This window comes from Bos javanicus, chromosome 15 (genome assembly GCF_032452875.1).
Source record: "Bos javanicus breed banteng chromosome 15, ARS-OSU_banteng_1.0, whole genome shotgun sequence".
Taxonomy (NCBI): Eukaryota; Metazoa; Chordata; class Mammalia; order Artiodactyla; family Bovidae; genus Bos; species Bos javanicus.
In genome coordinates this window covers 40,256,803-40,782,282 of record NC_083882.1, presented here as the reverse complement: position 1 = coordinate 40,782,282, position 525,480 = coordinate 40,256,803, and the positions used below count along the sequence as shown (strand labels likewise).

Here is a 525,480-nt window from a genome sequence, read left to right as displayed (position 1 = left end):
TGTCATCCTCAATAGGTCCCCAAGGAAAATTGAAACTCACGGCTCTCCTGTTGTTTTTCTGAATTCGGTTGACTAGTAGTAAGGGTGCCTTGTAGGAAACAAGGATACCGCACACCGGGAAGTGGAGTATAAAGGTCAGCTACTGCAATGAGAACAGAACTTGGTCTATTCACAGTACTCTCCTTAGGGCCCTGAACAGAGAGCACTCACATAATTTTTGAAAAATACCTGTATTTTATTTGTCAAACTGCCTCCTGTTTTTTCCTGTTACCTTTTCTGTCTGGACAGCCTTCCCTTCTCCCCTCAGCCAGACTAACTCCATCCCATATTTCAAGACTCAGAGCCTCTTGTTACCTGGCCCATCTCCATCTCATTTCTCCTCTAGGATCACCATACCCCACCTCCCCTCTGCCCATGTCCTTCCCCATGGAAGCCCTGACTTGCCATGATCTATAGGTCTGGTCACCGGCCCAGGACCTCCTAGGAGGCAGGGACCAATCTGCTCACCTTTGTGTCACTGGGGCTTCAGTTATATTCCATACTTGGTCACCAAGAAATGGATGGACTGGTCATTCTATCAGCTACTATTGATATATCAATATAAAAGCATTTACACTACTGAGAACTTGCTACGTGCCAGCAACAACTATCAACTCATTTATTTCTCAGACAATCTCTGAGGTTGGTACTACTACTTTTATTCCATCTCACAAATAAGGAAACTTCCCTAAGGTCATGTAGCTCCTGCGTAATTGGTTGAACTGGGATGTGAACACAAGAATTGCCAAACTCCTCTCCTATAAACCTGGTCAGGAAGTATGAGAGGACTTGGGAGCATGAGATAAGCAAATTTCTGCAGGTGACCACTTAGAAAACACGTGTTTAGAGGAGAGAATTCAGGACATGCCGCCCCAAAATACGCCATTTTGGCACATTGACTATTTTGAATGGAAGGTGCTTGAGAAACAGCAGATGCACCTGCCCTTTTCTACCTAAAAATAGGCCATAAAATTTTTTGGGAGAGAGATGCCCTCCATGTACCAGGGAGAGAACATCCTTATCACCAGAGAGGAAGTCAATGCCAAAATGGATCTGTACAAACACATTTACTAAAATAACCCTTATCTTAGATTTGCCCCATATCGCTCCCAGTCACTTCCCCACAATTCACTCTAACCCAACGCCCTTGGCCTTGTCACTTCTTCACAAATCTATCATTTCTTTGACTAAAATGTACATAAGCTTTCTGCTCTAGGTACCTTCTCAGGTCTTCATTTTCCTGTGAAGTCTCCCAGGTACATGTAAAATATTTCTGGAGTGGGCACACAGCCTGTGCGGTCTTAGTTCACCGGCCAGGGATGGAAGCACCTAGTTCTAACCACTGGACCCCCAGGGAAATGCCTACATGTAAAATTTTAATAAAATGTGGATGTTTTTCTCCTGTTACTCTGTGTTTTGTCTGTTTAATTCTTAGGCCCAGCTGGGGACCCTAAGAGGGTAGGGGAGAAACTTTTCCCTCCCTACAAGGACCATGCCTCTTTGGCATGTTCATCCAGCTGAGTCCACAGCAGAGTATCATTCAGGAAGAAAGCATATGGGGGCCTTCTTGGCATCAGGCATGGTGCACACCCCAAATCTGTAGTGAGGGATGGGACCCAGAGAAGTCAGACCCTCTGCCCAGAGTCAGACAGCAAGTGAGAGTTCAGTCTGGAACTAGACTCCGAGTGTGACTGACTGTAAAGCTGGCACTCTTAACTTTCCTTCTCATGATTGTCTTTGCACATGTCTTCAAATCACTATATATCACCAAGATGTGGCTTCTAGCCATGTTCTCTTCAATTTCTGGGCCTTTGGATCAAGCCCTGCTAAGAATCCAGGGAAAGCCCATTCACCCCCAGTATCCCCTGCTCTGCAGCCCCGGCTCAGCTATTCCTCAGCTTTCTCGAGGCGGCTCACCCTGTACAAGAGCCTGGAATGCAATCTCCCCCACCTTGCCTCTCCAGGCACATACACTGGAAGAAATGAAAGCAGAATGGAGACACTGTGGGGCCAAGACACGGCTTGCTGTGGTGCAGATTTACAGAGCCAACTGTGGAGTCCTGCCCCGAGGCCACTGCAGTGGCGCCCAGAACCAAGGGCACCTCCAGAACTGACTGAGACCCTTTGTAGCCATTGCCAAAAGCCCTGCTTGATCATCACCAACAAGCTTCCTGACCTCACATCAGGCCAAAAATGCCCACCCCAGTACCTACCCTATAGCACCCTATCCAATCACCTAATGCCAACCTTCCAGCAGGAATTTTCTTTGTCTTAAGGCTATAAAGATTAGCTACTTGCCCTTGAAAAGTGTCGGCTGTCCCTTGAGCCAGGCTGCTATTCTAACAGTGCCCCGTGGACTCTCCCTGACCTGTCAAGAGGTGTTGGCCTGCTGTGCTTCTGGTGCCCACATTATCTCTGCTCTTCATTCTAATAAACTCTCTCCTTTCTGCAATACTTTGTGTTTGGAAATTCTTTTCCAAACCTCGCTCGGACTGCCTCGACACAAATCATGGTCTTCTATTCCTCCAAGTTGCTGACTTAAGAGACTAGAATTTTCTCCAAGTAAGGCTTGTCTTCTACCTTACGTCTTTTGCCTGAATTCTAGAGTTCTTGACTTTTAGACTCAACTTTTAAAAAAAGAAAAAGAAAAATTTGACCTGCCCCCAAGTGACAGGTGAAGGACTATGCGTCCCCTCATATGAGGTCTAAATTTTGTACCCTGAAATGTAGGAATGTATCAATAGTGTCATTATTAAGTGAAAGAAGCAAAAGAGATAAAGATAAAAGGGAAAAAAGAAAGGAAAGGTAAGAAAATCTACACTCCTCAGATGTAAGTGCTCCCCAGGCCCAGCCTGGTGATGTAATCTTACCACCAGCCTGAGGCAGGAAAACTCGTGGGGCGCAGGGGTAGGTGGGGGGTGAGGGGGGTGGGAGTGTGCGTGTGTGGAGTGGGGGGTGGGGGTGGGGGGGTGGAGCGGGTGGAGGGTCGGGGCAGGCAGGTGGCCACAGAGATGGGCCCCAACCAGACCTACACGTATTGGCTCCAAGAAGCTCAGGGACAGGAGTCGGGGGAGCCCTCTGGGTTTGGGGTCTGACTTGAGAAAAGGTCCCAGTCTGGATGTTCATTGTGAACAGACAGGCCCAGGGGCACACAGAGCAGCCAGAGCCTTCCAGATTGATCATCTTTAGGGTAATGAACTTGCTAAGACACCACAGTTTCTTTTATATCCCCGCTGTAAGTAAGCTCTATATCCATCAGGGACATTGTTTTCTTTCTTTTAGGGTGTTGGAAGCACTTCAGAATTATCATTCAAAATTTTTCTAAGTCCTCACATTTTCTCTCCTGGGGTCTCATTTTGTGATTGAAGAAGTAGAAGCAGAGAGGTTGTCACCTGCTGGAAATTACATACCAAATCGGCACCCACACAACAATTTCAAGTGTAGCTATCTCAGACGTCTGCTCACGGCCATGTGCTTGAAAACACTTCTCAGTGTCTTTAGCAGAAGGATGGGTGAACAGGTTTCTACAAACAACAGAGAAGAAAATGGCAACCCACTGCAGTATTCTTGCCTGGAGAATCCCATGGACAGAAGAGCCTGGCAGGCTACAGTCCATGGAGTCACAAAAGAGTCAGGCAGGACTTAGCTGCTAAACAAGAGTTAAAAGTATGGACCAATATTTCTAGGCAACAATGTGGTTACATTTTGAAAGACAAATGTGGCAATTTTCAAAATGAGACGCACAGAATGCCTTTTGTGCTTATTTTTAAATCTCAAAACAATTATCTACTGTTTTTGAAGGCTACAAATAAGGGAAAAATAACAGAAATGGGCAGCCTGCCTCTGAGGTGGAAGTTAGGGGAGGAGGTGGGAAACATCTTCAGTCACATTTCTAACATTTTATTTCTTTAAGAAAGAGAATATGGCAACCTGGAGTTCTGAAGCAGAAGTGTCCAAAGACAAATGACTATAGTTGATGAACAACATGTAGGTATATGGGTGTGTCTGTATATATTTTCTGTATATTTCTGAATATTTAATATACAAACTATATTTAAAATAGTTTGTGAATACATTGGTGACTCAGTGTTAAAGAGCCCATCTGCCAATGCAGAAGACATGAGAGATGTGAGTTCGATCCCTGAGTCAAGAAGATCCCCTGGAGGAGGGCATGGCAGCCCACTCCAGTATTCTTGCCTGGAGAATCCCATGGACAGAGGAGCCCGGCTGGCTACAGTCCATGGGGGTCATAAAGAGTTGAACACAACTGAAGTGACTTAGCATGTGAATAAACTGAAATAACCAAAAACTTAAAAGGCAAGCATCCCTACCCCGGGCCCCCACCTCTATCCTGCACCCCTCCAAAACAAAACAAAGCAATACAACCTCTTAGAGCCAAACAGACTTCTTAGATCTGTTCCTGGCAGGAATGCTCTCTTCCTCAAGGCCCAGCCATGGCCCTACTGCTATGAGGTGAGAGGGGAGGAGGGGAGGGTCCAACAGGCCCACCGAAGAGGCCTTTCTCTTCATAAAAGGCCCTTTTGTCTGTTCCAATGCTTGGAAGCTTTCCTTCTGTAGTGGATGCAAGGGTAGGGGGAGCTGGACTCACGAAATGACCCTGGGGACTGGATGGGGCTTATCTGTCAAACCCTCCCTCAACTCACCGCCACCACCAAGATAGGGCAGAGTTTGCAAACAAGGAAACCTCAGCCTTCCGCAACTTAGAGGCACACATTCTGGATAGGTGACTATCGTACTCTGATTTTTAAAACTTCAACCATTTAGAATAATTAATTAAACCAAGGAAGGATTTATTCCATATTTCCCTTTTCTTTCCCTTCCATCTTATTAATAGATAGACTACACTGAACATAATTTGGAAACAAATGTGAAGGGTTGGCTCAGAGATCAGGTATCTGCATGACTCTTTAGCATTTAGTAGCTGTTTGCTGGAATGCAGGCCCCGTGAGATTGTCCAGGATACTGGGCTCTGCAACCACCTCCTGTCCTGTCCAGCAGCCAGTATGTAGGGAGTGTGCACTCAATAAGGAAATCCTGAATGAATGTGGGACTGTTAGGGACTGGGGTCCCCACCCACAAGGAGTCTAGAGTGTATAAAGAAACAGAGAAGTAAGCAGATACTATCAGGGCAGTAAGAGAGAGGAAAAGACAAGAGAACTTGATTCTTTTCAGAACATCCATAGAGGTGAGAGGAGTCCACCATGGTCCAATTATCTCTAGGGAAGTGGGCAATCCTGTGGTATCTGCATGGATGACCCACCTCTCTCACCCTTTTGATTGGATCAGGATGGATACCTGTCTGAAACCCACCTGCTTTCCACCTGAATTTTAAGGCTGGAGGCACCATTGTTCAGCTGCTTGAGGATAAAAGCCAACGCAGTAAAAAATCAGAGAGAGAGATTGAAGGAGAGACACATTTAGAGAAATTAGAGTCTATGAGTGTGAGAAAGGGGGTGATGGGGGGAGAGGGGCAACCTCACCCCATGATGTCATTCTGGTTCTTGGTTCTAATTTTTCATGAGTTTGAAACCCAGCTGCTCTTAGACTCTGAGATGTTTGGGGATTCTCATATATTTCCCTTTTTGTTCCAGCTGGGTTTCATAACTTTCTTTTATTGGCTACCAAGCTGCCCTAAATGTCTAGGGTGGGGCTGCCTATATTTTAACAAGACGATCTGCATCAAGGAAGTTTGCATTAGAGGAGGTCCATGACTAAGAAATAGAGGGCCACCAGGTTCAGCAGAACAGGGAATGGTCAGCCAGGGGTCTCCTCCTCTTTGCTAGCCACTCTGATCCACGGTGCCAGTCACCAATTTTATCAAGGCTTCCCAGTTCCTGTCTGTAAGTTATGATTGTTATGAAGAAATTGGTGCCAAGATTTTTCTGAATGGAAACACCATCTGGCTTTGGAAAGAGTGTTCATGTGGACTCAAGGTTTCCATGAGTAACAGCTACTGAATATCCAAAACATATGTTTACTGTGCCAAGTTTCCGTGGGTCAGTGAAGAAAAGAGACCCAGAGGGCCATATTGCTGGCCGTCGCCCTGGGACTGAGATACTGGAAGGGTGAGCCCCAAGCCTGGTTGTCTTGCTTTGCTATTTAGCAGGTGGATTCATGTGCTCTGTATATTCTTGCATGTGTATCTGAAGAGAAGGACGACAAAGGACCAAGAGAATTTTGGTGGAGCCAGTGACAAAAGAGAAAGAGCAAAGAATTGATCTTATCAGGCAACCATAGAGGAAGATTATAGATGTGTTTCTACCCAGTTCTTTGCATTGCTTTGGGTCAGAATGGTGTGCTTATTTCTTCCCTGGAGCAGTTTTCAGTGCTGGCTCCATAATAGAATTACCTGGGAAGTTTGCTAAACAATTTTTTTGGGCTCCCAAATCACTGGAGATGGTGATTGCAGCCATGAAATTAAAAGACGTTTACTCCTTGGAAGGAAAGTTATGACCAACCTAGATAGCATATTCAGAAGCAGAGACATTAGTTTGCCAATAAAGATCCATCTAGTCAAGGCTATGGTTTTTCCAGTGGTCATGTATGGATGTGAGAGTTGGACTGTGAAGAAAGCTGAGCACCGAAGAATTGATGCTTTTTAACTGTGGTGTTGGAGAAGACTCTTGAGAGTCTCTTGGACTGCAAGGATATCCAACCAGTCCATTCTAAAGGAGATCAGTCCTGGGTGTTCATTGGAAGGATTGATGTTGAAGCTGAAACTCCAGTACTTTGACCATCTGATGTAAAGAACTGACTCATTTGAAAAGACCCTGATGCTGGGAAGGACTGGGGGCAGGAGGAGAAGGGGACAACAGAGGATGAGATGGCTGGATGGCATCACTGACTCAATGGACATGAGTTTGGGTAAACTCTGGGAGTTGGTGATAGACAGGGAGGCCTGGCATGCTGTGATTCATGGGGTTGCAAAGAGTCATACATGACTGAGCGACTGAACTGAACTGAACAGATGCCTGAGTGTCCTTTGGAGATACTGATTCAGTACTTAAGAGAGAGGGTCCTTCAGGGTACGATCTGGAATGGTCCTCACTGAGAATTCATTTTTCATCAAGTCTCACCAAAGATCTCCCCTCTCATGCCATCAGCCTGTCCCCTGACCTGTGCAATAGCCAGCAGCACTTGCTCCCCCTGGATGTGACTGGAAGCTGCTGGAAAGATGGCTGGACTTGGAGCTGGATAGTGCTGAATTTAGGTTTGGGCTTTTACCCTAACTGCCATGATGTGAATATCCCAGGACTCTCTAGCTTATGGGCACATCATGCCCAAACCACAGGGCTTTTAGCCCACCCCTGCTGTCACTGAGATAATCTGGGAAGTCCCCAGGAGATCTGTGCATGCGTCTGTGATTCAGTTCTGGTTTCCAGTCACCTCCGCTATCACCATCTTCAAAATTGTGCACCACCTTGAAGATAATGAGTCAAAACTTAATAGGTGAAGACCTCAACAATGTAGCATGGAGTTTCCAGTAGGTAGCTGCTGTTGGTTTTTGCTACATTAAGATCTTTGCTGGGCAGCAGTAGAAAGGAATGAACTACTTACACACACAACACAAATGCATCTCAATGCATTATGCTAAGTGAAAAAGAAGCCAGACTCAAAAGGCTATATACACTGATTCCATTTATGTGATGTTCTAGAAAACGCAAAGCTACAGGGACTACCAACAAGGCTGGGGTGGAGGGAGGTGTTGACTGTAAAGGATCACAGGGACCTTCAGGGGATTCTATACTTGGATGGTGATGGTAGCAGACACACAAAGTTAGTATCCTTTTGTCAAAACTCGTAGAACTGCCCACTAAAATCTCTGAATTTAATATATGCAAATTATACCTAAGCTAAAAGAAAATGGGGCAGGGAAATATGCAATTAACTTGCCCAAGGTCCAAGCCAGGGATTCAAATAGGTGCGTGGAACCCCTGGATCCAGACTTTGAACCGCTCAGCAGCGTGTGCTCAGGAACCTTGGGCAGCTCAAGAGGGAGGCACACCTCTCAGGAAACACTGTCCCCGGTCAGGAACATCAGACAAAGAAGTTCCAGGTGGGGGCACCGTAGTTTGGGGAAAAGAACTGTGTTCCAGTCATGGTTTTGCTACCTTCTAGATTTATTATTATTTTCGATACAAATTCTTTTTTAAAATAAGTATTTATTTAGGCTGTGCTGTGTCTTTGTTGCTGCGCACAGGCTTTTTCTAGTTGCAGCAAGACGGAGCGACTCTCTAGTTGCGGTGTGAGGGCTTCTCACTGCGGTGGTTTCTCGTGTTATGGAGCATTGGCTCTAGGCACGCAGGCTTCAGTAGTTGTGGAGCGTGGGCTTAGCTGCACTGAGACATGTGGTATCTTCCCAAACTAGGGATCAAACCCTGTCCCCTGCATTGGCAGGCAGATTCTTAGCCACTGGACACCCAGAGAAGTCCCCTTGTAGATTTATAATCTTGGATAACTCATTCTCTTTCTAAACCCTAGTTTTCTCATCTTTAAACTACTTTCTCCTTTGCCAGAAGCACTGCTGTGTCATTGTAAAGAGAAGGAGCCCGGGAGCAACGCCAACTCTGTGTTACTTTCCAGCCAGGTGACTGGGACAAGCCTCTCTGAGACTCTGAGCCCCACTTTTTGCATCTGCAAAAAGGCAGGCACTGCATTGACCTCATGGGACTGATGAGAGCCTTACAAGAAGCAGCTCCTTAAGGCACTCAGCAAAGCGCCCAGCACTTAGCAGGCATCAGTGAGTATGAACTATTAAGATATGATCACTTCCACGTTGTTGCCAGGTCCGGCCAACAAAGCTCTTGCAAAGTGAGCTGGGAACAGAGCTCCCTTTGTATGCCCTCAGCCGGGGCCCTGGGGAAGCCTGAGTGAGGGGAGTGTCCACGGCAATTTTGCTCAGACCGCGAAGGGTTTGTGGAGGGTCTTGTGCAGACAGCTCTTCTCTGTTTATGCAGGCAAACCTTTTGTCTGCCTTGGTGCACAGTGCCGCCAACATGGCTGGGTCAGAAGAAGTTCACATAATAAACACGCTCTGTACTCAGAACACGCTCCCATCCATGCTTAGGTCCTGCAGCTGAGGCGCCTACAGTTTAAACTCTTTTTCTTTTCTCACTCATGGTCTGCATACCCCTTCCTGCAATATGATTTCCATCCAGTCCCCTGATGACATGTGAGCAAGTGTCGAAATCCTAAGTCCCATTGTTAACAAGGGAAAGACTTTCTATGATTGGAGCAAAATTGTCTTCTCACTTTTATCCCTCTGTCATTGTCACTCTTGACTCCTTCTTGATCTAAAGCAAATGCCTGGAGTGGGTATATTTGCTTAATGTCTCTGCAAGGCAACAGCCCCATGCCAGAATGATTGGACTATTTTGGAAATTCACCCTGCTGGCCCTGATGCTGACCATTGCTGCTGAACAGCACCTACCATCTTTTTGGCTAGTGTCCTTAAACCTTAGCAAGCATCAGAATTGCCTGGAGGCAGTGGCAGTGGGTCTTAGACTCCTGGATAAGGCCCTGGGCTTTGTGTCTCTAACAATTTTCTAGGTGATCTTAATACTATCTGTCTGGAGACCAAACCTTTAGAATGTCTATTCATAATTGTTGGACGAGATGCTAAGCTTCGCCAGAGATCAGAAGATGGTGGCAGAGTTGCTGGTAGCACTCCAGCCCAGGTCAAAGAGAGAGCACAACTGTAGATAAAGTCAAAAGAGAAACTCAAGTGCTTTCCAAATTTTTCATTCTATTTTCTGCCAGCGGCTATCAACAAACGTTCTTGATGGGGTTCAAATTAAGAGCCAGGAAAGGAGAAATTGGTGAAAGATTTGCTCAAAGAAATGGACCATTGAAACCCAGAGGGACAAAGAATGATACTTATAGAACACAACTGATAACTAAGGAGCCAAGCTGAAAAGAAGAGTGTTAAGTGTCACAGCCAAGGCAAGGTGAGGTCAGAAACAGGGAGATAACAGAATGTGGACACATTAGAAGCAGAATAGGATGCAGCATTTGGCACAGGTCATGGCAGGCAGTGCAGGCTCAAGTCTGCAAGGGTACGTGGGGGCTGGGGAGTGGTCTGAGTTCATGAACTGATGGCTATATAAATCCTGGTGTAGATGGCTGATTGTTTATGGGGCCAGACAGGACAGAACAATTCTCTTAAAACTTAACTGCTAGATGGCCAGAAACCTTATGCTTTAAGAATCGTATTTGGTAAAACTACAATGGGATACTGTTCTTACCTATCAAAAAAAATGAGGTAGCTCTATCTTTTTCCATTCATTCATTCATTCATCCATTTTATTATCCACATGCTAACCTCTGCTCTAGGAGCTGGAGAAGACCCTGAGGTTGGGAAAGATTGAAGACAAAAGGAGAAGGGAGTGGCAGAGGATGAGATGGTTAGATCGCATCACTGACTCAATGGACATGAGTTTGAGCAAACTCCAGGAGATGGTGAAGGACAGAGGAGCCTGCAGTCCATGGGGTCGCAAAGAGTTGGACATGACTGAGCAACCGAATAACAATGAAAGGAACTGGGAATAAAGATGGACAACACAGCAAAGTATCTGTCTTTGTTGAGTTTTCATCCCAGATGATAGAGAGAGACCTTCAAACCTACACACACATGCATATACACACAGAATATTTTATATTTTAGGAGGTGATAAAATAAAGCCAAGGACTGAGAAGGATGAGGAGAGTTGCTATTTTAGACGTGCTATGCATAAACCTCTGATAAGGTAATATTTGAGCAGACACAAAGAAAGTGAGGAATGGTATCTGATAAAGGTCTAGCATGTGGAACAGGGAAAGAACTCTGGAAATGTGAAAGCAAAAAGACAACCCCACTTATTAATGGACAAAGGACTTGAGTAGACATTTCTGCAAAGAAGATAAACAGGTAACAAACACATGAAAAGACACTCAACAGCTTACACCTTACACCTAGAATCATTAGTCCCTGGAGAAATGCTAATCAAAGTGACTTCATACCCATCAGAATGGCTATAATAAAAGAATCAGAAATAACAAGTATTGGTGGAGAGGTTGGAGCCCTCACGAATTGCTGATAAGTCTGTAAAATGGCTTAGCCACTGTGGAAAACAGTTTGGTGGCTTCTCAAAGGGTCAAATATACAATTATCATATGACCCAGCAACTCCAATCTTAGAATTGAAAACAGGGCCTCAGCACATATATGTTCATAGCAGAAAAGCAGAAGCAGCCCAAAGTCATCGATGAATGGATAAACAAATTGTGGTGTATTTACACAATGGAATAGTATCAGCCTGAAAAAGGGGTGAAATACTGATGCATGCTGCAACGTGGGTGAACCTTCAAAACATTATGCTAAGTGAAAGAAGTTAAACACCAAAGCTCACGTATTATATGATTCTACTTATATGGATATCCAGAATAGATAAATCCATCCACAAATCTGTTCAAGACAGAATGCAGGCTCTGGTTACCAGGGGCTAGAAGAAGAGGTGAATGGGCATAAACTGCTTGATGGGTAAGGACTTGGAGTGATGGGAAATCTTTGGAACTAGATAGAAGCTGTGGTTGCACAGCATTGAGTGCACTAAATGGCACAGAACTGTGCACTTTAAAATGGTTGACTTGGACTTTTCCTGGTGGTACAGTGGATAAGAACCTGCCTAACAATGCAGGGGACATGAGTTTGATCCCTGATTCAGGAAGATTCCACATGCTGCGGAGCAACAAAGTCCGTGTGCCACAACTATTGAGCCTGTGCCCTGGAGCCCAGGAGCCACAACTACTGAGCCCACGTGCTGCAACTACTGAAGCCCTTGGGCCTAGAGCCTGTGCTCCGCCAACAAGAGAAGCCACCTCAGTGAGAGACCTGTGCACTGCAGACCTGCCTCTACTCTCTGCAGCTAGAGAAAGCCCTCACACAGAACGAAGACCCAGGGCAAACAAAAAGAAATGAAATAAATTTTTTAAAAAGTGTATGACTGGATGAAGGGAGATGGGTTATTTTAATAAAATGGCAATTTAAAATAAAGTAGTTGACTTAATGTCTTGTGAATTTCACCTCAGTTCAGTCCAGTCGCTCAGTTGTGTCTGTCTCTTTGCCACCCCATGGACTGCAGCACTCCAGGCCTCCCTGTCCCTCACCAACTCCCAGAGTTTACTCAAACTCATGTCTATTGAGTCAGTGATGTCATCCAACCATCTCATCCTCTGTCATCCCCTTCTCCTCCTGCCTTCAGTCTTTTCCAGCATCAGGGTCTTTTCCAATGAGCTGGTTCTTCACATCAGATGGCCAAAGTATTGGAGTTTCAGCTTTAGCATCAGTCCTTCCAATGAATATTCAGGACTGATTTCCTTTAGGATGGACTGGTTGGATCTTCTTGCAGTCCAAGGGACTCTCAAGAGTCTTCTCTAACACCACAGTTCAAAAGCATCAATTCTTTGGCGCTCAGCTTTCTTTATAGTCCAACTCTCACATCCATACATGACTACTGGAAAAACCATAGCTTTGACTAGATGGATCTTTGTTGGCAAAGTAATGTCTCTGCTTTTAATACGCTGTCTATGTTGGTCATAACTTTTCTTCCAAGGAGCAAACGTCTTTTAATTTCATGGCTTCAGTCACCATCTGCAATTTCACCTCAATCCATTATTAAGGGGAAGAAAGTATAGACCAGCATGATCCCCCAGATAAGCTGCTAGGTCAAAAAAGGAAAGTACAAAACAGTACGTGTATGATATTGTCTGTCTGTCAGCATGAAATATCCACTATTAACCTTTCTGTACCTGAAAGGTTTCTGCACAATTTCTGTACAATTTGCAAATTGTCCATGTACTACTTATGCAAAAAATGAAAAGTAAATTAATGAACTGCTTTTAAACACAGTGCTGACCTCAGAGTCAGACCAGGTTTGAAATCTCAACTCGAATAGGCATCAACTGGTAACTTTGTGTCACTCTCAGTCACAGTTTTCACTTCTGTTATGGAGGCACAATAACTGTACCTACTGTCTGGGGGGCTATCAGCTACATTAGTGAGATCATGAGGGAAAGGACCCAGTGCTTGGGATGCTGTGAACGCTGAATGAATGGTGGGAGTGTTTCCTACTCAGAGCACTTCTGATATTGACTATGTGGGCTTTTCCCACACCAACCACCAGTTTCACAACCCTTAGACACCGACTGGGTGTCTTAAAGCTCAGTTCAATCCTGATGCTATTCATTCAAGGTTAGTGCAGACTCTCATCTTAAAAGCTCAATCCCACAAGACTGTCCCCACTTCTGATACCAGTCACAAGTCCCAAGTTGTCACCTATACTTCTGACTGACTAGCTGTAAAATAGAGGTTCCCATGCCTCCCTCCTTCAGGTTTGATAATTTGCCAGAAATGCTCACAGATCTCAGAAAAGCGTTTTCCTGGCTATTCCTGGTTTATTATAAAGGATACAACACAGGAACACCCAAATGGGAGAGATGCATATGGCAAGGAATGTAGGAAGGGATGTGGAGCAGCTTTGCTCCATCTAGGCGTGCCTCACGCCCAGCACCTTGAGGTGCTCACCTATATGGAAGCTCTCTGAACTTTGTCTTTTAAGGGTTTTACTGGAGGCTGCATCATGGAGGCATGATTGATTGACTCAGTGGTCACTGGTGATTAACTCAATCTGAACTTCTCCCTTCCCCGAAAATCAGGAAGTTGAGGTGAAAGTTCCAACCCTTTACTCAAGCCGGTCTTTCCGGTGACCTCTCTCATCCTGAAGCTACCTAGGGTCCTCCAGCTTCCAGTCATCTCCGGAGCATACAAAAGACACTCTCAGCACTCCAGAGATTCTGAGAGATTTTTGGAGCTGTATGTCAGGAACTGGGGGCAAAGACCAAATATATTTCTCCCACAGGATATTAAGCAGATCCTTACAGAAGAAAAAACAAAAAAAGAGCAAGAAAAACACGATTTAGATCCTGCTCCCCAAATCTAAGCATGCTTTCTCACTTTGGCTAGGTGTTCTGGTGGAAGAGCCCAAGAAGTTTAACATGCCAAGGAGGGAAGGTCATGCATCAGACACACGGCAGTGATGCGCTCTGAGGCTGGGTGAGGTGGCCACGGATGGTGTTCTGAGGTGCTAGGGCACATTGGAATAAAAGCAAACCATGGCCAGGTGGACACAAAATTACTTCAAAGAGGGATCAAGATAGCCAGCTGGCATTGCTCTAAAGTCAACTTCTTTGTGGCCCAACCAGGCTATACTCCTGAAGCCCAAGGTGGGTGCCTGGGCCCCCCTCGAGGTGCAGCCTGCGACTTCTGAGCACAGGTCCGTCCTCTGCCTCTTGCCCCCAGTAGTCCAGCGCCCAGAGTGAGATGCTTCCACAGCCACCTGGCCTTTCCCCTGGGCTGCTGAATCAGTTTCCCAGGAGTCACCTGAAAGAAAGTTGCGCTTACGCAGCAGCTCAGGAGGGGAGTGGTGAGGGTCAGGAAGGACACAGTCAGTGCAGGCTTGGGCCCCTCGGTGGCTCCCGGGAGAGCAGGTACATAGCTGCTCCTCGCCCACTGGTCTGTCAGGCTCTTACTTCAAATACAAACGGCCGTTCCATTTTAAATTCCTATTGCGATGCTTGGCTCTTGTCCCTTGGTGTATGTCCTGGTGGCTCAGATGGTAAAGAATCTGCCTGCAGTGCAGGAGACCTGGGTTTGATCCCTGAGTTGGGAAGAACCCCTAGAGCAAGGAATGGCCTCCCACTCCAGAATTCTTGCCTGGAGAATTCCATGGACAGAGGAGCCTGGAGGCTACAGTCTATATGATCACAAAGAGTTGGACATGACTGAGCGACTAATACTTGAAATTTTGTCATTCTCACTGGGCCATGAGCACCTTGGGGGCAGGTGCCTCTTTTTATAACCATTCAGTCCATTGTACAGGAGGGCAACGCTTCCCCATGGGCAGTGTCATCTCTGCAGGGCAAGAATTGGTTCTTGGGGGGAGAAAAATTCTTATGCTTATATATAAAGCACAGAAGTATATACAGTATGTAAACAGATATACGGTGTGTGTGTGGTACTAAAATTTTATGGGTGGAGTCAGTTAGAAAACATTGCCTAAGAAGGCTTGTAAGGGAGAGACATGTGTATGTATGGCTGAGTCCCTTCGCTGATCACCTGAAAGTATCATAATATTGTTAACTGGCTATACCCTAATACAAAATAAAAAGTTAAAAAAAGTCTGAGAGTCCCTGGAGCAAGAAGTCAGAATGTCCACTTCTCAAGATGGAGCTCTTAATTCCTTTCCCTTGTCCTGTTGTGAGGATTAAATGCGGTAATGGGAGGTGCAGCACACAGCAGACACACAACACACGTAAGATCTATCGCACCGTGGCGGCCGCCCGAGAGTGCCACTCTCTCAGAACCTGGTCTTTCTCAGTCTCTTTGGCTGCCTCTATCAGCTGCCTACCTGTGCACCTGCCCATTGGCTGCTGCGAGCACAGGTGAAGATGCTTGTCATTTGGGCTTAGCAGGCCCCTGCAATAGACAGGTGAGGCAGGTCCATGCAGAGCTAAGAAGTGCAGCCCTGGGCCCCTCTGCACCACTGACTCCATGGACACAGCGCAGTCCCTTTGCAGGGCTACCTCTCCCCCTGCTGCCTGGCTATCCTTTCTATTTGTCCAGCTCCACAGAAGGCAGGAGAAAAAAATCTCTGACCAGAGCACTCTCAAAAGGGCTCCTGTGATCAAAAAGACAGATAATAACAAGTGTTGAAGAGGATGGGGCTCTCACACACGGCTAGTGGGAGTATATATAACACGGTGCAGGCACTGGGAAAATGTCCCAGTTTCTCAAATGGTTCAACATAGTGTTAGCATATTGTCCAGCAATTCCACTCCTAGGTATGTACGTACCCAAGAGAAATGAAAACACGTGTCCCCACAAAAACTTGTACACGAATGTTCATGGTAGTATTAGTCATAACAGGACGAATGCAGAAACAACCCAAATGTGCATCGACCTTTGAATAGAGAAATAACGTGTAGTCTATCCATAGGTAGATGTGCTCAGTCGTGCGTGACTCTTCAACCCCATGGACTGCAGCCTGCCAGGCTCCTCTGTCTATGGGGATTTTGGATTTTACCAGCAAGAATACTGGAGTGGGTTGCCATTTCCGCCTCCAGGGGATCTTGCCCACCCAGTGGTTGAACCCTATATCTCCTACATTGGCAGGTGGATTCTTGACCACTGCGCCACCTGGGAAGCCCCAGTATATATCCATACAATGGAATGCTGTTTGGCAATGAAAAGAAATAGAGTCTTGAGACCCATTACAGCATGGCTAAATATGACACTAAGTGATTATTCCGTGTTTGTCTTATCCCATCTATCTGAAGGAAGTGCTCCAATGATTTGCCTTCCTCATCCCTGTTTCTCTACTTACCGAGCACTTGTTTGTGGGCAGATTAGGGTTTAGGAAATTGTTACTAGATTGAATTACTAGTATTGCTTCCCCTGTCCCCACCTATACTATGAGTCAGCACTTGTTCAAGATCACAAAGCTAGTTTCCTTTAAATGTTTCCACTCTGAATCTAAGTCCTGATATATTAGACTATTAAGTATGTTACCTGAATTTCATACACCTTGGGACCTAATTCATTGTTATCCTTAGCAGGTGGGTAGAAGACATTAGCTGAATGTATGATTTGGACAATAGAAATGCTGCAGGAGCCCAGCACCATTTGAAGCCTGCCTTTCCCCAGGGGGTTACTGTTCAGCGTGAAAACAGTAACAGAGTTACTGTTCAGTGTGTTCAGGAGAAAAAGACCACAAATCCTCGTGTGCTGTGAGCTTTCCTCCTCTCAAGACGTCTGCCCAGGGTTTCTGTCTGTGTGGATTGGGAAATGATATTAACATTTGCAGAATCCTAATTACTTGTCTCAGGAGCCCAGTGGATCTATTTGTATGCCTATATTGCATTTATTTATTCATTCAGTGACTAGTTAGAGACTTACCAGTTATGATGCCTGGCTCTGAATACATGAAAGTGAAGAAGTCAGGGTCCTATGTCTAAGGAACAGAGACTTGTTTTCACCTTTTCTTTTCATCAGTTGAGAACCAATATTTAACAGCCTCTCCACCCACCTTTTTTTTTAATAGCATTTTCTCCTTTATTATTTTTAAAAAGTGTTTCCCACTAAGCCTAGAATAGACTCAGCTCTAGACTATTTTGTAAGCTTGTTGCAAGAGTCCTGAGGGCTAGTTTTTTACTTATTGTTTTTTTATTTGACACACACTCTGTACTTCAGGGCAAGCCAGGGGGCAGCCTTTCCGGGCCTTGGTCCGTTCCCAGATCTGTGGGGTATCCTCTTAATGTTCCCCAGCTCTCAGGGATAGTGTGAGGGCCGTGCTGAACCCTGGATGCTGAAAGGGCTTGCAGCAAGCAGAGATGGATGGGCGTGTCATGCATAACACTCATTCTGCGCTGCCTGAGCCATCATCACAGTTTGAAGAGAATCTGGGCAGAAGTCAAAGAGAAACTTTTTAATTCTCATTGGAAACACCTGTCTTTTGAGACATGGATTTTGAAAGCAGCTGCGTGATCGTAAGTCATCTCTCCTTCCTGAGTCTCAGTTTCCATGAAGTAAGGCTGTGGGACTAGAGGGACAGGTTTCAAACAAGCCTCCAGAAAAACACTCACTGGGAAGAGACTCTTCTATCCCCACAACCGCAGACATAATTTTTAAAAATTCCCCCTCATTTTACATATTTGGCTTTTATGTAGGTTTTCTGTTCTTTATTTTTTTTAATAAAAAAATCCTGGAGCTAACACAAAAAGGAAAATAAACCGTACTGCTAACTAATTTGTAAAGAATATCCTCTGGCTCTGGCCATCCTTCACACACACACGTGGACCCATGTGCTACTGCTCAGCACGTGTGCATGCCTCTTGCGTTAGCTGTGCCGCCGGGCCTCTGGGTACTGAATTCCTTTGTAGAGGAGAACCGGCATTGATCGGCGGTCTGCACTCCACTCAGAGATGACCATTTTCCATAGCAGCATTCCTGAGTCTGAATAACCTTTGGCAGCTAAAGGCCGAGAAAGAAATTCAGCAACTGGTCCAGGGGGAAGCATCTTTTTCCAAATGCTGGCAATGCGTTTTAGTTGCAATGACGGGGTTGCGGGGGAGTCTGTGGGGACAGCGCCACCTTGTGGTTCCTGTGGTCATTTTCTGGAGCAAGGACTGGCAGCTGCTAAAGCCTGGATCCTGGACGAATGCACTCCTGGAACTGGGGATTTTGAATTTACTGGGAAGGGTCTTTCTGGAAACACAGCCTGGGTCGAGTGCAGGTCCCGTTCAGGCATCAGGCCCAGGGGCCTGACTCTGAAGCCCTTCTCTGGAAGCCACTGCACTGCTGAGGCCTGTGAAGGTCATGGGGCAGATGTGCAATTTCTGGGGAGCAGTACGCTGTTCCTGGTGGGAGAGTGTCTGGATCAGGAAGATAAGGGCAAAGCCTGAGAGGCTGTGGGACAGTTGACAGGGCTGAGGCCAAGTTGGGAAGATGGTCCCCCAGGAAGTACATAGAGGGAGGGTAGGAGGTGGCAACAGAATGGGAAAGACTAGAGATCTCTTCAAGAAAATTAAAGATACCAAGGGAATATTTCATGCAAAGATGGGCTCGATAAAGGACAGAAATGGTATGGACCTAACAGAAGCAAAAGATATTAAGAAGAGGTGGCAAGAATACACAGAAGAACTGTACAAAAAAGATCTTCATGACACAGATAATCACAATGGTGAGATCACTCACCTAGAGCCAGACATCCTGGAATGTGAAAGTCAAGTGGGCCTTAGAAAGCATCACTACGAACAAAGCTAGTGGAGGTGATGGAATTCCAGTGGAGCTATTTCAAATCCTGAAAGATGATGCTGTGAAAGTGCTACACTCAATATGCCAGCAAATTTGGAAAACTCAGCAATGGCCACAGGACTGGAAAAGGTCAGTTTTCATTCCAATCCCAAAGAAAGGCAATGCCAAAGAATGCTCAAACTACTGCACAATTGCACTCATCTCACATGCTAGTAAAGTGATGCTCAAAATTCTCCAAGCCAGGCTTCAGCAATACGTGAACCGTGAACTTCCTGATGTTCAAGCTGGTTTTAGAAAAGGCAGAGGAACCAGAGATCAAATTGCCAACATCCACTGGATCATGGAAAAAGCAAGAGAGTTCCAGAAAAACATCTATTTCTGCTTTATTGACTATGCCAAATCCTTTGACTGCGTGGATCACAATAAACTGTGAAAAATTCTGAAAGAGATGGGAATACCAGACCACCTGACCTGCCTCTTGAGAAATATGTATGCAGGTCAGGAAGCAACAGTTAGAACTGGACATGGAACAACAGACTGGCTCCAAATAGGAAAAGGAGTACGTCAAGGCTGTATATTGTCACCCTGATTATTTAACTTCTATGCAGAGTACATCATGAGAAACGCTGGACTGGAAGAAACACAAGCTGGAATCAAGATTGCCGGGAGAAATATCAATAACCTCAGATATGCAGATGACACCAACCTTATGGCAGAAAGTGAAGAGGAACTAAAAAGCCTCTTGATAAAAGTGAAAGAGGAGAGTGAAAAAGTTGGCTTAAAGCTCAACATTCAGAAAACGAAGATCATGGCATCTGGTCCCATCACTTCATGGGAAATAGATGGGGAAACAGTGTCAGACTTTATTTTTCTGGGCTCCAAAATCACTACAGATGGTGACTGCAGCCATGAAATGAAAAGACACTTGCTCTTTGGAAGGAAAGTTATGACCAACCTAGATAGCATATTCAAAAGCAGAGACATTATTTTGTCAACAAAGGTCTGTCTAGTCAAGGCTATGTTTTTTCCTGTGATCATGTATGGATGTGAGAGTTGGACTGTGAAGAAGGCTGAGCGCCAAAGAATTGATGCTTTTGAAGTGTGGTGTTGGAGAAGACTCTTGAGAGTCCCTTGGACTGCAAGGAGATCCAACCAGTCCACTCTGAAGGAGATCAGCCCTGGGATTTCTTTGGAAGGAATAATGCTAAAGCTGAAAGTCCAGTACTTTTGCCACCTCATGCGAAGAGTTGACTCATTGGAAAAGACTTTGATGCTGGGAGAGATTGGGGGCAGGAGGAGAAGGGGACAACAGAGGATGAGATGGCTGGATGGCATCACTGACTCGGTGGACGTGAGTCTGAGTGAACTCCAGGAGTTGGTGACGGACAGGGAGGCCTGGCGTGCTGCGATTCATGGGGTCGCAAAGAGTTGGACACGACTGAGCGACTGAACTTAACTGAACTAAACTGAGGAGGTGGCAACCCCCTGTCCAGAAAGAAACTCAAGATTAATGCAAGGAAGAGAGGAGTCTATCCATCACCTTGACCTCATTCTGACCCCAACCCCGGACTCTGAATGAGCCCTCTGGCTCTGCCCCTCTCTCTCTGCTGGGAAGATAAACAAAATTTCAGAGTTTAGCCCAGTGCTCGGCACATGAAAATTCCTGTCCCTCGTCTGTCTCTACCCTAGTCCATTCTGTGGACTAGACCTAAGGGTGACAGCAATTAACCCAGCCCAGGCAATATGAGAACTCACAGCCTGGCACAGCGCTGTCTGTTACAAATTTAACACGCGCCACAGATGCCAACTGCTTACTTATTTAAAAAAAATTTTTTGGTAACTACATGAAAAGAAGAGGGGGAAAAGGTGAAATTACTTTTTAATAATATATTTTATTTAATCCAGTATCTTGTCATGTCAACATGTAATTAAAATAATAATCAGTAATGATATATCTCATATCCCTTTTTTCTCTGCACTACAATTCTGTCTGTATTTCACACTTGCAGCATGACTCTCTCTGCCCTCCAGTATTAAGAGGCTGCAAGAAGCACTATTTACTATATCTAGAACATGGAAGCAACCTAGATGAATGGATAAAGAAGTTGTGGTACATATACACAATGGAATATTACTCAGCCATAAAAAGGAATGCATTTGAGTCAGTTCTGATGAGGTGGGTGAACCTAGAACCTATTATACAGAGTGAAGTGAGTCAGAAAGAGAAAGAGAAATATCGTGTTCTAGCACATATATACAGAATCTAGAAGAATGGTACTGAAGAACTTATTTTCAGGGCAAGAGTGGAGAAACAGACAAAGAAAGTAGACTTACGGACATGGGGAGAGGGGAGGAGAGGGGAGATGTATGGGAAGAGTAACATGGAAACTTACATCACCATACGTAAAATAGATAGCCAACGGGAATTTGCTGTATGGCTCAGGAAACTCAAACAGGGGCTCTGTATCAACCTAGAGGGGTGGGATGGGGAGATGGGAGGCAGGTTCAAAAGGGAGGGGAGATATGTATACCTATGGCTGATTCAGGTTGAAGTTTGACAGAAAACAGCAAAATTCTGCAAAGCAATTATCCTTCAAAAAAAAAAAAAGAAAAGAAAACAAGCAAACAAAAGAAGAGGCTGCTAGAACTTTCAGGGCTCCCCCCAAGGAGCTACTTCTTTGTCACTGTCTCCGATGTGCCCGTTAGTCCAGCACATGTCACTCCCTAATGTGGGGCTTGATGTCCTTTCCTATGAAATGCCAAGCTGGACTGCTGACCTCTGACCTTCTTCCCTGAGGGAAGTGTTGCTGTCATAAAATGCAGTCTGACCGTAACCCTAGTCCTGCCTGCCCTGCCACGCTCAGGTAAGAGGCTTGGCTGTACTTTCCAATGAGAGAGTCATGCCTGTTGAGTGGTGGCCCTGGTTCCCCATCTCAGCTTCCTAAGGGTTGCCATTCTGACTCCACCCAAAGGTTCCAGCACTGAAGATGCTGCTGGCTCTGTAGCCCCCTGAGAAGGACTCCCGGGGCTCATCTGACGGTGTCCTGGGCTGAGGAATCTCTTGGGAAAAAACCTGAGGTGGGAGACTTCCCTGCTGGTGCAGTGGTTAAGACTTCACCTTCCAATGCAGGGGGCGCAGGTTTGATCCCTAATCAGGGAACTAAGATTTCACATGCCACACACACACACACATACACACAGGAAGAAATCTGCTGTGGGCTCCTCAGGTTTTTGTCACTAGACAGAGCCACAGACTTCCCCCGGCACCTTGACAGAAGGACCCCCTTGGTAGAGATGATGGAGAAACTCTGTGAGGCTGAACTCTGAACAAGAGACTCCTCCCCTATAAGCCTCTAAGGCTCAGCCATGTGCCTGACCCTCCATGAGGGCCTGTTTCCCCCAGAGCCCTTACTGAGGAACTCAAGACTCGGTGGGCTTCATTCAGCGTCTGCACAGAACCAGAGAAGGGCTGCAGAGCCCCACCCACACCCTCCTGGGCAGGGGCTGTTCCCCAGAGCATGGCTGTCTCCACTCCTCACTCCCTTCCTGTGCTTTGGGACTCAGACTGGTTAAGCCAAAGGTGATGGACACCATCAGTCAACTCCTTTCTGTGGAGGCAGCTGCGGCCAAGCGAGAGGAAGAAGGTTGCTGGGTCCCAGAGCTGGTCAGCGGCAGAATGTCCTGTCTCCCAGCCTGGGCCTCTCTCCTCCCGCCACCCCCACCCCAACCCCATATAGCTTCTCTGCTATACTTGCCAGCTGCTCCAGCTCTGTCATGGGTAAAGCTCTGGGTAAAACCACTCAAACTCAGAAGCCCCTGGGTGATCTGGACCCTGAGGCTCCCTCAGCCTCACCCCAGCCAAGGGCCTTTCCCTACACACAGACTCTGCTTTCTGGCCACCCGGAACCACTTCACCTCCCCCAGAGGGTCTCCCTCCTTCTCACCTCCAGGCCTGACGCCCAGGCAGCTCCCTCTGCCAAAAAGTCATTCCCTCCCCCTTCTCTGGGTGCAGCCAATCCTTCTCATCCCGCAGCCACTCCATCACAGCCATTGCCAAGCTCATGTCTGCTTTCTCCTGGTATATCCCCAGCTTGGGACAGTTGAGCGATGAAGGTGTGAACGAGGTCCCGGGTTCTGGAAGGTACTCATTCCAAACTCACGTCGTGCTTGAGCTGTCTCCCTTCCCCTTTCCCCGGCACTGTGGTCTCACCCTCCCTTCCATCCCTAGGTGTCCTTCCCCAGCAGGAAGGGAGTGGACCCTGTTGCTGTCCCTCAGCCTGTGACCAGATGGGGCCTGCAAGGTCTCTGATAGCTGCCAATGATCAGCAGAGGCCCGTCCTCGCTTCCCCCCAGCCCACAGACGCTCTGCAATCTGCCCAGGAGATGGCGCCAAAGTGCTGCCTGATAGGTTTCTGGGTCCCTGGGCTCCCCTTCACCGGGCCAGAGCCCACCCTGGGTTCTGTGGCCGTGGCCAGGGTGCTGCTCCCTAATGACCATGGGCTGCAGGCTCCTTGACCATGAAGGCCAGGAAGGCTCACTGCCACCCCGTGCTCAGTGAGGCTGGGCTCTGAGTCACCCTTTGCACCGTAGCCTCACCTCGGAGCCTGGCACCAACTGTGGGGAATGGAGGGGACAGAGACCATGTGAAGACTGACAAGGTCCCGTGCACGTCCCTTGAATGTCCTCATCACAGTGACTTTGGTGTCCTAGGCTTGGAGGCTAGAGCTGACCGGGAACTCCTCGTTATGAAGAGCCGTTGTGCCTGGAATGGGTTCCACGTTCACTGCAAACATTGACCCTGAGGGACGTAACTCTTGGGGCGGCTGGGTGGGAGCAGGAGGGCAGGACTCCTTGGGCCAGTTGTCCCCAGTAACAAGCACCTCACCCACTGTACAATTATAATTATTTTCTGCCTTTACTTGGTGTGAACATGGTTGGGAAGCAGTGACCCAGAGACACACTGTCCAATATGCTAGCCACTAGCCACAAGCCGGAGAAGGCAATGGCACCCCACTCCAGTACTCTTGCCTGGAAAATCCCATGGACGGAGGAGCCTGGTAGGCTGCAGTCCATGGGGTCGCTAGGAGTCAGACACGACTGAGCGACTTCACTTTCACTTTTCACTTTCATGCATTGGAGAAGGAAATGGCAACCCGCTCCAGTGTTCTTGCCTGGAGAATCCCAGGGACAGGGGAGCCTGGTGGGCTACCGTCTCTGGGGTTGCACAGAGTTGGACACGACTGAAGCGACTTAGCAACAACAACAATAAGCCACAAGCCACTACCTACAGTTCGGTCAATTAAAATTAAGTAAAATTTAAAATCCAGTTCCATAGCCACACTAGCCATTTTTCAGGTCCTCAGTGGCCACACGTGGCTGGTGTCTATCCTACCAGACAGCACAGAAATGAACTTTTCTCTCATTGTAGAAAATTCTGCATGCATGCTCAGCCATTTCAGTTGTGTCTGACTCTTTGGGATGCCATGGACTGTAGCCCAACTGTAGGCTCCTCTGTCCATGGGATTGTCCAGGCAAGAATACTGGAGTAGGTTGCTGTGCCTCCTCCAGAGGATCTTTCCAACCTAAGGATTGAATTTGGGTCTCCTGCATTGCAGGCAGATTCTTTACCACTAAGCCACCAGGGAAGCCCAGTAGAAAGTTCTACTGGACAGCATTAATCTAGTGCTTGCTTTAGACTCTTTTCTAGATAGGATGTTCTTTAGAATTTCAGAAAGTTCTCGACTTCTTAGTATACTGCCTTCCACTGCTATGGTTGCTGCAAGGCAACTGAGAAATGGAGTCAGACCAACCTAGGGTTAAATCCTGACTCTGGCATTTGCTTGTCTTGTGGGCTTGGAGAAGTCACGTGTCCTTCCTTATCCTCTGTTTTCTCATCTATGAGATGGGGATAGTATTACCCAATTCCCACGGTTATTGGAGGATTAAATGAGGTAGGGCTGGTGAGTCACTGGGCACAGTGCCCAACTCGCAGTTTTATGGCTTGACCACCCCCAACCCCAACTTCATCTACTTGTATCCTCTCACCCACAAGCCCTTATCACTGGTCTGTACTGTGTCGAGACCTGCGTCGGGTTCCACAGCTTATTCACAGTGAGCACAGGGCTCGATTCTAGAAGGAGATTGCAATCTAGGTGGGAGGGCGAGATAAGTGCCGTGAAGCAACTTGAAAACAATTCTTGGGCAATTCACAGGGCGGTATGTCATCCCGTGATACAGGGCCTGATGGGAAAGGCACTTCAGGATGGGAGATTTGTCTGAGAAGGACTCGTAGGGGAAGGGTGGGAATCCAGAGGGTCTGGAAGGAGACTCAGGGCGTGGCCTGGCAGAGCTGATGGCAGAGAAGAGGCAGGAGAAAGGGGTTGTGGCAGAGGAACAGTGGAGTAAAGACAGGCTCAGAGGTGGACGGAGGAGGGGGGCCAAGCTAACCCACAGCGAGGTAGCCCTGCCAGGGTTGTCCCGAAGAAACCAGAGGGTTTGCTGAGAAAAATCGCTCAGCTCTTAGAAGCTGAGTCGCTTGAGTTTGATGAAGCTGATGCTTCCCTGGACAGGTAGGGCCTTGAGCTCAGACACGGGCAGAACTTGGGGAAGATTGTAGTGAAAGCGCTAGTAAGAGGGTCTGTGAGGGAGATCCTGAAGGCAGGGTGACCTACAGTGAGGTGTGAAAGGAGAGGCCTTCCTGGGGCAGCAGGAGGCACCATTTACCAGGAGCTGGTCACACGTTGTGAGCTCAAACGGCTGGGTCCCCACCTGACCGGCAGCCCTGTGCAAGAAGCTCACGTCCGACCAGGAGTAGTGGGCAGGGGGTGGACACTGAGAGGAAATGGAGGAAATGCATTTACAGCGTATCAGAATCTGAGCCCCAGCTTCTCATTCAGGTGAGAAAGAGAACAGGATGGGGGTGAAAGAAGAAGGAGAGAGGAAAGTGTCTACAGAGAGGCCTGGATGTCTGAGGAGCAGGGCTGGGTGCAAAAGCATCAGGCAGAAACATACACACACACACAAAAGCACATGCACATGCCTATTACACACACACGCACATAACGGTATATGCACACACAAGTACACATGTTTAACTCCCCATATACATCTGCATGCTAACTGTACACAAAGATCCATAAGGAAATACCCTACGTACATCTGTGCAAATGCACGTTCATGCACATGTCCAGGCACACATCAACACCCATGTGTATATACATATGTTCTCCTTCATCCTGGCCTATCCTTCCAGAGCTGGAGCTGGGGCTGGGGTGGGGTTTACAGTCACCAAGCCAGAAAGCATCTGTCCTCCTGGGCACTGAGTGTGTTTCTGATGGAGGCTTCCCCAGGCTTTGCTTGTAAACACTATTTATTTTGGAAAGCCACTTCTCTGTTTGCAAATAAAAAGTTGGGACATGTGGTATTGGATTTCCCTGATCTGACATTGACCTAGAAAAATGTGCTGGCAGGAACAGAAAATGCGATGCCCCACTGTGCTGGCAGGCATGAGGGAGTTTCACTCCTCTTGGCTTTGATCGCAAAGGTTAAGATGCAAGAGAAGGGGGCAGGGCTGTTTCCCTGCCTGAGTGGCTCTCTCACTGCAGAGCTGGGGGGAGTGGAGGTAATGCCGGGTGGGGGCTTCCTGCAGGCCCGGGTACATTCATGGCCTTGAACAGCAGGTTGACAGGGGGAATCAGAGCAGCTGGAGAGGGGCTCTGGAGAGGCAGCCTGTCCTAGTGACGCAGAGCACAAACAGCTCCAGCATGTACATACTATGAATGGGGCCAGGCTCTAAGGGTCCCCAGAGTTGTCATCAAACAAATGGGCAATGCAACCTCAGCTCTGGGTGCAGTTTGAAGTGAAGAAGGATGGGCTCCTAGGAGGCAGAGTGACCACAGCCAGCTGCAGGGGAAGGTCATGGTCTGCTGCAGACCTGTGGGGACCTGGGTACTGGTTGCATAAAATAGAAGCAGTACCTGCGAGGAAGGTCTGAGGTAGGAGCCCTGCATTATGGTGGGAACCTGAGCCCCCAGGGTATCATGGGGGCACAGGGTCATTGTCTGATCAGCATCAGAGGAGACCCAAGAAGTAAGATGCAACCCTTGCCTCAACCAAGCCACAGAATCCCTCAGCTGAGCTAGCAACTTCATTCTGGGCCTGTTAAGGCCAGGGTTCATGTTCCACTCACCTTCCTCAGGGCCACTTAGAAGGATGAAGTGGCATCAGAAATGTTAAGGGCCCAGCCAGGGCCAGCAACAAAATAAGTGCCCAATAAATTTGAGATCAAATCCCAGCTTCACCACTCACTAACTGTGTAGCTGGGGTCAGTCTCCTTATCTGTCCTTTAACCTCCTCTTCTGCAGATGCAGAGATAATAATATGCACCTTATGGAACTGTTGGGGGTGAAATGAGTTAATGTATGTACATCATTTTTGAACAGTGCCTGACCCTGAAGAAGCACAGTTACTGTTTACTAGGATATTAAATCTTATTCTTAATAATTCATTCATGTATTCATTCGCTTATTCATTCAATGAGTGTCAGATACTGTTCAGGCCCTGGGAATAGACCAGTGAAAAAGAGACAATAAACCCTCTGGTGGGAAGAATGCAGGTCCCCCAAGGACATCCATATCCTAATCCCCAGAACCAGTTGGCAATTAAGGTTGGTAATCAGCTGACCAAGAGGTAACTTGGCCACCCCGGTGGCCCAAGATAGTCACAAGGGTCCCTGCAAGTAGAAGAGGGAGACAGGTGAGGCAAAGTCAGAGAGGACATATGATGAAGCAGAGATCAGAGTGGAGTGATCTGGGGCTTTGAAGCTGGAAGAGGGTCAAGGGCCAAGGAGTGCAGGCCGCCTCTACAAGCTGAAACAGGCAAGGAAACAGATTCTCCCCCGAGTCTCTCAGTTCAGTTCAGTTGCTCAGTCGTGTCCGACTCTTTGCGACCCCATGAATCGCAGCACGCCAGGCCTCCCTGTCCATCACCAACTCCAAGGATTCACTCAGACTCACGTCCATTGAGTCAGTGATGCCGTCCAGCCATCTCATCCTCTGTCGTCCCCTTCTCCTCCTGCCCCCAATCCCTCCCAGCATCAGAGTCTTTTCCAATGAGTCAACTCTTCGCATGAGGTGGCCAAAGTTCTGGAGTTTCAGCTTTAGCATCATTCCTTCCAAAGAAATCCCAGGGCTGATCTCCTTCACAATGGACTGGTTGGATCTCCTTGCAGTCCAAGGGACTCTCAAGAGTCTTCTCCAACACCACACTTCAAAAGCATCAATTCTTCGGCGCTCAGCCTTCTTCACAGTCCAACTCTCACATCCATACATGATCACAGGAAAAACCATAGCCTTGACTAGATGGACCTTTGTTGGCAAAGTAATGTCTCTGCTTTTGAATATGCTATCTAGGTTGGTCATAACTTTCCTTCCAAGGAGTAAGCGTCTTTTAATTTCATGGCTGCAGTCACCATCTGCAGTGATTTTGGAGCCCAAAAAATAAAGTCTGACACTGTTTCCACTGTTTCTCCATCTATTTCCCATGAACTGATGGGTCGGATGCCACTGCACTTGATTTTAGTCCAGTGAGACTTCTGACCTCTAGACCTGTAAGATAATAAACCTGTGTCATTGTTGTTTAAAGTCTTTATTGAGTTTGTTTCAATATCTCTTCTGTTTTATGTTTTGGTCTTCTGGACCCAAGGCATGTGGGATCTTACCTTCCTGACCAGGAATCGAACCTGCAACCCCTGCAACCCCTGGAAGGCGAAATCTTAACCCTGGACTGTCAGGGAAGTCCCAAATGTATGTTGTTTCAAGTTGCTACATTTGTGGGAATTTTTTGTAGCAGTAATAGAATTACTAACACAAACGCTCCATCATGGGCTTACATTCTTACATGAATGGAGATAGACAATAAGGAAATAAATGAATACATGCTATGTGGAATGGACATTTCCTCTCCCTCTGGTGGGGTGATGAGCCAGGCTGCTGAGCACAGATGTAACAGAGGGAGCAGGGGGCGGGGCAGGCTGATCAGCTGATGGGTCTCCCTAGCCAGGGGCACTGCCCACTCCTCGATGTGCACCCCGCTGGGGGGCCTGAAAGACAAGGCTGCTCTGTCCCAGTGCTTCTAGGCTCTGGCCTGCCACACAGCCAGGCTGGGCTCCTGGGCTGGGGAGGGGGCTTATATGCAATGTCAAGCCCAGGAGTGGGTGGGGCCTGCTGCCAGAAGCCTGGAGCAATTAGCATGTTCTTCAGACGCCTGCTGGTGGGGAAGTGAGTACATGTGATTTGTCAAAGTGAGTCAGGAGTGAAAGCCAAGGCCAGGCGGCCCGCCTTGGTAAGAATCTCTTTGGGTTTCTGTAATTGCAAGCTCTTGATTGGGCATAATAAGAAGCACTAAGAATCCTCCCATTAGGAGGCTGTAAAATACCACTTGGACTTGGCTTTCATCTTGCCCAGCTGCTTACTGAAGCCTTCCTCTTTCATCTTGAAGGCCTGTAATTGGCAGCCTGAGCCCAAAGAGCTACCTTAGGAGATGGCTGTGGCCTGGGGTGGATTCTGGCCCCCGCCCCAACCAGGCCCTCCTACTCAAGGCCCTCAAGTCTCTGCTGCATTCTTGAGCCTAGTCTGAGCAGGGCCGGGAGGTCTTGAGGAGTCCAGCCCACCACCAGGTGGGGTACGGCTCATAGATCTTGAATGGACGGTGCCTTGCAGCCTATGTTCAGGAATTCAGATTGTGCACTGCTCAAGGGCGCTACATCTATGGGGCATCGTCCACATGGGAGACGCACAGTAATTTATGTGGGAGAATACTGATGGTACAGAAACTCTGGGTCTCCAGACAGGTAGCAGGGGAGAGCCGCTTTTGACCTGAATTCACAGTGGCACTCCGGTCTATGCACAGACTCTCTGCACACGCGTGTGTATCCTGCCCCACCTGCACTGCAGCTGCCCTGTGCAGTCTTACCACCTGGTGCCCTTTTGTGCCTGATTCCCAGGCCCTTGAGCCTTTGAACCTGATGTTGTTGCCTCACCTGATGGGGGTGGGGTAGGTGGGGTGGAAGAGTGGCCCTCTGAGTGTGTGTGATGTTGGCCATGAATGTGACTCCATGGCTTGTATGTACATGGAGCCAAGGTGCTACTCACCCTGATCCTGCGTTTTTATCCTCAAGAAGGGACATCTTTGCCTAATTTGCACAAAGGTACTTTATGGATCCGCCAGGTCCTTCCCTGGACACAGCCTTTACTGCCACCACATGTGTGCTGAGGGTTCACTCTCCATGGCTCTGGGTAAAGTGTCAGCTCTCTAGTAGCTCCAGCTCTGCTCCCAGGATCAACATTGATCTGGATGCTGGCTTGCTCACCTTAGTCTTTTAAGCCTGGGGCTGGACCCAGACCGTGGCCCTGCCTGATGTTCACTGTGTCCGAGCCCACTGCCTGAGCCTGCAGCCCACCTGCCCTTCAGAGCGTTCAGCCAGGGCAAAGGCAATGTCCATTGCCCAGCCACAGCCAGCAGAGAATTAAGGTGGGAAAACACTTCTGAAACCAGACCTAGGGGAGTACAACAGGAGAGCAATTGGCAATATGGCAGCCTTTGACACAGTGGTCCTACTCCAGGAAATCTGTGCTTAAGAAAATCAAGGATGTGTGCACAGATTTTGCCAGAAGGATGTTATCTGAAGCATTGTTTGTTCTAGCAATAGTTGAAAATAAACCAAATGTCCATCAAGAGAAGCAGTAATTGATCACAGGCCGCCCTCTGCTTTCATACATGTTGAGTGTTCCCAGAAATTTATCCATATGTCAAATGTTTGAAAGTTGGACACCTGCTTATTTTTAAAAACTGACAATAGCTTTTAAAGTTATGAGAGATGTTTATACTCCCTACTAACTCCCGAATTAAGAGCATTATCAAATCACTAAACATGTCTAACCTTTTAGATACAATCTTTAATAATATATGTCTTATTTGGGTTTTCCCCAAAATAACACCTGAGACAAAAAGTTGCATGCAGGTGGTTAATTTGGGAAGTGCCCCTAGGAAATGCTGCTTTGGGTGGCATGGTAGGGAAATGAAAAAGGGAAGAGAGAGAGCTAAGAGAGACTTCTCCAGAAAGTTAACCACTGCGGGCAGCTGGAACTTGCCTCCCCTGGGTTCTCTGGGAAGCCAGGCAGAATGTTCCTGTCTCAAGGGGCAGACGAGCTGGGGTGTTTACCCACCACCTCCCTTCAGTCATTGGCTACAACTGCTCCTGAGGGCATGGCTTCCCAGCAGTGCCCAGAGAAAGCAGTCTTAGGGGCTGGGGTGGGAAGTTAAGTGGAGTGCACCGAAATGGGAAATGCTAAAGTCAGACACAGAACTGAACTGAAGGGGATAGGCGGGCACTGGTGGAAATTGTTATAGTACATTTCTGGATTCTCTATGGTGTTTTTCTTTTAAATCTGTTCTTTTCTTAAACAATTCAACCTACAAGTGGCAAAGAAATCCAGAGGATATTTATTTGAGAACAAAGATTTCCTGCTTGATTTCCCCATCTTTGTCACAGTTTAATAATCATCAGCACCAACACTTCTACATATCTATTTCCCACTGGTGTTTATAAAATAGTAGTACCAAATGCAATCTCCAGCTAAGTGCACAAAGAAAAATAACGATGGCTAACACATATAGACACATACTGCAGGCCAGCTTTACGATATCCTTGCAACAATGCTACGTGGTAGATATTACGACTGTTATTGTTATTTTACAGATAACAGTCTGACTCTTTGTGACCCTATGGACTATACAGTCCACGGAATTCTCCAGGCTAGAATACTGGAGTAGGTAGCCTTTACCTTCTCCAAGGGATCGAACCCAGGCCTCCTGCATTGCAGTCAGATTCTTTACTGGCTGAACCACCAGGGAAGCCCAAGAATATTGGAGTGGGTAGCTTATCCCTTCTCCAGAGGATCTTTGGACCCAGGAATGGAACTGGGGTCTCCTGCATTGCAGGCAGATTCTTTACCAGCTGAGCTACCAGGGAAGCCCATATGTTATGACTGGTATTGTTATTTTATATATTAAGAAATGGAAGCCCAGGAAAATTAAGTAATTTGCTCAAGGACACATAGCCATTATGGGACAAAGCCTGACAGTCTTGCTCCAGAGTGCCTGCTCTGTCACCTGACTGCTAGAAAATCCCGTCCCCCCCCCCCCCAGCTAATTGATGAAGTCTTGAGCATGGTACAAGATAGGGAGTGGGGGCGGGGGCGGTCAGTATTACTGTATATACAGTACAATTTTCAGACTTGGATATATCAGCACCACAGTGGCACAGAATGGTTTATGACTGTAACAGGTACAAATATAAATCTGTTCACTCAGTTGGGTTAGAAACATCGTTTCATCTTTTCCATGGCTAGAAGAGACTTTTAAGACACATTTCATCCGATGAGAGAAATTCGCCCTAGTCAGCAAGGGGCTGCCTTGACCCTTTCCCAAGGGATGAAGCGGTGTTTCCTGTCAGACATTAGTCTGCAAGGCCGCTTTGCTGTCCGCTTGTCAGGCCCTCGTGCACACCATCCCCTCCATCCTGCCCCGGATCCTCTTTGGGGAGCTGGCTCTGTACTCCCATGCCCCTTAGAGTCAGGAGCATCATCCTCTGACGTGCTTGAAGACCTAGTGTCCCCCTGCTTTCTGAGATCAATGCTGCACCTTAGTGAGACCACCATCGTGTCCCCTGCCCACCTCCACCTGCAGGGACTCTGCCTGGGAGAGGGAGGGGAGGAGGGGAGGGAGCTGGAGCCTCTCCTCAGGAAACCAACAGCGGCTCAGCTCTTGTCCCGGCCACTTTATTTCTCCTTTTCTCCCACCGAGGAAATTTCTCTTCTTTCTTGCTCCCTTCCTTCCTTCCTCCTCCCTTCCTTCCTCTTTGTTTTTGTTTTTTTTTTAATTTCGAGAGTGAGAACAACAGCTCTGCTAGCAGTTGTATACTTCCAACCCAGTGTATTATACGAGAGAAAGATTCCTTTCTCTTCCCACTGTTCTGGTTATCTACTGCAGCATGACAAACCACTTCCAAAACAGCCGTATTAAGCATATATTTTCTTTTGGTCTAGGATTGCCAGATAAAGTACTATGGATATTTTACCTCTAAATACTATACCTATTTATAGTATAGTATAGTATAAAACTATACTATTTATCTTTAACGTTAAAAATATTAACATTTATCTTTGTGTACTATATGAGTAAAAATTTAATCCCAGTTAAATTTGAATTTTAGATCAGCAATATATATTTTTTAGTATAAGTATGTCTTAGCATATTTGAGAGATACTTGGACTAAAAAGAAGGTTACTCATCCTTGATCTGAAATTCAAATTTAATGGAGCGTCTTGCTTTTTGGAATACTTTTTTTAATTTGGGAGCCCTATTTGGGTTCCAGTTTTGTGGGTCAGGAATTTGGGTGGGGTTTGGGCAGCTGAAAGATGCTCTGCTGCTACGGGTGGTGCTCCATGTGCGTGTCTGGTGCCTGGGTGCCCCTGGCCTCACACTCTCCCTTCAGGTGGAGTCTCATCCTCCAGGGCTTTTCCGTGCAGCTGAGGACTCTCACAGGAGGGCAGCCTCAGGTGGCCAGACTTCCTACATGGAGACTCTGAGACCTGACTCTGAAAAAGGAAATGAAAACTGCCTGTCTCTTGAATCTTGGGCCTGTCAACTAGTACAATATCACTTCTGCCTTATTCTATAGGTCAAGCAGTCACAAAACCAACCTGGCTTTCACAGTGGGGGATGCAGACCTCACCTCTTAGGGGAACAGTGATGAAGAATTTGCAGTCATCTTTAGTCTATTGCACCACTAAGAAGGAACAGATTTTCTGCCACCTGAAGATTGAATATCATGTTTCTCACTTTCAGCATCCCTTTCTTCTTGAGAGATACTTGGACTGGAAATACTACTCATTGTTGATCTGAGTACTGGTACAAGTCCAAGGCAATGACAACGGCTCATTTCAGCTTCTGGCTGGTTGGGAGAAGGACATTAGGAAAAAAGGATGCTCAGAAAGGTAGGGGAATTGTGGTTAGTGTTTCAATATATGATTCCTGGGGTTGAATAATATATAATAATTCAGAAAGATATTATTAAATTGTTAAGGTGACTTTTGTCAAGTGACAAACGTGTTTTTACAGTATCAAGTTTTTCTTAAGTGTTATTATACTATATAAATCAGAGAAGGCAATGGCACCCCACTCCAGCACTCTTTCCTGGAAAATTCCATGGACAGAGGAGCCTGGTAGGCTGTAGTCCATGGGGTCGCTAAGAGTCAGACACAACTGAGCGACTTCACTTTCACTTTTCACTTTTATGCATTGGAGAAGGAAATGGCAACTCACTCCAATGTTCTTGCCTGGAGAATCCCAGGGATGGAGGAGCCTGGTGGGCTGCCGTCCATGGGGTCCATTGAGTCAGACACAACTGAAGCAACTTAATAGCAGCAGCAGCACTATATAAATGTTGGATAGCTATATGCAAAAATATTAGCAGTGATTCATCTGTAAAAGGTGCGATTCTGGCACATTTTGATCTTTCTGCTTATAAATGTTTTTGATATTTTAAAAAATGAATATGTGTCACTTTTATTTTAGAAAAAAGGAGGTCATAAAATAAGACAAAAAGGAATCCACTGTCCTCCTATTTATTAACCTTTTAGTTATTCGTACAAATCCTATCGAGCATCTAGCATGTACTGGTTACTGTACTAGATCCTGGGGATTCTGCCATAAGCCAGACAAAGTCTTCTCCAGAATCTCTGGAAAGAGCATGGCCCTGACAATGCTTTTGGTTTGGACTTCTAGCCTCCCAGATGGCTAGTGGTAAAAGAACCCCCCTGCCAATGCTGGAGATGCAAGAGATATGGGTTTGATCCCTGGGTCAGGACGGTCCCCTGGAGGAAGGCACTGCAACCCACTCCAGTATTCTTGCCTGGAGAATCCCATGGACAGAGGAGCCTGGCAGGCTACGGTCCATAGTGTTGCACAGAGTTGGACATGACTGAAGCAACTTAGCACAGCCTCCAGAACTTGAGAAAATTTTCTGTTTTTTTTTTTCTTTGTGTGTGTTTATTCTTTTTGCCACCTGCATTGCAATAATTTGTTCTGGCAGCCCTGGGGAACTAAACACAAGCCCTTCATTCCTGGGTATCTTATTAACCAATGATGGAGATTTCCATTTTGGAAGCAAGTAATCTAATTGTTCCCACTTTACAAATCGGGAAACTGAGATTCTGTAAAGATCAGTAGTTTGTCTCAGACCCCACAGAGCATGGCTTCCATAGCAGATCCAGGATTCAAACTCTGGTTCCTCCATCACCAGTGTTTGGGCTGTCTCCATGATGCGGCAGCTTGTAGACCTGGGTTTCCAGCAGTTTCTTTTAAGACTCATGCAACTGTTTCTGAGATCCTTGCTCCTTGTTCTGTCCCCCTGCAATGACAAAGCAACCAGCCCTGGGGCCTCTCCACAGCAGAAGCATCTCCTCCTCTTGGCTAATGAGGGGAAAGCGTCCTTGCAACAGCACCTGCCCTGTTCCTTCATCTCTAACCGGCTGTGAGTCCACGCTGGGATGAATGGGACCCAGACAGCTGTTTGCAGGTGTGCTCACTGCCGTTCATGCCTGCATGTGCTGATAAGCCCTCTACATCGTTTTGTTGAGGCCACGGTGTGCCCCGCACTCAGGATACCTCAGCCTCTCCTCTGCCCATGCAAGGAGGGACTGCCATTGCTTTCCTTCCTTTAAATATTTTCTTTCCAGATTTTAAAATGAATACATGCTTTATAGAAAAAAAAATACAGAAAGATAATGGAAGGACAAAGAAGAAAATAGAAATGACTTATAGGCACCAGCAGTTTCCTATTTATAAATGTGCAAGAGGAAAAAAAATAACTATATTCAGATATGCCTCTGGTTGTGCTGCGTATGTAGACACATCCATTCACAGAACAAATTTAGCTATGTTTAAAAATGAACATTTTTATATAGATTCTTTCTGTGGGGGGGGGAACAGCAGAAATCTGGCCATAAGAACAATTTTGTAATCTATCCTCAGCATTTCCCTAGATCATTAAAAATCCCTTGTAAATACCATTTTTAATGGCTGCATGGTATTCTATCAAGTGGATCATCACTTACTAAGCATGTATTATCTATTATTAAATATTCAGAGATTTTTACAGTTTTTCTCGAGAAGGCAATGGCAACCCACTCCAGTACTCTTGCCTGGAAAATCCCATGGACAGAGGAGCATGGTAGGCTATAGTCCATGGGGTCACAAAGAGTTGGACACAACTGAGAGAGTTCCCTGTCACTTTCATTAACTTAAAACACTGTTATGAGCATACTTGACATGAGCCTTTGTGTGCCTTTCCAATTATGCCCTTGTTATGAAATTATTGGGTTCAAGCTTATGAACATAACATTTTTACAGCTTTATTGAGGTATACTTTATGAAACATAAAATTCACCATTGTAAGTTGTTCATTTAATGATTTTTAATAAATTTATACATCCATGCCAATCACCTCCACAGTCCAGATTTAGAACATACTGGTCATCACAATACATTTCCTCAATTTCTTTTATGACCAAACTCACTCCCACTCCAGCCCCAAACAACCACTGATCTACTATATATAGAGATTTACCCTTTATGGACATTTCATAAAACAGAATCATACATTATGTACTCTTTTTCTACATAGCCATGTTTACTTATCATATCATTATTTTGATCCAGTGATGTTGCAGCATGAATTATGACTTTGTTCCTTTTTGTTGCTGAGTAGTATCTCATTGTATGGATTTGCCACATTTTGTTCATCCATTCATCCGTTGGTGGAAATTTGGATTATTTCCAGTTTTCTCCTATTAAGAAGAATATTGCTATGAATATTTACCCACAAGTCTCTGTGTGGACATGTTTTTACCCAAATCTCTTGGGTAGATAGATACCTAGGAGTGAGTCATATGGTAAGCTTATATTAAACATTTTAAGAAATCACCAAAGAATGTCCCAAAACTTTCCATTTTACCTTCTCACTAGCAATGTATAGTATCAAGGTTACACTTGTTTCACATCCTCACCAACACTTATTGTTTTGAGTATTGTCATTCTAATCAGTCAGTTCAGTCGCTCAGTTGTGTCTTTGCGACCCCATGAATCGCAGCACGCCAGGCCTCCCTGTCCATCACCAACTCCCGGAGTTCACTCAGACTCATGTCCATTGAGTCAGTGATGCCATCCAGCCATCTCATCCTCTGTCGTCCCCTTCTCCTCCTGCCCCCAATCCCTCCCAGCATCAGAGTCTTTTCCAATGAGTCAACTCTTCGCATGAGGTGGCCAAAGTACTGGACTTTCAGCTTTAGCATCATTCCTTCCAAAGAAATCCCAGGGCTGATCTCCTTCAGAATGGACTGGTTGGATCTCCTTGCAGTCCAAGGGACTCTCAAGAGTCTTCTCCAACACCACACTTCAAAAGCATCAATTCTTTGGCGCTCAGCCTTCTTCACAGTCCAACTCTCACATCCATACATGACCACAGGAAAAACCATAGCCTTGACTAGATGGACCTGTGTTGGCAAAGTAATGTCTCTGCTTTTGAATATGCTATCTAGGTTGAACATACCTTTCCTTCCAAGGAGTAAGCGTCTTTTAATTTCATGGCTGCAGTCACCATCTGCAGTGATTTTGGAGCCCCCAAAAATAAAGTCTGACGCTGTTTCCCCATCTATTTCCCATGAAGTGATGGGACTGGATGCCATGATCTTCGTTTTCTGAATGTTGAGCTCTAAGCCAACTTTTTCACTCTCCTCTTTCACTTTCATCAGGAGGCTTTTTAGTTCCTCTTCACTTTCTGCCATAAGGATGGTGTCATAGGTAAGCATTAGTATCTCTCTGTGGTTTGAATTTACATTTCCTTAATGACTAATGATGAACATCTTTCCATGTGCTTCTTAGCCATTTGTGTATCTTCTTTGGGGAAATGTCTATTAGAATCTTTTGCTCATTTTTTAATTGACTTGTCTTGTTGCTCTTTAAACATTTTGGAAACAAATCCTTTATCAAACATGATTTACAAATCTTTTCTTCTAATTCCTGGCTTGGTTTTCATGTTTTTCAAACGATGTTTGTTGATGAGCAAAAGCTTTTAATTTTGATAAAGTCCAATTTATTTACTTTTTGGATTACCCTTTTTTGTGACTTGTCTAAAAGCTTTGCCTTACATAAATTTACAAAAATTTTTCTCTGATATTTTCCTCTAGAATATTTTTGAACATAATTTGAAAATGATTTTTGTTTTTTCATTTTGAACAAAATCCATGGTAATTTTTTAAAATTAGAAAATATGGGTGAACAAAAAGAAGAAAATACAGATCACTCATAATCAGACTACCCTAGATGAGCCACCATGAATGTCTTGTTGCGAATGTGTGTATTAGTTACGTATTACTATGTAACAAATTATCCCAAAAACATAACTTAAAACAAACATTTATTTTCTCAAAGTTTCTGTGGATCAGGCATCTGGGAGCACTTTACTGGGCTCCTTTTTCTTGGGATCACTCACAAGGCTGCAATCAAGGTGTCATTGTGACAGCAGTCATTTCAAGCCTCGACAGAGAGAGATGCATTTCCAAGCTCACTCATGTGGCTGCCAGCAGCCCTCTAGTCCTTGGTGGCTATTGGTTGGGGACATCAACTCCTTGCCATATGGGTCTCTCCACAGGGCAACTAGCAACATGGGAGCTGTCTTTCCTGAGAGGAAGAGAAGGAGGAGGGTGCGCATAAAGAAGTCATAGTCCTTTCATAACCTGGTCTTGAAATGACGTTCCATCATTCTGCTCTGCTTCATAGAGGTGAGTCACTAGGCCCAGCCCACTCACAGCGGGGGCAGATCACACAAGTGCATATGTCCTAGGAGGTGGGGATCTTTGGGGCCATTTTAGAAAGCTGCCACCGTGTCTTTGTTTGTTTTCTATTTTTCTTATGAATTAGGTGGTGAATGTTTGCCTGTGACACATAGAGACGCAGGGGCCCCTTTCTAGATGCTGGATTCTACTGGATCAGAATCTCCATCGGAAATGCCTCTTTCTGTAAGCTTATTTTTCAAAAACATCACAGGTTACTCTAACAGGATCCAGGGTTGAGAGTCACTGGCTAGCATAAATTTAAGTGTTTCCTGACATGGATTACCACTGTGCATACTGCTTAGAAGTGTGTTCTGTTCTTCCCCTCAGATAGGCTTGAAGATAAATGTGCTCAGTTCCCGGTGTGGGACTGCCATGTTCGCCCCTCTGCTTCCTCGGAGCCGCATCTGAGGGGCTGTGCCAGACAGTCATGACCTTCACTTCTAGGAGCTTCAGGGAAGTCGAGTGGGTGGCAGGGACTGCCTGCCTCCGTGTTTGGCTCCAGAGCAGTTCTGACATCAATTCATCAGTCCAGAGGACACTTTTAGATGCAAGGCTGCTGGTGTGAGGACTTTATGAGAACAAGAATCCCTGGCTGTGAAATTGCTGGCATTTCATGATGTGAAAGAAGATTTACAAGCTCCATGCTGTGCTAAGCTATAAAACCAAGCGCAGCAGTTATGCAACCAAGCCTGTGAGGCAGGCAAAACACAAGGAAGTGGCAGGTGGAAATAAGGGAAGCTACCACCTCACTGTGCCTGGGACCCCCTGGCCCCAAACACATGCCCACGGGGAAGTCAGGTCAAGGTTCCTTCAGCTATATCCGCCTTCTGGGGAGGCTCACCCAGTAGTCATTAGGGAACAAATGGCCAAGTAGTATTATGTGAGATCCCCATGGACTCAGAATGGAAGGGATTTTCAAAGGTCCCTAGCTGATACTCCCTGAACACCTTCCTTGCTAAGAGGCCATTTTGCTTCTGCTTGATATTCACCCTGTGACCCAATTCAGGGGAGACACTTGGAATGTACTCTCCCATAACCCTATTTAATTTTTTTGTATAATTAAAAAATTATTTGTCTTCCCCACTAAAACGTAAGCTACCTGATAGTAGTAACCTTGCCTGTCTGGCCCTCAAAGTGTAGCTTATATATGTAGCTGGCATATGCTTATATATGCAACAATGCATATATGTTGACCGAATAAATGAAAGAATGGATATTTGGATGCTTCCGGGGATGGGGACCTCACTGCCTTACAGGCCAGCTGTCCCCGGTCAGGACGGCTCGTGAGTACTGGCTGTCCCTCACCTGGCTGCCATCTACCTCCATGTGGCCCTCCTTCATTGTCCTCACCTGTGGGGCCCCCTTTGAGCAAGTCCGCTTCTCTTCTCCACTGGAACCATCCAGAGAGTTGAAAACAGTGGCCAGCTGCATGCTGTTCAAAATGAGTGTCCCCATTTCTTTCAGCTGCTTCCCGCTTGTCAGGGTCATCTTAGCCATCCTCCTCCCAAGGTCTCTCTAATGGGGCACTGTCCCTTAGTAAGTTAGGTTAACTCTTTTGAGATCCTTAGCAAGCCTTGGCAGTTTGCAGATTTGAGATTCTTCTGCCCCAACACACATTTAGATCGCTTCTTCATGCTCAGAGTTTTTAGATATAAAAAGAGTCAGTGGATTTAACTGAGGAATGATGCTGTAAGCCAGTTGACTCGGTTCCCTTGCTCAAAGTTTCTTGAGAACAGCAGTCACAAGTAGGGGGCCCAGATTTGCGGGGAGCAAATGGCTCTACTGACTTTGCCCTCCCACCCCCTAACTCTTAGGACCAGGCTGAGGGGTATGGAACTGAGGGCAGAGTGTACTGTGTGCTGCCACTCAGCAGAGGGGTGGGGGGGGCCCGTGCTTTCTCGTCATCAAGGGCAGTGCTTCCCTAGGGGAGCGGTGAAGAAACCGGGGGCTTGGGCCCCTAGGGGATGCTACCAGGGTCTGAGATGGATGTTGCGTTTGAAAATGAATATACAATATTTTTATTATTCTCATAATTTAACCTATGGGTCAAACTTCAAGTTTTCCTGCTTGCTGGGGAGGTAAAACAAAATGCTCCGGTGTTATTGGGGAGTGAGTTTATAAAGGTTGGGACACTGGCTGGGACTCTGGAAGTGCTCAGATCCCCTAAGTTTGGGGCAGTCTCCTCATGCTGGTGTCCAGCTGGTGTGTCGATCCTGACCACCCCTCCTCCTGCTGCCGTGGTGGCCCTTTCAGTCAGAGGTGCAGGACCCCAAGGGCATAACAGGAGACAGCCCCCCTGCCTCCTTGGTGGGGTGCTCTGGGAACCCATGAGGGAACCATGTGGCTGGGTTTAACAACCCAGGTTGGGAAGGGCTGGTGGATGCTGTGGGCACCTGGCCCGTGTCAACCGCTGCTCTGGCCGGGGCCTCAGGTGTTCCACAGCCCCTCAACATGCGGCTGAAGCCTGAACATGTGAGTGTTTGGGTGAAGTACTTAGGATTTCTGGACACTATTTTGCAGGTGACCAAAAGAGGAAAGGGAGGAGCAAGGATCCCTTAGATCAACTGCTTGGTGATAATTTTACTCATCCATCCATCCATCCATCCACCACTCACTCAGTTAACAGGTGTTCCAGACCCACCATAGCCAGGCCTTGTGCCTTTTCCTTCTTTATCCTTCTCTCTTCCAGCAGTCCCACCCTCCTTCTCTAAGGAATTCATGGAAATTTCTAAAGAAAGCATTCAACAATAAAACTAAATGCCCAGATAAAGCAAGTTGTGTATAAATGCTGTGTAATTTTTTTTAATTTTAAGTAATAAAGTACCAAAAACTTTAATTTTGGAGAAAAGTCCATATTCCCATCAATCAAACTCCAGTCTGCTAAAATATCTGCAGGTCATTTCTCACCGCAAGTCTGCACTACAGCGTCATCCTGAAGATATCCTGGCTCGATCTAGTTTATAGGGGAGGCCTGAGGGGAAAGGGGTTTGGGCAGCAGCTTTGTTAAAGAAAGGAGCAGAGTGGGTTGCATCTTCCATGGAACTCCTGTTGGGCAGCTGGGACTCGGGTAGCTTTCAGGGTCACTTAGAAAGCAAAGGTGACCTACAATCTCACACTGTCACCAAGCAAATGCAAACAGACACTTAGGGGGCTGGTAGTTTGGGGGCTTGTGAAGACCTGCATCTGCCAGTGCAAGGAAGAGAGAAGCCCCGTTCCATGCCCACGGCCACGTGAGAATGTGAGGTGCCTGCTCTGGCAGGTGAACCACTAGCTTTGGGGAGTGGATGGGGGCCTTTTGTACCACCAGTCAACCCCTTGACATCTAGAACTTAATGCTGACCATACACCTGTGGCTCACCTGGTCCACAGCTGGCAGGGTCCACCCAGAGGTAAAGTCGGTATTTTACTGGGAAGATGGTTATTACTCCTGTTGTTCAGTGGCTAAATTGTGTCTGACTCTTTTGTGACCCCATGGACTGTAGCCCTCCAGGCTCCTCTGGCCATGGGATTTCCCAGGCAAGAATACTGGAGCTGGTTACTGTTTCCTTCTCCAGAGGATCTTCCTGACCCAGGGATAGAACCTATGTCTCCTACATTGGCAGGCAGATTCTTTACCACTGAGCCACCAGGGAAGCCCCTATTGTTCCTATGTACTGCTATTAATCAGAGCCCACTATTGGGCTTCCCTGGTGGCTCAGCTGGTGAAGAATCTACCTGCAATGTGGGACGCCTGTGTTCAACCACTGGGTTGGGAAGATCCCCTGGAGAAGGGAATGGCTAACCACTCCAGTATTCTGGCCTGGAGAAGTCCGTGGACTGTATAGTCCATGGGGTCGCAAAGAGTCAGACACGATTGAGCAACTTTCAAAAAAAAAAAAAAATCGGTGCATCAGATATTTAGTGAACATGCCTGGGGAACAAGGCCCACCAGTTCATCACTCTCACTAGTTTATGAATCCTGATTTAGGCACACACCTCTTGGTGCCTCAGTCTCCCCACTTCTAACATGATGGTTACAAGGTGATTAACCCTGGAAAGCTCATAGCAGGGGCTGCTGTGTAAACAATGAGAAGTTCAGAGTGCTCCGAGGGCCCCTGCGCTGTTCCAGGAGGCCTGTGTCACTGGACCTGTGAAATCTGAGGCCCGAAAGGCCACGCAGATGGGAGCACATGGTGCCTGCGGCCCCGGTGCCCGGATGAGGGCCACCAGTGCACACCGTGTACCCTGGCTTTGCAGCTTCCTGTCTCACTCAGTGCTGGTCAAAGTCAGCAGTTACAGTCCTGGAACATTTACAACTTTCGCTGTGAAACTGAGGGCCACAGTGCCTCCTTCTTCCGGTCTATTTCAGTCAGAGTCGAGTGCTAGAGGGAAGTCGCAAAACCACAGCGGTGGTTTGTTCCCAGACACCTCGGCAGGTGTCTGAGAATATGGACTTGGCTCCCACGGCATCGAGTTCCAGGGATAGCTCTGCCACGAATGTCCCTGTGCTCTTGGGACTGACTTCTTTCTCTTAAGACTGGATCCCCCATCTCTAAATTGGGGATTAAAAGTATTTGCCCCCAGGGTGGTTGGTCAGCTGAACTATATGTAAAGAGCAGAGCATAGAGCTTGGCACAGACTACGTGCTCATCGATGGGAACATCCTTCTTCCCCCAGCAGGTCCTTCCTGGTGGGCTGCCCAGGCTAGTCGACAGTCCTGGGCTCCTCAGTGGTGATACGTCTCATGCTTGCCTTGCCTGTTTGTTGGCTAGGCTTTCAGAACTTTCTATGTCTTTTGGTACCAGAGGCAACAGGGTCTTCTCAGGACTCACCTTCCAACCAATCCCATTGAGACACAGACCCAATCTCCCATAAAGTGTCATGGGTAAGATACTGATCACTGCCCAGAAGTGACTGCTCTGGGGTCCCAGCCCTCCCCACCCTCTCTATCAATGTTCATGTACATCAGTACTGGGAGTCCCAGGCTCTGTTCTCTGTAGTTATAGGGACCCTCAACTCTTACTCTAGTGAAACACAGAGAAATCTAGATGTGGGACCCTTCCATCATTTGCCCAAAAGGACCATTTTGGAAAACAAGTTACATATTTCCAAGGTCATAGGCTCTTCCTACCTACTCCTGCCCCCTTTCTCCCCATCATGCATATGTAGAAACACACTCCTGCTTCTCTGCCCATGAAATCCTTAACTCCAGTTGCCTGACCACTGGGCTCATATCTTGTTGTTCTTATTTGCCTGGTTTTGGTTTTATTTATCCTGCAGGTTTTGAGTAAACTGTCTTTGAGGCTTTTGAAAATAAACAACATAAAAATAAATCAGTGTAGAAGCTCTTCAAAACATTAACTTGTTTCTGTGCTAACCTCAGAATCAAACTTTTCTGGAGATCTGTTTAGCGAAGAATTTCTAGAGATCACGATAGATTAAAATACCCTGTTTTCCACTTGCAGTTATCTCTTTGTGCCGATCAGTGTGTTAGTCATTCAGTCATGTCTGACTCTGAGCAACCCCACGGACTGTAGCCTCCCAGGTTTCTCTGTCCCTGGAATTCTCCAGGCAAGAATACTGGAGTGGGTAGCCATGACCTTCTCCAGGGGATCTTTCTGACCTAGGGATTGAACCTGGGTCTCCTACTTGGCAGGCAGATTCTTTACTGTCTGAGACCCAGCAAAGTGCAAAACATAGAAATCTGTCAGATGCAGAGGACCGCCCACAGCTGAGTAGCCTGATTCCTGATTTCACTTTTTTGTGCTTATCAAGTAACCTTCTTGTTCAGTCCATGTCATTGATCAACTTATTATAATAAGTAAATCTGATATTTACTTATGAAATTGAATACCATATAAAATACACGAAATGAATTTATACAAGTTCTTTTAAAGTACATTTCTCTAGTTGTGTATTGTCAGTGTTTGGTTAACCACTGCAAGAAATGCCCCTCAAATTTCAACATCTTAATTGATGTCAAACTAGAACATGAGTCAGCGGGGAGACTGTCCTATGTCCTTCAGGGACCCTGACTTTTTCTACCTTGCAGTCCTCTTCCTCTGGATCCTCAGAGTCCTCTTCACTTACGGGAAAAGCAAAGAGTCTCTTGGGGAGGTGGCTGTGGTCAGGTCTAGTGGAGCCCATGCCTTCCGCTTGCATCCTGTTGACCAGAACTCAGCTGCATAGTCATCACACCTGAACACAGGGAAAGAGAGGGTGTGAAAAAATTTCCATGTTCTAATGCTCAGAATCTCAGAAGATATTACCTTCATGCAAAAGAGACTTTGCAGATGTGATTAAGAGTCTTGAGATAAGGAGATTTTACTGGATCATCTAAGGGAGAGGTGCAATGTAATCACAAGTGTTAGAAATAGAAAAGTGAGACAAGAGAGACAGAGAGAAGTTTGAAGATGCTACAATGGTGGCTTTGAACACGGAAGAAGGGGCTATGAGGTAAGCAAATGCAGGCAGCCTCAGGAAGCATTAGAGGCAAAGGAATGGAGTCTCCCCTAGACCTTCCAGAAGAAATTCATCCTTGAAAACATCTCGATTTTAGCCCAATGAAACCCATTTTGAACTTCCAGTGTTCAGGACTGTAAGACAGTAAATTTATGTTGTTTTAAGCCACTAAGTTTGTGGCAATTTTCTAGAGAGCCATAGGAAATGAATTCACAGCTCATTTTACTTTGTATCCCTACTGTGTGCCTGGTACACAGTAAGTACAGATAGCAGGTGCATTTTTCACATGGAGTTTGATGGGGAGCAAAGCAAACTTGTGAAGCAAGAACTGAAAATCAAGGAAAGTGGGGCTCCTTCCCAAAGACTGGGAGACTGTTGTCATGGAGCCCAGGTAAGGAAGGAGACCAAATTCCCAGTAAGGAGGAGACTTGGAAGGTGGCAGCCTGGGAGCAGTTGAGTAAGAAGCATGCAGCCCCAGCATGGAGGTGGGTGGGTAGAGTGGTTGCTTATGATGATTTGGTAGTATTGGGGGAGCCGGGGAGCCAAGCTTCTGTCTGGAAGGGAACTTGAGGAGCATGGGAACAATAGGCTTTCTGAGGGGAAGCTGGAAACAGGCTCTTGGGTCAGAATTCCAGGATCAAAGTCTGACCTCGTGTTCCTTCTTCTTATCTGGCTGTGTAACCTTAGGAGTTTCACCAGTATTGCTGCATAACAGATCTGCTTAAGACTTAGTAGTGTACCGCAAGCTTTGTACCATGCTCAGCATTCTCTGAGTTGGACAGGGCATGGTGGGGACAGCTTATCTCTGGTCTATGAATCCTGGGTCTCCAGGGGGAAGATTACAAGGCTGGGGATGACTCAACATAGTCTGGCAACCTTATATGGAAGTTCAGAGCTTCAGAGAAGAGTGTCCTAGCCCATAAAGTAGAACCTGTAGCTTCATTTATGATTTATCCTCAGCAGCCATCCAGTGTCCCTTCTGCTGCACTTTTTTAGTTTACAATCAAATCACAAGCTCATCCAGATTCAAGAGCGAAACTAGAGTCTCCCTCCTGATGTGAAGTGGCAAGGTTCTAGTAGAATGCATCAGACAGCAGAGATTGCTGCAAGCACCTCAGGAAAATGTAATCTGCCACACTGGGTAATTTTCCAACTTTTTGAGATTTGGTTTCCTCAGCAAGAAGAGAGGGTGATAGCTGCAAACCTCCCATCTGGGTTAAAGTATCTAAAGCTTTTGACGCAGTGCCTTGAATATAATAATATCCTAAGTCCTTCCAAGAAACCAGAGAGCAGGTCTGTTGTTTCTCATGACAGCATCCACAGTTCCTTGCACAGTGCCTGGCATATGAATGAATCTTAGAGAATTGTGCCAGATTGGGGATCGTCTGTCAGTGTATCAGCTAGATACCGCTGTGTAACAAGCTACTCCAAAACTTAGTCACTTAAAACAGCAGCCATTTTATTTGTCTGTAGTTCTGTGAGTCAGCAGTTCAGGCTGGATTCAGCTCAGTGGGTCTTCTGCTGCTCTCACCTGGGATCATTTATGTGGCTGCAGTTATGGGCAGTTGAATAATGTTGGATGATCCCAGACCCATCACACGCATCTCACACATCTGACAGTGCTGGCTGTCAGTTGGAGAGCCTCAGTTTTCCTCCACATGGCCTTTCTAGCCGGCTAGCTCAGGTCCATTTGCACCCTGGTCCCAGGGTCCCAACTGCAGCCAAAAGACAAGCCCTAATTTCTAGGCACTTCTGAAGCCTCTGTCTGTGCCTTATTTACTAATTTCCTGTTGTCTTAAAACTCAACATTCAAAAAACTAACATCATGGCATCCAGTCCCATCACTTCATGGCAAATAGATGGGGAAACAATGGAAACAGTGACAGACTTTATTTTCTTGGGCTCTGAAATAACTGCAGATAGTGACTGCAGCCATGAAATTAAGACACTTGCCCCTTGGAAGAAAAGCTATGACAAACCTAGACAGCATATTAAAAAGCAGAGACATCACTTTGCTGACAAAAGTCTGTATAGTCAAAGTTGTGGTTTTTCCAGTAGTCATGTATGGATGTGAGAGTTGGGCCATGAAAAGGCTGAGTGCCAAAGAATTGATGCTTTTGAACTATAATGCTGGAGAAGATTCTTGAGAGTCCCTTGGACAGTAAGGAGATCAAACCAGTCAATCCTAAAGGAAATCAGTCCTGAATATTCACTGGAAGGACTGATGCTGAAGCTGAAGCTCCAATACTTTGGCCACCTGATGGGTAGAGTCAACTCATTGGAAAAGACCCTGATGCTGGGAAAGATTGAGGGCAGAAGGAGAAGGGGGCCACAGAGGATGAGATGGTCAGATGGCATCATCGACTCAATGGACATGAATTTGAGCAAACTGCAGGAGATAGTGAAGGACAGAGAAGCCTGGTGTGCTATAGTCCATGGGGTCGCAAAGAGTCAGACACGACTGAGCGACTGAACAACATGGCAGGTCACATGGCCAAGCCTGGACTTAAGGGATGGAAAAATAAACCCCACCTCTTGATGGAAGGGGTGACAAAGTTGCATTACAAAGTACAGGAAAGGAGGGATCATTACAGCCATCCTTGCAAATGATCCATCACAATTAATACTGAGCTGTATAATAGAGGTTGAGATGGGGCTGGAGGCTCAGTGGCATGAGGGAGGTGGCAGGGGGTAGTGCTGAGCATACGTGACAGTCTATCCAGCAGGACACTGGTTTGGCGAGGAGAGTTCACTGCACCTTCTGCCTCAAACTACAGGGAAGTGTATCATCTCACCTGACAGGACTGCAAAGGCTGGGCTTGCTCCAGCGTGGCTGAAGGACAGCTCAACAAAGTCAGCCATCCCAGGTCCTTACCCATCCACTCCCTGCCCTCCTCAGTGAGGGCCTTGTCCTTTAGGCTTGCAGTATGATGACTGCAGCAATTCCCAGAGCCCCATCCAGGCACCTGGAGAAAGAAAGGCAGAAACTTCTCAGAATCCAGCCTAGCAGTTTTTTCGATTATGGCTCCTTGGCCAGGATTGGGCCAAGAGGGTAGGATTACCATGGCTGCTCATGTTAGTTTCCTGGGGCTACCATAACAAAATGCCATATGCTGGTGCCTTAAAGCCACAGAAATGTATTGTCTCACAGTTCTGGAGGTTAGAAGTCCTACCTCAATATGTTGGCAGTGTCATGATCCCTCTGAAACCTGAAGGAAAATCATTGCTTGCCTCTTCCTAGCTTCTGGTGTTTCACCCCAAATCCTTGGCATTCCTTGGCCCGTAGATGCATCACTCCAGTCCTCTATCTTCACATGATCCTCTCCTGTGGGTTCACACCATCTTCCCTCTGTGCATGTCTGTCTCTAGGTCCCACTTGTCCCTTTTAATAAGAACACCAGTCACATTTAATTAAGGCCCACCTTCATGACCTTATTTTAACTTGATCACCTATGTTAAGACCCCGTTTCCAAACAAGGTCACATTCTGGGGTGGTAGGGGTTAGGACTATAACTTACAATGTAGTTGAATGTTGAAAATGAATCACAATGATCCTCACAGCCCTTGAATGAATGAATGATTGAATGAAAGACCACAGTACTTGGAGTCTCCCATGGAGTCCTATATTAGCTTCCTGGTGAGGTTTGCAGGGTAATTTTAGCCCTAGAACTTATTGAGGATATTTGGGTATTTGTGCCTTCTGCTTATGACAGATTGTTGATCACATTTATAATTTATTTCTGGCCTGTATCTTTAGTCAGAAGCACAACCAACTCCTCAAGGAGAACAAATGCTATTCCTTCAGGAAATTTTGACAAACCACATTATGACATAGTTTCCAGGAATGTATTGTGATGAAGAAGTCCAGTCTGCTTACACAGACACTCAGCAAATACCCACAAGCACCCACCTCATATACACAAACCAGCATCTCCAGGGCAACGAAGGACAGCAACTGGCTGCCTAGCAACACTGCCTCCCTGGCTCCCTCCTTCCACTACCCTCTCCTATGTGGAATGCAGGCCTTTCCCCTTCAGAGCAACTCTCTGTGGGTAAGATGATTAGATTTCCCTGTGGGAGGGAGTGGGGACTCTGGATACCCTATCACAAAACTTACCAAAGTTGCCCTGTTGTTTTAGAATATATTTAGGTCTACCCCACTGAGCGACTTCACTTTCACTTTTCACTTTTATGCATTGGAGAAGGAAATGGCAACCCACTCCAGTGTTCTTGCCTGGAGAATCCCGGGGACGGGGGAGCCTGTTGGGCTGCAGTCTATGGGGTCGCACAGAGTCGGACACGACTGAAGTGACTTAGCAGCAGCAGCAGCAGCAACCCAGACATATCACACAATTCTTAGAAGCCAAACTTGAAGTTTGCACCCATGACTGAAAGTCCTGAGTAATACATAATGAAAGATTAGGGGCTGCCAGTCTTGTGGTGTGTATGTGCTCAGTCACTTTGGTCATGGTCGACTCTTTGCCACCCTATGGACCGTAGCCTGCCAGGCTCTGTCCGTGGGATTCTCCAGAATACTGTAGTGGGTTGCCATGCTCTCCTCCTTGTAGAGGAGGCACCAATTCTCTTACCTTGCTCTTTTGAGGTGGTGGGGGACTGGGTGGAACTGGGGTTTAGAGTCCCCTGGGAGGCCCAGGGTTAAAAATAAAAATCACCTTCTTGACTATAAATTCATCACAGCAGATACCTTTAAAATGTGCATCTATCTGCACAGAGAGCTAGCACTCAGGTACTTTGTATTGTAGTTGTTTTTCCCATTAAAATGGACTAGGTTCCACAGCAGGGAAAGGAGAGTGTGGAACGAATTGAGAGAGTAGCACTGAAATATATGTACATGAAATATATATACACTACCATGGGCGAAATAAATAGCTAGTGGGAAGCTGCTGCATAGCACAGGGAGCTCAGCCTGGTGCTCTATGATGACCTAGAGGGGTCATATAAGGGATGGGATGGAAGGCTCAAGAGGGAGGAGATATATGTATACTTCTGACTGATTCATGATTTTGTATGGCAAAAACCAACACAACATAGTAAAGCAATTATCCTCCAATTAAAAATTAAAAAGACAAAGCTCTCTAAAAAAAAATAGAGAAAAAGAGAACAAGTTCTCTTAAAAGAAAAAAAAAAGGAAAAACGACTGGGTTTCAACCAGTGGAAAGAGGAGAAGAGTGGAGTCATAGAAATCGATTCGCAGCCAGGACACTTTTGAGGTCAGACCCCTGTGAAAATGGGTATTTGGGGACTTATAAGTGGTAGAGAAAAAGGGTACAGAACGGAAGAAGAAGGATGTTGTAATTCTGACCAGAGTCAAGACACAGGGGGACATCAATCTTTCTTCTCACAGTTGCCTTTGCCGCTGGAAAACAGTGATTTTTTTTTCACCAAGAGGCTTCCCTGGTCGCTCAGATGGTAAAGAATCTGCCTGCAATGTGGGAGACCTGGGTTCAGTCTCTGGGTTGGGAAGATCCCCTGGAGGAGGGCATGGCAACCCACTCCACTATTCTTGCCTGGAGAATCCCCATGGTCAGAGGAGCCTGGTGGGCTACAGTCCATGGGGTCACAGAGTCAGACACAACTGAGCGACTAAGCACAGCACAGCAGTACCTGTGCTTGGACTTGAACCCTCTCCTAGGTAACGGTGTCAGCACTCACCAAGTTCCCCGGGCTACTCTGGACACCTCCCTTGTCCTTAGACTCCATCAACAGGTCATGACTGTTCCACTTCCTCAATGTTGCACGAATCTTTCCCTTTCCCGTGTTTAGTTCAGACCCTCATACTGTCTTCCTGTCCCTATCCTTCTGCCTCTGTTCATCCTCCATCCTGCCCAAGATGGTCTTGTTGAACTGCTCATCTCATCACATCACTCCTGGGCAGGACATCTTCCATCTGCCCCTGCAAACCTGTTCTATTCTACTCTTAGTCCTGGGAACAGACCTGGATGGACCACAACAATGTTCCCCCCCTCCACCCCCTGCCTTGGCTTCTGGCTTCTGGCTGGATTTGGCCAAAGGGGAGCACCACCAGGAGGTCAAAGGGGAAGGAGAATGAGGTTGGGGTCTTTGTAGCCTCTCATGATGGAGTCTTGCTTAGTCGCTCAGTCGTGTCCAACTCTTAGTGACCACATGGACTACAGCCCACCAGGCTCCTCTGTCCATGGGATTGTCCAAGCAAGAATACTGGAGTGGGTTCCCATTTCCTACTCCAGGGGATCTTTTCAGCCCAGGGACTGAACCCATGTCTCCTGTGTCTCCTGCATTGGCAGATGGATTCTTTAGCACTGAGCCACCTGAAAAATCCAAAAAGAAGTGGGCTTGTCCAGGATTTGAATCCGGAACCTCTCACAACCGAGGTGAGGATCATACCCGTAGACTAGCAAGCCCAGCAAGCCAATTTAGGATCCCCATGGTAGGTTCACCTTAACCAAAAGCCTCAGCTTCTCTCAAGGTGACCTTCGCATGAGTCTTTCAGCAACTGCTCCTTCCCCTCATCTCTTCCTCTTGTTACCTGACTCAGGGATAGCATTTTACTTTTTAGTTTTACTGCATGCTGCACAAACCTCAGTAAATAGCTTTTCCATTGAACACACCTCAGATTATCCCTGTTTGTGCTGTCTCTTTCCGCTGCATTCCTGAATGATTCACTTCTCCTACTCAAAATCCTCAGAGGTTCCCACGGCCTTTAAAATAAAGTCCAAGTTGATGATCTTGGCACTCAAAGTCCTTCATCACCCCATTTACCTTTCCAGCCTGGTTCTTGTCACAGGCCTTCACTTACTCTGGAATCTAATTATAGAGTCATACGTATTTACACTCAGATATTTGCACCCCTGAGCATGCAGTGTCTTATGTCTGAACTACTTCTCACTCTTTCTCAGTCTGATAACAGCAGTACTAAAGGTCTAGCACTGTGTCTAGCATTTAGAAAACTCTCCGTAATTACACAGTGAATGAAAAAAATGAGAATTTTTGAGAATCTCACTTCCAGGCCCAAAGTCATGCAAAGGCATGTTTATGGATACGTAAGCCTCAACTCTTAAGGAAAAGGATTTCATGCCAAATCAGGCACTATATAGTCTTCTTCCCTAAATTCTGGGGACAAGTGGCAAGGGGAAAGTGAGGAGGCTTCTAAGCACAAATCAGTGCAAGGTAGTACAGCCCTTTCAAAGCTGGAGAAAAACAATGGCATCTTCCCCAGATGGCTGTCTCTGATGATCCCTGGGTGAATCACTGCGGAAAAAATAGAGAGAAGATGTTCCAGGCAGCCAAACACGTAATCAGTAGGAAAATCTATCCCTTCAGGGTGTTCTCATTTAGTAAACATTCCCCTGCTGTGGGCTTCCTCAAGCTGGGGAAGCCCTGGTGAAAGGTAGGGATGGAGCAGGAGGTGGGAGGGAGGAGTCGGGATGGAAGAAGAGAGGAGGGAGGGAGGGTCAGCGCAGACCAGCCCGATGCAGAGGCTTCCTGGCTCCAGGGAGTTGAGTCCATCACCTGGAACGTGGGCACCAAGCCTCGTTAGAGAGGGGGCCACAGGGTCTGGAAGGCTTGGGATCGCCCCTCAATTAGGTGGGACAGCTAACAGAGCAACTCACCAATCCTTTTACTCTGCGTCTGACTGCTGTAGAAATAACAGCAAAATCACAGAAGAAACTGGCTGATGGGTCCCAGTGGGAAGGGGAGACTCAGGAAGAGGATTTTGCGTTTCTATCTTATATCGTTCTATACAAATAATGTGCAGATGATACTGGATGCTTGGGGCTGGTGCACTGGGACGACCCAGAGGGAGGGTATGGGGAGGGAGGAGGGAGGAGGGTTCAGGATGGGGAACACAGGTATACCTGTGGCGGATTCATTTCAATATTTGGCAAAACTAATACAATATTGTAAAGTTTAAAAATAAAATAAAATTTTTAAAAAAAGGAAAAAAAAAAAACAAACAAATAACGTGCAGAGGTATTATTTTCAAAAAATGCCTAAGAGGTTATCTCATCTGTGGAACTCTGGACCAATTGGTTTTTACTTTATTTCTATATTTAAGAAAATAATAAATGTTACTGAATGCAGCTACTGTACCTCTAAGATTTCCAACACAGCTCTGAGTTCCAATATTCTGTCCCTTTGGTCTCACAGAGCATAGAATTGTCCCAGAAATTCTGACAGCATGTTAGCATCTAAACTCCTCACCGACCTGGAAGTAGTGCCAAATCTCAAATCAGAACTCAGTTCCTAACGTCGAGGAAAGAAAATATATTATAAATATATTATAATTTTCATGTCTAGTAAGAACATTCACTTTTTCTTTCTTCTCTGATAATAATAATACATTGTTATTACTATTATTATGGATGGTCAAGATAATAATACATTAATTTTTTCAAGAATCTGAGGATGCAAACATCCTTCACTAGGGCTGGTGTGAGTCTGCCAATCCCCAATTTTAAGAATGGTTCCCCAGGCACTAGGAGCACTCTGGAGGCACTCACTATACTGAGAAATGGGGAATCACTCCCCAGGTTGTCTCCAGTTATAGATCCTGCAGAGACATGGCCTTGGCCAGGGCAGCAGGTTTCCATTCCTGTTCTGGAATCTTATCTTTTCTATGGAGCTTCATCTTATCATGTCTTAGCAACTACTGACTCTCTTAAAGCAAAGGCAAGATATTCCACTGAAGACATTGCTGGGACTTCTGAAACAAGCTTCTTCTGAAGGCAGGCCTATCATTTTATTTTGTTAGAAGCCAATTGTTGTTCTGTCCCTAAGTTGTGTCCAACTCTACAATCGCATGGACTACAGCATGCCAGGATTTCCTGGTCTTCACCATCTCCTGGAGTTTGCTCAAACTCATGTCCATTGATTTGGTGATACCCTCCAACCATTTTATTTTTTGTCATCTCCTTCTCCTCCTGCCCTCAATCTTTCCCAGCATCAGATTTTTTTCCAAAGAGTAGGCTTTTCGTGTCAGACCGAAGTATTGGAGCTTCAGCATCAGTCCTTCTGATGAATAGTCAGGGTTGATTTCCTTTAGGATTGATTAATTTGATCTCCTTGCAGTCCATGGGACTCTCAAGAATCTTCTCCAGCACCACCACCAAGAATTGAAAGCATCAGTTCTTCAGGGCTCAGCCTTCTTTATGGTCCAACCCATTTTTGTTCAAGAGTATTCAAGTTGGGATTTTTGCCTCCATATAAAGATCCCTGAGAGGGATGCTATGCTGAAGGCAGCATAGGTCTGTCCCTGGTCTCTGGGCCTAGTGCTCCCTGCGTGTTCCAGGCTGCCAAGAGGAACTATTGACCCTCAGATCCCATACATGATGGTGCCATCCTGCCACCAGCCCTGCTCCAGCCCCTGCCCTATATAATCTCCCCTGGCTTCCTGTCTCATGGCTGGGGTCCCACTATGCCTTGGAACAATCCTCAGAGAACAACTGTTCCTGCCATGTCCTAACTAGATTAGTCTGGAAACCATATGAAATGAGTGTGAGGTCAGGGAAGTAATTGGCTTGTCAGGGCTTTCCTTGTGGCTCAGGTGGTAAACAGTCCACCTGCAATGCAGGAAACATCAGTTTGATCCCTGGTCAGGAAGATCTTTAGAAAAGGGAACAGCTACCCACTCCAGAATTTTTTCTTGGAGACTTCCACGGACAGAGGAGCCTGGCAGGCTACAGTCCATGGGATTGCAGAGTTGGACACGACTGATCGACTAATACTTTCATACTTTTGGGGGAAGCTGTCACAGCAGAGGCTGGGCCAGTGAGGCCATGGTGGACAGGCCCCATAAACGAGACATGGAAAGAAACGAAGGCGCATACAGGTTGATTTCCCAAAGACGTTCTCCCTCCTAGAGCATCTCCTGGGACCTGCAGTTCTGAACCTGTGGCTTCCTTCCCTCAGCATAGCTGCTACAATCGTGCAACAGAGAGAAGGCAAGAGGCAGGCAACCACTTGGAAAATCATTTGCTAGTGCATCTAGTAAAGGTGAAGAAATGTGCATCCTTTGACCCAGCAATTCCACCGTTAGATACAAGCCCTGGAGAAATACATGCACATAACACCAGGCTATACATACCAAGAACGCTCATAACAGCATTGTGGTAACAGTCAAAACAACTCAAATGTTCACCAACAGTAGCATGGATAAATAAATCTGACATATATATATATAGTGGAATACTATATAGCCACGAAAATGAGGGCACTACAACTGCTCGTGACGCTATGGATGATTCTCAGAAACACAACTGAACAAAAGAATGATTCTATTTGAATTAAGTAATGATTCTGTTTATGTAAAGCTCAAAACAGGCAAAAACCGTTTCCTTTAGGAATGTAAACTTAAGTGGTAAAACTAAAAGGCAGTAAATGTTATAAGTCTCAGGGAGAGGGAGAGTGTGATAAAACAGAGACATGCAAGGGGCTTCAGAGTCCTGGCAATGTTTTATTTCTTGATGTGAGTGGTGATGACATGAGCATTTGCTTTACAGTTATTTATTAGAATGTATAAAATTCTTTGCACTTTTCTATATGCATGTTAATTCTCAGAATTTAAAAAATGAAAGAATGAGAGGCCTGGTTTTAATAAGAGCTTGGATAAGGGCCTCACACTCTAATGCTCTCAATTTCAGAATCTACCATCCTGGTCCTGGAGGAGGGACATCCCTGCCCGGTCTTGCATCCCTGCCCTGCTCCAGCAATCAGTCCCAAGCCACCAGTACTGGCAGAAGCAATCTCATTCTTGACTAAGCCTGACTCAGCTGGCCCTGATTGCATCTTCTGGGCTCCTGCATCCCCAAGGATGTAATTGAGTGTGTTCTGTGGGAGACAGTCTGTAATGAATTTCCTAGGATGGAAACTGAACGGAAATCAAGAGAGTTGTGCCAGATTGCTGGTGTGGATCACAGCTGAGGAGTAGCCCTGATATGCCTGGCCCGGGCTGGTGCCTGGTATGCACGTCTCATGTCTGGTTTCCTTCTCTACCTCCTCCACCTCCTCCCCCATTTCCTCTGCTCAGGTGGCTGGTATGTGTGCCAGGTCTCTGAGTGAACCAGGAGGGGGTTGTGTTTAGCTCCAGTAGCTTCTCACCAGGGCATTTTCTGAGGATTTGGGTTGTTTGTTTCCACAACACTCAGCATAAATGAAGCTAACAACAATGATAATAATAAACCAACTTGGCATAAATAAAGCAGGTGCCCGTGATGGGTTGGTAGTAGGTGACACTTTGCTGTTCTGAGATGAGCAATGATGAAGCTGGGACTGAGAAGGCCACTATCTCTGAGGAGAGCCTAGACTGAATCACCAGTGAAGCCCAGGAACTTTGTTCAAGGCATGTGGGTCCTCTTGTTTGGGGCCTGGGGAGTGGTGAGGTTACAGTTGTCCTAGTCTCCTGGGATGGTGGTCATTTGAAGACTTGCTATTTCAATGGAAGCTCAGATTTTCCTCCACCTTTTTCTCCATTGTCCCCTGCAAGGCAGGGTCAGAAGCCCTGTACTCAATGCCTTCATTAGGGATTGCAGAGGTCAATCTTGATTACTGCCCTCTTTGCCCACTCCCTTGTCTGAAGTTCCCCCTTCCTCCCTTTGGCCTCAGAGATCTCTGCTCCCTGGCTCTGTGGATACAAAAGCTCAGCTCAGCTCAGCTCAGATTGGGGGTCCCTCCCTGAAGAGGCAGCTGCTAAGTTCCTGGGACAGAATGCACTTGGCGAGACCCAAGCTTGGAGGCAGCTGGGCAGGCTATAGTAAAAAAAAAAAAAAAAAGAGGGATGTAGGGATAGGCAGGAGGAAGTTAGGAAGGAGCCTGTATCATGACTGCAAATAGAAACCTCAGTTTGTGGTGCAATGAAATCACCGTATATGGCTTGGGAGGAAATTCTCTGCAAGGAGCTGCATGCAAATAGGTCATCAAGTAATGGCAAAAATATGCAGCCAAATGGAGGTGCCTCTGCAGGGCTTCTGTGTCTCTAAGGGCTAAGTAAGCTCCAGGAAGCCATAAGGACTCTGAGCTTCATGCCACAGAGAATGGGGGACAAGAGATGATCCCTCTGTTTCTCTGCCCAGCCTCCAGCCTCCTGCTTCTCCCCTCCCCACCAGGACCACACCGAGTCTAACTAGCATCCTTGCTCTCTATTGCTGAGATCAGGCAGGGATTCGGAGATTGCCTGAGACACTTTCTGGTGACTAATGCAGTACTTGAACAGGAAACAGACTGGAAAGGGCTTAGGAGGAGCTATAAATAGCTCATGTCCTAAAAAAATCTAACTTAGGGAGAAATGGAATTAACACACTGGAAGGAGAACAAGGAGATCACAGGCTTCAAGCAAGACCAAGACTCCTCTTGGGAAATGAGCTTTTCTCCCAGATGGAGCTCAATCTGCCCTTGTAGGAGTTAACTCTATTAAGTGTTGATAGAGTTGCACTTCTTGATCCTGAGGTTGACCAGCTAGCCCTGTCTGCCTGCCAGGTATACCTTTAATTATCTATGGTTCTGGGGATTGCGCCATGGAGGGATCACATAAGGGCGTGTGTGTGTGTGTAATGGGGGTCACTGAGGCTCAGAGCTCAAGGAGTACAAATGTTCTCACATTAGGGGGATGTAGAATTGAAAAGGTGTCAGTTTCCCCTCTATCCGTTAGGCTACGGCAATCCCTTTCCATCTTGAACCCAGTGAGGAGAAGAGAGAAAAAGCTAGGAGATCTAGCTTTGGAATGAACAGTGGATCAGCAGACTGGGGTTCTAATTCCAGCCAAGACATTCATTTGCTGGGCAACTTGGAGTAGATACTCACTTCACTAAGATTGGTTTTCTATCAGAGGGAGGAGTTGGTTCATTTCAGTGAAGTTAAAAATCTTTTTATTTTTTCAAAGCTGGCTAACATTTCCCCAAAGAAAGTCACAAAGCCAGAGCTAAGCTGCCCTGGTTAAGGCAGGGACCTCACACTTAAACACATTCACTCACCTTGTGGTATCTGCTAAAAAGCCACCACAGAAGCCCAGGGCTTTGCCGAGTGCCAGTTGAAAAAGCACCAAACTAGAGCACTTGATAAGGGTGGCTGGCCTTGATAAGGGTGGCTGGCCGCCCCAAAGTTCCTCCTATGGACCCTTTTCTCTTTACCTCCATGTAGAGGCTGGAAGTTTAAATGAAAAGTAATATTGGATGATGGAGATCTAACTAAAGATGTCAGTCAAAACAAAGGAGAGTTTTTAGTTCACAATACCCAGCAAACTTCTTAACATCCTCATTGGCTATGGGAATAGACTGACTGCAAAACAGCCACAATCTCCACCCACACAGTATTCACACCCTCTGCAATGTGACTCTGTAACTCCTCCCATCAAGAAATAGAATTGATTTCCACATCTTTTGAGCATGTGCTGGCTTTGAGATTTGCTTTGAAGAATATTTAGTGGAACTGATAGTATTCCAGCTTTAAGTTTAGGTCTTAAGAAGCCTTGTATCTTCTACTCTGTCTATTACACCCCTGCTACCACGCTGCAACTGGCCTGGGTTAGTCTGTCAGGGAACGAGAGGTCACATACATCAGAACTGACTCATCCCAACTGAGACCACGATAGAACAGCCAGCCCCCAGCTGACTGCCTGAAGACAGATGAGCAAAGAGCCTTATGAAAAATATTAAATGGTGATTGTTTTAAGGCATACATTTTGGGGTAGCCTATTTCTGTTCTAGCTATCTATTACTAGTAACAACGCACCCCAAAACATAGTGGTGTAGAACTATCATATATTGATTTGTTATGATCTCCATGGTTCTATGCCTTGACTAGTTTCATTTGGGTGATTTCCACGTGGGGTCTTTTCCAGGATGACAGTCCATTGTCAGCTGTGGCTACAGTCATCTGAAGGTTTAACCAGACTAGGTGTCTGAGATGGCTCATGTGGATGGCTGGCACTTGATGCTGGCTGTCGTCTGAGGGCTCAGCTGGGGCTGTTGATTGTTCCTTATGGTGTTGACCTCTCTACGTGGCTTGAGTTTCTCACAGCATGGCCGCTGGTTTCCCAGGGGCTGGAAGAGAAAGCTGCCAGGCCAGTTAAGGGCTATGCCAGTTACAGTATGGCATCGCTTCCTCCATATTTTATTGGTCAAAACAGTTACAGGGTCCTCTCATACTAAAGAGGGAATAGATGTTAAAAAAGAAATTAAAAAAAAAAAAAAGAAATAGATGTTATCTCTTGATGGGGAAATGGCAAGATCACATTTCAAAAGAGAATATAGAATGAGAGATACTGTTGGGACCATCTTTGGGAAATAAGGCCTGCCATAGCTGAACAGCCTTATTGTGGCAAAAGATAAGAGGGCAGTTTTGTTCTGCATGGTCCTTCTCTGCAGCACTGCTTTCTGTCCATCCTTTCACATAATCACACAGAGACTGGCAAGCACTGAGAGGAAGAACTGCAGAGCTCTGCTAAGCATTATCAACTCCTCTGGGCTCAGTGGGAAAGAAGGCAGAGACTCAACAGCATCTCTGCCTACCAAGAGCCAGGAAAGGAGAAGGTGTCCAAAGTGGGAGGTAATAGTTTGTCCCCTTGGGGAGCTTCCCTGGTGGTTCTTAAGTTAAAAAATATGATCCCCGGGTCGGGAAGATCCCCTGGAGAAGGGAATGGCAACCCACTCCAGTATCCCTGCCTGGAGAATTCCATGGACAGAGGAGCCTGAGGGCTATAGTCCAAGGGGTCACACAGAATCGGACACAACTGAGCTGTATCTGGGTTTTCTCTTTTTCATTTTTTTAAGGGCTATTCAGCATGGGAATGAAGAAATGCAATTGCCAAATTTAAAAAGTGAATGAATAGAGTCAATGCTGCTGCTGCTGCTGCTGCTGCTAAGTCGCTTCAGTCATGCCTGACTCTGTGAAACCCCATAGACGGCAGCCCACCAGGCTCCCCCATCCCTGGGATTCTCCAGGCAAGAACACTGGAGTGGGCTGCCATTGCCTTCTCCAGAGTCAATGCTAGTTAAGTGTTTCGTCAATGCCCGGTACCGTGGAGGGGAATATCAGATGATGAACAGGTTCAAGTTGAGATTCTCACCTTGTTACCCATATGGTGAGGCTGAAGATGTCAGTCTCTGATGCCTGATCCAGGCCTATCTTCAGAGGCTGGAGATCCGCAGCTGCCCCCTTTAGCTGCTACTCCCAGGACCATTGCCCAGTGGATAAGAGCCCCATCTGGGCAGTGGGAGAGGGAAGATTAACATCTGCGTTCATGACTCATGGGGTGCCAAGGAAGCTCCCCAGCTCAATCTGGGTGACTGGGCTTCTGCTCTAATTCTCACAGGTTTTCCAGTAAATGGGGAGTCCCCTGGGCCCCTTTTGGCCGGGACTCTAAGGACCCAAGCTCTTGTTCACTTCTCTCATCTTTCCCCTTGTACGCTGACTCCTGTTCCTGAATCCAAAACCACTTCCTGTTTTGAATGTCCCCTCAGAGTTGAGATGCTGCTGCCCACCTGATGACAGAGGCCAGAGTCTCTTCCTGCCAGAGTCCCTGCCAAGTCTACAGCCAGCCGTCACCACCTCTGAGGGCCGGGCCCTGCTACCCCTGTCCCAGTGCCAGGGCCTGGTGGCTGGGCCCAGCAGGTCACAACAGGATGCCCCCACCTCCTGGGCTGACTTGGGCTCGGGCTGCTTTAGCACCAACATCCTGTCTGCCCTATTTCCTACCGAGGGTAAGGTTTTCACAAAGCCCATACCCCTGAGAGCCTGGGTGAAGAGACAGCCTCATAGAACTCCTTCCGCAGCTATCAGAACATGATAGAGTTCTGGGAAGCTGAGAGCAGGAAAGAGGAAGGTAAAAACGAAGTCAGAAATCCAGAGTGGCTCCCTCCTGGCTGACATGCCTCCTGTGATGAGAAGCTTGCCTGCTCACAGGAGAACCAGCCCCTCCAGGTAGCAGCCACAGCTACACCCACTGCACAGACACACCCGTCCCATCCATCCATCCACTGAGCGGTGGGGAGCATCTCTGAATGATGTCCTTCAAATCAAGCAAAATAAAGGGAACTATATCGACTATAATATGGACATAGAATAGACTATCTGAACAGAGGAAAGAACATTTCAGGAATTCCACCCTTAGAAATAATTTCTGTATTCTGGAAGAGGTTTTTTTTCCCTTAAAATAATGTTTAACCAAATTATAGCCTTCAGATATTATGTCTCTGGTGCTCCCTTTGGTCTTTAGCTGAGCCCCTCTTCAGGGCTACAGAGGTCATGAGGTCGATTTGGCTTTTCTGTCCTCATCTTAAAGGGCAGGGCTACCTTGGTCATTAGGCTCAGGATTTGCCCTTTCACCCCACAGCCACTAGGCCTCAAGGAGCCCTGCCTCCCCCATCAGAGAGGATCCTTAGCTGTGAAAGTCTGCCTTCTCCTCTCCTTCCTCCAAAGGCAAAACAGGGTACTCTGACAAGACTGCTGCAATGGGGCTTCTAGACTCCCAGGACCCAAGGACGCAGCCTCCAGGAGAGGAGGAGGAGGGCAGGCCTGGAGCCTCCCACTCCACCTGCCTCCCTCCCTCTGCTCTCTCTTCTCCTCCTCTCTCAGCTTCCTCCTTCCCACATCTTCCTGCCCGCCACCTCCTCTCTTCCATAATAGGCAGAAGTGAGTATGTGGCCCTGGACCTGGATTCTGCAGTCACAGGTAGACAGAGATTGGTTCTCGATTCTATCATTGACTGTGTGGCCTTGATTGAATGAGTCACTTTAGTTCTCTGAGCATTTATGGAGATGATAATACCACTGAGGTGAGGACTAAATGGGTTTAGATCTTAAATATTTAACCCAAGGCCTTATACAGGATAGACTTTTAAAGAATGTTAACCAACTGAATCTGCATCAACTAAGCCCCTACTGTGTGCCAGGTGCCAAGGGCCCAGAAGGGAACAAAGGGACGTTTTTAAAAATCTCTGTCTGAATCTCTTTGAAGTATATTGTAATGATCATTATTAGAAAATGTGTAAGGAAACTAAGTAGCTCCCACTGCTCAGCACTCGGGTACCAGATTTTAAGGGCTTCTGCACACCCAACAACACAGAGTGGCCTGGTGGCTGGAATGAAGTCAAAACCAGATCCTGTGGCAAATTATATCTCCCTTCATTCTACAGGGCTAATTGGTTTGCCTAAAATCTACTTCTCCGGGGGTGGAGATCTCTAAAATAGGAGGAGGTCACACATCGGATGTGCCAGCCCTTCTATCTTGAAAGACAGTAAGCTCAGAGTCCTGTGCAGGCCTTCAGGGCCACCAGTGTTGGGTAGTCACAGGGCCGCAGGAAATGCCCCCTCCAGAGAGGTTAGGTTGGTTTTGCTCGCCGTGCCAGCTCTGGCTAATTTGGGGGCCAGGTTGAGAACCCAGGCTTGGACACCCTGCTTTGCGGACTAATACTACCTGCCACAGCAGGCTTAGAAAGCAGGAGTTTGTTTGCCACCCTTGGGTTAGGCAAACCTTGACAATCGGTTTGAAAAGCTTACTTTCATTTCCTGCTCATATCCAGAGATCACTTTCTGGAAGCTTTTTACTCTTCCACTGGGAACTTCTTTGGGAATGATGCTCTGTGGTTCATTGCCACATCCCACACAAAGGGAAACGAATCAGTAGAGCTCTCTACCTGACCCATGGATTGGAAGACTCAGTACCATAAACATGAACATGTCTCCCAAATTAATACCTGTGTTTAATGAAATGCCTATCAAAACCTCCATAAGGATTTTCCTAGACCTTTACAAGCTGATTCTAAAATTCACAGGGAAGAGACAAGGCCAAAGAATGGCCAGAATGGCTTTGAAGAAGAATAAGAAGCAGAGACTGACCCTGCCAGTTCTTAAGAACTATTATAAATCATTGACATAAAGAAATTTGTGCACCAAGAGACAAATAAACCAATGGAATAGAACAGAGAGCCCAGAAATAGACTCACATGTATCTGAATACCCGATACCTGACAGGAAAGGATAGACCATTCAATATACAATGTTGGCTAATGGGTTATCCATATGGGAAAGTTAGTATTCAAGATGGAATGCAATTGGGATTGTATATTTATAACTGATTCTTTTTGCCATATAGCAGAAACTAACACAACACTGTAAATCGACTGTACTTCGATAAAAATTAATGAAAAAACAGAAAACAAAACAAAGATGGAATGCAAAATAAAAACAGGTTTTTAAAAAGTAGAATGTAAAACTTTTTGAAAGAGAATGTAAACAGAAGAGGACAGATTTATGACATTGGGGTAAGGAAATATTTTTAAAAATAGAGAATAGCAAGAACAACAAACCCACAGGCCATAAAGGAAACAATAAATTTGCCTAAATTCAAATTATAAATTTTGTTCAAGAAAAGACAAAGCAAACCAAGTAAAAAGATTCATTCCAGATCATACCGAGAATATATCAAGAACTCCCACAACCAGCATGAAAAAGGCCACCCAGGAGGATAATCAACAAAGGGTATAAACTTGAAATTCAGAAATAAATGACACCCAAGTGTCCAATAAACATAAGCGGCTTCACCTGTACAGTAACTGGGGAAACACAGATTCAAATCACAGTGAAGTTTCACTTCATCCCTATCAAATTGGCAAGGCCTTTAAAATGTGCACGGCAGTGGTTCATGCTGTATAGAACGGCACTAAAGAGGGTAAACAGTATAATCGCTTTGAAGAGCAATATGTTCCTAGTGAGTAGAGTTGAGAATGAATATTTCTAATTCAATTCTAGATGTATAGGATGATTGTCATACATGTACACAAAAAGACAAATACAAAAATGTTTTGCAACTTCAATTATAAAAGCAAAAGATATCAACAGGGGAATGAGCAAATAAAGCATTATTAGTCACTCAGTGGCATGCTATTCAGCAGTCAAAACAAATTAGCATATCCTCAAGAGTAAATCTCAGATATTAACATGGATAAATTTCAAAAACATAATGTTAAAGGAAAAGCAAATAGTCATTTCATATAGTATGAGTCTATATTTTAAGTTAATATGCTTTAAAATATGAAAAACCATATAAAACATTATTTGGAAATATATACCTATGTGGTGAAAGTATAAAAACATATATTAGAATGATAAACATTAAATTCATCAAAAAGTTAATGGATCTCTTTAACAGCATGCATTAACTATAATGTTTATTTTTTTAAAAAATAAAAAGTATATCTGAAATAAGCATGGCAAAATAAGATTCATTAACAAGAGCGTTTGGTGTGTTATGTTGGGTTGGCCAAAAATTTCGTCCAGATTTCTCTATAAGATGGTACACCTGAATGAAATTTTTGCCCAAACCACCTTGGTTTTCTTATGTTTGAAATATTAGAGGAAGAGCCCTCAGGTCCCTGGTCTCTGAGTTTTCCCCAAAAGCATGCTTATGGCTTGGGAAAGCAAAAGGCAGAAGTGTTTTTTGCCCTTATGTTATATCCAGCAGTTTTCCTAGAGACTTGGCCCTCCTTAATGCACCTCTCACACAGGATATTCAATGACTTTGAGCTCAATTCAGCACCAGCTCAGTGCTGTCCAAAATAAAAATTAAGAACTGTTCCTTTTCTATATAGGAGTTTGTAGGATGCTAAAACTGAAGTGTGTTTTTTAAAAAAAAAATGTTTGGGATAGCACAGTAGGAAGGAGTGAGTCATAATTCATTCTGCTGAAGGGGTGGATACAGAAAAAGCAAAGAATTGGGCTTTGAAGTCTACTTAAGAGTTGGCAAGACAAAGAGGATGACAGTGTGAGTAAGGAAAACAAGGCATGGGATTGTTTTATGGGGCTGGAGGGCAGCATCTCGACTGGACACGTGCTTCAGAAAAATCCTTCTGGCAGTGGCAGAGGATGGAAAATCTGAAGGAAAAAAAGGCTTAGAGATTGGTTAGAAGCCACTGAAAAAGTGTTTCAATGGGAGGTGATGAAAACCTTAACGACAACATAGTGATTTTGGTTATAGTTTCCCTGCAAAACTACAAATTAATTGAAGGTGGGGCAATGGCTTAATCCGGTTTTATCTGTGTGCATCCCACAGATCCTACAGTTGTACCCGGCATATGATAGGAGCTCAATGAATACAAGTTGATGGAAAGAAGTGAGACAGGAAGCAGGCAGCTCACCCCTCTTTTGACAGATAAGAAGGCTGAGAGAAGGAGAGGAGGAGTGATGTTTTCAAGGATATTCTTAGCTGGAAGCTTACAGCAAAGAGCCCTGCAACCACTCTGCTAACAAATTAAGAAGCATGTAGGTTTTTTTTTTTTTTTTAATATTTGTTTATTTGGCTGTGCCGGCTGATAGTTGCAACACACAGGATCTCCAGTCTTCATTGTAGCATGCAGGATTTTCAGTTGTGGCATGCAAAATCATAATTGCAACCTGTGGGGCCTAGTTCCCTGACCAGGGACCAAACCCAGGCCCCTTGCATTGGAAATGTGCAGTCTTAGCCACTGCACCACCAGGGAAGTCCCACACACAAGTTCCTAAAGACAAAGCCTAGACAGGCAAAGTTCCATTGTAGTCAGTTTCCTTATAAATCTGTGTTCTTCATGAGGAAGTACTTTCTCATTCCCTTAGGCAGAAAAAGAGTTCCTTTAAAATAGGCTAAATTCCCCAAGATGAATAATACAATATCCCTTTACCTGGCCTGGGTCCAAAGAACAGGCTCTATGCAGGTGACTCTGAAAACACCTGCTTGTGTGCCTTTGGCATTGTGGGCAGGGCAAGCCCAGCAGTAGTGAGAACTTTACAAGTCCTTTGTTCTGCCACCACGAGGTAATTGGCTCTCCACCCCAACATAAACTTCCAGCCACCTGAACAAAATTCACCTACGTTAACAGCCTGCATGCAAAGCAAAACCACCTCCACAGTGCATACAGGTTTGAAGTGCTCCACACCCACCCTCTGTGATTCCTCTGGCCTGGAGAGACTCAGTTCTCTGTGTAGGAATAAATGAAAGAATGAAGATAGAGGCTGACACTGTGTGCTCGCTGTGTGCTACCAATGTTCTAAGTATTTACAGGTGTTAATCTTGACCTGCTGGCCACATCACTGTGGTGTGAGTGCTACCGTTATTTACATTTGATCGATGAGGAAAGCAGGCCCAGAATGGTTGAATACTTACACTGGATCCCATGGAACCAGGATTTGGGCAAAGGCAACCTGGCTCCAGAACCTAAACTTTTTTACACTTTGTACTCAGTACAAGGTGGCTTGAAGGAAAAAAAATACTTAAGAAAATGGCATGAACCAAGGGCAAGCATTGTGGCCAGGCTCAGATCACAAGAAGATGGCATGAACCTGTCCCACTTATTTATTCATTTGTTCATTATTTAACACTCACTGAGGGCCTACCACGTGCAAGGCAGAAGGGATAAAATACATAAATCTACCATTTAGATGCTCAGAGCCCAGAGAAGGAGGCAGGCCAGTAATACGGCGGCAGGAAGAGCCCCGGTAAGTTGGAAGGTGGGGAGCTGGGGAAGCAAAGATGAAGCAGCTTGCTTTACTTAAAGTGGTTTCCATGCTTTACTCTGCACTGAAATCACCTGAGATCTCTAAAAATGACTGATGCCTGGCTCCCACCCCTAGCCTTTACGCTCTAATTGGCACTGGGAGTTTTAAAAGCTAATGTTCAGCAAAATTTAGGAAACATTGGCCTAACAGGTCATAAGCTGGTTTGCAAGTAACACAAAACCTAACTGAAATTATCTTAAGGAAAAATACTGAAAAGAAAAGGAGGGACATGGGGCTTAATGTATTAGGGTACAATAAAAAAAGGGGGGGACAATAACAAGAGATAGAAACTTCTAGTTATAAATGAGTCATACAGATGTCATATGTAGCATGGTAACTATAGTTAATAATACCATATTACATATTTGAGAGTAGATCTTGAAAAGTTTTATCATAAGAAAAACATCTTTTTGGTAACTATGTATAGTGACAGATGTTAAGGAGGTAATCATGTCATAACATACAAATATCCAATTGTTATCTTGTACAACTGAAACTAGTACGTTGTACATCAATTATACCTCAATTTTTGGAAAAAAAGGAGAAACAAAGGGTATATGGTTTTGAGAAGGATTTGATTCAGTCTTAAAGATGTCACCAGAGTGAGGTTTTCCTCTTTCTCGGCTCCATTCGCAGGTTCCCCTTGGTTGCAAGCTGCAGCAGTCTGGTCTCTACCTTGTTTCTTCCTGTCCAGTGCGAGGAAGATGTTTGATTTCCTCCTAGCTCAAATAAAAGCCTGGAACTGCATTCCACTGACTGACTGGGGCCTGAACAGGTTGCTGGAGTCAGGTGGAAACCGCTGACTGGCTCAGCCTGTTTTGTAGTTTTATTTTTGTTTGGTTTTGTTTGTTTACTTTTCCTAAGTTTGATTTGCTCAGTTTGATAAAAGAGGTGTGACCAAGTTGTTAGGGAAAAAAAGAGAGGGAAGAGCTGAAGCAAAAGTGATTTTCCATAGAGACTGAAGCAGATAAGTGGTCACCAGGGGTGGGAGAAAGGGTAACGGAGAGGGATGCCTTAAAGGATGTGGGGTTTCCTTTTGAGGTGATAAGAATGATCTGGAACTAGATAGTGATGCTAGTTGTGTAATACTGTAAATTTACTAAATACCACTGAATTTTACACTTTGAAATGGTGAATTTTTTGTTATGTGTACTTTAAACATCCCATCCCCCTAACACACACACACAGTGATTTTATATACCTTGCTTGGTGGGTTTTATGTGGATCATTTTATTTAATCCTAACAACAAAATTAATTTAACTTTGGGGAATTTCCTGGTAGTCAAGTGGTTGGAACTCTGCTTTCACTACCAAGGGTGCAGGTTCAGTTAGGGAACTAAGATCTGGTAAGCTGTGTAGCACAGCCACAGAGAAATAAAAATTAATACAACTTTATAACTACTTGATTATTCCCATTTTACACAAGAAAAAAACCGAGGTTCAGAGAGATGATTAATTTATCCAAGATCACACAACTAGATTTGAGATTCTAATTCCAGCTGATTTAACTATAAAGCCCAAATTCTTAAACCCTCTCTCATACTGCCTCTATACCTACATAATTTCATATCTATATATATATAGATAATATAATAGATCCATATTCAAAGTATTGATGGTCTAAATCTCTGAGTGATGAGACTATATAGTTTATTATATTATTCTTTTTGATTGGGCATGATTTTTATTTAAAAAAGATAAATCCTATTTTTAACATAAGGAAGAAAAAGGTTTTTATAAGTACAGCACTTCTCTGAAGGAGATGTTGTGGAAACAACTAGAGAAGATGCGAAACTTCACAGGGACACAGGCGAGTCTGCAGGCTGTGGAAGGAGCATGAACTCCAAGGCAATAAGGAAGACTTCTCAAGGGGGTGACCCAGAGCACAGTCTGGAAGGGAGTGACAGTCATCAGTGGGTGGAAAGCAGGAGAGGGAACAGCCGGGCTGAAGCCCTGTGGCCAGGATGGGGAGGGTCAGGATCCAGCTGGGCCGTGTTTCAGGGCCTCCATCTGCCCTACTTCCAGGTCCCTCTGCTCCTCCTCTGCCCGGAGTGAACGACACCCCTCAAAGCTGCTTTGCTCTGTCTGTCCATGGGGCAGCCACAGCTTTATTCTGAGATGCTTTCCTCAGTCCTCTGGGGAATAGAAAACCTCGAGGGCTGGCCTCCCAGGCATTCTTAGAAGGCCGCTGTGGCCATGCCTTCCTGCTTTGTCCTGGGATCCTGTGACTCTCGGGCACAAACCCAGAGCAGCCCTCACTCAATCACTTCTTTGATTTTCTCCCAGTTGGACTGTCAGGGCTTGTTGGCCAGTGGGAGGGTGCTGAGTGGTGAACTGTGCAGAGAAACGACGATTGTATTTCTTTGGGTCAAAAGTCAAGTTTCTTTGCTGGGATGGCTGTGCAGAGAGGACTCAGACCCCTTCAGAAGAGACAAGACCTAAACCAGTTTGCATAAAGAGCAAGTTGCCCCATGACTAGCAGGTCAACTTAACGCCCTCCTGACAGTGTTTTACATCTTTGAGGGTATGTCCGTCCCTTTTTTATTTTTCGCCATGTCTTTGGCAGGTTAAACATTTTAAATTAACATGTCTAAGAGTCTTTCCTCTTTTTTCTTTCAGCCACACCATGTGGCTTGCAGGATCTTAGTTGTCTGATCAGGGGTTGAATCTGGGCCACCCTAGTGAAAGTGCTGAGTCCTAACCACTGGACTGGGAAGGAATTCCCTTCCTATTCCTAATAAGAATATACAACATTTGTAGTACTTTTATAATTAATGAGATTTGTGCTTCTGATAAATTTCAGAGTGACCAAGTGATCCAAGCTTAGTCTCAGGAACTGGACACACCAGGGTTTAAATCCTAGTTCTGCCAGATACTAGGATATGGTATTTAACCTTCTTGATCTTTGGCTTCTCCAAGGGTGATGGTTAATTTTATGTGTCAACTTGACTAGGTCACAGGGTACTCAGGTATCTAGTTAAACATTATTTCTAGGTGTGTCTGTGAGTCTGTTTCTGGATGAGATCAGCATTTGAATCAGTAGACTGAGAGAAACATATGGCCTTCCCTGGTGTGGGTGGGCATCACTCACATCCTTTGAAGGCCTGGATGGAACAAAAAGAGAGAAGAAGGGAGAAATCACTCTCTTAGCCTGTTGAGCTGGAACATTCGTTTTTTCCTGCCCTTGGACTGGGACTCACACCATTGGCTTCCCTGGTTCTCAGGCCTCCAGACTTGGTATAAAACCACAACACCTGTTTCCCAGGGTCTCCAACTTGCTGATGGCAGACCGTGGACTTCTCAGTCTCCATAACCAAATGAGCGAATTTCTCGTAATAAATCTATCTGTATCTTTACCTATGTTGACTCACTGGAAAAGACTCTGATGCTGGGAGGGATTGGGGGCAGAAGGAGAAGGGGACAACAGAGGATGAGATGGCTGGCTGGCATCACTACTCGATGGACGTGAGTCTGAGTAAACTCCAGGGGTTGGTGATGGACAGGGGGGACTGGTGTGCTGCGATTCATGGGGTCACAAAGAGTTGGACACGACTGAGCGACTGAACTGAACTGAACTGAATCTCTTATTGGTTCTGCTTCTCTGAAACACTCTATTACACCAAGTATAAAAGTGGGCTAATAATCTCAGTCCATAATTCTCAGAAGTAATCTTGTACGGATGATGTGAAGATGTGTAAAGTAATGACAGGTCCACTGTAGGCCCATGAGGAGTGGCAGTCTCATTTACCTAGTGTATCAGTTAGGGCTTGATCGGGGAAGCAGGGCCACACTGAGATATGGGATAAGGGATGATTATCGAGAGAGAAGTTCACACAGCCAAGGCAGCTGGTGAAGAGGTCTGGGAATGCTGTTGCCTCGATGTCTACTAGGGGCCTGAAGTTGTGTTGGCTAGCAGGGTTGGCAGGTGAGAAGACAACACAGATGTGAAACAAACAAACAACAACAAAAATAAAACAGAGCAAACGGAACACTGACAACCCTTGAAGAGAAGCTGGAACTTGTGTCTATTTTTCACCACCTCCTCCTTTGACAGCCTGGTGGCCCCAAGGGAGTTCTGGGAACCCCAGTTCTAGCTTCGTAAGTTGCTACAATATAAAATAATCACACTTACAAATAGGAGGGAAAACAACTAACATTTAGAGCCAACAATACACCTTCAAGTATGTTTGTCACCTGATTTAATCTATACTCTGTGCTTACCAAATAAGGCGTATTATCTCCATCACCTGTTCAAAGTCTACTGGAACCCAGGTTGTCGGGGCCTGAGCACTTTCCACCAGAATTTGACCTGTGAAGCTGAACTGTGCCTTTTTGTTTGGGGGTTTCAGCCCTGCAGACCCCACACATCTGGACAAGGGGAAGAACCAGCTCTCTGAACCCATCAGAGGCTGGGCTGCCCTGGGTAGTTTCTTGCTGTCTAAGCTGCATCTAGGAGAAGGATTTGAATAGAAGAGCAGTTGGGCAGGAATTTAATTTTAATTAAAATGTATTTATCTGCTACAAAATGCAGGGAACTTAGAGAAAACCTTCATATGAGGTGGTATGTGGGTGGGGTCAGAGTGAGGAGCGGATGATAGAAGAGGAGGTCAGGATGACATACAAGGATATTGCTCAGAGGTGAAAAGCACAAATTCCTTCTGAGTATTCATATTGGCCAAAGTCCATGGCAAAGATCCAGACCCACTGGAGAAGCCGCGGTGGGTGGGACAAACACCTTGTGCTTTTGAATAGCTTCCTCTTTTATTCTTTCAACAAACATTTACTGACACCTTCCAGGTACGGGGTGCTGTTTCAGCTACACACACGGAAGGTACAGCATTGATAAACTCACTGTTGCTCATCTCAAGGAGTTGTAGGTCGGGGTTAGATGACTCTATAGTTTAGAATGGGTTCCCCCAGAAGCAGACCCTGAGAAGAGAATCTGAGTTCAAGCAGTTTATTTGGGAAGTAAGTTTGGAAAGCATCAGGAAAGAGCTGAGGAGGTGATAAGAGGGAACCAATATAGAACATGTTAATGAGCAATCACTGCTGTGGGCACCTGGGCTCTGCCCTTCTGGAGATCTCTGGGACAGAGACAGATAGAGCACATACCTCCAAGACATCCCACTTGATGCTGAGACATTTGGGGTATGTATCCACCAACTCTTGCCCACTCTTGTTTGAAGGCTACTACTGGAGGTGTTAAATCTCCAGTACTCTGGCCTGTGCTATGCATTGGCTGAGCTTGCTGCAGAGGCCAGAGGAAACCCACAGGTATGGAGTCACAGGTGCTTGCAATAGAAACCCATTTGTGGATATGAAAACCAGCAGCATCTGCTATACCCACCCAGCGTATAACCATCTATCCCTTCTCCTCCCTTCCTAACCATCTCAGCTTTTATTCAGGTGTCCCTGTCCGTCCCATGTAGCCTGAGTGTCTCAGGGGAAGCTGAGCCTACCCCAGCTCCAGGCAGGGGTCCTGACTAGCACAGCCAATCAGCACATTCCAGACCTCTGGTTATGGTATGGGTTCAAGGAGGCATGTGACTCAGTCCAATCAGAGTGGATCTCAGGATTCCTGCTTGGAATGCTGGGTCAGAAATGGCTTTTGGTATCAGGTAGCTTCTGGCATTGAAGCTTTTCTGGTACTGGCTACAGAGAGAAAAAAATCAGCCTGAAGACAAAACCAACACAAGGGAGGGCAGAGTCAAGAGAACTGCAAAGGATAGCTGGAACTTTACTTCTTCAGTCAGAGGAGTCTCCTACACGCCTATTGTAGTCAGATCTCTTCCATCACATGTGGGACACAGCTACTGGTAGCCCTGACTTCCAGGGACAGAGAGCTTCTCTTGTGCTACCTGTACACTGGTCCTGAAAAAGAAATCTGCTTGGACCAGACATGTCTGTTGGAACTGTCACCACTGAGCCTACATGGCTGGCTGGGCCTAGGTGCTCTGTCCTGTCTTGTAACCAGGAGTAGGGAGTCAGTTAGATTCACCCTGTCATATACCAGCTCCTGGGAGACTTTGGGAGAGTGGCTTCACTTCTCCAAGGTTGCATTTTTTTCATCTCTAAGGTGTGGATGATAATTATCCACCTTAAAATGTGGCTGAAGATACACAAGTGTAGCACTGGGAGGGGCCATGTCCCTGACTTGGAGTTGCTCATAACGGTGTCTCTTAGAGACTCCAGTTCTCTACCCCCTTACTGATACCAGCCCCCAAGTTACTTTAATCAAAACTCATATATGTCATTTACTATGTACATGTGTTCTAAGCACACATCTCCCTCTAACTATGCTATCCTATAACTATTCCCCTATTATAGGTGAGGAACCTGCTGTACAGAGAGGTTAAGATCTTACCCAAGGTCACCTAGTTAATAAGTGGCAGAGTTGGGATTCAAACTCAGGCATCTTGACTTCACGGTTTGTGCAACTAACTACTTGACTATGATGTCTCTTAGAATAACTGCATTGTACCTATTTGTGGGGTGGATATATATTGGATGGATATACAGATAAACTTGACTGAGTGCCCTCTATGGGCTAGAACAGAAGAGAGTATCCCCATCCTTGCCCCTAACCAGCTACCCTGTGGTGGTCTGGGAAGCTTTGTTGAATGAGAGCAGTATGTCCTAGAGTGGGCTTCAGGTTTGCATGAACAGGACTCTGCCAGGGCAGCAGTTGGGCCCAGCCTGCCACCAGGGTGCAGTTGGTTTGGTGGTATTGTTTAGTCTCATTTGTCTCTAGGGGCCAGAACTGTACCCTTGGATTTCACAGGTGGCTTTGAGTATGTATGTATCTACCTGTGACTCAGCCTCTACCATCTCCCCAGGCTGTTTGGAGCTGGTCAGACTACTTTCGTGATCCTGTGTCTCCTCCCCTCTCCTCCGCATACCTGCTCTGTTTGCTCTGGTTCTTCCATCATCACCTCCTGCCTGTGGCCTCATCTCTCCAGCGCTGATCTTCCCATCCTTGCAGCCAAATGCACACATTCCCCCAAAGTGCTGCGGTGGCTCTGAGGGCATTATTGATTTTGACAGGTGCCATCTCTTCTCCAAACTGTGTGGAAAATGCACTGCATGTGTGGAAGGCCTGATGAGTTCCTAGTGACCTTGAAAACTTTTATATGTCTTATCTGTGAGAAACAGTGCATTCTGCAGCCATCAGGATGATAAGGGATTGGAATAAAACCCGAGTGATTCCTGCTTCTCACACAGTCCTGAGTCTGTTTGAGAGAGGTAAAAATGTTTCCACTTCCTGACTTAGAAAACCCTTCTCCAAAGATACCTCCCAAGGATAGGTGCCAGTCAGCCTTTTCTTATCATCTAACAAGGTCATCCGACTCTGTGTAGATATCAGCCTTCCTCCTCTTTCTAAGTATTCTTGCCTGGAGAATCCCATGGACAGAGGAGCCTGGAAGGCAACAGTCTATTGGTCCAAAAGTCAGACTAAACTGAACGATTAAGCGCACACCTCTTTCTAAAAGACTGAAGTCCTTTGATAGTGGTTTGGGGAGGAAGTGTGTGAGACCACACTCACTGACCAGTTTTATCCCTTCCTGGAACATCTGTATATGAGGAAGGGGTCTGAGGGAACAAACCCTTTCTTATTTGGAGGAGGAGGCTCAGGTGGTGATTCTTTTCCTTAACATTCAAACGCTGTGAGACACACTCAGGCTCCTCAGCAGGAAATCTCTCCATTGGGAATCCACTTAGTTCAACTCTGACCTTTCTTCAAGCCAACTGCTTGGCTGAAAATAAGAAGAAAGGCCTGATCCCCCCTCCCTGCCTCCTGCCCCAGCCCCACCCTGGGACACCATCAGGTGGATAACTGCTGAGGATGAAGATCACCAGCTGGAGTTCTTTCAGGAGGAGGCATGCGCAGTGGTGCTGAGACTCACTGCTTCCAGTCTGAGATGCAGATATTTTTAGGAATGAATCTGGGCCTTCCTTTTCTCCCTTCCTCTGATGCTAATGTGGCCATCTGCATCTCCCAGACAACCTTCACAAGCACACATTCGCCATCCCAGAAGAGTGGGCTGGGGAGAGATTGTCATTAAATATAGAACTCTAAGCCATGGCCCAAAGAGGTTGAGTTTGCCTGGCATGCTCAGAGTGAAGTAGGGGCGTTAGAACCTCCTGGAACCCACTTTTGTACTCTGTGACTCTCATGGTACCTTCCCTTCCCGATTAATGTGTAAATTTCTTGAATCTGTTCAGTGAGGGTCTTATATAATATTTCCTTTAAGTTCACTCTAACATTGTAAGATCTCTTCTTTGACGATCTTAGTTGTATAAACTCCCAACAGAGTCCAGGCTACCACTTTGTCCAGAGAAAGGACAATTGTGATCTTCTGTTTCCATTCCTCTCCACTTCCTAGGGAGCTGGCCAGCAAGGGTGGCTTGGATGTAGCAAGAGGCTCTGACCACTGATTCAAGAAGTCTCAATGCTTATCTCCCTGCAATCAGCCTTCATCAGCTCCCAGCTTGCCCTACATCCAAGGAAAAGCTCACTCTTCAGCCCTCAGACTCACCTAACAGGGGCCTTTCTTATCTGAGGTCCCCAAGTCAAAAAGTTTGGGAATAGGGTTGGGAGAGGAGGCACCTAGGAACACATTGATTTTTGAGCTAATAGAATTTCTCTGCTGAGCCATGCTATCTCACTGTGGTGGGCACACAGTTGTTCCTGCAATAGGGTTAAATTTGTTTATTTGGAGAACACATGCCATAGATAAGGTGACAGGAATCATAAAAAATAAAAGTGATAAAGAACACAGCCCCCCTAGCACTGTGTACTTCTGATTATTTATCAGCTGAATAAGTTACATGAATGCAAGAATCATATTCAGCTCACAGTAGCATCAATGAAATGAATGAATGACTCTGTCTCCATCTCCATCCCTAGCATGGGTGTCTCAAGCCCAGACCAGAAGCAAGAAGCTTGTGTCTAGTGAGGATCTGGGCTGGGGGCAGAGGTAATGCTGTTTCCTCTATCAGTCACTCTGTAAATAAGGCAGGGCCATGTTGATCTCATTTCCTGTCCCTGACAGTGCCCAGGTCTGAGCTCACCAGAATGGTGGATGAACTGGGGCTGGTCAGGCCCCAGAAGAGTTTCTTCAGGGATAGACCTGGCCTGTCCAGTGCTCTAGAAGCATGGGCAAGACTGCAGAGACCCCAGTTCACAGTGATTAGGCATGCAGTTTCTTGAATCCAGAATCAAACCTAGGCTCTGAAACTTATTAACCATGTGACCTTGATAAGCTACTTTACTTCTTTGAGTTTTCACATCTGCAAAAGGGGATGATGATAAAAATGCACACCGTGCAGAGCCACTGTCAGAATTAAGTGAGATAATGTGTGTAGAAGACACTCCATCAACTGGCATCACAGGCAGAGTTGCATCCGAGTGGAGAGCTGCCCCTCTGAGAATCAACGCTGACCGAGTCTTGCAAACTGAGCAGGGACGGCTTTTGCTGAAAGTTCATCTGCAGGAAGTGGATTGAACTCTGAAGATGCTAAGTGAACAACCAAGTAGGACAATCCCTGGGAAAACCCTAAAGGTCTCAAATAGGGTCACATGGTAAGGGGCATGGGAAAAAATAAACCCCAGGTTTGATAGGGACAAACTGCTCTGTTTAAACTTGCCTGGCAAAGGAACACAGTCTCTTCAGGGGGTGGTCTGATGCTGTGGAAATTTCAGCAGCCTGGAGACACGATACTGTTTTCTTACTGCCCAAGTCTGCCTGTTCTCCTACCCCTGGGTCAGCTCTGTCCCAAGAACATTTATATTGGGCCAAGCCCATGACAGGCGCTTAGGCCCCAGAGGTAAGACATACCTCCTGCAGGGGGGGATGCCTGTTTCATTATCACTGCTACCAGGGCAGTCGGCCCAAGGTGTTCGCCGTATTCACAGTTCACAAAGCAGCGTCACACCCCTCTCACTGTTCACAGTTTTTTCTGTGAATGGTGCTCTCTGGAGCTGGGGGCAACCAGGGAGGGTGGGCAGAGCAGAGATTAAGGTAGCCATTTGACAGACAAGAGGGTGCTTGCATGATTTGACTAAAGTAACAGGTGAAAATTGCATAGGAACCTGGAATGTCAGGTCCACGAATCAAGGTAAGTTGGAAGTGTTCAAACAGGAGATGGCAAGACTAAACATCGACATTTTAGGAATCAGTGAACTAAAATGGACTGGAATGGGTGAATTTAACTCAGATGACCATTATATCTACTACTGTGGGCAAGAATCCCTTAGAAGAAATGGAGTAGCCCTCACAGTCAAAGAAAGAGTCTGAAATGCAGTACTTGGATGCAGTCTCAAAAATGACAGAATGATCTCTGTTCTTTTTCAAGGCAAATCATTCAATATCATAGTAATTGAAGTCTATGCCCCAACCAGTAATGCCGAAGAAGCTGAAGTTGAACGGTTCTATGGAGACCTACAAAACATTCTAGAAACAACTCCCCAAAAAAGATGTCCTTTTCACTATAAGAGACTGGAATGCAAAAGTAGTTGTCTGAGGAAGCCTTACAAAAAGCTGATAAAAGAAGAGAAGCTAAAGGCAAAGGAGAAAAGGAAAGATATACCCATTTGAATGCAGGGTTCCAAAGAATAGCAAGGAGAGATAAGAAAGACTTCCTCAGTAATCAATGCAAGGATATAGAGGAAAACAATAGAATGGGAAAAACTAGAGATCTCTAAAAGAAAATTAGAGATACCGAGGAACATTTGATGCAAAGATGAGCACAATAAAGGACAGAAATGGTATGGACCTAACAGAAGCAGAAGATGTTAAGAAAAGGCAGCAAGAATACACAGAAGAACTGTACCAAAAAGATCTTCATGACCCAGGTAACCACGATAGTGTGATCACTCATCTAGAGCCAGACATTCTGGAATGTGAAGTCAAGTGGGCTTTAGGATGCATCATTACGAACAAAGCTAGTGGAGGTGATGGAATTCCAGTTGAGCTATTTCAAATCCTAAAAGATGATGCTGTGAAAGTGCTGCCCTCAATATGCCAGCAAATTTGGAAAACTCAGCAGTGGCCACAGGACTGGAAAGGGTCAGTTTTCATTCCAATCCCAAAGAGGGGCAATGCCAAAAACTGTTCAAACTACCACATGATTGCACTCATCTCACATGCTAGCAAAGGAATGCTCAAAATTCTCCAAGCCAGGCTTCAGCAATATGTGAACCATGAACTTTCAGATGTTTAAGCTGGATTTAGAAAAGGAAGAGGAACCAGAGATCAAATTGCCAACATCCGTTGGATTATCGAAAAAGCAAGAGAGTTCCAGAAAACATCTATTTATGTTTTATTGACTATGCCAAAGCTTTTGACTGTGTGGATCACAACAAAGTGTGGAAAACTTTTCCACACTTTGGAAATGGGAGTACCAGACCACTTGACCTGCCTCCTAAGAAATCTGTATGCAGGTCAAGAAGCAACAGTTAGAACTGGACATAGAAAAACAGACTGGTTCCAAATCAGGAAAGGAGTACATCAAGGCTGTATATTGTCACCCTGCTTATTTAACTTATATGCAGAGTACATCATGCAAAATGCTGGGCTGGATGAAGTATAAGCTGGAATCAAGATTGCTGGGAGAAATATCAATAATCTCAGATATGCAGATAACACTACCCTTATGGCAGAAAGCAAAGAAGAACTAAAGAGTTTCTTGATGAAAATGAAAGAGGAGAGTGAAAAAATTGGCTTAAAACTCAACATTCAGAAGATGAGCATCTGGTCTCATCACTTCATGTCAAATAGATGGGGAAACAATGGAAACAGTGACAAATTTTATTTTGGGGGGCTCCAAAATCACTGTAGATGGTGACTGCAGCCATGAAATTAAAAAATATTTGCTCCATGGAAGAAAAGCTATGACTAACCTAGACAGCATATTAAAAAGCAGAGACATTACTTTGCTGACAAAGGTCTGTCTAATCAAAGCTATGGTTTTTCCAGTAGTCAAGTATGGATGTGAGAGTTGGACTATAAAGAAAGCTGAGTGCCAAAGAATTGATGCTTTTGAACTGTGGTGTTGGAGAAGACTCTTAAGAGTCCCTTGGACTGCAAGGAGAACCAACCAATTCATCCTAAAGGAAATCAGCCCTGAATATTCATTGGAAGGACCGATGTTAAAGCTGAAACTCCAATACTCTGGCCACCTGATGCAAAGAACTGACTCATTGGAAAAAACACTGATGCTGGGAAAGATTGAAGGCAGGAGGAGAAGGGGACAGCAGAGGATGAGATGGTTGGATGGCATCACCGACTCAATGGACATGAGTTTGAGTTAACTCCGGGAGTCAGTGTTGGACAGGGAGGCCTGGTGCAATGCAGTCCATAGGGTCGCAAAGAGTTGGACACTACTGAGCGACTGAACTGAACTGAACAGGTGATATGCACCACCGCCTCTTTCCACCAGTTTTATTCTAAGGCCAGTCCAGGTGAGGGGAAGGGCCTATCCGCTAGCAGGGGTTTGCTGAAGCCCAGAGTGATCAAGAAGCAAGAAGGAAGGGCCACGGCCGGTACTAGAACTGGTATGCCGTTCCCCCAAGTCCAAAAGGGGACACCGAGGGTTGCTTTCCAGCTTCTTAGGCCAAGGAGCGTGAAGCCCCGCCCTTGCCTCTCTCTTGACATTTGGATACCCGCACCAGGGTTTTCATCTAGCAGCACCACCACGCCTTGTCCCCATCGGCCCTCTGCTGGTCTCAGAATTGCACTGATCTCGGTGGGAGCGCCTGGCTGCTCCCTACTCTAGGGCCGGGCTACAGCCCACGTGCGCCCGCGGCTGCCGCTGTGACAGCTGGCCCCCCAGGGGCGGGGCGGGTGGAGAGCGGGGGTGGGGGTGGGCTCCGCGCCGCGCCGCCATTGGCTACGGGCCTCCACCTGGGGGCGGGGCTGCGCCGCCCGTGGCCCTGTCATTGGTCTCGCCGCAGACGGGGGCGTCTCCCGGTCTTGTCCGCCGCAAGGCGCAGAACCGCAGGCGCTCGCCGGGCTAAGCCTGCGCGGGGACGCCTAGCTCGCTCACAGTTCGGCAGGCGGCCTCCGGGTCCCGACCACTGCGCCCGCGGCCCTGGGCGAGAATAGAGGCTGGACTCGAGGTTCGGCGGCCGGCGCCGCTCTCGGTAAGGAGGTGGGGAACCGGAGGGAAGGGGAGAGTGGGGTTCCAGGAAGAGCGGGCGGGGACCTTGGTAGCCGAGCCTGGACTCTGCGCCTTAGCTGGCGCCGGGGAGGGTCAGGTGCGGCGGCAGCATCTCCCGCCTCAGACCCTCCCCGCGAGGCGCCCAGCGAGCAGGTGGCGCTGCCCAGGGAGGCCGGTGTACCCCGATAGCTCTCTGAATCCATTAGAACGCAGTACCACGGACTACCACTTACTCCTCCCCACAACACCCAAATTCTTCCATTCTAAGCCTAGAAAATACCCAAACGTCGCCATGGAGTGGGAGCGACGCGCCAGCAGTACCGCCTGCTACCGGGGCAGATCATCCCCAAACTTATCTTCCCACGATTTGGACACCTAGCCTGTCACGTTCTTTCCCGGCGTTTCGCGGGGCGCACCCCACACCCTAGCAGGGTTCCCCTCCCTTAACAACAGGAAGTTAAGTTGGGCCAAATGTCGGTGGCCTGGCCGCCTGCGGGGTAGGATTGGGTCTGGGACGGTGGCCCGAGGGGCTGTGGAGCTGTCTTTTTCTGAACCTCGCTCCCCCAGCAGCACGCACGCCCCCCAGGCACCGGAGCACCCCCGCGGGGCTTGCCCTTGCGGACCGGCCCCGGGTAAAAGTGCCCGCTAACTTGACTTTCAGGCCGGGGCAGGTGGGGTTAATTTATCCTAGGCCAGCCTTTCGGCAGAACTAGGAACGGCCTTTGCTGGATGGGGAGGAGGCGTGTTGAAACCAGAGTAAACGTGCGTCTCCTTCCACATTGTTTATTCTGAAGCCAAAGAGCTTTTATTTGGAGGCACATCGGGCCCTAATGGGACCTTAAGCAGTGTGGGTTCCTCTTTCTGTCAGTCTCACCTGCTCACTACAGTCTTGGGTGGTGTCCCTGAAGGATGAAGTCCCAACCAGTTCCCTTCTGGGCGGCCTGGTGGGAGAAGTCAGCAGCTGGCCCTGAGATGTTTGCTTGCCTGGGTGCTCTGAGACCGGGGTCCCCTGGGTCTCCAGGCCAGATCTGTTCCTGTCCCTTTCCCAGGGGAAGGGGGCCCAAGGGGGGCTCAGGTCTCCAGGGCAGCCACACATGATGCTGTGGAAGCTCTTATTGCAGTAAGAACTGTCCTTCAGATAGAGAGAAGATGGTTTTTATTTAGCCTACTGAGCAAGCTAGGCACTTAAGTCTTGGCTTGTGGCACTTTTGTGGCCAATTTCACGGTAACTAAAAACCTCTGAGAGGTTTGCCCTCCTCATTTTAGAGATGGGGAAACAGACTCAGGTAGGGTAAGTGCCCAAGGTCACATAGAAAGTGGCATAGCCAGGATTTGAAACAGACTGCCAGAGCTCAGGTCCAGAGCTCTTCCTGCTGACCCATGGCTGTGAAGAGTGAGTGTTGTAGGCTCCTGGCCTCCGAAAAGATTCTGTCCAAAGATCCTGAGGGTGCTTCTTATTATTTATTTATTTTGATGTGGATCATTTTTAAAGTCATTATTGAATTTGTTACAATATTGCTTTTGTTTTGTTTTAGTTTTTTGGGCCACAAGGCATGTGGGATCTTAGCCCCCCTACCAGGGATCAGACCCGCACACCCTGCCTTGGAAGGTGAAGTCTTAATCACTGGACTGCCAGGGAAGTCCCCTGGGTGTTTTTGTCTTTTTTTTTTTTTTAAGCAGAGCACTTGAACTGACCCAAGTTAGCCAAGTTGTTCAACCTGCAGACGTCTTGCCCACCCTGTCCATCAAGGATGATGGCAAGTGTTGGTCATGCTGTGAGGGGGAGGGGTTGATTGTTGGAGTCTGGGTGGTATTTGAGGGGGAAGGCTGCCTCTGCCGCTGTTGACTTGAACCTACCTCTGAGAGCTGACTTCTGCAATGATTTAGAAGGACTGTTATTTGCAATAATCTGGCACCCCACTCCAGTACTCTTGCCTGGAAAATCCCATGGACGGAGGAGCCTGGTGGGCTGCAGTCCATGGGGTCGCTAAGAGTCGGATACGACTGAGCGACTTCACTTTCCCTTTTCACTTTCATGCATTGGAGAAGGAAATGGCAACCCACTCCAGTACTCTTGCCTGGAGAATCCCAGGGATGGTGGAGCCTGGTTGGCTGCTGTCTATGGGGTCGCACAGAGTCGGACATGACTGAAGCGACTTAGTAGCAGCAGCAGCTACTTTAGGGCCGATTCTAGTTTTATTTTATTTTTTTTTTTTTAGGAGGGAGGGCAGGTGTTGAAGCATATTAGCTGTGATTGTAAGGTGACTGAGATCCACAGTTGGAGTTTATGTTTATAAAAAATGAAATCACTGCCTCTTTCCTTCTTCAGGCCCAGGCCTGGCTTTCTGCTCATCCTTCTCTTCTTAAAGAAAATTGTGATTACCAATTAGTTACACCTTAGTATAAATCAGCTTATGGACTAAGGCTGATTGTGGTTTGGTCATTGGAAGCTTATTCCCAGGAACTTTAAGGAGCACAGGAGCACTGAGTAATCCCTCTCTGCCTGTGATTGGGATGTGTCTCTCTTTTCTCCACCCATGTCCACACCCATCTGGGTGTGCCTCCCAGTCATGGGCCCTGTTCCTTTCACTCCCTACTACTGAGGTCCTGCCTTCCTGGGGGAGAGCCTTATCTCTGCCAAGAGGAGTGGGGTTAGGTGCAAGAAGATTTGGGTTGAACATTGTCAATCTTTGAGGCTTTTCCAGGGCTAGAGAGTCTCTGTTGTTTAAAGAACCAGAAAAGGGAACACTGTATATCATGCTGGGATTTTTCATTCTTTATAATCATTTGATTCTCACGGTAGCCCTCTGAAGAAGTATGTAAGGTTATTCCCATTTTACAGATTAGGAAACTGAGGTTCAGGGACTTACCTCCAATTATAAGCCTAGTGAGTGACCAAACTAGGATTCTGTTCTCCATCTGCATGAATGAGGTCTGTGTGGTAAATTCAACACTGAGAGAAACAGGAAAAAACTGTGGCTATCCTCTGAACTTTGGAGGCTTGGTGTGTACAGCCCTCTGTTGTGCTTATGATTCCCCAGCTTATGTTGTAATTATTTGTGAACATTTCTTTCCACCCCACTATGAAATGGCATTTAAAACGCTCATAAACATGGCATATTTATGGTGGTCCAGTGGTTAGGACTGGGCACTTTACTGCAAGGGCCTGGGTTCTATCCCTGGTCAGAAAACTAAGATCCCACAAACTGCGCAGTGTAGTCCCTCCCCCCCTCCCCCCACCAATTATTGATATTTTCAAGCACAAAAATAGAATAGTATAATGAGCCCCAAATACTCATTATCCAGCTTCAGCAACCAAGATCATGCCAGGCTGGCTTCATCTCTCTCTTTCTCTTTTTTTCTTCCCTATCTATTTTAAAAAGAAGGTTCTTTCATGACCACATCACTATTATTGCATGTAGCAGAATCAACAGTAACTCTTTGGTCTCATCTGTATATATTCAGATGAAGTGACCTTCCTCATGAGTTTGTTCAAATCACGATCCAAACAAAGTCTGTGTGGTACATTTGGTCGTTAGTCCTTTTACGCCTACTTTAGTCTGGAGCACCATCCCCTCTGTGGCACTTCTGCTTTTATCCAGCCGTTTTCCGTTACCCTCCGTTTTTAAATCTCCCACTGAACAGCGAACCCTGTGATGCTTGAGTCTGCTTTTGTGCTCTGTTGGATCCCCAGTGCTGTCCCTGGAATGGGGCAGGGGCGTGGTGAGCATCTGCCCAGTGATGTTGCAGCCACTCAGGAAATGCATATTGAATGAATGAATCCTGTGGTGGGTTTGTATGACGGCCCGTGCGTGTGTTTAGCTAAGAGGTTTTTTTTTTTTAAAAAAAGATGACTTGCTCGAGTGTGGATATTTCCTCTGCAAGTGTCAGCCTGTAAACATCCTAAAACAATAGGAGAACTATTTGCCGTGCTCTCTGGCGCTGTGGTTTGCCGTGTGGGGAGCCCAGGCAGCTGCCGAGGTGCCCCGATCAGCAACTGGCCTCCCCAAATCACACGTGGGGCTGACAGGGACTGAGATCATTTCTGCCCAAGCTCTGAATACTGACTTATGCAGCCACAGGCATTACCACATTAGGAGTCCGGCATTTGGCCTTGGGCTGCCCAGAGAATGCTGTCTACCTCTCTCTGGGCAGTGTAAGATTCTTGCCTTGTGCCTTCGGGAGCCTTCTCTATCTGGCCTCATACCTGGGCAAGGTGTGGGCTCTTCTCAAATCATTATCCATCTGCAACTGACAGACCATGACAGAAAACATACACTTATAACCTTTCAGTGTCTGGTCTGAATTTATGGTGAAGAGATAGTATCACCATCGGCACCTTTGTAGGCGTCCTAATGAAGGAGACCAGAGGCTCAGTGAGAAGGACGAGGTGTGTTCCCTCCCCAGATAACAAGCTTCACACCTGGATTCCTTGTCAGATCTCTCCAAGGTGCTGGGCTCTCTGATAGCCATCTTCTGACCCACCAGCAAAGACCCTTCTCTGCAGATAGCCCCTAAATGAGGAGGCTTTTTTCTTTTCTTCCTCCTCCTCCTCAACATAAACAGGCTTTTCCACTAGTCATTAAGTATAAGAGAATGTTGTTTTTCTCTCTGTATGGTGGAGATAGAGTTGATTTTTTCCTGTATATTTCTCAGCATTTTTCTAAAATTTTTATAATAAAAATGTTTTATTGTTCTAATGGAAAATCAAAATATTTGGGGATATTTTTCCTCTTAAAAAAGAGAACTTCCTTCAACTGATTTGTGTAGGTAAACAAGGTTATACATGCACTCTGTCCAGTTTTATGTGTGGATAGGTTCCTATACCCATTGGGATTTTGATATTTGCCTATTTTATTTTTTGACATTATTTTAAAGAATATATCTGTGTTTTTATTTACATTTTTTAATGTTTGGCCTCACCGTGTAGTTTGCAGGATCTTAGCTCCCTGACCAGAGATGGAACCCAGACCTGTACAGCGAAAGTGCCAACCACCAGGGAATTCCCATACCTAACAAAGCTGGAGCTGCGGAGACAGGAAGCTGTGGAATCCACGCAGCCTGACCCTCTTTCTCATTGTACCACCTCACTTTCTTTCATGAGAATTTCATTCTGGTTTCCTCAGAATGAAATCTTTCTCATGGTAGGCTCTTGATTTTGATTTTTTTTATTCAGGGAGTTGGAGATATCAGAAGAGGACAGAATAACATAGTGGGTTAAGAAAAAGGCAGGGCAAAGCTTCAGGCTCAGACGGCCTGTCTTGTCCCCTTGGGAAAGTGCCTGATGGCCAGATGCCCCACTCACCTCACTTCGGGGGGCCCTGACCCCTCCCTCCACCATTTTCTGTTTTTCTCCCTGCCACCTCCTCTGAGGTAGAAAACACAGCTGCTCTGCACTGATAAGGCTCCTCCTTCTCAAGCCCTGATCATCTGGTCTCTGAACTCAGAGTTAGTGGGGGTGACGGGGACATGGGCCTTCTAGTCACAAACAAACCTTCATCTCAGGGCTGGGTCACAGTGGAGTGTGATTTTTGAGATCCTTCCCTTCTCTGCCAGCTGTTGAGAAAATGTCCATCCCTGTGTCCCAGAGGAAGAGCCGTTTGTGAATACCAGGTATGCTGGTTGTTTAGTCACTAAGTCGTGTCTGACTCTTTTGAGACCCCATGGACTCTAGCCTGCCAGGCTCCTCTGTCCAGGGGTTTCCCGGGCAAGAATACTGAAGTTGGTTGCCATTTCTTTCTCCAGGGGTTCTTCCCAACCCAGGGATCGAACCCACATCTCCTACATTGCAGGTGGATTCTTTACCACCGAGCCACTGGGGAAGTCTGGTACTAGGTATTGTATCGTTTCTTAAATGCAATTGCTCTAAATATTACTACAGTTTATCCTAGGAAAACCCGTGTGTCTCCCTGGTGGCTGGCAGTGAGTTGTGTGTGTTTGTGTGTGGATGGTGTGGTGTTTGTAGGGTTGGGATTTTAGTGTGTTCTGTACTTGCGCTGGTGTTTCTCTCCCCTGAGAGTCAGAGCAATCTTCCTGTCCCTCCTCACCTGAACCCCCCTTTTCTTGGGGGTATCCAGAGACCTTGCCGCTCTTGTACTTCTTCCAAGGCTCGGTCAGCTTTCTCTTTGGGGAATACAGAGATCAAGGCAGGGACTTGTTTCCTGCTGGTTTGGGGCTCAGGTTTTCCCTTTCCCGTGCAGTGGAGGATGTCTAGTGCTGATGTCCTTTCTAAAGGCAACAAGGTAGGATAGCAAAGAGTCGGCTGGCGGTCCCTGATCCCTGAGCTGCTGCAATAGCAGGTTTAATGGAACATTTGCAGGCTGGAGCTCCTGACACACCCAGTGCAGAAACCAACCAGCCCAGAGACAGAGGGGGAGTCTAAGAACATCTTGTCCTGCACTGTAGTATCAATGTGTTAAGATGCGGAAACTACTTCTTGGCTCTGGTGACTTTGAATGGTTGGCTTTGGCTACTGATCTGAGAACTGACTGTATATGGTGAAGAGTTGCAGGATCTCAGGGTTTAACTTGTGCCAGGGCCAGGAGAATGAAGTGTAGGGGAGGATGAAGAAGTGCCAAAGTCGCTTGGACGTTCTGATCACCAAGGAGAACTGCTGGGGGCCTGGTAGAGCTGCTGAACCCTTCTGTTGGACAGCTTCATCTCAGGGGAGCAGCATGGGGGGTTGAGGTGCGGCCTGTGGAGTTCACGGCTGCTGTAAAGTTGGGGCGCTGATGACTCTGCATGTCAGGACGGCTGGGCTTTTGCACAGTGGAATACAAAGATGATAACAGTCAGGAGCTCTCTGCTTGGAGGGGTGAGAAATCCTATATTGGAAGAAAGGGACAGAATAGAGGATTAAGCAGGGGAGTCAGGGAAGCCTCTCTCCAGACCCTCGAGAAGAGGATACAGTCAATCTGTTTCCTAAGGGGATGTCATGGGGGGCTCATGCAACTGGTTGCAGCCTTGGAGACCAAGGGGTTCATGCTCAGGGAGCTTCTGGCCATCTGCCTGGGCTTGCAGCAAGTTACTATTGTGAGGGAGATAAGAAGCTGCTTCTGGATTCCAGGCTTGCTGCGACCAGGGGACCCAGGACTTCCTACTTGGTCCAGGTCACTATCTCCAGCTTGGGTGTGTCTGTTACCTTGTACCTGACATCTTAGGCTCTCTTAAAAATGACTCACCCATGGGAATTCCCTGGTGGTCTAGAGGTTAGGACTCTGTACTTTCATTGCCAAGGGCCCAGGTTCAATCCCTGGTGGGAGAACTAAGAGCCCACAAACTGCATGATGCGGCCAAAAAAAAAAAAAGACTCATCCTTCCCCTACCACGGGCATGGATGACGGTACTCACCCTCCCCCGCCCCATGTATACACATACACACATACCACACAAGTGATGCTACTCACCTCCACACACACATGCATAGATAGTGATGCTCACCCAGCCTCCCCCCACATGCCTGGATACATGACATTCACCACCCCCCACACAGATGAGGCTATTCACTCCACACATACATGGGTGCGTGGTAACATACTCACTCAATACAAAGAGAATTCAATGAAAAGCAGTCCCCCAGTCCTCAGTTCTCTTCCTCAGCGGCACTACTGACCCCAGTCTCCTGTGGCTCCTTCCAGATAGTCTAGGCATATATTTGTGCCTATTTCCCTCTTCATTCCTCTCTCAGGCTGGGAAGCCACCAGGCTGGAAAACCAAAGGACCTGCGGGGCTGCTGAGACTCAGCAGTTATCTGAATTAGCCAGGCATGGCTTGACTCCTGCCCTTCTACCCTACTTTGTCACCTCTCCCATTTAGGACCCTCCTTTGGTTGGATTTGTGGGTGCAGAGAGCCTGGTCACTTAGACGCTCAGGGGCACTTTCTGGGTGCAGGTGACGGAGGCAAAGACAAACAAATGTGCTAAGACAGACCTGGGTTTGAATCGGAGCCATGTGGCCTTGGGCATCAACGAACCCTAGTGTTTTAGTCTGTAAAAAAAAAAAAAAAAAAAAAGGAGGTAATCACACTGAACTCAGGGAATTGATGTAGAAATAAAATATTTGTGAAGTGCCCCACTTAGGTAGGCACTCAGAACTGTGAGTTTTTTTCCACTTGTAATGAGTGACCCATTTTCAGAATGAATGACACTGGCATGGAATCCTCTGGATGACTTCCTGGAAATTTTCTTGGTGGATCCCTGAGCTTTTATTTCCCTGCAGATGGCAGCCAGTTCTCCATTTTCTGCCAAGTTGGGCTCTCCCCCACCACCTCTTCCTGCTGTGTCCACCCCAGCCTCTGAACACCACCTCTTCCTCTGTCCTTTCATCCCCTCACCTCTCCCCTACTGTTGGTGAGCAGGAGGCTGCAGGTGCCTGGAGAAAGCTCTGGGCTGTTTATGGCTGTTCTCTGGGGGTGTTTATGCTCTAATCTTCTTCAGAAGCTCCAGCAGATGTCTGTTTATTGCTGAAACTTCATCTTTATCTTCAGCATAAGAGAAGAAAGAGGCTATTTTTAAAGAACTTTAATTGGCAGGTCTGCACACCACGGCCTAGATTGCCTCCAAGTTTCGTTCTTCATCATGCTCACTCTACCCATTTGAAACCCTTCAGATCCAAACAGAGAGACCTTATATGTCCTGATTTTAGGGCAGCACTTACATTTGGCAGGCAGTGGTAATCTCTTAAAAAGGTAGGTCAGGGAGCAAAGGCAATCAGCTGACTGTCTTTCTGGGTTGGGACAAATGGAGTGAGAGAGAGTAGCATGTGTATGTCCATAGAAACCAGCATCTTCCCCCACTTCTGCCCCTTCCTTCTCCCTACGCTGAGAGGGGCCTGCCTGCTGCCTGCTGATTGGCTGGGAGATCTTTAGCCTTAGCTTTCCCTTTGGACTCCGGTGGGGCTCAAGGTAAGGGGGGAGTGGAAGCAGGTCGTTTCAAATGATACTGACCTCTCAGGAGGGAGGGCGAGTAGAGACTATGAGTCACAGAAACTTGAGATGTCAGATTGGAAGGGACCTCTGAGATCACCTAGTTCTCACTCCTGCCACCTTGTTGTTGTTTTTTTTAACCTGTGGGGAAACTGAGGCTCAGAGGCTTCTTGTATTTTTGTTTAATTGAGTTTTTTTGGCTGTACTTTGCAGCATGTGGGATCTTAGTTCCCCAACCAGGGAGGGAAACCACACCCCCTTCAGTGGAATCATGGAGTCTTAACCATTGAACTGGCGGGGAAGTATCAAGGTTTCCTGATACTGAGTGGAGGCCAGAACGTGTGGTTCCTGGCTCAAAGTCACCTAGTCAGGTCAGAATCTGTTCTCCATCCTCCATTTCTGTCAGGCTGTGAGCCTGTGACCAGGCTCGGGCAGCATACTTGGATCTGGACTTCCCTTTTGCAGCACCAAGCTGTATCTCCCCTTTCTAACAGGTCTCTTGTGCTTTGAACTGGGACTTCCTAGGTGGCACTAGTGGTAAAGATCCTGTCTGCCAATGCAGGAGACACAAGAGATAAGTGTTCAATCTTTGGGTAGGGAAGATCCCTTGGAGGAGGGTGTGGTGACCCACTCCAGTATTCTTGCCTGGAGAATCCCATGGACGGAGGAGCCTGGCAGGCTCCAGTCTAACAGGCTAGCAAAGAGTCAGACATGACTGAAACAATTTAGCACCCTGGTAGCACTGGCTTGCACAGTGGTTTGGTGCAACATCTTCCCTTATCAGAACTACTGCCCCCAGAGTTCTGGGGCCTAAAATTCCCACCTTTGTCTTCAGCCCTTGTCTCCAAAGGGCCTTTGTTAAAAATACAGAATTTAACTGCGAAAGATATTATATTGATTAGTTTATCTCCAATTAACTGTCAGGTGAGAGCTAAACCTCGAGAGAATGGGGAATGAGTCAGCTTGAAGTAGGTAGAGGAGGGAGTCAGAAAGAACTGTAAATAGGGTGCTGTCTGGGCTGGCATGGAGCATGGTGACCTACGCTCCTTAGGGCTTGGTATTCAGCTGCCACGCCGAGGGGTACTTTGCTGAATGACAGAAGCAGAGCTTTCATCTAACATGTGGAGGGAGGTGCCTTAGACAAGCCCATAGATGCCCACACATCAAGATAAGAGTTTGGAATGTTGCATTAGACAGTCGCAGTGTGAGGGAGTCAGGGGAGACCTCCTGGAGGAGGTGGCAGTTGGTCATTGAGATGGGCCTTGAAAGATAGGATTTCATAGGCAGAGATGGGGAGAGGTAGAGCGCAAAGAGATGTGGAAACATAAGGGTATGTTCAGGATGTCACGTGGTAGAAATGTGGGGGTTGCCTGGGGGAACTGTGGAAGCTGAGGCTAGAATCAGGCTAGCCTTAAGTACTGGTGAGAGGGGTGAGTATGGCCCTAACCCTGCAGGCAGTGGGAACTATTGGAGAGGGATGGTCAGAGTGCTCCTTCAGGCAGATCAGGTTGTGCAAGATAAGCCTATGTGAGAATCAGGGGTGGGGAATCTCTTAGGAGGTCTGCGCTGCCCTCCATGTGCTGAACAGGTACTCTGACCAGAAGGTGGTGGGGGTTGGGGAACAGAAGGGTCGAGGGGTGCTTAAGTCTGGGCCCGACTAAGGCCTTGTCTGTGCTTTTGCCTCACCGTCTTCTGTGTGAAGGGGGTCAGTATGGGCAACCCCCGTCTTTCAGTTGATCAGGAAGGCAGCCCATTTGGAATGCCTCAGTTAGGGTCTTAGAATATGGGACATCTATCACTTTCTGTGCCCCCAGTGTGCCTGTTCTGTGCTTCGGTGGCTCTATCTGCTGTAGAACAATAGAATTGCCCTTACTTTTCACCACCATTACTACAGGAGGTCTCCTCCCTCAGGGTCAGCCTGAGGGGGATGCATAGAGGAGTCATGGGTGCTGAACCCCTGGAAGTGGGTACCCATGAATTAAGAGAAGGTGTTACGTGCCTGCACATGGCTGAGGCAGCACAGCTGGCATGGGCAAGGGCCTCCATGATCCCCTCCTCCTTCACTGGAATCATTTCTACAGATGTCACCTGCTCACAGCGCACTGTGGGTCATCATCAGAAATGACTTGATTCTCCTCTTCTATGGTCTCATAAGCCCCTGACTATCCCCTTCAGGCAGGTGCTGCTCTGGTATCTGGTGCCCACTTTGAGTTTTCTCCCCAGTGGAGGAGGAAGCCTGGGCCTGCTGGCCGGCCAGCCTGGAACTGGACTGGATGTCTCCAGGCAACTGGATCATATAGGGCGGGGAGTTGGCTGAATCTCCAGCCCTCTGGACACCCTGGCCCTGGGAGGGGACAAAAGCTGAGCTCAGCTTCTGCCCGCTCCAGTGTTAACCTGGCAGGTGGGAGGCATGGCAACCTGGTGTGCTTACAGCTTTGACATTTGAGCAGAGCTGCTGGCACCTGTTCTCTGCCATAGATGTCTCAGAAACACCGTTGCTTTATGTGTTGGAATAAATTGCTTCAGCAGCGAGCAAATGGCATGAGTTTTGTGCTTGTGGGAGCTTCTGATAGAGGGTGGGGATGGAACGCTGAGACAGCTTTCCTCTTTCTTTGTTCTCCTAGCATCTGTGCTGCCAGTATGAGGCCAAGTTGGTTCATTCATTGATTGCTCAGCTGAGCACTCCATTCATTCTGCCAGTCAAAACTTTTGGAGGTCCCTCTATTTGAAGCATGTTGTCACAGACTGACCATGGCTTTCAGAGTGGCAGTAACACCTTGGTAAAGCCACTGACTTTCTCTGAGTGTCAGGTTTCTCTTCTGTAAGATGGGGGTGACAGTGCTTGTCTCACAGCGGGCTGTGAGGATTAACTGGGCAGGGTATGTAGCACACCTGTCACACGCCTGGCACATAGCAGGCATGTAGGTGGCCCCCGGCTGGCCCACCGGAGTCTGAGAACACAGTTGCGGGCCATGTTCCACTCTGCTTCAGATCCCCCATTCAGTGCTGTTTCCTAAATGGCTTTTAAGTGGTGACTTTTTAAGAGAATAACTGAGCTAAGCACGTAGGTGGGTAACAAAGAAAGACGGGTTGCCTTTCTCTTTGTGGTGAGTTTTCTCTGTCAGACCTTGGGACCACAGGGCTGTCACATGGGTGCTTGGTTTCCCCAGTGTGGTCCAGCCTGGGTTTTGCCTCAGAGGTGACCCATTCCATCTTTGGACAGAGCCTCCTATACCCGCTCCTGGCTCCCTATAGCTTCTGGCATCTGGGCCTAGATCTTCCTCCTTGGAATCATAGAGAACGATACTCTAGTCTCTCTCCCATTTGAAAGCTCTTCAGATACTTTTTTTTATATATATATTTATTTGGCTGTGGAGAAGGAAATGGCAACCCACTCCAGGGTTCTTGCCTGGAGAATCCCAGGGACGGCGGGGCCTGGTGGGCTGCCGTCTATGGGGTTGCACAGAGTCGGACACGACTGAAGCGACTTAGCAGCAGCATCAGGTCTTCATTGCAGCTAGAGGATTTTTTTTTTTTTTCAGTTGTGGCACATGCAATCTTTTTTAGTTGTTGCATACAGAATCTTTAGTGGCACATGAACTCTTGGTTGCAGCATGTGGGATCTAGTTTCCTGACCAGGGATTGAACTTGGGCCCCTGCATTGTGATTGCAGAGTCTTAGCCATTGGACCACCAAGAAAGTCCCCAGACACTGTCTTTTAAATCAAATCTGTGATATTGTTGATTGTAAGATATACCATTCTCTTACGAACCTGTAAGAAATAGAAAGTACTTCCAGTTAAACTGAAGAACAATGCTTTGTTATCACTTAAAATGTTTATATTTACTGAAAGAATTCTCTTAGATTTTAGATATAAGTTTTTTGTCCATATCACTCTTGCATCCACATAAAAAGGAAAAGAAATTAGTTATAGCATTTTGAAAATGTCTTCACTTTTGGAATCCAAATCTCTCAAATCACTTTTTGACTCAGAGTTATCAAAGTGTTCTTTTTTTTTTTTTTGACATATTATATTTCTGGTGAAGTGGTGATGTATTTCTTAATCTCTATTGTCTTTGGAATTCTTTTTTCTAGGACTCACATTTCTTCCTCAAATCGTCCTTGAATGTTCTGGCTCCTGAAGTTTGAGGGTTGCAGTTGTCCAGACATGTCACGGGGAATAATAGTCAAATTTCCATATGGTAGTGGCAATGAGGCAATGACAACTATGCCACAGCTGCACTCTGGCCTAGAGACTGTTAGATGCTAGGGTATTATAAGATAATTCTGCTTTCAGACATTCTGTAACTGAAACAAATGCACATCTCCTAATAAGTAAAATATGATACTTAAAGACAGCCCTCTTGTCCTCTCCTGAGTTTTCTTCCAGATTTACAACCCTTGATGTGGGTTCGGGTGTTTTCCTGTGGTTCTTCTCTGAACAAACTCCATTTTTGTCTGCATCCTTCTAATACAGCAAGGCTAGTGCCCAGACCAGCTATCATATTCATGGTGTGGTGTGACCACAGCAGAGGAAGGCAGGTATCCCCTCCCTAATTCAGGCCATTCTATTTCTTTTAATGCAGCCCAAGATTGCATCAGTTTTTCTGGCAACTACTTTACATTTTTGACTCACTGATATTACTCCTGACAAAATCTTTTTTTTTTTGGCTGTACCACACGACTTACGGAATCTTAGTTCTCTAACCCAGAATCAAACCTGTACCCACTGCATAGTCCTGATCACTAGACCGCCATGGAATTCTCCTGACCAGATCTTTTTAACATGGGGTATTGCTAAACTGCTTCTCCTCTGTCCTTAACATGTTCTTTAGAATTTAAGTGCAAGCCTCCTCCAATCTGATTCAGAACAAACGTTTCTGTTAAATTTCAGTGTGTTAAATTCTGTGCAACCCTTTCCCTTGAGCTTTTTCAGGATCCTGTTTAATGTGCTTTCCCTAGCATTGCCCAAGTTGCCAGTCAAATGCTTATTAGCAGAGAACCCTCTGCTAGAGTCCTCCCCTCCTGACATGATCTTTCATCGGCTTGCTTGGGGACCCCTGCTTCAGTCTCTGCCTTTTGCTTTCCTGACCTCTAGCCAGATGCCTTTTTGGATCTAGTTATGCCAAATCTATCGTAATTCTCCACCAGCTGTCAAGTATCCTATCACAGAAAGGCATGGACACTCCTTGACATCACGTGCTCTCAGTTCCCAGAGGGCTCTGGGACTGCTTTCAGGTGTCCCCAGAGTGCCCTCATAGGTGCAGTTCAGTGATCTCACCTGCCAGCGTTTCCAGTGCTCCAGGCCAACCAGGGGGGTGGATGGCATTGAAATTATCTAAATATCCTTTCCTAAAACTCCAGGCTTCCCCCACCCCCTACGCTTTCTCATCTCAGTCTTGGATCTTGGCGTGTCAGTCTAAGGATAGCGCTCTTCAGCAGGGGCCATTGTGTGCCCAGAGTCGGAGCCAGGGTCCCTTGATACCTCTGGACTTCTCGGCTCAAGATGACCACTAGCTCTTCCTGTGGTCTGGGCGTGTTGTGCAGCCTCAGCTCGTCTCAGACTGTCCTCCTCTGGTTCATGGTCTGCGAGGAGGCTGTCTCAGGGGGTTCTTTTGGTTCACATCCTTCTCCCAGTGATGGGACCCGTGCTTTTCAGCAACTCACCTTGTCAAGGTTCCGTGTGTGACCGCATGGCTCCATTCTCTCACACTCACATGCCAGCACCGTGTGAGGGCTCTGTAAACACTAACTCACTTCATCCCTTTTTTTGAAAACACAGAATTTATTTATTTTAATTTTGGCTGTTGTGGGTCTTTGTTGCTGCATTTGGGCTTTTCCTAGCTGTGGCCAGTGGGTGGGGGGTAACCTCGTGGTGGTGTGTGGGCTTCTCCTCGCGGTAGCTTCTCTTGCTGTGGAGCACGTGCTCTAGGGAGGTTTTGGTAGTTGCAGGGCATGCGTGGGCTCAGTAGTTGTGGCTCCTGGGCTCTAGAGCACAGGCTCAGTAGTTTGGGGCTCCTGGGCTTAGTTGTTCCACAACATGTGGGATCTTCCTGGTCCAGGCATCAAATCTGAGTCTCCTGCATTGGCAGGCAGATTTTTTTAATCGCTGAGCCACCAGGGAAGCCCTCGCTTCATTCTTGTGTCAGTCCCATTAGAGAAATACTCTCATGATCCTCACTTACTAACGAGGAAATTAAGGTGCAGAGGGTTCACTGACGTCTCCAGATTTCACAGCTAGGAGCTGGAGGGGGAGTTCGTATCCAGTCAGGTTGCCACCAGGTCCAGCTCTGAAGCATAATGGTGAGCTGCCTGCTTCCTAAAAAGCCCTGTCTGCCCTCCCTGTCCTCCTCACCCTCCTGCCCCTCCCTCTCTGTGCCTTCTTGTCTTCACTCCCCTCTGCCCTTCCCCCATCCTCTGCTGCACAGTTAGAATTGCATTTCAGAGCATCAGAATCATTTACTTCCTCAATCTCAGGTTCCAGAGCCCTCCTATTCTTTCAGTAATTTAAAGTCTGTTTCCTTAGAGTCTCAGACCCAACTTCCCCTTCTTGGTCCCTCCCAAGTTCCAGAGGAAATGATTGCTTTTCCTCCACAGTTCCTTCCTGTGTCCCCCGTGGTGGTCAGTACCCATTCAGTCGCTGCCATGGGAATTAGGTTAGTCCCTCTCCTGTAGACGCTTCCTCTCTCTTCTCGAAGGTGAAGAGCTCAGCGAGGCTGATTGGAGCTTTTAGCCAGTGGGGCTTTAATGCCAACAGAATGGTAGATGTCACTGCCTGCCCAGCAACCCCAAGGGCTCTCATCGGCTGACTTGGGATTAGGGTCATGCCAAGGCAGTAGTGCCTGCGGTGACTGGACCTTTAACCTCAGTCACCTCTTACACGAGTACTCTGGAGAATTCTCTCAGCCCTCTCTCCTCACACACTGGTCCTCCAGAGTATTCCCTCAGCCCTCTCTCTTCACACACTGGTCCTCCAGAATATTCCCTCAGCACTCTCTCCTCACAGACCTATCCTCCAGAGTATTCCCTCAGCCCTCTCTCCTCACACACTGGTCCTCCAGAGTATTCCCTCAGCTCTCTTTCCTCACAGACCTATCCTCCAGAGTATTCCCTCAGCCCTCTCTCCTCACACACTGGTCCTCCAGATTATTCCCTCAGCTCTCTCTCCTCACAGACCTATCCTCCAGAGTATTCCCTCAGCCCTCTCTCCTCACACACTGGTCCTCCAGAGTATTCCCTCAGCTCTCTCTCCTCACAGACCTATCCTCCAGAGTATTCCCTCAGCCCTCTCTCCTCACATACCAATCCTCTAGAATATTCCCTCAGCACTCTCTCCTCACACACTGGTCCTCTAGAATATTCCCGCAGCCCTCTCTCCTCTCACAGCTGTCCTCTGGAATATTCCCTCAGCCCTTGCTCCTCACACATCTGTCCTCTGGAGTATTCCCTCAGCCCTCTCTCCTCGCACACATGTCCTCCTGAATGTCTTTTTGTTTCATGGGACTTTCACGTAGACTCACCTCTTTTTCGTTGTGTAGAGATCCTCTGTCTCGCTGTCCTAGTCCAAGTTCATTCCTTTAAAAGAGAAAAGCTAGGCATAGAGATGTGTGTAGTCTGCCCCCCGTAAGAAAGAATACATATTTCTGTTTGCATGTATGTACATAAACACCATCAGGGATGAGACACAAGCCGCTGATAACCAGAGTTACCTGTTTCAGAACAGGGACAGACTGGGTTGATGTGACGGGAGTAGGAGGGGCACATTTCCTGGATATATCTGTACTCTTTGAACCCAGTGAAGTGTTTGCCATTCAAAATTTTAAAAAGCATAGATAATCTGGGAGTCCTGATTGGCGAGCTGTAGATAGAGGATGACAGCTGGTTGAATTGGCATGCTGCCTTCTGCTCCCAGGTGTGCCTGCTTCCTTAGGTGTGAGCGGGCTGGTCACAGCTCACTTACTCACAGCGAGGACACCAGGAGACCCTTCCCTGGTCCAGCACAGAGAGATTCTGCAGCACAGAGGGCCCCCTCCATTCCTCCCTGAGTCTCATCTCTCCAAGCTCAGAAGTAGCTTGAGATTTTTCTGCCTTTTGTTCTAATCTCAGTTTACATTTTTCTGCCTTTTGTTCTAATCTCGGTTTACTTAGAGCTGGTACTCAGAAGGTGCACCTGGGCCTTGAGTGTTGGTTTTCTGTGGTAAGTCACCTAACACATCATGTTTTGTTTTTTTATTTATTTTTAAAATTTATTTTACTATGTATTTTTTTGTTTGTTTTGTTTTCTCCTCTGTTATTCAAAGAAACTGAAACACTCTGAATGTCTGGGTTTGCCTGGAACAACTATGTCCTTTCCTTTTCCACACCTGTGGGACTTTACATATCGTTTCTTTCCTGGACATCCTCATCTGCCTAGTGCATGGGTGTGTGTGATTAGAAAGTGTCTGAACTCAAGCGCATGACTGGGTTTGCAGATAACCAAGGTCAGAGCAGGCCCTGCAGAAAGAAATCAGGGCATTGGGAGAAGCTAGTCCAGGTACCTATAATTGAGGAAGTGACCTGATTGGGACGGTGACTAGCTTATGTTGGGCAGTTAATTAAAAAGCATACATTTAGCACCTACTGTGTGCCCCAGGCCCTGTGCCATGTGGATGACAATATGGTTAAGGCCCAGCCTCTCCTCCCAAAGCCTTCACAGTATTCTTGGGGAAACAAGACACACTTTTGTTTTGTTTTGTTTTTTAAATGAACAGATTTTGGTAACAGTTCAGCTCAGTCATAGCAGGCAAGTGACAAAGTAGTTCATGACTAATTTCCTTGTGACTGGTGGAAACAGCAGTGGGTGTGGGGGAGTGTTTTCTGGAGGCTGGAGAGGGCCTGGAAAGCTTCCTGGAGGAGGTGGAAGCAGATGCGGCTGCATTTGGTATTATCTTCAAGAGTAGGTAAAGTATAGATGGGTAAGTGGGAGGAAGATGAGAGCATCTCTAGTGGTGTCCAGGAGGGGAATCGCCTGGCTTGAAGGTGGGACTCAGAGATGAGGCTGGCAGAGGAGTTTAGGATGGATGCTGACTGCTTTCAGTATAATGGATAGAGAGGTGTGTGTGTGTGTGTAAAAGTTCAGAAAAGGAATGGGAGGATGAGGGCCCAGGGTCCTACAGGGAACTCTTGTAAATCCTGGGAAGACTTTGGCTTTTAGACATTTTAATCGAGGCATCTCTCGTGTATCTTCCAGAAATGTTCTCAGGAGCAAAGAGGAGGCCAGAAACACTAGGCATACCCCCACCATTGTTTTGTTTGGACACTTGCTTCTTAGAGGCATTTTAAATGTTTATTCATTCAGCAGTTATTTATGAGTTCTTGTTATTATTTAGTCGCTAAGTCATGTCCAACTCTTTGCCATGCCAGGGACTGTAGCCCATCAGGCTCCTCTGTCCCTGGGATTTTCCATGCTAGAATACTGGAGTGAGTTGCCATCCCCTCTTCCAGGAGATCTTCCCAACCCAGAGTCAAACTCATGTCTCTTGTGTCGGTAGGCAGATTCTTTACCACTAGCCACCAGGGAAGCGCTTATGAGTTCTTTGTGCCAGAAACAGTTCTAGGTGCTGAAGTTACAGCAGGGAAAAAGAAAGAAGGTAAAATCCCTTGCCATATGGGACTTCTATTCTAGGAGGGAGGGAGAGAGAGTAAAGACTTAAAATGTGTGAGGCCAGGTGATGAGAGGTGGTTGAAGAACACTAAAGCAGGCAGGAAGCAAGGGTGTGTTGGGTGCAGGTGAAGGGAAGCAGTCGGGGAGTGCTGTAAGTTTAGAGTGGTCAGGAAAAGCTTTGCCGACTCGCCCTGTTCTGGGACTTACAAGCCAGCAAGTGAGAAGTCTGGGGCCAAAGAGAAGGAGACTACTCCAGACAGATCTTCTTGGGACTCTGAATCCTTTATTGATCCTCTTCAATCCATTGGGGTCTTCAGTTCTAGGCGGCAGGGAGCCTTAGAGTATTCTTGAGTAGAGGAGTGTATGGGAAGATGTCCCCAGTGGTTTTGTAGAGGATAGGATATAGGAGACTGAGGCAGAGAGGCTGGTTGAGAGGCTGAGATTCCAGAAGAGGACCAGGGCCTAAGACAGCCCATTGGTTTGACATTTCCTGCCTAGGAGTGGTGGGCCAGAGCTAGGGAGCAAGCCATGGCACTGGGGTGAGGGTGAGAGTGGACACTGGCAGAAGAGGGATGATGACAGGGCTCAGGTTGTGGGGTAACGCCAATCCCCCAAGCTCTTAGAATGTGAGACTTACACATTCTTGCTGTGACTTTTCTTTCATTATTTTAGTATAGTAGAATGTTAAGAATCATGGCTGAGTTACTTTGGGCAAGTTATTTAACCTCTTTGTGCCTCAAGCTGTTGCTAAGTCACTCCAGTTGTGTCCGACTCTGTGCAACCCCACAGACAGCAGCCCACCGGGCTCCCCCGTCCCTGGGATTCTCCAGGCAAGAACACTGGAGTGGGTTGCCATTTCCTTCTCCAATGCATGAAAGTGAAAAGTGAAAGTGAAGTCGCTCAGTCGTGTCCCACTCTGTGCGACCCCATGGACTGTAGCCCACCAGGCTCCTCCATCCATGGGATTTTCCAGGCAAGAGTACTGGAGTGGGGTGCCATTGCCTTCTCCGTGTGCCTCAAGCTCCATATCTGTAAAACAGTACCTGTCATATAGGAAGTTTGTATATTACAGTTTATCATCTTTACAGTCTATTTCTCTCTCCCCATGTATGAGTAAAATTAATGTGTTGGACATATTCTTTCTGTTGTCCTAAAGCTACACCAATTGAAGAAAGTGATGCTTTTAAGGATTAAATGAGAGAATACCAGTAACGGATTTAACTTAGTGACCGGTGAATACTAGTTAAAAGTACTACTGTTACCACCAAATATTGTGGGAAAAAAATGATTTTCCAATGGAAATCCTTTGTTAAGTCGTCTGATTCATCCCAACGTATTAAGCCTATGGTGTGCCAGGTGCTACAGTAGACATGTTCCTCCTTTCTTCTTTAAAACGACTGCCTGAAATGAGAACTGCTAACCACATCTTACTGACGCAGAAGCTGAGGTTCAGAGAGGCTTAGATTTGCCTGAGGTCACATAGCCGAGTAAGAGGCAGAGCCTGAATTCGCAAATTATCCCCCCTCTGACTACCTTTTACAATAAGCACAAATTACTTCATAAATGAGCCGTTATGCAAATATACATTGACACACAGTTTCTTACATCAATCTCCCCTGGTATTTGGTGCCCACATGGGCCTTAGGGGGTACAGAGCTGTGGCCAAACTTCCTGAACAGACCGGGGCAGCATCAGAGTGGAGGCCCTGGCAGCGGTCAGAGCTGCCCAGAAGTAGGAGAGGCCATGAGTGAGTCGGTGCCCTCCCTCAGTGACTCATCCCTGCAGGCCTTATCAGGGTCTTTCAGCTGCAGAGAGTCTCTGAGACCTGTCTAGGTTGACTACGCCCCTTGTGTGCTAGAGGAGCAGTCTGATGGGTTCAGATTCCAGCTCCACCATTTACCAGTTGCATGAGGCCAAGAAAGAAGTGAATTGCTTTGTGCTTCAGTTTTATCATCTGTGAACCAGTTCATAGGCTTTTTATGAGAAATAAATGAGGTGGGCCATGTAAATACTTAGAGGTGCCTGGCCCATAGCAAGTACTCACAAAGAAAATATTATGCTAATAACTATTATAATATTATTTTTAAAAGCCTCCAAAATTCTGAGGCCAGAATGAAATGTCCCATCCTCTCCACACAATCCGGCCAGTAACACGTGTTTGCCTTATCGTACAAATGTGGGTGGAGCTTTCCCCTCACTAGACAGTGAGTGTGTGGGACCAGGAAATAGGTCTCAATCAATGTTTTTGACATCCCTGAAGACATGTGCCTTGTCTAGAAGGTTTGCCAAATAGAATGGATTCCCAGTTTCCCGTTTCCCTTGCAGTCGAATATTTTACTTGAAGCCCCCGCCTCCTAAGACTGTGGGAAATGTCTGCCATTTCTAAGGGCACTTTACAGCTTGCTCAGTCTTCACAGTCATCCTTGTATGGTCATTGGTTATTATCTCCATTTAATAGATAAGGAGACCGTGACTCCTCAGAGTTAAAGTAATTTACCCACAGACTGGCCGGTGGAAGATAATGACACAAGTGCCCCTGCCCATCCCAGGTGCCCCGACCTGGAGACTCAGGAATTGACCATTCCCACAAAGCCCCTTCCTCATTTCCCCTTTGCTCTTCTCTGGAGGAGGGTGGGGTGGAGATGTGACCAACACACCTTTCAACAGTTTTATCCTCTCCCTCCTCCAGGTCCTGTTATGTCTAAAAAAGCACATGATGATGGCTTGTGCTAAGCCAATGATCAGAGTTGCTTAAATCATCTCAGCCCTGTTCTACATTTTGTGTGGGTCCGAGGCCTGGGCTGGGCTTGATCAGGAGCTGAGACAGTGGGAGGGCATTGTAGCTTTTGGCATTTGGAGCAGTGCCTAAGGACAGACACTGAGCTCAGTGCCCAGGCTGGCGGGTCTAGGGGTTAGGGGGGAACCTGTACTTGGAAGTGGAGGAGGCTGGCATCACGGCTTGGCCCAGGGGGAAGAGCAGGCACTAGGTGTGGAGTTCAGAACCATGTCCAGGGTGCATGGGGTTGCTGGGGGCCAAAGCAGACACTCCTGGAAGCTAGGGGCACTTCCTTTCCCGGAGGTGAACAGGCAAATGGTCTTTTCAGCTAAGGTGAACCTAAACCCCAGGCTCCAGGATGGACTATAATCCAGACTTACCCAACTGTAGGGTTGTTCCTTAAGCAAAATTTACCATTTGGTCCAGGTTATTGAGAAAGTACCTACCATGTCCTGGGAATACGAAGTCCAGTGAGATAAGGACTCTGCCGTGAAGAGTTATCTGCTACAGCCTGGGACCTGTGCCGCCTTCTCCTTCTTGGGAACCTTAAATGTCAGGCTGGTGGTGGTGATACATAGGTGCTTATGCAGTGTTCAGATTCCCAGTGTCCTGGAGCTTGGGCTAGAATCTGGATCTAGCAGGTTGTCACAGCAGCATAGGCTGGGAGTTGGCAAAAACACCTGCTCCTCCAGTTGGGTTTTAAGCCTGCTTTGGGGAAAGAGGGGTTATTGGGCCTTTATAATCATGGTTTTTTATTCCCTCCATGATTATTGTGTGACCAAAGGAACAGTCACAGGTGTGCCTCTGGAGTGAGGATGAGAGAGAGCCTAGAAAGAACGACCACCAAGATAATGGTTCAGGCGCCCATCCGTTGCTCAGAGCAGTCCCTCTTTCTCTCATTCTCCAACTTGGTCAAACTCTGCCACCTCTCTCTGCCTACCTGCCTGGCTCATCCCTGCCTCCAGCTCTTTGCTTTTATGGTCTGCGGTGCTTTCCTTTACTTCTTGGTCTTTCTCCAGTCTCACCCTTCAAAGCTAAGATTTAGCCCTGCCTACTTCAGAAAGGTTTCCTAAACTCTGTCAGCCAAAACTCCCCCTCTTTTTTCTATATGCCTCCTGGGTGGAGAGCCAGCAGCCCCCAGTTTGGCATTTACATGTTATGTAATGTGTTTTGAACACTTGTCAACAGGCAGCAGAGCAGAGACTGGGACTTTGAAGTCTGGTGGGTCTGGGTGTGTGTTCTAGCTATGATTCTTATGAACTGTGTCATTTGGGGTAGATGCTTTGATTTCTCTAAGTTTCCTCATCTGAACTTGAGGATGTGCCTGTCTCACAGGCGAGTTGTAAGAATCTGGTGAAATAATCGACACAAAGCACTTAGCACACGATTCCTGGCTCATAGTAAACGGCTGATACACAGCAGCTTTTGTTAACTATTTGACATGTATTATTTTATTTAATCTCGGAGAAGGCAATGACACCCCACTCCAGTACTCTTGCCTGGAAAATCCCATGGATGGAGGAGCCTGGTAGACTACAGTCCATGGGGTCACTAAGAGTTGGACACGAATGAGCGACTTCACTTTCACTTTTCACTTTCATGCATTGGAGAAGGAAATGGCAACCCACTCCAGTGTTCTTGCCTTGAGGATCCCAGGGACGCAGGAGCCTGGTGGGCTGCCATCTATGGGGTCGCACAGAGTCGGACACGACTGAAGGGACTTAGCACACTTAGCACATTTTATTTAGTCTACACCCTAGCTTTATAAGGTAGACATCATTGCCCCAAGGTCTCAGGATATGCATTCAGTGAGGCTCACTTCCAAGCCCAAGTGCCAGCTGTCCCTGCTTCCCAAGTTCAGACCCCTAGTCTCCTGCTTTTTGGTATTTTTCACAGTCTTAGCCAGAAAACTTAGCAAATGTTTATTAAATGATTCTTCCTGGCTGATTTGATGGGAACCAGGAGGGCAGGAAATAGGACCCACTCAAGCGTTCCATCCCCTTTCAGATGTCTAGCTGATCCAGCTTGTCTACAGGTCCCTGCCAGTATACTGCATACCATTCCAATACCAGGCAGGGCATGGTGCCTTATTGCACCCAGTCAGGGAGGAGGGAAACCAATTCATCCCTTGAGGGCAAATCAGTCCACTCCTTTTAATTAATGTATTTATTTTTAAATAGCAGAAAATAAACTTTGAAAAGAATAAGAAAAGTAAGGGAAATACATGCCTGGCTAATCCCCCATGACTGGGCAGCCACTGCCTAAACCCAGCTGCTGGAAAGCAAACAGGAAAGCCGGTAGCTGGCAAGCAAGTTTTGGGCGGCCTGTGGTGTTGTGAAGTGTGTGTCCTGCGAGGGACAGTGGGTGAGGGCCCTCAGGAATGGCTTACTGAACTACCCAATACCCGTGGGTGCAACTGGGGCCCTGACAAGGCTGCTGCTCTTCTTGACATTATTGTAGTCAGGATGGTTTTCACATCATCTTAGATCATGGTTTTCAGTTTTTCTCCAGCAAACTTTGGAAGCTGCCACTTCCTTCTCCAGCTGAGTCTCCTTTGGTACCAGCTGATGTTTGTGTCTGCATAGTCCTCATGCCAACTGGTTATTTAGTTTACGTCTGTGTAGACCTTGGCATTGAGCTCCAGGGACCTGTGGAAGAAGACTGCTGTGCGTGCTAGTTCTAGTGTTCACCCCGCGGCTAATGCTGCAGGAGGTGAAGGAGGTGACCCGTGCGTTCTGATTCTTTGTTTTTGCTACCAGGCCAGGGTTTGGTTTTTGCTTTGGTTTCTGTAAAACTCTTTAAAACACATGTGGAGGTGGAGCATCTTTCCCTGGAGGGAACTAAGAGGGTGCTGCTAGAAGGCCTGGAGGTACAGGAATAGATTCCCTTTGGGTGCTGGCCCAGGAGGTGGCAAGAACATGAGACAAAGTCTTTACGAATATTGTTCAGCCCATGCTGTGTGTCAGGCCCTGTAGCTGTACCTGTGGAGTCAGAATCTCTTGAGAAAAGTGACAGAAAAAAGCAACTCCCCCCGCAAAAAAAAATCTTTCTGGGATTCTGACATGCATATCCTGTTTAAAGCCCATGGATACATGCTGTCTTGTTACCATCACACTGGAACTCTTGGAGACTGAAATAATTGATGCTCAGAGAAGGAAAGAGCCAATATGCTGCCTGTTCTGTCAGTGCCTGGGGGTTTGTCTCTGGATGGGGTGGATGCTGGTTGTAGATAGGGGGGCTGCGGTGTATCCTGTATCCCTTGGCTGGGTCTGAACACAGGTGTGAGTGGCAGCAGATGAGCCTGGAGGAAGAGGAGGCCTCAGGCTCAGGGATCAGAGAGTGCTGAGGAGGCAGCATGAGGGGTACCCCACGCAGCAGGCGCTACTAGTGTGACCTCAGCCAGCGAGTTACTGATCTCTCTAAGCCTCAGCTTCCTCACCTGGAAAATGGATTGCATGAGCATCCAGATCCTAGGGCTGTGTGAAAGTTAGATGCAATTCTATCAGCAAAAGTCATTTAAGGGCTCAGACAAGCTAATTTTTCTTTCCTCACTTGCCCTCTAAAGGGATTGTTTCAAGTAGCTGCCCGGATGTTTTCCTGTATCACTGTGAAGCCACTAGAAATAAGCTGTCTCTTTCTTTCTCTTCTTTCCTTTTCCTATTGCTCACGGCAAGTGGGACCCACATCTGAGGCTGGGTTCCCAGCCCAGGGCTGCAGGGCTGGGCTATTCCTCTTTTTGGTTCCAGCATCTTCCTCTCCCAGGAAGGGCGTGGGTCCAAGGGCTGTGGGCAGCTCCTGTCACCTCAATTTGTGGAGATGCCTTGCTGCCCATGTTTGCTTTTTCTTGGCTGCCTGGGTCTCAGTGAGAGTGTGGGTGGAATTTAGTGATGATAAAGCAGCCAATTGTTGACTGCTGCTGTTAGTGGGGATTCTTTGGGTTTCAAGTGATAGAAACCCAACTTGAAAGCGCTTAAGCAAAATGGAATGCACTGGAAGGTTCTAGCAGAGGTACAGAAACTCAAAGGAGGCACTGCAGAATTCAACCCCAGAAAGAGAACAGGTGATGTCCAGCATCCCTGGACCAGCATCCCCTACTTAGTCTGAGTCGGCAGGCAGCTCCCACCTGACCCCACACAGTCCTGCATGTGATCCAAGAGGATTAGGCTTTCCCCAGGATTTTTTAGATTGGATTGACCCAGTGTGGAGTGCCTGCACACACTTTATACCTAAGAATGTGGCCAAGAAAGAAAGATACTCTGATGAACCTATCCTGAGCCCCATGCTTTTCTTTTAGGCTGCTAAGTGAGGGATGGAATGGAATCTATTATTGGGGCAAAGCTAGAAGGATGCTAGAAATATTAATAATTAAGTATAAGATGAACTTTTATTGAGTGCTTACTTTGAACCAAAAGTTAGTCTAAGCTCTTTATGTATGCTGCTGCTGCTAAGTCGCTTCAGTTGTGTCCGACGCTGTGCGACCCCATAGATGGCAGCCCACCAGGCTCCCCCATCCCTGGGATTCTCCAGGCAAGAACACTGGAGTGGGTTGCCATTTCCTTCTCCAATGCATGAAAGTGAAAAGTGAAAGGGAAGTCGCTCATTTGTGTTCGACTCTTAGCGACCCCATGGACTGCAGCCTACGAGGCTCCTCCGTCCATGGGATTTTATAGAACTTGTTTAATCTTTACAATCAACCCTATTTTATACACCAGGAAGCTGAGGCACAGAGAGTTAAAGCAATTTGCTAAGGTCACATAGCTAGCTAGTAGGAGAGCCTGGACTGAACCTAAGCAGAGAACTCCAGAGGTGCTCCTAACTGCCACCTCTGATGCAGACAATACAAGATGCAGATGCCATCTCCAGCATTTATTGTTGTTGTTTGGTTGCAAACTTTGAACTAAACACCAGGCTGTGTCCTTTATGGCATTATCTCATTTCATCTTCTGAACAGCCTTGTGGAGTAGGTGCTGACGTTATCCCCACTTTCAGATAAGAAACAGCTCGCAGAGATTATGTGACTCGCCTAGGGCCACCTGACCAAAGTGACAGAGCCGGGGTGGGAATTCAGGTTTACCTGGTTCCAGGGTCTGAGCTTGTGCCCACTTTGCTGGGCAGCCTTTGTATTCAGACATTCTCCTTGCTCTGTCAAGTGCTCCCCCGGTACTTGGGGTGAAGAGCAGTTCTGACTCAGCATCTGGCCTTCGTCCTTTGTCCCCAGAGGTTGGGGTGCGGCACACACTGCGAAGGGGCTGGCTTTGTGGTTCTGAGCTGATTTTGGTGTGTCTCACACTAACTCACACCGAAGGGTTCTTGAACAAGCCCTCAGTGCATCTAAGCTCTGGATGTCTTCATTCCTCCATTCAGCAAATACTCAGGGATTGCCTAGGGGGTGCCAGGCCCTGTTCCAAGTTCTTGAGGTTCCTCAGTGGGACTCTGACTCTATGGAAGTAGGAAGGTCCCCTGAGTCCCTCTCACATCTTTCGGGATCCATGAGGCTACTCAAGCTCACTGGAAACCTTTCCTGCACCACCTAAATCAGGCCCTCCCAGGGGCCTGGAGACTTCATACTTCTTTGTTTGGGATTGGCATGATGGCAAATATGAGAGCAGAGATTGTTTCCTCACTCTGATTGATGACAAAGGGAAACGTGTCAGGGAGCAAGTGTGGGCCTGGATTCCAGCCAGCTCCACCATGAATCCCAGGCTGCCGTGGCTGGTGCAGATTGAGACTGGGCCATCCCTCAGTTCTGCCGTCTGTGATGTGTCTGTGTTACCTGCCTCACTGGGTTGCTGGGAGGATTATCTGAAATAGCACATGCTAACCATCTGTTGTAATGCCTTCCTGTAGGTTAATCCCACTCCCTCCTCTTAACAATCACCTAGTTTCATAGGTCTGTCTAACAATCAGGGCCTCTGGATGAGGGCAGTTATAAGGGATCCTTGATGAGGAAATCACCAATTACGTCAAGTTCTTCCTTTTGCCAATGAGAAAACTGAGGCCCCTCAAGGGGAAAAAAATTGCCTTCTGATTTAGGGGTGCTAAAGGGAGCTTGAAGTGTGTTTGACTGTTGGTCATATGGAGGGTACGAGGTGGCCCTTGGAGTGCCTGGATCAAAGTGTGTGCACAGGCCCGTGTGCCCAGGCCTGACTGGTGGTTAGCCCTTGTGGACTGGTCCCAAAATGCCCACCTCCACCCAACCATGTAAAGAGTCCAAGTAAAACCTCCAAGAAGTCCTGTCTCCGACTGTTGGTCTCAGCAACATCCCACAGGGGCAGGGCTTCCATTCCTGGCATCAGGGGATTCCATGGTTCTCAAACCTGATTTTGAGAACGGTGGAATTCTGCACCAGGGTGTCCTGCTCCTCCACCCACTGTACCCAGATACTGCAGGGGAATAGAGGAGTGGAGGCCTCCTGCCCCTGACTTCTGGCTAGAGGCGGCAGCACAGAGCCTATAGCTCAGGCTGATAGAATGTGGCCAAGGCAGGCCAGTCTGTTTGTCAGCTGCCAGGGGCTGGAGAGGTGTGGCTCGATAATGTAGATGAAGACAAGGATGACTGTAACTTCTGCCCAGGTGGCTGCCATTGGGTGTGCGGGCCCATCACAGCTGTGGTGGGACAGCTCTCACCTCAGTGTGGTGGGAGAGAGACTGTGAGTACCTGTGAGCCAGGCCTGGGCTTGACAAGTGCCTTCTGCTTTCCAAGCCTCTTACTGCTGACTGTGAGGAGCCACTGAGATAAAGCATGTCTGGTCTCTAACAGTCCTCCTTCCACACATGGCCAGTGTTCAGTAAATAGTAGCTTTTCGTTCATTGATAGTCTGAGGATTTTGAACAGTGAGTCCCAAATCCCAGGCTCTAAATGCAGCCCTTGTGTACTAGAGAGAATACATATGTGTTTTTGTGGGCATTAGGCCTCCCGTCTTGCTGAGCCAAGAGTGCCTATGTCCATGGAGTGTGGGGATTGCCTCTTGTTGGTCTCAACTTTTACATATGTCTTAACGTTTGCCCTTTTGAGGTAACCTCTTAGAAACTGGGAATTGTAAATCTTTAGAATTTTTGTAACTCTAGGCTTCATTTTCCAAACAGGTGTAGAAGCAGTTTCTGCAGAAGAAAGGGGATGTAACCAAATCACTTGGAAGCCAAAATCATAGTGTTTAGGAAACTCAGCCATGATCAGATGGTCCACTTTTATGACTTCTTAGTTTATTCAGCATTTTGGACCCTTCTACCTTGGGAAATATGGCAAATTTTACATTGTTGACTTGTTACCAAGTTTTTACACCATTTTGATTACTTTCTTCATGTCTTAATCTTAGAAATTCTGGCATTTTCTGTTTCTACTGAAGCAACTAACAAAGCATTCTTGGGAGTTTCCTGGTGGTCCAATGGTTAAGAATCTGCCTTCCAATGCAGGAGATGTGGATTTGATTCCCAGTCAAGGAGCTAAGATCCTACATGCTGTGGGGCAACTAAACCCAAGTACCACAACTAGAGAGCCTGTGCACTGCAACCAGGGACCAGCCCAGCCAAAATTTAAAAAAAAAAAAAAAAAAGGCATGCTTTTCCAGATCTATCTTATTTTCTCTGCAAGCCTTTGTGTAGAGGTGTGATAAGCTTTAGGATGCCCAGAGAGTGACAGACAAAAGATAATAACAAAAGTGACATAATTCCTTTCTTCACATGAAAAACTTGGAGTGCAAAGAGACATTCACTGTCCATCTGGGACATTCTCTGTCCCAACCCTTGGGTAAAGTGTTACTACAGGGCAAAATATACAGCATGTAGGACCTTTCGGTAGGAAGAAGATTGGAAGCTGTAATGTAAGATAATATACTTGACATTCATTGTCGCACTTTGTTTTTAAAGGAAGATGGCAACCTGTGCATGGATCATCCTGGGAGGAGCTGACTTCAGTCATCACGATGCCTAAGAATCGAGTAAGTTACAGCAGTCAGTCCTTTTCTGCCATTGAGTCGCTCTTGGGGGTCTGGCTTTGGGAAGGATAGGGATGCTTGCATTCTTCTTTCAAGCCCAAGTGAATGGGACCTCTTCTGAAGAGAGAAATAGTGCCTGTCTTTGCCTACCATGTCCAAGGCTGCACAGCCCTCTTATGCTGTCAGAGAAGGGACGGTGGCAGGTATTGAGACTGAGTTGTGTTTGGGGACATGAAAAACCTGTGTGACTCAGTGGACTTCGGGTGGATGGAATCTCTGTTCCTCTTTCCCTAAGTAATAGCAGCAGCTCAGCTATCCTGACTCCTCTCCCAGCTCTGATGATGTTTCTGCCTCCTGCTGGGCCAGGTCTGTGCCAAGAAAAGAATCTGGCTGGGCAGCTTCTGCAGGGAGTGACTTCAGAGCAGGGTAGACCATTTGTCCAAGAATTGGAAATGTGATCACAGCATCTTCCTCTGCTTGGGTTCCATTCTAAGGAGAGCAAATCTGTTCACAACTTTCTGTAGATTCAGCAGGTGCATGGAGGCTTAGTGTCCGGAAGGCTTGCTGTAGGTGAACATCAGTAATAACTTGTTTGGTGTCGTTACCCTCGTGAACTGCATAAGAGCCTCCACACTGTTCTCCTGGCTCCACTCTCTGTCCCCCTGCTCTGTCCTCTTCAAGGCTGCCTTTGACCTTCTTCGGGGACATGTCTGCCCATCCCTCTCTCGATGGCCTTCGAGGCCACCTCTGGTCACTTTCCACACTCATTATCTGCCTCTCCTCTCTGCCCTGGCTCCTGTCCCACCATTCCTGGAACAGGTCTACACATCTGGGACACACCTTCCCTCTTGAGAAGCATCCCTCACTCTCCCGAGCAAAGCTGGGGCCTCCTCCTCCTTGCCACTCCTGCAGTACTTTGTTCAGACCTCAGGTGTGTCATCAGCTGAGTTGAGTTTTGTCCAGCTGTCCATCTTCCCCATTAGCTGTAGGAGCCTCGACAGCAAGGACCTGTCCTCCAACATTCCTGTCTGAGCTGGGCAGCACCAGGGCTGGGCACATGGCAAGGGGGTGATACTGTTGACTCAAGGTCAGGTCCTGAGATTTCTTCAGGGCTTGATGGCTCACGAAGCCCTATCTTCTGTCTCGTGGGGGCCTTGTAACCTGGGAGGGGTTTATTTTACAGACGTGGAGATTGAGGACTGAGCCATCAGACTGTAGGCTGTTAAGCTCCAGGACCCACATTGCCTGTGAACCGGGCTAGTCTGGTTTCTGCAAGCAAAATTTATAATTAGAGAGAACCCAAGAGGTTATTTAGAGCAAACCCCTCATTACTTGATAGGGAAACTGAGGCTTGGTCTGAGGATATTTTCTCAAGATTACATAACCAACTGCTGTCCAATGGAGAATTTGGAGGCAGGCCCTAGATTTCCAGTCTAGCTTTCTCTCCACATTCCCTCCTTCCTCTGCCTCCCTTTTGTGTATAGCCATTGGAGAATGTTTGGGGGCCATCAATCTATATTTCAGTTCAGTTCAGTCACTCAGTCGTGTCCGACTCTTTGTGACCCCATGAACCGCAGCACACCAGGCCTCCCTGTCCATCACCAACTCCCGGAGTTTACCCAAACTCATGTCCATTGAGTCGGTGATGCCATCTAACCATCTCATCCAGGAGGGTAAAGAACTTACAGAATACCCAGAGTTAGAGGGAAGGTAGACATGAGTAAAACTGGCCCTGCCTCCAAGAGTTTCACTGGGGTTGTGAGACCAGGGGCAGAGACAGGGACTGAAGAACCTGGTGGAGAGAGGATGGGGGACGGGTGAGCCTGGAGCAGGGCGGAGGCCTTGTGGAAGGGCAGCTGGCAGGCATGGCCTAGTGGGCACTGAGGACCCATGGGTGCGGATGGCAATGGTTAGGTTATGGTTAGGGTTATTGCAGGGGAGTCCACATTGACATCCCAAGCAGCAGCATGAGGAGAGGACCAAGGAGAAAGCTGCTCTAAGTTGTTCTGGTTCTTAGTGTCTGGGCAGAGAGGTCCTGACTAGCCAGCCTGCTGTGACTTGAGAATCCCTCCTGTTTCCTGGAGACACACAGAATGTAGAGGGGGCACACAGAGGAGGGTCAAACGACCAGTGGACAGAGAATTCCATCATTGTCTGAGATGTATATGGGAGGGAAGCGTGTGAATATCTGGCTGGCTTACTCCTACTGTGCTCAACTGAATTTTTGGTTTGTTTCTGACTGACCACACTTCCAGTTGGTCTTCACCCCCATCTCAGTTTTAGGGCTCTCCTGAAACATTCCTTTGGTTCAAGCATGATACAGGGCCAGGTAGGTCCTGCTCTTTCCAGTTTTACCCTGCCCCCTCTTGCAACTTCCTGGGCATGCAGACTGGCAGCCTGGGACTGACTGCAGGCTCCATCTCCACTGGCAGGTTGAAACATACACTTTGCCCAAATTACAGAGAATATGGTGTTTGCCAAATAGGTACCTTGGGTTGTTTTCCAAAACATGACTAGGTTATAAACTTCCACAGGGAAAGGGTGCAGTGTTACATCATTATTGTTTACACCCTAGGTTTACATTATACTCCATTTCATCAGGACCATTTCATCTTTATAAAAAGGCAGGTGGATTTACTCCCACTTTGCAGATGAGGAATTTGACTTAGACAAGCTGTGACGTGCCCTGCATTAATGTAGCTGCCTATGGGCTGAACTGGGCCATAGCCCAGGCCTCCTGTTTATAAATTCCCTCATCTTTCTACTCTTCTAAGCTTCAACCATATGCAAATTTCTGAAGGACCAAGGACATAAGAGGAACTCAATAAATATTTGTTGAATGAGTGAACTTTGGTTATTTCCTTTTTTAGGGGGTAGGTCACTCTTAACCGTAAATGGATCCTCTTTGGCAGCAAAGGAAACACTACCCTGTGAAGTATTTGCATTTCTTACCATGATAAGAAACCAGTGAGTTCTCTTCTCACCCAGCCTCACCTCCAGGAACTGGGTCACCCACACTGAATAATTAATTCCTTGAGTCTTTCGCTTGGAGCTTCCTCCTCCTGATGCTGAGATGATCTGACCAGCACTCATCTGACCACCAGAGGCAGAGCCTCTTGTTTGTCGTCATCAACCCTCAGGTGACCCGTCTAATTGCTTATGGGGAATACTCTTGCCTAATCAGGTCAGACTTCCAGTGGTTAAATTTGATTTCCTCCTGCCCTTCTTCCCCATCAACCTCCCCTAGATGGAAAGAGAGAGATTTCTGTGGGTTATCTTAGGTAATTAGGCCCACCTCTCCTTTCTCACTCTCCCTCTGGACTCCCCAGAATTTTCTGGTGAGGGCTGGAGAAAGAACAGTAGCCCATGTCCGGGATGAGAAGGAACACATGGGGTGGGGGTAGGGGGCAGTTATCAAAATATCTGCTGGGCCTGCTCTTTCCCTGAGTGACACTTGGGTCATGTTGCTTGGCATCTGCAGAGGATCCAGCTGGCCTCATTAGAGCAACCTAATTAGATCTCGAGGTCAACAGAGTCGAGTGGAAAAAAAGAGCGGGCTGAGGCCCAGAGACCCACGACCTGGTGCTGGTTGTTCACGGCTTAGCCACGTGGCCATGGGCCAGCCACAGAACTTCACCTGCCCTCAGATTTCTTATTAAGGAAGTGAGGGAGGTGCAGAGGGTTGTGGCATCTTACAGGAGCCTTCTAGACTCCTGTGTCCCCAGTGGCCACTCTGCTTCTCCTCATGATCAGCACCGACTTCTCCTACAGGTTGCCACCTCCTCTGCTTGTTTCTGTAGGCATTTTTTTTTTTCTTGGACTCTGAGGCATTGCCACCTCTCCTCTGCCCCACCCTGAGATATGCCTGAGCGCAGATAAGAACTGCCTGTTGTTGCCCTAGACTCCAGCCAAGCAACCTGGAAGAAATGTCTAACCTTTCAAAAGCATGTTGGGACCTAGGGCATTCAGGTTGGTATAGGAGATGAGTGGGATTAATCCTCAGTGGAGCAAGTCAGGTCAGGTGACTAGAGCTTTTTGGGATACAAGAGATCTTGACGCCCCAAGGCATCTGTCCAGTTGTTTGACCAAAGGGTAGTCGATGTGTTCGTAAAAACATGGCTCCAAGCTTATCATCATCTTCCCTGGCCAGGGTCTGTGGTCAGAGGGGACCAGACACTCTGGAGTAGAAAAGGTGATGGTGTTGGTGGAAGGCTGCTCAGGGGGAGCTAAGAGATGTCTCAGACAAACAACTAACACACAAAAAGGCCAGGGTTGGGAGGATGGATCTGTCTCTAAGGTTGATAATCTTCAGGTATGAAAGCTGAAAAGAACCTACAGGTCATCTGATCTATTTCTCTGATTTTATGGGTGAAGAAACTGAAGCAGAGAGACATGACTTAACCAGACCCAGAAAGCAAGCTAAAGATGGATCCGAGATGCAAGCCAAGTCTCCTGATTCCTAGCCTTGGAATCATAAACCTGATACAAAGTGGCTCTTTCCCCAGCACCACATTGCCTCCTATCTGTGGGTTTAGCCACCACCCTTCCCACTCCGCTCCTTGACCCTGAGCTTGATTGTCTAAGGTGTCAGCAGGGCCCCACTGCTCCCACCTCCTTGTTTATTGAGGCCTAATAAAACCTGGGTGTGACATCACAGCACAGCTGAGACTACTCTCATGTGTGGGCTATTTGACTTGTACTTAGGGACTTAACATTGTTGGGTCATCAGTATTCTGTTTTATGTGGGTCTTGGGGTGAAAGATTAATGCAAGACAGGAAACGAAGGACCTGATGGCCCAGCCTCAACAATAGTGGATTCGAGTGGGTTTACCATTCAGATAAAAATCAGCTTTGTTGCTAAGCACGCCTCGTTCTGAGACTCTAAAGCTGAGGACATGGATCAAGTGCAGCCTGTACCGTCCCTTGCTCTTGACAGAGTGCACTTAGGGTTAGAGGCTGTCTGCCCGGTCGCCGTGTTGCTGGCATGTGAACCAGAACGGAAGTCATTCACTTTTTTCTAGAGAGATTCATTTGTCTCAGCACTTCCTGCTGAGCTCAAGAAAATGTATCAAGAACTCTTTCCAGTGAGCAGGCACTGGGTTTATAGACTTGACCTTGTTTTTCCTCACCATGGTTCTCTGAGAGAAGTGAGCATGGCTGTTTGTTGTATTGAGGAGCAAACAGGCAGATAACAGGCTAAGTAACTTGCCCACGTCCCATAGAGGCCAGGGTTCAGAGGCAGGGGGTCTGATCTTAAATCTTTTTTCACTCCACATTTCACACAGCCTCTCTTTGCATGGAGAAAAGAGAGCTGGGCCAAGTGGACCGGGCATTGGTGGAGGTATCGAGCATTCATGGTGGGACTTCTGAATGCTGAGTGTCAGGCTCTGGTCTTGGCTGTGAGGGTGTAAGGGTGAGTAAGACCTGGTTCCTTTATTCCCAGAAGTTCATGGCCTGACCTGGAGGCAGGACTGATGTGTATGGAGTCACAGCCATCAGTCTAAGCTCTGTCATAACGAGTCACACACCAAATGCCCTGAAAGAACCGAGGGGAGAGTGACACATGGGGAGCATGGCCCCAGGCATGGGCTCTGGGACTTGGGTGTTGAGGGATGAGCAGGAGACCTCCAGGCAGAGACTTTGCCGAGCGAACCATGTGGTGGTATGAAGGCTTGATTCGGTACCTGGAAGTGAGGAGGAGTCATGGGCATGTTTTCTTCTCAACTGACGTAGAAGGAGTGGAACTTTCAGTTGGGAGATAAGCTGGGGGAGGAGGGGTTTAGAACTAGACCGTTAAGGGCTAATTGTGTGAGAGCTGTTGAAAGAAACATCAGTCAGAGCCAGCAAAGATTCTCCAGATATGTATTATCTAGGTAGCTGAAGTACCCTTCCCTGCAGAAATGTGCATGAGCTCGTATTCAGACAGTTTACGCCCATTTTCCACATTTTGTGTCTCACGCACCAGTGGAGGTGTTTATTGATGGTGCTAAGGCATCGGAGCCGGCCGGGCCATGCTGACGGTTCATATTTAAAATGTCTCGGATTCCTCTTGCCAAATAAGCTGATAGCAGACACCCTTATGAATTCATGTGCAGACTTTCTCCCCAGGGACTATTCTGCATTCCAAACCCGGCCACACAATCATTCTGTAGGAGCTAGGGGTGTGGGGTGAGAAGGCTACTTAAAGATCAACGAAAATATATAGCTGTTTTTAAGGACAATATTTACAGGGCAAGAGTATCTAGGAAATGGATCATTTGCCATGAGAGTGAGCCAGATGCTTTTAAAAATTCCAACCCTTTCGAGTGGGAAGGGTCGTGGGGAAGAGAGAGAGCCTTCCAGGAACTCTTATCTGTCTCCTCTCTGATGAGGTCCTTGCTGATGTCTGCCCCCAGCAAATCCATTCCGGAAGCAGATCTTTGAGCCTGATGTACCCTTCTGGGAGGGGAGGAAAGCAAAAACCCAGACAGCAATCTGGGGTCCACAGCTTCCCGGTCTCAGATCACAGTCCATCTTTTGTGACCTCCTGTGTTTCATTTTTTTATAAGAAAAGAGAAAATCCTTTCTGGGACGATGGCTGCTTTAGTGAATATGTTTTTCAGAACATAAGCCCAAACACCGAGAGAAGAGTCCAGCATCTTCATTCAGCCAACCAAGTTTATTATGTCAAAATGGTGGGAGACTGTCTCCTGAACGTTAACAGAAAATTCACCAGCTCGGTCATACCTTCTGCTGTCCTTTCTGGGGCAGCTCTCTGGTGGAGTGTGAGTCAGAGAGGGGTGTTTTAACTCACTGAGTGGACAATGACCAAGCTGGCAGTCACTGGTCCTGGAGTGCTTCTGCCAACATCTCTGAGCTCACAGAAATGTGGCCTCTGAGTGTCACCTGGAGAGCTGGCTGTCCCTCCCTCAGAGCTCTGCGCCCCTCACACAGGCCCGTGTCGCCCTCCACATCAGCCTCTTGGCAGCTACCAGCAGTGCAGCACAACTTACCAAGCTAATCATCTCCTCAGAAGTGGGGTCAGCAGTTGAGTGTATTTTAGGGACTGGTTCCATCCTGTCTTATCAGAGAGGCCTTTCTGCATTTGCTGTCTGAAACCCTGAATGGTTTTAAAGAGCTTTTGTAAAAATAGTTCATAGGCGACTTTAGTTCCTCTGCACAGTAAGGACGTGGCCCAAACTTTCTCTCTCTCTTCTGCTCAGAGGTCTGAACTGCCCCCTGGTGAGGGCGCATTGAATGTGGGCACAGAGCCCCTTGGGCAGGTCTGGAGAAGGGGAGACAGCACTGCTCGGGGCTATCTTGACCTGTCATTGTCTGACCTGCTCACTTCCCAGACGCTGCATCTAAGGACTGTTAAGCTGTGTTCATTTAGCACATTGCCTGGCACAGGGTAGCCAGTGTCTGTGGGATGAATGCGGGAACAAATACACTACCAGCAAGAAAACCATCCAGTTTTCCAGCAGAAGCCAAGAGAAGTGAGCAGCTCCCAGGCTGAGTGGCCCGAGTACTCTCCACAGCCCAGCACACACTCCAGGAAAGATCCCTTTGGTCCTGGGTACAAAGGGATGTACAGATCTCCTATCTCCTGGGTTGGGTCTAGAGGGAGGGTCAGAAGAACTTTGATCCACATCCAGAAATTCCCCCACTCAAGACTGTGAGTCCTATTTCCAGGGATTCAGATAAGCACAACACACCAACAAAGAGCAGTGACAGCAGCAAGGCATGGGAACGTGGGCCCAGCACAAGCAGCGTGCAGCCCATCCTGCTGGCTTCCCCAGCTTGCCCAGCCCACTGCCCTCCCCCCGCAACTGCTCCCTTGGCTGAGCATCCCATGCTTGGATACGTCTTCCAGGAGCCTCCCGTTGGGCATCTGTGTTTTGTCAGCCTGCTTCTCTACAGCACAGGGCTTTTCACCTTTACATCTCAGGTCCCAGCTTCCCAAGTATGTTGACAAGTAGGTTTTGAACAATCCATTAGGCCTTTCTGACTCAGGCAGGGCTCACCTGCCCTGGCAGGTGCACACACCTGCTCGTAAAGGCTGACTGTAGTTCACAGGCCCTTGTGTGGAGACTGAGGTAATTGGCATGGCCAGCTGAACTGCCAGCTGGGTGGACACCTCAGTGGAAGAAACAGGCAAGCACCCCCTCCCCTGCCCCAGGCACACCTGCTCAGAGGCCGCCCGACCGTCAAGATCTAGGGAGGTATTATTTATATTGCTAATAACATTAATGACAATATAAACAACAAAGCAAGTGTAATGGCAGATCAGGAAATTAATCCTGAAATTAAAGGTCTATAACTCAAATGGAAATGTTGGAAGCCCTTTGAGTGAACTCTAAAGATGGTGGGTATAGTGTGAGCTGTTCCATTCCTCCCGAAATAAATTTTTACTAGTAAATATTCATTCAACAAAATGTACTAATTACCTACTAGGAGCAGACACCACACTGGCACCAAAGTTAAAAAGATAAAAATCAGTAGACAATTCATTAATGGATAAATTAGTCCAAAGGGACATAATACAAAAAGTTGAATTATTGCTTAAATATTAATTGAAAGTCAGTGGCATACTTAGAACTGAGCTGAATACTCTGGGAAATAGAAAAGAAACAAAAGACATTGGCCTTTTCCTATATAATGTAAGAGCTATAACGTTAAGTTATACATTAATTGTCTAGACAAGATTAATGCACAAAGCTGTTGGGTTCAAGGTTGTAACTGTCTTTCTCTAGAAATTACTGAATGGTAGTTGCCCAGAAGCTAGGGAGACAGAGCTTGTTCCCCTGATGTCCAGAGTGCCTAGCAGGTTTCCCCTTGGACCTGTATGTGTATGGGAGTGGGCCCAGGAAGCTGTATTTTGGGATACTGCCTGATAAATCTTCTGGTATGCAACTAGTTTTGGTGACCTCTGGCAGAGAGTCTGGAAATTAGAAGAATGCATGAAAAAGAAAGCTATGACAAACCTAGATAGTGTGTTAAAAAGCAAAGACATCACTTTGCTGACAAAGGTCCATATAGTCAAAGCTATGTGGTCTTTCTAGTAGTCCTGTACGGATGTGAGATCTGGAAAATAAAGAAGGCAGAGTGTCAAAAAATTGATGCTTTTGAACTGTGGTGTTGGAGAAGACTCTTGAGAGTCCCTTGGAAAGCAAGGAGATCAAACCAATCAATCTTAAAGGTAATCAACCCCAAACGCTCTTTGGAAAGACTGACACTCCAGTACTTTGACGTTAGTCTTTGGAAAGACTGACGCTCCAGTACTTTGGCCATGTGATGAGCTGACTCATTGGAAAAGACCCTGATGCTGGGAAAGATAGAAGGCAGAAGGAGAAGAGGATGAGATGATTGGATGACATCACCAATGCAATGGTCATGAACTTGGGCAAACTCTGGGAGATGGTGAGGGACAGGGAAGTCTGGCGTGCTGCAGTCACAAAGAGCCAGACACAACTTGGCGACTGAACAACAACTTGGGAAAGAAAAGTCAGTATGGGATGGGGAAGCTTTTGTTCCTGAAAGCTCCAGCCCATCCCTCAAGATCCAGCTCTGGCACCACTTCTACTGTGGGCCTCTCTCCAGGCCACACAAGGGTCATTCCATCTCCCATCTCTGTGTCCACACATCTTGCTGCCCATCTCTGTGTAACTCTTACCTATAATCATTATTTAAAATTGATTCCTTGAATGGACTGTGATGATAGCATTCTATTAGTACTATGGGGCCTGACTTTGCTTCAGATGATGGGTAAGATTTGAGCAGGGGTGGGAGGAAGAAGACCGAGACTGGATGTGAAGCATCAAATAGCCCAGCCTGTCTGATGCAGCCACAGCGGAGCCCTAATACCTTTGGGAACTGAGCCTAATGAGGAAATGGGAGCTGCATGGAGTAGGCTGATGAGACCATCAGGGGAGTTGGGACTTACACAGTGGGGTATAGGAAGCACTGAGAGCTTTATGAGCAGAGCAGGGTGGTGCTGGTCAGATGGAAAGGGGAAGATGGGGAGTGGAGGCTAGTTAGGAGGCTTCCATGATAATTCTGGTGGTGGTTAGAGAGAAAGGGATGTCACAGTTCATGTCACCATGTTACCTAAATGTTGTGGCTGCTCTCGATTGGGTTTTTCCAACAAGAAGTGGTTACTGAGCATCTACTATTGCCAGAGGCACAGGTGCCTGGCCCTAGATGTGCAATCTCTGGCATCAGACAGTTCACAGTCCATTGAGGCAGGCAGACCCAAAAGCAGTTCACGCAATAGTCTGTTTGCAATGATCACTGGAACCTCCATGCAGCACAGCGTGGGAAAACAAGGTGTGGGGAAGCCAAGGGAAGACTTCAAAGAACAGTGCAGCCAAGGATACTGCCTAGCCTGGCGTCACTGAGTTTCATCCTCATGTAATGCAGTGGGATCAGGACTGTTATTATCTCCATTTTATGGATGAGGAAACTGAGGTTCAAAGAAGTTAGGTGACTCATCCAGGCTCACACACATAGTAAGTGATGGGGCAGGTTTACAATAAGTCTGCTTGACTCCAGAATCCACCCTGGGACCCCTCCAACATTCTGCTGCCTTTAATGTTTCAGTCCTAAAGCCAACTGGGTTTTTACCAAGTGAACAGAGTCTGGATAAACTTTCTGGATGGAGCGACCAGCATAAGCAAAGGTGAAAGGAGGGTAGCCTGAAAGATTTCAGTTTGTCAGGAAGCTGCAGATGGCTCAGTAAGTCTGGACTTGGAGGGGACGGGGACATGGTGAGGAGACAGGCTGGAGAGGCAAGGGACAAAGCATGAAGGGGGCTTTTGTCTTGCTCTGCTAAGAGGTTTGGTTCTCACCCTGAAGACAGTCAAGGAGCTGATGAAGGATTTGAAATAGGAACAGGACCTGACCAAGTGTGCATTTCTGGTGGAACGATCTCTCTGGCAGCAACTCAAGAGAGAGGCTGGTGGATTGGAGGGAGCAAGCAGGAAAGGTGTTTATGAGGAGTTTCTGAGAGTTCAGGTGACTGGCTGGCTCCTCAAGATGAGGGAAAGGGAACAGAGAAAGTGACTCCAGAGGTTTGGTGTGAGAGTCTGAGTGCAGATGATGCCATTCACTGAGGATGGGGATGCAGGGAGGTGAGGGCAGAAGGAAAACTGACCACATGTGAGGTCTCTGTAAGATAGTCAGGGGGAGTGTGTAACTGGCAGTTGAATACAACCCTGGAAAGCAGCTCGAGGTTCACAGTGGGTCATCAGGATGTAAAGTGTGCTGTATCTGTGGGAGTGTTGAGAATGAGAGGGGTGGTAAAGATCAGAACCTTGGGAGATTTCAGGAACATTCAGAGAGAGATGTGTCTGCAATAGACTGAAGATGGGAGAGACCATGAGCAAGATAAGGTCCGATAGGTGACAGTTGGATTTAGTGACAGAGTTGATGTTGACCTTGGGTGTGATGCCTGGAGTGGGCTATGTGTATGAGTGGGAATGAGATTCTGAAAGATTTGAGGGTGAATGAGGTGAGGAAGTGGATATTACCAGGCTAGACTCTACTACAGAAGGAACCTAGGCTGTGAAGGGAAGAGGGGAGGGTACCATTTTGTTTTGTCCAATAAGAGCAAGTATAGATCAAACTTGCGTTGAATTTGTGCACATTTTGGAGACTGACTTCACACTGATAATTCACACCTCAAAAAAAGAACAAAAAAAATTTGTCAGGTGATGAATTCTTCTTTTTTCTCTATTTGGTTTGAAAAATGTGGTCACTTGGCAAGGGCCTTTGGAAGAAAGACTTCATAAGACATGGTTGGGCTTCGAGCTTCCGGAGCCGGGACTGCTCTGCGGTCTTCCTGGGCTCCTGGGTACGGTGTGTGTAGAGCGAGCAGGTGTTGTTGAGAAATCCTTTTCAAGTTCACTTTTCCATGACTTCTGTGCCTCCTCCCTAGCATTCTTCTCTATTCTCCAGACTAATTACTAGGGTTGCATTTCCTGAGGGCTGAACTCACCTGTCCAGGCACAGAGGCTCACCTGGGAAATGACTTTAATGGTGTGCTAGGCAAAGACTTGGTGGAAAATATACTTTAACTGTCCCATCTCAGCTTAAGGTAGATTAAAGGGAGATGATCGCCCTTACCATCTATGTGAACATGCCCCAGTTTCTGCTGCAGTTTGGCTTGGGCTCCCTCTGGGTGGTGGGAGTTGTCCCTGGGCAGTGGGCGGGAGTGATGCTAAATAAGCACACCCAAGCCCACCATGTGAGAGGCACCTTCATCCGGTTCTCACAGATGTTTGTGACCGGCTCAAGGGAGTGCTGGAGGACTCAGAAGTCCACATTCTTTCGACTGCACCACATGGGCTTCTAGGCACTCAGGACCTGAGGGCTCAGGGTTGTTGAAACCAGGGAAATGACTAGCCTATCCATCCCAATCTCGAGTCTTATTACAGGGAAGGATGTGGATTCTCACCATAGGGTATATATGTGTGGGGAGAGGTGCTTAGGTGAGGGGCGGTCAGCCGTATTTCTGGGCGGGTCAAGTGACTTTTCCAGGGTATAGAGAGCCTAATGAAAGGGAAGATAGAAAATGCCAGAAATAGTTGTTTGGAAGTCAGCCTAAAATAGTGTTGGTGACAAGAGGGACGTTAATGCCCATGTGATCAACCTTCTTACTGGGAGAGGGTTCTTTCTAACCCAGGCTAAATTTGACATACCCACTATACTATGGTTTACCTACTGGATTCGTTGATACTTCCTGCCTAATAGATATAGCCTTGATTCTCAGCGTCTTCACATGCTTAGGTTTATTTCTCACTTATGTGAGGTCCAAATGTTCTTGGTGTAGAGGGCTTTCCTCCCAGTGGGCATCAGGGGGCCTAGCTCCTCCTCCTGTGGCCTTGCCATCTTGCGCATGTGATTTCCAAGGCTGCTGCACCCTGACAGAGGTGGAAAGAGCCCGGAGGATCGCCATGAGAGGTTCTCATGGGTTGGTCCTAGAAGCTGTGTGCATCACTTCTGCTCACCTTCCATCACCTTGAACTGGTCATGTGGGCTCACACAGCTGCAAGGAAGGGCCCAGGAGGAAGGAGAAATATATCTGGTGATCAGCTGGCCTATCTCTGCCACACCCACCCAGGGTAGAAAGTCACTCCTCAGCTGACATTTTATTGTATTCATCACTGTTATCCGAAACTGCATCGAGATCTCATTACGAGAGATCCTGGCATTTGGAGTTTGATGAAAGAGGGGAGTATCATGAACCAAAGTCTAGACCAGAGACTGTGTCCCTGATACGGTGTGTGAGGCAGAACTTGGATCCCTCCATGCATTTTGTGTGGGAACAGTATGGGATGGTGGTCATGGATGTGGGCTCTGAACTCGGGCTATAGGACTTCAAGGCATAGCTTCTGTACTTCTGGCTATGTGACTTTGCCAAGTTGCAAACTTTTCTACTTCTTTGAAAAGTAGGGATAATAAATAGTGTCTCATGATGCCTTGACTTCTTACAATGATTAACTTCTTTAATACATAGAAAGCTTTACCATATTGCCTAAAACTTTATAGATGATCATTAAATGTCAACAATTATTATGTTCCCAAGGATTGAACATTGTTCATTCATTTTGCACATACTGTATAGGAAGGGTCTTGTGCTGGGAACTGGGAGTAGGGAAGTGAAAAATTAAGTTCAGCACAGAAAGACTTACTGTGACTGCTCCAAGTACAGGTGCTGTGGAAGGGATCCATTCCATTTGGGGAAGGGGTCAGGGTTAGGGAGCTGGGGAGTATCTAGAGGAAAAGAGCCTTGAAGAAAGATTAGGAGTTAGTGGGGTAGGGATTAGTTCACATCCGTGTGCTTTGCTTAAGAACAGTAAGGATGGTATATGGTATGTCAGACATACTGTTTTTTTCAAATTGGCAAGCTTCTTTGCCTTGCAGCAAGATTCTGCTAACATGACAAGGATTCATACCCAGTGTCCCTGAAATTGATGTTAGTCAATGAAAAATGTGTAAAGCTCTGACTTTGAGAGACAGAAGTCTCATCTAGTTGCATAGCCATTGTCTCCCCTCATTTGGGCCCGATGGCATGTCCACCAGATCTGAACTGATCTACATGGGCCCTCAGGGAGTCTTTAGGGAATCTGTGTGCTGCAGGGAAGAATGCTCCCTGCTTTCAAGGAACGAAGTCTGCTGACTGTTCTGTCCAGGTCCTGTTAGAACACAGGAGTGTTCTCCCCAGGCAAGGGATGGTGGGCTCTGGGAGCTAAGACCAGGGAGCCCTCACCCAGCCTTCTCTGAGATGTTGATGCCGATTTTACAGGTGCTGAAGGGGCAGGGGGTGACAGTGGTGATGGTGTCCCCAGGGAAGGCAGAATAAGAGATAAATTTTGGAATTTGGCAGGGCTGAACTTCCAAAGGCTTCCTGGAGTCAAATGAGGTTTGGAAGGAAGACTGAAAGCTGTCTACATGACTTACAAAAACAACAACAACAAGAAATTATGCCACTGAGCCAAATAGAAAACAACAGGATTCTTTCACTGTTTATTACATTTTAACTCAAAAATATTTTTTAAAAAAGGTTCGTTGTTAATTAGGCCACAGATTCTGTACTCTGGCCTTGGGCAGCTCCTACTAGAAGGTGGTGATAGTTGTTTGTTTTTTAATGGATTTTATTTTTTTATTGTGGGAGAATATACATGACAAAATTTGCCACTGTGGCCATTTTTAAATGTTAGAATTCCGTGGCTTCACATGGTTGTACAATGATCACCACCTTCTACCTCTAGAACTTTTTCATCATCTCAAATTGAAGCTCTGTCCCCATTAAACCATAACTCCCGTTTCCCTCTTTCCCCAGCCCCCGGTAACCACCCTTCTACTTTCTGCGTTTATGAATTTGCATATCCTAGGTACCTCCCACCATTAGTTTTGAGAAAGGCTAGACTCCTGAAATGGAGAAGGCAATAGCACCCTACTCCAGTACTCTTGCCTGGAAAATCCCATGGCTGGCAGAGCCTGATAGGCTGCAGTCCATGGGGTTGCTAAGAGTCAGACACGACTGAGTGACTTCCCTTTTGCTTTTCACTTTCATGCATTGGAGAAGGAAATGGCAACCCACTCCAGTGTTCTTGCCTGGAGAATCTCAGGGACCGGGGAGCCTGGTGGGCTTCGTCTATGGGGTCACACAGAGTCGGACACGACTGAAGCGACTTAGCAGCAGCAGGTACCTCCCACCATTAGTTTTGAGAAAGGATGGGCACCCCACTCCAGTACTCCTGCCTGGAAAATCCCATGGACGGAGGAGCCTGGTGGGCTGCAGTCCATGGGGTCGCTGAGGGTCGGACATGACTGAGCGACTTCACTTTCACTTTTCACTTTCATGCATTGGAGAAGGAAATGGCAACCCACTCCAGTGTTCTTGTCTGGAGAATCCCAGGGAAGGGGAGCCTGGTGGGCTGTCGTCTATGGGGTCGCACAGAGTAGGACATGACTGAAGTGACTTAGCAGCAGCAGCAGACTCCTGAAATGGAGAAAGCAATGGCACCCCACTCCAGTACTCTTGCCTGGAAAATCCCATGGATGGAGGAGCCTGGTAGGCTGCCATCTATGGGGTCGCACAGAGTTGGACACGACTGAAGTGACTTACCAGCAGCAGTAGCAGCAGAAGACTCCTGAAAACTGGAATTTGCACTTCACAGTCCTCCCAGGCAGCCAGTGTGTGATGAAGGTGACTCAGAGCATATGCAGAACAGGCTGCTGAGTTTTTGTTGGTGAAATAGACTTGCTGTATGTGGTGAGATGTGTGTTGTTTTGTCAGCTCCTGGACTGCAACCTAGGGCTTCTCAGGTGGCACTAATGGTAAAGAACCCACCTGCTAATGCAGGAGACCTAACAAACACTGGTTCGATCCCTCGGTCGAGAAGTTCTCCTGGAGAAGGAAATGGCAACCCACTCCAGTATTCTTACCTGGAGAATCCCATGGATAAAGGAGCCTGGTGGACTACAGTCCATAGGGTCACAAAGAGTCGGATACGACTGAGTGACTGAGCACATGGACTGTAAGCAGGGAAGCAGGTGTCTGTCTTGCGGGGTGTGGCTGGTCAGGGGTCTGTGGACACAGCTGAGACTGTCAGAGGTACTGTTTTCCCCCTACCCCAGCATGGCTCTTTGGAAGGGCCTGCCTCACTGGACTTGAAGGTCTGTGATCCAGAGAGCAGAAGTGTGAGAGGAATGCAACCTAGGGGACCTTGTCCCTCACCTGTTGCAATATAAGCCCCTTCATTAAATTAGCAGTGTCAGGACTTCTTACAGGAAGGCTCTTTGTTTTCTGGAGAAAAACGGCACTGCTAGTATGACTGGAGTTGGATTGGCCAGAGGAAGGGAAGATACATGAGATGAAGATAGTCTAGCCAGGGAGAGAAGACTCCAGGACTTGGGATGCATATATAGGAGGGAGTTATAAAAGCTGTATGTGCTTCCAGTGGGGAATCTGGGAAATACAGAAAAGTATAGAGCTACAAATAAATCAACCGAAATACCATCACACACACACACACACACACACACACACACACAACATGGCCAGGGATCATGTTTGCCTTGATTCCTTTCTCCTCTGGATATTACTCTAAGGAGTTGGAATCGTTGAGCACCTTAATCTGTATCCTGCTCTTTTCACCATGATTTAGGGCATAAGCATTTTCCCCAAGGATTAAATGTCTTCATAAATATTAGTTTTAAAGGACTGCCTAATACGTTATTGTTTGGTTGCACCATAACTTAAGAAGCCACACCCCGTGTGACATTTGCAGGCTCTCGGAGCCTGAAAGAACTTCAGAGACTACAGAACTCACCCTGTTTAATTTATACAGCGACTTCAGAAAAGGCAGGTTGTATTATTAACATTTCCATCATCATGGCTCATGTCAGTTGGTGACTAAGAGCGTGGATTTGGAAGTGAGGTAGAACTGAGCTCCTTTACAGCATGCCCATTCAGTACTTGGCATATGAAGGGGGTTGCTTGCCCCTCGGAATCTCCTTCTCTTTTGTCAAACAGGGATGGATAAATGAAATCACGGATGTAAAAGATCTGGAACAGGGTCTGGCACCGGGTGAGCAGCTGAGCAGTGCAGTTGTTGCGTTCTGATGAGGCTCAGTCTCCTCATGCCCAGGCCCAAGTTTTGCCTGCCTCAAAGGCTTTGCTTCTCCTAGAGGTTCATACAGATGGGCTTAGCAGTACAAGCAGAGATGGGGGGCACTGGCCAGAAATCATTATGGAAAAATTTTTAAATTTGTATGTGTTTGTGTGCACCCATGTGTACATACACACATATACACAATACACATACATGCATATATAAACATTTATGCACATACTAATATATATGCATATATTAGCATGAACACATGCGTATACATACAGTAACCACACATGGCAAACTTATACTTGCCTTGCAGGAAAGTGAGATGATCAAGTTCTGGAATCACCACCTACCCTCAAAGTCCTTGCTTCTTGTAGAGTAGATACAGAGGGAGAGCAAGAGAGTCACCATACCCTCTAGACTTCCTGGCACTTTGACTGGTCAGCATATAGCTCTCTGACTCATGGGGGTGGGGTTGGGGGGGTTGACCTAGGTCATCCTGGGATCTGTTAGTGTGAGTGATTCCACGAGGAAATGGACTGAGGTGAGGAAATGGGAATGTGTGAGGTCATTTCAAGCCAGAGCAGTGGAGTCAACTCACTATTAAAAGACAGTGAGGAGAGGGCTGGGGATGCATGGGCAAGACCACATGGCCTTGGACTCTCAGAAGAGGAGCAGCACAGAAGACCAGGGCCTCCGATGGGCCTGGAGTCTCTTTCCTGAGCTCCCCACCTGGGCCAGTGTAGACAGAGGGCAGTGTCCAGGCCCTGCTGCAGGCTAGGCACTTGGGTGGGCTTTCAAGTACCTCTCTTGGATGTGTTTTCATCAGCCTTTCCAGTAGGGGCTCTAGAGCGCATGTGTAAGAAGACTGCACATGTGGGTTCAACCTGCATGGAAAGGGCTTTGACTTCCTGTGGGTGATCTCAAGGGCTAAGACCAATCGCGGGGAGAAGCCGTTGGAGAGACAGCATCAATCTTGCTGGAGAGGGACCAAGAGAAATCATCTCACTGAGGCTGTCTTCCTGTCAGCGGAGACAAGGGTGGGCAGACTGCCCCAGGAAGCGGTGCGTGCTCAACCTGGGGAGGTGACGGAGGGAAGGATGGGAACCCCTGGCTGGAAGGAAATTACAAGGGGGCCCTTTCGGCCCCTTCCCAACCTTGGGAGTTGCCCCAGGGTTAGGTTCAAGTTAGTGTCTCATGCCCTGGTAGATGGAAAGCCGGGCCTCCCTGGGCCAGGTGAGAAGATGACATCTGCAGACATCACCTGTAAGGCAGGTGTTCTGCCTGTGCTGGGCTCTGCAGAGATGCAGTGTGTGAGGATTTCCCACTGCTTTGGCCCTGGCTGCCTCCTGCCTCATCTCAGATGTCGGATCCAAGTAACCATGCCTGAGGGTCTTCTGTGTGTGAGGTGCAGACCTGAGGGCTTTAAGTCTTTCCAGCAGCTCCGCAAGTGGATGGGGTGAAGACCTCCCCATCTTTCACTGCTGAGGAAACTGGACCCTGCCCTCATGGCCCCTTGGGGTGGTTAACCTGAGAGATGGTGAGTTTGAATAGGGGTTTGGCAGTGGAAATGACAAGAGGGTTTGGTTTTTAGATTGCATTTGCCTTGAAATGTGTCTGTGAGCCTTGAGGGTGGGGTTGAGGGCTGCCATTTCCTCATTCTGCTTTGAGAGAGGGTTTTGCTCATTGTCTCTTCCAGCTTTCCTTCAGTTTTTCTAGAACTCCCTCTTATATTTATTTATTTGGCTGGGCCATGTCTTAGTTACACCATGAGGGTTCTTTAGTTGTGACATGTGAACTCTTAGTTACAGCATGTGGAATCGAGTTCCCTGACCAGGGATCGAACTTGCGCGCCTGTATTGGAAACGTGGAGTCTTAGCCACTGGACCACCAGTGAGGTCCCATCTTTTATACACTGCCTGGTCACACTCTTTGATGCCATTTCGCAGGTGATGAGACCAAGGAACAACAGAGGTGTGGGAGTCCCACACGTGAGTATACTGGTAACTCTTGGGCCAGGAGCTCATCTCTTATTTTGAGGACTACTCAGGGCCTCTACATAAACCTTGAACTGGTCTCCCAGATGTTATGGGCCCAAGAGCCCATTACCAGTGCTGGCAGTCTGAGACTCTGAGCTGTAATTTGTAACAGCCAGAGGCAGGGAGAGGGAATTGCTTTGTGACTCATGAAGTCACATAGGCCGAACCACAAATAAGGGACTCGTTGGCAAAGACCAAATTGCTTCAAGGCTATTCTTAGAAACTAAAGCATCATGTCTTGTTTCTTCCCAGAAAATGCAGAAACCTTTCATATTTCTGAGTAGTTCATTTATTTATATTTCATACCAAACTCCCAAAAGGCAACAACTGGGTAGTGATTGACAAGGAAGGCTAACAAGGGCTATTACCCAGGATCCTCTGGCTTAACTAATCCTGACTTTCTTCTCTGGCGGAAAGAGAAGGGTATCCAGCAAAATACTACACTCCAGTTTCTGGAAACTCAGACTCAAACTTATGGGAGTCCTTCTAAATCAGCCTTTCTAGTTCATTCACAAAACTACTTTGTACCATTGATGTTTTCAGCTCATCATCCAAACTTCTTCATGTGAGGTTCCCCACATTTCATATGGGAACTTAAAACTCAGAAGTGGAGTTAGTTGTCCAAGGCTACACAGCTAGGAAGTGGATTTGAAACCAGATCTTCTGTATTGAAAGCCCATGGCCTCTAATTGTAAAATGTATATAATTGTTTGACTTGGGATGCTAGTGCTGCTGCTGCTAAGTCGCTTCAGTAGTGTCCGACTCTGTGCGACCCCATAGACGGCAGCCCAGGCTCTCCCGTCCCTGGGATTCTCCAGGCAAAAACACTGGAGTGGGTTGCTATTTCCTTCTCCAATGCATGAAAGTGAAAAGCGAAAGTGAAGTCGCTCAGTTGTGTCCGACTCTTCGCAACCCCATGGACTGCAGCCTACCAGGCTCCTCCGTCCATGGGATTTTCCAAGCAAGAGTACTGGAGTGGGGTGCCACTGCCCTCTCCGAAGCTAGTACTAGTGGTCCTCAATTATATTCTCTTCAGTTTGGTCTGACGGTGTTTGAGCCATTTGATGAAGAGTAGTGAGTGGTGGTTGTCAGGGAGTCACAGGTGCTAAATATACCACACGATTGAGTTTATTCCTTACCACCCTATGACTCGAGTATCAGTGTCCCCATTGAGCAGATGAGAAAGCAGGCTGAGAGGCTAGATAACCTTCCAAGGATCCCGTGGCTAGTGAGCGCCTGAGACCAGACCCACAACCGGGTTTGCCAGACTCCATAGATCCAGATGGTCTTCTGTGAGGAGACTTACTCCTAGGGGCTGTCAGTCATTCCTAAGGTCTCTGACTTAAACTAGAAAATGATTTTAAAGGCTGAGACCAGACTCTTTAGATGCAGGGCGGCAGGGCTGAGGCTGGCACGGGCTGCGGGGGCACAGCCCCAGGCAGGGCTTATCTCCTCCTGTCCAGTCATCTCCCTCCACCTCCTCGTATCTCCCTCCAGATAGGAGCTAGTTCCTACAGCTCTCACGCCCACCCACAGCCCTCAACACCACTCTCGCTCTTTCCCTTGGAGCTGTAAAATTAAGTTGTTCATTTTTCTTTCGGGGGAGGAGAGGAGGCAGCTGGATTGGGCGGAGGCAGTTTCTTCCAGTTTATAAATTATTCTCTGGGAGTTGGGTCTAGCTTGATAACTCAAAACAGTTCACCATTTTAGACAGGGAGGAGCTGGTGACTTGGAGAACTGATTTTCAAAGCTTTTTTTTCAAACCGGGGCATTCCGCAGATTCAGATCAGCCACAGGCGATGGCTTCAGCATACATCTTCACGTCTACCCAGTGCCTCCTTGGGCCAGGCTCTGCCATCACTCCTGTATCTCCCCCTCCACAGCAGCTCTGCAGGCTCTCATACAAAAGAAACAGCGGGGGCTCAGAGTTTATGTGGCTTGTATGAGGCCAGGTGGGCAGCGAGGGGCCAAGCTGAGCTTTGGACATGGCTTTAGGAGCCCCAAAGCCTGTGGTTTCCTCTGTGCCACCTGCCCATCCCATACTACAGGATTCTGGTGGAATTCAAGTAGCTTTGCAGTTGTCAATTAGCTACTCCTGCCCTTCTTCAATCCCTGGCATGGAAGCAATTCCAAAGATAAAGACTGAGGATGTTAATATGCTCTGAAAAGCAGATAAGTCTTGTTCTCTGTTTATGCTCTCTGGGTGGTGAGTCCTGCACAGGGGAAAGGTTGGAACACAGGAGGAGGCAAAGTTTATGTGAGTGATACCAATGTGAGCCCTGCAGACACTAAAGGCTCTGACTGATCCATGTGGGAGGGAATCCATGTCTTCTCAGTCCCGGGTAGAGCACAAAGCCAGCTTTCGAAGTTGGTTGAATTTGTTGAGTTGAGGGAACCAGAGGACAGAGGCCTGGCTGCAGAGTAGAGTTTGGCTGGGTCTGAAGCAGGGAATGTACTATTCTCCCTTCTGCTGAGTCTGGCGCCGCCGGGCCTGTTGGAAGCTCTTGGAGAAAGAGGGATGGGAAGGAGGTGTCCTATGCTGTAGCCCAAGCCACTTCACCCATCAGGATCTGGGTGTCTGGAGAGCTTGTCTGCCCCCAGCGAGTGGCCCCTCACAGGTGGCACGCAGCCAGGCTGTGCATAACATACATGTGTGTGCTTTCCTTCCCCTGCTCTGCCAGTTTCTTCCCTCATTGTGCCTGGGCAGTGCTCACCTGCCTCCTTCTCCAGTCCACCCCTGACATCTCATTTTCCCAACGACTCATCTCACCCCGCTGCTCTGTCTCCTATACCCACTGGAGAAGCCAGGTCCCCTCTACAGTCTGCCCCAGACACCTTGTCACGAGTCCTGAATTCCCAATGCCTTGAACTTGCTGTCATTCTGCAGCCATGCTGGCTCTTTCCAGATCCGTGCCTTTGTATGGTCCATTCCCAAGTTGTCTAGCAAAATCCACCTCATTCCTGAAATCACAGCGTTTAGGCATTTTCCTGCTGTGGCTCCTCTGGGCTTCTCCAGGCTCTGTTGAACATCTCCTTCTCTGGGCTTCCATGTGCTGTGTTCAGTTTTATGAGCACTGGCCTGTTGTCTTATAATCAACTATGTACGGGGCTGCCTTCCTCGCTAGGCCCTGTCTCTGTACCCTCCTCTAGCATCTAGGGTGATGTGTGGCCCTTGCTAAGGCACCAGTAGTTATTGCTTAATGAATGAGTAAAGGATTAAGGAAGAAGATAAACACCATCCTCTGCTTTTAGTTTTATAAGGCCAGCCCGCAGGCCATGCGCACCCACAATGGCGTTTCCGTCTGGAGAGTGGGAAGCTACCCAGCCCGAGGGCTTTGTCTCTGTTTGCTGACCTCCTCCTGCCAGGCTTCTGTCTGGGGGAGCTTGGTATGCTCTGTCCTCTGTTTACAGGCTCCCTCAAGCCCTCCTGACACCGGGGCCAGCCCCAGCTCCTCCATGCTTGTTTTCTTGCACCGGCTTCGGATTCTGGAAAAATAGCTAGTGCTTTGGAAAATCAGTCTAATTTATTTTTGTTCCTTTGAAACTTAAATGACTTTCCTAAGAAAATGCTTGAGGTTAGAGTGGTGCAGAGAAGAAAGGATGATGGCCAAAACCCCGGCAAGCTATTTTTGTGATGTGAATGAGCCTCCATCACATTTTTCTTTCCTTTAGCACTTGTTCCAAATAGTTCCCAGCTTGGGCTTACAAAGCACAGGCTTGTTTTGTGCATCAGGAGGAGACCCACATGTCTCTCTGTCTTTCTGTATGTCTCACTGAAGCAGATGCTGTCCTTCCAGCAGATTTGAGAAGTTGCCATTTGTTGTCTGTATAAAGAGAAGATCCGCCCTCTGATAACTAATGAAGGAAAATGTAAAAGAGTGATCTCTAAAGATAGGTGGGATGGTGGTCATGAAATCTAGAGAACTTTACTTTTGGGGAACTGTGCCTTCATGTCATGTGGTTAGGTTACATTAATATTAGTCAATCAGTTTATGGTACCAAGAATTATAGGTTTTCAGCAGTGTGAAATCTGGGTTTCTGGGTTTGTTTGTTTTCCTTTTGCTAGTTCCTACTTCCAGAACCATCTGGCTTATGGCAAGATTGACCAGATAATATTGACATCAGCCAGGGTATGTCTTTGGCAATCTGTAGTTCTTTGCAGCCAGCCAGGGGAGTGGAGTGTTGGGGAGAGAGATTGCCAGCAAGGCAGCATTTCCAGGTTAGATGGTATGATTATACCTCTCCTGTAGAGTATGTATGGTTGGCATTATGTTTACTATGTTAGTATCTTAAAGGAATTGTATTTTTACCTCTCTGCACCCTCTCCCCAGCCTACCCTCGTCCACGGAGCTCACCTCTGCCTCCATCTACCTTTGCAGGTGTGACATTTCTCCAGGCACTTCATGGTGTTCTCCTCCATCCTCTCCACATCGCTGCTCTGGGTGGCTCCTGAAATATGGGGGAGAATGAGGATGAGAAGCAGACCCAGGCCGGGCAGTTATTCGAGAACTTTGTCCAAGCTTCCACATGCAAAGGTACCCTTCAGGCCTTCAACATCCTCACCCGACAACTGGACCTAGACCCTCTGGACCACAGAAACTTTTATTCCAAGCTCAAGTCCAAAGTGACCACCTGGAAGGCCAAGGCCCTGTGGTACAAACTTGACAAGCGTGGGTCCCACAAAGAGTATAAGCGAGGAAGGTCTTGTATGAACACCAAGGTAAGGGAACCCCTGCAGAGATGCTTCTTAGCCTGTGGGGCATGTGGGCTGGATTGTTGGAAGGTTAGGGAGCTGTTGCCATTTTGGCATTGTAAGGTTCTTAGCGGGTGTGGTTGTGTTTTATTGTTTGACTCAGCTGAAGGTTGCCTTTGTCTGTATATGCACAGCGTATCTTGGTTGGGGGCTTCTATCCTATCGTAGTGGTCTCAGCAATTCTTCTTATGTGCTTTCCGAGGCACAGAAAATAAAGGTGTCAACTTGAAAAATATTCCTAACCTAAAGGCTGAGAGCTATGCTTTATTTGGTAGGGACTTTTAGGATTTTTCAGGAGACAGCATCTCAAGTAGGAGAGAATTGCTCCAACGAGGTGAGGAGAGGATCCGGGTTATATGGAAGTTTTGCAACAAAGAGCAGATAGTCTGAACATCAAGATTATTGCTAAATAAATCCAGATACCCCAAGTTAAGGAAATCAGTGCTTCTCTGTGCATGGGAAGATGCAAGAGTCTGGGCTTACAGAAATCATTCCTTTCATAGGCACCTCAGCTCTCTGGGGCCAGTGTCCTGTTTTTATATCCTGAGTTCCTCAGGGCTCACTGTAGGGAGTGGCTGCAGTCCTGTAGCTGCTAGATGGCAGGTATTCTGCTCCTTTCTGAGTGCCCTTAAGGCTCACCAGCTGGCATTGGAGGGCTGCAGTTGAGGATGACTTGTCACATCCTTGTTTATTGATACGGCAGGAAATATTCCACTCATCAAAGGCATGCTTGATGTTATCCTGTTTCTGCTATTACTACTACCACTACTTCTAGGAGCCATTATTTACCAAGTAGCTTCTCTGGGCCAGGCCCGTTCTGTATGAGGTCTCATTGAATAGTACGGTAGTCCTTCGGGTCACTTGAGAGATATGGAACCTGCAAAGTCAGTCTCACTTAAGGCCACACAACAAAAAGGCAACCTCAATCTCTCTGATTTTAGGGCTTATGCTCTGAAGTCCCTGCAGAGACATAATTAGAGTTGTGCTCCTCTGGGAATAAACATTTGAGAAAGATCCCCTGACTTTAATTGGCTAAGAAATAGGTCTTTGGTATTTATTACTGTTTCCTCCCTCTCTTTCTCTTCCTCTTCACATCTCTGCATTCTCCACCACCCTGTCCCCTTCCTCTGCTCAGGATCACATGTAGGTGACATTGCTCGGAAAGCTGTGCATCGCCCATCCCCAAATGGGCAGCCAGAAGTCAAGACTTCCCTGGGGGCAGTCAGCCCTGGGCACTGGTCCAGGCTGTATGTTTAGGTTAAAAGCAAGCGTGCTGTATTTAGACCTCACAGGAGGTAGCTCAGCCAGAGCCCTTGGAATTCTAGTTGGTGCCAATCCTAGACAAGAGGATTGAACTCTCCATAGAGATCAGAACTGTTGTGTTTTTGTTTTGGTGATGCGGAGCTGTTGAGTCCACCGTGGGATACAGCCACTTTCCTTTGCCCTGGGGAAGACAGCTGCCAAGCTCCTCTGAGCCTGGGACACACAGACTGTGCGGGGTATAGGAGAGCATTTTGTCAGGCGAAGCAGGAGTCATTTTGGCCCAGAGCATACTAGCCATCCAGGAAGGGCTTGACCATAACCTGCTAAGCTCCAGCCTGACCCAAGGAGAGGAAAGCTTTAAAGAAAGAAGAGGGGGGGCCAGTATCCTAAGTGCTACCCCTGCCCAGCACCTGCTTTCTAGCTGTTGTAGCTTCATGGTTCATGGCTCACTGGGCAGCTCTTCAGAGTTCTAGGAGTGGGAAGCTTTTAACTTACAAAGCATCACCCTTTTCAGTAACCGTATATAGTGGTTTCCTTTTTCAAAGGTCCTATGGAAGTTAGGTAGCTAGAGTGCAATATGTTTTCTCAAGGAAGATTTTCAGAGCTCTTATTGTATCAGAAAATGCATCACCCCATACACCCAACAGTTCCTAGCTAATGGGGACTCTCTCGGGGATCTGAGGACAGATCTTCAGAGGGAGTCAGCCAGCAGAGGGATGGAATGAAGGGATGACCACCAGGAAGGTGTCCTTCCAAAAATCACTGGCTGGTTGCCTAGCTTGCCTGGCCAGCCCCTGTTTTACAAGCTTTGATGGCTTGAAGTGGAGGAGTCTATACATCTCGTGGTTGGCAGGTCATCAGTGATGTATAAGATATTAAAACAAAGGGGAAGGACTCATGTCTTTCCTTAGTGATGCTGAGTAAGAGTGGTTCTTGTGCAGGAATTTTTACACCTTTCTCAGGAGGAGGAACAAAGACATCAAATGTGGTGGCCCATCTCATAAAAGCTACTTGTTTCCTGAATTGTAGAAGACCTATTGGAAAATGTACTCAGTGTACAGAAAAAAGAATTCAAACAAAATATTGCCATTCTTCAGTTTTGTTTGTGAAATTTGAAATTACTAAAATTTAAAATCAATTACTGGACTGTGGAAATAAAGAAAAATGGTTGTGACTATTAGGCGAATTTATTCGCACATTTCAGAAACTCAAACTAACCTGAACAAAACAGGGAGATGATTAACTCACATGAGCAGGAAGGTCCAGACACTCAAAGTGTCTGGACACTTTCCTACCCTCTCTTCTTCCATCTAAATATCTCTTAGATATTTTGCTCTGTCTTGGCTCCATTCTTCCCTCCTGCAAACATGTTTTCTCCATGTTGCTAGCCTTTTATTCATATCTTGATAGCTCTGGGACTCAAAAGACCTTTGTCTTCCTGCTCAATATGGAAAATAAAATCTCAGGCAAGGATATCAGTTAGCTCACTTTTGGGCCAGTTGTTGAGGCCAAAACCAAGGGAGCTGACCGCTGTCTTTGGCAGCTCTTTTAAGCATCACAGGATTCACATGAGGGGAGGAACAGGTCCTCAGGGATGGGGATGGGAGATAGACAAATACTAGGTGTCCCCTACATGACAAGCAACTGCTTGTTTGCATCCTAGGTATGGCCCAGGCCTCTTCATGTTGGATTCATGTGGGTAATGGCAATGATAGGTAATGTTCACTCGAAGAGCCTGGGTCTCCTGGTTGTGAGTCAAGCAGAACACAGAACATGGTCTTCCCTCTCTTCCAACATGAACAGACACTGTCTTGCTCACACATCTCACTTAGGTTTATCCCTTGGTATAGTAGCTGATGCTGAGCATTAACAAAATAATGAGTGATGGGCATTAGCATGCTTGTGGTCATCATTAATGCTAAGCCATGTATCACAGATGTGTCAGGTACCAGGCATATAGCCAAGCTCCTGCTTAGTCACAGGTAGAGTGGGAATGAATGAACTGCAGCCAGAACTCCCACCTTTGCCCTGATGTGGATGTATCTCAGCACCATATGGGGTGGATCTAGGCCTCAGTGATTCACAAGCATTAATCAGCCCCTACCAGGTGCTGTAAGCTCTTCATGCCAGCAGGAGTTTGTGTGTGTGTGTGTGTGTCCGTGTGTGTGTGTGTGCATGTGTGTGTGTGCACATGCATGCACTAGTGGTGATGGCAGGGGAAGACTGGTGACCAGGGTCTGTCTGGAGAAGACGACCTCTGGTTCATATGCCGGGGATAGGGAGGAGGACCTGCAAGGTCCATAGAGCAGTAGTTTAGGTGCCAGTTGCATAATCTAACTTGGGGTTATTGTTCATTATTGATTATTACTTATGAGGGTTTAGCCAAGCACTTAATAATTCTTTCCCTGGGTGTGATCTGTTTGGATAAGAAATAAGTGAACCAAGGAGCAGGCCAAAGAAACTCTTTCAGGGCTGATTTTGGCTGTGAGTTAGGGTAGTACCCAGATCAAATGCCACATCTGATTGTGCTGTTCCTGGGGAAGACAGCCCCCAAGAAAGTAAAATACATAATTTGGCCTGGGAGTTACTATTGCCACAAAGTCATTGAGTCTGGTCATTTATTTTATATATACTTTTAATGCTAGAAGGAAGTTGAAAGAATGTTGTATACAATCTCTGCATTTGACAGATGACAAACCTGGAGGCCCAGGAAGCTGAAGCTGTCTGGTTGAAGCTAGTGGGTGGCGTTGCCAGGGTTTGGATTCTATCTGTTGGATTGCTCGTATAGTGTTTTGTTTATTCATTCATTAGGTATTTCCTGTATCCTACACCTTAGTACGTGTTTGACAGAGGAGATTGTTTGAAACAGTAGTAAGAAATGGTTCTCACTTGAGCTTTCTATAGAGGGGATAGAAATGTCACCATTTCGGTATTTACTCACTTATTTAATCATTTTTGAGGTAAATGATTATTAAGCAGCTGCTATGTGCCAGGTACTTATCTAGGCACCAGTCAGTCACTTAAGAGCTCTTTGTCTTTGGGCAACTTACCTAATTCCTTATTCTCAATAGCAGCCTCTGTAAGATGAGGACAATGATGCTTCTTCCTTCATGGAATTTTTGTGAATATTGAATAAAGTAATCTTTGAAAAGTGTTTAGAACTCTGCCTAGTACTTGGTAAATGATCAGCTAGTGTTTAGCCATTAATATTATTATTAATATCCTAAGTGATATGAGAGAGTTGTGTACACTGTACTGCAGGACTATAGAAGAGCAAGTGATTGGAGTAGTCTGGGAATGCTTCCTGGAAGAAGAGAAATGATTTGGGGTTTGACAGATGAGTAGGAGTTTGCCTGGCTTTATTGAAGGAAGAGCGCAAGGGAACATAAGGCAGAGAAACATATTCTGGGAAGAGTGGGTTGCTCATGTAATGGGAATGAAGATGTGCATGGGGAGAGGAAAGAGGAAGGGGAGAGCGTGAGAGCAGGATGGATGAATGGCAGGAGACCAGAAGGCCTCCTGGGGCCAGGCTCAGAGGATTTGGAGGATCACTGAGGATGTGTCCCTGATCCCAATCCAGGGTTCCTGCTCCCACCTTCCAGGGGGTGGCTTGGTAATCACAGGTAACCAGTTCAGACCAGAAGGCATTTGTACATCACTGCCATAAAAACACGTTTGCAGGAAATGACTCACAGGCTCCTGTCACCAGCAGCCACAGGGCCAGCCTATATAATGAAAACTTGGATTATCCTGTGAGAAGGAAATGTCTGTATTTTGGGTCACACCATGCCTTCTGCTCTTGAACATGACCTTTGCCCATCTTTGTGTCTGCACTGACTCCCCGGTAGTGGGTAACCCCTGCCTGAGTAATGCTTGCAGCCCAGCTCATTACAGCGTGGTTCCCTAGCTGCCTGAGCAGAGCACAGTAGGAGCAGGGAAGTGGGGAAGGAGAGGTGAAGCTCGGAGGGAAGGCTGCTATCTCGCAGCCTAGATAAGCCTATCTGACATTCCCCACTTCTGAAATCACCCACCAGGGCCCTCAAAGCCTGGCTCCGCTGCACCGCTCTGCCTAATACAGGCAGTTGCAGGCATAACCGACAGAGTAGAGGATGGCCCCTGCACTGTGACCTTCTGTGCTGTGTGTACAGTGCTTAGTCGCTCAGTCATGTCTGACTCTTTGCGACACCATGGATGGTAGCCTCCCAGGCTCCTCTGTCCATGGGATTCTCCAGGCAAGAATACTGGAGTGGGTTACCATGCCCTCTTCCAGGGGATCTTCCCAACCCAGGGATCGAACCCAGGTCTCCCGTATTGCAGGCGTATTCTTCACTGTCTGAGCCACCAGGAAAGTGCTAGTTGAACAGAAAGCTTCCATAAACTCTGTATCTGTCCACTTACCTGCCAATGGACTATGGCACTGCCCAAGTAGGCACGTCCACAAGCCTAGACTGCCAATCGAGTTCTGTGAATCACTACACTTGTCACCATGAAGTGTGACACGCACAAAGTGCACCTCACGAAGTGTGTGGAGTTTGCCTGAGTGCGTGCATTGAACATGCTATGTGAGACTGAGGAAGTCAATTATCCCAACAATATTAAACTGAGATGAAAAAATTCTTTTTTGGCTGTCTTCATAGGAAGTGGTTAGTCTGGGTTCACTGTGGTTCATTTTACAAATACATTTATAATTAAAGAGTTCTTTGTCTATTTAAGAACCATCTAATTCGTTTTCTTTAACTAAAAAAGAAATGCAGGACTTCCCTGGTGGTCCAGTGGTTAAGAATCCTCCTGCCAGTGCAGGGGCCACAGGTTCGATCCTTGGTCCAGGAGGATGTCACAGAGCAACTAAGCGTGTGCACCTGAACTACCGAGTCCATGAGTATCTCGTCCTGTTGCATGCTCTGCAACAAGAGAAGCCATCGTGATAAGCCCAGGCGCCACAACCAGAGAGTACCCCCCACTTGCTGCAACTAGAGAAAGCCTGCTTGCAGCAGCAAAGACTGAGTGCAGACAAAAGTTAATTACATTTTAAAAAAATACATGCTCATGAAAAAAAAATTAATGTAAGCAGGACAAGACAAGAAAATATACCGGGAAAGGAAATGCCTTTGCCCAGGCCCCCAGGTCTTCTCCCTAGAGGCAACCAGTATGCCATTTCCCATGCGCCCTTCCTCAAAGTCTCCATCTGTGTGTGTTCGCGTGCATCGCCCTTCTTCTTATTTAATGGGAAGTTTTTTTTTTTTAACATATTTGTTGTGTACCTTTTTTTTCACTCAAAAAAAAACACATATCTTGGAGATTGTTTTACATCAGTACATGGGGACTCTAACCCTTTTATTACTTTCATGGCTTTTTATGGCTTCCCATTTTATGGCTCCAGCACAGTTTACTTAACTGCTTAGGTTGTTTCCAGCCTATTGCCATCTTAAACAGTGCAGTACACTTCCTCATATGGACTTTGTATGCACATGAAAGTTTGTCTGTGGGATACACTGTGAGAATTTCAGAGTCCTAGGGTGTGTGCATTGCATTGACAATGTTATAGGCATTGTCAAGTTCTCGTCCATGGAGGTTCTTGCAGTAGACACTCCCAATAGCGCAGGAGAGTGATAAGAAGGGCCCTGATTGAAAAGGGAGCCACAGTGGGATGTTGCCTACTTGGATTTCTTCGGCTTGGTTGAGTGGGTATTGTGATGGACACCCTCTGAATCCTGGAGTCTGGGCTGGGTGGTCTTGAATGGGACCACTGCCACCCCCGTAACAATCACAATGATTTCATTACTGTTACATCCAGCATTTGCATAGTGCTTCACAGTTTCATACACATGACTTCATTAAGAAATTCGCTTTGTAAAAGGTGACTGTTCTTTCAAAGAGGAATGAATACAAGAATATGCTTTCCTCTTCAGAATTTCATCACATATTGGGAGATTTTACAGCCTTGATCCATGGAGGGTCTGTACTCTTTGTGCTGAGCAGCGGCACCCTCCTGGCCTAGCTAACTTCTTCTCTTTATGATTCAGTTTAAGCTAGTATCACCTCCAGGGAGCCTGCCCTGACCTCCTTTCTCCATTTCCTTTCTCTTATTTCATCCCCAGTTGAGTTTGGTGCTTCCACAGGCTCCCAACTCTGGCCCTATCACTATCTTGCTGATCAGTGTCCCTCACTGACTGCTTTTTGGCTTCTCACCACTGTGGGCTCCCTGAGGACAGGAACCAAGACTGGCTCCTCTTTGGGTCTAAAGCACAGCATAGGGCTTGACACAGGGAGGGTGCTCAGGGACTAAATGAATGAACTGTGTAGCTCAAGAGGCTTCTTTCTGCAGTAGTACAAATAGCATACTGGGGGCTCCCCAATGACTCAGCAGGTAACGAATCCTCCTGCAATGCAGGAGACATGGGAGACTCAGGTTCGATCCCTGGGTTGGAAAGATCCCCTGGAGGAGGAAATGGCAACCCACTCCAGTATTCTTGCCTGAAAAATCCCATGGACAGAGGAGCCTGGTGAGCTACAGTCCATGGAGTCTCAAAGAGTTGGACACGACTGAGCACTCATACACAAATAGCATGCTATTAACATACAGTTCTCTCTGTAGAGCTGTACTGGGTGAGTCCCAGTATATTTCCAAGCCCTGATTGTGGGTTTACAGAAGCCAGGACTGGCCAATCCCTTATTTTCTTATTCAAACATCTGTCCAGATTTGCATCTGAGCACCCTCTCCCAGGGGTGTGTGATGAGGACCATAGCCTTGTCGGTACCTTGACTAGCATCTGGCTGTTCATGGAGCTTTCAAGGATGGGGAAATTAGCCAGCAGGCTTGTTAGACTGAAGGGCTGGGTCTCTTTTTTTCTTGGCGAAAAAAGAAAAACCTCTCACAGTTCCTGGCCCACCCAGGGTTGCACAAGGCCTTAGGGAATCTCTGGCCAGGATTATCCAAATTAATGTGTATCACTGGGCAAGGTAAGAGGAAGCCATGAAGCAGTTTCATGCTCTGTTTCCCAGACTGAAAGGTGTCCCCTGGCTTCCCTCCTTCCTGCTCACTGGAGGCACTTGCTCAGCTTTGCTTTTCTTCATAATAAAAAATATCTTGGAGATAAATATATTCCATGGCAAGGGATTTGTCCACTTAAGTGTGAATATATCTGTCTAACTCTTATCAACTAGATGGGGTGCCAGGCTGAATTCAGCCTTCCTGCCTTAGGGCAGGTCCAGGGCAATTCATACTCCCTCTGAATCAGAAATAATTGCACTCAACTGCAGACTCAGCTGCAGTGACTTTAAATAAATAGGAGCTTATTTTTTAACCAGCTGTCAGGAGAAAGATAGTGACTGAAAATTCAATGGCTATATTCTCTGTGATTCTCTGAGCCAGTGCTGTCCAATAGAAATATAATGAGCTACATATGTGATTAAAAATGTTCTAGTACCCACATTTTAAAGAGTATGAAGAAATGGTGAAGTTTATTTTAATAATATATTTCACTTAATATATCCACTATATTATTATTTCAGCATGTAATCAATATAAAACTTTATTGCTGAGATATTTTTAAAATTCTTTTTTTGGTATTAAGTCTCTGAAATCCTGTGTGTTTTACAGCTCCGCTCAATTCAGACTAGCCACAGCTGAAATGCTCAATAGCCTATGTGACTAATGGCTGTTGAACTGGATGGTGCAGCTCTAGGCTTTTCCTCATACTTGTCACCTTGTAGTTGCAAGGTAGCTGCTGCTGTATATCCAGCCATCATGTCTGCTTTTGAGGCAGGAAGAAGGTAGAAGGGACTGCTGTGGCTGCATACACTGCTTTATCACATAGACAAAAGTGTTTCCAGAAACCCTTCTATTAATAAAATGTAAGTTCCATGGGGGCAGGAGTTTTTGTCTGCATAGTTTCTGCTGATTTTCCAGCACCTACAATAGTAAGTAATGAATAGTACATATTTGTCACAGACTGAGTTCTGCAAAAGCAGATGCTTAGAAGGTATTCGGAGTGCAAGACGTTCATTAGTAATCAATACCTGTGAAAGGAATGCGGGAGAGAAGCAGGATTGGGCAGAAGTCGAACTGTACAAGAGAACACATGCCTGCGGGTTCAGGCAGCTGAATCTTTTCTTACTTGGCCTTTCAGCCAGTGAGTTTTGCAGGAGACAGGATTGGGAGGCCACGAATATCAACTGATATAGGAGGTCAGCCATGAGCTACCAGCCCTCTCTATGACATGCTCAACACGTACACCAATACGAATAGTGTGTTTTAGAACATGTGTAGTTATAGACTTGTATACTTAAGGGTTGGAAAGCAGAGACATTACTCTGCTGACAAAGGTCTGTATAGTCAAAGCTATGGTCTTCCCAGTGTTCACGTACGACTGTGAGAGCTGGACCATAAAGAAGGCAGAATGCCAAAGAACTGATGCCTCGAACTGTGGTGCTGGAGAGACTACTAAAAATCCCTTGGACAGCAAGGAGATCAAACCAGTCAGTCTTAAGGGAGATCAACCCTGTATAATCCCTGGAAGGACTGATGCTGAAGCTAAAGCTCCAGTATTTTGGTCATATGATGCTAACAGACAACTCATTGGAAAACTCCCTGGTGCTGGGAAAGATTGAGGGCAGAAGGAGAAGAGGGCATCAGAGGATGCGATGGCTGTATAGCATCACCAATGCAATGAATATGAACTTGGGCAAACTCCAGGAGATGTTGAGGGACAGGGAGGCCTGGCGCACTGCAGTCCATGAGGTCTCAAGAGTCGGACATGACTGGGTGACTGAACAACAACAATAATACTTAAGGGGAGTAAGTTATAAATTTAATAGTATATACATGAATAGCATATAGTATATACAGTACATATATAGTATATACATGAATATATTATATATTAAATTATATTACATAAAAAACTATTTACCTTAAACTTTTATGCAGTATCTTGGGAAGAAAACCCAACTGTGTTCTAACTACAGAGCCTTCAACAGTACAGAACACGTTTCACTGCCACCTGGCATACCCTGCACCCCCTCCTATGCATCACAGCCTTAAGAGATATAAATACAGGGTAGCAAACTTCACCAGCAGTTTGTCCATGGGGGTTCAGCAGTGAGAGGACTTTATTCTCAGACCTTTCTCCAGGGAGAACTGTCTAAATTTGAGGAACATACGTGGAAAAATTCTCTATGTCCAAATCTATAGAAGTCCAGGAAAGTTTCTTCGCCCCTTCTAGTTAGCAAGCCAGTGGTTACCATATAGCTGTGCATTGTTCTCTCTGCCATAAAGCATTCTCTTCCGTTTCCTCCTTCTCTCTCATTCTCTGTTTCCATCTCTGTCTCTGTTTCTGTCTTTGATTCCTCATGTTTACCTTTTTGACTGTGGTAAAAGATGTACAACATAAAATTTGTCATTTTGATCATTTTAAATATGTGAATCTGTGGCATTATATTCTCAATGTTATACAACCATCGCCATTTTCTACTTCCAAAATTTTTCACTGCCCCAGATAGAATCTCTGAACTCTTCAGCAATAACTTTCTACTACCCGCTTCCCCTTAGCCCTTGGTAACCTCTAATCTACTTTCTGTCTCTATACATTTTCCTATTCTTGGTATTTATGTAAGTAGAATCATGTAATATTTGTCTTTTTGTATCTGGCTTATTTCACTTAGCATAATATTTTCAAGGTTCAGCCAAGTGGTACCAAGTATCAGAACTTTAATCCTTCTTTTTCCAACTTTAGTAATATCTTTTATTTAATCCAACTTATAAAAATATTCTAAAATGTCTCTATAAAAGTTATTAATAGGATATTTTAGATTTTTGTACTATGACCTTGAACTCTGGTGTATATTTACTTTACTAACATATCTCAGTTTGGATGCTAAATTTTAATCAGAAGTACTTAATCCATATTTAGATTTCATAATATTTACAGTTAAAAAAGTAGATTTACGTGTCCGAGTTATTTCAATCGTACTTTGTTTTCCAGTAACTGAATTGAGTTTGGGTTTATTTTTTAACTGTGGTAAAATACATGATGTTAATTTTACTATTTTAATCATTTCTCAGTTTACAGCATTTACGTAGTCAAGCAGCCAGTACACCATTCATCTCTCAAATATTTTTCATCATCTCAGACTAAAACTCTACATATTAAATAATAATTTCCATCTCTCCTCTCTCCCCAACCCCTGGCACTTCCATTCTACTTTCTGTCTCCTCAATTTGGCTACTCTGGGTGCCTTATATAAATGGAATCATACATATTTGTCCTTTTCTGACTGACGGAGACGGTGATGGCACCCCACTCCAGTACTCTTGCCTGGAAAATCTCATGGATGGAGGAGCCTGGTAGGCTGTAGTCCATGGGATCGCTGAGAGTCGGACATGATTGAGCGACTGCACTTTCACTTTTCACTTTCGTACATTGGAGAAGGAAATGACAACCCACTCCAGTGTTCTTGCCTGGAGAATCCCAGGGATGAGGGAGCCTGGTGGCTGCCATCTATGGGGTCGCACAGAGTTGGAACGACTGAAGTGGCTTAGCAGCAGCAGTATTTTACTTAGCATAATGTCCTCAGGGTTTATGCATGTTGTAGCACATGTCAGAATTTCTTTCCTTTTCAAGGCAGAATAATATTTTATTATATGCACATACTACACTTTGTTTATCCATTCATCCCTCGATGGACACTTGCGTTGCTTCCCCCTTTCACCTATTGTGAATGCTGCTGCCATGAACCTTGGCATACAGAATCAGCTCAAGTTCCTGTTCCCAGTTCTTTGGGGCATAAACCTAGGAGCAGAACTACTAGGTTGTATGGTAATTCTGTGTTTAACTTTTTGAGTGCGTGTGTGCGAGCATGCTCAATCACTCAGTCATGTCCAATTCTTTGTGACCTCATAGACTGTAGCCCACCAGACTCCTCTGTCCATTGGATTTTCCAGGCAAGAGTACGGAAGTGGGTTGCCATTTCCTACTCCAAGGGATCTTCCTGGCCCAGGGGTTGAACCCATGTCTTCTGCATTGGCAGGCAGATTCTTTACCACTGTGCCACATGGGAAGCCCACTTAACTTTTTGAGGAACCACCAAACTATTTCTTCTTACTCTTATTTTAAAATTGCCATCCCTGAGTTAAAAATTTCACATTTATTAATTCATTCAAAAAACCATTTGAAATGCCTGCTACATGCCAGGCATCAGGGTTACAGCAGTAAAGAGAACAGATAAAATCCCTGTCCTCTTGGAGTTTACGTTCTTCTCTGAGAAAGACAGACAACAAATAAATATATGTGACCCGAGTGTGCACACATGTGTGCCTGTGTTGGTGGTGGTAAATGCTATAGAGAAAGAACAAGGTGAGGGCGATGTGGGTGCCCTGAGTAGAGGTGGGTTGCTGTTTTATATCGGATGTGCTGGGAAGGCTTCTGTGTGATGGTGACATTTAAGCAGAGACCTGAAGGAAGTGCGCCTGTGGCTCTTAGAGGAAACAGAGTTCTAGACAAAGGGAACAAGTGACGCTGACAAGCAAATGTGCTCAGCGTATTCTCAAAATAACAGGGAGACCTTTGTGACTAGAAAGAGAGGCTGATGTGGTCAGACACAGGTCCAGGAAGGGAATGAGGTGAGGAGATCCAGATTGCATGGACCTTGTAAAACCCCTGGAGGTGGATGAACAGAGTCACATGATCCTCATGGAAGGACTTGTGAAACCCTGGAGATGAAGAAAGCGAAGGTGGACTAGAGTCTCTCTCTCTGTGAATAACAGCTAGCTCAGGCCCAAGGAATTTATTGCATCCTTTTTCCATTCTATCTTAGAAGAGCTGTCTGCTCTTTCATTACAGACCAGCACATCAGGGACAGGCTGGGACCAGTCTTGCTGCCCAGGTGAGGGCAGACTTGGTGATACTTTGCCAACAAAGGTCCATATAGTCAAAGCTGTGGTTTTTTCAGTAGTCATGTATGGATGTGAGAGTTGGACCATAAAGAAGATTGAGTGCCGAATAATTGATGTCTTTTAACTGTGGTGCAGAAGACTCTTGAGAGTCCCTTGGACTGCAAGGAGATCAAACCAGTCAATCATAAAGGAAATCAATCCTGAATATTCATCAGAAGGACTAATGCTGAAGCTGAAACTCCAATTCTTTGGCCACCTGATGCGAAGAGCCAACTCATTAGAAAAGGCCCCGACAATGGGGTAGACTGAAGGTGGGAGGAGAAGGGACAACAGAGGACGAGGTGGCTGGATGGCATCATCGACTCAATGACCATGAACTTGAGCAAGCTCTGGGAGATGGTGAAGGACAGGGAAGCCTAGCGTGCTGCAGTCCCTGGGGTTGCAAAGAGTTGGACACAACTGAGCAACTGAACAATAATTGAATAGTCTTCCTGGAAGGGAAAAAAATCCTCCTGAACATCCACAGCAACTAACACTACCCCCGGAAGGAGTAGATTCATTAATTTAGTCTTTCCTCACTCATTTAGTGATTGCTGAGTACTACTCCTCAGGCACCGGAGAGGAGAGGTGAAGACAGCAGAGAAGGCCCCTGCAATTGTGCAGCTTCCTGTCTGGTCCAGGGGAGAACAGAAGTACACAAAAACAATCTTATCACCTCTTCTTAAGAAGGCCATAAATAGGGCATTATGATAGAGAGAAGCAGGAAGGGTAATTGATTCTAGACAGCGTATTGTTGTTCAGTCGCTAAGTCATGTCCTACTGTTTGTGACCCCATGGGCTGCAACATGCCAGGCTTCCCTGTCCTCCACTATCTCCTGGAGTTTGCTCAAGTTCATGTCCATTGAGTTGGTGATGCCATCCAACCATCTCTTCTTATCTCAAGACAAGGTATTATAGGTGACATTTAAGCTTAGATCTCCAAGGAGGAAGCAGCTAGCTGGCAAAGAGCTGGCTATTCAGAAAGGGCAACAAGTGCAAAGGCCCTGAGCTAAGAAAGCTCTTGGCCAGCTGGAAGAGGCAGCAAGGCAGCCAAGAGGGGGCTGGAGGGGAGAGAGTGGAGGGGAGTGTGGTAGGAGGTAAGGTTGGGGGTTAGGTGGACAGTAGACAGATCACTGAAAGGCCTTTCATGTAGTCCATTCTAACAAGTTTAGGTTTTATTTTCTCCTTGAAAACCAGCTCCACTGCTTGCTAAGTAGTGTGACCTCACCTCTTGGAGCCTCTATTTGTTCATCTGTGAAATGGGAATAATAATAGTTATGTCCTAGGACTGGGGTGACGATTATACACCAAATGAACATGAAGCACTTAAGTGCCTGGTAGCTGTTAATTGCCTCCTCTCCTTCTCAAAACTATCCTATTGGATTTGTGACACAATTTTTCAGACACATTTTTTAAAGTCATCCTCATGCTCTCCTTTCCTGGAGTACATGCTCAGTCTCCTCCAAGGGCTTGTCTCTGACACCTGCTTCTGCTGGGTGTGCTTCCCAAGGGAAATCTCAGTTACATTCATCAGTCACCCCTCCCTCCCCCATGAGGGCGACTCTCTACTTTTGTATCTCTGGCCCTACATGTCTCTTGAGCCCCATGAGCCCACTTAGGTAACTTAAGACATCTTCAGGATGTCCCTTGGGCACCTTTAAACCCCATTGACCTATCTTCTTTCTGAAACCTGTTTCTCTCCTCCTTTTTCTCTAAATCTTGAAGGCTCAAAACCATACCAACATCCTGGATTCCTGTCTGCTTTCTGCTACCAGTTGTCGGGTTCTGCACCTTCCTTTGCAATTTTATTCGTACCTGTCCCCTTCTCTCTATTTCCATTGACAACACTTTGGTGGGGGTAGCAATCTCTTACCCAAGTAATGGGATTTGTGTGCTCGAAGTCTCTTTTGCCTTTTCTTCCCATCCAGACCAGCTGCCGACCCCCACAGAATTATCCTTCCAAAGCACGGCTCTGACTGTGGCTCTCTGCTCACATTCACAGCTCCCCACTGCCTTGCACTGCAGTTTCCCCTCCGGCCTGGCCTGGTGTCCTGTTTGGTCAACCTGTCTCCTACTTCATATTCCAAAACTCCCTTCTCACATGCCCATGTTGGCTATATTCCCTCCTTGCTCTCAGCCTCATGTCCCCCCTGCCTCTGGCCAGCTTTTGAGCACTTCAGTCCAGCCTACGGGGCACTCCCTTCTCAGAGACTTTGGTCTCTGTGACTCTAGCAGCTTCTTCCTCCCACCTTCCCCTTGGCAACCCATCCCCATGGCCACACCTTGGAGTTTGCTTCACCTAAATCCTCCTTTGAAAAGCTCCTCTCTAACCACAGCTCTGAGTGGTTGCTTTTCTCGCTGTGTTACTCTCTCAAAATCTGCTGCTAACCTGCCATCCTTTCTTTTCTGCCCATTTTTCAGCCTCCCCTGACCTTCACTTTCTTACTCACTCTGGAGCCTGTGCTCTGTCTTTGCAGCCATGTTCGGCAGCTTCTCAAAGCCATGACTTTAGGCCAGCCTCGCCTTGGGATCTGACTCTCACTCTGCCCCATCCACAAAGCAGAGCCTGACCAGCTGATCTTGATAGCAAGTTGTGAGAACTCAGTTCTGAGCATCTTTGTGCTGCCAGGACAGTGTTTTAAGAAAGTCTAGCCAGTTTCTATCCAAGTTGTCCCTAGCCTTTATCGCCTTCTCTACCCTTCAGTCCCTTACCTTTAAGCAGCTGTCCTACTTCTCAGGAAAACTGGTATCATCAGCTCTGTTTCTTCTTTTCTTTTTCTCAACCTAATTTCTGGGCAAGATAATCTCTATACTCCTTGCTCCCTGGCTTCACCTTCCTCTCATTCCCAACCTGCTGTAACCTGACTTCATTCTACTGTGCCAGTAGAGATGTTTTTTTTTTTTTTTGGTGTCATGGGGTCCTCAGAGTTATCCAAGACCATGGCTGCCTTTGCATCCTTGTCTGCTTGGCCTCTTTCTGACACTGGACATGGCAGATCATTATCTCCCTGAAACTCCTCTCCTGAGAGAGGCACCTAAGTGTAGCCCATGAGCTCTGGTTCTTGAGGGAAGGGAAAATATAGGTTATGCTTCTTTACAAGGAATTGTAAACCTGAGTATTGACAGGTCCAAACTCTCCCTGTTTTTTCATATTTTTTGGCAAGAAGGCTTTCCGTAAAGAGCACGTCATTGACCTTTTTCTGCTGCTGAGCTCAGCAACAGGTGAGTGGCATGGATTTATGATGCCCTCTGGTGCTGCAGGAGCCTCTTGCCTTTTACCCTTATAGATTTACTCCAGGGCTCCAGATCATATCAAATGACACCGTTCGCTAGAGTTTAGCCATACATCACAACACTACAAAGCTTTTCCACTTGCAAAGCAATTTTGCAACCATTATCTCGTTGGATTCTGACAATAACTCTAGGGGGGCAAGCAGGGCTGGCATCATCAACTGTACTTTACAGATGAGGAAACTAAGGCTTAATTGGGATAAAGGACTTACCTAGAATTTCACAGGGATAAATGTAAGAATGCAAGAATGTTCAAAACCAGCAGGCCCAGATATTGTTGCCAGTTGTTTGAGGACTTCAATACAGATAGACAGTGACCCTCAGAAAGATATAAAATCAATTGTGTCTCCAACCACATAATTTCTTCAATGCCTAGTATTGGGTGTTAAGGATACAATGATGGCTCAGATATTCTTTCTTTTATTTTCAAAAGAAATTTTACCTGAAACATTTAAGGTAGACAGCAGCGTTACTTAGTATTTATGAATTTATGATTTTAGAACTTCACATTTTAATGTTTGCTTATTAAAAGGGTCTCAGTTAGTTTGCTTATACCATGAAAGCTCTTTTGATGGATGTATTAGTTTGAAATTCAGCATTAAGTATGGTGTTGTTGTTCAGTTGCTCAGTCCTTGTCAACTCTTTGTGACCCCATGGACTGTAGCACACCAGGCTTCCCTGTCCTTCACCATCTCCCGGAGCTTGCTCAAACTCATGTCCATTGAATCGGTGAGACCATCCAATCATCTTGTCCTCTGGTGTCCCCTTCTCCTCCTGCCCTCAATCTTTCCCAGCATCAGGGTCTTTTCTAATGAATTGGCTCTTCACATCAGGTTGCTGAGCTTCAGCTTTAGCATCAGTCCTTCTAATGAATATACAGGATTGATTTCCTTTAGGATTGACTGGTTTGACCTTGCAATCCAAGAGACTCTCAAGAGCCTCCTCCAACACCACAGCTCAAAAGCATCAATTCTTCAGCATTCAATCTTTTTTATGGTCCAACTCTCACATCCGTACATGACTACTGGAAAAACCTTAAGTGTGGTACTCACAGCCTTATATCAGATTTAGCATCTAATTTATTTTGTCTTATTTACACAGATTTAAAATAGGGTTTCAAGTAAAATAATTTTTTAACAGCTTGTTTTGCAATCTCTCCAATCATAGTAATCCAGAAACTTGACATATAATAGGTAGATACATCCAATTTGCTTTAAGATTCAACTTTGAAACTGAAATTTTCTAATCTGTAGAATGAAGGTAATATTTACCCTATTCAAAGACTTGTAAATAGGAAATGGTTTACCATAACAGGGGGCTGCAACCTTGTAAACCTTCGGCAAATGGCCACTGTTACTGTTCTGCCCTACAGCTTTAAGGGAAGGGTTGACACTGTCCCACATGCTAAGGATTCATAGCAGTGTTTGTGTGGTATGGGTTTTGTTTGTTTTTTGTGGTTGCATCCTTTTTCTCTCTTTTTTCTTAGAGCAGTTTTTGGTTCACAGCAAAATTGAAGGAAAGGCATAGAGATTTCCCGTATACTCCCTACACCCACACATGCATAGCCTCCCACGATCAGTAGTCATCCAAAGTGACTATGACGTCATAGCCACCCAAAGTCTGTAGTTTTCCTTAGGGTTCATTCACAGTGTTATAGACTCTATGGGTTTGGGCAAACAGTTGTGTATCTCTTTACTGCCCTAAAATTTCTCAGTGCTCCATCCATTCTTCCTGCCTTTTCACCCTACCCCCATGACTCTCCTGGCAACCACTAATCTTTTTTACTGTCATCATAGTTTTTTGACATTTGTTTTCAGAAGGTCTTATAGTTGGAATCACATAGTAGGTAGCCTTTTAACACTGGCTTCTTTCACTTAGTGATATGCATTTAAGGTGCCTACATACCTTTTCACAGCTTGATAGTTCACTTCCTTTTAGTGCTGAATAATACTCCATTGTCTGGATGTACCTCAGTTTACTATGTACCATTCACGTACTGAAGAACATCTTATTTACTTCCAATAAGTAATTTGGATATTACTTATAATAAATAAAATAAGTAATTTATTTACTTATTCCACTTCATTTGCAGTGATGAAAAAACTGCTATAAATATTCATATGCAGGTTTTTAGACATAAACTTTCTTCTTCTTTGAGTAAATACCAAGGAGCTTGATTGCAGGATTGTATGGTAAGAGTGTGTTCAGTTTTGTAAGAAACTGATAAACTGTCTTTCAACGTGGCTGTACCCTTTTTCGTTCATTCCCATCAGCAGTGAATGAGCGTTCCTATTGCTCCACATGCTCACCAGCATTTGATGTTGTCAGCATTCTGGATTTTGGCCATTCTGATAGACATGTGTTTGCAATTCCCTGATGACATATGAGGTGGAACATCTTTTCATGTGCTTGTTTTCCTTCTGTACTGTTATGAGGTTTTTTAATCTTTAGGAATCTGTGAACTTGGAAGGCAGGGGCAGGGGGAATTCTTATTTTCACTAACCTCTAACTGAAATGTAGCATTTCTCCCATTTGCGAGTGTGGTACCTGTGCTTTGTCACCCATAGAAATCACAGATATTTTCGTTTATCCTTACAGTTGTAGATATCTCAACCTCTGGTTTATACATCACTATTTGGAAATTATTTAAGGCCTTAGACCTGCAGCTAAGTCTAAGGTCATCATTATTTAATAACATATTATGAGATATGCTAAGTGTGTTAACATTTTATTTCATGCATTTAAAGATTGAGAAAGTTTTCATAAACTTCAATGGGTTGCCAAAGTAACCCAGGGCACAGACATGGTCAAGGGCCTCTCGGCCGATGTCACAGACCTGGGAACCAGGGACCAAGAGCTGTGTGAGGCCTGCCTGTGCACAGCCAGTGCGGGGAGGGTATGCTGGGAAGAGCCTGGGGCAGGACCTGAGTCAAATCTCTGCTCCTTCATTTAGTTTACAACCCTGGGCCAATTACTTGAGTGGTTTGATTCCCAATGTCCTTATCTGCAAAGCAGCAATATTAACACACACTTTACTGGCTTTAACAGGCAAAGAATCATTTCTGGCACATTGGAAGTCTTCAAGAACGTCAATTCCCCTCTCCTTTCCTCCTCGCTGTTTCCTCTTGTGTGACATAAGAGGTCTCAGTAGAAGTCTTCTCTGAGTTCTCTCTCAAATTTGTTGTTATCCTGAATCTTACAATCAAGGCAAACCAGGTGGTCCATTGCTGTGGAATTGGAGCTGGTGTCTTCGTGCCCCTGGCACTGCCAGTCTCCATTCCTGGAGCAGCAGGGAGTACCAGCATCCTCGGACTTTTCCCGTCCTTCCGCTCTCCACCTGGGCTTTTCCTGGCTCCCCTCCAGGCTGAGCTCATGGGTTGGGAATGCGTAGGCCGAGCTGCTTGCTCCCTGAGTGCCTGAGAGAGGGCCGTTGGTGTAACATGTTCTAAGAGCGTTCTCTCCACCTCATGTCTGGGACAGCTGATAGCAGACCTGGGAAACCCATTAATCAACATCCTCAGTGGCTCAGCAGACCCCACTCTCCCTGCTTGGCCATCTGTAGTTTCAAGCTGGCTGTTCTTAGATGGAAAAAATGTAGCCTATTGTTGTCTTGGTGAGAAGGTGCTAAGGTGACAAAATGCTTCTCTGTACAGGAAGTTAGGAGTATGGGGGAAGATGGCCCGATGCCATCACGGAACCATATCCTGCTCCTTTTTTTTTTCCCCTTAATTAAGCTCTGAATATAAAAAGGGTTTGTGGTTCCTGGGTTCAGATGACACGTAATTGTGGGTTTTTTTCTTTCCATTGTTGAACTGCCCTGGGCCTTGGAACCATGTTCTATTCCAATTCAGTTTTCAGAATAGGTGAAAACCTGTGGTGTACCTGGCTAATTGCTGCGCTATTCCTTAAGACAATTGCTAGAGTCTTGGCCCAGTGGGCAGCCATTTGGAGCATAGCCGGGGAGGATCATCATCCCTACTCTGCGTGTTCGCCTCCCTGTCCCAGACCCGATATGGAGCCTCCACTCCAGTTCTGAGCCCAGAGCTAACCACCTCTGCTCTGCCTCGGCCTGCAAGAGAATTGAGATGGAATTTCTGAGACTGAGCTGAGCCAGTCTCACGTGTCTTGTCCCTTAAATATCACTGGGAAGATGCTGGCTGGGGACTGTTGAAGTGAGAGGGACCTTCCTGCCCCGGCACATAGGAGAGTTAGGTGTACCAAGGGCTCCACTGAGATAGACAGCCCTCCAGGCTCTCACTTCTTTAAGCCAAGAAGTGAGGCAGTGGTGTGCGTGTGGTGCTGTGCCTGGACAGCCTGGTCTTTGAGTTCAGACCAACCTAGGTTTGCATCTCAGTTTTAGCTGTGTGACCTTTGGTATCTTACTTAACCTCTCTGGCCCTCCATTTCCTCAGTTGTAAACTGGGGGCAATAATAGTACTCAGGTCACAGGGTGACTGTGAGACCTACATAAATTAATACATGTAGAGCACTTAGAGTAAGGTTATTGCCTTGGTCATTATTACTGTTTGTCAGGGTGAACGGGATCTAGACAGTGGGGACGTTTATCCCTGGCTGCCTCCCTGCCCTGGGAGCTGCTGCTTGTTCACCCTTCCCCCAGTGGTTAAGTGTGGTGTCTGTGTCCCAGAGGAGGGAGGGCTCCACTATGGACCCTAACCACTGGCCTTATAGCCCATCGAGACTGCAGAGTTGGTGATCCCGGCTTCTCAGAAATTCCAGCCCAGGAGTGGTGAACTAGGGACGGTGCCAGCCTGCAGTCTGTCTGCAGGGCACCTAGCTCCTAAATGTCCTGCCCTATTGTCTGTCTCAGAGAATGTCTGATATTTGGGTTTTGTGATAAAATTGGCCTCTCTGAGAGGTTTCGCAAATAGATTCCAGACGTTGTAGTAAACCAAGCCTTTCTGTATTTTTACCAACACAAGAATGAGCTTGGGGAATGACTTCACAGATTGCTCTCATCAGTCTGCTGGGGAAGGAGGGCTGGGGTGGTGTTCGCTTTGGTAGTTAACAGCAACAATGGTAACTAACCCATAGTAGGTTAGTTGAATTCTGCCATCAAGCCTTAGGGGTTGATGAGGTTATTTCCCATCTCTCAGCCTCTAGGTGCTCAGATCCTCTCCAGTTTGCTGAGTCTCCTGAATCTCACTGCCTTACGAGTTCACATAGCAGGAGGGGAGGATGCAAGGCTTTACATAGTCTAGAGAGTCATCAGAAGACTAATGTCCTTAGGAAGGGCTCCCCACCTACCACCCGCAAGGCACCTCCTGTTTATACAAGGCTCACAGCAGTGATTAGCTTCTGTTGAATGCATACATATATCTGGGGTCAGGATGGCAGGGTTCTAGAGGCTGGAGATAAAGCAGTGAGCACTCAAGAAATGGTAACTGCTAGAATAAAAACCATTGCTATTATCATGTGCTATAGAGAACAGTGAAGAAATAGCCTCACTTCCCTGGTTCAAGAGAACAGTCCCACATTGCCCACATTCTTTCCCTCTTGTTCTAAGCTTCTCATGCCTCTTTTCCATCCAGATGACAGAGGCTGGTCATCTCTGAACCTCCCGCTGCTGTGCTGGCCAGGGCGGGGGGCAGGGCTGGGGTCTGAGCCTCCTGGCAGCTCTCTGATGTGTGCAAGTGTTACAGGCACTAATTCCACGGATGAGCACATTGAGGCCAGAGGAGACCAGGGCACCAAAGTGCAGGAGCACTGGTGGTCTCAGTGCTAGTTCTTAGTGTTCTTGACCACACGGCCATGCTCAGCTCTCCCTGGGGAGGCCGTGAGGCTGGCCCAGCCCATAGAGTGTGTCTAAAGGAGAAGCTGTGGGACACCTGAGAGCCTGGGAAAGACTGGCACGACACCCCACTTCCCTGACAGGCTTCCTCTAAACTGCTTCAACCCTGGCTGCTTGCACCCCAACCCCCACCTATGGTCATGTTTCTAAAACACCACCAAAGACTTGGACATTCTGTACCTTCTTCAGGGTATCCCAGGTGCCCCCAAGGCACATGGTGGGTGCTTAGCACAGGAGCCCGGGAACTAGAAGGTGGACCCGTGGCTCTGAGTGGGGCCCAAGTTCCTGGCACTGTTAGGGGTTTCCTTTCTTCTTTACTTAGGAGGAAAGTGGAAGTCCTCAAGCTAGCAGCAGGGGGAGGCTCTCCTTTATGGGATTAACTGGGGTCTGCACTTTTGCTGGAAACTGTGGCAAGCAGTGAAGAGGTCTCAAGTGCTTACAAACTGGGTTTTGAAAAACAGACAAGACCTTACCTACACAGAGGTGAAGCAGAAGTTAGACATGGCTTTTTGGAAGATGGGGTGGGGATGGGAGGTGTTTAGTTGAATAAGAACTCTGAGACTAGAAAGAACACTGTAGGTAGGTCCATAAGTTTGTCTGGAGGACGATGTAATCAGAAACACCTAGTCACCTCTACCAGTTGTTTATAATAACAACTATCATTTGTAAAAATGCTTTATAATTTATAAAACTCTTTTCACATGTACAGCATGTGTATGTAAATACTATATGTAATCTTCCCCTTTAAGGTTATTGAACATACACACACCTTTCTGCCTGTTACATAGTGGAAAGAACCCAGGTTGCCTTGCAGTCTCTGGGCCTTGGTTTACCCATCTGCAAAATGGAGGTGACAGCCTCGATTGGAACTTTGGTATAGGGATGTGCCTCTCACCAGTTCGGTGCTATGTTGGAATGTGGAGAACAGGAGCTGGTTGGCTCTGAGAGTGCTAGGCATTTAGGGGTGCCTGGTACAGTTGGTGGGAACCTGGGCATCAGCTAAGGGGTGTTCTCTTCTGGAGCTGCCCACTCAGAAGGGGGCATCTGCCCCTTCCTGGAGGCAGACAGGAGAGGCTCAGGACCCAAGGTCCATGGGCAGCTGGCCTGTGTACCCAGGCACTCTTCTACGTCTTCAAGGTGATCTGATGGGGTCCATAAGAATCCACTGCCATAGGGATTCTCAGCAGGTGGAGCCACTCAGGGGTGAGTGGTGATACTCCTCAGAGAATGTGAGAGACCAGTGATAACCAATGCACAACCCTGACTGCGAGAGTAGAGATGGACAGCACTTCCCTGCCCTCCACCCGAGGCTGGAGCAGGGGTATCAACTCTGCCATCCCCTTTTGCTCTCCTCCACAGCCAGGGCGGGGGTGAGGCGTGGGGGGCGGAATCCAGGTCCCCTGGTTCCTTTGTTTGTATTCCTCTGTCCCATTCCTGCTCCATTTATTTTCTTCCTTCCTCTCTTTAATCCTATGGAGCTGTTTGCTTTATCATTGTAAAGAGTTTTTTGTTTCTTGTTCCATGTATGAAACATTGATGAGCTAGCTGTTTTCATATTCAAGGAGGGACCATCTCTAAATCTTATTTTTGAATTATGTGCTTCAGGTTTTTAAAATTTTTTTCTTTAAATAATTAGTGGCACATCCTAGCCCTGGCCCTTTCCAGCAGTGTGGTCCTGTGTCTCCGTCCATACAGTGGGGATGGTAATGCCCCTCTCAGAACAGCAGTGGCCTATTGAGTGAATAAATGAAGTCTAGACAGCCACGAGCCCTCAGTCCTTCCATTTGAATTGCCCCCAAAGATACGTTGATCATTACTGAGTGGTTCCAGGCAAGCGCTTTGGTTTTTCTGCATCTGACTGATGACTGACTCAGACGCTGTGGTTTAGAGGGCTTTGTTTCAGCGGTTACTTGGGCTGGAATCAGCCCTGCGTCAACAGCTGCTGGTAGAGGTGACTGGGCGTTTCCGATTACAGATGAGTCGTCTGCCTCCCTGGAAGCTAGTAACTCCCATTGTCCTCGTGGGTGGGCGTCCCAGGACCCTCTTTCAGGTTTCCCTTCCACCTCTCTTAAACAGGTGCCTGCCTCCACTCCCACTTGCCCTACCTATCCCATGGAGTAGGTGGGTTGCTTGTGGGCAGGGACAGTTCTCAGAGGCGAAAGGAAAAGCTTGAGCTGCCAGCGTCTACATTATGCCCTCTGACCACCGTTCAGTGTTGCCCTTGGTCCGTCTGTCTCCACCGTTCATAAATGTGGGTGAGGGAGCCTCTTCTTTCCTCTAGATCTGTGCTGTCCAGCATGGGGTGCCACTAGCCACATGGCTTGGGCACTTGAAATGTGCCAAGTCTGAACTGAAATGTGCTCTAAGTGTAAAATATGCACCTGATTTCAAAGACTGAATATGGAAAGAAAAAAAAAATTATATAATAACTTATTATTGCTTTTTGTATGAATGACATATTGAACTAAATTACAGTATTAAAATTAATTTTATCTTTTTCAAAAAAAAGTGTGGCTGCCTGAAAATTTAAAATTACATGCATGGCTTACATTATATTTCTGTTGCAGTGGTTCTTAACTGGTGGCGATTTTGCCTCCTCTCTAATTATTTAGCAATATTTAGAGACATTTTTGATTGTCATGCTCAGGGGGAAGGGGGATCTAGCTGGGAGAGGCCAGGAATGCTGCTAAACAACCTGCAATTCACAGGACAGGTCCCCACCCCGAACGATAAAATAAATCATGTAGCCCACATGTCCATCGTACCAAAGTCGAGAAACCCAGTTCTACTGGACACTCTCACTTTGGATGATGTAGTCTTTTCTTATGGGCAATGACTCCAAAGTCACAGGCCCTGCAGCCTAACAGCATAAATTGCTGGAGTTAGAGACCTGAGACTCTGGCCATTTCTGAGTATCCGTTTCCTAATCTGTAAAATAGGCATAAGAATATCTGTTTTACAAGTTTCTCAGTTCAGTTCAGTTCAGTTGCTCAGTCGTGTCCGACTCTGCAACCCCATGAATCGCAGCACGCCAGGCCTCCCTCTCCATCACCAATTCCCGGAGTTCACTCAGACTCACGTCCATCGACTCAGTGATGCCATCCAGCCATCTCATCCTCTGTCGTCCCCTTCTCCTCCTGCCCCCAATCCCTCCCAGCATCAGAGTCTTTTCCAATGAGTCAACTCTTCGCATGAGGTGGCCAAAGTACTGGAGTTTCAGCTTTAGCATCATTCCTTCCAAAGAAATCCCAGGGCTGATCTTCAGAATGGACTGGTTGGATCTCCTTGCAGTCCAAGGGACTCTCAAGAGTCTTCTCCAACACCACAGTTCAAAAGCATCAATTAAATGAGATTGACTTGTACCATACCTGATATTTAGTAAACCTCCACCAAATAGAAGTTATTATTGTCATTAAAAAAACATGTATCTTTTACTCTCTGTATCAACTATCGGGATTTCTACATGCCTTCCGGATTTTTCTGTGATACCTAACATTCAAAAGCTTGAAAACTAAATTTGTAATTTCACCCTTCCTCTTCTCTCCCACTCCCTAAATGTATTCTACTTTCTGACTTTCAGTCTTAGCTCACAGTGGCACCACCCTCCCAGTCTTAGAATCTGAGTCAGTTTCACTTCCTCCTTCTATCCCCTCACCCTAATTTTTAATTTGTTAACCTCTTTGGTGAAAGAGGAGAGTGAAAAAGTTGGCTTAAAGCTCAACATTCAGAAAACGAAGATCATGGCATCTGGTCCCATCACTTCATGGGAAATAGATGGGGAAACAGTGTCAGACTTTATTTTTCTGGGCTCCAAAATCACTGCAGATGGTGACTGCAGCCATGAAATTAAAAGACGCTTACTCCTTGGAAGGAAAGTTATGATCAACCTAGATAGCATATTGAAAAGCAGAGACATTACTTTGCCAACAAAGGTCCGTCTAGTCAAGGCTATGGTTTTTCCAGTAGTCATGTATGGATGTGAGAGTTGGGCTGTGAAGAAAGCTGAGTGCCGAAGAATTGATGCTTTTGAACTGTGGTGTTGGAGAAGACTCTTGAGAGTCCCTTGGACTGCAAGGGGAACCAACCAGTCCATTCTAAAGGAGATCAGTCCTGGGTGTTTTTTGGAAGGAATGATGCTAAATCTGAAACTCCAGTACTTTGGCCACCTCATGCGAAGAGTTGACTCATTGGAAAAGACCCTGATGCTGGGAGGGATTAGGGGCAGGAGGAGAAGGGGACGACAGAGGATGAGATGGCTGGATGGCATCACTGACTCGATGGACGTGAGTCTGAGTGAACTCCAGGAGTTGGTGATGGACTGGGAGGTCTGGCGTGCTGCAATTCATGGGGTCGCAAAGAGTCGGACACGACTGAGCTGAACCTCTTTGGAGCAGGGATGTCTCCTCCACCCCTCCTCCCTGTTTCAGCCTAGCAGGACATCTTCACCCAGCCTGAGAGCAGCTCCTTTTCAGGTCCTGCCTTGGCTCTTTCCTCTTCCCTCTGTGTGTAATTAGTGAATCCCATCTTACTTAGAAGCCCTCAGCGGTTTGTTGCTTTCTTTTGTTTTTGCTGAAGTGGGAGTACCTGTGGGCAGGAAGTGTGACATGCCCATCTCCTAGCCCACTTCCCTAATTCTCAACATGATGCCTAAGAAAGGGTGTTCCTTGAGTGTTTTCTGAATGAAACACTTCTGAATGCATTCAAAATGCATGATGTTGTTGTTGTTTAGTTACTAAGTCATGTTTGACTCTTTTGCAATCCCAAGAACTGAAGCCTGCCAGGCTCCTCTGTCTGTGGGACTTGCCAGGAAAGAATACTGGAGTGGGTTGCCATTTCCTTCTCCAGGGGATCTTCCTGACCCAGGGATCAAACCCATGTCTCTTGCATCGGCAGGCCAATTCTTTACCACTAAGCCACCCGGGAAGCCCAAATGCATGATAGGTACCCTTTCCTCCTTGGTTCTCGTAGATCAGGTCCTGCATGGAACTAGAATAGTGATTTCCAAATGCCTTATTTTCCTTTTAATAGTTCAGCAGACCTTAACCCATGTCTTCATCTCTCTCTTCACTCCCCCCTGCCCAACCCCCACCCCGTGTTTAAGCTGGGGAAGCACTTTGTTTGTTCTCCCTGGAGGATTACAGCCATGATGTAATACACCTAGATCCCAGAAATCCCATCTTCCGTAAGTGGACTTCCGCAGCCAGCCTGAGGGGTGATGCCGCAGTCATTCTGCTGGTCCAGGCCCGCCTCCAGAGAGCAGGGGCCCTCGATGCCCAGGCATGCCTTCGTTCTGGTGGCAGAAATAATTCCCAAGCAGCTCCCAGCAGGCTGTGAGGGGAAGTTTTCCAGAGACATGCTCTTTAAGATGGTCTGATAAAGAAAATATAACGTGTTCCTTGGCAGGTTGCAGACATGGATGGGCAGAATGGTGTAAGGTTGGAGTCTCCCAATGTCTAGACACTGTGACCTGTTCAAAGTTTTGAAAACATTTTAAATACAAGCCGTTTTACAGTGTAAAGTGATCCACTTGGAAGTTGTCAAGAGCTTCTAAGTTTGCTCCCTTTTGTGGCAGCTGTGAGTCCAAACACTGCACTAGTGAGAAGAGATTCCCTGGCCTGGAAGGCAGGTGAGATCCTAGAAAGAACTCAACTTTCCCCTGTTTCCTGCAAGGCCTTAAAGCTCCTTTTCTAGAGAAGGCATCCAAGTGTAAATATTGGGGCTTGTCTTCTGGAACTGGGGAGCCGTGTCTGGGCATTGGACTTTGCTGCACAGCTGTCTTCTGTGGGTTGGTACTAGAGGTGTATCCCTCCCCCAACAGACAGATCAAGGTGCAGTTGACCAAATGGTTCTTCCCTTAGGAAATGTCAAGCTTTGCTGTCACCCTTGGCTTTGTTACATCTCAAGTTTTTCCTCTGAATCCAGCTATTCCATTGGTAACATATGAGAAAAGCCCCATACATTGCATATATTAGATAATATCTTCCCCCCACTTTAAACAAATCCAGAGACACTTCACTGCTCTTTAGCATTTCTAATCAGCTGCAGACAATCTGTGTACATTCTAACTTAATATAATTTGAGGTAAAATTAAGCAAGAGTGATAGTTAATCGTTTGAGCCCCAGATTTGGGCAGGTCTGGGTTTGAAATTTAGTTTTACCTCTTACCAGATACATGCCTTTGAGCAACAGGACTTTAACTTCATCAGAAATGGGGAGATAAAATAGTTGTTGTCTCATAAGTTAGTTTCTGTCTCATTTAATAAGGAGATATATATATATATATATATAAATCCCCAGGATACTATCTCAGTAAATATTGGCTATGACACTTCAGTTAGCCTCTGTTCAGTTCAGTTCAGTCGCTCAGTTGTGTCTGACTCTTTGTGACCCCATGAATTGCAGCACACCAGGCCTCCCTGTCCATCACCAACTCCTGGAGTTCACTCAGCTTCTGTGGGCATCCTGATCTGGGGATAAAAGCATGATTTGATTTTATGCATTTATTCACTTGGCAGATATTTCATGGCATCTCCTATGGGTCAGGAATTATGCTGGCCCCTGGGGATCCAGTGCGAGTGAGGGAGAAAAGGCCCTTGTTTTGGTGGAGCTTGCCTTCCAGAGGGAGAGACACACAGTGAACTAGCTGATCAATGAAAGCAAGGCTAGGGTTGTGAAAAGCACTGTGCGGAAAATGTATGGGGAGATGTGATGGAGCAAATGGGGTAGGGCTGGGGAGTTGTCTCCAGGGAATGTGAAGTCTGAGATGAGACCTGATCATAGAGATCTGAGGGAGGGCATCCCAGACTGCAGGAGCTGCAAGGGGCGCCCATCTGAAAAGGGCCTCTGCGCTCCTGTGAACATCTTCTTGGTCCCCTAAGGAAAAGACAACATGGGGAAGGAGATCTTAGGATAATCTAAGCCTGCGGTTGACAAAATGTCTGAAGTATTTACTGTCTGGCCCCTTACAGAAAAAATGCACTGACCCGTGATCTAAAGTCTTCTCCAGGTCAAACAGTGAACGTACCTGTGAGCTCAGGGCCAACACACTGGTGCAGGGGACAGCAGCTGGCTGCCTCCTGGGTACCCAGGTAGGGTTCATCTACCTGCTGAACATTCTCTGATAAAGGCAGTATACCTGCCCCAAGGGATGCAAACCACTCCCAGCCTTTGAACTGATAGGATCACAGCCTCCATATCCCCTGATGGATTGGACCATGACTCTCACGGGTCCCAAAGCTGATTTTCACTTCTAGGACTGCTCAGGAAGAAGAGAGGGAGCAGAGGATCTGTTGGTCATTGCTGTTGTTTATTGGCTGCTCATCCTGTGCTAGGCTAGGCCCTTTTGTGAACAATTCTACAGTTTCCTAATTCCATCCCTGTAACAACCATAGTTGGTAGGAACTGCTCTTATTCCTCTCTTAGGCTGAGGAAAGTGAGGTCAAGAGAAATAAGTGTAATAGGCTGCTGTGCTCAAAGGCACACAGCTGATAGATGGCTTGCCAGCTTCAGAACCTGCCCCTTACTTCGTCCCTGGATGTGCTGTTTCTTGCTGGTGTTCCACTGAGGACAGGTAAGTCTTTGCCTGTTTGCATGCCTGAACTAAGCCATGCTTAGTTCATGCTAAGCCACAGTCATTCGGTACCTACCTATAGGGCTAGAGACCCTGTAAAAGAGAATATGAAAGGGGCCAGTGCGTCCTTACAGTATATTCTTAGGTGTATACTTACCCACCACCTCCTTGCTGGAGAATACGCCCGGGTTCTTGGCAGGGTGGTTAACTAGTCCACATGTGTCAGGGGTGGCCTGGTGCTCCTTGGGCTCTTGGCCCAGATCTGAGCTGGCTGCCGAATCAGCTTCTGGGTTCAGGTAAGTAGTCTCTCCTTTGCTGACCTCAGAGCAATAGGAGTTGATGAACGTGGAGTGAACACCTGGCCTCTTCTCATGCAGATCCATTACCAGGCCCACGGTGGCCTTTCTGTAGAGGCCAGCTGAGGACAAGGCTGCTGCCCACTGATAGAGTCAGCCTTGCTGGTGACCACAAGTGATCATGGGATGAGGTAGCACCAGAGGAGGAATGTCATGAGGGAGAGCAAAGGGGCCAGAAATGGACAGCGGGCCCCAACACTTGGGAGAAAAAACAGCAGTGAGAGCAATGTAAAATAATACTGGCTGCCAGAGTCAAGGACCCAGTGGTGACTGACTCCTGGCTCTGCCTTTTATTAGCTGTGTGATCTTAGGCAGATCTGAGTTTATGCTCCAGAGCTAGAATCCTGGGTCTGAATGCAAGTTCCTTCTTCTTAATTGTGATATGACCTTGTGTACTTCACTTAACCAATTCTGTGTCTTGATTTCCTAATCTTGGGTTATTGTTGTTGGTTTGAATAAATTAATACATCTGGAGCATTTAGATCAGTGCTTGACATAGGCAGCCCACTCCAGTATTCTTGCCTGGAGAATTCCATGGACAGAGGAGCCTGGCGGGCTACAGTCCATGGGGTTGCAAAGAGTAGGACAGGACTGAGTGACTAACCCTTTCAACTTTCTTTTCTTTGACACAGAGTTAGACTTCAAGAAATGCTAGCTGTATTAAGTCATGTGACCTCTGGATCTCAGTTTCTCAACTGTCTACCAGGGAAAGCAATGCTGCTTTCACAATGGAAATAAGCTGGTTTACTTAAAGCATCTGCTGCAGGTCTGGCATATGTGGCATACCCAGTAGATGTTTCTCCTGAACTCAAGTGGCTCCCAGTCTTGGCACCTGTTGAGTGGAAATGTTTGACCTTGGGTAGATTGACAGCTGCTAGTCCCAACCCTGGCTGGCTTCTCTGGGCTGGGAAAGTGTAGGTGGGTGCATAGCCTGTTCTGCCTTTCTCATTGGATTGAGTTACCCATGATGTTGGCCCCTTTCAGATGTTGCTAAGTCCTGGATGGGAAGGGGCATCTTGCCATTGCTGTAGTTTTCCTACCGGGTCCTGCCAGTGCTTGCTGCTCTCACTGCCACCATAACAGATTGGCTCCAGGGGTACCTGGAGTATACTCAGGGCCTGCTGGATACTCTCACCCTCTTTTTTCCCCTAATCATCCCTGAACACTTAACCTGGGTCAGGCTGGTTGCTTGGGGTGCAAAAGTGAATCAGACATATCTCTACTTGTGAAGAGGTCACTGGAGGTCAGGTAGACTTGAAAAAAAAATTCATTGATGAATGGAGCAGTGGGGGGCATGGGCATTCCCTGCCTGCATCCTGTCTCTCCCTGTCTACCTGCAGTGGTCTCTGGCGGTGGTTTAGTTGCTCAGTCGTCTCCGACTCTTTACAACCCCATGGACTGTATGTAGCCCACCAGGCTCCTCTGTCCATGGGATTTCCCAGGCAAGAATATTAGAGTGGGTTGCCATTTCCTTCTCCAGGGACCTTCCCCACCCAGGGATTGAACTCAGGTCTCCTGCATTGCGGGCGGATTCTTTACCAACTGATTAAAGTCATGGTCCCTGGACCCAGGCACCTGAGTTTGAATCCTGGATCCAGCTCTTAAAAGTTACAGCTGTGAAATTGGCAGGGTGGTTATGAGTTGTTGTGAATAAAGGACTCTGAGTGCTGGCTATTATCATTGTAATGTTTAAAAGCAAAAGTTCACTAAGCAACTGAAAAGAAAGAGAGAAGTGATAAATGTGAACTTGTGTATCTATTTCTGGAGGCTAGATTGTGTATCTTAGCTCTACTTTCCCCCCCACATATGGATTATAACTGGCCCTAGAGTTTTCAGCTTTGAATATATCTAGACTCAGCCCATCTCTGAAGGCTCTTCACACTGTTCCTCCTAAAGGAATATGAGATTCCTAACACCCTTTTTTGGAGTCTTGGAAGGGCCCATGGCTTTTGCTCTCCCAAAGGAAGGAAGGAGAGTCAAGGTAGCTGGCTGGTCAAGCCCTCCCCCCATGACTAGAAATTCCTTGCTGACAACTGTGTACACCAAGATGTCAGTATCAGAGCCCAGGGATAAGAACTTATGAGATCTACTGAAGAAAGACCATTGATGGGGAGAAAACCAATGCTATAAGAAGCAACATGTATTGTAAATTGTCACATCAAATGGTATGTTTAGATGAGTCCATTTTTGTATATAAATTTTACCTAAAAAAAAAAGAAATTCAATAATTATTCTTTTTTTATCCTTTCCCAATTTTTTTTTAATTTTATTTTATTTTTAAACTTTATATAATTGTATTAGTTTTGCCAAATATCAAAATGAATCCGCCACAGGTATACATGTGTTCCCCATCCTGAACCCTCCTCCCTCCTCCCTCCCAATACCATCCCTCTGGGTCGTCCCAGTGCACTAGCTCCAAGCATCCAGTATCGTGCATCGAACCTGGACTGGCAACTCGTTTCTTACATGATATTTTACATGTTTCAATGTCATTCTCCCAAATCTTCCCACCCTCTCCCTCTCCCACAGAGCACATATGGACACCTTATCTTTGACAAAGGAGGCAAGAATATACAATGGATTAAAGACAATCTCTTTAACAAGTGGTGCTGGGAAATCTGGTCAACCACTTGTAAAAGAATGAAACTAGAACACTTTCTAACACCATACACAAAAATAAACTCAAAATGGATTAAAGATCTAAACGTAAGACCAGAAACTATAAAACTCCTAGAGGAGAACATAGGCAAAACACTCTCTGACATACATCACAGCAGGATCCTCTATGACCCACCTCCCAGAATATTGGAAATAAAAGCAAAAATAAACAAATGGGACCTAATTAATAATTATTCTTTATTAACTTATTTTTATTATTGATTTACAATGTTGTATTAAGTACTGCTGTACAGCAAAGTGACTCAATTATACATATAGATGTGTTCCTTTTTTTTCTTCCATTGTGGTTTATCATAAGATGCTGAATATAGCTCCCTGTGCTACACGGCACCTTGTTGTTTATCCATCCTACGTACACCAGTTTGCATCTACTGATCCTAAACTCCCTCTGCTGCTTGCCTCCCCCTTGGCAACTCCCAGCCTATTCTCTGTGTCCCTGATTCTGTTTGTTTCATAGATGGCTTCATTTGTGTAATATTTTAGATTCTACATATAAATTATATCATATTTGTCTTTCTGACTTCAGATAGTAGATTCTCTCTATTTACATTCATTTTCCTGCAAATGGCATTATTTTGTTCTTTTTTTATGGCTGAATAATATTCCATTGTATTTCTGTACCACATCTTCTTTATCCATTCATCTATTGATGGATATTTAAATTGTTTCCATGTTTTGGCTGTTGTGAATAGTGCCGGCATGAACATGGGAGTGCATGTATCTTTTTGAATTAGAGTTTTGTCTGTAAAATATGCCCAGGATGGGGATTGCTGAAATGATATGGTAATTCTACTTTTAATATTCTGAGGAACCTCCATACTGTTTTCCACAGTGGATGCACCGACTTATGTTCCAGCTTACAGGATATGAGAGTAACCTTTTCTCCACACCCTCTCCAACATTTATTTGTAGACTGTTTTAATGATGGCCGTTCTGACCTCTGTGAGGTGGTACCTCATTGTCGTTTTGTTTTGCATTTCTCTGGTGTCGGAGAAGACTCTTGAGATTCCCTTGGACTGCAAGGAGATCCAACTAGTCCATTCTGAAGGAGATCAGCCCTGGGATTTCTTTGGAAGGAATGATGCTAAAGCTGAAACTCCAGTACTTTGGCCACCTCATGCGAAGAGTTGACTCATTGGAAAAGACTCTGATGCTGGGAGGGATTGGGGGCAGGAGGAAAAGGGGACGACAGAGGATGAGATGGCTGGATGGCATCACCGACTCGATGGACGTGAGTCTGAGTGAACTCTGGGTGTTGGTGATGGACAGGGAGGCCTGGCGTGCTGTGATTCATGGGGTCGTGAAGAGTCGGATACGACTGAGCGACTGAACTGAACTGAATAATTAATGATGCTGAACATCTTTTTGGGTACCTATTGAACATCTGCATTTTTTCTTTGGAGAAATGTCTCTTTAGGTCTTCTGTCCATTTTTCAGTTGGGTTGTTCATCTTTATGTTGACTTATACAAATTATTGTATGTTTTGGAACTTAAGCCTTTGTCAATTACAATGTTTGCAAATTTGTTGTTGTTCAGTCAGTCAGTCATATCCGACTCTTTGCGACCTCATGGACTACAGCACACCAGGTTTCCTTGTCCTTCATCATCTCCTGAATTTTGCTCAAACTCTTGTCCATTGAGTCAGTGATGCTATCCAACCATCGTCCCCTTCTCTTCCTGCATTCAATCTTTCCCAGCATCAAGGTCTTTTCTAATGAGCTGGCTTGTCACATCAGGGGCCCGAAGTATTGGAGCTTCAGCATCAGTCCTTCCAGTGAACATTCAGGGTTGATTTCCTTTAGAATTGACTGGTTTTATCTCCTTGCAATCAAATATTGATTGCAAATATTTTTTCCCATTCTGTAGGTTGTCTTTTTGTTTGGTTTATGGTTCCCTTTGCTGTATAAAAGCTTGTAAGTTTAATTAGGTCCATTTGTTTATTTTCATTTTTACTTCTATTGCCTTGGGAAACTGACCATGGGTATAATTTATGTTAGAGAATGTTTTGCCTATGTTCTCTTCTAGGAGTTTTATGGTGACGTGTCATATGTTTAAGTCTTTAAGCCATTTGAAGTTTATTTTTGTTTATGGTGAGAGGGTGTGAAAAATTTGAATAAATATTGAACTCTAGTTAATTAGATTTACATCCTGAAATATTTGGGAAGAAATGTACTGATTCAGTGATTTCACTGAAATGCACCAAAAATTAATTTGTTACTCAACTGATGAATAAGTAGAGAGGTAGAAGGATGATAAGACATATGATGAAGCAAGGAGTATAAAATCTAATCATAGAATCTAGGTGGTGGGTATTTGGGTGTTCACTAAAATTCATTCAATTTTTTAAAATTTATTTTTAAAATTTTATAATAAGATACTGTAAAAAATATTTTAAAGCTACCAGACTGAAAATAAAACCAAATGAAAAAGCCCATAATGGAAAAATCTTTAAGTAGATACTGGAAATATTTACAGACATTTAAAATAATGCTGGAAAACTGGATGTTAATATAAAGAAAAATAAAAGTAGTCCTTTATATATTCTGCAATATATTTCCTTTTTTGAATTATAAAAGTTATATATATTTATATAATAAATGTGTGTGTGTGTGTATGTATATTTAGAAGGATGTTGCAGACAGTGGGCAAAGCAAGTGAAAAGACCCTGTGTGTGCTTAGGGAGACCATTGTGGTTGGAGTGCAGAGGGAGGTGGGGTGGGCAGGAGCTGAAGACAGAAGAGAGATTGAAGGGCAAGGTCATGTAGGGTCTTGAGGCCATAATAGAGTCTGATTTTGAGTTCTGTGTGCCATGAAAAGCCATCAGAGGTTGTGAACTGGGTGTGACGTGATCTGACTTTAGAAGAGCCACTCCAGTTGCTGCTGGGGGTGTGGACTGTAAGGGACACAAGGGAAAGCAGGAGGCCAGGTGGTCCTGCGATCAGGGCAGAGGAGGAGGACGGTATCTTGCATCAGGGTGGCAGCATGGAGGAGGTGAAACTAATCAGGGGCAGACTCTTTTCTGAAGGTAGAGTCAACAGGATTTATTGGCAGGATTGGTTTGAGATAAGAGAAAAGGAATCTAGGTTGACTCCAGATTTTTGGCTCCAGGAGCTGGAAAAGTGGGAAGTGGATAAATATGAACTGAGATGACCATGACTGGGAGAGGAGCAGGGGTTGGGGGTGGTGGGGGATGAAGTGTGATCAGGAGTGTGATCGTAGGTCTGGTTTGACATCTGAGATGCTTATTAGAGCAGCTGAGAATGTCAGCAGACAGTTGTTTATCCGAGTCTAGGAGTTTAGGGGTTGGGGACAATTTTGAGCATCATCAGCATGAAGATGGTACTTAAAGCTATGGAAAGAGGATGTAAAATAAAGAAGGGAAGAGGATGGAGCTTGAGCCCCAGGTGCTGCCAAATGTGGAGGTCAGGAAGACGAGGGGAGCTAGTAGAGATGCATGGGCATCTGTGGCCGAGGTGGAGAGAGGAGATTCCAGACAGCGAGTCTGTTTCGAATGCTGCAGTGCTGATTCTCTTCCTCTGGTTTCTTTCTCTCTCCTTACCGTCACTTTTATTGCTCTGGAACTACTTGTCCTAAACTAGTACTTTCATTCTACTCCAAACCCATAACCTCCCAAGTAGGGATGGTGGGGGGAACCATTCAAATCCTTTGATTTGACATCCCAGGCCTTCTACCATCTGGCTCCCTCTCTGTCCCCTGCCTGGTTTCCCTTCAGCCCTTTCTTGTCCCACACAACACCAGGCTCACTTGAGCTCAGCCTGGCCTCCCCGCCCCCTCCAAGTCACCTCCCTCTTTCTCAGCCTGACATTTCTTCTGTCTCTCTTGAGTCCTCAGCCTCAGTTCTCCACTCCTGGACCATCTTCTGATAGGACTTTTTCATAGCCAAATTGGTCCCTTCCATACACATCCCTAATAGTCGCAGGTGGTCCCAAGCCATCTAGCATTTCTGGTCCCTGTTTCCCTTTCTCTCTGGTCCCCAATCAGACAGCCTCCTGAGGTTTGGGAACAGGCACCTTCTCTTGCATCTTTTGCCACCCAAGAGGGGACTCAGTGGTCTTACATATCTTAGCTGAGAATGGAACATGCTAATTCATAATAAAGCCCAAGAAAACCTGGAAGAATTTTAATACATGATCATGATTTCAAGTACAACTCCTGGGATCCAAGGTTTGTTCTAACCCTAGTCCTGTGACCACAGTCAAGTTTACCTTCCCAAACGCCAGTTTTCTCATCTGCCAAATGCCCAGTTCAGGGTTATTGTAGGAAATAAATGAGGTGCCTATCTTACAAAGTGCTTAGCGCTATAAAAGCAGACAGTAAGTGGGAGCTCTGATTTTTATTATTGCTATTATGAAAACTGTCTTTACTATTACTCTTCCTGTTATGGGATGGACAGACACCCTCAAAGGTGGGACAGAGTTGGCACTGTTGATGATGTACTTTGGCATCTGAAATGAAAGGAGTCATGGGCTTACTTGCTGCTGATCTCTAGGGGAGGTTTGGCAGCACACATGCCCAGACTTCAGGGAACTCATGCCTTAAATGAAGGAGATGCGGGAGGTATGAACAGCACCCAGAAGCAGGAAGCACAGCCTTGGTGATTGCACTTCTCACTCTCAAGTCCAGGGTCCAATGTGAGTGTACTTACACGGCCCAGGGGTAAGATGTTTGCAAATGAAACTGTCCCCCAAAATCCAGACCCCAATCTCAGCAGTTACAATTGCTCAAATGGGTCAGAGCACCGGCTCAGGCTGAAAGGGAGGGACAGAGGAATGGAATGTTTCTCAGAGGAATTCATGTTATTTTTTTGAGAGCAGACAGGGAGAACAGGATATCTTTCTTCATTTCCTCTCTGTAAATTTCTGAGGTTAGTAAGTGGGTAATTGTTACTCAGGAATAGCTGGGTGTGACCCAGATACAGGAGAGTCAGATCAGGGCAGGGCAGGGCAGGGCAGGGCCCTGTCGAGTCAGATGAGGGTTTGCTCCTCACTGGAGTGGCCTTTGAAGTTGCCATGGAGAACCCCGTCTGGCCATCCCCACCCCCACCACACAGAGCTTTTTCCATCCAAAGCTAGAATCGTAGGTGGCTGCATCTCTCGTGAGCTCCCCTTTCTTGGATTGTGGGGCTGTGAGGGCAGGCCCCTTAGGCCAGCGTGTGGGTTATCACCTGGGGTTTGATAACCCTCTGCCCTGTGATTCTGAACGAGCTGTTTACACTCATGGTAACCCAGTAACAGTCAGGGCCTTCCTGTCTGGGTTTAGATAAGTGTCCAGGAAGCACGAGGGCACGTCCCTGGACCCTGAGCACGGCCCGGGGAGCTGGCCAGTGGGCCAGCATGCGGGAGGGCCGCCGCTACCAGGGAGACGGCACCACACGTGACATCGCGTCTCTCAGCCCGCTGCCAGGCCTCCAGAGGCACCAGAGAGGCTGCCAGTGTTCATGCCTGACCCCCCACTGCCCGCACCTGCCTGAGTGGCTTCCTGAGAGCTGCAGGGGCTTTAGCACCATCCGGGCTGTAAATTTCCACCACAGAGAAGGACATGAAGTTCAGCCGAGTCCCGGACTCAGGGCTTCGGGGCAGAGGCCCCGTGCACTCAGCCTGAACCCGGCTCCGTTTGGAGGGCCAAGGTGTGCCCTGTGTAGGGAAGGAGTGGAGCCCAAGCTGGCCTCATTTACTCCTGAACACATTCCCTGTGGCCTGGCCTCATGGTCAGGCAAGCAGCTTGGAGCTCAGCCTTTGGACCCACGTGCCCTGGGTTTGTGTCCAAACTTGACCACTTCCTCATTAGGTGACCCATCTTGGGGCAATTTCTGACCCTCCTTTGCCTCCACTTCTTAGCTCAAATATGGGGACAATAATAGTACCCAGAGCAAGTTAACTTTTCAGTGCCTCAGTTTCCTCATTTACAAAGTGGAGGTAGTGATGACAGTTACCTCATAGGGCAGTTGGAAAGATGAAATAGGTGGAATGATTAGGACAGTGCCTCGCAAGTAGAATATAGTTTAGATCCTATGGTCATCCTTTTCAAGGAGCTGCAGCGCCTGGGTGAGTGAGTTTGTGAATGGCAGACCTCGATCTGCTCGCTCCCTCCAAGTGCTGGCTTTCCGCGCCCCACCTCCCTGGACTGTCTGCATGCAGAGCTCCCAAACAAACTGGAGACAGAATTCAAAAGCGGAAATCAAGCCTCCAGACTGCTAACCCCTAGCTTGGCCCCTGGGTCTCTCGGCAGCTCCCTTTGGGGACTGATCCCTTTAGCATTCTTGGCACAGTCTCAACACTTTCCCCTCTGCCCCCCGCCCCCCGCCACTGGTGGGCTGGATGATGCACCATGTCACCGAGAAGTCAGTAGTGCTTTGGGGGTTCCCCTGGGAGGGCACAGGGCTCCTGTCCAGCCCGGTGCCTTGACAGCGGGCGAGGCCTCACATCCCCTCTTCCCATCCTTTGATAAATAAAGAGCTGATTTTTCCATGGGGCGTTTGTCTCTCTCCACAAATGTGGAGGTCTAAGCACGGCCAAGCTTATCTATACAATGGACTTCCTGCTGGTGTTGGATCTACCCCGCTCCCCACTGTGTAATAAATTTATGTCGCCTGAGCACACAGACCTGCTGACGTCCGTGATCCTGGTGGCCTTGGCAGACCCCAGCTCCCCCAGCCTGGGTGGGAAATGCAGACGTACACCCGGCTGATGTGAATTGAACATCCCAGTTATAGTCAGACAGCCAGAACTGGGTGGGCCTTGAGGGTGTGGGAAGTTCCTTCATCCATCAAATGTTTATTGAGGCCTCTTGTGTGCCAGGCCCCATACTGGACATGGAGATAGCTTTTGAGGAGCTTTTACTCTGGTCTGGGAATCAGATGCACATAATTATAACACATGGAGCTTGGTTCTGGGGTGGCACTAAGGACAGAGCCTGTAGGAGGAATGTACAATCTAACTTGGGGCTCGGCTTCAGGGCTGACTTTTAATGAAAAATTTTCATTCCTTGGCACGGAATCCTCAGCAGTGAAGCCCGGATGCGTCTGGGAAAGGTGGAGAGTTCCTTTGGGTTGAGTTATCATAATGCTTTGCACACATGGTCTGTTTGCACTATGCCCACCATCCAGAGCATCAGCTGTGGGCAGGCCTGGAGAACCCTCTTCTTCGCCTGCTCCTCTGCCCAGGCACACTGCAGCCATGGTTTTCAGCTTCTTGTCAGAACTCCGAGTTCCCATGTTAATCATAACAAGTGTGTTCCTGGAGGAACTGGCCTGGCTCCGGCCAGCAAGCCTTCTCTCCTGTCTTGATAACATCTGTACCAAATTTTCTCCCTTTATATAATTAGGCCTGTTGGTATTTGCTTTGAGTATGACTGGTATCTCTGAAATTTCAGGCCCCAAAGTATGAGCTGGGGCCTAGGATGGTGGGAAAACCGAGCTTTCATTGGTGAGATTTCAGGTTTAGTTGAGAGAGCCAAAGATGGTACACCAGCTACTGTTTGCATGAGAAATGCACAGCAGCCCCCCAGCTGGTGGGAGTGGGAATCCCTACCTCGCCCAGGGAGCAGTTCTGGGTCAGGCCTGGTAGATGGAAGAATGCAGGGTGATCCCTTCCTCCCCTCCCTGCCTTTCTTCACCCCACATCCTCCCGCCCCACTCCGTCTGTGGCCCTGGAGTGACAGAACTCAGCAAACAGGAAAAGATGCGCTAACTGCAAAGAAATGCAGTGAATCCAGACTTAACCCCAAAGCCAACCTCAGAGCGTCGGGGTTTGGAGTCTTGCTTTGAGATGCCCGTCATGGTCTGGCTATGTCCGAGCCAGAGGAGCTGTTTGGGGTATGAGATAAAAAGGAGAGCTGGGCTTGGGGGAGTTGGTTCTCTGTAGTCAGCTCCAACCAGAAAGGAAGCATTAGGTTTTGCCTACCCGCTGCCTGTCTCTGGAGTGAATTGTATCTCAGTGGTGACTTCATTTCCCCTAACAGTTTCCACAAACTCTCTGGACGGTTCCAGCGAGTAAGCCACACTGATTGTGGTGTGGGAGCTTCTGATATGCTTATTTGCAGTTTCCCTTTGGGAGTCTGGAGGCCCCAGATGAGTGATAACTGGATAATGGAACATTTGCTAGGGGAAGGGGAATGCTTTTCTTTTTTTTTAAGATAAGGTTTAATCCCGAGCAGAAGGGATGTTTCCAGATGCCTGTGTGGTATCAAGCAGTGATGTGTGGGTGCAGATCCCCTTCTCTGTGACTCTGGGGGGTATCCCCAGTTACTTAGACCCCCCTCCCAAGTTGAACTCTTGCTTCTTAAAGGTGCTTCGGGACCTGTCTAAGGGTAGGGTGGGCTGGTGCGAGGGGGATCTGTCAGCCAGAATACTGACCGCCACTTTCCTGTTTTTATTGGAGCAGTGATACTCATAAGATTTTATTTGAATAGAAGGGCTTTTCCCCAGTATAAGTAGTTGGTTAGGTCATTATGTGTCTTCTCTTCTTTCCTAAATGGCTGTAGCTTTCTTGGGGAAGGACCCTTGTCTTGTTCAGTGTTGCAGGATCCAGAAACCTAGTTCAGGACTGGAACAGAAACCTATTCCTGTCACTTCTGCCCACACAGTCCCAATGCCTTCAGGACCATGACCATACCCCTTCGCTTGACTTTTCAGACTCTCAGCATCTAGTTCCAGATGAATCCTTGTCTCTTTTCTCTCCTTTCCCCCAATGTATCCTTCTCTCCATCCACCTGAACTAACAGGTTAAATGCCAGAGCTGGGGTTTAAGCCCAGTTCAGTTTAACTCTGAACCTCACGTGTATCTTACTGTGCCTTCCCCGAGTCCTTCGTGGACTCTGCATTCTTCCCGGGATTTGGCACAGTGATTGGTGTGGGGTAAACCCCAGGTAATGTGCATGGGATGTATGAATGGCAGGTCCTAATAAGTGTTCGATTTGCACTTGCTGGTTAATTTGGGTGCATGTGGGTTTCTCCCCAGTTACATTGCTAACTAGGGAGGAAGTTCTGTCCACAAGGCCAGAGGCCACTGAGTGTCTGTCTCCTCTCTCCCCTCTTCAGTGTCTCATCATTGGCGGAGGACCTTGTGGTCTGCGTACTGCCATTGAACTTGCCTACCTGGGGGCCAAAGTGGTCGTGGTGGAGAAGAGGGACACTTTCTCCCGGAACAACGTGCTGCACCTCTGGCCTTTCACCATCCATGACCTGCGAGGCCTGGGAGCCAAGAAGTTCTATGGGAAGTTTTGTGCTGGTTCCATCGACCATATCAGTGAGTGGAGCCAGTGGTGGCACCCCATCTGGGGAAGGGGCTGACCTGGGGTGGGGTATTTCTCCACATTGTGGAATCCCCAGGATATTCCATCTTGCAAGTCTCTGGGGGCTCCTCACATCCAACCGACAGACATTTAGTGCCAGACCCTGTGCTGTGCCCACTAGGCTGGAAGCACCATGAGGCCAGGGGCCATGGTATGTCTTCCCACAGCATCTTTAGGGCATAAAATGGTGCCTGACACATAGTAGATGCTCAGTGCACTTCTGTTGAGTGAATGAATGAATGAAATATGGTAAACAGAGGCAGAGGTAAGTCATATAGTTTACACTGTTAGGGAAATCACTGAGATTCTGTCAACAATAAATTGTGCTGTAATAGAATAATCAGACTTGCCAGAGGCGCTTAGAAGAGGGAGTCACATAAAGCCACCCAGTGGGCCACATTGTCAAGAGGTCTCTTGATTAAAGGAATCTGGGACATGGAGTTGCCAGTCTAGGGAACCAGGGAAGGATTTAGAGCAGAGGAATGACACCGTTAACAGATCCTGCACCAGGTTTCCTTGAGCTTTAGAAAGAGAGAGGCCATCCTGATGGGGGTCCCTCCAGAAAAGGAGGGGGATTGGGAAGGTGGATTTTGGGTCCTGGGCCATCCCTGAATGCTTAGCAGGGTAAAGTGAGCACTGAGGCGCCTCCTGCGCTGATGTTACTTGGGTCTCTTGAGGCAAGGTCTGTGCAGGCAGGCTTTGGGAGAGAAGTCTCCCTCCTCCTCATGCTTTACAGGGAAGAGGTCTTTTTTTTTTTTTAATTCATTTGGCTGCACCAGTCACTTACATCACTCAGGATCTTTAACTGTGGCATGTGGGATCTAATTCCCTGACCAGAGATCAAACCCGGGCCCACAGCATTGGGAACCTGGAGTCTTAGCCACTGGACCACCAGGGAAGGAGTCTTTAGTCATTTTATATACAGCAATCATAACTCGTAAAAGTCAGGGAAGTTACTACTGTGGGGAGAGTTAAGGGTTTGAATAGATTTGGGTCCATTTTCTGTGTGACTTGGGTCAGATTTCTCACCTTTCTCCAGCCCCAGTTCTGTCTCCCCTAAATGTGATCAATGCCTGCTTACCAAGAGAGCTGAGAGGATTGAATGAGGTCACGTGTGAAATGTGTTTATCACTGTGCTTGGCCGGTCTAAGTGTTCAGGAAGCGCTTTGCATCCAGCGGGGTACAGTGAACAAGAAGCAGCCGGGATCCCCAAATTCAAATAAATTCAGAGCTGCAATCTCTCAACCAGTGAGTGGAAGGAGAACCCTGAGACCCATGCTTTTATGAGCACAGGCACTGATGGGAAAAGGGTGTGGGGCTGGGATGAGAACAACTGGAGAGAATTATCAGCCAGACAGGGTGTAATTTAGTCAGATACAGGAGACCTTACCAGCAGTGGCCCAGGGTTTGTTCCCGCCCTAGGATGAGAAAATTCCAAGACTCCATTGGAAAGAAATTTGGATTTGCCCAGAAGGCTGCAGTGTCAGCTTTCCGGATATTCCTTACCACCCACGGATGTTGGTATGTTGGTATGTTGGTACCAGTTTAGAATGACAACATTAAGCACCACTTTCCCATCGAGCCTTCTTGAGAGGCAGAGCTGATCACCACGAGGCCTCAAGAAGGCCTTTCTAGCCAGGGGGCCCCTCACTGCTCCATTGACGGGGCCCCCACTTAACCCCTGGTTCTTGTGTGTGGAAACACGGGAAGGACTCTGAAACTGAGATTCAAAGTTCAGAGTGATTGTTGTCAAGGGCAGCTCTAATACGTGTGAGAAGGGAGGCAGGGAGAATTTATTGAGTACCTACTGGGTGCCGAAACCAGATAGACTAGGAACCTTGAAACCATGAAGAGAAGCCTACCCGCCCCCATGGCCTATTTCCTGGCATGGATTCTTTAAGCACCAGCTGATTGGCTTCCTTTCAAACTGGCCATGGTCTCCAGCCCCAGCTCTGACCTGGTCTTCAGCTTTGCTCAGCAGTTTTCCGCTGGTCCTGTGTCAGCATCCTTCTCCAGCTCCCACCATGGCCGTCCCAAGCCCCCACCACAGCCTCCTCGTTCTGAGCAGATGGCCTCCCTCCATCCGCTTCCCTCCAACGCTCTGCAGAAGAGAAGCCACTGGCGGGAACTCCCCCTGCCAGTCCCTCTCCTTCCTCCTGCACTCTCCTCTCCTCAAGTGCCCTTTCCTTCCTCTCACCCCAAAGTCAGAGGCAGAACTGGTCACTTCCTATCCAACCTTAGAGGCTCTCAGTTTCTTTCTCGCTTTTTCCCCCTGCCTTTGCCTCACTCAGCCCCTCCAGTCCTCTGATAGAGCCCATTACTTGTCTTCACCTCAAAGTACTCATTCTAGAAAGAGGCGACTTAGACTTTGCCTCCACTTTCCACTCATGCCGGCTTCCACTGTGGTCTGATTTCTCCCCAGTACTGTGCTAAAGGGATTCTCTCCAGAAGCGTCCCTGCCTCCCATGCCCTGGCCTCCTGCAGTCTCCATATTATTACTCTCTCCATAGGACCTAGTATTCTTGGTCCCTCCTCCCTTGGCTTTCAGGTCTGCAGCTCAGACCCTGTTCTGCCACCCCGCTGGCCCCAACTACCAGGTCCTGCCCCGTTCTCTTTACCCATGTTTCCTGCATTAGTTGGGGTTCCATATCTCCTGGGCCTGGTATGGCACTGTGCAATGGTAGATGTTCAATAAATGTTCAAGGAGTGAAGCCCACAAAATGCAGAGGGACCCACAGGTAATCTGAAACTTTGTGCTCTCAGAAGTGTATTTGGAGGCATGCCCTTTTGTGCTCAATGGCAGGGGCAAAATGGAAAAACAAAGAGCCACTCATTGGGACAGTTTGGGAGAGTGGGTAGTAGGTGGAAAACATGAGTCTAACTTTGTGGGGAGGATTCCCCACTCCACCCATTCCCAGGGATGGCTGAGAGCTTAGGCAGAGTAAGCCATTTACTCTCTGACTGTACATATTAACTCGTTATTCGCTGTTTACTTCTATTTCCATCTTCGTTTTGTCAAACCCATAGCCAAGCTCAGGAAGGAGGCAGAAAAGAGAGTCACCCTCATGATAGCAGGTGTCATCCGCCTGACAGCTAGAGCACAGTCTTGGAGTCAGACAGATCTGGATCCACATTCCAGTTTTGCTTCTGTGTGAGCCTGAGCAAGTCACTTAGCCCTATTGAGCCTCAATTTCTCACCTCTAAAACGAGAGTAATTATCCCAAAGGGCCACTGTAAGGGTTAAATGAGAAAGCAGTGGAAGGGTTAAATGAGAGAACACAGGGTGCTTGGCACATAATTAGTGCTCAGTAATGATCATTATGGGCACAGGCATACCCTGGAGAAATTGCAGGTTTGGTTCTAGACCATCACAACAAAGCAAATATTGAATAAAGCAAGTTACATGAATTACAGCGCATGTAAAAGTGATTTTACACGATACGGTAGTCTATCTAGTGTATATGCATATGGAATTAGGTGTAAAAAATGTAAATACCTTAGTGTAATATATTTACCTTAACGTAAATGTAATGTAAATACCTTAATTTAAAAATATTTTATTGCTAAAAAATGCTAACCATGATCTGAGCCTTCAGTGAGTTGTAATCTTTTTGTAATAGTAAACATCAAAGGTCACTGATCACAGATCATCATAACAAATACAGTAATAATGAAAAAGTTTGAAGTATTTCTAGAATTGCCAAAATATGACACAGAGACACAAAATGAGCAAATGCTGTTGGAAAAAATGACACAGGTAGACTTGTTGGACACAGGGTTGCCACAAATCTGCAATTTGTAAAATACATAATATCTAGAAAGTGCAATAAAGCAAAGTGCAATAAAATGAGATATGCCTCTATGTTGTTATTCTCAGAAATCATATGGTAATTAGATAGTGTTCTGCATACAAGAGGCACTCAGACATTGTTAATGATAGTTCATCTCTTTCAACTTCCTTTCTAACAGGTATTCGTCAGTTGCAGCTCATCCTGTTCAAGGTGGCCTTGATATTGGGGGTTGAAATCCATGTGAATGTGGAGTTTGTGAAGGTTCTAGAGCCTCCTGAAGATCAAGAAAATCAAAGTACAGTATAATTTTCCTTTTGGTCTAGAAATCAGATATTGTGAAATGGAAACAACATTTGCAACTCCCAGATGATGATTCTGTAATAATTATTCTGGAGCTGTTTGACGTAATTCCATGAAAGGATATTTTACTGTTTTGGATCATTGCTGTCACTTTAGGTTTGTTCTTCAGCTCACAGGGGATTTATTAGAGACATGAGTTTGATCTCTGGGTAGGGGAGATCCCCTGGAGTAGGAAATGACAACCTGCTCCAGTATTCTTGCCTGGAAAATTCCATGGGCAGAGGAGTTTGGTGGCCTAGAGTCCATGGGGTTGCAGAGTCAGACACAGCTGAACACACACGCACGTTAAACCTGTAATTTGGTTACCCTATCCCTAGGAGGCAGTACTTTGACAGATGAAGTCTAAGTAGTGAGTGGGAAAGAAAACATAGATTTGGTTATCTGATAAAATTCATCCACATGCTCTTCAAGCTGTGTGTACACACAGAGATATGTGGATACACTTACTGTACCTGTATGATATTTTAAAATCTAGTAAAGAAAAATGAAGTTTTGATAGTAAATGTGAGATAAATGTTTGAAATATTATTTGGTCTATAATATTTTTTAAGCTTTATTTAAAAATAATTTATAAACCATAAAATTCATCCATTTTAGGTATGTCACATTGAACAATTTTTCTCTTGTTCCTTTTAGTATTTTATAAAAATTCTGATCTTTTATGTTCACCATGGCCAGAGTTTGCTCATGATGCCTCTATATCTTAATATCAAACTCTTCTGCTGCTGGACAGGGCTTTCAATTCTGGGTCCAGTTTTGTGTCAGAGACCTTGTAGTTTCACACATAGGTTACAATCCTGATTTCTCCTGTCCTTTGCCCAGAATATTGACATTTTAGGGGAGACATTAGTTGGCTTTTGTGGCAGGACAATATGCGTGATTTGACTCACGTCAAATTATGTGCTCTTAACCTTTCCCAGATCCCTGTGTGCTGAGCTTAGTTGCTCAGTTGTTTCTGACTCTTTGCGACCCCATGGACTGTAGCCCGCCAGGCTCCTCTGTCCATGGGGATTCTCCAGGCAAGAATACTAGAGTGGGTTGCCATACCCTCTCCAGGGTCTCAAACCAACCCAGGGATCAAACCCAGGTCTCCCGCATTGCAGGCAGATGCTTTACCTTCTGAGCCTCCAGGGAAGCCCAAGAATACTGGAGTGGGTAGCCTGTCCCTTCTCCAGAGGATCTTCCCAATCCAGGAGTCAAACCAGGGTATCCTGAACTGCAGGCAGATTCTTTACCAGCTAAGCTACCAGAGAAGCCCTCCCAGATCCCTAGTGGGTGTTAAATTCTAATTATGGGTAACCAGCAAGATTTCACCTGAGAATTGTTTCATAGACTCCCAGCCTTGATAGAAACCAGTAAAACCAGGCATGGAATTGGCACTGCTGATTTACCTTTTCCTGGACTGAACTGAAACTAAGCCAGAAGGGCTCCAAATACAAGTGTGAATCTGAACAGTCTGGGTCTGTCCTTTGGAGCCTCTATCTGGGGTGCCTGTACCTGGTGGCATTGTCCATTTCTCATGGCCAACACAGGGAGGGGCATGTAATCACTCTGTCCTCCCATCTCTCACTGCCAACTCATCTCATTTTTCTGTCCTGGCAGAAATTGGCTGGCGGGCAGAATTTCTCCCTGTAGATCACTCTCTGTCGGAATTTGAGTTTGATGTCATCATTGGCGCAGATGGCCGCAGGAACACACTGGAAGGTGATGACTCTTCTTGGGGCTGAGAATGGAGGGATGGGGGTGGGAAAGGGTGTATCAGGAAAGGCGGGGAGAATGGGTGTAAGATGGTAGGTGCCAAAGCTGGATTGGGGGTCTTGATAGAAGGGCAAACTGCCCTGCTCTGCTTGAGGCTGAGTATTTAGAGAAAACCACTTAATTCTCTTGGAAGCTCTGTAATTTGTGAAGAATAGGACCTCTCAGAACATTGCTATAAGGACTGGTCTAAGACTCATATGTAACCATTCTTTTTAAAGGTTAAACATCATGGAAATTAAAAGAAAAAATCAATATACATTTATTGAACACCTGCTAGTGTGCAAGCCAGGGTGCTAAGTACTTTCATACTTCTTCCAACTAAGAGAATCATTTTATACTGTTGATGGTATTGGTTTACTGTGAAGTAGAATACACTAGGAGGAGGACCTCATCTCTTCTCATAACTTTACAGCACGCTCACTGCTGGGTAGTAAGATAAGTTTAGCCCAAACTGTCAAGGAATAAAACCACACCTCTCTGCTCCTAAGTTTGGAAGCATAACATGTTTTTTAGGGGAGAATCTAGAATCTATTAGGACCCTGGTTTGAAGGCCAACTGGTCCCACATGGCATCTCTTGGGCTGAGGACAGGTCTGTTTTTCAAGCTTGCCTTGCTCAGAGGCTACAGCCTGCAGATGTCTGCCGGGGAGGGCGCCTGGGGACAGAACACCCTCCCAGAACTGGGGTTGACCTGCCAGCCCTCAGGAAGTGTGGTCCTCCTAGCCAAGGCCCTTCCCTCCTACTCTACAGTGCTGCTCCTTTCCTCTCTCCACTTCCACACCCACTTCCCCACCCCAAGCAAGCAATATTGGATACCGATCAAGAAAATGTTTAAGCTGCCCACCTGAATGTTGTACTGTTAGTTTATGAGGTCATTCTGATGGTTTGTAAGTCTGAATATAAAAGTCCAGGATCCACGCCCACCTTGAGGATGGTTTGACATTTTGTTAACAGAAGTAGGGCAGGAAGGGGAAGAACCATCTGAGCAACTTAAGAGCAGGTAAGCAGACGAGATCAGACTTCTCAAATGGCACTCTTGGCACCGGGGCCAGGTAGTTTTTTGTCGTGGGGACTGTCGTGTGTGTGGTAGGATGCTTAGCGGCATCCCTCACCTCTACCCACTAGATACCAGCAGCGCCCTTAGTCGTAGCAAGCAGAACCGTCTTCACACTTGGCCAAATGCCCACTGGGGGGCAAAATCACCTCCAATTAAAAAATACTAGAGACTATTGGCCATTATTGACCACTTCCCCAAAGGTCTAATGAAGAACCAAAATGAGGGAGTGTTGAACAGAAACTCAAGATGTTTAGTCAAAGAGATGTTCGGCAAATAAGTTTGGAATCACCACGCTAGTGGTAGGAACTTGCCTGCCAATGCAGGAGACACAGGTTTGATCCCTGGCTTGGGAAGATCCCCCAGAGGGAGGGCATGGCAACTCCACTCCAGTATTCTGGCCTGGAGAATCTCCTGCAGGGAGAAGCCTGGAGGGCTACAGTCCATAAGGTCACAAAGAGTGGACTGGAGCAATTTAGTATTAGCGTATGCAAAGGGGAGGGGAATCCCCACTGGTGCTGAAGACAGTGGTTATGTCTGCTAGCAAGATAAATGCCTTGAGTTAAGCAAAGTAAACAGCAGTCAGTACCTGGGGCTGGGGTGGAAAGGAAATTCTGGACTGAAGGAAAAGACAAATGCTAAAAAGTAAGAGGATTAGAAGGTGGTGGTCCATTGAAATGGGACCACCTGTTGGTGATCCTGTGTGTAATCCCCCGTGATATTGTGATTTATAATAAGGCAAATATATCTGGGTCTTTGTCCCCTTTCTGGCACAGCTCCCCAAACCCTTGGAATTTCCTGAGTGATGAGAGCAAGAAGAGCATCTTTTGTTATGATATTTGTCTGTGGTTCCTGAAAACATTTCAGAGCCATAAAGGTGAAATGGCTGTGTTGTTATTCATAACGAGCTCCTTTCCACCACACCTGAGTGTATGTTAATAAAGTGAGTTTTGGAAAGCACCTAAGAAAGGGAGGGGACTGGTTGCCAGGAGAGCCAAAAAAAAATGATTAGAGGGTTGGAACTTTTAATCCTATCCCCTGACCTCATGGGAGGGGAGAGAGGCTAGAGATGGAGCTCATTGACCAGTGATTTAATCACTCATGTGTCTGTAATAAAGCCTCCATTAAAAAAAAAAAAAGGAAAGGAAAGGGTGTGGAGAGCTTCTGGGTTGGTGAACAAGCGGAGGTTTGCAGAGAGTAGAAAGTAGCGTGCTTGGAGAGGGTATGAAAGCTCTGGCTTTCCCTACACCTTGCCTAAGCATCTCTTCCACTTGGCTGATCCTGAGTTATTCAGTAAGATATTCTCTGAGCTCTGAGAGCCACTCTGGAAAAATAATAAAACCCAGGAGGGAGGTCTTGAACCTACAATATAGAGCTGGTTAGTCAGAAGCATTGGTGACGACAAGGGCTTGTAACTGGCATCTGAAATAGAAGACTGTCGGTGGGACTGAGCTCTTAACCTGTGGGATCTGATCTTATCTCCGTGTAGGTACTGTCAGAATTGAGTTGAAGTGTAGGACACACCACTGCTATCCTGAAATTGCTAGTTGGCGTGTGAGGGAAAAGGAAAAAACAAAACAAAACAACAACCACATTGTAATTGGATGCAGAATTCTTACGGCCATTAAAAAAGTGATTTCAATGCACACCATTGAAAACTATAAGAACCTCAATTAGTCACTGAACTAAAACAATTGCAAGTTAGAATTCCATCTATCCATTATACATATATGGAGTGAGTACTAAATGCCAGTCACTGTGGACTGGAGACTGAAAGAGAATTTGTTAAAAATCTCTGTCCCACAGGAATTCAATCTCATAATTCTACTTATCAAATGGGGAAAAACATGAAATATGCTAACACAGTAGTTTTAATTATGTAAGTTTAAATTGCCTGTGGGTCTTTCATGAGCCTACCTTGCAGCAATGTCTGTATCTGCTTCTTCTAAAGATAATCTTTCCATGGGTGGTGGTGAGGGATGGGGGGTGGTTTCAGGATGGTTCTAGGGCATTACATTTATTGTGCACTTCATTATTATATCCACTCTACCTCAGATCATCAGGCATTAGATCCCAGAGGCTGGGGACCCCTGTTCTAAAGGATGAGCCCTGTGATTGTCCACTGGAGAAGCACACTGTTGTTTTGGAAGCCTAACCAGGATAATTGGTCCCAGAAATTTGGGGGAAGGAACAGGTCCCCCTGAGAAAGGCCTCCAGTGGGTTTCTTCCTCAGGGACAAATCTTAGCATTTCTGTCTGCCTTTATACTCTAGATCCAAAATTCTGGTTTCACTGTCCCATGGGCCATCTGAGAGTAGCTTTCTCAGTAATCTTTTCCAGTTTTCACATCAAATCCAGAAGAAAGACTCACTTTTCCCTTTTCCTCACACAGGGTTCAGAAGAAAAGAATTCCGTGGGAAGCTGGCTATTGCAATCACCGCCAACTTCATCAACAGAAACAGCACAGCTGAGGCTAAGGTGGAAGAGATTAGCGGTGTGGCTTTCATCTTCAATCAGAAATTTTTTCAGGATCTTAAAAAAGAAACAGGTTGGACCTTCACCTTTCTCCAAACCAGGCTATTGTTCATGCTTCTCTGTTCTGTATAGGGGTTGGAGTGCGGTGGAATGGGGAGGGGTGGGGGCACTTGGCTTTCCTAACTCTTGGGACCGAGAGACTCATTCTGGTAAAGTGGAAGCAGGGGTTTCTCTTTAGGATAATAATGGACAGAATTCCTTCAGGGACAGGAAGGATTCTTGAGGGAAATTTCTAGATGTTGTACATGAAAATAGATAACCATTTATATAATGGTTAATACATAACCATTTATTTAACCATCTATGCGCAGGAGACATTTACTGATTGCCTGTCATATTTGTTCTTGTTCAGTCACCAAGTCGTGTCTGACTCTTTGTGACCCCATGGACTGCACCATGCCAGCCCTCTCTGTCTCTTACCATCTCCTGGAGTTTGCACTCAATTTCATGGGATACACAGTTGAGGTTGACATGGTCTCCTCCCAATAGTGGCTCCTTGTCTGGGGAGAGACAGCGCATAAACCATCCTAAAATAGGCTAGTGAATCTATGCCCTAAGTCAGTGTGGGGTTCCAGGAGCGCTCTGATGAGGAACCAGTAACCTGTAGGTGGTCCAGAAAGAGGCATAGGTGCTTTTATCAGTGTGCCAGCTGCCCTTCCCTCCAGGGATGGTCAGGGATGTGGAGGGAGGGTCACGACACCCAACCATGGGACTTGGAGAAAGGACTCATTCATTTCCTCAACAAATATTTATTGAACACCTACCATCCATTTTCCAAGGGCATGAGATAGAGGGGTTAGCAAAACAAACAAAAATCCCTCTTTCAGAGTTTATATTCTATAGGTGTTGTGGGGGTGGGGGGTGACCATCAATAGTCAAATCAATTACTAACATGTCATATGGTCTGTAAGTATAGTGGAGAAAAAATCATGCAGGGTGAGGGAGAAGCGTGAAACTCCTGTTCCAAATTGAGTAAAATTCAGATTTTTTTCCCTTTCTTTTTAACCTGACTTTGAAATATATATATGTCTCCTTGAAAAGGCAGTGTAGCAATGTTAAATAAAACTTTTATACTAAAAATAAATCATTAACACCCAGCACCGCCTAGCCCAGGAACAATCATTTTCATGTAGTCCTTTTCGGTACTTCTCCACTGGCATCCTTACTTTTTGCATGGCTGGAGCTTTCACCATAGTGTCAATACTGTTATTCTGCTTTTCTAATTCAGCATCACATTTTAAATGTTGTCCATGGTCCCCAGTCCTCCTGACAGTCAGGTTTGTTTGGAATAGCTCATGCAGTGCATATATTGTCACTCACTGCTGAAGCATTTAAACCAGGGGTTGGCAAACCATGACTTGCCATGCATTTTTGTATTGCTTTCAACCTGAAATGATTTTAATATTTTTAAATGGCTGTAGAAATATCAAAAGAGCAAATTTAAAGGAAAAATAAAAAATTTATGAATTCAAGTCTCATTGTCCATCAATAGAAGTTATTAGAATGCAGCCAGGCCGGTTTGCTTACCTTGGTGCCATGAGGGCTTGCAACACAGACCAGATAGCCCTCAAAGCCCCAAATATTTACTCTCTGGCCCTTTATGGTAAAAGTTTGCGGACTTCTGATTCAAACTTTTCAGTTATTTACTGTTACTGATAAAGCTGCTGTTGGATTATTTCCGTAAGGTCCTTTTCTAGGAATGGGATTAGTTATTGAGCCAGACTCTGCCTCTCACTGGCCAGTGATGTGTGTCCACTGCATGACCTTCTGAGGGTCACCACAGTGGCATTATTTTTTAAAAAAATATTTCCTCCCAGCATATTATGCCCTTTTGAATGATTTAAGAATTCTCCCGCCCTCCCTTCCCCTCAAACACCAAGACAATAAACCAACCACCAAATATAAATTATAACAGGATGTTGAGTGTGTTTTTCCAAATATTTCAATGAGTTCCTTCACACTTTGTTGCGGTCGTCACCTTTGGCCTTTTTTTGACAACAGTGCCCTCACAGAGTGACAGCAGTGAATTTCCTGGATCCTCTGGGGGGCCCTAGGCATGGATGGCTGTTTCCTATTTAACAGTAATAAAGGGGTTTCCATGGTTACCCAGCACGCCTCTGTGATAACTGCTAAGTTGCCTTAAACCTGTTCCTTTTTCTCCTAAGAAGCCACACCAGTGGTTCTCAAACGTGAGGGTGAATCAGAATCACCTGTAAGGCCTCTTCAAGCACAGATTGCTGGCCAGACCCCCCAGAGTTTCCCATTCTGTAGGCTGGGGTCAGGCCCCAGTTATTTGCATTAACAAGTCTTCAGCTGATGGTGCTGGCTAGAGAGCCTCCTTTGAGAAACACTGAGCTAAGCTGTTATTTTATGGCATTGTTTTAAATGGAGAAACCTAGCCTAAAAAGTCTTTCGCAGTTGGTGGAAAGTACAAAAAGATAAAATCCAGTCCTCTGACTTGCTCTACCAGAGCCACCTGGGTTTTCACACGTAACAGGAGGATGGTAGAAATGTCTCTTCGGCTTTGGAGAATTCACGTAGCTCTTGCATTTCTGTTCACATGGAGGAAACGGTGGATGGGACTTGGATTCAGACACACTATGGTTCAAATCCTGGTTCTGTTGCCACTTAACTGCCGTGCCACGAACAGCACTGTGCCTTTCTGCAGCACGTGCTCAGCTCTGACTTGGAAATACCGGTCCACAGCCCCAAAGAGCTTTGTGAGTTTGAAAAGAAATAGAGGCTTAATCGTATTGCATTATATAAATACATCAAATCAGTATGTTGAACATCGTAAACCTGCACAAAGTTATATCTCAATTTAAAAAGAAAATAGTATCTTTGTGGGACTACGAAGGCTGTGTTGACTTGGGTAAATTCCGGCACTCGACTTTATCTTTGCCAGCCTTCTATATCTTCAAAACTTGTCTAACACAAATATTTTGCAGATAAATAATGAGACCTATAATGAGACAAAGCAGGACTCCTAACACACAGTAGGCGCTGAAGAAGTAATATTGTGTCCATAACCTTCTCTTTTCAGGGATTGATCTTGAGAACATTGTTTACTACAAGGACTGCACCCACTATTTTGTCATGACTGCCAAGAGGCAGAGCTTGCTTGACAAAGGTGTCATCATTAATGTACGTATCTCTTATCTCTTGGCTGTGTATGGATCCTGTCTTTCCCTTTGGGACCTGGGCTGGCAGCATCAGCGAGTGTGGGAGTAGAAACTGAGTCGGGATGTGGGGTGGGGACTGTAGAGGAAGGCACCACCCCCCACCAAGTCCTCCTTGGTGGCGCATGAATGTTGGATGGAGGAGCCCACACTAACAATAAGAGGCAGGGGTGTTCCTGCAGAGAGCTGGATGAGGGGGTTGCTGAGATTCTCACCCAGGTGTCAGTGAGGGTCTTTACCATGTGTCTCATTTACCCCTCCTTCTTTTCTGGGCTGTCACACATAATTTGGAGGCAGATAGTGGTTCGTTGTCCTAGTGGGACATGGGCGCATTTACCTGTGAATTTCACGCTGTGGCCCCATTGTCAAGGTCTGGGGGAAAGGGTTATTGTAGTCAAGAAGACTCAAGTTGAATCTTGGCTCTGCCATGTATTAACTCAGGACTGTGACTAAGCTGCTTGTCTTCTCTGAGCCTCAGTCTTCTCATCTGCAGAATAGGAATAATAGTTTCTATTTAAAAGGATTGTTCAGAGGAATATATTTTAAAACGTATGCAGAGCACTGACATGCTGCAGGTTTGTAGATTCCCTCCGCAACTTCTCTGCCTGGTTTGCTGCTGCTTCTAAGTCTCGTCAGTCGTGTCCGACTCTGTGCAACCCCACTGACGGTTTGGACACCTGCTTTTTTGACCTGCTGTCCTTCCTGGCCTCTGCTTCCTGCTTTTGCACCTTCCTGCTTATACAGAGAGCAGGGCTGCAAGGAAAGAGCACATGGAGTGACCGGCCCTGGGCTGACAGCTTCTTTGATCAGGTTTCAATCCTTCCAGAGCCCTGGTTGCTGCCGCCACTGCTGCTATGGCCTTAAGATAAGGATCATGCAATCCAAGGTCAGCCTGCTCTCAGGGGGTCGGCCTGTAGCCCAGGCAGCATGGTGACCATTCATTGATGCTTGTCAGAGAAGAATGCGCCTATCCTCATGCCAGCTTGTGCTGGCAGCCCGCTGGGCGGCTTTAGTAACCCAGCCCTCCCCTGGGCCTCCTCTGCATTAGCTCAGGGCTTTGCTGAGAGCCTGAGTTGCTGGACAGGAGGCTGGGAATGGGAGGGGGGGTAGTGAATGAAGCCAACTTAGCCCAGTCAGCGGATGTGGGTTTCAACATCTGGTGCCCCACTACTGACCCGGTCTGGGGGAGGTAAGGCCGTGCCCCCTTTTTCCCTCTGCTCCACAGATGTGCCTCCCAAAATTACCTCCTCCATTGGGATGTCTGTGTCAGATAGTGAAGGACTATTTAGGGCCCCAGGTGCAGGTACAGTGGGTACCTTGGCTTGGAAGGAGCTACACAAGTTCTTCTTAGCCCATCTCTGGGGAGTCAAGCCAAGTTTGAATTAGGGTTCCCATGTCACTGGCTGAAAACTCTGGCCTTCTGGGATGCTGAGGTTCCTCCTGGTCATCCCAGGGTGTTTGTCCTGGCCACAACATGTTGCTCACGGTGACTTGATTTTTTGGCATTGCCAAAGCCCCTCCATGCTACCCTCAGGCTCTGTGCCATGGCACAGGTGGGTGGGAACTTTGAGCTTTGGTCCCATAATTACTGCAGGAGCTGGGGGCCCATGGTTGTCCCCATCAAGGCCTTCCTTCTGCCTCAGAGCATCTGGGAGCATCATCTGAGCTGGTGCAGAGGGTGCTTGAGATATAAGACATGAACTCTAGAAATTGGAGGCCAGACTGGACATGGGAGAGCTAGACACCATTTGGTTCAGGGGTCCTGCATGGAGTCTCCAGGTGTCCAGCCAAGCTCTATAGTATTTGCACAAGCTGAGAGCTGACCTGTCTACCCCAATCTACTTAAATTGCCCTTCTTTACTTGCTCCCAGAGGAATGGCAAATCTTGTTTTCTTGTCTGTATATGGGCCAGCATCTTCCTTGAGATACATAATGTGTTGAGTGAATGTTTGCTGAATGACTAACTGACCTGCTTCCCCATCTATTCCTGCTGATCTCTGGGCCTTTTCCCATGACTACCAAAGGGAGAGTAAAGTTTCTCCTATAGGAGCCCCGCCTCTGGGCTCTGAGCTGCGTGTGTCCCTCCAGGCCCCTGCCTCTCTGACCTATGAACAAGCAGGCTTGGTCTTAACCCCAGTAGAAGGGAGCTTGGAGGCCTAGAGTGTGAGGTGGACAGATGCACATCACAGTTGGTCTCCCTGTGTGGAGTCCGCCCTCATCTGAAGCCGTGAACAGGTGTTGCCTAACCTTCTTTTCTGGTCTACAGCCTCCTTCCACCTCTACACCTGTTGGATTCCCCACTCTTCTTTCATGTTTCCTGCTTCCCTCTCTCCCTCCCCACCTCCGTCTAGGACCCAACTTGTCTTCCCTAGGCCTGTGCAAAATGAGGCCCAAACTCACCTCCTTCCTGTGTCTTCATTTGGCTCTCCTTCCTCGGCCCTACCCTCTTTCTTATAGCCCCATTCCCACTTTTTTCCTCTCATCCTGTACTCGCCTGTTTCCTACAAGTCTGTTCTACCATCCACCCTCTCATCTGGGACCTCCAGCCCAGCAAGACCCCTTGGCTCCTCCCAGCAGCCCTGGGGGAGGTGGCTGTCATCCCAGCACAGCAGGGGTCCGCCCTTTGGCCAGGTCCCCACAGTCTTGCATGTGGCATCAGCGCCGGGTGCCACCTTCATCATAGTGTCCACATTCATCCATCACCCAGTCCTCCATAACGGTGCTTGTGGCACGTTTTGAAGAGGGTATATTTTTGAGATTTCTCCATTCACCCTCCCATACCCTCAGGGAGGAGAGTGATCTTGTGATCTAAGAATAGGTATGAGAAAGGAAAGCCAGTAATAGGAGCTCCAGCTGTGACCCGACAAAAGGCTCTTGGGCCAACTCTGGGTTCAATTTAGTTGACATGGTTTGGATGTGGAAATACTGGAATTTGGGGGAAATCATGGCTGTTGGGAAAACTGCCACAGTAGGTCGCTGTTTGTGGTTGAGGCTGTGCCATCTAAGACCTTTGTAAATGCTCATGCCGTTTCTCTTGGGGTGTCGGGGATGCACTTCAGCACATACTGCGGTTTGGCCGTTATTACTTACTACAGACTGGAATCTCAGTCATTGTAAACTTCCCAATTCCTAGGCCTTGGGCTAGGGAGCCATGTACACACTCTCATTCAGTTCTCACATGGTTCTATGGAGTAGATTTTGTTAATCTCATTTTGCAAACTCAAATTTTACAAATAAGAGTACGGAGACTCAGAAAAGTTCATTAACTTGCCCAAATTTACAGTCAATGCAATCAATAAACAGAGATGGAATCTGACCTGTTGATCTCACTGACGCAAGGCCCATGTTAGTCTTACACACTAGTCCTTGCCCACGCCCCAGGGGTTTACATGTTCTGTGTCACCTTTTGGGAAAGGTGGTCTTTTCGTTTCTGTAGCCACACTATGAGCAGATTTGGCTCTGGGAGATGTCCTAGAGATCATCGCCAGTGTCCCTCCAGGGGGGATATCCTAGTCCTCTAAGCTCAGGGTTCTCTACCTCCCAGTGGGAAAGTGCAACATTAACACTCTAAGAGCAAAGCAGGGCCCTGAGGAGCCCTTAGCCTCTTGAGAAAAGGGGTAACTGACCTTGGAGAGAAACTTTGAGAGTTATGCCAATTACCCGTTTCTTTTTCAGATTTGTTTGCCACAGCATTTCTGGGCCACATTAGCTTAGCTTAGTCCATCGTAAAATCACTCCTACTCACTTGCTTTTTTGTCTTTTAATTTTACTGAACGTTATCATAAGAACCAGCCATATGACATATGCTTCTGCACTTCTGCAGGACCATTATTTACACTGTTCATTACAACACACTGCTCTCTGTCAAAATTCCTATGTCAGACAGTTCTTTTAGAATTTAGTGCCAGGAATAAATTGCCTCCCCTAGGAATGTCTATGCTTCCTTCTTTCTGATAAGGAAAGCCCTGTAACATATCTCATTTCCCTTTTGCCTTGGATGCCAGGAAGCTCAAAGCCAAATGTGACGCTTAATCATAACTCTCAACATTCCAGATGACTGGTTTGGTTCCTCTTTGTTCCCTGGGCCCCAGTTTTCCAGTTCTCTCTCAATTAGCCTTTCTGCAAATCCATTCCAAGTCCTTTCGCAAAGAAGTGGATATGACTCCTTGCCCTCTTGAGGGGCAAGTTGCTACGCTGTGCTCCTGTTCTTTCCCCCAGGACTATACCGACACAGAGACGCTGCTGCGCGCGGAGAATGTGAACCAGGACAACCTGCTTTCCTACGCACGCGAGGCTGCAGACTTCGCCACCAATTACCAGCTGCCGTCTTTAGACTTTGCCATGAACCATTACGGGCAGCCCGACGTGGCCATGTTCGACTTCACCTCCATGTACGCCTCCGAGAATGCGGCCTTGGTGCGCGAGCGGCAGTCACACCTGCTGCTCGTGGCCCTCGTGGGTGACAGCTTGCTTGAGGTACCTCCTGCGTTTGGATTCCCCTGCTTCCTGCTGGAAGATAGATCCCCCACTTTGCTTTTCTAACTGGCAGCATCTGCTGTCCTGAAGCCCAAGGAAAGGACAGGCTCTCAGCCAATTGGCAGGACTCTGACGAACCCATCCTGGCCTCAGAGCTTGCCCTTTGACTAAATTCAGAGGAGTCAACTCTGCCTATGTACCGGCAGGAACACTTTCCCTTGCCCTTCTGGTTTCTTCTGGGCTGGCTTCTCGGTTGGAGCACAAAATTTAGCGGCCCTAGTCTGGACTTCATGGGCCATCCTTCTTAGAGCTTGTAGATCCTGAGACTTCTTCCTCCAGTCTGTGGATCTCTGTGGACTTTCAGCATAGAGTTCATATAGGAGCAAGAAAGGAGTGTTGGCTCCAAAGTCCATGGCCTCCTTGCTCAAAATTCTTCCCAGAAAATCTGCAGATGCTAGCATTCTTAGATTAAATGAATGCTTTCAGGAGGGAGAAATTTTTATCTTAATGTAAGCACTGACCCAAAAATGCTGATGCATGTATGCCACGCTAGCATCAAATTTCAAACCATGCTTTGGGTGCACATGGAGCAGTTTAGTTAGAACTTAGCTTCATGAATCCATGCTTGTTCATCCCGGTGTGCAGACTCTGACCTAAGCTCCTTGCGTAAGCCCTCAGCACGCCCTCTGCTGCTGTCCCAGTCCTCCTTCCCAGCTTTCTCTCTCAGCACTCTCCTCCCACGCTCTCTGCTGCACCCAAACCAGACAGGCTGTTCTGCCATCGGGCTCTGTTATTTTCCTACCACCAAGCTTTTGCTCTCTGTTCCGGAATGGATCAAGATCAGAATCCTATCCATTCTTTAAAATCGGCATGAACGTACCTCTTCTATGAAGTACTCTTTGATTATTTCTGTCTCCCTCCCCCAGGGTGGGTGGGAATCTGCCTCTGCCTTTTTGAGCCCCCAAAGCAGTTATGCTGTTCCATGTCATAGCACCCTTGCATAGACTTTATGCTACAGTTACTTGTGTTTGTGGTGAATCCCAGGGATGTGCCTGTCACCTCTCTGTCCTCCCAGTGCCTTCCATGGGCCTGGCAAACACCAAGTGCTGGATAGAATGGGATGGCAGGCTGGGAATCACTGGAATCAACTGGAACTTTGTATGTGTCTTTTGTAGCCATTCTGGCCCATGGGCACTGGCTGTGCCCGTGGCTTCCTGGCAGCCTTTGACACTGCATGGATGGTGAAAAGCTGGGACCAGGGCACTTCTCCCCTGGAGCTTCTGGCTGAAAGGTGAGTACTGACAGCAGAACCCTCAACTGGAGGCAGGGCCGAGTCAAAATTCAGGCAGGAGAGGGAATGAGGCTGGATGAAATCTGGAGCCCCTACCCCGCTCTCTCTGCCTTCCCACATGTGGCCGATTTGACCTTCAGTATCCCCCTACCTCTGTCATGATCTACTTCCCTAGGGGCCAGGCTCTTAAGTCTTGGATGCCAAAGAGAAATCTTCATCTTTCAGGGCAGCCCTAAAGTTGGGGTTCTCAGCACTGCTGAGGAGCCAGAAGAGGTCTAGGGGAAGCTTCCATTGCAGCACTGAGTCCCACTCCGTGGAGGGTTGGGTGCTCTGACCTCCTAGGCCTCTTCCACTGCTGAGATCCTGAGCCTCCTCCCAGACCCCTGCTGTGGGCCACATGGCTGTGACAGCTGGTGGACTGGGAAAAGTCAGGGCTGGAGGGTGGCAACAGGCCTCTGCTGGTCTTGGGTGTGGAGACCTGTGGTCATGAGGGAGCAGCCACAGGAGGCTGAGTGGCAGTTATAGCAAAACCACAGGTCGCTGGGCTGCCAGCTGAGTCCCTGCCCTCTGCCCAGGGGAGGAGGCCAGCATCACCACCTCCCAGGCTCCCTCCTGCTTCCTCCCAACCCTGTTGACTCTCCCTTGCTTTATAAATCTCAGGAACCAGGAGGGCCAGGCGTTGCTGGGAAGGGTTATACAAGCACATCTAAGAAGTTCTTGAGAACAGGGGAAGCGGGGCGGGGGCCGGGGAGTGGTGGAGGGAAGGGGTGGGACCGAAGGCCCAAGGTTGCAAGAGCAATCTTTGACCCCAGCTCTGCCTCCCTCCAGAGAAAGTCTTTACCGACTGTTACCTCAAACGACCCCAGAGAACATCAACAAGAACTTTGAGCAGTACACATTAGACCCGGCGACACGATACCCAAACCTCAACTCAAACAACATCAAGCCGAATCAGGTAAGGCCTTGCCTGGAGTCCTGTCTGGGTCACTGTGCTCTGAGTGGTAGGAAGGGGTGGTCACCTAAAATCTTGGCACAGTCCTGGGACCGAGGTCACCAATGCCTCTTGGCCTAAAGGTGGGGCAGTTCCTCTCTCTAGGAAAGCCACAGGGTAGTCAGCATCTCTAGCCCACAGGAAAGAACTGGAACATGTAGGTGTGTGTCCACATATGTACACGTATTTACATGTTTGCTAGTCACTGAGCACACGCACTGCTGAGCATGAAGAGTGAAAAGTGTTAGTCACTCACTCATGTCCAACTCTTTGCGACCCCATGGACTGTAGCCGGCCAGGCTCCTTTGTCCGTGGGATTATCCAGGCAAGAATTCTGGATTGGGCAGCCATTCCCTTCTCCAGGGAATCTTCCTGACCCAGGGACTGAGCCCCAGTCTCTGCATTTGGACTTCCTAAGTGGCACTAGTGTTAAAGATCCCTCCTGCCGATTCAGGAGACACAAATGAGAGGTGCGTGTTTGATCCCTGGGTCGGGAATATCCCCTGGAAGAGGGCACGGCAACCCACTCCAATATTCTTGTCTGGAGAATCCCATGGACAGAGGAGCCTGGTGGGCTACAGTCCATGGGGTCACAAAGAGTCTGACATGACTGAAGCAACTTAGCACATGCACTCCTGAGCTGTGGGCAGATCCTTAATTGTCTGAGTCACCAGGGAAGCCCATTGCTGAGCATAGCTCTCTTGAATAATCTACTTGATTAAATATCAAGTCCTTTCCATCTGAGGTTCTAGAGTCTATTTTTTCTCTCTCTGACTTAGAGTCACACAAGCTCTGACTTCTTCAGTTAATAGCATAAAAATGGTGTGAATTTTAAAAATCAGCCAATTATCTATATTCACTCTTGACTTCCCCCACATTTGGGTGGATAACAGATTCATAGCTCTGTATCAGGTTGCTGGTTCCCTTGCCGAAGGTCGTGCCCTTCAGTGAGAGAGGAAAAGTCAGAGGCCCTGCGACTGGGATTTGGGGAAGAACTGGCAGACTGCTGTGTTCCCTCTCCCCCTAGGTGAAGCATTTGTACATTACTAAGGAGCTGCACCAGTATCCTCTTGAGAGGCTGGGCTCAGTGAGGAGATCCGTCGGCCTCTCCAGGCGAGGTAAGAGGGCCTCCTGGGACCCCAATGATCCAGTGACCTTGGCCAGGTGCCTCTCATCTCTGCCCTTCAGTTTCTTCACCTGTAAACCCAGGACAGGACAATACCAACCATAGTATCATGGGTTGAAGTAGAGGCAAGTGCTTGGTACATTAAAGTGAACTGGAATGACTTCCCTTGGACTTGCTTTTCTTCTCCTGTTTCCAGTCTGAGGAATCTTGACTCCTCAGTTAAATAACCAGCTCCACGTGCTTCGCTCTTTTACTGGTCTCCGGGGCCTGGCACAGCACTGGGCACAAGGCCGGCGCTCAGTGCAAAAGGAAAGGAGGGCTAAATGGCCAACTTCTCAGGGTCCATCCAGCTGTGCTCAGGTCACCATCCTGCTCAAAGAGGCACCAGTTGCCCAGACCTGTGTCCTGCCTGCCACTCCTCTCTGCCCTCCACATTCACACGCCCCACTGCTGCTGGCCCTTTGATAAACCATTTCACATAACATGGCAGCTTTTTCTAGATTCTTTGCCATGCCACAGTCCTTGTCTCTTCCCTGGAGACCTCCTTCTGTCTTAGACACTCTTCTAGAAGCAGTTCGTATGTACCTCCTCCATGACTCTCTTTGGTGAATTCCCTGGCACTGCCAGACTCTAGCAAACCTGCTCCCCTGGCACGGTTTCTCCATCACTGTCACCCACTAATGCGTCTGTCTTCCCCACAGGATAAATGTGCTATTGACAGAGTCCGTGTCTTCCTTACCCCTATGTTCCTGACCTCTAACCAGGACCTGGACAGAGTAGGGGTCTTAGGGACTCTTTATTGCAAGAGACCATGCTTCCTGTCCCAGCATCCTGATGCTCTCAATAGGACCCCCTCAGGGCTGTACCCGTGCCCACAGCCCCTCACTTCCATACTTTTCCTCCGGGTCCCCACCCATGGTGGCAGATGGAGGGGGTCCCCAGGGTAGCTGCTGAGATTTCTGCAAAGCATTTCACCACTATGTCTCCTCCTGCTGCAGAGTCAGACGTCAGGCCCAGCAAGCTCTTAACCTGGTGCCAGCAGCAGACCGAGGGCTACCAGCATGTCAATGTCACCGACCTGACCACGTCCTGGCGGAGTGGCCTGGCCCTGTGTGCCATCATCCACCGCTTCCGGCCTGACCTGATGTGAGTCTGGGGCCCCGTTGGACCTGGCAAGCTCCTCACTTCTCAAGGGGACCCTGGAGACAAGGGAGACCAGGGCTGTTCTACATGCAGAATCCTTGGTTCAGTATTCTCTTCGCATACTTTGGATTTGAGTTTTTTCTTCGGTTTGTTCTCTTCCCTTTACACTGGTTACTCTGCCTGCAGCTTGTCTGATCTGTGAGGAGCTAAAGTGGCTCAGATTCACGAATTGATTGCGCTTACATTCCAAACTCTCTTCTTTGGGGAAATTTGAGCATTTGCACCTTCAAGTTCTAGCCTCAAGAGAGGACTTAGAGGCAAGACTTAATTCTGGGGACCGGTTTGAGGTTTTACAGCCAAAAGAATTAGATTTGAGACCCAGATCTGTTAGCTGTATACTGTTGGGCAGGCCCCTTATCTTCTCTGAGTTTGCTTCTTCATCTATAAATTGGGAATAATAGCAAGGTCATTAGGAAGTTTGGATTATGTTTGTGGAAATGCTTTATGATGTCAAAAGCGCTATATGTCTATTCTGTTGTTTTAAAATAAACTGCAGTGTAACCTCATACCCATGAGCAAATTTGTCCAGAAGGCTGGATGGCAACCTAGTAAAGGTACCCAACTGGTACCTTTAAGAATGAAGTTGCCTCAAGAAGGGGACAGGGCTCTCGCTTGTTACTTTATATAACTTGATTCTTTTATTTACAAGAAGCTCGTATTAGTTTTGTAATTAAAAGGAAAGGAATATAAGGGAACTACTTAAAAATAAAATAGCTCATAGATTTTCCAATCATTTTCTTATGTTTTCAGCCCAGTGACATTCTCATGGCCCAGATCTAATTTGGTCCCTCCCTGAGTGAGAACGGGGTTTACTTCTTCTGGCTGAGCCCCGATAAGGGGTCGGGGGTGGTGGTGGAGGGATCCGAGCTGGAGCAGTGTCCCCTGCAGTGCTCCTTACGGCTGAGGTTGTTCAGCTCTTCATCCCTCTCCATCCTCTCCCTGAACTTCACTTCATTCTGATTCTCTAGCAACTTTGACTCTTTGAATGAAGACCACGCTGTGGAGAACAACCAGCTGGCATTTGACGTGGCGGAGCGTGAGTTTGGCATCGCCCCAGTGACCACAGGCAAAGAGATGGCATCGGCCCAGGAGCCTGACAAGCTCAGTATGGTCATGTACCTCTCCAAGTTCTACGAGCTCTTCCGGGGCACCCCTCTGAGGCCTGTGGGTAAGGACCTGCTTTCGGACGAGGCTTTCCCTTCCCCTGAGCCATCTCTGCTCTGCACCTACATCTCGCTGCTCTTCACACTGGTGGCCTCTGTTCTGGGGCTGACCCCTGACCTCCCTTTGCTTTTGAGCCTAAATAGGGGTGGACCCTGTGCCCGGGTTCTATTCCCCAGGAGAAGGAAATGGCAACCCACTCCAGTATTCTTGCCTGGGAAATACCACAAATGGGAGGAGCCTGGCAGGCTAGAGTCCATGGGGTCGCAAAGAGTCGGACACAACTGAGTGACTAACACTTTCTGTGCATACAAGTGGGTCCTGTGTGGCAGGTGTCACATGGCGCTGGTCTGCACCTGCCCTTGTCACTGGGAGTTCACTGACAGAGTGGCACAAGCTCCTACACAGGCCCTGGCAGCTTCAGCTGGGGGTGAGGGAGTTACTTTGGAGGGACTTTGTCTCAGTGACACCCCCTGGGAGCAGTGGCAGGATCCAAATCTGTCTTATTTCCTAACAGATTCTTGGCGTAAAAACTATGAAGAGAATGCCGACCTCGGCTTGGCCAAGTCATCCATTCCTCATCACTATCTCAACCTCACGTTTCCAAGGAAGAGGACTCCGCGAGTAAGTTTCAGTCTGGGGTTGTTTAATCTCTCTTTGCACGTGGATGGGGTGAGGGGAAGGGAAATGCCACGGGCTGGGTCTGTGCTGATAAATTACACAGATTGCACACTCATGGAAGACATGAGTAGGATTCAGTCAACTTCCCTTGCACCATTTAGCCAGCTTCAAAGCCTTCAGTGTGGTTATAGGAAGGGCAGGGTAGAGAGTGAAGAGGACATGCCAGTGAGTATTTTTTAAAGTAAAGCAAATTAGCTCTGCCTCCTAAGCAGGGAGAAGGAGATGATATCTCACTTTGCTAAGCAGTTTAGATCAGGAACATGATGGCCCTTTAGTAGCAGAGGTGGATGAAGAGGCTACATTTACACATTCTGTTCCATTCTTTTTTGTTTTAAATTCATTCATTCAACAAATGTCTATTGGGCCCTACTTCATGCCAACTTTAAAGCTGAAAGTTTTGTTAGTTTTTGAGGGGAACAGATATACAGAGATGATTAATAAGTGGGCCGTTGCCTTTAAGGAGTTCAGAGCCTAATAAAGAGGTTCCCAAACTTTCCTGACTCAGTGGCACCTTTCATGTCTTAGTCACTTTTTTCACACTGCTCCCAGATCAAAAGAAATACCTAAAAGTTTCATTTGTTAAGTATTTACATCCAAATATAATAACTTGGTAGGGGTGTTTTGCAAGGTATATGACAAGCATCACCATGCTTCCCTAGAAAATTTAAAACATCCTGCAGCTCCTCTGCGAATTCACTTTGGTCCCTTGGGCATGCCTTGGTACATAGTTTGGAAACCCACAGGCCTAGTGAGAAATTACAATTTTTAAAAAATTATTTTATTTTGGTTGTGCTGTGTCGTCATTACTACACGTGGACTTTCTCTAGGTGTGGAGAGTGGGGCTGAGGTGCTCTTTGTCGTGGTACTTGGGCTTCTCTTGTGGAGCGTGGGCCCCAGATCATGAGGACTCGGTAGCTGCGGAGCGCAGGCTTCGTTGCTCTGCAGCATGTGGAATCTTCCCAGACCAGGGATCGAACCTGCGTCTCCTACACTGGTAGGCAGACTCTTCTCCACTGTACCACCAGGGAGTCCAAGAAATTATAATTTTATATGAATGGCTACATATCCATGGAAGGTATAACACAAGTTGCTTTGATTGATGTGCCCATTTTATAGATAAAATGTGGAGACTCAGAGACATTAGGCTGTAAGGGTGCATGCTAAGCTTACCGTCCCCCTCGCCCTCACTCAGCAGAGGACTGCAGGCCTCGACACTCGTCTCCGTGTCTCTGGATCGTCGACAGGCTCTTAACTGCTGACCAGTCATGCCTTGTCCTGCCGGCCCCTCTGCCCAGGGTGGAGCTCGGGCCGTGTGGCCGCCTCTCTTTCCCTGGGCTGTGTGATCAGTGGTCACTTTCTCCACTACGGGCTGTGCTCCCTGGAATGTAGCAATGGTTGTGCTGACTTCAGGAGCAGGTACTTAGTCCTCTGCAGGCCCTGTCTGTAGGTGGGGACAAGTTGGGAGTCTGGGGAAGCAGGGTGAGCGGGTCAGCTCAGGTGTAGGCAGAGCAGCTGTACCCCAATGCTCCGTCCCCCTCTGCTCCCCGAGCTACCCCACTCAGAGGCTCTGCGGGAGGCACCGTAACCCACCATATGTCACACTGAGTGAAAGATGTTTTCTGGAGCCCAGTCATCAGCTTGTCCCAACCCAGCCCAGCCACTTTTCCTCTGATGACCAAGGGCCCCCACTTTGGGCTACTCCATCCTAGACAAGCCAGTGCCGTCTCTCAGGAAGCTCTCTGAGCCAGACACTTACCACTCTGCTCTGTTCACCCGATTTCTCCCACCACTTAGCCCACAACTGGGAACTGGAGAGGAATGTTTAAACCTTTCACTCACCACACCTCTGTTTACAGAGTGACCGAATTGAAACAGCCTGGCCAACTCTGGCTCAGGAGGTGGGAATGGTCAAAAGTCGGCCGTCAGCCAGGCTCTCTGAGGGCTTGCTGGAGCCTTGCTCCACTTTGCCCTGGCTCTGGGAGCAAATGCAGTGGGGATGCGTGGGCTCTGCCTGGCCCAGCCCTGGCTGGTTTTGGCCCATGTCCAGGGTGTGCTCCTTGGCTGTGCATGCATCTTGAGAGCAGTTGAAATCCACACATCTGATTCCCTCCCATGGCCCCATTTAACATCCGAAGTTTGTCCTGCTCCTCAGACAGGTAGGGAGGTCAGGTCATTGAAGTAAGTGCCTGGTGTGGGTATTTGTTGTCCCGCCCTTTCTCCTCAAACTGATTGAATGCTTCCTCTAGGGGGGTTGGTGGGTTTATAAGACCACTGAGTCACATTCTGCCCTGGTACTGAAACACCCCAGCATATACTGTCTGCCATTCAACTCCAGTGAATGGTCAGGCCACATGCAAAGTACCTTTTCCCCCTTTTATCTTGTGTCATAGGTCTGGATCCTCTTTTGGCTTGGAGATATCTGTTTGCAATGCTCTTTGGTCTTAACATGTCTCATGAGCAAAGGGTATTGAGTCCACTCCAGGTTGCCGCTGGACACACACAGGAGACTGAATACTGTACATACATGTGGGGCTCCCCCACAGTTACACCCAGATGTCAGTGCAATTAAACACACCGTCTTCACTGCCCTGGTACATATGTCCTACGGACTGGAGATGCAGGCTGGGCTGTTCTTGCGTGATTTTCTACACCAGGGCTCGAACACACGATCTGTATGTATAGGTGCATCTGTATTCCCCTCCCCCTCCCCATCCCTCCCTGCCTGTCCTCGCTCCTTACTAACTTCAGAGGAGCATCTTGATTCAGGGATTGAGCTGCCCACATTTGTTCACATGTGGTGTCTTAATCTGAAGTGGGCTCTCTGTTTCTCTCCTGAGCCAGGCTAACACTCTCTCTCCCTCCTGGTTTTTGATGTTGGTGTTAAAGTCTTCTTTCCTCCCTAATCTTGTTTTCCTGATAATATCCAAATTCCAGCAAAAGACAACAACTTTGGGCAAAATCAAAGGCTTTTTGCTCCATCCAGGAACTTATTTTAGAGAGAATGACTTTCCCATCCATTTCCTCTTCCCATGAGAAGAAGGCTGTACCTCTGGTGAGTGGTAACCAGCTGGGGCTGGTTATCTCTGAAGACTGGATGGCCCATGCCTGGGGAGAAGGAGAAGAGTAGGGGATTCTGTTTTCTCCTAAAAGGCCCTTGGTCTACTTCTGCAGATCTGCCTCTGCCCCGATCAGCATCTAGCAGCCTAGTGGTGTGGGACAGTTCCTGGAGACCCAGAGCTCTTGTCACCATGCTCACACATATGTGTGCACACATATGTGGTCTCTGTCCTTCTGTGTGTGCATGTGGGCATGTACACACACTTGTCACCATACTCACAGGTGAAATCTGAACACATGTATGTGATCTCTATCCTGTGTGTGCATGTGGGTGTGTGTATATACGTGCACACACTACCTGTCTATGCTTTTCTCATTTGACCCCACATAGGTAATGCCTGGATTTATGGCCTCTTCAATCACAGTATATACGACAGACATAGTCAAGGTGTTTGGTCTTTGTTTTCCCCATTCTGAACCCATTCCTTGAGGGACAAAACAACACAGAGCTTGTCATTTGTCCCTGGAAATCCCATCCTAGAAGCCAGGTCAGTGGTCCCAGGATTTCTCCTGGTCTGCTGGCTGATTCTGACCCGGGTCCTCCTCTACTGCTGGTCCCTGGTAGAGTAGGGTTCACAAAGCATGACTCAGATCAGTGTCTGGTCTGAGCCGGGGGTGGGAGGGGCCCTTTTGGCCCTTATCCTTGACCCTCCTCCACAGACACTTTCCAAAGATTCAGGGGCCATTATGTAAGAAAGTCCCTCCTCCATCCGCCCATTCATTCAACCAAGACTTACTAAGTCCCCATTTTATGCCAAGTTCTCATTGCTGGGGCACAGCAAGGAACAAGAGGGCCAAGGTCCCTGCCAGAAGGAGCTGACCTTCCAGTGCAACTTCCTAAGTTCCTTTCACTCCCCTTCTCCAGCTGTGCTCACAGAACCACCCACCCAGCAGCCAAACTCCCACTAGGTTTTTCACACTTCTCGGTTCAGAGACTTGAAGACGGCTTAGGGAGTCAAGAGCCCTGGGTCCTAATGCTGCCCTGCTTGGCCAGTGTAGGCCTTGAGCAGTGTGGTCACCCGCACACCACCCTGGGCACCCGTGGTCTGCAGGTCTCTGTGGACAGTGATCACTCCTGTCCTCTGTGTTACCATAGCCTGGCATTCGGCACTGACTTAATAGAATGAGGATGCACTTTAAAGCCAGGCCGACAACTACATATTTTGGTCTGCTGGTGATTCAGCACATGTTTGAACCTCTCTAAGTTTCTTTGCTTGGGTGCAAAATGTGACATAGTAACAAACATTGCATTGCTGTGAAGACAAGTGTTGAACCAGTGTGAGCTGCAGATCTGATCTCCTTCTCTGGCACATACAAAGGGCTTTGTACATGATGGTCCCCAACCTGTCCTTTAGGAGTACTGACTAAGCAAAGATGCTCATTTTCTGAAAAGGGTAGAACTAGCTGGGTTGACCGCTGGCTTGTATACTGTAACCGTGACGAATCCAGCATCGTACAGTGCACAAGCAGTGCTGTAGACAGCTCATTTGCTCTTGTTAGGTTTGAGGAAGTCAAGGGACATATTCTTATCCCAACTTTAGAGATGGGGAAACTTGGTCTTAGGGAGGTTATACTGTGACGCCATCAGTTCAGTTCAGTTGCTCAGTCGTGTCCGAATCTTTGTGACCCCATGAATTGCAGCACACCAGGCCTCCCTGTCCATCACCAACTCCCGGTGTTCACTCAGACTCATGTGCATCGAGTTGGTGATGCCATCCAGCCATCTCATCCTCTGTCATCCCCTTCTCCTTCTTCCCCCAATCCCTCCCAGCATCAGGGTCTTTTCCAATGAGTCAACTCTTTGCATGAGGTGGCCAAAGTATTGGAGTTTCAGCTTCAGCATCAGTCCTTCCAATGAATAGCCAGGACTGATCTCCTTTAGGATAGACTGGTTGGATCTCCTTGCAGTCCAAGGGACTCTCAAGAGTCTTCTCCAACACCACAGTTCAAAAGCATCAGTTCTTCGGCGCTCAGCTTTCTTCACAGTCCAACTCTCACATCCATACATGACCACTGGAAAAACCATAGCCTTGACTAGACGGACCTTTGTTGGCAAAGTAATGTCTCTGCTTTTCAATATGCTATCTAGGTTGTTCATAACTTTCCTTCCAAGGAGTAAGCGTCTTTTAATTTCATGGCTGCAGTCACCATCTGCAGTGATTTTGGAACCCCCAAAAATAAAGTCTGACACTGTTTCCACTGTTTCCCCATCCATTTCCCATGAAGTGATGGGACCAGATGCCATGATCTTAGTTTTCTGAATGTTGAGCTTTAAGCCAACTTTTTCACTCTCCTCTCCTCTCATCAAGAGGCTTTTTAGTTCCTCTTCACTTTCTGCCATAAGGGTGGTGTCATCTGCATATCTGAGGTTATTAATATTTCTCCCAGCAATCTTGATTCCAGCTTGTGTTTCTTCTAGCCCAGTGTTTCTCATGATGTACTCTGCATATAAGTTAAATAATCAGGGTGACAATATACAGCCTTGACGTACTCCTTTTCCTATTTGGAACCAGTCTGTTGTTCCATGTCCAGTTCTAACTGTTGTTTCCTGACCTGCATATAGAGGCAGGTCAGGTGGTCTGGTATTCCCATCTCTTGAAGAATTTTCCACAGTTTATTGTGGTCCACACAGTCAAAGGCTTTGGCATAGTCAATAAAGCAGAAATAGATGTTTTTCTGGAACTCTCTTGCTTTTTCCATGATCCAGCGGATGTTGGCAATTTGATCACTGGGTCCTCTGCCTTTTCTAAAACCAGCTTGAACGGCTGGAAGTTCATGGTTCACGTATTGCTGAAGCCTGGCCTGGAGAATTTTGAGCATTACTTTAATAGCGTGTGAGATGAGTGCAATTGTGCGGTAGTTTGAGCATTCTTTGGCATTGCCTTTCTTTGCGATTGGAATGAGAACTGACCTTTTCCAGTCCTGTGGCCATTGCTGAGTTTTCCAAATTAGCTGACATATTGAGTGCAGCACTTTCACAGCATCATCTTTCAGGATTTGAAATAGCTCTACTGGAATTCCATCACCTCCAATAGCTTTGTTCGTAGTGATGCTTTCTAAGGCCCACTTGACTTCACATTCCAGTATGTCTGGCTCTAGGTCAGTGATCACACCATCATGATTATCTGGGTCGTGAAGCTCTTTTTTGTACAGTTCTGTGTATTCTTGCCACCTCTTCTTAATATCTTCTGCTTCTGTTAGGTCCATACCATTTCTGTCCTTTATTGAGCCTGTCTTTGCATGAAATGTTCCCTTGGGATCTCTAATTTTCTTGAAGAGATCTCTAGTCTTTCCCATTCTGTTGTTTTCCTCAATTTCTTTGCATTGATCACTAAGGAAGGCTTTCTTATCTCCCCTTGCTATTCTTTGGAACTCTGCATTCAGATGCTTATATCTTTCCTTTTCTCCTTTGCTTTTCGCTTCTCTTCTTTTCACAGCTATTTGTAAGGCCTCCTCAGACCGCCATTTTGCTTTTTTGCATTTCTTTTCCATGGGGATGGTCTTGATCCCTGTCTCCTGTACAGTGTCACAAACCTCCGTTCATAGTTCATCAGACACTCTGTCTATCAGATCTAGTCCCTTAAGTCTGTTTCTCACTTCTACTGTATAATCATAAGGGATTTGATTTAGGTCATACCTGAATGATCTAGTGGTTTCCCCACTTTCTTCAATTTAAGTCTGAATTTGGCAATAAGGAGTTCATAATCTGAGGCACAGTCAGCTCCTGGTCTTGTTTTTGCTGACTGTATAGAGCTTCTCCATCTTTGGCTGCAAAGAATATAATCAATGTGATTTCAGTGTTGACCATCTGGTGATGTCCATGTGTAGAGTTTTCTCTTGTGTTGTTGGAAGAGCGTGTTTGCTATGACCAGTGCATTCTCTTGGCAAAACTCTATTAGTCTTTGCCCTGCTTCATTCCGTATTCCAAGGCCAAATTTGCCTGTTACTCCAGGCATTTCTTGACTTCCTACTTTTGCATTCCAGTCCCCTATAATGAAAAGGACATCTTTTGGGGGTGTTAGTTCTAAAAGGTCTTGTAGGTCTTCATAGAACTGTTCAACTTCAGCTTCTTCAGCATTACTGGTTGGGGCATAGACTTAGATTCCTGTGATATTGAATGGTTTGCCTTGGAAACGAACGGAGATCATTCTGTCGTTTTTGAGACTGCATCCAAGTACTGCATTTCGGACTCTTTTGTTGACCATGATGCCATATGGGTGGGTAAATGTCAAGGCCAGACTAGAATTCAGATTTTCTAATTCTATGAATAGCACTGACCTATCTTCAAATGTCTGACACTTATAGAGCACTACATAGAAGAAGTGTCTTATATACATGATTGTATTCGTCCTTACAATAGCTTATTTATGACAGAGACAGTATAGGATCCTAGAGGTGAGGAAACTAAAGTCAGAAAAGTTGGGTGATTTTTCTAAGCTCGCTTAGCTGGAAAGTAATTCACGTCAGAACTTGAACCCATGGCTCCTTGCTGCTCTGCCACAGAAGGAGGAGCTCTCTTGCCAGTATCACTGGCCATCTTTCTAAATATCATGGTGGCCACTGTTCTCTCAGTCAGGCCACTGCATACAATGACCAGTCTCTTTCTATGACCTTGGTCTGAATTTCTCCAGGGTTTGGGTTCATCAGCTAACTAAATATAAAGTTGGTTTGTTTGGGGCTAAAATCAACTTAAGTCAAGTAGTATGGGAACAAGAATATTTTGTGCTGATCAAATAAATGATAAGCTTGGTAGATATATGTATGTTTTTTAAAATGGAGATCACCAAGTAGTTTAATAAATGTCTTTTGATGTAGAGACTCTTTCAAATCATTGGGAAATCATGATAAGAAGGTGTCTTAGGGTAAAGGACAGGAGAAATTTATGGGAAAAGGAAGCGAGTTATTTGTTTAATCTCATGCTGCCTCTGGGCACAATAACCACTTTCTTCCTCCTTGTACCCCAGTTCTCTATGGTGAAAAATAGAGTTCAAGGAGGGGCATATGGAGGCATTTTTTTGGCTCCCAGATAGAGGTGTACAGATAAGAAAAATTAGAAAGAAGTCCAGGTTTGTGTTTCCTCAAGCTTTGTGTTTTAACTTAGCTCTTGGTTGAGCGTAAGTGCTTTCCTGATAAATCCGTATGGAAGAGCAGAGACCCTTGGGGTCTGTGTGTGGCTAACCTTTCCATATAGACTGCATTTTATTGTCCTGTGGGTCAGGCTGAATCAGAGGAACTGATGTTGCCCCCACCCACTTCCTGTCTCCCCGCAAAGGATCTGGGGGTCTTCTTAGGTCCTGCTGCTGGTACACTCCCCCCAGGAATGTTTTCTGTGCATCTGCCACTGATGTAGAGTATGGATCCAAGCAGGCTCTGATTGTTGGACCAATCACACCCAGAGAGTAAGATATGTTGCTCTTTGAGGGAAAAACCAAGTCCTCATTAAAGGTGGAAACAAGAAGAACAGCAGAAAACTCTAGGATGATGCCTGGAGTGTTCTTGTGGGGAGGACACCCTGTACTTTCACAGGCTTGTCTCGGGGCCAGTGCAGCACTCACAGGCTGTGGAGCCGGGCGCCTAAACTGCCTAGGCCTCTAGAACCCGACGCTGTAAATAAGGTCATCTGTTTCTCTTGGTGTTTGCCCAAACATTTGGGTTGAAATTATTTCCATTCACAGAAAAATGATTTGTTAGAAGCTGAGGGAAATGTTGAAGGGAAGGTGAGGCCCTTTGATCTGTTGTTTTGTGCTGCCTGAGCAAGGGAAGGGTCACATTTTTGAACAAATATCAATGACTAAACTGCGGTTGATCTTGTTTTAAAATGTTTTTAAGTTGCTGGTAAATAGGAGGAGGGGCAGAAGTGGTGGGGAGTGTAAGAGCAGGGGGAGCAGGTGCTTGCCTGTGAGAGCAAGTGGGCACAGACTGGACTGTGTGCTGAGGGCTCTGATGATTCCTGTTGATTTACAACGTCCGGGAGGTAAAGGGTCCTCTGGGATGGGGCAAGGTGAGGACGTGTGGTGCTGGTTGGGCTGCAGCCTGGGTTTGAGGGGAAGGAGAGGCCAGCCGTTCCAGCTGCATCCAGTGTGAACAGAGGCTGGGATTTAATCTGGCCTTCTCTGATGGCTCAGACAATAAAGAATCCACCTGCCAATGCAGGAGATGTAAGAGACGAGGGTTTGACCCCTGGGTCAGGAAGATCCCCTGGAGAAGGAAACAGCAACCCACTCCAGTATTCTTGCCTGGGAAATCCCATGGACAGAAGAGCCTGGTGGGCTACAGTCCAGGGGTAACACACTTTTCACACTTTGTTATGTGAGGGCCCCGCTGAGGGGGTCGGAGTCTCCCATGGGGAGGGAGGCCTTGTCAGTGGGGATGGCTCCATGGTCCTCAGTGGGCTGGCCATATGGGGAAGGTCCCAGATGGAGGTCTAACCCCAGTGTCAAGGAGAGTGTTGGGGGTGAAGGGAGGCACTAAATCCAGCCTGCAGCCCCATCCCAGCTCGTAGCATCAGCTCAACTTGTGCAATCCCACTGCTCCCCTTAAGTAGAAAAGCCAGACCACAGGTGTGCCCTTGGGTGGCCCTTGCAGGCATCATGCATTGGGCTGAGGTAGAAGGGGGTCTCTGGATTTAAATGTCCAGATCTGGGAAGCAGAGAGTCAACTGTAAGGGGTTATCAATAGGACAGCCATGCAATTTGTTGTCTAAACCAGGGTACTTTTGAGAATGAAGGACTTCCCTCGTGGTCAATGGTTAAGACTTTGACTTCTAGTGCCGGGGGCCAGGTTTGATCCCTGCTTGGGGAGCCAAGATCCCGTATGCCTCGCAGCCAAAAAAACCAAAGCATAGAACAGATGCAATATTGTAACGAATTCAATAAAGACTTTTTAAATGGTCCATAACCAAAAAAAAAAAAAAAAATCTTAAAAAAAAAAGTGGGCATTATTTCTAATTATGCCTGGGGGGGAAAGCAATACATCAAAATGTCCTGGGAAAACTGAGCTATATGGTCACCATAGTTTTCATGCCGTATCTGATGCTGCTTTGAAGTTAACACAATATCATTTACCTGTAGCTGCAGTGGGACTGAATGGCAGAAGTAATTTGCCATCAATTTCCTGGACAGCTGATCTGAGTCCTGAGAATCCATGCCTGTGAGGGGAGCCAGTGGCACCTCTTCATAGGAGGTGATATCCTCAGGGCAGCATCAGCAGGCCTGGCTCTGATGGCTCTGAGTCCAAGGTCACTGACAAGGAGACAATCCCTGCCTGTGTCACAGGGATTCTTTGTGCTTTGGGATGTTTCGGCATGATTTGGGGATCTGTATTCCCACCCTCTTCTGACAGAACCCCTGGCTCCAGAGACGGAGTGAGGCTCCCTCCACTGTGCCTGAGCAGAGCTGAGAGCATTTGTCACGGTGCGGGGTAATGTCAACCCGTCTGTCCCTGGGCTGGCAGCTGCTGTGGGCAGGGTCACATCCCCAGTGCTGGCACCGCAGCCCTTGACCAGCCCTGAGCTCACCATGCTTTCTTGGCCATCACAGGTGGACAGTCGAACCGAAGAGAATGACATGAACAAGCGGAGGCGGAAGGGCTTCAACAACCTGCACGAGGTTCGTGTGCTCACTGTTGGTTTACACAGAGGCCTGTTTCCTGACAGCCGGTGGCCACAGCCCAGCGCCTGACCGAGGCAGTCGCCCTGCCCTTCTTGCTTTCCTCTCATGAACTGCTGGGTTCCAAGCTTAGCTTGATGGGAAAACAGTCGGGTCTGGTCACTAGCTATGTCACTCTCCCAGAGTGTGGCTCATGTTTGAGCCACAGATGATGCATTTGAAATGTAGGACATTTTGCAGAATTTTCAAAGATTAAATAGTAGGCATAGGAGGAACATATCTCAACATAATAACGGCCATATACAACAAACCCAGAGCAAACACTATTCTCAATGGTGAAAAACTGAAAGCATTTCCTCTAAAATCAGGAAACAAGGCAAAGGTGCCCACTCTCACCACGATTATTCAGCATAGTTTTAGAAGTCCTAGCCATGGCAATCAGAGAAGAAAAAGAAATTAAAGGAGTCCAGGTTGGAAAAGAAGTAAGATTCTCAGTCTACAGATGACGAGATTCTCTACATGCCAGAGTCAAGATTGCATGCGTGCAAAGTCGCTTCAGTCATGTCCAACTCTATGCGACCCCATAGACGGCAGCCCACCAGGGTCCTCCGTCCACAGGATTCTCCAGGCAAGAATACTGGAGTGGGTTGCCATGTCCTTGGTTTAATTTAATCTTAAAGATTAAATAAGAGGATGTGTAAGCAGGTATGCATGCACATACCATGCCAGTCATGGTCTCTGGCACCTAGGTTAATCACGATATAATCACTATTAATAGTAAGTAGTAAAGAGGCACAAGCAGTCCCACTGTTCTCCCAGTCCTCATTTCTACTTTTTGTGTTTTCTGTACCATTAGTCTTTAAGGCGAATGTCCCAGTACCCACGGGTGCCACCTTCTGGTGAAAGAAGAAAGTTACAGGCTACTTTGTCAAAGCCAAAGTAGCCTTTACTTTGTCAGACGGTAAAGAGTCTGCCTGTAGTGTGGGAGACCCGGGTTCAATCCCTGGGTTGGGAAGATCCCCTAGAGAAGGAAATGGCAACCCACTCCAGTACTCTTGCCTGGAAAATTCCATGGACTGAGGAGCCTGGTAGGCTACAGTCCATGGGGTCACAAAGAGTCGGACACGACTGAGCGACTTCACTTTCACTTGTCAAAGCCAAGCATGAGTCTCTCTCCTGCTACTGAAAAATTGATCAGAAGAAAAAGCTTACCGGTTCTTGCTTCTCCAGGCAGCTCTTTAAAGAGACCTGAGATATATACCTCATTCCAAGTGAAAGAAAGTGAAAGCTGCTCAGTCATGTATGTCCAACTCTTTGCGACCCCATGGACTATACAGTCCATGAAATTCTCCAGGCCAGAATACTGGAGTGGGTAGCCTTTCCTTTCTTCAGTGGCTCTTCCCAACCCAGGGATCGAAATCAAGTCTCCCACATTGCAGGCGGATTCTTTACCAGCTGAGTCACAAGTGGAGCCCAAGAATACTGGAGTGGGTAGCCTATCCCTTCTTCAGCAGATCTTCCCGACCCAGGAATCAAACCAGGGTCTCCTGCATTGCAGGCAGATTCTTTACCAACCGAGCTATCAGGGAAGCCCCACACCTCATTCCAAAGAACCACTCTAATCCCACAAAAGCAGGCTAGATACTGTCTGTGAATTGTAAGAATACCAGCTTTAGCTAGCCTACTGGCTGATACCAAAACAATGACTAAAAGGCACAAGGGATAATTTGTAGGATACATTCGTACTTGATTTATAGGACTTAGGAGAAAAGTTCTGTTACTTATATGATTGAGAGCTGTTGCTCTTGGGTCTGGTGTGAGCAGGAAGCCAGCTGAGAGGATGAAGCCATGGCTGAGAAACATCCCATTCTCTAGTTCCGGGGCACTGCCTCAGCTCTAAGCGCCTGTGATTTGCTCCCGCCTCCTCCTAAGAAGCTTCCCTTGGATACACTTTGTCCCGGGGGAGAAGTCTTCTCCCACCTTTCATCTGTGCCTTATTTGAGGGGGTGTTTGTACTGTTTCTGTCGCTGGCAGCACAGGAGTCAGTGTGGGAAGAAATCTGGTCACACCTGCCTCTTCTGAAATGGCTCTATTTTCTTGGCCAGCTGTTTGCTTAAGTGAGATTTAACCAAGCAATAATTTCCTCTAAATTCTTACTACGCGAAGTGTGAGGCAAGAACCAGGGCAGCAGTATCACCTGGAAGCTGGTTAAAAATACAGACTCTCAGGGCCCACCCCAGACCCACTGAATCCAAATCTGGTTTTGAAGTGATTCATGAGCACATGAATGTCTGCAAAGGGCCAGTCTGCATGACCCACTGTCCTGGCCTACTTTGGGCTGTACAAACAGTGACCAGCCTAATAAACTTGCCCTATTCACACTCAAGACTGGATTGCTATGCAGAGTTGCAGTTCCCGCTTTGAAGTGAGGAGTGACTCTTTGATTTGTATTTGTCCAACTCTTCAGAGTGGCTGTGCATACCAGGTTTCCCATGGGGCTGCTACACTTAGGGAATCTTAAAAAAAAAAAAAAAACCCAAAACAATTGACTATAGCTTATTTCTTCTCATGAATTTCTTCTAAGTGAACATATCTTTGTTTTGAGAACATCTGTTCCTGTAAGGGAGACGCATTGTTTCCTTGGGAAAACTGACTGCCCTCTTGACATGACAAAGCCATTTGTATTTCTGAGGCTGATGGGAGCAGATGTATGGTACCAGGGAACAGACATTTACTGGACAGCAATCAGTTTCAATGTTTTATTTTTAGCAGATGAGCTAAGAAAATCTTACATGGAATTCCATTTTATAAAGCAGCATAACCAAGCAGTCAAGGTCAGCCTCTAAACAGTCACAAGTCATGTTGATATCATGTATCTCAAAACAAAGCAATGAGAAGGACCCCTCACCTCTGTGACATCCTTCTTCAAAATCCCTAACTCTAGTCTAATCATGAGCAACCATCAGACCTTCCCAGATGGAGGGACTTTGTACAAAATAGCTGACCTGTGTCCTTCACAGCTGTCAAGGTCATGAAAGACAGAGAAAGATGGAGAAAGTGTTTCAGATGGGAGGAGGTGGAGGAGGCATGATGATTAAATGCAGTGTGGGATGCTGGATTGCATCCTGGAACCTAAAAGGACATCCGTGGGAAACTGGTGCAGTCTGAATCAAGTCCATAGTTCTGTTAATGGTATCATGCCAGTGTGAATTTCTAGGGTTTGATAACAGTGCCATGATTATTCCATATGTTAATGTTAAGTGCAGCTGCATCTGTGGTATGCAGGAGCTATCTGTGCTGTCTTTGTAACTTTTCAGTCAGTCTAAAATTATTTCAAAATTAAACTTTTTTTAAAAAAAAGATAGAAACAACAGGGCAGAACTGGTTGCCATCAGGCTTGGGGTGCAGAGGAGAGGGGAAGCTCGGCGCCTGTGCCTTGCCCCACCGACACCCCCTCTTGCTTCATTCATCCCCACTACTCTTCACCTCCTATCAGCCACGTGATGGGTTTGCAAACTGTTCTTTTCATCATTTCATTATTTTATTTTTGCAACAGTTACGTGAGGGTGGGTTACTGCTCCCATTTTACAAATGAGGAAACGTCAGAGAAGTCAGAATTCAAACACTGTCTGGCTCCCAAGCCTGGCTGTGCCCACCTTTGGGGAACCATGTCCCACCTTTGAGCATTGTCTCCATTGGGCGTTGCCTGCTCTGTCTGCCTCACTTTCTCAGGCCATAGAGGGTGTCCTTCTTCAGGAAACTGTCCCTGTTGTGAGCCTCTAGGCCTACCCCATGATGTCTGGGTTCTGGATCCAACAACCAATGCTCTGATTTGGCCTTTGCAGCCTTCAGCCTTTTCCAGCCAGAGCTTGGGCTCCAATCAAGAGGGCATTAAGGAAGGTGGGAATCAGAACAAAGTCAAGTCCATGGCAAGTCAGCTGCTGGCCAAGTTCGAGGAGAGCTCACGGAACCCCTCAATCCTGAGGCAGGTGAGTCCTGTCAAACATCCACTGACCTTGCCTTCCTGGTGACCAGAACCTGCTGAGAAGCCAGCAAATGTCAGGCAAGTGCTGGATTTCAGGTATGCCAGCCAGTCCTGGCTCAAAAGGAGACTTGAGCTTCTTCTTGATCTGGAGTCAGACTTTCCTAAAAGGGGCCGGAAAGCAAGTATTTTAGACTTTAGGGTCAATGTGATCTCTCTTTCAATGACTCAACTCTGCTGTAATGGCAGAGTCACTGTGAAGGCAGCCATGAACAGTATGTAAACAAATACATGTGGCGGTGTGCCAATAAAACTTTATTTACAAACACAGGCAGCAGGCCGGATTTGGCCCGAGGACTGTAGTTTGCTGATGCCTTTTCTGCATTGGAGATAAAATCCTTTCCCTGATTTTGTTTTGCTTTGCAACCATGGCTGGGTTTGCAGTCATCTTTGAGACGGTACAGCTGGAGGAAGCTTTAGAGATGCTAACTGTCTGAGGGTCTAAGGCCATGGTGAAAACCCCATCCAAACCAGGGGAAAAACTGAACCACAGGTCTTAGCTCCATGTGGGCCTACAGGAATGGAGACCAACCTCCTGAGTGTACCCTGGTGCTCCTCTCTCCTTGTTCCCTTGGGTCAGGCTGGCAGGGCTGTTTGTCTGACCAGGATCTGTGTAAGACTGAAGACGGTGAGATGCTGTGGGTCAGGCTGCAGACCCAGCCCTCTTATCTAAGACTCTGACTTGGAGTGTGCACTTGCGTGGTTTCATTTGCTCCCCTGAATTTCTTTGGGACACCACTGACACATTACAAAGGCTTGGGACAAGGGGTTCAGTTTCTCTTTGGAGAATATCCGTCACAAGACAGAATTAGGCCCCTCTCAGGAGAAGGACTAACTCTTGGTTAATTTGGTTCAGAGGCAATCATAAACATCTTTCTAGTCTTGATGTAGATCATGCCCCTTCTGGAAAAACTGACCTTCCCCAGGAAGCCAGGTTTTATTGTAAGGAGGTTTCTGAGATTTGTAACTGTCTGAATTGTTTGCTCAACTGGCCCGTCTGGAGGCTTGACCCCTTGCGGTCCCCAGGTATTGATGAGGGCTCTCTTCCTTTAGAAGGACTGTAGCATCCCTGTCGTCCAATGGGCAGGAGGGACTTTGGGAATAGCCACCCTGGCCTGGCACGGGCTCTGGCAGTGCCTGCTCAGTGCCCCGGTCCGAGCCAAAAACACTGGCTCCTGGGGATACACACATTGTCTAGAGAAGGGGACCACGAGACTTGCTGTTAACAGGGACAGAGGGCTGGGGTTCATGTTTCCAGCTGGGCACAGCTTGCCAGAGCTCAGCCCTGGACTTGCTCAGCATCTGCAAACTCTGTCTCCCTGCCTCTTCTCCTCTCCTGCCTCCAAGTGTCTCAGTCTGACTCGCCTTTTCCTTCCTATTTCCTGTGGCTGCTTTTTTTCGGACTCACCTTCCTCCTCCCAGGAACACCGTGTCTCAGGGATAGGTAAGCCTATACTGCGCTCTTCCTCTGACCCTCCTGTTAACTCTCGCTGTCCCAAGCCGGAGGAGCCCACACCCAGCCCATCACCACCTCTGAAAAGGCAGGTAGGGCTCCTTCCAGTGGACGCTGTCTTGGTGAAGCCAGAGGGGACTTTGATCCAGAGGGGTGGGGTCCATAGCTCTCTCTGCACCCCACGTAGGGCTGAGTGTAGATTCTCTGGGAAGGCAGATACAACTTGAGGTTACCACCCTTATAGGTAAGGATAACCAAGGATGCAGCATCTTAAATACGTGCCAGTTGGCGATATCGGCTGACCAGCTACCATGCTCTCAGTGCTTTATTTGTTTAGGAAAAAACAGACCACACCACATGCGGTATTTTGTGTGTGTGTGTGCCCCTGGGATACTCAGCTTATTTGCAGATCTCTTGAGTAGACTGATTTCTAAATCGATGCGGAAAAGTGGCAGTGATGATGGAATGGGCTCAGGTGGCCAGTTAGCCAGATGCCAACAAAGGGGTAAGACTGGGATGTGGTAAGGACCTCCCCAGGTCCCCCAAGGACCTGCCCAGTGGGCAGGGAGGCAGCCAGGAGCCATGGGCTCAGGCTTTTTTCCAGTTAACATCTCTGGGTTTGGAATTAGAATCGCTATTATTGACACAGCACTCAAAACGACTGGGCAGCATTAGGAATTTTGTGTTGCTTCCAGGGGTGGGGGTGGTGGATGTCAAAGGAGGTCTGTGTGGATATAGTGCAGCGATTTTATGTCCCTGTGTATAAGAATCATCTAGAGAGCTTTATTTAAAAATGTCCATCTCTGGTACGCACCCCCAAACCAATTACACCTGACTCTCTGGGGGTTGAGCCCAGACATTGAGAACCAGGACAGTACAGGTTCTGATTCGGGGGATCTGGAGTGTTGTCGATAACACCCCAGATGGTATTGTTAGGGAGGCTGTCGGGTGGTTCTGATGCAGGTGGTGAGAAGCCAACACTCAAGGTTAGTTTGGAATCTCACTCAAGGTGGCACGTGGCATGCCCTTGCCCCTGATCCTGGTGGGGATTCCTCCAGTGAGTGGTGGGAGGGGTCCACGAGAGGGCCTTCCTCGGGAAGGAAGCTTGATTTTCCGTCTCCCCCAGTTCCCCTCCGTGGTTGTGACAGGACACGTGCTCCGAGAGCTAAAGCAAGTGTCTGCTGGTGGCGAGTGTCCAGCCAGGCCCTGGAGAGCCCGAGCCAAGTCTGACCTGCAGTTGAGCGGGCCAGAAAACCTCGCCAGCCTGCCTCCCACCTGCCCGGGAGCGCTGGCTCTCTCTGGGGTGCTGCGGCGGCTGCAGCAAGTGGAGGAAAAGGTTCTCCAGGTGAAAGCCTCGCTCTTCGCCCTGCCTCTGCCCTGGCCGTGTCTTTGCCCTGCCTGTACCCTGCCCATGTCTTTGCCCTGCCTCTGCCCTGCTTGTGTCTGGGATGCCTTCCTTTCCCCCTGCTCCTCCTGCCCAGGGTGGGTTCCTCCTCAGACTGCTCTTCCCATCTTCATCCTGCCTGCCATGTGTACTGAGCGCAGCAAGCCCACCTGGCTGCCTCTCTGCCTCTCTCCCAGAGGGAACCCTCACCATCTCTGTCACTGTCTCTTTTTTCTTTCTCCTTTCTCACCTTGGCTGCAGAAAAGGGCCCAGAACTTGGCCAACAGGGAATTTCACAAAAAGAACATTAAGGAGAAGGCGGCTCACCTTGCCTCCATGTTTGGACACGGGGATTTCCCACAGGTAAATTCAGGGCTTTCAGAGCCCCAGGGAACCCAGGTGTTGGACCTCTGGGGAGATGACATGAATTGGTCTCTGGAGCTTCATTTTTTCCTTCCTCCACTCTTGACAGTCTGTAAAGCTATTTACTTTTCAAGTCACCGAAGGCTTTGGACTGGCATCTAAAAAAGCTCCAAATGAGGAGACTCAAAATAAGTAGATAAATCATGACAAAGGGAAAACCAAGGCAGAAAAGCAGGCTCAGGTCACAGGAAAATAGAAGCATGTGTACTGTAAGATCTTAGCTTCTGAGTAGGCTGAGCGTCCTAGGGGTCAACACAAAGAGGGAAAGCTGGTCCATTGCAGGAATCACAGCACAGTGGCTTTAAGTGAAAGCAAACCAGTGGCTCGTGATGTTTGGCAGTGCAGTGGAGAAATACCACCATAGCCCTGATCTGGAAGACCCTGAATGCCAAGGTCAGGCACGTGCCATAACCTGCTCTGCTTTCCCAAAAGGCAGCACCGGCCGGACAGAATGGCCCTGCCTTAGAATGGGAAGCACAGCCCAGTCCAGGCACTTATTTAGAAACCTGCTGCACAGGAGAGTGCGTGCTTGCAAGGAGATGACAGAGTTGAGGGTGAGGACCCATGGTGCGTGAGTGTAAGGTGCTTGCAGCAAGCCTGGTCTCTAGAACACACGTCCCCTGCTGCTTTCACCCAGCCTCCTCCAGACCTGTGTTCTCTGCTGCTTGGCAGAGTCATAGACATGGGAGGGATACTCTGCCTTTCGTTCATTTTCAGGGTTCCATGTGGCCACAGAGGTCCCTGCTGGGGCATGTGCCCCAGAGCCTCCTGGGGTTGTCCTTTCCTAAATTTGAAGCTGCTGCTTTATCCCAAGCTCCGGAGTGAGGCCTTCAGGAGTTCGTGTCTATGTTCGTGTCAGGAAGAGGATGGCTCTGCTCTAGCTATTTTGTGATGAGGGAGCCAGAATAGCTGCAACAGAGGGCATTGTAACCAGGAACTAGACCGTCCTGCTGGGCTCCAAAGACACAGGTTACTTATTTGTCCTGAGACATGAGCCTGGATGTCCTTTCCCCTCCTTGGATGTGTAGACTAGGGGGCTGTGTCATTGAGGCAGGCACCACTGTGCATTTCCCTATGGATAATCAGAGGTTCCTCTGTTTCTATTCTGTGCAGAATAAACTCCTCTCTAAAAGCCTGTCTCATACTCATCCTCCGTCTTCTCCCTCCTGCCTTCCATCTCCTGATTCAGCTGCTACTTCCTCTCCATCAACTGTTGACTCTGTTTCTCCTGCCAGAAAGGTAGTTATCCCAAACAATTGGCTTCCCCTACTCCTTGCATGTTCTTAGATATTCTCCTGCTCCGCTCAGCCTGCTCAGACAACCATCTGAAGCTTGGCTTGGCTGGGATGAAAATTTATAAGGTCCTTTACAACAGTCCTGAGTTTGGTTTTGGTTTTGTGTTGGAGCAAGAAACTAAATGGAACAGACAGCACACAAAACCTTATCAAATGGTGCTTACTTGTCTAGCAAGCACTTTCTGAGCACCCACTGTATGCTAACCATGATGCCAGATGCTGAGAAAACGAGGAGGAGGGAGGTACAGTTCTCTTCCTACGGTGTAGATGACGAACAGCATATCAGCATAGAAATGTATCACATTTTACCGTGGGATATTTCCAATATTTGGCTATTTTTTACCTAACAAGACAGTCTCATATTGTGAACCTCAGATAATACTATTGATGAATTATGTGAGAGGTTTAAAAGGAAGATTCTAGGAACCCAGAATGGTGAAGCCTAGGAAGGCTTCACAGAGGAGGTAATACAGGAGCCAAGTGTTGAAGATTATATGGAGGGATTTTGCTAGAAAGAAGTGTAGGGGAAGGGCATTTTCAAAAGGATCTGGCATGTGGTAAGGAAGGCAGATAGGACTTGCATGAATGGAAAGACCATTCTGGTGCAACTTGATTTCAGGATAAAATATTTATAGGAGTGCGGACAGTAAAAGTGAAAGTCAGTCCGCTTTCTCTGTGTTAAAGGGATTCATCCTGTCCTCTTATAAAGGGCCACTGAGGATCTGCTCTGACTTCTAGAAGAATGGCACAGGCAGTGGTGCAGAGGGTGGAGCTGGTGGGAGCCCATGATGGTTGAGTAGATAACGTTATTAAGTTTGGGTTCTAGAGCACTTGTCATGTTTTTCACTTGTCTGCCTGGTGCCTCATATGCCGAGAATACCACCAGGCTGGGATGGGAGAGGGGCAGCCTCTGGAGAAGCTCAGCCCCTGTAATGGGTGAGTCTAAAAATGGAGTGAAGTGCACTTGTTCAGCTATCACTCATGACAGTAAGTTGGAGCCTCTTTCTGGAGGACTGTGCTCCCCTCAGCACCTCTGTTCTGTCTGCCCCCACTAGGGCTCGTCTCCATGTGTGGTGCTGAGCGTGCCCATGGCAGAGTTACTGCTCATTTGTTTCCACTCTGTTAGACTGAAGCACAAACCAGAAATCCACTGGGCTGTTCCCTGGGCTGTTGCATCAGGGGGAAGTTAGGAGCTGCCTCCTGGGAGTCCCACCCCCACTGACCCCCGTTACTGTGGGGAGAAGAGTGCAGACAGGGTCTCCAAGGAAGGAGCAAGGAACCTTAGCAGCCCCACCCCTCCATGGTCCCCAGAGTAGGTGCGAAGCCTCCCTGGAGGGGAAGCTGGGGGTGATGTGGGGAAACAGAAACACTTCTCATCTTCAGCTCTACTGAACACAGCTGTGGCTGAGATGCCCAGCAACTTGTTCCAAGTCAGCTTTGGTCAGCGGTTTGACCTTAAGTCTCCTGACCTTAAGGAGTCTCCATTTTCTCATCAACAAGAGAGTGACTCTTGGCTCATGTGATAGTGACCTCTGTGGTTAGAGACTGGCATACTGGTCGTCACCACCACCAAGGCTTCCGAGTAGCCTTTGGGAGAAGAACTTTCCCTGGCGGGTACTTCCTGCTATGGAAAAGGTCACTGGTGCCCTGGCCAGGATGAAGGGAGGGGCGAGGGCCCCTAGGCACAGGCAGGCAATGACTGGTGCTCCTAGCTGGGCAGCTGGGCCCCCACTGTGCTTCTGTCTGGCCCAGACCCTTTCCTGCTAGCCCTGAGCTTGCCCTTTCTTTCATCCTTAGGGAAGGCCTGGCTTGGTCACTGTCCTCTCAGATTTGAGAGCAGAAGTAGAACAAGAAAAGTGACCACACTTCCCAAGTTCCCTGACTTGGTTTCCAGTAGGTATTAGTTCTCTAGGTGATGGCAAGAGGCAGCCTGCCCAGGTACACGCAGGGCCACTGGGGTCTGGCAAAGACACTTCTTACTGTGAGAATACCCCGTCGTTCATTATCTGACTCCACTGAGGCCTTTGGCTGCTTCTCCACTGCGCTCTTCAAACAGCTTTAAATCCACATCACTCATTAAGCCAATGAGTGAGCGTTCGTTCATCCAACAAATATTTATTGAATGACAAGCTGGTGTCAGGCATTTCACTCTTGGGATACACATCAGTTATCAGGGGTTACCTTCCTGCCCTGATGAGGCTTGCATCCTAGTAGAGGGAGGTATAAATAACCTATACTATCTAGGTAAATTATATGATGTATCAGAAGACAGTTTTTCCCATGGGAAAATTAGAGCAGGTAGCAAAGACTTGGCACGCTGGGGGAGGGTAGCAATCTTAAATGGATAAAGGTGGGAGGGCTCTTCCTGGGAAAGAGAACTAAGCAGGAACAGAGCCTCAGAGAAGAAAACAAAGGCAAAGGGAGGAGACTAGTTCCCAGGCTCCTGATTCTAGCTTGTGTTCTCTCCTCTATAACACAGAAGCCACGTGTGAATGGAGGCCTTGTCAGAGGGAACAGCCCAGAGGCTATATGAATAGAGCCCCAAGCCCAGGCTCAAGGAGGGCTGCAAATGGGGTGGGTGGGCTTCAGGGGCTCCTCAGGCCCCCACCTCTACAGCTTTGTTCTCTGTTTCTCCCAGGTTGGGGTGAACAATTGCTCCCTATTATTTCTTATCCCATCTCTCTAGCTAGTCTTGGCCATCGGACGATGGTGTCATTGAACAATTTCAGTAGCTTCTGACTTACTAATTACAGGCTGATGAGCCTGTCACTGTGTGGCTGGGAGCGATTGGGGAGTTCTCAGGAAAAGGTTGCCGTGGGACACTTACCCTGTCTATGGACTTGGACTTGATACCCACAGACCCCTCCACATCTCACTATGAAGCCGTTGTAAGCAGTTAAGCATGGAGTGGTGAATTTCTAGCTTCCAGCAGTCTTGGAAAGGATCTTGCCAGCTGCACTACTCCCCTGCCCCAACCTGCAACTTCCCCGCCCTGCCCAGACCCCAGCATTGATTCCACACCAGGCTCTGTACGTGCAGAATCTGGCAGAGTGGTGGCCTCCTCTGAGGGGACTCTGCTGCCCCTTAAAGCAGGTGACAACCTGGTGACAGTTTCCTTCCGTCCTGATGGAGCTGAGAGAGCTGCTGCCCTGGAGAGAGCCTGGGGCCTTCACACTTCTCCCCAGCAGATTCTGGGGCTGCTCTGATGCCCAGAGACTGTGTGTGCCTCAATTCGGGGGAGCCAGAGAAAGGAAAATGCTCTTGGAAACTGGTGCTTGGTTCTTGGCAACCTCCTGGCAGGCAGTGTTTCGGTTCCTGCCCTAGAGCCCTACACCTTAATTCTGAGGATCCAGGGATAATCATCTCCTCTTAGACCTAGTCAAACTTGTCACAAGGAGCACTTGTTACAGGAATGCAAACTTGGGTCACCAAGTCCAAGAAATGTAGCCAGGGTTCTGCCTTCAGACTACACTTGCCTGCCCTCTCGGTTGACATGTTGCCTTAAATTTCAGTGTGATGCAGCTAGGTTTTTGGCCTGAACAGTCACAAGAAATCTTGAGGTCCCCTCATTTAGGGACCAAATTCTTACCAGGGTCTTACCTTTTAAGTTATTTTTTTAAGACTGTGGGATATGGGATCACGCCCAGTCTGATCATTCATACCATCAAACCAGTCCTCCTGCAGCACTGTTAGCCCCCATCAACCCTTAGTTAACTTCTTTCTTCAATGCAGGAGGCTGCTACCTTTAACATGGCTGCTAGCCACTTACCAAGGCTGGTGAGCTCTTGCAAGATCAAGATGGCAGCAGTATTTACACGGCTGAGCCAGAGGGAGGGCCTCGGGGGCTGGGGACTGTAGTTGAGTCCTCCTGAGTCAGAAGAGCAATGTGCATTGCAAAAGGAGCTTTCTCTACCCCGGGGGTTGGTTTGTTTTAAAACTGGATTTGCAGGGTTTACTCTAGAGATTTGCATATTAGAGAGTAGCTGGGTGAGTCTTAGCTGGGCAATCTGCCAGTGTTTCATCTGATAACAAGGGTAGAGTTCAAGGCTGGCTCCAACCTCATTGTTCTCTCTGTTCTGGGGATAGAGCTAGGCAGTCCTTTGGAAGTAACCTGTGTACATCCCAGCCTGGGGGATTTTAATTTGCAGGGAGGCAGGTGCTGCAGTGAGCAGGATGAGGCTTGGAGTCACATGTGGGTTCAGCTCCCAGATGACTTGCTTACTCGCAGTGTGGCTTTGGATGAATTCGTAGACCTCTCAGCACCTGAGTTTCCTAACCTTCAGAACGGAGGTGGCAGCAGCTACTCCTGAAGGTGATTGGAATAATGCAAAGACTTAGCACATATCCAGTCTCAAATATCCAATAACTGTGCTATTTCCCCAGTGGAGAAGAATTCTGGACGAAAGCTCACTTACCTAAAATGCATGTTGATTCCTCTCTTTCTAAAGGCAAAGAAGTCACCTTCAGGTTCCCATTTCCAACCCAGCCACTTAAGAACATTGCGGCCTCAGGTGAGTTAGAGCCTCCCTGAACCTCAGTGGCCCCATCTGCGAAGGCGGATTATCAGACCCACCTCGCGAGGCTGTGAGGGTTCAGTGCAGCTCAGCGCCTGGCACCAGGGGACACTGGCGCCCACTTGGAGGTCACAGCCCCTGAGGCCTGCCTGCATCTCAGCTCTGAAGGTATCATTTCCGGAGTCCCTCAAATAAGGCAGTTTCAATCCTTGCCCTGAGCATATGGCTGAGGCCTCAGGCACACCAGTCTGTCGGCTGATTTTCCTCATCCAGGGACTCCTCAGGGAGGAGTATATTCCTATTTGCCCAGGAGACTTCCCTTGGCCTTATATGTCGAAACCTCCCCTTCCCTCAAGCTCTCAGCTCCAAGGTCCTGGAAACTCGATTCTCCAGCCCTGCCTGACCCATGTGGGTTTCCTGATCCTCACGGCAGGTCAGGTGGAGAAGAACAGCTTGGACACCTGGTATTCTTGGCTGAGTTCCAGGCCCAAGAGGGATGTTACCATTGTCTGGACACAAACAGACCCAAGCGCCTGCTTCCTCCTTCCTTCAGAGCATCTGTCATGTGCCAGGAGTGTAGAGATGAGAAAGACAGGGTTATGACATCAGGGAGTGCAAACCAGAGTGGAGATGACCCATCTCCCAGCTCGGAGCAGGGTAAGAAAGGTTCCAACATCCAGACAGGGACATGCTTGGTGATGGTGCTTGTGACGACCATTAACGTCATCATGTTTGAATCTCAGTTGACTCGAGAAGAAGAGGGAGAAGCCAGTGCCTTCATCTGGGTGGGCTGTATTATTCTTACTCATGCCGAGGAGGGAACACAGCAACTGCAAGTTCCTTTGTGTGAAGGCCACCCAGGAGAGGAGAAAAAAAGTTCCAGAACAGGGAAAATTAAAGCTGCATCAGTGGCGGTGCTTTGGACTCATTAACCATCTGCCAGGCAATTCTTGGGAACCCAGCACCCTGTGAGGTGCACCCAGATTCTCTGATGACTCTTTCACAGCCCTTTGAGGATGGCAGTGGTCTCCCATTTTACAGATGAGGAAGCTGAGGTTCACAGAAGGGAAATGATATATGTGATATTAACCTAAAGTTAGGTGATGGCCCACCTGAATTGTCCAACCATTCCAGCTTGTTCTAGTTAATTAGCTGGAAAAACCTAGAATTTCCAAGAGGAAAAAAATACCCCAAATAGTATTTTGGTTTTTCTTTTTAAATCTCTAATCTATGGTGGCCTGATTCTTCCAGATACAGTGAAAATGAATTACTAGAAATATGATCACACACTTGGATGTGTAGCTATGTTGAACTGCTCTATAAGTGTCTAATGCTCTCACTTACAGTGTTCCTTGGATCACAGATCAGTTCCTGTTAGTGAAAAATATCCCAGTTCTTAAAAAATTACAGAAATATTGAAAGATACATAAAGGGTGCAAAAGCAGTCCCATGGCCCTCCAAAATTATCATTTCTTAAAAAACCAGTGACTGTGACATGTTCGTTTCTGACTAGGTCATCTGATTGCCCAGCTTTGGATTTGGAAAACGTATTCCCAGCCGAATTGTAAGCTTGCCTCTTGACCAGCTCCCCAGGAGCCTAAGTGCTTTTGCCTTTCAGTGCAGTAATTTCGTTGTTGAGAACCTCTGGCTTCTGGTTCTTACTCTGAGGTCAAACCATAATGAGTTTTCTGGAGGTTTCTCCATGAGTGGAGTTTCTTTTCTTCTTCAGGATGCCCAGGACCCATTCATTTCCAGATTGGTTAGAACAGCGCAACTTAAAGTGTGTTCCATCGGCAGGAACTAGTCTGTGATCCAAGGAGCACAGCAAGTAAGAGGAAGCATTAGACACATGTAGAGCAGTTCAACATAGCCACACATCCAAGTGTGTGATCTTATTTCTAGTAATTCATTTTCATTGTATCCGGAAATATCAAGCCACCATGGATTAGAGATTTAAAAAGAAAAACCAAAACCTAGTCATTCACCGCTGACCATCTGAGGAGCAGTGAGTTAGCATGAGTCCAGGTGGTCAGGTCTGCACTGTCTTGGAGCCAGGAAGACATCGTACCGTCAGGAAATGGGAGATAACCTGAGACTCCCGGGCAGCGTTCTCCTTCACGCTGGTCTTTGGGGCGGCCTCCTCTCATCCCTGAGACGAGTTCTCCATCACCTGGTCTGCGGTGTCCTTCCAGCAAGTCCTGGCTACCTCTTGTTCTCGGTGTTCCTGGCATGGTTTCCATGGTACACTTGGGAAGGGCATATAGGAGCGCCAGTGTTGCTTTCCTTGAGGGTGCCTTCATTTCATTATTCCTAGGAAAACTGCTGTCATAGGTGGGCATGTGGATGCAACTGGGAGAAAGGAGTCTTTTATGACTAAGGGCCCACAGTGAAAGGAACGACAGGGCTTGATCTTCATCCTGGATCCCTTGTGCTGATAGAACAACCAAGCAGGCCCACGACTGCACAGACATGTTTTGGCGGCACCCCCAGCCACCCCAGGGCCCTCTGCTTGCTCTTATAATCGTTCCTAAGTCAGGATTGCATGGAAGCTCAGCAGCGCAAAGTGCTTATTAGCTAAGTAGTTAATAAGGTCTCATTAGGGACTTGTATTTAAAGCCCCAGAAAGTAGAGTCTCGCTCTCTGCTCACTCAGGGGAGGCAGTGATTGTGCGTGGGCATCTGGCATCACACGGTGCCTTCCTGGGAGAGCGCCTCAGAGCCAGTTCACACATGGGGTCAGGAGAGACAGTCACGCAAGGGGAGTATGGGCAGTGAGGTAAATCTGACCTCTTCTGTCTTTATTTTGCTGTAAACCCAGGAAGTACTTGGTATTCTCAGCTCCTATCCGAGGAGGCCTGTGTTGGAGGCCCCAGCAGGGGGTGGAACATCAGGCAAATAATGGCTTATTGTCCAGAGCCAGTGCACCTGAACCTCTCTTAGGAGCAGGAGCCAAGTTTCTTGGCATTTGTGAAATCTTGAAAATGGCAGCATGTATGCTCAGAAGCAGAATCCTAATCTCTTCCAGATGGGGCCAGTTTTGAGAGTGGGGAGGGTAAGCGGCCTGGCAGCTGCTGCGACTAAGAAGGAGCGAGCTTTGTGAAGTCTGAGGGGGTCCCGTCTGTCTGGGATCAGACACCCCAGAAGGCCGCCGGCCACATCTTCCGTAGTTCCCCAGAGAGCCCCACACATGGTCTGGCACGACTGATCCAAGTAGCTGCTGGTGTTGGGGCTTCCTTAATGAGAAGCGGGCAGACATCCGCTGGGTCGTGTCTTTCGCCCCAGCCTGCTTGGCAGCCCTTCCCTCTTCATCCTCTTTTTGCACCTGTGCGTTTGTTGGTGCCCAGTGAGTTGGCCTCAGGTTCTGAGGGTGGGCCCTGCTTCCAGGAGGCAGGACCGGTGGGCACCTGCTGCCATTTGCTTTGTTGCCCCTGAACTTCTGCTTTATCTTTGGGGCTCTCACCATGAATTCAGTGTGGCCTTCCAAGAGCGGTATTGGGTTTAGATTGAGGGCCTTCCTTTGTCCCCACTCAAGTCACTGTTACTTGCCGTGAAGATGGCTATCAACCTGTGACTGAGGACCAGCAGCCTACATTGCTGCAGTCTGTGGCCACATCTCCCAGAAGCTGGATTCAGAGGCTGGGGAGCATCTGGAGCCTCCCTCCCTCCAAGGCCTTAGGATCAGGAACTGTGTTTACAGATACGGCCTCATATCATGCATGTTTGCCTCCCTACAGAGGAGATAGCAATATTCCTGGGCTGGCCTTTCAGAGCTGGTGGGGAAAGAATAAGCTGGGATTTGCCTGGGGGTGTATGTGTGATTGTACCACATCTGCGTGGATTGTCAGCTCTCACCCCTTCCCCAGCTCCATGACACACCAGTAGGGATCCAAGCATTCACAGGTAGGCACAGACCATCATGCCTTCGGGAGCACAGGTGCCCGCAACCTATCATGCTGTGATCTCTGGAGCCAATGTGGAACTGACTTGCCTGGCACCAGCTCTGGGGCCCTGGGCACTGCCACCTGGAGTTCCCTGTCCTGCTCCCTGCACCTGCCCAGTGGGGACCACCATCCATTCCCATTTCGGCCACTCTTTATTGGCAAGGTAGTCTGAGTCCTGACCTGATAGAACTGAGGTCAGGCATAGCCACAGCTCCCTAGGGGACACAGGGGCTGCAAGGGAGGCTGGGGCTGCCAAATTCAGAGGGAGGAGGGAGGGAGGAGTCAAGTTCATCTTGGCCCAGCCTTGCCAAGTGCCCGGCATTCACACACATGCTCTCTCATTCTTGCCACAGCTCCACGAGGTAGGCACCATTTATTCCCATTTCACTAAATGAGGACACTGAGCTCAGAAGTTGAGGGCTTTGTGTCCCATCTTAGAACCGTTAGTGGTAGAGCTCGGTCGTAACCCTCCTGATCTGGGGAAATGGGGAACAGGTCTCCCCATGTAGCCGCTCCGGGCCCTCTAGAGAGGGGAGTCTTGGGAAGGTCAGCTTCAGTGCAGCTGGCTTGGGGAGTCTTGGGAAGGTCAGCTTCAGTGCAGCTGGCTTGTTTTCTTAGTGTGAAGGTCCCCCAGCTGGGGCTCAGAAGACCTTAGCAGAGTCCTGGGTCTTGCACTGATTTCTAAGTGGCCTTGGATAGATCCCTAAGGCCTCTAGGATTCATTCTCCCTACTGTGAACTGAGCAAGCTGAACTCCTGAAGACCGCATGTAGTTGTGAGTCACCCTGCTGATCTCTCTCTTCTCCATCTGCAGAGTGCCTGCTGCCGGCTGCAGGCTAGTGAGGCCTCTCCTGGGATGCCGGGTGCTGTTTGCATGTGTGTGTGGAGCCCTCTCCCACCTCCAGCTCGTTCGTGTTTTCCTTCTTGGAGCTAATGGCCTCTCCCTTTGTCTCTGTCTCCTTTATCTCTGCTCTTGGGTAGCTGACAGTAGGGAAAGTATCCAGCGGAATAGGGGCTGCAGCTGAAGTTCTGGTCAATCTGTACTTGAATGATCACAGACCTAAGACTCAGGCCACCTCTCCAGACCTGGTAAGGATGCACACCCTTCCACCTTCACCCACAGACAACACCTCTGGCCTCCCAGGGAGTGTGCCTGGGATGCGGAGAGGATGGCCTGGCCCCCTTCTCATGGGACAAGGGGCTGAGAACAGGCCGGGTCAGAGCAGAGGTTAGTGGGGGGGCTGTGTTTCCTTGTAGACGAACCTCAGTCGTCCCCCTTGTGGGTCATTTCAGAAAGCAGAGCATCTTCCCTGCTAGCTGGGGCTCTGGAGAACTCAGGGGAAAAGTCAGGGGAGGCCATCTACAGAGATGGATAACCCTCACTACCAATGTTTAGCATCCAGTATAGACTGGATTAAGAAGTAATGGGGAAAACATCCCTTTCCTCTGAATTCCCTCCTTCTCTGGATGACTCTGCTCACTGTCACCACCACAGTTTGAGCTCTTTCGGTGTCCTTTTGGCACATTACCCTGGAATCACCCAGGGGTGCCCCTCCTGCCCTGGGCCTCGCCCTCCCCTTTTGCATTGAAGAAGTTGATTGGCAGCCTGATGCCCCTTTCCTGCGTTCTCTTGAACAGTTTTCATGCCATGAGCCTTCCCTGCCTGACTTGTGTCACTGCAAGGGGACAAGGATGGCTAAGACATTCTTTCAGTGACCTCGCTCTAGACCCAGGCAACACTTAACCCCTGACTCAGATTCCTGGAGATGGCATCCCTGGGCAGGCATGTTTGTGAGGGACACCTGCTCTTTCAGACAAGGAAATGTCACTCCCACTATGAAACCAGAGTGTCCAGCAGCCTGCCTGGGAGTACAGTCAATGCCGCCCTGGCAGGGCTGGGGTCTGCGTACCTTCCCACCCTCACTCTTTGCAGCGGTGCCCCCAGTGACAAATGCAGCACATAGCCTGTGAGGCCCCACAAGGCAGGCTGGCATCTCTACATGCCCAGCCTTGCGTTTGAAGATGCAGTGTACACCCTAACACGCTGTTCTTCTCTTCCGATGCCCTGTGCCTGCCAGGAGTCCGTTCGGAAGACGTTTCCCCTGAATGTGGGTGGCAGCGACACCTGTTACTTCTGCAAGAAGCGCGTGTACGTCATGGAGCGGCTGAGCGCGGAGGGCCGCTTCTTCCACCGGGAGTGTTTCCGCTGCAGCGTCTGCGCCACCACCTTGCACCTGGCCACCTACGCCTTCGACGTTGACGAAGGTAACCTCCAGGGGCCAGGGCAGCACTTGTCTCTGGCCTGGGCTCCTGACTCTGGAGGCTCTGGGACAGCCAGCACTTCCCAGAGAGTAGTGGTATCATCAGAAAAGCAGTTTAGGGAGCAGGGATCCCCTGCTAAGGGGAGAGGCTGCCTGTGGTGGGCAGGGGTCCTGAGGAAAGGGGAGCTGTCAGCATAGGGGCTGCACATGCGTAGGGAGCACCTACCAGGCGCCACGTGCTTTATGGACATTTTCTCACTCAGTCTCACCACCTTCAGTTGCCCCTGTGTGGTCAAGAAAATCGAACCTGGTAACTTATGTCACATGCTTGGCACCACACCTGACATGTGATAGGGGTTCAATTTGTTGTTATTCGGTTGCTAAGTCGTGTCCGACTCTTTGAGACCCCATGGACTGCAGCACGCCAGGTTTCCCTGTCCTTCACCATCTCCCAGAGCTTGCTCAAACTCATGTCCATTGAGTCAGTGATGCCTTTGACCATCTCATCCTCTGTTGCCTCCTTCTCCTCCTGCCCTCCATCTTTCCCAGCATCAGGGTCTTTCCCAGTGAAAAGGAGAGGAGGGTTCCATAAATGATGTCATATTCATGTTATTATGAATGAAGCATGTATTGTAGGAATGACCATAACTGTAACATGCCCTCTGCTGAGTGGGCTACCAGAGTCATCAGTGAAGGAGTCGCTTTCATTGGAATGAGTGATTCATTTCTAACCTTCAGCACTTGATGTTTGTGCTATCATATAATGACAAAGCTTGTGATTCCATACCCTAAAACTAACTGCCTGGGCTTACATCCAGAGTATGCCACTTCCAGCATATGGCATATGTATGCCACATGCAAATAACCTCTTACCTGACCTCTGGGTCCCTCAGTTTCCTTATTTATAAAATGAGGATAATAGTACTTTGCTCATAAGGTGATCACTGATTTACCTCATGGGAAGGATTTAAGATAGTGCCTGGTATATTGAGTCCTACTCAAGACTTCACTGTTGTATCATTATTCCCATCACTGTTGTCACTGCGGTAACAGTGGCGCAAAGCAGGGTTTTCTGGAAGGCACCCAGTATCCTGGGCAGTGGCCTGTGGCCCAGTGTGTGGCTCACTGGGTTTTTCTGCCACCATCTGTTCAGTGCTGTTCCCACCCCCAGGGGTCCCAGAAGCAAGAGGAACTGCAAACAGAGTTGCTATTCCAGGCTGTCCATTTTGCTGCCTGGCAACTGGCCTTGGGAAGAGACTTGGCCTCAGGGATTATCTGAGGGTTTCTGCCCCATTCCCGGGAGCGTTTCCCCCGTTCCCCACCACCGTTGCTGCGGCTGGTGGCCTCCTCTCAGCGCCTCTTCTTTCAGGCAAGTGACGGAAACTGTTTCTCACGTTTGCGCCTTCCTGGGCTTGTTTCCCTTAGTGGTGTTTCTCTGACCAAATGGTGGCAGGCACTTGGCTCAGGCTCTGCTGTGGCTCTGGTTTACAGGAGAAAAACCTCTGAGTGTCTGTGTGTTTCTTTTTACAGGCAAGTTTTTCTGCAAGCCTCATTTCATTCACTGTAAGACCAACAGCCAGCAACGGAAGAGACGGGCAGAGTTGAAGCAACAAAAAGAGGTAAGTTTTATCTTGAAAATGGTGGTGAAATGGGAAAGTTCCCTGGTAGGAGGAGGTTGTCAAGAGTTCCTGCAGGTTAGGCCAATGTTTCTACCTTTGGGGGGCTTGAGACTCAGGTGAAGAGGTCTCTGCTCCCTGGCAGGAAGGTCCCTGTGTCTCAGTCTATTCAGCTGGCCTCTGGGATGTGAGCTATTCCAGAGGTCAGCTCCCAGAGCAATGACTGCTGCTTCTCATGAGAAGCCCAGAAGAGCTTTCCTATGTGCCAAGGATGGGGCTAAATGCTTAGCCATGCAAAAGCCACGTAGCCCCCAGGGCCTGGGGCCCCAGTGGCCACAGAGCACTGTGAGCAGGGATGCCTGGTATAGGGCCAACCCTCTGTGGTTTCCAAGTCCTTTCCCCAGGCTCTTGGGGAAAGTGACTGGCCTGTTTAATTTGCGAGTGGGTTGTGATAGCACCCTCCCTGCCCCCACCCATGGTAGCTCTTAGCCAGCATCTTCTTTACGGCTTGATTAATCACCCATCTCCAGCAAGACCAACAACTTCAGCTTTTTTCTGATTTCACAAGTAATATGGGCTTCCCAGGTGGCTTAAGTGGTAAAGAATCCGCCTGTCAATGCAGGAGACACAGGTTCAATCCCTGGGGTGGAAAGATCCCTTGGAGGAGGAAATGGTAACCCACTCCCGGATTCTTGCCTGAAATATCCCATAGACAGAGGAGCCAGGCAGGCTACAGTCCATGGGGTCGCAAAGAGTTGTATACAGCTGAGTGACTGAGCGGTCACAGGCACACACACACAGTAGAAAAATGGCTAAGTAACTGAAAGTCTATAAACAAGTAAAGTGAAATAACCCACCATCACTCTATCCTGAGAAAATCATAATTAACATTTTGGAACATTTCTTTGTAGACTTTTTCCCATATGAAAAAGTTGACCCTTGAACAGTGTGGGAGTTAGAGCCTTTGACTCTCTGCAGGTTCAAAAATTCATGTATAATTTAAAGCCAATCTTTCATATTGATGGTTCCTCCATATCCATAGATTCAACCATCCATGGATTAGGTAGAGGTGTAGTATTCATTATTGAAAAATCTGCATTCAAGTGGACCCATGCGGTTCAAACCCACATTGTTCAAGGGTCAGCTGTATATTTTCACCCAGTTGGAATCCTACCTTGCAGTTTCATAGCCTTCTTTTTTCACTAACAGTATAACAGTTTCCCATTAAGAATTCTTTTGGAGCCTAATCTTTGATACTTGTAAAAGATGACTGATAATTTATTTGCATCCTATATTGTTGGACATTACTATTTTTGCCTTATAAACATTTTACAGGGAATGTCTTTGTGCCTGTATCTTTATCCATATTGCAAATTGTTACTTAGGATAAATCATGAGGATGAGATTGCTGAGTCAAAGGGCATGTATGTTTTGAAGGCTCCAGAGGAAACTGATCCCTGTGATCAGTTCCCACCGCCACCCCAGGAAAGTTACACCTGTGTTCAGCCCCCTTCAGCAGTGCACAGGAGGTGCTGAGATTTTGGGGAGGGTGTCCTGGTTGGAAATTGTAGGGTCTGCCAAGTCCTCTCTTTATTGAGTCTTCCTCTGCTTCACTGGAGGAGCCCTCTCTGAGCATTATGGACTGAATACCCTCATCTTGATCTCTTTCTCAGGAGGAGGGGATGTGGAAAGAGCAAGAAGCCGCTAGGCGAGACCCTCCCGCGGAAAGTTCTTGCGCTGCCGCTGCCATCGCCACGCCGGAAGGCAGCCCCCCAGGTATCCCCAATTCCTTCTTTAGGAAGGCACTAAGCTGGCCCCTCAGGCTGCCGTGGGGCCTGCTTCACCTTCCCCGGAGGCTGATTAACTGGATTCAGGGACTCCTACGCGCCACCAGCCTGCATATCAGGGACAATGCTTACAACTACTGCTACACCTACGAGCTCCTGAGCCTCGGGCTGCCCCTGCTCTGGGTGTTCTCCGAGGTCCTGGCTTCCATGTACCGGGAGTCGGAGGAGTCCCTCCAGAGCATCCGCGACTGGCTGCTCAGACGCGTCCCGGCCAAGCTGCACTGAAGCCCAGCCCCACAGTACCGTAACATTTCCCGCGTAGATGGCGGCGTGTTTGGCCAGCTCAGGCGCTGGCCAGGGAGCCCCACGCCCTTGAACCAGTTAGCGCAAAGCCAAAGAATTTCCCGTCGGCCACCTGCACCTAGCCTGGTCACGGTGAACATCTGCTTCAGGCCACCATGACATGAAGGATGTTTTTTTAAATAGCTTTGTACTTTTATACCAAAGCGAGCCATACTTCTAGGTTTACATTTCAATTTTCAACGTTTAATAAGCCAAGAGAAAGCATTTTTTTTTTTTTTCTATGAGTGTCAGTTTTTTTAAACACGGGTTTGAGGTTTATAACTGGTATTACAAAAACCCCTTCCACGCTGTGGTCTTGAAATAGCCGCTCGCTGTAACGTGAATACTTTGGAGCGAGCATGCAATCTCCTGACAGTGCCTTCTGATTTTGTGCCTGGATACCACTTGTCAACACAGGACAATTGTTGCAACATGAAAGCATAGTAATTTAGAAGGAAAAAAAACAAAACAGAAAGGACGAAAGAGAATTAAATACAGAAGGATATGGCAACATGTAGTTGCCTGTTACCTGTCCTCCCAGGGAGAAGGACTATTTTGCTCCCTTGTTCTGATGTAAAATAGTAGCTTCAAGATGCCCCTGACCCCAGTACCAAATTGCAGCCAAATTATGTAGAACCACAGGATTTCAAGTAAATTGCTACAGACATACGTTTTCCCTTCCCACTAATGAGCATGGCAGCCAAAGCCCATTGGCCCCTGGCCACTCAGAACTCCATCAAACTGATGCAATCCTGAAGAGGAGTCGTGTCAGCTGGTGGCCTTTCAAGCCCTCCTTTTGAGGTCCCCAATCCAGGTTGCAGTCTGAGCCAAGGCCATTCAGGGTCCATAACAGTCAGGCTGAGGGAGGAAACTGCCCTCTCAGGCCATGTCCTTTGGGATGAAGGGTATTTATTAGCACCTGACAGTATTATTTCTGGAAAGCGTGACCTCCCCCGTGAGCATGGCTAGCAGGCATTCTGGCTTCTTAGCCAATCGGCTGCCATGCATATTTGGTCAAACGGTCAGAAACCATTGATTATTGAATTGTCCCAACTGAGGAATGCATCTGATCCAGAGGGAAGCTCCCGTGTCTTGACTAGCAGAGGAGGCTGGGAGTGGAGGCTGTTATTGACTTATGCATAAGAAATATACCTTATTAAGGGCAAAACGGGCCTTGGGCCCACCTACATTCTTCATTCTGGGCATCTGGAGGAGGCCTCAGTCTTCCCAGCTCCACTCTGCCTGGACATGCGCGGCTGCTGGGTCTGGCTGAACAGTGGAGATGGCTAATAGAGAAAGACCTTCCACAGAGTTCAGTGTATCTAGAGTTGCTGGGCCCTGCCTGTTACACTAGAAAGATCCTCTAGATTAAGAAAGGATGGAGTCTGGTGGGTTAGGAGCCAGAACTCTTAAGGGCTTTGAGATGCCAAGTTCTCCAGGGTGGGAAGAAGCAGGGAGGCATTTCTATAATATAAACACTTCCCTGAGTCCTTGGGTAAATCAGGGGCATGACTGCGGCCAAGTCCGTGGGAACTGGTGCCTCTGTCTTTGTTGGAACTGTTCTCATCCTATGACTTGCATTGTGTTTTTCCAAATTTTTGCTGATATTTTAGTGTTCTCTGGTGGGAGGAGCCTTTGATTTGTTTCATGTTTGATTCTGAAAGTCATGATGTAAACACATCACAGCTGTGTCATTGTTATTCCCGTCAGCTCAGGGCAGGATGAGATGCTTTGTGGGATGCTCCATGAAGCTAGAGTTAGGATCTCTGAGAATGTCACTTCTGGCCATAAGGAGACTGGTTTGAATTACTCTGGTGAGACAGGGCGTGCCTGTCAGAAGCCTGAGATGTTTGTTCTGAGACGTTGAACCTTCCTGGTGGGGCAGCACCAAAACACAAAAGTAAGTCCTGGGAGCGGGATGTTTCTAAACCTCCATAATGTATTTAAGAACAAATGTGGGATACTAGAGTAAAATCGGGGAAGAGAGGATGTGGGGGGCGGTGGAGACGCGGGATTATTTCCAATTGCACGGATCCACCCTTGCAGATAAGTCACTGCTCACTTCCAGAAAGGTTCATCTGTCTTAAGCAAGCCATAACTTGTTTGGGGGAGTTGCTCTTTTTTTTAATGGTTGCCTCATTTTCAACTCCTGTACCTTTTCGTATTGTCCATCAATTTCCTTGTCCCCCCAACTAAATTCTCTCTTCTGTCTCTCTCTCTCTCCAAACCTTACACTGTGGCCATCAGTCCATTTCAGCCTTCCAGTGCTGCACCCACTTCTTGGCTGACACACTTCTGCTCTGAGGTGACTGGTTTTCTTGCCAATTTTCAGAGAGTGGTACTAACCCCTGACCTGCTTTCTGCGCCCCGTCTCCCCCACTGCCCCCGCCGTGGCCTTGGTTGTGCTAACTGCGAGCGTCTTGCCTACTAATGGACTCATTCATTCGGTGGCATGGTTGGTGAACAATGTGGGGTGGTGTTCAGCTCGAAAGCGTTTCTGATTCCATCCCTCTGAGCCGGCTGCCCAGTCCACTCCAGGTGCATGGCCCACCTCCTCTCTATACTCCACGGCCTGCATGCATGCTTTTCTGGTTGCACTTACAAAGCCACTTACCTTCCTGGGAGGATTAACCTGGAATATGAGACTGTGCCATAGAGAGGGCCCTTCACCTTTGAAAAGAACTCTTTCATCTCTCAGCCTCTGAAAAAGCATATGCATACAAGCATCTTCTTCAGTTGCTTTCTAATATAAAGATTATCAATGTTATCAATCCACACCATAGGTGACTCTTTTTGGAAGGATTTAAAAAAAAAAAAATTTCTCCCAGGCTTCATCACAAGCTTGGCCCAGACTCTCTATTTTAAACACACAATCACAATTTTTCTAGTGAAGCTTTCCTCCCCTGCAGCCTATACTTTCCCTCCCAGGGTTTTGCTTTGACTCTTCTGGTCTCTCTAGGCTCATAAAGCCCCAGAGGATACAGAAGCTTCAGCTAGAGCAGTCATCGTCACAGGCCAAGGGTGCCTTGGAGAGCAGCCCCCTTTCAATGCCCCCAAGCTCTGCTCAGAACACATCCCCCTGCTGACTCTGCCTGGAGCAGCAGCACACTCACATTGCTTTTAAAGAGAAACACCACACCTAGTCCGGTGGGGCTGTTGAAGGCAGGCCTCGCAGTCCCGGGCTGCAGGTGGTGGTGTCCTGCATGCGGCCCAGAGCCATGCTGACCTCTCTGCACAGCCCTGCATGCTGCATTTTGCTCCCTTGTTGGTGCAGATCCCAGCCAGGACGAAGTCACGGTTCTTGTCTTATCTTCTCTTGCAGAGTCTCTCCCCTTTATAGAATGTCAACCAAAGAGTGCCCTCCTCCCCCCAGCCTCCTCCTTAGCTAGCCTCCCCCACCTTGTCACCATGCATGTTTGTGACCTTTGGTAGTCCTTACAGTGCCACGTGGAACCCTGTATTTTGCACACAGCGAAAAATGTTTAGCTTTATTTATGGTATTTGATGCTGTACATGGAAATAAATATGGTTCTTTATAAAGCTCATTGTTTCCTCTCTTCTTTGCCATGGAAGCTGCTCAAACCTCAAACACAGGGGTTGGTTGAAGGGGTTGGCCTTTCCTGAACTGGCGGGCCTTGCCCTTGTGGTGACATGGGAGCTCTCTGGGGCTGTGCTGGGTACTCTCAGAGGAAATATTACCTGGGGGTAATATTTGGAAAATATCACCCATGCTCTGCAGCCAGGCTTTGGGGGGCTCTTCCTTGAAAACTCACGGTACTTTTCTGCTCTAGGTGCTGGGCATTGCTGGCTGAGGGTCAGGGTGCCCTCAGCTATAAGGAACAGACTGTACTGACAACTGCTTGCACCCATTTGCTGCACACATCCAAGCCACGGACCTGTCAGAGAACTTTACTTAGGAACCTTATTCTAACTTAGGTTCCCGTGCGACAGAGGTTGCTCTTGAAAGTTTTGTGCTAGCCCAGCTGAGTGATGGGTATAAGGTAAGAGGAAGGACTGGACATTGGCTTCAGGATGGCCGTGTGCATGGCAGGTGTATTTATCCAGGGAGGAGAGTCATTTGGGCTGCTAAGAGACCCACTTTGCCCTCAAAGGCTCAGGTCACTCAGTTTCTTAGGCTGCAAGGCTCTGCCCACAGGGCCACTCTGAGGATGTTTCCATGGCAGGCTCTGGCTCAGTTCCACTTGTCTTTAAGGGAAGGATTTGAAGTTTCACTCAACTAGTCTGGACGGTGTCAAAGAAATCTGGTCCCTCGCCTCCCTAGGGTGCGTGCCTTTCTTGGCCAGACTGGATGTGCTGAGCTTCTGACACTGGCATGTAAACTCATCTATGAACTTCATGAGGGCCTTTATGTCTCTAAAGGGGCACTTCTGAGGCCCTGGGCCTCTGAGCCCAGTTGCTGGTGCCTGGAGCTGCCTGGCATCATGATCAAGTGTTGTTACTCTTACCCAGGTGAGATACTCTTTCTGTTCCCTAAAAGGAAGGGTGTTAGGGACTGAAGTCAGGAGCTGGGTTGGACAAGTGACTTATTCTTTTATTCATTCATCTATTCACGTGTTCATTGAATGCCTGGGCATATTCAGGACCTGGAGATGTAGCCGTGAGCTACACAGAGCACCGCCCCTCCCCGCATCTTGGATTGTGTATAGCTAAGGGTCGTTGTACTAGGCTTGCTTTGTGTAGTTGTGCATGCACTTATTTACTTGTACATGCACACATTGGTTTACTCAGCTAATATTTAGTGAGCATCTACTGTATGTTGAGGGAATGAGACAGACAAAAGTCCTCATTCTCATGGAGCTTACAGTGTGGGTTTGATTTAAAGTTGGGTTAAAGCAACATTTTCCAAAGTGTGACCATAGAACACTAGCTTTGAGAGGTGCTTTGTGAAGAAAGGGCTCCATAGTCCCAGAGTTTGGGAAATGTTTTATACTTACCATGCTGATCCTCCCAAATCTTGGTGATCCACAAGACTCATTAGCACATTCAAGTCTGAGGAGTCCTCCAGTAAGGAAGCCTAATTAACTTTTTTCAACTGGGTTTTCCTATACCTCTTTGAAATGAGTTTTTTGTTTGGGGGGAGTTTTTTGTTTTGCAGATTACATTCTATGTAAGTGTTTATAAAATATTTTTTACCCAGAAACACTGGATGAAAGAAATTAAAATAAAAATGTAAATAATAGAATTAAGTATTGGTCAGATAATGGAGTGGTGACTTTCTAAACTTTAAAATCTCTGATGGAAAAAATCTCAGAGGGGAAACGTGGCACAGATCTGACTTATAAACATTTTTTAAAACTTAATGTGCAAAAAGTAAAAAAATAGTCAATAGGCAGGCAGACCAGGGGAAAATCTGAATTTGATGTGATAACAAAGATGTTCATTGCTGTGGCACTTAGAAAGTTCCTGCAAAGCAGTGGTCTCAGGCACCTTGCCCATGTAGGTAGTATTTGTTGATTAAAGACCCAGTGATAAACGGGCAAAGGCTATGCATGAATAGTTCACAGTCAAGCAAATTTTAAAACACTGAGACAGCAAGCATTTCCAAAAATGTTCTAACCTGGCTTTCAAAGGAATGTAAATTAATCATGCTGTACCCACTAAATAAGTAAAGGAATAGTGAATAGATTTGTAAGAAAAAAATGCAGACTTAATCACTAGTATTAAGTGAAAAGTTAAATGGGGACAATCTTTTCTGCAAAGCAATATGGTAACGATTATTAAGACCCAAAAAAAGGGATTCTGACCTCTGGGCCCAGAAATCCCACCCCAGGAACTGATCCTAAAGAAATAATCCGGCCAGAGAAAGGAAGTCCCTGCAACCTGAATACGGAGTAGGGTAAGTGAGTCAAGTGAAGTGGGTGAGCATGGGCTGCTCTCCTCTATTTCTGTGAACTCATTTGCTTTCAGGGCTTTTCCTTTAATCCCTTAAATAAGTAAAAGAAGCAACTGGTACTTTCACTGCCCAAGGCCAGTGTTTCCAAGGAGTCGAAGAGTTCCTGTGTGGTACCTCATTAGCTCTTTACCTCCTTGGGTTGATACTGAAGCTAGAGGCGCCCTAGAGCAGGATCTTCAACTATTAAGCATCTTCACCTGTCCAAGGCTCAGGCCAGGAATCTGGTGCTGCTCACAGGAAAGGCCTTGGCATAGAGCAAGGCCTTGGACTTGGCTGAAGGCCCAGCTCTGACCCCAACACTTTGTACTGACTCAGAAGCACTGGGCAAGTCCCTTCTGTGAATGGAGCTAGCAATGCCTCTGGCTGAGGGTTTTGTGAAGGCGGAGTCTGTGAGCGTGCCCGGCAAGGGCTCTTGCTGAGTTATAGGGTGAACTTTCCTGGTTTCATGCAGCAGAGAGTGTCCTGAGGGAGGCATTCTGGGTCAGAGAGACTCAGAGTCTGATAAGACTTCTGAGAACTAAACGGGTCTCGGTTCACATGGGGTGGCAACACCTATTGCTCTCTAGTCTTCCAGTCCCCCAGCTCTCTGGAAGGTAACTCGTTCTTCCCTTTGGACATTCTGGCCTCAGTTTGAGCCCCTCTCTCCCACCACCTGCATTTTAGTTTTGCTGTAGTGAGTGTCTTGAGTCTCAGCAGAGGAGCTGTCTCCAGCTCTGCCATGGGCTGCCTGCTCACCATCTCCACTTCGCTCTCTGCACAGAGTCTCCAACTTAGATGTCCACCTCTGATCTTCCCCTGAGCCAGACTCCACCCTTGGCCTTCACAGTCTCCAGAAATGGCAGTTCTGTTCTTCTTGTTGCTCAGCTCAGAGCCTTGGTTAGAGTCATTCTTGGCTCTTCTTTTCTTGGTCCTGCATCCAGTCCGCTAGTGAATTCCAAGTACAGCCAGACTCTGTCTGCATCTCACCACCTCCACGCTACTGCCTGGTCCCAACCACTATTATTTCTTCCCACGTTTTTCCGGCGACCTCCTACAAGCCCTTCTTATAGAGAGCTCTCCCTATGCCATTCAACCTATTTTCAACCCAACAGCTGGAGTAATTCTGTTAGAACTTAAATCTGATCTCTCCTCTGCTCAAAACTCCAATGGCTGCCCAGCTCAGAGGCATATGGTGGAGTCAGACGGTTCTGTACAGTCTGGCCCCTGTTACTCTGACCTGCTCCGCCTCATATGCTGTGTCCCAGCCACGCTGGCCTCTGCCATGCGGCATTTGCACTGGCTCTTCTCTCTGCCAGGAACACCGTTTCCTGGTATCCATATGACTGATCTCTTTGTTTCCGTGTCTCCCTCCCTGTGAGGTCCACCTTTAATACCACGACCTGCACCCCCAGCTCTCCTGATCCCCCTACCATTTATTTTTTCCGTCATACTTATCACCTCCAACTGTATTATATAAGTCACTTACTACCTGTATGTATTGTTTATGTTTTCCTTCTTATTGAACATAAGCTCCTCAAGGGTGGGAGTCTTTGTTTCTTTGGAACAATCGTATACACCCATCAGGTAGACCAGTGCTTGGCACATAGCGGACCCTCGATAAATATTTGTGGAATAAATAAAGGTCCTGCCTTCCAGCCTGGACCTCTGACTCCTCTGACTAGGGAGCCTGTGGCCATCTGGGGCCTGAGATGGTCTTACTGGTGTCAGGTCACAGGAGCAGAGAGAACCCGTGAGAGCAGTAGGCATTGTGTCTTGCTACCTCTGCAGAGTCTTTGGATTGACTGGGAGAAGGGAGTTTTGGTTTAGCTTCCATTTTGCCTCCAAGGGATATAATCTGCACACAGCCTCTCTTGGCTGCGTGTCAGAGCAAGTATGTCGGAAGCTGGAGGCCCAAGGTTGGCCAGCATGGGCAGGAGAAGGAAGAAGAGAAGAGTCAAAATCTCTTGACTCCAAAGCTTGGACTCCAAAGTCCAAGATCTCTTGATCTCCAAGATCTCCAAAGCTGGCACTGTGAGCCAAACACAAGTAGGAAAGTCAGCTTCCTCTCTGCCTTCGGGCCAATACACTGTTGGAAAGACACCTCATGTACCATTCCTTCCTCCCAGCCCTGATGGAGGAGGCCTTGCTGCTCGGAGGGCTCAGGCCAATCTGGGGGCCCATCTGTAGCTGGTGTTTTCATGGTGTGTCTGGGCAGAGGGCTCTGTGAGATGAGCAGATCAGCTCTGCCGAGGGCTGTGAGCAAAGGAAGGGCTGGGTCCTCCTTCTGGTTGGCTTTTAGTTTACTTGAGTTGGTTTCTGCACAGAAGTTGCTGCTAAAGCCAAGAAGGGTCCTTGGAGGAAGACTGCTCACGCTGATTCAAAGCAGGAGAGGGTGAGCCGGAGTACACATGTCTGCACACAAACATGCCCCATGGTCAGCCTGGGGACGCCTGATGAGAATGCCACTGGGCAGGAGAGCCATGCCCCAGCATGGCAGGTGGGCCCAGGGCCACCCATCAGTGTACTCATCCCCTGAAAGCCCCTGGAAACTGGGATTCCTAGTAGCCTACTCTCCTCCAGGATGGCAACCGTGCTGTCTTTAGACACCTGTGCCTGTGTCTTTGAAAGGGACATGCACTGCAAAGGCCCTTGGTACTAGACGGACAGATCCCTCCTAGGGCAGTTGGGTGGAGGGAATGCTGGACACAGGCTCCTTCCCAGGGCCCTCGCCCATCCTGCTGGGGGCCTGTCAGTGTCCCCTCACTTATCACAGTCCAGGAGACTGCACTACGCTTAGTACCCTGGACAGCTGCCTGTTTGCTCTCGGGCGCACTCCTTGTCTTTCCCCTGCTCTGCTCTGTATTAGAGGTGTGAGTGAGTGAGTGAAGTCATTCAGTCGTGTCCAACTCTTTGCGAGTCCATGGACTGTAACCCACCAGGCTCCTCAATCCATGGAATTTTCCAGGCAAGAATACTGGAGTGGGTTGCCATTTCCTTCTCCAGAGGATCTTCCCAACCCAGGTCTCCCACATTGCAGGCAGACGCTTTACCATAGAGGTGTAACCCCTGCAAACTACATCTCCCAAGCTCCTTTGCAACTGGTTTCCTATTAAGTTTGACTGTGGAGACATTACTAGTGAGGGATTGGAGGGTAGGATCAAGGGAGAAGCCAGGGTATTCCTCCATCACTCTGCATCCCAGGCAGTGCTGTCTACTTCCTATGGTACCCACCACCTAATGTGTGGCCCTGGCCTCTGGGCTCATAGCACCAGCTCCTCCCAGAGTCCCCCTCGCCAGTAGCTTCCTATTATTACTCATCTGTGCATTGCCTTGTCATCCCTATTTGACTTTTCTGTCAAATAACTCAAAAAAACTTTGACCAATCATTATTCGTTTCCTTTATTAACTTTACTCTGTTGAACTCCCTGACTTGGGTTCTATTTTCTTGACTGATAAACTTTCATTGCTCTTGTTAAACTTCTCTCTTCCAAGAGAACAATGGGCAAGAGAGCAGAGGGAGCTTTTACAAGCCCAGAGCCAAAAGTGGCTCTGGCAGTTAGGAGCTGTGTGACCTTGGACCAGTGAGATAACATCTCTGAGTTTCAGTTTCCTAATCTGTAAAACAGGCTTAATGACAGTACCCAGGAGAACCTGTTGCTTCGTTTTCTTCCTGGGTTCTGGAGGAGAATGGAGGGTCTCCAGACTTGGGGAGAAAATGGGAACAAGTTTGCCAGCAGAAAGAGGGGCAAGGCCTGGAGGGGCCTGGCCACAAAAGAGCCTCAGGACTTGGCTGCTTGGGGCCAAGTGAGGATAGACATTTCCCTGGACACTGCCTGCCTCTGCCTCTGGAGTCTCCTCTTTCTCCAGGGAGCAGGTGTCTGGCCTGAGCAATGGGAGGAGACTGAGATGTTCAGCTCTGAGCAGATTTCCTTCCCTCCCGGAGGCTGGGGCGGCTGCCCTGGGAAGGGCTGGATCATCCTCACCCTCCACAACCAGACACCTCCTCCCCTGGCAGCTCCCAGCCCCACTGAATTCTCCCTATGAGCACTGATGACTTCAGGCAAAGCCTAGGACAAAGAGCAGCTGGGCCTGGGGAAGGCGGCACCAGTGAGCACACCCAGGCCCGTCACTGGGGGCTGGTCACAGACACGCTGCTCTGTGCCAGGGCTGGCCGATCCCACTCACCCTTGGGGTGGCCCTGGTTGAGTTACTCTGGTCTCTGCATTCTGCCACTCATGCAGTGCAGATGACCATAGCATCTTTTCAGGACCGGGGGATATCAGAGAAGATGAATGTAAACTCCTAGACAGGCCTGTGGCCCCAGGTGATGAGTTGGGGCTGCTTTTGTTATTGCTTTTCAATCACTTCTGTTACAAGTACTAGTACCACTAGGACTATCGCTACTGGTCTGGCTGGGGATCCTCAGGGGAATGCGAAGAAGTATCTGCAATAGAAGCTTGAGTGGAAATTTCCTCTTGGGGCAGCGCTGAACCTGAGACCCAGCAGTTGCTGGGCCTTGTGGGGCAGAAGGAAGGGAGGAGCATGTCCTCCTTGTGGGTCTTCTGCCTGCGCGGGGTGGTGACCAGAGGAAGCACCAGCTTCTTTTCCACAAGTCTCTGTGACCAGGTGCTCCCTGGCCCCTGCCCCTCCACTGATACCCAGGCTCTCCTGTGAGAGACACTGGCCCTGACCCTGCTGCACTGGATCTTCATTCAGCCACATCCCCACCCCTTCAGAAGCCAGGGAGCCAGCCTTACTCTGATCTATCCCTCAGCCCTGCCGGCAAAGACAAAACTCTCCAGGAGAGAGAAGGAGGAGGAAAGCAGACCCTGGGTGTTTTTGCAGGTTTGGGCTGGCCTCTGAGATATAGTGGGTGTGTGTCTGCCGCCTGGCACAGCTCACCTCCACTGCCTGCAGCCACCCATGGGGCCAAACTGCTCTCCACTCCCTCTCCCCTCTTCTCCGCCCTGTGTGCTCAGCTGATAGGTCTCCTCCAGTCATCACAGCTGCCTCCTCACTGGTATCCCTCTCTCCTCTCTCCTCCTTGTGGGTCCTTCCATCCACCTTCCACTCTGTGACCAGAGCTGTCTTTCTTGGAGGCAAATCTGATGATGCCAACTGCCAGCTTCCAGCCCTTCAGTGGTTGCTCCCAGAGCAAAACCCACCTTTCACCTCACCATTCCCGGTCTGGTGTCAATGCAGTCATTTCCCACTGGCTTCTTTTCTCTACACTCTTGCCCTCCAGTCGTGTGGACTTAGTTTCCATTCCTATGCAGGTGGCAGTGCTTTCCCACTTTGTTTTTGCTCCCAGGGGTCTGCCCCCTGGAGTACCACCTCTCCTTTCCCTGTTCAAATCCTACTCATCCTCAAGCCCCATTGAAACGGCGCCTTGTAACCAAAGTCTTCATTGCATGGAAGTTTGACCTCCCTCCACTCACACCTCATCTTGGCCTCACTCTTTTGGGTCTACCTTATAACACAGGTATTTGTGAACAGACCTTTTTCCTGTGGAGCAGAAAGAGGTGCTTTGAGGCAGACCATGGCTGACTCATCTTCAAATCCCCAGTACAACCTGGATCAGAGAAGAGCACAATAGCTTCCGTTGACTAAGCAAATAGCTGCTCACACAGCTCACAGGCACACACATCTATACTCACAGTGAACCATGTATAGAGCCAGGTCTCTGCAGCAGCAACTCTGTGTAACAAACCTCCCAAACCTTAGTATCGTGTAATGTCATTTTTTCTTGCTTGTGGGTCTCTGGCTTGGCTGAGTGGCTCTGCTTCAGGCTGCAGGTGTAAAGTTAGCCTGGGATTCCATGGGATCAGCCAGGCTGTAGGCTGGCTCCAGATCTGCCCCATGTGCCACAGTCAGGGACCCTAGGCTAAAAGGGCAGCAGTCACCAGGGACAAGCTCTTCGCATGGCCAGCAAACAGGCATGCAAGTGGACTAGCCAAACAGCAAGGGCATTGAAAGCTGCAGCTCACATCATGCCCACTGATTTCCGCTGGTCAAAGCAAGGCTCAGGGCCAAGCCTCAGGGCAACTGGACAGAGAAGTTCACCCCACCTCTTTAGTGGGAAGGACTGCAAGGTCATAGGACAAACTACAACTCTGTTACGGGGAGGGACTGAAGAACTGGGGACGCATCCCAGTCCAAACTCATAGAATAACCCCCATGCATATTGGGGCCCATTTGCACTACTGTTCTGCTCACAGACACACAGACTAGGCCTCATCCTCTGATGAAATATACTACTGAGTGCTGGTCTCTTAACCTCTCTGTACACCTGTTTTCTCAGCAGCAAAATGGGGATAATACTTCTTTTCCTAGAATCTTGTGTGACACTTAATAGACTTATTACATGCTAAAATTCTCATAAAAGTACTCAGTAAAAGCTGCGGCTATTATTATTACTACACAGTCAAGAATTCAATTATAACACTTACTCCCCAAATGCATCCCCTCCATCTACAGCCTCACCAATGCAGAAGGGTGCATACATGTCCTCACAAGCAAGCATGCACTGTACCAGGGCTTACAAACCAGTGACCACCTGGCTGCATCTGCTTGTAAACATGTGTTATTGGACCTGTACAATATTTTAAAATGTGCGGCTTTGCACATAAAACTCAAAATGAATTATCTTCACAGATGGTCAATAGAATTAGGGAGTAGATAACATTTCCCAGAAAGAGCATGTGGGTGAAAAAATGAGAGGGCCTAGGTGGAAGCATGAAGAACCTATCATTTAAGGGTTGGCTAGAAGCCAGAATGGTTGAGATGGAACGGTCTGCAAGGCAGGGAGAGAAAGTGAGCCTGGGAGCAGCGAGGAGCAGAGTACAAGAGCTGCAGGAGGGCCCCAAAGCCCAGAGAATTGGATTTAGAAACAAGGAGGGCACTAGGGACTCTGTTGGGGGTCATTTGGATAGTGGAGGTATAGGCAGGATTATAAGGGATTGAGGAGTGAGTGATGCGAGGTGAAGAAATGGAGAAAGTGAGTGCGACAAACTCTGCCAAGAAGACTAGCTAGGAAGGAAGAAGAGTTGGCTGGGAGTGGGGATGGGAGGACTGGGAATAAAAACAGTTTTCTTAAAACGGTAGAGTATGTAAATGCTTATGGAAAAGATGCAGGAGACAAAGACTTAATGACACAGGAAGAAGAGATAATGACCTTGGGGGATGTGTAGGGGGAACCAAGATCAAGTGCAGTGTCATCCTTAGGAGAAAGGACTCCTTTCCCACTGTGACCAGAGAGGACATCACTGAGCTAGCTTGTGGCCAAGAGGAAACTGGGGCCCGGGCTGCCTGTCTTGCTCATTTATTCACCAACTGATTCATTGATTCATTTAACAGGTATTTATTGAGCATCTACTCTTCACCAGGCACAATACTAGCAAGAAAGAAATAGGCAAAAATCACTGCCTTTATTCTCGGCATGGGAGAGAGAGATAACAACAAAATAAATGGGGAATGTGTGTAGTTCATTAGAAGGTGTGATATGCTATGGATAAAAGTAAAAGGAAAGGAGAGCCCTGAGGGTGTGGGTTCGCATTTGAGGAGGATGATTGGGATCACCTACTTGAGAAGGCAACAGCTGGCTGAAGGCTTGAAGGTAGTGGGTGAGCAAGCCCTGCTGTTTGGGGACAGTGTCTCCGAGGAAGAGGCAAGAACCTCTGAGCTGGGGGCTGAGACGGGGGAGGGCTGAGTGTGGGAGAGTCAGCATGGTGTTCATGTGGTCGGAGCAGAGAGCCGGGGGAAGCACTGGAAGATGAGATCACAGGGATCCTGGGGGATTGTGAGAGGAGGTGCTGGTATTGTCTGACTTCCTTTGTTTTTTTAGTTTTTAAAAACTTTTTAACTAGAGGATAATTGCTTTACAATGTTGTGATGGTTTTCTGCCGTACATCAACATGAATCGGCCATAGGAATACCTATGTCCCCTCCCTCTTGAAGCCCCCTCCTACCTCCTTCCCCATCCCACCCCTCTAGATTGTCACGGAGCACCAGCTTCAGGTTGCCTGCATCATATAGCAGTTTTAACAGTCACTCGGCAGCTGTTGCAAACAGACTGAAGGGTGGGCGCGGCCAGAGGGAAAGCAGGGAAACCAGCAGCGTCTGTATCTATAATCCAGACGAGATGGTGGCCGCTGGGGCCAGGGTGGTAGCAGAGGAGGTGGTGACAGGTGCCTGGATTCCTGGCATATTTTCAAGGTAGAGCCAACAGGATCTGCTGATAGCTCGAGTGAAGAGTGGAAGGAGTCAAGAATGCCACTGCAGTGTTGACTGGAGCAACCAGCGGGCCCCAGTTGCCATTTACGGAGATGGGAGGGCCGTGGGGAGGCAGGCTGGGGGAGAGGTGGAGACGGAGATTTCCATGCGTGTGAGGTTAAGGTATCTACTGGACATCTCCCTGGAGATGCCAAGAAAGCCTTGGTATGCATGCATCTACATTCAGGGGAATGTCCACGTTGGACAGAGAGATGTGCGAGTCCCTGCTGTCTGGGGTTTTTTAAAGTCATGAGACTGAATAAGGTCATCAAGGACATGAGTGTAGATGAGAAGAGAAGCAGTTCAAACACTGAGTCCTGGGACCTTCCAGTGCTAACGGGCCAGGTCCTGGGGAAAGGGGAACACTGAAAGAAACAGAAAGGGGATAGCCAATGGGGAGGAGGGAGCCAGCTACGCTGTCCTGAAAGAAAAACTGCTTCTAGAAGGAGGAAGTGATCAGCTGGGCCAGAGGCTGCTGGTGGGTCAAGTAAGAGGAGAAATGAGAAGCTACTGCTGGGTTTAGCAGCACAGTGTGATTTTGACAAGAGCAGTGCAGAGTCTGGTGGGCCCTCTGCACATTTCAACCCTCCTTTATGGGTTAAATGGGATGGTGTGTGTGTTCATGCCCAGCACACAAGATGTGTGCTCTAAATGCTGGGATGTCTGGTGGGCTGAGTGGTGGGGACCTGGTGATGGCATGGAGGAGGAGGTCTATCTTGGAGCACCCACCCAAGCCTCTGGAGGAAGGGCAGGCTCCCTGCAGGGCTGTCCATTCCCACCATCTCTCTAGACCCTCTTCTCCTTTCAACAGATGAGCCGACCTCCCCCAAGAAGCCCAAGAGCGTCCCGGAGCCCGAGCCTGGGGATGTGGCAGGTGGAGCCGCCTCCCCCCTGCCCTCTGAGTGGACCGCAGTGAGAATCAGCCCCGGGGAGGATGTGGTTGGACAGGATGTGCTGGCCGTACGCGTCCTGGTCACCAGCGATGACAGCAGGTACGCTCCCACTGCTGTAGGACGGGGGCAGGGTGGGCTGGGCAAGCAGACAGCTCTGGGGCACTAGTCTTCTCCCTACTCACTTGAAGCTTGGTTCCTTCTGAGGATCATGAGGGGAGACTATTCCAGGCCCCTCTCCTCAGCTTGGAGATGGTGGTCTTCTCACTTATGCGGCATTTTCCTTCTATGTATGAGTGCATGCTGAGTCACTTCATGGACACTCCTCTGTCCATGGGGATTCTCCAACCAAGAATACTAGAGCAGGTTGCCATGCCCTCCTCCAGGGAATCTCCCCGACCCAAGGATCAAAACCTGCATCTTTTATATCACCTGCATTGGCAGGCAGGTTCTTTACCACCTGGGAAGCCCCTTCCTTCTATGTATACCTGTGTCTAAATTTCCTTGTAAGGAAAATCATAAGGACTCCTGCCAGATTAGGCTTCCCTGGTGGTTCAGATGGTAAAGAATCTGTCTGCAATGCAAGAGACCCGTGTTCGATCCCTGAGTGGGAGAGATCCCCTGGAGAAAGGAATGGCAACCCACGCCAGTATTCTTGCCTGGAGAATCCCATGGACCAGGGAATCTAGTGGGCTACCATCCGTGGGGTCATAAAGAGTCAGACATGACTGAGCGACTTTCACTTTCACCTGCCAGATTAGATTAGGGCCCAGCCTGATGACCTCATTTTAAATTAATGACTTCTGTAAAGACCCTGTCTCTAGAAGCAGTCCCATTCCCAGGTACTTGGAGTTAGGACTTCTTATGAATCTGGGGGGACACAGTTCAGCCCAGAACCAAGCCAGAGGCTGGGTGCCAGGCACAGAGGTAACTAAACTACAGCCCTTTCCCTGGAAGCCTTTTGTCTGATGGAGGCAGTGCTGGGCAGGGCACAGCGTGGTGGGGGATGGGGAGTGCAGGCCTCCAAGCTCACCTGTTCTGTCCCTCCCCCTCCAGCTCCGATGCAGAATTGGACCGTGGTGACAGTGAGGCCTCCAGTGTGGAGCCCTTTGATGAAAGACCCCAGCAACCGGAACTCCAGCTCCCACCCCTCCTGAAGCCCCTCACCCAGCACAGCTCCCTGAGGGAGGCCCTGCCCAGGGCAGTCTCTCCACACGACCTCGGGGAGCCCGAAGTTGAGCCTGGTGAGTAGAAAGCCTGCCTGGGAGAGAGACAGGCTTGCCTGACCCTGGGACACAGGGCCAGGAGTGGGAAAGGCGGCAGAGACTGACTCTCACAGCCAGTGTTTCCTCATGGAGGACCATGGGACAGTACGTCTGGCCCTCAGGCTCAGAGGCGGTGGAGCTGGGACACTGGGTGTGAGGGGACTGGACGTAGGGCCAGCCTCCCTCTCCACAGGAAGCTTTGGAATCTCAAGTGGGAAGGTAGCAGAGGGGCCTGACTGGCTGTCGTGTGTCGCAGGCAGAGATAAGGGCTGGGGGATGGCCTAGGACCCTCTCGCCTGGAGCAGTCTCCTCTGTGAATATCTCCTGAGGGGCCCCTGGCATCCCGTGGCCCACGAGGGAAGGTCCAGCTGCTGTTGGACCACAGGTAGCCCTGGGCAGCGGAGTTTCCTTGGGGGCAGCACAGGGCCACCGTCAGTGCCTGGGGCCTGTGGAATGTGTGGTAACAAATGCCCTGTCACTGAGTGCTGTATTGGTCAAGGCTTTGCCTGTACATGGCACCACTTCATCCTCAGGATGACCCTGTGAGGTAAGTAGCATGAAGCCCAATTTACAGGTGTACAAACGGACTGTTTTCCCAAGGACTCACAGCTTAGTGGGTGCTGGGTGCTCCACACTCTAAGAAGTAGTTGTCTTCAGCACTCCAGCTTGTTTGAACAAAGGTGGCCTCGGATTGAGTGTCCTGAGTTAGTCACGAGTGACTGCTAACCCTTGGGTGTGAAGAAACAGGCTAACAGCAACTTGCCACCGTCAGGACCAATGGCCTGAGCGGCCCTGGGAAGAGCCGTAGCGCCACCTGTCCTGTGCTTCCCTCTGGTGGCCAAGAGCAGAACTTCCACGTGAACCTAGAAATGTTCTCGGGAGTAATGGTTTCACAGGAAGACCAGAGCTGGGGCTGGAATCCTGGAAACTGTGGGTTTACCCTCCCATGTGAGCTGTTTTTTAAAAGGACAAGTTGTCCTCCAAACACATTTGCTCAGGACCATTTGTGGTGCTATCCAGAGAGGATTAGCACATGCAGAGGACAGAGGCTTGGGTACCGCAGGCCTCTCCCTCTCCCTGGGCTCCAGCCTCCTCAGTTATGTATACGAAGCCTGCCTGCCTTTCATTTCTTCCCTCCATTTCTTCGCTCTCCTCGATTGCCAGGGGATTTTAGGCAATTTACAAGAGAGGCATAAAACAAAATTGTGTGTCTCTGTATATGAAAGAGCGCCTCAAGATAAAGTCTCAAGATATCTATATATATGTGAAAGTGAAAACCAGTTTAGGAGGTATAGACCTCAGAGAGGCAGACCATGATCCTAAACTGTTGCTCTAGTGGGATTATTTGATACCGAGTTTTCCTGAAGCCATGGTTCAAATGGAAACAGACAATCATTTCTCATTATTCACAAGGGAAAAATACACTGGTTTGCAGCAGGTCTCAGTCCCACTTTTCCTAATGCTTCACCCTATGGAAATTTCCTGAGAGGGATATTCCACCATGTCTTGAACAATGGCTCTGCAGAAAGTGCAGCCATAGTTTTCCCAAGGCTGTTTTATGCAGCGCCCCTTGCTGGCAGGTAAGAGCATGACAGCGAAGCGTGACAGCTAGAGCGTTTCTCCCAGGATGGGGTGGAGTGGAGAGATCAAGGCAGTGTGGCCAGAGCATTTTGTTTGACAGTCCAGTTTAATTCCAGAATAAGAAACCTAGTAGACAGAAGTGGATAGACCTCATGACTTTCAAGCAATCTTCTGTCGGTTTTGTCTTTATCCATCGTAGTTTCCATCATTGCCAAGCAGACCACTTCGTAAGGTTACAATCTCGGACACAGTCTAAGTGCTGTGTTTTGTGTTGCTGGTTATGGTGAGTCTGCCACTGTAGCAGGTGATGTAGGGTTGACATCACGTTGCGGGTGTTATAGGGTTTCGTTAATCACACTTTTCACCTAGATAAATGGCTCAGAGTTTAGCTGAAGGGATGCTGAAAAATACCAGGACATCACTTTAAAAAGACTCCATTTGTACACCAAATGTACACCATTTGTACACCATGCTCAAAGCAGCATTTTTTACAATAGCAGAAAGGTTAATGACCCAAATGTCCATCAACAGGTGAATGGACAAACAAATCATGCATATCCACACAATGGAATGTTATTCATCTTTAAAAAGGAATGAAACTGCAACACATGCTATAACATGGATGGACCTGTAAGTTATTATGCTAGGGAAACTAAGCCACGAGACAAGTATTATATGATTTCACTTCTATGAGGCATCCAGAATAGTTCAAGTCATAGAGGCAGGGAGTATAGAAAAGTGGTTACTAGGGGCTGGGGGAAGAGGGTGGCTAGGGATTATTGTTTAATGGAGACAGGCTTTCATTTGGAATGAAGAACAAGTTCTGGAGATGGATGGAGATATTGTTTGTACAATGATGCGAATGTACTTACTGCCACTCAACTCTACACTTAAAAATGGTTAACATGGAGATTTTAATATTATATATGTTTTATCACCTTTGAAAGGACTCTGGGACTGCCTCAGCTCATCAAGGAACCTATCGCCTTCTCAAAGTTTTTTAGCATAGAGCATGTCCATGACGATGGTTTAAAATAGAACTTGAGCCCTGTCTAATAGAGGTCAGAGAAAACACTCTGTAATGCTCCCCTAAAACACCATGTTCAGTGGTTCCTAAATAATACCATTTAAGAGGCAGGTTTCTAGGTTCCCTCCTTCAGAGACTCAGATGTCTTGAGTCTAGAGTGGGGCCCAATATCTGTATTTGCATAAGTGCCCCCAGATGCTGCCAGGAAAGAGGGCCACCACGGAGGCCAAATTTGAGGGTCCAGTGTGGGAATGGGATACATTTATATCCCGCTGCCCACTCTCAGGCCCCAAATGGCCAAGACCCATTTTTTCTGCCTGTGATGTTCATTTTGCTCAGCTGATTCTCAAGGTCCAGCCCACAGCATCCTGCAAGTGTGTCTCCATTGGAACCAGGACAAGAGGAGGGGTCGTGGCCATGGATTGTACAGGGGTTCAGTTAAAATTGAAAGGGCTTGGGGACTCTGGGGGTAACACAGAAAGAGGTTGCTGTTTTCTGCAGCTTCCAGGCTTCAGTGAGAGCAGCTCTGGTTCCGCTATGACACAGTTGTGGCATTGATGTTAGACTTCAGCTTCAAAGAGCTGCTCTGCTAAAAACAGATGTGTTATGTATGCCTGTGTACATATAGGCATATATGTATACATGTATGTACATAAACATGTAAGTACACATGCTTATTACCAATGGGTGAGTTAGAATGATGGCACTTAATTTGAGATCTTTTCTGAAAGAGGGCATTACCTGGCCCCCAGCAGTGTCTCAATAACTGTTTGATGACTGAATGAATGAAAACTTGGAGGTGTGTGTTATAGACACAGGGACAGCCGGAGTAAAGGAAGGGGCTCAGTCAATTATGACCATGAGTCTATTAGCTTTTGGTAAATGGGCCATAGGAGACAACTCCCTATTTGTCCTATCCATTTAACAGACTCTTCTTCCCTCCTCATCTCCCCTGCCTTTTTCTTTTTCCCACCACAGCTCTGCAGCGGGCCAATAGTTTCCAGTGTCCAACTCCCAGCGAATACCAGAGTGGGAGAAGATTCCAGTCCAGTGAGTCATGAGCTCCCTGGGGAAGGTGGGGGCGGGCAGGAGCTGTCTGATTAATTCTCAGGGGCAGCTGTTCTCACTCCTCACATGTCCTCTCTGAACTGGCCTCCTGGATGTGAGGGGAAAGGAAAGAAATGTATGTGTGACTCTATTTCCGCTGCTCACTAGACAAAGCACTTTCCAGTGGATTTTCTACCTTCAGTGAGCCTTAGAACGTTACAACTGCACTTGAAAGGGACCCGAGCTCCAAGCTTCTTGAAACAAAGATGAAACTGTGGCCCAGGGGCTCTATACATTTTGGTTCAGTTCACTGGAATTGGGCTGGGGCTGTCAGCTTAACCTTGAGCAGTAGTGGGTAAAGCAATGAAAGAACACGCACCCACACACACCCATCCACCCGCCCACCCCCTACTTCTGAGCAGGCTACCAGGACCAGGACGTGCAGCAGGTGCCAAGGCAGCAGGCTCCCACTAGGGGGCGCAATGACTGCGCGCACGGTTGGCGACGTCCCAGGGCCAGCCCGCGCCTGGCGCCACCCTGGTTACCAAGCAGAGATTTCCCTCTCCAATCTTGAGAGCGGGCACGGACTCTTCATCTGATTCCAAGCCCATCGCTGCCCTCACACTCCCTCTCCAGACTTTGCTCTAAGAGAGATGGACCCAGGACAGCCTTGGGTTAGACCCCGCCCCCCCCCCCCCAAAAAAAAATGAAGTTGGAATAAATAGCGTGCTAGTTTAGTTAACTTCTTCCTTCTGAGTCATCACTGACTCCTGGCCAGTGAGTCATTCTCCCTGAAACCCCAAGACCTGCAGCCCCTTTCCCTTGGGCCAGGCTGGGACAATGGGCACTTCTGGACCAGGGCCGCACACCTGGGCAGGCCTGAGAAGGGAAACGCTACCCACTCCAGTATTCTGAGACCAGGGGACAACCTAAAATGACTCTTGAGCCATTCTGTAGTTCCAGGCAGGGAAGGTAAGGGGGAGGAGGGAATTAACCTTCAGTGAAGGCCCAGGTCAGGCCTTTTTCACATGTTATCTCATTTACTCCCCCACCTCAACCTCTCCCCAGCCACGGGAATTCTACGGGTGGGTCAATTTGGGCGCAGATTCTGTCCAGCGCTTCCAGCTTTCTTTACTGAGTGCCACTGGTGTGAGGGGTCCGGCCTCGCCCTCAAGGAGTCCTGATCGGGTGGTGAGGGGTGGGGGGCGGTGGGAGCTGGGAGTCTGGTAGGTGACCCTCCCAGCAGGGTGGGGGATCCTGGAGGAGGCACAGGGGAGAGGAGACTGCTTAGCAGTGGCGTGGTTTCTCAGCTATGTCTTTAGTTAACCCAGGAGTATCAGCTGTTGCTTCTTAAATGTATATAAAAGCTGGTTTGAGAGCCAGCCTCGAGTTTGAATCATTTCTAGGGGCTAAGTGCTTAGTATGGGCCTGGCGCAGAGGAGGCACCCAGTCCTTGCTTACAGAATGAATAAATGAATTAACGGAGGAACTAGCTAAAGAATCCGGGACCAAGCTGGTTAAACTGAGTGTAGGAGCAGAGAACATGACTTCAGCCTGAGCAGGCTCCACCCCTAGAGGGCACTCCAAGACTTTGGGAGGATTTAAGAATTGCCTACGCTCCAAATTTGGGGAAGCTGCACCCTGGGATCCCAGTCTTTGTGAAAATCTCCAGAGCCATCTTTCCAGTCATCTTCGTTGTGCCCAAAAGGAAACCCAGTAGGCAAGGCTGGTCCTGAAGAAGGGAGCAAAGCTTGGAGTACTGTCTCATCTATCCCTTCACTGGCCTGTTAAGGCTGGCTCGGGCCCCAGCCCCAGACAGGTGGATGGAGTGGGCTGTGTGCCTGCCCTTATCACTCTCCCCCAGCTGACCACACTCAGCAGAATGATCTCTAGGATCAGAGGGAAATGCCTCTATTGCCAGAGGGCCCAAAGAAGAGGCAGCTGACCCAGGGAGGATATGGGAGGAGCTGCAATCTGGATTCTGGTCTGCTCATCAACCCCCTTTGCACAATGGGACTGAAAGGCCCAGTGGCACCCAGGATTGAGGCTCCCGCAGAGGTCAGGGCAGCCCTGGCTGGACCATGCCAAGGTTTCAAGCAAAACAAGAAAGGGCCAGCAAGGAAGGATGTGAGTTGTAAGTGAAAATGAAGCCTCTGGGCCCTGAGTTGCAGAAGTCCTGGCCAGGGTGGGTATGTGCAGTCTCCCCTGAAACACGTCAGCAGTTCAGCAATGCCTTTATTGGACACCACCTGTGTGCCTGGGAAGAAGGGAATGGAATTCATATTTAGCTACCATGTGGCATTTAGGGCTTCCCTGATAAGTCAGTTGGTAAAGAATCCGCCTGCAATGCAGGAGACCTGGGTTTGATCCCTGGGTTGGGAAGATCCCCTGGAGAAGGGAAAGGCTACCCACTCCAGTATTCTGGCCTGGAGAATTCCATGGGCTGTATAGTCCATGGGGTTGCCAAGAGTCGGACACGATTGAGTGACTTTCACTGTTCACTGTGGCATTTACTTTGTGCTCTGCACTGAGCACCTCTTTTTAATCCCATTTTATTTCTTCAGCTTCCCCATGAAACGCTAGGCTTCCCAATTTTCAGATGAGAAACCTGAGGGTTACGTGACTCGCTCAGTACCAGCTGGCTGGCATGGGTGTGAAGGGGGTGGTGTTCCAGGCTCCCCGGTACCATCCTCTGAGGGAACCCAAAGGCCTCAGTGGGTGAGATTTCCAGTCGCCTCTCAGCTGCGCTCTGGCGCCCCCTTCCTCTCCCAGACTGTGACTGGAATGGCAGGTGCGTTGCTTCCCCCATCTCCTCAGGGCCGCCTCCCAGTTCTGAGGCCTCACTCTTGAGGCCATGTGTGGAGAGAGACCCCACTCACTGGGTGGGGGTGGGAATTAGATGAAGAGAGGGGGGAGCTCCCAGGTCATGACCTTGAGAACCCCAAGGCTCTCCTGTCAGCTTGGTTCCCAAGGTGTCCTGACTCTGTATCAGAAGATTCCCAGATTGCTCCTCAGGGGAACAAAGAGGCAGTCTGTGGAGCTGAGGGCCCTTTGGGACAAGTTCAGGAGTTTGATTCAGGAGATGGCAGAAAGAGGAGAATGAGGGGGCGAGGAAGAGGAGGAGAAAGAATTTAGCAGGAATTTGGCAAGCCCAGGACAGGAAGCGCAGCAACAACTGACTCACAGCTTTTGCCTTTTTAGGCTCGAACCATCTAATTGTGGACTGAGATGGGGGTTCGTTGGGGTGACAGGCAGGCCAGCCAGCTGCCCACCCCAACCCGTGTCAGCTCCTGGCAGCCAGTGTGGCCTTTGTCCCGAGCAGCTCCTTCCTGCCACTCTCAGACCTGTTTCCCTTAGTTACCTTTTCCCCCTGGAGCTCTTCCGTTGGGAAGCTTGCTGACCGTGTGTGTGGCCAGCTTTTCATAGCCCAGGCCTGAGATGCATGCTCCAACATGCTTGCACTTGAGAGAGGAAAGCAGGTCAGAGCACTAACAAACCCCCTGTGTGGCTCCCTGGTGGTCTGGAAGGAACTCCTCTTGTGGTGAGCTTGGGTTTGGCTTGGCCTGGATGGGTCCCAAAGGAGGGGCCTCTCAACCAAAGCTCTGGGAAACTGAGGCCAGGGGATCATGTTAAGAAGCAAGCTGAAATCTCATGCCTTGGAGGGAAATGGAAATGGGTCAGCCGAGCAGCCAGAAGTAAGGATTCTGACAAGAATGGATAGACAGACAGGTGTTACTGCGAGGTTCCCTGGAGAACAGCCTTTATGTGCCTGGAGGGCTTACGGGAGAGCTGGCTGGGCTGGTGGGTCAGACACTTGATGGGTAAATCTGCAAGTGAGCATGGCATCTTCTGAATCCCTTTGAGGACTGGTTACTGAAATGGTGTGATAGGGAAAGAAAACTCTTGAGAGTTTAGGTTTGTTGCTGTTGAGTCGCTAAGTTCCTGTCCAACTCTTTTGTGACACCATGGACTGTAGCCCACCAGGCTACTCTGTCCATGGGGTTTCCCAGGCAAGAATACTGGAGTTACCATCTCCTTCTTCAGGGGATCTTCCTGACTCAAGGATTGAACCCACGACTCCTACATTGGCAGGCGGATTCTTTACCACTGAGCCAGCAGGGAGGCCCCGATTTAAGGTTCCTAGAGGGTACATGTGCACACGTGGTGCATGCACTCAGGAGAGAGAGGGAATGAGATTGATCTTGTAGGCGACATCTGTTAGAACTCAGTTGTAACTAGACTAATTGATTTCAGCTCCCACAGTTCAGAATGAGGCCCATCCTCAGTCCCAGGCACGCTCCTTTCTCCTGTCCATCTGAGCACATGCACTCTCTCTTGCTTGTTCCCTGACCAACAGGAGCTTGGCATGAACCCCACTCCATATGCTTCAGATGCTTTGATGCTCATTATGACCTCCCTCCCTCGAGTTCTCTTAACATGTCAGGCTGGCCATCTCTTCCGAGAGCTGCTTTGCGCACCCGTGAGAGGAGGAGCCCTTTTCCTCAGCTGTGACTGCCTCTCCTGTGTTATCCCATCCATGCCCATGGCAAATGGTCCAGCCTCTTGTGGGAAGAGGCCTCAGGTGGCCTCTATATTGACTAAGAAATTTAATGCAGCCCCAGCCCCCCACCACGATGGCTTTAGGGCAGACATTAGAGGTAGATGTCCGTTTCCCAGAAAAACCCTAGAGACCCCTCTTCCCTCTCTCGGGAGCATTCTCTTGTGCGTGTGAGACATAGTGGTTCTTGGACTTTGCATCCTGGGACCTTCTTCCCCTAAGGAATCTGACACTCCTGCGCCTGTACTTCCAAGTCCCAGGCTCTGGGCTCCAGGGCCTCTGAACTGGTCTCCAGCATCTTCCTCTCCTGACTCAATTTATAGAGTGGAGCTTCACTGATAAACCTCCCCTTTTCTTGATAAAATAAGGAAAAGCCACAACTCCGTAATGGAGAGCATATTCTTTCCTTGGTAGATTTCATGCCAGTGAACAGCAAAATGACCGTGTCGCCTCCAAAGCAAGCTTGTCCTCCCCCGCCTTCTCCTTCTCCACCCTCTTCTTCCTCGATTAGTGACCTGAATGCCTTGGACAGTCCCTCCCTGCCTCAGGTAAGTGCCCTCAGGGCCCTGCACAGGCGTGAGGATGATGCCTGTACTCCCCCTACTTCCACACTGAGCTCTGGATTCCTAGCATCCTTAGGTCACCCCAGTTGCAAAGCCAGGGCCAGAGAGATGCTCTGTCAAGAGCCCACCCCAGGCTTCTTCATTTGTACCTTTCACAAAAATGCACTCTGCTCCTTCTCAGTCACCAAGGGCATAGCCAGCCACTCACTCACTCGGCAGACTTTACGAGGCCTGGAATCTGGGCTGGACTGTGGGGTGCAGAGATGCTCGGGCTTATGCTCTGCCCTTGATGACCTCACAGAGGGTGTTGAGGAGCTGGCAGCTATAGGGTGGCAGGTACAGAATGGAGAGCGCCTTTGGTCGCAGCTGAGAACCTTGAACAAGGGGTCGAAGAATTGATGCTTTTGAACTGTGGTGTTGGAGAAGACTCTTGAGAGTCCCTTGGACTGCAAAGAGATCCAACCAGTCCATTCTAAAGGAGATCAGTCCTGGGTGTTCTTTGGAAGGACTGATGCTAAAGCTGAAACTCCAATACTTTGGCCACCTCACGCAAAGAGTTAACTCGTTGGAAAAGACTGATGCTGGGAGGGGTTGGGGGCAGGAGGAGAAGGGGATGACAGAGGATGAGATGGCTGGATGGCATCACTGACTCGATGGATGTGAGTCTGGGTGAACTCTGGGAGTTGGCGATGGACAGGGAGGCCTGGCATGCTGCAGTTCATAGGGTCGCAAAGAGTCGGACACAACTGAGAGACTGAACTGAACTGAACTGAGAACCTTGGAAGCAACATCCCTCTTGAATAGAAAATGGCATCACTGATATAGACAGGATTGGACTCTTTCCTTCAGTATGAATCTATCAAGCCTCTGTTACCTGCCAGAGCCTGTTCTAGACTCTGGGAAGTAGAACATCCAAGACAGAATATTTCATTCTCCTGAGGAGCTCCTGTTCAATGACCAGAGCTCTGGGCAGGACACAACCATTCCTTCTAAAGTCTGTTATGTTCTCCCTCTGCCAAGGGCCAAGCTCCTGAATGCTGGCAATGATTGATTGCCTTCTCAATGGTGAGGCATGAATCAGATTTTAAAGGGTCCTCGTGCAGTCGCTAAGTCACGTCTGACTCTTTGACCCCATGGACTGCAGCATGCCAAGCTTCCCTGTCCTTCACTGTCTCCTGGAGTTTGCTCAGACTCATGTCCATTCAGTGATGCCATCCAACCATCTCATCCTCTGCTGCCCCCTACTTCTCCTGCCCTCAATCTTTCCCAGCATCAGGGTCTCTTCCTAAGAGTCGGCTCTTTGCATCAGGTGGCCAAATTATTGGCGCTTCAGCTTCAGTCCTTCCAATAAATATACAGTATTGATTTCCTTTGGGATTGACTCATTTGATCTCCTTGCTGTCCAAGGGACTCTCAGGAGTCTTCTCCAGCACCACAATTCAAAGGCATCAATTCTCTGGTGCTCAGCTTTCTTTATGATCCAATTCTCACATCCATACATGAAAAACCATAGCTGAAAGGGTTATTGAGAGATCCCAAAGTCTTTCCTGCCACCACAGTTCCAAGCCAGAGGGTAGTTGTCTCTTTTTAATGGTCTCCAATGAAAAAAGTCTTGGTTTCTTGGTTGTTGGAGGACCACACCTGTGGATAGAATATGCCCATAGCTGAGCCTCCGGATGTGCCTGGCCCCACCCATATGGGCCAGGCTAGCCCTGCCCTCACTGGTCAGGGAGCTTGTCAAAGACTTGGCCTTCCCTCTGGCTTTCTACCCACCTAATCTAAGACTCAGGTAAGCCTTTGATCAGTGATATGGAGGCTCTGGGCCAATTCTAGCCCATTCCAAGGTAGCCACTTAGAAGGAAGAGTGGCCCTCTGAAATCACCCTAGACAGAATTCTTTTTGACTTTGGGTGTCTGAGATCTGAAGAGAGGAAGGGAGGGGGCTGTGGGATGCGATGCACCTTCCTCATGTAAGTGAATGGTGGGAGCTTCTAAATCACTGCTGGGTTTTGCCTGTCCCTTCCAGGTGGCAGTTTCCAACACCGCCTCACAAATCTCCAGAGGTCACTGCAGTCCATCCACCCCCATCTTTCTGAGGCGTGCCAAAGCCCATGGACCACCCAAGGATCTCCCCCTGCGTCTGCCTCGTGGGCAGGTACTGGAGCGGACAGAATACTGCCTGGTGAGGCCTGGTGGAAACGGCCTCCAGAGCTCCAGGCCACCCAGCCCTACAGAGATGGCTTCTGATGGGTGTCAGGAGGCAGTGGCCCCTCCTAGGGACATCAGAAGCATCCACAGAGGCCCACACCCCGTTGAAGGGAAGGACAGGTGCTTGCCAGACCACCCACTGTCTCCCTGGGCTGGAGAGGAGCCTGGAGAAGGGAGTACCAGACCCAGGAGGGTAGAGGATGGTGGGTTAGAGCTGGCAGAGGAGAAGTCAGGCTTAAAGAAGTTGGTTCTCACTCCGGAGCAGAAGACTTGGTTGTTGGATTGGAACGACTCCAACCTTGAGAACTTGTACCTGGAAACCGGAGCACGACTTTCCCAAAAGAGCACTAGAAATGGTTCAGGAGGCCATGTGCTGAAACCAGTCCGCTCCTTGCTGCTTCCTCTGGCAGAGAAAGAGACCTTGCCAGCCCAGAGACAGTCTCAGGAGAAGATGGGGGCCCCAGCTGAACGGGCTCCTGGGGAACGAAGCATGGCCCCACCCAAGTCTCCACTGCGGCTTATAGCCAACGCCATCCGGAGATCCCTGGAGCCACTCCTCCCCAACTCTGACAGTGGGAGGAAGGCCTGGGCCAAGCCAGAGTCAAAGACTTTGCCCACCAGCCCACCTCATGCTTACACTCGCTCATTCAGCTTTCGGAAAAGCAGCTCCAGTAAAGACAGCGATCAGCCATCCCCCAAGAGAGACGTGGCAAGCAAGGCCTCAGACTTCTTCTCCCTGGGCTCCCCGACTTCAAGGACTGCCCAGCCCTCAGCCCCGAGCCCTCCTGCCCCCGCCCTTTGCACTCACAGTTTGCCCAGCCGGTCATCCAAGGTGTTTCCTGCACTTGTGCCCCCACCCTGTGGCAAGATGGAAGATGTCCCCACACTCCTGGAGAAAGTGAGTTTGCAGGAGACAGTCCCAGATGCTTCCAGGGTTCCCAAGAAAAGGACCTCACTCTTCTCCTCCTTCAGACTCAAAGACAAATCTTTCGAGAGTTCCCTCCAAGAATCTGGACCAAGAAAGGACTCCCAAGACCTCTTCAGCAGCCCCAAGGGGAAGGTGCAGCCCATGGGCAATGCCCAGCCCCCAGAGAAGCAGGGGCAGCCAATCAGTAGCACCTGCCTGGGGCAGAGGGTCCATCCTCTTTCTCCAGAGAAAGATGCAAGTAAGTGCTTCTTTCCTAGCAAAAGTCTCCCATTCGTGCGGGGCAGTTAGTTATCCTTATTGTATTAATAAGTAGCCATCTTTCACCTCATTTTGCTTCTCAAATTCTGACAAAAGTAGGAAAACTTGAGTTTGGAAAATTTGGAAAAAAATCTGAAAAAAATTAAATTTGAAATTATTTGTATAAAGTTTTGAAAGAGACAAAGTATCAACCATAATTCCTCCTCTTTCTCACTCATTGACCATATGAATATTTTTCACATATTTTGTACGTAAAATTTTATATCTTTTAAATCAACATTCAACATAGATATTAAGTCAATTACCTTATATTCTACACAAATGTGGTTTAATGGCTGTAGAATATTCTATAGTGTATATGTTATTTAATGAACTATTTTCTTATTAACTTATATATTTTATATGAATATATTTTTATTTTATATATGGTATTGAATGAACATTTTCTGCACATAGCTTTTTCTTTCCTTTTAATGACATTTTTAGGATAGTTTCCAAGAAATTGGATTGCTAGTTGAAAGTGTGAATTTTTAAAGATTCTTAACTGACACCGACAAATTATTTTTTAAAACAGAATTACATGGGTAAAGACTTCATAGGTTCTCTCTGTGTTATTTCTTACAACTATACATTGTAAATTTTAGTTAAAACAAGGGAAAGGGACCAGTTTATACTTCACCATTAATGATGGGAGTACCTTTTTCACAACACCATCACCTGCATTAAGTATCATATTTTTTCTATGTTACTATTTCACTAGTCAAAAAAAAATTGGTGTCTCTTTTAAACTTGTGTTTTTTTAATTACTAGCTTAAACACATTTATGTATATTTGGCTACCAGTGGAACCTTGGGTTTTTTAAATATTTAAATCTTTGTATAATTTTTAAAATTATAAAATTAATTAATATGTCAATAGATCAGAATAATTTAACAATAAAGAAATATTTTTAGAATGTAACGTGTAATCTCTCACCCTCCTTGCAGTGGGGGTACTTACCCTTAAATAGTATAAACAACATGATTTCTTTTTTGTTATTGATATTTGTTTGATTGCTTTAAACAAACTGATTCTACTGTCCCTATTGTTGAGAACTTTATTTTTTTTAACTTTTAAAAAATTTAACTTTTATCTTGGAACTTCAGTTTTCAAGCAAAAATTACTTCTCTTCTGGCACTTTAATCAAAAAGCTGTGTAAGTCAGGGACTTGATTTTGGTCTATTCTAAAACCAGATTAAGTAGAGAGTCTGTTGCCTAAAAAAAAAAAGAAAAAAAGCTGTATTGATTAACAATAGACTTTATTTTCAGCAAATTCAGGATAAATATGGACAGACCGGAATGTAACTCTGCCCTTTTTATTACATCGTAAACTTCAATGCGTTGTGCATTTTTTGATAATACATTCACATGGCTCAAAATAAAAGGGTACAAAAGGCATAAAATGAATAGTCCTATCTTCTGTCTCTGTCCCTAAGTCATCCAGGTCCTATCCCTGATGACAGATAGTGTTATCAGGTTCTTGGGCATTCTTCCAGACAGGATTTATGAATAAATGAGCAAATTTACATATCATATTCTTTTTCCAGAATTAATAGCATGCTATTGTATTGTACACACTGTTTGAACTTTTAATTTTATTTTGGAGGTCAATCTGTACTGGTACATAAAGAACTTTCTCCTTCATTTTATGGTTGCATGGTATTCCATTGTGTTGATGTGTTCAATATCATAATTGATGTAGCCAGTCCCCTATGGTGGAAAGTTTAAGCATTTCAAATCTTTTGCTATTGCAAACAGTGCGACGATAATGAAGAACTTGGGCCATTTGACATATGTGTAAGTTTGGACAAATTTCTAGGAACGGAAATGCTAGAACAAAGCATGTATGAATTGAGAATTTTGATAGATATTGACAAATTGTCCTCCATCAAAATTGGGCTGGTTCACCCTTCCAGCAGCAGAGAATGAGAGTACTGTTTCTACACTTGCGCTAACCACTGTGTTACCCAACTTTAAAAAAATCTTTACTAACCTGACTGGCAATAGATAGTCTTTTCATATAATAAAGAATCATTTGTATTTCCTTTTCTGTGAATTGTTGTTTCTTTATCTTTTTTTCTGTTGGGTTGTTGGTATTTTTCTTGATATTATGTAGGGGTTTTATGCAAAGGGACATTTAGCTTTTTTCTTGTGATATAAATTACAAATGCTTTATCCAGCTTCTTGTTTGTGCTTAACTTTGTTTATGGTGATTTTTGTCACATGAAGTTTCAATTTTATATAGTAGTTGTAGCAATTTTCCATTTTATCACTTTTGAACTTTAAGTTTATACTGATTCAGAAAGAATTTTTTTCTAAGTTTATAGAAGAATCTTCTTACAGTTTCTTTTAGTCTTGTTTGTTTTAAATTTTTTACATTTATATGTTCACATGAAGAAATTACCCTAGTATAAATGTGAGCTATGAATCCAACCTTCTTTTTTTATTATGTCTCTTTGGTTACCCTAACATAGTTTAGCAAATAACTCATCTTTTCCTCTCTTATGTGAGATAACATCTTTATCGTATATCTGGTTCCTGTACTTGGACTGATTTCCACACCATCTATTACCTTCTCTTGAGTTGTCTGTTATATATCAGTACCACACTGTTTTAATTATTTTCCTTTATATATTTATACATTTAAAATTTTCTATATTTTACCATCTGGTAGGAAGAGAATTCTATTACTGATCTTCTCGTTCAAAACTTTCCTGGCTCTCCTTGTTTGTTTGATATTCTATATGGACTTAGCGTTAGCTTGTCTATGTCCCTAAAAAATCCTAAAGAGTATTTTTATGGAATTAACTTTACAAACTAACTCGGAATCTAGTTACAATCTTATGATATGAATTGTCTTTCCGTTTGCTCATATCTTTTTTTATGACCCTCTGGAATATTCTAAACTTTACATCATATAGATCTTACATATTTATTGTTGTTTATTACTAGATATGTTCATTTTTGTTGCTATTATAAATAAGATAGTTCCCATTTTATCTTCCTACTAGTGAATATATGAAAGTTATTGATTTCTATATAGTAATTTTCCACCCATCCATTTTTACTGAATTCTCTTTGCTTAAAAATGCTTTTTAATGACTTCTTCTGGGTCCTACCCAAATATACAATTATAACTCTACAGATGATAATTTTGCCTCTTTTACGTTATGTACCACTAACATATGTTGTTTCCTCGTTTCTTTGGTTTCCACAATCTCCAGAACAGTATTAGGGTAGTGATATGGTTCCCATATTCTTAACTTTAATGAGAATTCATCTCATTAAATGTTTTCCCATTTAAGCATAGTGCTGGCTTCTGTGTTGACACAGATATATTTATTCATATTGAGAAAATAGCCATCTAGTCCTATTTTTTAAAGTATCTTAAATCATGAATGGATGTTCAGTTCAGTTCAGTCACTGAGTGACACTCAGTCGTGTCCGACTCTTTGCAACCCCATGAATTGCAAGACGCCAGGCCTCCCTGTCCATTACCAGCTCCCGGAGTTCACCCAAACTCATGTCCGTCGACTCAGTGATGCCATCCAGCCATCTCATCCTCTGTCATCCCCTTCTCCTCCTGCCCCCAATCCCTCCCAGCATCAGGGTCTTTTCCAATGAGTCAACTCTTTGCTTGAGGTGGCCAAAGTATTGGAGTTTCAGCTTCAACATCAGTTCTTCCAGAGAACACCCAGGACTGATCTTCAGAATGGACTGGTTGGATCTCCTTGCAGTCCAAGGGACTCTCAAGAGTCTTCTCCAACACCACAGTTCAAAAGCATCAATTCTTCGGTGCTCAGCTTTCTTCACAGTCCAACTTTCACATCCATATATGACCACAGGAAAACCCATAGCCTCGACTAGACGGACCTTTGTTGGCAAAGTAATCTCTCTGCTTTTGAATATGCTATCTAGGTTGGTCATAACTTTCCTTCCAAGGAGTAAGCGTCTTTTAATTTCATGGCTGCAGTCACCATCTGCAGTGATGTTGGAGCCCCAAAAAATAAAGTCTGACACTGTTTCCACTGTTTCCCCATCTATTTCTCATGAAGTGATGGGACCAGATGCCATGATCTTCGTTTTCTGAATATTGAGCTTTAAGCCAACTTTTTCACTCTCCTCTTTCACTTTTATCAAGAGGCTTTTTAGTTCCTCTTCACTTTCTGCCATAAGGGTGGTATCATCTGCATATCTGAGGTTATTGATATTTCTCCCAGCAATCTTGATTCCAGCTTGTGTTTCTTCCAGTCCAGCGTTTCTCATGATGTACTCTGCATATAAGTTAAATAAGCAGGGTGATAATATAGTTGAACTTTATTAAATGTCAGCACATTTTGAGACGATTGCATACTTTTTTTCTCCATAGTTTAATATTATGAGTTACGTAATAGATTCACTGATATTGAGCCATCTTTGCATTGCTGAAATATGACCATTTGGTCATGATATCTTTTATTTAATATATTTTTCAATCTGTTTGCTAATATTTTATTTAAGATTTACATCATATTCATAGTAAGAATAGCCTTTACTTTACTTATATCACATTTATGTGACTTCTTTTTGTGCTGTTTAGAATAAGGTGGAGTAGGGAATTCCCTGGTGGTGCAGTGGTTAGGAATCCACCTTCTAATGCAGGGTACATAGCAGGAAACTAAGATCCCACATGCTGGAGGACAATTAAGTCACAACTACTGAGCTCCTAAGCCACAATTAAGACCCGATGAAGTCAAAAATAGATAATAAATAAATATTTTCTTGAATTTGGGATAAATGTGTTTTTCTGATTTATTTATCATGGAGACCTTCATTAATTTATATTCCTTAAAGAAATAATGTGAATTCCTTACCTTAGAACAGAATGGAAATGCAAAGAAAGGAATTAGGTTAAGGCTGACCAGCTCTGAAAATAATACCTGTACCCATTGTTATTTCAATAGCCAGGACATGGAAGTAACCTATATGTCCATCAACAGATCAATGGATAAAGAAGATGTGGCACATATTTAATGGAATATTACTCAGTCATAAAAAGAAAATGAAATTGTGCCATTTGCAGAGATATGGTCATGAAAACAGTCTTTATTGACCTAGAAGCTGTCATAAAGAGTGAAGTAAGTCAGAAAGAGAAAAACAGATATCATATATTAACATATATATGTGGAATCTAGAAAAATGGTACAAATAAACTTGTTTGCAAAGCAGAAATAGAGACACAGACATAGAGAACAAACGTACAGACAGCAAGGAGGGAATGGGGTACTGGGAGGAACTGGGAGATTGGGATCGACCTACACACACTGTGTACACACCCAATATATAAAGAGGGGCTTCCCTGATGGTTCAAGCAGTAAGGAATCTGTCTGCAATGCAAGAGATCCAAGAAGCCACGGATTCTATCCCTCGTTTGGAAAGATGCCCTGGAGGAAGAAATGACGGCCCACTCCAATATTCTTGCCTGGAAAATCCCACAGACTGAGGAGCCTAGTGGGCTACAGTCGATGGGATGGCAAAGAGTCAGTGACGACTGAGTATGCATGCACAATGCATAAAATGAATGGCTAATGAGAGCTTACTGTACAGCACAGGAAATGCTACTCAGTGCTCTATGGTGACCTAAATGGGAAGGAAATACAAACAAGAGGCGATGTATGCATATGCACGGTTGATTCATGCTGCTGTACAGTAGAAACTAATACAAAGTGTAAAGCAACTATACTCCAATAAATTTTTTTTAAAAAAAGAGCTTTGTGTTTCTGAGGCCTTCTTAAGTCAGTATCCTAAGAATGTAAAGATTTTACCTACTTATTAAATTAGGTCCATTTAGTTTCCTTGTATTTCCTTGCCCTTGCCCAGCCCACCAAACACACACACACACACACACACACACACACACACAGACTCACACTCAGCTCAGTTTACATTTAACTTGCTACTGCACGCTTCCATAAAGTGTAGAGAGAACCAGTATTCAAATGGAAAGTGAGAAACTTTCAAAACCTCAAATTTATGATCACTTGAATAAAAGCCAACTGAAATTTAATTTTTCTTATTTTTACAACATATTTTGCCAAACTAATGTAGACATAAACCTCTCAGTCTTTAAGTTACTTTGGGGCATAGACTAATTTCAAGCACTTTCTGCCAGTGCCAGTTTTATACCAACAATTTTAATACTAATTATTGTTCCTATATGTAATTGAACAAAGCACCTGGAGAACCTATTTTAAAATTTTTGTGTAAAATATTTATTGCAGTATAAAATACATACACAAATATTAAGTGCACAACTGATGAATTTTTGCAAAGTGCACATTTGTGTAGTCACCTTGGAGATCAAGATGTAGAAGACTTACCAACATTCAGAAGCCTTCGTCAGGTGTCTCCCCAAATACACGTGCCACCCAACAAAAATACCATCTGACTTCTGTCATCTTAGGTTACTTTTGCAGTTTTTTGACTTGATAAAAGTTGCATTGTTCAGTCTTGTGGTAGACAAAATTCTGGGAGGGCCCCATGCTGCCTGCCTCCCACATACTTGCCCTGTATAATCTCATTCTCTTGAGTTTGGTAAGATGTGGATATGATGGATCTCATTCTGCTGCTTAACTTATGGGATTTTGCAAATGTGATTACATTTCAGACCAATTGAGTTTGAGTTCATCAAAAGGGAGATGAGCAGGCCTAACTTAATTGGGGCTTCCCTCATGGCTCAGTTGGTAAAGAATCCCCAGGTTGATTCCTGGGCTGGGAAGATCCGCTGGAGAAGGGATAGGCTACCCACTCCAGTATTCCTGGGCTTCCCTTGTGGCTCAGCTGGTAAGGAATCCGCCTGCAATGTAGGAGACCTGGGTTTGATCCCTGGGTTGGGAAGATCCCCTGGAGAAGGGAAAGGCTACCCACTCCAGTATTCTGGCCTGGAGAATTCCATGGACTGTAAAGTCCATGCGGTTGCAAAGAGTCAGACACGACTGAGCGACTTTGACTCACTTCACTCACTCACTTAGTCGGATGAGAACTTAATAAGAGGCTGGGCCCTTCTGAAGTCAGAAATTCGAAGCATGAGAAAGACATGGTCCTGCTGGCCTCGAAGGAGTAAACTGTCATTGTTGTGAGAGGGCTTGTAAGCAAAAGGCCTCAAGGAACTATAGCCAGCTGACGGCTAGCAAGAAACGGACTCCGTGTCCTACAACCACTAGGAACTGGATGCTGCCCACAACCTGAATGAACTGGAAGAGAACTCTTAACTGCAGAGGAGACCCCAGCCCAGTGGATACTTCAACTGCAGCTTGTGAGACACTGAGCAGAGGACCCAGTGGAGCCAGACCTGTACTTATGACCTACACGGCTGTGAGATCATCAGTGGGTGCCATTGTAAACTGCTACACTGGTGGTCACTGCTCCCACAGCAATGGAAAACTAATACAAGTGTGTGCTCTTTGGGGCCTGCCTTCTTTCATTAAACATTATGGGCAGAGCAGGGGGAGGCAGGGATCCGTGTCCATCTGCATTGCAGTGGTTCCCACTTTTCCGCCCCTGCGTTTTATGCTCTTGTATGAATATGCCACTCTTTATTGGTGCGTTCTGATGCTGGGCACTGAGGTCGTTTCCAGTTGTGAAGAACGCTGCTTTCAGCATCCCTATACATATTATTGGAGAAGGCAATGGCACCCCACTCCAGTACTCTTGCCTGGAAAATCCCATGGATGGAGGAGCCTGGTAGGCTGCAGTCCATGGGGTCGCACAGAGTCGGACACGACTGAAGTGACTTAGCAGTAGCATACATATTGTTTCTGTTGGGTATTGTCAAAGATAAAGCCAGATACTAGTTAGAATTGTAAGGACAGAGTTTAATTAGTAATTTGGTGTCACAGTGGGGAAGAGAATTCAGTATCAACTGAACTCAGCTTTGATTTTGCCAGAGGTGGCTAGGTGTGTGACAGGGAGAATGAGAGAGTAGCAAGAGGGATAAGTGGGGTCTCAGGAGAGACAGGGAAGTGAGAAATCCCATAGGGTTCCTTAGTGTAAATGCTTTTTACTCAGCTGGGTCTGTTAGCTGGCAGAGATTGAAGTTAGGATTCTGTCCTCCCCCAGAAACTGGAAGACAGGCTCTATCCTTCCTGATAATTGCATTTGAAAGGGCTGGCTTTCTGGTCCTCCTCAGTGGTAGGAGATACATATACCTCTCAAAGGGACAGGTGAAAGATGGATAATTGTAAGCCCATTTTTTAGTAAAGGCTCTAAGAAAAGATGGTCAGGAGTCTATAAACAGATGTTGGCTAAAATGAACAATAAATTCATCAGTCTTGAGTTTTCTCAAGCAAGGACTTTAAGAGGGACTGAGCTGTTAGAAACCGTCAGTGTTTAAGACTTTGCCATGCAGGAAGAATCGGGTATGCTAAACTATTTGTGTTGAGAGGATAGTTACTAAGGGCCAGGGTTGAAGTCTAGTTGAGAAGAGGGCTCAAGGGAGCTTGGCTAGAGTGTGGTCGAAGAAAGAGAATCATCATCAATATGTACGAGTACCTGGGAGTGAGTTGCGAGGTCCTGGGATTAGGCGTGATTGCTTTGCTTCAGCAGATACTGTCAAATGGTTTTCTAAAGTGAATGTACCAATATATACACCCTCCAGCAGGAAATGAGAACTCCCCTTCACCCATATCTTTGCCAATACGCTGTAGTCTCAGTTTTGTTTTGTTCGTGTCACTATTTTTATGGGTGTGGGGTGGTATCTCATTATGATTTTAATTGGCCTTCACTTGATAATGATGTTGTGCTACTTTTCACATGCTTATGTATTGACAGATATTTTCTTGTATGAGGTACCTATTCAAGGCTTTTGTCCATACTTTCACTGTGTAGTCAGTCCCTTCCTGATTAGTTTGTAATCTGTGTAGACTCTGGATATAAACCCTTTGTCAGATAGATATATATATATTAATATTTTTTATACATTATATAAAATATCTCCTCCCACTTTTTGACTCACTTTTTCATTCTCTAAAGATGTTTTTGATAAACAAAGACATGTATTTTAATGAAGTCAAATTTAACAGTATTTTCCCTTATTGCTGATTTTTGCTTCCTATTTATGAAATCTTTCCCTATTCTGAGGTCACAAAGATACTGTTGTATGTTACCTTCTGGAACTGCACTGTCTAGTATGGTACTCACTCTTTCACACTAGAGAATAGCTAGTGTGAGTGAGGAATTGAATTTTATTGAATATTAATGGATTTAAATTTTGCAACTGAAGCAATATAAAATATCTTTCTATTCGACTCAACTTTTTTCTTTTGATAGGATTACATTTCACTTTAACTATTAAAAATGCATTATCTAAATCAAGATATGCTATAATTATAAAATATGCACCAGATCCTGAAGTCTTAGTATGAATGAAATAATCTAAAAGATCTCAATATTTTTATATTGATTATACATTGAAATGATAACATTTTTGAAATTTGAGCTAAACATAGGATTAAGATTAATATCATCTGTTTATTTGTGCATTTTTTATTGTGGCTACTAGAAAATTTCAAATGGCATACATGGCTCACATTGGATTTCTATTGTCCAACTTTGCTAGAGAAGCTTTATTATTTTATCTTTTATAAATAAATCTGTGACCAACATAGCATAGATGTTGGTATATTCTGAGAAGTAGGGTGAGCGTTTATTTTGTCCCATGCTGCTATCCAGTTGATTCAGCAGCATTTATTAAAAAGGCCCTCCTTTGCCCTCACTTCGTTGTAGTGACACTTGTCATAAATGAAGCAGGTTCAGTTTTGAAACTTCTCTTCTCTTCCACTGGTTTGTCCATCCTCGCACCTGAATCGCACTGTTTTCATTATGTGGTTTTATAATAAATCTTCATAGTCTGAAGTAAATTTTCCACTTTGTTGTTCTTCAAGATTGTTTGATATTCTTGGCCTTTTGCATTTCCATATGACTTACAGAAGCAATTCATCAATTTCCACAAAAATATTTTCTGGGCATATGACTGGTATTGCATTGGCTGCAGAGATAAATTTAGAGAGAATTAACATCTTTGCAATATTAAGCCTTCCAATTCATGGACATAATACATTCCTGAAGACTTCTGCAGTTTCTGTCAGTGTTTTGTAGTTGTGGTAATCTGGCACAATTTTCATTACATATATGCCCAGTATTCAATATTTGTGTGTGCAGTTATAAATGATACAGTTTTAAACTGATTAAGTTAGAGACATTTGATAACTTTAGAATATTGTCTTCAGATCTAAGAACACACTATAACCCGCTATTTAGTCAGAGTTCTTAAAAATTCTGGATATAAGTCCTTCATCAGATATATGTTTGCAGATATTTTCTCCAAGCTGGTCAATTGTTTTTTCAATTTCATCATCATCCAAAAAAATAGAAGCTTTTAATTTGATGAAGACAAATTAATTAATTTTTTTATAATTTGAGTTAGAGTTAAGAAATCTTTATAAACCCAGAGTCACTAAGGCTCTCTCCTATGTTTCCTCTCAGAAATTTTACAGTCTTTAGCTTTGGAGCTTAAGTCTATAATCCAATTCTAATTAATTTTGTATAGTATAAATAAAAGTCAAAGTTTTTGACCATGGTTATCCAACTGTTACAGTCCCACTTATTAAAAAGACTGTTCTTTGCTCATTGTGTTACTGCAGCATCTTCACAGATAATCAGTTGACTATATGTGTATGGGTTTACCACTGCACTTTCTACTCTATTTCATTAATCTGTATGTTTATCCCTACATTCTCCTGACTGCTATAGCTTCAGAGCAAGTCTTGCAAACACATAGTGAGAGTCTTCCAATTTTGTTCTTAAATATTATTTTTGCTATTCTCGGTTTTCTGTGTTTCCAAACAGTTTAGCTTGTCAATTTCTACCAAATAAGCCTACTGGGATTTTGACTGAGGCTGCTTTTAATCTATAAATAATTTGGGAACAGTTGGGACCTACCGAGTCTTTCAGTCCATGGTGATGGAATATCTCTCAGGTTTTCTTAGGTTTCAGTGTGTACTTCCGGCACACATTTTGCTACATGTATTCCTTAAGACAACTGAACAATAATGTTCCTTGGGAGTTTCATACTTTGTTGTTGCTGCTATTATGTGTGGAACGGCCTTCTTAATTTTTATTTTCAGTTGTTGTTTGGTCACTAAGTCATGTCTGACTCTGTGACCCCATGGATTACAGCCCACCACCCTCCTCTGTTGACCACTGTCTCCTGGAGTTTGCTCAAATTCATGTCCATTGAGTTGGTGATGCTATCTAATTGTCTCATCCTCTGGCACCCACTTCTCCTTTTGCCTTCAATCTTTCCTGCATCAGGGTCTTTTCAAATGGATTGGCTCTTTGCATCAGGTCGCCAAAGTTTTGGAGTTTCAGTTGCTAATATATAGAAACACACTCGGCTTTTTATGTTGTGCTTGCTGAACTCTCTTATTATTCTAGTAGATTTTTTTGTGAGATTTTCTACATACATAATGATGTTGTCTGAAAATAAAGACAATTTGACATCTTCCTTTCTAGTTTGTATACCTTTTATTTAATTTTATTGTTCTGCCTGGGATCTCCTAAATAGAAGTGGAATGCTAAATAGTGCATTGTCTTTTTAACCCAGTATCAGAAGGCTTGTATTTCACTACTAAATATATTATTTGCTATAGATTATATTTATTGATTTATAACATTATGTGTCTTATGTGTACAGCATTATATTTTGACCCCTATATACACTACAGCATACTCACCACCAAAGTTTTAGTTTCCATCCATTACCATAAAGTTGACCTTCTTTACTCCCCCTCCCCCTCCCCCTCCCCCTCCCCTCTTCCCTCTGGTAATCATTATTCTGTTCTCTGTATTTACATGTTTTTAATGTGCTTTCATTTGATTTGTTCAATTAATTTATTTTTGCATTCCCCACACCAGTTGCATTATGTATTCCCCACACCATTCCCCATATCATATGCAATCGTCTTTCTCCGTCTTGCTTGTTTCACTAGCATAAAATCATCAAGGTCCATGCATGCTGTCACAAATGGCAAGATGTCATCCTTTTTTATGGATTCTACCATATGGGCTTCCCTGGTGGTTCAGCAGTAAAGAATCTGCCTTCAATGCAGGAGAAAGGGGTTTGATCCCTGGGTCAGGAAGATCCCCTGGAGGAGGGCAGGGCAACCCACTCCAGTATTCTTGCCTGGAGAATCCCATGGACAGAGGAGCCTGGTAGGCTAGTCCATAGCGTGGCAAAGAGTCAGACACAACTGAAGCAACTTTGCAGGCAGGCTGGATTCTATCATATACCACATCTCTCTTTTCATTCGTTGATGGACACTTAGGTTGTTCTCATAACTTGGCTATTGAAAATAATGCTATGATGAACATGGTGTGGTGTGTATATCTTTGGAAATTAGTATCTTGTGCTCTTTGGATAAATATCCAGAACTGGAATAGCTGGATCATATCTGTTTGTAATTTTTTTTAATTAATTTTATTTTATTTTTAAACTTTACATAATTGTATTAGTTTTGCCAAATATCAAAATGAATCCGCCACAGGTATACATGTGTTCCCCATCCTGAACCCTCCTCCCTCCTCCCTCCCCATACCATCCCTCTGGGTCGTCCCAGTGCACTAGCCCCAAGCATCCAGTATCGTGCATCGAACCTGGACTGGCATCTCGTTTCATACATGATATTTTACATGTTTCAGTGCCATTCTCCCAAATCTTCCCACCCTCTCCCTCTCCCACAGAGTCCATAAGACTGTTCTATACATCAGTGTCTCTTTTGCTGTCTCGTACACAGGGTTATTGTTACCATCTTTCTAAATTCCATATATATGTGTTAGTATACTGTATTGATGTTTTTCCTTCTGGCTTACTTCACTCTGTATAATAGGCTCCAGTTTCATCCACCTCATTAGAATTGATTCAAATGTATTCTTTTTAATGGCTGAGTAATACTCCATTGTGTATATGTACCATAGCTTTCTTATCCATTCATCTGCTGATGGACATCTAGGTTGCTGCCATGTTCTGGCTATTATAAACAGTGCTGCGATGAACATTGGGGTTGTTTGTAATTTTTTGAAGAACCTCCATAATGTTTTCTGTTGTGGCTGCACCTATTTATATTCCCACCAACAGTATATGGGTGTTCCTTCTGATAGATATAGAAATAATCAGATTTTCTATCTCTTCTTATGTTAGTTTTGTAAGCTGTGTTTTCCATTAAGTTTGTCTATTTTATCTAAATTTTCAAATTTATTGTCACAAAATGGTTTTTGGTTAGTAGCTCCCTTTAATACTCTGTAGAACTTTTTATCTTAAGTATTGGTAAGTGTGTTTTTTGTCTCATTTTTCTTAATTATTCTTGATGGAGGTTATCAACTTCATTCATCTTTTTAAGAAAAAGATTTTTGCTTTGTTAATATTTCTGCTTTGTTTTTATTGTCTCTCATAATCTGTTCTTATCCTGAGTATGCTCTTCCTTTTAGTTTCCTTAGGTTCGTTTAGTGGCTCTTTTTCTAGTTTCTTAAAGTATTAATAGATCTTAGAGCATCAATTCTCAACTTTTCTCTTTTACGTAACATGTGCATTTAAAGCTACATTCTAGTCATTTTGTTGTACTGTATTTTTATCAGCCAGTTCAAATTTATTTTACTTCTTTTTTGATCTATAAGTTGTTACAAATTATTGCTTAAGTTCTAAACGTCTACTTTGTATTTTTAAATTTATTTATATTTAATTGGAAGATAATTGCTTTACTGTGTTATGTTGGTTTCTGCCATACATCAACATGGATCAGCCATAGGCATACAAATATCCCCTCCCTCCTGAACCTCCCTCCTACCTCCCACCCCACCCCACTTTCTATTTATACTTCTTATTCTTGGTTTCTAGCTTAACCTCTCTGTCATCGGAAGATATACTACGTATGACTTCAGTCCTTTGGAATTTGTTGATACTTGCTTTATGGTTTGGCATATTACCAATTTAGTAAATGTTGCATGTGCTCTGAAGAAATATTCTCTAGTTATTGTGGGGTTGTTCTCTGTCAGGCGGTTACATCACGTATGTTGGTGTTTGCTCACATCTTCTGTGCCCTTTCTGTCACTTGTACTTCTGACCAAATAGATATGAACAGAGGTTCTTCCCATTCCTTCCCTTGGGTTCAATAGTTTGCTAATGTGGTGTAGAACTCAACACACATTTACTTACACTTATTAGTTTATTATAAAGGATATGATAAAGGTTACAAATGAACAGCCTGAGAAGAAATACATAAGGTGAAGTCTGGAAGGATCCCAAGCACAGGAGCTTCTGCTCCCATGCAGCTGGGGTACGACACCCTCCCAGCACATGGATGTGTTCACCAATGTGGAAGCTCTCCAAAATCTGTACGTTAGGGATTTTTATGGTGGCTTCATCACATAGGTATAATCGATTATTGGCTCATCTTCCAGCCCCTCTCCCCTCTTGAGAGGATGGGTATTAGGGATAAAAGTTCCAAGCTTCTAATCATGGCTTAGTCTTTCTATTGACCAGCTCCTATTCCCAAGCCCACCAACAATCACCTCATTAGAACAAAAGATACTCCTATCACCTAGGAAATTCTAAGGGTTTTAGGAGCCCTGTGTCAGGAATTGAGGTCAAAGATCAAATATTAGCAGAAACTGGGACAGAGACCAATACAGAAGGTCCTTGATTTATAATGGTTCAATTTACAATTTTATTTTATTTTTTTTACTTTATTGTGGTGCAAAAGCAATAGGCATTCAGTAGAAGCCACTCTTCGATTTTGAATTTTGATCTTTTCCCAGGCTAGAGATACAAGATGACATATTCTATAGAGAGCCACAGCTCCCAATCAGCCAGGAGATCACAAGGGTAAATAACTGATACTCTTACACTCATCTGCACTCAATCATTTGGTTTCCCATTTCAGCATAGTATTCAATAAACTATATGAGATTTTCTACACATTGTTATAAAACAGGCTTTGTATTAGATGATTTTTTCCCCAACTATAGGCAATGTAAGTGTTCAGAGCACGTTATGGGTAGGCTAAGCTAAGCTATGACATGTAGTAAGTGAGATATGGAATGAATTTTCAACTTAAAAGTATTTTCAACTTAGGATGGGATTGTCGGGATATAACCCCATTATAAGTTGAGGATTATCAATAGTTGTATTTCTTATTATTTTACACTAACTTACATTAAACAGTCAATTGTATTTTAAAGAAAAAAAAACCATAAAGAAAAGTTATTTTTTATTTACCATTCTGAAGTTCTTCATTCCATCTGGTATATTCCTTCTGCTACAGAGTTTTCTAAAATTTTTTTATATCCATGTCTGCTAACAACAAATTATTCTAACTTTTTTTTTTCCTTAAGAAAAGATCACCTTTATTCTTGCTTTAAGTTGAACGTGTTGTTTCACTGGACATAGAATCAAAAATTGACAGATGATTTTGTTCTTTAAGCATTTTAATGATGCACTATTGTCTTTTGGCTTATTTCAGTTCTGACAAGATGTCCATGGATATTTTTATGTTTGTTTCCCTGTAGGAAATGTATTATTTTTCTCAGTCTGCTTTTAAGATTTTGTCTATATCTCTGGTCTTTGGCAATTTTATTATCATGAGGCTTGCTATGATTTTCTTTGTGTTTACCCTGCTTGTGGTTTTTTTGAGCTTATTGAAGCTATGGATTTACAATTTTCTTTAAATTTGCATGATTTTCAGCAATATTCTCTCAACTACATTTTCTGTTCCTGCCATTCTCCCTCTATCTCCTGGTTCTCCAACCACATGTATTTTAGACCATTTGATTTTACATCACACATCACTGAGGTCTGTTCATTTTTTTCAGTGTCTTTTTCTCTGTGCTTCAATTTGGATAGTTTTTTATTTTATTGCTATTTTTTAATTTCACTGAATATTTTCTTCTTTAGTACTTAGTCTGCTGGCAGTATTTAGTCTGCTGTTAAACTGATCTGGTGAACATTTCATTTCAGATTTTATTTTCATCTTCATAGGGTCCATTTGATTCTTATAAAAATATTTTTCATTTCTGTCCTCATTCTGTTCATGCTTTCTTTTTAAATTCTTGAGTACATTAAAATAACTCTTTTTAAAATCTTTGTCTAGTTTCATGGGCTTCACTGGTGGCTCAGATGGTAAAGAATGTGCCTGCAATGTGGGAGACCTGGGTTCAATCCCTGGGTTGGGGAGATCCCCTGGAGAAGGGAAAGGCTACCCAATCCAGTATTCCTGCCTGAAGAATTCTAAGGACAGAGGAGCCTGGCAGACTCCTTCAGATTTCAGACTCAGACACAATTGAGTGACTTTCACTAACTCACTCACCAGTTTCATTTTTGAGTCTTATTTTATTGATTGATTTTTTTCTTGATTATCAGACTCATTTTCCTGCTTTTTTTGTGTATCTAGTAACTGTTTCTAATTTTCTTGAAAAGATCTCTAGTCTTCCCCATTCTATTATTTGCACTGATCACTTAGGAAGGCTTTCTTATCTCTCCTTGCTATTCTTTGGAACTCTGCATTCAAATGGGTATATCTTTCCACATCTCCTTTGCCTTTCCATATCTCTTCTTACCTGTAAGTCCTCCTCAGACAACCATTTTGCCTTCTTGCATTTCTTTTTGTTGGGAATGGTCTTGATCCCTGCCTCCTGTACAATGGCATGAACCTCCATCAATAGTTCTTCAGGCACTCTGTCTATCAGATCTAACCCCTTTTATTTATCTCTTATTTCTACTGTATAATTGTAAGGGATTTGATTTAGGTCATACCTGAATGGTCTAGTGGTTTTTCCTACTTTCTTCAATTTAAGTCTGAATTTGGCAATAAAGAGTTCATGATCTGAGCCGCAGTCAGCTCCTGGTCTTGTTTTTGTTGACTGTATAGAGCTTCTCCATCTTTGGCTGCCAAGAATATAATCAACTTGATTTCAGTATTGACCATCTGGTGATGTCCATGTGTAGTCTTCTCTTGTGTTGTTGGAAGAGGGTGTTTGCTGTGACCAGTATGTTCTCTTGGCAAAACTCTGTTAGCCTTTGCCCTGCTTCATTCTGTACTCCAAGGCCAATTTGCCTGTTACTCCAGGTATTTCTTGACTTACAACTTTTGCATTCCAGTCCCCTATAATGAAAAGGACATCTTTTTTGGGTGTTAGTTCTAGAAGGTCTTGTAGATCTTCATAGAATCGTTCAACTGCAGCTTCTTCAGTATTACTGGTCAGGGCATAGACTTGGATTATTGTGATATTGAATGGTTTGCCTTGGAAACAGACAGAGATCATTCTGTCATTTTTGAGATTGAATCCAAGTACTGCATTTCAGACTCTTGTTGACTACTACTCCATTTCTTCTAAGTGATTCTTGCCCACAGTAATAGACATAATGATCATCTGAGTTAAATTCACCCATTCCAGTCCATTTTAGTTCACTGATTCCTAAAATGTCGATGTTCACTCTTGCCATCTCCTGTTTGACCACTTCCAATTTGCCTTGATTCATGGACCTAACATTCCAGGTTCCTATGCAATATTGCTCTTTACAGCATCAGACTTTATTTCCATCACCAGTCACATCAACAACTGGAAAGAAATAGAGGAAAACAATAGAATGAAAAAGACTAGAGATCTCTCCAAGAAAATTAGAGATACCAAGGGAACATTTCATGCAAGATGGGCTCAATAAAGGACAGAAATGGTATAGACTTAACAGAAGCAGAAGATGTGAAGAAGAGGTGGCAAGAATGCACAGAAGAACTACACAAAAAAGATCTTCATGACCCAGATAATCACAATGGTGAGATCACTCACCTAGAGCCAGACATCCTGGAATGTGAAGTCAAGTGGGCCTTAGAAAGCATCACTACGAACAAAGCTAGTGGAGGTGATGGAATTCCAGTTGAGCTATTTCAAATCCTAAAAGATGATGCTGTGCAAGTGCTGTACTGAATATGCCAGCAAATTCGGAAAACTCAGCAGTGGCCACAGCACTGGAAAAGGTCAGTTTTCATTCCAATCCCAAAGAAAGGCAATGCCAAAGAATGTTCAAACTACTGCACAATTGCACTCATTTCACATGCTAGCAAAGTAATGCTCAAACTTCTCCAAGCCAAGCTTCAACAATACGTGAACCATGAACTTCCAGATTTTCAAGCTGGATTTAGAAAAGGCAGAGGAACCAGATCAAATTGCCAAGATCTGTTGAATCATCAAAAAAGCAAGAGAGTTCCAGAAAAACATCTATTTCTGCTTTATTGACTATGCCAAAGCCTTGACTATGTGTGGATCACAACAAACTGTGGAAAATTCTTCAAGAGATGGGAATACCAGACCACCTGACCTGTCTCCTGAGAAATCTCTATGCGGGTCAGAAAACAACAGTTAGAACTGGACATAGAACAAAAGACTGGTTCCAAATTGGGAAAGGAGTATGTTGAGGCTGTATATTGTCACCCAGCTTATTTAACTTATATGCAGAGTACCTCATGAGAGACACTGGGCTGGATGAAGCACAAGCTGGAATCAAGACTGCTGGGAGAAATATCAATAACCTCAGATATGCAGATGACACCACCCTTATGGCAGAAAGTGAAGAAGAACTAAAGAGCTTCTTGATGAAAGTGAAAGAGGAGTGTGAAAAAGTTGGCTTAAAATTCAACATTCAGAAAACGAAGATCATGCCATCTGGTCCCATCACTTCATGCAAATAGATGGAGAAGCAATGGAAACAGTGAGAGACTTTATTTTGCGGGGCTCTAAAATCACTGCAGATGGTGACTGCAGCCATGAAATTAAAAGATGCTTGCTCCTTGGAAGAAAAGTTATGACCAACCTAGATAGCATATTGAAAAGCAGAGGCATTACCTTGCCAACCAAGGTCTGTCTAGTCAAGGCTATAGTTTTTCCAGTGGTCATGTATGATGTGAGAGTTGGACTGTGAAGAAAGCTGAGCACTGAAGAACTGATGCTTTTGAACTGTGGTGTTGGAGAAGACTCTTGAGAGTCCCTTGGACTGCAAGGAGATCCAACCAGTCCATCCTAAAGGAAATCAGTCTTAAATATTCATTGGAAGGACTGATGCTGAAGCTGAAATTCCAATACTTTGGCCACCAATGCAAAGAACTGACTCATTGGAAAAGACCCTGATGCTGGGAAAGATTGAAGGCAGGAGGAGAAGGGGATGACAGAGGATGAGACGGTTGGGTGGCATCACCGACTTAATGGACATGAGTTTGGGTAAACTCCGGGAGGTGATGATGGACTAAGGGCCTGGCATGCTGCAGCCATGGGGTTGCAAAGAGTCGGACACGACTGAGCAACTGAACTGAACTGATCTGAGTAGCTGTTTACTGGCCGCTAGATTTGTGGGGCTGCAAAGAGTCAGATATGACTGAGCAACTAAACAACAAAAGAATTTTGTAAATATTACATTTTCAAGTGTCTCTATTTTGTTCCTTCATTTAAAGAATGTTATATAGGCATTAAAGAATGTTTGGCAGGCAGTAAAGTAACTTGCAGACCAATTTGTTTCTTTCAAGGCTGGTTTTCAAACTTATTCAGTTATGTCTGTAATTACCTTTATTCTAGAACTAATTTATCCCTATTACTCAAGTGTGACTCTTCTATGGTCTCCCCTCTAATGCCCTCAATATTTTCTCTACCTTAGTTGGGTAAAACTTGTAGCTTTCCCAGTCTTGTGGAAGCTGTAGAGATTATTTACGCTATAACTTTGCAACAGTTATCGGCCCAACCTTTTGCAGTTTCTCTCTGTGAACCTATGATAGACTGAAGTTGATGTCTATGCCTTTTTCTGAAGTCCTTTTTCTGCAAAGCTCCTTCCTCTCAAGTACTCTTCCCCACCTACTCCAATTGCCTCAGTCCAGTCAAACACTGACCTCTGTCTTCTCCAAGAATCTGCTGTGCTCTGTTTAGGTTCTTCCTACCTGCCCTGTGTTCTGGAAAGTGTCTGTAGCAGAAGACTACTGGTTGTGGGGCTTCCCTCGTTTGCTGTGTTCCTGCCTTTATCACAGGTCTGCACTGCCTCGTGTCCAATGTCTGGAAGCAAAGCAGCTGCTTCGTATAGTTCGTCCTGACTTCTGGTGCTTTGTGGTAGATCAATTCCAGAATCAGTCGCTCCATTGCAACCAGAGTAGAACAATGCTGCCAACCTTTATAAGCTTGCAAGTGAAAACTAAACTAGAACGAATGGGTCTATGATGGAATAGAGCACAGGGGAAGAGATTCAGGTGTAACTATTTAACTTTATATAACTTTGCCAGAAGTATAAGAAATGCTTCATAATTAGAAACATTTTCTTCTCAATTTCAAAATAAAATTCAATAGAAATATTTATTTTTGAGATTTAGAAAAAGCTTTAAATTTAGATACTATACTTCCTCCACAAAATAAAGATTAATCAGGCAGTTTTACAGGTGGCACATGTGGTAAAGAACCCACCTGCCGATGCAGGAGACATAAGAGGCATGGGTTTGATCCCTGAGTTGCGAGAGTCTCCTGGAGGAGGGCATGGCTACTCATTCCAGTATTCTTGCCTGGAGAATCCCATGGATAGAGGGTCCAAAGCTATAATCCATAGCGTCGCAGAGTCAGACATGACTGAAGCAACTTATCACGACACTAATATTGCAGTAGTGTTCATTGGGATCAATGATGATGATGTAGCAATAGCTGCTGCTTCATTATATGGGTGAGGCAGCTGATGGTAATAAAAACATCTACTTAAGCACCTGCAATGAACCAGGCAGGATTCCCAAGTGGCTCAGTGGTTAAGAATCATCTGCCAATGCAGGAGATGCGGGTTTGATCCCTGGGTCAGGAAAATCACCTGGAGGAGGAAATGGCAACCCACTCCAGTATCCTTGCCTGGACAATCCCCTGGACAGAGAAGCATGGAGGGCTGTAGTCCATGGGGTCACAAAGAGTTGGACACGACTGAGCATGCACGCATGCATCCAGTGGACAGGTACTGTGTTAGACTCTTTACATTGATCTTTCTTCTTCCACAGCAGTTCCGCAAGTTAGAAATCACAATCCCCAGAAATTCAAGGTGTGAAGTTAGTTCCTCAAGCTTACAGAAGGGAATAGTCAGTGCTTAAAATACTCAGCAGTAATTTAGTGGCTCGAGCTGGGACACAATCTCAGATCCCTACCAACAGTGCCTCCACCATTATTATGCTGCTCCTGATTCTATCTTCACCTGAGCTTTCCCATCTGGCAAATTAAAGTGAAAAACAGTTAACTCCCTCCCCAGAGAGGCTGTGTTATTATATAGATGTTTTGCATTATTTTGCTTTGAATAACAGCATATGTAAATGTGTTCCTGGAGGTTAAAATTACCCTTATTTTTTAAAACTTGGCCTCTCCCACTGGGGTGAATAGTTGAAAATTATGGGGAAGAAAAGGCAGGCTGGAGAGAATGTTAGTCAGCTTGAAATTGCCTCTCCTCCCTCCATACCCAGCACACATTTCTCTTTAGACAGAACCTGCCATGGCAGAGTAAAGATGAGTAAGTTTTCTATCACCGAGTCCTAGCTGGTTCTGATATCCAGTGTTTAGGGTGGGTTAATCCAGATATTAATCATTGACTCTGCTTCAGGTTGATGTGTCTGGGCAGATGTTGTTGCTGAGCAGAATACAAGTCTCCTATGGAACCTGGAAGACTTTATCACACGTGGGCCCCAGAGAAGTCACAAAGAGATTCGAGCAAACATGGGCACTTCCTGCCTCTAAACATCTACCTCTTGTTGAGGAGTTGGCATGTCCCCTCGACTTCAGCTCTCCCATGGGCCTGGAACTGTTGAGTCCTCCATATCTTAAACTGCCTTTTCTGGCATTTGAATCATCACTTCAATGATGTGATAATATCTGCAAGTTGGGAAAATAAAAGTTGCATTTGTTTAGCCATAATTAATGAAATATTTATGTTGCATGAGACTATGTGATAAAACCTTAGGCTTAGAGTCCTTTTGCTTCTGATTACATTTGGGATTTTTTTTTCTATGACCAGACATTCTGACGCCAGCCCTTTTACACTGAGCAGATGTCATGTAGTAAAAATGGGTGCCAGATGCTGTGAGCCGCAGAAGGGCGATTTGTTTAAGAGCTGGCTCTGACTTTTTTGCATTCAATTACTCTGCAGAACGAACCTTACACAAGCATTTAGGTAACTCAGCTAACTTCAGACACGCATTTTAATAATAGATTTCATCTCTGAATGCATTCTAAGCAACACACTATATAAATGGTGTTTAAGGAATTAATTGATTTCTGCATAATACCTTTTTTTTTTTTTTTTAACATGAAAAGAGAGCTGCAAAGCTCTTGGCAGGGACCCAGAAATGTAATTAACGTGGAGGGCCAAATTTTCAGTTGCCCTTAGGTGCTGCCGCTTCATGCTCACGGCAGGTGCAGGGAAGGGAGGGTGGGGAGGAAGAGAACGGGGGTGGCAGGGAGGAGGGAGAGGCGGCTCTGGGTCATGAAGCGGGAGAAGAAGCTAGGAGTTCAAGTGAGCTCTGTTCCCATTTCAGGTCCCACTCACGTCCCCATCAGAGCGCAGGGGACAGGGACTGTCTCTTCCACCTCTTCCTCCAGCACCTCCTCTGCAGATGAGGAATTCCACCCCCAGCCTTCCTCGCGGTCAAAGGTAACAACACTTGGCAAACCAACGGGGGCCTTGGCTTGTGGGGGCCGTTTTACCATCCTGATTTCAGACCCAATGTGGGCTCCAGCTGCAGCAGTTTCATTAGGAAGATCATGTTTCATTGCATCTGACAGCAACCACTCTTTTTTACCTGGAACACCCTAAGGATTATCTTTATATATATATAAAAGATATATATATATCTTTTATATATATATATATATAACTTTTAGAAGCTTGCCTTTCTCAGAAATGTCAAAATGGGAAGGCGGAAAAAAACAGACGTATTGACTTGAAACCATTTGGTGACTGCAGCTCTTAAAGTGGGTTTAATATGTGATCCAACAAGCAAACCATCGAAAAAAATTACAGCAAGCAGATGCATATTTCCCTGGGGGAAGCACAGCTTCATTTAAGAAGCACTAGAGGCAGAGTGCATGGAAAATGTTATGTTTATTCTAATCAGAAATGCGAAATGAACCATGCAGTTGCATCTAGACTCCGAGGATCCCCACTGACTAGCTGAGTGCCGGCAGGGGGACAGCCGTTCTTCTCTTTGCTTAATGAACATTAGTTTACGGAGCACCCTTTAAACAACTCCCGTACCAATGGATTTAAAAACACAAACGTTGTTGTATGTCTTTAAATGCGTCTGTATGTCACATATGTGGAGACATGCATCCCATGACCAAATCCCACCATTGTTTCCTTTGTCTGCTGGGGCTGGAAGGGCTGAATGGCTGGACCGCGTGTGCTTCCTGGGCGGACAGAGAAGCGGTATACTGCTGCGGCAGTGTTTACTTTCTGGAGCAGTGAGGATCTGAGGAGAAAGAGAGAGAACCAAATTTATTTACTTAAACTCAACTTTTCCATATCTGGCACTAGGAGCTTTGGCGTCATCTCAAGTCACTCAGGGGTTCCAGCTCCCCAAGGCCCAGCTTGGAGCAAGTCAGGAGGGAACTGGGATGTGTGTGTGTGTGAGAGAGAGAGAGAAAGAGAAGAGAGGGAGGGAGGGGGAGAGAGAGGGAGGCGGAGAGAATGAGAATAAGACAATACTGAGAGATTTCTAATTTCTGACTGTGGGTGTGTCTGATTAGTTTGGCACTCAACACAAATGAATCCTGTGTGTTGATTTCTAGGGTTTCCCTACAGGCCCTCTCACCCCCTTGAGTGACCCTGAGTTAATTCTGTATTCAAATGAGGCAGAGACCCCAGCATCAACCATCTTGACACTCATGGGGACCAAAAGAATGGAGTGGCCCAAAGCTCTCAAAACAGCAAGACCATGATAAACTAGGGCAAGCCTTCCAAAAAGCTTTGTGTCTTCCTGGTGACCCAGAACAGAGCCGGTCATCATATAAGCCTGCAGTGGGGGATAGCTGGGCTTCCCAGGTAACGCCTTGGTAAAGAATCCACCTGCCAATGCAGAAGACATGGGTTTGATCCCTGAGTCTGGAAGGTCCCTGGAATAGGAAATGGCAATCCACTCTCAGTATTTTTGCCTAAGAAATTCCATGAACAGAGGAGCCTGGCGGGCTATGGTCCCCGGGGTCGCGAAGAGTCAGATATGACTGAGAAGGCATGTATGTGGTAAAGCTCACTGGTGCTTCTGGCTTCTGACACGGCCCATTCTTCAGGAAGGGAAGCTGGCAAAAAGGCTCCTTCTTTACCACTTCTCAGAGCTCACACTGGAGGAATGGAAGGAGTGTTTTCCCCTCTGGTTTTTAAATCTATTTTGCCCCATACAGATATGTCCCCAACCATGTGGCATAGAGCCCATGTCAGCTCAAGTGAACCTTTACACAGGAAACTGGTATGTGTGTTAGTTGCTCAGTCGTGTTTGACTCTTTGCAACTCATGGACTGTAGTCCACCAGGCTCCTCTGTTCATGGAATTCTTCAGGCAAGAATACTGAGTGGGTTGCCATGCCCTTCTCCAGGACAGGAAACGAGACAAAATAAATACCGTCACCTCTTTGCTCTGCACCCCTCCCCTCAAATTAATGCCTGGATCTGACAGATGGGGACAGGCAGCTTGTCTTCAGCCCTGCCAGATTTCTCTCTTTCTCTGTCCTTTATCTTTTTCTTCCTTAGCCTCTTTGCTTTCCTCTCTGTATCGTCACCACTAGCACTGAGGATGTAAGAAGTGTGCCTGGCGCTTCGTAAGGTTATATGAGTGCTTGTTGATATAGCATCCCTTTTGTTTATGTCATCATCTTAAGAAAAGGCAGCACAAGACTTTCTTTACCCATCTAGGTTCTGCTTTGCTGACTCTTGATAAAGGAGTTGGGCTTTAGCAACTTCGCTGCTGTAAAGTGCTGAGATGGTATGAGGCTGTCAAGGCATCCTCGCTGAAATTGTTTGAATGGTCTTATTTAGGGTGAAAGTCTAATATTTCTATAAAACAGAGGTGCCTGATGTACCTGCACTGTATTGGGCATGGGAAAGACAGAGTAAACTAGATGGACATACGGACACTTGGATTCAGGTTACCTGGGCTTAGCTACTGGTGCTTCCAGTTCCTGATTGTGTCATCTTGGCTAAGTTATTTAACTTCTCTGAGTTCTGATTTCCTTGTCTATTAAAAAAAAAAAACATACTTTGAAGAATAAGTAAGATGATATTTGTGAAGTAATCAGTACAGTGTCTGGCACATAGCACTCAGTACTTGCTGGCATTTATTATGTAGATTAGTATCATGAGAGCTCAAGAGATATTTGTTAAATAAGGGACTGACTCTCCACAGAGATTGGGTTAGCCAATCTCTGGACAACTACCACTGATTTCCACCATGCCCCTCTCCACCCCAGCCTTCTAAGAAAGGTCCTAGCCACTTAAAGTAGGGGTTTCCTCATCCAAATGGCCTAGAACATTTGCAGTGGTTGGCAGTCAATCTAGAAGGTGTCCTAGACTTGTCATGAAGACCTGGATCAAGCTTTGTAAATGCCCCAATTCTGAGTGTTCTGTATTCCACTAGCCCAGGCACACAGAAAAACCAGTGATATTAATGATGTATTTGCACAAAGTGAAGCAGGGAAGGAAAGCAAGCTTCTGCCTTGATAGAGAACATTTCTATCATTGCAGAAAGCTCTGTTGGACATCATTGTTCTAGAAGGTAAACAGTGGTTTGGTTGGAAAGGATAGAGACTGTGACAGTATTTTGTAAGTTTCAACTCCATTTTTCTTAGACATACTTTTCTTCTTGGTTTTTGTAGGAGAGGAAGGCACTTAGAAGAAGAAGGAAGCTGGAAAAAGCAACAAAGCAATTGGTTAAGCAAGAAGAATTGAAAAGACTTCATAAAGCTCAGGTCAGAAAACAAACGAGTGAGTGGGTCTGGGTTGCTGGGGATCTGGTTCTGGAAGCCCTTTGGAAATCTGTATTGAACTGGGGAAGCTGAGCTGGGGAAAGATCAGTCTCTCTTCTCTAAGCACCAGGCTTGTGGCTGTTCTGAAGGCTGTGGTTCAATCCCTGGTGGGACTCCAGGGCCAGAGAGCCCAGGTGTTGAGTTGGCCCACTCCCAGCTGCCTTTCCATCTGCAGGCGTGTGTCCTGCAAAGTGAGCTGGAATGGCAGCCAACACATTGCCTTGGAATCCATCCCAGGCCCTGACTGCCACACTGCAGTGGCCTTCGTTTTGTCCTCTGTGAGGATATAACCTTCTCTCGAATTTCTGACAGTATCTTTGCTGAACTGACAGCTCTTGGGGCTGTCTCTGTTCCAATGTTAGTTGAATGCATAAGCATCTACCATTCTGCTGTAGACTTCCTGGCTTAATTGTTTACTGCAAACATTTTTGCTCAAGTGGATCTACTGACCTGCAAAATGAAGCAGAAAGTCAAGGCATTCCCCCTCTCCCTGAAGACCCCAAACCTAGCCTTGAAGAGGAGTTGAGTTTTTGGACAAAGGGACCTAAATGACCACTTGTGTTAATGCAGTGTACCCTTACATCCCCTTCTCCAGTAACTCACTTTATCCAGTTGTGTAGTCCCATAAGTTGTTTCTGACAAGAAGGAAGTCACTAAATCTAACCTTCTTTACTCTTCTCAGTGGCTGACTTGGAAGCCACCCTCTTCACCTAGCAGTCAGGGAAAATTAAATTCCCTTTGTCCATCCTCACCTTCTGAAACAGGCTTTCTTGAAACATTTCAACTTTTCCTTCTGAGAACAAGATATCTTTATGAAATGGATTGGCAAACTCAACAATTTCTTCTTCTTACATTGGGTTGACCGAAAAGTTCATTCAGGTTTTTCCATGAGATGTTATGGAAAAACCCCAAGAGGTTTTTTTGGCCAACCTGCTATTTCTGCTCCAGACAGTGAAAGTGAAAGTGAAGTCGCTCAGTCATGTCCTACTCTTTGTGACCCCATGGACTGCAGCCTACCAGGCTTCTCAGTCCATGGGATTTTCCAGGCAAGAGTAATAACAGAAGAATCACAGTTGCCTTTTGAGTCCTAATCTGCTAGCATCCATACCTGCCCTGTATTATCTTTGAGATTTTCATTCTTAGTTTCTAAAGAATGATGACCGTATCAATCAGCTTGAGCTGCCATGATGACATACCACAGACTGGGTGGCTTAAACCACAGAAATTTATTCTTTCACAGCTCTGGAGGCTGGATGTCCAAGATCAAGGTGTCTCCAGTGTTGGTTTCCAGTGAGGACTCTCTTCCTGGCTTGCAGACAGCTGCCTTCTTGCTGTGTCTTCACATGGCCTTTTCGTGTGTGTGCATTCAGAGCAAGAGAAAGAAAGAATTCTGGTATCTTTTCCTCTGCATGTAAGGACACCAGTCCTGTTGGATTAGGGCCCACTACTATGACCTCATTTAACCTCACCTACCTCCTTAAGGGCCAAACAGTCACTTTAGGCGTTTGGACATCAATAGGTGAATTTAGTGTGGGGTGGAGACTGCTTAGTCCATAACAATTACATAGCCATAATTACAAAGCAATCAGCCATAAAGTCATTTAAATGTTTCCCTTCCTTTAGCAATGCTACACTCTACCAGCGAGAGACAGATCTATAAAGATATCATTGTTTTTAAAAAAGAGACAGAGAGGAAGAAAGCATAAAATTACAAGTAGTTTTAGTTAGAATTCCCATCTATTTCAGATTTTATGTTTGGGATTTAAACACTCTCAGCTAAGACAAGAAGCCAGGTGGCTGCTGAGTCCCTGCCCCTGCCCTTGCTGGGCCTCTTCACAGATTGGAGGTGCCTCAGCAATTGTAATTTGACTCCAGGGGAGACTTAGAACAAAGTAGAGTTAAGGAGGAAGAAGAGTGAGACAGAGCTAGGAGAAAGTAGGGAAGGAAGAACACACAGGTTATACCTGCCCAAACAGCTGCCACTTCTTTGAAGGTGCCTGGTCCAAAGTCTGTTCTGCCAAGAGATGTGCCTTGTGGCAGCATGTGATTAAAAGCAGAGAAAACTGATGGGGATGAAAAAAATGTATATAGGAAAGGGATTTTTTTCCCCTTAATTTTCCTTCCTAATACACACAAGACAGAAATAGCTAGTGGGGAAACTAAACATGTAAATACAAAGCCCATCATGACCCCAAGCCGTGATAGGTACCTACAGTAGTCTAAGGAGGATATGCCTTAATGAAATAAACATCTCTGTCTGGTCTTAGTAAACTGCTAGTGACAAGCCACAGTACACTTCTGCAGACAGTAAAAAGCCCCATGGTGCAATGAAATAATAGGTTGCCAATTTGTAGCTCAGGACAGGGGCAGGGCAGACTGAGAGAGGAACACCCAGCCCCAGGAGTTGGCTCCCATCTCCTGTTCCAATGTCTTGGGAGGTATCTGCTGGTTCTTCTTGGGAAAATGGATCGTGAGCATACTCTGTGTTTGTCCCCAGAGATCCTGTCCAACTCTGAATATGGCCAGTAGCTCCAGCAGCTGTGCCATGACCATGGTCAGAGGCCAAGGCTCCGAGGAGTCCAGGAGCCATGAGGGCTGCCCACCCAGGCCGGCAGCCTCTGCCTGACAGCATGTCTGTGTGATTGGCCTGGTCAAAAGGGACTATCTCCCTGGGGGCAGATTGAGCTTACACACAGACTCCTTGCTTTATGTTTTCATATTAAAGAAGGGAAATATCAAATTCCAGTTGTTTGGGGAATTCAGAGATTCTTACCCAGTTAACTGAAGAGCTGGCAACCCAAGAGAAAGGGCTTCTTCCTCTTGGAAAGTAGGTGGCAGAACTAGCCCCCTTGTATGACTCCGCATGTGGCAAGCACCTGCATGACACACAATCCTGGCATTGCAGGCCATCCAGAGGCAGTTGGAGGAAGTGGAGGAGCGGCAGAGGGCTTTCGAGATCCAGGGCGTGAGGTTGGAGAAGGCGCTGAGAGGAGAAGCAGGTAGGTATCACTGTGGGCAGATCCGATGCAGTGGGCTCAGGCCTGTGACTATGGTCTGAGAATAGTGTTGGTCTAGCCATCCAGGCAAAGCAGTGAGGCCTTGTCACTCGCTGCGGAGCTATCAACATTGACCTGGGTGCCCAATCTGCAGCTGCTTCCCACTTGCAAAATCAAACTGGTCATCCTGTTTGAAATCCCCAGGACATCGGTTGGCCTGTGGGCCTTGGGTTTCTGGTCTGTTCGGTCTCTCTGCTGCTATGTTCTTGCAATTCAGAGGTTAAGATAAATTCAGGAGAAATAGTTGAGTGTTTTCAAGCAATGTTGGTAGAGATTCAAAGCTGGACTTGGAGTCAAAGTCCTGATTTCTCCCTTTACCACCTGTTTCTCTCTTTATCAGCCTTGAGGCCTTGGATCACTCACGTTCTAAACCTTTATGAACTTTTGTTTTATGCTATAAAATGTGGATAATAGTGGTTTCCTATCTTATAGAGCTAAGATAAAGATTAAAGAAGAAATTATATATATATGTATAGTACTGTGTTAGTCACTCAGTCACGTTCAACTCTTTGCAACCCCGTGGACTGTAGCCCACCAAGCTTCTCTGTCCATGGGATTCTGCAGGCAAGAATACTAGAGTGGGTTGCCATTCCCTTCTCCAGGGGATCTTCCCCAATCAGCACATGCCTGGTACAAGGGAAAGCAATAAATGATATCTATTCTACTGATAGCTTCAGATTCTTAGATGCAAACAGAATTCATCTGGTGAAGGCTTGCCTTGCCTTAGACATGGAGACAATGTTTCTATAACAATAAACACTTTTTCTGCCTTTGAGAAGTGTGTGGTCCACTGAGGGACATAGACACGTAAATAAACAAACCGTAGTACAGGGGGATGAGGGTTGTGATGGGAACACGCATTAGGGTAGAATGAGGACAGAATCACGGGTTCCTAACTGATCTCAATGGAGGTGGGGCGGGGAGGGGAGGTCAGTCAGGCTAATCACCTGGAAGGGATGATCTGATAAGACACGAACCAGAAGAGGAACAGGAGGTAACAAAGGAGGTGAGAAGACTGTTCTGGCAGAGGGAACAGCACCTGCAAAGGCCAAATGTGAAATGCCTTAATGAATGAGGAGCCAGCAGAGGGTTTTGGGTGAGGGATAAAACTGGAAGAAATCTATGTGTTTTTGGAAACCATCCAGCAGTGTGTGGCTAATCAGTTGGAATTAGTGGTGGGCATTGTCTCTTTTTTTATTTAGTTGAATTTTATTACAATGTTGTGTTTGTTTCAGGTATACAACAAAGTGATTCAGTTACACACACACACACATATGTATGAAAGTGTTGGTCGCTCAGTCGTGTCCAACTCTTTGTGACCCCATGGACTGTATGTAGCCCACCAGGCTCCTCTGTCCATGGGATTCTCCAGGCAAGAATACTGGGGTGGGTTGCCATTCCCTTCTCCAGGGGATCTTCCTGACCCAGGGATCAAACCCATGTCTCTTATGTCTTCTGCATTGGAAGGTGGTTCTTTACAATCTGAGCCACCAGAGAAGCCCCCATTTATATGTGTACACACATCCATATACTTGGAGGCATTGTCTCTTTAATTTTCTGATGTGATATCTTTAGCCTTCTGTAGCTTGGATATAAAGCATGAAAAAGCAGATACTGAAAGACATATTTCTGTGTGCAGTCGTGTAAACAATATAGAGAAAGGTTAGGACTTCAATTCTCTTAAAAATTCAGCAGATACAGACTCAGATTTTGTGAGACCTGAAGTTGGGGGCTACTCCCAGAGCCTTAAAAAGGCCCATCCACTTGAGAAGTCCTATGATTTCAACTTCAGTAGCTACATGGTTCAGAGAAGGCGATGGCACCCCACTCCAGTACTCTTGCCTGGAAAATCCCATGGATGGAGGAGCCTGGTGGGCTGCAGTCCATGGAGTCGTGAAGAGTCAGACACGACTAAGCAACTTCACTTTCACTTTTCACTTTCATGCATTGGAGAAGGAAATGGCAACCCACTCCAGTGTTCTTGCCTGGAGAATCCCAGGGATGGGGGAGCCTGGTGGGCTGTCGTCTATGGGGTTGCACAGAGTCGGACACAACTGAAGTGACTTAGCAGCAGCAGCAGCTACGTGGTTAGTGTTTCTCTGGAGATGTCAGGGTCTGACTTACTTTACCCCTCTGTGCCTCAGTCTCTGTGTTTACAAAGCGGGAGTGACGATTGTACCTGTTCCTCAGGTTTATGTTGAGGACCAGTCAAAACAATGTATATGGAAGCCCTGAAACAGTGCCTGGCATAGGAGAGATGGTTAATAAATATTTGTTCCTTTTCTTACAATACTCTGTGCATTTCCTTACAATGAGAACTCAAATCCACCCGTTGGAAGTAGGGTTTTTGACAAAAATGATAACTGTTTGTCACTACTTGGAGTGAGGGTCACAGCCTGCCTCTATAGCTGTTGTCAGGGCTTTTGATACAACGAAATGTTTGGTCATATTCCCAATCAAGAAGGCTTGGCACTTGTCTTTGGGGATCTGCTGACTTCAGTGAGAGACTTAGAAATGAAAAGGATAAACCAGCAAAGCTAGGACATGTTTTGGTTTTCTGGGGAGGCAGTATGGCATGGTGGAGTAGGTAAAATCATAAGCATCAAAGAGCCCCGTGTTCAAATTCTGTTCCACTGCATTTAGGCTGTGTGGTTTTAGGAGAATCACTTAATCTTTCTGGCCTCAGGTTCCTTGGAGTAAAAAATGGGGCTAATAATCCTCACATTACTAGATCATTTTGAGAATTACGGGCATTGGTGGGCCAGTAGTCTCCCAAGAGTGCCCACCACATTGTAGGCATTCAATAAATGGCTACCTGATATTACTTTATGAAATATTATTAAATATCCTGCACTTTTAAAAGACCTGAGTCTCTGATCTTTATTGCTTGAAATTTAAAGTCTAGAAACCAAATTTTTAAAGCTCCTGAAAAATCTCCCTCCCTGTAAAGAAAGGCTATTTTGAGTTATCAGCTAGAGAAACTCAGCCAGCTCACGGTGTTCTCAAAGGTAGTATTTCGCCGGCCAGAAGATGGATTCTGTTCATTCCCTTTATATCCTTGGTAATTTAATTTCCCTGTTAAGTTTATGGGCTTTTTTCTCCTTGATTGTCCTTGTGTGGGTGACAGATGCAGATCAACAAGGGGCTGGAGACGGGAAGAGTCAAGTCACAGCAGCCCCAGAGGAGACCGAGCAGAAGATGTGCGAACCAGGCATTGAAATTAATACACTCTAACTTGTAATAACATTTGTGCAATAATAATATTCCTGTGCAGTTTAATATTCCACTCAGCCCCTTTAAGAGATTGCCCTGGTGCTTAATGAATGACCGATGCTTATTAGGTTAAGTTGTATTTGAGCTGGCCTGGGCTGCTCTGGTTCAAGTGATTGGGAATTATTTAATAGGTATTATTAGGATAATTAGAAAATAATCACAGTTAGACAATAATATTGAGCTATAAAGGTTGTGAATAACCAAATTTAGAGACAGGCCTGAAAACATGAGTTGTCTGCGACAGTTATGCAAGTCTCCTCCGATAGTGATGTGCACCAGCCTGAAAGGGTCTTTTGTTCCTAGGAGTTATTCATTAGGCGGGCATTGAATTAGAGGAACATGCGGGGGTGCAGGACAGAGGGCAATGATGGCTGATGAGCAAAATAAGCCTTTGATGAGCTTCTAATTGTCGTGACAACAATTCCTGCTTTCTCTTTTTCCAACAGTCAGAAATAAGCTCTCCCACCCCAGGAAGGGTTTTTCCCCATTTTGTCAAGGCAAGGGAAACAAAGAAAAACAAAAATCCACCCCAGATAACAAGTCATTATGTTCTGTAAGGTGTGTTTGTGAGTGTGTGTGTGTGTGTGTGTGTGATGTCCTTGACAAAGGGATTGGGTTGTCCTGATGGTTCTAGCTGCCCAGAGTAAAGGACCATGATGTGCAATGACCTGATTGCCCTGAGCTTCACTTTCTATGAAGAGGTCAAGTTGAGCTTTGCAGCTGCTTAGACTTTTTGGTCAAATGCTATTACCTACTGGTTTGTTGATTGCCAACGTGGTGGTCAGTGTTATGTGCCAAGGTGGCGGGACACCCCAGTTTAGCAGGAGACCACCATTCAAATTTAGGCAAAGTAAATAACAGAATCTCTGCTTTCTTTCAGTACCTGGAAACAGGTAAAATCTGGTGAAAACTGAGATCGGGAGCGTATGGGAATTATTCCTCCCCGATAGCTTTACCAGCTTTGAGGAAGGCTTACCAGTTGGTTGCCTGCGTTGAGCTTCTTGTTTCTTTTTCCTTGGAGTCAGATGGCTTTTCCTTCACACGGATAAGGGGTTTACAAAGAACCTGTCTGAGGTTTACAAAGAACCTGGATGCCTGAGGCTGCCAGCAGGTGGCAGCAGGAGCATACACGACAAGAGAAATTGCAATAACCCTCAGGCCGAAAGAGGGAAGTAGTTTGGCTTCCACTCTGTGGTTTCTATCTTGATTGCCACTGAGGAACAGAAGGAATAATAATTTCTTGGATAAAGAAACAGCAAGGTGTCCTGCAAAGAACACAGACAGTAGAGTCAGACACTCCTGATTTTGAATCTTGATGCCATTCATGGCAAAGATGCTGAAGCTGGTAGCCTAGCAACCGAGGAATTTGGATGGGTTTGCCACACTCCATGTGCTGAAAGTAAACAGTGAGATTCAGTGCATCAGAGCAAGGGAGTTTTTACTCACAGCGCAGCAAATGGCAAGAGCAGCAGCGTGGTACAAGTTGCCCTGTATCTAAGTGCTGGGGTGTGGCCGGATAGACCCAGATGGCAGCTGTGCACAGAGGGGATTGTACCACAGCAGAGGAACTCAGCAGCATCTGTAGCAAGCAGTCAACAAGCCAGCCCATTTCCCAGGAAGCAAGTAATCTACTTGACTGGTTGCAGAAGTGGCTCGGGATCATAGGATGGTCAGTCCTTGCTGTTTTGCACACTCAGCAAAGACATGCAGGAATGCTCAAGGTTTATGGCAGACTGCCTCTCTCAACAAATGGCAATAATCCACTTATTATGTAGTCACCTCTATTTCCAGCCTCAGTAGCTACCTAGTCGAGCAGTGGCCTTATTACAGAAATGGACCCAGTGAGGGCCAGACAGACAAAGATTCTCTTCCTAAAGAAGCCTTGGGTCCTCTCTCCATCGTGTGGATCCTCGGGTCACTGAGTTATGTGCTTCAGAGTTATGTGCTCTAGACAATTGCTTTACACAAAAAAATTGCCCATGACAGCAGTAAGAAATATGTTTTATATCACAAGTTATTAGTATATATAAATATATAATCGAATACAATGTTTCAAGAGATAATTTTAAACTTTACTACTTATAAAAGACCAATATTTTTTATTCTGTCTCATTTTCTAGTGCTTGTTATGACCCACAAAGTTAATTTTACATCCCTCAGCTTTAAAAAACACTATTACAGTGATTTTACTTGAAAAAAAATTTTTAATTAAATACCCAAGTGACTGCCTCTGCCAAGAGTACAGAACATGGTTCCTAAAACGTATGGAACAGCAGAATGGTGGAATATATACTGAAAAGCCCATTAACTACAACAAGACATTTTTGAAGATGTTGCTAGACTTTTAAGTGAGAGAAGTCTCTCAGGGCCAAGAAAGAGAGGGAAAAGAATAAACATCTGCTAAAACCTATGTGTTCCAGGAAGGAAGCAAACACAGAAATAGTAATCCAGGGTTGCTTCAAGTCTAACAAGAAGTAGAGGAGCTAACCTTGGGATTCCCATGTTAAGCCAGGTCTCTAGAACTCTAAGACCAGTTGTAGATTCTGTATCAAAGAGACCATGCTTCAGGTTAGGCTCTCAGGATTCAGACAGATTAAATTCAGTAAACTATGACCTTATAATAATTTTTTAAATCACCCGAAACACAAAGAAGTGAGCCACTCAGAATGAGATTCAAGCCAAATCAACAAATTACCTACAAACAAAATTCTAGCAAATATGCTTTAATCAGGAAAAAAAAAGATAAACCTAAGAGGCTGCTCTGAAATATTCAAGAAGAAATGGTGAATGCAAAAAATAATAAACACGTAAGTAAAACATTGTCAATATAAAATAGCATGGGTTTTTTTTTTTCCAAAGACAGAACTAAAATACTGGACTAAAATGGACAGGAGTTGGGAGTTGAATGATTAGAAGTAAAGCATTCCAGGGTCCTTCTGTTGTTTAAAAGGATAGACTTTGTTAGAATATTTAAGAATATCAGGATGGGGAGCACGTGTATACCTGAAATTTTTTTAATTTTAAAAAAAAAAAAGAATAATGAATTGATGCTTTTGAACTGTGGTGTTGGAGAAAACTCTTGAGAGTCCCTTGGACTGCAAGGAGATCCAACCAGTCCATCCTAAAGGAAATCAGTCCTTAACATTCATTGGAAAGACTGATGTTGAAGCTGAAACTTTCATACTTTGGCCATCTGATGCGAAGAGCTGACTCATTGGAAAAGACCCTGATGCTGGGAAAGATTGAAGGTACAAGGGGAAGGGGATGACAGAGAGTGAGATGGTTGGATGGCATCACCAACTCAATGGACATGAATTTGAGTAAACTCCGGGAGTTGGTGATGGACAGTGAGGCCTGGTGTGCTGCAGTCCATGGAGTCGCTACGAGTCAGACATGACTGAACAACTGAAATGAACTGAGCTGAGGATATTTTAAAATGCCTATTTAGATTTTAACTATAATTATGAAAAGAATAGGAAAAAATGTATAACTTCAAATCAACTAGGGGAAACAGAGGGAGAAGAAATAAGAAAAAATAATCAACTAAACCAAACCCCCAATTCAATTCTAAACAGAAATTTTTAAGCATTTTTAAAAAGATAAAAAGCACAAAGATGATAGAAAACAAGTCTAAATATCTCAATAATTGTGGTGAAAGTCAATGATCAAAACAAGAGCCATTTATATGCTCTTTAGTAGACATGTATAAAGCATAAATAAGTGAAAGGATTAATGTAAAAAAGAAAAATGGCAAGTATATACTAGCTAAATAAGACAAATAAAGCTAGGGCAAATGGATCAAACCCACGTCTCTTATATCTCCTGTATTGGCAGGCAGGTTCTTTACCACTAGTGCCTCCTGGGAAGCCCAGATAATTAATTTTTAGTAACAAAACTATGATTAGCAATAAACAGTGTCACTACATAATTTTAAAATGACCAACTCACCAAGAAGATTATGACAGTTTAAAATGTTGAACCTATAGCAGCCTCAAAATATATAAAACAAAAAATGACAAAACTTCAAGGAGAAATTTCTATCATCATGGCAGGAGGTTTTACTATATCTCTCCGTTAATGAGAGGCAAACAGACAAAACATTACTATAAGTTTGAACATTGCAGTTAATAACTTTAATAAGGAAAGAAAGTGAAGTCACTCAGTCATGTCCGACTCTTTGTGACCCCCATGGAGTGTAGCCCACTAGGCTCCTCCATCCATGGAATTTTCTAGGCAAGAGTACTGGAGTGGGTTGCCATTTCCAATGGACATGTATAAAACCCTGCACCCTCAAATTAGAGGATGTGTGTTCTTTTCAAGTTTATATGATGATTTATAAAAATTGACCATGTTGGTTCATAAAGTAAATCTCAGAGAATCTATATTATACAGGCCACATTCTACACTACAATGTAACTAACTTAGAGATCAATAACCAAAGGGTATTTTTTTAAATCATGCATTTGGAAAGTAAAAATATACATTTCTCTTGGGTCAAAAAAATAAAAAATATATTTTAAAAAATACTTTGAAATTTAAAATATAGTAAATATGAAAAGGAAAACAATAGATCAAAACTCATGGGATGCAGTGAAAATTGTTCTTAGAGGTATCGCCTTAAATACTTTTATTAGAAAGGAAGAAAGGCTTAAATCTACGAGCTAAGTGTCCAACTTCACTTAGAAAATGAAGAACAATATAAACCTAAAGAAAGAAGATAATAAATATAAGAGCAAATGTTAATGAAACAGAGAATAAAGATAAAATAGGGTCAAATAAACCAAATGATTGTTCACTGAAAAAGTTAAAAGACTAAAGGCAGTCCTTTAAATTGATTTTTAAAAATAAAAAAGAAGAAATAAATAACAAGTGAAAGAGGCAGACATAACCATAGATATAGCAAAGATTCAAAAAGATAAAAGAATATAATTAACATTTAATTCAATGCATTTTAAAATTTGACAATCTAAGGGTGACTTAACAATCTTCATATTACCGAATTAAAGAGAAAACCATATGATTTCTCAATAGAAGAAGAAAATATAATTTGACAAAGTTCAACATTCATTTAGGATAAAAACTTTTAGCAAAAAAAGAACTTTTTATTTTGCCTTCTTGGAGCTTAAAATTTTTTTTATTATGTAAGTTTCACTGTATAGCGTGACAATTTGATGTCTGTATACACTAGAGAGTGGTCACCTCCACAAATCTAGTTACCATCTATCATCAAACAGGTGACCCCTTTTTCCCCATTTCATCCACCCCCTACTCCTTCCTTTCAGGTAATCACTGCTCTGATCTCTGTATCTATGACTTTGTTTTTGTTTTATTTTGTTTGTTAGATTCCATATATGAGTGAAATCCTATGGTATTTATTTTTCTCTGTGTGACTTCTCTTAGCATAGTACCTTCAAGGTCCATTCGTGTTGTCAAATGACAGGATTTCACTGTTTTTTAATGGCTAATATTTTGTATATATACCACATTTTTAAAATCCATTCATCAATTAGTGGACACAGGTTGTTTCCACATCTTGCTATTATAAGTAATGCTGCAATGAGCATAGGGCTTCGTATGTCTCTTCAAATTGGTGTTTTTGTGTTCTTAGAAGTGAAATTGCTGAGTCAGAACTTTCTGAATTTGAAACATATCTTCCAAAACCCTGTAGCAAACAGCATTGTTTAATGGTAAAATAGTAGAAGCATTTCTTTTAAAATCAGTAACAGGAGAGGATGCTTGCCATCACCTCTTCTATTCAACATTGCACAGGAGACCAGCCAGTCCAGTAAGACAGAGATAAAATGGCACAAGCTTTGGGAAGGAAGAAACAAATTTTTGTCATTTCCAGATGATAGAATTAACCACATTGAAACCCAAAAGAATGTACAGATGATTTTTTTTAAATAATAAGAGTCTATATCATGTGATTGGAAATAAGATCAAAATAGAAAAATCAATTGCATTTCCATATCTCAGCATTGGTTTCTGGAAAATGAAATAACAAAGAAGATATCATTTATATTAGCATAAAAACACAATGTGCCTAGGAATAAATCTAAGAAAAAATATGCACATCCTTTATGGAGCCAATTTGAATACTTCACTGAGAGCCATCAACACACCCAAATATAATCTCACATATATGAAAACTTGATATAAGCCAGCAGTAGCATTGCAACTCACAGGAGATCAGTGATTCTGGGACAACTGGCTTTCCGTACAGGAAAAAAATGAAGTTGAACCTTATCTTAAACCATATAATCAATGTCATAAAAATTAAAGACTTTAATTTGAAATGTTAAGAATCTCTTAGACTTCAAGTTGGTAGTCTATAGACATCATAAAGGAAAGGAAAAAAATAAGCCACTAATTTGGAAAATAAAATTTGCGATAAATATAACCAGAAAAGAAAACCTACTAATTTGGAAAATGTATTTGTAACAAATATAACAAATATTCAGTATTCCAGAATATGTAAAGAACTCTTACAAATCAATAAGAGATTAACAACTCCATATAAAAATAGGCAAATGGTATAAATATACATTTCACAAAAGAATAGTAATAGTTTTACTCAGTTGTGTCCAACTCTTTGTGACCCCTCTGACTGTAGCCTGCCAGGGTCCTCTGTCCATGGAATTCTCCAGCAAGGATACTGAAGTGGGTTGCTATTCCCTTCTCCATAGGATCTTTCCAATACAGGGATCGAACCCGGGTCTCCTGCATTGCAGGCAGATTCTTTACCATCTGAGCCACCAGGGAAGTCCTAGGTCTCACAGAAGAATATTCATTAGTAATTAGGAAAATGCAAATTTATATTACTATAAATTTACACTATTATACTATTATATATTATACATATATATAATATATATATTATATTATATATTATACAAATTTATACTATTATATTTTCAAAAGCTTATAAAATCTGATAATACTAAGTATTTGGCAAGGGTAAGGAATAAAGGGAGCTTTTATTCAATGTTAGTGGGAGTATGAAAAGTGAAAGTGAAGTCACTCAGTCACATCCGGCTCTGTTGTGACGCCTTGGACTGTGGCCTATCAGGCTCCTCCGTCCATGGGATTTTCCAGGCAAGAGTACTGGAGTGGGTTGCCATTTCCTTCTCCAGGGGATCTTCCTGACCCAGGGATTGAACTCAGGTCTCTCGCATTGTAGGCAGACACTTTACCCTCTGAGCCACCAGGGGAAGACAGTGGGAATATAAACAGCCACAAATCTTTGGAAAACAATTTGACTTTATGCTGAAAGCTGAATATTTGCATACCTACTACTCAAGAATTTCATTCCTAATTATATATTCCAGAGAAACTCATACCCACATGAACCAGAAGATATATACAGCAATGTTCACGGTAGCATCATCCACAGTAGCAAACTACTACCAACAACCTAGCTATCCATTAACAGAAAAATGGATAAACTGTAGTACAGTTAACTGTGGCACATACAACTGAATATTATAAATACAGTGGTGAAAATGAGCAGCATAGAGGCATTTTAGAAGCATATAGAAAGAATTTAAAATAAGCAAGTTGTAGAAGACTACATATATTATGATATCATTTCAGTAAAATTCAAAAGCAAGAAAAACTTCATTTATGGTGACTAGATAGGTAGCTAAAAGCAAAATAAAAACAAAAAGCTGTTTAATAAAGGAAGGGCTAGAATTTATGGTTTTCAGCTGCAGTCCCTGACTCCCAGAATGGAATCATGACCTACTTTCCAGTATCCAGTTTTTGTCAAGACTGAATCAGACCAGACCCCCAGTGTAGCATTCTGGATTACCACCACCATGTGTAAGGAGCTGTGGGAAGTCAAGTACCCAGAGTGCTGGGTACAGGAGGCCTGGCTAGAGATGAAATGAAATAGGCCCATGGATGTGCACAGGAGCTAAGAGCGACCAGAGGCCAGAGAGCCAGAGGCAGGGGCTGAAACCCACCATGTGAGGGAAATCCCACTGCTACCAAGGATTCTGGCTGTGATTACTCTAATGCCCTTTCGTGCTCCAGATCATCACTGAGGATGTCAAGGGCATTGACAGAATTGCAGGAAAAACCAAAGTAGAACTTCTCATAGGTTCTGAGGAGGTGGGAAATCACATCTAAAGATTTAGATAGTTGTGAATCAGAGAGGAACACAAGACCCAACTTGGAAAAACCACACCCCAATACACAGAGGAGCATTCAGCATTACCGACAAAAGGAAATGGTTAACAAGCCATGACTTTAAAGAGTAGATTGTTCATTTAGTCTGTTATTCTCCACTGAGAAAAAGTTCTGGATGTTAAGTACCAGTCCCTCTATTGTAAGCAGGGACTAAATGCTGTCAGGCTAGGTGATTTAAACTCAATTGTGTATATGTTTGTGGGGGGGTGGTGGGGAGGGGAGTATTGAATTTCAGTAGGGAGTGACAAATTTTGCTTTGTGTTTTTGAGAGCTTACTAGGGACAAGAGGGTCAACTTATATGACCCCATTAGTAAAAAGCTGTTTTATATTGAGTTTTGATGACTTTAATTTGCCTAACAAGAGGATCCTTGCATCTTGTCTAGGAGAAAGCATGTTACGAGGGCACAGGGACAAAGGAAGAACCAGTGCATGGTGGCCACAGCAGGGGTGGCATTCACAGCCAGAGGCTGCTCACCTTCGGGTTGCGCCATTCTAGCTGCATCCTGGTTCCCAGGTGCAGGAGTCACATCCCTGTCCTGGAAGGGTGTGCGGTTCACCAGCAGCCATGAGACCAGCTGGAGGTGTGGCTGAGCTCACAGTCTGTGTAGGCAGTCTCTAGGCTTCCCCCCAAGCAAGTGTTGATGATCCAGCCGTATGATCTCCCTGTTTATGTGGAGACAAATATATATATATATATATATATATATATATATATATATATATAATTATTATTTAAGTGCTTTTATTAATCTCAAGGGAAGTTACCCGATAAAGTTTAGCTACAGGTAATCAAGTCAGGGATTACACTCTAGCTGAGTTTTAGAGATATACAGCAAATAGTCCACACAGAAACATAGAACTGGACGCTGGAAGAAGCACCAGCACAGTAGTAATAATGGAACGATTTACTGAATGTTTACTATGTCCAAGCACCATGGTCAACATTTTACATGCATCTTGTCATTTCATCCCCATAACCAATTTATGAGACGGAAACTGTGATCACTGCATTCTTCTCTTTTGTTTTTGGCTGCATAAGCAGCATGTGGGCTCTTAGTTCCCCAATCTTAGATCAAACCCATGACCCCTGTAGTGGCAGTCTTAACCACTGGACCGCCAGGCAGGTCCCCACCCCCATTTTTCAAGGGAGGAGACTGAGGCAGAAAGAGGTGAGGTTACTTGGCCAAGGTCACACATTGTAAGTGGGAGAGACAGGTCTGATCGATCTCAAAGCCCACTCCCTCTGCCTCTTCACTCTACTACATCTACAGTGAGGAGCAATGCTCTTCGAGACTTCATTAGGACCTACAGAGAAGCTCTCTGGTGGGTAGTGAGGTGATGGAAATCTCAGTGCATTGTTTGGGTTGAGAGCAAGGCAAGCCTGGGCTAGGCACCATCTGCCTGTACCCAATGTCTTGGGAAAGCAGATTCCCTAGAAATCTGCACTTGATTCCATGTTCAAAGATCCTCAAAAGTAATTTTGACTACTGAGGAAAGGAAGAGTCTAAGAATAAACTGTAGGCTATAAAATTGCAAATTATTCCACTCAAGAAAGTAAATTAAACTGATTGATTCAGTTCAATCTGTGTTTGTTGAATACAGCATCAATAGAAATCAATGAGGCTGCACAACTCTCAGAGGGACCACATTTTAGAAAGACTGAAGAAGGGACATAAATGCAGGGTAAAAGTCTGGCTTGAACCTGTAGGTAGAGTGTAGCAAAGAGGCTGAATCTGAAAAACAACAACAAAAAACACTCTCAAGACAGAACAGTGCTGTTTCTTTTGGATTGAGAACAAGGCAAGGACAGCCCCAGAGCTGAGACAGATGGTTTAATGTTACATGACTGGGGAGGGGCAGGGTTTTCTTCTCTCAGCCTTTCTGTTTTCTTAATCAAGGAAAATGGCCCTCAATCTAGAAATGTTAAGCAAGTATCTAGATGAGGAAATTAAACCTGGATAGGTGAGAGAAATGGGAGAGCAAAGAATTCAGGTTTCTCAGCCGTGGTGAAAGATGATACATTCACAATAGAGTATGTCTTCGATGTGACCTTACTCAATCAGAATTTGCTTATTGACCGAATTAACCCCCTGGTGTTGAAATAACTTGCAGAAATGACCCCAGTCTTTGAAAACTCAGGGAAAATTCCAGAACCAAAGGACTAGAAATGGGTATATTTTCTAGTTTCATATGAGAAAGAAACATGAGTTCTGATCTTTGTCAAAATTCTAGAAAGAATTATTAAAGAAACTGTGGATATTGAGACAGAAATTTAGGAACCACAGGCGTTTACTTCGACGCTGTGGAAAATAAATGTCATTTCCTCTTCTGGGTGGCGTTTTGAGGTTTGTCATGCCAATGGGCACAACAGGCTTTGTGAAAGTTGATTTTGGAAAATTGTTTTGTTATTAATATTAAAGTTTTTAATAAGATCCTAGTGGACAAGGTATAGAAATGGGGGCTGGATGATACTAGTTAGGTGCCATGCATTTAAAATTTGTAGGACAGTCTTGCCCAAAGGGTAAGAAAGGTCCCTGCAGGGCTAGATGGCTCTGCTCTTGGTCCAGTTCCATCTGATGTTTCATTTCTCAATATCACATGAAGATGCAAGATGCCCTATTTACCAATTCACAGAAATCCCAAACGAGGAGAAATGTGTCAGGTGAATAAAATATCCCAAAGATTCCCCCTTAATGGAACAAAATAAGATGATATTTAACAAGGCACAAGTAAGTCTTGAATTACTTTTAGAAGATCAGTTGCACAAGTTGAATATGAAGTCCTCAGACTTCACCACTCCTGGTGTGGGAAGACAAGATTCAATTGTGAGTTAGGAAGAGCCAGGTGAAGACACTGCTGCTGGAAGGACTCCTGCAATTCCAGGGCTCAAGGTGAAGATGTAAGCGTGTCTCTCCATTCTGGCCTGTTGATATTTTGTTTGATTCTGGACTCTCCTTAAGATATGTTCTGGGAAATTAGAAGGCAAATAGAGGTGGACAGCTCTTTTATGATAAAATGATAAATGACCTAGAGGTACTGACTCTGAAATAAGAAAACTACAGTGGATCATGAGATCCGTCTTCAAATATCTGAATGTCTTTCGCGTAAAATACAGAGTTATGCGTTCTCTATTTGCCTCCAGAGGGCAAAATTGGACTCAGTGGCGAGTAGCCAACCCATTGACGAGCAATAGAAGTTTTCAGTACTTGAGAGTACACAGCTCTGCAGTGGGCTACTTGGACAGCAGGGCATTCCACCATCCACGTGGTGGATGTAGAGGCTGGAGCGGAGGGTGGGAGAGGAAATTCCTTTGTGCCTCAATGGCTGGGAGAGATGACTCCTAAGTGATCTTCCATCATGTACATTACATGATTTGAATAATGACCATTACTATTTATTGAGTTTATACTCAGTGCCAGGGCTGGGTTAAGGTCTTTGAATGCACAATCCCATTGTATCTTTAAACAGATGAGGAGACTGAGGCTCAGGGAGGCTGTTAAGAACTCAAGCCCCCACAGTGACAGGTCAAAGAATGGAAGTTTGATCCTAAATCTGAATTTAAAGTATATGTTTTTAACATCTATGTCATATATATGATCTGCAGTCTATAAATTTCATTCTTCCATTCAGCAACTAATGCCCTGGAATGCCTTGTTCTTCATCTCCTCCTGCCCCTGGAAAACTCCCACTCATCCACTTAGACTGAGCTCACCTGCTGTCTCCTCTCTGAGGTTTCCCCACTTCCTCCATATAAGATGAATCACTTCCCTCCTGTGTTGCATGGCAGGGGGCACATTGTATCCCGTTTGGCTGTGTGGTGTTGGTTTCCCCACTGGATTGCAAGGTCCCAGTTTCCTGGATAGCTGGAGCCAGTGCTTATCCATCCCTGGCCCTCAGCACCACCAACAGTGCTCAGAAGACGTTGGTATTCAACAGGTTTATAAGTTCTTTTATTCATTCATTCATTCAAGAAACCTAAGAAAGAATAACACTTATTTCTCTTTCCCTTTTAATCCTTCCTGCACCAACTCTAGGTATCATTCTCCTGCTCAACCACCTTTAGTGTCCCTTTGTATTTACAGCATAAAGTGCAAAAGCCTTAGCACGGCGTTCAGGGGCCTCTGTGATGAGATGGTCATACACTTTGAGGTCTCATGGGCTACCTTCTATGTCTCCTTAGCCCTTCCTGATCTCTGTCGCCACCATCTTCTACCCTCTTGTCTTTGCTCATATTGTTTCCTCTTATTGAACTGTTCTCTCCCACCCTCAGTGTTTCCTCTCAAAGTGTTATCCTTTCTTCAATACCCCAGTTCAAACATCACCTCCCCTGGGAAGCCCAGCCTCATATCCTGACCAGAAAACCCCTCCCTGCTGTGTATTCCCAGAGGCCTTTTTTTGTTGTAGCGACAGTTTTCTGATATTCTATTTTATTCTAGCTTTTTGGTCTATCTGATACAAAAGATTATCTAACAATACCCTTTTCAGCAGATACCATGCCTTGCTGCTGCTGCTGCTGCTAAGTCGCTTCAGTCATGTCCGACTCTGTGCAACCCCATAGACGGCAGCCCACCAGGCTCCCCTGTCCCTGGGATTCTTCAGGCAAAAACACCAGAGTGGGTGGCCATTTCCTTCTCCAATGAATGAAAGTGAAAAGTGAAAGTGAAGTCGCTCAGTCATGTCTGACTCTTAGAGACCCCATGGACTGCAGCCTACCAGGCTCCTCCATCCATGGGATTTTCCAGGCAAGAGTACTGGAGTAGGGTGCCATTGCCTTCTCTAATACCATGCCTTACTATCTCTAAAATTCTGGCGATAAATAGCATTATCTATCACTGTATCCCCAGTACCTAAGGCAATACCCGACTCCTATTCTGTAAACAGGTGTTATTGAATGAATTAATTAATTAATCAGAAGTCAAGTTCTGCATTGTAGCACCAGTTTGTACATTAACTAAATATATAATTTGGGACATTGCGCATCAATCACTCTGGACCCCAGTTTCCATATCAATAAAAGAGTGATCAAGGAGACAGGGAGAAAGAGAACTCATTTTTATGGATGACTTTGCAATGTGCTAGGGGCTTTATTTACTTTATGGGGCTGTGAGAGGAATGGAGGGAGTAATGAGGGGAGAGGGGTATACAGGCAGAGAAGAGTATGAGCTTAGGATAAGTCTCTCCTGAACTCAAGCCCTGGCTCTGCCACTTACTAACTCTGAGCTTGAGTAAGTTATTCTAATCTTTCAAACTTCTGTTTCTTCAGCCATCAAGTGGTGATAACAAGGGAACCTACTGGTGAGTTTATTGCGAGGATTCAGTGAGGTATTGCATATAAGGTACTTAGCCCATTGGCTGGCATGTAACCCTGCGTTATCAATAGCAGCTCTTTATTATGATTCTATTACCTGTGTGCCTTCTTGTTTAGTTTATCCCATGAAGAAGCAGAGGTTCTAAGAGGTTAAACCACTTGCCCAAGGTCACACACATTTTCCGACTGCCCTGTTTTCCTCTCTACCTTTGGGACAGAGGATGAGATGGTTGGATGGCATCACTGACTCAATGGATGACTCTGAGCAAACTCCAGGAGATAGTGAAGGACAAGGGAAGCATGGCATGCTGCAGTTCCTAGGGTCGCAAAGAGTCAGACACGACTTAGCAACTGAACAACAAACAACAGCAATGAGACTTACCAAGTTAAATCCTTGGAGAATGGCCGTGAGCTTTGCAACACAGCTTGTGTTCCCATTTCAGGGTGAGATACTAGAAAGCCACTGATGTTACTACTTCTCAAACATTCCTAAATTTTAACATTTTATTATCTAAACATTTAGCATCTAACACTGAATATCTAAAAGCAATGTGAATTTTATCATGATAATTCTTCTGTTTAATAAAGGAATAAAGGTCATAATCTAAGTTATAAGTGTATATGGATAAAACTTTTTCCCTATGAGACTCAAAGCTAATAACTTTTCCCCTCTAATCATTTGGCTTTTCTTTGTGCAAAAAACCCAAAATGCCAGTTACCACTCTTCTATAACCAAATGGTATGTGAACTTTCCTGCCCCACAGCCAACCTGGGCACTCAGTAGGCATTCGATTCAGAAGAAAAGGAGATAGTAACCAGCAGGGTTATTAGGGCTTTCTTTGGTGGTGGATATGATATACAAATGTATAGAAATTTTATGGAAGACACTCATATATTCAGAGGAGGGTCATTAGTGTGGCAGGCCATTGTCAAGGGTATACGAACCTTCGAACTGGAGTATTCACGCCCTAAATGTCCAAGGGGACCGCCCCTAGAGCATGCGCAGGTGTGTTTTATTTGTTATGCCCATGACCTTGAGGCTTCAACAGGCCATCAGGGGGCTGCCACCTGCAGAGCCCTTTTTGCTACAAACATGGCCCCGTAAAGTAGCTTCAAAGCAGTTTGATCATGGGAAGAGAAATGCCAATCTAACCCATTTGCCATTGATTTCTTAAGCAGATTCAGGCACACAGGATGAAGCACAGCTTTTGCAGGAATGGCTTAAGCTGGTTCTGGAGAAGAATAAATTAATGCGATATGAGTCAGAGCTCCTGATCATGTAAGTAAGGCAACACGGATAACAGTGAGACCTAAAAGCAAGCAGGGGAGGGAGGGTGGCAGTGGGGTGGCCCACCCTCCTCGGTTGAAGTCCCAGGATTTTTCTCCTTGTGCATACAGAATTGTGATTGAGACAAATTGGGATTTGAGGTCTTGCATATCATGCTGGCATTAGTACAGAGAATCTTCAGTTGTCTGTTCTCTGCTGTGGAGTCCTATGGCTAAAATGATTTCAGGTAATAGGTCTGGGCTGGAGGGCATGTGGATAAGGCACTTGCAGTCCATTCCTGCCCCCCAGGGCAGAGGAGACCCACCTGCAGTCACACATCTGCAATGGGGTAGCATATGTCTGGCCTCTGAGTGTGAACAATGGGAAGGGCTTCCTTACCACTCCTTGTGGCATTAATGGATTGAAGGTGGAGATCTGTCTGGCTGTCCTCTGGATAAGAGGCTGCAGTCTGGCTGGGAGATCAGAAAGTAGAGATGGATCTCACTGCACTCTGAGAAAGTTGAAGGTCACTTTACCTGTCACCATCCTGGAGGGAAAGAAAGTGACATTTAGTATAAACTGACTAAGCACCAGGTTGTACAGGGTGCTTTCACTTATGCTGACCCATTTCATTTTCACCCAACCCTGGGAAATAATTTGGGGAGTCTTAAAGGGGTCTAATAAATTCTATTCCTTGTCTCTGCCTGGATTCTGAACTGGGTAAGAAATAAGACTACTGGGTCAACAGATGGAACATTAAACTAAGGCATTTATTACTGATCATAGCTAGCATGGCTAAATATGAGAGTCCAAGAAAGCTTGCTAATTATATTCATATCCTAGGGCTGGACTAACATGTTACCACAAACAGGATGGCTTACAGTAATAGAGAGGTATTCTCTCACAGTTCTGGAAGACTGAAGCTGAGGTGTTAGGGGGGGCCAGGCTCTGGGGGAGAATCCTGCCTTCCCTCTTTGGCTCAGCAGGCTCCAGGCATCCCTTGGCTTGTGGCTGCATCACTCCAGACTCTGCCTCTATCTTCACGCGGCCTTTTCTCTGTATCTGTGTCTGCTCTTGTAGAAATACTTGCCACTCAGTTTAGAGCCCACCAGGATAATCCAGAATATTTTCATCTCAAGGTTCTTAACTTTCCATCCTCAAAGACTCTTTTCCAAATAAGGTCACATTCAAAGATTCTAGAGGTTAGGATAGCTTGGGTGTTCACCATGGAACCAAACTTCAGAATTAGACACACTTACCTCCCTAGTCACAAACTGTAGTGAATCACTTGCTTAGGGGTAAGGCTTTTACCTGAGACCGGGGGAGGGGGGTGCGGGGGCTCATCGGGGGGGCAATTTCCATCTCTGCCTCCTCCCTCCAGGGATATTTGACAATATCTGAAGACGTTTTTGTCTAAGACAACTGGGAGGTGCTACTGATATCTAGGGAGGGGAGGCCAAGGGTGCGGCCGAACATTCCACAGGCAGCCCCACTTCCTTCACCACCACAGAATTACCCAGCCCCAAACGTCAGTAGTGTCAAGGCTGAGAAATCTTGCCCTAGACCACTAGCAAGGCTCGGAGTAAAAGAACACTGTTTTTTTTTAGGTTGTAGTTGTTGTTTTTTTTTTTCTTCCAGTTTTATTGAGATGTGATTGACATACAACACTGTGTAAGTTTAAAGTATACAGTGTAATGATTTGACTTACATATATCATGAAATGATTATCACAGTAAGTTTAGAGAACATCCAGCATCTCATGCAAAAATATCGATACAAAATGAAAGAAACAGAAACTTTTTTTTTTTCTGATAGAACTCTTAAGATTTACTCTCTTAACAATTTTCGTATTTAACATACAGCTAGTTGTTTTGAGCAACTTGAATTTAGTAGCGAGTGGGATACTCAGTAGGCAGGTAGGTATACAGGCTGAGACATGGATGGGGAGGTACAATTTCTGGAATCTACTCCTTATCAAAAGAATTTAGAATCAGTAGCTGCCAGAGTAGAGAGAATTCCCTAGAGCAGTTGATTTTAAACATTGTTGACAGTGACCCAGAATATATTTTACATTGGCTCATGACATATGTGTGTATAAATATGTGTATTTATTCACGATGTGTACCCAGAGAACACACGTTTGCTGCAGGCAGGCTGATCCCAGGTGAGAAAGGGTATCAGCTCATTTTCCCTGTTCATCCCGAATTCACCACTCCTGGGTGAGAGTGAATCTGAGAGAGAAAGTGGAAAGAAGAAGCCCGGACTTATACTCATCAAGGTCCACTGGCGTGGAAGGAAATGCCAGGAGTGGGGAAGCAGGGCTCATCTGTAATTATTTTTTCTATTACTATTACTATTTTTTTATATTGATACACATGCTGAGATTCAACAAAGTAATTTGTCCACATCCACCTGACCACAAAGCCCTTTTTACAAAACCATACCATCTGCCTTTGGGCGAGATTTAAAGTATTAAATTCATTCAACAAACATCTATCAAGCATATTCTCTGTGCCAGGAACCGTGCTGGGTACTGTGGAAGTAAAGATGAGTCAGGCCCCAGTCCCTGCCTTCAAGGATCTCATGGTTTTCAGAGACGGACACGCGAGCACACAGCATGAGAGGAATAAGAAAGCATAGCAGTTGCTCTGTGAAGACTTGGAGGAGGAGTATTCAGAGCACAGGCCCTACCTGCGCAGGTCGGGGGATGGTGACTGCGCGGTGACTGGGGCTTCCCTTACTGGTACGCTGTCAGAGGGAATGTTCTCCTCCAAAGAGGCCAACGAGGAGAACTTGGAGTGTGAGCCAGATGAGAGCTCTGGTCAAGGGCAGCTTCTAGTTTGGAGAAAGGCCTGGCTAAACAAGGAGAAATGTCTTAGACCGGTGTGTGATGTTGAGTCCCTTGGGAAAGCAAGTGCTGGGACAGAATTAGAAGCACAAGAGATACAACAGAAGGAAGGGAAAAGGGAGCGGGAATGAGAGGGAAATCTTCAGACCCCCCTGCAGTCCTGACACCTGTGAAAGGAGAAGGGCGGGGAGAAGGACTGGCAGGAGGAGCTTCAGACTGCAGTGCAGCCCTGAGAAAAATCTGAGCCAGGCCACAGGGAGCACCAGCCACGGCTGCCCATCCGAGGAGCCCAAAGTGGGGAAGAAATGGCCGAGCTCCAGCACCACCGCTGTGCCTGGGGAGAGTGTGGCTTCAGCACGACACTGAAGTGGATTCTGCTGCAGCTTCAGCTTACTACACACGACACTCCTTTCACAAAGTCCTTTCTTAAAGGAAAATCTGAGTGGTAGGTACATTGCTACTGGGAGCTAGAGCGGGTCAAGGGAAGTTCAGTGTCAATAACAAAAGGCAGAGTATTGAACAAAGTGAGGACCTTGGCCTAAGTAATAGTAGAAGTAACAACAACAACAAAAAACCCAGCCACAACAGGGTATAGTAAAGTGACCCAATGCTGTAGCAGATGTGCACAGCCTGCAGCTGGGGCTGGAAGGGAAGCCCCGGGGCCCTGGTGTCAGTCCTCACCCTTTCCAGTGTCTCTGTAGCAATGGACAGCCTTGACCCCTCTCTTCTCTCCTAAAACTTGCCTCTCTTGGTTTCTGTGCTGCTGCATATCCTTCCTACCTTCCGCTTGCTTCTTCCCTGCTTCTACCTCTTTTGATGAGCTTCTAAATGTAGACATTCCCATGCTCCTGTCTTCAAACTTTTTTTCCTCTATTGTCTCCCTTTTAGGGCTCATGTGACTTCACCTTTCACCTCTGACCCCTGCCGCATTTGTTTGTGGTCCTCATTTCTCCTGAGAACTCCAGGGCTGCATTCCCAGAGCTTGGAGGAACCTCCACATTACCACATAGCCCAGCATGCGGGGAGCTGACACAAGTTCTGTAATATACAAGGCATACCGCCAGGCATTGAAAGGTCTTGAAGTTCCAGCTGACCTTCACTGAAAGCTGACTTCCCTTCTTGACTTTGCTGGTGGGCACATTGAGTACCCAGCACTCTAGCCTGACTCCTCCAAAGCATCACTGTTCTTCTTTCACCATCGCCTGCAACCAGATGGGTGGTTGTCTGAGTACTATTGCCTCCACTGACAAAATGCCTCACTCCTGTTTCCTCCTTGTTTTCTTGCTTACCACAGTCAAAGATTTGGGAGTTGTACTCTTGCCTGGAAAATCCCATGGATGGAGGAGCCTGGGAGGCTGTAGTCCATGGGGTTGCTAAGAGTCGGACACGACTGAGCGACTTCCCTTTCACTTTTCACTTTCATGCATTGGAGAAGGAAATGGCAACCCACTCCGGTGTTCTTGCCTGGAGAATCCCAGGGACGGGGGAGCCTGGTGGGCTTCCGTCTATGGGGTCGCACAGAGTCGGACATGACTGAAGCAACTTAGCAGCAGCAGCATCAGAGGTGATGCTTGAAGTCACGTTGCCCCTAAAAGAGAGGAGTTTTAGATTGTCATTGCTTCTACCATTCTAGTCATTTCTTCATGATCCATTCCAGTGTGGCCTTTCAGAAGTTCACTGGAAGTTTGTGATGGAAGTTCATCACAAACTTCAGCTCCTCTCCATTATCTACTGAGTTCGATGTATTTCAGCAGCAGTAGTAACAAAACTTTTGGTTTAGAGGCATTCCAAGACCCAGTCTTAATAAGGAAAAAGGAAAGCAGTTGCTGTGGTCAGTTCAGTTCAGTTCAGTCGCTCAGTCGTGTCCGACTCTTTGCGACCCCATGAATAACAGCACGCCAGGCCTCCCTGTCCATCACCAACTCCCAGAGTTCACTCAGACTCACGTCCATCGAGTCAGTGATGCCATCCAGCCATCTCATCCTCTGTCGTCCCCTTCTCCTCCTGCCCCCAATCCCTCCCAGCATCACAGTCTTTTTCAATGAGTCAGCTCTTCGCATGAGGTGGCCAAAGTACTGGAGTTTCAGCTTTAGCATCATTCCTTCCAAAGAAATCCCAGGACTGATCTCCTTCAGAATGGACTTGTTGGATCTCCTTGCAGTCCAAGGGACTCTCAAGAGTCTTCTCCAACACCACAGTTCAAAAGCATCAATTCTTCTGCACTCAACCTTCTTCACAGTCCAACTCTCACATCCGTACATGACCACTGGAAAAACCATAGCCTTGACTAGACGGACCTTTGTTGGCAAAGTAATGTCTCTGCTTTTGAATATGCTATCTAGGTTGGTCATAACTTTCCTTCCAAGAAGTAAGTGTCTTTTAATTTCATGGCTGCAGTCACCATCTGCAGTGATTTTGGAGCCCCCCAAAATAAAGTCTGACGCTGTTTCCACTGTTTCCCCATCTATTTCCCATGAAGTGATGGGACTGGATGCCATGATCTTCATTTTCTGAATGTTGAGCTTTAAGCCAACTTTTTCACTCTCCACTTTCACTTTCATCAAGAGGCTTTTGAGTTCCTCTTCACTTTCTGCCATAAGGGTGGTGTCATCTGCATATCTGAGGTTACTGATATTTCTCCCAGCAATCTTGATTCCAGCTTGTGTTTCTTCCAGCCCAGCGTTTCTCATGATGTACTCATGTTAAATAAGTTAAATAAATGCTTATTTAACTCAAGTTAAATAAGCAGGGTGACCATATACAGCCTTGAAGTACTCCTTTTCCTATTTGGAACCAGTCTGTTGTTCCATGTCCAGTTCTAACTGTTGCTTCCTGACCTGCATACAGATTTCTCAAGAGGCAGGTCAGGTGGTCTGGTATTCCCATCTCTTTCAGAATTTTCCACAGTTTATTGTGATCTACACGATCAAAGGCTTTGGCATAGTCAATAAAGCAGAAATAGATGTTTTTCTGGAACTCTCTTGCTTTTTCGATGATCCAGCAGATGTTGGCAATTTGATCTCTGGTTCCTCTGCCTTTTCTAAAACCAGCTTGAACATCAGGAAGTTCACGGTTCACATATTGCTGAAGCCGGTCAATGGGTTTATTAATCAATATTTCTATACAGGTCTTCAGCATTTATAAAGTCTGAACATTTTCTCATTCCCAGGGCCCACGAACTAGAACTGGAAGATCATCAAAGCAGACTAGAGCAGAAATTAAGAGAGAAAATGCTCCAGGAAGGTGAGTACAGTGATGTGTTTCAGGCCTTTGCTAAAGATGTTTTTTCCTATGCAGACACTTGACCGAACATGCTGCACTTTATAGAGCAAAGTACTCTTCATGTCTGGTGCCGCCAACCTGGAAGCCAAAGGGGGCACAAAGCCAGCTTCTTCTGCCCCCACTACAGCACAGCAAGTCCCTCTTAGTTTTGCTCATTAGGGCTGGGAGAGCAGCATTTTGCTCCATCCCAACCCATGTGCTAATAGGAATGAAGTCATTCATTCACACCTTCATTCACTTATCCATCCATTCATTTAACAAATGTTTGTTGAGAATTTAGAGTGGGCCTGGCAGATGGAGAAGAGCAGCCCTGCCCTGTGGCCTCCCTGGGGAGACTGACAGTCAGACTGGTAATTATAACACAGTGAGATGAGGACCATGATGTATGTGTTTCCACAGTGAGAGGAAGGCAGGCCTGGTTGTACCAGGCACTGGGGATGGTAAAGGAAGCATCCTTCCTACCACAACTGGGCCAGGGCATCACACGTGAGAAAATTATTTCCACCATGACAGAGGGAGAGTTGGAATAAACTAGTACCATATACTGACTTATTGGCTCCAACCCATGAGGCATATTCGCTCTATTTTGTGCCTTTGTGTTTCTGGGGGCCAGATCTATGCATGGCTTTCCTACATTGGGACCAAAGCCTAAAAGAGCAAATTAAATCTTTTCTGTATACATCTGCTGCTGCTGCTAAGTCGCTTCAGTCATGTCTGACTCTGTGTGACCCCATAGAAGCCCACCAGACTTCCCCGCCCCTGGGATTCTCCAAGCAAGAACACTGGAGTGGGTTGCCATTTCCTTCTCCGATGCATGAAAGTGAAAAGTGAAAGTGAAGTCGCTCAGTCGTGCTTGACACTTAGCGACCCCATGGACTGCAGCCTACCAGGCTCCTCTGTCCGTGGATTCTCCAGGCAAGAGTACTGGAGTGGGGTGCCATGGCCTTCTCTGCTGTCATGGACCATATATTACTCCTACCTATGGGGTTACCTGCTACAGAACAAGCACCTAGTAAATATGAGATGTTATCATCATGATCATTCTCAGGTATATTACTCCATTTTACAGATTGGAAAACTGAGTCTCTGAGAACTTAAAAAGCATGCTCAAGGTAAAGGATGGGGCTATGACTTGGGAACAGATTATAGACTCAGGCTCTCCTATTCTTTCTCACATAGTAGTGTTTGTTCAGTTCAGTTCAGTGGCTCATGTCGTATCCAACTCTTTGCAACCCGAGGAACCGCAGCACACCAGGCCTCCCCGTCCACCACCAACTCCCGGAGTTCACTCAGACTCACCAGAAACCACTGTTTCCCCCTCTATTTGCCTTGAAGTGATGGGACCAGATGCCATGATCTTAGTTTTCCGAATGTTGAGCTTTAAGCCAACTTTTTTATTCTCCTCTTTCACTTTCATCAAGAAGCTCTCTAGTTCTTCTTCACTTTCTGCCGTAAGAGTGGTGTTATCTGCATATCTGAGGTTATTGATATTTTTCCTGGCAACACTACAAACAGTAGTGTTTGTAGATTGTCTCTTTACAATAGAAAACTATTTTTAACAAAATTCTTATAGAACTGCTCTGTTAGAACAGATAAAAGTGGTAATGTGAAGCCAAAGTGTTAGTCACTAGTCATGTATGACTCTTTATGACCCCATGGACTGTAGCCCACCAGGCTCCTCTGTCCATGGAATTCTCCAGGCAAGAATACTGGAGTGAGTAGCCATTCCCTTCTCCAGGGGATCTTCCCAATTCAGGAATCAAACCTGGGTCTCCTACACTGCAGGCAGATTCTTTATCAAAATCCTTATAGAACCGCTCTGTATAGAACTGATATAAGTACTATACATCATCTTTTAATTGTCAGAAGGGGCTCAGATGTTTCCACCAATGACAAACCAAAATTGAGATTGAAATTTTGAATTTCTCTGTGTTGACAGTCAAATAAGGGGGAGGAATAATGAAGTATACCTAAATTAACAAATCATAGTAGGCAACTAAGATCTGATTTATACACCTCAAAAAATTTTAAATTTACTCTGGTTCAGGGTGGTAAAATACATATCACTAAAGACTCATGAGCCACTTTTGAATCTTTTTAAAAAAATTCTTACGAAGAGTGATGGTTATACATTTTCTCACTCTTCTGAGGTATACCAAAAGATGTAGTTCCTTCATTTTGCCTTGTCATCTTGCATGAAAACTTCATCCCACTAGTTAGCAAGAAGAAAAAGAAGGAAGGAGGAAAGGAAGAAAGGAAAGGGAACTCCCTCTCTGGTAAATTTCAGTCAGTTCAATTCAGTCACGTAGTCATGTCCGACTCTTTGCAACCCCATGGACTGCAGCATGCCAGGCTTCCCTGTCCATCACCAACTCCCAGAGCCTACTCAAATTCATGTCCATCGCATCGGTGATATGATCCAACTCTCTCATCCTCTGTCATCCCTTTCTCCTCCTGCCTTCAATATTTCCCAGCATCGGGGTCTCTTCCAATGAGTTGGTTCTTCAGGTGGCCAGAGTACTGGAGTTTCAGCTTCAGCATCAGTCCTTCCAGTGAATATTCAGGACTGATTTCCTTTAGGATGGACTGGTTGGATCTCCTTGAAGTCCAAGGGACTCTCAAGAGTCTTCTCCAACACCACAGTTCAAAAGCATCAATTCTTTGGTGCTCAGCTTTCTTTATAGTCCAACTCTCACTTCTATACGTGACTACTGGAAAAACCATAGCTTTGACTATATAGACCTTTGTTGGTAGAATAATGTCTCTGTTTTTTAATATGCTGTCTAGGTTTGGTCATAGCTTTTCTTCCAAGGAGCAAGCATCTTTTAATTTCATGGCTGCAGTCACCATCTACAGTGATTTTGGAGCCCAAGAAAATAGTCTGTCACTGTTTCCATTGCTTTCCCATCTATGTGCCATGAAGTGATGGGACCAGATGTCATGATCTTAGTTTTCTGAATGTTGAATTTTAAGCCAACTCTTTCACTCTCCTCTTTCACTTTCACCAAGAGGCTCTTTAGTTCCTCTTCACTTTCTGCCATAAGAGTGGTGTCATCTGCATATCTGAGGTTATTGATATTTCTCCCAGCAATCTTGATTCCAGCTTGTGCTTCATCCAGCCCAGCATTTCGCATGATGTACTCTTCATATCAGAGAAGGCAATGGCACTCCACTCCAGTACTCTTGCCTGGAAAATCCCATGGACGGAGGAGCCTGGTAGGCTCCAGTCCATGGGGTCGCTAAGAGTCAGGTACGACTGAGCGACTTCCCTTTCACTTTTTACTTTCATGCATTGGAGAAGGAAATGGCAACCCGCTCCAGTGTTCTTGCCTGGAGAATTCCGGGGACAGAGGAGCCTAGTGGGCTGCCGTCTGTGGGGTCGCACAGAGTCGGACACGACTGAAGCAACTTAGCAGCAGCAGCAGCATTCTTCATATAAGTTAAATAAGTAGGGTGACCATATACAGCCCTGATGTACTGCTTTCCCGATTTGGAACCAGTCTGTTTTTCCATGTCCAGTTTTAACTTTTGCTTCTTAACCTACGTACAGATTTGTCAGGAGGCAGGTCAGATGGTCTGGTATTCCCATCTCTTGAAGAATTTTCCACAGTTTGTTGTGATCCACACAGTCAAAGGCTTTGACATAGTCAATAAAGTCAAAGTAGATGTTTTTCTGGTAAACTTAGTCTGATGCAATAATTTTAAAAGTCCCTCCAGGAAATGCTCAGTCTCTTTGGGATGGAAACGTTCAGTCTTGCAGATTGCCGCCCCTTCCATCTGCTTGACCCTTAAAGGTGACTGCCAGGTGTTAGCGAGAGGCAGGTCTGTGTGACTTTGCAGCACTGGAAATTGGTGTGGGTGGCTCTGATCCACTGACCCCCATGTAGCTGTCTCCTGTCATTAGGCTGCTCTCTGCTGCCATTTACAGACCAGGTGCGTGGCTGGCATGACCATAGCCTGGCCATGCTCTCAGCGTACCTGAAGCCTCACTCCTATCCTTACTCAGCTTCGCCTCAGCGCATCCTCCACTCAGCCTGGCCAGACGGTCTACCAGACAGCCTGCACTGTGGGGCCACCTCATCCCTCACCACGAGGAGCCCCGTGGCAGGCCCAGTGGCCAGCGACCTTTGCACTTCTGGGCCAAGTAAGACACTTCTGGCCACTGCCTATGTGTGCCACACACAGCAAATCAGGATCTGGGGAGCCACATCCAGACCCCTCTTCTCTGCCCAACCATGAAGTTCTGCCTGTTCCATGTTTATACCCAGGGTGCTTTTCCAACTGATATCTTTCTGGAGTTCCGAGCAAGGGTCAGGGCAAGGGTCTTGGCCCCCAGTGTTCCCATCAAATGGTGTGATAGAAGCCCCGTGGGGGCTTCTAAGGCCCAGAATGGAGAGACTGGAGCCCAGGGCTCTCACCTTCAGTTTCTCCTGCTGCTCACTCCTCCCTCCCATAAAACTTGAGCTGCAAAGGGACTGTTGCCTCTTTATTTCCCCTTTGTCACATGTCCCTTATTCCTGATGCCAGTCTCAGAACTCAGCCTGAGGCAAGAGACAGTGGTACCATGTCTACTCTGGGATCCAGCTCACCGCCTAGTCCCCATGCATTAAACAATGGAATTGTTCATGTATTAATGGAATAATACATAAAATCTTCTCCTAAGGCAGTAATCTGACAAAACTTAAGATCTGCCTTGAGAATCCTATTTTGAGCATCAGAAAGTCATTACTACCAGTTCCTTACTCTTTTCCTTCCTTTTATAGCAATCATATCTTCCCCAGGCAGTTGAACATCTCGGGGCAATTAGGAAGAAGGTCATGTACTCAGAAGGCAAAAGGGAGAAGCCTAGTCGCAGTCTGGAAACGTCCTCCCAGCAGCTAGCCACAGCCTCACTTGGCTGCCGCCTCGTCTCTATTCAGAGGGCTGTAATGTGTTATTAACTGCAAATGAAAACAGGATTCTTGTCATTGAAATAACATCCACTGATGCAGATGGTTTACTCAGAAACTTCTCTCACAGATTGCTCTGCTGTAGCTCAGATGTATTTAGGGAAAACCGCCTTGGTGTTGTTTTGCTGGCTTCTTTTTGGGGAGGGGAGGACAGGTGGGAGGGCTTGGCAGGGCTTAGCTGGTATGAATTTCTTTTTCTCACAAAGGGGTTTTCCCTGTTGCTTTATATAGTCTCGAGATGAAAACTGAGCTGAGAGCAGCACAAAGCACCCACCTTTCTAATCTGTGGCTTGCAGGGCAGGTCCCCGGTGTTAAATTCATTTCCTTGTTTTCTCCTTAGAAATTAAAGAGCAGAACAAGTCCAGAACAATCAAGAACACCCCTGCCAAAAGCTCCTCTGAGGTCAAATGTTACCTGAAGTCCAATGTGTCTTTTTTGTTTGTAATTGGGGTTTTTTTGTTCGTTATTGGGGTTTTTTTGTTCTGTTTTTTTTCTGCAGAGAGCCAGAAAGATGAGAATGATATGAATGAAGAGCAAGAAATACTCACCGAGATGATGCAAGTGATTGAGCAAAGGGACAAATTGGTGGATTCCTTAGAGGAACAACGCATCAGAGAGAAGGCCGAAGACCAGCACTTTGAAAGCTTCATATTCTCTAGGGGCTGTCAGCTGAGCAGGACGTGAGCAGGCCCCACAAGGAGCAAGCTGACGACCAGATCAGGCCAAGCACCCCACTCACTCATTCCTCCTTTCACAGGTTGTTAGACCTGAAACATAACTTATACCACGCTGCAGTATTTTTTTTTAATTAAGATTCTCTCATATGTACTCCAGCTGCCTAAGATACTTCCAGAGATTATAATGAAGAAAATATAGAGAATCTTTTGAAATTGGCAGTCAACTTTAGCTGGTCTCTCAGATTGGAGATGACTTTGGCAGATAATCAGCATTGTTTTCTATAAAGAGTGACACAGAGATCAGTTTTCCTGCTGCTTTCATCATTTCTCTTCCCAATTCATTGAGTTACACATCTTAAGATTTTTGAGAAGCTGCCTGTTCATTACTATATCCATATTTGCCTTTTTTTTTGCACGGGTGACTGGTTTCCAAATGTCAGAAAGCAGCAGCCGCCGTTTAAAGATTAGGTTAATATTTAAATTGTGCTTCCAGAGAAAGGGAAGAAACCTTGAGATTACTGATTACATAAAGCAAATAACTCACATAGCAGGTGTTAATTCAATCCAGGGTGAATTTAATTCACCAGGTGTATTTATAAGCCTTAATATAATATACATAAGCAATGAGCATTTAATAGAACATTTGAGCCTTAATTTTATTTTTAAAAAAAGAAAGAAAAAGGAAATAAAACTTCAACTTCATACCAGCAGGATTATTAGTTTTCACCAAATGCTGTTGGCTTAGAAAAGCTTTTCATTTTTTTTTTTTCAGAGCACTCTATTTCCCCGAAGTATAGTGAAAAACAGTTTCAGAAGATGAATAGTTTTTAAAGACAGAACCAATATTTTAAAAAAGAATTTTGAAGTGCTTTTTTATATCTGCTGGTAATGGCAAAAAGGAAAATTCATTTGTTGATAAAATATTAGTGAGGTTGATGCTGCTACTGAAAGGGAACATTCTAGTGATCAAGGGTGGAGAATGCTTTTCAGCAGTGGTCTCCTTAGGTCCAAACAGGGAAGTGTCTCTGAAACTCTCTACAGGGGCTTCCTGGAACTCCACAGGACAAGACAAGCCCACTTCTGCCTTCAAGGTGGAGTGAGGTGCAGTGGCCCCATTCACCAAATCCCAAATTGGATAAAGGATTTTTTCGTTGTGGCATTTTCCATGGGAAAAAAAAAGCTGGGAGGTGGAGTTTGTGCGCTGACATGGGATTCCTGGGACATTTTGATGGTTCATATGGAAACCAAAGAAAAGATTTTAAATGGTGATTTGTTGTTCTAAAGTACTTGATTATTTTCCCTCAATGGGATTCTTTGAGGAGTCAGTCCATCATTGACAAGAGGGAGACTGAAGAAGTCATTGTTGTATGTTTGGCCTCTCGCACGTCTGCAAGTGTTTAAATGTATGTTTTGTGGGACAAATGGTGCTTTGCAACTGCCTGGAGAGCTAACTTTCCTCAATAGAAGTTGACCCATAAGCCACTTTTGTCTGAGATGCTCTCCATACATGACAATCTGGTCAGCTGATCGGGCTGGAACTTAGAAGTATGCCTGCGTTTCCTGAGTCAGCCAACATTCTGGGCAGTATTAAGACGCAACCTTTCCATGGTATACCAAGTTCTAAAGGTTGTGGTTCTTTTTCTTTCTTCTCTCCCTTTTTCTTTTTTAACATGATCAGGTCTTCTAGTGCCTGAATTCCATTATTAGGAAATATATGCAAGCATCTATGTTATTAAATATATTAAATATATGCAAGCTGTCTCTGAAAACGGTGCCCCTTAGGTCTATTTATCTATTTTTATTTATTTATGTATTTAGTGGAAGCGGTTAAGGTGATTTCCTCGTAATTCTGGTTTTCCTGTGTTAGAATTTGGAGAAGACCTATTAACACTAAGCTATTAGTATATAAGCTATTTAATATACAAATAACCCAGAGGTTCGGGGCATTAAGTTATATAGTATTAAAGATTTACGGAGATAGTCAAAATAATACTTTCTGCCATCAGGCATTTAGAGGTAAGACTACAGATGTAACAGAATGTTAATTCATTTTAAGAAAGATACATAACTTCAGTTTTCCTTCTAGAATGGGTAGAAATATTCAAGCTTAGTCATCATTTGACGCTTGCATATATTTAACGGATGACGCTCAAATGTGTCGTGTCTGGGTTGGTTTTGTGTGAAAGAATTAAGTGCCACTTATTTTAACTTGTTCTAGTTCAGTCTTAAAAGAAGATTCTCCCAAGAGGGCCAAAAAAAGAAGGTGGTCCTTGGCCCCAGTATTCTGTTAATAGATGAGAGAAGAAATTTGTTCATTTTCTCTTCCAAAGATTGTATTCTGTGGTTTAAGGCTGAGTCTTATCTGGCCAAGTTAAAACATAAACCTTATATTTAACAGCCTTCTCCTTACTCAGCTTTCAGTTTTCCCAGCACTTAAAAACCATTTTAATGATCATTTCCAAAAGGACACAAATATTGTGGTTGTTGAACTGTGTTAAATGATTACAACAGAGAATGTTCTGAGACTCTCTAAAGGTAAAATGTTGTACCATTTGAAAAGTTTCTGTGTAGGCAGTATGAGTAGAATCATGTTGAAAACAGATGGAGCCTTCACTTTTCCATAAAATAACACTTGTGATCAAGGCTGAACCATTTAGGATGAAACAGAAAGCCCCAGCCTCAGGTCACATTTCATAGTCTCACACAGCTTTTAAGTTGAATGAAAGGCTCATGATTAAAATTTCAGAATTTTATGTAAGTTGGACCAAGAGGACAGTTCTTAAATTAAGCTTGCTCTCCCAAACCATTCATCTATTTATTTGTTTAATAAACATCTTCCAAATACCCATGGGATTCAGCAGCCCTGTGCTAGGTGAAAAATTCAGAAATAACATTATTCCTCTACCCACAAGTAAACACAAAGATAAACAAGTACAACTCCAAATAAATACAAGAATAAAGAATGGTTTTTATTATGAACATCAACCTATTCTACTCACGTTTATCTCAAGTACAAAGACTTATACCCCCAACTATTTGTAGTGCTTCTTTGGCAATAAAAACACAAGTGTGTTCATGTTTCTAAAACCGTGAAAAATAATATCAGGTTATACTGTTTCATTTAAACCTTGACTTTGGCAGTGTTAGGCTGCTTGGAATCAATCAATGTTGAGATGCAGCATGTTAATTGCAACTGAGAAAGGAAGTGGCAGGTGTTTCCAACTCTGATGAGCTGCAATGAAATTGATGTTTTCTGCGTTCTGGAGGCAGATGACAATTCAGCAATGTCTGTCTTCCCAGGAAGCAGATTTACAGGCTTTTCCTTCCAAACTGAAAATGGCAGCATGTCCCACCCAGGTGGTTGATCAGAGAACTCCCTCAGCAGGGCAGAGGTGGCAGGGGGCAGCTGGGGCTGCCACAGGAATGGAGAGAGCGGCACTCATTGGATGTAGCGAGCTCAAATGTAGGCGTTTATTGTATTATAACAAGAAGGTTCACATACAGGGGAGCGTGTACTGTTTCACCTACTGTTTATCTTCTAACCTCACTGCTGAGTGGCTTGTGAAAGATTAATTTGCTCCAACAATTGGGAACTGAAATGATTTACATGTGCACGGCTATAAATACTGAAATGGACCAAAAATAAATGATTTTCTGTCTAGAAAATCCAAACATGTGGGCTTGGTCTGGCATCTGAGGGCAGCGCTCATTTCATTTCTTAATTCCAGTGAAAGGACATGAGCAAAGCTTTGATTTAGGAGTCTGAGTTATCGTTGGATGCTTTATTCCCTCTGGGACACCTGGCAGGACTTACCTGGATGTGAGTGGGAGGAGGAGTGAAGAAGGCTCACCTCAGGTGTATTCGCTCAACAAAGAAAGCTGTTCTCAGAGTTGGGGTGGAGGATAGAGGGGAACTCGCTTAGTCCCGACTCCTATTTCTCTTACCCAGTACAACCTGGTTTTGTATTTCATTCAAGCAACAGGAATACTCCCTTCTGCACAGGGCTGGCCCCTCCCTTCAACTCACACTCTTTCAGGACTGAGGTTTTGGTTTATTTGTTTCTGCTCTGAGTCCCAGCACATGCAAATCATGAAATGTGAGCACGGTTCACCAGAAGAGCCACATCAGGTGAATCAAGTGCTGGTCCCATCATTTCACACTAAGCTGCCCCATTGCTTGAAATCTTTTGTCTGCAGGTGGACCACTTGAAAAGATTCATTTTTTTTTTTTCTTTTGACTGTCAACAGAAAGTAAACGTAACTGCACATGAGAGCTCCTGCTCCACAAGTGCTAACTTGCCAAGGGTAAGGCCAGCCACCTTCCAGGGCATCTGCAAGTTTTCCTTCACCCATGCAGGGGCTCATCCAGGCCCACAGAGCCACAGACTCTCAGCCTGGAGCTGACCCCGTCACTGCAGCTCACCACCCCTGGGCCTTTTGGGCACACCTGGTAATTTCATGCTCACTCCCTCTCCCAGCTCATTTCTAGAAACAAAAACAGCTGGACCTATGCTGGCCCAGCTCCCCTCAGGAGCCCTCTGACCCTGATAATGGTAATGGATCCTGAGAATTCACCTGCAGTAAGCTCTGTAGGGGCATTACTCCCTTTAATCCTGAAAGCAAAATACTTAAGATAAACATTGCTCCATTCTGAGATGATAAGATGGAGACACTGAAGTCAGGAGCTTACCTGGTAGCCCAGGTACAAAGTAGGGAAACTGGGGTGAACCCAGACATCGGCCTCTAGAGCCCAGCTCTTCACCGCCCAGCTGTGTGACCTCCCTGTGTCCCCACCCAGACCTGTGCCTTGTGCTTGCCTGTTTCTTTCCTTGATTGGTTCTCACTGCCACGCTCTCCCAACACAGCAGTGCCCAGCCCTGTTCAGGGGAAATCTGGCACTAGAAGACCAAGCTGCCCTTTTGAGTGTTTCATTTCTTTCTATACTACGTCTACATATTAGATCAGATCAGTCGCTCAGTCATGTCCGACTTCTTACGACCCCATGAATCGCAGCACGCCAGGCCTCCCTGTCCATCACCAACTCCCGGAGTTCACTCAGACTCACGTCCATCAAGTTGGTGATGCCATCCGGCCATCTCATCCTCTGTTGTCCCCTTCTCCTCTTGCCCCCAATCCCTCCCAGCATCAGAGTCTTTTCCAATGAGTCAACTCTTCGCATGAGGTGGCCAAAGTACTGGAGTTTCAGCTTTAGCATCATTCCTTCCAAAGAACACCCAGGACTGATATACTCAAACTCAAAAACAATCGTTTAAACACTTAAATTACCTAAACTCCACCACCCCTCACAACAATCTTACAATAACCATGATTCTCTGGGAACCGGCATCTTGCTTATCCTGGGGAATCAAGTACTGCAGACGCACTGCCGTGGACCCAACCCAGGGGACTTTTTGCACTAAATCGAGAAGCAGGGTACCGTGCAACTCAATCTCTAGTCTCAGGGGTAGGGAGCCAAGAGCACAGGCCAAGGGGATGGGAGTGGAAGGTCAGGGAGCATGTTGGGGCCTAGTGTGGCTTCTTCAGGTCCTTAGGAAGAGCGTGCAGAGGTGAGAGGAGGCGCAGGGATAGTGGGGAGCAAGACGGGGTCACTGGGAAACAGTCCTAGAGGGCCTATGTGACCCCGAAACAAACCACCTGATGTTGGCGCAGCTGCCCATAGGACACTGGTGGCACGAGAATTCAGTTCCCTGCCCATCCCCAGAATAACATAAACTGGATCCCTAAGAATTCAGAGGAAATATATGTGCATGTGTGTGGGGTAGTCCCCAAACCACAAGTGTGTGATTGAAAACAAATCAATAGCTCAAAAAAAAAAAAAAAGGTATAATCATTCTAAACAGTAAGCTGAGCATGAATCCCTAATTAGGGCTCAAATTCCAGCTCTTCTACTGTTCGCTGGATGATCCTGAACTACTCAGTTGTGCCTCAGCATCTTCATCTGTGAAGTGGGGCTAATCCTCTCTCTCTGCCTCCCTCTCCTCCTCTCTGCCTTGTAGCTTCCTTACAATAGTGAGTCTGCTCTACATAGACTCCAATTTTAAAATGGAAATGGCTAACAAATAACTTTGTAACTGGAATGACTGTGGATAATCTCCAACTGTTTCAATCCCACAGCAGAAACAGAAAATGACCCCTCAGATCTCAGCAGAACGGGTAAGAATGGACAGTTCCCACAAGAGGAGATATAAGCAGTAAACAAGTCTAAGAAATGCACTCTCAGAGTGTCGTCACCTCCCTTTTGGGACTCTCTCTCTCTCTGAGCTGGTCTCTGCTGACTCTTGCTCAGCCTCTTGCAGATTTTTTTGGCTGATTCTTTAAATCCACTCTTAAGACACTGTCTGGCCCTGGTGATTTGATTGCATCTCACCCTTAGATGTAATACTTCTAACCCTTCTCCCTAAAAGGAAACATTTAAGTATGAACAGCAAAATATCTTCCCCAGAAAAGACGGAGGCAGAGACTCTTGCTCCGCTAGGCCACACAAATCTGGGGGTGGGTGTGCGAGGAAACTGGATTAGAATGGATTACAACTGCGATAGAGATCTTGTTCCCCTGATCATCTGCCCTGGGAGGGAAGAGGGGAGACCCTGGGGATAATCTCAGTGGCCTGTGACACAGACCACACCAAAAGATGCACCAGAACCCCAGGCATTCTTGCCTGGCTGAGTCTAAAGCAGCTGACAACCGTGGCTTTCTATCCTTAAAACGTTACCCCTGCTACTGATTCTCTGGAGGGTTTTCTAGTCCTCCGCCAAATGACTCCAGTAAGAGCCACTGATTTTAAAGTTTCACTTCTACATGCAGTTGACACTCAGCTACCATGCTCAGGGAGGAAATCCCCCTGCTAATGTTTACAGTTAGTTCCTAGGCATCTGAAGGATAGGTAAGCAAGTCACCTGTCTTCAAGAACTTGGGACACATTCCCCCATGGCTGGATCAGAGACCATTTGAATGGAATCATCTATGGGATCCTCAAAAACATCCCCACCCTCAGTCCATGATGTCACAAACCAAGGCTGAGGTCTGCCAACCTCCCCCAGCCCCATACCTTCCTAGCTCACTGAGAGAAGCACTCGTCCACCCCTGTTCTCAGCAAGTAAGGACCCTGGAGGGCATGGCCACTGGCAGCCTGGTCTTCAAAGGCCACTGCTAACACCCTGGAGCTCCTGAGGGGGACATGCAATGAGAATTCTCACTTAAGACTCTGAGCGCAGGCGCCATGCCATTTTCTCACATGTTCTTTTCATCCTGAGAGCATGCTCTGCTTTCAGTGGTTAAAGAAGTCTCAGGAGGCTGTATCTAGCTTTTCTCCACATCCCCTGATCCTGCTGCTTTGATGTGGTCAAACCTCCAGTGACCGATTGGGAGCCAGACCCTTTGTAAAACCCTCTTCATGACCTCCTGGGGCCTCCCGTTTTGTCCCTTAGATGGTGTATCAGTTTCCCTAGGGCTGCCGTAACAAAGTGCCACACCTGGGGGACTTAAAACAAGAGAAACTTATTCTCTCACTGTTCTGGAGGCCAGAAGTCCAAAATGAAGGTGTCTTCCCGGCAATGCTTCCTCTCAGGCCCCTAGAGGAGGGTGTTTGCTGGCCTCTTTCAGCTTCTGGTAGCCCCAGGCGTTCCTTGGCTGTGATGACACTCCAGTAAACTTGTTTCTCCCATCTGTCTTCACAGTGTCTTTCCTCTGTGCTTGTCTGGGTCTAGATTTCATCCTTCTGTCTCTCTCTCTTTTAATAATTTATTTATTTTTGGTTGGCTAGGTCTCTGTTGCTGTGCATGGGCTTTCTCTAACTGCAGTGAGTGGCGGCTGCTCTTCATTGCGGTGCACGGGCTTCTCACCGTGGTGGCTTCTCGTTGCAGAGCACAGGCTCTAGGTGCACAGGCTTGGGTAGTCGCAGCTTGTGGTCTCTAGAGCATGGCCTCAGTAGTTGTGGTACAGGGGCTTTGGTTGCTCTGCGGCATGTGGAATCTTCCTGGGCCAGGGATCAAACCTGTGTCCTCTGCATTGGCCAGGCAGATTCTTATTCACAGTACCACCAGGGAAGTCCTCATCCTTCTCTTAACAACACTGGTCTCACTGGATTAGATGCCCATCCAGTATGACCCAGTGTGCTATTTTAACATTGCTAATTACATCTGCAATGACTTCATTCCCAAATAACATCACATTCTAAGGTTCTAGGGGTTAGGACTTCAATATTTTTTTTTAGGGGATACAATTCAACCTATAACAGACAGTATTCACAGTTGGGGAATATGAAGATTTCCCCAGTGAAAGCCTCTTCCAGCTTGAATTGTACCTTAACTTGATTTGAAATGTTTAGTTTACCTCTATCCCGGGTTTTAAACCTATACAACAACAACAACAAAAAAGGAAAGTAGCAAAATAAAACAGAATGCAAAAGGCAGATGACGGATACAAACACAGTTTATGAAATCCGTCTGAATGGAACACGCAGGCTCCAATTTACTGTCCATTATCTTAGTAGTTACTCTTTTACTATTCTTTTAATGGTTAGCCTAGAGGTTACAACATGATTCCTTGATTTATCAAAGTCCAGGATAAATCGTTACTTTTACTTCTTCCCAGACAATGCCTGGATCTTAGAACTTAACTTCATTTACTCACTTCCCAATTTAAATGCTTTTGCTTTAGTGCATTTTAATTTGATTTATATATTTGTGAACTCTGTAAGACATCACTTTGTCATTTTATGTAGTCAGTATTCTTTTAGATACACCCACATATTTACCCTTTTATTTGTTCTTCTTCCATCTGGAAAAACGTTCTTCCTGCCATACACTTTAGTATTTCCTTCTGTTTGGATCTGCTATTTATTAATAATTTTTCTCAGTTGTGTTTTTTTACTGAAAGTTCCCCTATTTTCAATTTGTCTACTAGAGTGGGGTATTTTGGAGTCCCAAATCAAGCAAGGGGGTCTTACTGGGGGCCCCAGTTTGGTGCTGCCTGAACTTTTTTTTTCGGCTGTGCTGGATCCCAGCTGCTGCGAGCGGCCTTTCTCCCTACTTGTGGCGAGCGGGGCCTACTCTCTAGTTGGGGTGCGTGGACTTACTGCGGTGGCTTCTCCTGTTGTGGGGCACAGGCTCTAGGGCACTCGGGCTTCTGCAGTTGTGGCTCTCAGGCTTAATTGCCCTGTGGCATGTGGGGTCTTTCAGGACCGGGGATTGAACCCATGTCCCCTGTATTGGCAGGCAGATTCTTAACCACTGGACCATCAGGGAAGTCCCTGCCTTCAGGTGCTGCCTGAACTTTTGTCTGAAAAAAAGTGAAAGTATTAATCACTCAGTGGTGTCTGACGCTTTGCAATCCCATGGACTTGTCACTTGTCAGGCTCCTCTGTCCATGAGATTCTCCAGGCAAGAATACTGAAGTAGGTAGCTATTCCCTTCTCCAGGGGATCTTCCTGACCCGGGGACTGAACCCGGGTTTCCTGCATTGCAGGTGGATTCTTTACTGTCTGAGCCATTGTCTACCTATCCTTGTTAGGTTGGTAGGTAGGTTAGGTTGGTAACTGCCCTGCTCAACCTCTTGGCTTCTCAGCTGCTACCTCTGATTTGGCAGGTGCCTCTCAGGGGAAAGTAGTCCCAAGTGACAGGCTCACCTCTCTGGGGTTCATCCTTCTCCTAAATCTTGGTCTTGTAAATTCTGTTAGCTTTCCAGGGCTCTCAAGTAGACTTATTTTACATTTTGTCCAGCTTTTCCAGCTGTTCTCAGTGGGAGGCTTGGCCTGTATCACATAGTTGTCTGGTTGTCTGAGAAGCTGAACATCCAACTCCCACATATTTGTTGGGAAGATTCTTAGAAGCTGCTGCATAACAATTTTGCTTACATCTCATTGATCAACATTTAGTCATCTGACTGTACCTTGCTGGGAAATATAGTCTTTATTCTAAAGGACAATAATCCCAGCTGAAAACTAGATTCTATATCTCGTTGACAGAACAGATTCTAAGGTCTATCATTCTCTCGGTTATTTGCTATGTGATCTGAAGCAAGTTGTTTAAATTCCAAATTTCAAGTTATTCATCTGTATAATGGAGGTAATAATAATATCACTTATGAGTCTCAAATGAGATACTAATAACAAATAGTTATTGAACTAAGGTTTGTTATCTGCTAGGCACTGAGCTGAGTAATTTATTTACACTAACTCTGTTGGTTATCCCAGCAACCTCTTGAGGAAAGTACTCATTTTGATGATAAAATAGGCACAGAATGATTAAATTATAAAGATATTTGGCTGATGAGTGGTGATTTGAACCCCAGATCTTCACCATGGCATGGTTTTGCCTTGTAAATCACAAAGCCCTACATGTTGGAACTGTTGAGGAAAGATGAGGGGACTAGGATAGGAACAAGGCTGGGTGGCTGAGAGCTGCATGTGCTTAGCTAGAAAAATGGTCCTCTCTGGGAAGGTCTGGGGGCAAAATTGGCCTACTCGGAATGGATTTTTGAGTAACGTGGGCCATGAGTCATCAGTTTCATCTTTCCCAAGGGTTAGATGATCAGAACAACTCAACTAACAGCTAAATCAAATGTGGGAGTTGGAGAAGGAGACCATAGAGATAAAGGGGAGCTTCCAGAGCATGCAATCCCATGGCTTCATTTTTAAAAATCGCCCATTTTTATGATGTGTGTAAATTGTTATTGAAGTAAAATATTACATAAAGAAAATTGCTCAAATTATTAAGTAAATGCTCTATGGATTTTTAAAGTAAATACACCCATGTAACCAGTATCCAGATCAAGAAACAGAGCATCACCAGTTCCAGTAGCCTCTCTCATATTAATGTCTTCCCCCCTGCCCTGTTATAGACACTATTGCTCACAAGCCTAATCATTAACCTGACTCTAACACCAGAGACTAGTTTTGCTATTTATGAACTTCATATGAATAGAATGATACAGCATATGCTCCTTTATGTCTGAATTTTTTCACTCAACATGAAGGACGTTCCTATTGCTGCTTATAGTTGCAAACTGTTCATTCTCATTCTTGTATAACATTCCATTGTCTGACTATTCCAATTTATCAATTCAACTGTTAATAGGTGTTTAAATGGTGCTGCTATAAATTTTCTACAACATGTATCCAGGTAAACAAATGTGCTCATTTTCTTGGGCATAATCCGGATTGAGATTATTGATGATAAGGTAAGTGGGGTGTCCAGTGAGTAGGAACTATCTTGACTTGACTTTATTGATTATGGAAATGAACATACAGAAAGGGTAGATATTTGTCCAAGGTCATCTAGCCACTGAGCCAGGACTCGAATGTGGGTTCTTTTCTCCCAGGGCAGTTGGCTTAGATCTAGATTTTGAAGAAAGACTGACTAGAGAGTTAGTAGTCTCTCAGCAACACACATGTAACTTATGAGCCGTCCTCATCATCTAGCCACTGGATAAGATGAAACCAATGGCCAAGCATGAGAGAGGCAGCTAGCTGGTCAGTGCAGCCATAAATGTAAAAGCCAAGTGAGACTGTAGTGAGCTGGTGCAGGTCCTTCTTTGCATCTTATTAATCAAACAACAGCCTGAGGTGTATGTCCCTGATTAAGCTAGATATAAATTCAGCCTACTTCAGTGCCAGGCGCCATGAAAGCTGCCTTCCAATATATTACTGATTTAATTTTGAACAAATTCATATCATAAGGATATGATATCAAATTCTGGCATATGAATTGCCAGAACAATTTATATCCATAAGGACTATAATATCAAGAGAGTATATGAAATCTATAAGAAAACCACAATAATTTAGAATAGTGTTTTTCACACAATCCACAGTGAAGTTTCAATCCATTGCAGATCAATATTTTTGTAATATACAATAAAAAGGAATAAATGTAAAACTGCACTGTTAAATTGTATAGAAGTTTCTAAACACTCTCAGTTTCTATCTTTAGATTAGGACTAATAGCAGTTTGCATACAATACTGGTCTTCAGACTACACTTTGAATAACGTTGATTTATAAATAATTCACCATCCATTCAACCTGGGCTTTCAAGAGAGATTGAGAATTATCTAAGAGGCAGAAAATTTGAATAAAAAAACAGCTGCGCAATTTTGAGACCTTGGAGGCCATTCACACCCGTATAGGTTACTGTCACATTTTAACAGGACTTTATCAGTCCTTGCCTTTATCAACATAAACTATTCCAAAAAATTCTTGCACAGAAAGATAAAAGGTACAAATAACTTCATTGTTTAAGGACTTCATCCACAATCTCATTGAAATGAACATAAAACCCTTAAACTTTTCAATAGATAGCATTAAAGACTATTTACTCTCCGAGACACTTTGAAAGTCTTACTTCGTGTCCACCAATCCTAAACTAGTCTATCACAATCCTTAGTCAAAATTAATCAAACACTATGTCAGGAAGCAACAGTTAGAACTGGACATGGAACAACAGACTGGTTCCAAATAGGAAAAGGAGTACATCAAGGCTGTATATGGTCACCCTGCTTATTTAACTTATATGCAGAGTACATCATGAGAAACGCTGGACTGGAAGAAGCACAAGCTGGAATCAAGATTGCTGGGAGAAATATCAATAACCTCAGATATGCAGATGACACCACCCTTATGGCAGAAAGTGAAGAGGAACTCAAAAGCCTCTTGATGAAAGTGAAAGTGGAGAGTGAAAAAGTTGGCTTAAAGCTCAACATTCAGAAAACGAAGATCATGGCATCTGGTCCCATCACTTCATGGGAAATAGATGGGGAACAGTGGAAACAGTGTCAGACTTTATTTTTCTGGGCTCCAAAATCACTGCAGATGGTGACTGCAGCCATGAAATTAAAAGACTCTTACTCCTTGGAAGGAAAGTCATGACCAACCTAGATAGCATATTCAAAAGCAGAGACATTACTTTGCCAACAAAGGTTCGTCTAGTCAAGGCTATGGTTTTTCCAGTTGTCATGTATGGATGTGAGAGTTGGACTGTGAAGAAAGCTGAGTGCCGAAGAATTGATGCCTTTGAACTGTGGTGTTGGAGAAGACTCTTGAGAGTCCTTTGGACTGCAAGGAGATCCAACCAGTCCATTCTAAAGGAAATCAGTCCTGGGTGTTCATTGAAAGGACTGATGCTGAAGCTGAAACTCCAATACTTTGGCCACCTCATGCGAAGTGCTGACTCATTGGAAAAGACTCTGATGTTGGGAGGGATTGGGGGCAGGAGGAGAAGGGGACGACAGAGGATGAGATGGCTGGATGGCATCACTGACTCGATGGACATTAGTCTGAGTGAACTCTGGGAGTTGGTGATGGACAGGGAGGCCTGGCGTGCTGTGATTCATGGGGTCTCAAAGAGTTGGACATGACTGAGCGACGGAACTGAACTGAACTGAACCCTCATTGAATGATCTGACTTAAACCAGATTTCAAAACTTATAAATATTCCTACTCTGCTCTTCCTCAGTCCAAGATGCTACTAAGACTCTACCAAGGTGGGACTCTCCTTACCATAGCATACAATGAACTCATACAATGAACTTTATAGCTTATTTTGCTGGTATTTCCTGGGAGCAAGCATCCAACAAGCAAAACTTTCCTTTGTTTCTCCATTTAGTCTTGCTCAGTCATTTCCAAACCTCAGTATGCATAAAAATTACCAAAGAGAATTGTATATACAAAAGCATGCAGGAGCAGTTAAGAGATCTCCATGTACAAATCTGAGCATGTTGTATTTAGAACTTAAGCCCTGCATGCAGAGATTAGCAGTTGGTAAAGAATAGAGAACCATAGAACTTTTGAGTTGAAAGTGATTCTAGATGCCCGAACATCAGTACCTGAATCAACTACATCAAAATCCCCTGATGTAATTAATCCCTATTTAAAAAAAAAACAAACCCTATCCCTGGTTTCACTTCAGATGTACCGAATCAGAATTTCTAGAGCACAATCAGATTTGGGAACCATTATGCTCTTCTACCACATCATTCTGTAGATGAAGTAAAAGACTCCGAAATGGAAGTAAACTTGTCCAAGATATCACAGCTGTTGAGCTGTGTGTCTCATGATTCCTTGATAAGAGTTTCAAGGACAGAGAGCAAATTTTGGCGATGTTGAGATTGCCAAATCCTTACCACTAGACCACCACGGAGCATTTGGAGATGTTGAGAAATGGAATATTTTCTGCCATATCGTTAAACAAGGATGTCACAGTCACCAGCAGCGCATGGGTGGTGAGAGGGTGAGCCTTGAGGGAACTCAGGAAGGAAAGAATACCTGTCTTCTAGCAGCCATCAGACTGCAGTCACTTCCTATGGTGGGCTCTGAAGAAGATCAGTCATCTAGCAGTATCTACTAGATAAGAGGAAACAGATAAAGTATAATTTTCAAAACAGGTAAAATTATGACTCTTAAGCAAAGACAAGAAGAACACTGAGAATCTGCTGACCACCTTGTTAAATTTATGTTCTCAGGAATTGTTAATCGGTTCAAGCACAAGCAGATGGGTTATTACAAGGCTTTAGGAGCATGTCCTAGGAAGGAAGCAGAAGTGTTCCTCCTAAGAACTACAGGTGGGCCCTTGAAAGAGGTTCTAAGTCCAGGCAGCTACTCCCAAGGTTCTTCATTATTCGGACCACAAGGTTTCTCCAACACACTTATTTGTTCCACTGTTTTGCTTCTCTACTCATCAGTATGAGTGAGAGCTAAGTCACTTCAGTCGTGTCTGACTCATTATGACCCCACAGATTGTGGCTCGCCAGGTTCCTTTGTCCATGAGATTCTCCATGCAAGAATACTGGAGTGGGTTGCCATGTCCTCCTCCAGAGGATCTTCCCAACCCAGAGATTGAACCTGCCTCTCTTATGTCTCCAGCATTGGCAGGCGGGTTCTTTACCACAAGCGCCACCTGGGAAGTCCAGGCATCAGCTTCCCCCTGGCTACAAATGGATGCCCCCCATCTGGAGTCTGCATGATCATCACCAAGTGCTGGACTTCTGACAACAGTGTTTAGCTTACATCAGGTTCTTGATGGAGACTATCTGATTGGCTGTTCTCCAGTCAAGCATTAGGGCCCTTTGAATCATGTGATCACTCAGCATCAATCAGCTGTAGCTACTTGAAGGAAACAGTTTGGGTGGGTGGGTGTGTATTTGTGGGGGGAGGAGAGAGGTGTGTATGTGTGTCAGATTCAGGCAGGGGAGTCCAAGGGAGAACCTCAACTTGGCCAAGCACTATAAAACGTGCCTTTAATCATTTCCAGCGAGAGTCTGAAATGCGGACATTTGTGCCCCACCCCCCACCCCGTTAGCCCAAATGAGTGTGGCTGTCACTGTTGCTTTCAATTAGGCAACATAAGTGGGGGGCGGGGGGCGGGTTGGAGCCCCCACAGGAGCTGATGACCACATCTTCCAATGCATGTCTCCACCTGCATTTGAGATCCTCCTTTGTACAAGCCACTGAGCTGCTAGAAACACGGATGCTTCTAGGTGTTGACGAGTGCTCATGACCTTCAAACTTCCCACTCTAGAAGGGGTTGAAGAGGAGGTTGATAGCCATGATAAGAGCAGAACAGTTGGATGTGCTGTTCGGGTAGGGCCCGAATACATTTCGGTTCACTTTCTTTCCGGAGCAAGCTCATTCTTTTTCGGGGGCACAAGAGATGGGCCCAGTAACTACACTTAGAAATGCAGCAGGTGAAAAGCGAGCTCCTCACCAAGCAGCCGGGCCAAATCAGCGCGAGGCAGAGTAGCAGGTGGGGTCGGTTCAGCAATCACTGAACTCGGGGCTGGAGCGAGGACGTGTGCCGATTGCAGAGCCGGGGAAGAGCGGCCTCCAGGCTCCAAGGCTCCCAGGCCGGAGGCTCACACACAGCGAAACAGATGAGACCCCACGTCCTGCCAGGCGCAGGTTTGGGGCATCCTCCCTGCTCCCAGCAGCAGCGGGCGCGGGCCCCGAGCGCTCAGCTCCTTGCAGGGCGGAGGGCGGCGCGAGGGAGGGAGAGAGGGAAGGGAAAGGCGAGCGTGAGCTGCCTCGAATGCTTGGAATAATTCCGCTTCCGTTTGGAAAGCCGCAGCCTCAGTCCCGCCGCGCCCGCCGCGTCCGCCCAGCGCCAGCTCCGCGTCCCGACCGGCCCGCGGCTGCCCGCTCTGCCGCCATGGCCACCTCCCCGCAGAAGTCGCCGTCTGTCCCCAAGTCCCCCACTCCCAAGTCGCCCCCGTCCCGAAAGAAAGATGACTCCTTCTTGGGGAAACTCGGAGGGACTCTGGCCCGGAGGAAGAAAGCCAAGGAGGGTGAGTGCGGCCCGGGCAGGGCCGGGAACCTAGGGGCCGGAGCTCCGGGGGTTGGGCGGGAGCGCGCCGCGGGTGCCCGGCGCCGGGGAGGGGGGCGCGCGGTGGCGCGGGCGCGCGCTGCCCGGGAACGTCTCGCGGGGCCAGTCCTCGCCGCTGCCAGGCTCGCTGTCGCCAGGGCGCTTGCCCTCCCGGGCCCCGAGGCGGTCGGGTGGGGCGGCCCGGGCCTGGGATCAGAAAGCGCCCGCGCTGGGCCAGGGGCCGAGGAGGCGGCCGGGCCCTCCTGCCCGGAGGCGACGGCCTCCCCTAGGCCCGAAGTCCCCGCCTTCTCCGCGCCGAAGGCTGGCAGTTCCCAAGTTTCTGCTGAAACTTTTCTGGGCGCCTTCACTCTGACTTTTTGCCTTCATTGGTCTTTGAAATCAGATCTTTTCCTAGTATGCGGTTGCAGTCTTGGCCTCCTGGAGCTTTTGTCTGTCCCCAGGGCCAAGCCGGGCTCTGTAAATGCGTAGATCAACACCAAATGTTTGTTGAATGAATGAGTGGAGCGGTGGCAGTCTTCAGTGGTCCCACCTTGTGAAAAATGATAAACTCGCACCCTAGGAGAAAACCTCGATTAGACACACGCACACTGTAGCATCCTGGGCTCTGACCCTTCTGTGAACTCTAGTTAAGGCCTCTTGCAAAAACCATTTCCTTTTTCCCATCAGGGTGAATTGAGGAGAACTTACTTTTTTTCCAGGACAGTTTACATGTAAAATATTTTGTCCCGTGGCAGATTTTACATCCTGTTTTTTGTTTTTGTTTTTTTTCTTAATTGAAGTATAGTTGATTTACAATACTGTGTTAATTTAAGGTGTACAGGATAATGATTAAGTATTTCTGCAGATTATATTCCGTTATAGGTTACTTCAAGATAGTAGGTATATTTCCCTGTGCTATACAATATATCTTTGTTGCTTGTCTATATGTAATTGTTTGTATATGTTAATCCCATACCTCTTATTTGTCCTTCCTCCTTCCCTCTCTGGGGCTTTCCAGGTGGTTCAGTGGTAAAGAATCCACCTTCCAATGCAGGAGATGCAGTGTAGGGAAGATCCTCTGGAGAAGGAAATGGCAACCCACTCCATTATTCTTGCCTGGGAAATCCCATGGACAAAGAAGCTCTGCTGGGCTACGGTCCATAGCGTCAAAAGAGTCAGTCCTGCCTTAGCATCTTCACCACTGCCATGCTGTTTTCTACAGTGGCTGCACCAGTTTACATTGCCACCGGCAGTATATGAGAGTTCCCTTTTCTTCACATCCTCTCCAATAGTTGTTATATGTAGCACCCTGATTGTTGTTTTGAGCAATGAAGTGACGGTTTGGGAAAAGGCCTAGTGATTGGTGTGAAGGTAGAAGTTGCTTAGTTAAAAAAAAAAATTTTTTTTTCAGACTCCTTAGTGGTTTGGGAATAAACCTTTTTAAGTTAGTGATGGTGATATGTAAAATAAGCTTCATGTTCCTGACTTAACTTAAACCATGAAAACTCAGTGTTGAGAATTATCAAACATGACACAGAGAACTAGACTTCTGATTATCTATATTGAATTGAGAAGCAGCAAAATACATCCCTAAAAATGTTTCCCCCGAGTGTGGTTACTTTGGTAAACCACTGTGGAATAGTGTGCTTTTGTTGTTGTATGGTTGCTAAGTTGTGTCTGACTTTGTGACCCCATGAACTATAACCTGCCAGGCTCCTCTGTCCATGGGATTTCCCAAGCAAGAATACTGGAGTGGGTTGCCATTTCCTAATCCAGGGGATCTTCCTGACCCAGGGATCAAACCTATGTCTTCTGCCTTGCCAGGCTGATTCTTTACCGGTGAGCCACATATATTGTGCAATACATGTGGCTTGGGGAGTGTTTTTCTAGGCTATCCCTGTAACTTTCCTATGGTGTTCTCAATATGGGCTCTCCAGCTTGAGACTGGGCAACTCAGAGTTACTGAAGCTCATGACCTATCAGAAGTGCTCACCCCACTTTGCCAACTCTTTAGAAAAGTTTACTTTGTATTGAGCCCAAAGTTGGTTTCTCTGTATCTGTTACTGTTCTATTCATGCAGCCAGGGGAGTGGGATGGTGGCTCTTCACTTTCTCCAAGTGGACCTGCTTTGTGGAGTCCCTTGACCCTTCCAAACATCCTCTTTTCCTGTAGCTGGTTCTTGCAGATGAACTTCATGGCCCTCTGGTTTCCTGTCTTTTCAGTTTCAGTCAGAGTCCCTACAGGAAACACAGGAACAAATTAGTTGCGATTTTAAAACTAATGTGGTAAAGAACCTTCTGTGTAGGTTCTTAGGTTCACCTTTCAGAGTCTCCTTGCTAAAGGGTCACTTTTCACCTTCCTTCCTCCAGATCTGTCTTCAAGGCTTGCTCTTTCCAAGAACACCATCCTGAGTGGTATCTGCCAGCTGAAGGTGCCCTAAATTAGTCCTGCAGCAATGGTTATTCCTTTATTTTATCCACTTATTAATTATCCTTAGAGTTTTTATATTTTGTCTGATGCCCAAACTGTACCCTTTTGGTTCCCATAGGCTGTCCAGTATAACTGGGGAAGTAGATGTTTGGTTTCTAGCATGAGAGGAAGTCTCAGTATTGCTGAGCAACCCTTCTCTCCTAATCAGCTTGCATCCTCATTTTCCAACAGACCTGTTTAAACCCTTGTCACTCAGTCTCTTCCCCAGACTTTGAGATAGAAAATTCAGTGCCAGATCTAGACACACACCCTTCGTCCACAATTTTTGTTAAGGAGATATGTTAGCATTGCTTTGCCGTCTTCCCAGAGTATTACAAGATGCTCTCTGCATTGCATGCTCCCATGTAACTTGCACCTTTCTGGTAAGACAAACAGGTACTGTGCTTGCAAATTTCTCCTCTGACACCACTCTTATGAAAATAATGATAAATAATAGCTAATGCCCCTTGAGGAAAAGAATTAAGTGCCAGAACTTTTGGAATTTTCTTCACACCCCCTACCCCCCAGTCCCATCTATATCTAAACCTGTCCTTTCCTGTTCCGTCTTGTCTTAGTCCCTTCCAAAGAGATCCCTTCTTCCCTTGCTCAGGAGGCCCTTCATTTCCATTCTTCCCAGACTCAGTGCAGCCATCCCCTTTCTCTCATACCCCCAGTCTTTTTCATGCTGCTTCATCCCCCTAACACCTGCAAGTGTGCTCGAGTCTTTGCCATTTGTAGACACTCTCCCCATGCTGGTTTCCTCTCAAAGCTGCTCAGCAGAGGCCTTGGAAGAGCCATCTGTACTGGCTCCCCCTTTCTTAGCTCCTAGTCACTTCCCAGTGCCCTATACCCATTCTTTCACCAATTATATATTGAGTTGCCTACCATGTGCCAGGCATTGCGCTAGGTACTGGGGTATGGCAGGGAAAGAACACACAAAAATCCCTGCCCTCACAAGCTTGCCTTCTAATAGGGAAGACAGATAACAAACAAGACAGTGAGTGGGTAAAATTTGTGTGTTATGTTATAATGGTGATTAGTGCCGCAGAGCAAAATAAAGCAGGGAAAGGGGAGATGGAGTGTTGTGGGGTGAGGCAGGGGGGATGGTTGGCAGTTTTAAGTAGGGTGGCTAGAGAAAGCCTCACCAAGAAGGGTTTACTCTGGTAAAGTCCTGAGGAAGTGAGGGAGAGCCGTATGTGTATCTTGGAGAAGAGCACTGCAGGTGAGGGAATGGCCGATGCCAAGACCCTGAGATGGCAGTGGGCCTGGTGTATTGAGGACAACTGTGGAAGGTGGTGAGGTCTCAGGGGTACTTAGAGTGAGGGTGGGGACAGGCTGTGTAGGGTCCTGGAGGCCTTTACTCAGTGACATGGGAAGGTATGAGAGATTTTTGTGCTGAGGAATAGCATGATCATGCTTCTGTTTTAACAAGATGGCTCTGATGGTGATAAGTGGCTAAGGGGGCAGGGTTGCAGCAGGGAGATGGTCTGTGAGGCCACTGCAATGATCCAGCTAAGCCGTGGTGGTCTGGTGCTGAGTGGTAGCAGTGGAGGGGTGATCATTCAGTTCTGGATATAGTTTGAAGATATAGTGGATAGGATTTATTGAAACACTGGAAGGGAAGATGAGAGAGTAGAATCAAGATGACTCCAGGGTTTGAGTTTGAACAACTGGAAAGGTGGAACTGACTTAGCTGAGTTGGAGAGTTCTACAGGAAGAGCTGGTTTGGAAAGAAAGGGCAGGGCTCTGTGTTGGATCCATTTAATTCGAGGTGCCTCTTGGATTTCCCAGAGGCCATATTGAGTTCACAACTGGTTTTAGGAATCTAGTCAGGAGAGGGATCTGGGCTGGAGACACTCTGTGTAGGTGTATTTAAAGCCCGGAGACTGAATGGGATCATCAAAGGAGCACAGGACATACAAGAGGTCTAAGGACTCTCCAACATGTAGAAGGTGGGGAATGCAGAGGAACCAGCGAGAGAGGCTGGAAAGGAGTGGCCAGGATGATAGGAGGGAAACTGGGAAGGTGTGGACTCCTAGAAGTTGATTGGAGAATTTATTTCCATGGTTTACACTTCACTGAATTGATGCTTTTGAACTGTGGTGTCGGAGAAGACTCTTGCCTTGGACTGCAAGGAGATCAAACCAGTCCATCCTAAAGGAAATCAGTCCTGAATATTCATTGGAAGGACTGATGCTGAAGCTGAAACTCCAGTACTTTGGCCGCCTGATGCAAAGAACTGACTCATTGGAAAAGACCCTGATGCTGGGAAAGATTGAGGGTGGGAGGAGAGGGGATGACAGAGGATTAGATGGTTGGATGGCATCACCGACTTGATGGACATGAGTTTGAGCAAGCTCCAGGAGTTGGTGATGGACAGGGAAGCCAGCTGTGCTGCTGTCCACGGGGTCGCAAACAGTTGAACACGACTGAGCGACTGAATTGAACACTTCACTGACTAATGTCTCCAGAATCCACTGCCTCCTTATCAGTCCTCATTCTACTTGGGCTCCTGGTGGCATTCGTATTATTCAACTTTGTCTTTCCCTTAAAATTCTCCTCTCCCTAGATCTTATCCACAATGAATTGTTCCCTGTGCCTTTATTTTATTTTTTGGACTCCTTTTCAGGCTTTCAGTATTTGTTTCCCTCGCAGCAGTATTTCCCGGGGACCTGCTTTGCCCTTTCTTTCTATTTCCCCCTCCATGGATTCTCTTTCCCAATCCCATGGTTTTGGCAACTACCTGCCAATTGATGGTTCCCAATCCACATCTCCAATGCAGATCTTTCATCCGTATCCAGATTCATCTTTCCCCTGTCTCCTGGGTGTGTCAGGGATGCTCAGACTCCGCATGCCCGTGATGGAATTATTGTGTGTCCCACTGGCCCAGATCTGGTGCTTGTCTTTAAGCATTCTACCAGCTGAGGTGGAAATGTTGCAGTCATCCTGTTTCAGAGGTCAGCATCTTTTTTTTTAAGAGGCAGATGGTAAATATTTTAGATGTTGCTGGCCCTCTGGCCTCTATTCAGCTCTGCCTTTGAGGCCACAGATGATAGGTAAATGAACAAGTGCGGTATGTTTCAATAAAAACATAGTTATGGACATTGACGTTTCACTTAATTTCATAATATTCATATTTTTCATATTAATTCATAATTTCATAAATTATGAATTTCACATAATTTTCTTATGTCAAAAATATTCTTCTTTTGTCCTTTTTCAGTCACTTATAAAACGTGAGAATCGTTCGTCGTACTGGGGCTGTGCAGAATCAGATGGAGACTGGATATGGCCATGGCCGTAGTTTGCCTGCCTCTGCTCTGTTTCATCCCCACCCAATCATCTCTCATGAAGTCCTGCTGATTCTGCCAGCTAAATATTTCTGTTTTGATTCAGACCGCATTGTCTTCTTCAGGATTGCACATTTTGTTAAACTTGAGCATCTTTAGTCTCCACCTAAAGTATTGCCGTAGCCAGCCCACTAGTCTCCCTGGCTCTGGTCCTTTTTTGTTCAAGCCACGCATCATCCTTTTGCTGATATGTTGTTTTATTTTTAAGCACAGAGATGAAATCTCCCCAACAAAGTCCCTAGCATGGCATTCAGTCCTTCACAGTGCTCTGTGGCCTACCCTCTTTGTCTTAGTCGTCTTCATTTCGTTTTCAGAAAGGCTCGTTTTAGCCATATGAAACTGCTCTTCATCCCCCAGACACGTCATGTTCTTCGACGTGTTTGCACCTTTATACATGCTGTTCCATGTTTCTGGAATGACCTTCTTCCCTTCTCTATGCAGCAAACTCCTATTCAATCATTGAGACCCAACTCAGATATCCCATCCTGCTTGAGGCCTGCTATAGATCCGATAGGAAGAGTGAGATACTTCCTTCTCTGTGATTCCATACTACCTTGCCTGTGTACGGCGGCATGCTGCTTTGCCTCCCTTGTGGCTGTGCATGTCACACTATGATGAGAGTGCTCTGGGCCTGTCCTGCCTGCTATAGCATTTAACACATAGTGATATTGCAATTTCTATGGAATGAATTTCCCCCTATTTTTCTTGGTGAAAACAGCCCACCACTAACTGGCTGTGTAATCTTAAACAAGTCTCTTCCCCTTTGCTCATTTCTAACGTAAGTGATTAGGCTAAGTAACCTTTTGGGCCCCTTGCAGGTCTGGTATTCGATGACTTCTGAGCTCTCATTTCATCAGGCTTCTCTCAAATTCAGTTTTATTGTCTATGTCGGGTGGTCTGGGAGTGACATCATCACAAAGACCTCTTTCTTTCCTCCACTAATGAAGGCACCTCTGTGTCGGGAGGAGGAGATGGAAACCAGGATAACTGGGCTGCAGCCCAAGGACACCTCCATATTAGGAATCTGTCTCCTTGTCTCAGGGAATATCTCCATTTGGTCAACAAGCGCAGTTCATAATTATGTTTTAGCCATTAGTACAGGAGGAGAGATGAAATCCTGTAAACATTTGTAAGTGTCTAAAATCTCCACTCGCTGTCATGGAAAAAAGAACACAGTTGGGGAAAGTTATGACAATTTTAATAATAAAAGACTTCAAAAATACGTTACAAAATAAAAGTAAAATCCTTTAAAAATGTAAACCTTCTGTTACATGTTCAGTATGTTCTGTAGCTTTGCAGTCAGTGGGAAGCCCGGATGAGGGCTTTTCCCTGAGGACCAGGGCCCCCGGGACAAGGTGGCCTCATTCCTCCTTTTCCATCTTCTCTGCAGACTCCAGAGGGCAGGCGTTGTTTATGCTGCTCATATCGTACCCCATGTACCCGGCACAGCGTTGGCACTTAACAGGTGCTCTGTAAAACAGTACTAACTACCTGAACTGTCAGTGAGAGTAAGATGCCCAGGTTACTTTGAACTCTGCTCTAAGCTTTGATGACTCTTCTGGTGCTCTGATTCCACCCAGGCCTTCACTTCTTGCCCTGTGTGAGGGGTGGGCAGGGGGCAGGGGGAGGGAGCTTAGAAAACAGCCTCCTCTCTCCCCTCAGGAATCTCCTTACCCTTTCGTGGGAAGACGTCACTTAGCTCTGTTATTTCACAAACACACAAAGGCCCCTGAGACTGGAGGAGTGGGTCCTAGAACCAGTGGGCATGGATTGGTCAGTGGCAGCGGCAGCAGGGAGCCTGAGAGGAGGCCCACTGGTCAAGGGTGGTGACAGGCCAGTGTTCTTTGTTTTCATACAGAAAAGCTTGCTTTGTGGAAATGACATTTCACATGTTCATGTTAAAGTGCTTAAAGGAAGAAAGACCAGAGGAGAAATAGCTATTTGCAAAGTTTGGGGAAGATGAGAGCAATGTTCAGATGGAAGCTCTTGCAAGAGAGATTCGGAATCCCTTTCATTCCCCCGAGTCAGCCCCATCCCCTCACCCTGTTTATCCCTTCTAGCTTCATTTACGCACTAAGTGAGAACTCAGGAAATCTGAAAATCAGCCAGGGGCCTACCTCTATCACTGCAAGGGAGCTCCAGCACGACAACTCCCCCGACTCCAGCCCACCAGGAGAAGGACCCTCCCTGAGCCCAGCCTCACTCCTGATCACCGTCACTGCCACCTCGTTCGGGCCTGGGACAGCTGTCTGCGTGGTGTGCGATCACTCTCGCCTGCGTTTGAAATCTGGCTCTATTAGCATTTCTAAGTGATAATTCTGTTTTCTCTGAACATACCCCCCTGCCACAGCCTTAGAGAAACCCACTTGTGACTAGTGTCGTTGGCTTTCCTTCAAACCAGCCTTAGGGAAATGGCTAGGCCATGGATGGAAGAACCAGTGAGCTTAATCAGTTTAAACTGATATTAAACAGATATTAAACTGAAATATCCTTAACTACTGCACACTCTCTTGGGGAAAGGGAAATGAAACCAAATTACTTAGCTCCTGACTTTTTAAATAAAAGTGATTTTTTTATTCTCCATTATAAAATTAACCTGTGCTTATGGGATTTATGGGAAAATAGAGAAAACAATCATGCAATGTTCTAATTCTCAAAAGTAATCATTATTAGGATTTTGGTTTATTTTTTCTATTTTTTTCTTTATAAATTTTTTCTTTTTTATAATTGTAACTGTGCCATTTCTGTTTAGTCACTCAGTCATGTTTGACTCTTTTGTGACCCCATGAAAGCCCATACCATCTTTATACAGATAAAAATTCTGTATCTTTATTTTCATTTATTATAAATATTTTTCATCTTATTAGATTTTGTTGAACATGCTTTTTGGTGCATAATACTGCATTCATAATAGTGAATGTCCTATTGCTTATTTAATCATTTCTTTTGGTGCTCTTTTTTATTTTTCTAGAAATAATGCATAAATTTTTTTTTTAATATTCTAATAATTTTTTTGCCTGGAGCCCCAGAAGTACAATTACAGGGTCAAAGGGTAACAGTTGACTTGCTTACCATCAAGAGTTTATAACTGGTAACCAGGTGACATGACTGCTTTTGGATCTGGTGGTCTTCCTGGTAGTTTGCTTGAAAGTGAAACCAACATTGTTAGGCTGAAATATTCTGGTCCTGGGAGGACTGGTCACCGGTGGGGTGGGCTGGGAGAGTAATGGGTCAGGAGAGCACAGATTTCCAGCCTGGCCACTAACATGTACAAAGTAAGCTCTACTAGAGGCAGGTCTTAGTTTCAGAACATTTTCTTACGGCCGTTCTTCATGCTTTTATGGCCTGGCCCTCAGCCCCAGTGCTCGTCCTTCTAACACGACCCAAGGAGGGGCTGCCTTGGGAATAGTCATCCTCGAAGTCAGGGCTGTCACTTCCTGCCCCACTCTGAGTTCTCCCCAGGCTTGTGTGAGACCCAGTCGAGGTTTGTTTAAGAAGTCCCTCCTTCCCTTGATCACTTCCCCTTACCTCCTGAATTCTTGGACTTGCCGCCCAGTTTGGTGACCACTTCCTCTTACCTCACTGAATTCTTGGACTTGCCGCCCAATTTGGTGACCACAGACAGATGGGAGGAAATCAAGACAGTGGGCTGAATGCTACAGCAGACAAATTAGAGTCGGGGTTGAAGGACCCCTTAGGAGATACAGTGCTCCAAGACACCAAAGGAAGAAACCCATAGGCTGACAAGAGACAGGACGGGATTTGGGGGCCTTCTGAGCTTCAGGTTGGATTTTGACAGAATGGGCTGGGCTGTTGCCTCTGGGGTTGTTTCCTCAACCTGCACAGAAGGCAGTATTCAGGTGTCCCATTTCATCTCCTAAGAATGGATAGGAGCCAGTTGGAGCACGTAATTATCACACCTACCACCCTAGCGGGTATTTCTGGGAGTCACTTGTGGAGGCAGGCACCCTCCCTTAGTAGTGATGTGTTGCGGGCATTTATTTCATCACTGAGTCATAGCCTATTCTTTTCACTCATCCCCTTATCACTTTTAAAATCCAGAGGCAACTCCCCTCCTTATGCTGTGAAATACAACCTGACACCAAGGAGCCGGGGATGCTGCAGCAGATCTCCTGGGGACGAGGATGCTGGATGATAAATGGGCAAGGCTGCCAGCCTCTATCTGCTCCCTCAGTGCCATAAACTCAGGCTGCAGGGCTCCCGATGACCCTAAGGGGCTTCGTGGAGCAGGCCCTGCACTTGTGTTTTTCCAGGAAACATTTATTGGTAGAATAGTTAATCTGCCAATCACAGTGTTACATTGACTTTTCATTCAAAACCATTATTCCTAAAGCAGTGTTTGTCTTGGCCAATGTGACTTTGGCTACGGGGCATGCTGGGAGGGAAATGCTTCCTGTGGGGAGGGGAAGTGAGAGAGGAATTCAGGAAGAGGGTCTGCAAGCCCAGTCACCCAGTTTCAGGGGCAAGGGCACTCCTGGTCTGTTGTGGTGGGCACCGAGGTGGCAGGATACAGAGATTCTTAGCATCCACTGGGTGTCTGAGTTCTGAACTAGGGAGGCTCGTCCAGATTAGGTCTGCGATTCAGGGTCTTGGCAGTGGAAGCTGGAGGAACTTGTGTGTGTTGGTCGCTCAGTCGTGTCCGACTCTTTGTGACCCCATGGACTGTAGCGCACCAGGTTCCTCTGTCCGTGGAATTCTCCAGGCAAGAATACTGGAGTGGGTTGCCATGCCCTCCTCCATGAGGAACTTAAGCAGTCTAGTCAGGACCCTGACTGAGGAGGTGAAGAGCAGAGACAGTCTAATGCTTGGTGTGGACTCAGGGTTCACCACCTCCCCCAAAGTAGAGGTAGGTGAGGGAGGCTGCCAAGGCTCACAGGACGCCTGGGTTTTGCCTCACTTACCTCCCCTAGACTCCAGGCTTGGAAATAAACTTTCCTCTCAGGATAGGGGAGGAGGTTTCTGACTAAACATAAGGCTGAGCTATCCTGGGCTCCCAGCCCTGGTGGGTAAAGCTGCAGATGACAGCTAGTTAATGATGACAGTTGGGAGAAACGGGGGCAGTCGGAACTGACAGTTTTGATGCTGTTTGCACAAGGCAGAAGAAGGGTAACACAATTCCATCTTAAACAACTCAGGATACAGGCAAGTCCCGAAGTAGCCCCTTGCAAGGAGGAGCAGCTGCCCCTTGGCTGAGGGTGGCGAGGCTCAGCAGCCCCTCCACTGCGTGTCCAAGCGCCTGGAGAGCAGCACGATCCCTTCGCCTGCTTTCCCTCCACGCCTGTCATTATGGTAAATTACAAGGCTCCCATTATGGTCGGGAGAGGCAGGTTGATTTGTTCCTTCTGATTGTTACTGTGCTGAACTTGGCCGGGGTGAGGGGCACCCAGATTTCACACCTTGTAATGGCCCTGCCAGGGGTGGGTGTTAGCACAATTGGGACCTGACACTTCAATAAATCTGAGACATTCTGCCGCGGAGATCAAAGTTCAGAATTGCTTAAATTGGTGTTGGAGCAGGTGGGAAACAGGAGTCCAGGGCCATGAATTAGATAGATAGCAATTGTCGTTCAGTTTGTGAGGCTTGAACGTCAGTTTTTCAAATGATACGACATCAATTTAAGTAATTTGGGCTCCCAGCTACCTAGCCCTTTCAGTATTTCTGGTTCTTGGAAGTGTGATTCATGGTCTCGCTTATGTTCTTAAATGGAAAAAACCCCGAAAACAAATAAAACCTCAAACACACCTTGCTTGTATCACTAGGGTTGGACAGTTGTGTTGGATTATCAGTTTCCACGGGAGTGTGGATGACAATTGCATCTCCTACCTGGATGTGCCGGTAACTGCCCAAGCTACCGTAACCTCTCACCTGAGCTTCGGACTCATTAACATGTGCGGGTTATGGCATTGTAAATTGTGCACAGAGATGCACCTGGATTTTAACACAGGGCACATAATTCTCAAAGGCTTCTGATGAGGTGAGAAAGTGCTGTGGTTTCTGATGACAGCTCGAGTCCAGAGGAGAGGTGGTCTGGTTTATGTGAAAGAGTAGGCACTTCAAAAAAATATTGCAGCTTTATTGACATACAATTAACTCATTTAAGTGGTATAACTCAGTAGTTTTTAGTGTAATCAAACTTATACAACTATTGATACCAACAATTTTAGAACATTCAGTTCAGTTTAGAACATTCTCACCACCCCCAAAACATAACCTGTGCCTGTTAGCAATCTCTCCCCGTCTCCTCCCCATTCTCCTGCTCCCAGGTAACCATCAATATGTTCCGTCTCTCCAGATTTGCCTGTTCAGGACATTTCATATAAATGGAGTTCTGTGATATGTGGTCTTTTGTGATTGACTTTTTTCACTTATTTTCAAAGTGCATCCATGTTGCAGCTTGTATCAGCACTTCATTCCTTTTTATGACTAAACAGTCTTCTATTACACAGATATACTACATTTTGTTTATCCATTCATCAGTTGATAGACATTTGCATGGTGTGTAGTTTTTTGGCTATTATGAATAATGTAGCTGTCAATTTTCAGATTAAGTTTTTGTGTGGGCATGTTTTCATTTCTCTTGGGTATAAACCTAGGAGTGCCATTGCTGGCATTTATGCTGACTCTGTGCTTAACCTTTTGAAGAACTGCCGGGCTGCACCGCTTTACCTGTTCACCAGCAGTGTATGAGGGATCTAATGCCTCCTCATCATCGCCAGCCCTGGTTGTTATCTGTGTTTTTGACTGTAACCCTTCCAGTGAAGTGGGTCTCATTGTGGTTTTTATTGCAGCTCCCTAACGGCTAATGATGTTGAGCCTCTTTCCACGTGCTTTTTGGCCATTTGTAGGTCTTCTTGGGCGCTTAGGTTTTTAAAATTCCATGGAGTTCAGTGCACATCTCCTTTGTCCTGAGCAGGATGGGAGTTCTGCCTGCTCATGCAGAAAGGGGAGGCCTGGCGAAGTCTCCCCCTCCCTTTTTTAGATGTTGGCCGGGAGCCTGGGGGACATGCCGCGTCTTGTACTGGGTGTATCTTCATCTTGCAGAATGACTGTATTCCTCAACTCTTTCCTGTGGAGCAAATTGTCATCATCCTATTACACCACTGATTTGCATTATTAAATGAGAAATTGTTTGGCTGGAATACAATTTTAGCCCCAAATTGTTAAAGAAAAAATATGCCAGAAAACCAGCAAAGATTTAGAACATGTCCATTTAAGTGAAATGTGGAAATTCTTGGTATTACACCATTACTTTTCAAATAATATTAACATAACAATGACAACAATTACATAAGAGCTTTGTGCTGTTATGGGCCAGAACGCAGTAGATGCTTTATGTATATTAACTTATTTGATCTTCCTAACAACGCTATGAAACAGATATTATTAGCATCTTTGCCCGTTTATAGATGTGGAAAGTAAGGGACAGATAGGCCAGGCAACTTGCTCATGGTTAAGGCTAGTGTTCTCCAATGCATGAAATTGAAAAGTGAAAGTGAAGTTGCTTAGTCGTCTCTGACTCTTAGCGACCCCATAGACTGTAGCCTACCAGGCTCCTCGATCCATGGGATTTTCCAGGCAAGAGTACTGGAGTGGGGTGCCATTGCCTTCTCCGAAGGTAACACTAGCAGCAGTAATAGATAAGCCCCCATTTCTTAGAAGCTTAACATCATAAAAACGTATTTCTTGTTTATAGCAGAACCCAATGGCAGCATTCTTGATTGAATTGCCCTCTACACGGTCATTCAGTGATCCCAGACCCCTTACCCCTTGTGGCTCTGGTTCCTCCAGGTTCTTTGAATCCTCATCAATCACCCAGTTAGTGAGAGAACAGGACTGCAGTGGGAGGTTTTTATGGGTCAGACACCTACAAGATCACTTCTGTCCACTTACCACTGGCCAGAACTCAGTTATGGGGCCATACCTCCATGTGAGAGAGGCCACGAAACAGAGTTGAGTTGTCTGCCCAGAGGGAAAGGAAATGAGCTTTGGCAAGTGTATCCATCATTATGCCATTGCTAGCAAGTGGAAGACATGAGATTTGAACCCTGGCAGTTTGGGACCAAAGACTGACTCTACCGCAGCACGTTCTACCTCCTCACCATGAACAGTGGCTCAAAGCCTGAGAAAATGTGGTGGACTGCACCAGTTTTTTTCTGTTTTCTTCCCACCTATAACTATGTGGCTGCCTGGTTGCTGTGCTTAGGAATTCTGTCAAAGTTGCTATCTTCAGAAAACAATAACCATGAGAACAGATATTGAGTGTTTGCTCTGTTCCAGACATGGCTCTATGCATTTTACATATTCTGCTTTATTTAATCGTCACAATTACCCAGGAGATAGGGAATTATTATTGGTCCCATTTTCCAGGCAAGGAAGCTGGTTATGTGTCCAAGGCCACATAAGTAAGCAGTGTCTCTGGGCTTCAAAAGGCCCTTACACAAAACCCCACAGTACAAGGTGGGGGCTGAAGGAAAGAGAAAATGAGAAGGCCAGACACACCGCAGGTCCCATTCAAAACCCACCCAGAACCTTGTTTGGATCTTGCTTCAAACAAAGCAGCTCTCTAAGTCGTTTATGAGACAGTGGAGAAAGTGTAAACACTGGGGATGTGATGACACTAAGGAATCATTGTTAATTTGTAGGACGGCTGTATTAAAAAAGAAAAAACTCTTTCCTAATATTTTCAAAATACATCCTGAATGTTTATGGACAACATGATCAAATGTCTAGGATTTGCTTCAAATCATACAGTGTTGGTGGAGAAGTGACCATGAGTTGCCAATTGCAGGGTGGTGATGAGTCCATGGAGGATTATGGTACTAGTCTCTCACTTAGGAGTCTATTTGAAATTGTCCATAATAATTATAATAAAAAAGGAGACGGCAAAACTAATACAATTATGTAAGTTTAAAAATAAAATTAAAAAAAAAAAGAAATTCATATAAGGAAAGGAATAAGAAAAATGTAAAAAAAAAAAAAAAAAAAGACTTTGAACCAAACTTTGATGAACGGACTTTCTGCAGCCCCCTGGTTGGTAAATGATGTGCTGAGGGTGGGCTCAGAGCACTAAACGAGTTTGCTGAAGACCAGCTGAGTGGCCTGGGATGTTTTGTGGATCAGGCCCTCCAGGGCCCTGGGGGCCATTGGCTGGTGTTTGAATTATGATTTGAGATACACCTGGAGGCAGGGTTTAGTGCCTGGAGAATGGAGCTTCTGAAAATGAGCCCCAGGGCCTCCAAAAGGCAGGAGCACAGGCTTCTGGGTGAGGAGAGACCGGGTCAAAGTTAGGCTCTGCCCTGGCCAAATGGCCTCAGATACACAGGCTTCTTGTGCAGCCCGTGATAAATATCTTGCTGAAAGGTACAGCTCGGCCCCAGGCCCCAGCTGCACTTTAATTAAACGGTGAAAATCCACCAAAGACGCGGCCTCCTCAGCCGGCCTGTTCTCCGGAGTCCCAGGTGAAGCCAGCTCTTGGCTGGCCATGGGCCAGCAGGAAGGTGGGCTGCTGGCTTTCCCAAGCCCCTGCCTAAAATCAACATCTACCGCTTAGCAACCCGGCTTCCAACTTGATGCAAATTAAGCCTGGCATTTGGAGATGGTATTAAATGTCCTAAATCAATATTCTAGAGGCAGGATCAGAACAATTAAAACCCTGATTTTCTCCTCAGATCGTTGGTGTATATATGAATAAGTTTTTCAGCTCACTTAAAAAACTTAGCGGATTGAAAGAGATGAGGGTCAGCTTGGCGGTGCTCTGAGCATAGCTTATTCCATCCTCAACATCTTTTCCTATTTTTCCATGTATCCAAGGTATGTCCAGCACAGAGGGGTTTTCATGTGTGATGTTGCATTTAATCCTTACAATAACCCTAGGAGATCCTGTCATGTACATTTTACAGGTGGGGAAACTGAGGCTCAGAGAGGTGAAGTGACTTGTCCAAGGTCTCTCAGCTGCTAGGTGGTAGAGCAGGGAGCATAATTTGTTCTTCATATTCAAATTCAGTGCATCACTCACTCTAAAACAACTGGCTTTTTCTGAATAGCTTCCGTGGCTCAGATGGTAAAGAATCCCCCTGCAATGTAGGAGACCCAGATTCGATCCCTGGGTTAGGAAGATCCCCTGGAGAAGGGAGTGGCTACCCACTCCAGTATTCTTGTCAGAGAATTCCAGTCCATGGAATTACATGGACTGGATTACTGTCATGGGGTTGCAAAGAGTCAGACATGACTGAGCGACTTTCACTTTTCTGAAGTTTTTCTTTCGCCAATAATAATAATAATTAACAGTGTAAATAAAACAGTATCAATAGTAAGTGGCTAATAATTTACAGTTTCTCTGGCCTTAAAGGTGGTGGCAGCTTTTCTAGTTTGTCCATTTCTTTGTTCAACAAACAAAGGCAACCCAGTCGGGAGGGTTCTGGCTCTAGAGCCTACCAGACTCCCTGGTCCTACTACACACTGGGTGTGTGACCAGGGACAGTCTCTCTGAGCCCCAGTTTTCTCATCTGTGAAATGGGATGTTACCAGTACCCACTTCACAGAGGTGTCATGAGGGTTAAATGAACTGGTACTTGCAAAGTGTTTAAAGTGGGGCCTGACCCTCAGGGGGCATCCCATATATATGAGTCCCTGGCAGACACTGTCAAGGCCATAGGGATAGCTGTGTCTTGTCTCCCTTGGAACTTACCTCGTATGTATGGCCAGATGATATTACTGCTTCTTTTTTATTAAACTAAAGATATTTATGATAGAAAAATTCAAAGAGGCAAGAAATATGAACTGGAAAGTAAGGAAGGGCCCATTTCTTTTTCAGCTCTCAGGCTTTCAAGATAATAGTGTATCTGATGATGATAATGTGGTGTCAGGTATTCTCTTATAAAGCATAAGTTTATACTCTCTCTGGAATAGCACTGTAAAGAGCATTCAGATGCTGCTGCTCCTGCTAAGTCGCTTCAGTCGTGGCTGACTCTGCGACTCCATAGACAGCAGCCCACCAGGCTCCCCCGTCCCTGGGATTCTCCAGGCAAGAGTACTGGAGTGGGTTGCCATTGCCTTCTACAAAAGAGTATTCAGCAGTTTATACTTTTCACATACTCATTTATCTTGAGTATCTTTCACATATGGATTTATTATTTTTTTAATAAACATTTTTATGTACTGTCTGGTTATGCCACTGTTAACATTTAAGCAGTTCCCTATCAATGGATATTTAATTTTTTTGTATTTTGCTACTCCAAATGCTGCATTGTATAGGCTTGCAAATGAAAACATTCTGTATCTGTTTATTTGTAGAGTAAATTCTTAGAGGTGAAATTGCTGAGTCAAAAATTTGTTCTGTTTGAATTTTGTTGGTTATTACCAAATTGCTCACTAAAAAGGAAATACTTGGGAAGAAAAACAAAAGTTGTCCTGAACTGTAGTTTTATTGGAAATGCTTTTCCTTGGCCATATGATTTTAGCTCTCAGACTTCAGGTATAGATAGAATGTTCTGGATTTCAAGGCAAAATTCTGTATGTTCTTAACTGTCTACTCCCAGGCCCCTATCCCTGTTCTCTGAAGGAAGGGTTTTTGTTTTCTCCCTTCAACTTTCAGGATAAATATGTAGAGATTTCACACTCTTCTGGAATGGATGCTCTGTACTGCAGAGGGCCCAGATTTCTCATTGGTGGGGAAAATTACAGGAGAACATCCCCCAGTGGATGGCTGGAGCCAGGGTCTTGCTGAGCATCCCACAAGCCTCCTTGAATCCCTTCAGACCCGGAAACAGCTGGGTGCTGCCAGTGTCCTCCCTTCTGCCTCCAGCCCCTACGGCAGGGAGAGATGGGACTCGCTAACAGATTGATTTCCTTTTAGGGATGACTGCTCCACCAACCCCCAGCCAACCAGGAGCAGAAAGCCCAGTGACGAAGGTAATAAATTGTATCCAGGACCACAGCGAGGACGGGGAGTGAAATGACTCACGAGTCTCTGCATCCTCCCTCACATTCCAACAGCTGCCTTCCTCGGGGCTTAGGTCACTCCCTAAGAGCAATACCCGGACTGGGCTGCAGAGCACGGTCACTGGTGGCTGGCCTGGCTGAGGGGGACCCGCTGAGGGGGCTGCAAACGAGTCCTGGATTTTTCTTGTGGCCTGGTCCTTGGATAGGCTGGTGACTCTGGCTCCCCCTGGGAACAAGACACAGTGTGTTTCTGCTCTCAAAGGGCTCACAGTCTAACCTCTAGGGACCCCTGTCCTGTGCCCAGCTCAGTGCCCTAGAGGGAGATACACCTATGAGCTTGGTGACCTTGGGCAAGTCACTTCATTTCTCTGAACCTCAGTTTTCCCCTCTGCAGAAAGGATGGGATGAACTTAGTACCAATCTCTAATGAATAAGTTGATTCATGTCAGAAACTTAGCTTGGGACCTGGCACACAAGCACTTAATATTAGTTGTTGTTATTACTACTATTTCTACTGTTCCTCTTGACCCGTTTTGCAAATAAAACATTGTGAAATGTGAATTGGCTGTAGCTCTCATCCCTGCCTATGATTTGTAATAATAAGAGTGAACATTTATAGAGAGCTTATTATGTTCCAGGATCTTATGTGTGTTGACTCATTTAATTCTGCAAAAACCCTATGAGTCACCATGCTGCTGCTGCTGCTAAGTCGCTTCAGTTGTGTCCGACTCTGTGCAACCCCATAGACGGCACCATGAGATAGGTTCTATTATCATCCCCATTTCAGTTCAGTTCAGTTGAGTCGCTCAGTCGTATCCGACTCTTTGCAACCCCATGAATCGCAGCACACCAGGCCTCCCTGTCCATCACCAACTCCCGGAGTTCACCCAGACTCACGTCCATCTAGTCAGTGATGCCATCCAGCCATCTCATCCTCTGTTGTCCCCTTCTCCTCCTGCCCCCAACCCCTCCCAGCATCAGAGTCTTTTCCAATGAGTCAATTCTTCGCATGAGATGGCCAAAGTACTGGAGTTTCAGCTTCAGCATCATTCCTTCCAAAGAAATCCCAGGGCTGATCTCCTTCAGAATGGATTGGTTGGATCTCCTTGCAGTCCAAGGGACTCCCAAGAGTCTTCTCCAGCACCACAGTTCAAAGGCATCAATTCTTCGGCACTCTTCAGCCTTCTTCACAGTCCAACTCTCACATCCATACATGACCACTGGAAAAACCATAGCCTTGACTAGACAAACCTTTGTTGGCAAAGCAGTGTCTCTGCTTTTGAATATGGTTGGTCATAACTTTCCTTCCAAGGAATAAGCGTCTTTTAATTTCATGGCTGCAGTCACCATCTGCAGTGATTTTGGGGCCCCAAAAAATGAAGTCTGACACTGTTTCCACTGTTTCCCCATCTATTTCCCATGAAGTGATGGGACCGGATGCCATGATCTTCATTTTCTGAATGTTGAGCTTTAAGCCAACTTTTTCACTCTCCACTTTCACTTTCATCAAGAGGCTTTTGAGTTCCTCTTCACTTTCTGCCATAAAGGTGGTGTCATCTGCACATCTGAGGTTATTGATATTTCTCCCGGAAATCTTGATTCCAGCTTGTGTTTCTTCCAGCCCAGCGTTTCTCATGATGTACTCTGCATATAAGTTAAATAAGCAGGGTGACAATATATAGCCTTGACGTACTCCTTTTCTTATTTGGAACCAGTCTGTTGTTCCATGTCCAGTTCTAACTGCTGCTTCCTGACCTGCATACAGATTTCTCAAGAGGCAGGTCAGGTGGTCTGGTATTCCCATCTCTTTCAGAATTTTCCATAGTTTATTGTGACCCACATGATCAAAGGCTTTGGCAGAGTCAATAAAGCAGAAATAGATGTTTTTCTGGAACTCTTTTGCTTTTTCCACGATCCAGCGAATGTTGGCAATTTGATCTCTGGTTCCTCTGCCTTTTCTAAAACCACTTGAACATCAGGAAGTTCACGGTTCACATATTGCTGAAGCCTGGCTTGGAGAATTTTGAGCATTACTTTACTAGCGTGTGAGATGAGTGCAATTGTGCGGTAGTTTGAGCATTCTTTGGCATTGCCTTTCTTTGGGATTGAAATGAAAACTGACCTTTTCCAGTGCTGTGGCCACTGCTGAGTTTTCCAAATGTGCTGGCATATTGAGTGCAGCACTTTCACAGCATCATCTTTCAGGATATGAAATAGCTCCACTGGAATTCCATCACCTCCACTAGCTTTGTTCGTAGTGATGCTTTCTAAGGCCCACTTGACTTCACATTCCAGGATGTCTGGCTCTAGGTGAGTGATCACACCATCGTGATTATCTGGGTCGTGAAGATCTTTTTTGTACAGTTCACCGAGGCATGGAGAGGTTGAGCTACTAGCCCATGGCTGGTAAATAATGGAGTGGTGGATCCAGGGTTCAAACTCAGACTGTCAGCTCTGAAATCTTATCTTCCTAACCACTGTATCTTCCTGCCTCCCACTACATGTTTATGTATTTCTATAGGAAAGTTTTTCAAAGTTATAACAGTTAAGTGACATTTATTTTCCTCTTTTTACTTGCATTAAAAAAAAAACCTGTTTTTTTCTTATAATAGCAATATAACATTATAACAATTTTGTAAAATATAGACGAGGAAGATTAAATTATCTACAGTGCTATTACCTGGACCATTGGTCCACAGGAAGGGCCAGTTCTTTCGTATTTCCAGTCCACTGTGGACTGTGATGTCCCACCGTGTGTGACTACTGTACAGCTTGTGTAACCTGGAACTTCCATCCCAGTTTGACAGCATTCACACTGGTCTGCACCCTGTTCAACTCACAGTTCCATGAGACATGTGCTTGGATGTCGCAGCAATACCAAATTGCTAAAAGTTTCCAAATGCACACTCTACGCTTATTTTCCTGATCGGGTAACACACAGTTCACAGGCTGCTCCTGTCCTGTGAATCACACTGCAAATTGCATTGACTTAGACACTGTTTCCATTTTAGCATCTTTATTTCCAGAATTTTTTTAAAAAATGTATTTTTAGTTTCTTCACATTTCTTTTTCTCACTGTATTTCCTGTTACAATGTTCACTATAAATAATTATTGAATATAAGAATTTAGTCTTTAATAATATTCCATCTGAACAGTGTACTATAGATTACCAACCTAGTCCTTCTGTCATGAGGTTCAGTATATTTCCATTTATTTGCCATGATAAAAGTATGATGTTGAGCAGGTTTAGTCTAATTGCTTTTCCATATTTAATATTTCCATAGGGTAGATTTCCTAGAATGGAATTACTGGATCAAACAATATGAAACCTTTTCAGTTTCTTGATAGTTATTACCAAAAGGGGATATACAAATATATGCTCCCAGCAGTAGTCTATGAAAGTGTCTGCTTAACGAAAGTGTCTGCTTAACGACATCCTTTTCTGCATTCGTAATTATAATTTAATTAATGAGAACAACCTTAATTGTTTTTAATTTCTCTGATTACTGGTGAGGTTGGACATTTTCCATGCATGTAACCATTTATATTTCCTCTTTTGCTTTATACTTGACTGGGCACTAGAATAAAATGTTATTACTTTGAACAGATTTCAAACTACTTTAAATTGGGGGCCAAGTCAATCCATACAGGAAGTCTGTACTTCCTGATGTATGGTATCTCCTTTTTCTGGGTCTCTTTTCTCTGCTGCCAGAATTAGGGGATGCCTTTATATGGTCTCGATGGTCCCGTCTTTAGAATAAGCCATCTGAATTTATACTGAATAGTATATGGGATTGTGGTGTTTCTTTGTTTGGTTTGGCCACGCAGTGCAGTTTATGGGATCTTAGTTTCTTGACCAGGGATAGAATGTGGGCCTTCTGCAGTGAAAGCTCGGAGTCCTAACCACTAGCCTGCCAGGCAGTTCCCTGTATGGGGCTGTTATCTGAATGAATGTGTTCCCCCAAATTTATATGTTGAAATCCTAACCCCCAAGTGGCGACGTTAGGGGGTGGGGCCTTTGTGAGGTGACAGAGAGAGGTTAGCGCCTTTATCACAGGGGCTCCAGAGAGAGCCCTTGCCTCCACCATGTGAGGACCCAGTGAGAAGCATCAGCTGCACACACGATGCCAGCGCCTTGGTCTTAGATGCTGACCCTTAGGCCCGTGAGGAATAAAGTTCTGTTGTTTGTAAGACACGCCGTACATGGCAATTTGTTATAGCAGCCCAACAGACCAAACTGAGGATATTTCTAGAGTATTTTCAATTCTTTGCTCAAAAATATTTTTTCTTTTTTTTTTCTTTTCCTTTTGTTTCTGTGTGTATGTCAAATTTTGTCTTTTGTCAGTATCACATGCCAACTTGAATCAAGCAGTTTTTGAAACTACTGATCTGCTGGAATTTCTGATGTATTTTTGTTAGTGATGGGGAAAGTAGGAAGCATTTTTGAAATCTGCATGAGTTTAGGACAGTCTAGATGTCTGAGTACAAATATTTAACCGTATTCCCATGCGCTGTGTGCTTCACTAGCAGTGTGGGCAAAGTGGGGCCCGAGGAGCGGTTCAGGCTGAGGTCTGGCAATAGATGTGGACCTGTGTTTCCCTTAAAGGGATATGTTGAGAGCGCTTAATTAATATTGGGCTTCCCTTATAGCTCAGCTGGTACAGAATCCTCTTGCAGTGCAGGAGACCCTGTTCGATTCCTGGGTTGGGAAAATCTGCTAGAGAAGGGATAGGCTACCCACTCCAGTACTCTTGGGCTTCCCTTGTAGCTCAGCTGGTAAAGAATCCACCTGCAATGCGGGAGACCTGGGTTTGATCCCTGGGTTGGGAAGATCCCCTGGAGAAGGGAAAGGCTACCCACCCCAGTATTCTGGCCTGGAGAATTCCATGGACTGTATAGTCCATGGGGTCACAAAGAGTCAGACACAACTGAGCAACGTTTCACTTTTAACAATTAGTATCAGGAGATATCTGTCAGTGAGATGTGATTTCTCCGTGTGCCCTTTCAAAGTCTGTGCCAACGGCAGGTGTAGCAGTGGTAGTGGCACCAGAATATTCTACTGCAGGTGATTCTCACCTTAACAAACCTCCAGTCCCCTTGCAGGGTTGGTGGATATTTTTAGGCAATGCAAAAGACCCTAATTGGAACCTATAGTTACCATAAGGGCAAATAATTTTAACTAGCTAAAATACATAGACATTAAGGGAATTGAGAATGGAAATTATTTAATTTCATACTTCAGTTCAGTTCAGTCGCTCAGTCGTGTCCAACTCTTTGTGACCCCATGAATCGCAGCACGCCAGGCCTCCCTGTCCATCACCAACTCCCGGAGTTCACTCAGACTCACGTCCATCGAGTCAGTGATGCCATCCAGCCATCTCATCCTCTGTCAGCCCCTTCTCCTCCTGCCCCCAATCCCTCCCAGCATCAGAGTCTTTTCCAATGAGTCAACTCTTCTCATGAGGTGGCCAAAGTACTGGAGTTTCAACTTTAGCATCATTCCTTCCAAAGAACACCCAGGGCTGATCTCCTTCAGAATGGACTGGTTGGATCTCCTTGCAGCCCAAGGGACTCTCAAGAGTCTTCTCCAACACCACAGTTCAAAAGCATCAATTCTTCGGCGCTCTTCAGCCTTCTTCACAGTCCAACTCTCACATCCATACATGACCACAGGAAAAACCATAGCTTTGACTAGACAAACCTTTGTTGGCAAAGTAATGTCTCTGCTTTTGAATATGCTATCCAGGTTGGTCATAACTTTCCTTCCAAGGAGTAAGCGTCTTTTAATTTCATGGCTGCAGTCACCATCTGCAGTGATTTTGGAGCCCCCCAAAATAAAGTCTGACACTGTTTCCCCTGTTTCCCCATCTATTTCCCATGAAATGATGGGACCGGATGCCATGATCTTCGTTTTTTGAATGTTGAGCTTTAAGCCAACGTTTTCACTCTCCACTTTCACTTTCATCAAGAGGCTTTTGAGTTCCTCTTCACTTTCTGCCATAAGGGTGGTGTCATCTGCATATCTGAGGTTATTGATATTTCTCCCAGCAATCTTGATTCCAGCTTGTGTTTCTTCCAGCCCAGCGTTTCTCATTATGTACTCTGCATATAAGTTAAATAAGCAGGGTGACAATATATAGCCTTGACGTACTCCTTTTCCTATTTGGAACCAGTCTCTTGTTCCATGTCCAGTTCTAACTGCTGCTTCCTGACCTGCATACAGATTTCTCAAGAGGCAGGTCAGGTGGTCTGGTATTCCCATCTCTTTCAGAATTTTCCATAGTTTATAGTGATCCACACAGTCAAAGGCTTTGGCATAGTCAATAAAGCAGAAATAGATGTTTTTCTGGAACTCTCTTGCTTTTTCCGTGATCCAGCGGATGTTGGCAATTTGATCTCTGGTTCCTCTGCCTTTTCTAAAACCACTTGAACATCAGGAAGTTCACGGTTCACATATTGCTGAAGCCTGGCTTGGAGAATTTTGAGCATTACTTTACTAGCGTGTGAGATGAGTGCAATTGTGCGGTAGTTTGAGCATTCTTTGGCATTGCCTTTCTTTGGGATTGAAATGAAAACTGACCTTTTCCAGTGCTGTGGCCACTGCTGAGTTTTCCAAATGTGCTGGCATATTGAGTGCAGCACTTTCACAGCATCATCTTTCAGGATTTGGAATAGCTCCACTGGAATTCCATCACCTCCACTAGCTTTGTTCGTAGTGATGCTTTCTAAGGCCCACTTGACTTCACATTCCAGGATGTCTGGCTCTAGGTCAGTGATCACACCGTCGTGATTATCTGGGACATGAAGATCTTTTTTGTACAGTTCTTGTGTGTATTCTTGCCATCTCTTCTTAATATCTTCTGCTTCTGTTAGGTCCATACCATTTCTGTCCTTTATCGAGCTCATCTTTGCATACTTAGGAATTTTATACTTAGGAAAGCTATTAATAAGCATCCACTCAAAAAAAAAATGCACAATGTTCAAATTAGTTTAGAAAAAGCTAGGTTAAAGGAACTTATTTTCTTCCTATCAAGGCTTAATACTCTCTCTGAATTTCTAAAGCAGGAGCTAAGTAACATATAGGATACAATGTTTATAAAACTTTTCCTGTAGGATCCTACATTTCAAGAAGCATCTATTAACCTCTTGCAAAATAAGTATTTTGCAGCATACATCATTCAGTGGAAAATGCTGGAGCTGCCCAGCTTCTGTGGCATTGATGTTCACATTGATTATGAGTCTTTGAAGCTGGTGATTGTTGTGCTGAATTATATAGGATCATCTGGGAAATAGGATGGACTTTCCTGATAGCTCAGTTGGTAAAGAATCTGCCTGCAATGCAGAAGACCCTGGTTTGATTCCTGGGTCGGGAAGATCCCCTGGAGAAGGGAAAGGCGACCCACTCAGTATTCTGGCCTGGAGAATTCCATGGACTATATAGTCCATGGGGTTACATATCCCCTGCTTTATAAAGATTGATTTTTTTTGTAATATAGTTATTCACCACCAGCTCTCTTTTATGCCCAGTGGTAGACCAGTGCCTTTGGGGAGCAATAGGATTGGGAAGTCATCATCGCAGGTCAGGTGTTTAATGGCACTAAAAATGTGTCTTCCTTTTACTAAAATAGAACAACCAAGACAGTCCAGTAAGCTAAGACATTTGATGCAATTTAGGTTAGTGGGCCAATACTACATAGTGGTTAAGGAGAGTGGATGCCTAGAAATACAATTGCATACGTCAGACCCAGACATTGCCACTTAACTAGCTGTATGATTTTGGGCAGTGAGTCAACCCATAAGAATTCTCAAGTTCCCCACCTGTAGTAGAATGAGGATAATAATTTCACCTACAAGGTTTGATGTGGGAATTAACAATGCATGGTAAGAGCTCAGAATTTCACGTATCAGTTGAGAGCCTGGAGGGGAGCAGCTGGCATCCATGATGAGGTAATCAGAGTGATGAAGGGACCTTCATCACTCCACCCAAGTGATGTGGGTGGAGTTGAAGGAAACCAAGGATGGCAAGGCACTCCAGGGCCGACAACCGCTAGGAACAGATCCTACCCATGAGCCTTTAAGGGGCAAGGGACGGGGCACTGACCAGCAGCTGGGAAGAAAGCTGTAGCTATAGAAGAGCAAACCATGGCCCAGCAGGGAGGGAGCCAGGGGATAAACATCTCATCCACTGGTCCAGCCCAGCTATGGTAGAGAGTGGATTTGGAGCAACACATGGTAAGGGCTCAGTGGGTGTTAACTAAAAAACTTTTTTTTTTTTTTGGCATCAACTCTTAGTTGTGGCACATAGGCTTCTCTAGTTGTGACGTATGATCTTAGTTGCCTGAGACGTATGGGATCTTAGTTCCCCAACCAGGGATTGAACCCTTATCCACGGCATTGGAAGGCAGATTCTTAACCACTAGACCACCAGGAAAGTCCCCAGCTAATTTGATGGATACTATGTAATTAACTTCCTCTTTTCTCCCTTGGTCACAGAATCTTCTACAGGATTGCTCTTGCTTATTCTCAGTGGCACTTCTGGAAAATTGAAAATGACTTAACCTTATTGTGTCTCAGCTTGCTTTCTTTCTGCAAAGGAGATACTGCTGGTATGTTTCTCATGATGTGAGAAATATAATGAATTAATACATGTCAGGCACATAGAGCAGTGCCTGGCACATAATAAGCTCTCAGTAAAAATGAAGCCATGAGCTGTTGCCTTTCCTCACAGTTCCAAAGGGATATCAATGTGTATATTCTGCTTTGTTGCAGGTAATACGTATGTACATAAGAAGGAGCTTGTTTTTCTCCTGGGTCTGGCCCTGCATCTCAAAGTTTAATACCTTTCTGATTTTGTGTTTCAGTGGTTGAGTCTCCATGTTGGACCTTAACTCAGTCCCAGAAACCCGAATACATTTTCTGATGCTGATGGCAACTTTTCTGTACTGTACTTGGCGCAACGAAGAAGGCATTTCTCAATCCTGCTCTATTAGCTCTGCCTATTAAATCTTTGTGCTGAAGCACATGCCATCAACCCCGCCAGCATATGTCTGGCAGCCTTCCTCCCTTCTCACAGAGGCCAGGAAGGCGGGGGCCATCACTAGGATCCTGTCCACTTTTCTTAGTTTCCTCTTCTCTCTCTCTTTCCAAGGCATCTTTGGGGAACCCCTGCTTCACTCTGCCTTCTCCTTTATTTTCCCCTTCCCCCACCTCTTTTATTGAAGACAAGGGTGTGGAAAGACAGGGAGAGGGATCCTCTTGGTTTTCCAGTTTTGCCATGAGCAGGATTCTGTGGCTTTGATGTCACCTGGATAGAGAGCAGGTGCCCTGATTAGTCCTCTAAGGGCACGGGGACCCTCCACACCCTCGGGGTGGAGAGCTTATAATCAGAAGCTGATCGAAGCCCCCACTGTGTTCCCCAGCCAATGCTCTGGACATTTCCCCTGTGGCCTGAGGGGTTCTGCTGTGGGACTCAGGCCAATATCAGACCAAATAACTCAAGTATGTGTTCAGTATTTATGTAGGGTGGATGGGGAGAGGCTGGCATTTATATAAATGAAACTAGCAAGGCTGTTTCTTTGTCTTCACAATAAGACAAAGGGATTACAGTATTTTTATTTTGCATCATTTTCTGAGTTAAGCAACATCTTGAAAAATATTTAAAAAGAGAGTTTAATAGTTACTCAGATATATCACTTATTCCCCTAAATAGGTCTAATGGCTAGGGTTAGTTTGGTTTTTAAATTTCAGCAGACCTGGACCTGCTGAACTCAGGATCCTGTCAGCTCGCTGGTTTCAGGCTTGGTGGTGTGGCCTCTTGTTACACCTTGCAGTTCGCTCATTGGGCAGTGCAAACAGCTTTATCCAAAGTAGCTTTCCAAGAGGACTGTGCCTTTCCTCCCCATCCCACCAAGTGCATCATCTTCTTTGACAAAGAGGGACCCATTATGTTTTATCAGTATGGAGGAAGCAGTGTGGAAACTCGAGTTAACTGGTACCGTATTTCCAATTTATTCCAGGGATGTTTTAGAATTTCTTATAAATTTGCACCCCACAAAGCCATCTAACTGGCTTACCACTTAATATAGCACTTCTTCTTTTAATCACTAGGAAGCGCTTAGATAGGAGGCTGGCCAGGACCTGAGTTATGGCCTGTGTGTAGTTTGTTTATTCATGTGTTCAGCAAACAGCCAAGTGTTATTCCAGCCTGGATGGCCTTTAGGTCTTGGGGTTGCAGGTGACAGCAGGACATCCTGGGGCGCTCGTGCTGGAGGTGATGGGCTCACGATTTGGGAAGATCAGCCCATTTGTGGTAGGGATCATGGTACACGCAGACCCTGCTCCCTGGGGATGCCAAGGTGGGTGTCGGGGTTCCAGGGAAGGGATCCAGTCCTAATGGGATTCAAGAGTACTCTCAGTCTCAGCAGGCCCAGGATGGGGGGGAGAAGGAAAGCCCTTCATGCTAGAGCCCAGTCCAAGAACTTGATGCTGCCAGCAGTTGGAATTGCTTTTGTAGCCTAAGTCTTCTGCAGTGGGGCCATCCCTCATGGGCATGGGATGGCAGATGGCCAGGACCTTGCGCCAATCACTAGGTGGGGACTGGAAAGAAAGCACTGAGTTTGGCCCCATTTGGGGCAGTGCGGGTGGTCCTGCTCACTTCCAGCTGTGGGGCTTGAGTCATCAGAGGCCCTGGCCAGGGTGCTTGGACGTGTGGCCAAACCCAGAGTCCTTTTGGTCCTGGCACCTGACCCTGGCCATCCACGTCTCATCTAGAGATTAATGAGCCATTGTCTGCAGTCACTGAGGAAGGCTGTGGCAGGCCAGGGAGAAGACCTCAGAATATAATTGACATGGTTCTCACACGGTCCATATGGGAACAGTAATGAAAATCACTCCCATGTGCCTGGTTTTCCAGTTTACAAAGAAAGGAATCTGGGCTATGTCAATTACCAGCTGGGTATCTATGTACAAACCACTTAAACCCTCTTAGCCTCAGTTTCCTCGTTTATAAAACAAAGATAATGAAAGTCACTGCCTTGCCCATCTAATGGGTTTTTTATTTGAGATAATGAAGGACAGGGCAGGAGGCCAAACGGGACACACAAAAAAAGGGCTGGGACAGGTCTGGAGGAAATGCGGAGAATATAGTTTGTGACTTGAGAAGCAGGTGAAATGGTGAAGAAGGGCGTGCTCTTCTTCAGATTGCCTAAAACTGTGTCGTCTCCCTCTCAGTGGACACTGAAATTGCAGTGTTCAATGCAAAGCAGATTGTAACTATGATTTCCCTGATCATAAAAGAAACACATGCTTATAAAAATTTAAAAAAATATTAAATATCAAGACAAACGTTAAAATAAACCATAGTCTTTTTATTGCTAATGTTTGGATGTTTTCTCTCTCGTTCATATATCTAATATTTTAACAATAAAATAAAAATCATACTGTATATTCAGTTATGGGACTCAAGCTTTTGCAATGTAATTTGTAACATAAATGTTTTTAACAGAAGTAGACTCATGCTGTGTATCAGTCGGGGTTCTCCATAGAAACAGAACCAATGGAGATATATCTGTATGTGTGTGTTGTGTATATATATACACGCATACAGACATATAACATACACACATAAGCATTTGTACTAAGAGATGCACACAGACATACACATATATCTGAAGAGATTTATCTCAAGGAGTGGGTGTACATGTTTATAGGATTGGCAGATCTGAAACCTATAAGGCAGGCCAGCAAGCTGAATACTCAGGCAAGAGTTAATGCTGAGTCTTGAGGCAAAATCTCCTCTTTTCTGGGAAATCTCAGTTTGTGTTTGTAAGGCCTTGAACTGATGAGATCCGCCCACAGTACAGAGGGTAATCTTTTTCACTTAGTGTTAATCCTATCTATAGAATACCTTCACAGCAACATCTAGCTTTTGATTCATTAACTGGGTACTATAGCCTAGACAAATTGACACACAAAACTAACCCATCTTTGTATTTTTATCTTTTTGTTTCTCACGTCATGAATATTTTTTTCACAGCAGCACCAAACATTATATAAGAACTTGATATGACTATATTGTTTTATTCACCAAATGGCTTTACCATAATTTGTTTATAAATTTCCCTGTTGTCAGATACTTAGGTTGTATCCAGTTTCCACTGTAGATGTAACATTTGTGATAAACATCTTTGGCTACATCTTTTGAGAAGGCAGTGGCACCCCACTCCAGTACTCTTGCCTGGAAAATCCCATGGACGGAGGAGCCTGGTGGGCTGCAGTCCATGGGGTTGCTAGGAGTCGGACACGACTGAGCGACTTCACTTTCACTTCTCACTTTCATGCATTGGAGAAGGAAACGGCAACCCACTCCAGTGTTCTTGCCTGGAGAATCCCAGGGATGGGGGAGCCTGGTGGGCTGCCGTCTATGGGGTCACACAGGGTCGGACACGATTGAAGTGACTTAGCAGCAGCAGCAACTTATTAGTCCCTAGAATATATCATTAGTGAAGAATTACTGAGTCAAAAGTAATAAAGATTTTAAGGCTTTTGATACACTTGGTCAGATTTTCTCTAAACTTCTCAAGGTGTGATCCTTGTACCAATGCCATCAGTATAACCAAGTTGTGGTTGCTGTTTTTCAGTCACTAAGTCATGTCTGACTCTCTGACCCCATGGACTGAAACACACCAGCCTTCCCTGTCCTTCACCATCTCCCAGAGTTTACTCAAACTTACATCCATTGACTTGGTGATGCCATCAGCCATCTCATCCTCTGTTGTCCCCTTCTCTTCCTGCCCTCACTCTTTCCCAGCATCAAGGTCTTTTCCAATGAGTTGGCTCTTCACATCAGGTGGCCGAAGTCTTGCAGCTTCAACTGGGTAGCTTATGAGAAAGGCAGATTCTTGGGCCTCACCCCAGACCTACTGAATCAGAATCTGCATCTTAACTAGATGTCCATGTGACTTGTGTACATTGCAGTGTGAGAGGCACTGCCCAAGAACATTTGTTCTGATTTGTAAACCAGCTGTAGTCTGAATGTTTCTGTTCTGAAATGTATCTGCTGAACTCCTGATACCTGGTGTTGTGGTATGAGTAGGTGAGGCCTTTGGTAGGTCCTTAAGTCATGAGGGTAGAGTCCTCATGAGTGGGACTAATGCCTATAAAAGAGAGTCCAGAAAGATCTCTAGCCTCTTCCACATAAAGGGACACAGGGAGAAGGGGCCAGTTATGAACCAGGAAGACAGTCTTCACCAGAGAACTTGGCCAGGCTGGTGCCTTGACTTTGGACTTGGGTCACCAGACCATGAGAATTAAATTTTTGTAGTTTATAAGCCACCCAGACTGTAGTATTTTGTTATAGTGGCCTGAATGGGCTAAGACATACCAGAAGTATTTGGGGATACTCGGTTCTCTTATCAAAACTGGGTGTTCTTTTGTTTTTTACCTTATAAATTTGCTAGCTGAAAAATGATATTCTGTTGGTCGTTTGATTTTTATCCTGTAACAAATTTATTGAATCAGCTGACTTCCATTGGAATTCAGTCAGGAAAGAGCTCTCCCTACCCCGAGCACTGCCTTAAATCATGCTCTGTGACATCTTAGGTGGATTGCGTGTCCAGCTATGAGGACATTTAAGGAATTAGGACTCACTTGTAGGTATGAAGGCCTAGTCCAGTCTGAAATCAAAACTTCAGCTTCCCTTCCAATTCCATGCTCTTCCACTCCCCCTGGCCCAGCCTGCCCCACAGCTCCGGCATGGGAGTGGGTGGTGGGCCTGGCGTGGTCTTCCACTCTCTTCATTCCCTCCTCCTATTTCTCTTATCTACAGTTGGGACAAGAAGGAATATGAGAAGGGTCAAAAGTCCTCCTATATTGGTGCCATTGTTACAGTGCTCTCTTGATGGTTGCTGGCTCACTGCTAATGTGTTTGGTTCTTCAGAGCTCCTGCAAGGAATTTTAAAAGAGTTCTTCAATGTGGTTAGCTTGCTCGGGATTTCAGTCTCTGAATCCGTGATGCAACGGCCTCCCTGTCATGCACTGAACTAATGGCATTCCAGGACTGCTGTTGCTGTCGCCCATAGGAAAGCATAAGGTCATCTGTTTAAAGTCCCGCCAAATGACAGCAACGTGGAATGAAAATTCTGATGTTTAAAAAGCATATTTCTGATTGTTAGAATACGGAAAAATCACTTCCTTTGCAGACTGGAACTTTTTTCTTTTTTAAGGTTCATTTCGGAGGCCTCAATTCCACTAGATTAGCCCAAAAGTTCATTTGGATTGTTTTCCCCCGATAAGGAATTCTTGGTTTGCCGTGACCATGTCTTCTCCCGATCTGGTTTCGTAGCTCTCCCAGCCAAGTGTGCAGACCAGTCTCCGTTAGGCTCGCTGATTGATTGGGCCGTGGTGCTTGGCCAGCGGGTTGTGTCACTATTTCACTGCCGTCCAGTGAGCAGGGGACTGCTCAAGAGCTCGATCTGGTGTTTTCATCCCTGCACCGCCCAGCTGGCCGAGCGGTGTCTGATGAGAAGCTTGGGGGTGGCTTGTTGAGAGGCTGGGGTGTTGAGTATGCTCTGAGTTGGAATTCCAGCTGACTAGCTCTGTGAACTTGGCCTTATCACCTCATTTCCTCACTGACATAATTCAGATTAGTTCATTTATAAATGTGTATCCTGTGCCTTATGTGCTAAGCACTATTTTAGGAGTTGGAGATGTGGCAGTGAATAGGCTAGAGATCTGAATAATGAGAGAGGGTCGACAATCTTGGGGATGAACGTTACAGAAAGAGGGGTCTGCAGGTGCAGCCACAGAAGTTCAAGGAACTGATAAGGCTCCCATGGTTGAAGCTTGGAGGTCGAGGGGAAGCTGGTGGGAGATGGAGCTGGGAGTCGGGCCAAAGTTAGATCCCATGGGGCCGCCAGAAGCCTGAGTTTTCCCCTAAAACATATGGAAAATTATCAGAGGATTTTAGAGGTGAATAACATGATCTGGTTTACTAGGAGTGGTAGTTACTACTACTCTTTGAACATTAACTGCAACTAAATAAGATAATATATGCAAAAGTACTTAGTGGTGTGCCTTGTATGCAGTAGGTGCTTGATAAGTGTTAACGAATATTTTCACCTTTTGGCAAAACACTGGTGGTCTCCTACAGTTTGACCTTAAAAGATGAAGTCTGTGGTAGACTGAGTAATGGCACTCCACAGATGTCCATGCCCTAACCCTTGGAACTGGTAACTATGTCACCTTATATCGCCAAGGAGAATTAAGGTTGCAAATGGAATTAACGTTGTTAATTTCATTTTAAGGTGAGACCTTAAAATAGGGAGAGTGTCCTGAGTTATCCAGATGGGTCCAGTGTAATCATCAGTTCAGTTCAGTTCAGTCTCTCAGTCGTGTCCGACTCTTTGCGACCCCATGAATTGCAGCACGCCAGGCCTCCCTGTCCATCACCAACTCCTGGAGTTCACTCAGACTCACGTCCATCAAGTCAGTGATGCCATTCAGCCATCTCATCCTCTGTTGTCCCCTTCTCCTCCTGCCCCCAATCCTTCCCAGCATCAGAGTCTTTTCCAATGAGTCAACTCTTCACATGAGGTGGCCAAAGAACTGGAGTTTCAGCTTTAGCATCATTCCTTCCAAAGAAATCCCAGGGCTGATCTCCTTCAGAATGGACTGGTTGGATCTCCTTGCAGTCCAAGGGACTCTCAGGAGTCTTCTCCAACACCACAGTTCAAAAGCATCAATTCTTTGGTGCTCAGCTTGCTTCACAGTCCAACTCTCACATCCATACATGACCACTGGAAAAACCATAGCCTTGACTAGACGGACCTTTGTTGGCAAAGTAATGTCTCTGCTTTTGAATATGCTACCCAGGTTGGACATAACTTTCCTTCCAAGGAGTAAGCGTCTTTTAATTTCATGGCTGCTGTCACCATCTGCAGTGATTTTGGAGCCCAAAAAAATAAAGTCTGACACTGTTTCCACTGTTTCCCCATCTATTTCTCATGAAGTGATGGGACCAGATGCCATGATCTTCGTGTAATCATAATAATCCTTAAAAGAGGAAGAGCAGGGCAGAAGGGAGTCAGAGGGAGACATGACCATGGAGGAAGGTCAGAGAGAGACAGTGTTACTGACTTTGAAGATGGGGGAGCAGCCACGAGCTCAGGAGTGCAGGGGGCCACAGAGCTGGAAAAGGCAAGGAAATAGAACCTTTTACATTCCCCTCGGAGCCTTAGATGATTGCTTCTTGACAGGAAAGCTACAACAAACCTAGACAGTGTGTCAAAAAGCAAAGACAGCACTTTGCCAACAAAGGTCCGTATAGTCAAGGCTTTGATCTTTCCAGTAGTCATGTACAGTTGTGAGAGCTGGACCGTAGAGAAGGCAGAACACCGAAGAATTGATGCTTTCGAACTGTGGTGCTGGAGAAGACTCTTGAGAGTCTCTTGGACAGCAAGGAGATCCAACCAGCTAATCTTAAAGGAAATCAACCTTGAATACTCATTGGAAGGACTGATGCTGAAGCTGACGCTCCAATACTTCAGTCACCTGATGCAAAGAGCTTTTTCACTGGAAAAGGCCCTGATGCTGGGGAAGATTGAAGACAGAAGGAGAAGAGGGTGATGGGGATGAGATGGTTGGATGGCATCACCAATGCAATGGACATAAACTTGGGCGAACTCTGGGAGATGGTGAGGGACAGGGAGGCCTGGCCTGCTGCAGTCCATGGCGTTGCTGAGTCGGACACAACTGGGCAACTGAACAACAAAAACTAGAGCCTCTGGAGGGGATGCAACCCTGCCAGCATCTTTTTTTTTTTTTTTGGCTGCTCTGGGTGTTGGATGCTGTGCGTGGGCTTTCTCTAGTTGTGGTGAGCAGGGGCTTCTCCCTGTGGTGGCTTCTCCTGTGGCAGAGACTAGGCGCTCAAGCTTCAGTGGTTGCAGCACTTAGGTCCAGAGCATGTCATCTTCAGTTGTGACACACGGGCTTAGTTGCCTTGTGGCACGTGACATCTTCCCGGACAAGGGATTGGACCCACGTCCCCAGCATTGACAGGCAGACTCTTAAGCACTGGACCACCAGGGAAATCCCCTGCCAACATCTTGATTTGAGTCCAGTGAAAAACCCATTTGGACATCCGACGGCCAGAATTGTGAGATAGTGAACTTGTGTTGTTTCAAGCCTCTAAGTATGTGGTAAAGATTTTGTACTAAATATTCCAAACTCCAGTTCAGTTCACTCCAGTATGACCTATGACGCATGCATTTTAAGATTTCCGTTTAGTTCACCATCTATTGATGGATGCCTACGGCATGCCAGGCTAAATAAGACGACTCTGGAGAAGTTGACGGTCTAGGAGACTTTCTGGTATTTTCCACAACCTCTAGGGGTACCAAACTCCATATGTGCCTCTGGTGACACATGGCAGCCTCTCAAGTACAGAAGTGAAATGAGGCCTGCTTTTCATTGACCTGGGAGGGCAGGGGAAGCGGCTGAGCTGGTGGTGAGAGGTTGGGCTCTCAGCTCCAATCCCCTTGGCTGGTGACCCAGACACAAGGACTGCAGGGAGGGGTGGGCTTGCCCTGGGCCCAGCCCCCAGGCCTCCTCCATGAGGCACCCCAGCCCTCCCCCTGCCCCCACTAACACCCCTTCTCAGACCCTGCCCCTCCTCTGGGGGGCTCTGGGCCAGCTGCCTCCTTGCTTGGACTGCTCTTATTTTCCCTTTACTAATCATCAGGTCCTGTCTGTGGAGGCAGCCAAGAGGAGCTCCTGGAGGCAGACCTGTCCAGGCACAAGTTAGGGGCTCAGCAATGCCTGGGGTATGATTGGTTGGGGCTGGATACAAAGGGTTCCTGTATAAAGCAAGGGCCTTCGCTTTATCCTTTTAGGGAAGTTCATTCTCTCTGATTGCCTCTCCTCCTCCTTTTGGAGATGTTGCTAGAATATCTCTGCAGCAGGGGCCCAGCCTATGCTAGTCCATCCTTCACACTGAAACTGTCAGAACATTTGCGCCAACACCAACCACCAGCTCTGACCTAGTCCCTCATTGACTGGAAATCCCCCTCCTCTTATCATCCCATTTATAACTGTGGTTTTAAACCTTAAAAAGAATAGTAAAATCAATGCATTTTTTTTCAGTGAAATATCAGTATATAAAGCTGAATACCAGGAGGCAGTAAAGTATAGAATTGTCATTAAGTATCCGGACTCTAGCATCAGACAGAGCTGGGTTCAAATCCAGACTCTGCCACTTATATAATTCCAACAAGTTGTCTAATTGCTGTCTTCATTTCCTCACCTGTAAAATGGGATGTTGGCAGTTCTTAGTGCGTGGGGCTCTTTTGGAGATCAGAAGTGATTACTTAGGAGAGTGCCTGGCTGAGCTCAATAAAATGTTGGCTCTTATTACTAGAATATGAATCAATCTTCTAAGTTCTCATGTGTAACATGTATTATCATTTTATTATACAGTTGTATAATTAATATTTAATTATACAACCCATTGCAGACAGTAGTTTGGCTATCTGTATGAACACAGAACTTTTTAAAAATTAATTTTATTTTTTCAAACCACTTCAGACTTATAAAAATTTTGAGGAGTACAGAAATTCCCATTTGCCTTGCATAGAGTTTCCCCTATTGTTAATTGTTAACATCTTACACTAGTATGGCACATTTGTTACCATTAATGAACCAAGATCGATACATAATCATTAACTAGGCTTTGTACTTTATTTCCTAGTTTTCACCTAGGAACGTCATTTATCTGTTGCAAAATTGCATCCAGGATAGCAGATTACATTTATTATTTTTTTTAAGTGTGATAGCATTTTATTTTAGTTTTTAGAATACTTATTTACTTGGCTGCACTGAGTCTTAGTTGTGGCATGCAGAATCCTGTTCCCTGACCAGGGATCGAACCTGGGACCTCTGCATTGGAAGTGCAGAGTCTTAACCACTGGACCACCAGCGAAGTCCCGGCATATTACATTTAATTGTCACTCAGAAATGGAATTAGGCTCCTCTAAGGAATTAGGCTCCTGTTGCCTGTGACAGGCTCTCAGACTTTCAGGAGTACTGGTGTTTTGTAGATATTTTGTAGGATGCCCCTGTATTGGAATTTGATGTTTCTCTCCTGGTTACCCTGGAGTTAAACGCAAGAATTTGCAGTCAGTGGATCGTGGATGGCTACCACAGAGTTCTTTTAGCTTCAGCATCCATGAAATTAGAATCAAATGTCTGCGGGAACTCTCAAGCACAGTTTGGAGAATCACGGATAGATAAGCAGGGCCCTTGGTGTGGCCTATGAGATCCTTCTCAGCCTGTCCCACCCACTTCTCTAGCCTCTTCTCCCTGCTGGGAGCCCTCCAAATTCACCACAGTCCCCCAAGAAGTCTGGGCCTTGATGTATATTGATTCTTCTATATTGATGTATATTGTATATTGATGTATATTGATTCTGGAATGCCTGTCCTCCTTTCTCTGTTCAGCTACTTCTTGGCCTATGAGATCCAGGTTAACTCTTGCCTCCTCCCTGATGTCCTTCCCACTTTGCCTAAGGAGGCTGACACTGTCCCCGGGGTTCCCTCAAAACTTGGCATTTCTCTCTGTATTGTCCTTCTTGGTACAGGTATTGGTCCACCTCTCCCTCTGGGCCAGAAGCTTCTTGAGAGCAGGGACTGAGTCATAATCCTGTCTATTCTTCATGCCCGGTGTGAGGCCTGGCATGCAGTAAATGCTCGAGAGCTAGCTGTTCAATGAACGACTCTGACATTTAAGAGAGGTGCTGTGTCTGTACCAGCCTTAACACAGCATGTTTCCTTGATCCTAAAAATGTGGGGGTGTCCCTGTGGATGAAGGATGCCAGTAACCACCCCTTGGGTAGCTCTTTTAAAGCCACTTTCTCCCTGCCCCTGAGGGGTGTGAGTACATGGTGTGAACATGGAAAGGGCCACCAGGGGGCTCCAGGGAGCAGCTCACCGACCCAGCCTGAGAGGAAGATTGAGTGGTGGCTTCAGCAGCCAGCCTTGAGTCCTGCAGAATTCACAAAAAAAAAGTGTGTCCAAAGAGAGGTCTGTTTTGCTACTGATGTACCAGGCTCTGTAGCAAGGACAGGATGTACCAGCCTGTTCTGAAAACACGTGTGGGCCCCAGACAGTCTTTTTCCCCCCGAGATCTCTGCCTGCAGAAATTCGCACAAAAGATACCGATAGCCAAGAAATAACATTTGCAGGAGCAAATGATCTCGTTACAACTGCCAGCAGACCTTCACTTCATTCAGATATCCGAGTTTCTGCTTCCACTGCAGAGTTAATAGTTCTCCCTGGATTGGAAACTCTTAATGGATATTACTAAAGCCAAGATTATCACTGAGAAATTGGAGCCAAAATCTCAGGGCTTTTTTTCAATTCTATGAGAAGGGGGAAAAAAATAGCTGAGTTAATTTAAGATAATGAAGTTTGAATTAGAAATTTTTCTCTGGGGTCAGTAACCTCTTTAATTTTGTCCTTGTGGCTGGTATTATTAACACTCATAAGAATAAGAGTAGCTCTAGTGTATTGGGTACCTACTCCATGTTACACTCTGGATGCCCATGCCAGGCACTTGCCCTTGGGCATCCAGGGGGGATTAAAGCAGCATAATCCTCACCCGTTCTGCTACAAAGATAAGAGCTCATAGGTGAGGCAGCTGAGGGTCAGCCACATTAAGTGGTTTGTCAAGGCTGGAAATCAAATTCTTTCCGGCTTCAAGACTTGAAGTCTTGTCAGTCACACAAGCACACCCCAAAAGGATCTAAAATAGCTGCCAATCATGAAACATGTCCGTGCTCCAGGGGATGGGATGGGATTATTGCAGGAGACAGAAAGATATGGTATTGCAAGTAAACCCATCATTAATAATAATGATAAAAAGGATGATGGTATCTTACAGTTCTGGGGCTACAAGCTTCCTAGCACTCACAGTAGACAAATGAAAATGCGGGGGGTGGGGGCTGGGTATCTGCTAGAATTGTATGAGGTTTGCACTCAGAAGACTTTTATAGTTTAAGAGCAAAGTTAAGATGGAATCTCTGAACTCGCATGTTTTAAGAGGCAGACTCCTCCTCCTAAGGGTTTTGACCCAGCTGCTCATGATCCTCCTGCACCCACCTTCTGCTTGGCTCCCCAAATGTGACAGTGATCAGGTGAGGTGCCTATCGGACAGGTTCCAGGAAACTGGCCCTGGCGGCTCCCTATCCCAAAGGCTCTCTAGCCAGAATTTCTGAGAATGAGCATGCTAAACCATAGAGCCCAGAACCAAACTTGGAGAACACTCCAGCCCCAGCTGAAAGGCATTAATTGTCTATCCACAGCTTTCTTAAACAGGAGAGCGTTTGTAACTGGAGCGCAAAGCAGTTTCAACACAGAACCATGACTAAAGGAGGATGTGCAAAAACCTCTCATACTTTTGTCCCATAGCCTGAGTCCCTTCAGAAGCCTCCAAGCTTCTCAGGACCGGGTGTGTGCCATGCCCTTGGCCGGGCATCACGCGCCCATGCCCGGCTCATCCTTGGCCAGTTCACTTCGCTGTGCTCCAAGACTTACCCTGGGGTCAGCATGGAGCTATTAATTATTTTTCTTTGTCAAACCTTTGTCAGCAACTTCATCCCCAAAGAAGTGGTTTGTGTTCCCTTTGGCAAGAGTTGTGACTCTAGTAAATAAGAGATAATTATACTCGGGTTTTAAAATTAAAACACATAAAAAGCTAACAGTACCAGTGAGGAGTTACTTACGTTTTACGGCAGCCTGCTTCCCTCGGGACAGCAGACTGAGTTTGCTGTGTTTCATGCCGACTCTGAGGGGTTTGAAGATAGATTTTTATTTTAAGAGGCCTGAAATCCTCTCTTGCTTCTAGTTAGTATGAAATCATGCTTCACATTCTTTCGTATTTTAGCACCTTTGGAGGAATTTAAGGCTCCAAGACTGCAATTAAAATGTGAGCATTAAGGAGTCGCAAGATTAAATGAGAGAATGTATCAGAAAGCATTTGGAGATGTTTCTATTGCATCATGTTCATTCTATGTGCATAATGCTTGGATTTGGCAGGGAAGGAGAAAGGCGTTCTTGTCTTGTGGCTGCTGAGAATTTCTTTTTTTTTTTTTTTGTCCTCTACTTTGTGCTTGGAAAGTGAAAATATATTCAAGTGAGTCCTTACAAACATTTGATCTTGTTTTCATAAGAAGTGAGAGGAATTGTGAGATGTAATTTTAAAAGTGGAAATATATATTTTTTTCTCATGTAGAATTATTTGCTTAGCCCCGAAGATGGGGTCGGGAGAGAAGTGTGAGGTGTGGCTGACCCTTGCTGCCTGTTCACAATGAACCTCTCCTTAGTGTGCCTGGGGGAAGCTGCTGAAGTTTTGCTTCGTGGAGCTGCTGAGAGGAGGAGACATCCTGCCGCTGTGTCAGAGGACCTAATGCCATAGAATGAAGGGCTGTGCTCCTTTTAGAATGTAAGGCTGGCTGCGGAGCCCACCTGGGCACTGGTGGGCAGGCTTAGCTCTTTGCTTTTCACCCACGTACCCCTCCCCCACCACTTTGATGAGTGATGTGCGGAGGCCAGTAGGGAGCACCGAGGACTCCAGGACTTGGGGAGAGTTTATGTCTGAGAAGTGAGCTGCCAACTGTACTTACACAGATGGGTGTTTGGGCTCTGGATATCTATGAATAATACACCCCAAAAGACATTGTCGGGCCCGTAGGAGTAAAGATGGTGTGGGAAACTTGAAACCAGGATTCCAACGTGGTGGAGTGGAGAGAGTTAAATTTCATGTGTTGTGTGCTAAACTTTCTCATAGGGCTTTCATATCTGTAAATAATAGGAGAAAGCCCTCTTTTGACAACCCTGCGTTTAAGACGTTTCCACCACTTTGACTATTAAGTGGCATTATCTTGCCCTCCCCACCCCCACCCCAGATGTGCTTTGATAACCGGGCAGCACTCCCTGATGTCATCAGTACTTAAATTTATTTGGAGGGATGAGGAGAGTTTTAGCCCTTGAGAAACAATGGCCAGTGTTTACTCTCCAGGGGAATCAGCCTTTACATCATCTGAACCTAAGACATTTTCTGAACTGTAATATATATTATCACAGATCTTAATTTGAGGCATAGATGTTAGAATAATTTCATTTTGAAACATGGTGGTAGTAAAATCCAGCATTAACATGAGCAGTCAGTAATTCAAACTTTTATTTGCTCTGGTATCAAAGGACTATCTTTCTGCTCCCACCAGCCGCGTGTGGGGAGCAGGGAGTGTGGGCGTGGGGGGAGGGGGAAAGATTTAGCTTTTTGCTGATTATAGTACTTTTCCAGTCCAATTCGTTTTTTTTCTTAAAGAACTGCTTCCCCTCCCCCCGCCCCTTTGTAACTGATTTGTTTAGTTTCTGAAGTCCACAAGAGTCCTGCGTGGCTCCCTGGATCTTTGTGAAAAGGCACATGACCTTTCCCACTAAGCTGTTGGCGCTAATCTATGCATGCCTTACCAGGGGCAGAAAGTTTGAAAACTTATGAGAACTGTTTATAATCTCCATTTGTTTCCCCCTTTCAACATCTTAATGCCACAGTGAACTGGCTGTTTTGGCAAAGAGGTCTCAAGTGGGATGATTGAGGGGGAATTTTCCCCCTTGGTGGGACTGATTGACTAGCCTATGTGAGCTGCTTTAGAAAACTTTTCATCTGTAGAATAATTTTGGCCATTATGAACATAAATGGCTTTGTCACCCTTTAGCAGGCAGATGGAGCATGTGTTTCACATTATTAATTCGAGGCGGCGTTAGGGCTGGTTGAAGCAGCTTTTAAGAAAGCAGAGTCTACACGTCCCCATCATGCTTCCAGTTCCACTGCAAAAGGCAGTGTTCACACTGCCCAGGGTTGCGGAACAGCCCCTTCTGATGGGAATGCTGTGTGACATGGACCTTGCCAAAAACTAATGGATCATTTACAGGAAATAAGAAGTTAAGGAGGAGGATGAGTCAGTAGACTTCAAAGCGAACCCATTTCCACAGAACTTAAATAATGAATACCAAAGACTGAGGATTTCACAGACAGCTTCTCCAGCTCTCCGTGCAGCTGGAAACTTCGTGCAACTCCAGTACTGTCTGCTCTGATACAGGGTCCCAACTGCTTCAGGAAAGAAGAGGCGATAAGGAAGGCAGGGAGAAAGAGTAGGGCAGGGATGAAAAAGAAAGAAGGGGAGTGATTTGAAAAGAAAGATAGAGGAAGAAGGATGGATGGGTGGATGGATGGGATAGATGGAAGGAGGGATGAAGGAGAAGGGAGAAGGAACAGAGGGATGGATAGGCAGAGGTTGAGGGTGTCAGATGGTGGGTAGTTAAGTCTAATTTTGTACAAATATATTTTGTGTGGCAAGTATCCTGGTACCCCTGTCACGTGGGTCTCTCTTTAGCGGACTGTGCTGTGCTGTGCTTAGCCACTCAGTCGTTGAGTGGATTACTAAAGTCAAAATAAAATTGTGTATCTTTTAAATGCCACTTAGTCATTTATGAGATCATAGACAAGGGGTTTAAGGAGTTTTCTTTTGGAACTGCTTATGATGGAGAACTGTGTTTGAGAAAATTGAGGGCTGGTTCAGATTACGAGCATAGCGCAGAGGTCCCTCACTTAAGGAAACTTGTATATATCAGTGAAACAGTTGGAGTTGGGAGATTTATGTGTATGACATAAATTTTTTTTTTTTTAGATTTAAGGGAAACTTTATTCAGTCTTTTCCAAAAGCAACCTAGTTTAAAAATCGAATTGAGATCAATAGAGAAGGAAACCCTAGACAGATAGACAAACACACACACCCACGAAGGGAAGGTAGTACAGGTAGGGCTGCTAAGTCAGATTCTCTCCATCTTGGAAGTGAGGTCATCCCAGATCCTGGTCAGCTCATCCTCTTTAGTCTTCTGCTCAACCACCTCCTCCAGCGAGTAGACTCGCATCTGCTCCTTCCTCAGGACCACCTGCAGTGCCAGGGCGTCTGTCGGGGCCTTGTTCCAGACCTGGGCAATCTCCTTGTTTGCCTGCGGAAGCTTCTCCTCCCCCTGGGCCTTCAGCACCTGGTACTTCTGGCCCTCCTTCCTGATCCTCTCTGTATAATCCTCAATGCACTTCCTCAGCGACTCTTCATTCCTGCCGTAGCCTTCGATCACCTTCTTCTGTTTCTCAGACGGCTTGACGAGGTCGAAGAATGACTTCTCCTTGTAGTACAGGTCTGCCGTCAGCTGAGCTTTCTCCTTCAGAACCTTCTGGATCTGAGCCTTGACAAGTTCCTTCTCTTTCTGAGCTCCTCCATCGCGTGGTTCACAGTCCCCTCAAACCCGTCCATGATCTTTCCCGTCTCCAGGATCCTCTCCTGCAGCTCCGCGCACCTGCCCTGCGGCGCCTCGTTCTCCTGAGTGACCTCCACCGCTGTGTCCAGCGGTTCCACTTTCAGGAGTTTATTCATTAAAAATAATTAGACAAAGGTATGAACACTGTGTGGATAACAGCATTGTTCATACTTGTAAAAACCTTGAAATAAACTTATACGTCTAATAGATATCAAGTAAATCATGGCGTATGTATATTGCATATACTATAACATCATCAAAAATACAATGCGGTTCTGTATTACTGACATGGAATGATTTCCACAGTATATTAAAAAATTTTCAGAAAGTATATGCTTATATGTGTATAAACATTTATATTTACATTGAAAAAAAGTCTGGAGGGATATACCTAAATGTTAACAATGATTAAAACTAGGGAGGTAGGATTGGGGTGATTTTAATTTTCTTGTCTACAGTTTCTCATTTGTTTTCTACAATGAATATGTATTACTTGCCTACTCTAAAAAAACAATTGAAAGAAAAAAAAAAAAACAATTGGTAGAAGAGGGGGATTTTTCACTGAGAGAGGATTTATTCAAGCTTTTTTCCCACAGACAAGGGCCCAAGTTAAGTTTGTGTTTACAGAGCCCCTCCCAATGTTGGAAGGGGGAAAAAAAAACCTTCCCAAATGTCAAAATCCTGTTTCTGGATCTCTTTTGCTTCAAGGGCCCTCTGGTGCCAAGCCCTCCTTCTTGCTCATAGCCTGACCTGAGTCCCCTTGGGTGGCCAGATGCCCTTGCAGCCAGCAGCACTGGAGGAGGAAGCAGCAGGGGTACCTCTGGCCAGATGGTAGGTACCCTTGCCTCTGGACTGGAGACTCTAGGTTCTAATGGCAAGTGACCAGAGACCACCCAAGGCCAGCATTGGTATTTTAAAAGACTTGGGGACTGGAGGGGGAGGAGAAATCACTTATTTAAAAGAAGAAACCCTAGACTGCCTGTCATTGGAAGGTTTTTGCTGGACCCAGGCTCTCTTGGTCTGGAGGAAAACCAGAAAGTGCATTCGTGCCCTGTTCTCAGAAGTTCTCCAAGCACAGCATGGGCCCATCGAGGGTCTGAGGCAGGGGGTGGGGGCTTTCTCTGCCTTTTCCATGATAAATGCTTCTACTTTCTGGGTGATGTGGGGTTTTATTCCCTCACTGTGGGCTTGACAAGGGTGCTCTGGCAGGTCCTGACCACTGTGTCTGCTCTTCCATCTGCTGGAAGGCCATGGTGACCTCTGGGACTACTTCCCACTCTTGTCTTGATTTTTCTTTGTTGGATCCAGCTGGTCTCATCCCCGGGGCAGGATGGGTGTGGGAGGAGGACCAAGACAGTTGGGATTCTTTAGCTGGTGGGTTGCTGGCCTGGAGCAGAGCCCAGCTTCTCAGCCATCCCTGCCACAGCCTCCCCCCACCGCCTAGTTCTTAGTTGGAATGGAAGATTCAGTTCTATCTTGGTTTGGAATCAGCGTGCTGATTGCTTACTTCTCAGCAACCGGACCTCATTGGAGCCAGACTTAATCTTTGTTCATCACCCACTGGCTATGTGATCCAGGCAGATCATTTAACCTTTCTGAGCCTCTGTTTCCTCATCCGTAAAATTTCAGCTTTACTGGGGGTGGAGGTTGGAGGGAAGATGGGTAGGTTGAAGACTTACTTCCCTAACATAGGGAAGTGCTTCGAATAATATCTCACACACTGTAATAATATTATTACTGCTGTGATAACTGACATTGACTGAACAATACTTTATGTCAGGCAGTTTTCTAAATACTTTGCATATAGAAATGTAGTTAATCCTCACAATGGCCTCTGGAGTAGATACTAACTAATCCCACTTACAGATGAGAAAAATGGAACCATGGAGAAATTGAATTAACTTGCCCAAGTTAGTATATGAATTAGTGAAATAACCAGGCTGTGACCAAGAAGTTTTTTTTTTTCTTTTTTTAATTGTGGTAAAATACACATAACATGGGCTTCCTAGGTAGCAGGAGACCTGGGTTCGATCTCTGGGTCAGGAAGATGCCCTGGAGAAGGAAATGGCAACCCACTCCAGTATTCTTGCCTGGGAAATCCCATGGGCAGAGAGAGGAGCCTGGCAGTCTGTAGTCCATGGGGTCGCAAAGAATCAGACATGACTGAATGACTAAACAACACATAACATAAAATTTACCATCTTAACCATGTTCAAGTGCAGAGTTCAGTGGTATTAAGTAAATTCACATTGCTGTGCAGCTGATCTCCAGAGCCCTTTTTCATCTGGTAAAACTGAAGTTCTATATCCACTAAACAGCTATTCCCTATTACCCCTCGCCCATCCCAGACCCTGGAAACTACTGTTCTACTTTCTGCTCCTATAAGTAGAACCATGCAGTATTTGTCTTTTTGTGACTGGCTTATTTTACTTTGCATAACGTTCTCAAAGTTTACCTATGTTGTGGTATGTGTCAGAATTTCCTTTCTAAGAGTGAATGATATTCTATTATGTATATATATACACCAGATTTTCTTACCCATTCATCTGTCCCTAGACATCTGGCTATTGTAAATAATGCTCTTATGAACATAGATATATCAGTTTGAGTTCCTGCTTTCAGTTCTTTTGGGCATATACCCAGGGGTGGAATTACTCTGTCTTATGGTAAATCTATTTCTAATTTCTTGAGGAACAGCCATACTATTTTCCATTATGGCTATACAATTTTATGTTCCCACCACAAGAATTCCTATGTCTCCACATTCTCCCCAACACATGTTTTGTTCATAGTAGCCATCCTAGTGGGTATGAGGTGGTATCTCACTGTGTGTGTATGTGTTTTTTACAGATTTTGGGGTGTGGACATTTTTAAAGTCTTTACTGAATTTGTCACGGTATTGCTTCTGTTTGATGTTTCGCTTTTTGGCCCTGAAGCATGTGGGATCTTAGCTCCCCAATCAGGGATTGAACTCGCACCGCTGCCTTGGAAGGAGAAGTTTAACTACTGGACTCCCAGGAAAGTCCCTCATTGTGGTTTTGATGTATGTTTCCCTCCTGATTAGTGATGTGAGCTTCTTCTCATGTTCTCCTTGGCCATTTGTGTATCTTTGGAGAAATGTCTATTCAAGCTCTTTGCCTGTTTTTTAATCAGGTAGTTCATTTTTTTGTTGTTCAGTTATAGGAATTTTTAATATATTTTGGGTATTAACCCTTTATCAGATGTATGATTGACAAATGTGTGCTTCCATTCTGTGGGGTGCCTTTTCACTCTGCCGATTCTGTCCTTTGATACACAGAAGTTTTAAGTTTGGTGCAGTTCAATTTATTTATTATTATTTTTTTTACTTTTGTTGCCTTTGCTTTTTGCGCCATAACAAAACAAGGAATACTTTTGGGTGATCTATAGTTGAGGAAAGATGAGGGAATAAGCAAATTCTGTTCATTTTGTTTGGAAAGGTAAGATGTGAAGACAGGAGCCAGCACCCTTTGTGGTGTTGAGTAGTGTAGAGAGACTTAAAAAAAAAAAAAGATAAGAAGCTATAACTAAGCAAAGGCAGTTTGGGATTGGATCCTAGCCCAACATGAAGAGAAAAAGAGCCTAAGAATACTGTATTAGCAGACAATGTTTGAAGCAGAAAAAAGAAAAAGTCCTAAAGGGCCGAGAGCCAAAAAGTCCAAGTAAGAATAAAAAATTAGGAGAAAATGGGGAAATGATGGGCCTTTGACAGTCTAAAGGGGGGAAAAGGTGGTGTGCATTAGAGAAGGATTATTGGGTTGAAATTTGAGCAGGGAAGTTAAAAAATTCTTCTGGCTGGGCAAAAAGGGAGATTCTACTGCCGGGGAAAATGGATTTTGCAACAGTAGGGGAGAAAAAGCAGGACACAGAGGTAGTGAGGCTGCTAATTACGAGAGGGAGGGCTTTTCAGAGACTCAAGGAAATGACTGCAGAGCTAAATTCTTAGTCCCTTTCAGCCTTCCCTGTCAGGGGTTCCAGCAACAATGAATCGAGCACAGCCAGAGCAGGCGAGGAAACAGGAGACATGGCAGCCCTGAAGAGCGTGCGGAGAAATATCTGAAGCCCATGTACACCCTTTGGTTTCTATTATTTATGTTAAAAATGGCGAGCACTGTACTGTGGCAGGAAGAACCCTGGCCATGATTGCTGCTGCAGACCCCTGAAAGGCAGGAGAAGTCTTCAGTGTCTGAGGCAAACAGACCTTGAACAGCAGCAGCCTGGCCGGAAGACAGTGCCACAAACCAGGGGAGAGTTCACCTGGAAAGAGCACTGTGCTGGGAGTCCAGAGGCCTGGTGCCTTCCGGCTTGGCCATAAATTCACTCTCCTTCAGTGATTCCTCGCATCTTCTTCTAGAAAACAAAGGCCACAGCTAGTTGATCTTCTTTTCAAAGAGGCAAAGAGTCTTATTCAAATGACCTGAAGTCTATGGAGATTATTTTAAGGACGTACGTCGACAAGAATTCCGAAGAAGCAGAACCGCTGGGCCAGCGGCTGAGCAGCCACCACAGGAGAGCTGGAGGGAGGACCGTGAAGGGTGCTCGGAACCTCAGGCAGCAGGAGAGGCCTCAGTGGTAGAAGTTTCTGGACTGTTCATCTGGCATTCTGCCACTAACGTGACTCTGTTCTGTTCTCTTGCTACTGGCTTCCTGCCCCTCCTCTCTGGATCTTTTCTCTCCTTTGCTCCTGCTTGAAGTAAGGATTGTTCTGTGCTCTGATCCTGAGCCCAAGACTTGTTCTTAGAGGATAATGAAGATGATAATAGCAGCTAACATTTATCGAGTGCCTACTATGTGTCAGGTGGTGTTAAAAGCACAAGATAGATCTTAAATTACTTTATAGTCTTAGCAATCTTGTGGGGGCAAGAACCACCGTTATCCCCAGCTGGAAAAAGCTGAGGCCCAGGGAAGTGATTTGCTGTGGTCACACAAATAGTAAGTGTCATAACCAGCATTCAGATTCAGTCAGTGAACTCCAGAGCCTGTGCTCTGCACACCACCCACTGCTCCCAGCAAGGAATGGGAGGAGTGAGCTGCCAGAGGTCTTCAATTCCTGTTTCCCTCAATGGTTACCCAAGCAGCAGTCATCTGTCTGTTCATATCAAACTGTTTAGGACATTTTTGGGGGGTATTTTTCAATCTGTACCAGCTCTGAGAGTTAGTGCTGAGTTTACTGTATGTAACATCTTGATGGACTCCGGCATTTGCCATTATGAATTGCTTGACATGGGTTGGTCAGGGAGGCAGGCCGACAGGAGAGGAGACTGAGGATCTGGTTCACTACACATTCATGGCACAGACAAGGGCATTCAAGCCTGGTAACAGAGGGGTTACAAACATCTCAGCCCTACTCGGATGTCTAGGCAAAGATGTGGGACTAGAGTTCAGGGTGGGGGTGGTCACGGTGGACATTAGGCCATGAGAATGAATGAACTTGCCTGGAGAGAGTGTACAACGTGGTCAGTCTGACTATATTTATCAAATTCTTTCTCTGCGAGTCTAAATACCGGATGAATCCCAACAACAGATTTTTTTTTTTAATTTGCCTTTTTTTTTTTCTATTTTTGTGATAATTTCAGACCAGTTTTGTTGAAATGGACTTCCCACGTGCGTAGGCTATCCACTAAGACATGTCTCAACTGCTCGCCTCTAATACCTAACTGCTCAGGCCATGCATTACAGTCAGGTTGGTGGTGACTGCAAGGGTAGTCAGAAATTAAGCGCTTGTTGGCAATCATCTAGGTGCAGTGCTTTTAGTCATGTATGTATTTTGGTGGGAAACAATTGGCTTAAGTTCTTCAACTGAAGTTGTGCAATTATCGTCTGTGCACTCCGACCCTTAAGCCATGAAGTAAAAGGACAAACCAGAAGGATGTGTTTCAAAAGTACTGGGGCCGATCAAATCTTTTCTGATTATGTTCTTTTGGAGTTTAACTGTCTAAGCTCTAGAATATGGAAATGGATCATTCCTGGAGCATTCTGGATTGAGTAGTTCAAGATCTATTGATAGAATTCAAAGCCTCCGTAGATGGCTGTGCCAGCCAGATGCTGCTGCTCTAATTTCACTTCTCCCTGCATTTGGAGAGCAAGTGTCCCAGTCAGGTAAGGGCTTCCACTCACAGTCATAATCTTCTGTGTATGATTGGAAATGTTCGGGAGTATGCTTGCTCCCATTTAGGATTCTTACACTTTTTTTTTAACTTAAAAATTGTTCCATGTTTACATTTCTATCCATAGATCTACTTATGTGATCCCTATAGTTTTTAATAACTTCATGGAGTCCTGTTGAGTTGCTATACTGAATTTACTTAACCTGTTCTGTGATTGGACGTTTAAACCGGTTTGATTTTGCTTCTTAGTAATATGCCATTAGAAACTTTGTTCGCATTGCTTCCTTTCTTCCTTTCTGTCTCTCTTTTCCATTTGAGTATTCCCTTGGGAATATAGCCCAAGGAAGAATTAAGGATCAGAGGTTTCATAGCTCTTGTTCCATGGCAACAGGCAGCCAGCAGAAACGCTGGAGCACTCACAGTGCTCCCGGTGATGGCTGAGCACGCTCGTTCCCGACATCTCTGCCAATATTGTTCTATCATTGTCTCTTGTACTGTTTGTTAGTAGGTTTACAGTTATTTTGACTCATATTTCTTAAGTTATTACTGAGGTGGAACATTTTCTCCATGTTGGTTTATTGGGTACATTTCCAGGGAGCATAATGTGTATATAAGAGGCTGGCACAGAGTACCACTTTTTAATGTTCCTTCTCTCTTTTCCCTTTCCCTCTTTAGCCGTTTGTCAAATAGGGTGTCATTACTGACGACAGTATGTTTATATCATAATATAAGATTTCATTCCTATTTTGGATCATAAATATCTGTTATAATTTAAAACTTTATTTTGCTCCTTTTATGTTTGTTTTGTTAGTTTTTATTAGGAGACTTTTTATTTTTTAAATTGAAGTACAGTTGATTTACAGTGTTGTGTTCATTACTGCTATACAGTGAAATGATTCACTTATCCATATATATTCTTTTGTAAAATATTATTTCTATTATGGTTTGTCATTGAATATTGAATATAGTTCTCTGTGCTTTACAGTAGGACCTTGTTGTTTATCCATTCTATGTATGAAAGCTTACATCTGCTAACCCCATCCTTCTGCTTCATCCCTCTCCAACCTTCTCCCCCTTGGCAACCTCCAGTTTGTTCTCCACGTTCGTGATTCTGCTTCTGTTTCATGGAGAGGTTCATTTGTATCATATTTTAGATTCCACGTATAAGGAACATCACATGGTATTTGTCTTTCTCTTTTTGACTTACTTCACATAGTACGATAGTGTCTAGCTGCATCCATGTCTGCAAATGGCGTTCTTTTCTTCTTTATGGCTGAGCAGTATTCGATCGCGTGTATGTGCCGTGTCTTCTTTATCCATTCTTCTGTTGGTGGACATTTAGCTTGTTTCCATGTCTTGGCTACTGTGAATGGTGCTGCTGTGAACACAGGGCTGCATGTATCTTTCTGAACTATAGTTCTGTCTGGATATATGCCCAGATGTGGGACTAGTGGATCATATGGTAATTCTATTTTTAGTTCTCTGAGGAACCTCCATACTGTTTTCCACAGTGGCTGCCTCAACTCACAACAGTGTAGGAGGATTCCTTTTCCTCCACATCCTCTCCAGCATTTATTATTTATAGAGTTTTTTTTTAAATGATGGCCTTTCTGACTGGTGTTAGCGAGTACCTCATTGTAGTTTTGATTTGCATTTCTAAAGGAGATCAGCCCTGGGTGTTCTTTGGAAGGAATGATGCTAAAGCTGAAACTCCAGTACTTTGGCCACCTCATGCGAAGAGTTGACTCATTGGAAAAGTCTCTAATGCTGGGAGGGATTGGGGGCAGGAGGAGAAGGGGACGACAGAGGATGAGATGGCTGGATGGCATCACCGACTCGATGGACGTGAGTCTGAGTGAACTCCGGGAGTTGGTGATGGACAGGGAGGCCTGGCGTGCTGCGATTCATGGGGTCGCAAAGAGTCGGACACGACTGAGCGACTGAACTGAACTGAACTGAATTATTAGTGATGTTGAGCAACTTTTCATGTGCTTCTTGGCCATTTGTATGTCTTCTTTGGAGAAATATCGATTTAGATCTTCTGCCCATTTTTGCATAGGGTTGTTTGCTTTTGTTGTTGTTGAGTTTTATGAGCTGTTTGTATATTTTGAAAATTAAGCTCTTCTCAGTCACATCATTTGCAAATATTTTCTCCCATTCTGTAGGTTATCTTTTCATTTCTTATGGTTTCCTTTCCTGTGAAAAAGCTTGTATGTTTTGATTAGACCCCATTTGTTTATTTCTGTTCTTATTTCTTTTGCCTTGGGAGACTAAGAAAATGTTGGTATGATTTATGTCAGAGAATGTTTTGTTCATGTTCTCTTCTACTAGTTTTATGGTGTCATGTCTAATGTTAAATATTTAAGCCATTTTGAGTTTATTTTTGTGTATGGTGAGATGATCCAACTTTCTTAATACCACTTACTGAGAAATTGTCTTTTCCCCATTGTACATTCGTGCCTGCTTTGTTGAAGATTAATTAACTGTAGGCATGTGAGTTTATTTCTGGGCTCTCTATTCTGTCGCATTAATCCAGTTGTCTGCTTTTGTGCCAGTACCACACTGTTTTGATTACTGTAGTATCAAAATTGTAGCTAAAATACTAGTTTTGTAGTGTTGTATGAAATCTTGGGAGAGTTATGCCTCTTGCTTTATTATTTTTTGGGGGGATTGTTTTGTCGATTCCTGGTCTTTTATTATTCCATACGAATATCAGGATTATTTGTTCTAGTTCTGTGAAGAATATCATGGGTAATTTTACAAGAATTGCATTAAATCTGTGGATTATTTTGGGTAGTGTGTCCATTTTAACAATGTTAATTCTTCAATCCAAGAGCATGAAATACCTTTCCATTTCTTTGAATCTTCTTTAGTTTCTTTTATTAATGTTTTATAGTTCTCAGAGTCAAAATCTTTCACCTTCTTGGTCAGATTTATTCCTCAGTATTTTATTTTGGGGAGTACAGTTTTACAGGGCATTGGTTTTTTTTACATTTCCTTTCTGATACTTCATTGTTGGTGTAAAGGAATGCAACTGATTTTTGTATCTTAACCCTGTATTCTGCTACCTTACTGAATTCATTTCTCAGTTTCAGTAGTTTTTGTTTGGTGTCTTTAGGGTTTTCTATATATAGTGTTTTTCTCATCTGCATATAATGACAATTTTACATCTTCCCTTCCAATTTGGATACCTTGTATTTATTTCTTTTTCTTGTCTGATTGCTGTGGCTAGGACCTCCAAGACTATGTTGAAAAAAAGAGATGAGAGTGGGCATCCTTTTCTTGTTCCAGATTTTAGTGGGAAGGCTTTCAGCTTTTCACCACTGAATGTGAGTTTGTCATAAGTAACTATTATTATGTTAAAATATGTTCCCTTTATACCCACTTTGATAAGAATTTTTATCATGAATGGATGTTGAATTTTGTCAAGTGTGTTTTTTCCTGCATCTGTCGTGATGTGCGTATAGTTTTGTCTTTTGCTGATGTGGTATGTCACATGGATTGATTTGCATATGTTGAACCATCCTTGTGAACTTGGGATGAATCTCACTTGGTCATGGTGTATGATCTTTTTTATGTGTTGTTGGATTTGATTTGCTAATACTTTGTTGAGAATTTTAAAGGAGACTTTAAATAGATTTTAAAATATTTGAGTCTACCTTCTTCCTGCCTTATATTAATAATACTATTTAGTCAGTAGTCATGAAGTCATCTCTCTACTGTAACGGGTAAATATACTTTTTGATTAAGTGCTCTCTGAGTTTAATTAGTTCATTGACCAATTTGGAAAGTATTCTCATATTTGGTAAGTTAAGATTTAATCTACTTTTCTTCTTATTGATACCAGATTCTTCCACCAGCATTTAGTAGATGGTGATTCTCTCATCCACTTATTGTGATTCTTAGTTTTTGTTTGTTTGCTTGCTTGCTGTATTCTAAGGACTTATAGGTACTTAAATTCACCCCTGGAATCACTATTTTATTGGAATCTTTATCCTGGCTTTGATCCAACAAAATTCAGTTTTGATGAAGATTACTTTATAATATATCCTTAAATTTGATTATTACATCCTCCTGCAATCTTCTTTGGTATTACTGTGTATTTAGTTTTACTTATAAATTTTGCTAGTGATTTATCACATACTAGAGCACTCTAGCTGGAGAAGGCGATGGCACCCCATTCCAGTATTCTTGCCTGGAGTATCCCATGGACGGGGGAGCCTGGTGGGCTGCAGTCCATGGGGTCCCTCAGAGTCGGACACGACTGAGCGACTTCACTTTCACTTTTCACTTTCCTGCATTGGAGAAGGGAATGGCAACCCACTCCAGTGTTCTTGCCTAGAGAATCTGGTGGGCTGCCGCCTATGGGGTCGCACAGAGTCGAACACAATTGAAGTGACTTAGCAGCAGCAGCAGCAGCAGCAGAGCACTCTAGCAGGAATTTAATTGTTCTTATGCTAATCTATTTTTGATTTATAGACTAATGTTAGTGATATTACTCTAAATCAAGAGTAGTGGCTCTATAAGAATTGCTTTATTTTTAATTCCCATTATAGTTTGATATCAATAATTTCTACTTCACCATGATATGCTATTCATCTAGATTCATCTAGATTCTCAAGCTTTTTTTTGTTTGTTTTTTTCCGTACTGGGAATTGTATCATTTTTCATTGCCTTTTCTAGCTTTATATCACTGGTATGTATTTGGTTGGTTTTGCATTCTCTATTTACACTATTGGGCTTCCCTGGTGGCTCAGACAGTATTATCTGCCAAAAAAGTAGTATTTTTATTTCTGCCTTTCCTATATTTATTCTCTTTCTTATTCATCATAATCTTTTCTACTATGACTTCTAATAGAAATACTGAGAGGAGAGTCTTAGACCTCTGACTATGTTTGCAAAGTAAAGCCCTTGGGACTGCGCTATCCATTATGGTTAGCTGCTAGTCACTGATGGCTATATTTCAATTCAAATAAATTAAAATTCAGTAAACTGAAAATTTTGGTTTCTTAGTCACATTAGCCATGTTTATGTGTACAATATTGCCACATGAGACTCGTTGCTACTACACTGGACAGTGCAGGAATATTTCTATCATTACAGAAAATGGACAGCTCTGATCGAGGCTCTCCACCTAAAAATAATATTGATATTCAGCTTTTAACCTACAATCATTTTTATCTTAAGAAAAATATCCCTTCTTCCTAAATCAAAGGTTTCTTATGAAGAGGTAGTGTTGAACATTAATGATGGCCCTCTCAGAATCCACCAAAGTAATTCTTAGATTTAAAAATAGATTTTTCTTATCAAAGTGTTGAACAATCCTAATAAATTTCCCCATGTGGTGCAAGTTCTATCTTTGTAGAATAGCTCATATTATTCATTTTTGAAAATTTCCCCTGTCTATAGGATATTATTTGTGATTTACTAAACTATATTCTTCAGTAAGATAATCTTATAATTTCAAGACACCTCCACCCCCCACAGTATTGTCCTCATCAGATGTTCAGTCACGATATTATTGGCTTCCTAACATGACTTTATGGTATATAATGGTTGGATGGCATCACCGACTCAATGGACATGAGTTTAAGCAAGCTCCAGGAGTTGGTGATGGATGGGGAAGCCTGGTGTGCTGCAGTCCATGGGGTCATGAAGAGTCGGACACAACTGAGCGATTGAACTGATATTTTGAAACAGTTTATGTAACTGGTATGTGAAAATTTAGTGATGTTCTCCTGAGAATTCATTAGGGGCTTCTTTTAGAAATGGATGGATGGAGCAAAATTTTCCCAGTTTCTCTGATATGAGTCTTTTCATGTTTATAATTTGTTATCCAATATAACTGGTTTTTTAATCCAATATAATTGGGCTTCCCTGGTAGCTCAGTTGGTAAAGAATCCAACTGTAATGCAAGAGACCCTGGTTCAATTCCTGGGTTGGGAAGATCTGCTGGAGAAGGGATAGGCTACTCACTCCAGTATTCTTGGGCTTCCCTTGTGGCTCAGCTGGTAAAGAATCCGCCTGCAATGCAGGAGACCTGGGTTTGATCCCTGGGTTGGGAAGATCCCCTGGAGAAAGGAAAGGCCTACCACTCCAGTATTCTGGCCTGGAGAATTCCATGGACTGTATAGTCCATGGGGTCACAAAGAGTAGGACATGACTGAGCAACTTTCACGTTCATAATTAATTCGTCAAACACCATTGAATGTAAACTTCTGGTAGAACACCAGGCAGCATGCTGGCTGACAAGATGAATGTGACATTGGCCGTCAAAAAGAATGAGGATTTTCATGCCCCCTCGTCATTGGATTCCTCAAGGCTTCCCCCTACTCCTCAACCCCTCCAACTGGACTCCCCAGCTTGAGTCCCCAGGTCAGTCTCCTCCTCTCCCCACCTCCATCCCTTGACCTCATTACCTCTGCCCATCTCCGAGTTTCTAATGCAGAGAATACCTTTTTCCTCTTCACCTTTCATTCACCCTGAGGATCCACCCAAAGTTTCTGTCTAGGATTTTCTCTGAGTGATTTCTCTCTGCTCTCATCTTAATGTATTCCTTGATCATGTCAGTCTTTTTGGCAAGTAACTATCCACAGCCTTGTCATATTATCTAATTATCTTCTGTGTCATTATGTATGTCTCATATGTCTAATATCCCTGTAGGGGTGAGAGTGGAGGGAGATTTCAGGTTTTCTATTTCTTTTGTTTAGCAAAGAGAGTCCAATACATAAAGCTGAATATGTGGATGAAGTTAAGAGATACTTATTGAATAAGAATTTTGATAAATTAAGGATTCTGATTTCATTACCAAGCAATGCCAATAAAATCTGTGGCCAAGGGCAGGTTTTATGTAACCTAGGAGGAGAAAAAGGCAAAGGAGATTCTGTAAAGGACCAGACTCATCTTCCAAGTTCGTTAATTTAGCCGCTATTTCCCCTTCAATAATAGACGACTCTTGAGTACCTAGCATGTGCTGGGTGTGGGAGATACAGGGTTGAACAAAATATAGTCCCTGGCTTCATGGTGTTCACACCCAAGTAGGGGAGATTGGTATTAAACCAGTAAACCAGTAAGTTGTTGGTTTCAGTTGGTGTTCACTCACTAAGTCACATCCAGCTCTTGGTGACCTCATGAACTATATAGCGTGCCAGGCTCTCTGTCCTCCACTAATTCCGGGAGTTTGCTCAAATTCATGTCCACTGAGGAGAAGGAAATGGCAACCCACTCCAGTATTCTTGCCTAGAGAATCCTGTGGACAGAGGAGCCTGGGGGCTGCTGTCCATAGGGTCGCAAAGAGTTGGACATGACTGAAGCAACTTAGCATGCATGCATGCATTGGAGAAGGACATGGCAACCCACTCCAGTATTCTTGCCCGGAGAATCCCAGGGACAGAGGAGCCTGATGGGCTGCCAGACACAGAGTTGGACACGACTGAAGCGACTTAGCAGCAGCAGCATGTCCACTGAGCTATCTGACCATCTCATCCTCTGCCACCCCCTTCTCCTTTTGCCTTCACTCTTTCCCAGCATCAGGGTCTTTTCCAATGAGTTGGCTCTTCTCATCAGGTGGCTGAAGTATTACAGCTTCAGCAATAGAGCTTCCAATGAATATTCAGGGTTAATTTCCTTTAGGATTGACTGATTTGATCTTCTTGCAGTCCACAGGAATCTCAATGTCTTCTCCAGCACCACAATTTGAAAGCTTCAGTTCTTTGGTGCTCAGCCTTCAAATATATAATTCCAAATTGTATTAAGTGCTATAAAGGCAAGAGAAGGATATTGACAATTAAAGTTAACCTGGGTGGTTGTTTAGGGCCTCAGTCAGTGCAGGAAGTGACATTTAAGCTGAGTGCTAAAGGATGGGTCATTAGCCCAGTATAATCAAGTAAAGAAACCAGGCAGAGGGAACAGCTTGTGCAAAGGCCATGAAATGTGAAAGAGCTTAGTGGGTCTGAGAAACCATCAAAGGCCATCGTGTCATTGAACATTTAATTAACTGTTCAAAGAAAAAAGTGTTCCCTAAAATAACAATTATAATGTTAGAAAAACTAAGTCATTAAAGATCTGTTGTGATAGTTGGTGAATATTTTTCTTTAATTTTAGACATTAATTCTGAAATATATAGCTTTCTTTTTTAAAATCTTACCATTTTTTCAAAAGTCCAGTGGACCTGACTGATATTTGAACATCATGCCTGCCAATATGCCTACAAAGTCATTGATAAATGTCCAAATGAACCCAAATTGTTGGTCATAATTTTAATCATGCCTTTTTTTCTTCTTTCTTGGGAAGAAAAAAAAAAAAGGTGTTATTTTGACTTTTGGCTAAACATATTGTGTTGTAGATTATCCTTCAATGAACTATTTAAAATGTTTAAATTAGGTGCTACTTAAAATTTTATTTTATTATACCATCAATAGCCAATTTAAAAGAGCCAACTATTTCTAGTTAAGAAAAAAAGGCCACTGTATGACTGGAGCTTGATGAATAAAGGGGAAATTTCCTATGGTTGAGGCAGATTCAGATTCAAAAGTACTTGGATTTTAAGCTATCTGACATACATTTTAGAGATTTTTTTTTTCCCAAGCCAATGTATGTGCCTAGTACTATCCAAGTAATATTACCGTGTATAACCTTATTTAATACTGAGAACATCCAGATTACATGGGTACTTTATTATGCCCATTTTCCAGTTGAGGAAACCAAGGCCTAGAGATGTTAAGCAGTTAGCCTGGGGTCACACAGAATATTGGTGAAAGAGTCTATATATAAACAGGTTGCCTTGAGCCTCCAGAGCCTAAGCCTAAGCTCTGACCACTGGGTCAGAGCCTTGCCAGAAGGTCACTTGACCACTGTGTGGCTGATGGAGTTAGGCAGTAAAGGAGCAGGCAGATAAATTAGGAGACTCTTTCAATGGCCCAGGTGAGAGGTCAAAGCTTGGACCAGGGACTGTTGTGTAATTGAGAAGAAATTGGTATTTGGGGGTCAGGGCAAAAAGTTAGAAAAGGAAATATGATATAAGGGGATAAATATGCTTTACTTAGACTCTTTTTTTAAAAATCTTTGAATTCTTATTTTAAAAAATTTAGAATTTAGGGGGAAAAAAAGTAACCAGCAAAAGCATAGCAAGAAAATAAAATTAGGATCAGAAATGAAGTACAAATCAAACTAATAATTGATAAGTAGAAAAAAAGAAAAGTGAAAAATGATAATTATTATTAAGTGAGTCATTTGTATGGAATATTATTTATAACTCCTAGCTAAATTAGCTAACCAAGCTGAAGCAGATAAGTTGAGTGAGATAATGAAATTAGTCAACAATTTATTGTTATGAGATGTGAGAGGAGATATATTGCCCTCCGTGGGGCCCGTTCTTTTTCTTTTTTCCCCCCTTTTCTTTCCCTGTCTGTTGAAGTCTGACCAGTCTGCATTATCCTGTTTAAATCCCTTCCTAAAATAGAAAAATGAAACCATCAATGTGTACACATGGTTATTTTAGCCCAAATCAACAATTACCAGCAGTAGAGATGGCCTTGCCTTTGTGCAAGCAAAGGTTACATTATATTCAACCTTTTCTGTTGAAGGGAGCAGAGATGGGTTTCATCTGCTTTAGAAATGCTTTCTACCCCAACAGACGTATTATTAAAAAGCAAGTTTTGTACGTTTATCATGTGGATTATCAAGTCCAATGAACAAATCAGAAGGAAGCATCTGTGGGTGAATTTAGGTTATGCGTTCAGGTGCAAAGGTCAAGTATAGCTGCTGTGTTACTTTTATTCTCTTGAGAAAAGGTGAATGCACAAAGCTGAGAAGTAAATTATCATCAGGCTTTCCAGCTGAGATGTGAGGAAACCTGTTTTCGGTTTCCAGGGAGCAGGACTGTGTCTGTCTAGGTGTGTACCCAGAAACTCCTGTAGTGAGAGGGCAAGAGAGGGGGGAGGAGACCCCGGGAGCGACTGCCGAGGCCCACTTCATGTAAATGAGAGATTCACCTGAGTCTGCTTCGAGACTCCCTCCTCCTGGGAGAAGTCTTCACATCTGGGATTGGACCCTCCTTAGAGAGCCGGCAGCCCTCTTCCATGGTTCCAGTTGCTTTCTATAAGAGGAATTAGGAAACTTGCAGAACAGTGCACGGAAGATGAGCAGAGAAGGGCAATAAAGGAGTCTCAAGCCCTGTGCATTAGACATGAAAAGAAGGAAGGAAGGAAAGTTAGGTAAACTGAGAGAAGAAGAGAAGCAGCAGAAAGGATGGATAACTAGATGCTAACACTAGGCCATTCAGTCATTCATTTGCACACTCATGTATGCACTAGACATTACTAAGCCAGGACAGAGTGGGCTCCTGAGATGGCCAAGGTACCATAACCTTTAGGTATCTTCTCTGGATGGTCCGCCACAAGTTCACAGACACTGGTGTGCCTAGATGTTATATTCAAAATCCTTGGCATAGCTTCTGGCACATATTTGGTACTTAGCAAACCCTGACAGTCATCACATCACCAGCATTGTCATCATTACAAAGCTGTGAGATCCTTGAGGACAGACAGGTTGTTCTTACATCTTGAAACTCCTGGGTTGGCAAAGTGTCTAATGCAGAGATCAGACTCCATGAACCTTACGTTGAACTATCAACCAACTGAATGGAGACACTTTTGAGCACCTAACTCCATGCTGGCACCTTTAAAAGGCATGGAGAAAGCTTCTGAGACTGACCTTTGTCCTAAAACAAGATGGGGCATAAATTTAAAACGTTTTAAATTGAGAAGTCAATATAGGGGTTGCATTTGCCAAGTGCCAAGTGAATGGAAACAGAAGGAGCTTTAGGAATTTGGAGGAGGAGCAAATTCTGTCAGTTGATAGGGAGTGGGTGATATGTATTAATCCAGAATCTAATCAGGTTCAGAGTTTTAAAAGAAGCGCACCAATAAATATTTAACAAATAGCTCTCTAGGAAAAAAGTATATGTCTGAATGCATGTGTAAGTGTGTTAGTTGCTCAGTCGTGTCCTACTCTTTGCCACCCCATGAACTATAGTCCACCAGGCTCCTCTGTCCATGAAGTTCTCCAGGCAAGAATACTGGTGTGGGTAGCCATTCCCTTCTCCAGGGGATCTTCTTGATGCAGGAATCGAACCCAGGTCTTCTGCATTGCAGGCAAATTCTTTACCATTTAAGTCTTACTGATAGGAAGATCTATAGCACACAATTCATAAGTAATAATACAACGTCTAATACTCTGTTGTAGATTTCACACTCCAGTTGATTCTCACTGATTTTTTTTTTTTTTTTTTTGCTATTTTTGTGTTGTGTTATCCATAGCTAGCCTGTGATTGCGGTTCAGCCATGGTTTGACTAATGGAATTTCATCCCAATCCGCCCACTCTTGCCCAATGCATTTGCTGTCACGGAATTTGATACGTGATTTGCTACTTTTTTACCCTTGTGCAATAGTTCAATCTATGATTTTTCAGCTTAACGATGGTGTGAATGCTATATACATTCAGTAGAAAGAGTACTTCAACTTTTAAATTCTGGTCTTTTTCTAGGCTGGTGATGAACTACCGGTTTGATACTGTCTCGTGATACTGGGCAGTGGCAGCAGCCACAGCTCGCAGTCAGGCATCCAGGGGTGAACAGCCCATACTCTTATAACCTTTCTGTTCTCATATAACCAATCTGGTTTTCATTTTCAGTATAGCATTCAATCAGTTACATGAGACACCCCACACTTTGTTATAAAATAGGCTCTGTGTTAGATGAGTATGCCCAACTGTAGGTTTATGTAAGTGTTCTGAGCATGTTTAAGGTAGGCTCAGCCAAGCTATGATGTTTGACAGGTTAGATGTATTGAATGCATTTTCAACTTTTGCTATTTCCCCTGGTGGCTCAGATGGTAAAGAATCTGCCTACACTGCAGGAGACCCAGGTTTGATCCCTGGGTCAGGAAGACCTCCTGGAGGGAGGGAGGGAATGGCAACCCTCTCCAGTATTCTTGCCTGGAGAGTTCCATGGACAGAGGAGCCTGGCAGGCTACAGTCCATGGGGTCACAAAGAGTCAGACACAACTGAGTGACTAACCCTTTCACTTTCTCTTTCAGACTTAATGATGGGTTTGTGTGTTTTGTCGCTCAGTCATGTCTGACTCTTTGCATCCCCATGGACTATAGCCCACCAGGCTCCTCTGTCCATGGAATTTTTCAGGCAAGAATATTGGAGTGGGATGCCATTTCCTACTCCAGGGGATCTTCCCGCATCAGGGATCAAACCCACGTCTCTTGTATCTCCTGCATTGTCAGGCAGGTTCTTGACCGCTAGCGCCACTTGGGAAGCCCCAGCAATGAATTATCGGGATGTAACTTCATCGCAAATCAGGGATGATCTTTGTTATGTTCACTAAACTGAAACCTCTTTCAGCTTCAGCATTACATTTGTCAGAGCTTACTCATTCACCACCAACCTCAACACCTTCTTTGCCGAATCAAATAATCGTTTTCAAATACTGGGAGGGTAATTTTCCTTTTTTTTATACCATTCACAATGTAATGACTACAGACATGACTCACATCTGCATTATTGACATTTCTTCCATTACTTTCTTAACTGTAGATAATCAACAGAACAAGAAACCAAGCTCTGACCTGCAGTATTTTCTATTTACATACTTGTAGCATGCTTTCCTGGTGGCTCAGCGGTAAAGAATCCACCTGCCAATGCAGGAGATGAGGGTTTGATCTCTGCCAATGCAGGAGATTTATGTTGGGAAGATCCACTGGAGAAGGAAATGGCAACTCACTCCAGTATTCTTGCTTGAAATCCCATGGAGAGAGGAGCCTGGTGGGCTACAGTCAATGGGGTCGCCAGAGAGCCAGACATGACTTAGCAATGACTTCAACAACAACAGTGTATAAATACCACCCCATCGTGGCCAATTTTGTGGTACCTTTGAATGTGGACTTGGGAAGAGAAATGTTATACAGAACATCATTATACAGCATTTCTACCATATAGATCCCATAAATGCAAATAATCCCAAGAGCATAGATAACAGAACAAGTAATGAATGTTGAGTATTTATTACCCTTGTTTTTCAGTATCATTAATTATAAGTGTATGACTTAAATTTTAATAATGGCTGTTTTTTAACAACCAGCCCCATGAATTCCTGAAAAACGTAATACCAGAGAGCTGGTCAGAGCAGGCTCTAACACCCCAGTGGCCCCCACTCCTAATGAGGAGGGAGGTCTCCTCTCTGGGGAGGAGCTCTGTATACCTCCTCCCCCTCCCCGCTCCCAGACATACAGGGTGTAGTTGCTCATGCCGCCCCAGCAGGAAAGCTCACATAGAGGCTCATTTCTTTCCAGAATCTGATACCAGGCATTCTCTGGGGGGTTTGACATGGATCTTCCCAGGTCCATTACTCACCCTGATCCTGACGTTTAGTGCAGTTCCTAACAACTCTACAGTTCACACTTACTTCCATATCTCTTTCTTTAAACATGAGAAAGAGGAGCACTAGGGCCAGCTGTCAAGTCGTCAAGTCGGTTGCCCTGCAGTCTTCTTCACAGCCCCTCCCGCCCAGCCTCCTGAAAGAGACCCAAACCTGCCTGATGGGTTAGAGAGGTTCTCAACCTTTTTTTTTTTTTTTCTGCCACAAGAACAAAGAGACATGATTCCTAATATAAAAAACACATATTTTTATCAGGAAGGCATAATTTTATTGAAAAATTTGACCAAAACAAGCTCTGCTGGCTCCACCCTCAGCTGTATTTTCCTTTCTTAAGCAATATTCCTTTCACACAGATGTGAAAGAAAACCACCAAGTGGGAGATTGGAGTAACCTGCCTGCTGACACGTAGCACTTCATTTTTGTGTTGGTTGGTGCATAGCTGATCCCCCATTTCCACTAGTACCTCCCGCCCTGCATGGGCAAGCTTGCCCCTCCCAGGCTGTGCCAGACCCTCCCACAATCTGACCCCAGCAGGTACCCCCACACCTGCTCCCACCCTGCCTGGACAGTGCCCAGATGTTGCCATTCACCATCATCCTGGCCTGCATCCTCTCAATCACAAGGTTTGAGCCGCAGAATACCCTGTGTGCTCAGCGCCCACCTCTGGATCAAAGCCAAAAGGCTCAGGCCTTGTGGCTGTGCAGCCCCTCTTGGTTTTGATAGAGAAGACCTCTCAGCAGCCTAGAATCAGAAAGGGGTTTTCAGAATCCAAGCCCCTTCTCTGATGTGTCTACCCTGCCTTTCCCATCCTTGGAGGATTCCCAGGTAGCTTCACTCCTTTATCCCCACATTCTATTTCCTTTAAAACCCAATGAGCTCTCACCTGGCCAACAGCCCCACCCCCACCTCCATCCCCACCCCCATCCATGCTTGAGCCTTACCATCTACTATTAGACCTTCCACATGCGGACCTTCTGCCCAACTGACTGGGCCTTGGCTTATGTCCAGATGACCCTGAGGCTGACGCCACCTGGATCCTCACGTCAATCTCCATCAACTTTCCTGCCTCTTGCTATTCTCCTTGTGCCATCAACACTTAGTCACAGCGCTTCACTTGCCCTTGGAGACTTTTTCCTTGTCTTCTGCTGTGGGTGCAAACTAGTGTGTGTGTGAGCGCTAGTCCAAACCCAGTGGTTTTTGGAAATTCCCAGCTTTCCCTGTTTTGACTACAACTCTGATCTTCATAGAGATAAGGGTCCTAGGTAACACTGGCATCTCCTGTCCGTTTGACCAAAACCAAGAGATGGAATCTACGTCTCCAAAGGGAAAGGAGCTGTAATGTGATTGATGTCCAATCATAGAGTTAAAGTAAAACTGTTTCTTCAATTAACGTGAAATTTTTCCTGTTGTTGTTTAGTTGCTAAATCATGTCTGACTCTTTTGTGACCCCATGGACTGTAGCCCATCAGGTTCCTCTGTCCTTTGGATTTTCCAGGCAAGAGTACTGAAGTAGGTTGCCATTTCCTTCTCCAGTGGATCTTCCCAACCCAGGGGTCGAACCCACGTCTCCTGCATTTGGCGGGTGGACTCTTTATCACTGAGCCTTCAGGGAAGCCCAAACAGCTCCTACTATGCTTTGAATTGTGAAATTACTACTACAATTGAGGAATGATTAAGTCGTCGTTTTTTTTTCCCCCCCTCATTTTCTTTCTTGCCTGTTGCTTGAAAAACATTGCTCACAGGTGTTTAAGAACATATATTAAAAGTGAATTCCAGTGAAAGGCCTGTTAATTACATTATTCAGCCTGGTTCAGTAACTCTCTTTAAAAATAACATGCGTGTTTAGGACAGGAGTGTTTTCCAGTTGTCATTTCATGAGATAAATGTGTTGGGAAATGAAGAGAGTATAAATAGATGTGAAAGTCACTTTATCTAATTGAAGATGAATGCTGAGCTTTGGGAGCTGTAGCAGAATTGAGTCCTGGTTCAAACTTGCCTCGAAAGAGATTTATGATCATGGGATATGAAGCTTCATTTCCCAGGGGCTCTCCTGGTGACCATTAACTCTTCAACTCAGTATTCCGTCTTTTTATCCAGCAGAGGCAGCTCGCAAGGTGGATGAGGGGAGAAGAAGGATGCAGCGGTTCATTTGTCAGGTCAACAAAACTAAACAACAACCACGGCAAAGCCACTGCTCCATGCTGTGGAATTTAAAGTGCTTTGACAAACCAAGAGCCGCATTCTGTCATGAGTGTGTGATGCCAAGTGGCCTTCCCTTGGGCTTTGATGTCTTCTTTTTCTGTTTATGTCATCGAGATTTTCCAGAATGCTTTTAAAAGGGAGAATTAGGAGTAGCTCTAGCACCATGGGTTTTAGACATTATTGTTGAAGCCTGGCAGAGCCATAGTATTTGAGCTCGTTTTCTGCCTTGACCTCAGAAAACCTTTTTTCAGAAAACTGACTACTTAGGTCTCATCTGTGGTTACACACAAAAGAGATCTGGGCTAGAAATGAGGGTTCTATTGTGGCCATTGTACTGAAAGATGCTTTCCTGATGGAATACTGCAATGCCACGTGGGTTAAAATATTAAAAGGTGTATTAAACTGAATTGTTTTAATGGTTGGAATACCCTTAGAGGTTGCCAGACGGAGGCGGGGAGCTAGAGTTCTTAATGACAGACTGGAAGAATAAAATGCACTTGAACCTCAAGGTCGGATGCTGAATTCCTCCTGCAGGTGGAAACACTGCCCCTTACAGGGAAGGCCAAGTCTCATTTTTGTGATGACCTTACCCCCTAGAAACTTTCCAGGAATCCCTTATCATCAGTTCCCCACCCAAAGGATGAAAAACACCATCTGATTTCCAATTTTCCCATCTCTTATTGGAGTTTGCAACTTTCTTGACTAACAGATGGCCAGAAAATGTGTAAGCCCAAATAAAAGCAAAGCACGCCTTCACTGTGTCTTCACAAGTGTCAGTTGCTTTTTCAAATTAAAATTATGTAAATCATCCCTTGGCTGGAAGTAGGAGAATCAGATATGAAGGAAACAAGCCTAGCACTCAAGAATATTTTAGTTTGGGTTGTGTGTTGGGCTTTTTTTTTTTTTTTTGCTTTGCTTTCCCCCCTCCCCCGCCCAGCTTTTAATGTTTCCTTTTAAAGAGAAAGAAGAGAAGAGGCATTTGGTAGAAGCATTTTGCAAGTTGCTCATTCACAAAGCTCGCCGAATTTCACCAGCAGCCAGCCTAGAATATTAGGGCTGGCAGAGACCTTAGAGGTCCTTGTTTTAATTGACTTGAAGAGGGAGGGAAAGATTCTGGAGTAAAAGACGGAAGGAGGGCCTGGCCTCTCCGGGTTTGGTGTCTTTCTTACCTCAAGGAGTTAAAAGTCTGGGGCTGAGCGTGATCAACCAGATGGTCTTTAACAGTAACATGGTTCATATTGTTTACATTATCCTCTTGCAAGTACCGTGCCTCGTTTACCTTTTATGGAATAAAGTGTGGAAAATTGACCACAGATGTAAGTAACCAAGAATGACGGGGAAGCTGTTGTTACCAGGCCTCCTCTTTTCTCTCCAACACGCCTGATCCCGAAGATAAAAATAAAGAGAGAAATGGGAGGCCGGCCGAGCAATAATTTGCCTTACCTCCACGGCTCGGATACGGGCCGCCCTCTGCTTGACATCTCCATAAATCCACGGTTGGCCTTGAGACTCCTGTGCAGGCTACCCTCACTTTCTGATTTTCCAAGTGCCATCCGGTTAAAATATCATACGACGTAAGCAGTTTTTCCATCCTGTTTGGAAAGGCAGAGGGGGCAAGTCCAACATACTGGCAGAGAGCGGTTTTGCAGCCCTCTGGTCCCTGCAGGAGAGCAGAGAGCGGCATTTTGCAGCCTGAGGGGCACAGGTCAATCCTGCCTTCCCAATGCTATGATTGCTACCTCGGCTGCAGCTGCAGGCTGGGCCCAGTGAATTAGAACTAGGCTTGCATGATTCTTGGGAAGGTGAGATCTCTGAGCTTGACAGAAGACTTGAATACCCAGAAAGGGCCCAGCTAGGAAGGAGCTTGTTGAGACAGGCCTGTGCTTTCCTTTACGGCATGCTTTTTAGGATTAGAAAGGCATTTATGCCTTTTTAAACCTTCAGAAGAATAGTCTCCCACCAAAGTCATAAACTAGATTTCCTGAAGTCCCTTTGTTCTCTCCATCTTTCTCTCTCCCAGGTTCCATTGCCAAGGCCATGTTGGCCCTCACCTTTCGTCTTTCTCCGTGGCATTTGCTGCCTTTACCTGTGGCTATGACCACCATCAGGTGACCGGACTTCTGCTCGCAGGGCAGCTGGAGGCAGGGAGGGCCAAGGTGATCCGCTGGGGGACCACGGGCTGCTCTGGGCCTCTGTGAGATGGTTGCTGTGCCTCAGAGTAGAAGACCAGATTGCCTTCCCTTTATGAGGGGCCAGCATGAGATGGGACTCCACTCCTCTGCTCTCTTGTATTCTCTGTCTTCTCATTCACATCAGTGCAGCTCCCCTTCTTCCTGCCAGGCGCCTCCACTCACCCCTTCCACCAAGCTCTCTGTCTGGAGTCCTGGCTCTGCTGTCAAGAAACTCCCCACCGTCAGACCGCCTGAGCCCACTCCTCATGCACTTTCCCAGACACTCAGGCCTGTCTCTGGGACATGGCCTTTTCCCACACTCCCCTGGTTTTCCGTGCATACTTGTAGCTCACTGGCCTCCAGGACTCCTTTGAAACCTGCCCTGCTCTTAAGGATTAGCCCACTCTCCCTGGAGGAGGAAGTGCCAACACACACATACACACACATACACACACACACAGACACACCCACCCACCCACACACCTCTGTTACAAGCCCATGGAAGCATCTTGCTCACCGAGGACTTGAGCACTTGGAGTTGTCACACACGCCCTTCCTCTCTGTGAATGCAGCAACCTCCTTCCTGACCTGTCCATCAGCTGTGCAGCTCCTCTGTCCTCTTGGCATCGACAGCTACTCCATCCACTCCACCACGTGACTTTGCTCCCACTCCTGGCATCCCGAACGCTTGCCCTCTGAGCGTCCCCTCCCTGCCCACAACCGTCTGTGTCAGCACCTCTTTCTAGTCCGCCATCCCTAGGAAGACGTGCTCGCCAACCTCTCGCTCCTGACCCTCGCTTCTCCCAGACCCTCAGTCCCCCACACCTCAGCCTGGTCAGCTGGAGATTATTTCAGCCACACTCTCCAGCATCCTCAGTTTTCCCCACCTCCACTCCAACCCCTTTTGTTCTTTCACTGTTCCAGCTGTGCAGTCTCCAGCCTGAATCCACTCACAAGGCCTTTTTGCAGAGCCTGGCACTGGCCCACTAAGAGCTGCTGGGGATAATCTCATAAGCTGCCTGAAGGACTTGGGACAAACCCCTGACTCTTAACGTTACCCCAACCCTCAGGGCTGCCCAAATCCTTTCTCCTCAGTTATCTCCTCTTTTCCCCTTATTCAGCAAATGTCTTAAAAATCCACCTACAGCACGGCGCTTTCCCAGTTTTTAATGGTGTATCAAACTGCAGTCTTTCTGCTTCCTGTGAAATTGTTCCAGCAAAGGCTACCCATGACTTCCCAACTTCCAAATGTTCTTTCTTCGTCTCATGTGATCTCTCTTCAGTGGGCAGCTTCTTGGAGTACTCCTCTTCCTTGGCTATAACAGGTATCCCTGAGGGTTCCCTGAGCACTTCATCTGTTTTTTCCCCATAGAATCTCCCTTTTCTTCCTGCTTCTTAAAAATTACAATTCCCTGAGTTCCATCCTCTGCCACCACTCCCCACTCCTATCCATGACCTTGATCCTGCAAGGTGGGAAAAAAGCAAATAGGGTTGATCTTCTGAAACCTTATTTCAACCCACTTCTGAAAACATCCTTCCCATTTAACACAGATGGGGAGGGAAACACTAGGTGACCATTGGTGCCTGACAGTCCGCTTCTGAGACGATGGCATGTGTCTCAGGGCTGAAAAATACTCATTTTGGTGCCAGTGCTGGTGGGCCATAGAGGGGCAAACCCATGACATCTGCAGAGGGTTTGCACTGCTGTGTTGTGGATACAATTCTCATAGGCCATCAGGAGCAATGAATGGGCAGTTCCTAGAACCTGGGGAAGAGCTGCCATTTAAAAGCTGGTGTATACAGCGGAAATGGTGCTAGGTTTAGAGTTAGGCTTTTTATTTTGAATCCTATTTTCCTCTTACCAGTTGTGTGACCTTGGGCAACTGACTTCTTTCCTGGCTGTCTCTTAGTGTTTTCATTTGTAAAATAGATAAACATTATCATCTACCCTGGATTGGGGATAAAGCATATCATAGGAAGATATCATGATTTGCTAGACTTTGTTCAGTAGGATGATTGAATTGATACAGTGGTATTCTCTTAAGTCACTACTAAGCTGACAACTTACCCCATATTACTTAGCATCCTCTTTTTATGGCACTGGCATCAAGAATTGAGGAGAGATTAAGCAGAACTTGTCCCTGGCCTCAGGCTGGTTGAAATCACACACAATACAGGTAGAGTACTTGCAGTAATCATCTCTAATCCAGGTTTCATTGAAATTGCATAGTAGGAGCTCTGAGAATAGAAAGATAAGTGCGGGCTGGAGTAGACGGGACAGGTGGCCTGCGAGAAACTGTGGCTGCTTGGAGTGGAATGTCACGTTATAAAGCAAGTAGTGAGTGACCCAGTCATAGGCTTTTTTTTTTTTTTTTAATATGGATCACTTTTTAAAAAGTCTTTATTGAACTCGTTACAGTATTGCTTCTGTTTTATGCTTTGGCTTTTTGGCTGTGAGGCATGTGGGGTCTTAGCTCCCCAACCAGGGATCAAACCTATGCCTCACCTGCCTTGCAAGGTGGAATCTTAACCACTGGACCATCAGGGAGGTCCCAGTCCTGGGCTTGTATTAAAGTTAGGTAGAGAAATTAAAATTGATGCCAGAGGCCCCAGGGAGTCACTAAATATTTTTGAGTGGGAACATGAAAATGGTGTTTTCAGAAGCTTAGTTTAGCTTCCTCATATATAAGACATTTTTGATTGAGGGAATTGTGCCAAGGAGGACATTGGACAGATGGTTGCAGAACCTGATCTGAAGAAGTGCAGGGTTAGGTTGGGAAGGAAAAGATGGGAGTGCAAGCTATTTCATAAGAAAAAAATAAAAAATAAAAAACACCTTCAAAAAGCAATAGTGACCATTTTAATATTGTAGTTTTGGTGTGTGTTTTCCAACACTGTCAAGCAGTCATCCGATTCTCAGTGGCCACTGACCTGATGTCCTGCAATTTAACTCAATTCTGATACTATCTACCTGAAAGATGCTGCTAATCCAGCAGGTTAAGGGCCTCAGTTTTACAAGGGTCTCTCATCCATACCCACTCATTTTAAATAAAACTAGACTCAAGTCCAGGTTCTTACCTATGTCTCTGACCTGTTATGGATTGAAGGCTCCCACAGCCCCCTCCTCATTTCAGTTAATTTGCTAGAGTGGCTCATGGCGTTCAGGAAAACAGTTTACTTACTAGATTACCTATTTATCAGTCGTGTAGCCCAGGAACAGCCAGAGGGAAGAGATGCTTAGGGCAGGGTGTGTGGGATGGGGCTCGGAACTTCCAAGCCCTCACTGGGCGTCTCCCTCTCCCAGGACATGCATGTGCTTACTAACTGGAAGCTCTCAGAACCCCATCCTTTTTCGGTTTTTATGGAAGCTTCATTATGCAAGCGTGACTGATTAAATCATCGGCTATTTGTGATTGAACTTAATCTCCAGCCCCGCTCCCCTCCCCTGAGGTCAGGGGGTGGGGATAAGTCCCAGCCCTCTCACCTAGAAGTTGGTTCCCCTGACAACCAGCCCCCATCATTATTAACATAAATTCACCTCACTAACAGAAATTCAGGAGTGATCGAAAGGGGCTTGTAATGAGTATAAAACCTGTGTTGCTTTTATCAGGAAATTTCAGCAGTTTCCGGAGCTATGTACCAGAAATGAGAATGAAGACCAAATATATGTTTCTTATTGTAAATCACAATATCACAGAGATGAAAGCACAAAATGACTTAAAAGTAACTTTGACTTTTCTAGAACTTTGACGGGGGGTATTATGAAAATGAAGGAGAAACTATTGTGTGTGGTAAAACATACATAACAGAAATCTGGAGTGGGTTGCCATTTCCTCCTCCACGGGATCTTCCCAACACAGGGGTTTAACCCACGTCTCCTGTGGCTCCTGCATTGCAGGTGGATTCTTTATCTCTGAGCCACTGGGGAAGCAAAATATGTATAACAGTAATCTTACCATTTTAGCCATTTTTAAAGTGCACAGTTCAGTGGTATTAACTGCATTTACATTCTTGTGCCACCATCGCCACCAGAGGAGAAACTTTTTTTTAAGATTTATTTATGTATTGTTTTTGTCTGCACTGGGTCCTCATCACCGCACCTGGGCTTTCTCCGGTTGCAGAGAGCAGGGGCTCCTCTCTAGTTGCGGTGCGTGGGCTTCTCGTTGCAGTGGCTTCTCTTCCTGTGGAAAAAGGTTCTAGGCACACAGGCTTCAGTAGAAGTGTGTGGGCTCAGAAGTTGTGGTGCACCTACCTAGTTGCTCTGAGGCACAGTCCCAGACCAGGGATCAAACTTGTGTCCCTTGCATTGGCTGGAGGATTCTTTACCATTGAGCCCCTGGGAAGCCCCAGAGGAGAAACTTTTACAGCAATTTGACTCACTGTACCACCAGAGCACGTGATCGATGTGCATGCATTTTGTGTATTCTGTTACTTCAACATTTTCTACTAATTTATTTGGTCAAATATTGCAAAATACCAGTCTACAATGATTTGGAAATTTTAAAAAGCTGGTGCTTTTCTTCAGATTGCTTGAGAAGCACTCTGCTAAAGGAATAAGAAAGAGACGGGGTGGGGGGTGGATAAATTGGGAGATTGAGACTGATATATACACACTACTATATATTAAAATAGATAACTAATAAGGACCTACTGTATAGCACAAGGAGCTCTACGCAATACTCTGTAATGACCTGTCTGGGAATAGAATCTGAAAAAGAGTGGATGTATGTGTGACTGATTTGGTGTGCTGTACAGCAGAAACCAACACAACATTGTAAATCAGCTGTCAGTTCAGTTCTGTTCAGTCGCTCAGTCGTGTCTGACTCTTTCCGACCCCATGGACTGCAGCACGCCAGGCTTCCCTATCCATCACCAACTCCCAGAGCCTACTCAAACTCATGTCCTTCGCGTTGGTGATGCCTTCCAACCATCTTATGCTCTGTTATCCCCTTCTCCTCCTGCCTTCAATCATTACCAACATCAGGGTCTTTTCCAATGAGTCGGTTCTTCACATCAGGTGGGCAAAGTATTGGAGTTTCAGCATCAGTCCTTCCAAGGAATATTCAGGACTGATTTCCTTTAGGATGGACTGGTTGGATCTCCTTGCAGTCCAAGGGACTCTCAAGAGTCTTCTCCAACACCACAGTTCAAAAACATCAGTTCCTTGATGCTCAGCTTTCTTTATACTCCACCTCTCACATCCATGCATGACTACTGGAAAAACCATAGCTTTGACTAGATGGACCTTTGCCTATCCTTCTCCAGGGGATCTTCCTGACCCAGGAATCGAACCAGGGTCTCCTGCACTGCAGGCATATTCTTTACCAACTGAGCTATCAGGGAAGCCCAAATCAACTATACCCCAATAAAAATTCATTAAAAAAAATAAAGAAAGGTATAGCATCCCTTGGAAGGAAGAGGTGGGCTATAGGAAGGGTATCTTCTACCCTCCTCTACCAGGCAAGATCCTATCTATTCTTGAAGCTCAACTCCTGGGTCCCTTCCTCTGAGAAACCTTCTCTTCCCAACCTCCCTGAAAACTCCCAGGCCTCACCAGAGATCAGTCAGCCCTCAGGTTGCTGCTGTCCCACGGACATACTTCTTTCTTTCTTTCTTTTTTATTTGGCTGTGCCAGATCTTAGCTGCAGCACGCAGGATCTTTGACCTTAGTTGTGGCATGTGAACTCTTAGTTGCAGTGTATGGGATCTAGTTTCCTGACCAGGGACTGAACTCGGGGCTCCGGCGATGGGAGTGCAGAGTTTCAGCCATGGACCAGCAGGGAAGTCCCCATGGACATATTCCCATAGCTACTGTTGTGGGACCAGGTGGACTGGCCGTCTTGGTGGTCTCCCTGCTAAAATGTGAGCTCTGCATGGATACTGAAGCCTTCTCATCTCTATGTGCACATTACCCTGCACGTAGTAGGTGTTCCGTGAAGATCTGTTCACAAGAATTAAACTGAATTTAGACAGCTGACTTAGAGAGTGGATATAGAGACGACGACATGTTGGGGTATAAAAGAAAGGATGTCAAAGCCATGCTTGGTACCAAAACTCCTTTGGGAAGGAGGAGGCCATTCATCTATTCTGAGGAAGATGTGTGGGGAAGACACAGAAGCTGATGCACAGAAGTGGAGTTGGGCAGCCTGTGTAGGGAATGTGCTGGGGAGGCAGAGAGGAAGAGGAAAAGGCAGCAGCATGGTCTGTGCTTTCCATTCACTCTTTAACCTCATACTTCTGTTGAAGCATTCATCACAGTTTCAATATCCAGTCATCAGATATACTTCAACCCTGTCACTCATTTATTCGTTTATTCAATCAGTACTCACCAAGGGCCTATTTTGTGTCCAGCTTTGTGTTACAAACTTTGCTTAATAACGCTAACCCCTGAACATCCTTTCATGGTAGGTATTTTTGTCTCTGTGTCATAGAAGCAGCTCAGGAGATTGAGTTATTTGCCTAAATTAAGGCAGCTAATCAGTAGCATATCAGGTTTTGAACCAAGGGCCTGAATCCCTCCTGCCTTGCATAATGTCATGAGGCTGGTGCTCAGTGAGTGTTCATTGGGTCGATTCCAGGAAAACTTGGACCAGAATGGGAAGAAAGGAGACAGAAGAGGCAGTTTGGGGTTAAGGGTTGGCTTATCCAGTTTGGAGGAAGATTGTGAGAGAATGGGGCTAAGGTAGGCACTGTGGAGCCTAAAATGACCCATAACCCAGGAGAGAGAGGTCTGGGAGACTGTATTTTAGACCTTGTTGGGTCTCAGCCAATCCATGTCACTCCCTTGCAGTCAGCTCTGCCGCTTTTGCAAATTCTCTACTGTGGCCTCTCCACTCTACTTGAGCTGTCATTGGCTTCCTTGTTCCATTCACAGGACATTTCCACACAAAAGCCTTTTCACTTTCTGTTTCCTCTTCCCGAATGTTCTTTCCGCTTTGTGTTTGCATTTCTGGCTCCTTCACATCACCCAAATATGTTAAAATGCTCCCCTCTCTGCAGGCCCATGACCACCAATTTAAAAAGAACACTTCTGGTTTCCCTGTATCCCGTGGCCCTGCTCTGCGTTTCCTTACAGCCTGTCTTTGCTGGCCTGACGAATGTATTTACTTGCCTTTTCACTGTCTCCCCTTCACTAGGCCTGAAACTGCCTTGAGCAGGAGTTTATCTTGTCTGTTGTTGTATCCCCATAGCACCTAGAACAATTCTTACAACATTGATTGCTCTCCATTCATATTTGCTGGATAAATGAGATGACCAGCATCTGTCTCAGAATCTGAACTGAGAACACAGTGACTTTCTTGGTTGGAGTTAGGTGTGGCCCCGAGGAGTCGGTCAGGCTTGGGTTGACAGCCACGTTCATCACATGTAAGCCTGGGAAGTTGGTCAAGATCAAAAGAAAAGCTAAAGGGAGAAAGAGCCAGGTGTTAGAGAAGGTTTCACAGCCAGGGGATTCTCTTTCACATCGTGGCCTAATGATATTTGTATTGGCTTCTGTATTTGTCTTGTCCATAGACTTGTCTGGGTATCTGTATTAGTTTTCTCTGACTACATCATGAACTGTCACAAATTCAACAGCTTAAAGCAACACCCATTTATTGTCTCACAGTTCTATAGGTCAGAAGTCTGGGTGGGCTGGGTTCTCTGCTCAGGGTCTCAGACTGAAATCAAGGAATTGGCAGGACCGGCCTCATATCTGGAGACCCTGGGGAAGATTTCGCTTCCAAGCTCATTCAGCTTATTGGCAGTCTTCAGTTCCTTGCAGTTGTAGGACTGAGGTCTCTATTTCCTCTCTAGCTTTTGGCAGGAATTGCACATAGCTTGCAGAGGCCATTCTCAGCTCCTTGACATGTGACCCCCGACTCATCAGCAAGGGAGAGCTTCCCACATATCGAATCCCTCCCACACATAGAATCTCTCCCACAAAGCTCTTTGAATTTCTCTTCTGCTACTAGCAGGAGAAAACTCTGCTTTTAAAGCACTCATATGATTAGATTAGGCTCACCCAGGTGATCTTCTGTTGATTAACTTAAAACCAACTAACCAGTAACCTTAATTATATCTGCAAAATCCCTTTTGCCTTTTAACCTAACATTATAGGGCATGATATAGTCACAGTCCTAGCTTTAGGGTAGGAAATCTTAAGGGCGAACTTTAGGATTCTGACTATCACAGTATTCATTTTTCTAAGCTCCTTTAATTCATTAGCTTGGAGGGCTGGTAGAAGGGGGAATCTGTTATTTGCAACTGAAGAGCAATGGCAATAATTGCTCTTTATTGCAATGGCAATAATCCACAGAGGCCTGGCAGCCCAGTGAAGTGGGGGAGGTGAGTGTACAGTTATAAACTTTGTCTTCTTGACCTCTGCTAAATTGTGGTTCTTTCTTTTTCCTCTGGAATAGAGTTCAGTATATAGAGATGTGAAAGATTAGACCATCTGCCATACTTCAGATGCCAAAAATAATGAAAATAGACCCTTGCCTCTAAACTCTTGGGTAGAAAACTTTTTTTCTTGTTTTAATGCTTTTCCTTGCGGATTGCTCTCCAAATGAGATCATTGGTGATCCTGAGCCTTTTCCCATGACTTAATTGATGAGGAGAGGACCGCCCAGCTAAAGCTTACAGAATACATTGGAGGTAATTGGCTTAAAGCCTACAGGCTCTTGTCGAAATGAGTGGTTTTGGTTAAAGCACACCATGCAGCCGAAAAGTATTATGTATGTATGTTTTCGTCTTGAGGTATTATCAAGAAATTCCACATAGAAAGGAATAAACTATGGTTTGGGATTGAAAAAAAAAATTTTTTAAGAAAAATGCAAGAAGTAAACTCTGTTTCCTGCAGATGTAAATCAGGGTAAATTTTAAAGCCTTTCGTGACTCAGAGAGAGGTCACCAACCAAATCTGCGGAGAGAGGCAGACTAAAACAAAACGGCTACATTTTTTATGATTTTTCCTCCTGCTGCTTTTAGTTCTTCATTTACCCAACCTAACACAACTTTCCAGACGCTGCAGGAAATCGGAGTTATGGAATTGCTGTCCACTTCACTGCCTAGCTTCAAAAAATGAATAGTCAGAGCTGAGCGTCAAAACCCAGTAAAGTGGGGATTTGAGAAAGAAAGCATACTCTGTGGCACATTGGTGGCAGTTTTCAGGATTGGGAGATGAGCGATAGAAGGATCTTCACCCCTCGGAGCCTAGTCCGACCCTTCTTTAATGCACGGACCGACTCAGCAGCATGGGGACAGGAGGTCATCAGCTCTGCTGGATCCTACTCTTTGGAGTGAATCAGGAGCTAAGGAGGCAGCAGCTATGAATGAAGATAAGGAATCCTAGATCTTGGGTAGTACCTGGTGCCGCTGCTGGGGGACCTGGCAATTTTGAGCCTCAGTGTCAATTAGAGATCATGATGCCTAGTTAACAGGATTGTTTCAGAATTAAAGAAGATGTATGCCTAAGCTTTGTAAACCATTAAGCAAATGTAAGTGATTCTATTATATGAGCATTATTAATAGGAAGACATTGAAGTTCCTACCTAGTCCCATCCAACCTAGTCCCTAGGTTCCCATTCCATGGAGCCCAAGACAGGAATGGGAAATGCAAGGAGAGGCTTTGTGTTTTCAAGGCCAATAAATCTAACACTGGAAGCTTGAAGCTGCTTTTAAAAGGGAAAAGGGGGCAGCCACTGTGCAGCACAGAAGCCTCAGGCCCTAGACAGAAATCCAGGTCGAGCTCCAGGAGTTCAGCCCAAGAGCAGAGCTCTTGCAAGCTACCTACCAAGCTCCCTGAGGAACCAGATGCCAAGCGTGAGTCTGAGTACCCGAGGGGATAAGAACCTGAAGCTTTATGAGGGTAGAAGGCAGAGGGCTTCCATGGCCCCTAAATAAAATAGAGGTTGTTTCCATAGCCAGTGGGGAGCTATCCAGGTGTTTCATGTTTCTTGTTGACTTAAGTTTTTAAAAGCATCTGTCACAAACTGTTTTTTTTCTTGGGTAACTCCTTCCCCCTGCAGATGTAGGATTCAAAGATAGAAAGCTGAACTCTGGGCTTTTGGCAATAACCGAGTCAAGTATATTGATTGATTCTTTTATTCAACAAGAGTTTATGATGCCTGCTCTTTTTCAACCCTGTTCCAGACCCAGGGGAATCAGAGATGCAGCATAGTGAGTATCGGATGGGTGCACGTAGATACTTGGATGGAATGGAAGCAGATGTGGCATAATTTTTGACTTCCCTCTCCATGCTCTCGGCCAATAGTGATTTCGTACAGTGACCGTTGCTGCTGATTTCTATCCCTAAGATGCTGATTTCTGTCCCTAAACCTTGCTTCCGTACTTTCTTCCTTTCCTCTACCTTTAAGTTCTAGCTTGAGCCCAGCTTCTCCTCCAGAGCCTTCCTAGATCTTCTCATATATGTGGATCACCACTTGCTTGTTGTCTGTGCCCCACATTTCCTGTCTTGAGATCTCATTCCTGTTTGCCTCGCCCTTTTCAGCTTGGTTTGTAGATCCTGAGCCTGGCTCAGTGGGGGCTTGTTGAGCTGAACCTAGAGATAGTCACTTCCAGCACTGTGTGTTTTGAATTTTCTGCCCTGACTTCTGTCTGCCCGTGGTTTCTCCACAGAGTGGGGGCATGTCAATGTTGCCCCCAAATGGTGTAGACTTGGCAGAAGTGGAATCCACATTGTCATTGGGAACAGCTGTGGGTGAGACATAGGTCAGTAGACAAAGGAGGCATTGCAAGGTCCTCCAGGCAACACCATAAGGCAAAGTTCAAGGGCAAAGAAGAGGGGGGCCCCCACTAAAAAACATGTGGGGGACCAGGAACAGGCAGCTCAGATGATTATCACTGTGTGCTTGCAATGACTCATCCAGTTTTTATGTGTAAGGGCACTGGCCCAGTGTGTCTTAAAGATATTAGTCTGACTGTCTGATTGAAGGAAGAAGCCACTGACTGTTGCCACATAGGTGGGCCTCCTGAGCCCCTAACCCTGGGCTGGGGGAAGAGAGAGCAGCTGGGATGGGATAGAACTAGGACAGGAAGTTTAGGATTTCAAGATCATATGAACAGCTGGATTGTAGTGCCTGGTGGCCTATCTAGGATGGAGCAGTCCTATAGTCAGTGGGTAGAGCTGAGGGGTCCTGTCCTCCAAGTAAGGGGCTGATGGAGTGGTCAAGAAGGCTGTGGTCTCGGGGAGGGCTGTGCTTCAAGATGGAAACTGAGCACTGGGATGGAGTCTGGGGAAAACTAACTGCAGTTGGAGGTTGCATATACTAACGCACCGAGGCAGCCTGGGCATTGGGTGTCTAAGTTAAGGTCCCTGCATACTCCAGTTTATGTAAAAGAAGTGAGCTAAGTGTACTCCATCCTGGGGTCAGTAACCATGGGAAGCTCTTACCATTCCTGGGCCTGAGTGGTTACGGAATTGCAGAGATAAAAAAAAAATGGTGCGCAGAGGGCCACCCAACAGCCAGAGCCTATGACCTTTGGTGATGGTGACTCCATAGCAAGAGAATCAGGAAATAACCCAAGCTCCTCTCTCTCCTGGCCTTCCCGGGCTACTTCGCATTGGTCTACTTAATCAGAGGCAGAGGGCAAGCTTGCCCACTAACACAGCCACTCTCGGGCAGAAGAGGGAGGGGGAAAATGGATCTTGAGGGGCCAACTGTAGGCTTTTGCAACATAACTAATTCTCGATCCTCCCTTCTGAGGGAACTGGCCCTACCAACAGCCTCTCTCTCCAAGAAAGGCGGGGCTCAGGATTCGTGTGAGGTGAGCCTCAGACTGAAAATCTCTGTTGCTTGGAGTTGACAGGAGCTGAGAAAAGAGGGTCTGGCGCTGTACCTTTAAAATAACAGCTTGCTCCATACGTACGGGGGCCATGTGTCCTCAATTTTCCAAGGCAGTCTCAATTTCAAATATTCTGTCCCATTTTGCCCATAAGAATACTGGCACTTGTCAGATCGTATGTTCCAATTTTTGATTCAGAAAATATGGTCACTGTATCCCTATACCACAACAAATGCCAGATGGTTAAAAAAGCTAATTTTTTATAATGGTATACTTATCCCAATTGTTGAGAAAAGACAATTTTCTGAATATTGAAGCAATTGAAGAAATTATCAATGACAAGTTTGATGGGTTCGATTACATTTTTAAAAATCACCTTTTTTCTGTACAAAGAAAACCAGCAAAGCTAAAAGGTAAATGGAGAAGCAACAGATTGGGGAAGTAGTTACAATAAACATAACAGCTAAAACTCACCATCCAGACACTTTGGAGAATTTTATATAAATCTTAAAGGGTACAATCAAGACTTCATTGGACAGATGGTCAAAGGATATGAGTAGATAATTCACACAAGAAAAACATTCACTGTAAACAAATCCCAGGGAGGTAATTTAATATGTTCAAGTTAAAACAACTGTGAGTTACCATTTCACACCTATGTATATTATAAAAAATAAATAAAAGCTATAAAATATAATGTGAACAGGGCTTTGTAGGAACATGCACATTGCAGAAGGCATCAATATTTCTTTTTCTTTTCCCCTTCCTAGAGGACAGTATGGAGATATGTAAAATATATCAGGACACAAAAGCAATCCCTGACTGACTCAGCAATTCCACTTTTGGAAATATAGCCCAAGAAAATTATTAGAAAAACTATTATTATTAAATTAAAAGTATTATTAGAAAAAAGTATATATACTATATTGTATATTATATGTGCACACCCTTGATACAACATAGGTTTGAACTGCATGGGTTCACTCACAAAGATTTTTTTCAAAAGATATGTATTGCAGTATTACATGACCTGCAGTTGGTTGAATTCTTGGATGCAGAACTTCAAATATTGAGGACTGACTATAAAGTTATATTCTATTTTTGACTAAGGAGAGGATGGATACCTCTAACCCCCGTGTTGTTCAAGGGTTAACTGTACATATGCACACACACACACACACACACTTTTACCTGAGACAACCCAATTTACCAACAACTGTGTGATGACTGAAATATAATAGTCTAGAATAAGTATTATATTATTAAAATATCAAATATATTCACTTTGTAGACATGCTGCTAAGTCACTTAGTCGTGTCCAACTCTGTGTGACCCCATAGACAGCAGCCCACCAGGCTCCCCCGTCCCTGGGATTCTCCAGGCAAGAGTACTAGAGTGGGTTGCCATTTCCTTCTCCAATGCATGAAAGTGAAAAGTGAAAGTGAAGTCGCTCAGTCGTGTCCGACTCTAAGCGACCCCATGAACCGCAGCCCACCAGACTCCTCTGCCCATGGGATTTTCCAGGCAAGGGTACTGGAGTAGGGTGCCATTGCCTATGAGAGAAGGTATATTTTAAAATGTTAAGTTTTGAAAAAGTACAATGAAACTCTGGCAAGAATGATGTGGTCATGTGAAAGCTGCTGCTGCTGCTAAGTTGCTTCAGTCGTGTCTGACTCTGTGCGACCCCAGAGACGGCAACCCACCAGGCTCCCCTGTCCCTGGGATTCTCCAGGCAAGAACACTGAAGTGGGTTGCCATTTCCTTCTCCAATGCATGAAAGTGGAAAGTGAAAGTGAAGTCGCTCAGTCGTGTCCGACTCCTTGCGACCCCGTGGACTGCAGCCTACCAGGCTCCTCCGTCCATGGGATTTTCCAGGCAAGAGTATTGGAGTGGGGTGCCATCTCCTTCTCCGATGTGAAAGCTAGTTTTGTCCAATTATAAGGATCAGATAAGAGTCTAAACTGTGCTGTTCATCAGTTTTCTAAGGTAAAAGTGTATTATTCTGTGGTTTCTGGCTCATTCATTATTGCTGATTTTAGATATTCTAAATGTAGCCTGTTCACCATAAAAATAATGAGTAAAGTAAGAATAAGGCTCTGACTCCTACTGGTTTGTGGATTGAGTGTCAAGGGTGATGCTGGTTACTCCTTCAAATGTATCTCCATACAGAAGGGGTGGTGGTGGCGTTCAGTCGCTCAGTCGTGCCCGACTCTTTTGCAACCCCGTGGACTGTGGTTTGCCATGCTCCACTGTCCATGGGATTCTCCAGACAAGAATACTAGAGTGGGTTGCCATTTCCTTCTCCTGGGGATCTTCATGACCCAGGGGATCAAGACCTTCTTGACTGCATTGGCAGGCAGATTCTTTACCACTGAGCCACCAAGGAAGCCCACAGGAGGGGTGGCCACTTCCTATTTAATGCTGTATTCCTCGCCTGTGGAACCCTCTGTTCCCTGTCTCTCTTCTCTCCCTCTTGATTCTGATCTGTGAATACCGATGCACCTGGTTCTAGTAGGTGATGAGGCTCCGTGTATGTGGTACTCAAATCCTTGAACATAGCCATTTAAACTCAACTGTGAAGTCGCTTCAGGTCCATCCATGTAAAGGTCAATCTAGTTACTGTCCTCCACTGCAGGAAAAAGACAATTCAATCTCTAGTGTATGTTTCTGTGGTATTTTTAAAGCCTTAAATGCTAATCTGTTAAAAATACGGGTGGGGAGTTCATTGTGCAAATGTGAAACTTACAAATGCCAATCCCTGTGTTCCTCCTGTGAACCAGCGGCCAGTGTCTAGCTGACTCCTTGATCTCCGGCAGCAGGGAGAGAGGGACTGGGGCACGCAGCTGAACCCCAAGCCCTGGAGGTAGCATCCCAGTCTGCTTGGGTGCATAGACTTCCTCTGGGAAACCCAGGGCCCTCTGGTACCTTGCTCACTGAGACAGTGACTCCCATAAACATGTAATAAGTTCTTGTATGCAGACCCCTTGAGAGTGTTTGTGGAAATTCCACCTTTCATTTTCTGTGTGACCTTGAGGAAAGCACTTGAAACCTGAACTCTCATAGCAGAAAAAGCATAGGAGAGGAGGCTGAGGAAAGCTTGTGTGAGTGCTCTGAGTTCAGTCGCTAGCCCTGAAAGTAGATGCCATACATATACTATGAAAATTTATAAAAAGCGGAAGAAAGGATAGAAACCCCATAGAGCTCCAGTTATCCATCAAAAGGACTACTCCTGGTTGTCAAGGAAATGAGCATAAGTTTTGAAGTCAGCTGGACCAGTGTTAACCTAACTGATGCCTCATTGCCTCTCCTCCTCACACCGAAACTGTTAATGATGGTATCTACCTCTTGGAGTGCTTGTGAGTTAAAATTAAATAATCTTGTAATGAACATAAATGAATGTATGATACAAAATAAACCTTCCATAAGAGTTAGTTCTCTTCCCCTTCTCTCCCATAGGTTATCTTGCATACAGGAGGTATTTGGTTTATAGTATATATACACTGTATGATAATTGAGTCATATGTAGAGAGTGACAGTCTGATTCACCTGCCACACAACAGAGATAACCAAACACTGGGAATACGATCTCTCTCGGCCATAGTGCGGCATGGCCAGCTACAAACAACAGAAGGAAGAAGGCAGAAAGAGATGGGATATGGATGTGACTCTTCTCAGGGATAGGATTGCAGTCTCTGAGCGCAGTACTGGTCCACATACTAACATGAAGATGCAGTCTGTCCAGCATGGGATACAGTAATCTCTGATCACCATTCCCCAAAACCAACAGCAACAAATAGTGTCCAACACGAAGTAGTGGGATGTCCCAGTGGGTAGACGGAGCACAGCAGCAGGAACTTGGGGGAGTGATGCTCAGATGTGCAGAAAAGCAGATGGTAGTCTTGGGACATATTTAGCCCTAGACACTGGGGAGGGGTTCTTGGACCAGGATTCATCAACAGGGACTAAGGCAGAAGGTCAACCATAAGAACTTTGATAACAGACTGGATAATGAACTCTGTCTGGTACTAGAATGAAGCTCTGTTTTGGGGTCAGATGATCATGCTCTTGAGCCCAGGACAATCTCAGATCAAGTTGGAATCCTGGAAACTGAGGCAGGACTGAGTCACAGATGACAGTCAGTTGGTCCAAGTCATGAGGATGGGATGGGATGCAGCAGCTGGGAGCCAGAGTGGACCAAATCCTGTTCCTCTTGAAAGCGGACTCACTTGCTGCCACTTGGTTAAACTTTGGGCTAGTCTCCACAGATGTCAATGGAAATTGCTCCAGAGTTTTCCGAGGATGCCCCAGAAGTTTCCCTTTCCCTGCTCCTTTCTCTTTATTCTCTCCCCAGCTTATCTAAATCTGTGTGGGTAACATTTAGCCAAGAAGCTCTAGCAGGATTTTGGTGAGAGGAAGGAACTAACTGTAGGTAATGGAAAATTATATTCAGTGTATTATGGTTGCTTTAATTGGGGCTTAGTCATGATGCTTAATTCATTTCTAAATCTGAAATCTCACTAAAGTGAATTTTCTGTTTAGCAAGAGGGATCTGGATTCAAGATGGTCATGAAGCACCATTGCGGCCCCTCTTGAAGCAGCCTTCCCTGACTTTCTGTTGAAGGGCTCCCTCATGGACTTACTGTTTCTCTTCTCCTTTTGACCACAGACTCCAACTCTGCATTGTCTCCCTTCCTCTCTGTGTGTTATACTTTCCAGCTAGACCAGTGGTTTTTTTTATGGGGGCGATTTTTCCTCTCAGGGGACATTAGGCAATGTCTGGAGACATTTTTGATTGTCGTGACGGTGGGGGTGGATGCTCTTGGCATTAGAGGGTAGAAGGCCAGGCTAATACTAAAAGCCCTACATTGCACAGGACAGCCCCCAACAACAAAGACTGATCCAGTCCAAAACATCAATAGTGGCTCTGTTGAGAAACCCTGGTCTAGATTGTAAGCCTGTTATGAGCTGACGTGATGTCTTAGATTCTGGCAAAATAATAATCACCACTAGCAACTAACATTTATCAAACTTTTACTATGTGCCAGGCATTGTTCCAAACACTTTCTACATATTAGCTCATTTAATCTTTTTTTGTTAGGAATGATTGTTATCCCGTTATACAGATGGGGGACCTGAAACGTGAGAAAATTAACTTATTTAAGGTCACACAGCCAGTAGCTGGTGAAGACCCTCACTAACAGTAAGAATAGTAGTACTAATAGCAGTGGACTTTTTATTAATTTTTAGCAAGCCAAGGGCTTTGTATATTTTGTTTCATCTTTGCCAGAACCTCTGGCAATAGAAGTCATTTAAGGTTTGCAGAACCTAGGTCTCAGTTGAACTTGCCTTGTTTGTTTGTTTTTGTTTTTTAATTAATTTATTTTTAATTGAAAGATAATTGCTTTACAGAATTTTGTTGTTTTCTTTCAAACCTCAACATGAATCAGCCATAGTTATACGTATATCCTCTCCCCTTTAAACCTCCCTCCCATCTCCCTCACCATCCCACCCCTCTAGGTTGATACAGAGCCCCTGTTTGAGTTCCCTGAGATGTACAGCACATTCCCATTGGCTGTCTGTTTTACATATGGTAATGTGGGAACTTACCCTGTTTTTATGAATGTGTATGTTTTTAAACTTAGTGTTTCTCTCCCCCACTGCACTGTAATCCTAAGACTGCAAGGCTCTTACTGCTGTCCTGCTCCCGGAGTAGCCTCTGTATTCAGCTTGAGTTCTGGCAGTGGTGCGCGCTCCGTAAGTGATTAAGGGGCGAGAGAATGAAATGGCAGAGTGCTGGATGCCCATAGATGGGCCTGCTGAGACCTAGCTGTGGCTTGGCAGCTGTGCCATGTTTTCTCTGCCCTGGAGCTTTCCTCTGATTCTTTCCCTCCACTGGACCTCAAAGCTGCCCCGTGAAAGGGTCTGGTCCTTATCACCATATAGAGTCCAAAGAGTGTTGGGGACGGGCTAAGAGTTTTCACTGTCTGGCCTCTCCTGGGCCTTGTCAAAACAAGCAGGGGCATCTTATTGTTTATAGGAGCTAAAAATCATGACCATGTTAAACCCAAGATTGTCAGGCTCCTTTGGACGTTTTTACAACCCACTCTCAGACGAGGGATGGTCTTTCTTGTGGCTGGATATCAAGTCCCTACGTAATGAAATTTGATGCCATATGATGCTAGGTAGAGATACTTCTTTTTCTTTCTGATATCTGGACATTTTCAGAACTTAGATAATTTTATCCTATTTACATCAAACATGCAGGTAACTCTAGACTTTTATATCTGTATTATTTCTGGGGAGGTCTAATATGATTATGAATGACAGTAATTGACATTACATGCTTTGATTAAATTTCCTTTGCTGTGAATCAAAACCTTTTAGCCCAGTCCTGCAGTGCTATTTCTGGACTTCTCTTTTACATACTCTGATGCGTTAGGCAGCAAGTATGACACAAATTCACTGTCATAAATTCTGCATCCCATAGACTAAATGAGATAGGGCATGCAAGGTTGACTTAATGCGAGCCACATGATAATTAATCAAAAATGTTAGTTGAATTGCTTACTTTATGCCTTTTAGGTGTACACTATTTGAAGAATTATAGTGTTTCTTGAATGATAATCGTAAAGCTGATGTTTATGAGCTGGCTGTTTACAGATGATCATGGATAGCATAGTAATTACATCCCAGGATTTTTCTCCTTCCAGGGTTTTCAGGTCAGTAGGACCTTAGAGGAAACTACCCCAGATAGCCTCCTGCCTCCTCATCCCCTAAACAACAGCGCCAAACTCAGTCATCACCTGGTCAGCCTGCTAGAGAGGGGTAGAGGGGAGGGAGGGTCTGGATCAGTTACTTGATCCTGACCGCCTCTCCCCTTCATTTGGGTGCACAAAGCATGTTGCTTTGGAAAATGCACCGTAGCATTTCCAGGTGTCCAATGCTCCTGGCCTTTGAGCGTCCTCGGGCCCCTCTGCAGCGCGGTCTCCACCACAATCCATACTTTGATCTTTGTGGTCAGATAGAATAGGAAGTAAAAGTCCTCTGCTTAATTGGCCATGGCATCTCCTGCCAGCCTAGGGATTTTTCCCAGGACTGACTCTCAGTGAAGCCATCTCTGTCTCTTTGTTAAGCCTCTCCCCACCCCTGGGGCAGAGTGATTTGGACACAGGGTCCTGGAGGACTGATCGCAGTGGTGGGCATCCCCACCAATGCCTCATGAGTTGGCATCTTGGGAACCTGTCCTGAGTCTCTGCAGTACTCTACTAAGGTGCAAATGAACTTGTCCCAGCATCTGAGGAGTCCACTGGGCCAGGGCCAGTACTGGATCACCTCCCAGCTTAATCTGGGAGTGAAACAGGTGCACAGGCCACCCCTCACCCCTAGCCAAGCCTTTGCCTTAAGCCATCTAGGCAACAAACCCAATGGGCCATGTTGGCAAATGTTCAAATACAAGAACATTTTCTTCTTGGCCTTAATGCATGTCTAAGATGATAAGTTCATGCCTGGAAATGTCTATGTAGATACCTTCCCATCTGCATTACCTAACTGTGGGTTTAGGTTATCCTTCCTGAAAGAATGAGTTCCCCATAACTGAGATAAGACTTGAAAGCACAGCCCAGCCCTCATGCTGTGTCTGGGGCAGCTGTAGGTCTCCTAGCTATACCCATACTTTGCTGTGCTTAAAGAGATGCTTATGACCTTGAGTCTGTGGGCAGGCTAAGGAATTTCAGGTCCCCCCAGATGAGACTCACTTCTCAGTAGTCTAAGCATCAACCCCTTGAAAACACCCTACCCAGCTCTGACTGAGGTGTATACCCAGCCTAAACAGAAAAAACAGGCAGTCCAGATTTCTAGTTGCCAAGAGGCAAGCGCTAGAATCCTGTTTGCTTTGCAGCAGGTCTGTGAGTCCCATGTGGCATCATATTAAATTATATAGGCAGCCACTTGTTCTCAACTGATGCACTGAGCTGAGAGTTGTGGGTTGAGCAGGCAGCCTTCTCCTCGGGAAATGGCTGAAAAGATGCTGTAGCTCCACAGACCTCCGGACCTTGGAAACTGGGCCTGAAAGCAAAGGAGTGAGGGCCACCGCAGGGAGACCTCAGCTCTGGGCAGAAGATACCATGATTGTGGCTGAAATCCTAGACCATGGGCTGCGGGGCACTTTGCCCTAAAGGTGGGTCAGAGTCTGGGCGAAGTTGGATGTGCTGTGGTAGGGGTGGTTCTCTGCTGGGGGTGCCCTGGCCACCTCCTGGTTGCATCTCTTGTGTTTGGGCTTCTGAGATGGCAGATGCCCCTCTTGCCTCTCAAGGTTTATTGTGTCAATCTGACCTGCCTTAGCCTAGCTCTGTGGTTAGAGAGAGCTCTGGAGGGATGGGGTGTGTAGGTGGGGGAGAGTGTGTGGGGTGTGTGTAAGGTGTTTAGAGGTTGGGGTGGGAAAAAGAAGATGAACATGGAAATTAAAGAATGAAGGACTTTTGAAAGAAAAGATCTACCTAATTTTACTGCTTGCTGTCCTCTGCTCCCTTGTAAAGGTAAATCTAAGCATGCATTCTGAAAGTGTAGTGAGAAGCTTTTGGCTTCTGTGAGGTATTAGCCTGCTAAATGCTTTTCCTGAGACCTAACAGCCAGCTCTGCTCAGTAGCTGGAGCAGGGAGGGTGTTGTAATTCTCATTAGTGACAGTAATATCAACTGGACAAATATCTTACTTCAAGAGCTCGTAATTACTGATGCCTAATGGACCTTTGAAATTCTCCCAAATAGTTTGGGATAAATAGATAAAGGCAAGGACTGAAATGGGTTTGACTGATGTGCATGCAAGTCCTTGGCAAGACTTTCCACTCGGTTTCCTCTCAGATTAAACATGGCTTGAACCTAAACATGTTTGGGTTTATGCCTGGGCTGAAATTCCTCCCCATGGATCTTGATAGGTTAAAGATTACATCAGTTTCGGCTCTTGGATCTGGGTTCTGAAAAGACCACAACTAAAAGGAGTAAAAAAGGTAGCTGTGAGCAACGTTTAGTCAACGTGGGAGCCCGAGGGATGGCTGTGTTGACAGTCTCCTTGGCTCCCCTGAAGATGTGCAGGGGGGACCTGACTCCTCCTGGGGGCCCACAGTGCTTTTATAACAGATTCATAGCTGGTTGATGAATCGATGGACCCCAGAGTCACTCATTTGCACCCTCTGGGAAAGCACTTGTGTTGAAAGTCCCAGCATCTCTCGGGGGAAAGAAGGAGACTTGAGGGATCCTGAAGTTACAGCTGACCCTGGGATGCTCCAGAGCAGAGCTGGGTACCAAAATTGGGGCAGGGGTTGGAGCAGATGCAGAGGGAAGGAAGGGGATGGAGAGAAAAGAACCCAGGCTGATGCTGAGTGAGAGGCATTTTGTTGTTTCATTTAAGACATTGTGGAGACCATTGAAAAGGATGATTTTCCCCTTTATTTACTAGATATTTATATATGTTTTCCTTATATTAATTGCCACATAATATATTGTATTACATTTCCCTAGGGACTTTGATAGACTGTTATTATGGATTTTTAGAATGAAGTTGTTCTCCATTAAGAATATTAATCATGCTTACCCTATTAATTCCATTTTTTGTTTCCAGATTGACCTTATTCTTACTTGCTTGACCTGATCTGCCTCCTTAGTTTATAAAACAAGCCTGTGGTTTCCTTCTGCTTTTCTTCACCCAGAATCTAGTTCTTCAGTACCATGAAACACACACACACACACACACACACGCACACACACACACACACACACACAAGAACTTCTTGCTGTAGAAAACTTCTGACAGATACTAAAGTAGAAAGAATAGCATGGGACACTCTCAAGCCCATCACTCTCTTCTGCAAGGATTAATCCACGGCCAACCTTGTTTCATGTATACCTCCCATCTGACCCTCAGCCCCCACCAGAAGATTCTTTTGCAGTGAATCCCAAGTATACCATTTCAGTATTTTTATTTCCGTTATAGCTCTTAAAGATAAGGGTTTTTTTTGTTTTTTTTCAAAAAAGAGAAACACAATTATTATATTACATGTAGATAAAAGTCTAGTGATTTCTTAACATGTTTAGCTATTCAGTCTCATAATTTTGATCATTTTTTATTTTTAGTTTGTTGAAATCAAGATCAAAATAAGACCCATGCCTGGCAATTAATTGATATTATACCAGATCTCATTTATTCCTTGAAATATATTTATTGAAGAAACTCATTGAGTTCCCACAGTCTAGATTTCGCTAGCTGTGTCTTGACGGTGTCAGTTAATGTGTTCGTCTGTCCCCTGTATCTCCGGAGAATTGAGAGGCAGACCTAGAACTGATGGTTGTGTGTCCCTTTGGGGGCAGGAGGAAGGAGAGGCACGATGTCTGGTTGTCACTGGTTTGTCAGGATCCATTACTGCTCATTGCCTGGAAACCTTCATTCATTAGGGATTTCCAGATCATCGTGTTCTAATTCATCTGTTCTATTATCATTTATCAGCTGAAATGCCTTATAAGGATAAATGTGGCCTCATTAAGCATTTGATCAATGCAAGTATGGTTTGATTTAAAGAGAGAGGATAAACATCAGATATTTTCTCTTTATTCATCAGTTTTCGGAATGAAGGGGTTTCCTAGCATCTTCCAGAGGTGACAGAGAGGTGTTGAGTTTTGTTTTTCTGCATCATTATTGACTCGTGGATTTAACTATATTTGATGTATTTGGACCCCTTGCAGTTATCCATGTTGATGCTTTAACTTTGCAGTCTTTGGCCAGTGAAAGCCTCTTGGATATGATCTTAATCTGGTACAAGTTCATACCTAACTGATTTCTAGCAATAAGATGCTCCAGGCTCATCTTATATATTTTCTGCCTCAGAGCTAGAATTGGCCATTTGTCCAAGAAGCCCTGATTCCTTTTATAGGAAATGGCATTATTGTTTAGAGCCCACAATCCAGGTGCTATGCATGTTGAACAGCATCTTTTTCCACCTCTGAAAATACAGCCAAACCACAGTCGACACCACCACTCGTTAAAACCGTGACGGTCGTCACCCCTCTGTCATCTCCGTCAGGCCTTCACCGTGCCTCCAGACCCCCTCCCAGTCTCTGTAACAACCACAAAATATCACTTCTTAACATTCCTGGGTACTTTCACCATGCCACTTGACCCAAAACTTCCTTCTGCATTATAAAGCATTTCATGGGCCTTTTTCTACTGTCTCTTTCACAATCCTATCTGTCCTTATCAACCCAAGATAAAGGGATAGATCATCACTTCTTAAAAGTCTCCTCCAACTTTATTCTTAAGCTCTGCTGTCTCGCCAAAGTCTTGCCTGTTTCATGAGATCATCTCTAAGCAGTCCCACTCTCTCCCAGGGCTTGTCCACATTCCTAGACACACTCTGGGGAGAAGTGGGCTAGCAGTTACCAAATGCTCACTAGGGCATGTCCTCCTACTGTGCTGAGCATTTCGTGTGTGCTGTGTCATCTAAGCTTATTTACAGTCTTGTGAGCTAAGAATTATGATTTCCATTTCAGAGGGGACAAAAGTTATTAAATAAGAGGCAGAGCTGGGATTCATCCTTTTTTCAGAGCCCAGGCCAGCTCAGATCGCCTAATCATGGTGCTAGATCCCAGGAGGACTTCTGCATGGATGGATCCACTAAGGAATCTTCCTGAGCCTTCTGCAAATCTGCAGAGCTCTGCTCTCCTTATCCTACATTGCTTTCAGGAGTAAATCCACACCTTGTGTGTTCTGGCTCTTGGTTTAACTCTCTGACACCTCACAGACTCATTGCACTCCAGCAGTCTTCCTGAAAATGGGTCTGTTCTCTTGTCTCCTCTTCATCTGATAAACTCCAACTTCTCCTTTAAGAAGCAACTGAAGCATCTCTTTTAAGGAGCTCCCCCCAGACTTCCACCTCCAGATGAGTTAAGTGATGCTGCTTTGGCTCTCCCAGGGGACCATGCTCTGGGACTGGGTCTTATTCATATCTTTGACCCCAATTCCAATTATTTGTGGAACTGGATCCAATGGCAGGTTGTACAGAAAGAAGTTGCAGTGGAAGTGTTGGGCAGGCAATCAGAACACCAAACACAGTAAAAGCATCTCTGATTTACTACAATTTCTTTTAATAGGTTCTCTGTATAGTACCTGGCCCAGGAAAGTTGCTCAGCAACACTGTTAAATCCATACTTACACAAATGGATGAGTGTTTGGTACCAGTCATCCTATGCTTGCTCACATGGATCAAATGTTAACCTTCCTTGAAATGGCTTTTACAGTTTCTTGTGGCCTCTGTCACTCTCTGCTTCAGTTGTACATGTGTACTTTTGTCCATAAGTTAAATTATGTTCTGGGCCTGGAAGATGCAAGTGGCGTGAGGCTCCCAACGCATTGCCTTGCACGTAGTCAAGACTCAGTAATTATCCGTGGAATTTAATCAAATGGCAGGTTGTACAGAAGGAAGTTACAGTGGAAGTGCCAGGCAGGCAATCAGAACGCCAGACAGACAGTTAAAACATCTCTGATTTACTACAATTTCTTTTAATAGGTTCTCTGTACAGATTTGCTGTCAATGTGGATTATTGGTTTAGTTAAAAAAAAAAAAGAATCCAGGGAGCTGCAATAACTCTTGTGAGGCACAGAGACTGGCAGCATTTTGTCACTGCTTCCAGGGTGATGGGCACAGATGTCCGCTCTGGGACAACACTTTGTCATAATGCTGAAGACGCCTAGATAATAAGTAAAAAATGCTTCCGCCTAAAGAGCCAAGACCTGTTGGCCTTCTCTGCTCCTTCCTTTGCTGTCTCCAGTTCTTTTTCTTTTTAAAGCCCAGACCCACCCAAGATTACCATCTGTCTCTGACCTAGAAGGTGGAGCTGTTTGTTTGTACTATATTTATTTCTGCCTGAAGGGGGCACTGTTCAAGGATCAGCCTGGCCACACTGCCCATTCATTCCGAAAATACGTATCAACATCTCATGGCCATGCAGCAGTGGGCAGGCCTCTTGGCACACTCGAATTAGTGGAGGAGATGGGTTCTTCAGATAGGTGCACAGATAGATAATTACAAACAGTGCTGAGTGAGATGGATAGAAGAACAAAGCTGCAGCCATGGAAGGGTCTGGCACTGCCTTCTCATGAAGCCCTCCCTGGTCCCTCCTGGCGGTGCAGGCCTAGCCTGGGCTCCCTCATTGCCCAGAGCCATGCCTGTATTGGTTCTCAGACCACTGAGACTCCAGGTATACATGAACGTGAGCTCCTAGGGCAAGGGTTCATTCTTTTCTAGAATATGTGTGGCATATAGCAGGTGCTCAATCAGCATTTAAGACTGGGAGGAGGCCACTGAGCACATTTTACCAGGCCTCATTCCATTAGATGAAGAAGTCAGGAACTTCCCGCAGCACTGTGATTATAATGGTGTGATGATGAGTTAGTTCCAAAACTTCTGCTCCGTCCCAAGAAGGAGGAGTCTCTCTTCCAGAAGGGATGGAGGGAGTGAATAATGAGCAGAAGTCTTTAGCATAAGGCCTGGCCTATTCAGGAGCTCAGCGCAAGGCATGTCCCTTCCCCTGCCCCCTAGAAGTTTCCTTAGAGTGGTCTTGTGCTCTGATGCAAGCACCCTGCCCAGCAGCAGTACCAGCCTTCTCTCAGGGCAGACCTGAGCCAGGTCAGGTCCATCTCCTGCTCAGCTCTGAGTCTCCAGCCTGGGCATGTCACAGTTGGGACTAAGGGAATGTCTGTTTTTAATGGCATGGGCTTAGTGTCAGAATAAGATGAACAGGGTTCTGCAGCCCATCCATTCTGGTTTGCTTCTTCCTTGGAGAACAAGAGTATGTTCCCTTCCCAGATATGTTGCCAAAAACATACCCTCTTAGCTCCCATCGGGTCTCCTAGAATTTGTCTCCTAGGAGAAGGGGTGGCAGACCCTGGCCCCCAGATCCCTGGGTGAGCACAGTAGATGCTTTTGCACTGAACACAGCATCCCAGGTCACCTCCTTTTTCAGTCCAGCTTAGTAGATGGTTTGGTGTACACAGAAGGCTCCCCACTTAATCAGGCACCTCCACTTTTCTGTCCCAGGGCTCTGGCTCCTGAAGCCCCCTCAGTTGGCACCCAGTGTGGCCTGGAAGTACAGAGAGGTAGCACCTGGGGGCCACCTCAGTAGTTGGGAAGTCTCCTGGAGACACTGTGTATGGTTCCTTAGCCCCCTAGGAGCTGCGGTTCAGGTGCCCACAGGTAACCGGCTCAGTAACATGGGCCTCCTTCTCTGGCTCTTCCTATGTCTCTGCATCTCTTTCCTCACCCCTCACCCCTTTTCCTGGGATTTCTTTCCCCTTTCATATGACTTCAAACTCATACACTGGGGAAAGGAGACAGCTAACTGGTAGAATCATCTTCCAGAGAACTTTTCAGGAAGTCTCCTACACTTTTTGAACTTTAGCTTCCTCATCCACTAAAGAGAGCGAAGAACCTGTAGCCTGAACCTCACATCAGGCTGTCATCTGGTTCCCCAGAGGCCCCACATTTTGCACTTGCTGGTCCTTCTGCCTGAGCACCCCCTCCCCTCCCCACCTCACCCCCTTCCATAGCTGGCAAATGACGCAACCCTCCAGATCCAGCCGCCTTCCCCGAGGACTGGGAACCACCTGAATGTCCAACAGTTATGGAAGGGTTAAGCAGTGTGTGCATACCTTCAACAGAGGTTGAGAAAGCCAGTTAAAGGGATATTTTTGATGGCATAAGGAAGTACAGTGAGATTATCTGATACTATAAAAACTGGCCATGGAACTACCCAGAATGTACCCAGTATGGAGTATGTGTAAGTGTGTATATAAAACATAGAAAAGCAGAAGAAAACATAACATGTTACCTCTAAGCAGTAGGGTTGTTTTCCTCTTAGTTTTTAAATATTTTTCAGGTTCTCTTAAATTAGCATTCTTTCTTTTCTAGCCAGAAATAAGTCAACTTGTTATTTAAAACAAACAAAAATACAGCTTAAGTGTCTCCTCTGTCCTCAGAGAGGCTAAGCCTACAAAGAGTGACCAGACCACCTGTAGGGCTCAGTGTACAAAAAAAGTTGTTACACAAAACGGGAACAACATACAGTGTAGTGTTGAGGGTGTAAACCCTGGAGCCAGCTGTGGTTGTTCAGTTGCTAAGTCATGTCCGACTCTTTGTGACCCTTTGGACTGTAGCACGCCAGCTTCTCTGTCCTCCACTATCTCCCAGAGTTTGCTCAAGTGACTGTAGCTGTGAAATTAGAAGACATTTACTTCTTGGCAGGAAAGCTATGAGAAACCTAGACAGCATATTAAAAAGCAGAGACATCACTTTACTGACAAAGGTCCACATAGTTAAAGCTATGGTTTTTCCAATAGCGTACAGATGTGAGTGTAGTTGGACCATAAAGACGGCCGAGCACCGAGCACTGATGATTCGATGCTTTTGAATCACTGTGGTGCTGAAGAAGACTCTTGAGAGTCCCTTGGACAGTAAGGAGATCAAACTAGTCAATCTTAAAGGAAATCAACCCTGAACATTCATTGGAAGGACTGATATTGAAGCTGAAGCTCCAATATTTTGCCCACCTGATGCAAAGGGCCAACTCATTGGAAAAGACCCTGACGCTAGGAAAGATTGAAGGCAAAAGGAGAGGAGGGTGGCAGAGAATGAGAGGGCTAGATAGCATCAGTGACTCAATGGATGTGAACTTGAGCAAATTCCGGGAGCCAGATGACCTGGGATCAATCTGGGTTCCACTTTTTTGCTCAAGTTACATAACCTCTCTGGGCCCCATTTTCCTCATTTGTAAAATGGGGGTAATCAGTTCCTACTCATCAGATTGTCAGGAAGATTAAATGAGTAAATATATATATTATTAAAGAAAGGGGCCGCACCTGTGTCCCTGGTACAAAAGAAATGCAGTGCGAGTATGTGTTCTCTTCACCGTTATCCATTCAAGGGAGAGTTCCCACCAAGAGTGCTCCTTCAGGGTAAACCAGAGCTGACCTCCAGACAAATCCAGATTTAGCCCACTAGTGAACTGATCCAAACAAAACACAATGATGCCGCGGCAACTCCCTGGCCAGCCCCCTACCCAGAGCCCTTGCTTCAGTGGAGTCCACCACTCAGAAATTCCAATGAACTGGTACTTGATGTGGCACTTTAAGCAGCACTGAGCCACTGCAAAAATAAATGACTGGCTTACTTTGAATTAATAAATAAGAATGCTATAGACATGAAGGTCAAAGAGCCACAGAGAAAGAAAGAAAGAAATTTGACTCCGGCGATGCAGAGATACAAAGCCAGTGAGTTGCAGAGGCCACCCTGGTTGCCTAGAGCCCCGCGGGGCTTCCCGTGGTCTCTGCATCTCCCATGTACTCCTCTGTTCCCTCCACTTTGGGAGAATGCTCTGTTCTCAGGACTTGGTTCAGAACTGCGTGGAGGACCATAGCATTACTGCAGTGCAGTTTGTGGGCACATTGTTCCCCTCCCTGCTCAACTACAGCATTCTCTGAGCACTTACTCAGTGTGTAGCAGCACACGCCTGGTGTACTGGTCTCTCGCCGTCACGGGCATCTACCAACCCCAGGAGGAAAGTACTTGTTTGTCATTGTATTCACAGCTCCTGGCCCAGCCCCTGGTACCAGAGATGCCCATGTGTGCTTATGAGTGAAAGAGATGAGCAGGGCCAGTTCCACCCTGGCTGTCCTGAGTTGCTGTGCCCACACTTCACATCTATTAGCTAACATACCAGGTCAGTTTCTGTGGTCTCCCCAAGGCTGTTATTAATACAAATGCTAGGGTATATGGATGCACAGAGATGCACACGCATGCATGACAGCCTGGTGTCACCCGTTATAAACTCCCAGAGCGACACACCTGCACCACTTTGTACTTAAGTAGGAACAGACCTTTAAAACCAAGAAAACCGTTCTGGTGCTAGATCTAAAGCGACAGCCGGCATGGTGTGGCAAAAGACGAAGAACGCTGATGTGTCTGATTTTGATCATAGACCCTCTGTGCCTGAGCAGTGTTTGAAATTCCCACAGCTAACTTGAGACCTCACCGGTGTTTCAGTTCACAGGGTTTTGACAGCCCAAAGCTAGTCAACGGTGCATCCGTCTCCCTCTGAGCGTACTTGCAATTCGAGGGCTGCTGAATCACGTGTTTGGCTGAACAATGAATTAATGTCCAGGGGCCATCTGCCTGGCAGCCTTCCAACTCTGCAGAGACTATAAAACTGACCAAAACAAAGACATGGGTGGAAACTTTAAGACTTGGCACTATAGATTCCCCTGTCGGCTCCCATCACCATACCAACCTCTAAGTTCCTTTTTTGGCTGTGCTTCAAGGCCCAGATGTTAAACCCTGGTGACTAAACAGCTGTGTCAGGTAGAGCAGAGTGTGGGGAGACCTTGACAGTCTGCTGAGGCCACTCTGAGCTGTTCCCATGTTTGCCTGATGCTTTATATTATGGCCGCTGAAATAAGTTTGTTTGTTTGTTTTTAAGTAACAAAACTCTGGTTTAAGGGCTAGGATGGAGGGGGTGGTGATTTTGCATTTCCTTTTGATAATTTCACATAGAAGAAGAATGAACCCACACGTTGTAGGCAGGGGTGAGTATTGAGAACAGAACCTGTCCCCCAAGAAAATGTTGGAGCCAGAGTAATGCCCCCCAGAGATATCCATATCCCAGATATGGATTTTAATGAATCTAGGGATATATTAGCTTACATGGCAAAGGGAAGTTAAGGCTGCAGGTACAATTATGGCTGCTCATCAGCTGACTCTAAAATGAGATTGTCCTGGGTTTTCCAGGTGGCCCAGTATAATCATAGGGTACTTAAAAATAGAAGAGATAGGCAAAAAAAGAGGTCAGAGTACTGCAATGTGAGAAGGATTTGACCCCCATCCCCCACTGCTGACTTTGAAGATGGAGAAAGGGGACCACAAGCCAAGGAATGCAGGTGGCCTCCAGAAGCCAGAAAAGGCAGGAAAATGAATCCTCCCCTAGAGCCTCCAGAAAGGAGCAAACCCTGCCAATACCTCGATTTTAGCCCAGTGAGACCCATGTTGGACTTCTAACCTACAGAACCATAAGGATAATAAATCAATGTTGTTTCAAACCACCAAGTGTGTGGTAATTGTTACTACAGCAATGGAAAGCTCATATAACAGCCATGTCATAAAAGCCCCATCAGGAACAATGGATAGATTCAGCTTCCAAAGCAGTTCCAGAGAAAGCAATAAAGACACCTTCAGTGATGGTTGTACTAGTGGGACAGATCTCTCCTTGGGAAAGCAGAAATGACCTTGCCAGGCATCCTGAAGTTATGAAGAAGCTCTGTCTTCTCATCTCAGCCCTGGAAACAAACCTAAAAACCATGCAGTTTCTATGTGGAAACAAGTTCTCACTTGGGAATAAGTACAGCTTGCACTATAGGACTTTGAGATGGTCTTTGTGCTTTGCTTCCTGTACAAATGCTTCTATAGGGGTCAGCTAATGTTGGATAAATTACCACTGTCTCCTTGGTGATGGAAAGAAACATATGCATCTCTTAAAATTATGGATTTCCCCCCAGTGAGCACTATATTTCGTTGGAAAAATAGCAAATTTGGGTTGTTTTTTTTTTGGTATGTGAATTATGTCTTTATTTTTTTTTATTTAATTTAATTTTATTTTTTAACTTTACAATATTGTATTGGTTTTGCCATATATCAAAATGAATCCGCCACAGGTATACATGTGTTTCCCATCCTGAATCCTCCTTGCACCTCCCTCCCCATACCATCCCTCTGGGTCATCCCAGTGCACCAGCCCCAAGCATCCAGTATCGTGCATCAAACCTGTCCTGGCGACTCGTTTTATATATGATATTATACATGTTTCAATGCCATTCTCCCAAATCATCCCACCCTCTCCCTCTCCCACAGAGTCCAAAAGACTGTTCTATACATCAGTGTCTCTTTTGCTGTCTTGTACACAGGGTTATTGTTACCATCTTTCTAAATTCCATATATATGCATTAGTATACTGTATTGGTGTTTTTCTTTCTGGCTTACTTCACTCTGTATAATAGGCTCCAGTTTCATCCACCTCATTAGAACTGACTCAAATGCATTCTTTTTAATGGCTGAGTAATACTCCATTGTGTATATGTACCACAGCTTTTTTATCCATTCATCTGCTGATGGACATCTAGGTTGCTTCCATGTCCTGGCTATTATAAACAGTACTGCAATGAACATTGGGGTACACGTGTCTCTTTCAATTCTGGTTTCCTTGGTGTGTATGAACAGAAATATGGGTTGATTTTTTTAATAGACTTTTTATAATACTTTTAGATTTATAGGGAGAATGAAAAGATAATACAGAGAGTTCATTTATGCCTATGTTCAGTTTCCCCTCTTATTAACATTTTATATTAATATGCTGCATTTGTTATAATTCATGAACCCATATTAATATTATTAACTTAAGTTATTCAGATTTTTTTCAGCTTTTACCTAATGTCCTTCTTCTGTCCCAAGTTCCCTTGCAGGATACTGTGTCACCATCAGCTGTCACATCTTCTAAGGTTTCTCTTGGCTGTTACATTTTCTCAGACCTTCCTTGTTTTTAATGACCTTCTCACAAAACTCAAAATTATCACAGACTTAAATATAAAATATAATGTATAAAATTTATAGAAGAAAATATAACAAATCTATTTGATTTAGGAGTTTGGCGATGAGTTTTTAGATGCAACACCAAAATGACAAACCATGAAAGAAAAATCGATAACTTGGACTTCGTTAAAATCTGCATAAGATCTTATTAAAATGGAGGGTATATGGTCTGTGTCTAGATTAATTTTGGCAGTTGGCTCTCCAATGGTTCTAGCATTGGTTGGTATGACCATCCTTTCTACATTGAATTGCCTGTCCTCGTTTGTCAAAGAGCAGCTGGCTGTATTTGTGTGGGTTTGCTCCTGGGTCTCTGTTCTCTTGCATTGACCTGTGTGCCTGCTCTTTTGCACCACTGTCGTTTTTCCTTGACGTCTGGTAGTGTCAATCCTCCAGCTTTGTCCTTCTTTAGTATTTTGTTGTCCACTTTAAGTCTGCCTTCCTATGTGAACCTTAGGATTGGTTTGTCAATATACACAAAATAGCTTGCTGTGACTCTTGACTAGGATTACACTGAATATATAGGTATACAAAAAAGATGTTCATGACCCAGATAATCACAATGGTATGATCACTCACCTAGTGCCAGACATCCTGGAATGTGAAGTCAAATCGGCCTTAGAAAGCATCACTACAAACAAAGCTAGTGGACGTGATGGAATTCCAGTTGAGCTATTTCAAATCCTGAAAGATGATGCTGTGAAAGTGCTGCACTTAATATGCTAGCACATTTGGAAAACTCAGCAGTGGCCACAGCACTGGAAAAGGTCAGTTTTCATTCCAATCCCAAAGAAAGGCAATGCCAAAGAATGCTCAAACTACTGCACAATTGCACTCATCTCACATGCTAGTAAAGTAATGCTCAAAATTCTCCAAGCCAGGCTTCAGCAATACGTGAACCGTGAACTTCCAGATGTTCAAGCTGGTTTTAGAAAAGGCAGAGGAACCAGAGATCAAATTGCCAACATCCGCTGGATCATCAAAAAAGCAAGAGAGTTCCAGAAAAGCATCTATTTCTGCTTTATTGACTATGCCAAAGCCTTTGACTGTGTGGATCACAATAAACTGTGGAAAATTCTGAAAGAGTTAGGAATACCAGACCACCTGACCTGCCTCTTGAGAAACCTATATGCAGGTCAGGAAGCAACAGTTAGAACTGGATATGGAACAACAGACTGGTTCCAAATAGGAAAAGGAGTATGTCAAGGCTGTATATTGTCACCCTGCTTATTTAAGTTCTATGCAGAGTACCTCATGAGAAACGCTGGGCTGGAAGAAGCACAAGCTGGGAATCAAGATTCCCGGGAGAAATATCAATAACCTCAGATATGCAGATGACACCACCCTTATGGCAGAAAGTGAAGAGGAACTAAAAAGCTTCTTGATGAAAGTGAAAGAGGAGAGTGAAAGAGTTGGCTTAAAATTCAACATTCAGAAAACGAAGATCATGGCATCTGGTCCCATCACTTCATGGGAAATAGATGGGGAAACAGTGGAAACAGTGTCAGACTTTATTTTATTACTCCAAAATCACTGCAGATGGTGATTGCAGCCATGAAATTAAAGGACACTTACTCCTTGTAAGGAAAGTTATGACCAACCTAGATAGCATATTCAAAAGGAGAGACATAACTTTGCCAACAAAGGTCCGTCTAGTCAAGGCTATGGTTTTTCCAGTGGTCATGTATGGATGTGAGAGTTGGACTGTGAAGAAAGCTGAGCACCGAAGAACTGATGCTTTTGAACTGTGGTGTTGGAGAAGACTCTTGAGAGTCCCTTGGACTGTAAGTAGATCCAACCAGTCCATCCTAAAGGAAATCAGTCCTGGGTGTTCATTGGAAGGACTGATGCTGAAGCTGAAACTCCAGTACTTTGGCCACCTCATGCGAAGAGTTGACTCATTGAAAAAGACCCTGGTGCTGGGAGGGATTGGAGGCAGGATGAGAAGGGGACAACAGAGGATGAGATGGCTGGATGGCATTACTGACTCGATGGACATGAGTTTGGGTGAACTCCGGGAGTTGGTGATGGACAGGGAGGCCTGGCATGCTGCAATTCATGGGGTCGCAGAGAGTCGGATACGACTGAGCGACTGAACTGAACTGATAGGTGAACTTGGAAAGAACTGACACTTCAATACTATGTCTTATAATCCATGAACACTGTCTCTCGATTTATCTAGATCTTTGATTTCTTTCATCAGAGTTTTGTAATTTTCTGTATGCCATCCCTGTGTACATGCCACTAGATTTATATCTTAGTATTGCATATTTGGGTGCTACTATAAATGTTATTGGGCTTCCCTGGTGACTCAGTTGGTAAAGAATCCACCTGTAATGTGAGAGACCTGGGTTCAATCCCTGGGTTGGGAGGATCCCCTGGAGGAGGCATGGTAACCCTCTCCAGTATTTTTGCCTGGAGAATCCCCATGGACAGAGGAGCCTGGTGGACTGCAGTCCATGGGGTTGCAAAGAGTCAGACACAACTGAGTGACTAAGCACAGCACATAAATGATATTGTGTTTTTAGTTTCTAACTTTAATCATTTATTGTTGGTGCATAGGAAAACAATTGATTTTTGTCTGTTAAACTTCTATCCTGACCCCTTACCATAACTGCTTATTAGTTCTAAGAGATGGACTTCCCTGGTGTCTCAGAGGGTGAAGAATCTGCCTGCAGTGCAGGAGCTGCTGCTGCTAAGTCGCTGCAGTCGTGTCCGACTCTGTGCAACCCCATAGACTGCAGCCCACCAGGCTCCCCTGTCCCTGGGATTCTCCAGGCAAGAACACTGGAGTGGGTTGCCATTTCCTTCTCCAATGCATAAAAGTGAAAAGTGAAAGTGAAGTCGCTCAGTCATGGCCGACTCTTTGCGACCCCATGGACTGCAGCCTACCAGGCTCGTCCGTCCATGGGATTTTCCAGGCAAGAGTACTGGAGTAGGGTGCCATTGCCTTCTCCTAGACCAGGGTTCGATCCCTGGGTTAGGAAGATCCCCTGGAGAAAGCAATGGCTACCTACTCCAGTATTCTTGCCTGGAGAATTCTGTGTCCAGGGGAGCCTGGCTTCCTATGAACAGTCCATTGGGTCACAAAAATTCAGACATGACTGAGCAACTAACACATAAGACTATGGGGTTTTTTGTTGTTGTTGTTTTGTTTCATCATTGGTCAGTTCTTTGGGAGTTTCTACATAATCAATCTACGAACAGAAGTGAAAGTCGCGCAGTTGTATCCGACTCTTTGCAACCCCATGGACTATTACAGTCCTTGGAATTCTCCAGGCCAGAGTACTAGCGTGGGTAGCCTTTCCCTTCTTCAGGGGATCTTCCCAAGCCAGGGATTGAACCGAGATCTCCCACATTGCAGGAGGATTCTTTACCCTCTGAGCCACAAGGGAAAGTTGTATTTCTTCCTTTCCAACTTGTGTGCCTTTTATTTCCTGTTTCTGCATTATTGTAATAGCTAGAGTTTTTAGTATGATTTTGAATAGGGGAGATATCTTTGTCTTGTTTCCAGTCTTAGCATATAAGCATCCATTTTCTCACCAGTAAGTGTTTTTTGGTAGATGTTCTTTCAGGTTGATTTTCCACATAGAGAAAAGTTGTTGGGATTTGCCAACCAGACAGTGTAGATGTGTCTAGCTGCAGGAACTTCTGGGGGACCATTGAGCCATTTAGAAATTAAAGGAACTTGAGTGAGCTTTCATGACAGCCAAAAAGTAATCACTGGGGTCCCGAGAACGAGCTCGAGCAGCCTGAGTACCTCACTGGGGTTCGCTTGCACTGAAGGAGAAAGAACAACCTGTATGTCCTCTTGCTCTCCCTCAGTATGGTGTTTGGGTTTTTCCTCTACAGACATGGGGAGCACGGTCCAGTGCACGCTGGGGAACAGATGGGTTCACAGCCCTCTACGCTCTGGACCCTACCTGCTTATTCACCCCTGTTCTTCCACCCTGTTTCTCCTGTGTGAGCCCTACATTCCCAGTGCTCAGGCGTAATCACTGCTGTCTCAGTAGCTGCCCTGTTTGTCTACATTTTGCTGTTTATACACAAGGCGTGCTTTTTGTGAGGCACCTGTGTTAGATGAAAATGTAAGTTTTTCAAAGTCCGGCTTATGTGTCCCCCTTTCTGAGAATCCTTCCCAGTCTTCCCCATCTACAGTTAACCTTGTTGCCCCCACCACTGAGCTCCCACAGACCTCTGGTTACATGTATCTCATCTGAGTGCAGCATACTGCCCATTGTGTTTTTCTGTGCCTGCCTCTCCCACCAGAACAGATTGAGGCAGACTCATGTCAAATCCCCAAACCCTATGCCCGGTGCTGGCACAGGGTTTGCTTCAAAGGAGGTGCCCAGTAATGTGTACTGGTCACATGAATGAAATTACTAGCTTTGCACAAATGGACCCTTTTGTACTCTTTGAAACCTCTGTCCATTCTTCTCACCATACTTGTTTTCCATCTGGTGTTCTTCAGGCCCTTGTATATATATTTTGGAGTATAAGAGATATCTGCAGCTATTCTGTTTCTCATGGAAAAAAAAAAAAAAGGAAGGGAAAATTACTGTTCTTTGTATACCTACTGTCTTCATCCATCAACTTTATAATCTTGGTGTCCCATGCACCGATTAGGGAGTTAAGGCTCCAAGCCCCAGAAGACACCAACTCAGCTGACTTAAACAAAAAAGGAACTTCCTTTATCACTTATAGCAAGACACAAAAAGCTAGGGTGGCTCTAGGGATGGTGGCTTAGCAGTATCAACAAGAACTCCTTTCTTTCTTCCCTGCCAACCTTAACGTATTAGCTTCTTTGGCCAGACCTAACTTCATGACTATAAATCTAGGCATAACATCCTGATGCAGGAATGGTTAGAAGGAGAAAGATACCTTCTCTTTCCTTGAGCCTCTTTTTAAAATGAAGGACAACTTTTCTAGAAGGTTCTAGAAATTTCCAGTTACAGCTCTTTGACCAGAATTGTGTTACATGACAGTGCTTGAGCCAGTCACTGCTAAAGGAATTCAGATTATCATGATGAGCTTAACTCAATCGAAATCTCACCTAGAAGCATGGTGGTGGTGGGGGGCGGGGGCGGTGAGGGGGTTGTGCAGTGTATACTGGAACAAAATGAGAGAGTATATTTCAGCAGAGAGAGAGAAAAAATAAAATCAATATTGGGGAAGAAACTAATAGTGTCAGCTGTACCTTTGTTTTAAACAAAATTGTTTTCTATCACATTTCGTGTTGAACTGTTTAAGTCACCAACATAAGGTCCCATGGCTGATAAAAAGGAGAAGTAGGATTCAAATCCAGGTCTTTCAGACTTCAGAGCCCATCCATGTCCTTATTCTGCTGCACAGCTGGACCCAGAGTCATGCTGTGTTTCCCAGAAAAGCCAGGCTCCCTCCCTCATGGTGAGCGCTTCAGGAGTTGAGGCGATCGCCCTGCTCTCCCAAGCCCGACCTTCAGCCGGGCATTTAATCTGTTTATTAAGTTATGACTAATGGCGCCGCGAGACACCGAAGGCTGCACATTCAGACCTAGTTTTAGGTGGTTAGAAGAGGTTCAGGGGAAAACATCATATTCATATTCTATGCCGAGAAAATTCAATTGCAGCTCTTTCTCTTTCGGAGTGCAGGGGTGGCGAGGGGCTTCTGCTGGGTCCTGCTTTGGTTTAATAGAAATGAAACCTCCAAAGCACGTGGGCTGTTTTGGGAACATGGCCACTAATGCGGCCCCATGGGGCGGGGGGCCAAGGCTGAGCCGGGCAGTTTGCATATTCACTTTTACAAACAGTTGGCTCCGAGTCAGCAGTTAATGGGATGGGAATGACGTTCCTGTACCAAATCATTTCCTGAAAAAAACATTTCCAATTGCAAACATATCTCTGCCTTTCTTCTTGGGTTTGTTTTGTCTCTGTGAGTGAATTAAAGAGGCAGGGCAGAGGGGAGTGTTTCTGACTGGGGATTTTTCATCTAAAAACATTTCTAACAATGATCTACACAGAAAAAGAGGTCCTGTTCAGACCCACCTTTAGGAGTCCTGGCTGCAAATATGGTGTTTCTAGTCACACGTTAGAGGTATAAATATCTCTATATTCATAGATTGGCTCTTACTCGACAACAGTCTTGGGACAGAGGTAGCTTTTTTCTCTTTACAAAAAGTAAGCTGGAAATTCTGCCCTAGAAATGTGCCCACACACGCACACACAGGATCAGGCCAAAGTATGGTTTTCTCCCCTAAGGACAGGCTGAAAGTCTTCTTTGCATGCTGTACACTGCTCTGGTAAATTGTGCTTTAACTTATAACCTGTGCAGTGGAAGGGTAGTCTTAACAGGTTTATTCATTTTATTCAACAAATGGTCCTTGAGTGCTTATCATTTTAAGTAATAATTGCAAATAATTACATAGCTCTTAACCAGGTACCAGACACTCTTCTAAATGTTTTACATGTATTAACTCATTTAATCTTCTCAACAACTCTAGGAGGTAGGCAATATTATTATTACCCCCATTTTGCAGATAAGGAAACTGGGGTGTAAGATGGATGAACTTGTCCAAAGTCACGTACTCGTAAGTGGTAGAGCCTGGATTTGAATGTAGGCAGTCTGACTCCTCTTCAGAGATCTAATCGCGAACAAAAGAGAAAAAGTGCCAGTCTTTCCACAGCTTACATTCTGTTGAGGAGGGGATAGATAATAAATGTAGAAATAATAGTTACTTCAGATTGTGACGAGTGCTATGGAGAAAATACAACACAAGAGGGAGGCAGGGGACTATTCAGAGGGTCTTGTAGGTCTTAGGAAGGAGTATTTATTCTGAGTATAATGGGAATTCCCAGGTGGCAGTAGTAAAGAATCCTCCTGCAGTGCAGGAGATGCAGATTCAATCCCTGAGTCAGGAAGATCCCCTGGAGAAAGAAATGGCGACTCACCCCAGTATTCCTGCCTGAGAAATCCCACGGACAGAGGAGCTTGGCGGGCTACAGTCCACAGGGTCACATAAGAGTCAGACATGACTGACCTACCAAGCATGCACATGAGGGGAAGCCACAGGAGGGCGTAAAGCAGGAGAATGCATGATTGTGTTTAATCCTTACAGATCATTCTGATTGTGCTCTAGGAAGTAAACTGGCATGGGGAAAATGCATCAGAAAGCAGTAGGCAGGTTAGAAGGTGGTTCTGGTTATTTAGGTGAAAGATAACGGTGGCCTGAACCAGAATAGTGATGATGGAGCTGGTGAGAAGTGGTTGGAATAGAGTCCTGTTTTGGAGGTGGAACCCAGAAAACTTGCCAATGTATTGGCTGCAAATAGTAAGGAAAAGAAGGGAAGGGTGATTCCTCAGATTTTGGCTTGAACTCTTATGCAAATGGTAGTGCCATTTACTGAGGAGGAGAAGAAGGAAGGTGGACGAGTCTTGATGTGGTGTTGTTACAGTGGAAGTCAGGGTACTGAAGATCACGTGTTCTGTTTTGGATGTATAAATCTGAGATCTCCATTAGTAGACAAAAGAGGAGATATTGAGTGAGTCTGGAGCTCAGGGTCAGGCTGAGGCTAGAGATTTTGTTTGTTTTTGTATGTTTCTGGTTCTTGTTTTAATAATGAGTTGACTCTTGTTTTCACAACCCAGTGATGCTGGGTAAATAAAACCACTCAAAAGAATAAATTAGGACAGAGCTTGGTTGTTTTTGTACATGAAAAATATCTAGGAAGATATTTTTACCCTATCCCTGATTTTGTTGCCTTGAATTCAGTTTTAGATAATACAATCTTATTAACTTTAAAAATATATAATACAGCATACATCAGGCTGGAGATTTAAATTTGGATATCACCAGCATCTGGACCTATGGCATCAGTCAGGATAGCACCATCCAACTGAATCTTCTGTGATAATGGAAATCTACATCTGCACTATCCAATGGGCTGCCGCCTGCCCCACGGGGGCCACTGAGCACTTGAAATGTGACAGGTGGAACTAAGAAACTGAGTTATTAATTCATTTAAACTTCAATAGCTGCATGTGGTTAATGGCTACTGTATCAGACAGCACAGACCTGGTGGCAGGGTGGGGTGGGGTGGAATATACAGATGGAGAAGGTTCTGGGCAAGAGCTAGTCTCTTCACTGGCCAGTTAACCGCGTCTCACACCCACACTGAAATGTAACTTTATTTCCACTTCCCATTGCCTGTGTAGTGATGCTTGTTAAGTGGTAGAAATCTTGCTTCTTTGTGAGAAACAGCCTGGAAAAAAAAGTGAACGGCTAGTCCTAGGAGGAGTGCTAGGAGACATTATAAAGCCTAAAGAAGCAATTGTGCTTTGCTGGAAAGCAAACACAAGCCCATATTTATAGAATCATTTGAACCTTGAAAGTGTCACTTATATTTTTCAATTATGTTTTGTGGGGGGAATTATATAGAATGGTGGGTGTCTGTGGATTTGGAGATTCAAGATGGTGACTGGCTGATATCCCATCTGAATGTCAAGAGCCCACAGCAACAGGACTGAATACCAGCTTCATAATGCGAGTTGTGTCTCTCTAGGGCAGAGTGGGTTTCACTCCCTTTGTTAGGCAATCTCGCTCCCTGTCCAACTGCAACCATCAGTGACGTCTGCTAATATGAAAGAACTCTTTGTAAGCAGCTGCCTGTGCTTAAGAGTACTTGCAAGTGTATGCTGGCAATCGGTGAGGCCAGAGTCAATACAAAAAAATAAAATGGAAAGATGGGACATTGCTTTTACCAAAGTTGATTGCAGCTGCCGAATCACCTCTTTAAGAACTGTTTGGTGACAAGCTCCTTCAGAGAAAATGGTTGTTCTGTGCTTAATTGGTGCAAAGGAATTGCCCAAACTGGAATTGAGTAGAACTGAGGGGATTTGAGCCACTGCTGTTAGGAGAGGTAGTAATCCAAGGTCAGTGCTCAGCAAAGGGCCATCACACAACTGGTTTTGTGGTAGGAATTTGTATTTTTTTTTTTTTTTTTTTTTACTAAGGCTTCATGTGGGGGGTGGAGGTCAGTGGATGGAGGGGGTGGGCTGGAAGTATCTAGTGGTCACTGACCTCTCGTTATTTTTCTTGAGGACAGTGGAATCGTAGACTTCTAAGATTTGGGAAAGTATAAAAGAACTTGATGGTCACCTGTCCAGCTTTTGATGTTCAGCTGAGGGAACAGGCCTGGAGAAGTGAGGTGCCTGACCCCAGGGCCCATGACTCCCTACGGTTGAAGGGATAAATCCAGAGCCCAGGGAGAGGCCAGAATGAGGCATCCTCGAGCAGTGCTGGATGGGAGGAGGGGGGTGGGAAGGAGGGAGGGAGGGAGAAAAATGTCCGAAAAAATACGCAGGAGCCAATTCAGGAGAGAAGTCAGAGGAGGGTTGACCTGAGGATGGAAAAGGCCAGTGGCTCAAATGGAGCCTCAGCGTGGGGACCTCATGCATCCAGTCAGCAAAGACTTGTCAAGCGTGCACTCTGCACCGGACGGCAAGCCCTTGAAGGAGGGACAGGAGGGAGGCATGGCAGAGACTTAAGAAAGACGTCAGTGCTCACTTTGCTTCCATTTATTCCAAGATCATTTCTGAAGGGAGGCAGATGTCCATGCCCGATTTTTCTAGGAAAGCAAGTGAGGTGACAGAAGGAGTGAGATGAAGGGGACAGTCTGCTCCTTTTAGCAAGGAGAGGCAGGAATCGGATGCAGGCTGCGTCACAGCTGTAGGCTAACCTTGGTGCTTTCGTTTCTCAATCTGCCTCAATGTGGAACACGGCTATGGGCTGCCGCATAACACTGCGCTTCCTTCTTACAGTGTCCGAGCTTCAGGAGGAAGGCATGAACGCCATCAACCTGCCCCTCAGCCCCATCCCCTTCGAGCTGGACCCTGAGGACACGATGCTGGGTAACGGGGTCTCTTGTTCTCTCTGGGTTAGCCTGATGCCTTCAGAGCCACCACCTCGCTGACTGCCTTTTCTTTTTAAAGAGGAGAATGAAGTGCGAACGATGGTGGATCCCAACTCACGCAGCGACCCCAAACTTCAGGAACTGATGAAGGTAAGAGGAAATTAGAAGGGGGTTCAGGTGCCTGCAACTCCACAGGTGTCTCTAGACCGGTCACCCTGTGTAGGCAGGCACCACTCGAGCCACTGCAGAGAGAACAGAAATCCACAGCAGTCCCTGGCCGCAGGCAGCTTGCAGTCCAGAAGGTGGACATCTACAGGTTAACAGAGGTGGGACATAACAGGTGCCCAAGGAATGGTATTGACCATAGGCACTGGAGAATTTAGTGCAAAAAACTCACATTTGCCAGGATCTTCTCACTCACACAGTCCTTTCACTGCATTTCCCAAGGACCCTCAAAAGTACCCTCTGAAGTTGGATTTAGTATCATCTCCATCTCTTTTACAGATGAGGAAACTGAGTCTCAGAAAAGCCAGGTGATTGTTCATTTATAGTCATGGCATGAGTGGAGGAGATGAGATTCAAACAGAAATGATTAAGATAAAATAACATACTGTGCATAATGTACTTGGCACAGTGACTGACCAATGGTCACCCTCAAAAAATCTCTATTTCCTCCCCCTTCTGATTCCCTGTCCTGTATCTGTCTTCTTCAGCTTCTCCAAGCTGCACTTAAAACAGGACCAAAAGGCACTGGGTGCAGAGTGATTCACTCAAAATGCAAAGCTGAATGTTCATTTTCCTGTTCAAAACCTGTTTGTAGCTTCCTATGAACTGCAGGTTGAAGCCCACAGTCCTGGGGGTGGTGTTTGGCATCTCCATGCTCCAGCTGCCTCTTTACCTCAAATAATCCCTGCTTGGCAAGGGTGCCACAGGGACAGCAGACCTGTTCACGGCGGCTCCCGGCGCGCACCTGCACACAGCTGCTCTGCACTCCCACTGCCAGGGCTTTGGCCATGCAGTCCCTCTGCCCAGGCGCTCTACTTGCCCTTCAAAGCCAGGTCACGTCCTTCGGGAAGCCCTCTCTAAACCCCGGGGCTGTCACTCAGCCCCTCTGTGTGCCGCTGTGGTTCACTAATTTGCTTCTGTACTGTTGTCATCGCATGGCGTTCCAACGACTCATATACTTCTCGGTCTCCTTCACTAAGTGGGGAGCTGCTCGGGGTTAAAGATTGTCCTTTTTTTTTCATCAGGGACAGTCTTTTTGTACCCTCAGGATCCAGCACAGACTGATATATAGCAGATATTAATAAATGCTGGATGCGTAGATGGTTGGATGGATGAAGGAGAGAAGGAGGGAAGGGGAAGGAAGAGGAAGGAGGAAGGGAGGAAGCATGAAAGCTCCTGCCTTAGGCCAGTAGAACAATGTGCTTTGAAAGCCCGAGCCTCCATTCAAGGGTGGAAACCTAGCCCAGGTCCCGCCTGTGTTGTAAAGACAATCTGCTTATGCTAAGTCAAAGAAGTCAAAAGGTGATGCTCTGGGACCTCGCTGGCAGTCCAGTGGTTAAGACTCCACGCTTCCACTGCAAAGGGGTGTGGGTTCAATCCCTGGTCGGGAACTAAGATCCCACATACCACGTGGCATGGCCCCCCCCCCCACAAAAAAATGGGTGATATTCCGTTTAGGTGAAGTGGTCAAAAAGTCGGAACTGTAGTGCTTGCCTGAAGCTTGTGATCAGGAGAGGTGACTGAGCACAGAGACCAGAGGGACCTTCTTAGGGTGAGGGAACTGTTCTGTATCTTGATTGTGGGTGCGGTTATACAACCGTGTACAGTGACCAAAAGTCATCACACTGTATACCTAGAAGTGGTTAATTTTATCGTATATGAATAATACCTTCATAAATAAAGCAAGACATTGAAATTAAAAAGGCAGTGGCCTTGTGCAAGCTTCAGTTTCCTCACCTGAAAAACAAAACTGATGCTGCCTGCCTCTCGGGATGCCGTGTGGATTAACTGAGTGACTGGTCACCTGGAACGCCTCTGCTGAATGCCTGGTGCACAGAGGCTAAGACACGGACCACAGAGGACGCCATGCAGCCCCACTGAGAGGAGGCCTGGCGCAGGGAGGAGAACGTGTGCTGTAGAGTGAGGTGGACAAGAGTCTGCTTATTCCTGTCCCTGCCCACAGTTAGCTCTGGGAGCTGGGGCTATGATTACTTCTGTGTTTGGTTTTTACCTCCTGAACATAGGGGTGACAGTAACCACCTGGCCAGATGTCATAATGGGAAAGTGCTTTATTTATTAATAAAATCTGCCCTTATTGAACATTTGGCCCTTGGTGTATGTAATTCCTTTCTTTTTTTCCCCTGATATTGGTTTTGACTTTTGGCCACTCAGTATGGCATGTAGGATCTTAGTTCCCTTACCAGGGATCCAACCCATGCCCTCTGCAGCGGAAGTGTGGAGTCCTAACTACTGGACCACCAGAGAGACCCTGTAATTCTTTTCTACCACCGAGTGTGGGAGGTGTCTTCAACTTCCATTATAGAGGTGGGGAGTCAGAGGTTCAGAGCAGATAACTAGCTTGCCGTAGATTCATAAATCATAGAGATATGCACACAGTGTTCATGGATGACAGAAGTACACACACACGAACACATACCAGTCCATCGATCCCAGAGATGCACAAATTATTTTAGTAGGTAAAGTGAGGGTTTCAACCCCGGTTTGCATGACTCCAAAGCCCATCCTCTCCTGGCTGCAAAGCCACACAGCCGAGCACTGTGTGAATGATCCTTGCCATTCGGGGAAGGGAAGGCAGGGCCAGAGGTATTAGCAGAGACACTGGAGCCACCAGCACTAGCAGAGCCTATACCTGCAGGTTAACAGGACTGTTGGGCTCACACTCACAGCTGCTGGCACACATACTCAGGTGTGTGGATAATTCTGCTCCTTTCAAAATCTGAAGTTCATTTAAATTTTCACTGTCCAGGATGAGAACACTGGTATGTAAGGAAACACCCTATGACTCTTCTCTTATTCTCTCTCTCTCTCTGCAGGTATTAATTGACTGGATTAACGACGTTTTGGTTGGAGAAAGAATCATTGTGAAAGACCTGGCTGAAGATTTATACGATGGCCAAGTCCTGCAGAAACTTTTTGGTAAGAGGAGAGTTGAATGTCACAGTGGGTGTCTTTAAATCTAGTTCAGAGCTGTTCTCCAGACACAGTTCACCGAATGGAATAGGGATGGGTGCCTTGGGCTAGCAGACCAGTGAGATGTACTCAGGATGTTTTACATGAATGCATTGCAAAGGGAGGCTTTGTGACCAGACAGGGTTGCTCCGCCTAGCAGGTGAGAATCACCAGCAGGGCAGATGACAAGACTCCACTGCTCACTGAAAACATGCTTCACCCGCTCCAGAAAATTGTGCACCGGTGGCCTCTGTAGATGTATTTACATGTGCGTGGAGCTGCGTGTGTGTGTTTGTGTACCTCTGTCACCTGTACATATGTGTGTGTGTGCATGCATGTATGCATACCTCTGTAATCTATGGCCATGTATGTGTGTGTGTTCCTCTGTGTATCTCTTTCCAGTTGGTGCAAGCACGCAGGTGTGTGGGCCTCTGTGACACTTGGCTCCCATGTGTCTCCAGGTGTCTCGCCTCTGGCAGCGTACGCATCCCTGCGTCAGTTCGCAGCTGTTCTCTGAAAGTGTGAGGCTGCTGGGGAGGGAAAGGAGACTTCTGGGTGACATTAGTAGGGAGAGGACAGACTCATCGTGACTGGATTTGGACTCCTCCTCTCTGTCCCCCACTTTCTGTCCTCCTAACCGCTGCCCTAAGTTCTAGACTGTCATTCTTAGCTTCCCACTAGCGCCTCACACTGAGCGCATCCTCTTTCCTAAGGATGTTTCTTTCCTTCCAAGTGAATAGAACCCCTTCCTCCCTTCCCTGCCCCTCCATGGCTGTGGGGCAAGGGTCTCCATGGCCCAATTTCTTGCTCGGAATTCTCTCCCGCATCCCCTCCTCCCTGCCATTTTCATTTGTCTGAACTGTTGAAACAATTTCCGAGCTCACCTCTTTACCTTCCATCTCACCTCCTTCACCCCATTCCCCTTTGCAGAGGGAGGCTTTGTGACCAGATGGCGCTGCTGGTGGAGGAACCTTTTTCAATTGCAAGTCTCATTTTGTCAGTACTCGCTCTCCCCTACCTGTGGGACAAAGTCCAGACCTGTTAGCACAGCATTCAGAGCACTGCATCTGTCTTGTCAGCCTCACCTCCAGTCACTCACACGCGTGGCTCATGCCACGTAAAATGCTTGGACTCTCACCTGACACACAGTGAGTGCCCAGTCAGTCAGTGTCTTCTATCATTTCACCGGTAGTTTATGAACACCACGCCATATCATGACATACACCGGGCATATTCACACCTCTTTTCTTCTGCCTTTTCTTTTCTTCTGCCTCTGGGGCCTTTCTTCCTCCTTTATCCACTGAGGGAAACCATCATTGCTCATTCTTCCTATCTGTAGAGTCAACCAAACGTGCCTCCCCTCACCACATAGTCACATTTGAAAGAAATAGTCATGTGTTCTGTGTTCTCTCAGATATAGATACACACACGTATATAAAGCATTCATGCTTTTATTATATAGATAGACACACATGTACATAATATGCATGCCTTTGTTATATAGGTACACACACCTATATATAACATACATGCTTTTATGTTATAGATACAGAAGACATGTATACATAATATATATGCCTTTATTATTGTAAGACATTCCATTTTGTTTGTAGCTGTTTATGTAAATGTATGGGCTTCCCTGGTAGCTCAGCTGGTAAAGAATCTACCTGCATTGCAGGAGACCCTGGTTTGATTCCTGGGTCAGGAAGATCCCCTGGAGAAATGATAGGATACCTACTTCAGTATTCTTGAGCTTCCCTGGTGGCTTAGATGGTAAAGAATCCACCTGCAATGTGGGAGACCTGAGTTTGATCCCTGGAATAGGAGGATCCTCTGGAGGAGGGCATGGCAACCCACTCCAGTATTCTTGCCTGGAGAATCCCCATGGACAGAGGAACCTGGTGGGCTACAGTCCATGGGGTCATAAAGAGTCAGGCCCAATTGAGCGACTAAGCACACACGTATAAGTGTATGTAGGCTTCTCAAGGGCAGGAGCCATGTCATATTCCTTTTTCCGGTCTTCTGCAGTAATAACACATTGCCCAGCACTTAATCAGTGTATACTGAACAAATGAATGAATAATATACAATCTAGTAATTTCTAGGAGGCTAAGCTCATTTGGTACTCAATCATCAATATTAATGAGTATTAATATTTAAAGCTTGTAAATGCAATTGAACACAGAGGGGAACGTGTTTGGCACATGCAGATGTGGAAGCACCCTGAGCCTCACTGATGACCTCTCCTAGCATTTGTAGCTTTTAATTGCACCACCAAATTTCTAGTTGGGACGTGACACTGTCTGCAAGTGTTCTATGCTGGCCTTCACAAGCAGGGGTGGGACATGGCTGTGGGGTAATGGAACACGGTCATGAAGCAGTGTCCCCTCTGGGAATGGTTACAAAACAGCCCAGCATCATCCATGCTGCCCCGAGTCAGGCATCAAGTGCAGTCAGGTTAGACCACCTCAGATCTCAAACTTCACGTTGAAAAGGTGATTAAAAACAGAGCTGATGCCTCTTTTGTTAACGTAAGTGTGGGTCTAAGGCTAGACATACACATTCAGAAGCCACAGACAGCATGCCCACTGGAGAGAACTCATTTGCAGTTTAAAATATGCATCAGGAGCTCCTGGGAGGAGGCGGTCTGGAGATGGGGGTTTGGGGTGACCCCTCTGACCTTGAGGTCCCCTCTGGCTATTTTCCTTTCTTCATGCCCAACCACATTTCTCAAAATAATGGTTGGCACTCCCTCGCCCTGCTTCCCCACCACTAAGCATTCCCTCCTGAGGTACGGGCTGGGTGCCACCACCTTGCCATCAACGTTTCCTTCCCACGTCACCAGTGTCACCTGAGAGTTCCTCTTGCGTGGTGACACTTGACCCTACTGAGCATCTCACCTGCCTCCCCACCCGACGGTCTCTGTGGCCTCGCGCTGCCGTTCCTCTTCCACCTCTGACACCCGCTTCTCAGCCGTCCTCCTCCTCTGTTCTTCTCTCCATAATGGTTGGGTTTCCTCCAGCTTCCATCCTTGGCCTCCTTCTCTTTTTCTTTCATACCTTCTTCCTGGGAGATTTTGTCTGTTCTACAGTTTCACCCATCAACTATATGATCATCAGCCTCAGATCTCTATCTTGGAATAGCTCTCTCTTTGAAGCTGTGAGTAAGGTTATCTCTTCCCTGCCTTTCCAGCCTGCCCACCTGCATGTCACATAGGCACCTGTAACCTGCCTGCCCCCAACTCTGCTTATCTTCCTCCTCCCCAAACCCATTTTCTTTTCCCCCTTGAGGAATGCTATTACAAGCCCAGATTAGAAATCTGGGGGTAATCCTGAATTGCTCCTTCTTCCTTCATATTCTGTTGGTCACAGTTCTGACAACTGTATTCCCATATATACGTGTCACACCCATCTCATTTCTCAATCAGCTAGAACACATGCAATGGCACCCCACTCCAGTACTCTTGCCTGGAAAATCCCATGGGTGGAGGAGCCTGGTAGGCTGTAGTCCATGGGGTCGCACAGAGTTGGACACGACTGAGCGCCTTCACTTTCACTTTTCACTTTCATGCATTGGAGAAGGAAATGGCAACCCACTCCAGTGTTCTTGCCTGGGGAATCCCAGGGACCGGGGAGCCTGGTGGGCTGTCATCTATGGGGTCGCACAGAGTCGGACACGACTGAAGCGACTTAGCAGCAGCAGCAGCAGCAGTAGAACACGTGCAGCGTTTGTAGAAGTGCCTGGCTAACTGCGCCCTGGGTCAGTGTGGCTGTCACCAATATTTTCCAACCCCACTGCTGCCTCCGTAGCTCAGAGCCTCATCATTTGTCTTAACTTCTCTGGCTCCAAACTCCTTTTCTTACGTTAAGCTGTTTCCTGCCTTGGGAGCATTCTGAAGTTCTCCCAGATCTTCTTTATATTTCACTATTTGTCTTACCACTTACTCCCATAGCCCATTTGTCAGTGTTTCTTTAAAACTTTTTTTATTTTGAAATAATTTTAATAGAGTTGCAGAGACAGCCAAGAGGTTTCCCGTCTCCCTTTACTCAGCTTCCTCTAATGTCAACATCTCACCAAGCAGACGGTAAGCATCAAAACTAAGAAATCAGTCTCAGGACAGTGCTTAACTGGATTGCAGAATTTATTTGGATTTCACTAGTTTTTACATTCATGTCTTTTCTTGGTTCTAGGAGGTAAACCCAGAATCCCCCATTACATTCAGTTGTCACATCTCCTATCTTTCATGACCTTGGCACTTTTGAGGAGGACTGGTTAGTTATTTTGCAGAATGGACCCCAATTTGGGTCTGTCTGGTGTGTTCTCATGATTAGAGTTGTACGTTTGGGGAGGGGTAGCACAGAGCTGATGTGTCCTCAGCGCATCATTTCAGGGCAGACACGATGTTACCGTGACTGCTCACTTGTGACATTAACCTTGACCACTCAGTTAAGGTGGTGTGGCCAGGCTTTCTTCACTATAAAGTTTTACTACTTTACTCTTTGTTATTAACTTATTTGCAGGGAAATACTTTAAGACTTTGAAAATATCTTGTTTTTTCTTAGACTTGTCCCACTAACTATAATCGGTGGAGCATATCTGCTGGTTATTGCTGTGGTGGTCTAAGGAGGTTTTCTATTTTCCTATTCTCCCATTCCTTCTACGTTTATTAATTCAAAGTCTTCTGTAAGGATGAGACTTACATATGTATACAGTATTTATTTATATTAGTGTGGATACAAGGATACTTACTTTATAATCATTCAGTTCAGTTCAGTTCAGTCACTTAGTCATGTCCAACTCTGCAACCCCATAAACCACAGCACGCCAGGCCTCCCTGTCCCTCAACAACTCCTGGAGTCCACCCAAACTCATGTCCATTGACTCAGTGATGCCATCCAACCATCTCATCCTCTGTTGTCCCCTTCTCCTCCTGCCCTCAATCTTTCCCAGCATCAGGGTCTTTCCAGTGAGTCAGCTCTTTGCATCATGTGGCCAAAGTATTGGAGTTTCAGCTTCAACATCAGTCCTTCCAAAGAACACCCAGGACTGATCTCCTTTAGGATGGACTGGTTGGAGCTCCTCGCAGTCCAAGGGACTCTCAAGAGTCTTTTCCAACACCACAGTCCAAAAGCATCAATTCTTTGGCGCTCAGCTTTCTTTACAGTCCAACTTTCATATCCATACATGACCACTGGAAAAACCATAGCCTTGACTAGATGGACCTTTGTTGGCAAAGTTATGTCTCTGCTTTTAAATATGTTGTCTAGGTTGGTCATAACTTTCTTTCCAAGGAGTAAGTGTCTTTTAATTTCATGGCTGCAATTGCCACCTGCAGTGAGTTTGGAGCCAAAAAAAAATAAAGTCTGACACCGTTTCCACTGTTTCCCCATCTATTCCCCATGAAGTGATGGGACTAGATGCCATGATCTTAGTTTTCTGAATGTTGAGCTTTAAGCCAACCTTTTCACTTTCCTCTTTCACTTTCATCAAGAGGCTCTTTAGTTCTTCTTCACTTTCTGCCATAAGGGTGGTGTCATCTGCATATCTGAGGTTATTGATATTTCTCCCGGGAATCTTGATTCCAGCTTGTGCTTCTTCCAGCCCAGCGTTTCTCATGAGGTACTCTGCATAGAACTTAAATAAGCAGGGTGACAATATACAGCCTTGACATACTCCTTTTCCTATTTGGAACCAGTCTGTTGTTCCATGTCCAGTTCTAACTGTTGCTTCCTGACCTGCATATAGGTTTCTCAAGAGGCAGGTCAGATGGTCTGGTATTTCCATCTCTTTCAGAATTTTCCACAGTTTATTGTGATCCACACAGTCAAAGGCTTTGGCATAGTCAGTAAAGCAGAAATAGATGTTTTTCTGGAACTCTCTTGCTTTTTTGATGATCCAGCGAATCTTGGCAATTGGATCTCTGATTCCTCTGCCTTTTCTAAAACCAGCTTGAACATTTGGAAGTTCACGGTTCACGTATTGCTGAAGCCTGGCTTGGAGAATTTTGAGCATTACTTTACTAGCATGTGAGATGAGTGCAATTGTGCAGTAGTTTGAGCATTCTTTGGCATTGCCTTTCTTTGGGATTGGAATGAAAACTGACCTTTTCCAGTGCTGTGGCCACTGCTGAGTTTTCCAAATGTGCTGGCATATTGAGTGCAGCACTTTCACAGCATCATCTTTCAGGATTTGGAATAGCTCAACTGGAATTCCATCACGTCCACTGGCTTTGTTCATAGTGATGCTTTCTAAGGCCCACTTGACTTCACATTCCAGGATGTCTGGCTCTAGGTCAGTGATCACACCATCGTGATTATCTGGGTCATGAAAATCTTTTTTGTACAGTTCTTCTGTGTATTCTTGCTACGTCTTCTTAATATCTTCTGCTTCTGTTAGGTCCATACCATTTCTTATAATCATTACAAACATTATAATCATTATTGTCATTATTCTTGGTTTGTTCATATACTTCCAGCTTTGAGCACCAGGAGCTCTTTCGGGTTGGCTGTAAGTACCTCCTGTACATACTGCCCTTTACTTATTTTTTTTTTTTTTTCTGAGCATTTTCTTACTTTCTAATATCATAAGATGCTCCAGGCTCATCTTATATTTCACTTTTACTCTGACCCTAGAATCAACTACTTCTCCAAGGAGGCCCAGTTTCTTGAATTTGAGAATGGTGTTTAGAAGTCAATATCAGGGTATATGACTGAGTGTTTTGAAATTGCTCTTTGTTGCTCAAATAAATGTCCATGTGTAAGGACAGTACTATTACCTGGTGGTATCAAGGTGAATCAGGCATGAATATTTCCATAAATTTAGCTTAAAATTGTACTGGGGCTGGGCATGGAGAGCAGGAGGGAACTGAGTTTGGGACTAATAAACCAGCTATGAAATACTGGCACTTAGAAAAAATAAAACGGCATAGGGGCCTCCAGGAGGCCAGATATGCCAAGTCACATCTTGGGAGCAGGATACAGATCTGGAATCTGGGAATCCCTGCTGATGATATCGTGCAGCAAGGGCTCAACTCAGAAATGAGCAAGATGCCAAGGCAGGGATCTCTGGACCAACAGGTGTGTGTATGTGTGTGTATGTATGTGTGTGTGATTGTTGTGAAGTTCTGAATAGGTGAGCATCCCTGACAGACCGGGATCTCTGGACCAACAGGTGTGTGTGTGTTTGTGTGTGTATATCATTGCTGTGGTGAAGTTCTGAATAGGTGAGCATCCCTGCGGTGACAGGTGGACCATCTGGCTGGGTGCTGTCTGATCATGAGCTCTGAGAGGGCAGCAGCGTACCCAGTGCTCCACTGTGTGGCCAGATGCCACTTGCTCAGCATCAGTGCCTGGTCTGCTTTCTGAGTCCCTAGGCATACCTGGGAAATTCTTCTGGCACAGCCTTCTGCAGGTCCTTCTTTCCAAGCTGCCTAACCCAGCTGCCCATTTCTGCCTCTGTCGTCTGCACTTTCCCTCTTGTCCTGGCAACAGAGCTGACGAAGTTTTCCTGAAAGGAGATGCTGAAACAAGGACATAGGTGGAAGAAGTTTATGTGACGGGTAATCTTAGAAAATATAAGTAATGAAGTGGAGAATGTAAGAGAGGAAGAGAGAAACACCATTAAGTGTGCATTGATAAGAATGACAGCTCTGTTTGCAACCAAGGCTCAGTGCTGTGGGGGTCACCACCCATCAAAATCAGGAAAGGGAGCAGGGGCATTTATCCTAAGGCTCCCATCACTGTGCAGATGAGGACTGTGTGGGAATTAAGAACCCCTGGAATGTACTCCTGGTAGAGAAGGAGAGAGCTTCAGAGCTGGAGACAGGAATCATCAGCATGCTGAGAGCTGCCCGCAGTGGCAGGTGAACACAGGGAGCCTGGAAAGGGGTATCAGCATCATTTAGGGAGACCGGAGGGTGCAGCTTCTGCTATAAGACTCCTCCTCCCGACACCGGCCATTTCTCTGTACCGTTGCTGTAGCCACCTGGGAAAAACCAGCTGCTGGCCGCTCTGGCCTACCTCTTCGTGGTACCCACCCCCGTGCTCTCACAGCAGTGGCTCCAGCCCTTTCCACACCTCAGAACAAAAGCTTCCCACCCCACCCCTAATGAAGAAGTTTCTCCCTACCCTGTGCGGAAATTCACCTCCTCTTTTATCCCAGGATTAACCTCTTCTCGGCTGCACGGGTGGCACTAGTGGTCAGGAACCTGCCAGCCAGTGCAGGAGGCGCCAGAGACGTGGGTTGCATTCCTGGGTCAGGAAGATCCCCTGGAGTAGGAAATGGCAACCCACTCTAGTTTTCTTGCATGGAGAATTCTGTGGACATAGGAGCCTGGCGACCTACAGTCCACGGGGTCCCAAAGAGTCTGACACGACTGAGCACGCACACAAAGACTCTTCAGGTTAACTGATAGATGTAACATCCTCAGTTCCCCTGGGTGTACTCTTACCCCAGTGCACCAATTACAGAGTCTCAGAACTGCCCAAAAGTGGGATAGCTTTCCCAGCGTCTCAGTATGCAGGTGCATCCATGGACACCTTGCTATATTTGCATTCCCAACACCAAGGCAGTAGATGTGACTGAGTGAGTGAGGCAGGAGGCGAAGGGTTCAAGGGAAATGCTTACCCCAGATCATCATTTCACTTGACCGTGGGCTGCTACCTGTTTCTTATTGGGGTTTTCTGACTTGGGACAGCTCTGCCAGTTTCCTTATGGCTTGTTTGATTCCCCTGATCCCTATCTATGAATATGTGTGTGTAACTGGGAACAGAAAAAGCCTGTCCTGAGAGATGCAAGCCACAAGGCTCTCCCTTCTGGTTTTCACAGTTGCTTAGGACTGAAATAGGATATCTTCTTGAAGCATGAGACCAGGAGGGTTTTTAGTTTTGTGTTGGGTGTCTGTATGTGTGTCCTTGATGAGTTAACATTCATCAAGCAATAGCCATTTGATTTGCTATGTGCTGCTGCTGAGTGTACAGCTTTAGAGGCAAGTGCATCACAGTGCCGCCTTTAGAAACTCACAGCCTGGCGCTGTGAAGGGCTGTGGGCTATCAAGTTGAAGATTTAGAAAGGCATCCTGAAAGAGGGGACGTTTTGAATCAGGCCTTCTGGAAGGAGCAGAATTTCAGCCAGATGAAGGAGGAGAAGAACATTCTAGTAAGAAATGTTGCTGGTAAGCCCCTGTAGATTTCAGTGTGAGTGAAGAGATAGTGTCAAAGAGACAGGAGCACATCCGGTGACCATCAGGATTGGTTGGGTGGGGTATGTGGCGAGCAAAGAAGACGGGACCCAGCACCCAGACCTTGGTTTCTGACACTGGTCTCCAATAAGAGAAACCAGGGCCTCTGGAGTATCGGCGACTCTGAGACTGGAGCTGGGCATACCAATGAGCCTGCAGTATCTTGCAGTGCAGAAAGAGGCACTAAGGAAAAATATGCACATATATGTGTGGCAGCATGCTGACAGTGTTTAGGGCCCATGCAAAAGAGTTCCCAATGGTTAATTCGAGCAAGAAAATGAGGGACAACAATGTTGGATTATAACCCAAAGTCTAAAATAATATCCTTAAGTTCATATTGATATCAGTAAATAGCTGAATAAATAATGAAGAAGAGACAAATCTTCTTTACAGAATAATTCCAAATAAGTTATTAATTTATAACTCCTTCAAGGAAGTAGAATTTAACTCCCCACCCTTGAAATGGACTGAATTTAGTGACTGGCTTCCAGTGATCAGGGTATGGAGGAACCTCACGCAGACACTACTTTGGCCAAATCAAGGTTGCGTCTCCAGTGATAACTCCCATCCATAGCGTGAACCCTTGATAGGAGGCAATGAAAGGGCACTTCACCTCTGTGGTCTTCCTCTCCCAAATCTCCAGTCTAACCATGAGAAAAACAGAAAAAAAAAAAACCCCAGGATCCCTCAAAACTGTCAAGGTTTTGAAGAAACAGGTATCTCTGGGGGGAAAAAAAAATGATCCTAGAAGAGAGGAGTCTAGGCGGGTAATGAGGAGGTGTGAACAGAACAAGATGTTAGGGAAAACTAGTGAAACCCAAATAAATATGGAGTTTAGTTAATAGTCATGTACCAGCATCGGTTCATTCGTTGTGACAAATGTACCATAGTAGTGTAAACTAGGTTAAAGATAGGCGAACCTGGATTTAGGATGTAGGAACTATCTGAACTGTCATTTCAGCTTTTCTATAAATCTATAAACCATTCTAAAATGAGAAATTTGTTTAAAGAAACATGAGCCTGCCTCATAGAAGACCCCTGCACTAAGAATTTTAGACTATATTCAGTGGGCAGTGGTCACTGTTGGTGGCTTCTGAGCAAAATGGCACCATCAGAAATAGGAGCCGCAGAAGGATTGCTTAGAGGCAGTAGAAGAAACTCCAGCAAAGCATCTTTTTACAAGATAATGATGGTGTCAAACTACAGGAGTGGCAGTAGGTAAGGAAAAGCTTCAAGAGAACCTGTTGTTTTTCAGTCACTAAGTCCTGTCTGACACTTTGCAACCCCATGAACTGCAGCACGCCAGACTCCCCTGTCCTTCACTATCTCCCTGAGTTTGCTCAAACACATGTGCACCGAATCAGTGATGTCATCCAACCATCTCATCCTCTGTTACCCTCTTCTCTTGCCCTCAATCTTTTCTAGCATCAGGGTCTTTTCCAATGAGTCGGCTCTTCCCATCAGGTGGCCAAAGTATTAGAGCTTCAGTTTTAGCTGAAGTCTTTCCAGTCCTTCCAATAAATATTCAGGCTTGATTTTCTTTAGGATTGACAAGTTTGACAGTCTTCTCCCACAACAATTTGAAGCATCAATTCTTTAGCACTCAGTCTTCTTTATGGTCCAACTCTCAGATCTGTACATGACTACTGAAAAAACCATCGCTTTGACCATATGGACCTTTGTCAGCAAAGTGGTCTCTGCTTTTTAATATGCTGTCTAGGTTTGTCATATCTTTTCTTCCAAGGAGCAAGCTTCTTTTAATTTTGTGGCTGCAGTCACTGTCTACATTGATTTTGGAGCCCAAGAAAATAAAATCTGTCACTGTTTCCACTGTATCCCCATCTATTTGCCATGGAGTGATGGGACAGATGCCATGATCTTAGTTTTCTGAATGTTGAGTTTTAAGCCAGCTTTTTCACTCTCCTCTTCCACCTTCATCAGTTCAGTTCAGTTCAGTCGCTCAGTCGCATCCGACTCTTTGCGACCCCGTGGACTGCAGCACGCCAGGCCTCCCTGTCCATCGCCAACTCCCAGAGTTTACTCAAACTCATGTCCATTGAGTCAATGATGCCATCCAACCATCTCGTCCTGTGTCGTCCCCTTCTCCTTCCACCTTCAATCTTTCTCAACATCAGGGTCTTTTCAAATGAGGCAGTTCTTCGAATCAGGTGGCCAAAGTACTGGAGTTTCAGCTTCAGCATCAGTCCTTCCAATGAATATTCAGGACTGATTTCCTTTAGGATCAACTGGTTGGATCTCCTTGCTGTCCAAGGGACTCTCAAGAGTCTTCTCCAGTGCCACAATTCAAAAGCATCAATTCTTCGGTGCTCAGCTTTCTTTACAGTCCAACTCTCACATCCATACATGACTACAGGGGAGGGAGGAGGGTTCAGGATGGGGAACACATGTATACCTGTGGCAGATTCATTTTGATATTTGGCAAAACTAATACAATTATGTAAAGTTTAAAAATAAAATTAAAGTAAAAAAACAACAACAAAAAAAAGAAAAACCATAGCTTTGACTAGGTGGACCTTTGTTGGCAAAGTAATGTCTCTGCTTTTTAAAATGTTGTCTAGGTTGGTCATAACTTTTCTTCCAAGAAACAAGTATCTTTTAATTTCATGGCTGCAGTCACCATCTGCAGGGATTTGGGGAGCCCAAGAAAATAAAGTCTGTCACTGTTACCACTGTTTCCCCATCTATTTGCCATGAAGTGATGGGACCAGATGCCATGATCTTAGTTTTCTACATGAGTTTTAAGCCAACTTTTTCACTCTCCTCTTTCACCTTCATCAGGAGGCTTTCTAATTCCTCTTTACTTTCTGCCTTTAAAGTATATCATCTGCATATCTGAAGTTGTTGATATTTCTCCCAGCAATCTTGATTACAGCTTATGAGTCACCCAGCCCAGCATTTCACATGATGTACTCAGTGGGTAAAGAATCTGCCTGCAATGCAGGAGACCCAGGTTTGATCCCTGGGTTGAGAAGATCCCCTGAAGAAGGAAATGGCAACCCATTCCAGTATTCTTGCCTGGAAAATCCCATGGACAGAGGAGCCTGGAAGGCTACAGTCCTTGGAGTTGCAAGAGTCAGACACAACTTAGCGACTAAACCACCACCACCACTCTGCATATAAGTTAAATAAACAGGGTGACAACATACAGCCTTGACATAGTCTTTTCTCAAATTTGAACCAGCCCATTGCTCCATGTCCAGTTCCAACTGCTGCTTCTTGGTCTTCATACGATTTTCTCAGGAGGCAGGTAGTATGGTCTGGTATTCCCATCTCCTGAGAGAACCTAGTGATGTGTGGAATGAGCAGCCGAATGTAGAGTAGGCTGACTCCGCCTTGTTGTTGTTCAGTCACTAAGTCATGTCCACCTTTTTGCAACCCCTTGAACTGCAGCACACCAGGCTCCCCTGTCCTCTGCTGTCTCCCAGAGTTTGCTCAAATTCATGTCCATTGAGTCAATGATGCTATACTCTAAATGGTGAGTGTTAAATAGGGATGATTCCATGAGTCCCAGGAGGAACAGCATCTTGAAGGGTTTGGTCATACTGGTTTTGAGAATCTCTTCCCCACACCCAAAAAAGTACTTAGGCTGAAGTAGTAGCTATGCTACAATTGAAAGAGTAATGAAAAGCAAGATAGATCGGAGTTCCAATCCTGGTTCTGCCACGAAAACATTCCTCTGCAACTCGGGTCACTCTTCTGTAAAACCAGAAAGATGACCTGTACAGCTTTACAGTAGAGCTGTTCAAAGAGTACCCACTAACCACATGTAGTTATTAAAAGAAATTAAAAATTCATTTACCTAGTCACACCAACTCCATTTCAAATGCTCCCTTGCCAAATATGTCTAGTGGCTACCATATTGAATAGTGCAGAAATGAGCATTTCCATCAAAATTTCTTTTGGATAGCACTGCCCTGGCTGTTGCTATGATAGTCATTGATTCCAAGATGATTGAAGATAATGTATACTGCTATTCTTAAATTGGAGGGGACATTTTCTGGTCTCTGAAAAACTCAAAAGCTGGGTGAAAGTCTTTTTATTCTTATTCTTTTGTTTATAAGTAGTAGAGAAGCTCTCCAGAGTGTCTCACTAAGTAAAAAAAAACAGCATGGTGCAGAAGTGTTGTGTCAGTGTGTCTGTGCATTAAGACACATCTAATATTTGAGTACGTAGAGAGTATCTCTGGTGAGTCACAAAAACTCTCCATAGTGTGGAACTGGGGTATTTGGGACAGCAGAGGGAAGAGGGGACTTAATTTTCACAGCGTGAATTTTGTTGGTGTTTGTATATTCTCAATTTTAAAGTACACATGTAAATTTCAATAGCAAAACTAAATCTCTCAGTAGATGTCAAATAATAATACGTCATACATTTCAACAGCTCTCCCAAGTGTAACAGGAAGAGAAGGAAACTACCTAAATATGATAAAGACCATTTATACAAAACTTAACAGTGAACACATTAAATAGTGAAATATCAAAGGCACGGCATTAGGAACAAGTCAGAGAGGGTGGCTATCACCACCATGATAAGTGTTTTGGATATGCAAGCTAATGTAATAAGATAAGGAAATAGGTTTCCAGGCTGAACATTATGGCTCACTAAATGTTGAAGCAAATCTTCTTGGCCTGCATACTTTAATATAAACCTTAAAAAACACATATTTTTTTGTATTGTATGGCTTAACTGGAAAGGAATGAAATCCTACTGATGCCAAGAACAACAAGGAAGTGTAAATCCAGTAAAATAAGTGTTAATTTCTAAACAGTAATTAGCCTGAGGTTTAATGGCTCACACTTACAGGGTCAAGAGAGAAAGCCTGAAAGGAAGGGGAATTGGATCAGATGCTCCTGAGTATACACCAGGGTCTCTGAAGTGTAACACTTTCAATGGGTGAAATAGAAAATCTTGTCCCACAGAGAGGGTAAGTAAGGATAAATGTCTGTCTCAGCCTTGGACGTGAATAGGACACAAGAAAGAAGTCTGCACTGATAATTCCTTATCATCAAATGTCTGTACTCACACACATTTTGGACTAGAATTCACAGTACTTATGTGGTTTTAAATGCCCCAAGCTGAAAATGTAGTTAAAACCTGTTCCAAGTTTTTAGTGCTTCCCAAGGCAGGAGCAAACATATGCCTCTTTAAAAGGATGAACCTTAAACCCAGGCTACAAAAAATTCCCAGAGATAAAATTCCAAGGTAAATGAGCTCAAGATCAGAAATCACCAAACACATGAAAGTAAGCCAGTATGACAGCATCAGCCAAAACAATAAACTACAGATTCATCCCACAAATGCTATAGATATGAGCAATTGATCAGTTATGGAATATAAAATACATTTAATATGTCAGAAGTTTTAAGACTATTGAAAGGATGATAAAAGCACAAGTAACTATCAAAACTGGACAAGCAAACTATGAGAGAAAACTAAATCGAACTTCTAGAAGTGGGAAAAAATGGAATAATGTAATTAGAAACTTCAATGGATTAGACACAGCTGATTAGGAATTGATGAGCTGGAATATGGCACTGAAGAAATTACCCAGAATGCAATGTGAGAAAGACAATGGAGTGGAAAAGGAGAATTAAAAACAGAGATTAAGAAAATCCAACACATGGCCAATTGGAATTCTAGCAGGAGAAAACAAAGAGAATGGTGTATAGATAATAATTAAAGACATAGTGAATTAAAAATTTCAGAACTGATGGAAGATATGAAGTCTAGATTCAGGAATCTTAGAGTATCCCAAACACGACAAATAATCAGAAATCTTCATAATGAAACCTAAGACACTGAGGCAAAGAAAAGATCAAAAGCAAAGAGAAAAAAAGAGATTACCTATAACAACAGACTGAAAGCTGTCTTTTATCAGGAACAATAAAATCCCAAGGCTATTGGAATGAAAATTTCAAAGTGCAGAAAAATATTGTTAACTTACAAGTTTATATCCAGAAAAAAAAAAAAAACTTTTAAAAATGGGGAGAAAATTAAGGCATTTTAAACAAACATGAAGTGAGAGGGTTTACTACCAACAGACCCTCACTAAAAGGAATTTCTAGAGTATTCTCCACAAAGAAGGAAAATGAACCCCCAGAAAAGATATGAAATGCAACAAAAAATGAAGATATAGTAGAATCAGAATCCCAGACAACTATAGCACTTAAGTCAGGAATAGTGATTAGTTAGTGTACTGAGGTCCTTGTATTATTTAGTACGTGGATAAAGAGACTAATTAGCATAAGACTGTAAGTTAAACACACATGATAAAACTTCTAAGGAAACCACTAAAACAATAAGACAGAGTATATAGCCTCCCTACTTTTAATAAGGAGAAAATGAGAGGGAATAGAAGCCTTAATCTAAGAGATGACAAGGATGAAAGTGGGACATAAAGAATCAGAAAAATAGAGTAACAGAAAGTTCAAAATAAGCTGATACAAGTGAATCCAAGTATATTTGTAAACCCAATCAATGTAAATTGGCTCTATGCTTTTAAAAGATTGTCACACTAGATAACAAAAAATCTTTCTATATGCTGTTTACTAGACATAGTCTTTAATATATGAGGATACAGAAGGGTTGAAAGAAAAAATGGAAATAATCATATCTACTAGACAATACTAATTAAAAGAAAGCTGGGTAACTATTTTAATATGAAATAGACTAAGGAGAAAAACATTGCTGTGGAAGAGTCTCTACATTATTAATGAGACTAACATTACTAGGAAATAAGGACATTTTGAATTTCCCTGGTGGATCAGGTGGTAAAGCATCTGCCTACAATGTGGGAGTCCCAGGTTCGATCCCTGGGTTGGGAAGATCCTCTGGAGAAGGAAATGGCACCCCACTCCAGTACTCCTGCCTGGAAAATCCCATGGACAGAGGAACATTGTAGGCTACAGTCCATGGGGTCGCACAGAGTCGGACACAACTGAGCAACTGCACTTTCACTTTCAAGGACATTTTAAAACTAAAACATTTTATGCATTAAATGTTACTATATAAAAATTTTAAATGTTGGTCAGAATTACAAGAACTTGACAAATCTACCATTAACATATTTCTTTTAATAACACATTAAGAAAAAGTTCATAAAACTAGAGAAGACCTAGACAATCTAAATGACCAGCAACACCTCCAAATGAGTATTCTCATTCTTTTCAACTGCATGGAACACTTACAAATTTTGACTATGTCCATAAAGCCTCAACAAGCTATACAGACCAAATTCTTTGACCATAATACAATAAAAAAAACTTTTTTAAACTAGCCCTCTCCATGTTTTTGGAAACAAAAATATAGTAACTTAGGAATTGTTCATATTGGAAGGAGTAGTTGATGTATTCTAATTCTTTGAAGGGTGGTTACATTTATATAGTATGATATATGTGGTGACTGTGTTTGTTACAATATCTAACAATTCTAACAATTCTGAATGACAACCATTCAGAATACTTGAGTTTATTCTGCCCTGTTTTGATATTTGAGAACTTTTTGAATACTGTTTCATGGTTTCTATAAATAACCTCTGCAAAAGCCTATTTGGATGCTAACTTCAAAAACAACTGAAAGATTTACAATATAATCCTACCTGAGAAAATTTTCTAAATAGCATCCTATTTCAAAATCATGTCTACTACTTTACAACAAGTTAAACTAATGATGAACAATTTTCAGAACTATAATAACATGAGAGAAACAATTTCCTGGAAGAATAAGAATTTGGTAATGGAAATTTTCATAGAACTAGCTGAAATTAGCTGAATAAAGGGGAAAAAAACTAAAGACTTTAAAAAGAAATTATCTATAAATTCTTAGTAACACTGAATGAAGTTATTTAACTGTAGGACTATTTGAGTAGATCTCTTAAATTTTAAGGGTTGAATATTTTTAAAATAATATGAAGGGTAGAAACAATAGAAGAGACTCTCAAAGAAATCTATCTTAAAATGTCATAAAATTGAAATAAGTGACATAAGCTTACACAATAGGGACAGTAATGTTTTATGTTATTTGTGTGCCTAGAGAATATTGAAAACTCAAAGAATAATAAAGGAATTTGGTAAGATGACTGTATTCAAGAAGAAAATTTGTAAGACAATAACTTCTATTTTTACCAGTAAAAATCAGTTGGTAATACAGATATACATACATACACACACAGGATGTTTACTGCAACTTTATTACAAATGGGGAAAAAGTGGAATATAACCTGACTGTGTATCTACAGGGGAACGATAAAAATTCATTCAGGCTTTTCCATAACCTATTTTCTACTAGGCAATTTTGTCTTCAAAGAATTACTCAAGAGGCATTTGACTTGGATAAGCTACAACTACTGAGAAGTAAGATAATATAAGCTATATGGGGACCATTGATGGATGGTGAACTTTCATTAGTTTCTCCTCAAAATGAGGAGAAAAGACATTTTAAACATGCTTCAGAAAGTCCTGTCAGTCCTCCAGTGAGTTGTGGAGAATGGATTAGGTGAATCCAAGAGCAACCTAGATAGCATATTGAAAAGCAGAGACATTACTTTGCCAACAAAGGTCCATCTAGTCAAGGCTATGATTTTTCCTGTGGTCATGTATGGATGTGAGAGTTGGACTGTGAAGAGAGCTGAGCACTGAAGAATTGATGCTTTTGAACTGTGGTGTTGGAGAAGACTCTTGAGAGTCCCTTGGACTGCAAGGAGATCCAACCAGTCCATTCTGAAGGAGATCAGCCCTGGGATTTCTTTGGAAGGAATGATGCTAAAGCTGAAAATCCAGTACTTTGGCCGCCTCATGTGAAGAGTTGACTCACTGGATGAGATGGCTGGATGGCATCACCAACTCGATGAACGTGAGTCTGAGTGACCTCCGGTAGTTGGTGATGAACAGGGAGGCTGGCGTGCTGCATTCATGGGGTTGCAAAGAGTCGGACACGACTGAGCAACTGAACTGAACTGAATAGCAGACAACATTATTTCCTATTCAGTTCAGTTCAGTCGCTCAGTCGTGTCCGACTCTTTGCAACCCCAAGAATCGCATCACACCAGGCCTCCCTGTGCATCACCAACTCCCGGAGTTCACTCAGACTCACGTCCATCGAGTCAGTGATGCCATCCAGCCATCTCATCCTCTGTCGTCCCCTTCTCCTCCTGCCCCCAATCCCTCCCAGCATCAGTCTTTTCCAATGAGTCAACTCTTCACATGAGGTGGCCAAAGTACTGGAGTTTCAGCTTTAGCATCATTCCTTCCAAAGAAATCCCAGGGCTGATCTCCTTCAGAATGGACTGGTTGGATCTCCTTGCAGTCCAAGGGACTCTCAAGAGTCTTCTCCAACACCACAGTTCAAAAGCATCAATTCTTCGGTGCTCAGCTTTCTTCACAGTCCAACTCTCACATCCATACATGACCACTGGAAAAACCATAGCCTTGACTAGACGGACCTTTGTTGGCAAAGTAATGTCTCTGCTTTTCAATATGCTATCTAGGTTGGACATAACTTTCCTTCCAAGGAGGAAGCGTCTTTTAATTTCATGGCTGCAGTCACCATCTGCAGTGATTTTGGAGCCCCAAAAATAAAGTCTGACACTGTTTCTACTGTTTCCCCATCTATTTCCCATGAAGTGATGGGACCAGATGCTGTGATCTTCATTTTCTGAATGTTGGGCTTTAAGCCAACTTTTTCACTCTCCTCTTTCACTTTCATCAAGAGGCTTTTTAGTTCCTCTTCACTTTCTGCCATAAGGGTGGTGTCATCTGCATATCTCAGGTTATTGATATTTCTCCCAGCAGTCTTGATTCCAGCTTGTGTTTCTTCCAGTCCAGCGTTTCTCATTATGTACTCTGCATATAAGCTAAATAAGCAGGGTGACAATATACAGCCTTGACATACTCCTTTTCCTATTTGGAACCAGTCTGTTGTTCCATGTCTAGTTCTAACTGTTGCTTCCTGACCTGCATATAGGTTTCTCAAGAGGCAAGTCAGGTGGTCTGGTATTCCTAACTCTTTCAGAATTTTCCACAGTTTATTGTGATCCACACAGTCAAAGGCTTTGGCATAGTCAGTAAAGCAGAAATAGATGCTTTTCTGGAACTCTCTTGCTTTTTTGATGATCCAGCGGATGTTGGCAATTTGATCCCTGGTTCCTCTGCCTTTTCTAAAACCGGCTTGAACATCTGGAAGTTCACGGTTCACGTATTGCTGAAGCCTGGCTTGGGGAATTTCGAGCATTACTTTACTAGCGTGTGAAAGGAATCCAAAATTGTTCCTTAAGATAGAAATATAAATTTACATCAATAAAATAGACTTTTTTTTTTTTTGCCTTTAAGTATTAAGGGGTTATGTCATTGCATACCTGAACCATTGATTTTAAAAGATACCAGGATAAGTACCACTCAAAGAGGAAAAAAAAAACCTTCAATTAAACTATTACCTGATGCTTTCTTATGACTTGGAATTTTTATGTTCTACTTTTTGAAATTGCTCATGTAGGCTTTCTTTAAATTTACTGAAGTATAGTTGATTTACAATGTTTTGTTAATTTCTGCTGTACAGCATCTTGTAGGCTTACTGAGACATGGACGTGACCACACTGTGAAGAGTTATGACCAAGTTCATCCACATAGACGCAGTGGTAACTCTTACAGCTTCCATCTGGCTGTCAGCAGTTGTAGGGTCCCATCAGTTTTAAGACAGCCTGATTTCAGGGATGTTAAAATGTGAAAGGATGTGTGCGTTAGAGTTGATTAAATAGAACACATCAAATTAGTTATCTTCCACGTGGGTTTAAAAGGAAAGAAGGTTATTGAGACATAAATATGATTCATATTGTACTGCACTATGAGAGTATTCAGAACACCTTGAATTAGGACTTGACCACTGCCCAGGGGAAGCATGGAAGGCTTTCTAGTCGGGGCACAGGAATGTCCTTGGAGAAGAAGGCAGACATGAAAAAAGAGGGTAAACCCCAGATATGAGGGGAAATAGCTCAAATATGATAAACTGGGTTAAATGCCCACCTATGGTCCTGGATTCCCTGGAGAAAGGAAAGGCTACCCACTCCAGTATTCTGGCCTGGAGAATTCCATGGACTGTATATGTATATAGTCCATGGGGTTACAAGAGTCAGACATGACTGAGTGACTTTCATTCACTCACTCATGGTCCTAAGGCCTTATCATTTTGGGGTTTCAAGACACAATCCCTAGGTCTTCATAATACATACCAGCAGCACAGTGCCACCATCAGCTGAGGAAGGGACAGCAGCAACCCTCTTACTAGGTGCCAGTATGTATTTGGTGAGTGAGTGAATGAGTGAAGGTGTGAGTGCATGGCTTAGGGTGGTGTGTAGCAAAAGTAATAGCTGTTCTCTTTCCCTTGTCGCCCCAGAGAAACTCGAGAGTGAGAAGCTGAACGTCGCTGAGGTCACCCAGTCAGAGATTGCCCAGAAGCAAAAGCTGCAGACTGTCCTGGAGAAGATCAATGAAACCCTGAAACTTCCTCCTCGGAGCATCAAGTGGAACGTAGACAGTGAGTTTTGTGAAGGGAAATGGGATTGGTACAGGACACCTGTGGGGTTTCCCCAGGAGGTTGCATCATAAGCTGGGTGGGTGCAAACCCATACATCTCTGAGCGAGATCTGCCTTTCCTGAGAATGCAAGCTCATCACCCTCATCCAAAGGAATCTGAGGAAGACCACAAAATGTCAAAATCTAGTGTGCTTTTTCTGTAAAAGACATTCTGTAGAAACCTCATGTAGATTGTTGGGAAGGAAACTCCTGCTCATTGAGCTACGTCTGAGTCCCAGCACAACCTTTTGAAAAAACTGTCTCCAGCTTGTCAAAGCTCTGGAAAGTGGAGATCCCTAGTTTGAGCAGCTGAGAAGCGGGGAGCAGGGACTTGGCTCTATTCCAATGCCCACCCTCTTCCTCTCACCCCCTTACTGTCCAGAGGGAGCAAAGATATGGTTGAGAGCATAGGTACTGGAATAGGATTTTAAAATTCAGGTTTTCATGCAAGTGTAGCTCAAGGATCTCAGAGAGTATAAATGGTTCATTCTCTTGCTGCCTCAAGGGCCTGGCTGTCTAATATGGACCTAATTGAGTCCATATCAGTCAACATGAGATCAATAGATTTGAGCGAATCCAGTAGCAACAACACGTTTTCCTATCGGGAGCCCAACATTGTTTTGTTCTTTGTGATAGAATAAAAATATGCATTTAGATGGATAAAATGACTTAGATTGTAGGTTTTGCCTTTTAAGTGTTAAGAGATTGAGTATTATATCTATTGTATCTGATGTAGACAACTTAAAACATTTTTTTTTTGGCTGCACTGGGCCTTTGTTGCTGCACGCGAGCCGTCTCTACATGCGCTGTGTGGGCTTCTCACTGCGGTGGCTTCTCTTGTTGCAGAGCACAGGCTCTAGGCACCGGGCTTCAGTAGTTCTGGTGCATGGGCTCTAGAGTGCAGCCTTAGTAGTCGTGGTACATGGACTTAGGTGCTCCACAGTATGTGGAATCCTCCAAGACCAACAATGAAACCCACGTCCCTTGCATTGCAGCCTGATTCTTAATCTCTGGACAACCAGGGAAGTCCTGATGTATACTACTTGAAATGGACGTCTCCTCCCCACCTCTGCTAAGCTGCTAAGTCACTTCAGTCGTGTCCGACTCTGTGCAACCCCAGAGACGGCAGACCACCAGGCTCCCCCGTCCCTGGGATTCTCCAGGCAAGAACACTGGAGTGGCTTGCCATTTCCTTCTCCAAGAAGGAAATTCTTCTGCCATTTCCTTCTCACTCCATGAAAGTGAAAAGTGAAGTCGCTCAGTCGTGTCTGACTCCAAGCAACCCCATGGACTGCAGCCTACCAGGCTCCTCCGCCCATGGGATTTTCCAGGCAAGAGTACTGGAGTGGGGTGCCTTCTCCAACCTCACCCCACCCCAAAAAACCACCTTTTAGACCTGAGAAAGTAAGGTCTCTGACCTCTCCGAGTCAGAGACATAATAGCTGCCACTGGCGATCTCTTCAGCAGGTTCCTAATATCCTTCATTGGAAAAAGATGCCAAGGATGCCTCCTTCAGCATAATTGCACTTTTGCTTGCAGGCGTGATAAGCCGCCTGGAGCAGCACACAGCACGGGGAACAAGGCATCCTGTGCCGAGCAGAGCAGACACCTGACGGTGGGAGGGGGCAGGCCGTCGCTGTGAGCCCCAGAGGCTGCCCCAGGCCGCAGGAATGCTAATCATGTTCAGCGGGGGAGGGAAAGGGAGCTGATCACTAGTTTGGGTAATGTATCTGCATTCTGGAAATCCATAATATTAATAAGCATTAAAGTCCTCCGAAGCTGACCTCTGGTCAGTTTTATTTGATCCTATTTCCTAGTCCTTTGAATATGGACCATCTCTATATACCTCTCCAAAACAAAACACCTTTTACCTTTTTTTTTTTTTTTAATTGAAGTATAGTTGATTTGTTAGTTGCTCAGTCTTCTCCGACTCTTGCAACCCCATGGACTGTAGCCCACCAGGCTTCTCTGTCCATGGAATTCTCCAGGCCAGAATACAAGAGGGAGTTGCCATTCCCTTCTCTAGGAGATCTTCTCAACCCAGGTCTCCTGCATTGCAGGCAATTTCTTTACTGTCTGAGCCACCAGGGAAGGAATGAAATATTGGGGAAACCCTCTGGAGCTCTCTTTTTTTTTTTATTGAAACATAATTGGTTTACAGTATTGTGTTAATCTCTGCTGTACAGCAAAGTGATTCAGTTATACATATATATACACACACACATTCTTCTAAAAATTATTTTTCACTATGATTTATCACAGGATATTGACTATAATTCCCTGAGCTACTGTAGTAGGACCTTGTTTCAAAACTCCTTTTCGTGTATCATGGAATCCAACTCGGAAAATAGGAAAGATGGAATTGTTTTTTTTCGTTTGTTTTTAGGCAACAGAAATTTATTTGCTCCCAGTTTTGGAGGCCACAAGTCTGAGACCAAGGGGTGGGTATCTTGGTTCTTTCTGAGAGCTGCAAGGGGAGGATCTGTTACAGGCCTCTCTCCTGAGCTCACAGAGGGCTGATTTATTGCTATATTTCTTCACATCATCTTCCTTCTATGCATATCTCTGTGTCCAAATTTTCTCTTTTGATAAGGACACTTGTCATGTTGGATTAGGGACTCCCCCTACTCCAGCATGACCTCATCTTAACTAATCACATCTGCATTGATTTTACAAATAAGGTCACATTCAGGGGGACTGGAGGCTAAGACTCCAGTGGGTTTTCATTTCCTTCTCCAGGATGAATTTGAGGCTGACGTGAGCAAATCAACCCTTAACATCTGGCCAGCCCCCCACCTACCTCTCTGTCCGCAAATGTATTTGATGCTGTCTCAGCCTCTCTTCTTGTCATCCATACACTGGCCTCATTTAAATAGGGCACAATATTCCCACCTTTCTAGAACCCTTTCTGGAAGACATTTCCTTGATCTGAAACATTCCTCATTTCATCTTCCCCATCCCCAAACCATTTTGCCTGGTTTAAGATTGGAATTTTTTAAAACCACATCAGAACCCTTGTCTTCAATGGCTTTGAATGATTTGTTTTGGGTTTGCATTCACTTTCATTTCTTATAGGGAAATGTCTACAAGTAAAATAATCACATCTATTACCACTCTCATCTAGCTGTTTTCATTTTTTTGTCATTACTATCCACATCAATGCATAGTTTTTCATATTTTTACTTGATGAAGGCATGTACAAACTCATTTTGTTATCCTCTCTTAATATTACATCATACGTATCTTCTATATTCGCATGTGGTTTTTGTAGTTATAATTTTTGATAGCTGCTCTGTTTCCTGGGCTAGGTGTCCCATAGTTAACTTAAACCCTATGTTGACATTGATCTTTTTTAGAATGTTTTCCAGCTTATTGCTAATATCAGATAGTGCCGAGTTAAATGTTAGGTTGTGACTCTTTGCTTTTCTTGAATTATTCTCATCAGATAGCTTTCCAGAACTGAGACGAATTACTAGGTCAGAGGGAATAATTATCTCAGGGACCAGCTCCCTGCGATGCCTTGGGGCTTCAGGCTGCAGTGGTTTCTGTGATAAGGAATACGGCGGGCATGACTCCCAGGGCAGGCTCTAACCCCTCCTCTCTTGGTTATCTTCCCTGGCTCTTTCTGAGGACATTGTGTCATCTTTCCACTCAGGATCAAGATGGCAGGGACAGCACTGAGTTTCCGAGGTCCTTGATCCATGGTTTTAGGGGATTCTTCCTTTTCTTTTTCTTTTATTCACAGTAATAATTTTTATTATTGAAAATTTAGAAAATACAGTTAAAAGACGCTTAAATAACATCTAACATATTTAACATATTTATCATGCTGTATGCCTTGTACTTATCTAAACACTTTACATATTTTGAGCCTTGCAATCGTTATTCAACCATCTGAGGTAAAGATTCTACTGTCCCCATTTAACAGATGGGAAAGTTAAGGCATAGAGAGGTTAAGAAACAATAAATGTAAGCTTCCCAAGGGCAAGGATTTTTGTCCCTTTACTGTTGTATCCCTAAAGCGTGGAAAAATGATTGGCAATACTAAGAACAATACTATTTGCTAAAGGAGTGTCATTGTTCAAGGTCACACGGTGGGTGAGTGGTGGAGCCAGGAATGAGACCCAGAGAGTCTGGCTGCAGAGCCTGGGTACTGAGCCCACACGTACTGCCCCCAAGAGCTGTCCATCAGATACAAGCACTGTCAGCCTTGTGATGTTCTTTGGGGGTGGTGTGTGTATGTGTTTGTAAGAACTAAATACATCAATAAATGAATAAAATGTGTGCATATACTTTGCATATAAAATATATTTTTATGAAGATGAGATAAACCTGTATATATGTTTAGAAAGTGTTTATCTTTACAGATCATTATCCTTCTTTATGTCACTTTTTAAAATCTAATATGATATAGATTAGGTATATCATAATTTACTTATGACAGATTTTAAGATTTTTTTTCCATTTTCTCACTAATATCAGTACAGCCTGAGGAGTTCTGTCTGCTCATAGACATAATTACTTCTTAGGAATAAAACCTCAGCAATGTTAGTTTAGAGCCAAAGGATATGTACATTTTAAGGTCCTAACACATACTGCCAAACTGCCTCCTCCCAAATTGCACCAATTTCTGTTTCCACCACAATTCATGTTTGGAGAACTATTTCTCACTTAGCAGCACCCTTGAAACAGTTTCCCAGCCCTGGAGCGACCTTCGTGGGGTCTGCAGGGCCCAGTTTATACAGTGGAGGCCTGGCTTCTCAGCCCTGCTGTCGTTCTGCACGTTTCCACCCTGACTTGAGCACAGGCGCACAGTGGCCCTGCATTCTGCCCGGCATCAGGGAGAAGACACCCGGAGATGTGCTGAGAGATAAAAGGATGAGAGTGCCCAGATACACAGAGGTTGTCAGAAGCTTTCTTAATTGAAATGATAACATGTCTTTATTCTAAAGAAACATTTGAAGCAGTAAAAAAGAATCTTTCAGCTATAGCATTTTTTTTTTTTTCACTTTCCAAGGCTTGGCAACAAGTACATGTGTGTATGTGTGTATTTGTGCACATATGTGTGTGTGTATTTATATACATGTATGTATGTGTGTACAAATATATGTGTATTTATAGGCATAAATCCATAAATGTATATATTTACCTTATTTCTAGTTCTCTTTAATATTCTTAATATTTACATCTATCTACTTTGTCAATGATTTTCAATGCATGCAAACTGTCTCATCTTGTGGATGCCCTATAATTTATTAAAGCAGTGACTATTAAATCGTGCTTGTCCCAACCTTGGGATTTGCAAGGACAATCTCAGGCATCACTGAGGAGAAGAGAAGCAGCTCCGTAGCTAGGATAAAGGGGCCAGAGCACTTGTACTCCTTTTCATCAGTTTTGCCTGCTGGCTTTTGGAACAAAGGATTTCTCTGCTTGCTTTTTTTAAAAAAATTGAAGTTAGACTGCTTGTCTGAACCATCGTCTTACATTTGGGTGTGCGTTTCCCAGATTTTTTAAAATGATAATATATTAATGATAATTACCCATTATGTTTTATCACAGCATACTGAATATAGTTACCTGTGCTGTGCCGTAAGGCCTTGTTTATCCACTCTGTGTGTAACACCTTGCATCTGCTGACCCTAACCTCCCAGCCCATCCCCTCCTCACCCACCCTCCTCCTTGGCAGCCGTACGTCTGTTCTCTGTGTCTGCGAATCTGTTTTGTAGATAAGTTCGTTTGTGTCATATTTTAAATTCCACCTAGAAGTGATATCGTGTGATATTTTGTCTTTCTCTGCCAGGCTTACTTCCCTTAGTATGATCATCACTAGGTCCATCCAAATGGCATTATTTCATTCTTTTTAAAGGCTGCTGCTGCTGCTAAGTCGCTTCAGTCATGTCCGACTCTGTGTGACCCCACAGATGGCAGCCCACCAGGCTCCTCCATCCATGGGATTTTCCAGGCAAGAGTACTGGAGTGGGGTGCCATCACCTTCTCCGTTTAATGGCTGAGTAGTATTCTATTCTGTAAATATGCCATATCTTTTTTCCCCCAAACTTTAAACTTAATTTTGTATTGGGGTATAGACGATTAACAATGTTTAGTATTGGGTGAACAGCGAAGGGACTCAGCAACACATAGACATGTATCCATTCTCCCCCAGACCTCCTCATACGCAGCCTGGCACATAACACTGAGTCGAGTTCCAAGTTCTATACAACAGGTACTTGTTGGTTGTCCATTTTGAATATAGCAGTGTGTCCATGACCTTCCCAAACTTCCTAACTGTCCCTTCCCTCTGGCAACCATAAGTTCATTTTCTAAGTCTGTGAGTCTCATTCTGTTTTGTAAGTTTATTTGTATCATTTCTTTTTAGATTCCACATTTAAAGGATGTCATATGATATTTCTCCTTCCCTGACTTACTTCACTCAGTATGATACTCTCTAGGTCTGTCCATGTTGTTGCAAATGGCATTGTTTCATTCTTTTTAATGGCTGAGTAATATTCCATTTATATATTACCACATCTTCTTTATCCATACCTCTGTTGATTACACCACATCTTCTTTATCTATTCATCTTTCAATGGACATTTAGGTTGTTTCCATGTCTTGGCTATTGTAAATAGTGTTGCTATGAACATAAGGGTGCAGGTATCTTTTTGAATTATGATTTTGTCCAGATATATGCCCAGGAATGGGATTGCTGGTTCATATGCTAACTCTTATTTTTTGAGGAACTTCTGCACTGTTTTCCATGGTAGCTACACCAGTTTACATTTCCACCAACAGGATAGAAGGATTCCCTTTCTCCGTGCCCTCTCCAGCATTTATTATTTAACATCCTTTTTACATAGCATGTATGTGATGTGAGAGAGAGAGAAAAAGAGAGAAACTATGTAATTTTCTCTCTTGAAAGTATACCCAGAAAGACAGAGCACTCATTGGAAGAGTCTGACATCTGTATGGTGCCTGCAGCACAGCTCTGCTTTGCTTACCAAGACAGTCAAGGCAGCATACAGCATCACCAGAGTGTGAGAACAAGATTTCTGACCACAGCTTTTCCAGCATTATGAGAAAAGGGAGTGGTAGCAAATGTCCTTACAAGCCTCAGTGACAGGACTGACGTGGTCAGTTCTGACTGGAAGAACAAACCCAGATTTTGCCTTGTCCATCATGTCAGTGGGTCAGTCCCATGCAAGGGGCCCTTTTTTGAAAGGGTGAGTGGGTCACACTGGGTCTTACTTGTGGTACTTGGGCTCTCTAGTTGCTGCATGGGCTCAGCTGCCTCATAGCACATGGGATCTTCGTTCCCCGATCAGGGATTGAACCTGTGTCACTGCATTGGCAGATGAATTCTTTACCACTGGACCATGAGGGAAGCCCCCAGGTGCCTTTTTTAAGGCTATAAATGTTGGGGGATTCTTAGTTGACAAAGCCAAAGGCCCCAAGCTGAAAACTCCTTCTGGAAGGCCATGAGTTAAGAACAGTTCATCTGCTGTTTGGTGGTGGTATTGAGTTGCTGTTCATCAGAGTCAGTGGAAAACCTTCTTTGAAGCATCAGTGATAACAGAAAACTCTAATGAGTTCCCAAGAATGGTCTGAATCATTTCATTTTCTTGGTGATTTCCCAAAGCTTCTGTTGGAGCAGATTTATTGATCCCAGGGCAGACAGAATGACACCCTAATAATGGGCCCAGGTCACACTCACTAACTACACAAAATAGACGTTTCTTTTTCCTTCCTTAAATGCCCCTGTAATTAGACCCATAAGGCTGGCAGGACTTACTTTCCCTGTGAAGGCAGTTAAAGTATCTGGAGACTTTCTCCTTTCGTGAAAGAAAGGGGAGAAAGTTGACATGGTTTAATTGCCTGGATGCCAGGCACTTTCTCATAAGTGATAATAAAAAAATATCCCTGGAGAAGGGAATGGCAACCCACTCCAGTATCCTTGCCTGGAGAATCCCATGGATGGAGAAGCCTGGTAGGCTACAGTCCACGGGGTCGCAAAGAGTCGGACATGACTGAGTGAATTTTTACTTTTAATTTTTACTTAGTAACTATGTAACATCCAGCTAAAGACTAGCAGGCAGGTAGTCTTTCTGCCCCCTTCTGATGTCTATGTCAGAAGCTTTCTCTATCTCCTTTATACTTTAATAAAACTTTATTACACACACACACACACACAAAACCCCACCATTCCTAGGCATCGCTATGTGCTAGGAGCTTTGCCTATGTTATGTCTGGAAGTTCTTACCACCTGCCTTTCTTCACAGGCATTGTTGTCCTCATGTGCGAGGTTGAGCAGGTTGAGCCTCAGGGGCCTTGAATGGCTTACCCACGGCCGTGAGCTCAGTAAGGGAATGGTAGTTTGTCAGGTCAGAACGCAGGCTCCAGTTGGCCTGACCCTGTGTGCCTGTTACATCACACCTTTTGTCCTCTCGTCTCAGAAAGCTACAACTCAGTAGTTCCCCAGCCTTTTCTGGCATACACGGCTTACCATCCAGCACACAGCTCAGCTATAGAAGGCAGCTGGGGCATGAACATCCCCTCCCAGCTATGACCCAAAGGGCACTGCCTGCACTCAGTATGCATGGCACTCAAGAGAGCAACAAAATCCTGGGGTGTCTCCCATGCCTTCCTCTGGTGGTCTTAAAGCCCTGGATGAAGGAAGGCACCCGGTGTCCTGACTCCGTGTTCACTGATTGAGGGCCTGCTTTGTGTAGAGCCTTGGAACAAGAGTAGGGGTGATAACCCATAGAGTTCCCCATCAGATGGGAAGGGAGGGGGAAACAGCAGACATGCTTACGGTCATCGGCAGAGAGTGAAGAAGGTGGCGGTGGCGCCGCGCTGATCAGCACTCAGGTTCCAGCTGTTGTCAGGATCCCAGTCAGAGTGGAGAAGCACCGCACTGCAATCCAGGAGTAACACCATCTAAGAAGTGAATCCACGGGATCTGGCTGAGAACCGAGGGGGCCCAGGGTGAGGCCTACAATGACTGAGGGTGTCCCCTGACCCTTAGGGGTGGGATGAAAGGGGCATTGATTGTGGATCAAAGTGAATCAGGTGCTGGGTGAGGGGTCACTGAACCCAGATTTCTTTTCCATTTTGTGTACAAGCATTTAATTCTGCATGTAGCTGAAGATGAGGTTTGATGGCCATGAACGGCCTCACAAGACCAGGACACAGACTGCATTAGCCTGTGTGGCACTGCTTTGTTTTGAGTATCTGTTTATATCTGCCTAGAACCTGAAAGAAGATTCTCTGATTTATAAATCATCTTTTATTTCAGCTGTCCATGCCAAGAGCCTGGTAGCCATCTTGCATCTGCTAGTTGCTCTGTCCCAGTATTTCCGGGCACCAATCCGACTCCCAGACCATGTTTCCATCCAAGTGGTTGTGGTCCAGGTAAGTCAGAAACCCCTACAAACATCAGTGCCCTTAACGGGGTACAGGGGCTGAGCTCCGGGGTGAGCTCGGGCACACTGGGAAGCTTGCTAGGAGGACCAAATGAATGCTGAGTGTGCCTGGGTGCACTGTGTGTTGGGAAGCTTGTCAGTGAGCTTTCTGATGCATGTGGGCTCATCTCCGATAAATGTACAAAGGGTGGAACAGCGTGTGCTTGTGTCCGGGACAGCCTTATGTGGGGCGTGCACCTGGGGTTTACATGCTTTTGTGAGGAAGGCGCCTGGGTGTTATATATTTGAGGGTGGGTGCTGTATATATTTGTGAGGTCTGTGTAGTAGGATTAGGAGAACACATTCCTATGTGTGTATGTATATGTCCTACAAGCCATGGAGAGTCATTTTTTGGTTAAACAACCAATGCACAGTTATTGAGAAGAGGCAGGTATTTGTGCATGTGAGGGCACGTGTGCATGTGTACACATGTGTATTTGAGAGAGACCCTGACAGGCCGTGCCCATGTTGAGGGCACTACCACTTTTCACCTGCCCAGAGAAGCGCAGCTGGGGTATCAAGTCATCTTGTGCAGATTATTATGTGGAATTTCCATTCACACATGGCTCTGTCCTTTCCACAATGAGGGGATGCTCTCTCCCCATGACTATCTCATTCTGCTCCTAACCCCATTAGATACTCAAATTCAATTTTATTTTCCAACTTTATGCTGTTGAGCAAAAGGTCGTCATTTTGTTGGCTTCTGTTCTTTTCCAAATAAACATGCTGCAAGGGAGAACATCCCTAATGAACAACTCCCTGGTTATTCAAGGTTATCCAGGGTTCTGTCTGGCGGCTCTGCCATCCCTTGGTGAAGAAGAGCCTGGAGGGCCAGTAGGATTTGCTTGAGAAGCCAGGCCAGGCCAGCTTCCTGGACGAAAGGTCTTTGGGCCAGGCTTTCAAGGATTAGAAGTGAACCGGAGGAAAGGCGGACATGGGGGTGCCACTCAGCTGTGCCCTAATGAAAAAGTATTTTTTCCAATGCCTTCTGGGTACTTAACTTGCCAAACATTAAGGGGATATAATAGGAATATGACACCTTGGCCCTGCTTGCCCAGAGACAGGACTGCCTAAGCAGTGGAGAGGGCTATCAGAGGCCCCTTGTCAATGCAAACGTGTGTGGTTCAGACACTGAGTGCAGCTGACTGAAAGGGACTAATTGGCCTCACTTATTGGGCTCTCAACTGTGTCAAGCATGGCATGAAGGATTTTATGGATATGTGGCCAGCCCAGAGCCTCCTGGTATATGCATCTTCCTAGTGAATCCAGGCCATCTCTATTGTATCATTTTTTTTTTTTTACCAATCAATAAAGTGTGAATCCATTTCATTATATTTTTTAAAACTATGATTCAGGATTTGTGAGGATGAGGGGTGAAACAGTGGTCACTGCAGGCCCGTGTCTCATGCCTTATTTTGAGCTCAGTTATAGGCCATCAGAAGCCTATCACTGGTTTAATTTCTCCTGCAGGCCGTTTCGTTAGCATGAGGGAGAAAGGAGGACGTGTTACGTAAAATGGCATCAAGGCATGTCAGGTTTTATGGGGTGTTTTGCTTTATCAAGTTAAACAGGCACAGAAGCATGACTCAAATGGCTGTAAGATGCTGACTGAACTAGAGGGTTAGTTCTTTAGGGAACAAATAGTGGATCGAAGTGAATCAGGATGCTATGAGGGGCACTGAACCCAGAATTCTTTTCCATTCTATGTACAAGCATTTATTAATTCTGTCTGTTGTTGGAGATGAGGTTTGATGTCTGTGAATGGCCTTATTAGTCCTATGTGAAAATTTTTACATATGTTGAAGCTGAATTTGGAGAAAGTCCTGGTTTATCCTCACTGGATCTTTTTTAAATGGTATTTTACATTTTTTTCTTCCTTTTTTGCTTTGATAGTTCATTCTTCTTAATCTAATCCAGATACAGGCATGGCCTTTATCCAGCTCTACCTTTCCTTCTGTAAAAGGATTTTGTAAGGATGCTAGTTTCTGTGGCTGTTGGGAATGCCAAGAAAAGCTTGTGAAAGTTGGGCAGGAGGGTCAGAAGGTGGGCTTTAGCTAAGAGAATGAAGCTTGGAGGCTCCTTCTTGACATACCTTGGCCTTTGTGGAAGATGGATTTGCTCTGACAACCTCTTGCCATGCCTAGACTATCTTCCAAGTGTCTGGTAACTGATTGAGTAGGGACCTGATGAATGCATCTCTCTCCTCACCTTCATCAGAAGGTCCCCTGAACCCCAGCACTGCTTCATCAGCTCACATGCCCACGTAAACCAGCACTCAGTTGACTAACAGTAGGGGCTTCTCTTGGTCCACTGGCTAAGACTCTGCGCTCCCAAAGCAGGGGACCCAGGTTTGATCCCAGATCAGGGAACTAGATCCTGCATGCTGCAACTAAGACCAGGGGTAGCCAAATAAATTAATTTTTTAAAAATTGACTAACAGCCGCCTCTGTCTCTCCGAACAGCATTCTGATCGTCCCTGTGCTCCCCGGACTCTGCCTTTTTTTGCTGGGGCCATTCCTCCCACTAGAGTGGTCTCTCATCTGTGTCCAGCCCAATCCTAGGCTGACCCTGCCAGCTGAAAGCACTTGTTCTGGTCCTGCTCTCAGCACTTCCTCTCTGCAGGGGGCGACCATGTTATTGCTTATCCACCACACATTTGAGAGGGAAAGAAGATCCTATTCTAATAATTGAGCTGGGTCCTAAGGCATAAACCAGGGGCTTGTTTGAGGAAAACCTTCTTGCTTACCTGTTCATCTACCCCATTTTATTCTTAAGTTCCTCGAGGTCCGAAACTGTCATAAGTCCAACAGAGGGGCTTGTACGGAGAAGACTCTGATTACTGAAATGGAGAAGAAAGAGGATGAGTTGATGGGAGGGGGTAGACAGATGATGGGCAGATGGATGAGTGGATGGACTTACAAAGTGCTTACCCTTTTCTCAGAGCATAAGCTAGTTACCTAAGGACTGTACTACTTACTTAAAAGCTCCCCTAGTTAAACACTTTTTAAAAACTCTCCTCCTGATTTCTCCAAGTTGGCCTCAGTTCCTCCACCCAAACCCACCCCCCCTTCCCCCTCTTCCCCCCGCCCCCCAGTTAAATGTGTTTCTCGGCTTCCCACTGTGGCCCCAGTCGGAGGGCAGACACACCCTGGCCTTCATTTCCATTTGGTTTACTGTGGATTTCTCCAGGAGGCAGTGTGCTTCCAGCAGAAGGTCTTCCAATAAAGAAAGAAAAGAGTCACCATCCAAGAAACAGCCGACTTGTTTGGAATAAACACTAATTGCACTTAAGTATAAATGGTACAGTCCAGTCCCAGGAAGCCAGGGGCCTTGTTTCACTTCTAGCGGTATCTCATCGCTGGATTCATTTCTTAAATGCCAGTAACTTTCTCAGTATCAGGAATGTTAATCAGTTTTTTGTATTTTTCTAAAGCATATTTTTCTCTCCTCCTCCCCAACCCTCTCCCCACCCCACCCCCGTTTTCAGAAACGAGAAGGAATCCTCCAGTCTCGGCAAATCCAAGAGGAAATAACTGGTAACACAGAGTATGTCAACACCATTGTTGCCAGCGATTCTGTAATGGAACACAGATGTTTCTCCGAAATTCATCCATTTGCTGATATTTAGTTTTCATTTATTGGGATTGCAAGAGGGATTAGACTTCAGCCAATGATTATAGTTTAGCCTTTTCCGTGCATTCAAAACATGCCTCTCAATGCTTAAGGTACAAACTTGGGTGGGGAAGTGGGGAGAGGGAATTAGCCGTGATTGAAAAATTCTAATTTTGTGGCACTCCAGGAAAAAGTGTGCCCAAAAAAGCCAACCAGCATGAAATCGTCATGCCATAAACATGGGATTGAATTTAAATTGTTAACCTTCAAAAGGACGTTTTTCTTCCTTTTCTGAATCTGATGTATATGGTCACGTGCCATGACCCAGAAAGTCCCTCTCTACCTTACAGTGGTGGATTTTTTTTTTTTTAATTTACATTCACAGAAACTGGAATATCCGAATATGTAAGAGGCTTGTCATAAGAAAGATAAGTTTTGTTCTCAAGCACAAAGAGTGGGATGGTGTGTGGGGGTCTGAGATCGGTGGGCAGGCCTGAGCCCTGGCCACACGCAAGACCAGGCAAAATTTATTTGTATCTTCTCCTGCTCCTCCAACTTTCCTCTATAATCCTTCGAACAAGAAGAGCCAGTGGAAAGGGCAGCAGCACATGAAGCAATGATTACACCCCCTAAAACCTCACCACCCAAGGATGGAGGAGAAAGCCATCCTTGGTTTACTTGACTTGAACACTGAGTTCATTATTCTTCCTAGTACACTACCTGCAAGCCATTGCTTAATAGGTGATAGATATACAGTTAGAATAAACATAATAAGAATTGAGAAAAAAGATGTATTTAGCATTTAGTATATACTAGAAATTATACTGAAATATTTGTATATATTAACTCATGTAATGCTCAGAACATCTGATTGAGTTGTTTACCATGTTATCTTCATTTTAAGGGTAAGCAACTTGGAGCCCAGAGAGGTTTGGTAACTTGCCCAAGGTCACACAGCAAGGAAACGGCTCTGTAAGACTTAAACCTAAGTGGTCTGTCCCTAATTCTTGTGCTCTTACTACTTTGCTGCATCACTGCTATGAGTATGGTTCCGATTCCTGCCCTCTTTGAGAAAACCTATGCTAGGTCAATGGCAGGTGCGCCTTGGTGGGTATCAGAGGATGGACGGGAGAGAGCCAAACCTACCTTCCCAAGCCAATGCCTTCAGCAAACTGGGCAGTGAAATGCCATATTGGGATGGTCCCTGAGCCCTGCTCCTAAAACATCGTTGGGGATCCTGAATTTCTGAGTCCAGTATTTCTCAACTGTAAGCAATAATATGAGTTTATTTAAAGCAAGAAATAAAGCAAGTCCTTTAAGCATCACTTATACCAGGCTTTGTGTGAACACCAGTATATCTGTAAAGCAAAGGGGAAAAAGAAGTGGTAATGTGGTAAAGACCACCCATAGTTGGAGACTCAGTGCAGAATAAGATGCCAAGGAAGGAAGCTTTGGGGGGTCTGCAGCCAAAGGTGAGGAGAGGAGAGTCACACTGTTTTTTCTCTTCTTCCCGCAGGGCTCTATCTGGAAGGCATGGTGAGTTGCGTAAGATTGTCCTCTGGTGCTGGTGACTGCCAGTGGGGTCTAGTTAATTCTGCAGCAGCTAAAGAACAGGCACTCAGCTTGCTTCCTGCCTGTCTGTCTGCGCCAGCCTGGTGACAGGGCTGGCTGGTGGGGAGGGAGGGTCAGCCGCTGGTGGGAAGAGAAGGAACCACGGCTGCAGTCCTCCTGCAGGTCACTAGACCGTCGACACTGCTGGGCTTCTGCATGTGTCCTGGGCGCTCGCAGGGCAGTCTTGCTCTGCGAATATTGTGGAAGTAGAGTAAGTGATGCGCACAGCACAGTCCCCTCTCCCTACTCTGTCCAGCCCTTCTCAAAGCTGCCTCTTTGCTCATCACACCTCCTACCTCTCCCATTTCCCAGAACCTTGGGTTTATTTCTAAGGTCTCTGAATGTCCAAGATCACAATTCCCATTCTCAGATTTAATCATCAAGAGTGGGTGCAAGAGTGGGAGAGGCAGCGCAGGACCACGAGCCTCCCAGGCCTGGGCTCCTCTCGGAGACTCCCCATTCCCAGTAGCAGATCCTTCTCCACTCTTTCTTTCTACTATTTATTTTTTATTTGTTTATTTGGCTGCATCGGGTCTTAATTGCAGCATGCCGGATCATTTAGTTGCAGAGTTCCCTGTTCAGGGATTGAACCCAGGCCGCTTGCATTGGGAGTAGAATCTTAGCCACTAGACCACCAGGGAAGTACCTCCTTCCACTATTTCACCCCTCAGATCAGAGGACCTAGGGGCTGTAGCAAGGAAAATCCCTGCAGGGGGCATGGCTTCACTATTTTCTCTGATTCTATATTCACTGTGGATAATATTTTGAAATATTCTAATCATACTACTAATAAATCAGCAGATACTTCAGAGTTTAAGGACCATGTACTTTCTAGTCTTTCATCCTCATAACCCACCTAGGGGAGCTTCATGTCCAGTGCACATTTTACAGAAGAGAAGGCAAGGCTAAAAGGATTGGAGTGACCGGATCCCCCAGGAGCGGGAGCTCCCCTTCTGTGGGCAGCTCTGTGGCTCCCAGTCTGCCTATCTGCCCTCTACCAGGAAGCCTGTCTGGGTTTTGAAAATTAGGGAGTGAAGTGATTTGATATTTGGATGATATTCTGCTTCCAGAAAGCTTCAGAAACACTTTAGAACCATGACTAAATCATGGTATCAAGGAATACAAAACTGTGAAGAGAAATGGCCAGTTCCAAGCCAGTCTGCCTGCTAGAGCCCCTCCAAACCCAGCCTAAAGAGAGTCGATGTAGAGGGTGGACACACGAGCTCACACACACACAGGGGGAGAGGCCCCCAAGATAAGAGTCAACCCCAAACCTCTGCCCAAGCCGTTTCCCAAGTTTCCAGCACAGTTTATCCCCCAGAGAATTCTCACCTGGAGGTGACCACTGGTCTGTAGAGCCTGGGGCCTGGGGCCTGGGGCGGCACTAGCTCTGGGCTCTATTTGCTTTCTCTTTTTTTCAGAACGTGATGCCTTTGACACCTTGTTCGACCATGCACCAGACAAGCTCAACGTGGTGAAAAAGGTGGGAAAGAGGTGCCTGAGAGGGAGGGCGGGAGGGAGGAAGAGGAGTGAGATGTCAAAAGACATCAGGAAAACCTGCCCCCAGCTTGCAAGCTTTCTGAAACTGGTGTCATGTCCAGATGACCACAAGCACAGGGCTTTCCTGCTTGATGTCTGTTTCACCTGTCTTATTCTTGCTGGATGCCTTATCTAGTTTCTTTCTTCTCCCATTCAGATGACAGCATCTCTGGGAGGTTCTGAGGCTATGGGCCCCTGTCTTCCACCCACACTGAACCCCCAGCCATCCCTGCTCCTCACGCAGACCTCCCTCTGTCTCCCTGGACACAGGCACCCGTACCTAGTGGAGGGGGGACCAGAAGGGACCCGATGTGGTCATTTCTCCTCTGGCCCCTGAGCCTGGGCCCAGGCACCCAGCTGTCATTCTGTCCTCTCACACCCCCTGCTCCTTGCCCAGTCTTGGGCCTGGCTACTTGAGTCATACAGTGCCTGGGACTGCAAATCCTGGGGGCCGCCCTTCTCTGTGGACACAGGAGTTCCACAAGAGCTTCACTGGCTGCGCCCGCCTTGGCTGGGCCTCGTCCTCTGTCCTCACGGTAGAGTCACGGGGCAGCCTCCAGGGCAAGATCTGCATCTCAAGGCCTGGCTTGTGCTTTTCTTCTAGACACTCATCACTTTCGTGAACAAACACCTGAATAAACTGAACCTGGAGGTCACAGAACTGGAAACCCAGGTGGGTGACAACCCCGAGTGCAGGGTCGGGGACAAGACCCCGCAGGACCACCACTGTTCCCAGGGCCCCCCGTTGCCGGGAGGCCTTCCACCCTGACCCTGGAGCTTCTCTGGGGAAGGGAGGGGAATTCTCTTCTACTCAGAGGGGTGAACTGCATGAGATTTCTCTGAATTTTTTCCTATTTTTCATTTTGAAAATCTGCAAAAATATTGTCATGAACCCCTGTGTACTCTTCACCCACATACACCAATTGTTAGCATTTGTCCACATTTAGGGGTTTTTTTTTCCTCTTCCCACCTCTAAATACTTCAGCATACGTCTCTTAAGAACAAGTACATGCTCTTAGAGAATCACAATACAGTAATGACATTCAGGCAGTTTTAACATCAGTGCGGTGTTAACCTATTTTGGTTGAACCGTGTGAAATTGCTGATACTTGACTACTCTTGACATGAGCAGTGTCACATGGTTCAAAGAAACACAGATGTCCTGATATTCTCACCTGATACGTTTAGTCGTCGTGTCTCTTTAGTCTCTTTTTAATAAAGAACAAATCCTCAGCCTGTCTGCCTAACACTGACATTTTTGAAGAATGCGAGCTATATGGTACATAGAATCTGTTTCTCTCTCTCATGATTAGAGGTAGGTTATGCATGTTCAAGAGCAGGACCACTGAGACAATACTGTGTTCTCAGGTATTTTTGTCCATCAGTTCTGTACCTGGGGGTGGTAACTTTGATCACTTGGCTAAGTTGGCATTCTCCCAGATTTCCCTACTGTAAAGCTCCTCCCCTTTATAATTAATAGCTAATCTGTATTTAGCAGATACTTTGAGACTATGTAATGTGTCCCATTTCCCAATCTCCTTTCATTTGCAATTAATTTCTAAGTGTGATTTTCTTTTGAATACATGGGCACCTCCTATATTTTTAAGGGTAATTCCCAGGTCTGTGACTGAGCTCTCCCTGGGTATGTCTTGACTCTGAGGCAGCATCATATATGGGAGATGGGGACACTCTGCAGAAGTAATGATACCTGGAGAGAGCTGGAATGAGCCCTTGGAACTTCCTCTTCACTTTTCATGGGCAGGGAAGGGGGTCTCTGCTGAGCACATGTGGGGTCTGTCTGCAAGTTTCACCACCAAGTCATTAGAACTGCAATCGGGGGTGGGAGCAGGCTAGGTCTATGGCACTCAGAGCTATGAGTAACCCTGATCCTAACCCAACGTCCTCCTTTGAGTTGACAGATTGGATTCTTTCATCCTCAACCCATTCCAGCCACATCCAGAGGAAGACCCAGCTAATCTGTGCCATGGAAGGGCCTTGATTTTGACACAGATGTTGGGGTCTGCTTCTCATGGTCCACCCTGGGGTGGCCTGGAATGAGTCATGCTCAGGCCCTACCCGCCTGACTTGAAGGCCAGATGGATGAACACAGGGAGGAAGCCACTCCTAGGTCAAGTTCATGCTCAGGGTGGTTTGCCCATAACCAAGATTGAGCCACAGCCCCACCAGCTAGTCACCCAGGAGAGCTCAGACTCTGGGCCCAGCCCAGATTCTGGGTAATTCAGTCTAATATTTTAAAAGTTTCCTAAGATGCTTCCAAGAACTTTGACCTCTTGTGAACTCTAGCAACTGTTGTTTATACAAATGTTTGATGGCTCTGCCTCCTTTGAAAGGTTCTAGAATATCAGGTATGCACCTGACCGCTATATCTTCACTCAGGCCATTTATCTTCTAGACCCACAGCACCTACTCCTTTCACGCTCCCCTCATCTCACAGCCCCCACTGTGCCCACAAAGCCTGCCCAGCACACACGTGCCCCCCTCCCTTGAGTGGAAAGCCTGCACCCCCTGCTTGGCTTCAGCGCCTGTTGTTCCTTTGACCAGGTTCTCAGCCAGTCAGGCCTCTGTTGTCCTTGATGGAAGGGACTAGCTCTAAGCCTCCTGCCATGGCCCTGAGCACACGGTTGTGCTTCGTCAGCAAGAGTCAGGACGTTGTGTCCTGACCGCTTTGTTGTTTTCCAGGATAAAAAATAACAATAGCTAATACGTGTTAAGTGTTGCCTACATGCCAAGCAGTGTTCTAGACAACATAAACATATTTACCCTTTCCCTCCTGCTTGCCCTCCCGAGCTAACTCCTGCTCAGCCCTCACGTCTCCATCCAGACAGCACCTTCTCCGGAAGCCTTCCCTGGTGCCTGCCACGGGATGAGTGACCTCTCCCAGTCTCACGCAGGCCAGCATGTTGCCCTCCCTCAGAGCAGCAGCAGCTGCATGTCTGTCCTCCACAGGAGTCTCCCCACTGGACCGTGAGTTCCTCCAGGGCCGGAGCCACACCTGACCCACCTCTGTGCTCCCTGTGCCAGATCAGGGCTTGGTACAGAGTCGGTGCTCAATAAATACTGGACCATTTGAGATCAGGAGCGTGGGCCTGTGTGTGGACCAGCCGGACGTGGGGCAGCAGGTCTTCCCACCTTGGGCCACTGTTCGTCAGTGCCCGCCAGCAGCCTGCCTGAGGACATAGCCTTTGGGGGCTGACCTGGAAGCTGATTGGCCCCTGGATGGGCCGGGGCTGGAGGGCTAGAGGGCCCAGTGCCTTCACCTGGCTCTCTCCTCCAGTTTGCAGATGGGGTGTACCTGGTGCTGCTCATGGGGCTCCTGGAGGGCTACTTCGTGCCCCTCCACAGCTTCTTCCTGACCCCAGACAGCTTTGAACAGAAGGTAAGAGGAGGCCCCAGCCCACATGCCTGACCCATCTTCCCATACTTGTACTGGGACCATCTGGGTAAAGGTGGCGGCTTCCTGTCTCCCCAGGGTCTTCAGTGGTTGGATGAGGGGGGCCGTGGTGACGCACAGCTGAGCTGGGAAGCAGCGACTTACAGGCCCCTGAGCATTCCTCCCCTGCACCCCAGACCCCTGGCCACACTCTCCTGCCGGGGGCCACAGCCCAGCTTCATCCCTCCCCAGAGGTGACAGGGAAGGTGGCTGCAAAGTGGTCGGATGTGAGGCTCCCTCTCAGCCAAGTTCTGATGCCTCTCCTGGGCTGCCACTGCCCGCCTGCTAGACAACAGGCATTTGGCCCCAAGCAGAAACCTTTCTCTGCCTCTTGAATGTCTTTTTTTCCTAAACTTTATTTTTAGATTTATTTTATTTTTGGCCACACAGGGTCTTCCTTGCTGCTCACAGGCTTTCTCTAGTTGCTGGCGAGCTGGGGCTGTTCTTCATGGCGGTGCATGGGCTTCATGCTGTGGTGGCTTCTCTCATTGTGGAGCAGAGGCTCTAGGGCTCACGGGCTCAGTAGTTGCGGCTCGCAAGCCTAGTTGCTCCACCACATGTGGAATCTTCCCAGACCAGGGTTCAAACCGGTGTCCCCTGCATTGGCAGGCAGATTCTTAACCACTGCGCCACCAGAAAGGTCCTTTTGAACATGTCTTACTGTCTGATTCTTTCAACTGTGAGCACAGATGTTCCTGAGTTTACAGTCCTGGCAGTGACTCAGGAACACAGTAGGACACGGAGAAGATTTTTAACTCCTCCAGGAGTGCTTCACCAACAGAGGCTAGGCCTCGTCCACACTCCGTGTGGCAAGCCCACTTTGGCCACCTTGTTTCTGCTTCAAAAGCCAGCCTCAGTTTAGCTCAGCCCCTGCCCCTCTGGCTACAGTGCTCGTTCTTCCACTTTCCAGGGGCAGGTCCCAGGGAGCCTCAAGGGGCCAGGAATGAATGTGCAGCGCCTCACACACTTCATTTCTCTTTCCAGGTCTTGAATGTCTCCTTTGCCTTTGAGCTCATGCAAGACGGAGGATTGGAAAAGCCAAAACCACGGCCAGAAGGTACTTTGCTCTTCCCTGGGTTCGTGGCAAGAGGCAAGACCTTCCCCTGCACACAGGCTTTCACGGCAGAGAGCATGATTCGTGTTTGATACCAGAGGGAAGACTGTCTTCTCTGAAACCTTCTTTGCGGTTGCAAGGGAAGGTGGGACAGGGTGCAGCTGCTCAGTTCTGGGGATCCTTGGTGAGCTGCAGATTGCACAGCCATGGGGGAAAAAAAAAGGAACCTGAAATCCCACGTGTGGGATCATCAGTATAAGGGCCCATGCAGACATGATGCAGAGCAGAGGTGCTGCTGCAGAACTGTCCTGGCCTGATTTCCAGGTTCTTCTGTCCCTGGACAGGGTGCTGACCTGCCTGAGAGCTATCTCCCAGGTAGGCAAGGGGAAGATGCAGAGGTCATCACAGGCGCTCTGCTCTGAGCATAATTACCTTTTCTGCGCTCTGCCAGCTCCAACTCTGCCTAAGGACAAGGCTTGATTTGTCAGGTTTGCGTTGCAAAGGTTAAGGCTGAAAAAATGCAAAAAGCAGCAAAATGCTCCAGCAGCGCTCCCTTGCTTGTGCTTAATTAAAGCAATGTGCGCATTTGTGCATGTCAGAGGAGATGGTGGGAGTTGGGCTCAACTGGAAGGATCAGATAAGGCTTTTGTATTTTTTTTCTTTTATACTGGAGTATACAATGTTGTGTCGGTTTTAAGTGTACAGCAAATTGATTCAGTAATACACATAATGGATCTATTCTTTTTTAAAATTCTTGTCTCACTTAGGTTATTATAGAGTATTGAACAAAGTTCCCTGTGCTATATCATAGGTCCTTGTTGCTTATCTATTTTAAATATAACAGTGTGTACATGTCAGTCCCAAACTCCCAATCTATCCCTTCCCCTCTGGTAAACATAAGTTCCCTAAGTCTGTGAGTCTCTCTCTGTTCTGTGGTAAGTTCACTAGGATCATTTTTTCAGACTCTGCGTATAAGCGATATCATATTGTCTTCGTCCGGTTTACTTCACCTGGTATGACAGTCTGTAGGTCCATCCACGCCGCTGCAAATGGCATAATTGCATTCTTTTTAAAGGCGGAATAATATTTGTTGTATATATGTACCACGTCTTCATCCATTCATCTGTCATGGACATTTAGGTTGCCTCCATGTTCCAGATATTGTAAACAGTGCTACAGTGAACATTGGAGTGCATGTATCCTTTCAAACCATGTTTTTCTCCAGATGTATGCACAAGAGTAGGATCGTTGGATCATATGGGAGCACTGTTTTTAGTTTTTTAAGGAATCTCCACACTGTTCTCCATAGTGGCTGTATCCATTTACCTTCCCACCAATAGTGTAGAAGTCCCCTATCCCCGCACCCTCTCCAGATTTTGTTTGTAGACACTTTGACGATGGCCATTCTGACTGGTGTGAAGTGCGATCTTATTGTAGTTTTGATTTTCCTTTCTCTGATAATTAGCAACGTTGAACACCTGTTCATGTGCCTCTTGGCCATCTATATGTCTTCTTTGGAGAAATGTCTATTTAGGCCTGCCAATTTTTGGGGGGGTATTGTTTGTTTTTATATTGAGCCACATGAGCTACTTGTAAATTTTGACGATTAATCCCTTGTTGGTAGCATTGTTTGCAAATACTTCTCCCATTTTGTGGGTTGTCTTTTCATTTTATACATAGTTCCATTGTTGTGCAAAAGCTTTTGAGTTTAATTAGTTTAGCTGACAATGGTGAAGCAAGTCTTGGAGGGATTTGATGCCAAGGCAGAGAGTTTGGACTTGATTCCATAATAGTAGGAGTCATGGAAGGTTCTTGAGCAGGTGGGTGGTGTGATCAGAGCTCTATTCCAGAGAGATGACTTGGAAGGCAGTGTGAAGAACAGATAGTTAAGTGTGGGACACCATCAGCAGCACTGGGGAACCTAAGAGGAAAAACAAGCTTGAGAGGGGACGTAAGCGTCAGCTTTGGAAACCTTGAGGTTTTGACCAAAGAGAATTGGAGTTCAGGCCAAAGACCAGGGCTGTGGTTATATCATTGCAAGTCTTCCACTTATACACCAAGCGAGAATGGAACAACAGGAAAGCATGTAAAGAAAAGGGAAGGGCTAGCAAAGGCAATGGCACCCCACTCCAGTACTCTTGCCTGGAAAATCCCATGGACGGAGGAGCCTGGTGGGCTGCAGTCCATGGGGTCACTAAGAGTCAGACACGACTGAGCGACTTCACTTTCACTTTTCACTTTCATGCATTGGAGAAGGAAATGGCAACCCACTCCAGTGTTCTTGCCTGGAGAATCCCAGGGATGGGGGAGCCTGGTGGGCTGCAGTCCATGGGGTCACTAAGAGTCAGACACGACTGAGCGACTTCACTTTCACTTTTCACTTTCATGCATTGGAGAAGGAAATGGCAACCCGCTCTAGTATTCTTGCCTGGAGTATCCCAGGGATGGAGGAGCCTGGTGGGCTGCCGTCTATGGGGTCGCACAGAGTCGGCCACGCCTGAAGCGACTTAGCAGCAGCAGCGACAGTATCTTGTGGGAATGCCTTTACTCATGAGGCTGGAGGACAAAGCAAGAAAACCAGAGGAAAGAGGTCGATTGTGAACACATTAGTTGGTCCCTGTCTCATGACGCTTTCCAGACCTCAGTAACTATCAGCTGGCCAGCAAAAGCCAGTTTCTTAGTCCTATTTATCACCTTGTTTTGAGCACCTGGTTGCTGCCAGAGGTGAAGTTGTAGCAATGCTGTTGTCCCTTTTGAGGCTTTCTCCCTGCAAGGCCACTCGAGCCATTCTAATGCCTTGAAAAGTGGGCTCTAAGCGTCCTGTGGCCAGCTGTTAAAAGCACCCTGCTTCTGGGTATGGGAAATGTAGCAGGAAGAGTTCTGGCCAGCATTTCAGCTGCATCTTCTTGATCTGCTTAATGTGAAACTTCCTGGTTACAGATTGGAAGTTCTCCTTCTGACACCAGTTTTCAAGCATTTATACCCTTTAACACAGTTTTTCCAATATCAATTAATCTATAGGGATATTTCAGCATATAGATGACATTTCTTATGTAATTATTGAACTGCTTAATATGAAATTTCCTGAGCAATGTGAATGGAAAAACACGTCTGTTTTATTTGCTATTATACTGGGCACTATGCCCATGCTGAGAATTTCCAGTGCATAAAGTAGAAGTGAAATGGAATTCTGTGAGACTGTACTTTGTGAGACGTGTACCCCAGCATTCTCTCTTGTTTCTTTGCTTCTACCTGGGAAGTGAAATTTGGTAGTAAATGCTGTAGACTTTTCAAAAAGTGCTAATCTAGGTAGTTCTTTGAGGGTGTTTCAACATCAAACTGGCTGTAGTAGAGGCATTTTTTTATGGCAGATATTTTTAAGGTCAGGAAAATGCTTCCTCTGCCATGCTGTTTGACACTCAAAGCTCTGTTATACCTGGAAATCCCCTGGAAACTTTGGGTTTCCATCTCAGATGACTGTTGCTACTCACGCTTCATAATCTTTTAGTGCCCCAGTTGCTGCTCAGTCATGTCTGACTCTCTGCAACCCCATGGACTGCAGCACTCCAGGCCTCCCTGACCTTCACCATCTCCTGGAGCTTGCTGAAATGTATGTCCATCGAGTCAATAATGCCATCGAACCATCTCATCCTCTGTCATCTCCTCCTCCTCCAGCCTTCAATCTTTCCCAGCATCAAGGTCTTTTCTAATGAATCAGCCCAGTTAGTGTAAATGCAAGCCAAGCTTTAGCATCAAGTTCATGGCCAAAAGAGCAGCTGAAATATCGGCATGAAGGTGGTGGCTTTTTATTTAGGGTGTCATACCATGCCTCTTCAGTTGCACATGACCACTCTGTAATCATTCAAATAGACTCATCTTTGAATATGGTTAAGATACCAGCACTCTAGGCAGAGGGGGACTAGAAGACACTTAGAACCAGATAGGAATGAAGTCTGCACGTAAGACAGCCAGCAGGCAGATGGAATGTCTAAAATATAAGGAGTCTAAGAGCTGGGACCAGGCTACTTCAAACAATGCTGAGAATCCAGGCAGGTTAGTTGTAGATGATCAATACTGTTTGTGGAAGGATTTGGTCAGAGGCTGGAAATATGGGAAATGATTGAACTTCCCTCCCCCATTCCCTTAGGAGATAGTTTACAGACCAGTGGAAAAATTTTGAAGCTCTGATACAAGTGTTAGCAAGGATGTACAGCAACAGAGGCTTGCTCTTTGTCCTTGTGTGCTTGCATGCTAAATCACCTCAGTCGTGTCCAACTCTTTGTGACCCTATAGACTGTAGCTTGCCAGGCTCCTCTGTCCATGGGGTTCTCCAGGCAAGAATACTGGAGTGGGTTGCCATTTCCTTCTCCAGGGGATCTTCCCGACCCAGGGATCAAACTCACATCTCTTATGTCTCCTGCATTGGCAGGCAGGTTCTTTTACCACTAGTGCCACCTGGGAAGTCCCTATTTGTCCTAGGTAATACATTTAAGATTTTATCATAGGGGCTTCCATGGCACAGTGGGTAGGAATCTGACTGCCAATGCAGGGGACGTGGGTTTGATCCTTGATCCAGGAAAATTCCATGTGCTGTGGAGCAACTAAGTCTGTGCGGTCTGGAGCACACAAGCCAGAAGTAGTGAAGCCCATACTCCACAACAAGAGCAGTCACCACGATGAGAAGCCTGAGCACCACAGGTAGAGAGTAGCCTGCATCAACTAAAATAAAAGAGCGCCCACAGCAGCTAAGTCCCAGAGCGGCCAAAAATAAATACAATTATTTTTTTTAAAGATTTATCATACAAATGTAAATGTATGATTCAAAATGTCCACATCCTAATCCCTGGGACCCATTATTACCTTACATACTAAAAGAGACTTTGCAGATGGAAGTTGAGGATCTTCAGCTGGATCCTCATTGGAACCCCCCAGATGATCCAGGATAACCAGAGTGATGCAACATGAGAAAGACTCCACCAGCCATCGCTGACTTTGAAGATGAAAGGAGGCTGTGAGCCAAAGCATGCAGGCAGCCCCTAGAGGGTTAGAAAAAGCAAAACAGATTCTCCCTGAGAATCTCCAAAGGTGAACACAGCCCTGCTGACACCTCGATTTTATCCCAGTGACACCCGTTTTAGATTCTGACCTTTAGAATTGTAAGATGATAAATTTGGATTTTTTTAAGCCACCAGATATATGATAATATGTTAAAGCAACAATAGAAAACTAATATACCCTATGACTAACAGTGCCACTCCTAAGTACACAGGTCCATATACCAGGCCACTAGTCTAAGAATATCCATAATAGACTATACTGGCATATGCATCCCCAGTAAGCAAGCTAAATACATTGAAGTACACTCATACCATGGATTATTGCACAATGGCAACAATAAAAAGGAATGAAGTGAGAAATCATGAGAGAGACTTCTAGTTGCTGAAGCATGAAGAGGTCAGTGATTATCCTCTGCAAAAAAAGCAAGTGTAAAACTGGACAAATGATCAAAAGCAGCCATTTCAAGGCACTGAAAACTCACCAGAAGTAGTCAAGAAATTGAGAAATTTTCTTGAAAGACAACAGAGCAGAGTTAGTTAGTGATACCTCAACAAAACCATAAAATATACATCAATGAAATTGTTTAAAGGATGAATCCTATACACAATTTTGAGTAAAAAAAAAAAAATCACAAAATAATGTGTAGTATAAATCTGTGTATTATGAAGTATAAAAATAGGCAAAACTACAGTTTGATGTTTAAGGTTCATATATTGCTGATGGAACGTAATCTTACATCCTGTGTATCAAGAGTAATCGTGATAAAAGTGGGGATAGTGGCTACCTTTGCAGGGTGACTGCGAACCTGAATGCAGAGAGGAAGGGGGTGCTTCTAGGGTACTGGCAATGTCAACCTTGGACATGAATTGTGGTTACATGAGGGTTTTCATACAACTGTTTAAAACTCTGTGTGTGTGTGTATAGCATGTACTTTTCTGGATGCTTGTCATATTTAAAAAAATTAATGTAAAGCTTATGGCTAAATCACTAGACAGGGTAGCAAATCACTGCCAAAATAACCCATACCAAAGGATGGAAACAGGAGAGCAAGGCAAAGACTGCATATGAGCTCCATCCGTTGGAGATGGGATGGAGGCTGGAACACAAAGGACATCTTAGAGCCTGGGCTCACCCCGAGTAGGGGGCTTGTGACCACCCCATTCATTCTAGCCCCCACCAGTTGGTGGCACTGAGCCACCAGATTTCCTCCCACCTTGGTCAGGGAACTCAAAGATGGAGGTAGGAAGGCATCAGAGAAGGGACCTCAGACTGGGATGAGGGAGGCTGGGGTGGCCTAAGCGGGTCCATGGAGGGCGTGGCCTTGAGTCTGACTGGTCTCTTCCTTGGCCTTGACCAGACAGCTTCTGCTCTGGCTGTCTATCCAGGAGCCCTACCGTCCTGTCTGCTCCCAGACAGGGACTCTGGACCAGCACAAAGAAGAGATCAGAGCAGTACTGACTTGCTATTAATACAATTTATTAGCCCAAGGTTTTAAAGAGGCTGTATTTATATTGCAGGGAGTCATAGATCATTCCCAGGAATCCAAAGCTCCTTTCCTAGCTGAGAGGGCCCACCTACTGGCCTACCAGGAACTACCTGTGTGGCCCTTGGCTTTCTTGCTAAGAACACACAATAAGTAGTGTCTCTGCTTGTAGTCCCCCACTTCACCAGGCCCACCTAGTGGTAATGACCTACAGAAAGAATGAACTCAGATTTCTCAAGGAGCAGGGCTTACGTTATGTGAATGGTACCCCCTGGAGTTGTGCCATGGAGACTTAACAGACTTAAGCACAGACTTAACAGCTATCCGTTAAGCTCTATTACTAGGCAAAGATGGGAAAGTTGAAAGGAAACTACCATTTAGGGAGCCCTTCATATGTTCACAAGGCTTCCCTGGTGGCTCAGACGGTAAAGCATCTGCCTTCAATGCGGGAGACGCAGGTTTGATCCCTGGGTTGGGAAGATCCCCTGAAGAAGGAAATGGCAACCCACTTCAGTACTCTTGCCTGAAAAATCCCATGGACAAAGGAGCCTGGTAAGCTACAGTCCATGGGGTCACAGAGTCAGACATGACTGAGCAACTTCTCTCTCTCTCATATGTTCACAAAACCCAATCTCACCAGTAAGAAAACTGATTCCAAGACATCAAATAGCTTTAAGCAGATCATTAACCCATTGTAGTGAAGATACACTTCAACTTTTAGTGGACATTAAAACAGAGGAGATGTATCAATATGACAGAGTAGAAGGATGCAGAGCGCACCTCCTTCATGAGCACATCAAAAATATATCTACATGTGGAATAATTTTCACTGAAAACTAACTGGAGACTGGCAGAAAGACTCTTGTACAACCAACGCTATGTAAAAGACCTGCACAGAATTGAGTAGGAAAGGAAGGGCAGCGATCAGAGACCTCTGATCCTGGGAGGGGACACAGATGAGGAGGGGGATCACATGGACAGAGATCCTCCCTGGGGAGGGGGCAGTCTAAGCCACATATTGGGCACCCTGGCCCTGGAATCTGACACCAGGTGGATGAGTCCCCTTAGGTTTGAAAATCAGTAGGACAAATAGGAGGGCTATATGAAACCTAGACTCTTCTCATGAGGAGCACGCTTGCTAGCTCTCAAAACAAGGCAGAGGAAGCCAATTGAAACAGCAGGGGACCCTGGCTGGTTTGCCGTAACTGCCCCAGCCTGAGCTGAGCACTACTCCAGCCCCACTTGCTCCATGGGGCTGCTGCAGCCGAGGGGAATGCTCAGTTCTGAGGGATGGAGCTGGTTTGGACATGGAACAGCCTCTGAAAGGGGCAGGGGAAACTTCTACTGGTGCTTATGGAGACAGCACATCAGAAGCGGTCTAAGACCCTAACTAGGGCTGGGACTGCCACAGCCCACACACAGACCGCCTCTGTGACCCAGTCCAGCCCAATCCTGCTCTGCTCTAGGGAGATGGTGATGGGAGGGGGAGATCACACACTTATGGGGAACAGAGCCAGTTCAGATCCTACATTAGAGCTTCTGCTTCAGCAACTTGAGACCGGACCTCTCTCCCAGTAGGGTGATATCAGCCACTGAGCAAAGCAGACGGCCCAGCTCACACCTAGCTCTACATGTAGCCCCTCCATCTCCAACCCCACCTCCTACCAACATGACACCTGCCAGAACACCGTGGGGAAAGATGTGACCCATGCTTATGTCAGATCCAGCTCTCCCACCAAAGCCACTGGACACATGCAGACTGTATAGAGTCACTTCCACACAAGGACATCCATGGAGTCAGTAACTGTTTCACCTAATCTCATAGGGACAGAGCAAGTTAATCAAGATGACAAGATACAGGAATTTATTTCAATTGAAAGAACAAGAGAAAACCCTGGAAAAGAAACAATGAAGTGGAAGTAATTTACTTGGTAAAGAGTTCAAAGCGTTAGTAATAAGAATGCAAACTGTATTCGGGAAAAGAATAGATTAATACAGTGAGATTTTAATAAGGAACTAAAATATAAAAAAAGAACCCATCAGAAAGGGTGTGGAGAGAGGGAACCCTCATACATTGTTGGTAGGAATGTAAATTGGAACAGCCACTGTGGATTACAGTATGGAGGTTCCTTAAAAAACTAAAAACAGAACTACCATATGATCCTGCCGGAGAAGGCAATGGCACCCCACTCCAGTACTCTTGCCTGGAAAATCCGATGGACGGAAGAGCCTGGTAGGCTGCAGTCCATGGGGTCACTAAGAGTCGGACACGACTGAGCGACTTCACTTTCACTTTTCACTTTCATGCATTGGAGAAGGAAATGGCAACCCACTCCAGTGTCCTTGCCTGGAGAATCCCAGGGACGGGGGAGCCTGGTGGGCTGCCGTCTATGGGGTCGCACAGAGTCGAACACGACTGAAGCGACTTAGCAGCAGCAGCAGCATGATCCTGCAGTCCCACTCCTGTGCATATATCTGGAGAAAACCATAATTGAGAAAGATACATACACCCTTATATTCATTGCAGCATAATATACAATAGCCAGGACACGGAAGCAACCTAAATGTCCATCAACAGAGGAATGGATAAAGAAGACATAGCACATATATACATGGAATATTATTCAGCCATAAAAAAACAGTGAAATTATGTCACTTGCACTAAAACTCGTGGACCTAGAGATTGTCTGCTGAGTGAAGTAAGAGAAAAACATCATACAATATAACTTATATGTGGAATCTAAAAAATGTTACAAATGAACCTATTTACAACCCAGAAATAGTCACAGATGTAGAAAACAAATTTATGGTTATGGTAGGGGGGAGGAAGGGGTGGAGACATAAATTGGGAAACTGGGATTATACATGTATAATCTTAATTATTATATTATATACACACTAACTATATAAAAGAGATAACGAATAAGGACCTACTGTATAAAACGGGGAATTCTACTCAATACCCTATATAGTGACCTACATGGGAAAAGAAGTTTTAAAAGAGTGGATATATGTATATGTTGAACGGTTCTATGAAGACCTACAGGACCTTCTAGAACTAACACCAAAAAAAAGATGTCTTTTTCATCAAACGGGACTGGAATGCAAAAGTAGAAAGTCAAGCCTGGAGTAACAGGCCAGTTTGGCCTTGGAGTACAAAATGAAGCAGGGCAAAGGCTAACGGAGTTTTGCCAAAAGAATGCACTGGTCATAGCAAACACCCTCTTCCAACAACTCAAAAGAGTACTCTGCACATGGACATCATCAGATGGTCAAGACCAAATTCAGGTTGATGGTGTTTTTTGCGGCCAAAGATGGAAAGACGCTATACAGTCAGCAAAAACAAGACCAGGAGCTGACTATGGCTCAGATCATGAACTCCTTATTGCAAAATTCAGCCTTAATTTAAGAAAGTAGGCCATTAAGATATGACCTAAATCAAATCCCTTTTATGATTATACAGTGGAACTGACAGATAGATTCAAGGGATTAGACCTGATAGAGTGCCTGGAGAACTATGGATGGAGGTTCATAACATTGTACAGGAGGCAGTGATCAAAACCATCCCCAAAAAAAGGAAATGCAACAAGGCAAAATAGTTGTCTGAGGAGGCTTTACAAATAGCTGAGAAAAGAAGAGAAATGAGAGGCAAAGGAGATAAGGAAAGATATACTCATCTGAATGCAGAATTGCAAAGAATAGCAAGGAGGGATAAGAAAGTGAACAATGTAAAGAAATAGAGGAAAACAACAGAATCTGAAAAACTAAAGATTTCTTTAAGAAAATTAGAGGTATCAAGGGAACATTTCATGCAAAGGGGCATGATAAAAGACAGAAACAGTATGGACCTAACAGAAGCAGAAGAGATTAAGAAGTGGCAAGAATATATAGAAGAACTGTACAAAAAAGTTGTTAATGACCCATATAACCACAATGGTTTAATCACTCACCTAGAGCCAGATATCTTGGAGTCCAAAGTCAAGTGGGCCTTAGGAAGCATTAGTATGCACAAAGCTAGTGAAGGTGATGGAATTCCAGGTGAATTATTTCAAATCCTAAAAGATGATGCTGTTAAAGTGCTGCACTCAATATACCAGCAAATTTGGAAAATTCAACAGTGGTCACAGGACTGGAAAAGGTCAGTTTTCATTCCAGTCCCAAAGAACAGCAATGCGAAAGAATGTTCAAACTACCACACAATTGCACTTCTTTCACATGCTAGCAAGGTAATGCTCAAAATTCTTGAAGCTAGGCTTCAACAGTATATGAACTGAGAACTTCCACATGTACAAGATGGTTTTAGAAAAAGCAGAAGAACCAGAGATCAAATTGCCAACATCTGTTGGATCACAGAAAAAGCAAGAGAATTACAGAAAAACATCTACTTCAGCTTCATTGACTACACTAAAGCCTTTGACCATGTGGATCACAACAAACTGTGGAAAATTCTTAAAGAGGTGGGAACCAGACCATCTTACCTACCTCCTGAGAAACCTGTATGCAGGTCAAGAAGCAACAGTTAAAACTGGAGGCAGAACAACAGACTGGTTCCAAATCAGGAAAGGAGTACATCAAGGCTGTATATTGTCACCCTGCTTATTTAACTTATACACAGAGTACATCATGAAAAATGCTGGGTTGGATGAATCACAAGCTGGAATCAAGATTGCCGGTAGAAATATCAACAACTTCAGATATGCAGATGATACTACTTTAATGGCAGAAAGTGAAGAGGAACTAAAGAGCCTCTTAATGAAGTTAGAAGAGTGAAAAAGCTGGCCTAAAACTCAACATTCAAAAAACTAAGATCATGGCATCCAGTCCTATCACTTCATGGCAAATAGATAGGGAAAAAGTGGAAACAGTGACAGACTATTTTCTTAGGCTCCAAAATCACTGTGGATGGTGACTGTAGCCACGAAATTAAAAGACATTTGCTCCTTAGAAGAAAAGCAATGACAAACCTAAACAGCATATTAAAAAGCAGAGACATCACTTTGCCAACAAAAGTTCATCTAGTCAAAGCTATGGTTTTTCCAGTAGTTATGTACAGATGTGAGAGTTGGACCATAAAGAAGGCTGAGCTCCAATGAACTGATGCTTTCAAACTGTAGTGTTGAAGAAGATTCTTGAGAGTCCCCTGGACAGCAAGGAGATCAAACCAGTCCATCCTAAAGGAAATCAGTCCTGAATATTCATTGGCAGGACTGATGCTGAAGCTCTAATACTTTGGCACCTGATGCAAAGAGCAGATTCATTGGAAAAGACCCTGATTCTGGAAAAAAATTGAGGGCAAGAGGAGAAGGGGCTGATGAGATGGTTGGATGGCATCATTGACTCAATGGACATGAGTTTGATTTAATCTCCGGAAGATAGTGAAGGATAGGCAAGCCTGGCGTGCTGCCACTCATGAGATCACAAAGAGTTGTACACAACTGAGCAGCAGAACAACAGCAATATGTATACTTATAACTGATTCACTGCTGCTGCTGCTAAGTCACGTCAGTTGTGTCCGACTCTATGTGACCCCATAGATGGCAGCCCACCAGGCTCCCTCGTCCCTGGGATTCTCAGGCAAGAACACTGGAGTGGGTTGCCATTTCCTTCTCCAATGCATGAAAGTGAAAAGTGAAAGTGAAAGTGAAGTCGCTCAGTCGTGTCTGACTCTCAGCGACCCCATGGACCGCAGCCCACCAGGCTCCTCCGTCCATGGGAGTTTCCAGGCAAGAGTACTGGAGTGGGTCGCCAGTGCCTTCTCCGTAACTGATTCACTAGAGACAATTATATGCAAACAAATTTGACAACCTAAAAGAAATGGACAAGTTTCTAGAAATATAAAGCCCACAAAAATTGAATCAAAAAGACAGTTTGAACTGACCTATCACTCGAGATGAAATTTTTGTTGTTGTTTAGTTGCTAAGTCATGTCCTACTCTTTTGTGATGCCATGGACTATAGCCCACCAGGCTCCTATGTCCATGAGATTTGCCAGGCAAGAATACAGGAGTGGGTTCCCATTGCCTTCTCCAGAATATCTTCCCGGCCCAGGGATCAAACCTGTGTCTTCCACACTGGCAGGTGGATTCTTTACCACTGAGCCACCCGGGAAATCCAGAGATGAAACAGAATCTATCAATTTAAAACTCCGTACAAATAAAAGTCCAGGACCAGGTGGCCTCACAGGCAATTCTACCAAACAAAGGAGAACTTATACCAATCCTTCTCAAACTCCTCCAAAAAACTGAAGAGGGGAAAACACTCCCAAAGACATTCTCTGAAGCCACCATCACCCTGATACCAATACCAGATAAAGATACTACCAAAAAAGAAAACCACAGGCTTATATCTTTGATGAACAGGGATGTAAAAATTCTCATCAAAACATTAGCAAACTGAATGCAACAGCACATGAAAAAGATCACAGACCACAACCAAGGGGATTCATTCCAAGTACACAAGGATGCTTCAGTGTATGCAAATCAGTCAATGTGATACACCACATACAAAAGAAAAGACAAAAACCACATGATCATCTCAATAGATGCCAAAGAAGCATATGATAATATTCAACATCCATTCATGTTAAAAACTCCCACCAATGTGGGTATAGAGGGATCACATCTCAACATAATAAAAGCTATTCATGACAAATCTATAGCCGATATAATACTCAATAATGAAAAGCTAAAAGTCTTCCTGCTAAAATCTGGAACAAGGACATACACTTTCACCTCTTTTAATCAACATAGTATTGGAAGTCCTACCAACCACAGCAATCAGATGAGAAAAAGAAATAAAGTTATCCAAATGGGAAGGAAGAGGTAAAATTGTCATTACATGCAGATGTCACGATTCTATATATATAGAAAACCCTAAAGACTACATACAAAAACTACTAGAACTGACAAACAAATTCAGCAAGGTAGCAGGATATTAGATTAACGTACAAAAATCGATTGGATTTATTTACACTAACAATGAAATATCAGAAAGGGAATGTAAAAAACAGTACCAGACTTTCATGGTGGCCCAGTGGTTGGGAATCCACCTGCCAATGCAAAGGACACAGGCTCGATCCCTAGTTCAGGAAGAGTCCACATGCCATAGGGCAGCTGAGCCCATGTGAAACAACTACTGAAGCCCGAGAGCCCTAGAGCCCATGCTGCACAACGAGAGAAGCCCACACCCTAAGAAGCCCACGCACCGCGACTAGAGAGTAGCCCTGCTCGCCACGAGCACAGAAAGCCCGCACACAACAGTGAAGATCAGCACAGCCAAAAACAAATAAATACAATTTAAGATAAATATTCTAGAAGCAGCAGCCATGGCGGATGCATGTTGATGTATGGCAAAACCAATACAATATTGTAAAAAAAATAATAATAATTAAGAAAAAATAAAAATAAAAAATACCTTTCAAAGTTGAATTCCCAAAAAAGAAATACTAGAAATAAACCTGACAAAAGAACTGGAAGACTTATACACTAACTATAAAACATTAATAAAGGAAATTGAAGATGATTCAAAGAAGTGGAGAGATATCCCATGCCTTTGGATTGGAAGAATTTATATTGTTAAAATGGCCATACAACCCAAGTGTGTGTGTTTAGTTGCTCGGTCATGACCGACTCTTTGCAACCCCATGGACTGTAGCCCACCAGGCTTCTCTGTCCATAGAATTCTCTAGGCAAGGATACTGGAGTACGTTGCCATTTCCTTCTCCACACAACCCAAAGAAATCTCTAGATTTAATACAGTCCTTTCACTCATGACATATTTCAAAGAACCAGAACAAATAATCCTAAAATGTATAAAGATCCATAATTGCCAAAACAATCCTGAAGAAAAAGAACAAAGCAGAAGGCATAATCCTCCCAGACTTTTGGTTACTACAAAGTTTCAGTAATTGAAGATAGTGTGGTACTGGCACAGAAACAGCCATATGGATCAATGAGACAGAACAGAGAGCCCAGAAATAAACCCAAACACCTCCAGTAACTTTATTTTTGATAAAGGAAGCAAGGATATACAAAGGGAATAAGACAGTCTCTTTAACAAATAGTGTTGGGAAAGTTGAAGGGCTGCATATAACTCAGTGAAGTTAGAACACATCTTCTCACCATACACAAACTCAAAATGGCTTAAAGATTTAAACATAAAACATGACACCATAAAATTCCTAGAGAGATCATAGGCACAACATACTCTGACTTAAATCGTACCAGTGTTTTCTTAGGTCAGTCTCCCAAGGCAATAGAAATAAAAACAAAAATAAACAACTTACAAGCTTTTGCTTAGAAAAGGAAACCATTTTTAAAAAGACAATGTACAAACTGGGAGAAAATATTTGCAAGTGATGTGACTGACAAAGGTGGGTAATTTCCAAAATACACAGCAGCTCATACAGCTCAAGAACAACAACAAAAAACAACGCAATCCAAAAATGGGTAGAAGACCTAAATAGATCTTTCTCCAAAGAAGAAATAAAAATGGTCAAGATACATGGAAAGATGCTCAGTCTTGCTAATGACTAGAGAAATGCAAGTCAAAACTACAATGAGGTACCACTTCACACCAGTCAGAATGGTCATCATTACAAACTCTACTGGGGCTTCCCTGGTGGCTCAGTCAGTGGTCAGGAATCCACCTGCTAATGCAGAAGACACATGTTCAGTCCCTGATCTGGGAAGATCCCATGTGCCACAGAGTGACTAAGTCCACGCACTGCAACTAGTGAGCCTGTGCTCTAGAGCCTGGATCTGCAGCTGCTGAGCCCATGTGCTGCACTGCTGAAGCTTGTGTGCCCAGAGCCTGTGCTCTGCAGCAAGAGGAGCCACCACAGTGAGAAGCCTGTGCACCACGACTAGAGTGGTCCCTGCTCGCCACAACTAGAGAAAAGGCCCGCACAGCAACATACCCACCACAGCCAAAAATAATGAATACATAAGTAAATACAATTATTTTTAAAACTCTACAAATAACAAATGCTGGAGAGTATGTGGAGAAAAGGGAACTCTCCCACACTTTGGTGGGAATGTAAGTTGGTACGGCCCCTGTGGGAAACAGTATGGAGGTTCCTCAGAGAACAAAAAACAGAATTACCATATGACCCAGGAATCTCACTCCTCAGAATATTTCTGGACAAAACTACAATCCAAAAAGATATATGCACAGCAGCACTCTTCATAATAGCCAAGACATGGAAATAACCTAAATGTCCATTGACAGATGAATGAATAAAGAAGAATCCATACATATATTAATACACAATGGAATACTACTCAGCCATAAAAAGGAATGAAATGATTCCCTTGGCAGCAACACAGGCACAACTAGAGATTATCATACTAAGTGAAGTCAGAAAAAAGAAAAATAAATACCATATGTAATCATTTATATGTGGAATCTAAAATATGACACAAATGAATGTATCTACAAAACATAAACAGACTCACAGACAGAGAACAGACTTGTGGTTGCCAAGGTAGAGGGAGTTTGGGAAGAGATGAAGTCGGAGGTTCGAGTTAGCAGAGGTAAGCTATTATATATAGAGTGAATAAAGAACAAGATCCTACTGTATCACACAAAGAACTAATATCATCCTTCTCAACTGTTAAAAAACACTGGAGAGAGGAGAACATTCATAAATTCATTCTACAAGGTCATCATTACCCAGATACCAAAATCAGGCAAAGATACTACAAAAAATAAAAAATTACAGGCCAATATTTTTGATAAATATAAGTAAAAATGCATGACAAAAATATTACCCTAATTCAACAATATAAAAATCACAAAATTAAATGGGACTTATCCCAGGAATGCAAGGATGGTTCAGTATGCCTAAATCAATGTGCTACATCACATTAAAAAAAGGAAGGATACAAATCATATGATCATCTCAGTAGACAAAAAAGGTATTTGACAAAATTCAACATCCATTCATGACAAAAAAAAATTCTCAAAGTTGGTATAGAAGGAACATATCTTGATACAATAAAGGTGATTTAAGATAAGAAAGCCTTTTTAAGTGAACAATGTAAAGAAATGGAGGAAAACAATAGAGCAGGAAAAACTAGAGATCTCTTTAAGAAAATTAGAGATAACAAGGGAACATTTCATGCAAAGATGGGCATGATAAAGGACAGAAACAGTAAGGACCTAACAGAAGCAGAAGAGAGTAAGAAGAGGTGGCAAAAATACACAGAACTGTACAAAAAAGGTCTTAATGGCCTGGATAACCACAGTGGTGTGGTCACTCACCTAGAGCCAGACATCCTGGAGTATGAAGTCAAGTGGGCCTTAGAAAGCATTACTATGAACAAAGCTAGTGGAGGTGATGGAATTCCAGTTGAACTATTTCAAATCCTGAAAGATGATGCTGTGAAAGTGCTGCACTCAATATACCAGCAAATTTGGAAAACTCAGCAGTGGCCACAGGATTGGAAGAGGCTGGCTTTAATTCCAATTGCAAAGAAGGGCAATGCCAAAGAATGTTCAAACTGCTGCACAATTATCCTCTCATTTCACATGCTAGGAAGGTAATGCTCAAAATCCTTCAAACTAGGCTTCAGCAGTATGTGACGGAGAACTTCCACATGTACAACATGGATTTAGAAAAGGCAAAGGAACCAGAGATCAAATTGCCAACATCTGTTGGGTCATAGAAAAAGCAAGAGAATTCCAGAGAAACATCTACTTCTGCTTCATTGACTACGCTAAAGCCTTTGACTGTGTGGATCACAACAAACTGTGGAAAATTCTGAAAGAGATGGGAATACCAGACCACCTTACCTGCTTCCTGAGAAACCTGTATGCAGGTCAAGAAGCCAGTTAGAATCAGACATGGAACAATGGACTGCTTCCAAATTGGGAAAGGAGTATGTCAAGGCTATACATTGTCACCCTGCTTATTTAACTTACATGCAGAGTACATCATGAGAAATGCTGGGCTGGATGAATCACAAGCTGGAATTAAGATTTCCAGGAGAAATATCAATACCCTCATATATACAAATTATACTACCCTCATGACCAAAAGTGAAGAGGAGGAACTAAAGAGCCTCTTGATGGAGGTGAAAGAGGTGAGTGAAAAAGCTGGCCTAAAACTCAGCATTCAAAAAACTAAGATCATGACATCCATTCCCATCACATCATGGAAAATAGATGGGGAAACAATGGAAACAGTGATGGACTTTAATTTCTTGGGCTCCAGAATCACTAGAGACAGTGACTGCAGCCAGGAAATTAATAGATGCTTGCTCCTTGGAAGAAAAACTGTGACAACCATAGACAGCATATAAAAAGCAGAGACATCACTTTGCCAACAAAGGTTCATCTAGTGAAAAGTATAGTTTTTCCAGTAGTTCTGTATGCATGTGAGAGTTGGACCATACAAAAAGCTGAGTGCCAAAGAATTGATGTTTTCGAACTGTGGTGCTAGAGAAGACTGTTGAGAGTTCCCTGGACAACAAGGAGATCACACCAGTCAATGCTAAAGGAAATCAACCCTGAATATTCATTGGAAGGACTTACACTGAAGCTGAAGATCCAATACTTTGGCCACCTGATGAAAAGAGTGGATTCATTGGAAAAGACCTGATGCTGAGAAGGATTGAAGGCAGGAGGAGAAGGGAACGACAGAGGATGAGGTGGCTGGATGGCATCATCGACTCAATGGACATGAGTTTGAGCAAACTCTGGGAGATAGTGAAAGGATAAAAAAGCCTGGCATGCTGCAGTTCATGGGGTTGCAAAGAGTCACACACAACTGAGCAACTGAACAACATGATAAACCCACAGTTAACTCTATACTCAACAGTGAAGAGCTAAAAAGCTTTTTCTCTAAAATCCGGACTAGGACAAGGATGCCCATTTCATCACTTGTAGTTAACACAGTGTTGGAAGTCCTAGCCATAGCAGTCAGAAGAGAGAAATAAAAAGTATCCAACTGGACACGAAGAAAAACTACCAGGGTGACATCTACAAAGTCACCTTTGTAGATGACACGATGCTATATTTTGAAAACCCTAAAGTCTCCACCAAAAAACTACTAGAACTAATAAATGAATTCAGTAAAGTTGTAGGAAGTGAAAGTTCTATAATCTGAAAACCATGAAACACTTACGAAGGAAATTGAAGATGATACAAAGAAATGGAAAGATATTCCATGTTCATGGATTGGAAGAGTTAATAGTTAAGATGTCCATACCACTCAAAGCAATTACAGATTTAACATAATCTCTTCCAAAATACTCATGACATTTTTCACAGAACTAGAAAAAATAATCCTAAAATTTATATGTAACCACAAAACACCCCACATTGCCAAGGTAATCTTGAGAATAAAGAACAAAGCTGGGGGAATCATTTGCTATAACTTTACATTGCAAAGCCACAGTAATAAAAATGACATATACATCAATGGAACAGAATAGAGAGCCCAGAAATAAACCCACACACTTGTGCTCAGTTTATCTACAACAAGGGAGGCAAGAATGTACAATGGAGGAAAGACAGTCTCTTCAATAACTTGTACTGGGAAAACTGGACAGCTACATGTAAAAGAAAGAAATTAGAACATGTGTTCATATTGTATACAAAAATAAACTCAAAGTGGATTAAAGACCTAAATTTACAACCTGAAACCATAAAACTCCTACAGCAGAACACAGGCCAAATATTCTTTGATATTCTTTGACAAATTGTAGCAGATTTTCGTAGATCTCTCTCCTAACAGGAAAGAAACAAAAGCAAAAATAAATAAACGGAACTTAAATTTAAAAGCTTGCATATCAAAAGAAACACTGATAAAATAAAACAAAAAAAAACCTACTGAATGGGAGAAAATATTTTCAAATTGTATTATCAGTAAGTGGTTACTAGAGGATCCCCTGGCAGATCAGCTAGTAAATAATCTGACTGCAATGCAGGAGACTGCCTGCCATGCAGGAGACCTGGGTTCAATCCCTGGGTTGTGAAGATCCCCTGAAGAAGGAAATGGCAACCCACTCCAGTATTCTTGCCTGGAAAATCCATGGACAGATGAGCCTGGCAGGCTACAGTCCATGGGGTTACAAAGTGTCAGTTTAGTCACAACTGAGTGACTAAACCACCATCCAAAGTATGTAAGTAGCTCATACAACTCAACAGAAAAAAGTCAAACTACCTGATTAAAAGATGAGCAGAAGACCTGAACAGACATTTTTAAAAGAAGATATACAGATGGGAAACAAGCACAGAAAATTTTGCTCAGCATCACTAATCTGAGAAATGCAAATCAGAATGACAATGAGATAGCACCTCACACCTCTCAGAATGGCTGTCAGGAAAATATCTGCAAATAGTAAATGCAGTGAGAGGATGAAAAGGGAACCCTCCTACACTGCTGGTAGGAATATAAATTACTGAAGCCACTATGGAAAATAGTATATGTGCTGCTGAAGTAAGCACTTTATTTTGGGGGGCTCCAAAATCACTGCAGATGGTGACTGCAGCCATGAAATTAAAAGATGCTTGCTCCTTGGAAGAAAATCTATGACCAGCCTAGAGAGCATATTAAAAAGCAGAGACATTGCCAACAAAGGTCTGTCTAGTCAAAGCTATGGTTTTTCCAGTAGTCATGTATGAATGTGAGTTGGACTATAAAGAAAGCTGAGCACTGAAGAATTGATGTTTTTGAACTGTGGTGTTGGAGAAGACTCTTTGAGAGTCCCTTGGACAACAAGGAGATCCAACCAGTCAATCCTAAATGAAAGCAGTCCTGAATATTTATTGGAAGGACTGATGCTGAAGCTGAAACTCCAATACTTTGACCACTTGATGCGAAGAACTGACTCCTTGGAAAAGACCTTGATGTTGGGAAAGATTGAAGGCAGGAGGAGAAGGGGATGACAGAGGATGAGATGGTTGGATGACATCACCGACTCAACGGACATGAGTTTGAGCAAGCTTCCGGGGTTGGTGATGGACAGGGAAGCCTGGCGTGCTACAGTCTATGGGGTCGCAAAGAGTCGGATATGACTGAGTGACTGAACTGATGAAAAATAGTATGGAGCTTCCTTAAAAACTAAAAGTTGAACTACAATATGATCTAGCAATTCCACTGCTGGGTATGTAACTAGAAAAGATGAAATCTCTAATTCAAAAAGATACATGTACCTGATGTTCATAGCAGCTCTATTTACAACAGCCAAGATGTAGAAGCAACTCAGGTGCTCCTCAGCAAATCAGTGGATTAAGAAACTGTGACATTCGGCAAGATGGATGGACCTACAGAATATTATGCTTAGTGAAATAAGCTAGATACAGACAGACAAATACTGTATGATCTCCCTTATATGTAGAATCTAAAAAACAAATGAATGAATACAACAAAACAGACTCGCAGATATGAGAACAAACTAGTGGTTACCAGGAGGGGAAGGGAAGGAGGGAGGAACAAGATAGCGGTAGGGGATTCACGGATACAAACGACTATGTATAAAATAAATAAGCAACAAGGGTATACTGTACAGCACAGGAAGATATAGCCATTGTTTTAGTGACTTTAAATGGAGTATATCTATGAAAATGTTGAATCACTGTGTTGTACACCTGAAACGAATGTAGTATTGTAAACCAACTTATTTCAATAAAAGAAGAAATAAAATTAATTAGGTTAAATGGACATTTTGAAGCCTTTTCCCATATTGGCCATTTTCTTTCTCAAGCAACCTTAGAACTCACCTGTCTTTTAAAGAGAAAAACAAATCCTCTTGTCTCCATCCGTGTCTGTCCTTCATCAGGCTCCCAAGTCCCTCCTTTGCGCCCACGCCCACTGCTCATTCTGCTGTGAACACTTTGCCTCCACCTACACATGGCCATGCTCTCTCCCAAGCCACCAGTAGGACCATGTCCCCTGAGACTCTTTCCAGCTCTTACCTTCTTGGGAGCATATGGCTCTACTAGTCATCCCCTCTTTCTAGAATTTTCTTTCTTGGCTTCCAGGACACTGGGCAATTATTCATTCATTTCAGTTCAGTTCAGTCGCTCAGTCATGTCTGACTCTTTGCGACCCCATGAACCGCAGCAACGCCAGGCCTCCCTGTCCATCTCCAACTCCCGGAGTTCACTTAAACTCGTGTCCATCGAGTCGGTGATGCCATCCAACCATCTCATCCTCTGTCGTCCCCTTCTCCCCCTGCCCTCAATCTTTCCCAGCATCAGGGTCTTTTCAATGAGTCAGCTCTTTGCATGAGGCGGCCAAAGAACTGGAGTTTCAGCTTCAGCATCAGTTCATTCATTCATCTCCTACTAATATGTCTGAGGTCTGTGCATGCCAGGTACCAGACCAGGCACTGGAGCAAAACACGATCAATTCTCTGCAGTCACATTGCTCAGAGTCCAGGCAGAGACAGATTTCATCAAATAAGCACACAAATCATTGATTTAGAACTGGAGAGAGTGCTGTGAAGGAAGAGTGTGAGAGTTTTGAGAACATAAGACAGGGTGCCCTCACCAAGACCAGGTGTCAGAAAGACTTCACGAAGGAGGCAGTGCTTTGAGCTGAGGTCTACAAGAGGATCGGGAGTCAGCTACTTGGGAAGAACAATCTAGGTGTTTAACAGTGTGTGCAGAGGCGGAGATAATGGAGGACAGCCTATTGGGAGGTTGTAAAAGAAAGCCAGTGTGGTCAGTACAGAGTGAATGAGCAGAACATGGCATGACATGAGATTGGAGAGGTGGGCTGGAGTCAGCTTTTGCCCTGTGAAACCATGGATGAGGATTTTGGGCTTTAAGTGACATGGCTGTGTGACCATACAAGCTGTGAGCTGCACACCTCCTGTTAATCACTCAGTCATGTCCGACTCTTTGTGACCCTATGGGCTATAGCCCACCAGGCTCCTCTGTCCATAGAATACTGGAGTGGGAAGCCATTCCCTATTCCAGGGGATCTTCCCGACCCAGGGATCGAACCCGGGCCTCTTGCATTATAGGCACATTCTTTACCATCTCAGCCACCAGGGTAGCCTCCTAGGACCAGAGTTATGTTGTTATCTATGGTAACACTGTGCAAATGTGAATAATGTACCGTGGAGTGTGCATCTTGCACAACCATACCCAGACACCAAGTAGTCTAACTGCAGTGAGTACAATGGACAGGAGAGGGCAAGAGGCTTTGAGGAGCCCAGTTAGGAACCAGCGGCAGTGGCCGCAGTGTTACCCTACCCGCCCCTTCACATACTCCCTTGTTGAGCTCACCTTTGCCCCTGTCTGCCTCTCTAGCAGTTCCTCCTTAGGCTAACTCCCTAATCTTTGACTTGAGTGGAATTTAAGGAACACTCAACATCAAGCAGTAAGGGGAGGACAGGAATTAGCCCAGAGGACATGGGACTGTATTTGGCAGAAAGTGATTCAGCCTGACCAGGGCGAGGTAGCAGGTCTCAGCTACGGGTCAGGATCCCAGTTAGAGGCTCAGATCTGTGCAGGAACCAACGCGGAAGCAGAAAGGGGGCTGCGCTCCAGGTCTGGCGGCTGGTCCCTGAGCCCTTGGTCTATTAGCAAGAGAGCTTGGAGCAGAGTCTGAGCCCTGCAGGGTGGAGCAGGATTGGTGTACAACTGAGGCGAGGCCTGGGCAGGAGCAGGCAGGAGGCTTTCCAGGAGTTGAGGGAGCCCTAAGGAGATTCCCGAGCCCTGGGCCCTCGGCTTCTGGCCCAGTTGGTCTTAATTTTTGCGGTGCTGGGACCTGGGCACACCTGACTATGGCAGTAGCCACAGCTGCCTGGGTTCCCAGGCTAAGACCTGGAGCCACTGGAGCCCCCGCCTCCCACTCTGCTGGTCCTGAATGATCCCCATTCCTATTCACCAGGCCACTGCTGGAGCCCTGACCTTGTCCCCAAACCCTTCTCTCACAGCAGCTCAGCCTCCTCTCTCCCACTTTTGAATCCTAGAGCATTTATTATTTTCTATTCTCTGACATCATTTACTTCATCTGACGTTCTGCACAGTTAGGGTTTTTTTTTTTTTTTTTTTCTAATAACTTTTACTATGAAAAATATCACATAGAGAGTGGCACATAAAAGTGTGGGTTAGTGAAATATTCCATGAGCCACCTGTAACTAGCACCCAGTTCAAGGGAAACAGCCACCCCGGCTCCTGAAATTTCCCTCCACTTGCCCTTTTTCGACTTACGTAATCCTCAACCTCAACTCTCCCGCCTTGTATAGTCATTAGGCTTTCACCTTTGTCTTTTTTTAACTTTTCCTTATAATTACCACAGTTTGTAACTCTATATAGGCTTCCCAGGTGGCTCAGTGGGGAAAGAATCCACTTGCAATGCAGGAGATACAAGAGACATGGGTTTGACCCCAGGTCAGGAAGATCCCCTGGAGGAGGGCATAGCAATACCTATTCCAGTATTCTTGCCTGGACAGTTCCATGGACAGAGGAGCCTGGCAGACTACAGTCCATAGGGTCGCAAAGACTTGGACACAACTGAAGCGACAGGGCACACACAAGCATGTAACCCTATAGTAGGCAAAGAGTTCCTTTCTTTACGTTTTCTCTATGCTGGTTCTTCAGGGAAGGCTCTCCAGCAGAGTCATGAGTGCAGAGGGGCCAGAGCAGAGCCTCGTGGGAAGAAGGTGGAGAAGTCAGTGTCAGCAGAGGGTTAGTGAGGCAGCCAGAGAAAGTGACCAATGAAGACAGGAACAGAGAGAGGGGACAGGGGAAGTGAGGGGGGAGGAAATGGTTGCATGAAAGCTCAGGACCCGCAGTGGAATTCTCCTGATAATGGAGTCCAGCTCCCAGTCTCAAACCCGGCCACCTTGCTCTGTCCTTAATCTTTCAGATGACACCTGTCTACCCAGTGTTCCCTGCCAGGTGGGCTCCTATGCCATCTAGGGGCCCGCCCTCCCTTCTTAAAGGAGAGGTGGCTTAGTCCTAAGCCACCGCCTCATCCCCCACTGTAGCCCCAGGCTATCCCCTCCTTTCCACCACTCACAGGTGGCTCTGTGGTGCAGGGTAAAGGCAGAGGGGCCCCCAGACACAGGTGAGACCAGGGACAGAGTCGGGTCAGGTTCCTCGCACCTGAGATGCTGATTCCAGGGCAAAGGCTGCGTGCCCTGGAGCCCGCTGTCTTTCAGTGAGAGGTGCAACACCCACACCCCAGCACCTCTGCCCCTCACTGCCCCCTGCTCTGAAGTCTTGCTGCATAGCCCTCCCATCCTTCAACACCCACCTGCCCCTGGTTGGCTTGTGGGGCTGATCTTCTGTCCTAGCAGGACAGGGAGGTGGCTCTTCAGGAGCACACCCCTCCCCTGGGACCATGCTGGGCACCCATGGTGGGTGGCAGGAGGAAGGGGACAACCAATGCCAATTTGGGCACCACTGAAGCAATGTGTTTTTTGTTTTGTTTCCTATGCAGACATCGTCAACTGTGACCTGAAATCTACCCTGCGAGTGTTATACAACCTCTTCACCAAGTACCGGAACGTGGAGTGAGGGTCAGACTGGACCATCCCCGGAAGCGCCTTATCCTGCTTACTCCTGTCTCCTGCTCTGTGCTCTCCTCCAAGTCCAGCTGCTCTTTTCTCAGAGATAGTGGGAACTGAGATCAGGAAGGAAATGACCTCAATGGGCTGACCTGACCTCCTAGGCTCTGAGGCTGACCCATCCTGGTACCAGGTCCAGATTTCCTTCTGTGTAATCTGGAACCAGCTTAGGCACCACAGCCCATCCACCCACCTACCCACCCTCACAAGATGAAAACAAAGAGTTACCATTTAATGGGTGTAACCTATGGGCTGGGCACCACGCTAAGTGCTCTGACCTACTCCAACTCGTGAATACTCATGACTCCCACTGAAGAAGATGTTATCAGCCCCTTTTACAGATAAGGAAACTGAGGCTCAGAGAGGTTACGTGACTTGGCAGAAGCTGCCATTTGTTTTGCTTCTTTGAAGAACATGTTCGTTAATAACTAGCCCATTATGTTACATTCTCTGTACATCCTGTACTTGCGTTTGCATGTCTGTATACGCGTGCATGTGCACCTGCGCCCTCCAAAAGATAGGACCCCTGATCTCAGCACCAGGCAGGCTAGGTCAGGACTCAGTGGTTCACACTGAAATTGGCAAATCAAATTTAGCCCAATTAATAGTGTGTGTGTGGCAGGAGCCGTATCCCTCAACTCCTTTGTACAAATGAAAATTACTCTTAATTCCTTCAGATTTGTAATAACCCCTTATTCTAGTTTCAGGGTGACATTTGGAAAGGATTCTGTTTGAAATTAATGGAGTGGCACATTTTGCAGCCTTTTTGCCTGATTGCATGTAATGGAAGTGCCCTATATTTTCCTACAAAATAAGTCCTTGATTCATTATCGTTAGGCAAATGTACAATATACCCAGGCACCGCAGAGAGCTGGGCACAGGCCCATGCGAGCAGGGCTTGGGAAGCAGGGCTCTTCAACAGGGACTCTTGAGCTTTAAAGAAAGGAACTCCTTTTTGCCCTCTAATTGATCATTTAGACCATTTCTGGCGAAGTCTACCCACATGCAATTACTGGCTAATTCAGGCAAGCAAAAATGCAAGTTATTTAGACCCAATCTGAGTAGGTTTCCTTGCGTGGGTTACCCGCGGGCTTGTGGTTACATGGATCCCCTCTACATGAACCCAAGTTTGGAATACAGGGCTCAGGTTGTCTTAGCCTGAAGGGCCTGGGATAGGAAAGGGGCTGAAGCGGGGTGACTAGGAGGACAAGAAGCGTGGGGCAGATACTTGCACACTTAGCATACAGGGGGACATCCTCAGACCGAGGGATGTGGCTTGTGGTATTTCACATTTGTACTCTACGTTGACCAAAGCCTTGGGATAGGTAATAACTTGTACTGATATATCTTCATTATAGAATTTTCTGAAGTATGCTAGGTGGACACCGGCCCGTATCCCCACCTCTGGATGTCTGTGCCTACTTTCGTACTACTTGAGGCCCAGTTGCACAAAGCCCCTCTCTGATTTGAGGAATTCATCGTGATCTCTATCTACACCACCCAGAGGGAGGCCTTCCGTCATGTCCAAACATTCCTTCCTGCTTTTCATCAATTCTTACTCTACAGTCTCGCTGCAGTTGCTCAAAACCCATATAATTTCAATATACTACTTATTTCTGGAGAGATTTCACTCTAAAAGTATTATTCAGCATTTAAGATACAAAGAAAATGTACTCTCTTGTGTCAATCTGTGTAAAAGAATACAATCCTTTTTTACATAATTAGTGAAATAATTCATTTGTCATTAAGAAACACTAAATACAGTACTATCTCTGTTTGCTCTTTTTTAAATTCCTGGTAGCGATTCAGCATAAATAATTGCTTTGTCTCCTTGAGCAATACTAAAGCAGATGAAATAAGAGAAATGAACTCATTTAAATGTGCTTTGCTATATGAATTTTGTCTCCATGTTGTGCTTTTTTCTTATATTCAAGCTGCAAATGGACAGTGGACAAGTGACTTATGAAGAGCACTCCTTTTTATATTTTACATATGTACTATATGAAAACACATCAGAACACTTGGAAATTCTTTTAATAGCAGGTCCAATCTGTCAGAAAATGGTGTTTTGAGACCAAGGTCTCTACCTTACTCTGAAATTCCAGGGCTTGGGCCTGCTTTTATAACCCTGCCATCTCATTTAGAGGTTTTTCTTTACATTATGGAACCTTGTGCCTAAAACGTGACTGTTTTTGAAGGGGGGTAAAAGGCATCAGAAAACAAATAAACCAAACGTAACCTTTGTCTCTTTTAAAAGAAAAAAAAAAATCTGAGGCAAAAATCAAGTCTCTGTAGGCTCACTGGATCCTTTTTTCGTCTTTTCTAAATTTAGATTATTTCATATTTTTAATAGTTAATGTGTAAATTGTGCAAAATTCAAAAAGCATGAATGGATATCTAGTGAAAAACCCAGTCTTCCTCCCTCCTTTTTCCCAGCAGACAATACCTGTCTCCAGAGGCAACTATTTTGTTGTTTCTAGTATTTGCTTCCAGATATCCCAACAATATAAAGTATATACATGTCTGTCAACATATATAAGATTATTTTAAGCATAAATAGCATATTATACATACTATCATGCACACTGCTTTTTTTCATTTAATGTTCTATCTTAGAGATTATTTTGTGCTGGGTATTAAAACTCTCATTAAACTGAGAATATGAGTACTTTATAAATCCAGATGCACATCCCTGCTCTGTATGAGCTAGAAAATGAAAGCCCCACCAGAAGGAGGAAATGTTCTAAACAGTCACGACTGGGACCTACTGGAGTGGGGAGTGGGGGTGGGGAGGACATTACCAGAAACATTCCCCTGTGTCCTCAACTGAATTTATTTCTTAAAGGCCTCTTTTGGATCATTATGGTAAATGGTGTACAGTTTGATTAAGCTGGTAGTTATACATATTACTAGGGCTACTAATTTGTAATTGACTCAGAAAATACTAAAAGTTACTGAGTAGCCACAGTATCCTGCTACAAGCCCAGTCACCCATGCAGAGCCCGTCTACTCTATGGGAAGGCTCCAACTTCACATGTGCAGGCACAGAGCTGACATTTCCAAAGTCTGGGAGAAGGACTCTTTATCAGCACATCATCAATGTTGTCTTGAGTTGGTTGCTATTTGCAATTGCTGCTCTTGGTACTTTTTAATTATGAATTACAGTTAGCTTAGCTTTATCATTATCAGTTTATTTTGTTGTGGTTTTCCTGGTTAACCCAACAGAGTACATTGAAGCTTATTTGCATCAACAGTATCCCTGGGCTGTAATTTTCCAATAACTTGACTCTCAGACATGTATACATTGTGGTTCAAATATGAATCATCCATACTCCAGTGCTAGAACAAATGTATACATAATCCACTCCCCCTAAATTATCATTAATTTATTTTTCCAGTGGAAAATGAGACTAGATGGAGTCGGTAAGTCAAGCAGTTTTGCCCTAAGTAGGGGCTGATCAAAAATAATTTCAGATCCACTGCACTTAATTACAACCCCACCTCAAGAACCCTACCTACATACAACATACTAAAGATGCCAAAAGGGTGTGTTCTGAAACTTCCATTAATGCTAATATTGCATGCAATCTCCACCCCCACCCAAACTTCACTTATATCCGTTGGAAAACTTGAGAGTTGCTGCGAATACTGAGAACGAGAAGACTGAATTGAGATGCAATTCCTGGGTGGCTGGTGGACTGATCAGCTTCCTAACACTTGTAGATTCAGGTTCCAGTAACAGACTAGTAATGTAGGAGCTGCTCACTGTTATAACTGCAAAGATTCTGTCTGCACACAGCAAATTTTGACCATCTTTTCCTCTCTCTTTCCTAAAAAATATAAACCCAGGCTAGCTACAAGATTTATTCATGCCCGATGCTTTGCTCTGGTAGTGTTTGCACATGTGTTCATGATGCTAGCCAGGCACCATGAGGGTGCTCAATGGAAGATGCCCAGTCCCCACCCCATGCTCGACAATCTTTTGAGATTTGCAGATTTCCCAGGCAGGAAGCACCGCTGAAGCATCTTTTAAAAGTACATTCTGTAGGATGTTAATAGATGTGAGGTGAAAAATATGTCACCCTTGAGTTGAGAAAACAAGACGCCAAAGAAAATTAAACTCCCTTTCTATGGTTTGGGTTTTACTTTTTGCTTTTTTTTTTCTCATTGGAGCCTGACTCAGTGTTCCCTGCACTAATGAAGATTATGACTCTCTAAGGGGAGACCAGAAGAGGGCATCCCAATCGTGCTTGACCACGGGACCTATTTGGTTCCTGAAGAATTTGCAGGCTGAGTACTCTGTGGAACTCATCCATTCATTTAGCCCTTAGGCCATATGGTCTAGAAGTATGTATTGAGTGTCTACGATGCATTAGGTGAACTGTGACCAGTGGCCATCAAGGCTCATCATAGAGCTTAAAAATAATCACAAATTAAAGGTACTGACAAATTGAGATGACCCCTGTAGAGAAGTACATAAAACTTTGAAGGAGGTCTCATTTAAATTTTGAGGTCAAGAGAGGTCCCTGGCAAAGTAATATTTTAAAGTGACACCTGAGGGAGTTCCCTGGTGATCCAAAGGTTAAGAATCCACCTTACAAAGCAAGGAACACAGGTTGGATCCCTGGCCGGGGAACAAAGATCCCACATGCCAAGAAGCAGCCAAGCCTGTGTACCATAACTACTGAGCCCACGTGCCCCAACTAGAGTCCGTGCATCACAACAAAAGATCCCACGTGATGCAATGAAGATCCGACACAGCCAAATAAAAAAAACATTTTTTTAAAAAGACATTCTAATAAATAAAAATAAAGTGACACCTGAATCACTGAGCTATTCAAGTAAAGAATATTAAGAACAGGATCCCAGCTAGGAGAAGACTCAGTTCCCTAAACAAACTGGTAGGAAGTCAGGATGGCTCGAGTACAGAGTGAGAGGGGAGAAGAGGTGTCAGATAAGAGGATTACAGATTCTATCATAGGAAAAATGGGAAGCAATGTATGTTTTTAAAAAAGCCTTCTGGCCACTGTGTGGGAAAACTTTGGAGAAACCTATGTCAGTAATATGGACTGCCCTTCCCATCTCCTTACCATGGTTGTTGCTGGAGAGCAAAGGGCCCAGGAGAGGAGCTCCAGCTTCTGCCCCGCCCCACGCTAATCTGGTCTCAAGCCTGCATAGGAAGCCTGGGTGTGCTATCCAAAGGCAAGGCCTGCTGGGCGCTCCTAATACTCTACCCTCCTGCGGGGATTGAAGGAGCTCTCAGGCATCCCCATCCTCTCTACATTTGGGTCTTATGAGAAGAGCTAAGGAACCAAAGGGGGCTTCCCAAGTGGTGGGGTGGTAAAGAAACCACCTGCCAATGCAGGAGACCCAAGAGATGCTGTTTCGATCCCTGGATCAGGAAGATCCCCTGGAGCAGGATTTCCAGTATTCTTGCCTGGAAAATTCCATGGACAGAAGAGCCTGGTGGGGTACAGTCCATGGGGTTGCAAATAGTCGGACATGACTGAACACACACACAAGGAAACCAGAAGGCTGGATGAGGCTGCACATGTAAAGCAAAGGAAAGGAGCGCCTACCAGCCAGAAAGCTGTGCCCTGGGGACCAGTGCCTGCAACCTGCTTACCAGAGGACTTATACTGTCTCATCCCTATTCGGGTTCAATGTGGGGAGTGGGAACGCCGTTCTGCAGCCTGGGCACAGGGCAAGGTATAGGGTTCCTGGAAGTGGAGTAATAATTTCATTTTCCCAATTATTATTAATCAGCATGAATTATTATTATCACATAAGGCCTACCAAAAGTGGGTCACTTATGCTGCATAGTTAGGGTCTTGTGAAATATCTTTCATAGGAAAGTAGTATATTATTTTATTTTCAATGGAAGTGAAATACCAGAAATATTAGAAGACACCCCCACTTGGGAGCTCCTTGGTTGGAAACCAGTCCAGTGGGCACCTGCCCCACAAGCATACTTCTCCTTAGCCAGCTCCCTGGCCCAAGCAATCAGGATTCTTGCCTCAACTCCCCTCTGCACACTGTGGGCACTAGCCTTGATGCTGGCATTTAAAAGGGCACTTAGGAATTTCTGAGAAGCCCCAATGATTAAGATAAATGATGTTTTATCAGTGAAATGAACTTTTCATTTCTTGTTATTGATTTTCATGTTTTCACATTTTCAGATGTTGTTTGTTTGCCCTGGGTGGCATTCCAAGACACACAAACGTCATTAAGGCAACCACTTTAAAGAGTGCCCTGTTTTATTGAGGTGGACAGGACAATAGATAAATATTTAATCAGCTACACATTTGCTCAGTCTGGGAGCTAGGATTAGGACTGCACGATGCTCAGGCTCTTATGTGTCTTCCTGGAAACCCTGACAATGGCCTCACCACCTGCCCTTTAGAAACACAGTGTTGCCCATGGCAAACATTTGCCAGTGTTTCTGAAAAGCAGCTCCTGGAAGGCTTTCTTCACTCAAGCTTCAGAGGACATCCAGTCGCTCCTTAATTGCCACAATACTGGAGAATATACTCTCATGGAACAGGAGACATTTGGCTTGAAATAATAGATAATAAGACAGTCCCAGTGAGCATGTGCTAAGCTAGGCACTCAGGCCATGTATGCTGCATCTCCTCCATGCTGTGAGTCTCTAGGTGATGAGTGCACATTGCAGGGAGGGGCACTGATCGCATCCTCCGTTCAGTACCTGAGCCCACACTTCCTGCATCGCCTGCCCTAGTACTGATGAACAAAACACCAAATACCCTGGAACAAGTCCCCAAACTGCACGTGATCAGAATGCGATCAAGTTAGAGGATATTTGTGAAATGCCTGCTCTGGGGTCAGCCCCATTCTAGGCAGAGAATGGGATCAGAGAGTACAGGATCCCTGTCCAGATGGAGTCTTCCATCCTAATGGGGGTGACAAATGCAGCTCATTTGAGATAATTCAGTGATGAGGCAGGACAGATGCCTTTGAGGGTCCCTAGTTAGCTTCTCCCATAAAATACCCTAGCCCCAGCTGCCATGTAATCCTTAGTGGCATTCACCCCCAGGATCAGCAATTTCATCTTCCATACAGATTTGGTGCTTCAAAAAATCCACACAACTCATCCGAAAGCCAAATGGAGACTTAGGAACATTTTTCTAAAGTCTTGCTTTTTGTTGGGAAATCACTTCATTCCACAAATTCCAACTAGCCAGCAAGGAGCCCAAAGTCCAGCCTGATGTTTTAACTGCAAGACGTTTTGACTCTGTCACTGCACCCAAAGCTCTCTCTCCACTCCAAATCACCCTTTGTTCAGCCCCATCGAGAGGCATTGCTGGTCTTAATCCCCAGCACAGAACTGCTGCAAAAATATCAGAGTGAACATTCACCAGCAACTGGTCACTCTTGGGGGCATCTTCACTTGCCATTGGGTGATCCCTGGCTTCTGCACGTCTCCTCTCAACTCATGTGAATTACCTTCATCTCCCCAAACACCTGTTCCTACCTTTTCCACAGGCCACTCTCCCACTTCCTCCCCCTTTAAGTCTTCATCCCTTTCTTCACTAAGAAATCAAAGCTGTATGTGTCATGTTCTTCCCACAACATCAACTTCTCACTGCCTCTCACTTCTTCCCACCTCAATTTCCAGGCTGCCCCTACCTTCACCTGCCTCGTCCAAAACCAGCTCCCTCATCCTCCTACAAACTCAAGCCTCCCTCCTCCAGTATCTTGACTTTTACTCCAAACCATGCCTGTTTCTAGGATGAAAAATACCTGTGTTTGTGTCAGTCCTCCCTGAGATTCCATTTTCCCCCATTCTTTTCCTTAAGATGTTCCCTGAAAGTCTACAGATCCCTACTGATCCCATTTCCTTCCTTTCTTTTTAGAAATTCCTAAAACCTACCACTAGTTTTCAAGAAGCTGGAACTGCTCTCAGTGGTCATCACTCCATCTATCAGGCTAACCCAGCCCTTATTTCCCTGGCTGTGGAGCATCTGACCCTGCTATCCATCACTTCTTTCCAGGAACTCAGCTGCCAAGGTTTCAGAGGCGCTGTGTCCGTCTGCTTCCCTCCCACACTCTGGCTGCTGCTCTGTCTGCTCCCAGGTCCCGTCTTCCTTGCCCCAGCCCCCGATTGTGACTGCCCCCTGGAGGCACCTCCACAGTTCTCTCCTTAGGTCTCTCTGTGGCCGCCACCTGCGCCTGCTCTCCCCCAGCCCCGACGTCTCACCCTGCCAGTTGGGCATTTCCAGCTTTAAAACATCTCCTTTTGAATGGGGTAGCCCACGTCTAACTTGGCACACCCCAAACTGAATTTTTATCCTTCCTACACCTGCTTCTCCTTTAGACATCCCTGTCTGTTGCAGAAGTGGCTTCTTCTTCCCAAGAATCCTCCTCAGATGCGCGTGCTCTGAATTTTCTACTCCCCACGCTGCTTTAGCCAATCAGTTGTTAATAATCTGTTCATGAACCGCCTGTCTTGCACTGATCCCCCTCCTCTTCAGGCACGCAATGATTTCCCTGACTCAGACCCCATCCTCTCTCACTTGGACATTGAAATGACCTCTGAAATAGTTTCCCTTTGGGCTATTCCATCTTGTGCATGTTCCCTGCTTAAACTTCTTGAAACACAGCTCAGATAATCTTACACCTTGTCAAACAAAATGAACAGAGGTGCTTCTTGAGAACTTACAGTACGTACTTTATACAAATCTTCTCACTTAACCCTCTCAACAACCCTGTGAGGTGGGTACTATCATCATCCTTATTTTACAGGAAGAAAAATAAAGGCACGGAGAGGTTTAGTGACTTGACACAGGTCACATGCCTCGCCAGCGACAGAGCTGGGCTCTGAGCCCGGGCAGCCTGGCTCCAAAGCTCGGGTTCTCACCTAGAACTCCAAAAACATTAGTGGCTTCCACTGTCCACACACCAAAATCCCTTTGCCCACTCAATGTCCCCAGAACCTGGTTCTATACCACCTGACCAATCGCTAACTCTTTACATCCAGACAGACCCGTCTGTTGCCAGGGAACCTTAGTTTCCTGCCAGCAGCTGTTCTCCTTGTCCTTGTTTTTAAATGGAATTCCTGCAACAACCAGGCTCTGACCGATAAGGTTGTTCATTCATCGATTTATTCTTTACTCGTTCAATATTTAGACATTACCTATGCCTCCAGACACAGTTCTAGGCAAAGACCACCACAGAGAACAAAGTAGACATGCCTCGTCCCCCTGTGTATACACTCCAGCCCAGCGTGGACCTGGGCTGCATCTCCCGTGCTTCTGCTCAGCCTTGTCCCCCTCCACCTGCTATCCCTGCTACTCCCTCTGTCTCTGGGATCAGAACCCCCTTTGGTTGTGTCATCCGTAACCTGTGCTTTGCCATAGCCAAGGATATTGCCAGGGACAGATGCTCCCTCTTGCGAAAGCTAAGCTTCCAGCCCCTTTCTGCTCAGGAGGCCATGAATCAGTGATGAGTTGCAGCTGTAAAGCAAAGACTTTAAATAAACTCCTGCTGGACTCTGACTATGTGCCAAGCATAGGGTTGGCTCCTGCAGACGTCTCAGCAAACTCTCAGGTAGGAACTACTGTTATCCCTATTTTACAGAAGAGAAAACCGTGTCCACAGAGGTTCACCAGCTGGGACTCAAACCCAGCTCTGACTGAAATCTTTCTTTCCACAATTCCCTGCTGCCTCCATATTCTTATAATCCTGGCCAAGCCAGGCCACACAAGCTAGAAACAGGGATTACGGACTTCCCTGGTGGTGCAGTGGATAAGAATCCTCCTGGCAATGCAGGGGACGCAGTTTCAATCCCTGGTCTGGGAAGATTCCACACCCTGTGAAGCAACTAAGCCCGTGTGTCATAGTCACTGAGCCCACACACTGCAATTACTGAAGCTGCACGCCTAGAGCCTGTGCTCCACAAGAGAAGCCACCGCAATGGAAATCCATGCGCCATGACCAAGAGTAGCCCCCTCTCACTGCAACTACAGAAAGCCTGCTCGCAGCAGTCAAGACTCAGTGCAGCCAAAGATAAATAAAAATCTTTAAAAAAAGAGCAATGTGGGGCTTGACTTTAACTGTGGATCATCTTAAATACTATATTTCCTCTTGATTTCATTTTATGTATTTCATCATTTGATTGGCAAAGGAGGAATGGTGGGGCTTTCCTTAACTGACTATAAGAAACTTTATAATTGGGTGAAGAGAAAGTGAAAGTGTTAGTCACTCAGTCATGTCCGATTCTTTTGCAACCCCATGGACTGTAGCCCCCAGGCTCCTCTGTCCATGGGATTCTCCAGGCAAGAATACTGGAGTGGGTTGCCATTTCCTTCTCCAGGAGATCTTCCCAACCCAGGGATTGAACCTGGGTCTCCTGCATTGCAGGCAGATTCTCTACCCTCTGAGGCATCAGGGAAACCTAGGGTGAGGAGAGGTTTAACAAAACTCCAAAGGTGTTATTTTGATGGTATGTTCTGTCTTTTCTGCCAAATACTTGGTTACTTGGATGCTCTGAGAAGGGGTGCAGGCATAAAAGTCTGAAGGAGTCTCACTTCCATTCCAAAGACATGGCCTGTCATTGCCCTGGAGTAGCAACCAGGGGGGCTGTGCAACTTTGGGCAGAAAGCAGGAGACAGGTTGAGTGCAAGGGATGTGGCTGGAGGGAGAGAAGGGCCTGGGTCTGGGCAGGCTGAGGCTGCTGAC

At 45.5% G+C, this 525,480-nt stretch overlaps 2 protein-coding genes, 3 long non-coding RNA genes and 1 other non-coding gene across 17 annotated transcripts; 3 read left to right on the top strand and 3 right to left on the bottom strand.

The window, feature by feature from the left end:
• Positions 1-44,726: 44,726 nt before the first annotated feature.
• Positions 44,727-49,208, bottom strand: LOC133261935 (uncharacterized). Its single transcript, XR_009741173.1, has 4 exons — positions 48,821-49,208; positions 48,476-48,684; positions 48,178-48,268; positions 44,727-45,038 (listed from the first exon to the last, which is right to left on the bottom strand). It is a non-coding gene; the product is annotated as an uncharacterized LOC133261935 (long non-coding RNA).
• A 59-nt stretch (positions 49,209-49,267) lies between these two features.
• Positions 49,268-56,499, top strand: LOC133261934 (uncharacterized). The gene is made up of 2 exons (XR_009741172.1): positions 49,268-49,354; positions 55,943-56,499. It is a non-coding gene; the product is annotated as an uncharacterized LOC133261934 (long non-coding RNA).
• Positions 56,500-79,791: 23,292 nt separating this feature from the next.
• MICAL2 (microtubule associated monooxygenase, calponin and LIM domain containing 2) lies at positions 79,792-320,512 on the top strand. Of its 10 annotated transcripts, XM_061440771.1 has the most exons (37): positions 79,792-79,964; positions 109,189-109,259; positions 132,780-133,120; positions 175,112-175,319; positions 179,335-179,451; positions 181,119-181,220; positions 184,719-184,874; positions 187,905-188,005; positions 192,259-192,516; positions 193,692-193,807; positions 194,636-194,762; positions 195,826-195,916; positions 196,923-197,070; positions 198,096-198,295; positions 198,806-198,912; positions 209,625-209,693; positions 213,539-213,682; positions 215,158-215,280; positions 216,315-216,533; positions 216,834-216,935; positions 218,109-218,234; positions 222,739-222,801; positions 227,725-227,832; positions 228,822-229,008; positions 230,535-230,623; positions 232,294-232,396; positions 247,725-247,905; positions 248,860-249,047; positions 252,655-252,726; positions 257,696-257,829; positions 259,870-261,217; positions 283,887-284,002; positions 287,214-287,306; positions 290,269-290,362; positions 308,371-308,470; positions 314,476-314,549; positions 320,037-320,512. In XM_061440771.1, exons 3-37 carry the CDS (start codon positions 132,857-132,859, stop codon positions 320,219-320,221), a joined length of 5,913 nt encoding a protein of 1,970 aa, XP_061296755.1. In that variant the 5' UTR covers positions 79,792-79,964; positions 109,189-109,259; positions 132,780-132,856; the 3' UTR covers positions 320,222-320,512. The 10 variants fall into 10 exon arrangements, with proteins under 10 accessions (XP_061296755.1, XP_061296756.1, XP_061296757.1 ...); XM_061440772.1 differs by lacking the exons at positions 215,158-215,280; positions 216,315-216,533; positions 216,834-216,935; positions 218,109-218,234 and having other exon boundaries at positions 308,368-308,470; XM_061440773.1 differs by lacking the exons at positions 215,158-215,280; positions 216,315-216,533; positions 216,834-216,935; positions 218,109-218,234; positions 222,739-222,801 and having other exon boundaries at positions 308,368-308,470.
• LOC133261933 (uncharacterized) lies at positions 213,680-222,198 on the bottom strand. Of its 2 annotated transcripts, none has more exons than XR_009741171.1 (3): positions 222,060-222,198; positions 216,900-217,102; positions 213,680-213,839 (listed from the first exon to the last, which is right to left on the bottom strand). It is a non-coding gene; the product is annotated as an uncharacterized LOC133261933 (long non-coding RNA). The 2 variants fall into 2 exon arrangements; XR_009741170.1 differs by having other exon boundaries at positions 216,900-217,093.
• Positions 320,513-336,010: 15,498 nt separating the features above from the next.
• Positions 336,011-516,679, top strand: PARVA (parvin alpha). 2 transcript variants are annotated; one of them, XM_061440769.1, is made up of 13 exons: positions 336,011-336,509; positions 444,875-444,964; positions 445,046-445,116; positions 448,026-448,128; positions 468,806-468,946; positions 478,277-478,392; positions 481,930-481,988; positions 483,571-483,590; positions 485,087-485,148; positions 485,809-485,877; positions 488,500-488,601; positions 489,640-489,712; positions 514,656-516,679. In XM_061440769.1, exons 1-13 carry the CDS (start codon positions 336,254-336,256, stop codon positions 514,730-514,732), a joined length of 1,239 nt encoding a protein of 412 aa, XP_061296753.1. In that variant the 5' UTR covers positions 336,011-336,253; the 3' UTR covers positions 514,733-516,679. The 2 variants fall into 2 exon arrangements, with proteins under 2 accessions (XP_061296753.1, XP_061296754.1); XM_061440770.1 differs by lacking the exon at positions 336,011-336,509 and adding an exon at positions 423,275-423,584.
• Positions 373,208-373,280, bottom strand: TRNAG-UCC (transfer RNA glycine (anticodon UCC)). The gene has a single exon. It is a non-coding gene; the product is annotated as a tRNA-Gly (tRNA).
• Positions 516,680-525,480: the final 8,801 nt, after the last annotated feature.

Coding starts and splice junctions, on each gene's coding strand:
- MICAL2 (XM_061440771.1), top strand. CDS start 132,857: ATGGGGGAGAATGAGGATGAGAAGCAGACCCAGGCCGGGCAGTTATTC. Junction 247,906..248,859: donor GTCACCAGCGATGACAGCAG/GTACGCTCCCAC, acceptor CTCCCCCTCCAG/CTCCGATGCAGAATTGGACC. Junction 314,550..320,036: donor AGAGAAAATGCTCCAGGAAG/GTGAGTACAGTG, acceptor TTTTTTCTGCAG/AGAGCCAGAAAGATGAGAAT.
- PARVA (XM_061440769.1), top strand. CDS start 336,254: ATGCTTGGAATAATTCCGCTTCCGTTTGGAAAGCCGCAGCCTCAGTCC. Junction 448,129..468,805: donor AGTCCTGCAGAAACTTTTTG/GTAAGAGGAGAG, acceptor TTGTCGCCCCAG/AGAAACTCGAGAGTGAGAAG. Junction 488,602..489,639: donor CAGACAGCTTTGAACAGAAG/GTAAGAGGAGGC, acceptor TTCTCTTTCCAG/GTCTTGAATGTCTCCTTTGC.